At 48.4% G+C, this 414,363-nt stretch overlaps 4 protein-coding genes, 1 long non-coding RNA gene and 1 pseudogene across 11 annotated transcripts; 4 read left to right on the top strand and 2 right to left on the bottom strand.

Moving 5' to 3' along the window:
• Nucleotides 1-1,391: 1,391 nt before the first annotated feature.
• Nucleotides 1,392-22,221, bottom strand: LOC119843616. 2 transcript variants are annotated; one of them, XR_005289019.2, is made up of 4 exons: nucleotides 21,786-22,212; nucleotides 21,453-21,628; nucleotides 5,397-5,496; nucleotides 1,392-2,280 (listed from the first exon to the last, which is right to left on the bottom strand). It is a non-coding gene; the product is annotated as an uncharacterized LOC119843616 (long non-coding RNA). The 2 variants fall into 2 exon arrangements; XR_006275796.1 differs by lacking the exons at nucleotides 1,392-2,280; nucleotides 5,397-5,496 and adding exons at nucleotides 14,142-16,691; nucleotides 16,758-18,930 and having other exon boundaries at nucleotides 21,786-22,221.
• Nucleotides 13,922-34,165, top strand: VSIG10 (V-set and immunoglobulin domain containing 10). 2 transcript variants are annotated; one of them, XM_038373217.2, is made up of 9 exons: nucleotides 13,922-14,101; nucleotides 17,722-18,006; nucleotides 25,671-25,976; nucleotides 27,363-27,650; nucleotides 28,570-28,863; nucleotides 29,551-29,661; nucleotides 30,681-30,693; nucleotides 31,792-31,955; nucleotides 32,531-34,165. In XM_038373217.2, exons 1-9 carry the CDS (start codon nucleotides 14,020-14,022, stop codon nucleotides 32,653-32,655), a joined length of 1,668 nt encoding a protein of 555 aa, XP_038229145.1. In that variant the 5' UTR covers nucleotides 13,922-14,019; the 3' UTR covers nucleotides 32,656-34,165. The 2 variants fall into 2 exon arrangements, with proteins under 2 accessions (XP_038229145.1, XP_038229146.1); XM_038373218.2 differs by lacking the exon at nucleotides 13,922-14,101 and adding an exon at nucleotides 16,995-17,034.
• A 1,980-nt stretch (nucleotides 34,166-36,145) lies between these two features.
• Nucleotides 36,146-55,844, top strand: WSB2 (WD repeat and SOCS box containing 2). 2 transcript variants are annotated; one of them, XM_038373418.2, is made up of 9 exons: nucleotides 36,146-36,287; nucleotides 43,038-43,209; nucleotides 45,477-45,712; nucleotides 47,498-47,629; nucleotides 48,932-49,032; nucleotides 49,703-49,875; nucleotides 50,532-50,645; nucleotides 51,927-52,034; nucleotides 53,349-55,844. In XM_038373418.2, exons 1-9 carry the CDS (start codon nucleotides 36,245-36,247, stop codon nucleotides 53,509-53,511), a joined length of 1,242 nt encoding a protein of 413 aa, XP_038229346.1. In that variant the 5' UTR covers nucleotides 36,146-36,244; the 3' UTR covers nucleotides 53,512-55,844. The 2 variants fall into 2 exon arrangements, with proteins under 2 accessions (XP_038229346.1, XP_043353728.1); XM_043497793.1 differs by lacking the exons at nucleotides 36,146-36,287; nucleotides 43,038-43,209 and adding an exon at nucleotides 43,235-43,667.
• Nucleotides 55,304-71,733, bottom strand: RFC5 (replication factor C subunit 5). 2 transcript variants are annotated; one of them, XM_038373419.2, is made up of 11 exons: nucleotides 71,550-71,733; nucleotides 69,712-69,776; nucleotides 64,110-64,246; nucleotides 63,487-63,566; nucleotides 62,400-62,473; nucleotides 61,642-61,801; nucleotides 59,956-60,037; nucleotides 58,572-58,701; nucleotides 57,903-57,980; nucleotides 57,231-57,285; nucleotides 55,304-56,854 (listed from the first exon to the last, which is right to left on the bottom strand). In XM_038373419.2, exons 1-11 carry the CDS (start codon nucleotides 71,600-71,602, stop codon nucleotides 56,758-56,760), a joined length of 1,011 nt encoding a protein of 336 aa, XP_038229347.1. In that variant the 5' UTR covers nucleotides 71,603-71,733; the 3' UTR covers nucleotides 55,304-56,757. The 2 variants fall into 2 exon arrangements, with proteins under 2 accessions (XP_038229347.1, XP_038229348.1); XM_038373420.2 differs by lacking the exon at nucleotides 71,550-71,733 and adding an exon at nucleotides 69,929-70,124.
• Nucleotides 71,734-88,966: 17,233 nt separating this feature from the next.
• Nucleotides 88,967-377,147, top strand: KSR2 (kinase suppressor of ras 2). Of its 3 annotated transcripts, XM_038374065.2 has the most exons (20): nucleotides 88,967-89,817; nucleotides 122,055-122,195; nucleotides 130,053-130,203; nucleotides 162,505-163,009; nucleotides 217,825-218,006; nucleotides 257,838-257,907; nucleotides 261,652-261,735; nucleotides 268,081-268,148; nucleotides 268,322-268,420; nucleotides 270,932-271,050; nucleotides 277,651-277,819; nucleotides 284,967-285,008; nucleotides 286,730-286,796; nucleotides 295,776-295,824; nucleotides 298,365-298,732; nucleotides 346,316-346,417; nucleotides 355,363-355,497; nucleotides 368,951-369,082; nucleotides 376,126-376,255; nucleotides 377,010-377,147. In XM_038374065.2, exons 1-20 carry the CDS (start codon nucleotides 89,638-89,640, stop codon nucleotides 377,145-377,147), a joined length of 2,931 nt encoding a protein of 976 aa, XP_038229993.1. In that variant the 5' UTR covers nucleotides 88,967-89,637. The 3 variants fall into 3 exon arrangements, 1 of the variants encoding a protein (XP_038229993.1); XR_005289112.2 differs by lacking the exons at nucleotides 376,126-376,255; nucleotides 377,010-377,147 and having other exon boundaries at nucleotides 346,316-346,412; XR_005289113.2 differs by lacking the exons at nucleotides 268,322-268,420; nucleotides 376,126-376,255; nucleotides 377,010-377,147 and having other exon boundaries at nucleotides 89,622-89,817; nucleotides 346,316-346,412.
• LOC119843998 lies at nucleotides 121,412-121,543 on the top strand (annotated as a pseudogene).
• Nucleotides 377,148-414,363: the final 37,216 nt, after the last annotated feature.

The raw sequence follows: 414,363 nt of genomic DNA, 5'->3' as shown, positions 1-414,363 counted from the left end.
AAGTATTTTGAACATTTTCTTTGCAACCCCAAGGACTGTAAACGTCCTTCTTTTAAATGAAAACGTTAATTCTTCAGCCCAGGGTGGGGAAAGGACTGCCTTGCTAAGCTGCTGCGAGTGGGCCCTTGGGATGAAGTGGTTGTTGGGGAGTGGAGCTCAGCCTTGTATCTTTTTTTTAACCAAAGTTCTTAAAACAAAAAACTCTACTAGGGACTGACCAAATGCCCCACCCATGGCCTGGGAAGCAAGGCAGCCCATCAATGAACTATGGGTGCCCCAGGGCACACTTCCTGCTGACAGTTACAGCCATGATTGAAATCTGCCATTGTGTAAGGGGACTGTTGCCCCCTTACTAACATTCAATGGGGGGGTTTTAGTTGCTAGCTCCCAGTACTAAAAAGGGAATGGTCCTGATGGGAAATCAGGACGCTGAGATTGACAGTCCCCAGGAACAATGGGGGAGAGGCCAATGCTCCAGGTCAGCCTGAATGACAGGGCAGGCAGGCTAATCAGAGAGTCAGGAGGTCAGGGAGGTCCCAACCTCCGTGTGAGCTGGATTTGCCTGGGTCAGACAGAGTGGGGCAGAGCTAAGGAGAAAGCAGGGGCCTGAGCTGAGCTGGGGAGCAGAGCCGTACCAGATCCAGAGAGAGCAGACCCTGTCCTGGGAGCAGAGCTGCAGCCCCAAAGCCAGAGGCACAGCCCAGAGAGAGCAGACTTGCCCTGGGAGCAGAACTGCAGCAACCAGAGCCAGAGGGGCCAGAAAAACAGCCCAGGAAGCAGGTCAGTGCTGGGAGCAGAGTCACAGAAGCAGCCTGCAGAGCAGACCCGTCCTGGGAGCAGAGCTGCAGCAACCAGAGCCAGAGGGGCCAGAGAAGCAGCCCAGGGACCTGGAGGCAGAGCAGCAGTGCAGAGACGGAGTGGTGCAGCTGGGGCTGGAGCATTTGGGAGCTGGGTGCGGTGAGCAGCTGGGAAGACCGAGGGGGACCCTGGGCAGCGGGCCCAGCACAGGGAGACGCCTCAGCCAAGTGGCTCTGCAGGCCAGGCTTGGATCATAACCCCGACAAGGCGGGGGAGACACTGGGAAGAAGGGTCCTACCACTTAGAGCCTGAGAGCGTGTGGCCACCACCAGAGCAAGTGTCCAACCCACAGCATCCCTGCAGCACAGCCAGGGCCTGAGAAGAAGGCCGGGGACTTACAAAGAACAGACTGTGAACTGCCCTGACGTTCCAGAGACACTGTTTGTGATGTTCCCTGCCACAGAGCGGGCTGATGTGTTTCCTTTAACCTTTCCCATTTTTCCTTATTCTTTTTAAAATTAATTGTTGATTAAATAACTTGAATTTGCTTAAACTTGTATATAATGGTCAGTGGGTCAGAGAAGTGCCCAGTGCAGAGAGAGTACCCTGGAGTGGGGACACCCTAGCACCTGTCCTAGGTGACCACAGCAGGGTTGGGGGTCGAGCCCCCCCAGGAATCCTGGGCCCAGCCTTGTTGGGGTTACGAGGACTCTGGCAAACAGGAGAGTGGAAGTGGAGTCCTCGAGGGCAGGGAGGCCACTGGGTAAAGGAAGTGGGAGCGAGGACTCGGATCCTTTTGCTAGCCCACTTCACCGGGGTAGTGCAGAAGCCAGGAAAGTTCTCCACAATAGCGCGACTGTTCTCTCACTTACAATTGCATAGAGGTTGCCTGAGGTGAATGATGAATTTCCTCACTGGTTTAACCTGGCTATTCATCTGATTAATACTAATGACTTAAGTCCAGGTTACTATTGTAAAGGGTGTTTGGGGAGCTAGCCCTTTTGTGACACTTCCCCGAATGCTATTCATTTGACACCTTTTTGCAGGGTTACACTTAAACCATACTGTATAGAAGAAAAACTAATTGCATCGCCAGAATCATGTGCCTACCAAAATACAGTACTGTATGTTAGGGCACTGGTTCTCCTCCCTTTCTACACTGAGACCTCTATACAACCTCTCTAGTCTAGCTGGCATCCCCCTTCCTCTTAGCAATATTGGGAAGGGCAGGGTGGTTGCAAACCCTGACCACAGTTTGCAGCCTTGGTTGAGAATCTATTAGAGTGTTGTTAGGATCGTGCAGCGTATATATGGGGCAGGTAATCAGGACTCCTGGGTTCTCTTCCTCACTCTACTACTGGCTCAACTTACGTGTGCCTCAAAATTTCCTGATCAATAAAATGAGGATGATAATTCCTCCCGGTGGCATGAGTTTTCCAAAGGATCCCAACACGTGTCAGAGCAGAGGTTAGGCCTGGGTACCTATTGGCGACAGAAATTCCCATGTCATTTACTTGGAGTGGAGTGTGGTATTTCCAGTTGCAGTTGCAATGAGAAGGCTGGTAGGGAAGCAGCAAGGTCACTTCCTTACCTGTCTCCTCAATGCAGGCATGCAAGTGTGACATTTTCTCCAGGGGTCCAGGCCTCAGGCTGTGAATCACCTTGTTTCCCCCCCAGGGTGACCAAATGTCCCGATTTAATAGGGACAATCCCTATATTTGGGGCTTTGTCTTATATGGACATCTATTACCCCACATCCCTTGGCCCGATTTTTCAGTCACCCTACGAGAGAGAGACAGATAGACACAAGACAGACAGACTTGCTTGTGCTTAACTGGGTGCGAGCTCCCTGACTCCACCAGTCTGCAGTGTTAGCCACCAAACAATCTCCTCTGGGTTCTGCCAGCCCTCACTTTGCCCTGCAGGTAACAATAGGTGCACCCAGCCCCTTAGTCCCTCCAAAAGCATCCCCCTGTAGCGCCCAGCCCTTAACCACTGCACACTCCCAGAAGGACCAGCTCAGTTGTCCCCAGAGGAATAGGGCATGCTCCCGTTTGTTTGATTGAACCAAGATCAGCTCCAGAGTAACATCATGGCACTGAGTTACATTTATGGAGAAAACAATCATAAGTTTATTATCAACGACTAAGGTGTAAGAGCTGGTGAATCAGAACAATGGAAATAGTTAGCTATAAAACAAAATCCTAACACGCAAACCTGGGTCTACACTTAGCAGTGATCACTCCGCTAAATATAGGGGGACTAGATGTCCTGTTTTTATAGGGACAGTCCCGTTTTTTTGGACTTTTTCTTATATAGACGCCTATTACCCTCACCCCCGTCCTTTTTTTTTCACAGTTGTGATCTGGTCACCCAACCTATATAACAATGTAGATTTTCCCCAAAGGTGCAGTCTTTTGCAGAGCGAGCTGGTTTAGGACAAAGCAGGATGCAAGCAACCCCCTCTGCCAGTGCCAGGGGTTTTCCGCAGTGAATGGATCACAGAATGTCTCTTGCATTATATTTATGTTCTTCAAAGTTCATTTTTTGCCCCCCAGAGACAGGACAACCCACTGGGGTTTAGTCTTCCCACCCTCCTGTTGATTTTGTAAGTATATTGGGCTCCCATTCTGTTGGCTTACAATGCTTAATCTCCATGTGAATGGAGGCAAACAGGTGAACATACGTCCCTCTGTCTGGCAAAGCCTGTTTGTCAGCCCTGCTAGGACACAGACAAAACACAGTTTTCAGCATGTAGACACAGCCCCTGAAATATCATCTCTACCTACATCTTGCAACAACGATGGGGGTCAATGTGGCACAAGCTTTTAGTAGAGACTTCATATGACTGTTTTTGGAGCAATACTATTAAAGCAATGTGTTAGGCGTAGTGAGTTTGTCAGGCCTGACAGGAGTTGCTGTTAGAGAACAGTAAGCCTTTCGCCAGCGAGCGTCACAGTAGCATGGTTCTTTGTTGCTGTCAGAGGAGTTATTAGTAGGAAAGTTAGTGTTTTGGTCAAGGTCTGCTTTATTTCCTTGTTGCACATTGGAATTGGGAGGCACCTGCGTAATGTGTATCTTGACGTGCCCTGGGTGGGGGCAGTATGAGAAGCTGCACAGTGTGTGGTCTGATCTGCAAATGCCTATAGATGTATGAGTGTTTCTTGTCCTTCTTGACAGGTTTCAGAGTAGCAGCCGTGTTAGTCTGTATTCGCAAAAAGAAAAGGAGTACCCGTGGCACCTTAGAGACTAACAAATTTATTAGAGCATAAGCTTTCGTGAGCTACAGCTCACGTGAGCTGTAGCTCACGAAAGCTTATGCTCTAATAAATTTGTTAGTCTCTAAGGTGCCACGGGTACTCCTTTTCTTTTTGTCCTTCTTGGTGTCTCTGCAGTAGGGAGTGCTTTGTACAATGATTCATGGACAGCAAGGCCAGAAGCCATCATCCCAGTCACTTCCTATATAACACCCCGTGGCTCCTGCATCCAGCTCACTAGCCTGTGGTTAACCTTGTTGCTGGATAGTTCTGGCTGGCAGAAGTACCACTTAGCTGTTTGCATCAGGAGTAAAAAGAAAAGGAGTACTTGTGGCACCTTAGAGACTAACAAATTTATTTGAGCATAAGCTTTCGTGAGCTACAGCTCACTTCATCAGATGCATTTGGTGGAAATTCCGATGAAGTGAGCTGTAGCTCACGAAAGTTTATGCTCAAATAAATTTGTTAGTCTCTAAGGTGCCACAAGTACTCCGTTTTCTTTTTGCAAATACAGACTAACATGGCTGCTACTCTGAAACCTGCAGCAGGAGTGGGTTTCTGAGTTGTCTCTGCGTGGACTTGGTCCAAAAGCTGTCGACATCAGTGGGCCCCACATGTCTAGAATACACTGTTGTTGGTAGCACGTGACGTGGGAAATCAAAAGCTGTTCACTCAGGTGGATGTGGACTATTCTGCATATTTAGAGCTAGACATGCCCTTGAAATCTGTGCGCAGAAGGGCCCCCCCAGGAATGGCTTTCACACTCCTGTGCGTAAAGAAGGACGTCACACAACACCTCTGTCTCTCCCTTTGAGGGACCCTTGCAGAGCTCAGCTGTATTACCTGTAATTCAGTCTTCCTCTGCACTAAGGAAACCTCACATAACGGGGGGAGATGTGATCATGGGAGGCCCTACCAGGCACTGGATAGGGTTAGCAGCACCCCAGAGCAGCGTGAAGTTTGGGGTCAGAACCATAGTCTGTTTCACAGGTGGGTTGAGGGGAGAGAAACCTCCCTGCCCTACAAGGCAGTGATCAGAGGGAATCCCTGCAAAGGAGTCCCGACTGTGGCCTGCTGTGTCTTTTGCTCTTTGCACAATAAACATAAAATAAAGGAATGACACGGGCATGGTGGGGTTCCAATAACACAGCCTGCAAGCTCTAGCTACTCTACACACTGCTGCTTTGACTGGGTTCTGGCAGCTTCTCCAACACATAACACGGGGAGCACCACTAAAGGGCTTGCAGACCATTTAAACGGAGACCCTATTCCTGCACACTACAGGACCTTCTCCTGCTAGGGTTTAGCAGGTGCTGAGCTTCACGTCAGTGGGTTACTCACATGCATAAAACCAATCACACACGTAGATCTTGCAGGATGTTGGGTCCCAGCTTTCCTCTGCCTTTGGAAGGGCGATCTTTCCTTTGTCTCTTCAAATGCACTACAGATTAAAATAAATACGGCAGGGTACAGCAGAGTGCCTGAGGTGTGGCAAACCAATCAATGCTGCAGGCACAGGAAGTTACTCTGAAGTGGACAAAAACCAGAAAGGAACCTGGCTGCTTCCTCCCGTCCCGTCTGACAAGCAGCCTGGTGGAGAGCATCATTCGTCAAAGGCATATTAACAGAGTAACCATAAGGAATTGGATTGTCTGTTCCACGGGCGACAGGATGGCTCACAAGCTTGGTCGTGACCAATTGAACATGTCGCCTGTAGCAGGCTGGTTCAAATCTAGGCTGGGCTGGGTGTGACTGACACGGGTAGTGGGGTAAGGTTGCTGGGGGAATTATGTGAAATAGGGGAGGTGGGTCTCAGTCTACTGAGAAAGTGGTAAGTGTTAGGTGTTTAAGGTTCAGCCCTCACTGGGCACCACCCTCTCTGTGTATATAGTCCTGTTCCCTGTGTATTCTGGGGTGACGTATGGCTGCAGCATGTGAACAAATGATCAGTTACAACAGGCCCATCACTTAGGAGATGAGCCCAGATTCACCTGTGTACTGGGACTAGGGACAGTACAGGGTCTGGTTGGGGGTTTGTTTGTGCCATTGCTCCCATGCATCAGGAGTGAAGACTCACCAGGCTATAAGAACATTGGATAGTTTCTCCTCCCTCTCACAACATGGCCCTGGCCTGCCCAGGAATGCTCCTTGTGCTAGGGCTTCTTGCACCAGGGGTATTTGTGGGGCTTTACAGCCCCTTTATGTCTCTTGGGTGGCATTTCTCCCATGGTGTGCAGAGCCAGTGCCCAGGTCAATGCCATCCCCTTGTTGGTCTGGTAACAAGAATCCTGTGTTCACACTCCAGGTTTTTTGCCCTTGAGAGCAGGGTTCCGTGGCATGCAGCAGCTGGAATTTCTTTGACAATGGAATGGCCCCTGGTGGCCCCCAGCTCATGGGAGGGGAGTGACAATGTGTGGCAAGTTAAGACTAGGTTAGGGTGATGCATGCAGAGGAGTTGGAAGGAAGGAGTGCAGAGAAGTCTGGCAAAGCAGAGCAACGACAGGAGGATGTAAGAAAGGGTTGTTACAGCAGGCCCCCCCCCCAGCTTTAAGTGATACCTTCTAGCTCCTCAGCATGTAAATGACCCCAGCGTACCCCATGCACTCACACATCAGGATGAGGGTGAATATGCCTAAGGGATCTCTGGTACCCCCGTACTAGCCCTCTCTGATCTTGACCCAGTGAGTGTAAATAAGAGCAGAATCTGATTGTGAGCCAGGTTCTTATCCTTGTTTGCTCAGTCTTCGTTAACAAAGTGACCTAGTAAGAAACTCCACGCCTTCCTGTTTGAAATGAAATGCAGGCTGGTGTTGCGTGGAAATAGGTGGGGGAGTGTGGCAGGTCGTTAGGAACCTTTTAAGAGCATACCAGATATTTGGCCCTTTTGGTAAGGAAGTGCTGTATCCTGGAGGGTTAACAGTTAATGGCCCTTCTTCATGGGACGAGCTAGGTAGCCAAGAGCAGGGTTTGCAATGATCAAGGATTCTGATCTATAGGCTCATGCTGTTCCCTTTGCTGTGAAATTGACAAATTAAGAATCTCTCTCATTGTAAATTTCACCCCAACCCCTCAGTCTCTGTATCAGAGTTTAGCCCCTTCATCCTGGCCAGCCTAGCGATGCGGAGTGGAGATGTAGCCCCATGTATCCTCCGCCACGTGGATGATGGCAGCAGAGGGCAGGATTCCTGTCGGATAAGTATAAAATTAAAGAACTAAAGTAAACTAAAGTTTGGTTAAGAAAATAACAGTTTCACCTTAGAGTTCATGTCCAGTAAGGAAAAGGCCCCAATCAGCAAGTAAACAAAGGGCGTGAGCATAGCACAAGTAGTGTTACGTGTAGTATGGGAAGGATGTATGGCTCCAAAAGTAACTAAAAAGTAAAAGAGCTGTAGTAACAAAATAAAGGAAAACTATCTTAAAAGAAACAAGCCCAAACCTTCCCACTGTCCTGCTGGTAAGCAACAGGTGGTGGGGAAGAAGGTAAGAAAGGAAAGGCCTTAGGAAGAAAGGAGGCTGTAAATCTTCTCGAGATTAAGACTGGAAATAAGGATGAATTGTCTCAAGTTGGTTTTTAGCTGAAGTCAGTAAAGGCAGTGACATCACTTGTTTGTTAAAGGGTATAAAAAGTAAACTCTTAAAGGGTTTCATTAGTACCTGACCATGCTGGAGCCAACCAATATGGGTCGAAGCTCCCTGGGTTTAGCCCATTTGTAAGTATCTTGATCAAATGCTTATAAATGGTTTCGCAAAAAGAAAAGGAATACCCGTGGCATTTTAGAGACTAACAAATTTATTAGAGCATAAGCTTTCGTGAGCTACAGCTCACTTCATCGGATGCATTTGGTGGAAAAAGCAGAGGAGAGATTTATATACACACACAGTGTGTGTATATAAATCTCTCCTCTGCTTTTTCCACCAAATGCATCCGATGAAGTGAGCTGTAGCTCACGAAAGCTTATGCTCTAATAAATTTGTTAGTCTCTAAGATGCCACGGGTATTCCTTTTCTTTTTGCGAATACAGACTAACACGGCTGCTACTCTGAAACCTATAAATGGTTTGTTACTGTTTGGATGTAGCACATTGCTTTTTAGGCATGGTTAGAGCAATTGTATAAATACCATTTTGGCCTTTGGATTTAATAAAGAAGTTTATGGTTAAATTAGTATTTGCTGACTTCCCATATCAATATTAATAATTCCAAACAGTATTAATCGTTCTAACAATTCCCAGGCCAGGGCTGGGAGCAAGAGGGCTGTTCACACCCCAGATCACTTGGAGGGATAGGCGTGTACCTAACCTACACATTCAGGGGCATGTTGGCAGGCAGCTGCTGCCACAGCTGGGCTCCCCTCCTAATGCACTCCTTTGTGCTGAGGCTCTGATCCAGCTCTCACTGAGTCAATGGGAGTTGGATCAGGCCCTGAGGATGGATCCTGCCCTGCTTTGCTGGGATTGGGGGAGGGAAGGCAGATTTAGGGAGCTCTCTATGCCCTCTCACCCATTCCCCACACCAGTGTAATAGAGGGCAGGACTGAGGTCTCAGGCTTGGTTTCCTCCCAAGTTTCATAGGCGAGGCCTGGGCTCTGCTGCTGTGACTCCTGATACAGGGACTGTGGTTTTAAGCATAGACGTGGGAATCGGGGAGCCCAAGTTGTAATCCTGGCTGTGACGCATAACAAACAGTTTAAGATTGGGGTTGAAGATTATTTTATCCCGTGGCGTTAGAAGAATTTGTATAGTGGGGGTGCTGAAAGCCATTGAACCACACTGTAAACCTTGTATATGATGGAAACCACTTCAAGCCGGGGGTGCTATCGCATCCCCAGCACGGCTCATTTCAGCACCCCTGATCTTATCCAACTGATGCTGCAGAGGCCATGCGGGTAGGCAAGATGACCTTCATAGGAATTAGCCAAGATACCAGATCAAATACCTCCAACTCTTGCAAAAAGATGCAGGAGACATTTAAAGACGCAAATGATCCCAGCCTGGTCTTGTGCCTCATCCAAAAGACAGCTCCATAAGTACCATGGCACCATCTAGGTATGTGCTGCTGGGGCAACAGATTGTGAGCTGATCCGGAGGAAACCACCTTGTGGTTCTGGTTTGTTTGTTCGGCACTAATAATCCAAAGTTCCCAAACTGTGGCCTGATGGCTCTTGGAGAGCAGGCTGACCATACTGTGTGAACTCCCAGAGATAAATAGAACTAAAAGAGGATAAGAATACATAAATCCTTTGCTAATATTACTCTTCTATGTGAGCAATCCCTGTAGTTGCCACAAGAGTTTTACTTGATTATGCATAGGACAGTCTCTCCTAAGATGTTCTCTGCTCTGCGAAAAAGTTCCTCAACCCCCAGTCTCAGACATCCCCAGCAATACCCACATCAGCCTGGAGATTGCTTTTTGTTGGGGTCTCATCTTGGCAATTAGCAATGTTGGGGCATTATGTCCACCCAGTATCAGTTTGGAGGGGGGCCCTGTCCCCCTGGGACATTTTCCTCTAATATTTCTGCTGTTGATTTTAACAAACTAACTACATTTGTTTTGTTGTAGAATCCCCAAATAAAATCCAAAGGGCAGATTTAAAATAAAATCCGTCTACCCTTCTCAGTTCTTATTCTTCAGGCTTTACTTTCTCCTTTGGGTCCTTTTCCTCTTTCCTGCTTCCATCTCTTTTCCTTGTTCCCCTTTCATTTTGCTGCCTCTTCTTCCTGGCTCTGTTGTTCCATTCCCTTTCTTTCTTCTGAGCTGCTTTCCAGTGACCTGCTTTACTTGTTCTCTCTACATTAGAGAGACTGATAGTATTTTAATTCTTGTGTATTATTATTATTTTTATCTTAATCCTTCCAAGCAGCTTTTCTGGCTGTTGAATCCATGAAGTTTGTTCTTCTATCCCAACACCCGTGTGTGATGGGGGGAGGACTGGGTCTCTGGGGGTGAAATCCTGGCTCCAGTGAATTCAGTGGCAAACCCCGAATTGAACATCAGTGGGGCCAGGATTTCACCCTAGGAGCTTGGTTTTCAGAGGTGCTGAATACTCCCAATCTCAGTTGAAATCAGTGGGAACGGCAGATGCTCAGCACCTCTGAAAATCAGGCCTTGACTCTCTTTAACCCCAAGGTGGGTTTATCTGTAACTCGGCACCCCCCAGAATGAAACCTTTGGGCAACATTTAGACCTGGTATAAGCAATTGCAACTTAAGACACGTCAGTGGAGGTGCATCCACTTACCAGCAGGTGTGAATTTGACCCTGTGTCTTTCTGTGCAGCTCTGTGTCCAATTCACCTCCCCAGCCTCTTTCCTTTCATGTCAGAGGGTCACTTTCTCTTGTATCTGTACAAGTGGGTGCAGCCAGCAGAGTCATTATTCTCTGGTTCATTCCTCACAGCTCATGTGCTGAGCCCTGCTGTCAGCCAGGGCCAGCACATCCACTGCTGGGTCTGTGTACTGTAGCCCTCTGCTGACAAACCCTGAGGACCTCTGCCATGCCCCCAGGGCGTATTTATCGTGGCTCTTTGTTCCAAGCCTGTTCTCCCCTGAGTTCTGTGCCTGGCGTCTAATCACTGAACTGAACCAGGGCACAGGCTGTTGCTATGACACCTTTGAGAAGTAACAAAGAGGGATAAACAAAGCAGATCAGTGAGGCAGAAGCAGTTGACACAAAGGTGGAGCCTGACTACAAAACACCTGTGAGCAGGGCAGGGCGTGGGATTATCATGGCCAAAGTGTGCAGGAAGGAAGGCACATGAGGACAGAGAGCTGGATATGAATGCTCAGTAGGAAACGCTCCATGGAAAAGGTTAAACACATGAGGAGGGGAAGATCACGGCCAATGTGGAGAACACACTGAGTATCAGTAAGGAGATGGTGTGGCTGAAACTCTCTCTTTCTGCAGGGCGACTAAGCAGGGAGCCAGCTCCCAGGGCACTGAATATGGTCAGACCTCGCTGAGGGGCCTTTCTCTTGCAGGGCAGTTGCACAAAAGCAGGCTCATGAACTAATCCATGTTTCGGGCGGGCACTCACGAGGTTTTCCAGGTGAAGGGTGCAGGCAGGAGGGAGGCACAGACAGCATGAGCTGAACAGAGGACAGACACCAAGGAAGATAGAGAAGGGAGTTGTTTCTTGCTAATAGGGCAGGGCTCCTCCATGGTGCCTGAACTGGGTTTGTGGAAGTGCAATTTCCTGTGTGTGCATTTGGCCACCTCTCTGCAATGTTAGCAGCCTTTTGTAAATAGAACATCCTCAGTGTCTGTGCCAACTACTTCCTCTTCCAGTGAGAAGCTGACCCCCTGGGTAGCCCTGAATCTGCTACTGCTTGGAAAAGATGCAGCAGTATCAACTCGGGGCCTTAGGGCTATCCAAGTTCTGGGCTTGAGCTCCTACTGATGTTGGTGAGAGCTGTATCTGCAGATCTAAGACAATACTTGGTCCTGTGCAGTGCACGGTGGTAGGCACTAATGGGAGACGGAGGGAGTGCTAATTATTAATTGTCCTGCATCACATGCACATCTAGGGTGACCAGATGTCCCAATTTTATACGGACAGTCCCAATTTTGGGGGGCTTTGTCTTATATAGGTGCCTATTACCCCCCACCCACTATCCCGCTTTTTCACACTTGCTGCCTGGTCACCCCGTGCATATCTTCAGCGTAGCATTGTTCTAATGCTGACTTCCCTTCCAGGGCCCTATCCAGCAGATGGTGTGGCAGATCTGGTTCAGCATCAAAGGAATTTCTAGTACATACCTTGCTGCTCTGTTAGGATCACAAAACTTATCTACAGGTTTCAGAGAAGCAGCCGTGTTAGTCTGTATTCGCAAAAAGAAAAGGAGTACTTGTGGCACCTTAGAGACTAACAAATTTATTAGAGCATAAGCTTTCGTGAGCTACAGCTCACTTAGCTCTTTGGGGCAGGGGCAGGTATGCATAACAGGGTCTTATCTGTGTTTGGGAGCAGTAGGTGCTACTGAGATAGAAAAGGCCTCTTAGACCACTGAGTCCTTTCCCCTGAAAGTGCACGATACAGTCCCAGAGGCAAAAGCAACCATACTGTGCACTTTTAGAGCACCTTTAACTCAAGCATTAGAGCACTGTGGCCAAGTGTTGTTATCCCAGTCCTACTGACGGGGAACCAAGGGCTCGCCCAGAGCACCCCAGCAACCGGTCCTACTGACGGGGAACTGAGGGCTCGCCTGGGGTACCCCAGTGACCAGTGCTACTGATGGGGAACCAAGGGCTTGCCCAAAGTACCCCAGAGACCAGTCCTATTGACAGGGAACAGAGGGCTCCCCTGGGGTACCCCAGTGACCGGTCCTACTGATGGGGAACCAAGGGCTCACCCAGGGTACCTCAGCGACCGGTCCTACTGATGGGGACCCAAGGGCTTGCCCAGGGTACCTCAGCGACTGGTCCTACTGACTGGGAACCAAGGGTTCCTGCAGGATACCTCACTGACCAGTTGTCTTGATAGGGAACCAATAGGTCGCCCGGGGTACCCCAGTGACCGGTCCTACTGACAGGGAACCGAGGGCTTGACCAGGTTACCCCAGCAACCAGTCCTTCCTCTTCCAGTGAGCTGGCCCGGGGTACCTCAGCAACCAGCCCTACTGATGGGTCTCCCAGGGCTCGCCCAGGTTACCCCAGCAACCGGTCCTGCTGATGGGGCCCCACGGGCTCGCCCGGGGTACCCCAGAGCCTGGTCCTAAAGAGGGTGCCCCGAGGGCTCGCCCGGGTACCCCAGAGCCCGGTCCTAAAGAGGGTGCCCCGAGGGCTCGCCCGGGTACCCCAGAGCCCGGTCCTAAAGAGGGTGCCCCGAGGGCTCGCCCGGGTACCCCAGAGCCCGTCCTAAAGAGGGTGCCCCGAGGGCTCGCCCGGGTACCCCAGAGCCCGGTCCTAAAGAGGGTGCCCCGAGGGCTCGCCCGGGTACCCCAGAGCCCGGTCCTAAAGAGGGTGCCCCGAGGGCTCGCCCGGGGTACCCCAGGGACCAGTCCTAAAGAGGGTGCCCCGAGGGCTCGCCCGGGGTACCCCAGGGACCGGTCCTAAAGAGGGTGCCCCGAGGGCTCGCCCGGGGTACCCCAGGGACCGGTCCTAAAGAGGGTGCCCCAAGGGCTCGCCCGGGGTACCCCAGAGCCCGGTCCTAAAGAGGGTGCCCCGAGGGCTCGCCCGGGGTACCCCAGGGACCGGTCCTAAAGAGGGTGCCCCGAGTGCTCGCCCGGGTACCCCAGAGCCCGGTCCTAAAGAGGGTGCCCCGAGGGCTCGCCCGGGTACCCCAGAGCCCGGTCCTAAAGAGGGTGCCCCGAGGGCTCGCCCGGGGTACCCCAGAGCCCGGTCCTAAAGAGGGTGCCCCGAGGGCTCGCCCGGGTTCCCCAGAGCCCGGTCCTAAAGAGGGTGCCCCGAGGGCTCGCCCGGGTTCCCCAGAGCCCGGTCCTAAAGAGGGTGCCCCGAGGGCTCGCCCGGGGTACCCCAGGGACGGGTCCTAAAGAGGGTGCCCCGAGGGCTCGCCCGGGTACCCCAGAGCCCGGTCCTAAAGAGGGTGCCCCGAGGGCTCGCCCGGGGTACCGCAGGGTACCGGGCAGGCAGTGGCAGAGTTGGGAACGGACAGGGGAGTCCTGGCCCCCAGCCTCCTGCTGGGATCAGGTACCGCAGGCTGCTTCATCAGCTCCGCTGACACTCGGCCCCCCTTGGGCTCCTCCCAGCGGGCGCCAGCCTCCAGCGCCAGCCCCGGGGCTGAGCTCGGGCTCCCAGGAGCACGGCGGGGGCGGCGCGCCGGGCCCCGCTGCTCGGCTCGGACCCCGGGGAGGGCGAGCGGCCGGGGCGCGGCTGCCGCGGAGGGAGGCGGGGCGGGGCCCGGGGGCGGCCCCCAGCGGGGCAGTGCCGGGGCTGGCTGGCGGCTTGGCCGGCTCGGGCACTGGCTGCGCGGCGTCTCCGTGTCCGCCCGCCCGCTCCGCCGTGCACCGATGCGGGTCCCCGGCTGGCGCCCGGCCGCGCTCCTCCTCGCCGCCTGCCTCTGGCGGCTGCCGCCGGGCCGGGGCGCTGCAGGTACCGGGGGCCGCTCCGGGGCTGGGCGGGGAGGGGCCTGCGGCGCTGGGAGCCGGCTGGCCGCCCCGTGCCCTGCTCGCACCCACCCAGCGCTGTGTCCGGCGCTGCACATCGGTCCCCTCCAGCCTGCGGGGCCTGCCCGGGGAAGGGCCCCCTCCTCTGGCCGGCCCGGCCCGGCCCAGGCGGCATGTCTGAGCGCGCTACTCCCCGGGGCACGGCTCTGGGCCTGGCCCCACAGCGACCCGGGGGTGCGCTGATCGCGTCTGGCTTTGTGCTGGCCACACCCGCAGGGCGGCCGGGTAGGACCTGCCCCTCCTGGGGAAGCGGAGCAGCTGTAACGTCAAACGGCTTCTGCTCCTTAGCCCTGCCCGGCTGCGGTAACCATCGCAGCCACGCTCCTCGCTGCGCAAAGCGGGGCAAAGTCTCGGGATGCCGCTTGTAGACATTAGGGAAACTGAGGCAGGGAGCCTTCCCGGGGCCGGGGCACCGCTGGGAACGCTGCTTTCAGTCGGACGCGATCCACGCTCGGGTATCTGGGGCTGTTGTCGAGCTACAGGCTGTAGTGTCCGGCTCCGCTCCTGGACCCTGAAGCTAGGTTTGGTTTCACAACGCCTTGTGAGGTAGGGAAGTATTAATCCTGTTGTACAGGTGGGGGAGCTGAGGCACAGAGAGGTGAAGTGAGCTGCCCAAGTTAGTCTGTGGCTATGACAGGAATAGAATCCAGCTGTCTTGGGTCCTAGTCGGGTGCTTTAACCAGAGACCATCCTTCTTTTCTAGATCTCTGTCCAGCTCCTAATGGAAAGGTGTCTACCACACCCAAATAGTCACACCTCCATAGCTGGCACTAATTGGCCCTCTTGCCGGTCAGTCTCAGCAGAGAAGCTGAGAATTGAAGGGGTCATGCTGGGAAGCATTTCTGGGGAGGGATGTGGAGTGTGGAGGAAAGTTGCATTTACCACTGCAGGTGCAGTAAATACAGCGAAAACTTCAGTGCCCGGCGTTGTCACGCTCTCCTGCGTGATCACTGAGTGCACAGGAAGAAATGTGTGAATTTTCTCTTAAAGTTACATGGCTGTTGGAAACTTCCCCAAGAGTCTTGTTTGACTGACAGGACAATGCCTGTTGCCTCATGGAAAAGCCTTCAAAGCATTTCTGTTATTAAAACTTTATAGTTACCCTTTTTTAAACAACCAAATGGTGTACTTCAGTGTATCATCCAAGTGCAGAAGTAGCTATAGTTCTCATAGACCAAACCACAAAGAGTTACAGGAGGCAGCGTCGAAAGAAGCATTGAACTGGGACTCAGGGGACCGGGGTTCTGTGCCCAGCCCTGCTGCAGGACTCTGAGCAAATCACTTTCCCTGCCTGTGCCTCAGTTTCCCACCTGTGAAATGCAGATAACTATCCTCTGTAAAGTGGCTTGAGCAAGATGGATGAGGAGAGCTATATCAGAGCAAGCTATTACGATTTATTACAAATAATATGATAATACAGAGTACTTTTCATCATAGATCTCAGTGCTTCACAAAATGGGTAAATGGTGCTATCCCCTATTTGTAATTGAGGCACAGAAAGGTTCAGAGACAGAATTTCACCTGCAATTCCTATTGACTTCATTGCTGTTATTTGTATATATAAATGTATTTTGCTAGTGCCTAGAGGTCCTGACCAAGATCAGAACTCTTCTGTGCAGTACTGATACATAGTGTTAGACAGCCCCTGCCCTTGGGAGCTTAATATTGAAATAGGGTGGCAGGAGAAACAGAGGCACAGAGAGGCCAAATGAATTGGCACAGCAGGGCAGTAGCAGCACTGAGAATAGAACCCAGGTTTCCGGGGTCCCCGTCCTGTGCTCTCTCCACTAGGCAGCCCTGATCCAGTGGAATGGGTGATTGCCCAGCCCATCTCAGAATCAGGCAATTAGCTACTGGCCTAAGGGGAGTGGATGGTGGGGCTGGGCATGGAACACCACTCTTCTGGCTCTGGCTCCGTGCTGAGGCCACAAGCAAAGTGATTTATGGCTAACCGGAACTATTCATGTAGCCTGCTCCTCCCTGCTGCCCTGAACGTGTTTCCAAAACTAGCTCCAACCTGTGTTGAGGAGTGATTAACTACTTATTATATATATAGCCTATGGTGCGTGTAGAAAAGAACAAACACAACACCATTCTTGTCAGTTCACCTTCCCTGCTCTGTCGTCTCCAGCCTGCTTGCAGTTGCGCTGTGAGATATGTTATCAGGGCTGCCGGTAAAGCACAAAGAGAAGAGACTTTTACCAGATTGTCTGTTCTTTCCCTTCCCCGCACCCTCCTCTTTATTGTGTAAGTAGCAAGACATTCTATGCAGAGACAGTTTTAGTGGTATGGTCACCACCTGTGTGGTAAAAAGAAAAGGAGTACTTGTGGCACCTTAGAGACTAACACATTTATTAGAGCATAAGCTTTCGTGAGCTACAGCTCACTTCATCGGATGCATTTGGTGTTAGACCAGGAGACCTGGCCCAGGTAAGCGAGATTCCAAGGCCTGTTTTCTGAGCGTTCCTCTCATCCAAGCCTGGCCTGCTTCTTTGGGATGCAGTGCTGGTTAGTCTCTAAGGTGCCACAAGTCCTCATTTTCTTTTTGCGAATACAGACTAACACGGCTGCTACTCTGAAACCTGCTAGAATACAGTGTCTTGATGGGAGTTCTGCTCGCTGGTGTTGGCCTCAGGCCAAGAAAGCTGAGCTCTGGTCAGAGGTTGATGAGGACAGTCAGCGGGAAGACTGGGTGGCATCTATCGTCTTCCAACAGCTATGGATTCTGGAGCAATATTATTGCACTTTTACTGGAGGCTGGCTGACGCCCCTGCCGGGATGAGTGTTGCAATTGGAGCTGCTATAAAGGAGGAAAATGGGGATGATGCAGGGAAATGGTGGCTGTGAATGCTGAGATGGGTTAGTGTCTTTGAACCCTACTCAGACCAGATAAATGTAGACCCCAGTCACTGCTGGCCCTCGATGCACTGGTCCAGTAGCCCAGATGAGATTTGGCTCCTCCCAAATCCCTCGCCCGCCGTGCTGGTGGGAGGGAGGCAGCAGCTAGCCTGTATCTTTCATTTACAGCCCAAGCGGGGTCCCTGTTTCTGCTCACTTGTAAGCACTAGGCATCTTTAGCTGCCCAATGCATCCCAGAATCCTTTGCGCTGGTTTGTAGCAATGCTTCAAAGGAGGCACCATGGCAGCTGTTGCAAAGGATACTGAGATAGAGACCCAAAGACAGCCCCTTGTGCAACTGAGCAGAAAGAGGGATGCAGATTTGGAAGGGGACTTGGGTGGGCAGAAACTCAGCAACCAGGGAAACATGCCTTAGGATGGGCCTGTTGGTGAGTGACCAGGGTGGTCCCAGTATTCTTCCAGCAGCATGCCCCACATGTGGCATCTTAGATGGCCCCCTGCTTAGCCAGGAGTTTAGCCCCCACTTTGTTTCATGAACGAGATGGCTTCCTCTTTGGTGCATGGCTTGGGGGAATGGAAAATCCTTTGCTGAGATGCCCAGGGGGATTCACCTGCCAGCTACCAAAGGGGGTGGTCAGAATGTGGGGGCACGGTGCACATTTTAATGCTCTCCTTCTCTGCGTGCAGGAACAGAAGAGGTGATCATCGGGGAGGCCGGAGAGAGTGTCGTCCTCTTATGCCGAAATGTGTCTGAGCGAGTGGACGAGGTGGACTGGTTTCACGGTGACCCTGGCACCGTGCCCCCACTCTTCTCCTCCAATGCCACGCTGCCCCAAGATGCCCGCTTGTCCCTGGTGGACAATAGCTCTCTGCACATCTTAGCGTTGCGCCCGCAGGATGAGGGCAATTACACCTGCAAGGACGTGCTGAACGAGATAGTCCAAGAGCACAGAGTCCAGCTCCTGGTAGCCAGTGAGTTTCTCGTTGCGCGGTGTCCTGTAGCTGCAGGGGGCTTGACCTCACGGAGTCCTAGAGTTTAAAGCTAGAAGGGACCGCTCGTTCACCTAGTCTGACTTCCTGTACATTGCAGGCTGTCTACACCAGCCAGCGCCCACGTGCTAAACCCAACAACTGAAGTGAGACTGAAGGAAATGGGACCCACGGGAGATTAGACTGTTCCATGCCATGGGCAGAAATTAGGAGGGACTGAGGTGCGCCAGTGCCCAAGGCCCCTGCAATGGTAGGGAAATGATTAAACGAGATATACCCAGATAATCCTGGCAAGTGACTCCCACTCATGGGGTGCAGAGCAAGGTGAAACCCCCCAAGAACCCTGCCAATCAGACCTGGGGGGAAATTTCCTCCCTCCCCCACATGGCGATCTGACCCCTGAGCATGTGAGCAAGAACCAGGCAGTCAAGCCCCTGAGAGAGAGAATGCTTGGTGCCATCTCAGAGCCCTGGCTTGGGCTGCAGATGTGGCCTGCCATAGCAGTTGTGCAGGAGGTCACGTGTGAAATGGCAACCTCACCTCCAGGGCACCCCCATTAGAGGGTGGTAAATACTAGCCACAGACAGCCCTGTGCCCGCCAATGGGAATGGCTTGCAGAGTTGAGATAGAACCAGCCACCTGAAGGGGAGAGGGTCTTTATCCCACCCCCAGTCCCCTGAGCCACTTGCCTTTCCCTCTCCCTGAGTCCAAGTTGCCCTTTGGGCTCTCATTGTCTCTCCCCAGTTCTGTGCCCGAGCGAGTCCCAGGTGCTGCGTTGTGTAGATACACGGTCTCCCTCCACAGGGAGCTGTTCCTTTTGAACAACAGTGAGGAAACCCTGACATGTCTGGGCCGAGGGGGGAAGAGCTCAGTCCAGGGGATGTGAACGGCGAGCAGAGTGAATGCCTGGGGAGAGTAGGGAGACAGGCAAAGCCACTTGCGTCATTGAAATGGGGAATGCGTTCCTGCCGGCAGCCGTCCCACCTTGGGCTGCCATCCTGGCAGACTGCTCTGGCTAAGCCAGATTGGTTGGTGCTTGGACAGCGAAACGCAGGCTGCTGCAGGATGTGGTGGTGTTCATTCCGCAGATGGCCCTCTTCCCGCTGAGTCAGTATTGAACCAGTGCCGTGTGGGGTTGTGGGAGATGAGAAATAAAACCAAGGTCCTAGCTGCCTGTTAAATATCCCGTGGACCTCTTTCCTGGCAAATTTTAGCTGGGGTAATTGTATTCTGCTGATTGAAATGGAAGCTTCAGCTCTGGACATAAATCTTTTTTAACTCCCTGTCCTAAACTGTTATGCAGTAGGGCTGGGCATTGTTAAATGGCTATTGGGTTCTTCCCCAGAAGTGGCTGCATTTCACTGGCGAAGGTTCCTGTGTGTGTAGTCTGGGAAGTGTGTTGGAATCCTTTGGAATGAAGGGCACTGTGTAAATATATGGTTAATTTAGGACACTTGCAAGAGGAGTCTTAGTTTCTCTCTGTTTCCAGAATCTGCTCCCCACTCCTTCCTGTTTCCAAGCCTGCTGGATCACTGCAGGGTTGTCCTTAGAACTCCATCCAGGGTTTTGCCCTACACGAACTGGGGATCTAGTGGTGGTGGGAGGTGCCGGGAGGCAGCACAAGAGTGCAAAGCTTAGAAAACCTGCAGTGCAGGCAGGCAGGATGTCAGCCCCTTGCAGTTCCTTGCTGATGTGCCTCACCTCTCACTCGGCAACAGCCGCCTCTAGAGATTAGAGAGGAGCAGGGTCTGCCAATATAGATTAGAGAGGAGCAGGGTCTGCCAATATAACTGTTAGCCGCTCTGCCGAGCCTAATTGGGTGCAATGGGGACTCTGAGCCACTAGGGCCTGGACTGCGACCACCACTTTCATTAAAAAAAGAAAAGGAGTACTTGTGGCACCTTAGAGACTAACAAATTAGGTTAAAAATGCTCAAATAAATTTGTGGCACCTTAGAGACTAACAAATTTATTTGAGCATAAGCTTTCGTGAGCTACAGCTCACTTCATCGGATGCACGAAAGCTTATGCTCTAATAAATTTGTTAGTCTCTAAGGTGCCACAAGTACTGCTTTTCTTTTTGCGAATACAGACTAACACGGCTGCTACTCTGAAACCTGTCAAATAAATTTGTTAGTCTCTAAGGTGCCACAAGTCCTCCTTTTCTTTTTGCAAATACAGACTAACACGGCTGCTACTCTGAAACCCATCACTTTCATTGTATACCCCACTGCACAGCTCAGTCCATACTGCCGTGATCTAGGGTCTGGCTGCATTTGAGCTGGAGGAGTAATTTCTAGCTTGCGTAGGCACATCTACGCTAGCTTTGATGCAGCTAATGTGCTAAAAATAGCAGCATAGCCACAGCAGCATGACTGGTGGGATGGGCTAGCCGCCAGAGTATGTACCTCGGGGCCCAGGTAGGATTGTAAGGGCGGGGTAGTCACTCTGCTACTTCGAGCGCACTAGCTCAATCCAAGCGAGCACGCCTACATCCACCCAAGTCGACGCTGGAATTTACACCTCCAACTCAAATGAAGACGTACTCTGGAATGAGGAATAGTCTGTGTCCTGCTACCTCTTGAGCTATCCAGTCCCCTTGTCTGTGACGTTCTGCATTAGCTCCTTTCTTCCTTGTTCGTTACCTGCTGTGTGCAGGCTATTGTATCCTTTGTATCCTTTCTCTCAGCCTTATTTCCTGTTTGTGTTCCTCTCGCAGAGAGCTGCTGCACCTATTTTGCCCAGAGCAGCGCTCTGAAAGGTCGCGCAGGGAGAGAGGCCCTTCCCGGTGCAGGGAATTGCACCGTGGATTTGACACAAACAGCTGATGTGTAGAGTATTCAAATGCAAGAAATAAACATTAGGCTGCTGCGGCATGTGGGTTAGTGGTTTGAGCATAGGACTGGGAAGTAGAGACTCTAGAGTTCAAATCCCCAACCCTGCCGCTAATTCCCAGTGAGCTTGGGCAAGTCATTCAACCATTCCGTGACTCAGTTTCCCCAATTGTAAAAGTATGTAACCACCTCTTAGGGCTGCTTGTGAGCCTTAGTTATTTACACTTGGTCGAACACCACAGACATGGTCTGTATTATCATTGTACTGGGGTTTTTGTGTTTGTTGATATTTTGGTGTTTTACCTGGAATATATAAAACAGGACCCAGTTCATGGACTTCCTGTTAAAAGGTTGGATAAGGAGTGATGGACAGCTCAGTCTTTTTAGTTAATCCAACAGAAGGTTAAGAGTGACTTGGCCACTGTCTACAAGGACCTACAGCAGGGACAGATTTCTGATAGCAGACAATGCTTTAACCCAGCGGAAAAAGGCATAATGAGATTCAATGGTTGGAAGCTAAAGCTAGACCAATTCAAATGGGAAACAAGGGGCACGTTTTCCACAGCGAGGTTCATTAAGCATTGGAAGAACTTACCGAGGGATGTGGTAGTTTCTCCATCGCTTGCAGTCTTTCAGTCGAGATTGGGTATCTTTCGAAAAGAGACTCTCTAGCTCAGCCAGAAATGGTGCAGGAATGATTGGGTGAGTTCTCTGGCCTGTTGTCCAGCAGGTCAGACTGGGCCATCAGAATGGTCCTTTCTGCTTTAAAATCTAAATGAAAAGGTCCCAAATATCAGAAAGAATTATTGATAGCAATCAACAGGAGTTCAGTTGTGGCTTTTAGCTGTTGTCCCGTGTTTGTGGTGGTGCAGAGGTGTGTGACTTGAGGGGAAATGCACACCCAATCTCCTGGAACGTTCATACTTACTTTGGTATCAATGGTGGCTCATCACAGGTGAGGACAGTTCTCGAGTTGCTGTTTTGAAAAGAGTCTCAATGCCAGTCATGTTATATTGATGTAAGCCAGAAGTTCAGAGGCTAATAGAACACTAGTTCAGGTGGCAGATTCCAAGACCCAGCACAAAGATGCTTTTCCGTCTAGTCTCCCTAAACTCAGGTACTTGGACCCTGAATAAGGCTGTGGAGTAGTTTCTGATGACTCATGCTGGCAGGTCACTCCAGCAAAGGTTGGACTGGCTCTTTGGATCCGGGGCAGTGGAAGTTCTGCAATAGAAACACCAATTTTGGCAAGAAAGCGTATACTGAGGCTTATGCTTAGTCACTGGAGTTACCAATAAAGCCAAATCCGGAGAAAGGGTGTGTTTGCAGTATAGAGACTGTTCAAAGCAGGGTGGGGATTTCACCTGCTTCCAGCTACTTTTCCCTGAAAGGTTTGTGTGAAGTGGGTGAGTCAAAGAAAACAAATGGTTGGTTTGTGTATACTAGTATGCAAACAAGCTCTGGGTGAGCCTGTGCAGCCTTTCCTTATCAGCCATTAGAGATGGAGCAGAGAACTGGGCATCAGAGTCCTGGCTCTGCCACTAACTCTCTGTGTGATTCTGAGCAAGTTGCTTGAGCTCTGTGCCTCAGTTTCCCTATCTATAAAATGGGGATAATAATTCTTCCTGCAGAGGGACCAGTGCGGCTTAATTACTTTGTGTTTAGAAAGTGGTGTGAGCGCTCTTAAATGGCAAGTTCTACATCAGGGTAAATAGAAAAGGAGTACTTGTGGCACCTTAGAGACTAACAAATTTATTAGAGCATAAGCTTTCGTGAGCTACAGCTCACTTCATCGGATGCATTTTCAGGGTAAATGTTTTCCCTATCGTACATAGTTGATGCTATTTATGAGCAAAAGATACGTCTCTCTCAAGCTCTGTGCACAGGATATAGCCTAACTCTGCCACCTAAACTCCATGCATAACAGAAAGGAAAGGGAGGCTACAGATTTGCTACACTCTGTATCCTCCCTAACCAGCCCAATGGAAAAGTCCATACGGGACTGTCGATTAATCACAGTGAACTCACATGATTAACTCAAAAAAATTAATCGCAATTAAAAAAATTTATCACGATTAATCGCAATTTTAATCACACTGTTAAATAAGAGAATACCAATTGAAATTTATTAAATATTTTGGATGTTCTTCTACATTTTCATATATATTGTCTTCTGAGTTGCAATTGAAATCAAAGTATATTATTTTTTATTACAAATATTTGTACTGTAAAAATGATAAACAGAAGAAATAGTATTTTTCAATTCACCTCACACAAGTACTGTAGTGCAATCTCTTTGTCGTGAAAGTGCAACTCACAAATGTAGTTTTTTTTTTTTTTGTTACTTAACTGCACTCAAAAACAAAACAATGTAAAACTTCAGCGCCTACATTTACATTTGCAGGTGATAATGCTGCCCTCTTCTTATTTACAATGTCACCTGAAAGTGAGAACAGGCATTTGCATGGCCCTTTTGTAGCTGGCATTGCAAGGTATTTATGTGCCAGATATGCTAAACATTCATGCTTTGGTGACCATTCCAGAGGACATGCTTCCATGTTGATGAGGCTCGTTAAAAATTAATGCGTTAATTAAATTTGTGACTGAACTCCTTGGGGGAGAATTGTATGTCCCCTGCTGTTTTATCCGGATTCTGCCATAGATTTCATGTTATAGTAGTCTTGGATGATGACCCAGCACATGTTGTTCATTTTAAGAATACTTTCACTACAGATTTGACAAAACGCGAAGAAGGTACAAATGTGAGATTTCTAAAGATAGTTACAGCACTCAACCCAAGGTTTAAGAATCCTAAGTGCCTTCCAAAATCTTAGAGGGGCAAGGTCTGGAGCATGCTTTCAGAAGTCTTAAAAGAGCAATACTCCGATGCAAAAACTACAGAACCCGAACCACCAAAAAAGAAAATCAACCTTCTGCTGGTGGCATCTGACTCAGATAATGAAAATGAACATGTGTCAATCCACACTGCTTTGGATTGTTATGGAGCAGAACCCATCATCTGCATGGACGCATGTCCCCTGGAAGAGTGATTGAAGCATGAAGGGGCATATGAATCTTTAGCACATCTGGCACATAAATATCTTGTGATGCTGGCTACAGCAGTGCCATGCGAACGCCTGTTCTCACTTTCAGGTGACATTGTAAACAAGAAGTGGGCAGCATTATCGCCTGCAAATGTAAACAAACTTGTTTGTCTGAGTGGTTGGCTGAACAAGAAGTAGGATTGAGTGAACTTGCAGGCTCTACAATTTTACATTGTTTTATTTTTGAATGCAGGTTTTTTTTTTAACATGATTCTAATTTGTAAGTTCAACTTTCATAATAAAGAGATTGCACTACAGTTCTTGTACTTGCAGGTGAATTGAAAAAATGCTACTATTTTTGTTTTTTTACAGTGCAAATACTTGTAATAAAAAATAAATATAAAGTGAGCACTGTGCACTTTGCATTCTGTGTTGCAATTGAAATCAACATATTTGAAAATGTAGAAAACATCCAAAAATATTTAAATGGTATTCTATTATTGTTTCAGTGCAATTAATCGCAATTAATTTTTTTAATCGCTTGACAGCCCTAGTCCATACTCCTGCCCAAAGGAAGCAAACACTCCTTACTTAGAAGCTGCTTCTGGTTTGGGGTGTTGCTGGCAAACTATGTTTGTTGTTGCAGTTTTTGCTGCCAACTTGGATAAATGCTCTACAGAGCAGCCCGCAGATCTCCTTTCCCTTGGGCCCTCTCCTGTACAGACTGCAGTGCCAGGCTTTGTTTGACAGCCCCTGTGTCGACAACTGCTCTCTAAAGATAGAGTTGAATTAGGAGTCGGGTTGCGCAGGCTGGTGCGGTAACATAATGTGCTAACCCTGAAATCCCCAAGACTATTACTAGGGGGAGTTGTTTGATTACTGTTTGAGTGCCAAAAATACACGTGAACGGATGTGTAGCTTAAAGCAAACAAAATATAGACCGAAAATAAGGAGAAAGCACGCTCCGCCCCAGTCTTTGCAACAGCTGGGAGCAGCCCCCTGTCCTGTGTTCCACCACCCCCATCCTCTCACCCTTCTGCGAATGTAGCAGTCTGAAGCTTCAGATGGCTCTTGACGTGCTTTACCCTCGCTCAATTCTTTCACTATTTAAATAATAAACCAAACATAATCCTAGTTGCTATCAAACCAACAGTCCTGGAAGAAGTCCAAAAATGACTTTCCCTAGGTCCTCTGAATTGTGCAATTTGCCCCTGCAGTTGAATTGCAGTTTGTACGTTGATCTGAGCTGCAAAGCAGAGCTGGCACATGCAGCCCTCTTGCAGCAAGCAGAGTAGGGCTGACAGAAATGGAGGAGGCCTGGATCTGGGCCCAGGGGCTCATTGCTAAGACCTCGATCCCGCAAGCTGAAGACCCAGGCTCCCATCCTGCTAGCTGTTCTGTGGCCACATGGGGCGCCAAAATTCAGCCTTCTCCATCCTCAGGGCTGGGCTGGCAGGGTTCTTTGTGGCCAGGTGCATTGGGAAGCACTCACACTTTGGCTGCAATGGGGGCTCCTGCAGCTCAGGGCTGCATCTGGCCACTTCCCCATGAGGTCTTTAAAAGCCATTGGAGGTAGATCGCACAACATGCATGGGCATTGTCAAACTGGGGGAGGACCCCTTCAGAGCTTCTGGGGGACCCCAGATAACCAGTATTCCCCAGCTAAATATTGGGCAAGCTTTGCTCAGACGTAAGGTAGCACTTTACGCTGCTTTGAGGGGACTCCTTTGTTACACTCCCCAGTTCTGGTTTCTCCTTGCCCATTTCAGGTGGCCCCAGCAGCGTGTCTGTCAGCATCTCCCCTGCCGCAGCATTGCCCAATGGCACGGTGTACGTAGACAAACGCGACACTGTGATGTTCAGCTGCACCAGCAGCTCCCATCCGGAGCCCACCATGGCGTGGACTTTCCAGTTGCCCAGTTCGGCCCCAGAAAAATTTACTGAAGTCAATGGTTCCTCCACCGTCTACATCCTGCAAAATCTATCCTCACGCTTCCAAGGGAACTACTCGTGCACAGCAAGGAACCCTCTTAGTGGCAGAAGTCGGACATCAACCAAGGAGCTCCTGGTCTACTGTGCGTAAGAGCGTTTGCAGTGTTATGGCTTGGGGAAAGGAATGGGACGGGGGGTACTTTTCTGGTGTTTTCCTTGCCGGTAGGTCTGGGTTTTAGCACAAAGGGTGATCAGAGTGGGAATGGTATCCTGGCTTTTGTCTCTTAAAACCTTTTGCTACAAAAAAAATTGGGTCCAAATGTAAACCTCACCCCTGAACCCTCCTAAGGGTGCGGGGTGGATTAGAATCTCAGTATCCAAATCTGCCTCAACCATGCTTGTGAGTCTGATCCAGGATAGGCATATTGTCCGAATCAGGTTTGAACGAATGATCTTGGTGATCTGGGCCTGAAGTCTAACCCTGAGCTGGAGCTGGGTCTAACCTCATCTATCTGGTGCAGCTTTGCACACAACTGGAAATAGACATACTGATCATTTCCGCGGCACCAAATGTCATCCCATGTCATCGAACTGAATGCATTTAGCAAGAGTCTTGTCATTTTCCACACGCTGTGGGTGACGTGAGAGATTTCACTCGTGACCATTGATAATGACGTTTACGGTTTGCAGTGTTATAGCTGTGCTGGTCTCAGAATATCAGAGAGACGTGGTGGCTGAGGTTATATCTTTAATTGGACCAACTTCTATTGGTGAGCAAGACAAGGTTTGGAGCTACACAAAGCTCTTCTTCAGCTGTAGGAAAGATAATTCCCAGAGCTGGAGAAGAGCTCAGTGTAGCTCAGAAGCTTGTCTCTTTCATCAACACAAGTTGGATCAATAAAGATATAACCTCACCCACCTTGTTTCTATGCTATTTTCTGACAAGTAATATTTGTACAGTGCTCTGAAGCTGTAGGGCCCTATTCTCACCTGGTGTAAACTGAGGTGGCCCCTGTGAAGTCAGTGCAGCTATGCGGATATATGACACCTGAGATCTGGCCTGCGAGGGACTGTGTGTGCACCACATGTATCAAGAAGGACGAAGATGTGATTGCTAAGACATCCTGCTGTATTAACATCAGATAACGCACACGCTAAAACCAAAACTGCCCTGCACAGCATAAGGATGGTTCACTGCCTAGTGTTTAGGGGAACAGACTTTCTTGCTCCCTGTAAGGGTTGGGTTGAGATTGCCCCACTACCTTTTTTGCTGGGGATCTCATCCCAGGTCTCCAGTGTTTGCTGTGTGCTGCTATGAAAAGAGCACACATGCCCCCCGAAGACTGGTGTGGGATTGCAGGGAGGGAATTGAGACAAGCGGGAGGAGAGAAGAACAATAAGATTTTTAAAAGGAGCTGGGGGAAAATAATACCTCGCAGGCTAAAGTGCTGACACTGTGACGGTTTCATGGCATGGTTAATCTCAGCAGAGATGAAGGGGTCTTTAACTGTGTGTTGTTTTGTTGTTAGATCCCCCGCCGTCGGTCCCAAGGTGTTGGGCTCAAACTGCCCAAGTGGGGTTAATGCTGCAGTTGTTTTGTAACTGGCCCGGGGGATACCCGAACCCCATCCTCCAGTGGACAGAAGAGGGGCGAGACCTAGAGAATTCGAGCTGGGTCGTTAATGCAACAGGCACCGGGAACACCCACGTGGAAACTCTGAGCAACTCTCGCCTCTTCCACGGGAAGGTATTCAAGTGTGTTGGGAGCCACATCCTAAAGCAGAAGGAAGAGGAGACGACCTGCACTGTGCAGATAAGTGCGTCAGCCTATCCCTCCCTGGTTAGCCATTAACGAATCTGTGCGTGTGGAGAGTCAGGCTGCCAGCTTGGCTCCACTGAGAGCCCCAGACACAGGTCTGAGGGCAGCAAGTCATCCAGGGAGTCTGATTCTCCCCTGCTCTGTGCTTCCTGTTGCTATTTCCAGCTGTGCAAAGTGGGGGGAAACGCGAGGATGGGAGCATTTGACATGACAGTAAATGGTTATGCAGGGTCCAAGGCAGTGGGGATCAGAGCCTGTGGCCCAGAGCCTCCGCCGGGGCATAACTTGATGGACACAGATAGTTCCATGGAGGTTCGTGAGATGACTCACGTGCATACAGCTGCTCAGGCATGTCTGGGTTTTCAGGACTGGGGCCGAGAATTTAAAAAGTTCCTAATGATGTTGGCAACCTTGATTTTTTTGGTTGCCCAACTTGAGATCCTATTAAGGGACTGGATTTTCAGTGAGTGTGTGCTAGGATAGGGAAACCGAGGCACAGAGAGGTGTAGGGCCTTGGCCAAGCTCACCCAGCAGGCCAGTGGCAGAGCCGGGAATAGAACCCAGAGCTCCTGAGGCCCAGTGCAGGGCTCTATCCATCAGGCCTCACTGCCTCACAAAGTAAGGGATCTGGCCCTGTTTCAGCAAAGCATGTGCTTAACTTTGAAGGTGGGCAGGTGTTTGGAACCAGGGCCTAAGAGACTTGCCCAAGGTCAAAAAAGGCAGTCAAGCAGAGCTGGGAATTGAATGCAGATCTCCTGAGACTCCTCTAATTATCTGGGTGGGCAGTGGCTGCCTGTCAGTGTGGACCCAGGGTTCTTGTACATACACCAATACAGGAGATAATTTGAAAGTTGCTATAGAAACATAAGATCTTTTTACTACAGGATTTTCAACTCCCTTCCTCCCTCCCTGTTTAGAAGCTCCTTCGCTGGCGACGGAGCCACTGAAGACCTGCTTTGTGGGTGGCACCGTGTCCCTCACGTGCCAAGTGATGGAGAGCAATCCCTCTGCGAGACTCAGCTGGCTTCGGAATGTCTCCCAGCCAGAGGTGGAGATCCAGTCTGGTGGGAGGTACCTGGTCACCCAAGAGGGCAGCGTCTCCATTCTCACCATTCAGAACTGCTCCCACAACGCTGACGAAGGCTACTATGTCTGCAAAGCTGAGAACCCCGTGGGGCTGAAGGAAGCCTACGTTTCCCTCACTGTGAAGAGTAAGTTAGCAATGCTGTAGCTGGGGATGGGGGTAGCTGAAGCAGGATGCGAGGAGCGGGAGCATGACATGAACAGGAGCAATAAGTGAGTCTCTGATGTGCCGCCCTGGATTCGCCTCCTCTAGGGCTCCCCGTGAGACGTAAAACCCCAGGGAGAGATGGGCTTATGCCTCATTCATTTGTATGGGCTCATAGTTGTCTCCAATGTACCTCTGTCCATCGGAGCATTCCCAGCTGCATGGGAGGGCAGCGGACACTGGCTGGCAGAGCTGCGATCTTAGTCTGGTGAATGGGTCCAGTTGCCGGAGGTGGCAGGATCAGTGTGAAAAACGACACAATCCGGCCTGATGTGTGAGAGAAGCTGTTTACGGGTCACCTGAGTGACTGGTGCGGTCCCTTCCTGAGGCCTACTGTGTAGCTGTATTAAACGCACCAGCTGAAATCTGCAGTCAGTCGGAGCCTACCCAGGGGCAGTTCCCGTGGCACACTGCCGTGGCTTTCATCTGCATGTGGTGTGTGTGCGTGATGGCGAGTGGGTGCCCGACGCACCCATCTTGCCAAAGGAGCAGGCCAGTTACAGGGTAACCGTTGGCATCAGGGCAGCATTGTGACCGGCCCCATCACCTGCGTCTAGCCAGTGACATTCCCATAGGCTGAGCTGCTGCGTCTCTCCTCTCCTCCGCACAGAGCCAGTGAATATAGTCGGGGTGGTGGGAACAGTCGTGGTCCTGCTGCTGTTGGGAGTTCTGGTCATCACTGGAATCATTTTGTACTACAACCCCCTCCTGTGCCTGAAAGGTAAGAGGAGCTGGCACCCCCTCCAACCTGGCACCCCCTCTGCCCTCCCAGCCACAAGGCGCACATATGGGAGCTCTGCTTCTCCAGACCTGACCTGGTGCAGTCCTTCAGTTTTATCCCCAGCCTGTAATCCTGGGGCTCTCCCCACCCCACTTACCTGTGTCCACCACTGATGCGCACACCTTATCTTGGGCTCCTTCCCCTAGCCCCATAGGAATGGTGTCTGCTTCAGGAGCAGGGACAGAGGTACCCAGAGAGCAGGGCACTTGCATAGCTGACCAAGAGTGGATGCATGGCTGTCTCTCCGTGGGACCTTGCACAATACTGGAGACTGCGTGTGTCCTGTGCTAAACCGCCCTCCCCTTCCCCTGCAAAGTTGTATCTGATGCTGTCGTCTCATCCGTCTCTGAGCCGACCACAGCTGCCTTCTGCTGCTTCAGTGGGACAGCACTGCCTCCCCGAGGCCTTCCACAACCTTCCTGGGCCATACGTCTGTGTGGCGATTGCCTGGACAGTCCCAGTTCAGTATAATAGACAATATTGCCAAAGGCAGCAAATGATCTTACCGTGAAACTGCCTTTGCATCGTATGGGGAACCATGTTTATGAAGCAAAAAGAAAAGGAGGACTTGTGGCACCTTAGAGACTAACAAATTTATTAGAGCATAAGCTTTCGTGAACTACAGCTCACTTCATCGGATGCATTACTGATGAAGTGAGCTGTAGCTCACGAAAGCTTATGCTCAAATAAATGTGTGAGTCTCTATCTCCTTCCTTAGAGGTTTTCAAGGTCAGACTTGACAAAGCCTGGGATGATTTAGTTGGGGATTGGTCTTGCTTTGAGGAGGGGGTTGGACTAGATGACCTCCTGAGGTCCCTTCCAACCCTGATATTCTATAATTCTAAGTACTCCTTTTCTTTTTGCGAATACAGACTAACACGGCTGCTACTCTGAAACATGTTTATGAAGGTCTCTTAAATCTTTTTTCCCCCTCCCTCTTCTTTCCCCCTCCCCCACAGGCAGCATATTCAGGTGAGTGTTTTCCTTCCCCCGATCTCTGTGCAAACCTAGGTATATCCGCAGTCCGGTAGACTTGCTGCGGGTGTAACTAGGATATACGCTACCCAAGGCAGGAGCTGTACCTACTGAAATCATCAGCTAAGGTGAGTGCAGTTGTAACAATGCCACATCCTGCACAGAACCAAGGACAAAAGCCACAGGCCCCAGTCACTTGAGCTAATTGAGACTCTCTGTTAGCTATTGCTAGTAGCCAGGCTTCTGTCACCTGTGGAACAGCCGCTAGAAGGGATGAGATCACGTGTTACGCTGACTCGAGTGAATATGCCGCCCCTAGGGAAGGAAACACCAATGTAAATTCCTCTCGTGCTGTTTGGTTAAATTAAGTTGTGGGGAAGAGGGAGGGATAAGGTAACCGACACTCCTTGGCTGTTCTTGTTATGCAATGTCTTTGAGCTTGCTGGAGAGGCCCTGGCTTTTGAGTCGCATCCCCTGCTCCCTGAAGACAAGGTAATTCTGCCTTGTTCTTTATAATTTAGGGAGTAAATAAAAGCAGCAACATGTTGCCTCTCTGGCTTATAAATAGCTTCTCCACTCCAAGTGACATCAACCCCCCAAAACAAGAACCTTCCTGGGGTCGTGGTGTTCTTCACTCCAGCACCCTTTTCTAGTGCTTATTGTTCCTCCCCTCCCCTTCTGGGTTCTATCCCTGGCTCCACTCTTGTGTGGCTTTGGGTGATTTCCTTCCCCACCTGCGTGCCTCAGTTTCCCCACCTGTGCAGTGGGGAAAGTACTCACCTCACAGGGTGATTATAGGGATTTATCCATGAATGATTGTAAACTGCTCTGAGGACTTTGAATGAAAAATGCTGCCGAGCTGCAAAGCCCTGTCAGCACTATTGCTGTCAGTGAACTCTGAGGGCGTGGTGCTGCCCTAGCAGCTGTGAGTACAGGACTTGACAAAGCAGCCATAACTAGCAGCACCCGGTTAGAGCCACAGGTACAATTCTGTAGCCCCGTGGGGAAATGGAGGAAGGCCGGGGGCTGGAAGAAAGAGGGAAGGGGCAGCCCTGCAGCATTCTCCATTACTTTCATTTGCCCTCCTGATCACAGGAATCAAGACTCAAATGATGTTTGTGTGCTGGTGGATTCAGATGGAGAAGAGGAAGAGGAGGGGCAGGAAGAAGAGACGACTGGCAACTCCAATGTGCATCGAGTGACGGCCCTGGTGAATGGGAACAGCACCCAGGCTGGTTATGGCCACCATGTTACTGAGAGTAAGCACCTGGCTTTGGAGACGCATCGCTGCACAGTGAAATAGGCTGACCCTATCAAGCAGCTGAGTAAAATTTCTGTGGGTGGGAGGCCACCTCTTTCCCCGTGTCCTCGCTCAGTGGGCGGTGTCCCAGCAGCACCAGCTGGGAGACGGGAGGAGCAGCGATGGACTTCATCTCTTCTCTCCACCCGCACATACTGCATGCAGTGACACAGCTGCTGGAGTTAGGTGTTGAGGATCATTTGTATTGTGAGTGGCGACAGGCCTCGGTCAGGACCAGGGCCCTGTTGCTGAGGGCACAGCACACACCTAGCGAGAGAGAGAGCGAGCCCCGGCTCTAAGAAGACGCTCACAGTCTGAATGGGTAAACAGAGGAAGGACGGGGGAAAGGAATGTAGTGAGGCTACTCCATGGCTTGCTTGCTCTTCCCTCACCCCTAGACAAATGCACACTAATAACATGGCTACTACACCTTAGCACCCTGGGGTGGGGAAAGCCCTGGATGCTTGGCTTGGCCAGGCCATGGCTCTGGTCATAACAGTGTGCTAGGATCTCCTGCCTTGTGATTTCTTCTAGGTGACATCAGTGAGCGGCACAGTGAGCTCTCAACAGAGGAAGTGGAGAGAGAAGAGAGGCCAGCTACACAGAGGCAAATTCTCCCTTTTCTTGATGAAATGGATGGAACTGTGGGTGGAAGTTAATCTTCAAATGCATCATTGATATGTGGCTGCGTCTAGGCTGTTAAAATTCCTGCAGTGGGATTGGCCTGATCTGGTTGTTAGTTTCTTTCTTCCCTCGCCCCAGCCCTGTTTTTCATTCTTTCATTTTGTTATTCTTTCATCTCAGACAGTTCTTTTTTTCTCTTTTTTTTTGGCTATTTCTTCCCTTCTCTCAAGTTTTCCTTTGTCTCAGGTTTTCTTGTTAATAAGAGGAAGTTCAGAGGCAGACAGAGTTCAGGAGGAATGTGTCTCTGCTTCAAAAGATCTTGTCCCGTGGGTATCCTCTTCATCTCTAAGCCTGCCGCCGACTGTGTCAGGGACACGTGTGGAGCTAACAGGAGGGCAGTTCTGTATCATGAAAAAGGCTAAAGGCAATCCCAGCAATATACCTGTATGTGCAAGATGCAGCAAATACTGGCGGGGGGGAGGGCTGGAGGAGTTTGCTTCATAACTGCTAGAATGTGCATGGGTCCGTTTTTTATGAAAACGTTCCGATGCTGGAAGGGAAGGTCAGGATGTACTCTGCGCTGCGTGGCTTTCATAGGCCTGTTGTTTTGCACTGAGGAAGTGAGAAGACCTCCTTATAGCTTTGCAAGTGATTTTGATCCAAAGACCCAACTCCGCTCTAAAAGTATCATCCAAGCTACGGGATGCGCCTACTGCCAGCTCTGCCTAGTGGGGAGGAAGAAGGATATTCTTGTGGTTAACATGCAGGATCTGGGTTCTGGTTCTTCTCCTGCCACAGACTTCCTGCGGGGCAAGTCTCACAGACTTGAGTTTTCAAAAGTGGCTAATAATTTTGATGCCTCCATTTTGGACTTTGCAATTTTAGACCACTGTCAGGACAGGCAGAACCTAACTTGCCTTCGTGCCATGCCCCTTTCACTTCAGCCGTGCTACTGCCTGGGGGGGAGCAATATGCTCGGAATGGTCTATGACAGGGGTGGCCAAATTTACCGATCCTCTGAGCTGCATACAATAATCTTCAGATGTTTGAGAGCCGGGCGCACCTGCTCAGGCCTTCTACCCATAGCCTCACCACCCTGCCCTGAGCTCCTCCATCCCTTTACCCCCTGCAGTCTGGTAGGTGGAGAACAGGGGCATGGGGGACTCCCCGAGCCACATTTGAACTGCAAAAGATCCGCATGTGGCTTGCGAGCAGCAGTTTGGCCACCCCAGTCTATGCCAATCTCCGAGTTGCACAGGAACGTAACCCACAAGAACACTCGAAGAACGGTGTGAGCTGACAAGGCCCAGGATGGAAAGGCGCTGTGGGGCGGATTGCTTGCTCATCAGGGGCTGGAGCCCTGCCTCAGCAAAACCTTCTTACTCAATAAATGCAGCTAGTTATTCCCCATCTGATAGCCAATTGTGTGCTGCCCTTGCCGCAGCTTCAAAGAGAAGCTCTCTCTATTTTCCCGTAAAACAGAATGTTCCTAGCGCTATGTGGACGTGATTTTTGTTTATGGAATAAAATTATTTTTCTGACAAATCTATCTGCTATGCGTTTCTGCCTGGAGAGGGGAGGGGGCAGCTGTCCCTTTTCTGAGACATAAACATATTCAATGACTCCGATTTGTCAATGGCTCTCGCTCTGCTGGGGCCTTAGCTAGAGGTGTCTATCGCAGTGCGTGATAGGCACCTCTAGCTAAGCCAGAACCTGCACAGCCAGCCCTTAACAAAGCAGGAAATGGTAATATTTGCCAAGCTCATTAGTGTTCCTATAAACCTGTCTGCACCAGTTTAGTTAAACACATGCAAAACTCCTCTACGGCTGTCGGGTTAGAAAGAGCATATATTGCTTCAGCTGAAGTTAATTCCTTAATTGACATAAACCGTGTCTACATGGCTCCGTCCAAGGGGCCACGCAGGGGGATGCACTGGTTTGGCTAAATGGTTGCAAGCTGATGTGCAGACAAGGCCGGACACCCTATGTGCAGGTAGCGCAGTGAGTTGCTCCCAGTTCTATGTTCCCTATCCCCCTCAGTTGTTTGACACGAATCAAAGCCCCTGACTCCAGCCCTGTGGTGCTCGGCACAATTTCTGCTGAAGCCCCATAAGTAGTGGCACTTGATGCATTTTGCTGGCCAGAAGACATGGCTAGCAAGTGCTACCAGGTATTCTCCCTGCTCTGGGACACACCTGAGTGCTCTGCCAGCCTGGGGAGTGAGAGGAATTGTTCTCTCCATTGGGGCGGAGGTTGCTGTGGCCATAATGCTTCTGGGTTGCAGAGGGAAAGAACCTTTCCCCAGAGAATCTGCTGCCCTGCAGACCTGAACACAGAAGCTTTGATGTGTGCTGCCCATTAGGCTCATCTTACTTCCCCCTTCCTCCTGCCCCCATCCCTTCTTCCCTCACAGATACATCCTATGCAATGAGTCTGGCTTGGCTTCTGTCTGAGTCTGAAAATGAGTCTGATTTTCCTGCCTGTATACTCATGCCAGCCGACCAGTTTCAAGCTCAGGCTCTTGCCCTGCACTGACATCTCAAGTCCTGTAACATTAATACCAAGGACTGTAGGCTTCTACTTTGCAAAAACACCTGCTTGCTGGGGTGAAGTGGATGCACCAGAAGCTCAGCGGATTGTTAACAGGAGACCAAGACCTGATCTCCTTTGCTGCTTTGAATGCAGTTCTGGCTGGTAGAGGGGGGTTCTTTTGCCTCCTACTCCTTTACCTAGTTTCCAGTGGTTTGGCGATCACGGGGTTCCTATGTCACAATACAACCGGCTGGTCACCTGTGGCTGCAGCCTGGCTTCCCTTCAGCAAAGGGTGCCAAGTGTGGGTTTTGCGGGGGGGTGGGGAAGCGCACGGAACGGGTGCAGAGTTTTAAAATCTCTCCTTTTTTCAGAGTAGCAGCCGTGTTAGTCTGTATTCGCAAAAAGAAACGGAGGACTTGTGGCACCTTAGAGCCTAACAAATTTATTAGAGCATAAGCTTTCGTGAGCTACAGCTCACTTCGTGGGATGCATTAAGGCCGGGGTAGCGGTATAACGGTGTTGGGGAGGGATGTGTTCCCCCGTTAACAGGGAGACCCGTGCAACCCCAGTGTGCAAGCAAGTGTAAAGGTGCCTTAGGCCAGGGGTTCTCAGGCTTTTTCTTTCTGAGAGCCCCCCCCGCATGCGATAAAAACTCCACGTCCCACCTGTGCCACGATAACTGGTTTTCTGCAGCTAACAGGCAGGGCCGGCAAGCAGGGCAATGCCTAGGGCCCCTGCAAAGCTCCGGCCCCATGTGCTGGGGCTCTGGCTTTCCGCCCTGGGCCTGGGCGAGTCTCAGGCTGGCCCTGCTGGGCGAGGGGGGCCCCCGGACTCCTGGCTGCTCTAGCCCGGGTCCCCTCTAGGCTACAGAGCCGCGGGGAGCCGGCAGCGCACCCGGGGGCCCCGCCCGGCCAAGGGGAGCGGGGCCGCTCCGAGCGCCGCCCCCCGGGCCTGGCGCCCCCCCCCCCCGCGGCCATGTGACGGGAAGCAGCTGAGCGCGGCCGGGCGGCGCCCCCCGGCGCTCAATGGGCCCGGCCCCGCCCACGGCCCCGGGCTCCCGTCGCGGCTCTCCCCGGGGCGCCCCCGCCACACATGGCGGCGCCGGCCGGAGGCAGCGCGGCGCAGGAGGCGGAAGGTGAGGGGGGCCCGGGCGGGGGGGGCTGCCGCACCCCGGGCTGGAAGTGGTTTCCGTCATATCCAGGGTTTGCGGTTGGGTTCAATGGCTCTCAGCCCCCCCCCGCGTACACATTGTTCCAGCGGCACTGGGGGGGCGGTGCAGAGGGGGCACAGATGGGGGTGCTGTGGGGGACGGGAAGTGTTTGGAGGGGTGCAGATGGGGCAGAGAGGGGGCACAGATGGGGGTGCTGTGGGGGACGGGAAGTGTTTGGAGGGGTGCAGATGGGGCAGAGCGGGGGCACAGATGGGGGTGCTGTGGGGGACAGGGGAAGTGTTTGGAGGGGTGCAGATGGGGCAGAGAGGGGGCACAGATGGGGGTGCTGTGGGGGACAGGAAGTGTTTGGAGGGGTGCAGATGGGGCAGAGAGGGGGCACAGATGGGGGTGCTGTGGGGGACGGGAAGTGTTTGGAGGGGTGCAGATGGGGCAGAGAGGGGGCACAGATGGGGGTGCTGTGGGGGACAGGGGAAATGTTTGGAGGGGTGCAGATGGGGCAGAGAGGGGGCACAGATGGGGGTGCTGTGGGGGACGGGAAGTGTTTGGAGGGGTGCAGATGGGGCAGAGCGGGGGCACAGATGGGGGTGCTGTGGGGGACAGGGGAAGTGTTTGGAGGGGTGCAGATGGGGCAGAGAGGGGGCACAGATGGGGGTGTGGATGGGGTGCTGTGGGGGACAGGGGGAGGGAGCACTGGCAAGGGGAGTGTGTGGAGGAGAAAAGGGAGGGGGGCACACAGGGTGTTGGGGGAAGGGAGAGCGCTTGTAGGTGGTGGGGGGCAGTCATGTGGAGAGCAGGAGGGAGGCAGGTGACCTGGGGTCCCGGGGGAAGTGGAGTGGAGCAGCGCTGGCCTGGCCTCACAAACAGCCTGCCTGCTATGCCCAGGAGCTCTGGCTGATCTGGGGGTAGCTAAAGTGTCCTCCTTCCTGCCAAGCGCGATCCTACCCCAGCCCCCAGCAGTGCAGCATGGGCAGCAGACTCCTCGCCCCCAAAAGCCCCCTTGGCAGCTCTCCCTGCGTCCGGGTGGATCTCTGCTTCCCCCCACCCTGTGTCCTGGGGCAGGCAGCATTGTGCCTCCTCCCTACAGTGCTGAGAAGCTGCGTGAACCTGTCCGAGGGGACAGCAGTGGGGGTGGGGTCACCTCAGTGTGGCTCTTGGCGTGGGGGGGCTTCACCTTGTGATTGGTGCACATGGGGGCGGATTTTCAAGGGATGCTCCCAAGTCAATTTCAGAAGATCTGTCTAAGATGCATTACCCAGCTGAGTCCTCTGCCAAGCTTAGTGGCTGTACAGCCACTTGGTCCTCAGTTTCAGGGTTTCTTGCCCCTGTTGCTGTGTGAAAGACCCAAACAAACTGAGCTTGGGGGAGAAGGGACTGAAGGCTGAAAGCCGTTTAAGGCACCATGGAGAAGAATCTTTACCTGTCAGGTGCAGCGGCCTCGGGGGTTACCTGAAACACCAGCCGGTAAAGCCTTTCCAGAGAGAAGGGTATTTTTTGGGAGGGTTTTTGGATGAGGTTACTCTCAGGTCACGTAAATTGTGTTTTAAGTGACTCCAAGGAGAGACTGCTGAATTGGAATTAATTTGCAAACTGGATACAATTAATTTAGGCTTGAATAGAGACTGGGAGTGGATGGGTCATTACACAAAGTAAAACTATTTCCCCATGTTATCCCCCCCCCACTACCCCCACTATTCCTCAGATGTTCTTGTCAACTGCTGGAAATAGCCCACCTTGATTATCACCACAAAAGGTTTTCTTCCTTCCCCCCCACCCTCCCTACCTGCTGTTAAAAAAGAAAAGGAGGACTTGTGGCACCTTAGAGACTAACAAATTTATTTGAGCATAAGCATCCGATGAAGTGAGCTGTAGCTCACGAAAGCTTATGCTCAAATAAATTCCTTAGTCTCTAAGGTGCCACAAGTCCTCCTTTTCTTTTTGAGAATACAGACTAACATGGCTGCTACTCTGAAACCTTACATTGTGTTGTTAGCTAGGTGCACAGGGCTTGATGTGTGCTGGCTCCTCAGCAAGGCTCTGTCTGCCTTAAGAGGAAGGAAAAAAAAAAAGCATTTCAGGAAACGATGGCTGGGAACACCTTGTATCTACACACAGCAGGTGTCCTGGGCGTTTGATGAGGGTTGGGTTTAAGGACTAGCTGCACACTTACGAATAGGTCTTCGGCAGTGTCCCGCTGAGTCCGTGCAGTCTACAGTGGGTGTTTTTCTGTCCAGAGAAGCAACAAGTGTTGCAATTACACTGCTGTATGTGGTGGTCTTATTTCCATCCCACATCCAGGGAAATTATCCCACAGCCCCTGCTCCTTGCACCAGTGCTGTGTGCTCTGAGCCAGAAGTCCCAGAATGTGCTGCTATGGGGGCGATTTTCAGGAATGCTGATAACCCATATATCTCCCATTGACACCACGCTGCAGAAAACCAGGCCTACTGTGTGTAAATGGTTCTGTTCAAAGCAGTGTTGCCATGAGGATGTGTGTGATGGTTGCAGAGATAATCACTGCAATAAACCATTCAATACACAGTGGCTGTACCTGCAGCAATCTCCTGCTTTTGAGCAGTCATGTCTTCACTAGGAAACCGAACCCACGCTGACAATGGTTGTCAGTCATGGAAAGTGTTGAAAATGGTTTAAGGGCTAACGTAGACCAGAGAAAAAACATTTCACAAAGGAGCTGAGGCTGGATGAAAAGCATTTTCAGTAATAGGTGAATCTCTTAGAGTAGATGGCCCTTAGGAGACCTCTTCATTCATTCTGCTGACGTGGGAAAGTCTCTCTCAGGGATAGCTGTTGCTGGGGTTGCAATCAGGAGGGGGAGAAAAGGGAATAGATAATCTTTATGCTTATAAATAGGTAGCCCTATTCTTACATCATATGTTATGGGAGGCCTTCACTTTTTGAGGGGTGAAATGTAACTTCATGGTCAGTGTCAGACACTGGTATTTTATCAATATACAGTTTGTATTTAAAACCTACCAATCTCCTGCTACAAATCAGTAATTATACTGTATCCATTTGTTGGTATTAGATTTTTCGGTGTGTATGTGACTGGCGTGTTATGGAAAAGCCATATTAAAGTGCACAACTTCTCTGTCGCTGTTGCAATTGTTTATTAAGCTTTAAATTTTTTCCAAATGCATCTTTCACACCCATTCTCTGAAATCTAATACAGGGGAATATTGCAAATGATCATGATGGCTTGTGGGTCTCAACCAAGATGTTTCCTGTTCTACATACTGATTATGTCCCGGGGTTCCTTTGGTAAGAGTAATGGCTTGCACTGCTGTTTTGGCCTGGAGTTTCCTCTCCCTGGTTGTGCAATGTGGCATATATCTGTTGCCACCCTAGAGGTGACTGCATTTCAGTGGTGATCTGGGTTTGAAGTTTCTAAAAGGCTCTGGAATGTAATTGGTGCTATTTACATATAAACTACTGTCACGCTGCCAGTAAAAACCGAATTGGAAAGTAACGTACTACATTAGTTTTGGGGCATTGTCAGTGTGATTATTGTACAGTGCATTCTGGTAGCATCTTCCATCCAAGGTTCTCAAACTGCATTGTAAGGTTCAATGAATTGTCACCTCTCCCAGATTCCCAAAGTAAGTGGTGATATCCCCATTTTGCAGTTGGGGGAAACTGAGGCACAGAGGCGACGTGATTTGCTCAAGGTCAGAGTGAGTCTGTGACAGAGTGGGACTAGAAACCTGGTCTCCTAGTCTGGTGTCCGAGGCACTGAGATCTAGTCTCATTGAGTGCGGTAGTGCTGGGCCAGTAGCTGTTCTGGTTTGGGATAAAGATGAGAATGGAACTGCGGGAGCTGCTATTAATGTCCTACAATACCCTTGTTCTGTCCCTTACCAGATTAGAGTGGTGGTAATGAAGCGTTCCAGTTTATACCACATCTGTCTTCTATAGAGTGGTTACTGTGAGCGTCCCGTTGAACGATCTGATTGCCCAAATGTTCCTGGGCGCGTTAGAATGTTATGTGCACCTGCTGCTGCTTTCAGCATACGGTGTCATAGCCTGGGTAGCTCAGGTGAGACCAAATTAAAGATTCTCTTCTTCCCCTTGCCCCTCTGTGCTCCTGGGGATGCCCCACAGGGACCAAGCTCTGCTCGTGGAGGACTGGAGAGGGCTCCCTTCTGATTTTTTTTCAACTCTTCCTGAAATCAACAATCCAAGATTCACCGAGGAACTCTCCCTCATTGCAAAGTATCAAAAAAGGGCACAGTCCCCTGCTCCTCTCCCACTTCTTTGCCCTTTGCAGGTCACTTTCCAAATCCCCTGCAGTGTAAAACTGGACACCAACATTGCTGTGGGTTAGTGCCCTTGCTAGTTTCTGGAGAGCTGGGTTCAAATCCTGAACTGGGTTACAAGAGAAAACGAATTTGGTGGCTACCTCAGAAAAGTCCTGTGACTGGCAGCCTGTGCTCAGAGGCCTGGAAGTGGACTAGCAGTGAGTACATGCCTCCATTCCCATGCTCAGCCTTGGCTGTAGCCTACTCTGCTAATCCTCTATGCCTGTATCATTGCACTACTGCAGTCTCCTTTCATCCTGGGTTTTGATGCCATTTAGCATAAGATAGTTTCCAGCGTTCTGCTGGGGCTAATGCTCCATTGATATTAATGTACTTTGAAGTCTTATTCACCTGAGCAAAGGTTAGTATACAGGAAAGTTGGAGTCATGGTTCCTGGCTGCCTAGATTGCTAAAAGTTGGGGTTTGCTGTCCCAAGCAGATCCAGTGTTTATACTCCTATTTGGAAGGCTGGGTCGTGCAGTGGCTTAATAAGAACATAAGAACGGCCATACTGGGTCAGACCAATGGTCCATCTAGCCCAGTATCCTGTCTTCCTATAGTGGCCAATACCAGGTGCCCCAAAGGGAATGAACAGAACAGGTAATCATCAAGTGATCCATCCCCGGTCGCCCATTCCGAGCTTCTTCTGGCAAATACACTCTTATGTCTCGTCCCAGAGTTCTGGTTTCAAATGTAGTTTAGCTCACAGGGGAGAATGAGTCATGTGGTGTCAGCCTAACCCCTGGAGGGTGTTTGTCCATGTTACAAAACCATTGCTCAGTTTGGCTCAGTGGCTGGCCAGGAAAGTTTTCCGCGTCAAGGCTGCTTTGGAGTAAGGGTCTCATTCTGTTTCGGGCTTGAAGTACTGCAGAGTTACGAACCCCTCGGGAATGTTCTGAACTCTGAACAAAACGTTACGATGGTTCTTTCAAAAGTTTACAACGGAACAGTGACTTCTTACAGCTTTGAAACTTTACTGTGCAGAAGAAAAATCCTGCCTTTCACCATTTTAATTTAAATGAAACAAGCCCAGAGACCGTTTCCTTACTGTCTCAAATCTTCTTTAAACATTCCCTTTTATTTTTTTATTAGTTTAGATTTAACACAGTGCTGTACTGTCTCTGCTTTTTTTTGGGTCTCTCTGCTGCTCCCTGATTGCAAACTTCTGGCTCCAGAGGAGGTGTGTGGTTGACTGGTCAGTTGTAACTCTGGTGTTTCTAACTCTGAGGTTCTACTGTATGTTGCAGGACTTTAGGCAGTAGGCTGGTCTAGTTCAGTGACGGTAAATTTTCACATGAACGTAAGGGGAATCTGTTGTTTAAAAAGCAGTGATGCAGCAGGTGGCTGGTTTAATAGGATGCAATGTGACCTAACCACCTGAATTGTCTCCCGGTGCCCTTATGAAAAGCTCCTACTGTGTACTTCTGGTATGGTAAAAGTACACTGTTCATTGGTAAGGGTGACTTCTTCTATATGCTGTAACTGAGCTCAATGAGGGGCTGAGAGATTGTGTTGCGGGGAGGGGAGATATAGGCCCATGTGTCCAATCTAAAGAGCCCACCTTGGACCGTGAGACCTCCCTCCCACCCCTCTCCAAGGGAGCTCGCTGGGTTGATTCTGGCCATGGGTAACAAGCCCATTTTATGCAAAGCTATAGGTCTCGGATTCAAACAGGGATTCTTGAGGCTTCTGAAGAGGAGCCTGTGCCGTTGGCAGTTCCAGTCTTCTGGCTGGACTAGCCGCGAGAGTCGGATATGTGGTATTTAACATCTGAAGTGGCAAATCTTGGGAGCGCTAAAGCAGAACAGCGACTAGAGCCCTGCAGTAGAGCGGTTGCTAGTAGGAGGCTGAGCCAGTTAGTATTTAAATAATTACAGAGCTCATCACCCGGAGCCCTCAAAGCATTCCACACCTGAATATCTTCACAAATCTGGCCTGGGGTGACTTGCTGAAGGCCACACAGTAGCATTGGGAATAGAACTCGGGTCTCCTGCCTCGCAGGCTGGTGCCCTATACATCAGCCTATGCATGATACTCTGCGTGGGAGCTTTCACAGGGGCTGCTTTTTCTCAAAATACATTGACATCTTCAGCTGGTCCTTAATGTCTTGAAAATGTGGTCTGGGGGGCCCAATGCTGCCCCGCTGAATTCAGTGGGAGCAGGACAGGGCCCGAAGTGACTCGCCCTAAGCTTGCAGAGGGAATGTCAGAGCTGGGGTTAGAATTTGGGAGGCCCAGTCCCCACACTTCAGCCACTAGAGCATGTGTTGCTTGCCTGGCCTCATGATTGCTGCCGATCCTCGGCTTGGCAACGCTGCCGTCCCCACACGCGTGCGTGGTCTTGGGTGGATGGTTAGCCCTGTCGCATGCTCTGTGAGTAAACGTGCCATCTTGTTCCCCAGACAAGCCTCTCCTGCTGGCAGAGCTGAAGCCAGGGCGACCCCAGCAATACGACTGGAAGGCGAGCTGCGAGACGTGGAGCGTTGCATTTTCCCCAGACGGCACCTGGTTCGCCTGGTCTCAGGGTCACTGTATCGTCAAGCTGATCCCTTGGCCCTTGGAGGAAGCTGAGCTGTAAGTACCCTGCGGCGGCTCAGAGAGGGAGGGCGTCTTTCCTGCTAGAGTCTATTGGCTGCTCTTCTGTGGCCCTCTCACTCAGTGTCCCTCAGGCTCAGCAAGCGGGTTAAGGAAGGCGAAGGACTGGAGATTAAACGAGGCCTCCCATAGCACCTGCAGCATCAGGGTCCATCCCTCCTGGGTGAATTGATCTGTGGGGTTAGCAGTGTCCTCCTATAAACCAGCCATCAAGGGAGTCTAGGTGCCCCCTAATAGGTGCTGTAACAGCCGAGTCTGGGTGCTGTTAGGGCCCCTCAGAGAACTCTGCTGAGCCATGTTACAGGACTCTCTTAAAGATCCCCGCACCGTAAACTCCCAGGAGAACACCCAGCTGCGTCAGAACCAGCTCCGCTAAACAGAGCATGTGGCATTTGCAGGACTAGCCACCGAGGCTGAGATTACAGATAAAGCGATAGATAAGCTTGGGAGCGCTAATGGGAAAGTCAAAAGCCAAGGGATTCCCTATCACCACCACACCTTCCTGCATGTCTCTCTCTTGCTATCAGACCACCCTGGGAGCTTGCTGTCTTGTTAACTGGCATTGTTCTGTGCATTCTTCTGGTAACATGTCACCAAATCTTCCGCAAAGGAAATGCTTCCCTGAGCCTGCAGCTATGAAACCTCATCCCTTTTATGGGTTCACTTGCTTGGTTTTGGCTTTTTTTAATTGGAGAATGAAACCTTTGCAAGAGATCACCTCAGCTAGACAGCCATCTGTCTTCAGAGACCATATTCCTCAGTTTCCCTCCCTCCCCCTGTGCTGGAAAACTATCTGCATTAAGCAGTCTGTTTTTGTCAGTCCCTTGAATGGTCAGATTTCACTGTAAAGGGGCTGTCCATGAATTATGTAACGCATCGGGGGTGGGTGAGTCCTTCATTTTTCATGTTTGTTTCAGTGTTAAAAAGGGTTACATAGGCATGATGGTCTTGAAAATCCCCCAAAATATGTTATGTAATTTGTGGACAGCCCCAGACACTTTCACTAATCACGCTTCGCTGGAAAATCCCCACTCCATTATCAAAGTGGTAGGTAACACAGGAGATGGTGCTTCAAGCTGTTCAGTTGAAAAGCAGCTTTCTATGCACTGAGATCTACGAAAAAATAGACTGGACAACTGATTGAGTAAGCAGGTAAAATCCCTGAGATGTGTCCCTTGGTGGGTGGTCCTTGCCCTTTTATCGGGGCTGTTGCAGCCTCCTGGGAGAGAAGAGTGGGGCAGTTCAGTTCTGCATTGCTGGCTCCACTGATTCGTAGGCAAACAGGGACATGGGAACTTCACTTAGGGTGGGAAGTCAGGGTGTGGGGGAGTGAACCAAATGTCAAGGAAGGAATCCTCCTCAAGCTTTGAAGGGTCTTAGGGTGAAGTAGCAACATACAGTAGGTGCTGGGAGATCTGGTTTCAAGTTGGCACCCCTCCCTATGCTGACGGCCTGGCAAGGGCACCTCTCTATCCATCTACTTGTCTGGCCCCCATTCCCGTATATCTGAATACCGCACCTCACCTGTGTGGCAGGGCAGTGCTATTGTCTCCCTGCTGCAGATGGGGAACTGCGGTACGGAGGCTAAGTGACTCACCCAAGATCACATGGAGTCTGTGGCAGAGCAGGAAACTGAATGCAGGTCTCCTGAGTCCCAGGGCAGTGAATCCCTGGCCCATCCTTCCTCTTCCCGTATGGCTTTCATTCAGCTGCCCTGGGCACCTGCTAAGTTAATGACCCCAAGCTGAGCTATGTGCCCCTGTTACGGACAGGAAGGTAGCCCCGTGGCTGGTCTGTTTGGGGAGAGTGAGTAGACCCAGATGGGACAAGAATTTTAGAAGAGTAAGCAGCGACACGCTCTGAACTGTAAAAGCAGCTGTGCTGGAGTGGTCCGAGGTGTCAAAGCTTGTCTGTAATAAGCTCTGCTGAGGCTTTCTAGAGGATCAGCCCCACCCAGGGCCAAACACACAGACAAAGCCCTGGTTTGACCAGACAGCTTCCTCTGGTTTCAGGCAGGGCAAACGACATTGGTTTAAACTGTGTCTTCGCCTGCCTACGCTAGGGAGCTTGCTCCTGAGTCTGGCCACCGCTAGCTGAAATCCCCGGTGCAGACACAACCCCTAAGCCACGTCTACCTAGCCGTGTGCAGTAGCTCTAGTTCCCCTAATGTGAATTAGGGTGGGTGGGGGAGGACCAGGCAGCACCTGCAGCTGCTGTATGACCCGACAATCCTCTGCTCTCTGCAGAAGCTGCAAAGCCTCCGAACGCAAGAACCGTGGCATCAAAGCCGACGTGAGAGGCGGAGGGGGCATGAAGGAGAAGACGCTGGAATGTGGCCAGATTGTGTGGGGGCTGGCCTTCAGCTCCTGGCCTCCGTATGGCGCGAAGGAGCGGGACGGCCTGCCGGCTCCGGGTCGACCGTGTCTGATCCTTGCCACGGGACTCAATGACGGGCAGATTAAAGTCTGGGAGGTGCAAACAGGTGAGTGTATGTGTGTGGGTTGGGGTGGATTAAATCTGTTGGATTAATCCAGCTCCTGAGGAGAGGGATGGGGCATCACTTCGTCCTGCAGTAGCCCTGGACTCGCTGTATCCCAGTCACTGCCTGCCTCTCCCCCTTCTCCTCCACCCATGGAGCTTTTCTGGACCCCTGAGCATGTTGGACTATAAGGTGGATAGAAGGCTGGCTAGATCGTCGGGCTCAATGGGTAGTGATCAACAGCTCCATGTCTAGTTGGCAGCCAGTATCAAGCGGAGTGCCCCAAGGGTCGGTCCTGAGGCCAGTTTTGTTCAATATCTTCATTAATGATCTGGAGGATGGCATGGATTGCACCCTCAGCAAGTTTGCAGATGACACTAAACTGGGAGGAGTGGTAGATATGCTGGAGGGTAGGGACAGGATACAGAAGGTCCTAGATAAATTAGAGGATTGGGCCAAAAGAAATCTGATGAGGTTCAACAAGGACAAGTGCAGAGTCCTGCACTTAGGATGGAAGAATCCCATGCACTGCTACAGACTAGGGACCGAATGGCTCGGCAGCAGTTCTGCAGAAAAGGACGTAGGGGTTACAGTCAATGAGAAGCTGGATATGAGTCAACAGTGTGCCCTTGTTGCCAAGAAGGCCAATGGCATTTTGGGATGTATAAGTAGGGGCATTGCCAGTAGATCGAGGGACGTGATCGTTCCCCTCTATTGGACATTGGTGAGGCCTCATCTGGAGTACCGTGTCCAGTTTTGGGCCCCACACTACAAGAAGGATGTGGAAAAATTGAAAAGCGTCCAGCGGAGGGCAACAAAAGTGATTCGGGGGCTGGAGCACATGATTTATGAGGAGAGGCTGAGCGAACTGGGATTATTTAGTTTGCAGAAGAGAAGAATGAGGGGGGATTTGATAGCTGCTTTCAACTCCCTGAAAGGGGGTTCCAAAGAGGATGGATCTAGACTGTTCTCAGTGGTAGCAGATGACAGAACGAGGAGTAATGGTCTCAAGTTGCATTGGGGGAGGTTTTGGTTGGATATTAAGAAAATTATTATTATTATTATTATTATTATTATTATTTTTCAATAGGAGGGTGGTGAAGCACCTGAATGGGTTACCTCGGGAGGTGGTGGAATCTCCTTCCTTAGAGGTTTTTAAGGTCAGGCTTGACAAAGCCCTGGCTGGGATGATTTAGTTGGTGTTGGTCCTGCTTTGAGCAGGGGGTTGGACTAGATGACCTCCTGAGGTCCCTTCCAACCCTGATATTCTATGATTCCTAGTATTCCCCAGCTCTGATTCTCACATTGCAGGTCCTCTCCAATCCGAGCTGGCCTGGCCCAGCGTGCCCCTTGAACCTGTCAGTGCTGCTTCTAAATCACCTGGCAACAGCCATTCCAAACCTTCCCTCCCAGCCTCTGCTTGTGTGAGGAAGTAGGAGAGCTAGCCATGGAGTAGCCAGTAACTTTGACGTTCTGTGAACTTGACGTTTTGCCCACCGTCTTGCTTCCTGGTAGTGTGGGATAGGCTGCCTCCATAATCCTTAGGGCAATAGGAGTTTGCTGGTGACTAACGAAATTCTGCCCCGTGTTTTAGACTACATCCCTTGCCAGCTTTAGCAATGCCCTCAAAGCTGGAAAGTGCAGCTAGCCGCAAGGGATGTGTGTCCCTGGAGCTGCCCTGACGAGCACGTCTGTCCAACGCAGACTGAGTTCCTGCAGGTGAGGCGAGATGCGCTTGTGTCTGTGCCCATGGCGAGACCGTACTGAGCTGTGTGCTCGTGTCTGCAGGGCGCTTGCTTTTCAGTCTCTCCGGGCACCTGGATGTCGTGAGGGACCTGAGCTTTGCTCCCAATGGAAGTCTGATTCTAGTCTCTGCATCCCGGGACAAGACCGTCCGCGTCTGGGACCTGAGCAGAGATGGTACGAGTGAGTGCACACGTCCCCGGGGGGTGTTCAGGTGGTGGGCCTCAGACTCTCAGGTCGTTATGAGTAAGGCTATGATTTAGTCACAGCGGTCATGGATTCCGTGACTTTACCGGACCTCTGTGACTTCTTTGGCTTCAGCTGTAAGTGGCTTGTGGCGGGGGCTGTGGCCGGGGCTGCAGAGGGGGCCGTGTGCCCCCCTTAAGGCTTCCCAGATGGGGGCTGTGGCTGGGGTTGGAGCCTGGACTGTGTGCCCCAGCCCCGTGGCTGCGGCTACCTCTGGAGCGGGTGCTGTGTCCCAGCCCCGTGGCTGCAGCCACTGGAGCCGTGGCTGTACCCCCTCCATGGCGGGGTGGCTTGGCCTCTCGGTTCCCCCACCATGGGACTCCAGCTGTCATTCCTCTCCCCCACCTAGCCCTGCCCCCCCCCCCAGTTATTTTTTGTAAAGTCACAGGCTCCTGTGAATTTTTGTTTATTACCCTTGGCCTGTCCGTGGCTTTCACTAAAAATAACCATAGCAAACTCTTAGCTTTATTTATGAGCACTTGTGCTACACTGGTGTCGTCCAGACATCTGCTCTGCTTGGATGCAAGCAGGGCTTTGCTGTCAGAGGTCCGCGCCCCCATTATGAAGGTGCTGAGTTGTTCAGTCCCAGCTCGTTGAAAGCACTTTGAACCTAACGCTATGGAGACTCAAGGGAGCCAGGATTGAACGCGCTGAGTTACTGTAGCACAAGTGAGTGGCAAGTGGAGCGAACGCCTGTTTTCTCCCGGCGTGGGTGAGGGATACCCAGTATGTTAGGAATGCTGGAGCTGACTGAGGGCATGTCTGCTCTGCAATCCAGGGCGTGGGTCTGGCTTGAGCAGACCTGTCGAGCTCGCTAGCTTCGCTCTAGGTAGCATGGGTACCAGAGCAGCAGAGCTTCAGCACGGGCTGTGCCAGCGCCCCTGGAACCGTGGGTAATTACTTGCGTGGCTAGCCTGCGCCAAGCTCCGTGCAGCCGTGGCTCTGCTACTCGGGTACCCGAGCTAGCTAGATTAAAGCTATCTTGGGTATGTCTACACAAGCCACAATCGCACCCGTGATTGCAGTGTAGACACGCCCTGAGAATAAACCCAATGCAGCAGAGAGAGCATCCATATGGGGAAATCTGTCGGATCTAATCTAGTCTGAGACACTCCACTTCCTTACTTGGAAGGCTGGCTTCAAAGAGAGCAGGTGGAGGTAGGAATGAGCCCTCCAGCTCTCCCTGTCTCTGGACTGGACGCTCTTCTCACAAACTGTTGCTGCCATCCCCAGGTAAGCAGGTCCGGGTGCTGTCTGGCCACACGCAGTGGGTGTACTGCTGCTCCATCTCCCCTGACTGCAGCATGCTCTGCTCTGCGGCTGGAGAGAAATCGGTGAGTCTTGCCTATTATTGGCGGGGAGGGAGGGTGGTCTCATTTCTTGCCCGTTCAGCTGTCAGAGAGCCCACCTGCTCCTCTGTAGTGCAGATGAGCTGGCTTAGTGGTGTGTGGTGGCCCTCAGGTCAGCTCTTCTGAATGGACCGGCCTTGTCTTTAATGCCCCTGACTGTTACCCATCTTGCTCTTCAGCCATCCCAGCCCTTCTCCCTGATCCAGTGGTGGTGCTGTTCCATAGACTGGTCAGTAGGAGGTCACCCTTGTGCACTGTACCCCCCCCCCCCCCGTCCCATCCCTCACAGTATCTGCCCTTTGTCTTTCCCAAGTACGGTATCCTGCCCTCCCCCACTCCACGGTGCTAGAGTCCCAGAGTCCAAAACCTTGTCGTCTTCGCTGTGTCGCACACCCAGGGCTGCTGCTTGCTCAGCCCATGGGGGATGAGGGGAAGGGGCGGGCTGAGCCGAGAGCTGGTGTGCGTCAGACTGGTGATGCCCGCATAAGCAGTGCCTGTTTCCCCCCCCCCGGTGTCTCAGGAGTGAACGCTTGGCTGGTGATGTCCCATGAGGGACGATAAGAGAGATCCTTCTCTCCCTAGCATTCCCAGTCAAGGGGCTGCTCCCCTCCCAGGAGCCGAAATTGTAACCCTCCCCCTGTGCACTTTCCCCCAGGCCTTCCTGTGGAGCATGCGTTCCTACACCCTCATCAGGAAGCTGGAAGGGCACCAGAGCAGCGTGGTGTCATGCGACTTCTCCCCCGACTCTGCTCTGCTGGTCACCGCCTCCTACGACACTTGTGTGATCATGTGGGACCCCTACACAGGGGAGCAGCTGAGAACGCTTCGGTAAGGAGGGTGGCCCCGGGAGCTTTCTGGGCATCAAGAGAGCACATGGGCATGGGGAGAGGGAGCACTGGCGGAGAGCAAGCCTGAGGGTGCTCCGGTATTTGAAGCTACTTAGCCTAGGGGCTCCTGCACGCTGCTAGCCGCATTCCCCCTGCTGTGCATGTCGGTCTGTGCCGCTCCTCCCCAGGAGGGAGAAGGTGGTGAACGAATGGCCCTTTCCCATACACAAGGGTAGGTGGCTGCCTGTTGCCGCTTTAGGTGTTGCTCTCATGGCATGGGAGGGAAGAGATGGCCCCAGCACCTTCCCCGCGGTGCATTGGAGTCTGTGATGAGTGCCGAGCCCCAGCCTCCCCACTGCTCAGCCTTGGGGCACTTTCCTTCCCAGTTTTTAAAGAGCAGCCCAGGGACTGGAAAGCTTTTGCCATGGAAGGGCACACAGTCTGCAGCACGCTCGCGGTCAGGGAAATGCACGTTTCACAGTGACACCTGTGAGCTGTGCTCCAATACCAGCGACGAGGACTCTCAGAAGGCAGGAGCTCTGATTTACCATGTGTCCATCCCCCCACAAAACCCCCCCAGGCAGCCGTGCGGGCCAGGGCTCCAGGACAGCTCAAATGGACGTGGTGAGTGAGCTCTTCCTTTTCCCTCCTGCTTAGCCACGTGCCGCTGCCCCCAGCATTGGACTATGGCAGTGACATCCATGCCAGCTCCCTGAGGTCCGTGTGCTTCTCTCCAGAAGGCTTGTATCTTGCTACAGTGGCAGACGACAGGTGAGGGACTTGGTATCTTATGGCTGCCTACTGCAGGGTCCCTGCCAGAGCAGTTAAGATGAGCTGCAAAGCTCTTCTCAGCTTCTGGTCCTCAGCTTTCCAGCAGGGACCCCTCTGCCTTTTGAAGCTGGCTGCTTCTGCCAGTGTCGGGGCTTTCAGAGCAGCATGACTTGACTCTGGTTTTGGTTTGATGTGTCTTTGGTGCATTGTTTGTCCTGACACCACAGCTGCTGTAGACTGCCCATCACAGGTAGCTGTGTGTAACTCCTCTTTGGACATGGCTGCCTGGTTGCCATGCTGGCAAGACCTAAATGTAGGATTAGCAGGTAAACAGCTGGCTCAGGTGTGTATGCCAGTGCCCTGCTCAAGAGGGGGGTTAGATGGGTGTTGCCACCATCACCTTCCCAAGACCAGCGTCTTATTGGGCTACATGCCATGAAGCACCAACAGCATCCTGACTAGCAACAAATTAAGTTCTGCTGCCTCCACCCCCCTGGTGCTGTCAGCTGCCTTGGAAATCTGAGGGGGAACCTAGAGAGAATTCCTTGCAGATTGAGAGCCTATTGTGGGCTAAAATCAGGACTGTAACTTCTTGCTGCTGCTTTTTGTCCAGTGCCTGTCCACTGTACAGGCAAACTCCCCACCCCCTCGTCCCAAGGGGTTTTGCAAGGCTCTGTGAGTTGTTACAGAACCATTATTTTTGCATGTCAGGGTTGGTGACCCTGGGAAGGTCCCTGTGGAGATGGGGCTAACCCTGGTGTTGAATCATTGGCCAGATTACTGTCTGAGCCAGGTCAAGCTGACAAGGGTGGTGTTTGTTGGTCCTTTTGTCCCAGCTGGTGCTGGTATCTCTAGCATGTTTTTTTTCTGAGAGAAGGGTTAGGGAAATGGAAGTTCTCAGAAGCGGAAACCTCTTCCATCCACCCAGTTCACTTATGGGCCACGGTCACAGTCAGGATACAGGGCAAGATGGGCCATGGTCTGACCCAGCATGGCAGCTCTTCTACGTTCTTATGACCTTGAGCCAAGTCACTTTATCTCTGCCTCATTTTGAGCCCCTCTAAAATGGGTATAATACCTGCCTCGCAGTGGAGTCGTGAAGCTGAAGTAGCCTTGTAAATTGCTTGGAGGCCTATGGATGAAATTTGCTTTAGAAATGTGTGTGGTTATTTTAACTTCAACAGCTGAGAATTTATTTTAGCTGATGCAGTTGGAGTAGCTAGTGCCACTTAGGTTTGTAAACTCCAGGGCCATCATTGTGCTTCTCTTTCTCTCCTTTAGACTCCTGAGGATCTGGGATTTGGAACTAAGAACTCCAGTGGCATTTGCACCCATGACCAATGGCTTGTGCTGTGTTTACTTCCCACATGGCGGGTTTATTGCCACAGGGTGTGTATGTTCTGTGCCGGCCAGTGGGACATGCTCTGCCGAGAGCACACTGTGTTCGTGCTAAGTTCGGGGTGAGGGAGGCGGGGGACTGGGACTCCACCTTAACCCGAAGCGGCTGCTGTTGTCTCAAAAGTGGGCATCCTCAGGCCAGGTCTCTGCTACAGGCTTCTGCCAGGACACAGCTGTATCTGTCGTCACACCCCTGACAGACAGAGCTGTGCTGGCAGAAGTCCAAGTGTAGATGCTAGAGCAGCAGAGCTGCCCTCCCACCAGTAGAACGTGGTTTGCTCATGGAGGGTGGGGATGTTTGATCATACCAGTACAAAGCACAGGGTTGCTGGTATAGCTGTGTCCACATTAGCACCTAGCTGGTGTTTTACAACGCCATTCCTACACTGGAATAGGGCTCCTAGTGTGGACATGACCTTGGTGCCAGGAAAGAGCCATGTTGGAAAATCCTGTGCTTGGAGCGTTGTCTTCCCTCCCCATTCCCTACTCGCCGAGCTTCGTTGGGTTCCTGCCTTATTCTTCCATCTCAGCTAGCAACCCTCCCCTCCCCCCAGGCTCCCGTCCCTGCCCCTCTGGACTCTAGGACTCAGCAGTGAGCTGGGGCGTTCCAGAGTCAGCCTTTCTCCTGTGTGTCTGCAGCAGCCTCTGCTGGAACACGCCGTGACGGTCCAGCTTTCTCAACCCGCCACGAGAGGCCTTGAGTGCGGGGTTTCTCTGCAGTGTGCAGGCTGGGCTCTCACAAAGTCATCTCGGCCGGGGGTGGGGAGAAGAGGTGCAAGTGAGAGCCTGTGGTCTCCCATGCAGTGGAAAATCTGCAAGGAGGTTGCAAGCCTGTGGTCCGTGATTGATAACCATCCACTTCCTAAAAGTCCCGTGAGGGCAGCTTTTCCTTTCCTCTCCATGAGGAGTGGGGTCAGGGCCACAGGTGCCAACTTTCACAATAAGCCAAGAATCAAGCTCATCCCATTTCAAAACAAGGCCAAAGCAAGCCAATCCCTAAGAACCCCAACATTCTGTGACTAGGCCCCCCGGCGTGCAGTCTGGGACTGTGGGGAGCCTGCTGTGCACCCCGACTCTCTTCCCCCCTGGCCCCTGCTTGCTGGGAGCGGATTTAAAAAAAAAAAAAAAAAAAAAGCTGCTACAAGCCAAAACCTAGCCAAGAGGGGGGTTGGATTAAGCCAAAAACAAGCCCAATTTCTGCCCCCCCCGCCCCGGGTTTGGCATGTCTAGTCAGGGCACGCATGCTGTTTGTTCAGATTCTGAGCTGCGAGGATGCTAACCTTTGTCCTTGGTCTCTTGTTGCAGGACGAGAGATGGCCACGTCCAGTTCTGGAGTGCCCCCAAGGTCCTCTCATCACTTAAGCACTTGTGTCGTAAAGCTCTCCGCACCTTCCTAACAACGTACCAGGTGCTAGCACTACCCATTCCCAAGAAAATGAAAGAGTTCCTCACCTATAGGACCTTTTAAACCTTGTCGTACATGGGGTCCAAAGAAACCTGGAGCTGGCTGGCTTCCTTCCTTCCGAGCTTTGTTCTGGAACGGGGGAGCAGCTGGGGTTATAAAATGGTCACGAAGACCCACTACGCTCTACGGTTCTAGTGCAAGAAGGATTTCTGTTCCTCTGTTTGGGGCGTATCTTTGACCATGTAGGTTATTTTAATAAGAGAACCCAGCAAAAACATGCAGTGGGCTAGTTGTTTGAGCTTTGAATTTGTTAGAACTCAATTCTCAGACAAGGAGGGGCAAGAGTTCTGTGCAAGTGATCCATCCATTCAAGTGATGGCTGTGCAGGGCGTTGGATTCGGAAGGGCCCTGCCAACAGCAACGCAAGTTTTAATTCTCTCTCGGTGCTTTCACTTCAAGTGCAATTGCTGAACATTTGTGTGTTAAAAGCTAGAGGGCTCTGAGAAGCTGCCTTCACTGGTATCGCAATCCAAACTCAAACCGGCACTTTCATGAATGAGAAACTGTGTCCCCTAGTTGAATTACTAAATGAGGGAGTGGCTTTCATGTCTTACTTTCTTTGGCCTGGTTCCAAGACAGATGAACCTGAACAAGTCTCTGTGTTGTGGGCAAAGACTTCAAAATAAAAGGTTTGTTTCCCCCTTTTGAAGAGTTAAAGATGCTCTTCCTAGAGCCATTTTTTGGGTGACAAAAGTACATGGCCCTGAGGGAGACCCAAATGTTCAGTCGCAGGGGCCTGGTGTGGAGTGAAAGATCCCCTTAATACTAGTGTGGCTGCCAGTCTGAAATTGGCCTGATCAGCCCACTTGTGGTTTGGTTATGTGGTATAAGGCATAAGTGCCTCCTGTGTGTGTGTAATGGAAAGATGAACACCTTAAGGACAGTGACGGGGGGATAGGGGGGTGCTCTGCACCAAGCCAGCTGCTGGTCTGGTTTTGTGAAAATGATTTCAACTTTGGGCAGCTTTTTATTTGTATCCCCATGGCATACACTAATTGTGGCAGAGCCTGGCTAGTTGGCATTATGGGGGAGGCCAAGCATGAACTTATGAATTTTGCAAATGTGTGTGTGTCGGGGAGGGGCAGATTTAATAACAACCAATAACTACCAGAGCTGATTTGTTCACTTACTTTGAAAAGTCTCATTGTTGAATTATCCAATGTACTATCCTCATAAATGTTCTGTGGCCTTGTTTTTAAGAATGATGAATTCTTGGCACTATGGTAACTTCTTACACTTGGAAGAGAGACAGCAGCTGACAGGGCTCTACTGTCCTGTTCTTGTGCTTCTTGCTCACTTTCTCTCCAGCCAAAGTACAGCTTTTTGGAGTCTAATTTCCAGGGAGTTTCCCAGGCAGGGCTAATGACTCATGTACTGTATCAAAGAGCATGAAGCCATTTCTCATGCACCTGTTTCATTTGGGCTAGTTTCTGGCAGCAGTAACAGCATATGCTTCATCATAATTGCTCCATTCCCCCTTTTTATAACTACCCCACGTATATACTGCCATGCAACTGGAAGGGCTGTAAGCTACTTCAGAATGCTTGGCCATGACTGACAGGACAGGCTAATAACTTCCCCTTGAAATGAGGTGGGAGACTTTTTCCCCTTTTTAGAAAAATTAAATCACCTATAATTTGGAATCTAGCCCAAAGAGACTAAGCTTTTAATATCCCTAAATCTTAAGTGCCATTGGACTTTCTCTTAAGGAGCACAAGTGACAGTATGGGTTGGTTGGAAGATAGCTGTCCACACCATGCTGCTGTAATAGCACTTTCCCCTTTGTTTTACTATCTTTGAGTGGCACACCTCAGATTGGGTGAAGCTAGGTCTGATCCAGCAAACCTAAAACCAACATGTTCAAGTTCTGAACGAGAACTCGCTCAAAGATCACACTAGCAAAAGACTACGGTGCCCTTTCTCTAATGCTGGGAGCAAGGGTAGTGGGGAGAGGGAGTGTTGTCCCTTTAAACTAGCATTTTCTTGAGGATAGATCTTGGCCAGCAACTCTGAGTCCCATATGTTGGGACTCTTGTTATACCTCAGTATCACAGCTGACCACCCCAGCAGCACAATGGGTACATGGAGCATCGCTCTCTAAGCTAGTAGAATGACTGGACCCTCTCACTCACAGCTCTTCAATTGGGTATTTCTTCTGCATTGTACGTAAAGAGCACACTGGGACACAGATGGGCCCAGACGAGCATCCTGATTGATGAAGATGGTTTTAATTTTTACTTGACCATGATCTGTAGTATTGCCATCATGTACACAAGAGCCTGAGATGTTTTTACAAACTTCAAGAGGCAAAATAAATGTTTTTTCCCTTTCATACAGCTGACTACTAGTATGTTGTCATTCCTAGGCTGTAACTACACTAACCTGCTGTAATTTAGGATTGCAGGTCAGAGGCACCTACTGTAAAGCCAGTTTATAGAATTTAGGGCATTAATTAAATCAAGAGACCCCTGTATTCTGCACTGGGTAATGGTACACTATCTCTGTTTAAGAAGATCCTTCTGAGACCAGTTAAGGCTTCCTGTGCAACTGTGTCACGGGAAACATCATTTAAAGTCTCATACCAGGGGAAAGCTCCAGCACCCTCTGCTATACACAATTCTGCCCCTAAAGTTCCTGCAGGCTAGATGGGTCAGATCTGCTGCTGCTGTAGGAATGCAGTTCCATTAGTCAGGGAAAATTAGATATTTACACTGATGGTGAATTTGGACCAAAGTCTCCCAGTAGAAGCTGCTACAAGTAAGAGCTGGAACAGTGCTAAATATCAGCTCCCAGTAAATGAAAAGAGCTTGCAGCCTTAAAACCCAGCAACAGCCAGCTTCAGCTATACACTGTGTACCACAAAGTCAACCCCTTCCTTGGGTGTAAGGGAAGAGATGAACCTACCTTACTTCCCTTCAAAGGTGTATTTCATGCTGCAGCTTATACACAGACACAGTGCTCAGAAGTTGTCCATCACCTCACACTTAGCTGCAAAGGGCTAAATTCTGCCCTTAAATGCTTGTGCTGAGTTTCTCTTAAGCCAAGAGCAATGAGGTGCCCGTATCTGAAGGCCAAATTTGTCCCCTACATTATCAGTATAGGGGGCTTCTAATACAGTGGGTAAGGAACTGCAGAAGCCACTGGACTCGTGTGTTCAGACCAGGACATTCTTCTTTTTTTTTTTTTTTTTTTTTTACTTTTCATGGGAGGGTGAAGGGTGTAAACTGTGTTTGCAGGAAGCCATTGGACCTAAGCCTCAGCTACAATCAAGTCCCTAGTAACCTGAAAAGCAGCAATAAGGGAGCTTAGCTGAATCTTCTCGCTTGTCCCTGCAGCCAGTCTGTGCCTAAGGCAGAAGAAAAGCATAAATGTAAATACTCCATTTGGCTAGACCCAGCGCTGCAGGTATTGCTAGGCAAGCTGGGCAAGATGTGGGTTTTACAATTAAAATAAAAAACAAAACAAAACAAAACAAACCACCATGGATTTCACGGATAGCTTCTGGCAATATACAATTTGTGCTAAAACACATGCAGGGGCCACTGAAGATAGTGGACGCAGTCCTGTAATGTGATATGAAGTTGTGAACCAGGGGTGCAGCATTCACAATAAACTTCCCCCCAGAGGAGTTTGAACAGGCCAATCATCAGCTTGAAGATAATTGTTTGTGGAGAAAAGGCAGCTGGGGCAAGCAAAACAACAGGCAGCGAAGGAATACTCACTCGATGTCTGCCATTTTGATCAGTAGCTGGATTCGGACGGAAGATGGGAAGTCAACTAGGGAGTGAGATGAAGACAGGTTGAGTACATGTGGCGTTTTAAAAAAGAGAGTCAAGCCATTTTAGGCTCCTATATGGACCCGCCCCACCCTGCGAGGAAGAATGGCTATTTGAGACAGTAATTGAAGATGGCTGCATATCTCTGTGTTAGCTCTGCTTAGGGAGACAGCAGTAGTAGCCCATCTCTCCCGCACCCAAAACACATGCTGCTAATAGCTAATGTGTCACAGCCATAAAGACCGTGCGCCACAAAGCAAAACAAGGCGGGTCAGACAGTGCTGAACAGGAAATAAAAAAAATCCAAGCTGGGCTATTGCTCTGCAGCCCGACGGCCAGCTCCATGCCAGTTCTTTTCCCCACCTCTGGCCCATTGCAGTCTAACCGGTGAATGGAACCATGTACGATGAGGAGTTACCCATGGGGCTTCCTCTTCCCATAGCACAGACACAGTCTTCCCTTGTTACAGCCTCACCCAGAGTCCCCAGACCGTAGCCCAGCCCCAGAGGGATTCGTTTCCTATGGGTTAATGAGGAACACCATCTACAAGCTACTTTGGTGGATATGCATGTTAGGACGGGGTGACCACGTGTTGTGGTGGCCGCCCAGGAGTGTTACCTCGGTGCACAAACAAGTGGATCTGTGTCAGGATGTCATGCAGAGCCAAACCTTTCAGTGTCTTCAGCTCCAGGATTTCTGAGGAGAAAGTCAAGGGATTTTCTTGCACAGAATTCCAAAGCCTAGGAGTAGATGCCACCAGAACAAGGGATTCCTGTCCCCCCCATTCACTGGATCCTTGGTGGGGTGAGCAACAGACCAACTGGCACTCTTGTTGGCAAACATATAGGATCCAATCATGTGTGATGCCGCATGCCCTCAGCTCTGAATCTACAGCTGTGCAGGAGCAGGCACTGAGCTCCCTGGCAGAGGTGCACAGAATGCTGAGGGGCTGGAAATGAAAGGAGCTGGACCACATCAGCCCACAGGACAGCAACACCCAGAGCTTCCCCATGCAGGGAGAGCGGCACTAATGCTGATCACAGGAAACCAGTGTCCCACTGGGAAGCACCACTCCCCATGAGAGAAGGCGAGATGTAATTGTACAAGCCGGGGATGCTATAGAGATTTAATTGGCATGAGTTACTCGCGTGGCCAAGTGCCTTATAATGCACAAGCCTCCCTTTTCCATTAGCACTATTGGCGAAAGAGGCTGCATGATGCCACCCCATCATGACCATGTTAGTCAGACGCCCGTCTCACTCGCCCCTCAGGACAGCGTAAGGATACTTTTATAGGCAGTGGTGAAGTCCTGGTTCAGCATCCAGTCGAGAATGTTGGCAATGTCAGACTTCAGTGGGTGCCCCGTGCACGTGTACACAGTGTCCTCCGTCACCTTCCCAAAGGCCATGGTAGTGCTCTGTCAGGAGAGGAGGAGAGGATAGAGGGCAGCTCTGGCCGGTGTGCATCAGCATCGGACCTTTCGGGTACGTCAACACGGGGATAAAAGACCCGCAGCATGGCCATGGCTAACTCAGGCTCCTGGAGTTTGGCCTAAGGGGGCTAAAGATTGCTGTGTGGACCTTCAGGCTCAGGCTGGAGCCCAAGCTCTAGGACCCTTCCCCCTCGCAGGGTCTCGGGCTCCAGTCCAAGTGTCTACACAGCAATTTTTCAGCCCCAGAGCCCAAGCCCAGCTAAGCCGGGTCAGTCATGTGGTGTTTAACCCCCTGTGGATGAACCCTTTGTGACTAGAACTGCTTTTCCCTCTCGTTAGCCCTGCAGGACCCATGCACCATAGAAGACCAAGACGGATCCTATTCTCCCTTGTGCATCATGAACAGAAACTGCTCTAAGTGCACAGATGTCACCCGTTATAAATCTAGGGTAGGCAACGGGGGCTGTGTGGGTGTCACTGGGCCCTTGAGAACCCAGAGACAGTGTTTTAGGAAGGAAGGACTCTGAGCCTGCGGTGAGTTGCAAGGAAGGTAGTGGGGGCAGCCGTTCTGCTTGTCATCTGAACCACAGTCACTAAGAGGCAGACATGGAACCCCACCCACGGTGCCATTTCACAGTTGCTTCAGTGCCAGGAGTGAAGAGGAATCTGCCATGGTCTCTCTCCCACCCTTCCAAAGACAATCTGTGCAATCAGTAACAGAACAGACCAACTTCCCCACCCGCCTTCCCTGGATACCATCTGCTGCTGCTGCAGCATTACTCAGCCACTTGCCAATGGTCCTCAGCCAGCGCTGGTTCCCCAGAAGTCACTGCAGCGCTTCAGGATGCTGTGGGGAGAAGGGCCGAGGGTTCTGGAGGGCTCTGTGGCTATAATACCGTCTCTATCTGGCTGCTCCTGCTGTAGGAGACCCTGGGCTGGAGCCGAGCCAAGGAAGCGCACACTGGGAAGCCGAGACCCGCAGTGCACTCTTGACTACTAATACCATCTGCAATGCTGAGTAAGTGAAGGAAGAGCTCCTGAATCTCTCCCTTAGCAATGGGGATGAGGATGTTGCACGTGACCAATGGGTCTGACTCCCTGTGAACCATTCCACGCACACGTCAAGGGAGGAGACGTCCGTCTGGCCATTACACAAGTGGCACCGTTGCCACTCTGAAATCAGAGATGCGGACTCTAGGGCTGGGGGGCAGCAAGCTGAAGCCACTCATAGGACTGTACCTGCAAAATATTCAGAGCTCTGCGCATGTCGCCGCTGGAGAGGGTCACCAGTGCTTTCATCCCATCTTCACTCACGTCAGCCCTGAAAGAGAGAGATTTTAGGATGCACAGCAGGGGCCCTGAGCCCTGGAGAATTGCTGAGTCACAGAACAGCCACCATGGGACAGCCCAATATTTGAACAGACCTAACCATGTCACAAAGCAATGTACGGACACGGCACCGTGACAGGTTTGGGGCCCTCTGTCTCTATGCAAAATGGCATCTTCTCTTCACTCCTCTTCCCGACTGCCAGGAGCAAAGACGACAGATCCTGACACCTCAGGATCATTTGTTCAGGCCGAACTAGACTGACAGACAGTCCATCCCCATGGGGGCAGGCAGCGTGGGGACTGCTCTGCCGACTGTATTGCCTGGAGCGGGGCTGTGCAAGACAACCTTCAGTCGGCCCAGCAGACTCCAAGAGGTGCATGCAGGGCATGGAAAGAGCCACAAGGCTCTGGAGGCAGAAAGCAGGTATTCCCAGGGGAGAGGCCTAGTGGAAGTAGAGGTGAATTTGCTGTGCCAAAGAGAAACACTGGCTAGAAGCAGGTGTGCAATATCTGCCCCCGCGACAAGCTTCCATCACACACACCACTCTGCCACAGCACCCATGCCTCACCTACAATACACCTGCTAGTCCTGTGGCCAATCAGGTCAAAAGGTTCATATAAAAAAACCCAATACTTGGGACTAGGTTGAGCTCAGACTTGTTTCACTTGCTACCCAGCTCTTCAGAAGTTAAAACAGCAGCCCACAACTCTGCTATGCCACTACAGTTTTAACCACAAACCGTGGCTGGTTCCATTTGTCTTAAAGAGCAGTTATACTCAGCCAAGGAACTCTGAAGGGACAGCCCCTTCTCTCCCAGGGCACAAACTCTCTGGGTGTGCACACAGACAGATCTTTAGTATGAAAAGTAAGGAGCCAACACAGCTGTAAGAGAGGAAGTGAGCTGGTTTCCCCTCTGCCTTGAGCATTAACAACACAGTAATTAAGCTCTAATTAGAGCCTGGTTTTGCTGTGTTGCACCTGGGCAGGCCCACAGTCAGTGGAGGTGCAATTAGGGCAGAATTTGGCCCTGCAGAACCTTCATTAGTAGGGATGAGGGTAAGAAGAAAATGCAGCTCAAGTTCACACAGCTGGCAACCAGTAAAGGGGACCTGAGCAAGTTTGCTCTGGAAAACCACAAACAAATTGGACTCCAGGAGGCCTCTCCTCTTTTCAGTCACTTTTCAGCCCTACACTTGCATTTGAAGCTCCAAAGCAGCTTAAGGAAGGGACCTGCTCAGAGACAGAGCCCCCAAGGACCTGCAGGCATCTCTAGCTGCCAAAGGTTGAAGGGAATTGATTTTGAACAGAACAAAAGAAGAGACAGAGGAAAACCACAGTTCCCTGCAGGGGGAGAAATGTGTGGAGGAAACTGGAGAGAAGGAAAAAGCCAGCTGTTACTTCCAGAGGTAAGAGGAGGATTTAGGAGAGCCAAGAGAAATTGGGGAGGGAGGATTTATGGAAAGCAGTGAGGACACCCGTGATTGCATGAACAAAGGCAGGAGGCAGCTGAATAGGTCAGATGCTCCCTCGATGCAAAACTCCATTTCCATTTTGTTCTGACTCCCCTCCCTTCCCCAACAATGCTTTTTACTCACATCTCTTCCTTGATGACATGCTGCAGTCTGGGGACCATGAGTTCTGGAGTCAGGGGGCCAAACCGGAACCTTGTGCATCTGGACTGCAAGGCAGGGATGATCTTGGAGAGGTAGTTACAGATCAGGCAAAACCTGGTATTCTCAGTGAATTTCTCAATCACTGCAAAGGGGGGGGGGAAGGGAATTGCCAATCAGAACGTGCACCACCCTGTGTTTGTGCAGTCAGAAGAGAGAGTTAGTGAACACACGTAGCATGAAATAGCCTGGAATTCCTGGAGCTAGAGTTTCACCTCCCAGAAGGCTTGACTCAAGTCCTTTATCCTTCCAAAGAAGAGTTCCAGGAATTTACTGTGCGTGGCCCCTTTGGTCAAGACCTGGAACACTGAGCCCATGTCGTTATCATGAAGATGCCATACAGACTCCTCCTCTCTCAGCTGCCTTCAGGAGTTAACGTACATTGCTCCTTTCATCCCAAAGCATGGTACTGATGGAGATACGCAAATGCACACATGCCACTTCAGCATGGGAGATGCAGTCACTGGGGTGTTAGGCAACAGCTACCTTGCCTACAACACTGCTACACACATTGTCGTGTCACATGCACAGCGTTACCACTCACTTGTTTGGAAAAAGCCTGAATAGACCATTTGCTCAGGGTGGGAGGCAAAACTGCATGAAATCACAGCTGGGCCCTGTCTCAGCAAGTTACCCCGAGAGCCACCACACCATTATCCGGTCACAAGCCGAAGGCCACTCACCTCGCCTTAAGGCATTCTGGGCATCCTGGGTCATAGCGTCCGCTTCATCGAGGATCACAAGCTTAAAACCTTTCCTAATGGAAAGAGAGGGGATGGCTGCTTCAGTCATTCCTGCCTGCAGCCTAACCCGCAGCAGGCTCCCTGCCTGAGCACTCGAGCTGGAGGAAGCCCATGGAGTTGAGCCGAGCTTGGCCCTGGGAGATTTAGAGCTTGGAGAGACCCAGTCCTACCTAAGTATTGACTCCTCCTTATACCCATCCCTTTTTTGGCTGACATCCAGTATTTCAAGCCATTGCTCCCAACTGATTCACACCATTTCACCCCAGACTTATGTACCCTTTATGTACCCAAAATCCTTTATCTTCTCTCCCTTCCGCAGCACTGTCCACACACGGCCGATAAACAGACATTTCCAGAAGCGGCCATTGAGTGTTGGTGCCCAGCTTGACATACCCAAGGGCCTGACTGCCAGAGGCGCTGAGCTCCTGCAGCTCTCGTGACTTTGGGAGTCGATGTTCAGCATCTCTAATAATCTGGCCCGGGACAGGGCCCCCGAAAAGCAAGGCACTGCATGTCAGGGGCCACTTCTGAGTATGTTGGGCCTTGATTCTGTTCATCTTTTAGTCCGTTCCCTCCACACTCTCATCCCAAATGCTCATCTCAGCACTCTCCCCACCATCTTCCTATAATAAAGTGCCCAAAAGAGAATACCAGACTGGACCTGGGGGGACACACTCCTCTCCTGTGTGTTACAATACCCCTAGAGACTGCAATAACTTTCTTACTTATCTCCCTGAATACTCTTATTTCCTCCTCCCCATCATGCAGAGAATACTTTCCACATATCTCCTGAGCAGTCACTACCTACCCCATTCTGTACCTGTGTGTAACAGTCAGTTAGAAAGCATGTGCTTCCCCCAAAAACTGATCATCCCCTTTTAAGCCAAGAGCGGTATTTCAGTGTCATACTTTCCATTCTATGGACTCCTTGTGACTTGGTGCAGGTCAGGGAGGAGAAAGGGGCGAAGCATAAAGGGAGAAACCACCTCTTCAGAGGCGAGGGATACCAACATGTCATGGCACTTACTTAAAGATTGTCCTTGTGCTAGCAAAGCTCAGGATGGGTCCTCTGACTACATCAATTCCTCTGTCATCCGAAGCATTCAGCTAGCGAGAGAGAGGGAGATGGCATTATTAATGCATCTCTGCACAGGAAGAGCTTGTCTACACCTGAAAGTTGCACTGGTGACACACTACGGTAGGGATTTAGATTTAGTTAAACTGGTGGAAGCCACTGTATGGACACTTATTTTGGTTGAAGAGCAGCTTAAGTTTACCGAGATCTACTGATGAAAAGTGCTACATAAGCGCTATGTATTGCTATTATTGTTAAAAATAATAATTGGGAAAGGTTTAAGCTAAATGGACATAAGCCTCTTAAACTAAAATAAGACACAGTGACTTGTACTGGTCTAACTTAAACCAGGTCAACTTCCTTGGGTACAGCAGGCCTAAGACTGCAGCATATATGCAGGTCTTGATATCTAGAGAGGCAAAGGGAAGCTGATCTTTAGCAGTGTTTGTTTATGGAGAAGCAGCACTCCAGGATGCTACCTAACCCTGGTTATACCAGGAGCAGAGTTATGGGAGTTAGAAAGTACCATCTTCAAATGAACAAGAGCACCGGGGCAGCAGGACATTGTGATTTACCTCTAAAACCATGGCGTTGAATTCCTTGTCTTTATAAAGCTGTTTAGCACAGGCCAGAATTGTGGAGGTCTTGCCAGTGCCAGGTGGTCCATAGAGGAGAAGGTGAGGCAGACGATCTTCGCTGATGAACTTCTGAACTGATGAGATGGGTTAGGGGGTGAGAAAAAGAAGAGGCCCTTCCAATTAGATACTAAGTGAGCAGCTGTTGGTCTTCCTGCTCTAGGGGGCTAACCTGTAGCCATCCCCTGCATGCTGAACTCCAGGAGCACTTGTGCTGTACTGCCAGATGCCTTCAGAGCGCAGCACATGCTCACTAGACCATTTGGAGAAGGGCACATTTGAAACAAGTTTGGTTGGTTGGTTTTTTTGGCTCAAAAAATGCTTAAGTCCAGCTTGGTTTTGACACAGTAATCTAGTTTAGAGGTGTGCCCTTTGCTCTGAAGCATTTCATACTATCATTTCAGCTACCTACAGAGTCCCCTTGCGTGACAGCCACCCATGGAATGTAGGGTTCAGGAAGCCACAAAGGAGTAGGGAAGAGGACACTGTGGGCTAGGGCATCCTTGCCCTTATAAACAGTGCTATAGGATCTTAAGTGTCCACACAGTGCAGAGGAGGAAAACTTATCTGTGCTTACCTGAAAGTTTCCTTGCTTTGAGTAGAAAGAGCCACACATCTCTTACAATGGGTACTTCAGCCTGCCTGCCTGCAGCTTGGAGGCAGAACTAAAGCAGGCAGCCACTAGCAGTAGGGAAATGCCTCACACCCTAAGTTTCCTCTAGCTCAGTGGGTCTCAACCAGGGGTACGCAGAGGTCTTCCAGGGAGAACATCAACTCATCTAGATATTTGCCTAGTTTTATAACCGGCTATGTAAAAAGCACTAGCAAAGTCAGTACAAACTAATATTTCATACAAGGACTCGTTTATACTGCTCTATATACTATAATATAAGTACAATAGTTATATTCCAATTGATTTATTTTATAATTATGCTAAAATGAGAAAGTCAGCAATTTTTCGGTAATAGAGTGCTGTGACACTTGTATTTTTTATGTCTGATTTTGTAAGCAAGTAGTTTAAGTGAGGTGAAACGTGGGGGTATGCAAAACAAATCAGACTCTTGACACTAAACTGGGAAGAGAGGCAGACACGCTGGAGGGTAGGGATAGGATACAGAGGGCCCTAGACAAATTAGAGGATTGGGCCTAAAGAAATCTGATGAGGTTCAACAAGAACAAGTGCAGAGTCCTGCACTTAGGACGAAAGAATCCCATGCACTGCTACAGACTAGGGACCGAGTGGGTAGGCAGCAGTTCTGCAGAAAAGGACCTAGGGGTTACAGTGGACGAGAAGCTGGATATGAGTCAACAGTGTGCCCTTGTTGCCAAGAAGACTAACAGCATTTTGGGCCGTATAAGTAGGGGCATTACCAGCAGATCAAGGGACGTGATCGTTCCCCTCTATTCGACATTGGTGAGGCCTCATCTGGAGTAGTGTGTCCGGTTTTGGGCCCCACACTACAAGAAGGATGTGAAAAAATTGGAAAACGTCCAGCGGAGGGCAACAAAAACGATTAGGGGACTGGAACACATGACTCATGAGGAGAGGCTGAGGGAACTGGGATTGTTTAGTCTGTGGAAGAGAAGAATGAGGGGGGATTTGATAGCTGCTTTCAACAACCTGAAAGGGGGGTTCCAAAGAGGATGGATCTAGACTGTTCTCCGTGGTAACGGATGACAGAACGAGGAGTAATTGTCTCAAGTTGCAGTGCGGGAGGTTTAGGTTGGATATTAGGAAAAACTTTTTCACTAGGAGGGGTGAAACACTGGAATGCATTACCTAGGGAGGTGGTGGAATGCCCTTCCTTAGAGATTTTTAAGGCCTGGCTTGACAAAGCCCTGGCTGGGATGATTTATTTCAGGATTGGTCCTGCTTTGAGCAGGGGGTTGGACTAGATGATCTCCTGAGGACCGTTCCAACCCTGATATTCTATGATAGGGGTACAGTAGATTGGAAAGGTTGAGAGCTACTGCTCTAGCTAACGACTTCCACAGCTGTGATAATTCCATTCTACTTTCCTAAATTACAGATTGTGTTAAATATTGATGAAAAAGCACAATAATTTCTCCTACTGCAGAGCATGGGGATAACGTCCCCTAATGAAATAAATCTGAATCTTTGGGTGTCAATTTCCATCTCTATTCTGGATGACCATTTGTCTCCAGAGTGTGCTGGATCTGTGGATCCTATTACTCAAAGAAAGGAGATTTTCAGGTAGAGTGCAAATAAATGTCCCTATTCTTCACCATATTAAGGTCCCCAGCTTCATTACAATGGGGCTTTCATGCAGCATGGCTCTTGGGAGGGGGGGGAACAAGATCATCTAAACAGATAGTTTATATATCCTCTTTCTTCCCCTGGGCACTGAGGCGTGGAGACAACTTCTGCCCAAAAAAAAAAAAAAAAAAAATAAGGCATTGGCTAATGAACAGACGACCAACACATAGTATCTGGTGAATGTATGCACTGATGGCCGCTTAGTCACCTTGCAGCTCTCAATACAAGAGAAGAGACTTCTCTGCCCTGAGATTGTCAGTGCCCATCGCAGACTGGGGTCTGATAATTGACAGATGGAAGAATAGTTCTTGAATTCGCTTTGGGAATGAATACTGACACAGTCGTGAGGACTCCCAGTCTGAATTCTAAATACAGCACTGGGTCTCATCGGAAAGCACTCTCATGTCCTTAAACAATGGCCTTCACCCACTTGAGTAAGCTTCATTTGTTGACATCTTACTAGGACCCAACTGATCATCACTTCCTCCAAGGATCCCTTTTTAACCTGACTGGTGCTGGATGGGGGATTGGATTTGATAATAGCAGCCCTCCTCTGTGAGGCAGAGACAGAGGAAGGTTCCACACTAGGGTAATCAGACCTAAAAGCCACAGCCTCTTCAGCCAGAAAGACAAACAGTCCCACTGCTGCTCTCCCAAAGTGGTGGGAAAGGTGAGAGACATTGCCCAGCTTTAAATATGCCATTCACTACCTCACAGCTGAGGTCTTGATACAGGGGGAGGCCACAGGGTGCTTTGCTGCTGTTTCCACATACAAAGCGGTCAGTCACCAGCCCACCAACCTGACTTAAAACGAGCAAGGATATTTCTGGCTGGAAAGTCCAGTTTGCTTAATCCAGCCACTGCCACATAAATCTTGGAGTTGCTCTCAGGCAAGAGAGAGCAGCTACTGACCTCCCCTTGGCACCTGAAGTCAGGCGTGCTGGAACTATTTTTATTGGAGAAGTGCTAAGAGCCATTGACCCAAACTGTAAACCCCGTGGATAAAGGAAACCACTTCAAGCTAGGAGGTGCAGCAGCACCCCACGCTCCCCTAGTTCCAGCACCTATGCCCGAGGTTTGTTCCAGCTGCCACTTGCAAAGTGGTATCAGGACTCCATCAGTTTGCCACATGACCTGTACTGCTCTCCTCAGCATCCGGCCGGAGCCAGGACTGTCAATCTACTGGTTTGAGGACTCTGACTAGCCTGAGCTTCCCAGGATCTCCCACGCTAACATGGAGAGAGTTAGGAATAGATCTGTCCAAGCGCCTGATTCAATGCCAAAGCCCTCTATTACCTGTATGAAACAGACTGGCATCCTGCTCTCTGTGACAGGCAGATAGGCTGTGACACTTTGAGGCTGAGAGGCCCATACTCACCCTACCATCCGCCAGGTCACACTGCCTGTGACAGCGGGTGGAGAGGGTCAGATGACACGTCATTTTATTATCGTTTATTTTTGTTGTGGGGCTGATGCCACCCGAGAGCTTCCCTGCCCAGGGGAGGGGGCTGAGATGACACCAGCCTGGGCGTGGCTGCCCGCAAAGGGCCTGTCTAGTGAGTCCACCATTCCTTCAGGTTTAAAAAAAAAAAAATCTCCCCCAGTTCAAAGTGCTGAGTCCCCCACCAGCAGGGAAGGTGGCTGTGTTCGCCTCTGTAGTGACCGGTGCACACAAGGGAACCCTCAGGCCTCCTAAAACAGAAGCCAAAGGAGCTAGAATGTAGTAAATGGTGGGGCAAAGAGACCCCTTCCTGCTTGTTTGTTCTTCCACAGCAAGGCTGCTCTCCCTCTCATCGAGCTGCTTGGCCCTGAAGCTGGCTATACCAATCCCAATGGCCTCTTTTCTTTCCTGGAAGAGGGGGCTGAGACGGCCCCAGCCGGACTGGGCTGTGAGAGGGGAAACTGTGCTCTGCCCACACAGCTGGCCAAGCTCCCCACCACAGCTCTCGATGAGAGGAGCGAAGCAGGACCCACAGGCCTTGCCCTTTGTCTCTTCTCCACCTTGCTCACTTCCAGAAACCCGCTAAAGGGGGAAATGGGAACAGGGACACAGGTAAGCCTCTGTGGTGTCAGAGCTAGGAAGGAGGACACTAAGGAAGAAAACTGGAATCATGCTTGCTGGAAGTTCACTCCAATAAACGTCTAATTGTTTGCACCTTTGGACTTCGGGTATTGTTGCTCTCTGTTCATGTGAGAAGGACCAGGGAAGTAAGTGGGTGAAGGAATAAGCCCCCTAACAGCTACTACAAACACTGCAGAGAGGAAAAGGAGCTGAGGGGAAAATCTCCCCAGGAGCAAAAACATAGCCCTAGGATATGGCTGGGTATAAGAGAGAGAAATTAATCAGCAGTCATGTGAGCCAGAAATCTGAGAGGGGAAGATGGGCGTGTTCCTCAGGAAAGCTCTGCAGTTGGGTGGTCAGGCCAAGCTGCCCATTGCTGGGGGGGCAGATAAAACCAGGGGGAATTTCAGGGCATTCCCCAACTGCCAGTTGACAGACAGATCTGATTCTTCCCCCAGGCAGGCTGAGGTACCCACTGTAACGGATCAGTGGCCCCTAGCACTAAGAAGAAAGGATGATGACACGTGAATGAGTTTTTCTGATGACCATAAAAAACAAACTGCATGGAACTCAAGACTGTAGAGCTGGATTGACTCTCCAGGAAGAGGCATATTAGTTTACAACAGTTATGCTGAAAGGCTGATAAGGATACAACAGAAGGCAGAAGGGCATCCTATAAAGGCTGCAAAGGGTGCAACGAGGACCCCCTTAACAAGTTAATTCTAAGCAACTGTGACACCTTCCATCTCTCTCTGCAATTTCATATGGCTCATTATAGCATCTAGGCCCCCTCCCATATAAAGAATCAAAGCATTTCCCCTAAAAAGGTTCATGCATGTCCAAAAAGGGTTTATTAGGAGAGACCCATGTTAAAATAATGGCAACACATCACTGATTGGATGCGATTCTATTTAACAGGCTTCTGTAAGCTTGCCACAAAGATGTTTGTTTCCATAGCGAAAGAAAAGCTGCTTTATCTAGTGGCTAGCACATAATGTGGAATCAGGACTCCTGGGTTCGACTACCAGCTCTACCACTGACTTTCTTAGTGACCCCAGGCAAATCATACCACCTTTGCCTCAGCTGCTTCATCTGTAAAATGGGAATTATAGTTGTCTACCTCAAAGGTATCATGGGAACTCATGTCTGCAAAGGGCACAGAGAGGCTCAGATGAAAAATGGTGGCAGTATTAAATACTCACTGGTGCTCAGAATGTCCTGATGGGAAATTAGGTCATTCAGTGTCTGAGGACGATATTTTTCCACCCTAGAGATAAAGATATTTTAATATAAATGCAGATGAAGAGCTGAGATTTCAGGCTTTCACAAGTGTAGAAACCAGGTGTTCCAGGCATGAGATTTCTCTTTGTTCCCTTCCCAGTGCTGGACAACAACCCACAAGGCTAGATTAACACTCACCTTCAATCTTCTCTGAATTTGGAATGGTGAGCTGACATCAAAACCTAGTCCCATGGTTCCGGTTACAGTTCAGAGGGGTTTGTTTTCTGAATCTAGTCTAAGATGGCAAAAACTTCACAAAAAGAGCTGAGCTTGTAATTTTTCTGCCCAAAACCTGGAACGGGTAGGCTCCGGCGTCATCAAATCCAAACCCCAACTGAATCCTAACACACAGAGCCCATCTCATCCCAGCAGAGGACTTTCTAAATAGCATTACTGCTGAAGTTCCCTCTTAAATTTGGAAGCCAGGTGACTCTTTTGGCATCTACAGTATCTTTAAATACTCCAAAGATTTGTCTTGCCCTATACATTTAGAAAAATCCTTGCATAAACCAGTTGCAGTGACATCACTTTATAGATGCTGCAAGAAGCACACAAGTTTAGGGACTAGATCCAATCCCATGCTTTTAACTGCAAGATACTATGCAAGTTCTATGCCTTCACACTGGCCTTTACAGGGGATTGGAGGTGGGCAGAGGAGATGCTGGAGGCAGCTTGAGCTGGGAGTTGCAGTACGGTCCCACCTCAAAAGAACAGGTAAGGTGTGTTCTTGTGTGGCTGTGTACAGGACTGGTAGGACACCCTGCTTTATTATTTTTTTTTAAACAACTGTTTTGTACTGATCTTAGAGTGGGCCAGGCCTAGTGAATGCAGAATTAGGGAACCACCAAAGCAGGAGTAGCCTTATTTCTACTGATCCCTAGGGAACTGGCTTTGGACAAATTGCCCCCGATACTGGAATCCATCTCCCATGCCAGGAGAAAAATGGCATTTGAAGTCATAAAAGACTTTATTGTTGATTAACCCAGGTCATCTCCCAGATGAGGTCCATGGAGAGGGCAGGCTACTCCAGATCAGACCAGGCAAGCAAACCAGCTTGTCCCAACTTAGACAAACTAAGTGCCTGAGATGGATTCTGCTTCCCCGGTATCTCCCCATCGCGCCCCTCGGGAAGGAATGGCTCTCTCAGCTGGAAGCAGGACCCCTCTAAGAGTGTAGGGCATAGGGAGTGGTTTTTGACAAAGGAAGAGGGGGGCATGCTCAGCTTCCCAGCCCCACTGACCCCTGCAAGAGGCCCTACAAACCTGCACTCAGAGGAGAGAGTCTCGTGAAATTGCACAACCCCTTGCAGGGAGTAAAAGTTATTCTGACCTCAGGAACTGCTGCTTCCCTGTGGCTCACCCCATGCAAGGCTCCATTACAGAGCTGCTGCCTCCGGCCAGGGGACAGAGGGAGGGCAAGAGGGAGTTAACCCCTCAGCACGGGAGAAGCGTGCTGGCTTTGAGCGATGCCCTCCGTGCAGACACCGCATGCAGTCGGGGGGGGGGGGGAGCGAAGCCGAGAGATCAGCTGCCCCATATGTCCCAGGCCCGCTCCAGCATGCGGCAGGGGGGTGGGGCTGGCTCCCCCACGCAGCTGGGGGAGCGGAAGGCCCCGATCCTGGCACACCCCAGGCCCGCTCCTGCATGGAGGGGGGGGCCCGGCGGGGAGCTGGACTCAGCCGCCCCACGGACCCCAGGCCGGATCCCAGCTGCCGCATGCAGCGGCCGGGGCCCGATCCCAGGCTCGGTGCCTCCCCTACCATGGCAGGTTCCTGCTCTGGCCGGCCGGCGGCTTGGGGGCTGCAGGCTCCATGGGGCCGGTCCCCGCCCGCGGCTCCGGGGCGCGCGGAGCAGCAGCAGCGGCAGCAGAGTCCGTGCGGCGCGCGCTCTAACCGCTCCCGGCTCTCGCGAGAGCTCCTGGCTCCCCCCCCCCCCCGCTTCGCCGCGCGGGGCGGCTCGAGCCCGGCTTGGCTGGGGCAGGGGGCGAGCGCGCGAGGCGCCCCGGGTGCACCTCACGGGGGGGGAGGGGGAGAATTTCCCTACACTCCCCCATGGGGTGTCCCCCCCCGAATTTCCCCAACCCCCCCCCCAGTCTTGTGAACTAGTTACCTGCAGTGTGGCCAACTTAGAGAGGGTTTGGAAAGTTGAATGGACCTTGAAACATTAATACACGCTTTAAAAGCAGATACTTTTTCAGATACACGTATTTTATCACGCGCTGTATCACAGGTTTGAAAAGTATGAACAGACGAGCTTCCTCACACAGCGGTTGTTGTTTTTATGAGCATGACAGTGCATTCATTGGGGTGATGTTGGCCAACCTAATCATTTCAAAGGATGATTTGTAAGCAAAGTCTAAACGAGCTCTCCCTGGCAGCTAGTGAGGCGCTGGGGGGGGGAAGGCTTCAGGACCAGATTGTATTTACATTCACACCTAATCCACCTAGGTATCCAGCAAACAGAGCTGTGTTGCCCAAGTGATAGATTTTGGCTGGGGTTGGGTTACAAAGCACTTGAATGCGGGGGGGGGGGGGAATGAAATGTTGTTGTTCTTATTGTAGGAGTAAAGGGCAGCAGAGCTGTACTTAGCCTCTGCTGATTGAGGGCATCAAGAGAGAGGGTGGGGACAGGTGTTTTGCTTGATGGTCTACCTGAGTCACAAGTACTATTTGACCTGCCCCTCTCCACTGTTTAAAGACAGAGCTGATTAGGCTCCATAGGGAGCCTTTTGTTGTGTTAAGTGACCACTGCAGCTGAAATCACGGACAAAAAGGTCTAAGCACTCACACCTGCTGTGGGACAGCAGGTGGGTTTCTACTATAGTGGGTTTCTGTGGAAGAGACAGCCCAGTCTGCACTAGCAGCGAGGTTCCTGCACTGAGAGCTCAGCTGAAATCACTGAGAGCTGGTGGAACCTCAAGAGACCAACTTGCAGAGGTCACAGTGCCAGGTGGCAGCAGAAGGTGACGGTGCAGGGCCATTGGCAACAGAGCGATGGAGTGAACGGTGGCACAACGAACAACAGTGGCCAGAGCAAACAGTGAGCAATAGGAGGAATGAGTAAGGCGCCTTCTTGCCCCCCACCTGGGAAGTGAACTCATGTGAAAGCACCTCTGAACTCTGAGTCTCCACTGACCAAGGACAACACCGGTGAGTGTTAATAAGGCTGTTAAGAATGTTGGAGACACAACATGGTTGTGGCATCGCGCTTTCTATTTAGGCAAGAGATGCCACACACTACAAACTAGAGGTCAGTGTTTAAGTGCATTGTCACTTGTTCATCCTGAAGTTGAACACTGTTCCGAACAAGACCAGCAAATGCTCACTGTCTTTCGCAAGGTTTCAGAGTAGCAGCCGTGTTAGTCTGTATTCACAAAAAGGAAAGGAGTACTTGTGGCACCTTAGAGACTAACAAATTTATTTGAGCATAAGCTTTCGTGAGCTACAGCTCATGCATCCGATGAAGTGAGCTGTAGCTCACGAAAGCTTTTGCTCTAATAAATTTATTAGTCTCTAAGGTGCCACAAGTTCTCCTTTTCTTTTTGTCTTTCTGCAAGAAACTCAACTGACTGGCTAGATGCATGTGGTGCAACAGTGAAAGACTCAATAGTTGAAAAAGTGAAGAACTCTCTCACCACATTCAAAAAATTTGCATCCATGGCTGATGAATGCACCAGTGCAAATGGTTATCAAGTATTAAGTCATTGTGTACATTATCTTGAGGTCAGGGTTAGGCTACTACATGCATTTCTAGATTGGCTGCATCTATGACAACCCACATCTTAGAAGAGTTAAAAATGCTTGTCAATTGGATCCCAAATAGATGGCTGTTTGTGCATCTGATGGAGCTGCAAACTTTTCTGGAAGACATGGTAGAGCACAAGTTTTGCTCGGAGAAAAGTGTAACCCTAGTCTCTCGTATACACACTGCAGAGGCCATCTTCTCCAACTAGCACTAGTACGAGTTGCAAACTCTTCAAAAGACATTTAAAAAGCTATAAATGTAATGTCTTCATTATACTCTCTTTTTTTTTTTTTTCAGCAAGAGTCCAAAAAGACTGAATATCTTGGAAAATACAGAAGATACACTGGGACTGAAGTTCAAATTAATCCAACCTGGGAAAACCCTCTGGCTTTCTCATGAGCCATCCTTGGCTGTTGTCTTAAAATTACTCCAGCCATTATTACTGGCTTTGGAAAGTATCTGCCAAGATGGGATGGATCTAAGTAGTGAGGCTGGTGGATTACTTTTGCTACTACATTCAGAGAAGACTATTGCCATTCTCTCTTTTGTAAGTCTACTGTTGAAACCACTTGGGTCATGAAACAATGCCATCCAGGCATCTGCTACAACAGCAGTAGATCTTTGTCCAGCAATAGAGGCTACATTTGGATCAATCAGAGAGCTATCCACTGAAAAAGTACTGGAAGAAACAATGACTTCAGTCCAGAAGTTGACTAATGAAGGCATTTATATTGAATCCTTAAGTGAAGAGGACAAGAAGTGTTTAAGACAACTGAAAAATTACACAGACTTGATTCTTAAAAATCAACAACAGCGACTTCTAGATTTTACTCAACCTCTACGTAGCTTTTACAGATCCCTGTCTTATAAAACACCGACAGTTGAGTGGAGTGAGGCACTACCAGCAATGAGGCTGCCATGTGCTCAGGACAGAATAGAGAATTTGAACTCAAAGTGGAATAAGATTTGACTTCAACTTCTTTAACATCGCTAGTGGCTCGACCCGATCCTTATGCTCTGTTTCCTGAGCTGAAAGAAGTAGGAATTAATCTCTTGCTACTCCCAGTCACAACAGCTACAGTCGAGCGTTCTTTTTCATCATTGGCTAGAATTTTGTGTTCAGGCAGAAGGCGACTTCTTTCAGATCATGTGAATGAATTAATGAGCATATCAATTGAAGGAATGGAAGTATCGGACACATGAGAAGCCACCAAAGATGAATGCATTGCATTCAAGAAGTTCGTTAACAGAGTTGTGCAAAATTATAACAAGAAACCAAGAAGGATGCAGATGTAGCGCTTCATAGAAGGCTTGAGTAGCCAACTTTAATTTGTGTGATGATGATCTAATAAAATGGTCATGAAACATTTTTCAGCTTTTACTATGGTGCCATACAGCCCACTTTCACCCTCATGGTCTCACCCCTCATGGTCTCACCCCTCATTGGCCCTGACCCCACCCTCCTATAAACTTGAACATCCCCCTCCCACCCCCCAATTTCAATTCCTGGGGAAAACACTGCAGGGCAGCCCACCCACCCCCAGCTGGTGCCTCTCAGGGCTGGCTGTGTCTGGGGGCTGCCTTGCAAATCACCAGCCCCCGGGGCAGGGCCAAAGCTCGCAGCAGCTCCCTCCTCCCACCAGGCAGGGGGCTTGGCTAGCGGGGCAAGGGCAGTGTCCCCCCCACCTGCCCTGGCTCCCCCCAGAGCCAGTCTGTCTCTGCTGGCCCCTCCAGGCTGCAGCTCCTCCCTGCCCATGCCCAGGGCTGGCCCCACATGTCAGGGGAGCCTTAACAATCCAGACATTTTTATTTTTATAAAGTTAAGTTTATAAAGTTAAATGTTGGGTCCTTTTTGTCTGGTGGAGGGGGCTGGAACAATGTGTGTAGCGGGCGGGCTGAGAGCCATTGAAAGAAGCTGTAAGCCCTGGATAGGATGGAAACCGCTTCCAGCCAGCAACCACCCCACAACATCCCTAATTCCAGTACCCCTGTGTTGGCTGTCTGATTTCTGCACCGTCGGGGTACACTTCAGTCTGTCTATTCAAGCTTTTCTCTGGGCTAGGAGCTTACTTGTTTTGTTTTTCAAAAACAAAAGCTGAGATTCTCGTGAATCCAAGAGGTGGGACTTGAAGGAGAAATACCAAATAGCGGGAGACTCGTGACAAAATCACCAGAGTTGGTGATGCGGGAAACTATGCAGATTTTCTTCCTTTTAGTTTCTGGACACCTGGAAGTACTTTGCCCCAGCACTGCAGTGAGATCCATTGAGGCTAGTGAGATATCCTGTGGAGTGCAAGCGCCTGCCCTGGGGGAATTACCAAGGGTGCTGGAACTAGGGGTGCTCCCGCACACTCTGTCTTGAAGTACTAGTAACAAACACCAAATATATGGCTTCCATGGTTTCCATCATCAGCACCCCCATTATAAAAATTGTTTTGAGCAGCACCCCTGGGAATTACCAGTGGGGCTTTGCACAGCCTTGGGAGTCTGCCTGTGAGGATCCAGTTGTGAGCTTTAATTAATTAAATTGCTTTTTGTAAATCAAAAAAATGATTAGAGCTCTTGTTTTTAGAAACAATTTTTTTAAAAACTTCACTTTTTGGAGCCGTCAGGAATAGTATCCCCGATAACGTCACAGCTAACCTGGTGGCTGAACTTTGTGACTTTGTCCTCACCTATACTATTTCACATTTGGGGACAATGTATACCTTCAAATCAGCGGCACTGCGATGGGTACCCGCATGGCCCCACAGTATGCCAACACTTTTATGGCTGACTTAGAACAACGCTTCCTCAGCTCTCGTCCCCTAGTGCCCCTACTCTACTTGCGCTCTGTTGATGACATCTTCATCATCTGGATCCATGGAAAAGAAGCCCTTGAGGAATTCCACCATGATTTCAACAATTTCCATCCCACCATCAACCTCAGCCTGGACCAGTCCACACAAGAGATCCACTTCCTGGACACTACGGTGCTTAATAAGCGATGGTCACATAAACACCACCCTATATCGGAAACCTACTGACCGCTATTCCTACCTACATGCCTCTAGCTTTCATCCAGATCACACCACACGATCCATTGTCTACAGCCAAGCTCTATGATACAACTGCATTTGCTCCAACCCCTCAGACAGAGACAAACACCTCCAAGATCTCCATCATGCATTCCTACAACTACAGTACCCACCTGCTGAAGTGAAGAAACAGATTGACAGAGCCAGAAGAGTACCCAGAAGTCACCTACTACAGGACAGGCCCAACAAAGAAAACAACAGAACGCCACTAGCCGTCACCTTCAGCCCCCAACTAAAACCTCTCCAATGCATCATCAGGGATCTACAACCTATCTTGAAGGACAACCCATCACTCTCACAGATCTTGGGAGACAGGCCAGTCCTTGCTTACAGACAGCCCCCCCAACCTGAAGCAAATACTCACCAGCAACCACACAACAGAACCACTAACCCAGGAACCTATCCTTGCAACAAAGCCTGTTGCTAGCTCTGCCCACGTATCTATTCGGGGACACCATCATAGGGCCTAATCACATCAGCCACACTATCAGAGGCTCCAGAGTAGCAGCTGTGTTTAGTTCCACCCCCCACCGTTCCTCAGATGTAATTGTTAACTGCTGGAAATGGCCTACCTTGCTTGTCACCATGAAAGGTTTTCCTCCTTTCCCCCCCCCCCCGCTGCTGGTGATGGCTCTCCTTACAGTGTGTATAATAAAACCCATTGTTTCATGTTGTGTGTGTGTGCGTGTGTGTGTGTGTGTGTGTATAAATCTCCCAACTGTATTTTCCACCAAATGCATCCGATGAAGTGAGCTGTAGCTCACGAAAGCTTATGGTCAAATAAATTTGTTAGTCTCTAAGGTGCCACAAGTACTCCTTTACTTTTTGGAGCTTGAGAGCAATATGTAAAAGGATTTTTCTTGAACGCATCCCCAGTTATTAATTCAAGATATAAGTGTCCTGAGTGGCTTATTTTTGTTAGTCACGAAACATTATCCATACGTACGTATTTTGGAACTCGCCATCTGCTTAAGCTGGAAGGAATATTGAATGGGGAGCTGTTGGCATGCCAGAATATGGAGAAATCACTGAACTCCAATCTTGCAAAAGCAAAATCGTGTTAGATCTCTTATAAAACAATTTAATGTGATGGGAGGTTATCCTTAAATCTGTAAAATAGCGAGAGGAGAATGGAAAGTGCTGGGTGAGTCACTTAGTTTGTCTAAGAATGGGAGAATATGAAACTCTCTAAGTGGTTTTTAAATCATGATCATAAACAATGCACAGTTCCATATGTAAATCAAACAGCTTTTTTATAGGTTGTGTGTGTGCAAAGCAGGAAAAAAGGGTATGCTCCTTTCTGCTCTATGATGTATAATGGAGGCCTGAAGGGTTAGCATATTAATTTATCGGGGGTAGCAGTGTTAGTCTGTATCCACAAAAACAACAAGGACTCCAGTGGCACCTTAAAGACTCACAGATTTATTTGGGCATAAGCTTTCATGAGTTAAAAAAAAACAACAACCCTCACTTCTTCAGATGCATGGCGTGAAAATTACAGATGCAGGCATTATTATACTGACACATGAAGAGAAGGAAGTTACCTCACAAGTGGAGAACCAGTGTTGATGGGGCCAATTAGACCAGGGTGGATATAGTTCACTCCCAAAAATGGATGAGGAACTGTCAATTCCAGGAGAGGGAAAGTTGTTTTTGGAGTGAGCCAGCCACTCCCAGTCCCTATGCAAGCCCAAATTAATGATGTTAAATTTGCAAATGAATTTTAGTTCTACAGTTTCTCTTTTGAGGTCTGTTTCTGAAGTTTTTTTTTTGTTCAAGATGGCTACTTTTAAATCTGTTGTTGAATGTCCAGGAAGACTGAAGTGTTCTCCTACTGGCTTTTGTATGTTACCATTCCTGATGTCCAATTTGTGTCCAGTTATTCTTTTACGTAGAGACTGTCCGGTTTGGCCAGTGTACGTGGCAAAGGGGCATTGCTGGCACATGATGGCATATATCACATTAGTAGATGTGCAGGTGAATGAGTCCCTGATGGTGTGGCTGATGTGGTGGTTTTCCTCTGATGGTGTTGCTAAGTAGATATGGGGACAGAGTAGGCAACGAGGTTTGTTACAGGGATTGGTTCCTGGGTTAGTGTTTCTGTGGTGTGTTGTGTAGTTGCTGGTGAGTATTTGCTTCAGATTTGGGGGCTGTCTGTAAGCGACACCTACTCATTAATTATTGGGAGTGGGCTACATCCACCTTGATTGAACTGGCCCTGTCAACACTGGTTCTCCACTTGTGAGGTAACACCCTTCTCTTCATGTGTCAGTATAATAATGCCTGCAACTGTAATTTTCACTCCATGTATCTGAAGAAGTGGGTTTTTTACCCATGAAAGCTTATGCCCAAATAAATCTGTTAGTCTTTAAGGTGCCACTGGACTCCTTGTTCATATTAATTTACTTTTTATTTAAAATAATCTGCTGGTTTATTAATTTAAAACTTGGCATTTCTGATGTTTGGTTTTAATCTTCTTGGATAATTCAGAGATGTGGATTGGGGGCTTTCTCAGCCTTAGTTGTAGGGGTGGAGCTGCTGAATCATTATCAAAGAGAGCTTTTTCTCTCAAGTATATGTTAAACAACAACAAAAAATCCCACAGTTCTAAACAGTCTCAATAAAAATCTATTCCTCTTTCATTTAATCAGTTTTCCTTGCTTGGTGCCTCTAATGCCATAAGTATGCTAATAGCCCAGAAGACCATAGTATCCTATGGAAAATGGAGTAGACAAGATGGGAATTTCTAATCTTTAAAAATCAAAAAGCAGCAAAAAAGAGTGCAAACTAATTTTCCCACTCTTAAGTCTCCTGTAATGATAGTGGATCAGTGCTACTGCATTGCTTATCTTCCCCATATGTACGTTTGTTGTAATTTGGCACACTGCAGCCAGGTATTCAGGATTAAAGGTTTTAGCCACCCCCATAGCTCACGAAGGTTTGAAAACAGATTTTAGGTAACATAACATCTCAGTGTAATATGCCTGGAGTGGAATGACACAATGAAACCAAGATAAAGTACTTCTCCAAAGCAAGCTATTTCTTTAAAAATGCACAGAGGAAAGCAATGATTCCAATCAGAACTCATCAAATCTAATTAATTTTCCCGAGAACCTATTGTAATTATCAGATGACCACACTGAAGTGCCACTAGGGTACTTCAAAGAGCATCTAGTGGAAATAGATATCAGTCGTAAAGTACATTGTAGTATACATGATGATTTTGAACTTTGCCTTTACTTAGCTCCTCCTTGTACATCATCTGTTCTTCTCTTTTCCCATTTCCAGCTTTGCACTCCAATCATGCTGCCCCCTTTGCTTGGAACAGGTCATCCTTCCCTTCATCCTTTAATACCCAGTCCTTTTAAGCACCTCTTTCTTTCATCATTACTAATAACCCTTTCATTCTGTCTACTTTTGTGAAATTTATTTTCAAGGAATTTTTGCTCCCTTTTTTTTTAACCATTCTCTGAGCTTGTTGAAATGTTTCAATTAAAAAAAAAATCAAACTTTTTGAACAACAATTTTCCTGCGTTTTTTGACTAGCTCTATCCTGAACTGTTGACCATTGACTAACCTACATTTGTATTGACGTATGTACATTATACACTTCTTGGGGAAAGGGAATGTGCCTTATCAATCTCTTTAAACAGCAGTATAAATTTATGATGCCATACAAATGTTTATGAATAATCACGTGCTGTATGCTTCACCTTGTGTGAGGATGGAGGAGTTCCAATAGGCGGAGGATAATAAGCCTCAATGGAAGTTCTTCTGTAGTGGACAAGTCAAGCTATGTTGAAAGTCTGGTTTCAATGAGAGGCAAAACTTGGTTTGTGGGGTATCCATCCAATCTGTTATCCTCTCTCTTTTAGGTGCTTGCAGGACACCTATCAGTACTGTGTCTTGATGGACCATAGAACCCCATCCGCATTTGATTTGTATGTTTTACAGCATATTACCTATGGGCACACATGTTGAACAATGAAGATAAAACAGGATTATTAAAATGGTGTCTCATTCACAGAGCAGCATTTGGCCTGTGTACTGAGGGGAACAATAGTCCTAGTTTAAAGGTCTATGCAACGTTTTATCACTCACCGTAGGTCTTAAGTGGTGTACAAGCCTAACACTGGCCCTCTGATCAGTTTGAAACAGGAACTTTGTGGAATAAGTAGTATGGGATCATGAATTAATGGTGATACCTTAATATGGATTCACAAAAGGGCAGAGTTAAGGTGGTATGGGCAAACTTTACTTCCAGAGCACTTCACTCTACATTCTTGACATTTCTTTTATGGAATATTGATTAACATCATCCTTTCTTTTCCCAAGGAATGATTAATTCACTGTGCTTGGCACAAAAGCCTTTAAAAAAGGCTAATTTTGGCACTGGTGTAATGCCACTGAAGTGGGTGGATTTACACCAGACCTGAATTTTGTGCCCCCCTCATTCAAGCAATGAGGTGATTTTACTTAAACCTCCTTTTAGTTAGATGCTACTTCTTATGCTATTATAAAAACTGGTAAATGTCCTATTTGTGATTTAGCTGGACATTAATTATTTATCCATCAAAATATGTGTAGCAATGGACTAGATGAGCCAATGGGAATCTTTTTCACGTCCAACTTCGATAACTCCATGTGAAAGGATTATTGTTTGTTAGAATTAAAACAAGAGCATGAAATTCTTCATTTAAAAAAAAATGGAATTATCCTATACTTGCTGCTGGATAATACAATCAACACCGTTATTAAAATAATAGTAATATATATTTATTATTTACTCAGAAGAACTTGTGTTTAAAAAAAAAAAAAGTTAATGTTGATGACAATGTCCTTACCTAGCATGTTTTCAAAACCCGGGCACTTTCAAAGAAGGAAACGAATCATTAAAAATATCCTAGACTGTCCATATAAAAAAAGATAAACACAGTTTTCTCATTTGTCTTAGTCCCCAATCTTGCACACTTGGGCACATGCTTCACTTTACACACTCTGGGCCTAATACAGCGTCAACTGCAGTCAAAGGATCAGCACCCATAAGTCTGATCCAAAGCCTACTGCAGCCAATGAAAAGGCTCCTACTGAATGCAATGAGTATTGGATCATGCCCTGTGGGCTTGATCCTGCAAGAAGCTGAGTGTGTTTGCCCCAATCCAGCAAAGCAGTTCAGCACATGCTTAACTTTAAGTACATGCATAGTCCTATTGACATCAATAGGACTACCAGCAGTGGGCAAAGTTAAGCTGTGCATAAACCTTATAAGGATTGGGGCCTGACTTTTTATTTAAAAATATTTTTAATTGTTTCTTGGTTTCTAAATTTCCAGAAGTGGATTTTATTGTTTACATTTTTCTTTTGTGTTACTGAAGATACCAGGTTTTGGGATTATTTTTATATTAACTAGATGTCAGGTCCACTAGATTATAAATGAGTGAATAGAGCTGGCCAAACCATTTAGTGAGAAAACAAGCATCTAGATTTCCAAGTACACTGATTCTCTACCTGGGGCTAATGAACCCCAGGGGGTTGCGAACAGATGGTGGCAGAGGGACAGGAGAGAAGAGGGTGTTATGCCCTTCTCATATTGCTAGGTGGGATGGGAATGCCAGGGAGATTGTGGCACGGAAAAGGTTGAATACTGTCCTAGAACCTCAGAAATTTTGGGTAAAATCTTGTAATTGATAATGCACTGAATATAAGGAATACTTCACCCTGTTATCTTTGCTTTTATTGCTAAAATAATTTATCAGTGATAGAAGTTATCGTGGGGAAGGGGAATGGCGGGGGAGGGGATATATTTTCCACTGGCTTTTTCTTTACCCCTCAGAAATAGTGTCAGGTTTTCAGACGCTGGCAATATCTTACCCATCTTGCTATCTATGACCTCACAAATTGCTTGTTGCACAAGTCAGTGTCAAAAATCTCTCTCTCTACTGGCATGGCATATCATGGTAGTGCTGCACTTGAGCCCTGGTAACACAGTGAAGCAACTGGGCCAGAATCTCAGCTGATGTAAATTGGTTTAGCTCCATTGGAATCAATGGATCTGTGTTAAATTTATTTCTGTTGAAAAATCTAACTTACTGCATTTTCAGTGTTGTGATATAATCCCATTTCACTGAGCAGACAAAGGGACACAGAAATGTTACACTTAAAAAAAACCCAACAAACTATTTTAAGAGTTTTGATCTTTTAAAAAAATTACTTTATTAAAAAAATTCAGAACACATCCTATCTGCCAATAAGACTTAATCCTAAATATTATAGAAAACATGTTTGTTTCAGGTCCAAGGGGATTAAAAATCAGCCTTAACTACGGATAGGCTACTCCTTCTACATAAGGTGGTGCCTTGGATTACAGTGCTTTGCAAACTGTATAGGCTAGTCATCATCTGATCCAATTCAGCTGTCAGAAAGGTAAGGTCTTTAATAGTTTTAGAAATAATAGGCTGGCATCACTTTGGTTTTTTTTACTTCCTGATTTGACATCTTATCATCCATTTCTTAATAGTCAGCTCCAAGCTCTTTAAATATTTCTATCAATAACAGTGATGGATTCCTGGCGGGAGTCCAGCCTTGGGTTATAAAATCATTGCCCCCTGTAATGATTTCTGAAAGTTTCTGCAAACTCAGCTTCCCCTCTGGAGCTGCTTCTACTAAGGTCTTGTCCGATGAAATGGCTCTGGGCAATAGAGGATTTAAATGGAAGAAATGGCTGTTTCAAGGGGACTGTCTTTGACCCCCTCAGACATTTGTATCTTGGGTGGGGCAAGAGGGACCACAAACAGAAGCTGGAAGGAGAAAAATATATTGCAAGTTCTCAAAGCACAAAATCATGCTCTCGGATCCACTCTCTCCTTACATGCATGGAACTCCCATAGATGTCACTGTTTTTCTGCCCATTTAGGTAAGTCAGAATGCCACTGAGCCAGCTGCAAGATGCTCTGCTGAGGTCATGAGAAAAGGGTTTCCCCTACCAGCCCCCAGCAGAAAACTTCACAGAGCAATACAACTGCATATTTGCTCAGTTCAACTACATAGCAATAGTCCCTCACCCCCCAAATTAAAAGAAGCAGATTTATCCAGTGCACCCATTTGTTTTTTCACTTAAAATTCAAACTGCCCTCTCCTGCAAAAAGAGCATAGTTTCACAAGTGCAAAAAACACTGCATTGCCTTAAAAGATAGTCACATTTTATTACAAATATGGAGACCAGACTCTTCATCAGCTTTCCTAGCCATCCAGATACACTTTTTACATGGAAGACAAGGACCAGCCATGGCAATTTCGCTTGAAATGGCCCAAAGGGGCTATTTACATCTAAAACTTGCAAGGTCAACCTCACTGTCAACAGGCTTACTTAAAATCCTGTGGTTAACTTTATGCATTCTACTGGAAAAAGCCAAAGAACAAAATTCAGCTTTGGGGTGAGTTCAGTTCTGCTGTTTTCAGTCGAATTGCCACATTCGACAACAGGCCTGATTTTAGCCCAAATTGTTTAGACACAAAAGGTGGATTGTGCTTTTGGGGTGGGTTCTTAGCACTAATTCTGAATCTGAATCCTTCCTGTGCTGTCAGATGATGCTTAGGGCACCCATAAGGCTCAGCCAACCCTGTGTAACCTGGGTCCCATAAGTTTTTCCTCTCAAAGTACAGTATTGTTCAACCGAAGGATTCTTTTGGTTGGCACACCGGCCATGGTAGCTGCTCTGGCTTCATTCTTAGCATGTGGCCCAAATATTTCCATCTTCTATTCTGGATAATTTTAGAGATAAAGAGTAGTCAAACTCCCTGACAAATCTCATCATTTGTTATAAATTTGTTCAATTTAACACAGTATTTTCCTCAGGCATTTGCTCTTTGAAGGCATTTAGTCGTGTGTCTGTGCAGTTGGTGGATTTCCTATCCATATGTTAAGGTGGAAATAACATTTGAGTTAAAGGTGTGTGTGTGTATGTGTGTGTGTGTGTGTGTGTGTGTGTGTAAAAAAACATATTATGTAAGTTCCCAGTATGTATTATTGGGAAGCTTCTGGGGGACAGGCCTCGATTTATAAACAAATGGGATCACAGGCAAAACTGATGTCCAGGTATCAATGTAGTTGTGCCCTCACCCTAATAGTAATTTAATCTAGACAGCATTTCCTTAGTTTGCTTATGAGAATGGCATGTGGGATTGTGTCAAAAGCCTTATTGAAATCAAAATATATCACACCTGCTGCTTCCCCTTATTCACTAGGCCAGTAACCCAATGATGTCGGTGCAGTTGCACATGTGTAAATCAGTGCATGATCTGGCTCCTTTCCTTTCCTTCAGATCTTCTCCCACATGCCATTTTCTTCATTGTCTGATCACAGATCCTGAAAATCTCCTGAAATTGCAAGGTCTGTAATGTAAAACTGCCAGCAACATGGATCTGATGTCACTGCCTAGGAAAATCATCAAGCCGCAAGTGCTAAGAAATACTGTACAAGGCAACAACTTACCCCAGCATCTTGTAACCACCATTAGTCTCTGCACCCATGGACCGATGAATATTGCCTACCTGATAAAATAGCAGAATAATACCCAATTCTACATTTTAGCTGATAGCCAAAGTTTAGCTGCTCCATCTATAGTTTAAAGTGGGTCTAATCCTGCACTCCTTACTCCAGCAAATCTCCCATAGATGGAGGGAGTTTTTCCTGCATGAGTTGTACAGAACTTAGCACAGTAATTGCATTTAATCATATATAGATGTGGTTGGGGTGGGCAAAGCCAAGCTTTGGGTTCTGCCATGGGCCTGATGTGTGAATTTGGGCAAGTCACTTAACCTCTCTGTGCCTCTGTTTCTTGTTTGTAAAATAGGGATAATGAAATTGACCTTCCTTTGCAAAGTACTCTAAGATCTGCAGGTGAAAAGTGCTATATATGAGCTAAATATGAGGTGCCAAGTACTGCCAGTAAATTATATCTCTGTTTAATAAAATGAGAATAAATGTGCATCTATATCCAAACCTTCTTAGCATTAGGGCCAACATTTCCTGCAGTTACATGCGTGCAAAGACTCCAAAAGCTTATGTTGGCATTTAAAATCCTATTGTGGCAACCAAGAGTATCATTTCTAAGACAAAAAGAAAAGGAGTACTTGTGGCACCTTAGAGACTAACAAATTTATTAGAGCATAAGCTTTCGTGAACTACTTATGCTCTAATAAATTTGTTAGTCTCTAAGGTGCCACAAGTACTCCTTTTCTTTTTGCGAATACAGACTAACACGGCTGCTACTCTGAAACATTTCTAAGACAGGTTTCAGAGTAGCAGCCGTGTTAGTCTGTATTCGCAAAAAGAAAAGGAGTACTTGTGGCACTGTAGAGACTAACATTTATTTGAGCATAAGCTTTCGTGAGCTACAGCTCACTTCTTCGGATGCATTCAGTGGAAAATACAGGGGGGAGATTTATATACACAGAGAACATGAAACAATGGGTGTTATCATACACACTGTAAGGAGAGTGATCACTTAAGGTGAGCTATTACCAGCAGGAGAGTAGGGGGGTGGGGGGAGGAAGAAAACCTTTTATAGTAATAATCAAGGTGGGCCATTTCCAGCAGTTGACAAGAACGTCTGAGAAACAGTGGAGGGTGGAGGGGGGAGAAATAACATGGGGAAATAGTTTTACTTGGTGTAATGACCCATCCACTCCCAGTCTCTATTCAAGCCTAAGTTAATTGTATCCAGTTTGCAAATTAATTCCAATTCAGCAGTCTTTCGTTGGAGTCTGTTTTTTGAAGTTTTTTTTGTTGAAGAATAGCCACTCTTAGGTCTGTAATCAGTGACCAGAGAGACTGAAGTGTTCTCCGACTGGTTTTTGAATGTTATAATTCTTGACGTCTGATTTGTGTCCATTTATTCTTTTACATAGAGACTGTCCAGTTTGGCCAATGTACATGGCAGAGGGGCATTGCTGGCACATGATGGCATATATCACATTGGTAGATGCGCAGGTGAACAAGCCTATGATAGTGTGGCTGATGTGATTAGGCCCTATGATGGTGTCCCCTGAATAGATATGTGGACAGAGTTGGCAACGGGCTTTGTTGCAAGGATAGGTTCCTGGGTTAGTGGTTCTGTTGTAAAAAGAAAAGGAGTACTTGTGGCACCTTAGAGACTAACAAATTTATTAGAGCATAAGCTTTCGTGAGCTACAGCTCACTTCATCGGAAAGCTTATGCTCTAATAAATTTGTTAGTCTCTAAGGTGCCACAAGTACTCCTTTTCTTTTTGCGAATACAGACTAACACGGCTGCTACTCTGAAACCTGTGGTTCTGTTGTGTGATTGCTGGTGAGTATTTGCTTCAGGTTGGGGGGCTGTCTAAGACAGTAGCTCACATGAAATCCAAGCGGACAGGGAGTAACTGATTGTGTGTGTGTGAGGGGGAGATGGTTTGCAGCAAGCATGAATATGAGGCTTGGATTTTTTTTTTTTTTTTTTTTTTGCCATTTGGAAGTAGTTGCTTGATTGTGGCCAAATCCTGATCTCCACAGACAACAATGGGAGCAAAAGCTGGCTCTACAGTGTCCCCCATTCTCTTGCATTCGTCCTGTTGTAGAGCTTTATCCTGTTTGCCTTAATCTCACCGGTTGTCCCAGTGACTTTGACGTGGCCACGCAAGTTAGTAAAACAAACAGGACTTAACCCATAGCTTAACAATATTCACTTCCCTTGGAGGTGAAATGAAGGTGAGAGGGAAGTTAGGAGTGAAGAGCTTTTGAAACTACTGCTGCTGTCTCTCCAGCTACACAGACTGTAAGTCTGGCTAGTAAGGAAGGATGGAGCACTGCCCATCTTTCTGTTGACAATTCCTATAAACCTATTTCCGTTATGTTGAAAGGGACATTATCCATCAGAAATTTATGGCCCTACATAGTCCAAACACTCACTGAAGCCAATGGGTGTTTGGTTTGCTAATAAATGCAGGACTTGATCCTGCATATGTATCTTTTAATTCCTAAATATATTTCTGACACCCCATAATAATAATACTCTTTCTATTCACCCTTTATGATGTTTATTTTTATTATTTAGAAAACATGTTTCTAAACTATTGACCTAAAATTAGTTGGCATTGTTCCTTTAATTGTCCTGATAATAATCGCTAAACAAGGGACATGGATGAGAAAAGGACATATACCTTAAGCAAGGGAAAAAAATGATAACAATAGTTGGAATACATGGGGTGCTTCCTAGGCACCATTATATTTTAATTGTTATTTTGGATTGAAGATAAGATCCCTGCAAGTTTACAAGATGTCATGCTACAGCTTGCAAAGATGATTCTGCTGCTTTTGGGGCCATTGCTGCGGAATACTCTAGTATTTTTTTTTAAATAAACGGAGCCAGTTCCCGAGTCCTACAACAGGGCAATGGGGCTCATGACAATCTTAAAATTGTGTGGCACCACAAGTGCCCAGTCAGGATAAAGGATCAGTGTTCACGTCATGATTCCTGTCAGTACCTGGCCCAGGCCGGGGAAGTTAATGATCCAACCAGGGGACCCAATTTGGCAACGCACCTTGGTCACATGCCATCTGACTGCGACCCCAATGTATTGCCATCCTTCGCCTTTTGAACTGTTGGACTGGAGCTTCGAATTCTTCAGCTTAATGCTGAGGGTCTTACAGTAGCCAAGCACTGTGTCATAAGAGGCCCTAATTCGCAGGACAGTCCTGCATTTCATGTGGGACTGAGAAGTTTTGTGTGGCTTTGTTGCTCTGCATTCTACTAGTGGTGCCTGTCCTTAGGTATGAGACAAGGTGGGTGAGGTGATATCCTTTACTGGACCAACTTCTGGTGGTGAGAGACAAGCTTTCCAGCTTACACAGAGCTCTTCTTCAGGTCACCTTAAGGCGCCCCATGAGGGCCCCTCTTCAGAACCCCTCCCACTGCCACCCTGGGGTGCCCCTGCTGAGCCCCTCTCCAGAACCTCTCCCGCACTGGGTGCCCCTGCTATACCCCTCTGCAGAACTCTCCCCCATACCCACCCTGGGGTGTCCCTGCTGTGCTCCAATCCAGAACCCTCCCCCACACCCACCCTAGGGTGCCGCTGCTGTGCTCCTCTGCAGAACCTCTTTCCCACTGGGTGCCCCTGCTACACCCCTCTCCAGAACCCTCCCTGACACCCACCCTGGGGTGCCCCTGCTACACCCCTCTCCAGAACCCTCCCCCACACCCACCCTGGGGTGCCCCTGCTGTGGTCCTCTGCAGACACCCCCTACCCACCTCCCACGCCCTCCCTCGTGGAACCTCTGCGCGCTCCCTGCCCAGCAAGCCCGGCTCGCGCACACCACGGGCTTGCGCCTCTCCCGGGGCCGCGCTGATTGACAGGCAAGATGTCGGTGTGGGAGCCAGGCAGAAGGGGATGCAGCAGCCAGCACGGGAGCCAGGCAGCAGCATCAGCATCAGAGCAGGAGGCAATGCAGACAGCATCTTGGAGGAGCCTTTAATGCACACCGCCCCCCTCCCATCATCCCCACCTCCACAGCCTCCAGCGCCAGGTGGACAATGCAAGCCTCTCACTGCAAGGGGCAAACCCGGATCTCACCCTCCGTGAGCAGAAAGAAACTGCCACCCAAAATTCTGCATGGAGCTGGCGTGTAAACAGAGAGGCTCCCCGGTCGCTGCCACCGCCACCGGCTCCTGAGTGCACACACACAGCATCAGCACCACTACCTGGGGTGTCAGCATCTCTCCGGCGCGCTCTCCCCCCACCCCTTCGGAGGAGGCACTCGTAGGGGAGAGGACACTCGAATGGAGGCTGCTTGACACACAATCAGATCCACTCTTGCTATTTATTTATTTATTTATTTGATTTGATTTGGGAGGGGGCTTGTTGTGTCCAGTGGAAAGATGCTGGCTCCCTTCACATTGCATTGTTGAGGGGTAGGGGTGGGGAGGAGGAGGTGGGGGTGGTGGGGGGGGGAGTGGGACACCACCATCCCTTTGATCTGGGAGGAGGAGGAGGGGGCTGCAAAGCGAGCTATGGATGAGGAAAACATGACGAAAAGCGAAGAGCAGCAGCATCTGAGTTTGCAGAAAGCCTTGCAGCAGTGCGAGCTGGTCCAGAACATGATCGATATCAGCATCTCCAACCTGGAGGGGCTCCGGACCAAATGTGCCACTTCCAACGACCTGACGCAAAAAGAGATCAGAACCCTAGAGGTAGGTTTTACCTTTGCAAAAATATAGAAAGAGTATTTCAAGCTCTCTGCCCCCCCTTCCCCCCACTGCCTCGATTATACTTGTGGGGGGGGGAAATATGCATGATTTTGTATGTTTCTACAATTTGGCAAACCCTGTCTTCTTTTTCAATTGCATTTATTTCTCTGAGAGTCTTTGCAAGGGAGGTAGGTTCTCCCCCCTTCCCCCCGACTGTGTATTTGTTTATATACAATGGGGGCTTGTGTGCAGTGTAATAAATTAAGGAGCTGCAGTGAGCTCAAATGAGCCTGCGCGTGCTGCAGGTGGCCAAAAGGTGGTTCTTGCACATCAAATGTGGCTGCCTATAAATAGTGTTCTTTCCCGTGTCTTCTTCTGATTTTTTTGCACGTCAGGAGGCAGGCATTCAGTTTTGCATTGCAAACCACAGATCTCTGGGTGGACAATCCACCTTAAGGTGTAATGAACAATTTGCATGTTTAAAAATAAATAAATCCTGCCTTGGTGAATAGAGGTACTGGGGATCCCCTCTTGGGAGAAGGCAAGTGATGCTGCGGGGAATCTTTCTAATCTTGCCTTAGGCTAATCAAATAGATCTTTTGGTTTCATGCAAACAAGGAGGTAAAATGCTTCTTGCCAACAGCCCTGTGTATATTGCGAGAGATCCAGAGAGGGCTGGGATGGCAGTTCGTAAAGGCCTGGTTTGCAGGGGAGTGATCATGAGGAGTTAAAAATAACTTGCATGTACGCACTGGAGATTCATTTTAAATGCCAGGAGGGCTAGGGGGAAAAGACAGATCCCCCAAGGCGTGCATTGGATTGGGTAATGTGCATTGGGTGGTACTTGCCAGTAGTAATGGCAGCCCTGCTGGAAACAGAGAAAAGGGGTTTGTGGGGGCGGGGTGGGTTCCCAGTGGCTGGGATGGTAATAAGGTGAACAACATGCGGTTGTCATGCATGACACCAGGATGCTTGTCCTCATTCTCCACCTGTAGAGATGGAGGTGACAGGGATTTTAAAAGGACTCTGAGGCCTGAAGCCTCCCATGTCTGGCAGTGTGCTGGTGACAGACCCTGCTGCATTTTATTCTGGCAGCATTGCTATAGAGAAGGTTGTGTCAGCATATCCCTTAGAACAGAAACCCCAGATACAGCTAGACTTTGGCCTGTAATCCGGGGCAGTGGTTCTGCCTGCTCCACCTCAGTGAAAGAACTGTGTTTGAAAAAGATACGCTAGGACTCCCCTGTCTGTGTGGGTTTCCAGCTTGGCATTTTAACTCCCCCCCCCCTCCAAATTTAAGATTTAGCAAAAGAAGTCTCAGCTTAGTGATTTAAAAAAAGAAAAGAAAAGAAAAAGGACCTTTACAGGTGAAAGAAATATAAATAAAAAATCACAGAGCAGTTGCCATAGAAGTTAGAAATGGACAAGGCTATCAGATCATCCAGTCCATCTGAATGTAAGTAGGCTCTCTTTCAAGTATGCTAAGATAATTAGATGTTTACCAGTTTCAGGAGGATTTGAATGTGTGGATATAACTTTAAATAGACGGGAGACTTTAAATAGAAGTCAGAGACTCCACAAAGTCTGCTAGGGCAGGAGTTCTCAATCTGGGGATCCTAGCTAGGGGGAAGAGGGATCCTGGTGTGCAAAAGGTAGAGAACAGCTGGGTCCTTTGTTATTACCAATCTGTTTTATGTGGAAGATGCAAATAGGTCGAAAATTAGCTGTTGAGTATGGAACTAAGGAAGTGACTGTGTCATAACATGGTGTAAATGCTGCTGGAGAAACATGTTGAAAAGGAGATGTTTAACTTTGTCACATGGCTGTTGCTCACTGGGGATTTATTGCCTCTCATTGCTTTTTTTACTATGTGTACTAGAAGGTTATGCAGTTTTGTCCAACCTGGAAGCCTAAAGTTAGGTTCCCCAAAACCTAAATGGGCACCTTAATAACTGTGTCTCTTTCAGTAGCTTTGATAGGCAGGCCAGAGTTTATTTAGGTGCCTGTCTATGACTTTAGGAGCCTAACTTTAGGCCTGCAGGGTAGAAAACTGTGTCTTTCTCTACAAGAAGGCAGTGGCGGTTCTGGCGACGAAGACCCCTGTCCATGAGCAGCTGGAATGACCTGCAGCATGCTTTACGTGAACCACCAATGAAAACATCAGAGTCCAAATTCTGCTTGGGAAGTGCAAACTGCATCTTCTTGAGCCCTTGCACCGAGGTAGGGATTCGCCACCAGGGACGGCACTGCCACCCTCTCTTGGAGGTTCTTCAGGGGCACCTTTAGTTTTCATTCTGGGGCTTCATAGGAGCCTTGTTAGCAGAGGCTATAATAGAGTTGTGCTGAGTCAGTGCATCCCTGGCCAGTACTGCCCACTCTTGGGGAAATACCATCTCTCTGGGCCCCCCATTGAAAGGGAGGAGTTGCTATCTTCATCTGCAACACTCCCCGACCGCCTCGCTACCCCCCACTTCGGGGTGAACTTCCTGCTTTTGGAGACGCTGAGCAAACTTAGCCCCAGATGGTAAAGACTTTGGCATGATCTTGCAGTCACTACTCATGAGAAACTTCTGTTGAAGTCAGTGAGCAGCTTAGCTATGTTGAGGAACACATTCAGGGTTTCTGCCTCCACTGACCTATGTTGGTGACCTAGGGTCTGGTTCTTTGCTGTACCTCCAGGAGGTGCAGCACAAAAGGGGCAGGTCAAGGAGACGGAGGGGCACAGGTGGTTTTCTGACACCTTTCATCTCTCTAGATTGCGGGCTGCTCTGGAGGCTGAAATGGCCCTCATAGTAAATCATAAAATTATAGAACTGGAAGGACCTCGAGAGGTCATCTAGCCCAGTCCCCTGCACTCAAGACAGCACTAAGTATTATCTAGACCATGCCTAACAGGTGTTTGTCCAACCTGCTCTTAAAAATCCTCCGTTATCCCTGTGCAGCCACACTGAAAGCAACAGGATTTTCCAGACATAGATGAGAGCAGAATTTGTCCTGAAGAATCTTTGCTAGCATTCCAGTGATAGCGCATGAGCCAGAGAACCCAGCTTGGCTTTCAGATCCTAGGCTGAGTTTGTCAGGCTGAGAGTTAGCAAAACTCTCTTGTGAATCAAGCAGACAGGATTTTGAACTCCCAGAGAGACAACGCCTAGGGAACCCCACTGTGGCATTTTTACCAAGTTACTGCCCAGAGCTGATCTACAATTTACATTATTTAAATAGCAAATTAAAATGAAGTACATTTGTGTTCATGGTTACTTGCTGTTGAAACTTATGGTCATCATGTGGTTTGGTTTTTAAGAGAGGAGGGTCGGGTGAAAGGGGGAGTGGGCTGGACCAATTACCCTTTGGGATGAGTGGAAGCTGCAAGTATGCATGTCGTATAATTCACAGCCACAACTAGCACCTGGAGGAGGTTCTCGGTGGAGAAGCCAAGGACTTAGTGGGCATGGAGATCACCTATTTAGGATCTCCTGTTTAGGATTGGTCCCTCTCTGTCGGCTCTGCAGCATGTTGGTATGGAGGATCATGCACTTCTCTGCCCATGCCAAACCTGTGGCTTGTATTATGTAGGAGGTGGGTCTAGAACAGGGGTCGGCAACCTTTCAGAAGGGGTGTGCCAAGTCTTCACTTATTCACTCTAATTTAAGGTTTTGCGTGCCAGTAATACATTTTAACGTTTTTAGAAGGTCTCTTTCTATAAGTCTATAGTAAATAACTAAACTATTGTTGTATGTAAAATAAATAAGGTTTTTAAAATGGTTAAGAAGCTTCATTTAAAATTAAATTAAAATGCAGAGCCCCCAGACCGGTGGCCAGGACCTGGGCAGTGCGAGTGCCACTGAAAATCAGCTACGCGTGCCATAGGTTGCCTACCCCTGGTCTAGAAGATCATAATGATTCCTTTTGACTTTTAAAATCTATGAATCTTTTCCTGTGAGCCAATAGCCTGCTCTCTCTGGCGTGCCACTTACTAAAACATTTCAGTCAAAGCTTTCCAGTGGAGAGGCACTGAAGTTGCATTGGAGTCGCTTAGAGTTTACAAAGCCAATGGCTATGCAAAAATCTCTGGCCAAGATTTTCAAAAGTGAACAGTGATTTTGGGTGCCTGTCGTCAGTGACCACCATTGGTTTTCAGCATGTGGTCTGCACTTTCTGGAATTAGGGCCCTTTTCAAGGATGATGCTCCATAATCAAAGCATACCGAATCACTAGCTACTTTTTAAGATCTTGGCCCCTATATGCTATGGCAACTAAGGAGAGATGCAGCAATTGGGGGATGAGGCAAATGGGTGATGTGTTAGCAGTCTATCCTCTGCTGCATCTTTGGGAACTTTTCCTCCTTCTTCACCCCTGAAAATCTAATGAGAGGCTAAATAGAGCCATTTTTCTGGTCTACATATACCCTACGCATTCATACCACACACATTGCATGGGTGTCTGGGCACTTTTAACCAGTGCTGCCTTCCACAGGCAGTCAGCAGATATCGCTCATGCTGCTGTTGCCTCTAGGGCCACGTCTACACTACCCGCCGGATCAGCGGGTAGTGATCGATCTATCAGGGATCGGTCTATCGCTTCTAGTGTAGACGTGATAAATCGATCCTCGATCGCTCTGCCGTCGACTCCGGAACTCCACGAGAGAGAACTCTGCGAGAGGCAGAAGCAGAGTCGACGGGGGAGCGGCGGCCGTCGATCCTGCGCAGTGAGGACTCGAAGTAAGTGATTCTAAGTCGATCTAAGATACGCTGATTTCGGCTATGTTATTCTCGTAGCTAAAGTTGCGTATCTTAGATTGATCCCCCCCACAGTGTAGACCAGGCCTAGGAGACATAGCAGGTCCTTATTTTAGTAAAACATTCTGAAAAACCACCATGAATCATTTCCCACTGTGGCTATCATTATGATGTGTATTACCATCGTGCCTAGCAGGCCAAGCACAGCCCAGAGGCCCATGGTGCTAGGCGCTGTACAAACACAGAACACAAAGATGGTCTCTGCCCCAGACAGCTTACAATCTCAGTGCACCTTGCAGTTCCATAAACCATGAAAGCAACCCCCTGATCGAACCTGATGTCATCGGAACACCTTAATCTCCTTGTGTCAATCAATTACGATGCATGTCATTCTTAATAAGCTGCTCTCTCTGATTTATATTTACAATAAACATGCTCGGAGCATTTAACATGGCCATTGGGTTTCATGAAACATAAACAGGTTTCATGGGGCGGTGAATTCCTATTATTACAGGTCAAACAATTTCCTTTCCCACAGAAGAGAGTTTTATCTAGTGATTAGAGCAGGTCTCACTCAGGACTTGGGCAAGTCACTTAACTGTCTATGCCTCAGTTTCCCCATCTGTGTGATGAGGATAATCAAAGGTACATACCTCAGAGTAGTGTTACGGGGCTTACTGAATGCGAAGCACGTGGAGTTCCTTGGCTGAAATATGCTCCATCAATAGCAAGTATTGCTAATATAGTGGGTTGGGGTGGGGGCCTTAGAGCATTTTGTTGAGGATGATGACTGGTCATTATTTGTATTACAGCAGCATCTGGAGGCACCAAGATCAGGGCCCTGTTGTGCCCAATGCTGTGCAAACACGAAGCAAGAGACAGCTCTTGCCCTGAAGCACTCACAGTCTGAACAGATCCGACAAAGGGTGGGAGGGGCACAGAGCCACAAAGGGGAGGAGCAATTTGCCTGAGGTCACACAGTGGGCCAGAGGCAGAGCTTGTACCCTCTCCACTGGACCATGCTGCCTCTGAGGGATGAAGTTTGATGCGAGAATCATTCTGATCCCCCAGGTAGGTAGAGTGGTGCAGAATTAGTAACCACTTGGGAGGGATTTCCCGCAAAGTGTGAGCCAAGCAAAACGGGAATCCCCTGTTGTGTGTCTGGCATGAGTGTGCAGGGGCGAATCACCGGTGTCTGATTTAAAACGCAGGCCCGGCTGCACTAAGGAGAATGAAACTGTGGACAGCTACTGATTCAGTCGGCGAACTCTGTTTGAGTCAACAGGTGGCTGTGGTAAGAGTAAGCTGTGTGATAAAAGCATCTGCCCAGGTTTTCATAGAGGTGCTGACTGATGGTGTTTCTATTATAGAAACAAGATGATTTCCAGTAAGGGAGTGATAAATGGTAAACCCAGGGTCAGATTCTGGTCTCCGGTACAATCTGGAGTGACTGCATCAAAGTCAGTGGGTTTCAAGTGGCATTACTCTGGGTTTACAGCAGCCTATATGAGCTCAGAACTTGGCCCTGGATCCTTGCCACCCTCAAATCCCAAGGACATGACGTAGGCTCAGAGTCCCAGAGAAGAGGAGGTGTTTTGTTGCTTTCCATCTGCCTGCAAAGAACCAAGTCAGATAGTGCTTGATTGTCAACATGTGGCATAAAAAGAACCGCCTAGCTCCTGCGCTCATGGAACAGCGCCGGACTTGCAGCCTGATCTGGAGCACATTGAAGTCAATGGAGAAAGACTCCTGTTGTTTTCAGTGGGCTATCAGGCCTTGGTTACTAAGGAAGCTGGAATGAGGGCTCATAGTGTGTGTCCGGTGGAGTCCACAATGCGGGCAGCTACGCACTGCACAGCACAGGGTGTATTATCAGGGGGAAGTGATTAAACAACACTTCTGACTTAGCATGTTTTCATTGCAATTTTTAGAAATTATTTAATGTTTAGAAAAACATTTCATGTGAATAAGATTCCCCCCCTGCTGGAATTATGTAGCTACATGATGTGCTGATGTGTGCTGATACTTCAATGGAGCAAGCTCCTGACCGCAACTTGGGAAATGTTGCCACCATCTCTCGTGCTTTGGGACTTCGGGCAAGCCACCTCCCTACTCCATACCTGTGTTTCCTCCTCCCCCTCCAGCTGTCTTGTTATTTAGTGTGTAAGCTCTTGGGGGCTGCCTCTTGCTATGTATATATACCTAGCAATGGGGCTTTAATCTCCACTAGGGCCTCTCAGTGCTACTGTAAGGCTAATAACAATCACAAATTTTAGCTTTGATCCTTCCTGTGGTTGTGTGCATAGTGCAGGAGAGAATACAGGAAAGATGGGGTTAGATATACATCCGTGTAACTCCATTCTGTTGAGTTCAGGGGAGTGACATTGATGTGAACCTGGAGTAACCAAGGGGTGAATCGGGTCTTGTATTTTTCACTTAATCCTGATCAACTAATCGTGATTTGGCAGGGGTTAAAATAACTATCTCAATTCAATTTTTTTAATTTTTTTTACCATCTTAATAGTATATGTGATTCTTTTTATTTCATATGGTGTAATTATAGAGGGAGCTGGTAGCAACCACTATACTGCGGTTGTTCACTTTCCATTCAAAGGGATTCTTGCGACCTTGAGGTGCTCTCGGACCCCCCCCCCGTTGTTAGCAGCAGTCCTTTGACCAACGCTACTCCTTATTTTTAGAGGTGAACTGAGGGAGCCGTTAGATATTTTTTTTTTTTTTTCACCTCAAGACACCTGGGTTTTTCACCTCAGGACACAAGTGAAATACCAACTAGTACCAAAACCTTAGATCCAAACTGTCTGGAGCTTTGGGTGTGTTTATAATCTGGTTTTAGAGCCAGATTTTGTAAATGGCCTATCCTTAATAATAGGCCAGACAAGAACACTGGATCCAAACTTCCTCGTATTTTGGAATGTTTGACATCTGGATCAAAAATGTTGGCGACTGAATTTCCTTTCTAGTGTAAATGTTTCCTGTCATCAATTTAGCCACCAGTGGCCACTTGTCACCTTGCATTTGGATAATGTAAGGTACTGGCTAGTGTGTTCCACTGCCTTCTATGGAATAGGATCAGAGCTGATCAACTACGTTTCAGAGACCCTGTATGGCTAACAGTTGAAGAGCCTTCTTTAATTCATGTGGCTTGAGGTCTGTGCTTTTGGAGGAAGTGAAAGGGATTTCTATTGTTGCTGGTAGTGCGAAGTTCTGAGTGGCCCATGCTGGGCTAAGGTTTTGCATTTGTTCTAATAGGACTGGACATCTCTGGGAAGGAGAGACTTGCACTAGAGATGCAGCAGGGATGTTACCGGTCCGATTTGGTGTGCGCTGGCAAAGTTGTACAGACAGCGGGTGCCGAGCACCTGCCTACACTATGCGTAGCTCCAGTCAGTGCTGCATTTCCCAGCCAGCATTGTTTACAGCCCTAAGCCTGTATTTCCCAGCAATGTATTATAATAATTTATAATAATATACTGACAGTCCAATGACCGTGGTGCGTCTAGCCTTCAACAGAGCTCAGGGCCCCATTGTGCTCATAGAAACACATCATGTTCCAGGAAATAAGCTAACGGGACCACTATGGCAGAGAAAGCCCTTCAGAAATGTCACTGCATGTTAGTGTTTCGTAACATTATGTAATATGCAAGGGGTCCCTTGTCCCAGCTGGCTGACCCAAGCATTGACCTCACTCTGACTTTTTGTTTTCTTCCCTTTATTTTTAAGTCCATTAAATTCATTCCCTCCCCCAAGTATGTGTGTGTGTATGTTTAGTGCTGGTGAAAGGTAACTGCCCTGGCGGTTGAAGTCCTTTGTTTAACCATCCCATAAGCCAGTAAGTACATCACAGACAGTTGCAATGCAGCTTTCCCGTCCCTGGCCTGGCCAGTATGCTTCAACACTGCTCTACCTCGGATGAGCAGGGAGCTCAGGCTCTGTGGCCCATTCATTCCTTGGCCCCTCTGATCACACTATCGTCAGAGAGCCAGTTACAGCCTGTCAGGATGGTTATGGATAAATTGACTTCTGCTTGGTCTACACCCAGTGCTTGTGCCATACATAATGCTTTGAGTTAGAGTGTGTGATTATTTTTTAAACTGATATAGTTATACCAGTACATCCCCTAGAGTGGAGACTTATATTGGTATAAGAGTGTCCTATACCAGTAGAGCATATTCCTCTTCCGGTATAGGAATAAGCTATACCAGTTTACGTACAATTATACTGCACCCACACAAGTGAGTTTTAGTGCTTTAACTATACCGATAGAGATAGAGATACAAGTTTTCTGAGTAGACCAGGTCTCTGACTGTAAGCTCTTTGGGGCAGGGATCTCATCTCCCTATGTCTTAAAGTGCCTAGCACATCACTGGTGATGAATACATAATAACTGTAATCAATAGTTCTATCTCACCTGCCTTCTGAGAAATGGGCGGAGATCCACCACACAGTCATTGGATGGCAATAACTTTCTTTCACTTGTTACTGATCCAAATAGGGTTTGAAGTGGTATCCAACAAATGAAAGGCTCTTATTTTGATCTGACTGACTTCAGTGGAGTTGCTCCTGATTTCACTATGGCCTACCACCAGCATTCAAAAAGCAGGAGCCAAGCCCCCCAAAATCATGACATTAAAGAAAAATAGTGCCTTTCATTTTACTTGCTTTCTGGTTTAGGGTGCCGTTGGATCACGTTTTCAAGCTTTTCTCTGCAACTGTGAGGGTTAGAAACCTCATTTTCTGTGTGAGCGAGATCAGAGTCCAGCCTGTAATTCGCAGGTCCCATTATCAGTTCTTTAAACTACCCAGCCTCTTTGACTTAGTACGTTTTAAAGCGATGTCTTTAACTGGACCACCTCTCAATGTGTTTTCTTAAAATATAAACATCCCGATCAACTGATGCCAGCACTTCTGCATTCACAAGCAAACCCTACACTAATAACAAGTGTGCTGATGAGGTAATGGGGGTGGGGTGGATTGGAAGGAGGGAAGAGAATAAAATTAATGGAAAATAGATTTTATTCTCAAGCTACCAAGGGGCTAGTGTAAACAGAGAGTTAAAAAAAATATATATGGGGAGGAGAGAGAGGGAAAATGGTGATAGCATCGCTCTAAATTCTGAAAAGGTGATCAGTGAGTGTGTCATTTTCAAGTGCATGACAGAGATTGTAAATCTACAACAAACTGATATGTGTTATATCCTTGTCCTTTTATTTAATTGTAGAATTGGCATTTGTTTTGCCATGGGAAACATAAACAGGCTCATAGACATGCCCAGCTTTTGTGTACATTTGCCATTTGTGAAGACACCCGCCCCAACCACACACTCTGTAATGCAATGGGAAAATACACAAATACCGTACCCCTGTGCTCTCCAAGGGAAAGAACACACACCGTGCTTGGTCTGCAGATAGACAGAATAAGAATCCAAGTACAGGCGTGTGTGAGGAACCCGATTCTGTTAGATGCTGGGTACCTTCCCCTCTCGTTCTGAGTTGTGGGCACGATGACCCAGATCCTCAAAGATACTTAGTTTCCTTACTCCTAGTGAAATCAGCAACCTAAATCTCTTTGGAGATCTGGGCCTCAGCACCTTGCAGGAGTTGCTGTCTGCAAAGTGCATGTTGATTAGTGTGCAGCAGCATTATGGGGGGAAAGGTTTGCATTCTTCTGAAGCATCAGAGATTTCTGGAGGCAGGATGCTGGAGTGAATGAACTAGAGGGTTGATCTGCTGTGGCAAATCCTGTATTCCCATGGATGATATTATTACCATAGTCCCTCGGAGTCCTCGTCATGGACCAGGACCCCATGGTGCTAGATGCTGTACAAACACACAACAAAAAGACAGGCTCTGCCCTACCCCAGGATACTGCTTTAGCTGTGTTTGATGTGAATTGTTTGCAGTGGTGGTGGTAGGATGGGGAATAAAGCCCTAGTAGGGGCTTTGAAGTATCCACATTTTGAAAACACATCCCATTTGGTGCATTCCCCAGGCCAAACGTTGCTCTCTAAGGTGTCTTTAGAATGAAAGCATTCTCTGGCAGGGATTCCAGAATGGGGGAATGAACGCCACCAGAGACACAGACACAGGTATCCTCTCTCTCCTTCCTTCGATAGGATTTCTGTTATTCACCTCAAGGGGGGAGGATTGGAGATTATGGCAAGGCAAGGGTTAAATAACTTTGTATTGTGCCTAATTTACTGCAAGATTCTGCAGAATGCTTCTAAAATAAGATTACGAGTTTCATCCAGCCCTCGGATATGTGGGCATGTATTGGTGTGTACCTTGCAAAGTCAGCTACACTTCATCTTGCAAGCCCAAGACTGAGTCCTATCAGATGTTTGTATATGGCCATATATGCATATTTCAGAAATTCTATGGACAGCTAGCTTGATTAAATGCATAAAAATTGAACAGAGTATTCAAATATTGCAATCACACACTCATTTTGTGCACATAGGTCTCCAGTGTGAGACATCTGCACATTCACTTTTCATGCATAAATTAACAGTAATGATGATACCTTATATTTCTATAGGGCCTTTTATCCTCCAGGATCCTAAAGTGCTTTTCAAACAGTCTGTGCAGGAATCCCTTCCCTCAACATTAAAATGCAGTCACTTCTGGGGTGGAATGTGGCAGCCATTTAACAGAAACACAACAGTTTAGGACAGGAAGTGAAGAAGAATGCATCCATTTGAAATTGTAGGGGGGAATTAAAAGAGTCAGGTTGTCCATAACCAAGAAGGCCCTTGGCATGGACACTGCGGTTTACCATACTACTTTGTGAAAAGGGCCCTGACATCTTTTATGACCACAGTAGTCAGGATTAGGATTGCCACCTGTTCATGTTTTCCTGGGATCATCTCTTTTTTGAGGTAGCTGTTCTGGGAAATGTAAGGGTGCTCAGTACACACCGTCAGCTGTCCAGGCCTAAGGGCTCAGGATCACCCTGGATGTCCTTTCTTTTGTACCTCACAGGTGGCAACCCTAGTCAGGATCTTAGTTGTACTTCACAGCTAAAACACAGCCCCTCCAGCACTGCAGGGGCCCTCACATATAAGGCAGGGCGAATCTTTTGTTATGTGTGTATAGAGGGCCCAGCATAGAGACTAGGGCCTCCCTGCACTACCACAACACAAATACATACTAATGCTGGCAGGAGTTCATACAAGGGTGTGTGCACTCCTGGCACGGTATAGAGTCCTGCTCCATAGAAGTCCCCTGAAGTGCAGCATTTGGACAGGAAGAGGGATGCAGGTCATGGGCAAGCCATAAAAAGAGTGAGGGGTGGGGGTGGGGGGTAATCTACTGTTAAAACAAGGATAAGCCCAGTCAGCTACTCCAGCCACTGTGTTCCTTCCCAGCACCACCCTAGCAATGCGGGCGGGGTCTTAGGGGATTGCATGGCGGGACAGTGTTGCCATGCACTCCCCTTAGGTTGAGCTGTTCCTTAGACCTACTTTTGAGTGTACCCTTCAGGTGACCAGCTTGGCTTCCTTCACCTCTCATAAAGGGGGAACCCTGCAGCTCTAACCCTCTGGGACTTGGCCTCTGGACTGCAGTCCTCCAGTTTCCCAACTGTGTTACCACAACAAGCCCAATTGTGTTTGGCACCTGGAAGCCCTTTTCCTTTGGGGAGCTTTGACCTGTAGCTGATTAAAGTGACTCCAACAGCTTCTCCAAAACAAGGTATTATTTATTCACCCAAAGGTGCGTAGCTCACAGAGAGAAGAGATAAAACAACAAAAAGCCTGGACACGTAGTTTTCCCTAAACTTTATACATTCCTTAAAAGTTTTGGGTAAGTTCCACTCAGCCCAGACCCCCTGCTCCTGACCTGGGAGAACCCCGCAGCATCATCCCCAGCCGCTGCTGCCTGCTCAATCCCCTATTCCTCTTCCCTAGGCTGGGAGGTTCAATGGCTCAATATCCTCTTTGATCCCAGGTGCAAGGCTGGGAAGAATAAGCCTTGTTAGCCTATGTGAAGCCAGGCAAGTGGGCATTCCCCCATTAATAATTCTCCCATTGTCCCTCAAGGATCCTTGGGTGCACTCTCTGACAGTACCTTCTCCTGGCCATTGTTTCCTTTCCTGTTTGTTTCCCCCTACCAGCCTCCTTTGATTTAACTCCTTGCAGTCAGGCAGGATAATGTCAGACAGGTAAACTGAGGGGCATATGATATTCTTGTAACAAATACAGGGAACTCCCATGTTCTCTACAAGGGCCGCGTGCAGGACTATGAGTGAAACTTCGTTCCATGCTAGGGAGCGAGTTCCTCCGGCAGGACTGTGCGGGGAGGGTAGCACAGTGCTGTTCTTCACTATGCAGTTGTATTATGTGCAGATCTTCCATGCAAAGTGGATCTGCAACCACTTGTCAGGGTTACCTGCATAGCATTGGGGGGCGCGGAGGGCGAAGGCAAATGGTGTGAGACAGGGAGCAGATGAGGTGAAAAGAGACAGGACGGCTTTTCTAGGGGGCAGGAGCTGCAAGGAGAAGGTTCTTTCCCCAACAACAGTGAGATTACATGGAGGGACAGAAGAGGGGGACCTCGTAAGGAAGAAGGGAGAGACAAGGCCCTTTGGATAATCTGAAGCAAACCTACAGAAAGCCTGGCATTAGCCATTTCTGTCACAACCCCTCTGTTTCCCATATACCAGTAGTTCTTCACCAGGAGTACACGTACCTCTGGGAGTGCACAGAGGTCTACCAGGGGGTACATCAACTCATCTAGATGTTTGTGTAGTTTTACAACAGGCTACAGAAAAAGCACTAGCAAAGTCAGTACAAATTAAAATGTCATACAGACAATGACTTGTTTATACTGCTCTATATACTGTACACTGAAATGTAAGTACAATAGTTATAGTCCAATTGATTTATTTGATAATTATTTGATAAAATGACAAAGTCAGCAATGTCAGTACTAGTGTGCTGTGACACTTCTGTATTTTTATGTCTGATTTTGTAAGCAAGTAGTTTTTAAGTGAGGTGAAACTTTGGGGTACGGGAGACAAATCAGATGCCTGAAAGGGATACAGAAGTCTGGAAAGGTAGAGAGCCACTGCCATACACCATATTTACGAGCAACATTTTAAAAGGGTGATGGAAACAGCCAGGCCCAAAGCCCCTGCAGCAAGGTGCTAAGTGGGGATGGAGAGCCTGCAGAAACACATGGCTCCCATCAGTTGGGGGTGCATTAGCTGTCAAGAGGGTTCATAGAGCTTTATTCTCCATTGCCTTTTACCTTGTGCTGTCATTTGAACCTCTGCAAAGCAGGTGTGAAATGCTACCATGTTATGCTAGTAAATGTGTTATGCTCGCACGATTCCCATTTTGTGCAGTTGCAAGTGCCAGGTGTAGGGCAGCGGAGAGTCAGGCCCAGAGCATTTTGGATGGGCAGCTTTCAGGGTTAGCAACAGAAACTACATGCCATATAGTGCTCTACACCTAGCAACATGAGGCCACGCTGACCCTTGTATCTGCAATGCTAATCAAGCAGGCAAGACAATACCCGCACTCGAAAATACATCAAGACTAATTTTTGGCAGTGCCCGCAATGAGGGTTCCCAGTTAAAAACTGGCAGAGGGAGGGCTCCCACTGCAAATGGACAGCCTCTCTGTCACCTACTGTGTCTTATTCATCATATTCATGCCTCTTCCTATCTTCATACTCTGACCTAGCCTGAATATTCCAGATGTTTGCCCGGTAACATCACTAGCTCCCTCTTTGTTCTGGAAGAGAGACAGAGCAGCCTGGATGTTCGGTTTGTCCTTTCAAGAAGCTGGCAGCTCGGGAGGGTGTATTGTAGGGGGATCATTTATCACTATAGTTGGTGTATAGCCTAACAGAAAAAATATGCATTCATTAAAATTTTAAATGCAGCATGTGGCAACCGCGGCCACTTCCCAACATTACTGGAGAGCTATCAAAGGTGGATTACATTTCCACTGCATTTGCATCGTCTGACTAATCCAATACGAGGTTAATTTACTTTAGCCTTGTGCTCCTACAGGTGGTTTCTTTGCAAATTTTTCCATGCACATTTTCTTTGATTCAACCCCCTGATCTTAATCTCCAAGCAGGTCAGGGCAGGGAAGCAGTTTCCAGTGTGGTTGACGTCAGTACAGCTCCATAGATTAGCTGGCAGAGGGTGCTCTGAGAGAGGTGCAGCTGTTGTCCCTCTCCCTGGAGACCAGCTTTATCACCAATCTAGCCTGCTTAGTGTCTGTGCTCCATTCAGGGCGTTCGCAGAAGCTGGTCCCATAACGCTGCGCAGCCTTTTGCTGACGGGGTAACGTGCCGCTGCTGAGCCAGCTTGGCCGAACTGAAGGGCAGGCGTGTTGAAATAGCACCAGAACAACCTGGCCATGGTCACAGTGCACCTCTAAGTGTGAGGAGGAAAACCTGAGCGCAGCCTGCTCTCTGGGAAGGGGAATTCCCAGTGGGGGCAGGGAGGTGAGGGTGGAAATCCCCTTAACCTTTCCAGTTGAGATGCCTGCAATCGCTGGGTAAAGTGGCTTACCACAGGAGGGGGAGCTCTCACCACATCAGCCAGGCCTGGGAGAAGAGGGGGAACTCTGCTCTGCTCTAGCAGGAAAGTGCTCTGTGCTCCCCACTTCTTTTAGGATGGGTAAGAAGTTCAGCTAAGAGCTGAGCAGAACTCAGACCCCCAGCTGGATACAGAGAGTAGCACACAAAGGGTGAAAGATTCATCCAGGGCTCTGGTTGCTGAAAGTCCCATGCGGTTTCTCCAGGCAGCTTTTAAAACTTGATGGCAACAGAGCAACGTGATGCTTCTTAATTATCATTAAGGGGCCAACATGCTCTGATCCGCTGGAAGCTTGAAAGCAGAGGTCTCACCTTTCAGCTCAGCATGTGTCTCGGTAGAATTATTCTTAGTCTCTATACCTTTGGCTTGTCAGGCCATGGTTTTTTCAGAGCATTTTTGCTATGTGTAATTTTTTTCCCCCCTGCAGCTCAGAGGCCAGCTGCTGCTTATTAGCAAATGCTGATGAGCCAATAAGGCCTAATAATGAAAGTGATGCTGCCCTGGCAAACCTCTGGCAGCTGACTGTCAACTTCTGTAACTGATAAACATTTTGCCCATGCACTGGCACCTCTCCTTAACACTGAATCATACCTGCTTTGCACTCCTAGGGAACTTCTCTCCGAAACATCTAAATGCAAATTACAAATATTAATGAAATTCTGACAACAGTACTGGGGAGGGAAGGTAAGGTGGGAGGTATTATTCGCAACATTTAACCGAGAGATGTTTAGGACCAGGTTTTCAAAGGTATTTAGGCCCCTAAAATGCAAATCCTTTTGAAAATCTGATCCTTAGTGACTTGTGCAAGAACATGCAGTCAGTCAAAGAGTGGGGACTAGAATCCAGGAATTCCAACCCTCTCAGGTCCTTGCTTTAGCCAGTGCAATGAGTCAACTAGCAATTTTGTTTGCATCAATTTAATCTAATGGATCTACATAGTAGAATCTTAATTATTCAATTGTAATAGTGGGGGAAGGGGAGAGACACTTACTAGACATGTATACGGGTTTAACTAAATTGATTTTAAAAACTGATCTGCTTAAATGAGCGCCAACTCCTAATATAGGGCCATTTAAACTGGTTTAACCCTTGCTTATATTGATTTAGCTTGCTCCAGTAAGCTAAAAAGGTGTAAGGAGGGGTGAAACTAGTTCAAGGGCATCTACATGAGGGGTTTAATTAGATAGGCCTCCCTGTAAGGCAAGGAATAGCATTGTGTCTAGGCAGCTCTCCAAACAGGGAAAGTTAGGAACCTGGTTATTGTAACAAAGCAAAGTAGCTTCATTATAAAGCTGGGTACAAAGACTTTGAATTAGTCTGATCTGACCATAAATATCCAATACAAGCTAGCTGTATTTTAGGGCTTGCTCCCGCACCCATTGAAGTTGATGGCAAGACTTCCATTAACATCCGGGAGAAGAGGACCAGGCCCTTCCTTGGGGACCGTGCAAGGGAAAGTCTCTCAGCACTGGGCAGAGGGAGTTCATGGAACACTCCTCCCCGCAGGCATTGCACTCTAGCAATGCACTGTCATTTGTATCTACGCCGTTTCCTGCTAATCTTTCTTCTGAGCAGAGACTACCACGCGAGTCACACCGTGGGCATACATTCCTCCAGCTCCCTGTCACGTAGTGCAGGGCCTGAGAGCCCTGGGTGGGCAGAACGGAACAGAGCCAGCCTGTAGCAGGTCAGTAAACCTGGTGATCAATCACCCTTACGTGCTCTGGTGGCAGGAGAACCCAAGCCAGGATCCCGGCTCTAGGAAGTCATGGGAGATCCTTTCCCCTACCCTCTCAGGCTGGAGCTGGCCGAGCCTGATTTTGCTAAGGTGCTGAGCACTTGCAGTTCTGACTGACTTCAATGGGAGCTGTGGGTGCTCAGCACTTTGCAGAAATGAGGCCATGGATAAGTGGATGGGCCTTGCCCTATGTGCTCTTCGTGAGAGGCACTGCAGGGTGAGCAGGCAGCTGCAGCCTGCATCGAGTGACTTTTCAGGAGCACCCCGGGAGAACTCATGCAGTAATTTGGAGGGGAGAGGCCCAGAGAGCTGTGACCAGGACTTGGTCGCAAAGCCACTCACTCACATTTGGCCCAGCTGGCCCTCTGTCACGATGGAGGGGTGAGTGGGCCAAACCTGAGAGGCGCCAGGTCACAGTCTCCAAAGTGGGGAGCCAGGCCCAGCCCCATGGGACAGGAGCTGCTGGTGGAGTGTGAGTTTGGAGCCGGGTCGCTCTCCAATATCCCCCTCTCCCCAGCCCCTGGGACCTCCCTTCCACACCAGGCTGGGAGAAGTGTATGTTTGCCTGTTTATGCATCCTTGGTTTCATGATTTCTGTGGGTGCAGTTGGAGTCAGGAGCCCCTGCTAAATCCACTCCTGCTAGATGCTAGGTCATTGTCATCATGGTGGTGGGCTAACTTTGCATCCAATGGTTAGAGCGCTCACTCAGGATGTGGGAGATCCAAGTTCAACTCCCTCCTCTGCCTGATGTAGCGGTGTACCTTGATGGATGGGAAAGCTTGCGAGATCTGATGATACTGAGAGCTATGCTGGCAGGACCACCCAAGGCAGATAGTTCAGAGCAGTGGTTCTGAGCCTGTGGGCCATTTATGGCCCAATCAACACATAGCTGTGGCTCATGACATCCTCAGGGCCATACAGGTAGTATTGGTTGCAGCCCACAATGGTAAATAGGTTGAGAACCACTGGTTCAGATGGTAGGAGCCAGCCTGAAGGCAATCCACCAGCCCTCCTGGGAGGGGGTTGTGAGTCAGGCTAACAATCTGTCCATGTAAAAACGCTTTCTGCTTTGGTAACAACCTGGAGACAAGATCCATCTGTCATGGATTTGCAAATACAACCATCAGGTGCGGAAAACCAGGATGGGCTGGTAGTACTGCCCAAGCAGCAAATCCAGCTGACACCACCTGCCCTGAGTGTGAGGAAGTTTTGTCGGTGCCTGCTGTGGATCAGCTTCCTGACACTACCAGCCTCTGGCCACACAGCTGCGTTGCAGGCCTCTCTCTCCGGGCAGGTTAGTGATCGACACACACCAACCCCACCGCATCCTCTGAGTGTCCCTCTGGGGTGCTGAGCCCCTGTTCCACTGCATGCTCACCGAACTCTCAGATCCGCTATTCCCAAAGAAACGATACACCCCAGCTTGCAAGATTCAGTACAGGATCCCCACTCTTCTTAACACACAGCCCTGAGATGGTGTCGTGAAGTGCAGAGAAAACAAGACAAAATCTATTGTCACAGAACAGTGATTCCAGTGCTGGAGAGTAGGAATATTGGAAAGAAATGGTTACATACAAAACAACGTAACGCGTTTTCTCGAGCATAAACTTCCCTAACAAGGCATTCTGCTATCTCCTACAGGCTAGCTTCCTCAAAGTCCTTTTCCAAGCATCTTCAACTAGGTTGGCTGAGATCCCTTCTCATAAAATAAGCCTGCTGGCGGCTTGTCCTTGCCAAAGGACATCTGTGGGTTCATCTGCACTCCAGATATAGTTTCAAAAGTGCATTTTCTTATTTCTAAACAGGAGAACCCCAGTGTTTTTGGTTTTTTTTCTGCAAGCTCTGCTATCTATTGATTATCATTTTGCTCAGACTGAGAAAGGGCATCCATTGTGAACCATCCAATACTCACTTTGCACATGACCAGCCAGAGAGAGAAGCATCTCTTCTTGACAGGAGTATGTGGATCACCTCTTGGTGACCTGCCTTAACTCACAGACCTAGAGGTCATAATTCTTAGCATATATATAATACATATAACGATCTAAGAAAAAAGAATGGTCCCAACCAAATATATGGAGACATGTTGAAGAGAGGAAAGAATTAAAGAAAAGATTTCCGCAAGAATGAGACAGCAATAAAAGAGTTACTCTGCAACAAGAATATATGGACAAAGACAAGGAAGTTAAAAGATCAGCCAGAAGAGATAAGAGACAATGGATGGAAAATAAAGCAAGAAAAGCAGAGGAGGCTTATGGGAGAGGGGATTTTAAAAATATGTTGTCTAGTATCTAAAGAACTGACATCACAATTTTTGAACCGTTGTAGCATTGTGAAGTCTTGAGATGGTACAATTTTAACAACAGAGGAAGGACAAAGAGCTCATTGGATGGAACATTTCCAGGCTGGGCCTACCCACTAACATGCACTGAGAACCTCCAACACACACTGAGAAATGTGGCGGAAGAGTGGACTTGTTTCATTAGAAGTAATTGCTACTGAGGAAGTAACTAAGGCTTTGTCTACACTGCACAGCTTTAGCGACATGGCTGTGTTGCCACAGCTGTGCCACTAAAAGACATGTAGTGTAGCTGCTGTTTGTTGGCTCTTCTGCTGACAAAAAATTTCCACCCCCAACGAGCAGCATTAGCTTTGTCGGCAGGACAATGCACTGTTCACACTGGCACTTGTCACAGCAAAACTTTTGTCTTTGGGCGGTGGGGGCAGGGGTTTAACTCCTCTGAAAGACAAAAGTTTTGTCATTCAATTACCAGTGTAGCCTGAGGCTGTAAACCACCTGAAGAGCGGTAAAGCACCAGGCTATGCCAAGGCAGATGCTTAGATGTTAAAATCTGGAGGAAATGATGGTGAATTACATGTGCAGATTGTACGGATGGTTTGGGAAAAGGAGATCTGTCCTGAAGATTGGAGAAAAGGTGTTATTTGCAAAATTCATAAAAGTGGACAAAGCTTATATCCAATAATAGGAGAAGGGCCACACTCCTACATGTTCGTGGAAAAGTGGTTTGCATTATTGTTTTGAATAGAATGAAAACCACCATTGATAAAGTACTCAAGGAAGAACAGGCTGGATTTTGCTCTGGTAGGTCACATTCAGACCAGATTTTCACCTTGAGAAGACTTATTGAGAGAGGCTTAGAATATCAGAAGCAGATGGTTTTTAATTTCCTTGATTTTATGAAAGCATTTGAGAATGCCACAGATAAACCCTCTGAGTGCCTGAGTCACTATGGAACTCCAGAAAAGATTGTTAATTTGATAAAAGCTTTGTATGATGAGTGTGCATGCTGCCTCTGGACAGAGATAGGGGACACCAAATGGTTTAATATTGTTTCTGATGTAAGGCAAGGTTGTGTACTATCCCCACTTCTCTTCTGCATTGTCATATAGTCCTTATAAGAGTGTCAGCTGCTGCCAATGACAGTTGGTTGTTTGGGCAAGAGATAGGTTGCAAGACTTTTTGCAGGTGATATAGTCAAATGGATACCAATTCAGATGGAATGAAAAGACTCTTCATGAACATAAAGGCAGAAGCTGCCAACGTGGGACTTTGTATCAGTAAACAGAAGACCAAACTGACTATCAACACTGACAGATGTGAGACTGATAGAGAAGAGTATGAAAGAGCTGATGAACTTTGTCTGTCCTGGAAGTACAATATCTGCTAATGGCCAGCTCATGGAAGAAGTGAAGGCAAGAACTGACAAAGCCAGTAGATCATTTCCCCATTTGCCAAGCATCTGGAGGAGTAAGAAGAAACATCTACCCACTAAAATGAGGTTGTACAATCCTATTGTCCTTCCATCGCTATTGTATGCTGTGGAAGCATAGCAGATGGTGGAAGTACACAGACAAGGAAGCTGAATGCATTCCACCACATTGTTTAAGAAGAAACTTGGGAGTTCGCATAACCAGTGTGGAAGAGTTGCACTGCATAGCCCAGCAGACTGTAGACTCAACAATCAGACAGAGATGACTACAAGCTGGTCATGTCATCAGGCTACCTGTGGCAAAAGCACAAGGTACACCTTCGATTGGGTCCCACCTGGAGGGAAGAGAGGGCGTGAAGGACAAAGAATGACTTACTGCAGGACAATTTATGATGGAGCCAAACACCTTGCTCTGGACAGACAGCAGTGGGAAATATGGGTTGCCTTATGTGTCATTAGGCAGAGGAAATTCTAAAGCTGATGTGAGCAGTGATTTGAACCCAGGTCTCCTCCTTCTCAGATGAGTACCTTCATCTCTGGTCTATGGGACAGTCTGCTGTAGGGCTCAGTCTTTCCTCTTGAAGCCTTCCCACTTTGTATGAACTATAAACAGTCATGGGGCCAAAGACAGAATGACTCCCTATGCCTGTGGCCAGGGCACATACTTGGGAGGTGATCCAGTGACTACTTGATTATTTATACAAAGTGGAACAGCGCCAGCAGGAGAGATTGAGAGAGGCCCACACCAGACTACCCCATTGCCTGGTGGTTAGGGCTCACACCAGAGAGGTGGGAGACCTGAATCCAAATGTTTGCTCCACATCAGGGAGAGGAGTGGGATTGAACCTGGCTCTCCCACATCCTAAGTGTGCTAACCACTGGGCTCATCTATGTGTGATGTGAGGCCTGAGGTAGTAGACATGCTCAGAATATACCAACCAGATCAATCCCCACAGGCAAATTAGGCAAGGGGAATGCAGAGTTTGAGGATCCTGCTGGTGATTAGGTGTGAGCTAGGCACTTGGCAGTTGTGTGTATGTCCAGCAGTGGAAGTTTAGACACCTAGGGACTGTAGTCCCCTGCAGGGTTAGGCAGCAGTTGATCAGGGGTTTTGAGCACCTAAATTTTGGACTTAGGCCCCTAAATCCCTTTGTGGATCTATCCCTAGGAAAGCAAAGCAACTGCAGAAAGTCCAGGTCTGATGATAGGTTTCAGAGTAGCAGCCGTGTTAGTCTGTATCCACAAAAAGAAAAGGAGTACTTGTGGCACCTTAGAGACTAACAAATGTATTTAAGCATAAGCTTTCGTGAGCTGATGAGAGATGCATACAGGTGAATGTAATCAGCATTGTTATAGCTTTAGAGCTGGTCAGGAAGTATTGTCCCCGCTCCCCTGCAAATTTGACTGAAGTCTTAGTTATTTTAATTTCCACCGGTTTTTCAGGTTTTCATCAGGAGTTTGGTTTTTGACTTAAGACATCTCCAGAGATGGACTCTCTCCTCCCACTGTCAGTTTTTCCAGAAAGTTTTGCAACCAGTTCTAGATAACTCTGCATCCCTGACAGCCTCACCTCACATACAGATCAAGCAGGAGGGGTGACAGAACAGAACTCTGTGATGTTCCACTGAAGAGTGCCCTTGGGGTAGATGTGCCCCGAAGTTTACCAGTGGAATGTCCTAGTCCAGGCTGCACCACTAATGCAAATGAAACTTCTAAAACTGGAGCAGGTGAGAGTAAGCACCTAAAGCTAATCCCATACGCTAGATCAAGCTTCTGAGACACACCACGCTTCCCGGCTACACCGCACAGCCAGGCTAAAATAAGCCCTTAAACTATATTAAAACACACAAGAGGAAATGAGCTCCTCAACACTAGACCGGACTTCTGACTCAGCTGAGCTCCCCAACTAGATATAAGCAACCACACAGCTAACCAGACTTCTCCCCAAGCTGTCCTTTCGAACTAGTGTAAGTGCCTCATTCCTGGAGCAGGCTATACACTCCCTTAACCCCACCCCTGGTAGGAACAGACCAATCAGTCCCTTCTGCCTGCCTAAAAAAAGTCTTATAGCCAGCCAGAGCCCTTTTAGTTTTGAGCAAATGCCACTAATCTGTTGCCCCAAGACAAAAAAGGAGGTAAATCTGCAGTTGCAAAAAAAAAAAAGGCTAATATTAGTCTCTGGGGTATTAACAGGAGTGTCTTATGTAAGACACAGAAGGTAACTCTCCTGCTCTACTCAGCACTGGTGAGGCCTCAGCTGGAGTACTGTCTCCAATTCTGTGCACCCCAATTTAGGAGAGAGGTGGACAAATTGGAGCGAGTCCAGAGGAGAGCAACAAAAATGATCAAAGGTTTAGAAAACCTGACGGTGATGATAGTCTTCAAATACGTTCAGGGCTGTTAGAAAGAGGCTGGTGAGCCGTTGTTCTCAGTGCCATGAAGGTAAGACAAGAAGGAATGGGCTTAATCTGCAACCAGGGAGATTTTGGTTAGATGTTAGCAAAAATTTTACAACTCGAAAGGTAGTTAAGCTGGAGCAGGCTTCCAAGGGAGGCTGTGGAATCCTTGTGGTTGGAGGTTTTTAAGTCCAGGCTGGACAAACACCTGTCAGGGATGGCCTAGGTTACTTGGTACTACCTCAGTGCAGGAGGCTGGATTTGATGACCTCTTGAGGTCCCTTCCAGTCCTACCTTCCTATGACTTTATGATTTTTTTCCAGGTCAGAGCAGTAAGAAGAAGAAAAAGGAGGTGTATCCCTACCGCGTGTGCTGGGTAGTCAGGCTCTTTTTCTTATTGCTCCTTGGGACTATTAAAAGATTTTAATACAAATAATGATGACCCATTTAACCTCTGATGAGCCTCCCTCCTGGGTCTTCACAGTCCGAGTCTGCAATAACTCTCATGGTGTTCTGACCGCGTATGGGGCAAGGCCACGGCGCTGGAATGGGATCGTGTGGGAGTTTCAGATCAGAAAACAAGCCTTGTGGCCTTGTGTGGGTGTGCTGTTCAGCAGTGGGGGAGTCGCATTTCAGAGTCCCTCTCTGGGCCTCTCCCTGCATAGGGCTAAGATAGGCACGCCTGGCCCTCTGCATGGCAGATTCAGGCCCTCACACCTTGCTTTTAATACCAATGGAGGGCACTTTCTTGTCCCTCTGAAAGGGAACCATAGCAGCAGCAGGAAGGTGTTTGGTGCTTGGTCAGCTTGTTCAAACATTGTTACCAGCTCGGGGAGTTCCCGGGGCAGGCGGTGAAAGTAGGGGCTGGTTCATTTTCTCTTTAGACTTTCATAAGCTTGGAGGCAAAGGTGCTGTCCAAGCCCCTGTGTTCCTATGAATCTCAGTGAGTGCTTTCCCTCTTGAGTGCCTGGGGATCTTGACCGAAGTGCAGAGAAAAGAAAAAACAAACAAGCTGGGACTTAAGCTCCTTGTGGGAGTGTAATGAGAAATATGTGTGTTGGGGAGCCATGGGGCCAGTTAACAGGACATGGCTGCTTCCTTCCCACTGCACCACCTGTTGGTAGAAAGAAAAGGAGGACTTGTGGCACCTTAGAGACTAACAAATTTATTTGAGCATAAACTTTCGTGAGCTACAGCTCACTTCATCAGATGCATTCAGTAGAAAATACAGTGGCGAGATTTATATACACAGATACACAGAGAACATGAAACAATGGGTGTTACCATACACACTGTAAGGAGAGGGATCACTTAAGATGAGCCATCACCAGCAGGAGAGCGGGGGGGGGGGGAAGGAGGGGGGAACCTTTTATAGTAATAATCAAGGTGAGCCATTTCCAGCAGTTAACAAGAACGTCTGAGGAATAGTGGGGGGTGGGGTGGGGGGGAGAAATAACATGGGGAAATAGTTTCACTTTGTGTAATGACTCATCCACTCCCAGTCTCTATTCAAGCCTAAGTTAATTGTATCCAGTTTGCAAATTAATTCCAATTCAGCAGTCTCTCATTGGAGTCTGTTTTTGAAGTTTTTTTGTTGAAGGATAGCCACTCTCAGGTCTGCAATCGAGTGACGGAGAGACTGAAGTGTTCTCCAACTGGTTTTTGAATGTTATAATTCTTGACGTCTGATTTGTGTCCATTGATTCTTTTATGTAGAATCAGCTGTGTTTAGCCATCTGTTCTGGCTGACAGGTGGGGCTTGTTCCCCTAATAAGAGTGAGAGGTGTCACTTTACTGAGTGCAGCCTTGGAGGACCCTATGCTTGCACAGGTGTAACTAGGGCAGCATTGGGCTTGCAGAATCTATATGACTGGTGACTCTCGGTGCCTAGGCTGAGGGGTTGCTTGCTGTAAAAGCTGTGTCTGCTCTTGTAAATGGATCATGCTCCCCTAGAGTAGCTGACGGGGGGTGTTGCTGGTCATAGTAAGACCATGGTGAGCAGGGCCTTGGGTGGTCTCTGTGCTTTGGGGAGGATTTCAGCTGTGGGCAAACCTGGTGGCCTCCTTGTCATTTGTGGGTGACATACACCTACTTCTCCCTGCCCCCCAATTTGCTCCTTGCAGCCTTGTCCCCCCCAAACAGAGGGCTTCTGTTGTGATCTGCCCAGCCAGGGAAGGGCCAGGGCTAAAGTGAAACAAGGGCAGCTGAATCGCTGTGCTGAGTGCTTGCAGCAGCCAGAGTTCAAAAATGATGCAGCAGTCGTTCCACTGTGTCTGTCCAGCTCTTTCTAATGCTCCCATGAGAGCTGAGGGTTAGCAAAACTACCATGCAGCCCAGCAGTGTGGTGTGAGTGGGGAATGTCCTCAGATGGCCTGGGTTTATCCAGGTGCAGGGGAACAGAAGCAAGTCCTTGTTGTCCAGAACAACTACCCAATTTGCAATGTTTGTCCTCTTACAAAAGTCTTGTGGTTTTTTTTAAAGCACTTCTTATGTAAGAATAAGAAACCTTTTTAAGGGGCATCATCGAATTAAATATTATACTTGGGTCAGGATGTCTTTTTACCTGCTCTTCTAAGCAACATGTCTGATTTCTAGCACTGCAGGAGATTGGACAGTCAAAGGCTCTACCTCGCTTGTCCTTGAGTGGACTGTGCCCTTTGTGTGCGGTCAGTTTCACTGGTTCCCTGGTAGAGGTGTTTGTCAAGTCTCAGAAGGACACTGTCCCTACTCGGCTGGGAACGCTGAGCGTGGCTGTTGGTGGTGCACTAGCACCTGGAGGCTCCAGTCAAGATCTGAGTCCCATGGTGGGAGGTACAGCACCTAGCACAATGAGATTCTGATCTTGACTGGAGTCTCTGGGAGCTAGTGCAGCACCAACCGTGTGCTAGGTGTTCCTCTGAGTGGTGCTTTGGGTCTCTCCCAGAATGCCACGGGAGGAGTGGATTTTTATAAAAGATTGTAAAACCATAAAGCTTGGCAGGGGAGATTTGGGGACAGATGACATACTGGACACGACCGCTAATTTTAACAAAAATGGACTACAGTTGGACTGGAGGTGTGTGTCTTTTAGGAAAAAGGCCTTGTGAAAAGAACTCAAACTACTGTGTTCATTCCAACCTCTTTCCCCCTCTCCCCCATTTTTCAAACACTGCTGATTTTAAAAGGGCTCTGAAGTCAGAAGGGGAGGAGGAGGAGCAGGCACCTCTAGTGTTCAGAGCCCTTGTATGTCTGAGCTCGCCTACAGGGCCCTTTAGGGAATGGGACAAGACACACTTCTTTTGCTTCGTTTCTGTCCTTGTTTTGGGGTATCCATTGTCTGTAATTGATCTGTGCAGGGTTAGGAGAGTAGGTGCTATAGAAATCAATAAAACTATCAGCAGCTCACACAGCCGCTCGTGTGCTGGCTTCTGTTGCTTTGGGAGCAGGTGTCAGCCTGGTGGAAATAAAGGAAGAATTTGGAAACACCAGCCTTTCTTTCAAATAACATTACAAATCCCCTGGCTGAATTTTCACCCACTTAGGGCCCAAGCCTGCAACCAGTTTCCCCAGTGATGTCCGTGGGAGCAGTCATACTACTTATTTATTGGTTTAGCTTTAAAATAATAAAAAGCCCATCCAAGAGACTTGGTGCTCTAACACATCATTAGCAGCACGGTAAAACCTCAGCAGTACTACAGTGACTGTTTTAATGGGAATGCCTTTCCTTTCCAGCTTTCCCTCTGGGAAGCACCCTCAGCCCTCTCCAACCACTTTTGCAGAGTGCCCAAAGGTCACCAAGACAGGCTGAGAATGGGGCCAGGAGCATCCTCTGTTCTATAACGGGGGAGGGAGAGGAGGGGATCTAGCTCAGGTGCCCCTGCTGGCCATAGCTGTGGCAGTATGACATGGGGAGAGAGTCCATCCCTTAGGTAGGCCAGTCCCAGGTTTGGAGGAGCGTGGGTTTGAGCACTCAGTCCGTTGGTACCCGTTTCTGCAACAATCGGAGCAGAACGGCTGCTGGCAGCCAGAAGCTGAAAACCTCACATCCGTTTCAGAGGTGCTCTGCTAATGCGATGGTCTGACCATGCTCCCACTGACTCAACGGCAAATTTGCCTTTGACTTTGGTAGTAGCAAAATGGGGGCCTAGGTTTGTGAAGACCAACTGCAGGGTGGAGGGCCTAGTTCTTAAATGCTGATGGCACTTGACTCTCCCAAGGATTAATAAGCACGTGTCTGAGGTGGGATCAAGCAGACGGAAAGGTCAGCCTGGCAAGGGAAGTTTTGGAAGTACTTTAAGAGCATGTCTTCTACCTCACTGATGCCTGTCGTGTCACTGGTGAGATGCTGGTAATAGAACTTGCTTCCCTGTGACTTGTTTCAAATGCTCTTCCGGGGCTTAGGACTTGAGAGAGGTGAGATGAGCCCAACAACTCGTCCTTAAGGGGACACTGTCAGGTCAAAAAGCATAGGCCGGATTCCTGCCTTGAACCGTTCTGTGCGCCCCGTACTGCGGAGTTGTTTCCACTTGTGCACAATGGGTTCAGACTCCCAGGTTGGCATTTCCTGCTGGCAGCACTGGCAGGGCTGTAAGCTCGCTTTGCACTGGGGTGAGGACTGCACAAGATACCAGGGCATGGAAAATGGGGCCTCACGTTCTTAAGAAGCAGATACCCATCAGGCGATTTATTCAGCACCTTCTGATTATTACAGCAAAGGAACTTGAAACTCCAGCTCTCTTTTCACCATTGCTGCTGCTTGTTTCCCTTTTGCCTGGAGTCAGTTTCACTCTTAGACTCTTGAACAGAGCTTCCCAACCCTGGGGATCACTGGGATCTTTGTGGAAGAGATCCCCTCTCCCTGACCTGTGCAAGCAGGCGCTATCAATGGATTACTCCACTAGCGCCACCCCCCCATCCCAGGCTGCTACTGACCAGCTCGACTCAGGGCTCCTCAGTAGCTGCCATGGGTGCAACCCTGCTGGAGCCAATTCTGCTTCATGCATAGATTGTCCACAAATGGAGCTGGGAACAGTTCTGCAGAGACGCTGCTGCAGAATCTTCTGCTCTTGGTCTTGCTCCTCCCCGTATGCCAGGAAAGGGGTATCCCTAGAGTGCACTCTCCTGGGTCCCTGAAAGAAGAGCTCTGCCTGCAGGAGAGCCCCTTGTGGGGTGCACATGGAGGGGATGCATTGGCCCAGTGTCTCTACTGAAGCCTAAAGCAGAGTGGTGAGGCTCCACCTGGCTAGCTAAGGACCCCTGTCCAGGCCCGTTGCCATGGAGAATCAGTTGTTCTAGGGGTGCTAGGAGGGGACGCGGATGTGTGGTTCCCCTTTGCTGGCCAGCAATGGAGACCAGAGACCTGGAGACAGCTTTGTGGTTGGGGCGGTGAGTCAAGCAACCCCGGACTCCCAAGCTGGATTCTTCTTGTGGGTAAATCCACCAACTTCAATAGCATGACTGCAGATGTATAGGCTGGAGTGTAACAACAGGAGCCGGGTTCCTGCTCAGCAGCCCCCTTTTCCCAAGTCTCCACCTTGACCCCAGACTTGGGAGACCCCCTGCCTGCTCATATTTAAAGCAACAATTACAAAATAATGTTCAGTCCTCAGTTAGGATCCCTTATTGATGCTGGCAGCCCAGTTACGCTGCATGCTGCCGACCCTCTGGACCTGGCCAATAATACCATCCCATCTGAGGAGCGAGCAAATCACTTCACAGCAGAAGCCTGGAAAACATCTCTTTAAAGACTTGCTAGGAGAGTGCTGCATCTGTCGTGTCTCCTTTGCAGCCCCTACTCCTGCTCTTAATATATTTTAATTCCCCCCGTGCCAAAACCCACAGTGTACGTGTGATCTAGGTCATGTTTTCCTAGAGTTTACATTGATGCGTCTACATTAACTGGAATGATGTTCTACCTATGTGAGTGGAGAGATTGGCCCATAGGACACACACTGTTGCTGCAGTACTAAAGGCTATATTTATTACTGAGGCAGAAAAAAACTCCCTAAACTATACTTGACAAAGTAAATGAACAAAGCACATTGAGTGATGCATTACGCTAGGTTTTTCAGTTGTGTTCTTTTAGTTGTTAGCTTGCAAAATGTTAGGTTTTCTGGGGGTGTGTGTGTGTGTGATAGTATAAAAACAATATTCATTGAGCATCCAGGAGCGTGCTAGGTGTTATGAATAAAAGACACAGTCAGAGTTTCAGAACTACCCACGTCAGGCCCTGAGTCTGCATTGCGGTCCGCTAAAGCAGGCCCCTGTGGCAGTGCAGTGTCCTGTTGACTAATAGGACTTGGTGAGGATTTGTGCTTGTAAATTTTGGGGCACAATGGGGCCCACAGAGAGATAACAAGATAAGACAAACCAGAGGGAGGTGATAGGGGAACAGGGCCAAGTATTACTAATCCAGCCCCTGGTTTAGCTGAGTGGCATTGCACATATCTTGTGGGTGGTATTTTTGTTGGCTTTCCTTGGGGTGTTTTTTCTAATCCTTGCCAATTGCCTTTTAAAAAAAATCCCTAAAACTTTAAGGTGCTATTTTGATCTCAGCTCTCACACGTCTTTTCATGGTCCAGTTATGCAACCTTTACATTGGCGAGCACTTAAGCCGCAACGTAAGGGTAGCCAATCAAGCTCTGAAGTCAAAGGGAGTTCTGCCAGTGACTTCACCGGGAGCAGGCAAGCACTCACTATTTTTAGGAATGTCCTGGGTTTTACCCTTGTATTTTTTGTAGCGCTGCACGTCACATTCATAATAACGCATCAAGCAGGGGATGCTGGGGAAATGGGAAATGTTCAGCCAGGCATGTACGGTAGCTTAGTGCCACCTAGCGTTCCACAGAAGTGGCACAGAATCACCAAGCTGAAAGCAAGGAAAAGGAATTGCAGAGGGTTTCTTTCTGCGATAGTGTCTTAAATGAACCATATTATAAGCTCTATTTCAGTCTAACGCGGCCAGGTACTTAGCGTCGTTCCAGTTCAGAATCTGAAAGTCTTTGTTGGCTAACTGCAGTTGTCAAGAGTGGCTGTGGAATGCTTTGAAATGTGACATGGAAGGTCCTAGCTCTAAATGTGTGTGTGACCAGCGAGGAGAAATGTAGGTCTGTCTGTACCGAGCACCAAAAGTCCATATGGCTACCCCAGTCCCCTGCAAACTGAAATGTTGGGCTGATACCTGGTGGCAGACAAGTGTTACGTTAAGGGAGTGTCATTATCCCATTTTACTGAGGCAGAAGGTTCCTTGGCTGAGGTCACGCTGCAGGGCCATGGCAGAGACAGCAGCAGAATCCAGGGATCCCAACTGCCAGCCCTTTGCTCTGACCAAGAGGCCCTGCATCAGAGATGGCTGGGGCTGAAAGGGAAATTACTCCTCAGGGCAGGGACACGTTCTTTGAGTCGCACCAGGAGGCACGAGGTGAGGTGTTAACAATAATAGTAATGAAGGGCTTTGATCCCGCCAGGCACTGAGTGCTGTGGCCTGGCCCAGCAGTGCACATAAGGGAAACGTAGAAAATTTGTCAGGAGTCACGTTGCCTTCAGTGGGAGCGCTCAGCGTCATCCAGGAAAGGAAGGGAGCAGCAATGTCTCCACTCCGGGGCTTTCTCTGGGAAGGCAGGAGCTGTAAAGGGAACCTGTAGGGCAGGTTTTCAAAGCTTCCCATGGCATGGGGCACTCAATTCCCAATTGAAAACGGAGTGTCCCTGCCTAGTCTCTGGCGGCAGCAGCTCCACTCATCTGTCTGCAAGTGCTGTCAGCATCGATGCTGAGGTTGGGCTGAATTTAACCTTGGATGCTTGTGGCACCCACTGACGTTCCTTCAACCCTCTGTGGTCTGCACGGGTGGGTGATGAAATGCATCCGTGCTGCCTCTGCACTGTAGGCTCGTCAAGTCTCCTGCGCTGATTGTAGACGTCGGCCCTGGCAGAGGGAGAGTTGAGCCGTTGGCTGCCCTGAGGACCGTGCGGGGATGGCGTATGAAATCTGCCACTGGGGAGTGGGCAGGTGTGAACTGACATGGCTCACTGTCCTCGCCTCTCTCCTGCCTTCTCGTGCTGAGGCTGCAGATCGGGCTCTCTCCAAGAGACAGAATTCACAGTCGTTAGTGTCCACGTTTCTCATGTCATCCCTTTCAGTGTTGCTCTACGAACTGGGAATGGGGCAGGTTGTTCCCTCAGATCCTTAGAAGAGCGTCTGCAGAGCTATTAAAAGAGGGAGGGGGGTGTTTGGATCCCTGACTTTCCAGTGGACAGTCCTGGGCTCCCATCCTACAAACTCTGATGCACACAAGAGTTACCCACAGGCACCAGTATTTGCTGGATGTGGGGGTCTTTCCAAGAACAGTAGTACAGAGCTGGCACTTCTGGAACAGAGCACTAAGCAAGGGGTGGACCATCCCCTCCTGCTAACTCTTCTTGGGACCAGAAGAACCAGGCATGGGAACACTTACCTGGCAGGGGAGACACCATGATCACGAAGGTGGTTTTCCCAAGGTGAGGCTCATCCATTGCACTGTGGGTGTGCTGACCCCTGTGATTTCCCCAAATGCGGGAAACTCAACTGCATAATTTCCCCTGGAGAAAAAGGGAAAAAAAAAACAATATTGGAAATTTGGCATTAGTAGTTTAGGAGCCGACTCTGACTTGTGTTGAGCAGCATTTTGCTCTATGAACAGTGCCCCTGACTTCAGTGGGGCCAGATGCAGAGTAAGACATTAGTTGGTGTGACTGTGGGGGTTGCAGTGTGTTTGGCAGGTAAGGACTCTGACCTCTCCAGCAAAACATGCCATTCTCGGCCATGCTGGGGTTTTGTTCCCGCAGAGCTGTGGGGCTGGCACGTGCTTTGGATGGGTTTGTGCCTGTAAAGATGCAAATCTCAGGAAATATATGCAAATTAGCAATCCCTGGGGAGGTTGGCTGGCATGTGTTGGGTGCAGTGTTGAAACTCTTCAGTGTTAAGTGACTGGTTGCCCTTTGTCTGCAAAGACGGGGTACGTGGTAGCTTTGGGGAAAAGGGCAGTGTGTGTGTGTGTGTGTGTTTGCTGTGTGCCGGCTGCCTCGAAACGCCTTTTCTCTTCTCTTCCAGAGCAAGCTGGTCAAGTACTTCAGCCGCCAACTCTCGTGCAAGAGGAAGGTGGCCCTGCAGGAGCGCAATGCCAAGCTGGAGGGCTTCCCTCAGCTCCTGCACTGGTTCCGCATCGTGGACATCCGTAAGGAGGTCATGGAGGTAAGGAGCCTGCCTGCACCCCTCAGCCTGGAGCTCCTGCCTCTTGCCTCTCCCTGCAAGCTCCATCCAATTCCCTCCCTCCACCTCCTCATGGTGCCTCCGTGGCTTCTTTCCTGGGGTGCCCCATTCCTCCCCCTGCCTCCTTGTGTGCCTCTCCTCCTGCAAAACCCTCCTTAGAGCCTGCAGTCCTGCCCCCACCTCCACACTCAGAGCAGGGTCTCTGGCTTCCTACGTGTCCCAGGTGCTGAGCTCAGGGACGGAGAGAGATCACTTGCCACCGTGAGTCTGTCCCGTACAGTCCACGCACAGTGTGGCCTAAAGCCTCTGCTCCTGCTGGGCACAGCCAGTTCCCAGGCTCACGAGAAGCTCCTCTCATTGAGCTCATCGCAGAGGTGGGTTTTTTAAAAAAAAAAAAAAAGGACTGAGGAATAAACCAAACCCAGCCCCCTGTCCTCGGCTGTAGCGTTTCCCGGGCTGTGTGCCCTGACCCGCTCTCTCCTCCCCGCAAACTAGCCCGTAATACAAGCTGAGGCAGAAAATGCCCCTTTTCAGAGGACGGCCTGGTTGCTCTCTCGACGTGGTGGCTCAGTGGGATAAGTGGGTTGAGTTCTCTGAAGTGCCGAAGTGACTCAGGGCCTGTCTGCACTGGGGCTGACGTGTAACCGTACCTGTGCTCGCTCTGATTGAGCTCGTGTGCTGAAATTCGTGCCGCTGGGGCAGCAGGAGTCGGGGGCCGGGCTAGACAGCCCAGGACGATCCCCTCCGAGTCCATGCATGTGTACTGAGGGCAGCTAGCCTCTCCCATGCTTGTGCTGCTACGGCTACCCTTCTCTTTTTAGCATGTCAGCTCCATCAGAGGTAACTGTCGCCTCCAGCTAGAATTCCCACCTTCCAGCTCCAGGGCAGACACTCCGTGCTTTGGAAAACATTACTGGGCAGCAGTTAGGAAATATCTAGGCTCGGGGAAAGCACAGCCTGAGATCCCAGCAGGGCTAGTGCTGGGCTTCGTCTTCCTGAGGTTGCTAGACAAAGTAGTTTCCTGAAGTTTAAGGCCTGAGGGACCATCAGGATTGTTTCATGCGGCCTCCTGCATCACACAAGTCCGAGAAAGTCAGCCGGTCGTTCCTGCTCTGAGCTCTGTCACTTGGGGTTGAACTATATAGCGTATGTTTTAGAAATATTTTAGAAGTTTCTTGTGTGTGGATCTTTCAGATGAGACTTTAAAAAACTAGGTCCTGTCTTGTCTGTATGGAATTAAATACCTTAGGGCACTAGTTTCGCTAAGGGTGGGATTTTGTCCCCATTCTCTTGTCCAAAATATCCCCTTCCTTTTTGCTTCCCCTGCTGTGGTGCAGTGTTCGAGGTGCTGTTAGCAGCTGCCCTCCAAACTGCATGGATTGAAGCAGACGTCCTGTAGAAATATGTGATCGGGTCAATATAGACTGTATCCTTAATGTATTTGCACAAGAGGGCAGCGGTAAGGTTCTGCAGCTGTCTCTTGTGTCATTAATGCTCTCCTAACACACTCTTTTTTGGTAGATAGAATTATCTCTTCCCCTGCCTCCCCCCACACTTTAAAACATGCTGCCTGTGTGGGTCTTTGTATGGATTTTTATGTAAGGTGCCTGTCCAGAGGGCTGCGGGGCTCAGCTGACTGGTGATGGGGCAGGAAACGTTCCAACTTGAGGTCAGTGGCTCATATCTGGCCCCCCTTGAAAGTGACTGAACGTGCTGGGTGTGAAGTGGTCTGGTGGTCTGTGTGTAGTTCTTGGCGGGGAGGTGGCCAGGTTACAAAAGCCAGCAATACGCCTTGCCCATTGCCTGGCAGAGAGAGGCTACAGAGAAAACACCCTTTGCATTTCAGTAGCACCTTCTAGGCAAGTATTATGGTTTGCGACTCCCTTTGAAGCAGGTGGCGTCATCAGACACGAGGGAAACTGAGGCACAGACGGTCTGAGTGGCTTGTTCAGAGTCACAGATCAAGGTAGTGACACAGCTGAGAGCAGAAATCAGGTCTCCTGACTCCTCGTCCTCTGCTCTAACCTCTAGGCTCTATTTCCTGGACACATGCAAACTGCTCAAGCACAACAGCTGGTGGACCGTGTGTGCCCTTCTGCTGAACTGGCCCCCAAACTTCTCTGCTTCAGGTTATCCTCTAGGCCCTATGGGCTTTGATCACTTGTCTTCTACCTACCCAGCTCCATAGCTCCCTCTCCTTCTGGCTGCTTACATGCTACATGAGGGCAGAGGTCATGCTACGACTATCCTGGTCCCTGCAGCTGCTTCTCTTCCAGGCTTCCCACATTAGGGGCTCCTGAAGCCCCAGGGCCAGTCACACCTTGTGAATGCAGCAGCTCCAGCGAAGTGGGAAACCCCAGGGAATGGGGTGCTGTCACCAGAGCAGCCAAAGGGCCATGCAGTTGTGTCCGCTGCCGCCTCCAGAGCGGGGCCAAGGCTTCGTGTTCCTGAGTGCATGATCCCGTGAGGCGTTGAAGCCTCTTGCAGAAGGCCCTGAGCCCCGCTAGAATCCAAGGACTGTCCCCGATTCCTCCCCCTCTGAGTGCTTGTCTCTAACTGTGCGTCTCTGGCGAGGCTGTAGGAAACCAGCAGAGTTGGAAATGTCCTGAGTCCCTGTAACATTTAATGCTTACACGCACCTTTCATGCAGAAGACTTGCCAAAGCACTTCACAAACCACCATATATATGTAAAGAGCCAGTGAGATGCAGCCTGCTCTGGGGAGAAGCCACCCTGCTGTGCAACACTGGGGAGAGGAGAGATTTTAGTCAAGGAGATTGAGGCAAAGCCTTACCTTGGGAGACATGCTAAGTGTGCTTTTGTGTCCTCCTGGAGCAGACAGGACCTTGACCTTTAAGGCCTCATTGAAAAGATCAAGGCTCAGCAAACAGCAGGGAATCCATTTATTGGAAGGGTTGAACCAGCTCTGCTAGGATTTGAACCTGTGACTCCAGGGAGTCAAAGTATTGAAAATTCAATACCTCAGCCACGAATCCCCATCCACATTGGGAGCTGCCCTCTCTGGGCTGGCCTGTCCCCGTTCACACAAGACCCCAGGAATTAAATGCAGCCAAACTACTGGCTGAAGATAACAGGATCCTTTCACAATTAGATTTAAATACCTAGTTCGTATTTTGTAACCCCTAACTGGAGTGTAACCCCCATGTTTGCCAGAGCTGGATTTTCATCATGCCTTTTATCAGGGTATTTAGTCTTTAGAATTAAACTATATTCTCCTCTTTTGTTTCTCCGGTGCTGCATTGGTTTCCATTGGGCCACTGTTATCTCTGAATCCTCTGCTCTGCCTGGCTCCCCTAGTGCAGCCCACTGAGGGTTAGAATCATAGAATATCAGGGTTGGAAGAGACCTCAGGTCAGCTAGTCCAACCACCTGCTCAAAGCAGGACCAACACCTACTAAATCATTGCTGCCTGCCATGGGGTGACGCAGCCCGTCTAAGGGTGTGTCTGCACCGCAGCTGGCAGGGAGCGTTCCAGCCTGGGCAGACAGGCTGATGCAAGCAGGGCTCGAGCTGGTGCAAAAAAATTAGCAGTGTGGATGTTACGGCTTCCCGCCCATCAGACCCCCGGGGTCGAAGCGGCAATGCCCACACCACTATTTTCAGTGTGCGAGTGTGAGCGAAGGTAGGGTGTGTCTGTCTAGCCCGGGCTGGGAGGCCCGCTCCCACCTGCAGTGTAGGTGCCTGGGGGGACCGGGTGAAGGGGGAATTGTAACTGGTGGTTGATGAGCACCCAGAGGGCTTGATGGACATGATCTGTACCACCTGGGGAGAGTGTGGTCGGGTGGAAGAGGGAGTTTAGGAAGGGAACAGAAGCCAGGCAGGGGAAGAAGGCCCGGGGGGAGGAAGTGCTGGATCCCATCTTGGGAGGATGGGTTGGAGCAGACCCAGCATGCAGGGGACAGGATCAACACCCGCAGTAGGCCTTGGAAAAGGGGCCAGGGCTCAAGGGAAGCTGATGCTGTGAGTTAGGGGCTGGAAGAAACCGCAGCAAGCAGCATCCAGGGCAGCGGTTGGTGCTCCTGAGGGAGGGATGGAGAGGCCAGGTGTGGAGGAGGTGAGAGACCCTGACCCCAGCAGTGAAGGGACAGGTCGTTGAGCTGAGGACTGCTTGGTGGACGAGGCTGGGATGGGTGGGAAGCCCCAAAGGGGCAGCAGGGCTTTCTGCCGTTGGCTGGAACGTGGGGGAAGGGCGTTGTGACACTGGAAGGGTGACGCTGCTCCAGAAAGGGCTGGACGTTAGGGGAGCCTGACTGGAGGGCCAGGTCCCAATCGCAGGAGCCTGTTGTGAAACCCACAAGAGCTGGCAGCCTGCCACAGAGCAGCTTAGAAGTCCCTTCTACATGCTGAATGAAGCGAGCCAGCGCTGAGCCTAGTGGGGCACCCATTCGCCGCCTCCCTTCCTTCCACCCTGCTGCCCCACTCAGCACCCCTCTCTCTAGCCAGCCTCCTATGCAGCTCTCCCGCCTGTCCCAGACGGCAGCTCCTGCGTGCTCGCGAGCAGTAGTGTTCTGCCCTTCCGTAGCCACTGTCATTGAGGATCTCTGAGCGCTTCCAGCACACTCCGGGAGCCAGGGCAAGGGCTTACTCCCATACTGCAGAGGGGTGGCAGAGGTACCGTGGTTCAGAGCGAGCTGTCTGCTCTGTACCACATCCAGGCAGACTCAGGAATGGAACCCAGGAGTCCTAACTCCTAGTTCCCCGCTCTAACCGTTAGAGCGCACTCGAGACCGGATTCAGTGTGGACAACTCCTGCTAGGCCACATTTAGCCTTAAAGGAAGCAAGAAAAAAATCCCACTGGAGTTACTGCCGCCCTTTTCCTGGGAAGGAGCACAGGAAGATGGGGGGAGCTTCCAAAGACGGGCCGGCGCTGTGGGCCAGACAACCCAAGAAGAAAACGATTGCCCAGAGTTCAACTCTTCACCACCTCCCTCGTGAGCGAGCCCTTCGCCTTCTCTCTCCTGGGAGTGAGGACTCTCTTAGCTCTCCAGCCGCGGTGGCTGTCGCTCTTTGGCCTCCCAGCTCTTGGGCAAGTCACTTTGCTGCTATTTGCCTCACTTTCCTGGCTGGTGAAATGAGGCTGGGGTACTCAGCCTGCCCGCCAAGGCGGCTGGGCAGGGTAGCTAACGATGCCGCTCTGTGGGATGGCTGGGCTTTCTAGAGGCCAGGCTTCCTGTCTCGGGGAAGTTGTGTGTTTGAGCCCTACAACAGGAGTGGTGGGGAGAGGTCGGTGCTGAGGAGTTTGTGGCAAGAGGGCGGAAAAGGGAAGCAAGCTAGTCTTTTCCACTCTTCCCCAGGAAAGTGGAAAAGATGGCTGCACGTCAGCAGAGTTTCCACCAGGGGGCAGAATTGCTTCACTAATGGACTGTTCTGCACCAATCTGCCTGAGTCCTGTTGTGATACTGAACTGCAGAATGGAGAGATTTCTAGATTTCTCACTGTCTCGGAAATGCGGGGTTGTATATTCAGTGGTGTGGCGGCTCTGCGATGCCACAGCAGCGAGAGGCAGTGTTGTCTAGTGGTTTGGGCCTGGGAGCTGTAGCTAGGATCTTTCCTGACCATGCTACTGATTCGCTTTGTGAACCCGGACAAGTTGCTCAGGCTAAAATGGTTATGTGTCTTCTTCCCCTGAGACCCGTCAGGCCTGACTGTCAGAGGTGCTGAGCACCCGAGCTCCCATCGACAGTGGCTGGAGCTGTGGGTGCTCAGCACATTGGCAACTCAGTCCCTCAGCGTCTCCAGTTTGGTAGCTGCTCCGTGGGCTCTTCTGAAAATGTAGGGTAACCTTTTCCATGCTTCAGACTCCTGCCTTGGTGCTTCAGAGCCTTCAGTCAGAGGGGTTACGGGAGGGCCAAGCCTTCTCCTGCCATGATGTAGCCACCAGCAATCTCTCTCAGGGGCTTGAAATGCGTTAGAACGAATGGGAAACCATTGGCAAATATCCTTCTAACTGCACTCTGCAGGCCAGGGCCTGCCTGGCTGGAACACCCCACCAGAGAAATGCCAGGCTGGCCTGGCATTCATTGCCCAGGTAATGCCAGGGGCAGTGATGGACGAAGGCAGTCCAGAGTCCTGGCACATGATGAGGTGGGGCATCCCCATGGCTCCGTCCCCACCACTTGGAGTAGCCCCCTTCCCCTCTCAGAGGCATGGCTAATGGCATGGGATCTCCCTTCTTTTCATAGGAGTGACAGCAGGATCCCCATTCCATGGATGGGAGAGAAGTAGTGACAAGAACAGGGGTTCATCCTCTCCCTGACAGGCAGGGGGTTCCCTCAATACTTACCTCAGCAGCTGGAGTGTGTCTGCTTGCTGCTTTCCTTCTCCTACCCCACAGAGTCCTTAGTCAAGGTGGTGTGGGTGTGGTTCTCTACAGTACTTGGTCTGGGAGTTCACACTACATTGAGGTGCAGAGTGCAGTTCACACCTCTCCAAGCTATTGTTTCAGGCTCTCGGCAGACTCAGGCGGATGGGAATATATCAGCTACACTCAAGTCACATTTTCAGGCTTTTCTGCTCAAATCTGAAGGCTGGAGACTTTTGTTTTAAAGTGAAAACTGCAATTCTGATGCAGTCATGATGCAGTCACTGTAGGCGTGGGCTTGGCTAAGGCACACATGCCAGCTTCAACGCCTCTGGAGTGGGGGGGGGGTAAGAACTGAAGTTCTCAAGGTCTGACTTGAGTTCAGTTTCTCTTCTAAATTTTGCCTCAGCACCAGCTGGATCAGCCCTGTGGAGCCCCGTGTTAGAATGGACTGGAATCTGGCGTAGTGCGATGCCTTTCCCACTGCGCTGTCCCAAAGCGCTTGCCTTGTCAGGGGCGACTGCTTTTGTTGGGCCCATCCAGCAAGGTGCTAAACACTTTCAACTCCCATCGACCACGGTGCGAGCTGAGAGCGCTGTGCACCCTGTGGGATGGGACCCCTAATGGGCTGTAGTAGCTCAGCCATTAGAGAGAAATGTGCCTTTATGATGCTTACTCACTTTGACTGGTATGGTCTCTCTTTCTCTCTCTACAAGGGTGGGTCAATATTTCAGAGGTGTGGGCACTGGGGCATAGAGAGGTAAATGGACCAGACCAGGGTCACGTGGCAAGTCACTGGCTACATGTGGTACAGAATCCAGGTCTCCTGGATTCCAGACAGGGCTGTAATAGCTCAGAGTGCTTGACAGGTTCACCATGCTGGTGTTCTCCCCACCTCTTCCTTCAATGGGCTGTGGGGTTTTTAACTTCTGCCAGGACAGCAACCTGAGACAGAAAACTGGGATCTTGGTTAGTATCTTGTCTACATGAGATCAGAAAGCAGCTGTTTGGCTCTGCGTATTTCCAAGGCAATGAACTGTTCCTTAATGCTGAAGCTCCCTTTTTAGGAAATCTATCAATGCAGCTGTAGTTGCCTCCGGGATGAGAGTGGAGAGATTTCTTCCTGTGTGCATGTAACCGTCTACAAATAATTGAAAATACTATAATAAAATTTTCAATCCCTACTCTGCACTCGTCCACAGAGTAATGACGTTTACTTGGAGTGTGTTTTTCATCCACTAGATATCGCTGGGTGGTATAGAGTTCCAGGTTTGATTGGGTCCTGGTAAACAACATGAGACAAAGCTGGAACTCGAGCTGTGTGGAAGCCTGTTTACATGTGCCAGTAGATGCTAGCAGGTTTTTTTCTTAAGTGCCTGCTCTGTAGGAAGGTCTGTGATTCCATGTGTCATGGCACAGGGGACGGGCTTTCCTATCTCTATTTTCTGAGACTGATTTGCAGTCAGCTCTCAGGATGCTTCTCCCTCCCTCACCCCTCTCCTGTCTCTCATCTCTAGGAAATCACCCCTGGCCAGCTGAGCCTGGAGGACCTTCTGGAAATGACGGATGACCAGGTCTGTGAGACGGTGGAGAAGTTTGGGGCCAACAGCGAGGAGTGCGCCCGGCTGAACGCCTCCCTCTCCTGCCTCAGGAGCGTCCACAAATCAGGTGAGGAAGGGCTGTGCAGAGCTTGCTGCTTCTGCTGGGTCCTATGGGCTCACTCATCTGCTGGGGAGTCCCCTGAATCTCTCTTAGAGCCCTAAGTGTTCCTTCTCCCTCACCCCTGTATTGACCCCCCTTGTCCCTGGCTGAGTGTGAGTCCCTTGGCCAGTCTAATCAATGTTAGTTCCGAGCTGGCTGGAGAGGATGGGCCTGCTGTCATTTCATGCCCCCCAACATTGCCCAGGTGAGCGTCAAAGGAGTTGGTGGTTTCCATCCAGGTCCTGTTGTCTGCAGCACCTGGGGCACCACTTGTTGTCTTGGTTGGAAACTCTTGTGGCCTGCGTCCAGGCCGTGAATTAGCAGAGACCGTCAGTCTCTAAAGCTGTCAATCGTGCCCCTCTCCCTCATGCCTTGGGGAGATGATGGTGAGGGAATGCTCTGCCAAACCTCTCTGGATGGGGACGGTTCAGTGACTTGCCCATGAGTGGAAATCCTGGGGACACGTCTGACATGGTAGTGCGTAACTTGCCTAACCCTCGGCTGTGCTGGGAACTATTCTTGTCTCCTTACCAAGCTGATGTCTTCACATTTGGCCTTTCTTTCTGGATGTTTTCTGCTCCCTTTTGGGATGTGAGGATCCAGAGAGAGAGGGAGACACGTGTGCTGTCTGGGAGCAAAGCACTTGGTAATCAAAAGTTATGACAATACAAATACAGTGAGGTCTGAGGCCATCTGTCTCTCATAGCTTTGACAGCTCAGAAGGGGCCGGTCCTGGCTTCAGTTCACCAGAGACCAGGTTGGTAGTGCAATATGGATCTGGAGTCAGATCTGGATCCAAACTACCTCAAAGCTCAGGAGTGACTTATCCCCAGGGTGCTGGACCATCTCTAGTCTGGATGTTTGTGAAATGCCCAGGACGTACTTCTGGTTTGGCCAACACCATGTTGAAATGTGACTCTCTGCTGGGGCTGCCGTTCTCCAGCCATGTAATGGTCCTGGGTGAGCTCAGGCAAATCGCTTAGGCCCAGATCCTGCAAACGCTTGGCTTGACACATTGAGTTGTCCCAGGGACGCCATGAAGGGTGCTCATGGCCTCAAAGCTAATCATGTGCATAAGTGGGTGCAACATCGGGGCCATAGGCTCTCTGTTCTCCTGCTGGGAGAACTCGACTATCCATCTCCCAAGGCTCGGAAGTTTGCTTTGTCAATGTTGGCAAAGCAATTTGGCGTCTTTGGTGATGTGATAGAAGAGCCAAGTATCCTTACAGGGCAGTTACGCACGCTAAGGCTGTTAAGTACAAGCATGCAACTCCAACAGGGCTAGGGGAAAATCTCCCCCAGTTTGCTCTCTGCCTGGTGGAGTTCCCTGCACTTAACGGGAAGAAGAAACTATCGCGCTGTAAGGAAACGTTCTTTATTTAGCTACATCAGTCTTAGGTAAATTTGTGCTCCAAGCCTCCTCCGTCTGTCCCGCAGAGGGTACCAGAGGTCCTTGAGAGCACCCTTCTATAAGGATATGATACCGGTGCCATCTTCATGCACAGCAAGCTAACTAATGCATAAATGTGGAGCCAGGCCGCCTGAGAAACCAGAGGGGTTTTGCTGGAACTGAGGTTTCCACCTAAAATGCGAAGGCCAAATCCAGCCTTTGCCTTGCATTCAGTGGGCCTCTCTGGATTTACATGCACCTGGCAATGGATTGTCACAAGGCAATGGAAGCGGAAGCGCTGAATTTAGCCTGAGATCTTTACCGAAATCGAGTCTTGCTTAGTTCTAATCAGAAACTTCATGCTGGGCCTGATCCTCATGGCCCTCCTATGAGTTCTTGGCTGTTTGCCTGTGTTGGGCCTGCAGGCTGGGCCTCCCTGTTCTCCAGCTGGCAATGAGTTTGGGCCCAAGGCTGAAGGCCTCTATGTGCAGTACATCCACTATTGAACTTCAGCAGCTATTTTTGTTTGTGTTCAGTCCTCTTTCCCCTTAATTCCACCTATCTCAACAATATCTGGTGGTAGAGAGTTCCACAGGGTAACTGAGTCAAACAGTATTTCCTTTTATATGTTTTAAAGGATCTTCTTAATTTCAGTGAGCATTGCCACAGATCACAGCCCTGCGCGACCTTCTCTGCCCCATTCATTCTCTTATATACCTGGATCTCCTTTAAACTAAACAGCCCCAGCCTTTTTAATCTGTTCTTGTATGGAATCTCCTTGGTGCCTCAGTTTCCCTGTCTTCCTGTGAACAGCATCTATAGCTGCTACTAGTTGAAAGTACTTTCTGCTCAGATTAGCCCAAGAGGTTAATTCTGCAGAGACACTCTCTGGTGTCTGGAGCAGTGCTCCAAGGACCCTTGGTGTTTGAAGGGGGCGGTTGGCCAGTCCGGCCGGGCTGTGTCAAGTAGGACAGTACTGTGGCTCCCAGTCTCATCTCTCACTCATGTTTAGTCAGCTTCTTTCTCTCTGATTTCCAGTATTTCATTTGCACCCACCAAAAATCTTTCCCAGCTCAGGCTGTCTGGGGGAATTCACAGCTGCATCGCAACCCCCACCTCCCAGGGAATAACTCCTGCAGGCATGGGGTCTCGTTAGCAGGTTTTCCATCTGGTGCTCAAACCTCTGTACAGCGCGGGTAAGTTTCATTTTACCCAGTTTACACATAGGCAGCCAGCCAAGCACTTTGCAAGTGGCCACTGATTTGGGTGCGGCTCGGCTTCAGTCTGATCTTTGAGGTGCTGAGCACCTGCAGGGCCCGTCGACTTCACTGTGAGCACGTTTAAAATGGAGGGCCTGTGTATCATGTTGGGCAACCCCAAAGTGGAAGTGGCAGAAGTCAGTGGGCACTGCTCCGTACTACATGTAAATTACCGCCCAGGGCCACCGAGCAGCAGCAGGCCAGTGGCAGCGCCGTGACTAGAACCCCGGTCTCCTGACTCCCAGTCCAGGGCCCTACCTAGGCAGAGCCATGACTCTGCTTTGCCAAGAGAGCCGGCGTATGGATGCCGCTAGCAATTATTCTGCCAGGTCCTCACCCTTGCTGACGCCCAGTAAAAGGCCGCATCGGGCTGGTGCTACCTGTGCCCAGGTGAGCTCTGCCCGAAAACGTGTACCTGCCATATAAGAAAATGGAAGCAGAAGGCGAATTGGCGCAGGCTGCATCGGTGGTGGTGACACCCAGCAATAGGTAGCACGCCTTTTGAAGCGGCAACAGGAGCCCCCATCCTAGCAATCTGGCAGCTGGAGTTTTTGCTGCCTTCCTGAAATGTGTGATCCCTGGGCAAGGAGGAGTTCCCTATCGCATAAATGGTGGAGGGCAGCTGTGACCAGGCATGTGCACTGGGAGCAGGGGGAATGCGATGGAAACACTTGTCTCAAAGGAGAAACATCTCTCCCTCTTGTGGCAATACTAACAAGGTCCCAGAAAGTAGCTGATTGGGTAGAGCTCACCCAGCTTCCTTCCTCTACCAGGTCGCTGTCCCCATTGGGAGGGCTTTCCGCCCCCATGTGCCATGCATCCTCTCAACTGGCTTGTCCCCTGCCGACAAGCTGATGGGTTTACTCGTATATACGGTTCCTGCAACGCTTTCCCCCTCGTGGTCTGGGAAGGTCTTCGCTCCATTTCCCTCTCCTGCAGGAGGAGCCGGAGTTCTAACCCACAAATGCTGTTGGTCTCAGGGACTACCGAGTCCCTCCTGGCCCCTGGCATGGAGCGTGAACCAGTGGCTGTCTCTGGGGCAGCCTTTTAAGAGTAGTCCTACGGGAGTCTGGGAGTGGGCAAGGAAAAGTCAATACAACCCTCTCCTGCATTCTCCAGAGCGGGGTGGCCTGTAACCCTCCAGTCCCTGCCAAAGTTGGCCCCTGGCCGTCGTCCTGCTGGGATGTGCAGACTCGGAGTCCCTGGCCCCAGGGATGGGACAAGATGATGTTGTTTTGGCTGCACATTCTCCCGCCATGCTTTCATCTGGGGCCTGGGGAGACGGCCACGTGGGGATGGAAGGTGCGATCTGCCTCGCTGTGTCTTTCGCTTCCTTCCTAACATCGGTCTTTGGTCTGTCTGACAGCGGGCAGGTGCGCTGCGCAGGGTCTCTGGGTGGCAGCAGGGGGCGCCCTGGGATAACGAAGCTTCCTTGGGCGGATGAGCTGGAGCGTGGCGAAGTTGCAGCTCCCTTAAGATACGTCTAGTCTGCAGTTAGACGCCGACGGCTGGCCTGTGCTGGCTGCCTCGGGCTTGCGGAGCTCAGGGGCTGTTTAACTGTGCTGTACGCGGTCGGGCTCTGGGACCCTCCCACCTTGCAGGATCCCAGAGCCTGGGCTCCAGCCATAGCCCGACCGTCTACAGTGCAGCTAAACAGCCCCTTAGCCCGAGCCAGCCGGCACGGGGCAGCTGCAGGTTTTAATTACAGTGTAGATGCAATCTTAGGGCCCTGCACTGCTGTACATGGCTCCTCTTGAGCGCTCTCTGCAATTGGCTTGTAGAATATTCTTGGGGTTCACCCTGACCTGTGAGGGGGAAGAGGGAACCCCACCAGGGTGGTGAAACCACTGCATCCCTCTTAATGGTTTTGGATATTCTTATGCTTGGATAAGGGATCTTCTCCCCTGCTCCCTCGACCGCAGCCTATGGCCGAGTCTGAATTTGTGTGTGTGCCAGCAGCTGGGGGTGTTGCAAGTCTGGCCTTGTGACTTCCCTGTAGAAGGGGGAGATGGGAGGGGGGTTGTTCACCCCAACGCTAAATTCCCACCAGAGGTTTTTCTAAGAAGCAAATCTGCACCTGTGAGGTAGCTGTGCCAGTGCAGACCTAATGTGTGGAAGTGAGGTTTACACCAGTGTTGCTTAACTGGTTAATTACCAAATGAAACTGCACTGCTGCGAACCCCCCCCCCCCGCCATTTACTTGGTAAAGCTGTATTGCTGGAACCTTGCTGTGCACCAGTGTGATGTAACTATGAGGATGTAACGACACTGGTGTGTACTAGTGAACCCCTGATACCCATGCACTCAAGGGGAGCCCCCACAGATTTGCCCGGGTACAAGTGAGATCAGCCATCCAGCCAAAGTAGTGAAAGCAACTGTGAAAGGTGAACTCATGCCTGACATTTCCCTCCAAGCACAAGTCTCTTTACCATGGTTAACTCCCTAAATCCAAGCCTCTCTGGTGTCTCTGCCCTCCTTCCCTTTGGCATTTTGGCTAATTCTTCCCGGTATTTGTCCAAGTGTATTGATTCTTCCCCTTGGAGTCCACTGCCGGACTTGAAATGTAAAAGGCTTCCAGCATTGTCTTTGCTTAAATACCTTCTGCTTTTAAAGCCTTCTGCAAACAAATACCTTTCACCCTCAGTGAGAGCACTGAGCCCAGAAAATAGCAAGGACGCTGCCCATATGTTCCAGTCCCTGTGCTCCCTGGATGCTGGCTTTCTGCAGCTCCTGATCGGTTTCGCACATGGGGAGCAGACATACGGAGCATCAAGTATTCTGCTCCAGTGGCATTTGCATGTTGAAAATTCAGTATCCTTTGCTTCCTAGGATCCAATGTAGGTCCCCTCTGAACATCCCAGCACGTGACTGCAAGAAGGCAGAAGCCCTGCTGCTGTTACTTGTGTTCTGGTTATTTAGGGACACATATTGGTGGGGAGGAGGGGAAAGGCTGGAGGGTCAGGAGACAGTGTACAAGGAGAGGTGCTTTCTAGTGGTCTGAACACAGCAGTGAGAACCAGAATTGCTGGATTCTGTACCTGGCTCTGACAATGAAATTCTCTCTGCTGGGCAATTTACTAAATCTCTGGGCCTCGCTCTTCCTATCTGCAAAACTGGAGATGATGATCCTTGCTGACCTTCCAGGTGATGGTGAATTAGCTAACTGGTGACTAGCACTTTAGGAACATGTAGTGCCCCAAGTGCTAACTAGTATTACTGTAGCTGCATTTCGGGGGGCGGGGGGACAGTATCAAATCCCAGCTGTGTTTTTCCGTACTCAGCCACCACAGAGAGGGCAGTAATTAGGCACATTGACAGTCTCCCCAGTATTGTATTGCTGATAGAAATGTCATTCTTTACAATAAGTGCTCCCCTCCATTCCGAAAACCGGCACCCGCTGGGTGGGAGGGAGCCAGTTTTAGGAGGCGATGTCAGTCCTGCGGGTGAGTAATGGCATTGGAAACTCTGAGCTGTTTTTTGTATTTTCAGGGCACCCAGATGGCTCCCAAAATTGAGTGGAATCCAGCAAATTGTTTTGACTAAAAAGATGGAGCTTCCCTCCGCTCCCAAAATGTCAAAGAGTTTGTTTTGGACGTTTTCAAAGGGAACTTTTTCGAACTGACATTTTCAAAACCTTTCATTTGACCTGAACAGAAGAATTTTTTTTCTTTGGGTGTGAGAAACTGAAAAAAAACAGTTTTGGTTTGAAACCAACTGATTTTTTTTCCCACCCCCTGGATATTTTCAGTTTAGCCACAGAAACGAAAAATCAATCATTCAGTCCGCTTAGTGCCTAGTTTTAATGGTAAATCCCATGGCGCAATGGTCCCCATTTCATCCCTGGCATATTGAAGTCAGTGGAATTACACCAGGGATTAATCTGGCCCAGAGTCTTTTTGCATATTTTCATCTTACTCATATGTCCAACAGCCTCTAGTGCTGCGTTTTAGTAGAGCCGTGGGAAACAGCTAGGTCCCCACCTTGTCATGCAGACCTTCACCTTACTGCTCCAGGGTGTTGTGCTGGGTCATCCAGTGTCACTGGTCCTTGTTTTGGGGGCAGAATAGTTGTGAGGAGAGGAAAGCAGATGCAGTCGCTGGAGGAAAAGCAAACCACCATCCTATAGCTGTTACAATGGTTTCTGTGGCCAGGCCTGCTGGCTGAGCAGTGCTGTGTGTTGGCACGCAGGTTCTTGATTCTTGGGTGAGGAGGGACTGGGGGAACGTTAAGGCTGCAGTGTGTCCTGCCCTGAGAGGGAAGGTAGATCTGGTATCCCCAAGGAGCAAAGCCAGTTTACAGACCATTAATTGGGTATGTAGAGAGTCCTGGCCAGGTGGGAGCCACCTGCTGCCAATCAAGCTTGCTGCCAACTCTTGCTTTTTCTTTCTTTGCTTCAGGCAACTGTCTGTTTCCCACTGACCACTCCAGGAGAGAGCACTGCAAAGCTCTGGGTTTCTCCAACCCCATGTTCCAGGAGAGCCCACAGACCCCTGGTAACAGGAGATGGAAAAGACACACATAATTGGGGGCACCTTTGTTCTTCTGGGCAGCCCTCCCCAGGGATTGACCGATCTGCTTTTAACTGGCGCAGCTGTTGTGGTTCCCACCGCTCCGCAGTGGATGGAGGTTTTCCTGCTATCTGATGATCCTTTCGCCCCGCTCTGTTTAAGTCTGGCCCTCAACATGCTGCTCATGCTTGTGTGTTGTTCTCACTCTAGAGGGCGGCACTGTCTGATTCCTATGTTTGCACTGAGCTGCTACGCTCCTCACTGTCTATTCACAGTCACTTGTGTAAAGCCCCAGCTGGTGTTTCAAAGGCCAGATTGTGAAAGCCAGGACTGGGAACAGTGCTGGGAGAGAGAGAGGGCCAGTAAGTGAAAATTGGAGCAGATGTAGGTGGAGCAGATATAGGCACATCTAGTGTTGCCAATTCTCATGATTTTGTGGTGAGATTTTTGACATTGGGTGATTATCTTAAAGTGACAGCTCCTGGAGTCATGTGAATTTAGGAGAATCTCAGCTTTCATTGACAAATGTAAGTTTCTAGCCCTCGTGGTTGCAGAGAGGCACTTGAAAGCACGGCCAGCATGCACCCCGGGGCTTCGTAAACCAGATGGCAAAGAAAGAGCCCAGAGGTATTTCATAAAAGCCATGATTCTGAAGCCAATCTCATGATTTTGTGTGGGGCTGACTCCTGATGGAACATTTGGAAGGGGCAGCACCGAGTCAGGATTATCTGGGGAGGATCAGGAGCATAGGACAGAGGCAGGAGGAGAAAGGAAACTGGTGGAGGAGTGACTTGGTTGGAGGGCCAAGAAGAAGCTGGCTTTAGCACAGCTTCTAGTTTTGGCTGCAGTTGGGGGAAGCAAGAAGCAGGGAGCCCAGAGGGGAGAATACTAGAGCTGTCAAGTGAATCAGGCAGTGTGGCCTAGGGGATAGAATTCAGGACTGGAACTCAGGAGACTTGGGTTCTATTCCTGGCTCTGCCACTGACCTGCTGGGTGATCTTGGGCAACTCCCCTTCCCTCCCTTCCTTGTCTAGTCTGTTTAGATTGTAAGCTGTTTGGGAAAGGGACAGTCATTAACTCTGTACAAAAGAAAGAAAAGGAGTACTTGTGGCACCTTACAGACTAACAAATTTATTTGAGCATAAGCTTTCGTGAGCTACAGCTCACTTCATCGGATGCAACTGAAATTTGTTAGTCTCTAAGGTGCCACAAGTGCTCCTTTTCTTTCCTTTTTGCGAATACAGACTAACACGGCTGCTACTTTGTAACTCTGTACAGTTATTTACATGTACGGGGCTGAGTGCAGCACAGCCGGGATATTGGTTGGGGCTTCGGGGGGCTACCGTAATACAAACAAACAATGTGGATAAGGGTTTCAGCTGTTGGAGTAGTCAAAGGGCAGATATTTTATCCTACAGGAGACATTTTTCTGGTCTCGTCTTTGTTACCTTCCTCATATAGCCCCTGAGTCAAACCTCCCTCTGTTTCTCTTAACCTTCTCCCAGAGCACCTTGCTTCACATACACAGCTTGCATCTGACCCCGCGAGGTGCCAAGACCTCTCCTCTTCTGGCTGAAGGGCGTCCAACCACCCCTTCTCAGGCCTGGCTTTCCCCTCCCTCCCCCCCGGCAGGTGCAAGCTCTCTGATTTAGCCTAGATATTGTGGTAGTGCCTAGAGTCCTCCGCCAAAGAGGGACCCTGTTTGCTAGGTGCTGTGTGTGTGTGTGTGTGTGTGTATATGCACACATGTGTGCGTGCACACAGAGTGTCCCTGCCATGATAAGCTTATCTAAAGCAGATGAACGTGATGCACTGCCCAAAGTCACACGGTGGCTTTTCTGGTGCCAAGATCCATGTGAGAAGGGCTGGTGCAGGACCAGAGGGGAGTGCAGGGTGTTGAGTTCGGATGGGAAGGTGCCTGATGCCTGGGAACTGACAGGACATACCCAGTGCTGGGCATGGGATGAAAGAAAGCACAAAGACAAGAATAGGAGACAGAGACAAAGGGGGGCCGTGGAGGAGCACGGGGCTGGAAGGTTCAGGCTGCAGGGGAGTTTTGCAGGGTCTTGAGGGTGAGGAGTTGGGACAGTGTGTGGGGAGGGAGGGGAAGCTGGGGCAAACAATGAACCCCATTAGGGCTGGGGTTTCTGAAGGAGCCCAAGGGAGGTAGGGTCTGAATCTTGCTGGATTTTGGTAGGATTTGGATGCCAAGCTCCCTCCAGCTTAGCTGGGAATCCCAGCCCAGGAGCTCAGTTTGATCCCTTCAGGTCTGCTGATGTTCGGCTTAGTTATCTGGGCCTGGCAGAGCCCAGGGTCAGGGCCAGAGAGTGACTGCGTCGGCTCTTGGAGCATTCCATGTCATCACACAGGTGTGGGGAGGCTAATCCCCATCCTGCTTTGTGGGCAACAGTCACTGTCTGGCAGGGGCCCTGTGTGTCCTTTAGCAGCTGGCAAGCAGGGTGCCATTAGTGGAAATACTGCCTTCCCTGCATGCTGAACGGAGTGGGCAGAGAGCTGTCTCTCATTCAGGAGTGCCTGACTCCATACCTGGGCCTTCAGCACCTCAGTGCAGCCCTTTACCCCATCAGCGTAAGGAGTCATTCCACTAGCTGGTAGCAGTAATAAGCTGTTATCCCTAGTGGAGCAGATGCTAGAGGGGCATGTGATACACTTTACCAGTGCTTGCACGGAGACAATGCTTTCTGGCTTCCTCCTTGGTGGTGAGTTTACCGTTTCAAACCTAAACACTTGTGCTGAGCACTGATTCTCTGCTCCCCTGACTGTGACCCCACTTTCTCCCTTCTGGTGCTTTGCATGTAATTAAGTGTGAACTAATGCAGATGCAAATAGCTTTGCTTAGTGAAGTATCAGTGCTCGTCTCCCTGGCTGAGTCCTGGTTCAGGAGCTGCAGGGGTTTCGGAGATTCCTCATTCAAAGGTTTATTAGTTCAGAACCTCTGCCCCCTGCAGCTGGTGGGCTTTGAAAGAGACATTGCACCGCACCGTGGAGTTGACAGCTTGACCACTGCAATGCAGGCCTGGCCAGATCCTCTGGAGAGTAGGGCTGGGCAGGACAAAGTAGGCCTAACCATAGCAGAGGCTAAATCATTGGATAAGCCATATGGTGGAGACTTATATAGTAACTTGCACTGACATAGCGCCTTACAAACTGATAAATGGACTATAGGGATCCCTTGACCATAACTGAAGTGCAGCCACCTCTAGGGTGGAACATGGTTGCTGTTGAACACCTCCCGGGAATGTTACAAAACAGCGTAGTCTAGGAGGTGCCGAATACTGTGTGTGTGTGAAAGTCCAGGAGGTACGTTGGTATGCAGGATGAAATTGCCATGTTGGAACTGAGACTAGACACCGACGCTATGAAACACTCCAGGGGATCAAAAATTATTGGAAAGGCTCAAGACCATGTTATCTTTGTCCCTTCTGGCATCTGAAACAGCACAGCGCCCTTTAGCATCATGCAGGGAACTAGCTTCTGGGACTTGGAGGGAAGATCCCTTCACCATCACTGAATGACCAGTACCACTTCCTGCAGCATCTGAAACCATCTGAAACGGTCTCCAGGTTTCTCCCACTGCTGATGTGGAGTGTGGGGCATTAAGCCCTCCGTCAAGAGAGCACTGTTTTTCCCCCCCTCCTGTTCGTTTGGTCACTGCTGCATGCGCCCACTTCCTTAAAGGGGATGGGAGGGTTAGGAGAACGCACAGGACCAGCCAATGTGAGCCTGACCTTACCGGGTATAACCAGTAAGTGCAGCCACTTCTCGTGGGAGTGCTGAGCCGTATATAACACTTGACTTTTTTCGGGGTTGGCGTTGCTGATCATTCTTTGCCCTTATTAGCAGCTCTTGGCAGAGGGTCTCAAAGCGCTTTACAAGCAGTGGCTAACTGATCCTTCTCATGCCCCCTAAGAGGTTCATATTGTAACCCACTTCTTCTGTAGGAGACTGAATTGAGGCACAGATGCAGTGGGACTTGCCTGAGGTCACCTGGCAAGCCGGTGACAGAGCCAGACACATAACCCAGAACAGACACCTCTTCTAACCACTAGGCCACCGTCCAGGCCCACAGTGTAAACCACATTCAGGTGGACCGACACCTACTCCCCTCTTCAAACCACTGGCCAGCACCGTTATCTGGAATTGACATAAGCTTTTCAGTTCAGGACTGGAAACTGCGAAATATCTGTGGTGAAACATTACCTGTTGGAAAGGAAGGGAAGAACTAAGAACTCAAACAAACCCTCCCTGTGCTGATACCTTAAGGGGAGGAGGAAAAATTAAATGAATTCTGCATGAGCAGCGTTGATCTAATAAAGAAAAAGTGGATTGATGAAAGCATCCGACAGCATCCAGCCCTGGGAAAGCTGTCGCGTCATGCTACATGGACTGGTGGGCCCAGGGAGGGAACTGCCTTCTGGGGCCTTTGTTTTAAAGGAGGAGGAATCCAGTGTGGTAATCATGTTTCCTTTTGCAGTTTGTTTCCTCACGCTTACCTTTCCCCCTGTTTCTCTGTCATGAGTGACATAACATTCACCAGTGCTTAGCAAACTAACTACCCAGAGAAAAGGCTTGGGGAATTGGGGATATAACTGAACAGACTGTGTGCTGAGGGGTCCTAGCTGGAGTTAATGATCCTGCTTCTGTCAGGGGCACGAGTCTTGAAACCAGCTCCTCAGGGAGGGTTAGCATCAGCTGCTGTTCTCAGGTATGTTCATGCCCTGAAGTCCAGAGAATCCACAGAACCCACCAATTGCATCCTAGCCATCTAAACTAGCTTGGCTTTGCTCTGATTCAGGGTTGGATGAGATATCAGGCCTTAGGCTTCAGGGTTTCAGCCAATCTCTAACTAGTAGGAATTCGGATGGGACCTGTGCGGGGGATGGGGTGGGGGGCAGATTATCCCACAGCTGCCTACTGTAGGTTCTTACAACTTATTCTGAAGAAGCTGGGGCTGGCCAGTGTTCGAGACAAGATAATGGGCTAGACGGACCTTAGGTCTTCTGTGTTGCTATGACAGCTACTCCCTAGCCCATCTTTGCAGGAAGGGGGATAAGACGTGACATTTCCCTGTTCTTTCCGGACAACTCAAGGATGATTAGAATAGCTCCAAGTTTTCAATGGCCCTCTTCCCCCTCTTGGTGCCTTCCAGTTGGGTGAGCAATAAGGCTCTACCCAGTCTTTAACAGCTGCCTGGTTTTGCACTGCTTGACTTAAAAATCCCCACTAGGGCCCATGTGTCCTAGCTCTGTCCCCTGATTAACTTTACAGCCCTCCTTCTCCCTGTTGGAAGGGGCTTCTGCTCTCCCACTCAACCAATTACTACTTCATAATAAAATCCTGTTCCCTAAGCAAAGGATCTAGTCTCAGAAATTACCTAGTAACTTGTTCTACTCTTTGCAACTCCTGGGAGCACAGTTAAATGTGGTGTAAATCAGGTGGGAGGGGGTAGGGAGTAATGGAGATTTATAAAAGAGCAAAGAATGGGTTGGATCCCTTAATTGTTTCCAGACAACATAACATTTGGGTTTTGAAAAGGTACAGACCAGAGGTAGTCAATTATTTTTTTGTCAAGGTCCAAATTTCTTGGTCAAGGTATAGTCAAGGTCCAGACTCCACAGAAAATCATAATAAAAAAATAAGTGAATACATTTTGTGGGCAGGGGGGGCGGTCCATTCAGAAGCATTTGGAGGTCTGGATTTAGCCCACCATTTGCCTGTTGACTATCTGTAGGCTTTACGTAAAGAGCACGATGCCGTTGTGGGGCGTTAGCTATTCAAACACACCTACCAGCTTAGCAACTAACACTTTCTGAATGAAGTTTTTTGGTTTGGATTCACCAAGGGCAAGTCATGCCTGACTAATTTAATTGCCTTCTATGACGAGATAACTGGCTCTGTGGATGAGGGGAAAGCCGTGGATGTGCTGTTCCTTGACTTTAGCAAAGCTTTTGACATGGTCTCCCACAGTATTCTTGCCAGCAAGTTAAAGAAGTATGGGCTGGATGAATAGACTATAAAGTGGATAGAAAGTTGGCTAGATTGTCGGGCTCAATGGGTAGTGATCAATGGCTTCATGTCTAGCTGGCAGCCGGTATCAAGTGGAGTACCCCAAGGGTCGGTCCTCGGGCCGGTTTTGTTCAATATCTTCATAAATGATCTGGAGGATGGTGTGGATTGCACCCTCAGCAAGTTTGCAGATGACACTAAACTGGGAGGAGAGGTAGATACGCTGCAGGGTAGAGATAGGATACAGAGGGCCCTAGACAAATTAGAGGATTGGGCCAAAAGAAATCTGATGAGATTCAACAAGGACAAGTTCAGAGTCCTGCACTTAGGATGGAAAAATCCAATGCACCGCTACAGACTAGGGACCAAATGGCTGGGCAGCAGTTCTGCAGAAAAGGACCTAGGGGTTACAGTGGACGAGAAGCTGGATATGAGTCAACAGTGTGCCCTTGTTGCCAAAAAGGCCAATGGCATTTTGGGATGTATAAGTAGGGGCATTGCCAGCAGATCAAGGGACATGATTGTTCCCCTGTATTCAACATTGGTGAGGCCTCATCTGGAGTACCGTGTCCAGTTTTGGGCCCCACACTACAAGAAGGATGTGGAAAAATTGGAAAGAGTCCAGCGGAGGGCAACAAAAATGATTAGGGGACTGGAACACATGACTTATGAGGAGAGGCTGAGGGAACTGGGATTGTTTAGTCTGCGGAAGAGAAGAATGAGGGGGGATTTGATAGCTGCTTTCAACTCCCTGAAAGGGGGTTCCAAAGAGGATGGATCTAGACTGTTCTCAGTGGTATCAGATGACAGAACGAGGAGTAATGATCTCAAGTTGCAGTGGGGGAGGTTTAGGTTGGATATTAGGAAAAACTTTTTCACTAGGAGGGTGGTAAAGCACTGGAATGGGTTACCTCGGGAGGTGGTGGCATCTCCTTTCTTAGAAGTTTTTAAGGTCAGGCTTGACAAAGCCCTGGCTGGGATGATTTATTTGGTGTTGGTCCTGCTTTGAGCAGGGGATTGGACTAGATAAGCTCCTGAGGTCCCTTCCAACCCTGATATTCTATGATTCTATGAATAACTGTACCTCAATTTCTGCCTTGGTACAATGGGGCTAGTGGCACTTGATCCATCCTCATAGAGCGCTCTGACACTTTAGATAAGTGGAAAATCTTGATAAGTCTTTGTCCTCTAGGGTTTTTTATCTTTTCTTGAAAAGGGTTCTAAAACCACTGCCTAGATTTGCTGGTCTCAGTTACAAGTCATCCCATCTGCTAGCAGTAGTATCATGATCAGGTCTAATGGGACTGTCCAAAAGGTGCGAACCCTGGTAGGGGAGAGGGAGCAGTTGAAATAGGGATGGTGCGAATGATGCAAGGACCCCTGGGAACCTTCATCCATACCAGGAGCTGAAGCTGACCCACTCCCTGTTTGAGATCTAGAGCAGTCTAGCAATGTGGTTTTCAACCTTTTTTTCATTTGTCGACCTCTAAAAGTTTCAGATGGAGGTGCAGACCCCTTTGGAAATCTTAGACATAGTCTGTGCACCCCCGGGGGTCCACGGACCACAGATGGAAAAACCACTGATCTGGATAATTCCCCTCTCTGTGTTGTTTTTAATTTTAATGTGTGCTCCTACCAGTATTGACTCAGATGGAATAGCATCACCTACTGAATCACTAATGTCCTCTGGATGCTCCTGGGCAGTCTCCCATCTCAGCACTGACCAGACCTGACGGCTGAGTAGGAGATGTGGGCAGATCACAACCTGAGGCTGCATGACTGCAAGCCCCTCATCCTAGAATCCCTCCTAGCCAGGGAACGTGAAAGCACAGAGTAGCTTGAACATTTTCCCTGTAAGACTTCCTGTGGCACGAAGGACTCTGTAGCTCTGTGCTGGTCTCCCCTTTGTAATCTGTGATATGAGAAGCAGAGTCCTGGGCTCTGGAGGGCATACCTGCCAGCCGAGAGTCACTCCACGAGTGCTGGGAGGTGATTTTATCCTTTCAACTTTTTTTTTTCTTTCCCGAGACTCAGACCTTGGTGGATGACAGTGATGTTTCCCCTCCACTGATGTCCGGTACAAAGCAATATTATTCTGCAGGCCGCAGCGTCGGGTTTCGCTGGGGCTCCCAGGCCTCTTGACTGGCACATGCTGAATATGCAAAGGGTGGAAGGTTCACACTGTCCAGTGCAGTTTTGCATTTCTAATAGTTTGGTCCCAGGCACTGCATTGTTTGGGAGGGACGGGGGTGTTTGGATCTGATTTGCCTTTCCCTGCTGTTTGCTCAGCCCAGAGAGCAGAGCAGGCAGCAGACATCCCAGGGCCACCTTCAGTGCTTGAGAGAGAGAGAGATTGGGGGAGACAGGCTCAAGTCCAGTAGGAATTGCGAAACTCTGAACAAACTCTCATCTTAGGCTGCTGTCTGTGTTTGGATGAAAGGGTGCTGGAATCCACTGGCTGCCCGGCAACTGCTTGTACGTAGGGCAAAGCAAAGTGGCCAGAGATATTGTATATTCAAAATCAAAAAGGCTGGGAGAGCTAAGGCTATGTCTGCCCTGTCCTAAGCTTGCTTTAAACACGGCTGTAGCCAAATGGGGCTGTGGAGAGGCAATGGGATTTGGTCAGTCTAGTGTTGAAGTTACGCAGGCTTTGGTGGCTTGAAAGTCTGATTCCAACTGAAAAAGCTCCTGTGTTTATATCTCCCTTAGGGGGAGCAGAGGAGAATCCGGTGGTGGGTAAAAGTGGGGAAAAAATGGAGCAGAGATTCTAATGAGGAAACACACGTGGTTATTTATATTGTGGTAGCAGCTGGTCTGCTGTATTCTGGTAGCAGCTAACTGAAAATGGGCCCCATGGCGCTAGGTGCTGTACATGTACATAGCAAGACTGACCCTGCTCTGAACAACATACAAGTCTAAACAGACATGCAATGAGGGAAAGGAAGTATTACCCCCATGGTACAGATGGCAGAGCTGTGGCATAGGAAGATGAAGTGATGTGCCCAAAGTTTCACAGGGACCTTGTGGCAGAGCTGGGAATTGAAACGAACGTAGTTGCTTTAGCCACCAGACTTCCTCTTCGTGATTTACACACCGCAAGGATGCCCAGGAGGATTAGCCTAATTTTAGTGGGGGCAGGGGAGGATTGGCTCTTCAGTCCGTAATACAGATCACAGGCTCTCACTTTTCAAAACATTTGTTTAAAGTTAAAATTACAGGAACCTAATGCTGCCAAGCAGATAGTAGCTTTATGAACTGAACAAATGGCTTGAGCTGTACACAAATGCTTAGATTCCATAAAACTCTTCCGTCCCCAGCTCTAACATGGCTTTGCTCCCCGCCGTGGATGTGGTTGGATCACGATAAAACTCTGCTGGGCTATGACGAGGCATCGGTGTGTTTCGATAGCCAGAGTAGGGCCTATCTACGCTCCAAGTGCAATCAAGTCCGGGCGCCTGGCTGCTACACTTGGATATGTCCCAGCCTCTAGTCTAGCTATAGAACGTGGCTAAAGCTGCTAACTGGAACCCTACTGTACTGGGTCCCCTGACTAAATTGTGCCTGTGACATAGATGGATGTTATGGTTTCTGGCAGTGAAATATCGTGAAAGGGAACAGAGGAGAAAGGAAGCAGATGGCACGTGGAGACTAGGAAGGCTAATAGAACAACTCCCTTTGCCCATCTCCACTGCATCTAAGGACTGTCCCATCTAATCTAGTGGTCAAGAACATTTGACCATCACAGCAGAGTCATTTGGACACTGTATTTTCTGGGTGCTACTTTCCAACTGACAAGTATGCAGAGGATCGATTTGTTCATTCTTAGGTTAAAACATGTTCTATATTTTAAAATGTATTTTGGCGAGAAGTGAAAATAAACCTCAGATCTGTGTTATGCTGGATTTCCTGAACCCACTGGAATGAATTAACATATACCCTAGGGTGTATTTTCTGGTATATATTTTATATATGCCTTGAGTCTTAAACAAAAAAGCTGTACTTAAGGTCCTAATTTATAAATGGTTTACTGCCTCTTTAAACCTCTGTGTGTTTTCATCACAGGTACAATAGTAGAATCAATCTTTAGAAGCCAAGATTTATATTAATAAAGTTGGAATGAGGGACACTGTTAACCCCTTACATCCATCTCTCTGTGAGTACTGACTTAGAGCCATCTAATTTCCCATGGGAAATGGTGTGGGGCAAAGGGTGGGGGAAGAGAAAGCAGGTCATTATTGCATGTATCACATGTAAAGCATAATGAAGCTCTACAAGAATGATTTTCAATATTCAGCAGCTACTCAGTCTCCAGGGAGTTAGATTAGTGCGGAGTGATGGAGTGGGTCTCATACCCGCCAAGGACCTGTTTAAGCAAATCAAGGTTATGCACCATGAAAGGTCATAGGAGGTTCTGTGGAAGTCCATGGAGTTGGATTTGATAACCTTGCCTGGAGTCAACCAGAGGGCAGTTGTGTCTTAATGGACCGGGCTGGGGACAGGGCACTTGACTTTTATGCTTGACTGTGCAGTTGACATGGGCTGTGATTTAGGCCAAGTTTTTAACTTTGGGGGTTTAGCTGTATATACCTACTGTGCTCTATGGTGGAGTGTTAAATGCTGACAATACGCTTGTAAAGAACAGTTTCAGAATGCGGTTCCTGCCCTGTATAGCTTACAAGCTAAAGCGTGTTAGTACATGAAATATAGTGTGCACAGGTTATTAAAAACCTGTTTATTGCATTAACATGCGTGTAACAGATTCTTCTCCATCATGGCTATGAAACCTTAGACTAGGAAGCAATATTGTAGTGGGAGATAAAGCACTGATTTTGGATTCAGAACCGGATTTATTTAATATTTAATATTACATGAGATCCCAGTAGAGGTGCTGTGGATTTCAGAATTAATGGTGTGTGACTAGTGAATTGTGAACGGAGCTTATTATTTAAGGGGGAAAATGATCTGTCGTCGTATATTTGTCAATCAATCCTGGCTCTTTAAGGTGTGTGTGTGTGTGTGCATTTGGAGGTAGTGGAGGTGGTGAGAAGAAAATTGGAATTGGAAGTGGGATGTGAATAAAAGAGATGGGAGAACAGCAAAGAGATACCGAGGTCAAATCTTAAGCCAAAAAGCCTTAGCTTAAATCCATATTTACCCAGTGGAAGAGGATAAACTCAGTAAGAAGAAGAAAAATAAACCTCTTATGGGGAAATTGGAACAATCATGAAAAAATGGTGAGGTTAAAAATATATAGATAACGGAGTCAAGTGTTCAGGCAGGCCCTCAGCCTGTGCTCACAAGTTCTGTGCACCCCACACCTGCCTTGAGGAGTTGGAAGTCTGAACACGTCTGCGCCCACAGAAATGCCTGGCTGTGCAGGGACAACGCGTGGAGGTACAGTTTTGGAGGCTGGGTTCGGAAAGTCAGCCCTTCTGTGGCATAAATGGCTTCTCGGCCCTTTGAACAGACTCACTAATGCTTGAGCAGGGTTGAATTAAGTAGAGTTATGAGTAGACTGGCAGACGGATGATGACCTGTTGAAGATTCCCTGCCATGTAAATGACAGTATGCTATGCTTAGATTTTGACCTATCCCCTTATGTGTCCTTTTATCATGGGACTTGATCCTGCACTCCATGAAGTCAATGGCAAAGCCCCCACTGACATCATTGACGTGGGTCGGCTCAGAGACAGACCCAAAACACCCTTCATTTAAAAAGGAAAAAGAGCTTTTCTATGGAACCCTGCTGCCTCCCAGCCTTTTTGTTGTAAGTGCAGGTACTTCACTGAGGGAAGGCACAGTCTCTTCTGTTTCTCCAATTAGTTTTTATAATGGAATGGTTCATAAGGGGCTTCTCCTCCTCTAATTTAAATCTGAGAAAGTGAGTGCGCGAAAGGTGGACAACTTAGCCCAGAGACAGGGCAGCTGTCACCCAAGTTGTTCTGGGAAGCCACGTTGCTTAATAAATGACGAATGAGAAAGAGAGCGCATCTATTTTGCATCCTCTTTATGCAGAGCTCTAAGGCTTCAAAGCTCGGTGTCGGGGATAAAAGGTCACCCATGTCCCCACACAGCCATTTCCTCAAGATGTGTCAGTGGCTCGCTGACAGATGAGCCCTCAAAGGCTGCTCCTTGTGATAGGTATCTCTGCAGCTGCGGTGTGAGGCGACAGGATGCCTGTCAGCCCCGAACTTGGAGGAGTCCGAGCGTCCTGTACATTTTTCTCTTTCTCCTGTGAGGGGCTGTTTGCGCTCGTGGTGTTGGAAAAGGCCCCTGCTGTCCCAGTCACTCTGCGGGTTTATTAATGGAGCGAAGGCTGCATTCCTTTCCACTCTCTTTCTGTGCCCACACCAATAAATCACCACGACAGGAGTTTGCTCTTGCTTAACGCTGGGGGGAGGGGGGGGGGATAATTCGGCTGAAATTGCCGCACACTAGAAATCGTCTCTCTTAAAGAACGATATTAATATTCAGCATCTAAACAAGGGAAACCTACTGTAATAATTGCACAGGCAATTCATCAAACCTGGCTCACCAGTGCAATTATCAGACAAATACACCAGCTCTGAAATAATGAAGATTGCCCCCGCCCCCCCCGGCCCAAAAATCCATTCCCTCTCCAGATGAGTTGAATGGAGAGATAGATGGCTTCTATTTGCCACTTACATAATGACTAATATCTATTCATTAAGATGGGTTGGTTTCATGCACATGACTGACTCCCTAAGCATCCAGATGAGAATATAACACACACACTTTGGGGATGTGGCTAAATGCAGACTCATTAGTTGGCATATTTGGGTATATTTAAAGGGACACAGATGGTTAGCCCCACTCTTTAGGTTTTGTATTTAAAAGTAATAGAGTGGTTTTCTTAGGGTTTTGAGAAAAAGATTGTATGAAATTTCACAGAAATGTGTTTTTTCAATAAGGTCAGAAAAAACGGGGTAGCTTTGTTGATAGATTGGTGGGAAAGCAGAGATTTCCTAGGAACTTCCTTAATTAGAAAGAACATTTTAATTAAATAAACAACCAAGATGTGACCATGACTCTGACTCTACTCCTGGCTCCAACCACTAGATGAAACAGACCAGACCATGTTACGAGCCCTGATATAAGGTGAAAGCATTACAGTGAAAACCTAAAGAACAATCAAAGTTCCTATGCACATGCTAAAAATCATCCATCAGTCTTATTGGGCCTCAGTAGGGCAAAGTCCTGGCAACCCTTCCCAGGGAGGATTGGAGGCCTGAGGGTCCTGTCCATTTGCTGGATTGGAACCAAGGCCCTGAGTCAGTTTAAACTGAGGCTTTTTATCCAAAAGTCCCTTCTTTGTCTTTTCATTTGTCTATTTGTTTGTGAAGGATCCACTTTGTGAACCTCACAAGTGGTGATACCTCTCTGAAGGCGTTACAACCTGAGTGAATTTTCCTAATCGTCTCCTACTGTTATTAATTCCTGGAGGGCTGTGGTCATGCTCCCCCCTGGAATTGCATGCAATCCCTGGGCTATGATGATACATTAACTTGACACAGTAAGATCTTCCAAAGATAGTGCCACTTCTGTCACACATACCTCCAAGTATCTGGTCTTCCTCTTGATGGGGTGAAGGAGAAGCATTTGACTAGAATTGATGATGATGAGATGGAGGGAGGGAGGATGAGTGAATACCTGCTGGACTGGTTTAATGGTTTTATTAGCCTGTGCATTTCTGAAGTGAAATATGTGGCATGCACAGAATAAATGCTGGCATTTGTATAGTACATGCTACAATATTGCTAGTATTTTTTTTCCTTTGAGTTCTGTAGTTAAAAATAAAAAGGTTACTGGTATTTTTTCTTATCCCTCTGTCTGAAAAGCAAGGTTGCCATAGGTACCATCAGTCCAAGTTTACAGTATGTTGAAAGAGAGAAAAACAGCAAATGATACATTTTAGAAACCTTAAAAATGATTCAAAATAGCTCTTCCGCTGTGATTTTAAGGTCCTTTCCCTCGGGACCTTCCTGGGCTAGAAGTAAATGCTGTGCACCCCATTGGAAGCTGGGGATCTCCCCCAAGACTCTTAACTGTAATGGGTTTGGAAAGATCAGACAATTAATAGAGCCCTGCACGGATACAAAATTTGTATCCGCATCCGATCCACACTCTGCAAAAATGATATAAAGTGGATATCTGTGGATTTGCAGGGCTCTGACCATTAACCCGGGAGTGGTGCATGACTGAAGGTATAGCTAGACCTGGGCCTCCAGATAGAGTCATCTGGGGTGGTGGTGGTGGGCAATATTTCTGGCAGGTCTTTTAAAATGAAAAGTGGTGGCTATTTGGAGCTACTCAGATATTTGGAGTGTCAGATTAATGGGCAGAGTGCAGGTGAAGGGGCAATAAATGGAGCTTATTGACTGGTTCTGCATTCGATTACAAGGATATCTCCACCACCTACTGTGTGTGGCATAATGTGTTGCCTCTATAAAGTATATCTGTGGCTACTATGTGTTATATGGAATAATAGATCAATGCAATAGGCCCAGTTCTTGTAAACCATGTGGAAGCTGAGCCTGCTTATGCCAATCCAGTTGCAGGACTGGGAGTTGATATTGTGTCTCTGTTCCCCTATCTTGTGTTTCCTCCTGCCCTCTTCCCAGCCAGACCCACCTTCCCTTAGAGCAATAAAAATGTCCAAGAAAGCCCATTATTGATGGAATAAAATTGTCTTGAATTTAATAGTTTATGGAAATAGTATTTTCCTGCTCTAAAATGCATTCCCTGCTTCACCAAATCTGCTCAAAGCGAAGGGCCCTGTACATGCGCGTGTTGTGTGCATGCAGGCAGTTGTGTGTGTGTGTTTAAAATACATTCCCCAAGCTTGACCAGGTTATTTTTAGGCATGACGCACCCACCATTGAAAGACCCAGTTATTCTGATGCTGGAGTGCAGCAATCTTGTTACATCGTCAGCCATCACAATGAATAGCGGCTAAACGCGGATAGGAAATGAGAGGAGAGGACAGAGCTGAGATGCTCAGGGCAAGCTGCAGCACACTGTCTTTGGCAATGAAATATTGGAGCCTTTACTTGTCAGTGGCTTAGGCTGACACACCAGTTGTGGTCTTGCTGTGCTAGACTCCCTGTGGCCAGTCTACTCTGATGTTTAGGAAGTGTTGGTCATCATTAATTGTCTCATGATTGATTTCAGAGTAGCAGCCATGTTAGTCTGTATTCGCAAAAAGAAAAGGAGGACTTGTGGCACCTTAGAGACTAACACATTTATTTGAGCATAAGCTTTCGTGAGCTACAGCTCACTTCATCGGATGCATTTTTTCCTTTTTGTCTAATGATTGTTACTGTTTAGCTAGGGAAGGAATTGTCCTAGCTAGAGAGAGCTCTGGTGTGCCAATGGACTATTCCTGACCCACAACTGCCTGGCAGCCTCCCAGTTATGCAAATCTCTGCACACTTATTGGCTGGTGGAGTGGATGTTCTGAGTTACATAAACTTGTGTGTTTTTTTTCAGTCACCATACAACATGCTCAGATTGGCTAAGTGATGTTAATAGCTGGCTGGAGCCAGGGGTGAAAGTAAGTTAGAGGACTTACCGGTACGCCGGAGTTCTGAGCAGGGGGTGTAGCCTCAACCAGAAGAGGCGTGGCCTCAATTGGAAGAGGCAGGGCCTTAAATCCCCAGGCCCTTTAAATCTTGCGGTAGTGGCAGCTGGGAGCCCGGGGCCCTTTAAATCACCCCCAAGCTACCAGGTGCAGAGGCGGCTGGGAGCCCCGGGGCTCAGGGGTGATTTAAAGGGCCCAGGCTCCAGCTGCCCCTACCGCAGCGGGCTCGGGCAGCAGGGCTCAGGCAGGCATTTAAAGGGCCCCAGGACAGTAGCAGCAGCTGGAGCTCCGGGGCCCTTTAAATCCCCGCCAGAGTCCCGCCGCTGCTACCCCGGGGCTTGGACAGCAGGGCTCAGGCAGGGATTTAAAGGACCCCGGGGCAGTAGCAGTGGCTGGAGCTCCAGGGCCCTTTAAATCCCCACCAGAGCCCCTCCGCCGCTACTCCAGGGCTCGGGCAGCAGGGCTCAGGCAGGGCTGTAAAGTGCCCGGGAGGCGGGGTGTAGCAGCGGCTGGAGCTCCAGGGCCCTTTAAATCCCCACTGCAGCCCCGCCGTCACTACCTCAGGGCTTTAAATTGCCCTCTCGGAAAGCCAGTCCTGGTACGGCGCACTGGCTCTTACCGGTACACCATACCGGGGCGTACCAGCTTACTTTCACCTCTGGCCGGAGCACAAGGATTTACATAATGGCTGCACAATGGCACAGTTCAGATCCCTGTGCCTCCTACAGGCTGCTGCCCTGATAGCTTCATATCCACATACCTGCAAAAACTCTTGCATCTAAGCCATGGGGCAACTCCTCTCTGCAATGTCCCCTGTACTCTCTACTTTCCTCTCCCTGTTTCTGTTCTCAGCTGTCTGCAAAGCAGGACTTGAGAATGAAAGGTGCTAAGCTCTGGTACTAGCTGGCTCACTGTCTGTGAGCTGGTAGCACGAGAGAGGAGCAGAGCCAGCACAGGGGCATGGTGCTTAATTTTAAATAACTTGCTGGAGCCTACAATAGAGGCAGGGTGCATGTAATTCGCCAGGCACACACACAAAATGATTGAGCTTCTCTTTGCAAATTAATTACGCTTTAAAAATCCAGTTATTTTTATATATATATTTTGTGATAAAAGATTTCTATGCTCATCGTTAAATGAATGCCTCCTTCACAGCACCCCAGCCCTTCTGAGTGCTAGATTCCACTATGTTACAATGGTACGTCCATTTGGAGTAAGCCCTTTGACTTCAGGGCACTCCGGATTTACGTTGTCGTTGTTATTGCAAACAGTCTGTGGGCTGTACTAAAGCAGGGACCTCATTTGCATTGCCTCAGACAGGGTGAGGTTCACATGTACACCATTATCTTTGGCAATTCCTGACCTTTGGGGCCTTCTCTTTAAAACCTAATGTTCTGTCACGTGGTATCACTCCATCTACACTAGGAGGGTTGTGGTGGTCTAGCTATACCGATGTTGTTAAAGCACTTTTGTACGTAGTCAAGGCCTAAGATATTTGGCTGAGGAGCTTTACTGCGTATCAGTGCAAAGCATGGGGCTGCTGAGAGTTCATCTTTATTATGCCTTTTATATTAGCTGGTTTACAGAACATTTTTAACAAGGAGAAGTAGTAGCTGCTTTGTAAACTCATGCTGACCCCAGCTGCTTTTCTCTGCATCCATTTTTCGACAAGATCAAGTTTCTTGGGGCCAAATCCTCCCACCCCATGTCCCTTCAGGGCCTTGAGCCCACCATGGGTGTGGCTCCACTGTTGATAAGAGGCAAAATGCAGGGACCCCATCCCTGGGTCCTTGTCTTCTGCATTCTGTGGAACTTAGCTTTGCTGGTGCTTCCTGGGCTCAAGGGGATTGTGCAGCAGCATCAAGATTGGATTGGGAGAGGAATGGGCAAGTGGATTCATTGGCCAGTTCTCCCCTGTGAAGAGGGAGCACATGGGTGGTGCAGGCTATTCCAACTCTGAGATGTCAGCAGTAGCTACGCAGTGGCTCTCCTCCGGCTACGCAGCCTGGAGGGATAGGGAAGGGTTCGTATCAGCTCCCATGGAGGTCCCCAGTGCAGTCTGCACACTGCCATCCTAGATTTCTCCCTCCGCCATTTGAGGAGAAAACCATTGAAGAACTGAATCTAATCTAATCATTGCTACCATGCTCATCACTGTAATAGCCGAATAATTTATCTGATGCATTAGGCTGTTCTGTAGTCTCCTGAGGGAAGTGGCGGAAGCCCCATTGCTCGAGACATTTAAAATTAGACTAGATAAGGCCCTAGGGAAGATTTAGCAGGGAAGAGGCCTGCATTGGAAGGGGGCTGGGCTAGATGGGCTAGCACTTTGTACTCTTGTGACCTGTTCTTAGAACTGAACTCTCTGAGCTCTGTCTTCAGCTGATGGAAATGCAGACAGGCTCAGTGAAGTCAGTGGAACTACGTCCATTTCCATCAGCTGAAGAAAAGGAGTACTTGTGGCACCTTAGAGACTAACAAATTTATTTGAGCATTAGCTTTCGTGAGCTACAGCTCACTTCATCATATGCATTTGGTGGCATTTATATACGCACACAGAGAACATGAAACAATGGGTTTTATCATACACACTGTACAGACAGACATCATCTTCCTCTCCAAATGCAAACAGATGGACATCATACCAAAAGGACTGAAGGTAAAAAATCCATTACAATCTACATACCACACAGACTAGGCTGACAGCTTGTGCCACACACACTCAAAGAAACTGCGGAACCACCTGATCAACATCCTCTACAGCAAACAGGGAAAGATTAAGAATGAGCTCTCAAAACTGGATACTCTCATAAAGAACCAACCTTCCACACAAACTTCCTCGTGGCTGGACTTTACAAAAACTAGACAAGCCATTTACAACACACACTTTGCTTCTCTACAAAAGAAAAAGGACACTAAGCTATCTAAACTACTACATGCCACAAGGGGCCACAACAGTGGTTCCCGTAACCCACCCAGCAATATTGTGAATCTATCCAACTATACTCTTAACCTATCAGAAGAATCTGTCCTACCTCGGGGCCTCTCCTTTTGCCCCTCCACCCCCACGAACATGATACAGTTCTGTGGTGACCTAGAATCCTATTTTCGACGTCTCCGACTCAAGGAATATTTCCAACACACCTCTGACCAACATATTAACCCACAGAGACCTTCCTACCAACACTACAAAAAGAAGGATTCTGCGTGGACTCCTCCTGAAGGTTGAAACAGCAGACTGGACTTCTACATAGAGTGCTTCCGCTGACGTGCACGAGCTGAAATTGTGGAAAAGCAGCATCACTTGCCCCATAATGTCAGCCGTGCAGAACACAATGCCATCCACAGCCTCAGAAACAACTCTGACATCATAATCAAAAAGGCTGACAAAGGAGGTGCTGTCGTCATCACGAATAGGTCGGAGTATGAACAAGAGGCTACTAGGCAGCTCTCCAACACCACTTTCTACAAGCCATTACCCTCTGATCCCACTGAGAGTTACCAAAAGAAACTACAGCATTTGCTCAAGAAACTCCCTGAAAAAGCACAAGAACAAATCCGCACAGACACACCCCTAGAACCCCGACCTGGGGTATTCTATCTGCTACCCAAGATCCATAAACCTGGAAATGCTGAAATTGGTGATCTTCCTAAAAACACCATCGTAGCCACTATGGATGTAGAAGCCCTCTACACCAACATTCCACACAAAAATGGACTACAAGCCGTCAGGAACAGTATCCCCGATAATGTCACGGCAAACCTAGTGGCTGAACTTTGTGACTTTGTCCTCACCCATAACTATTTCACATTTGGGGACAATGTATACCTTCAAATCAGCGGCACTGCGATGGATACCCGCATGGCCCCACAGTATGCCAACATTTTTATGGCTGACTTAGAACAACGCTTCCTCAGCTCTTGTCCCCTAATGCCCCTACTCTACTTGCGCTACATTGATGACATTTTCATCATCTGGACCCATGGAAAAGAAGACCTTGAGGAATTCCACCATGATTTCAACAATTTCCATCCCACCATCAACCTCAGCCTGGACCAGTCCACACAAGAGATCCACTTCCTGGACACTACGGTGCTAATAAGCGATGGTCACATAAACACCACCCTATATCGGAAACCTACTGACCGCTATTCCTACCTACATGCCTCTAGCTTTCATCCAGATCATACCACACGATCCTTTGTCTACAGCCAAGCTCTACGATATAACCGCATTTGCTCCAACCCCTCAGACAGAGACAAACACCTACAAGATCTCTATCATGCATTCTTACAACTACAATACCCACCTGCTGAAGTGAAGAAACAGATTGACAGAGCCAGAAGAGTACCCAGAAGTCACCCACTACAGGACAGGCCCAACAAAGAAAATAACAGAACGCCACTAGCCATCACCTTCAGCCCCCAACTAAAACCTCTCCAACGCATCATCAAGGATCTACAACCTATCTTGAAGGACGACCCATCACTCTCACAGATCTTGGGAGACAGGCCAGTCCTTGCTTACAGACAGTCCCCCAACCTGAAGCAAATACTCACCAGCAACCACACACCACACAACAGAACCACTAACCCAGGAACCTATCCTTGCAACAAAGCCCGTTGCCAACTCTGTCCACATATCTATTCAGGGGACACCATCATAGGGCCTAATCACAACAGTCACACTATCAGAGGCTCGTTCACCTGCGCATCTACCAATGTGATATATGCCATCATGTGCCAGCAATGCCCCTCTGCCATGTACATTGGTCAAACTGGACAGTCTCTACATAAAAGAATAAATGGACACAAATCAGATGTCAAGAATTATAACATTCAAAAACCAGCTGGAGAACACATCAATGTCTCCGGTCACTCGATTACAGACCTGAGGGTGGCTATCCTTCAACAAAAAAACTTCAAAACCAGACTCCAATGAGAGACTGCTGAATTGGAATGAATTTGCAAACTGGATACAATTAACTTAGGCTTGAATAGAGACTGGGAATGGATGGGTCATTACACAAAGTAAAACTATTTCCCCATGTTATTTCTCCCCCCCACCCCACCCCCCACTGTTCCTCAGACGTTCTTGTTAACTGCTGGAAATGGCTCACCTTGATTATTACTATAAAAGGTTCCCCCCTCCTTCCCCCCCGCTCTCCTGCTGGTGATGGCTCATCTTAAGTGATCACTCTCCTTACAGTGTGTATGATAAAACCCATTGTTTCATGTTCTCTGTGTGTGTATATAAATCTCCCCTCTGTATTTTCCACCAAATGCATCCGATGAAGTGAGCTGTAGCTTACGAAAGCTTATGCTCTAATAAATTTGTTAGTCTCTAAGGTGCCACAAGTACTCCTTTTCTTTTTGCGAATACAGACTAACACGGCTGCTACTCTGAAACCCATCAGCTGAAGGTCTGTCTCTTTAATCTCAGCTCAAGTAGAACCTACAAAGTATAGCTTGACTTGGTGGAGTCTTTATCCTCGGCTTCACTCCTGCATGTACTGCTTTGTTGGCTTATTCTCTTCCCCATTTCATCTTCTCTAGCTCTATTTAATGAGACAACTTCCTTCCCATCTTCCGTCCTTTGCCTCCATTTCCTCTCCTGCGTTGACCATCAGTTAATGCCCTGCATACCCCTGACCCCGTCCCATTCTGGGTACTGTTTTCCACCCCCCTGTGCTTCTCATTTGGAAATCTTCCCAGTCATACCAGATCTGTCCATGGGGCTGCTCCCCAGGAGGGCTGCGAATGTCATGCTGAGGCAAGTATTTCTGGGCCTGAATAGGCTCCTTTCCGTCAAGTTATAATGTACTAAGTGAGTGATTTGTCACCTGAAGAATCTGATTGTTGTTTGGAACTGGTGTGTCCTATCTTCAGATCTCGGCTATTCTCTGTGTCCTGCCTGCACTTCATCCCTTCCTCATTCAGAAATAGCCCTGGGAATCCGGGTCTGATCCAAAGCCTGTTGAAGCCAGTGGAAAGAACTCCCACTGATGTCAGCGGGCTTTTGGATCAGCCTGTTTCAGGTCCCCTGAGGAACATGTCACGGTAAGCATGTGCTGTGTGCAAGGCAGAGGAGGTGCAAGGGGACCCTGTGCTCTGCAGGACTCTTCTCGTACAAGCTCCCAGAGCTCAGGCTGATGGGCCATGTTGGGAAGGAGCGAGGTGGGACTGCTCGATATGCCGCTGTGCCGTTCCCTCCCACAGAGCATTTGCCATGGCAATGCTGCAGAGCTGGTGTGTGAAGATTTTTTTTCTCCAGCCACCATTGCCTGGCCTGCAGGCTAGATGGAGGGTGAAGAGTGAAAAGGAAATAAGATTTTTAACAGTTCTCTTTGTTCTCAATTCCATGGGTTTCGTTAATAACATGAAGGCAGCAGCAGCCTCTTCCACCATGGCTGGGGGTGGGCTGGTGTGTCAGCAGACTCTACATGGTGGCACCAACATCCTCAATAAAGACTCCCCTCTGTGTTCTGCAACAGACGCAGAAAGATGTTTGGAATTAAAATGTGGTTTGGGGCTGTGGGGTTTTTTTTTTTGGTAACAGACACGTTCCTCTAAAGAAGCCACTGAACTCTTCGAAAGCTCCTCTCTCTGCTCTAGTAATAATAAAATAGTAAGTGGCTACTTGAGCACTACAACCGCCTCTGACGTTCACATCAGCCTCTCAAAATCTTACTTCCACTCACCTGCTAACTTTTAATCTGAAGACAGACTTTCCCAACCCCACATCTCTCCCTTTGATAAGAACGTCTCCCCACGCCTTAGCAGTACAATTCAGAAGAACCCCCCCGCCCCAAAGCTCTTTTTAATCAAACACTACACCTTTCATTTCCAAAGCCCATACCTCCTTTTCTTCTCAAGTGCTTGAAATAAAATGATTCCCATGGAAAGGGTGGGCAATTAATGAAAGAAAGTGGGGGAGGGTGAAAAATCTCCCTTTTTAAAATAAAAGACGACATTTTGATTCAGGTTTTATTAGAGGAGAGGATCAAAAGAGCTGGGACAAGAGCACTCGAATCTGATTCATCATTTGAATACTACTAAAGTGTCCCCGCAGACAGACATGTACCCATCACTATGCTAGTTGGCACTTTCAGTAATTAAGTGTGGCTTCTTTTATTTATTCCCCTCCTCTACAAACTGCAGAACTTGAAGTGCATAGTGTGTGTCTGTGTGTATGTGAAAGTGAGAATTGGCTGGGTGGGAAGAGAAAGAGATGCTGGCGCTTTTCAGACAATTGGAGTCCTGGTGGCACTTTAGAAAGGTGGAATCCATTGGGCAGCACTTGAGGCTGTGAGTGGACAAAGAAGCAGAAGGAAGGGAAGGCCGGATGCGTGGGACCTGGGTGGAGGGGGAAGAGGTGGAGGAGGTGCTAGACAAGACAGAGAGGAAAAGATATCTGAGCTGCCAAGTGTGGCTTAAAAGCGAGAGAGCTGAGAGAACCCTTTGAGACTGTGTGACTCTCGTGCCTGTTTGCACAGAGCCATCACCTGAGCTCTCCCTGTGAACCTCTGCAGCTGCTCTCTCACGTCCATTTTGTTTTAAAAATGATTTGTGTGTTTGAGTCATGGAGTTCAATTTCCAGCTCTGCTACAGCCCAGTGTGTGACCTTGGTCAAGTCACTTATCTTCTTTCTGCCTCCGATCCCCATTATACAGATGGGGAAAATACTCACTTCTTCCCAACCGTTGTCTGTCCTCTCTGCTTAGACTGTGAGCCTTTTGGGGCAGGGACTGTCTCCTCACTGTGTATGGACAGCACGCAGCACAATGGGGCTCTGATCCCTGAGTGGGGCTTCCAGGTGCTACCATGATGCGAATTGTAAGGAGTAGTAACCCGTCTATTGGTGAAAGGAAAGCCCTGGGGGCTCTGAAGTTGCATGTAAGTTGTCGTCATATTTCAGTCTTTGGGAATAGCTACTCTGAATAAGCATGGGGGAGGGGAGGGCATGTGGTGAGGTGTGTGGTGGGGTCTATGGGATACAGTGAGAAGGCTCTGAACTGGGAGTTGGTGACCTATAGCACTGATCTGCTAGGACTGGGCAAGTCACTTCCCCTCTCTGCCTCTTCTCTCTCTTTGTCTGTCTTGTCTGCCTACATTGGGGCAGGGGCTTTTGGTGGTTTCACGGCACAGAGAGGCCTTGGTCTTGGTGGAGGTCTCCAGATCTACGCTGATTCATACGTTTCCCTAAGGAGAACACACTTGTCCCATGTCTGCTCCGTAGCCCAGTGCTCTCTCTCTCTGGCTGAGGACTGCTCGTGCAGACGGGTGGGTGTCAGCTCCTGGAAGGTGGCAGGCCCATTTCCCCAGTGTCCTGACCTGAGGCAGCAGAATTCCTGCCAAGAGAGGCTCGCATTGGATCTTCTGGCGGGACTCGGGAGGAGGATGTGGTCCAGTCACCGTCGTTCAGCACTTTGGTCATTGTGTGTGCATCGCACATCCAGGGATTAAAGTGAAAACAGCCCCCTGCTTTGCACGTGGGTGACTCGTGGAGCCTTTTTGGCTTCCGTGCTGAACTTGTCATGGAGTGTCCCAAAGGCTGCGCTCCTCTTGGACTCGGGACCCTTGTTCTGCAAGGGGGCGGGTGCAGGCCCAAAGCTGCCTTGGGAACCAACTGGACATGTTTTCGTGTGCATTTAACACTGCTGAAAGGTTGGCAGCCCTGGAGACGGCAGCGTTAGGGCCCCGAGAGCAGCTGGACAAGCTTTTCCTATACTGCCTCCACTGAAGCGTTGGCTACCACTTACTTCTGGGAGCGGAATGGGAAGGAGAGAATCAAGGCAGTTCATTCTCTAGGGCCCATTCAATCCTAGGATTCTGGCCAAAGTTGACTCCTCCCTCCCCCGCACCTCCTGCCAAAAAATCTGTGCTGTGCTAGTTGCCCTTTGTTTCCCACCCCAGAGACAGCTGCATTTTAGTGTTTCCTCTGGGGTCCTTTGGGCTGGAATGTGCCCTTTAAAGGTAGCAGGAGGCTAATATACGGCTCAATGCAGCACTGGCTGGGCAAGCTGTAGGTAGGAAGCTATGTCCTGAGAGGTTGGTTCTCCAGTATCTCATGCACGGCCTCCTGCCCGAAAGGCCTGAGGGGTTAAGAGGGAACCTGGCTCTGTTCTGACTGAAGAGGTCTTTGCACCCAACTCTGAAGGTGTTAAGATGTGGGCTCAGTCAGTTCTCTGGCAGAAGCTTGTTCTGTCAGCCGCGATGTCCTGGTCGAAAGCAGCTGGGGCACAGGGTGAGAGGCAGGTGATGCATCAGCCAGGTCCTGGCTCTGTTAGGCTGTTGTAAATAAGGACCAAGATCCTACCCGTGGAGGCCTGATTTTCAGAGGTTCAGAGCACTGGCAGTTCTTGCTGACATCAGCTGGAGTTGGGGCTGGCCAGCACCCTTGAAAATCAGGCCTGCAGTCAGGCGCGTGTGTTTAACGCCAGCGGTGTCTAATTGCTTGGCGCTCTTTGTTTGTTACCTCAGGAGGCAGCCTTTCCAAGCAAGACTGGACCATCCAGTGGCCGACGCCAGAAACGGGGAAGGAGAACACCCCCGTGTGCCAGCCCGAATCCATGCAGTGGATCAGAACACACCTTTCCCAGAGCCCCAAAGTGCAGGCCAAGTGCATGCAGCGCTACTGTCACCCGGGTTCGGCCCATGGGCCGACATACGCCCACGTGGAGAGACTGACTGTGGAGGGCTATCCCGGGCTGTGCCCCCCGCTGGAAGCTGGCCACCGCTCCTTGCCGCCATCCCCCCGGCAACGGCACCCTGTTCACACCCCCCCACGGACGCCTAACATAGTCACCACCATGACTCCTCCCGGCACGCCGCCAGTGAGGCGGAGAAACAAGCTGAAACCTCCGGGGACACCGCCCCCGTCGTCCCGGAAACTGATTCACCTCATCCCCGGCTTCACGGCCTTGCACCGGAGCAAGTCGCACGAGTTCCAGCTGGGCCATCGAGTGGACGAGGCACACACGCCCAAGTAAGTGAGCTTGGGGGCGGTGCCTGGGCAAGCTGAGCAGGGTGGGGAGCTGGGGGTGGGAGCCCTGTGGTGGGGGTAGGAAATGACTGAGTAGTGTACAGCCCTGGGGGGTGGTTCGGAGTGAGTGTGGTTTAATAGCTAGAATGCTGCATTCTGGGTTCTGATCCTGGTTCGGGCACTGAGTAGCCCTAGGTGGGTCAGTCCACCTCCCGTGCCTCAGTTTCCCCCTCTGTAAAATGGCGGCGAGGCCTATCCCACAAAAGTGTTGAGGAACTGAAGGTTTGAGATCCATGGATGGCAGGTGTGAAGGAAGCTGAAGGTGTGCTTGCAGCTGCTCTCTGTCAGAGCTGTTTGTGGTAGAGGTGAACACTCCATCCACCGCCCAGCCCAGCCCAGCCCAGCCTACCTGGCTGGCACTGAATGTCAGACCTCCCTTGCTACAGATATCCCGAGCCCGAGCCTGCTAAACCTGACCTGGTCCTTATGCACAAAGCCCGTGTTGGCCTGGGCTGTGTCACAGCTGAAATGCATCCGATGAAGTGAGCTGTAGCTCACGAAAGCTTATGCTCTAATAAATTTGTTAGTCTCTAAGGTGCCACAAGTCCTCCTTTTCTTTTTGCGAATACAGACTAACACGGCTGCTACTCTGACAGCTGAAGTGGTGATGAGTTCATTGGGATGCTGGATTCTGACCATGGAAATGCTATTCGAGGGACAGGTTTGGGTTCTTTCCAAACTGGGAAAGGTTACTGCTGAGTCAGGGTGCCTAGCCCCAAGGGGCGTGGAAGGCGGGGAGAGGCCCGCCAGACCTAATGGTCTTTCAGGCCAATGCAAGTACTGACATGTATGGGCTTTCTTTCTTATGGTATTTGGTCACAGCTCTGGGGCAGGAGGGAGCCGAGCATGGGTTAGAGGGAATGTTATCTTCTTTAACTTATGCTGGGCACTGGATCAATTCCCGGTCAGCTCCAGGAGCTGGGAGGGCTACAAAGGTGGCCATAAATCACCTGACCTCTGTCCCTCCCTTTCTGAGCTGGGTCTGGTGTCTTTGATCTGTGTAAAGCTCGGTGCATCCCTGCGGGTGCCCTTCTGTGACTTCGGGCAAGTCCCTTAACACCCCCGTGACTCCATTTTTCCATCTGTAAAATGGGGTTCCTAGAACTTGCCCTATTTCAAGTACTAGATTTTAATATGTGTGTGTGTGAGAGAGAAATAACATTATTCTAGGCCAAGTATAAAACTTGGATTTAATCGTTTTTTAAAAAAAACTTCTGCAAAGAACCTTCCAAACTTCTCTTCTCTCAATGATGTTGTTTGCAGAGCCCTCTTCAGCTGGATAATCTCTGATGACGGAAAGATTTCAGAGGCAGGAAACAATTAAATCAAAATGACAATAGGCAAGAGATGCTGAAAAGTGGCCTCTTGCAGATACCAGTTTTCTGGTTCCTCTTCATCCGATAATTAAAAGCAGCGCTAGACCAGGAGCACGTTGCCGTGACATCCTCCTGGCAGCTTTCAATGGGCAGTCTGCAAGCATAGCTAGTGAATACCCATTGCATTTTTGATTACTGAGAGGAACACAGGCGTTTACAGGTGGCTCGTTCCTCTGAGCAGCCAAAGAATCTTTCCAGGCGTTCGCTGGCTGAGAGTTTTTAAGGTGAAACCCAGGCAGGAATGTGGGAAGAGTTGGGCTTTGTTTTAGTGAGGGGCATTTTGAGCTCATTATTCTTCAGCTAGCAACAGAGTTCACCCAGAGTGACTCGCTGCTTTCATTCCTTGGCCATTGGCAGTTGCTGGCTCTTTGGAAACGGGCAGCAAAATACCTTTGCTGCAGTGTAGCTGCTTCAGCGCCAGTGATGGTTGCCCTTTGCTGAGAGAGTTGCTGTTGTTTACTTGTGAGGAAACTGTGTTGTTCCCCACTGCAACCCCCCCAGCCATTCATGTGTCTGCACTTGGTATTATTTATAGCCTTCCCATTGTTCTTCCTTCAAGAGCTCAGGTTTCAGAGTGGTAGCCGTGTTAGTCTGTATCAGCAAAAAACAATGAGGAGTCTTTGTGGCACCTTAGAAACTAACATATTTATTTGGGCATAAGCTTTCGTGTGCTAAAATCCACTTCATCAGATGCATGGAGTGAAAAATACAGTAAGCAGTATATATATATGGCACATGAAAAGATGGGAGTTGCCTTACCAAGTGCGGGGGGCGGGGGGTGTCAGTGCTAACAAAACCAATTCAATTAAGGTGGAAGTGGCCTATTCTCAACAGTTGACAAGAAGGGGTGACTATCAAGAGAGGGAAAATTACTTTTGTAATGCTAACGACGCCAATGCAATCAACATGGAGGTCGGCCATTTCCAACAGTTGACAAGAAGATGTGAATATCAGCAGAGGGAAAATTAGTTTTTGTAGTGACCCAGCCACTCCTAGTCTTTATTCAGGACTAATTTTATGGTGTCCAGTTTGCAAATTAATTCCAGTTCTGCAGTTTCTCGTTGGAGTCTTTTTTTGAAGTTTTTTTGTTGAAGAATTGCCACTGGCCACTCCCATCTTTTCATGTGCCGTGTATATATATACTGCTTACTGTATTTTCCACTCCATGCATTCAGTGAAGTGGGTTCTAGCCCATGGAAGCTTATGCCCAAATAAATGTGTTAGTCTCTAAGGTGCCACAAGGACTCCTCCTTGTTCCAAGAGCTCAGTTTTGTTTAATTTTCTGGGCTTCCTTAGCTTTGTGGATCAGCAGCCAGCAGGGGGTGCTCTCATGCTGAAGAATCCCTTGGCTTGATTCCTGGCTGCTGGAACTGGATTCAAAGTCTGTTTATAAGTAGGGAGGGTTTCAGTCCCCCAGCCTAGCTCTGCCCTGCTCTGCTGTTGAGTTGTTGGCATGGCCTTTGTTACAATGTCCAGCTTCATGCAGGTCTGTGTCCTGGATTTTTTTTGAAATGGATCATTCCTTCTTTTGCCAGTGCAGGATCCTTGTGATAGAAACCTGCAGTTTGAGAGGGAATGGGGAAGAGCCAGAGATCCCGAATCTGCCAGGGACTTCACGAGTGCCAATGATTTTATGTGGAAGGTGCTTGGATTCCATGGTGATGCGTGGCAGTAAAAAACCCTTCAATGGAGTCTGGCTCCCTGTGTGTACTGCATCCTGATCTCATGGGAGTGGGAAATACAAGCTCTCAGACTGGGCTAACAAGTGTAATTAAATCCTACAATGTTCTTATCCCAGGCATGGGTCTTGAAAGGGTGGGAAGTTTCTACCACTCTCCATGGGGATGCAGATAACTTCCTTTTTATCCCGACTTGCTCTGATCTCAGGTCAGTGAGTCCTATTAGCTCCAGTTGAGGAGAATGAGGGGTTAAAGCCTCTGTGATGAAGAAGGAACTATGGGCAGGAAGGGGAGGTCCTGCAGGGAAAACCTAGGAGGAGCCAAGCTCAGGAGAAGGCTTTGGCTGGGCTTGTGATTTTTTAACAACAAAGGTAAATCCCAGGAAGGGATCACATGTGTGGCCCATATCCAGTGTGCATACACTCCAGTATCAGGGCTCCTGGACTGGACACCCCAAACTTGGGTGCTCTTTGGATCTGGTTCCAAAATGCATCAATCTCATCCTGCCTCTGCTTTACACCTGTAATGGCTGTGCAGGCATTTGTGTGGTACAGCATAAATATATAATTCAAGGCAAAGCAGTGTTCTTTCTTTTCCTGAATTAGAGCTTGTGTATCCCTAATGAATGGAAGCAGAGTGCATTACCCAATTCTGATAGTTCTTTGTAGATACTGAATTTGGGCATACATACTCAGATACAGTAATAGGATTGACAGCTTGTTAAGTCTAAATGTGGCACTATCTCTCATCAGTCAGTGCCAAAGAGAAGTGTTTCATGCCCTGCATATATAGCGTAGAGTGAGCATCTCGCTAATGAGATGTTGCAGTACAGCATGCATGCCAAGGCATACATGGAGATTGTGCTCTTTTCCTGGTGCTCCCCCGTTCCTTTCCTTATCTTCTTGGTTGTCACTTTGCTGCTGTTTGATCTTCTGCTCTGTTCCTCTTTTCTTCACATTAAAGGGATCCAGTCAAAACTCACACTTCTCTCTGGAAAATTTCTTATTTACTCTGGTAATACCCAAGATCACTGGAGCTGAAAGACTAGAGGGAATTTTCCCCCTCTCTTTACTTTGTTTACTTTGTGCATTTTGCAGCAGTGTCAAGTCTGGAGTCTGTGTCGTTTGTTTCCCCTCTGCAGCCAGTCACTTTTCTCTGCTTTGTATGGGTCTTACACATGACCAGAGGGGAAATAATTTTTTTTAAAAACAGGAAAACCACAAAAACTGGCGGGGGTCTCTCGGACAGACTTGTGTCCCTGAAACTACTTTTTAACACTTTTTATTGCAGATGACTTGATTTCAACTTCACTGTGTGCCTTTTTAAATGAATCCTTCCTCAAGACAGATTTTGAAGTGCTCAGCACTCATAATTGGGGCCAGATTTTCCAAAGAATTCAGCTCCCATTTAAGCACCGAACCCCCCGACTTATTTTTAATTATACCCAATATTAATAAAAATATTTTCAGAAGATAAAGTTTAGGGAACTGGGAGGTAAGGGGTGTTTTGATTTCATCATCCTTCTGCAATATTTTCAATCCAAACGTAACAGCCTTGGGCCAGTATGTGACACACAAATTGAAACTGGCTAGTGTGCATTAGCTGCCCAAACTGAGCAGAGCAAAGGGTAAACAACATCCCTAAAGAGGGAAAAGGAAATTAGGTTTTACAAATAATCTTGTGTGCCAGTATCATGGATCAGGAGCTTTGCTTGTAACATACAGGCTGAGATTTTCAAAGGGTGTCCAGATCCCACGGGGAGCTTTGAAAATCTCAGCCGTGATTTCGAAGCTGACAGCATCCCTGTAAGCAGTACCCATTTGATTATAGTGATGTTCATTTACAGTCAGAGACATTGTTTACCTTGACAGCTTCCAAAGCCCTTTAGACACTGAGGCCCTGATTCTGCAGTAGGTTGACCCTCATGCCTATAGTGAGTTGTATGGAAATCAGTGGGGCTCAGGGGTCTGCACATGCAGGATCTGAGCCCTATGTGCATGAAGCACCATTGAAATGCCAGCCACCACTGCTTGCAGGGTGGCTGCCAGCTGGGATACAGGAGCCTAAAAAATAAAAAAGGGAGTGTGAAATTTTGCCTTCCGCTCTGCTCTTATGACAACAGCCAGGTAGTATCTTTACTGTCCATATCGAGCAGATGGGACTTGCATTTTTCATGTCTCATTCCAAAGGCTTCCACACTGAATTCCAGAGAGTGGGACAGAGGAAGGGCTGAATGTGCCGGCCCTGTGGAGTTTTGAGCCTGTAGTTACAGGTGCTCTAGGTTACTGTGCCTGACAGTTACACCACGAAAACATCCCCCATTGTGGTGGTTGTATTAGTAATTTGTATTATGTTAGCAATTTAGGGATCCAGTTATGGATCAGGGCCCCACTGTGCTAGGTGCTGTACAAACACATGACTAAAAGATGATCCCTCTCCGAAGATGAGCTTCCAATCGAAGTAGTATTATAAGTAGAACCACACTTACAATTATATTAGAACTATAATTTCTCTTTGCTTTCTCTGTACTAAGAAACCTGCTCTTTCTGCTTCTCTCCAGCCTTTTCTAAAGCCCTAGCTTTGAATCTTTTACTATTCTCCTTTCTCTGTGGCTTTTGTTGCATATTTTTCTTGTATTAACTTGAGTTATTAGGGGTAATGTTATTCTTTGTGCATTAGTAGCTGTTGAGTCTCTTCTTTAGTTTTCATGACTTTTTCTGAGCTTTTATTTGTCTTCTCTGTCCACAGTTCCAACACAGGAGCCGGCAAAAGAGGAAAGAATCTTTGCTAACTGCCCCTCTGCCCAATCTAATCGTATTTCATATTGGGATTTTTCCAATTAAAGAGATGTTCCTCCAGGAAAATCCAGAGCTCAGGGACCTTTGACTGCTTATGCTGCTAATGCAGCTGAGCTGACGTGTGCAGTGTAATGCACTAGTGCGTGGTCATGCCGGACTGCAATGCTCGCTCGGAGCAATTAACAGTACTTGCAGCTTGTGGGTGGGAGAGGAATTTGGCAAAGGCTGCACAGCAAGAAATGCCCTGGGGTCATGGCAAATCATCCATGATATGGGGGCTGGCTAAGGCATTTTGATGACCACCTTGGTTATCATTTCCTTTGGCCCGCAGGCTGGGTATCATTTGCCAGGGGTGGGAGCTGTTGTGCTGGGAAGTTATACTCCCATCCTGTATCATCTAGTCAGAATCAAACTCCTTGCACTCTGACTCCAGGGCTCACTGAAACTCAGGGGCTGTGTGTCAGCACCAGGCTTGGGGCCCATGGGGCAGAGCTGCCTATCTCTCACTACCTCCTGCCAGCGCACCCTGGAGCGTGCTGTTGGCATTGGTCTCAAAGGGAGCCCATTCTCTCTTTCTCTCAGCACAAGAAGACCACAGCGATAGGGAACATCTGAAGGGGCAGGGCATTGTGTAAAAGGGGCAGGCTAGTGGGGGTTACCCAGGACACACTGCTGATTCTTGTTCATTCTTCATTCCCAGACCATGCTCAGGTCCGTTCAGTTGGCACTCAGGATCCTGCCAAGCCAGGGACCGGGCTTTTAAGGAGAGAGCATTCTTCTTACGTGTCAGCATCCTCGGTGGTGGAGAGGATGTGAAATGCAATGAGCGAGTAGTGGGGAGGCAGCTGCTTCCAGAGCAAGTGCCTGTGTTTCACGATGCCCCTGGGCATGGATAATGACAACAGACATGAGAGCCTCATGCTCTTTCCTTCCAGCATGGGAACAAAGTGATTTAGATGCTATTTTCGGAACTGATTAGTTACTGATCTGCAATGTCCAGTCTCTGTTTGTTAGTATCGCTCGCAAACGACTTCTCTCTGCTTTATGTCCAGTACGTACAGACACGTCCCCCTCCGCGAATGTACATAGCTATAGGGATGGTTCTCCTCTGACTCGGCACCCCATCTGGTTAATGTCACTGTTGTTTCTCCCCTGGTGTGTTTGTAATATCCGTTCTCAGACATAGGACTCGGTGTTGCACTTCTACCCTGTGCATATGTAGCTTTGTCAGTGGAGTAAGCTAAGTGGACTCTGGGTGTGGAGAGTCCACTGCTTTCCTAGGCTGGAGAGCAACATTTGTTTTACCGATGATAAAAATTCCTTGGCCAAAGATGCAGCGATTTTCAGGGCTGTGTTTTAGGCTGTTTTGCGGGGGGGGGGGGGGGTTTCCTTGCAGGTGAGCTGCAAAGCTAAAGAAGAAATGTATGTGCTGTTTAGATAGCAGCAGAGCTTGTTTTGCTTTAGGTTTTTTACACTAGCAATACCAGGCCCTAACTTACCCTGTCTTTTCCCCCCGGACATTAATAATCTATAGAGAACCTGAAATGGGACAGGCGGCTGGAAATGGACACCTGATCAGCAGCTCTCCCAACCAGCCATGTTACATCTTTGAAGCAGGTTTGTAACCCGTTACTGGCATGGCATTAAACCATGGCTTGTGTCAGCATACACCTGTTTCAACAGCTTCCAACCATATTAGCTCCTCTGGCAATCCCACCCAACAACCAAACCCTCAAACGTTAGCAGCCGAATAGCTACTTGAATAGCTACCGTCATGCCTAGTGTAGGCAGGGAGTCTGAATAAGCCAAAATGCCATTTCAAGTGGGGAAACTGTATCATATCTTGAAAGTAAGAGGGAACTGTACAGCATATCCCAGCCGCTATACACTACGGGGTGGCTGGACTGCCGGTCCACACTGTACTCTGGCCCAGATGGCCCATCCCAGGGAACTGTGCTACTAACTAGTGAAGCTCTGTTCTTTTGTTCACAAGCTTCCTATTCTACCCCGTCACAAAGGAAAACTTTGAAACCCTTTGTTCGCTACGCTGTCGCTATTCTTGCACCTTGTGGATTATCCCTGTAATTGTAAATGGCACCTCCCAGTGACTAATGCATTAACTCGGTCTCATAGACCTGCTAAGAGGGCAGCTGTGGATAGACAGCATCACTGCTTCCTTCTTTGTAAATCTTTCCTTTTTGTAATTAAACATTCCAGGTGAGCTCGGTGCCTTCTAATGAGGGATTGATGGCACCCACCTGGGAGAGAGAGAAGGGTGGAATGTAACCATCCATTCCCAGCTGCTAATTGCCGAGGGGGATTTCAGCCCCTGGCATGCTGTTTCCAGTTTGCTTAACCTCTCTGCTTTCCCTCTTCCTATTGGTGCTCAGACACAGTAGGTCATGCTACTTTAATTTACAATTAGTGTGACATGAGCCCTCCACTGCAGTGACTAGCAAGAGGCAAATCCCTGCAGGCCAAGGAGTTTATTAAGCTAAATTAATAGAGGAAAGAGAGCACCAATATTAACGGTACTCCATCTCTCCAGCGTCCTACTGGGGGCTCATCACATTGATGCAGAGAGATGGGGATGGGCTCCCAAAAGCTGCTTGGAGAACAGTGGAGGTTAATTTACTATAATAGCACTTAATGATTTTTAGGAGGCAACCACTGAATCTTGCCTTCTAATCCCATTAGTGTTTCAGGATTGTAATTAGTACATTGAAGAGGCAGCTCTTTTTTACATTCTCAGACAGAGGCGTACAAAGGTTTAAGGAGTTATCTAATCTGTGTTCAGCTGCTAAGTCCTCAGGTTGGTTAGAGAAGAAAGGTGGCTTTTAAATTTATTATGGGCCAGATTCGTCAGTGCTTACTGACACTGAATAATGCCTTACTCTGCAAGTTTCAGAGTAGCAGCCGTGTTAGTCTGTATTCACAAAAAGAAAAGGAGTACTTGTGGCACCTTAGAGACTAACAAATTTATGGAAAGTTGTTTTTTTATGAGAGTATCCAGTTTTGAGAGCTCATTCTTAATCTTTCCCTGTTTGCTGTAGAGGATGTTGATCAGATGGTTCCACAGTTTCTTTGAGAGCGTGTGGCACAAGCTGTCAGCATAGTCTGTGTGGTATGTAGATTGTAATGGATTTTTAAAATTTGTTAGTCCCTAAGATGCCACAAGTACTCCTTTTCTTTTTTACTCTGCAAGTGCTCCTGTTGATTTCTCTAGGGCTTCTGATAGAGTAAGATACTTTTCAAAGGTAGCCTTATTGAAATAAAAAGGATTACCTGTAGAGTAAGGTATTGCTCAGTGTGAGTAAGGGTAGAAGAATCTGGCCCTCTATAAACTAATTCCACTTCTTTTGCGAAAAAGGGGTGTCTTTCTAGAAAATATATAATGCAGTCAGAAAGTTTCCTATAGTTAATTTTTGTCTAGCATTTTTGTAATAGATTAACCCCTCATCATGTGTGTGTGTTGTCCCTCTGTCCTTTAATAGAAAGTTAGCTACGTGTGGCACAGTGGACTAGAACTTAAATAGAGCTAGATCCACCAAAATGTGAGACTTCTCCAAAAATACCTTCAGAATTCCTGCAGCCCAACTTCTCTTGTGGCTCCTCCCTTCCCAGGTGTACTCTTGTCTTCCTTCCACTCATCCATGTTTATTATTTGCATTGTGATAGCATCTAGAGGCCCCAGCGAAGAAAGAGGCCCCATTGTGCTAGATGCTGTATATACACACAGTAAGAGGCAATCCCTGCCCTGTAGAGCTTACATTCTAAGTAGACAAGACAGCGGGTGGGAGAAAGGGAATATTAGGGCTTGTCTAAATGGGAAGGTTATACCGGTGTAAGATGTGGTATGAATTTAAACTGCTAGAGTTATACTGGCATAACTCCCCATGTAGACAATCTTTTTCCGGAATCAGAGTGGCCTTTTCCAGTTTAATCTATGTCACTTTTAACCAGTCACTTTTTTTCTCCAGAACAGTATCCACACAGCACACCTATAGCGGTACAATTGCATCGCTGTAGTTCTGTGGGTCACTTTCCTCATGTAGATAAACCCTAAGTGACTTGTGTGGCAAGATGGCTGATGTTAGTATGGTGGGTCCTGCGCTTTTCTTGACAGGGGGCTAAGACGCCACCCCTTGCCCCCCTACTCTTGGGATGCTGAGGTCCCCAGTAGTGGCCCAGGAAGGTGGTAGAGGAGGGAAGCAGGGGAGGGGTCTGGGTTTGCTCCTCACTCTGAGCCTCAGCCCCTTTCAACCCCTGCAGGTGGGGAACCTTCGGTCCTTAGATGTTGGGGGAAGAAGTGTCCCTCCCCTGCTGGAGCAGGGTCTCCCTTACTTCGGTTCTCTAGTTTTTCAAATCTTACAACACCACTCCAAGCTCCAGTCCTCTCTACTTCCTCCTCCTGCCCTGACTGCCTGAAGCAGGGGGTTTTATTAGATTTCTGACAGGGCTTAATTGATTGCAGGTGCTCCAATTAACCTGTAGCAACTCTCCCTAGTCTACAGGGAACCACGCCTTAATTAGCCTAGGGCTTATATATTTCCCCTATACCACTGCTCCCTGGTCCTCTTGTATCACACTTGTCTAAGATCACATTGGGAGTCCGTGGCAGTGCTGGGAGTTGGGGCTTGATCGCGTGAGTCTCAGTCCAGTGCCTTCTCGCTCCTGATTCTTTCTCCTTAGCGAGGTAGCTGTGTTCAGCTCAGCTGGCAGATAACCATCGGCAGTTAATACCCAATTTGTGAAGGCCTGTTGAAACAGAATTGGTTGTGGTTCTGGGATGGAGGTTAGTATAGGTAGAGTTCAGCTGAAAAGAACTGGCTAGGATCCCACCTAATGACTGTCATGTGGATGGTTTTTGATTTTAGGAGAGGATTTGAGATTTTATGGGCTTCCAAGAGCAGGTTCTCCTTTCAGGAGAGCAGTAGCAGTGACCAGGCCCTGCCTGGGACAGGCTACCATCTACCACTTTATTCTTGACAATGGCTACTGCATTAGTTTGCATTATACATTTGGTAGATTGTTTCTATGTGGTAACTTATCATTTCCATTTGCCTGCATCTGTTAAGGTTAAGCAACACTAACCGTTCCTGAGTGGTGGCTAAATTTCTGGAGCCTATAGCAGCAAATTGCCTTGACAGAGCATCCAGCTGTTGTCCATAATGCTGAGGTATGGAACATTACTCCTAAAAAGGTCCCTCTGGCTTGCAGAAATCCACAGTCCGTGAAGATCTCAAGAATGGTCTGGAAATTGAAATGAAATGATTAGAGTGGTTTGTAATATAATGCCTGTTTAGTACCTCATGAGTTCCTTGGGCCATTTAAATTCTTCATGGGTACTTAGTAATTATTCATCAGCAAGCAGCCAAAAAACAAACTGCATGGAAGGTCTTAAATGCACGGTACTCGGGAGAACAAAAGTTGGGTCCGTTAAAAGTAAACTCCAGGCACCATATAACACAAATGACAAGAGCACATTTAAAATCGCCATCTGTGCCAAACATCCAAGCATTTTAACCACTGACCTAATGCTGTTCACTATACAGCCCAGATTAACCCAAGATTCCCTTAAACCTGCTTGTAGCCATTACCAAAGCAGAGGGATGCCTAAGGCCTTGTTGACTGTTAGGTTGTCCAACTCTACTGATCTACTGCTAGTTTAATGCACTGCATGGCCTGTGGGGATTGGCTTCTTGCTAGTGACGGCTTGTGTCAGAGGAGGGCTTGTGTCACGCCAAGGGTGTGTCTGCACCTCGAGCTGAGGAGTAAATTCCAGCTTGAAGTGTAGACATACCCATGCTAGCTCTGATCGAGCTAGCTTGCTAAAAATAGCCATAGTGGCGAGTGGTGGGACAGGCCAGCTGCCTTGAATACGATCCTGCCCAAAATGCTAGGTTGTACTCGGGCAGCAAAGCCCTCCGGCTGCTGGTGCCACTGCAGCTACATCTTTGTTTTTAGCATGATCAGAGGAGCGAAGGTGTGTCTACACTTCAAGCTGGAATTGATACCTAAAGTGGTACGACCGAGTGTGTGTGAGCACCAGTCAGCCATGGTAAACTGTGCTGGTGTAGTTAAGGTAGTAAAACCACCCTAGTGGATGCATTTATAATGGAATCCTTGGGGTTATACTGGTATGGTTTACAAGAAGGGGAATGAGTTATTCCGGGATTAGGCACCCTTGTACCAGAATAACTGTGTCTACACCAGGGATTGTTCAGATACCACTATTTTGATACAAAGTCACCTAGTATTCTGGTGCAAAACCTGTGTGCGGAGTGCTCCGAGGAGCTGGAAGATAGTATATGTTAAAGTAGGGGGATGCTCTAAAGATACTGCAGGGATTTGAATACCCAAGGATTTGAAATCTCCTAGGTAGCTTTGAAAATCTCATCCTTAGAGACAGAACCTGATTTTCATCTCCCTGAACTGATTTGTATTCACTGACTTCAGCAGAGTAGTTCCTGATTGTCACCAGTGTAAATGAGATGTGTGTTGGATCCGACACCTTTGTTACCTAGCAATTATCCTGGCATATTACCATAGCTTTCCATATTCTTATGTACTGATCCCAAAGACATCAGCGTAATTTCCATATTTCTACATGTTTTCACCTAAATCTCCCTGTCTGTATCTTGACAGATTGCTTTCAAGAGATGCACTCAGATAAAGTTATCCATCCTCCCTCTGCTGGGGGTGGACTGCTTATCCAGTGCCTTAAAACATATCTTCACCACCATTAACTCTGTCTGCATCCACATAGCTTTCCCTGATGTTCTTCACAGTGGTCACCATTTAGTACGTACATCAGAACTGGCTATAAAGTTCACATCTATCTTCTCTATTGTCTTTTCTCGTGTGACTGCACACTCCTGGAGCATGTGCATTTATAACTATGCTGTTTTCAACTGTTAATATCCTGGATGCTGTCCCAAAAGTGAGCAGATTGGATCAAAGACTTAAACATTTTCATTCTGAAAGTCTCACTATGATATTTCAGTAGCTAAATCATGTTGTATTTGCTGAAGGTTCCATGTTACTGTCACACAAACCCTGGTTGACTGATCATTGTGGGATACAAGACCTGGTTGCTGGCCCTAGTCTCGCTTTGCTTTGGCCATTAGGGGTTTGTTGGGCTATATAGGCAGTGAAGTTGGCCCCTGGAAGCAAAAACATGTTATTGAAGGACAACGTCAGTCATTCATAGGGGTTTTGGTGAATGGTGTGTGAGGATGATGGCAGGTTTGGGAATGGGAAGATCCTTGAGTCTCCGCAATGGAGTGGGGAAGGAAGGGATTCAAATGCAGGAATCTGGAGAACAAAATGAGCATCTGTGTCTTCTATGACTTGATGAGCTCTCAAGATGTGAAGAAGAGACAAGGATTTTTGTCCAAAGACCTGGAATGTCTCCGGCTTTCTCTAAGCATGGCCCTCATACAGTATCTTGACAGTGATATGTAGCCTCGGTAACCAACTGGCTCATAGAATCATAGAATATCAGTGTTGGAAGGGACCTCAGGAGGTCATCTAGTCCAACCCCCTGCGCAAAGCAGGCACAATCCCCAATTTTTGCCCCAGATCCCTAAATGGCCCCCTCAAGGATTGAATTCACAACTCTGGGTTTAGCAGGCCAAGGCTCAAACCACTGAGCTATCCCTCCCACCTAAACTCATCTCTGGAGTTATCTCAGAGCTCTGGCATGTGGCGCTCCTTAGGTATGTCATTAATGTTAATTACTGTTGCAGTATTCCGTCAAGGGGAGCAGAGGTTTTCACATGCTTGAAAGAGAAACTTAGGCCGAGTCCCTTAAGGAGAAGTTGTGCATCCTTTTACCACTTTAAAAATGGGGGGCGTGATTATGAATTTAGATGAGAATTTATGGATCCACAGTGAAATGCAGAGGAATTCCCTTGTAGCCTAGGTGCTTGCTTGGTGGGCTGTCTCCCCTGTGCCCATGTGGAAAGAGCTGGGATAGAAGCAGCCATATTAGACTGTAGTTTTCCCCGGAGAATGGTCATCTTGAGAATGGATTAAACTGCTTGGCCCATCTTGGAAACTGTCAGTCACCGGGAGGAAAATAGCAATAAGAAACACACAATGCCTTCTCAAGACTCTAAGGCAGGATATTGGCAAGAGACTGAAAAGCTCCCTCTTTGGTTCCCTAGTCTCTCTTCATTGGCCCAAATGGTGAGTGAACGGTAGGGATTGTAGGTCTCTCTCCATTCTGTCTGACTCAGACTTGGTAACTCTCAGGCCTCTAGTGATGGTCCATAGAACTTGCAATGTCCACACCAGTTTTCTTGCTTGAGTATAGAATGACCAGGAAGCCTGTGGCTCGACTGAACACTTTTATAGCTACTTTGTGTAACATTTGCTTAATAAAAGCCAGGGTTAAATGATACCAGCATTGGCCAAGTGAGGAGATCTCCAAAGAACATGTGAGGGGTTCTGCTCTGACTGTTTTTCTTATGAATTAGGGAATTGCACAGAACTGCCAGAAGCAAACTGGGATCTTTGGAGGAAGTTCCCCTGCACCCAGGCTTGCGGGGTTTAAATGCATAGCTTCATCTCACAGGGCTGTTTGCAAGTATTTTCTCACCATTGGGAAAAACTGCTCATATAGTTTCTTCACAGCTAAACAACTGAAACACACAAATTGGTGTTGATGAATGTGTGTCTTCAGGATGTTATGGTCAAGGTTCCCCTCTGCTTCAGGTTGAGCTTTTTTTTTCACCTGATCACATAGTGTTTCCTATTCATTTTTTCCTAATGGGTTCAGCTTTCTGCAAGGATGGTCCAGGTCAAAGAATACAGCATGCTCCTTCTCTTACGCTTAAACAGGATACGGCTGTGTATACTTTGTTATCAGCCATCTTCTGGCTGCTTATATGTCTTCCAGTTGGGAGCTGCAAGAATCGAAGGGATGGTGGTGAGGAGATGGGACCTGATCCCTAGAGGGAGGAATGCGATCTTCATCTGTCATGTTTTGCAGAAAAATGCTATCTTGTAACAGGAACTCAAGCCTTGATTCTGATCTCAACTCAAGGAGAATAAGGCATAACACCAAAGAATTATGAAACTGATGTAAGTGAGAGGAGAATTGGATCCTCAAGTTTATAATGACAGCTTTCAGAGTAGCAGCCATGTTAGTCTGTAGCCGCAAAAAGAAAAGGAGGACTTGTGGCACCTTAGAGACTAACAAATTTATTTGAGCATAAGCTTTCATGAGCAACAGCTCACTTCATCGGATGCATGCAGTGGAAAATACAGTTGGGGGATTTTATATACACAGAGAACATGAAACAATGGGTGTTACCATATACACTGTAACGAGAGTGATCAGGTAAGGTGAGCTATTGTCAGCAGGAGAGAAAAAAAACCTTTTGTAGTGATAATCAAGGTGGGCCATTTCCAGCAGTTTACAAGTACATGTGAGGAACAGTGGGTGGGGCGGAATAAACATGGGAAAATAGTTTTATTTTGTGTAATGACCCATCCACTCCCAGTCTGTATTCAAGCCTAATTTAATGGTGTCCAGTCTGCAAATTAATTCCAATTCAGCAGTCTCTTGTTGGAGTCTGTTTCTGAAGTTTTTTTGTTGTAATATTGCGACTTCTAGGTCTGTAATCAAGTAACCAGAGAGATTGAAGTGTTCTCCGACTGGTTTTTGAATGTTATAATTCTTGATGTCTGATTTGTGTCCATTTATTCTTTTGAGTAGAGACTGTCCGGTTTGGCCAATGTACATGGCAGAGGGGCATTGCTGGCACATGATGGCATATATCACATTGGTAGATGTGCACGTGAACGAGCCTCTGATAATGTGGCTGATGTGATCAGGTCCTATGATGGTGTCCCCTGAATAGATATGTGGACAGAGTTGGCAACAGGCTTTGTTGCAAGGATAGGTTCCTGGATTAGTGTTTTGTTGTGTGGTGTGTGGTTGCTGGTGAGTATTTGCTTGAGGTTGGGGGGCTGTCTGTAAGCAAGGACTGGTCTGTCTCCCAAGATCTGTGAGAGTGATGGGTCGTCCTTTGGAACAGGTTGTAGATCCTTGATGATGCGTTGGAGAGGTCTTAGTTGGGGGCTGAAGGTGATGGCTAGTGGCCTTCTGTTATTTTCTTTGTTGGGCCTGTCCTGTAGTAGGTAACTTCTGGGTACTCTTCTGGCTCTGTCAATCTGTTTCTTCACTTCAGCAGGTGGGTATTGTAGTTGTAAGAATTAGGCTTGAATAAAGACTGGGAGTGCATGTGTCATTACACAAAGTAAAACTATTTCCCCATGTTTATTTCCCCCCCCCCCCCCCATTCATCACATGTTCTTGTCAACTGCTGGAAATGGCCCACCTTAATTATCACTACAAAAGGGTTTTTTTCTCTCCTGCTGGTAATAGCTCATCTTACCTGATCACTCTCGTTACAGTGTGTATGGTAACACCTATTGTTTCATGTTCTCTGTGTATATAAAATCCCCCTATTGTATTTTCCATTGCATGCACCTGATGAAGTGAGCTGTAGCTCACGAAAGTGTATGCTCAAATACATTTGTTAGTTTCTAAGGTGCCACAAGTACTCCTTTTCTTTTTAGTTTATATATGGTAACTCAGTTGCAGCTATAACTATGTAGCAAGTCTATAACAGAATGTCTGTATTTACCAGGTAGGTTTGGCAGCCTAAGAAGTTGTGTATCTGCCAGATAGTCCTTGTATATTCAGCAAAGAAACATAACAATGGAAGAGAAGAAAGCAAATAAATGTCATGAAAACAAAGAGTTACTGTGTGTTCCTCAGTTCCCATAGTCAACCTTCCAGCCCCGTCCCAGGCTCTCTGTGGGATCTCAAATGTGTTTTTCCTCTCTCCATCCTTTTCTCCTTCAGAAGTGTCTCTGCAGAAAAAGCATGTGTTTGGAGGAAAAGTTCTTTTGGTTAGTTAAATCTCCCTTCAAAGAATTCCCAGGTTTTATAATTTGCAGCTGTATTAAAAAGTTACGTTTTGTGCTACAAAAAGAGAATAATAGATCAGTAAGGCTTGAACCTTAAAATTCAGCTGTCCTGGGGAAACAGGGATGGGCACCTGAATAAATATTTAACCATCTAAGCTTTGATATCAAGAACCTGGTTTTTCCCCAGCCATAAGAGACACCTTCTCTGCTTCCGTCTCACCCTTTAGAATAATGAGAGGAGGATAAAATATAATATCTGCTGATTATTTTCCTTTTTTAATATCAAGGCAATATTACACAGAACTCATGTAACCTCAGGCTTCTAACTAGGAAATTCCTTCCATTCAAAGAGCTCTGGCAGTTTAAATTAGTCTGCTGGAGTTATCCATGCAATCACCTCATAACTTTGGAAGCACTAAAAACAGAGCCTTTCAAGAGCTCTTTCACTCCCCCCTCATCCCTGGGAGTTGCAGCTCCAAAAGGAGCAACGCTTGCAATAACAGGATCGGTGAATTAAGCCTGTTTTATGGCAAGAACAGGTGTTTGGCAGAGTGGCCATTGCAGAGTGAGGATTTTGTGTTGTGCCTGAGGGTTGTCGCAAGAATTCTGTCTGTCTGATCTAGGCAGTACCTAAGACTGGTACAGAGAAGGGGTCATCTGACACCTGGCATTGGTGGCTCTGACCCTGAATCTTAATGGTCCAAACCCTGAAGCCTGTTCATTCATTAATGCTGACATAGCATTGGCCTAGCCATGCTCCCATTGAAGTAGGAAGGAGTTTTACCATTATTTATGTCCATGGGAGCACAGCTGGGCCTTTGCAAATCTGTGTTCCAAGTGCCAATTAAGTGATTAACTCTCATGACAGGTTAAGAGGTAGTAGGTCTCACCCCATTTTACAGATGGGGGGTGCTGCAGGAGAGAGTAAGACGAAATTTTTCCAATCTGGGTGCCCGAATCCATTCCATGAGCCTGAATGATGGGTCTGATTGTCAGAGCGCTGAGCCCCTGCAGCTCTGTCCATGCGAGCAGCAGGCGGGCAGCACTTTGGAAAATGAAGCCATTTATTCAGGTGCCCAAATTGGCTGATTTTAGGAACCCAGGTTTCAAAGTTTTGGCTTTACGCAGCTTGCCCAAGGCCACCCAATGCTCACTGGCACAGCTGGGACTCGGATTCGGGGCTCCCTTTCATCCAAAGAGCATGGTTTCCCTTCCCTCACCATCCTCTGGAGCTAAGAATTCATCAGCAGATGCAAAGGGGTTGAGCCCAGAGGCAGGCTGTGGCAGCAACACAAGACGGTTTGCTGCCTGCCCCCCCTGCAGTCAGAGACGGTAGCCAGGCGCTCATCTGCCTTTCAGGTGAATTTCTGTCTACACTGTGAAATTAGGTCAAATTTACAGAAGTCAGTTTTGTAGAAAGCGTTTTTATACAGTCGAGTATGTGTGTCCCCACACAAATGCTATAAGTGCAAGTAGTCGGCGGACTGTGTCCACAGTACCGAGGCAACCGTTGACTTCTGGAGCTTTGCACTGTGGGTAGTTATCCCAGTTCCCGCAGTCTCCACCACCCATTTGAATTCTGGGTAGAAATCCCAGTGCCTGATGGGGCTAAAACATTGTCGCGGGTGGTTCTGGATACATATCGTCAGGCCCCCGTTCCCTCCCTCCCTCCGTAAAAGCAAGGGCAGACAATTGTTTTGCACCTTTTTTCTTGAGTTACCTGTGCAGATGCCATACCATGGCAAGCATGGAGCCCGCTCAGCTAACCGTCACTGTATGTCTCCTGGGTGCTGGCAGACACGGTACTGCATTGCTACACAGCAGCAGTTTATTGCCTTTTGGCAGCAGACAGTGCAGTATAATCTGGTAGCCGTCGTCAACGTCCTGGGTGCTCTTTTAACCGGGCGCCTGGGCAAACATGGGAGTGACTCAGCCAGGTCATTTCCCTTGTTTTGTCTCATGGCGATTGAGTCCTACCGGCAGTGCACAGTCTTTTAATCTGCAGCCAGCAGAAGATGATGGCCAGCAGACATGCTGCACCATCTTCTTCTGAGCACCCAGGAGGCGACGATGGCTAGAGGTCGTACTGCACAGTCTGCTGCCAGCAAGATGTATAAAGATAGATGAAGTGGCTCAAAACAAGAAATAGACCAGATTTGTTTTGTATTCATTTTCTCCTCCCTCTATCCCTCTGTGAAATCCATGGCCTGCTAAACCCAGCTTTGAATTCTATCCTTGAGGTTTTGAGTTCTATTCTTGAGGCGGCCATTCAGTTTCTCGCAAAGCCACCCCCTTTGTTGATTTTAATTCCCTGTAAGCCATGTTGTCAGTTGCCCCTCTCTCCATCAGAGCAACGGCAGACAATCGTTCCGCGCCTTTTTTCTGTGCAGATGCCAAACCACAGCAAGCATGGAGCCCGCTCAGATCACTTTTGCAATTAGGAGCACATTAAACACCACACGCATTATCCAGCAGTATATGCAGCATCAGAACCTGGCAAAGGGAAACCGGGCGAGTAGGAGACGTTAGCGCGATTACGAGAGTGATGAGGACATGGACACAGACTTCTCTCAAAGCACATGCCCTGGCAATGTGGGCACCATGGTGCTAATGGGGCAGGCTCATGTGGTGGAACGCCGATTCTGGGCGTGAGAAACAAGCACAGACTGGTGGGACCGCATAGTATTGCAGGTCTGGGACGATTCCCAGTGGCTGCAAAACTTTCGCATGCGTAAGGGCACTTTCATGGAACTTTGTGACTTGCTTTCCCCTGCCCTGAGGCGCAAGAATACCAAGATGAGAGCAACCCTCAAAGTTGAGAAGCAAGTGGCAATAGCCCTGTGGAAGCTTGCAATGCCAGACAGCTACCGGTCAGTCGGGAATCAATTTGGAGTGGGCAAATCTACTGTGGGGGCTGCTGTGATGCAAGTAGCCAATGCAATCAAAGATCTGCTGATATCAAAGGTAGTGACCCTGGGAAATGTGCAGGTCATAGTGGATGGCTTTACTGCAATGGGATTCCCTAACTGTGGTGAGCCATAGACAGAACCTATATCCCTATCTTGGCACCGGAGCACCAAGCCGGCGAATGCATAAACCGCAAGAGGTAATTTTCAATAGTGCTACAAGCACTGGTGGATCACAAGGGACGTTTCACCAACATCAACGTGGGATGGCCGGGAAAGGTACATGACGCTCGCATCTTCAGGAACTCTGGTCTGTTTCAAAAGCTGCAGGAAGGGACTTTCTTCCCAGACCAGAAAATAACCGTTGGGGATGTTGAAATGCCTATAGTTCTCCTTGGGGACCCAGCCTACCCCTTAATGCCATGGCTCGTGAAGCCATACATAGGCGGCCTGGAGAGTAGTCAGGAGCTGTTCAACTACAGGCTGAGCAAGTGCCGAATGGTGGTAGAATGTGCATTTGGACGTTTAAAAGCACGCTCGCGCAGTTTACTGACTTGGTTAGACCTCAGTGAAACCAATATTCCCACTGTTATTACTGCTTGCTGTGCACTCCACAATATCTGTGAGAGTAAGGGGGAGATGTTTATGGCGGGGTGGAAGGTTGAGGCAAATTGCCTGGCTGCTGGTTACGCACAGCCAGACACCAGGGCGGTTAGAAGAGCACAGGAGGGTGTGGTGTGCATCAGAGAAGCTTTGAAAACCAGTTTCATGACTGGCCAGGCTATGGTGTGAAAGTTCTGTTTGTTTCTCCTTGATGAAACCCCCGCCCCTTGGTTCACTCTACTTCCCTGTAAGCTAACCACCCTCCCCACCTCCCTTTGATCACCAGTTGCAGAGGCAATAAAGTCATTGTTGCTTCACATTCATGCATTCTTTATTAATTCATCACACAAATAGGGGGATAATTACCAGGGTAGCCCAGGAGGATTGGTGGAGGAGGGAAGGACAAGGCCACACAGAACTTTAAAAATTTAAAACTTATTGAATGCCAGCCTTCTGTTACTTGGGCAATCCTCTGCGGTGGAGTGGCTGGGTGGCCGGAGGCCCCCCCACTGCGTTCTTGGGCGTCTGGGTGAGGAGGCTATGGAACTTGGGGAGGAGGGCGGTTGGTTACACAGAGGCTGTAGCGGTGCTCCCGCTGCCTTTCCTGCAGCTCAACCATACGCTGGAGCATATTAGTTTGATCCTCCAGCTGCCTCAGCATTGAATCCTGCCTCCTCTCATCACGCTGCCACCACCTTTCAGCTTCAGCCCTCTCTTCAACCTGCCACTTACTCTCTTCAGCCCACCACCTCTCCTCCCGGTCATTTTGTGCTTTCCTGCACTCTGACATTGTCTGCCTCCACGCATTCATCTGTACTCTGTCAGTGTGGGAGGACAGCATGAGCTCAGAAAACATTTCATCGCGAGTTTGTTTTTTTCACCTTCTAATCTTCGCTAGCCTCTGGGAAGGAGAAAATCCTGTGATCCTTGAAACACATGCAGCTGGTGGAGGAAAAAAGAAGGGACAGTGGTATTTAAAAAGACACATTTTATAGAACAATGGGTACACTCTTTCATGGTAAACCTTGCTGTTAACATTACATACATAGCACATGTGCTTTCGTTACAAGGTCACATTTTGCCTCCCCCCACCGCGTGGCTAACAGCGGGGAACATTTCTGTTCAGCCATAGGCAAACAGCCCAGCAGGAACTGGCACCTCTGAATGTCCCCTTAAGAAAAGCACCCTATTTCAACCAGGTGACCATGAATGGTATCACTCTCCTGAGGATAACGCAGAGAGATAAAGAACAGATGTTGTTTGAACGCCAGATAGAGCTGATGGAGGAAAAGATCCGAGGTCTGAAGATGCAGGTGGAAAGTCTGGTTGAGTTTAGGAAGGGGTTTGAGCAGATGATGGAGCAAAGACATGAGGTATCTGAAGGGAAAGCTCAGACTTACAGATGGAAGCAGGGCTGGGGAATTTTGAGGGGAGACTGGGTGAGGAAAGTGGTCAGTGGAAGCATGTGACTAAAAGAACCAGGCAGAGGAAAAGACAGGCTAGTGAAGGAGAAATAGAGCTTAGGAACAGGTTTGCAGAGTTGGAAAATGAAGAAGGGGCTCAGCAGGTAGTCGCTGAAGGTGGAAGGGCAAGGAAGAAGAGAGGCTAGTCCTGTAGGAAAAGGGGAAGAGTCAAGGGAGACTACACCAAATATGAGCCCCAGGAGGATACAGGATGGGTTGAAGAGGATTATAAGGGAAAATAGGAATGGAAAGAACTTGCAGCCAGAGGGAACAGGGGAGAGACTGGAGAATAGCACTGTCACCAGGAAAAGGCAGGTCTATGTGATCGGGGACTTTTTATTGAGAAGAATAGACAGGCCTGTAACTAGAGCTGATCCAGAGAACAGAAGGGTGTGCTGTCTTCCAGGTGCTAAGATACGAGATGTAGACCTGAGGTTGAAAAGGATCCTAAAGGGAGCGGGAAAGAATCCCCTAATTATCCTTCATGTGGGAACAAATGATACGGCTAGATTCTCGCTGGAAAGTATTAAGGGAGACTATGCTAGGCTGGGGAAGATGCTTAAGGAAATCGAGGCTCAGGTGATCTTTAGTGGGATCCTGCCTGTTCCTAGAGAAGGGCAAGAAAGGTGTGACAAGATTATGACTGTCAACAGATGGCTTAGGCAGTGGTGCTATAAGGAGGGCTTTGGGATGTATAGCCACTGGGAGGCATTCATGGACAGAGGACAGTTCTCTCGGGATGGATTTCATCTGAGTAGGGAAGGAAATAGACTTCTAGGATGGAGGCTGGCACAACTGATAAAGAGAGCTTTAAACTAGGAATTTGCGGGAGATGACTGGGAGATGTCCAGGTAATCTCCACGCCAGATTTTAGCATTGAGAGGGAAGAAGATGAAGTAATAAAGGATACAGCCATGGGTAGGAGAATGTATATAAGGAGTGAGGGCAGTGTGGATACCAGTCTAATAGGTTATACTGGGTGTAGAATGACTGTACCTAATAGGATCCAAAACGTGAGCGAGGCCAAACAGCAAAAATTAAGACGTTTGTACACCAATGTGAGGAGCCTAGGTAACAAAATGGAGGAACTAGAGCTACTGGTGCAGGAAGTGAAACCAGATATTATAGGGATAACAGAAACATGGTGGAATAGTAGTCATGACTGGACTACAGGTATTGAAGGGTATGTGCTGTGTAGAAAAGACCGAAATAAAGGTAAAGGTGGTGGAGTAGCATTGTATATCAATGATGAGGTAGAATGTAAAGAAATAAGAAGTGATGCAATGGATAAGACAGAGTCTGTCTGGGCAAAAATTACGTTGGGGAAGATAACTAGTAGAGCCTCTCCTACGATAGTGCTTGGGGTGTGCTATAGACCTCCGGGATCTAATTTGGATATGGATAGAGCCCTTTTTAATGTTTTTAATAAAGTAAATACTAATGGAAACTGTGTGATCATGGGAGACTTTAACTTCCCAGATATAGACTGGAGGATGGGTGCTAGTAATAATAATAGGGCTCAGATTTTCCTAGATGCGATAGCTGTTGGATTCCTTCATCAAGTAGTTGCTGAACCGACTAGAAGGGATGCCATTTTAGATTTAATTTTGGTGAGTAGCGAGGACCTCATAGAAGAAATGGTTAATCTTGGGGATCTAGTTAATCTAGGGGATAATCTTGGTTCAAGTGATCATGAGCTAATTTAGTTCAAACTGAATGGAAGGATTAACAAAACTAAATCTGCAACTAGAGTTTTTGATTTCAAAAGGGCTGACTTTCAAAAATTAAGGAAATTAGTTAGGGAAATGGATTGGACTCAAGAATTTATGGATCTAAAGGTAGAGGAGGCCTGGGATTACTTTAAATCAAAGCTGCAGAAGCTATCGGAAACCTGTATCCCAAGAAAGGGGAAAAAATTCATAGGCAGGAGTTGTAGACCAAGCTGGAATAGCAAGCATCTTAGAGAGGTGATTAAGAAGAAGTAGAAAACATATAGGGAGTGGAAGATGGGAGGGATCAGCAAGGAAAGCTACTTTATTGAGATCAGAACATGTAGAGATAAAGTGAGACAGGCTAAAAGTTGAGTAGAGTTGGACCTTGCAAAGGGAATTAAAACCAATAGTAAAAGGTTCTATAGCCATATAAATAAGAAGAAAACTAAGAAAGAAGAAGTGGGGCTGCTAAACACTGAGGATGGAGTGGAGGTTAAAGATAATCTAGGCATGGCCCAATATCTAAACAAATACTTTGCCTCAGTCTTTAATAAGGCTAAAGAGGATCTTAGGGATAATGGTAGCATGACAAATGGGAATGAGGATATGGAGGTAGATATTACCATATCAGAGGTAGAAGCGAAACTGAAACAGCTTAATGGGACTAAATCGGGGGGCCCAGATAATCTTCATCCAAGAATATTAAAGAAATTGGCACCTGAAATTGCAAGCCTATTAGCAAGAATTTTTAATGAATCTGTAAACTCAGGATTTGTACCGTATGATTGGAGAATTGCTAATATATTTCCTATTTTTAAGAAAGGAAAAAAAAGTGATCCGGGTAACTACAGGCCAGTGAGTTTGACATCTGTAGCATGCAAGGTCCTGGAAAAAATTTTGAAGGAGAAATTAGTTAAGGACATTGAAGTCAATGGTAAATGGGACAAAATACAACATGGTTTTACAAAAGGTAGATCGTGCCAAACCAACCTGATCTCCTTCTTTGAGAAAGTAACAGATTTTTTAGATAAAGGAAATGCAGTGGATCTAATTTACCTAAATTTCAGTAAGGCGTTTGATACTATGCCACATGGGGAATTATTAGTTAAATTGGAAAAGATGGGGATCAATATGAACATCAAAAGGTGGATAAGGAATTGGTTAAAGGGGAGACTGCAACGGGTCCTACTGAAAGGCGAACTGTCAGGCTGGAGGGAGGTTACCAGTGGAGTTCCTCAGGGATCAGTTTTGGGACCAATCTTATTTAATCTTTTTATTACTGACCTTGGCACAAAAAGTGGGAGTGTGCTAATAAAGTTTGCAGATGATACAAAGCTGGAAGGTGTTGTCAATTCAGAGAAGGATCGGGATTTTATACAGGAGGATCTGGATGACCTTGTAAACTGGAGTAATAGTAATAGGATGAAATTTAATAGTGAGAAGTGTAAGGTTATGCATTTAGGGATTAATAACAAGAATTTTAGTTATAAGCTGGGGACGCATCAATTAGAAGTAATGGAAGAGGAGAAGGACCTTGGAGTATTGGTTGATCATAGGATGACTATGAGCTGCCAATGTGATATGGCTGTGAAAAAAGCTAATGCGGTTTTGGGATGCATCAGGAGAGGCATTTCCAGTAGAGATAAGGAGGTTTTAGTACCATTATACAAGGCACTGGTGAGACCTCACCTGGAATACTGTGTGCAGTTCTGGTCTCCCATGTTTAAAAAGGATGAATTCAAACTGGAGCAGGTACAGAGAAGGGCTACTAGGATGATCCGAGGAATGGAAAACTTGTCTTATGAAAGGAGACTTAAGGAGCTTGGCTTGTTTAGCCTAACTAAAAGAAGGTTGAGGGGAGATATGATTGCTCTCTATAAATATATCAGAGGGATAAATACAGGAGAAGGAGAGGAATTATTTAAGCTCAGCACCAATGTGGACACAAGAACAAATGGGTATAAACTGGCCACCAGGAAGTTTAGACTTGAAATTAGAGGAAGGTTTCTAACCATCAGAGGAGTGAAGTTTTGGAATAGCCTTCCAAGGGAAGCAGTGGGGGCAAAAGATCTATCTGGCTTTAAGATTCTACTCGATAAGTTTATGGAGGAAATGGTATGATGGGATAATGTGATTTTGGTAATTAATTGATCTTTGAATATTCAGGGTAAATAGGCCTAATCCCCCTGAGATGGGATATTAGATGGATGGGATCTGAGTTACCCAGGAAAGAATTTTCTGTAGTATCTGGCTGGTGAATCTTGCCCATATGCTCAGGGTTTAGCTGATTGCCATATTTGGGGTCGGGAAGGAATTTTCCTCCAGGGCAGATTGGAGAGGCCCTGGAGGTTTTTCACCTTCCTCTGTAGCATGGGGCACGGGTCACCTGCTGTAGGATTCTCTGCTCCTTGAAGTCTTTAAACCATGATTTAAGGACTTCAATAGCTCAGACATAGGTGAGGTTTTTAGTAGGAGTGGTTGGGTGAGATTCTGTGGCGTGCGTTGTGCAGGAGGTTGAACTAGATGATCAGAATGGTCCCTTCTGACCTTAGTATCTATGAATCTATGAGTCTATAAACATACACTGCAACGCTTTGTTCTACAATGATTCCTGAGTACGTGCTACTGGCCTGGAGTGGTAAAGTGTCCTACCACGGTGGATAGAATAAGGCTGCCATCCCCAGTAACCTTTTGCAAAGGCTTTGGGAGTATATCCAGGAGAGCCACGAATGCCAGGGCAAAGTAATCATTAAACATGCTGGCTTTTAACCTTGTATAGTATTTTAAAAGATGCACTCACCAGAGGTCCCTTCTCCGCCTGGTGGGTCCGGAAGGCATCCTTGGGTGGGTTCGGGGGGTACTGGCTCCAGGTCCAGGGTGAGAAACAGTTCCTGGCTGTCGGGAAAACTGGTTTCTCCGCTTGTTTACTGTGAGCTATCTACAACCTCATCATCATCGTCTTCCTCGTCCCCAAAACCTGCTTCCGTGTTGCCTCCATCTCTATTGAAGGAGTCAAACAACACGGCTGGGGTAGTGGTGGCTGAACCCCCTAAAATGGCATGCAGCTCATCATAGAAGTGGCATGTTTGGGGCTCTGACCCAGAGCGGCCGTTGGCCTCTCTGGTTTTCTGGTAGGCTTGCCTCAGCTCCTTAAGTTTCACATTGCACTGCTTCGGGTCCCTCTTATGGCCTCTGTCCTCCATGCCCTGGGAAATTTTCACAAATATTTTGGCATTTCGAAAACTGGAACGTAGTTCTGATAGCACGGATTCCTCTCCCCATACAGCGATCAGATCCCGTTCAGATACCTCCCGTTCGGTCCATGCTGGAGCTCTTTTGCGATTCTGGGACTCCATTACGGTCACCTCTGCTGATGAGCTCTGCATGGTCACCTGCAGCTTGCCACACTGGCCAAACAGGAAATTGAAATTCAAAAATTCGCGGGCCTTTTCCTATCTACCTGGTCAGTGCATCTGAGTTGAGAGTGCTGTCCAGAGTGGTCACAATGGAGCACTCTGGGATAGCTCCCGGAGGTCAATACCATCTAATTGCGTCCACAGTACCCCAAATTCGACCCAGCAAAACCGATTTCAGCGCTAATCCCCTTGTCGGGGGTGGAGTAAGGAAATCGATTTAAGAGCCCTTTAAGTCGAAAAAAAGGGCTTCGTCATGTGGATGGGTGCAGGGTTACCTCGATTTAACGCTGCTAAATTCGACTTCAACGCCTAGTGTAGACCAGGGCTAACACTCTGTCTCTTTCCCTGCTCTGTCTCTCGGCTGTATCTCATGCCATTACTTTCCCCCCTCTCTTGCTGGTCATTGCAGACACGTTACCAGGCAGTCTTCCTGTTGGTGTCCCCATTCCTACTCATGTCTCTCCTCCTCATGGGATGCCTCTGTGCTCCGGACAGGCCTCTTTGCTTCTCCCATCTCTTGCTCTAGCCTTCGTGGAACTTTGCAGTTCTAACGTTGTCCTTAATACAGCCAAATTCTTTTGCTGCCACTTGAACATCAGCAGAGGGGGAAGGATTGTCACTGCCTGTTCTGGGGAAGATGGTGTTAGGGCAGCTGAAGGGATGGGGAATGGAGAAGGAAATGCCGGTACCCCAGGCGGAGTCAGAGCACTGAGACCGGTTTCAGAGGAGCAGCTGTGTTAGTCTGTATCCGCAAAAAGAACAGGAGGACTTGTGGCACCTTAGAGACTAACAAATTTATTTGAGCACAAGCTTTCGTGAGCTACAGCCCACTTCATCAGAAGCACTGAGACCGTTGCTGTCCTGCATTTCAGGGTCAGCAGTAGTTGGTCAGTGAGAGAGAGCTGGGGGGTGTATGTGGGAGCATGGGGGAGCATGTAGGTCCATACAGAGCCAGGTACAGCCCATCGCGCTTGTCCTCTGCATCTGGCTGCAGTAGTGATGTTGGGCCCCTGAATAAGGGCTGTGGGCATGGTGGCATCTTCTTGGGGCCTTGATGCTGTGGGACTCTGCTGCTATTTTTGGAGAGTGCTGCAGCTGCTCCCAAGGAGGGCGTTCCCTGTCGGGTGGCTGGGCTGTGAGGAGATGCGGATGTGATGCTGACGCGCTCCATAGCTACCTGTATGTGAGGGAGGCGCCCAGTGGCAGCAGGGGTGTCCGTGGCAGCCTGCACGCCTGGGGGAGCAGCTGTGGCAGGGGTCCCGTTACCCTCAGTGTAACTGAATGAGCTGGGAGCCTTCATGAGGCTCCTGGAGCTCTGCATTCTGGGAAGGCAACTCAAGACAAAGTCTGAAAGGGATGAAATCACCACAAGGCCCATTGACATCCCCGTTTTCGATGCTGTGAGCTGCGATCCAAGTGCTTCCCATCCCTGGCAAATCACACTTTGGCTCTGCCTTTTCATGTTCTCCCCATGTCCCGTTAAAGGTTTTCCATAAAGTCATGAACCCTTCAGTCTGAATTCCTCCCTGCCCTCCCCAGTACTCTCCTATAGGCACAGGCTGTAAACCAACCAACGGCCTGTAGCCACAGGAAGCCTTTGACCTTGCTGCCCTCTAACTCTGTCTGCAGGAGCAACTGTGGCTTCCCTTCTTCCCTCTCCCTGAGCTTGGGATCCATCCCTCCCATCAGTCCTCTGGCCGCGGCCTCCTTCCCTGCCACCCAGCCCAGCCCTCTCCCCATTTTATGATCTCCCCCTCTAGCTCAGCAACCCTTTAAAATAAGCTCTTGTCTGCAATTAAAGTGCATTGGAGAAGAGCAAAGCAGTGAACAAAACAAAGTTTGAATCAGTCAGCGCTATACAGCTGATTCTCCCTCCCTCTCTTAAAACTCCTCTAGAATTTTATATTAAAAATAAGGATCAAATTTGCCAATGACAACAAGTGGCTGTAGGGCAAATGGATTTCATTCCTTCTACCTTCAGTCATTTATTTAACAAGGAGACTTGCGCCATGTTTCTAGGCATTCAACACAGCATATATTATGCCAGAGTAAACGCTATATAAAGGGAAAGAAGTGATGTTTGTGGACACTATTGCACTCGGCTGGTCCTGATCGGGGTAGGGGGTTCTCAGGGTAAATTGGTTGTTGAGTGTGCGTGTGGTTGAGTGGTCCTCACTTGGGGAAGGGTCTGGAAGGTATCTGTGTCATAGGTGTATGGGCTCTGGGGCTTGGCAAGCTCCACGGGCTCACATGGCTATTCTAGAGTGTCACTGAGCCAAAGAGTCTTGTAATTATTGTTTTGATGGTTTTTTCCCCCTTTTCTTCCTTACTCCTGGGCTAAGGGCACTGGTCCCTCCCTGATGCATTGGTAGCTCTGGTTAACACCAACTGGAGTTTTGCTCATGGTTGTATATTGAGGGTTTCCCCTTTTGTAATGTGAAGGTGATAACTATCTGTTATAAGGTGCAGTGCTGAGGCTCGACAAATGTTCCAGAGTGCGTTGAGATCTTTAGAAGAAGGCACTATAGTAATTCAAGGGCTCGTTTGTTATTATTGCATAGAGTTAAAGTTTGTGCTGCAAGTTGGAAGCTGCCGCTTTCCCTGAGCAAAATTGGAAAAGACGAAAAGCATGTAATGTCTCCTTAATGATGGTGATGCCAGCAAGAATGAGATCAATAAGACTGGAGGCCATTGAGGGCTGTCTGGAGGTGCTTTGCTTCGCGTGAGAGGCCTCTCTGCTCGCACCCCGCATGGGGGTGTGTAAGGAGCCAGACCCTGGTGTCTGTCGCCGTTCGGGAAGCTGAGATTCATCTACATAATTTCTCAGGGGATTAATGATCTTTGAGGTGGCAGCAGTTCAGATGCTGCCTGCTGTGTCACTGTATATGAATATTAATTTCCTCTAGACAAGATTATTATAAGTTCTTCATTTAAACTCTGCAGGAAGTAAATAAACACATTCATAGACTGGATAATGCTTCCAAAGGAAACACAGCCCTTCCCATGCCTTCAAGCACTGGAAAGAAAAACAGAGGCACATTAATGTGGTCCTGCAATTCTTACTCAGGTGGGCAGCCCGTCTGCGTTATTGAGGATGCCCTGTAGGAGTAAGGGTGGCAGGGTCAGCTTCCTAGTCTATGTCTACATGAGAGTCAGAGGTGCGACTCCAGCCCATGTAGACATACCTCAGCTCGCTGTACTCTCGCTAACTCAGGCACCAATAGGAGTGATGCTGCAGCAGCAAGGACTTAGCACTGGCTGGCCTCTTGAATATATTTGTTAAGTGACAACCCCATTGAGACTGATAGAAGTGAACTCACCTTTCAATAGGTTACTCTAAGGATAAGCCGCCTCCCCCGCCCACCAAAAAATGTGTGTGAAGCCACTCAGGAGCTTTTGGTTGAGTATTGTTTGGGGGGCGTGGGGGAGAGCGGGGAGAAGAGAAGAGCAGAGAGAGAGGCAAGCAATCCAGGCAGTAGCGTGGGATTCTGGAAAAAGCTAGAAAGAGCGCTTGGGGGTCTGGCGTTGACCAAAGAGCCTTTGGGGGCTGCTGGCTGTGAAACTGCTCCTGTTGTTCTTGGTTCCTTCTGCGTTCAGAGCCACAGGACATTGTACTTCCCTTGCACGTAAACAAGGCTACATCAAAGAAAATATCAGAGTCCATCAATTTCTCCCCAGGGCCCTGAACTTTGACTAGCCACTTGGGGAGCACAATACCCAGGGGAGCAGGCAGACTTGTACAACCTGCCCTGAAACCCGGGCTGCAGCAGCTTCACTGCTACTAGTATCTGAGCTAGCAAAAGTAAAGCTAGCTTGGGTGCATCTACACGAGCTGCAGTCACACTTCCTGACTGCAGCGTAGACGTGCCCGAAGGGCTCTGTGTGACAAACCCTTGCCACCAGATGTCACACTTGTTACTACGTAGTTCCATCGAAGTCTGTGGGACTGCTCAGAATAGCAGCGTTATGTCTAGCTGTAAGAGTTTGCAGGATCAGGCCCTGAACTAACCAAGCAAGTACCTCCTACGGCTGCCAGGCAGTTCTGCCTTTCTCCTCTGGCATCTTAACTAGCTTTCAGTTTTCTGCGATACAGAAGGCCTATTTTAAGTTAGATACCAAAACTGTATGGAGGGGACAGGCACGTTCACTGAGTGACCTGGCGCTTGTCCAACTTGTAAGATACTTACATCAGAACTGTGTCATTTCTCCTGGAGTGCAATTGCATTTTATACATCTCTGTTTTATGGACAGCATCTGATCCCAGTGTATCATCCCCTCTGTATTCATGCAACATGGCTGGTTATCCATAGGTTGTGGAACCGATAGAAGCCGGATGTTGATGCTTCTGTAAAACCTGTTCTAAACTTGCCTGGTAAACATCTGTCAAACTGTACCTGTCTGCCACTGAAAATCGTCTTTGATCTCCATCGAGGCTTGCTCATGCTGAAATGGCTGACATGCCTTTTTATCTTTTGTGTGCGTTTAGTGTTCTCTAGAATCTAGTAGCTTTTGAGAAGATAATAAATGTTTGACTGATTTAGCACTGTGAGCACAGATGATCTATTCAGCTACCTGTACACATGTGGATTGACACCTCAGCAATGCACATGAAGCAATTTGTACCTGCTACTTCATTTGAAAAAGAGCATCGTATATTTAGCAAATTTTTGCATAAAATTACATGCACGTCTAATATTCAGTTTTTACCCACTTTCATGTTGAAGTGATGTTGCGTTTACTCTTTTGTGCACTCATTTACATGTATAAGCATATGAAAGGGTGCATTCATCTCCCCTGTCAGTTCTGTAAACTTACAATATAGGAGAATGGCCTCTTCCCAGCCAAAGGGAGCTGCTGCTGGAGGGGGAGTGTAAGCAAAGGACTAGCTGTGCGATACAACTAGTGAAAGGGGTCAGGAACCTCAGAACTGTTCTAGAGTAAAACAAACCTGTGATAAATTCGCATACTTTACGTTTATACATCTTCCATCTCCAGGGTCCCAGTCTCCTGTACAAATTGCAGTAGAGAAGAGACAGGACCGAACTGTAATGAACGTAAAGGGGAGTGGTTCTTAAGTGAGGCTGCTGGCCTCCGACAGATCCTGTGGCGTTTTCTAGCTCCCATGCTGGTGCCCAGTGGACCCACCCTTAGCCGCCATGGAATGTACCGCTGACATCATTACACCAGCTGTTTTACCGACAGCGCTGCTGTAACAGAGGCCTGCCGCCCACCCCCCGGATGCTGGGCGCAGACGGCGCTCTGTACAACAGCCTGGGGAGGGACCTGCCGGCCATGCCCTAAAGGACAAACCATTTCTCTAACAAATACCACAGAGTCTTTAATATCTATGCAGAATTGACAGGGCCGTCAGGCTTAGAGGCCTCCTCTGAAATACCCCTAACCTATGAACTACATTTATGGGTCTTGCCTTATCTACCTAGGAAAGAGGAAGTTCTCTATTGTCCCTGGGTGACTAAACCACCGCTGGCCCCAGTCTAGATTTTGAAGCTGTAATGGTTTAACTGGACATAGAGCAGCCGCTAGTATGTTTTTGGGAGTCTGATGTATCCACTCAGTTTTCATTTCAGTCCAGTGTCACCATATTCCTATACAGGGCCCACATGGTCCCCCTTGAAGTGCAGTAGGAAAATTCCCATTGATTTCATTGGGAGCAGGATTGGGTCCACTGTCCTGTATGACACTGTAGCTACAAGGAAGGAGCAGGAAACATCTCTGTGCTGAGTATTGTTTCCTGTCTGTATGGCCTCTCTTTAAGTCACCTCTTCATAGCCTGCCAGTCCTGGAAGAGAGTATAACTTGCACTGGTGGTGTATTATGAAGGTCTGTTAAATCAGAAATGTAAAGCCAGGAAATAGCTGTTTGTTTGAAAGCTTCCTTCTCTCTTCTAATATTTTGTCAGGTCCCCTGGAGTGAAGGTTACATTCTTATTTAGTCAATTGCCCAGCTGTGACTAAAGGAAAAATGGCCCTGAACGTGTAATGGCTCTGCATTGGAAGGTATCATTCAGAGCTAAATAACCCCTTATGTGGACACAGTGGCATTTAAAAGCCTCACTGTGCTTTCTGTTGCAATGCATTTGCTTCTCCAGCGGACCTTTGCAGGAGGAACTCTTGTTTTCTTGTCCCAGCACTCAAGAATGCCCTGGTTTCTGAAGATGCCTGAAATGTTATTAATGGGAATATTAGCACAGCCAAATTCCATGGAGAATCTAAATGAGCAGTATTGGTTTCAGACCTTCCGCTTTGCTTTTTGATCCCGAGAAGGCCGGGGCTCGTTTTTCTGAAATTACCAGAAGTGTGTTACAAATTGGCTGTGCTCCAGGAAGTATTCTGTTGTTATCTCATTACTTTGCTTTGTTTATATGGAAACTTTAATTAAGCGGCTGCTTTTCCCTGCAAAACTCCATTTGAAATATTGTCAAAAGCATTTGCCTTTTACGGGCTGCTTAAGAGACTGGTTGAACTGGATGTAAACCTTCATGTGACCCACAGGCAAATGCTTGCCCCTTGGGTTGTCATCTCTGCCTGGTAAAGGTGTATATAAATACTGCTGAATTACAACTGGTGTAAAGGACTGCACCATTTGCAAAAGCAGTAGACGCTCAAGCCTCCTGACACTGGAGCAAACCTCAGGGTGCGACTTCACTAGGCAAAAAGGTGTGAGCTACATTGGTAACTAGCAGGAGGTAAAAAGAACAGGAGTACTTGTGGCACCTTAGAGACTAACAAATTTATTAGCACATAAGCTTTCGTGAGCTACAGCTCACTTCATCGGATGCATACAGTGGAAAATATAGTGGGGAGATTTTATATACACAGAGAACATGAAACAATGGGTGTTACCATACAGACTGGAACAAGAGTGATCAGGAAAGGTGAGTTATTACCAGCAGGAGACCGGGGATGGTGGGGGGGGGGGAAGGGAACCTTTTGTAGTGATAATCAAGGTGGGCCATTTCCAGAAGTTGACAAGAACAGTAGGAGAGAAAATAAACAAGGGGAAATAGTTTTACTTTGTGTAATGACACATCCACTCCGAGTCTTTATTCAAGCCTAAGTTAATTGTATCCAGTTTGCAAATTAATTCCAATTCAGGAGTTTCTCACTGGAGTCTGTTTCTGAAGTTTTTTGGTTGAAGAATTGCCACTTTTAGATCTGTAAACGAGTGACCAAAGAGATTGAAGTGTTCTCCGACTGGTTTTTAAATGTTATAATTCTTGACATCTGATTTGTGTCCATTTATTCTTTTGTGTAGATACTGTCCAGTTTGACCAATGTACATGGCAGAGGGGCATTGCTGGCACATGATGGCATATATCACATTGGTAGATGCGCAGGTGAACGAGCCTCTGATAGTGTGGCTGATGTGATTAGGCCCTATGATGGTGTCCCCTGAATAGATATGTGGACAGAGTTGGCAACGGGCTTTGTTGCAAGGATAGGTTCCTGGGTTAGTGGTTCTGTTGTGTGGTTGCTGGTGAGTATTTGCTTGAGGTTGGGGGGCTGTCTGTAAGCAAGGACTGGCCTGTCTCCCAAGATCTGTGAGAGTGATGGGTCGTCCTTCAGGATAGGTTGTAGATCCTTGATGATGCGTTGGAGAGGTTTTAGTTGGGGGCTGAAGGTGATGGCTAGTGGCCTTCTGTTATTTTCTTTGTTGGGCCTGTCTTGTAGTAGGTAACTTCTGGGTACTCTTCTGACTCTGTCAATCTGTTTCTTCACTTCAGCAGGTGGGTATTGTAGTTGTAAGAATGCATGATAGAGATCTTGTAGGTGTTTGTCTCTGTTTGAGGGGTTGAAGCAAATGCGGTTATATCGTAGAGCTAGGTTGTAGACAATGGATCGTGTGGTGTGATCTGGATGAAAGCTAGAGGCATGTAGGTAAGTATAGCGGTCAGCAGGTTTCCAGTATAGGTTTCCGGTCCGGTGTTTATGTGACCATCGCTTATTAAGCACCGTAGTGTCCAGGAAGTGGATCTCTTGTGTGGACTGGTCCAGGCTGAGGTTGATGGTGGGATGGAAATTGTTGAAATCATGGTGGAGTTCCTCAAGAACTTCTTTTCCATGGGTCCAGATGATGAAGATGTCATCAATGTAGCGCAAGTAGAGTAGGGGCATTAGGGGACGAGAGCTGAGGAAGCATTGTTCTAAGTCAGCCATAGAAATGTTGGCATATTGTGGGTCCATGCGGGTACCCACAGCAGTGCCGCTGATTTGAAGGTATACATTGTCCCCAAATGTGAAATAGTTATGGGTGAGGACAAAGTCACAAAGTTCAGCCACCAGGTTTGCCGTGATATTATCGGGGATACTGTTCCTGACGGCTTGTGATCACTCTTGTTCCAGTCTGTATGGTAACACCCATTGTTTCATGTTCTCTGTGTATATAAAATCTCCCCACTATATTTTCCACTGTATGCATCCGATGAAGTGAGCTGTAGCTCACTAAAGCTTATGCTCTAATAAAGTTGTTAGTCTCTAAAGTGCCACAAGTCCTCCTGTTCTTTTTACGGATACAGACTAACACGGCTGCTACTCTGAAACCTAGCAGAAGGTAAAATCCTAGTGAAGACAAGGCAGCTTGCAGTCTTCTACACATATTAGCAGGTTGAGGTAAGGACTATGGGGGAGGCTAGGGTTTACCTTAACCTGATAACTCCTGGGAAAAAGACAAACTACCTTTGTTCAGTAGGATTTTACCTCCTGTCATTAGTTCTCACAGGCTAAGACACGCACCCTTTTCCCTAGTGGAGACAAGGCCTGAAAAGGTGACTTAGGTGGAGTCTCTAATTTCCAGGCAAAGCAGACAGGACCTGACTTCTTAAGGTCCCCCCCGCAAGGGTTTTCTCACTAGGCGTGGCATGGAACTCAGGTTATTTATCTGGGAAGGCTGCAGTTTGAACTTGTGGTTCCAGTGAGTGTCTCTCTTTCAGGCATGAATCCCTTCATTCCATCATGCGTTCATTCTTGATGACAGTCATGCCAGATGTAAATTATACAAAACAAGAAATCCTAGCACTCATTGCAGCTCTTACACATAAAATGGTGCATGAACACACAAACTCTGCATGACTGTACAGCGGTGCAAATATAATATCCTTTCTTAGCAGCTAATAACTCTTTGCCGAGATTCATCCATGCTAAGTCTTCGAACTGGCCATTGAGTATAAAGTGGAGGAAATTAAAGCGTTTGAAAGCGATAACTGAAATCTCTCCCAGAAATGGATGAGTCTTCAGTGATTGAGAGGTAGAACCTCATCTACTTGTGTGGGGAATTTATATGCTTATCTCCCACTACTCGTTTACGAGAGAGAGAGAGCTTTAACATTAGGAGTGGAAAAACCTAAATTGGAATGGCTTAATCCCATCTATGTCTGAAAGTGTTTTGCAAGGAGTGGCTCCTCTCAGATCCTTTAATTTGACCCTTTATTTCTCCCCAAGAAGCCACCTGGTGCGCTTGATCCTTCACCCAGTGAAGGGTTGGGCCCAGCTCTGTGGGGAACATTTTCAAATGTGTCTCAGACACTTAAGAGCCTAAATCCTATTGACTCCCACTGGGACCTAAAATCCTAAATCATTTAGGATTACCTCCCTATTTTAGGCATTTGTCTGGCACTCATTGCATTACTCTCTGAATGCTTTTCCTTGCCTTTGGTCTGGTAGAGACTTGTAGATAATTTCCCTCCAGAGTGTAAGCCATATGAGTCTTGGGTTACTTGGAACAGATCACACGGGAACAGGGGCTCCTCTCGATTGCTCCTTTCCAGTGTATGGGGCAGATTGAGAAGTGGGGGCAGATGTGTCTGTAAAGGTATGTGTACACTGCACACCACTGGTGGTGTGTGTAGGGTATATGCAGCTACACGCCACGGTGAAAAGCAGGTTGCGTCCATACTGCAGTGTGGAGCTACACATGGCAGTGAAAGGCACTGGCAGAGGGGAGGCAGTGGGGAAAGGCGCTGGCTTTAGGGAGCAGCCAGAGCTTTTCCCCATTGCTGGAGCCTCTCTTTGGGATGGGGAAAGACTCCAGCAGGGTGTGACACAGCTAAAAATAGCAATGTAGACAGGAGAGGCACTGCTTGGTGTATGGAGAGCTGTGGAGGGTACATACGCTAAGGGTTCAGGAGCGTCTTCACTCAGCTTGCATAAGCGCTGTCTCACTGAGTACACTGCTGTTTATACCCATGCTTAGGGGGCAGGCAGTGTATGTATTCTACATGCTGCCATAAGGAGTGTGTGGTGTATATGTACCCGAAATCAATTCTGTGGCCCTTGTATTCTGGGGCAACGAGGGGCCTATTCAGTCTGGGGGTGGCAGTGTAGAACCCATATGTTAGTACTGTGCCAGCCAGGGAGACTCTGTGCCGAGGTACTTTCCCAGGGGACATTTAAACCAATCTAGCAGTGTAAGGAGGGCAGAGAGAGGTGTTAGTGTAAGTGAGCAGCCCTGCGTGCGGCCACCGCAGTCTCTGCTGGCCTAGGAAGTGAGGGACAGACTTTGATCATAAACTCTGATGTCCTGCCACGTGCGAGGAGTTAGTCGGGCTTGGTCTAACTTGAAAATGGGCGATGGGGAGGATCAGGTAAAATGCTCTTGAAATCCCTTGTGGCTGGAGAGCAGCAGATGGAAAAATTGCTTCATACTTCAAACAGACCTTGTAAGTTTCAATAACGCTTCCTATGTCTTTCATAGATCATAGGGAAGTGTGTGTGGTGGAGGAGGCTGGGAAGAAGGGGGAAGTGAGTCAGGAAGTGAGTTAAAGTTAGAGAAACTGAACTGAAGAGAACAAAATCTGCATGTTGAAAATCGGGGCGCAGGTGTTCTGAAGATAGACCCAAGGGAGGACAAATGCTGGCTCACCAAATAAGGCAGCTTGGTACTTCACAAGATGATGAGTCTTTGCGGCCATAAAAGCTACAAATATCTGTAAGGACTGCAGTTGTAATGCAGCCCCCCCACCCCACCAACGTGCTTGGGGTGTCATGCAAACAAATCAGTGGTGATGGCTTTTTATGCTCTGCATTCCTACAGAAGCCTCCCTCTGAGGCTGCATCTACACTTAGAGGTGGAGGTTTGAGAAGACTTAGCCATGCTAGCTTTGATTGAGTTAGCAAGCTAAAAATGGCAGGGTAGTCGGGGTGGCACCATCAGTGGGCCGGGCTAGTTCCCTGAGTGTGATCCTGTTGAAGACCTTAGGTACATACTCGGGTAGCTAGCCCATCTAGGGTGACCAGACAGCAAGTGTGAAAAATCAGGACAGGGGGTGGTGGGTAATAGGAGCCTATATAAGAAAAAGACCCAAAAATCGGGACTATCCCTGTAAAATCGGGACATCTGGTCACCCTAAGCCCATCCAGCCACTTGTACCTCCACAGCTACAGTATTTTTAGTGCACTAGCTCAATCAGACCTAGTGCAGGTATGTCTGCTTGAGCCGGAAATCACACCTGCCAGCTCCATACATTGAGGATCTCAAAGCACTTTGTAATCATTAATGAACTAAGCTCACATTCCCCCTGTGAAAGAGCTATCACTAGCCCAATTTTACAGATGGGGAAATGGAGTCACACAAGTTGAGTTGCCTGTAGTTACACAGTGAGCCAGCAGCAGAGCTGGGAGTGAAACCCAGGAATCCTGACTCCAGGTCTTGTGTGCTGTGACCACTAGACCTTTCCTCTCTCTCTAGCCTTGAATGTGAGGGGGAATAGGCTGAGGCAAATGCTCTGGGGGAGTCATTTCCAACTCCTGGGATGACCACATTAGGGTTTGCAGAGCATGGTGGCTGAAGTCTGTGTGCACCACCATAAATCTGTGAAAACTCACAGCTGCTCAAGCAAATTGATGGATTGTGCACGTAGCTGGTCATGCGCACAGGTGAGTGTGGCATTCATCCAACTGATCTGCATGTAGAATTGTGCACGTCTTGTGTTTCACATGGATCTCAGACTCTGCTCTCCTGAAAATTTGGCTCTGAATACCCGTCATAGTCCCAAGGTTGGTGTGAGCTGGAGGGGAGAAAGCCAAAGGGCTGGACAGAAAGCTTTCCTGATACACAGCTGGGGAGCCACTGAGGAGCATGAGTAGACAACAGAGAAGTGACTGCCAAGTAGAGGGAATGACCCGGAGGGAGTTGTTCTGCCTCGGGGGTCTTGCGGTTGAGCAAGTGTCCTGTGTGGTGGCCCAGCGCAGAAGTCGCCTGGACTGGCTTTCAGATGGCGCGGAGTGGCAGGCTGGCACCAGCTCTTTGGAAGCTAGTCACAGACAGCATTGCAACTCTGTGGAAAGTACAACTTCTCTGCTGGCCCCCGAGGCATGTGCGTGGGGGAGGGAGCCGGATACGCTGCTTAACAGGCTGTGAAAATGGGCCCTAATGCAAATAGTTTTCTTGATGGCTAAATGATTACTTGCACAGAATTGGAAATGAGGGGCAGGGGCTAGAGCCCATCCCGAATCGATCGACTAGCGCCTTGGACACATGGACTGGTGAGCAGCCTTTGGAACACATTCTGGAGTTCTCCTCTTACACCACCAGGGGGAGAAAATAACCCATTGATTTATGAGAGGGTGGAAGACTCCAGGCGGGCTTGGTAACTTTTCACCACCTTTTCCCTCACGAGGGTCGGGAGGAAGTATTTAGATGTAGTTAGAGAGGGAGAGAGAGTGCTTGTCACAGTGCCAGTGAGTTCTGGTTTATTGCCACAGTCTGCTTTGGAAGAGCGGGACAAAGATGATCTGCTGCAGTAGAAGTGCTGCCGGATTGTAACTCTATATGTTTCACTGAGCGAGGGGTAGCATGTAGCTTCAGATGCAGGAGCAGGGCATGAATCAGACGGTGACTCAGTGTAACAATATAGAGCTGGCCCCAGCATAGTAAGCCTTCAGGAAGCTCTGCCAGGTCCAGACCCTTGCCTGCCCACCGGTGTGGGAGGAGTAGCTGCCCAGTGGCAGCCTCTCCCTGAGCTTAGCCTCTGGCCATATAGGTAGCACACACAAGAAAGAAGACTTGTGCTCCCTTATTTCCTAGTGCAGGGGCACAGGGACGCTGACAAATGACCTTAAGCTGGGAGCAAGTCTCTCAAGCCAGGTAGACAGACACGTGCTAAGTCTGCTTAAGCTAGTGCACTAAAAATAACAGAGTAGATGTTGTGGCATGGGCCAGCCACCTGCATGTGAGCCTGCCCGGCCCCCTGGACTCTGAGCTTGGGTGGCCAGCCCGTGCTGCCATGTTCACAGTGCTATTTTTAGTGCACTGCTCCAGCAGAGCTAGTGCGTGTCTGTCTGCCTGGGCTGAGATGCATGCTCCCAGCTGCCATGTAGACATACCCTAAGAGATCAACATAAGATGAATAGATACCAAGTTCCAAGCCTGATGGGTTTCATAGATGTTTGTTTGTTTATTTATTTATTTATTTAAGATGCTTTAACAGATTTACACATCATTGCCATGTAAATATCAGAGACAAAAGTATAATTGTTACAACAGTGAGCTTTTGTTTAGATCTAGATCTAGATATTTGTCTAGTTTTACAACTGGCTACATAAAAAGCACTAGCAAAGTCAGTACAAACTAAAATTTCATACAGACTTATTTAATACTGCTCTATATACCATACACTGAAATGTAAGTACAATACTTATATTCCAATTTATTTATTTTATAATTATCTGGTAAAAATTAGAAAGTCAGCAATTTGTCAGAACTAGTGTGTATTTTGTATTTTTATGTCTGATTTTGTAAGCGAGTAGTTTTTAAGTGAGGTGAAACTTGGGTGTAGGGGAGACAAATCAGACTCCTGAAAGGGGTACGGTAGTCTGGAAAGGTTGAGAGCCATTGGTTTAGTGGAATGCTCTTCAGTTATATAACCATCAGCTCTCTGTTTAAGAGAGATCACAGGGTGTGCCTCTTGACAGATTGGACCATCATGATCATCCGTTCTAGCCAGCAGCATAACAAAGGCTAGAGGACTTCACCCACTCATTCCTGCCTCCAGCCCAGTAACTTGTCCTGCATTGTTACAATTGCACCATTTCTGCAGCTTTGTGAGATTGGTGTTTGTGATAGTCGGTGGTTCTTGTATTTATTGCCTGATCATTTTCCTATTTAATAACGTACATTGCAGAGGGCAAAACAGCCACCTGCATGTGGCTTTTCCCCCTCACTGGTTACAGCCAGCCGTAGCTTGTTCTGTAGCTGAATTTTACAGCTCCTTAGTTGCTAGTTAGCTAGACTGCTTGATGTCTGTGCGCTGGGGGATCCCTAATGACTAACTGACCTGCGTTGAACAGGTGGCCGAGTCAGGCAGGCCCAGGAGTTCTTTAAGGGCCAGTTGAAATAACAAATGTGCAATGAGAAGAAATAACCAAGTTTAAAAATATTGTTGATTGGTTTGTCTTGTACTGGAACAGTCTCCCCTCATTTACATTCCTCCAGCCCAATGCAGACCAACTTACTCTTTTATTCCTGGGATATGGTCAAGGAAAAAATCATAGAGAAACATATGGCCTCAGCTCAGTGCCTGGCTATTAAAAGCCCAACGTGCTTTGTGCTGTTTACAGGGTTAGTTTCCCTTTTGCATTTCCGTGGGCTTGAAGCAGGGGAAATCAATGAGATCACTGTTGCTGGGCTTTAGACCCGCTTTCTCCTTCAGGATTCTTGACACTGCCATGGCTGGGTGGCAATCTCGGACGGGTGTTAAAACAAAAAACCTTCTGCAGAAGCTGTTTTTAAGTGACCGTGTGTCGTGGGGCGACGACTCACCGGTGCAGTGCCTCCTGTCGGTCATCCTGGGAATTAACTCTTCCAGCCAGGAGCGCCCTCTGCAGGCTGGTGTCTCGCCTGCTGCTGGCCCGCATGTCCCTCCTCGACCCCGGTGCCCTTTGCCCAGGGGTTCTGCCCACCACAGTACCCCTTCACTCTGGGTCTCCCCACCCAGGGGAACCCCAACCCTCTACCTCCCTCCTTGCCTCAGTGGCCACTGCCAGTCACCATCTAGCCATCGCTCCCTAGGGCAGATTGCAGTCTATGAACCACTCATCATCGGCAAGGGCGGTTGGACCAGCTGCCTCTGTCTATCTCTGGGCTGCCCCTCTGCAGCCCCAATACCTTTTATAGGCCTTTCACTAGGCCTGCAGCCTTGCTCGGCTGGAGCTCCCCAGCCCCCTCTGCCCTTCCCCAGGACTGCTCCACCCTAGGTACCCTTCTTAGCTTCCCAGGCAGCCAGGTCCTTCTCTCTAGGAAGCTAAAGAGAGTGTCTGTCCTCACTTCTGGCCGACAGCCCTCTTATAAGGGCCAGCTGGACCCTGATTAAGCTGGCCACAGCTGTGGCTGCTTTCCTAATCAGCCTAGCTTTCTTCGCTGCAGCCCCGCTTTATCCCATTCAGGCAGGAGTGGGGTGACCACCCCGCTACATTGTGGAACAGTCTTTTAACAAAACCCAATCTATATGTTGGGCTAAACTTGAGTTTGCGGCAGGTGCTTTTCCCAGCCTTTTCTGAAGCAAAAATCCAGGCACATGTGAAGTCAAGAAGCCTTTCCCTTCCTGGGCTTTGACTGTTTTAACAAAGACATTAACAACTTATAAAGTTCAGCTCCAACCCTGTCTTAGCAGGTAGGAGAGCCTGATTGGTTCCCCCTCATACATGCACAGATGCTTTTGTTCATCTAGGGCCGGATCTGAAGCTCTTATGTCAATTGGCACATTAACCAGCAAGCAGACCTGTTCAACTCAACGGGACTCTGCCGGTAGTATGTGTGGCACAGTCTGACCCCTAACTGGTGCATGCAGCTGTGTGTAAATATCCAGTCTGTATATGCGGTTGTGGTAGTTGGACTCCAACTGCTCCTGCTGGCCAGGCTTTTAGGCTTTCAAAGCCAGCCCCAGGATCCCTGTTCTTCAGACCCCTCTTGCTTTCTGACGTCCTGGTAACTAAAATGGGAGAAGATGAGCAGTCTTGTCCTTTTGTCTGGCCGTCTGCTCGCTGCCTCTGTAGCTGGCTCCCAGTTAACTCCCCCTGGTGCACACCTCCGAGATGAATGTCCCAGTGAATGATGGGCTGGAGGGGGAGGGACGGCAAAGCATCTCTGAGAGATTTTGTATTTATGGTAAACAAGTGACATCCAGAAAGGGTCATTCTGTTTTTCTTGATGTGATGATTCTTCTTTGTACCTGCTCTGTTCTGTCTGTCTCTCTATCAATCTGTCCTCCACCTGTGGCACATAATTCATTCTAATGATACCCAGCAAAGCTGGCATGTCAGCTTGAAGAGAGTCAGTTCAGAAGGGCAAAGGAGTTTGCATGGGAGGGAGTGAGGGAGGGAATCCTATCGCCTCTCGGGATGGAGCTGTAGCTCGTGGCTGCCTTCCATAGCTTTGCGCTCATCCGGCTGTGGAGAACTCGTCTTTGTCTAGACGTCTGTGGCTGCTTCCTGTGGCATGGTCCAAGGCTTGGGGCTGTGACATCAGCAAAGAGGCCCAGCCACTCTGCGTTGCTCTCCCGAGCTCCCTCCCTCTCGCAGCATGACTCCCACTGGGGCCGTTGCGTTGTGTCTCTCGGAGGGTTGATGCTGCCGGGTTCGTGATGGCCTGTGAAAGGGCTCCATGTAACACGAGCAGTAACTTTCACTGCCGCTCCCCCATGGGTTACCCAAGAGGTGATGCCATGAACAGGGGCCTGCCACGTCCCACTCCACCTGGCCACACCACTGAAAGCCTCCTGGAGTTGTAACCACACAGTGTTTGTGCAGTTGGGCTTTCGGTGAGGTGGCCTCTGGTGCAGGGTTTCTATGAAGGCGTAAGGCTGTTCTGACGAGCATCACACCGAGGACAGGGTGCAAAGGGACTCTGAGAAGCCACAATGAAATGAGACTGCTTTGAATGACAGGGAAAACATCCACTTAAGTCCCAGCTTAGACCTTGCTCCTTTAAAGGCGGCTCTACGAAACCAGCGAACTTTGTGCCCACAGGCCAAGATTTTCAAACACGGCCAGTGATCTAGGCCCTAGGTTCTAGGGTGCCTCTTTTCAGCTGCTTGACTTAAGACATCTTAAAGGGTCTTCATTTTTCAGAGGGTGGGTGCTCAGCTCTTTCGGGAAATCAGGCTCCTGTAAGATGTATGAAGCGAGGCACCTAAAATCACTAATCACGTGGGCGACTGGTGGGGAGGGATACCAAAGGGGGGGAACAGCCAAAGGGGGGCAGGAAGCCTCACCACGTGACACTCCCATGTGACTCTTCCCCGCCCCACACCCATCCCGGGGCCCCCACGCTCTCCCCATCCCGTCCCTTCCCCATCCCACCTTACCTGGGGCGGGGGGGGTGTGTCTCTGTCCCGCTGCACCGCGCCGGGCAGCGTCCCCTCCAGGCAGCATGGCCGGAGGCTGCCTGGCTTCGGGAGAGGGCTGCCACCCCATCTCGGCACATTACCTGGCTGGGGAGGGGGGCTCTGTCCCGCTGAGCTGAGCATCCCCTCCCAGGCAGCAGGCGTCCCTTTCCCTTCCGGCTCTGGGTCCACCGGCTGCTGGCCCCTTGCCTCCCCCACGGCGTTTGGGGAGGGTCATGTGACCCATCGGGCCCCTCCCACCCATCGCCCTTATCTGGCCTTGTATTTTATTTTCATGTTGGCTCTCCCCTGCTGGGCCCAGAATCACACCCCTGGTGTGTACTTGTGCCAGAGACATGGCGTGTCACGTTGACTCCGTCCCCAGACGAAACTGACTGGGCGAGTTTCTCTGTGCAAGCTGATTGGATGCACAACGCTAGATGTGCAAATTCGTCGAGTGTTTTAACAATCCGGGGGGTTGTACACGACAAGTTTTATCTTGTCGATGCCCCTTTAATTTAGCCAGGCTCGTTTTAAAGCAGGTGAAACACTGGGGAGTGTTGAGGAGTGAAAATGCATTTGTATCTCAGCAGTCTCCGGAGTTCTCCGGCACAGTCTCCTGTTGCGTCCTGGGGCAGAGAGTGCGGCATCGTTCAGGGCACGGTTGGGGCTGGGCAGGGAGCTGAGGGGGCGGAAGGCCCCACTGTCCCCCCTGCTGGCTTGGATCTGCCCTCACCGCTTCTCTCGCTGGGAGGGGAGAGCGGGAGCCGTGTGTATCATGTGCTTTCCTCCTCCAGCCAGTGGGCAGGAGGCAGATCCACAGCTACACCCCCCAGGGCAGCCAGGAACCATGGCCAGAGGGAGGAGGGGCTATGCCTTGTAAAGGGCTTTAGCAAACTCCTTCCTCCTACTTCCACTTGCCCCCCGACCCAAGGCAAGAGGGGAGCACTGAGGGATTACATCCAGTCACACTGTGATCGGGTGCGATTACAGCTCGTGTAGACATGCCTGAGCTAGCTTTGCTTGAGCCTGGATTTCAAACATACCCGGAACCTGTGAGATGATTTGTGTGACCAGCCCATGCTGCTACTGGGAGCCATGCTAGCTAGATTAAAGGGAGCCACATCCCATGATGGCACTATAGACATCTCCTTAGAGGGCTGTCTGGGTGCATTGAGAGACCTGGTTTGTGGTCCCATCTCCACCCCAGGCATCCTGGGCAATTTACTTCTGTGCCTCAACTTACCTCCATAAAATGGGGATCATGATCCTTCCCCCCTCCTAACCCACCTATATGCAGGACTTTGGTACCCTGGAAGGGGAGGCTCTGTGCCGCTGCCCAGGGTGGTGATCTGAACACTGCTGCAGGAAGTGTTAAGTGTATCGTCCTGTTCCTGGGCGGCTCCGTGGCAGCTCTGTGGCAAAGGGTAAGGAGTCAGCCCTGCTAGGGAAGTGTTCCTTCACTCATCTGATCTCTGGGTTAAATATGGAAGAGATTAAACGACAGATGTAACACCGACCCCTCACACGCCTGAACCAAGATAAAAGTTCAGGGTTTGCATTCTGCTCTGTGTGTGTGCGGGTGCTCAGCAGGGGATGAGCGCTAAGTCCATCAAACCAATCGTCAAGCCACCTAATGAGCCTTAATGCACTCTGAGAGTCAGGCATCAAAGCTCAAGGACTTGCATATATTAAGGGCTCCGTCCTGAGGTCCTCACTCAGGCAACCCCCGCACTGACATCGTGGCCAAAGTCAGGATGCAGAACGAGGCCCTACGGGGGTTAGTGTTACAGATGGGAGAGCAGGGAAAAGGCAGCAGGGTTTTCATATCCCTACCCCCTTGGACTTTCTCGGGCCCTGGGGAGGCCGCTCAGAACCTTGCCTAGTTTTCTGCATTCCTCCCTCTTGTAACGTTAAGCCCCTGAGGGCCAGATTTTTACATGTCTTTGTCAGTTACACCTAGGAAACTTCCCAGGGTATGCACCTGCATGTACAGACTGTCTTGTGGAGGCAAACACAGGTGGACATGAGTATGCACAGCATGAGCTTAGAGAGTCCATTGAGAATTTTGGCCTTTCCATGTGCATACAAACTTGAGTTAAGATGCTGGGTTAAAAGCCCGTCTGCAGAGAGGGGCAATACAAGGGAGCAAGGTCAAGCAGGTGTAGCCGTCTGTGGACAGAGGCTGTGGAGACTAGAACTGCCCGTTCCCATGGATGTTACCTTATCTTTCGTCTGGGTACTTCCCAGCCCCGGTGGTGCAGATGACCCTCTTGCCACTTTCCCATTGACTGCTGCTGGATTCTGGTGAGCTTTGGAGCGTCCGGTGGTTACCAGGCTAGTTTAGGTGTTTGTATTGAAGTAGTGCCTGGGAGCTTTGAGGTGCTAGGCACTGTACAACACAGTGAGAGACAGTCCCTGCTCCAAAGAGCTTGCAGACTGGACAATACACAGGTAAACAGAGAGGAAGAGACTTGCCAAGGACAGTGGCTGAGCTGGGAATGGAACCCACCTCTCCTGACTCTTTCTCCGGGGCGCAATCCACTAGGGGTAACATGTTCACAAGTCTCATTGAAAGCCTCGGGGACTTGGATTCCTAAGTCACTTCTACCCTTTTGCACATTACCCTAGCTGGGAATGTACAGGGACTGATTCACAGCTGAGGATCCGGGTGCTAGGTTGTGTCCCATCCCCCGTTGGGCAGCCTTGGGGCAAAGGAGGCTTACGGAGCAGGAGAGTTGCTCTAGCCCAGGGGTTGGCAACCTTTCAGAGGTGGTGTGCCGAGGCTTCATTGATTCACTCTAATTTAAGGTTTTGCGTGCCAGTAATACATTTTAATGTTTTTAGAAGGTCTCTTTCTATAAGTCTATAATATATAACTAAACTATTGTTGTATGTAAAGTGAATAAGGTTTTTCAAAGGTTTAAGAAGCTTCATTGAAAATTAAATTAAAATGCAGAGCCCCCCTGACCGGTGGCCAGGACCCAAGCAGGGTGAGTGCCCCTGAAAATCAGCTCACGTGCTGCCTTTGGCAGGTGTGCCATAGGTTGCCTACCCCTGCTCTAGCCGTTTCAGTTCCACACTTGTTGTGTGGAAGCACGTCTGCCTTTTGCCTGCTGCGTAATCATACTCCTGTTCCTTTCTCCTTCTCTTTTGCTTTGGATTTGTTCCTTTTTAGCTGGTTGAAGACTTTATATATTCCCCCCTCTCAGCCTGTTAGCTCTACGAAGGGAGGACGAGAGAGAGACAGCTTTAGAGGAGCTTTCCCCAGTCCTCTCTTTGTTCCATTTCTCAAGCGGTTTGCAGCCATCCTTCCCTGAATCCGTGCGACACCAGGAGACGGATGGATGATGTCAGTCAGCTGTCATCATTCATCCTTTTTAAATTTCAATTTTTTTTTCAGAGCAAGAGGGGGGAATCTCTGTCCAAAATCACTCATCCTTCCTAATAATGAGAGCTGTCACCAGCCTGGCTTGGCTAGGAAATGATCTTCTCTGTAAATATTTGGTCTGTAACTGATTTATGGTTGGAAAAAAATAAGATTAGTAGTTAATCACCATGCTGCAGGAAGCTCTATTGGGCTGGATGCCTGCGAAGAGCACGTTGAGGAGACAATGCCGGGGGCTCTGTCTGGAATGAGCTCAGAGGCTGGGCTGGAGCTCAGCTTTGTCGCAAGTGGAGTGAACTCAGTGGTGTCTCGTTGGGCCACGTGTTTCCAGAACGGCTGCTTACAATTTGCAGTGACCCTTGGCATGGTCCATCAGCAGGGTTTGAACCTAAGAGTTTCAGGTCTGTAATAAAAATTTCTGATACTTGAGCTGAAGGAGTAACTCTTCCATGGGGACCAGCCACTACTGGATATGTGACACAAACTCTGTAAATGTGAGTGGCATTTAAATGGTACCACGGGAGCAGCTTGTTTGCATAAATCTTTCTGAAGCTACTCTGGAGTGTGTCTACGGAGAATGCTATGATGCGGGGATACTGGGGGGATCCAGGTGGGAAAGGAAAATGTGGCGATGAGAAATGGAAACAAGGGACTCAAAGGAGTGCTGGGAAAGAGCCAGGACTGGTTCAGGCCATGCTGCCAACCTGCAGCTGCTGGACTCCCCACGGACACATGGGGTCCACCCCAAGGCTGGAACGTTGGTGTGAACTTTCCTGTGGCTGACTGGCAGTTCTCTGTTGCAACCCTCCTCTCAGAAATTGAGAGACTTCTCTTCTTATTCTCTATCTCCTGCTCTAACCACTTGCTACCTTTCCTCCTGGCAGTGAAATCCCCTGTAGGATTGATTGTCCTGCTGAAAAGGGGATTGTCCTCTCCGTATCCCTTTCTGCCACTGCTAATGGGCTCTCCAGTGACAGGGGTCTTAGGATCTGAGGAGTTCTGGGACCACAAAGGAGTTCGGAGTCTCAGCTGCCCCTTGTCCAAGCTTGCCTTGAAACTGAAGCTGCTTTCAGAGTCAGCTGTATTGACCAGATGATAATTAGGGATATTTGTAAAGGTCCCACTACTGTTGCAAAACTTAACTCATCCCATGGTTTTCTGCTTGACTCTGTAGAGGATAAATCTGTTGCTAGGGGCTGCAGAGAGCTGGACTTGTCACCATGGAGACAGCAGCAGGGGGTACCCTGGAAGCATGGAAGGCTTGGAAACCTGGGGACAGGTGTCTGGGGTTGGGTTGGCTCTTAGCAGGTGAAGACACATGCTGGTGTATTAGTCTCCAACTCAGTGGGAGCCCCGTTGAGGGCTTCCTGGGGCCATTACTCCCAAGTGCCACAGCCCTTTGCTCCTGCCTGCTTCAGAGACAGGAGACTACATTACAGAACTTCATCTGATTCAATTGTCTGTTCGGGTAGCAAGCCCACACGCCGCGCAAAGTGAACGAAACAAGCCCCTTTGAAATGAGCAGCAGCTTTTCCTGTGCAAGGAAACAATTAGTGCATTAGAGTTCGTTTTAATTTTCGCATGCTATGGAGGACTGTCAAACGCGCGGGGTGCCGCAGGGCAGTCATTTCCTAGCAATTGGCGTCTCCAGATGCCCGTGGCGTTGTCATGGATTTGGGGTTATCGGAGATGCGCTGTGGTTGAGAGGAAGGGGAGGATGCTGTTGTGGTAACGGCCCAGGGCAGCGAGCCAGAATGTTCTAGTCTTGGCTCCGCCACTGTTGTGTGATTTTTGGGAAGCCACTTCACCTCTCCAGGCCTCAATCTCCCTCTGGGTACAGTGAGGGTGATAATGCTGGTGGTGACCCTCCTGGCAGGCTGCGGGGGGGGGGCGGCGGGGAGACTTGCACAGCCTCCTATGGACATTGCTATATTGTTAATGGAGAAGGGCTCAGGTTATGAAGTCCTTTTTTGTGGTGCCTGAAACCAAACCAGGTGGGAAAGGGAGGGCACTCAACAGCACCCACAGAGCTGAGCTGTTCTCTGGGGCTGGAATGTTCAGAGGGACCAAAGGGAATTAGGTCCCGGAATCCCACTGAATTGCTCTGGGATTTGGTGTCTGACTCACTTAGGCTATCCCGACATCTAAACCCTGTAGGCTATCCCAGCCTGAATGCTTTGCAAGGATTGTGTGGGGCTTTACCTTGCTTAGGCCCCAGCCCCTTCTGCTTCAGTAAAACTATCAATTCCGCCTCTGTGCCAGGGAGGACAGTGCTAGGGATGGTACAGAACAGAACTGGGCACCGGTCCTTCTGCTTGGGGTCCTTCGTCTCTGGCTCTTGTGTTAGATTGCATGCTTTTTTGGCTTCTTCAGCCAAATTCCTGGGGACAGGTGGGGTGAGTAGACCCCCTCTGCAATGGATTTCTGGAGACAAGAGCATCTTCCCCTGGGGAAGGGGTGCAGTTTAGCTGAAATCCCCCATCAGAGACATCTCCCGCTGTGTGTGTGTTTGTGATTTATTCTATGAGATGCTGAGTTGGGGGAAGGGGGGAAATCCCATGTATTAGAATCCCTTTGGGGAGGGCCTGTCTCCCTCAAATTTCCCTGCAGGTATCTCCTGTATCCAATTTTCAAGGGTCAGTGGACCCTGCTGTGAAGTGTGTGAGAAGCTAGCCTGTCTCGCTTTGGCTTCCCTCTGGAGCTGGCAGGTTGGGTCTGTGGGGGAGGGATGGGGCACCTCCCATGTTGGACTCGAAGGGGGCTGGGTGGATCCCTCAGCCATGGGGAAGGCCATTCATTGGAAGTCTGCCCTGGTGCAGAAGGAGACTCTGATACCATGGCTCATGGTGGGGCTGGGCTGGCTGGAATCTCTCTTATGAGCCGCTGGACAAGGGGATGGGTTTAGCGGCTTTAGAAACAAGGAAGGAAACGCTGCTGACACGCAGAAGAGCTGTACCAAAGCCACCGGCCCATAATGCAAACGTGCACCACAGGAGCTGTCTCTGCCTGGCCCAAGCGCTCGAGACGACCTCTCGTGGTCGCTGGGCCAATGACAGTAAACCTGACGCAGAACCTCGGAGTAATGAGCGTTTGGCCTCAGTGCTAAGGTCTGTCAGGTGACAGACTTGGCTGCCAGTCTCACGCCCTCTCCAGCCATCACTGACCAAGCATGCTGAGGTGCTGGCCAGACCCATCAGCAGGAGCGACACTGGGGAGGCCTCTGCTTCTTGCACTGGAGCTGTAGAGGGCTGATCCAGCTGGATCCACCCTCCGTCATCGGAGGGTTAATACGATTCATTCTCTTCCCTTGCCACCCCTGCATTGTTGTTAACTAATCAGTTACAACTGTATAACCGGAAAGCAAATGCACCTGATTGAATAAGAGGCTGTAATTCAAGCAGGAGTTGATGCTAACCTCATAAATCGTGAGAAAATATCGCCAGCGGTTTGAGTGTCAGAGTCTGGGCGGCTGATTGATGGCCCTGGGAGCCCCTCCAGGCCCTGGAATTGTTTATTGATAGCATCAAGGGCTATTGCCCTGCCTGCTCCCTGCCAGAGAGGACAGAAAAAATGCCAGCAACCACCCAAAAAAACCTCTCCAGGATTAATGAAAGGGACCTGGGCTTCCTTAATGGACGCTAAGGCCTCAGTGGGAACATTGTGTTCGTGAGAAGAGCAGAAAGTGCTGTAACCGGAGATCCCAGGGACTGGGGCAGAGAGGGAGGGTGGGAAGTGCTACAGCAGAAGAAGCTCTCTCTAGCAGCTCCTCAGGACACAGGCTGGCAACAGTAGCCAGTGAGACACCTTCCTTCTCCCCACCCCACGTGTTAATAGACATGCTTCCAGGCCAAATCCTCAGAGGGGCTGAGCACCCGCAATCCCGTTGACTTCATCAGGGGGCATGAGAGTTTCACCCCTGGGCAAAGACCCCATCCGAGGTCTGTGTGCCAGTCAAGTCCCACGCTAGCTCTGTTTTGAGGGCTGAAGTGATGCCATGTCCCTAGGCTTACTCCCTCCCTGCATGTGGTGAATTTCACCCAAGGTACTCCCACCACTCAGGGTCTGGCCCTTTATACCCCCTTTGCCCTCCGCCAGTGTACAATGATTCACCATCCATCCTGGTTTGACAGTGCCAGGCAGGATCTAATTCAATCAGACAAGCTAGCAGCGCGGAGAGAAAAATCTGCATCTTCCCTCCGCCTCCAAGAACAGCTGATTGTTACCAGGGAGCCCCGAATTTTTGGCCAGCACATGGCTGGCTAAACTGCCCACTTGGCCGGTGTGTGCCCTGGCTCAGATCAGTGTGTGTGGGGGGGTGTGCTCTTTGGGGCACCCACATAAATGGGTTTACGAATTGGCTTCTTGCTTTGAAAGTTGGCCCTTAGCCCAGAGTCCCAGTGGAAAGTTGTATGGATTTCTTCTGCTAGTCTGGGGCTCAGGAAATGTGGCTTTACCAGACTTCCTGTGTGACTTTGGGCAAGTCACTTTAGCCTCCCTGTGCTTCCGTTTCTCTTCTGTACAATGGAGACAAAAGCACTGGCCTGCCTTCCCTGGCTGTGATGTGGAAAGCCAAATTAGAGGGTGAGGCACTCAGACATGACAGCTGTGGGGGCCATCACTGCTGGTGTATTAATTTAGATGGCCTAAAAGAGCCAAATGCGTTAAAGTTACCCAGGCACTGTCCAGCATTAACCAGTGTTCAATAAGGTCTGAGCTTTGGTATACAGAGCCCTCAGCCTGCTAGTGCCATGGCAAACACACCATTGAAATTCCTTTTAACCTTTTAGTGAAGACAAAGACAAGAAGGAAAACAAGTTCCATCATTTGAAATGTAAAGTATTAAATACGACTTTCATTGCACCAACTTTCCTTGTTCCCTTTCCCTTTAGCTGGAGAGATTTTTGGAGGGAAAAACCCCTTGTTCGACCGTCTCTTCGATGGCCTCAAAGAGGGGACTAGCTGTCCTTTAGGGGAAAAGAGAAAGAAGTTAGTTGAGATGAGCTGGAGCTGTTGCTGCTGTTGAAGTCTGATCCCATTTTGTCCCAGCTGGATTTAGGTTGGGATTTAGTTGGAGCTGGGAGGGGTGGAAGGTGTCATCTGACCTGGTTTGGTCAGGGCATCCCTCAGGATTAGGACGAAGAAGGTCCAAAGGTCCCAGGAGATGGCGGGGGTAGCCATGATGATGAAGCTCACTCCAGTAGCCTCTGTTTTGTTCTTCCATCATTTCCCTCCCAGAGTCTCTTTCTTTAAGGACTCCAAAATGGAGTGATGGGTGAAACAGCCCTTTCCCTTAATATTTGTCCACCAATTAGGCCTATGTTGATTTCATTCATTAGTTTCTGGTTCCACATCTTTCTATCAAGCATGATTTCAACACAGTCCATGGGTTATATCAGTAGCCTTTTGATGTAGATGAATCCATTCTGTCTCCCATTTGTGCCTTTTCCCATCAACATTTATTGGAGGTTATTGTGACACTTTATGAACTTTCACGCACTTTTTACAGTTGTGCTCACAATTAAAGTAAATGTGTAGGCCCTGCCCAATTACCACAACAGAACCTCTGTTGTAGCCCAGGGCCAGATCCTCAGGTGGTCTAAATTGGCATAATTCTGCTGAAGTCCATGGACCTGCACTGATTAGCACCTGTTGGGAGTCTGGCTCCGGAATCATCATGTCATTCATCAACTTGCCAAACTGGGCCATACATTTTAAATTGACTGGAATGGAAAGATGTTAAAAGACTGTAAAGAAATTCCAGTTTAGCACCCGTAGGTGCAGTAGAGCTCTCGTCTCTCGACTTGTCCATAAAACAGCTGACCTACTGTTGGCATTATATTAATGATAAATGGTGCCGTGCCTGTTGTCTGTGTGGCCAAAGAATCCAGGAGGAAATTTTGAAAGACGTCTAAGGGATTTGAGTTCCCGGTACCCTAAAGGAATGGGAATTGGGTGTCTAAACCCCCCTGGGTAGCTTTGAAAGTCTCATCCCTAAAGTTTAGTGGCTCCAACAACATTTGTATATCTGTCTGTCTTGTACTGCCACCCATCACCATGGTATCTGGACTCCTTCCATGTTAAATCAATAGCATTAGCAAAGTCCCTAGTGCATGTCATGGTGTCTCTGGCTTCTCTCCTGCGTTGGGATATAAACTCTGTTTGGGATAGGGTGATTTTTTAAAATTCATTTTGTGGATTTGTGAGGCTGTTTTCAGGGTTTTTTGTGGGAGAGGGTTTGGGTTGGTGTTGATGTGTCATTTTTGTGATGGTGGATAGACCTTATCAAACAGGGAAGTTTGGTACCCAGATTTGTGCACATAAAGACCCATTTGCATGGGCAGTACAGCTTGGACAGGCATAGTGGATGTGTTTTAAAAACAAACTTTTTGTAGGAAGTTGTAAGAGAAAATATTCCCAAAATTCTCACTGGTCAGTGCAGACTCCTGATCAATTTGTTCCTTTCCAAGTCTTGACTGAAAATGGGTTTGAAGAATGAATTATGGTGAGGCTCCAATACCCTAGCATGGCATCACATTTGTCTGTCACAGGCACTAGAGGTTTTTCAGGTAGCAGTTGAGTGTAATTCCTGTAGGATGCTAAAGATCGATGCTGCCATGCAGTGTTAACATGCCATAGTTTCAGAACTGTGAAATGCAATAAGGACGTAGCAAGGCTGGAGTGTGAAGAAATGATGTGATTTTTATTAGCTTGTGTTACCATGAGGGTAAGAATAGTTTGCATTCACATAGCACCTGCCATCCAAGGATCTCAAAGCACTTGATAAACACCTCTACTACTGTAATGTGGCTTGGAGGTAAGCCTCAGAACTGGTCTGACTTTGGAAATGGGATCTGGTTCAGCTCATTATTAAGATAAGGGGCCATTCAAATATGGATCTGAGCCCAGGTTTGGATTTCACGGCTTCCTGAAGTTTGAGGTCATTCCAATGTGTGAGGACATGGGTTTGGGCCCATGTCTTGCTATGCTTGTGTTTTAGTCAGAAGCATACTAGTGTTTCCCTGAGTGAGATGGGTGGCTTGTTGGCACTGCTCCCCTCTCCCCTGTTTAACACGAGAAAACGTGTCCTGTTTCCTTGCTGTTCTTCTTCATTTTTTCCTCCTTCTCTTTCTCTTAGAACAAAGAAAAAGAACAAGCCCCTTAACTTAAAGATTCACAACAGTGTGGGAAGCTGTGAGAACATCCCCTCCCAGCGCTCTCCCCTCCTGTCCGAGCGCTCCCTGCGTTCCTTCTTTGTGGGACACCCGCCTTGCGTTCCTTCCACTCCTCCTGTCCACATGGAAGCCACCTTCTCAGCAAGTAAGTCAGACCAGCTCAAGGGAGTCTCTGCTCGGGATCACGTGTTTCTTTCCTTGACGGCTCGTGGAGTTAGGCACCTAGCGCGCTCCAATTCTGCTCAGGTCGGCAGGGAAGAGGAGTCTGGAGGCAGGAGTCTCCAGGATTCTGTTCCGTAGCCAGCTGTAGATAAATGGCTTCAAAAGCGCTGGGTACATCTCGCTTGCCTGTGCATTTCTCTCATTGGTTTGGCAGAGGGAAACTTGTTGCTCTAAATATTGACAGTGATCTATGAATAGTTAGAATGAAGTATGGTGCATGTGTGAAAATATATATATGCATACATGTGTATAAATATTGAGGTATTACATATAAATGTGTGTATATAGAATATGAAGACAGACACAAATCCAGCCCTTACTATAGCCCCAGCCATAGGTATGCATTTCAGTGCAGGTTTTGGAGAATTGTTGTTCTAGGCCCTGATTCAGGAAAACACTTCAGCACTTTGCAACAGTTTTCAACCACGGGTACTGTAGCGGGGTGAGCACCCGCTCCAGCCCTGAAGGGGTTGGAAAAGCCCTGCAGAGGGCTGGGGCTGGGGAAGGGAGCAAAACCCCAGCTGATTGGGGGAAGTGGTGGCAGCTGGGGGCCACGCACCAATCAGGGCCCAGCTGGCTCTATAAAGGCTTTGAGCCAGACGTTCTCGTAGAGACTCTCTCTAGCTTGGAGAGAGAGGGACCAGGCTGCAAGGGCTGAGACAGCACCTAGATTGGAAGCAGGGCTGGGGAAGGCTAAGGGAGCTCGGGCCTAGGAAAGCCCCAGGCTGCAGGCCTAGAAAGGCCTATTAGGTACGGGGGTTGCAGGGGCAGTCACGGGTAGACAGAGGCAGCAGGTCCAAGCCCCCTCACCTGTGATGAGTGGCTTATACTGCAGTCTGCCCCAGGAAGCGGGAGCTAGTTGGTGACTGGCAGTAGCTTAAGACTGAGGCTAGGTAGGGATAGTGGGTGGGGGTTCCTGTGCGAGGGGAAGACCCTGAACTGTGGGGGTACTGCCAGGGGGCAGCACCCAAGACAAGGGCACTGGGGTCTGGGAGGGACACGGGGGCCAGGGGTGGTGAGACACTGGCCTGAAGGATGGTGCTCTGGAGGCTGGATACTAATTCCCCGAGATGACCAGCAGGAGGCACTGCCAGGTAAGTCTGCACCCGGTTATAGGTACACATACCCCTAGGGGTACGCAAGGTCTGCCAGGGGGAACATCAACTCATCTAGATAGTTTTACAACAGGCTACATAAAAAGCACTAGCAAAGTCAGTACAAACTAAAATTTCATACAGACGATGACTTGTTTATACTGCTCTATATACTATACACTGAAATTAAGTACAATAGTTATAGTCCAATTGATTTATTTGATAATTATATGGTAAAATGAAAACATAAGCACTTTTTCAGTAATACTATGCTGTGACACTTTTGTATTTTTATGTCATATTTTATGAGCAAGTGAGGTGAAACGTGGGGGTCTGCAAGACAAATCAGACTCCTGAAAGGGGGACAGTCGTCTGGAAAGGTTGAGAGCCCAAAGGCATTGAAGGATTAATGAAACCTGTTTCATTTTGGATATGCAGGTCTCCCATGGAATTGCTGCCGATTCTGGCTCTCAGCTTTGAGCATTCAGGGCCAGTTTTTCAATGGGTCTCCTTTACTGCACCATAAGCCTTGTCAGCAAAGACTGGCTCTGTGTCTGTGGCTTGTTTTGCACACAGCTTTTTTCAGACCCTGTGGAGGAAGCCCACAGCAAACTTGGCCCCTGAGGTAAAAGGTTTGGAACAAACTGTATTGGGTCAGTGTCTTTTTAAAATGTCTTTATGCATGGTCTGTTTTCTTCTCCCATTGATCTAGTGGCAAAAAATCTCCATTGACTTCAGTGGGAGGATTGGGCCCTGTTTGTAATGCCCATAAATAGATGGTGTCAAAGCAGAATGTACTGTGTTCCACACTGCTGGACTACTTGTGTAAATTCTGCTAGTGTTCAAATGGCAGCGTGGCGGGTGAGTGGGTCACAGGGGGATGGTTAGCCCTGGATCCAAGGGGAGGGGGAAACACTTTTAGATTCTGACCCTTATTTCCCAGCCCCAAGCCAGAATTCTGATAAATTTTGCAGGAATTGAAGCTTTTACAGCACAGTTGTAAATATAAAGATAAACAGAACCCACCCATAAAATGCAGGGAAAGTTACCGGAGAAGCAGAAATCATACATGTGCCAAGTGCAATGGATGTGTAAATATGGCACTGGGCCTGACACTTACTTACTGACTTTTTCTAGTTACTAATGTTCAGTTAAGCCAACTTTCTCTAATTCTTTGCGCTTGCCTTCTACAGGCTCATCGCTTTCTCCCCTTTCTCCTTTACATTTTCCTTCTCTCGCTCTCTGTCCTTTTCTTTTTCTCCCTTTTACCTGTTCTTTTTACTTTGTGTTCATTTTCTCCCTTTTTCCTCCTCTCCAGAGGCTTTCTGTTCCTCCTCTTTGCTTCCTGTTTTCTTCCTATTCTTCATATTCAATCTTCTTCTTTTGCCTTTCTCTGCTCTCCCTTCTCACTCAGTTTCTCAGGGCATTGGGCAATGTTGTGAAATATTGCTTGAACAAGCTGTGGCATCTCCCACGGCATTGCACATCCTTACAGAGACATCCCCCCTTCCCCCCCTCCAATAGATCCTCCCCTGACAATATTTCCACCAGGGATCACATGCCAAGGAGGGAAGGTGCCAAGAAACTGGCACCTAGATACTGTGGTACTTTAGAAATATCTAAAATAGAAGAAATGTGATCTGGAGCAGCTGGCAGCAGAGTCTGTGCACATAATCCTTGTCCTTTTGGCATGTAGTAGTCGGGGCTGGGTGGTTCTGCTGTTGGGTAGAGGGGCAGATCCACAAAGAACTTGGGGCATGAGCAATGCCTCAGCTAAAAGGCAAACTGGTCCGGTAAGTCAGCTGCAGTCATACTCTTCTCCAGAGAAACTACACCGCTCCTCCCCATAGGAAGCAATGCAATCATCTGTCTCCATAAAAAGCTGCTTCTATCCATGCAGCCAAAAACAAATGGGCGAAGCAGGAGCGTATGCATGTGTGTGCTCTCTCCTTGCCCCATTGGCATGAGGCCTCTATGGGTGAGAGGCTGGCAATCAGGAGGGACAGAATTCAGCATGAAAAGGGTTAAATCTCCAGCGCTGCACCTGGCAGATTTCACACACAGTGTCTCCTGCTGTTTTTAATCAGAGTGGAGGCTGAATCCTCCAGGCAGGGGGCTGGGAAATTACCAGGCGTTTTCCTGGCCTGGTTAGATACAGCAGATATCTGGGCACTGCAGTCTGTTGGGAGTGCAGGGACCCCATGTCCCTAAGTCACAAGGCAGTGCTGCTGCAGGCATGGCTCGGTGTTGGAGAAAGCTCAGGATCGTCAGTTTATTTCAGACACACAACTTCAGTTTTTCCCCCGTTACAGAGAAAGCATCTTACCAGTTATTTAACATCTGGGGCTTCTGCTTCATGTAAAAGGAACGGGCTCCGGGAGTCCCATTTCACTCCCGATGAAGGGAAGGGAAAGTCACGGTTGAAGCCCCCTTGGGAGGCAGGGGGGATCTGTCGGCTTCAGATTCCATTGGTAGCTGCAGGACAAGAGGCCTCGGGAACCTGAAGCCGCCACTATGTGAAAAGCACGTGATTGCCAAATGGGCTCCCTGACTCTCTGAGCTCAGGACTGAGAAGGCAACAGGTTACAAGTATGTGGGGGTTACTTAAAGCCAAGGTGGATTAATTTAAATCAAGGCAGTTTCAAGCAGTGGTTTAAATCACCAAGTGGAAAGTCTCGATGTAAATCATTGATTTTAATCAACTTTTCCATTTGTACTTCACTTATTGTCTAGAGATAGGTTCATTTTCTTTGGCTGATAAAACCACTGAAACATGTTGATGCACAACTAAATAGAGCTCTTTGGTACTTGAGTTTGCTACCTAGGAGGGTACCCTATGACTGTATACGTTTATGTAAGCAATTATATAGCTTAGTATTTTCACATTTTGTTTGATTGTACATTTTGTGTGTGTTAGAAAATGGTGAATGATGTATTGCTTATTTACTAGATAATTAACTTTTTGCTCAGAATTTTTGTCAAGCTGCATTAGGATGGTAACAGGAATTTAATTAAACTCACAAAACCAGCATACTTATTTTTTACTTAAATGTTTTAAGAGATTATAGTAAATTTAGGCCTTAACATGTTTTGTATTCAATTCATATTTCATTTTAAACAGGTTTATTTTTAAAAAGAAAAACATATTTTAAATAACAATCAAAAAATAAAATTTAAATAAACAAAACCAATTTTTTTTTAATAATCCATTTTTATCCATCCTGCTTTAACCTTTCCTTCCCCTTCTTTAATCTTTCCCCCTCCCAGCAAGCATAGACATCCAGTGGTAACTCTTTCAAACCATTCCCATTATTTCCTCTGGAACACTGTCAGAATGCCAAGTGCTGGGCTTATCAGAACTGGAATGCAAATGCCAGAAAGGTCTTAGGTGCAAATGTCCCAGTAGTTTGAGGTTCGATTTCCTCTTGCACAGGAAAATGCTCAGTCTGTTTGCAAAGCAAGTGTGAAAAACACTTAAGAACTCATCCTCTCTTGGCAAGCTTTGCATTGTCTTCCTCTGCTTGACCGGCATTTCCAGCCTTGTCTGCCTGCTTGTCCACTTCTTGCACCTTGGTCCCTGCTTTCACAGGACCCTCAGTGCATGGGGCCACCTCCCTCTGCTCATTTGCAAGGAACCCACCCTGTCTGCCTTCTAGTCCCTCAAAGTCTCACTGGTGCCATGCTACCAAACTGAGTTGTCTGTCCATTGCCTATTGTTGTGCCCTGTTGTCTGCTCCTGTCAGATTTCAAAGGATCATCCTCAAGTGTTTGGACAGCACCCCGCATGGAGTAGGCTATTACCTTAAACACATAGTTAATGATAACGTTGTCAATTACAGTAGCTTTGCAAAGGATCCACAGCAGACTCCACTCCTCTCCTGACCATCTCAACTAGCACTGGTGGCCACTGGTGTTCTTATGACCATCTAGGCCAGACTTGCTCAGAGCTGAGTGGTTAAAGACGCTGGTGTCTTGTCTATAATGGAGCTTCCTCCGTTGCCAGCAGCAGGAGAGCGGCACAGGGCAGTATTGCAACAGTGGGGAGTGTTCAGAAAACGCTCAATGTGGATACTGGGATGCAGCTCCCCTTCGCTCCTTGGAACATACGAAGACAACATCTGGATGAAGAGATCGAGGATCAGCTTTGCAGGCTGCCTTCAGAACCGGAGCTTCCTTTGAGGCCATTTGTTTGCATATGCTGTATGTCGGCAGTGTCATGATGCAGTACGCCCCGCTTCTTGGCTGATGCCCTAGCACGGCATCTGGGGAGCGGGGTTTGTTCACTAACTGGAGAGCAACCCTGCAGTCATGGCTCTCTCGGCCCTCCTCTGAGGCAAGGATCTTGTGATCCTCCCCCCCCCAAAGCATCTGCCTTCTGAAATGGTTCGAGATTAAGCAATCCGTTCCTGGCATCCCCTTCCTCCCATGTCTTAGGCTGCCGGGTCAATGGGACCTAGCAGCAGTGCTGGGGGCTGGCGATATTATTTATAGAGATATGTCCAACTACCTGACTCTTAGTGGCACAGCTAGGAGATTTGCCTGGAGTGAGGATATTTTTATGTATTGCTATTTCCCCCAGCGTCAAACCAATGTATCTTGCTGCCTAGAATGATGGTGAGTAGTGGACCAGAAACCAAGCAATAAAGCCCATTCTCAGCCAGGCATTGGTGTCTCATTGCATTAGGTTCCCTTATGCATCAGTGTTGGGTTGCACCACGTGGTGGGATAACCTGATACAACGAGGCATAACCCGAAATGTGACACAATGGGATGTGATGGACTAGCAAATGCCTGGCCGTTTTCTGGAGCAGTGTGGTTTTCTCTTCCCCATTCTGTCCTGGCTGGTCATCCCCTGACAGTCTGGGGTGTAATGTTTGCATGATCAGCGGATGGAAGCTGTGCCTAGTCTGGCAAATTATTCACAACGGGTTGGTGGCTCTTCACTGGTGGATCTTGCAGTAGTAATGTTAACACGTTTAGCGCCAACCCTGTTCTAGGTGCTTTACAGACGAGATCCCAACACCAAAGATCTTGCATCATGCAGACTCCTGGGAAATTGTCAGTTCCACAGTTTAATTTACACTCTTCTCCCCCCCCCCACCTCCCCTCCTTCGATCTTTGGAGGAAGGCCAATTGGAGACAGTGTGGTCTAGTGGGTAGGGCACTAGACTGGGAGTCAGGAGACCTGGATTCTGTTCTGAGCTCTGCTGCTGATCTGCTAAGTGATCTTGGGCATGTCACTTCATCATTCTGTGACTCTGTTTTTCTTTCCCACCCTTTGTCAGCCTACAATCTAACTACACACAACAATTTGGCAGAGTCGATCGGTCTGTCTGTACAGGACCTAGCACAGCGGTCTCAACTGGAGCCTCTAGTTGGTACAGTAATACAAATAACATTTGTGAGCATGTCAGGGACAATCCTGCCTTTCACCCCCTTGCCCATGCCAGGAGTGGTTAGGTGCTTCCGCTCAGTCAGCTGTCTGCAATCGCAACTCAAAGGAGCATGTTCTTCCAAAGCTCATCTGTTCAGCTTTTCATGCCCCTGATGGTTTTGACTGTTTGGGGGTAATGACAGGAAATGGGCTGTGTCCTGCATTTCTATCTCTCTCTGCCCCCGGAATTACCTAAAAGGGACATCTTTCTATGGAGCAGGCAGCCAAAGAGCAGTGACCCAGCAGAGAGGAGGTGACTGATCATAAAGGGGACCGCAGGGCACCAGCAAGGATGCCAGCAAAGCCAACAGCTGTTCTTGTGGGAGAGAAATATATCCCTGCTCCACAGTGGGGAGCGATGCCTTGCCATTCAGCTGTGGCTGCTGAGCCTGGTCTTACAACTTGGAGGTGACTTCAAATAATCTTCACCTTCCAGAAAGCGCTTTGACACCCCAGAGAACAGACAACACCTAGACAGCAGCCTGGCCATTGGTGTCAATGCTGAGGAAGGCTGACAATGGCCTCATTTGCATGGCGACGAAGCACGCTGCTCACCACCATTCCTGCGAAACGAGCCATCGGGGGCGTTAAAGAGAGTGATTATACGGTGCAGTTTAATGATGCTCGACACCAAGGGTCATTACGTTGGGGAGAGGAGACGGTTGTAACGCACAGCGGAGAAGCATTATTTGTTTGGGGAAAAACTCATCCTTGCAAACCAGCTCTCCTCTGGCTCTGAAGGGTTTGAGTCTGTCAAAGGGAGCGGTTGGGGTGGCATTGTCCTAAGAGACACGCATTACAGCCACCCCTTTGGGGCACTCTGCATTCCCCCTTGTTCTGCCCAACAGGCCTTACTTCCTCCTACCTAGTGACATGAGCCCCATCTCTAAGCCAGCATCACACTGTCATTAGGGAATCACTGAACCTCTCTGTGGTAGGTTGGCTTTATTCTCCCTGTTGTACAGATGGGGAAACAGAAGCACAGACCGGTTAGTCAAGGTCACATAAGGAATCTATGGTAGGGTTGGGAATTGCACCTCCGTCTCAAGAGTCTGTCCAGCCTTAACCCTGAGACCACCCTTCCTCCTGGCCTTCATGCAGCTAATCCCTTTGGTGGTAAAAGCAGGCTCCTGAGGAGTGTTCACCATACTCTTTGCTGCCCTCTGGAAGGAGGACTCAATCCACATCCTCAGCTGTTGCCTGTAAAGAGTGCTTAATCTGTGCTAAGGCTTGCCAGGGCTGAGCCCCTGCATCTCTGGGCCTGGCAGTTCCTAGCCCCGGCACCTCTGGGCCTGCTGCATCATTTGTGAATGTAAAAAGATTGCTTGAGCCCTGGCACCTCTTTCATTGTGAATTAAGCACTGCCTGTACGGATCTGCTCTGCCATAGCTGGAGACTCCAGGGCAGCACGAGCACTTTTGGACCCAAATCCACGGGCTTCCCTTTGGAATATGGACTCTTCATTTCACTGTCCCTTCCACGGTCCCCCTGTCAGTTGGGGGACTCCCCACCCAGCTGCAAGCAGAAGCTGCAGGTTCATCGGGTCCAAAAGCCACCTCTCCTGGGCTCCATCCTATTCATAAAAAGGGTAATTCCGAAATCTCCTTGCATGAACCCACAACCTAAGCCTTCTCCCTACGGTTCCTGCTCTCAACTGCTCTGCCCCATATCCTCACATCCTCTCCCACCTCCCACTACATACCCACCCAACCTCTGATCAAGCTGGCGTGTTAGTGTAGCCACGATGGTGGGAGGGGTTTGTTGCCCCGAGTTACATACCTGTCTGAGCGGTATGTGGGCTGGCTAGCACCTCCCGTTGCTTGTGCTGCCCTGGCTACACTTGATTTTTAGCACCCTGGTTCAATCGGAGCTACTGCAGGTACGTCTCCTTAAGCGGGAAATTGCATCCCCAGCTCCAAGGGCAGATGTACCCACCACGGTCAGGGGGGAACCTAATGAGTCATGCCTGCCCTACCCACTCAGCAGCTCCCTGCAGGGATTTCAATACCTGCCAAAAAGAAACCTGTCCCCCACCCCTCAGGGGTTACACTCTCCCTGGGAGGAGGGACAGAGAACATTTTACCCCCTACCTGTACCACTGTCCCGCTAAGGAGGCGTGTTGATACAGGTCAGCAGCGAGGACCCTCACAAATAGCTTAGCTAGGAAGTCAAATGTGTATCTCTTGTTTTGAGAAGACTGGTTTGAAATGCTAGCTGTGTGTTGTAGGATCAACAGAGCAATGCCTGATACGGCATAGGGTTGCCAAGGAATTACTTGTTTCAGCAGCTTGTACAGGCGATTACTACCAGAAAAAGGCATTGTCAGCACGTGAAGAAAAAACACTTTTTCTGGCTGAAGCACAGTCTCGGGGTGCTTTCCTTTTATCACCCAGCTAATCACACTGCTCGTGTGGGCAGCATGTGCCTGTCTGAGCTCTCCACAGTCCTTATCAGATCCCTGGCTAATGTGGTTTTGGATGCTTTTATTTTTTAACGGCTGATGGGCTCTAATTAGAATGAGTCTTAACAGATGCACAACTCCACAGGGCAACAGAAAAGGAGGGCATTTAATTGCCTAACCACTGTCCTTTCACTGTGCAGCCTGATTCTTGGAGGGGGGACCTCACTTATGGCACAGGCAGAATTTCCATGAGCAAAGCTCTGTTTGTCTATCTGGACTGTGCCCTTGCTTTAATTTTACTTGTCGATGGCAAAAGGCAACGGAGAGGGGAAAGCCATCACAAATGGGGAGTGCGTGAATTCGAACCTGGCTGCAAATTAGCACGGAGCTGTTGCATTCCTTGACTTCAGATCTCATTGGGTGATGGTGACCAGTGGGTGCCTTTTTACATCTTTGCCACATGTGTTGCTGCTCTCCTTTAGGCTGTATATTCTCTCCCAGGCTGTTTCTCTCTTGAGCTTTGGTAGAATGGACCCTTTTTTCCCATTGGCTGCAGGGTCTCTGCAGTTTTCCTGCTAACCAAGTGGCATTATATCTCTTGCTTTGCTGCAGGGATTTAGCTACCTGGGATAAGCCAACTTGCACCTTTTATATTGTCTTTTGTCCAGTGATCTCAAAGATCTTTGCAACCATTAACTAATTAAGGCATCACAGCCTACCTGAGCAGCTGAAGAATAAATCTCTGAGAGGAAGGGGAGCCTTTGTTCTGGCTGGATCCAGTTACTATGCCCCAGGGGTCTCCACACCTCTGCCTTCCAGCACTACCTCCTGTTTCCCATGAATGTGTATCCGGACGGGTGTTTTTACTCAGGGGTGGGTACATTACCGTTGTTGTCCTGTGAATTTGCTGTGGAGGGTTCCTTTCTCAGGCCTTGTCTGCTTTCTAGGGTGAGTGGCTATATTAATATCCAGCATTCCTTAGTGTCACCTTCATCGGGGTGTCTTGGAGAGTGTTGGTGTCATTCATATTTTCCTGTGCTTCTGTGTCTCTTTAGCACTTGGGATTCTCTCCTCCTTCACCCCACTGCAGCACCTCCATCTTGCAGACATATAAATCCAGCTGCTATTCACAAAGTTTTGCAAAGTTTTTTTTCTTTTGCATCAATTGTCTGTGTGATTTGCTGGCATGAGTGTGGGGTGGACTAATGATCAGCTCTCCTTGATATGTCCTCCCCCAAGGCTGTGTGCGCTAAACAGCTCTCCTTTCCCCTCTGAAGGCAGCAGGACGCACCTTCTCATCCGGTTAGCCAGAGCATTCCCCACTCGGACCCTTAGTTCAAAAACCTTCGTTTTGGAGTCTGGTCCCTGAACAGGGGCCAATTTTCTGGCTGCAGAGTCTGTTTACACCAGTCGGTGGCTCTGGGTAGAACCTAACTCCCTTTAGAATCTCACCAAACAAAAGTTATTTGCCCAAATACGTCACTTGACAATCTCAATCGGTGCCAATTATTCTTTGTGTTTTTAATGCTTAGGAGACTGAAGTGTTGTGGCCCGAGTGAGAATAGGCAGGACCGAGGTTTCACCATGGCCCAAGGCTCCTGCAATGTCAGGGAACTGATCGGGTGGGTTAGGCCAAATAATCCTAGCAGCTGACCCCTGCTCCATGCTGCAATGGAAGATGAAAATGCCCCCGGGTCCCTGACAATCTGACTGGGGGAAAATTCCTTCCTCATGCTGAACCTGGCGATCAGCCTGAGCCTGGGACCCAGGATCACCAGCTAAGCACTTAGGAGCAGAGGATCCTCTGTACCACCTCAGAACGTCGGTCCATCCTGCCTGGTGTCCTGCCTCCAGCTGTGGCCAAAACCTGATGCTTCAGAGGAAGGGGGAAAAACCAAACAAACCCACAATGCATCTCACCAGTTGTGTACCTGAGGGGAAAACAGTCCTTCCTGACCCCTGCAGGTGTCTGGCTGAATCCCTGAAGCATGAGACTGATCATACATGTTAACTCATCGTTAGAGTAAGGTGGGGCGTCTCTCCCCATGACCTTGAAGGAGAATAGACTCGGTGAACTTCCCCCCGGGGTCTCTTGGGCTTTGTGGATGGTCTCCAGTCTCTCTCTCATGTTGCGTGCACATGCGCACACACATGCATTCTATCATATGTGGGCTGTAGATGCTTGAGCATTATGGGGCCTGGGAAAAGAGGTTTCAGTAACAGAAATGTTACACTGTTCTGGGGGTACGGTGTGTGCTCCTCCTCCCCCTGCTCCAGCCTACCACCTAATGAGGGACATGAAGGCAAATATTATGCCACCTTCACTGTGACACCCCCTGAACTGCTCTTGAGCAATGACGGTGCTGCCTGTCAACCTCTGTCTCCCCCAAGTACACACAGGCAGCTCCCATCAGATCTGAGTTCAGGTCTTCCCCTTTTTTTTTTTTTTTTGCACCTCAAGTCTGTTGGGATTTTTCATGCAGACAACAAAGAGCTCCGGGGCCAGTGGCTTTACTTACCCAAAAAAAAAATAACCTTTAGCCAAGATGCTTGGGCATCATAACAGTGATGCAGGTGGATTATGCTAATAAGTTTCTCTTAATGTGTCAGGCCAACCTTACCCTATTTGGCTTCAGTCCATTCATTGTTCCTTTTCCTCCCCTCCCAGCTTGTGAAGACTTCTCTGGTTTTAGTCTCACCTGGTCGATCTGCTTTGGCACTGGTCACCCCCTCCCTCATCCCTTGAGTTCTTTTCTTGGCTCCATTGTGTAGACTTATCTCCCAGGGTCATTCCCCAGATCTCTTGCGCTCTCTCTCAAGCTTCCCCACTCGACCTGATTTCAGAACCTCCTTCGGCCAGTGGAACTCCAGATCCAGATGCACCCACACTTTGGGGGTGGGTGGGTTGGAATCTGGATCTGAACTTTCTGGGGTTGAATCAGAACTAGTATTAATGAGATTACTTAGAGTGGGACCTGGGAGGCTTTGATGCCTCTTTGCCTTCTCTCGGCCTCCTGCTGAGCCCAGGGGAGCTGGAGAATGGGAAGCCACCTTCACAAGACTTGCTGCACATACCCATTGGGATGTGATGTGCTTTGCTGGCAGGCCCTCTCCCCTGTGCTATCGGCATCTCTGGTTTTGTTAAAGATGGACCCAAGACCCAACCCTGGATCCCAACATGCCAATCTTTGGGGAAAGGGTCAAAATCCAGCCTGGGATCAGCGTTTTGTGCCCCAGGCCCATCTCCAATAGCGACCGGTCCCAGTGACTGGGAAAGCCCTGGGGGAAGCAGGGTCTCTCATGGGGTACCAATGCTGACCAGCCCTTGGGTTATTGGCCAGACTGTCCCTGCCCCAGCCTGGGACTGAGGGGCAGGGTCTGGTCCTGACAGAACATCCTGGAGAGATGAGGTCATGGGTATTGACACACTCCATGGATGAGTCCTGCCCTCTCTGAATTGCTGACCTTTGAGATCTCTGCCTTTTGACTGGCCTCACACTCAATGCCTCAACCTAACTGTCTGCCAGCAACCAGCACCAATCCCCCGTGGGGCTAGTTTTGCCCTTTTTTACCCTGGCCCCTCTGGTTTCCTTAGAGACGTTATCGTCATCCCCTGGCACAGGAGTCTCCTCATCTCCTCCCGTTAGCTCAGAATGAGTCGGGTGTACTGCTGGCTTGGCTGTTCCTCAAGCCAGGCTAGAGCTGAAGGCTTTGGGCAAGTCTGAATGACATACAGGAGGCAGTCCTTTTGCCTGTGGTGTGAGACCCCCACCAGCAAATACACTGCCCTGGCCTGGGAGTGCATCCAAATCCCCAGGAGCCTGCAGTCCTGGTGCTGGGATCCTTCTGGGCTGTATTTGTTTCAGGAAAGGTGTATTTATACCACAGGAGAGCGTGTCAGAGCTGCATTAAATCAGCATTCATGGCTCCCCCTCTTCCAGGCCTCTCAGATGAGAAGGAATCAGCTGCTCTGTGTCGGGCTTTCCTTTGGCTGTTGCTCCAGGTACATATTCTTGTGGGTCTGGACTCTTGGGATCTATCGCCGGCTCTGCCACTGATTCATTGTGTGATTCGTGGTGAATCACTTGCCTTGCATGTGGTGCAGTCTCCCTATCTGTACAATGGCTAAAAATACTTTCCTAGCATCCAGGTTTGTTTCATCAAGAAATTGTTTCTGTGTGAGTTGCAGGTGCTGAGCTGCTTACTGTGCTCCTCGTGTATTAGACATGCCTTGTTTACCGGTACTTTGATTGCTGTGAAATTCCCTGACGCCTCTTCCCCCACCTCCTGAGGAGCAGACATTTTGGCATGTGCCTAAGTGCATTGCAATCTAGGGCTGCGTCCGCGCTACAAGGCAGGGGTATGATTCCCGTCTGCATGGGCACATACTTGCTAGCATGAGTGCAAACCGTAATGGAACGGCGATAGCGGCGGTGGTGGCACTGGCGAGCCATCCTGAGTACAAACCCGCCCAGGGCCCAGAGGTGCATACTTGGGGCAGCTGGTCCGTTTGGCTACCGCAGCTACTCTACTATTTTTAGTGCACTATCTTGATCAGAGCTAGCCCGAGTCTGTCTTCATGAGCTGGGAACTGCAGCCCCAGCTCCAAATGTCGATGTAGGCAAGATGGACTAAGGCTACATCGGCAATGGAATAAAAGAGTTACAGCTCAGACACGGCCAGCCCAAATCAGCTGACTGAGGCTTGCAGGGCTCAGGCTGTGGGCCTAAAAATGGCTGTGTAGACGTTCAAGCTCAGGTTGGAGCTCAGACTCTGGGATCCTCTAACCTCATAGGGTCCCAGAGCTTGGGCTTCACCCGAAGCCTGAATGTCTACACAGCAATTTTACAGCACCACAAGCCCAAGCTGGGGCAGCAGTAGGTGTGTAATTGCTGTGTAGACATACCGTAAAGGCCCCATTGTTAGTGGCCCGTTCTTGTTTCAGTTCTAGCTGTACATGTGTGCGCAAGCAGTGCACCGGATCCTGCTCGCTGTCACTCCCCGTGTGCAACCATGCTGATGGTGAGGGGTCTGGTCCTGTGCTCACTTTGCAGGTGTAAAGCTGGAGTAACTCCACTGCCGTGAATGGCGCACCAGTGGTAAGCGTGGAGCCGCAGACTGGTCCAGTTGATGCAGGTGTTGCCTTTCAGGTGTTAACTGACAGAGTATGAGCGTCTCTCTTCCCTGGAAGGCGTATCCTGCTAAGACAAGCTCCTCTTTGGAAAAGCTGAACACTACAATGTCATTAACGCCAGTCCCGCTGTCTGTCTGCTCCATGCATCATCACTACAAAGCCATCCTGGCAAACATCAAGTCCTGAATCTGGAGGATTTCCTATTCTGGCAATGTTGCCAGAGAAGAAAGAATCCAGCTTTGGCTGATTAAGCCTAATTGACCCAGTGAGGCTGAGAATGGGGTGGGGGAGAATCATAATGTAAGTATTTCAACCAGTAAAGTGACTGAACATGACATGCCTGCTATATAAATAGGACTGTCACGCTGCAACAATGAGATGCCATTATTATAAAGTGACTTCTGTTTCCTCTCGAAGAGAGAGTCTCAAAATAGCTTTGCCTTGTGCACCTCAGATGCTTTTGATGAGCAAATTCGTAAAGGTTCAGATTAAATTTCAGTGCTGTTGAGCCTTAAACTCCAATAAAGGCTGCCTTTGCCATGGTATAAAGCAAAACAAACCTGTACAGAGCCTGGTATCTGTCTAGAAATTGATGCAGATGTTAACGTTTTCAGTATTTTTTTTTTTGCATTTGAAAATCCAGGTGGCAGATCAAAGCCTTTAAGCTTTAATTCTGCATCAAAATGATGCCATAGAGTAGAACGCTGCCACTACTCTGTCTAGACATTACTGTTGCTCATAGTGTCTGAGTGCCTTACAGACATTTAAAGCAGGTCTGCAGCTGAAGGTGTAATGTCCAGCTCAGGTAGCTGTCCAGGCGCTAGCTTTGATTGACCTAGTAGTGTTGCTGAGGCATCATGGGTTAGCGGGCTGGGTACCTATCTCAGGCCTCGGCCGGGATCACATTTAGGTGGTTAGTCCATGCTGCCGTCCACGCTGCTGCAGCTACCCCGCTCCTTTTAGCGCCCCAGCTCAATCGAAGCTAGTGCATGTACGTCTGCCCAAGCTGGAAATGACCCTTCCAACAGCAGTATAGGTGTACCCCTAGGCTTAGTCACCTATGCACCTGGAGCGGGCAGTCTGCATTCCTCACCCACTTCTGAAAATCTGAGTCAAGATGCCTGTGGGCAGGTAGCTCTCAAAGCAGGATTAAAAAGCAGTTCAAGAGGCATCTCACCAAGGGAGTTCATACCCTCCAGATACCCGCCGATGTTTACTTTGTCATCCTCCCCTTAACCGTTGCTTAGCCAAGTTATATTGTGTACGTGTTTAGTTCCCTTAAATCTTTCTTCAGAAACTGAGCTCTCCAGCTCCCAGTGGATCCTGCTGCTGTTCTCTGCATCTCCTCTGGGTTGTCCATTCCTCTCCGTAGGATATTCTCTTTTCTCTACCATCAATCTGGCAATTTATTTTAAGGGCCTGCCTGAAGAGGTAATTAGGAACATCTTTCCCTCTGGATGATTAGCTCTTTGACCTTCTCTGAACACCATCCTTGAGGAGACAAGATATCTGTGATGGGCTTAGCTGGCATAATTTCCCCTCATTACTGAACTGGAATTCAGTAGGTTAAGTGTTGGGTATCTGTAAAACAATAAAACAAAGACACTTCTTGTAGCTAAATGCCTTTCCCGCTGACTTTTAGTTCAATATTCTTATTTCCATTCTCTTGTGTATTCACAAAGTTTTTCTTTTGCATCAGTTGTCTGTGTGATTTTTTTTTTTTTTTTTGCTGGTGTGAGTTGCCCCGGCCTACCACTAGTATAAATCTGCTTGGCAAATGCAGATGTGAGAATAAGCTAAAAAATCTGTGGGTTGTGGTGTGGTGGGTTTTTTTTTTTTTTTTTTTAAAGCACCAACCTCCTGCCTCAGGGCTATGGGTGTAATTTCTGGATCACTTTGCAAATTGCTGGTCTTTTTATTGATGGATTCCCAAGCCTAGAGGTCAGATGAGCAGGGATCTAATTCCTGGGTTCCCAGTCTATAAAATGGGGATAATTATCTAGCATAGTGGCAGGGGAGGATGCTGGGAAGAGGAATTCCCTATTGGTTGTAAGGCTTTGAAGTTGGGAAGTGCTGATCATTGCTGTTCACACAAGGACTGAGCGGGCGTCGTGTCTGTCACATTTGTGAAGTGTAGCACTGTCCTGATGGCTCTAGAGTAGTGCAAAATATGAAGCCTTTCAGGTGTGTACTTGATTTACCTCCACCCAGACACATGCTGGGATGCTGAAGACCAGCACCAGCACCCTAAGGTTGATTCAGTACTCGATTGGGTAGCCCCTGAAATAATTAGAGCATTTGAGTGATGTTGTCATTGGTCCACCTTGGTTGGTAGGTGGGCTGCTGGGTTCTGCACCAGTTAGTTTCCTTAGTCTGTGGTTTCATTTGCAAGCATGGAGGACAAGCCCGGGCATCAATGCATGGATCACCATGGCCAAGTCTGTCTAGCAAGAAGGTAGTGTCCTGCCTAGACAGAGGAGGCTTGGTCTAGCCTTTGCGTATATAGTAGCTAAGAGAAATCCTAGAGGAGCCCAAGTCTGTGAACCACTATGACAGTTGCCCTCATACATGAGGATGAGACAGTGGCCAGTTCTTTTGTTTCCCTCTGCCCATTAGCATCGCTTTGGTATGGCTTTAGTTCAGCTTCTGCCAGCTGCACTCAAGCCAGAGGTTGACCTTGCAGTGGGGATAAGTGGGGAATGGTGTTTGCCTTTGCAATGGGTGGCTTGTACCTGTTGCTGGCATTTCAATCCATGCTCCTTTGGACTGTCTCCATCCTCTGCACCCTGGAGCCTGTTGTCAATGTAGAATAGGGTTTGAGGGTGGGGGCGTAGGGTGTCAGGGGAAAAGGGAGCTTTGTGGATCCCTGCAGGGGGGAGCATTCTAGAGGTGCATTGCCTATCACCCGCAGGTGCTGGGGGTGAGGAATGTGCAGAACCCCATCTTTCTTGCTGTCTGAGAAGAGCAGGTTAGCTTTTACTGGCTGAAAGTGTCAAATGCTGCAGAGAGCCAGGAAAACACAACTGGGTCTTTGCCCTTGGCTCACCATACGTGTCAGTTACTTTAACGTTTCACTCCACCTTCACAAAAAAGAAAAGGATACTTGTGGCATCTTAGAGACTAACAAATTTGTTAGTCTCTAAGGTGCCACAAGTCCTCCTTTTCTTTTTGTGAATACAGACTAACACGGCTGCTACTCTGAAACCTGTCATTATGCAATCCACCTTCACTGTCATCCATTGGTTCAAATAAGGGGCTGGGAACCAGGACTCCTGGGTTCCATTCTGAGCTCTGCCAGTGGTCTTGCTGTGTGACCTTGAGCAAATGCCTTATCCTTTCTCTGCCTCAAGGTCTCCTAGCTGTAAACAGATGGTGAAAGCCTTCCCCACTGCCTGGGGTTGGAGGTGTAATTCATATGTCAGAGGTAAAGGTGTTGCCTAAGTGCGGAGTCGTGTCGTTTCCCAGTTTCAAGATGATTCATTCCAGGGCTCGTTTCCAAGTGTGAAGGGTTTACTTCCATCAATTTTATCCATCCCATTCATAATTTTAAAATAGACCCTCATTGTTTATTGTAGTAGTCAGAGGAGGGTTTGTTTATTTGGCTGTCACCATGATGGATAACAAATTCATACAAATTTCCTGGGTAACCAGAGAGGTGCCAGTGAATGAATAAGGGGAATCTTATGCCAGAATGCAATCACAATAGATACACTTCAATACACATCAAAGTGATTTCAGGGGCAGCTGCTGCTGTTACTGGAAGAGGACTATATATAAAGCCAAACCTCTGGATAAAAACACCAAACAGATAATCCGCAAGGGTCTAAGGGGGACCTGGATTCCATACACCTTGGCATGGGCAGTGGATATAATAGGTCAGGGGAGACTAAGCCTCCCAAAACAGCCAGGCCACAGTCATGCCCACACTCCGCCCTGAGGCCCTGCTCCCGTATCCCGCTTTTCCCCTGTGATCCCACACTGCTCCTCTTTCTGCCCTCACTCCACCTCTCCCTTGAAGCCAGCTGGAGCTCGGGGTGACTCTGGGCATGGGCCAGCCAGTGGGCTTGGGTCAGCCAGTGGCCCAGGACTCAGGGCGGCTGGGGTGGGCAAGTAGGGTTCGGGCCAGCCGGCAGGCCAGGGTTTGGGCTGGCCAGTGGGCCAGGTCTCAGGGCGCGTGGCCCAGGACTTGGGGCAGGTGAGCCGGAGCTCAGGGCTTCCCTGGCTTGGGGGGGGCAGGGTAGAAGTGGGGCCGCAGATGGAAGGGGCATGGCAGGGGGCAAGCCTCCCCCAATGGGTGGTTCACACGCCACCCATGCACCTTCGCTCAGGAAGGGTTTGCAAATCCTACCTTTCTAGTACCTCAGGAGCATCCCTGCACCCAGTGTCCCATTAGCAGTAAGTGTTGCAGGAAATAGAACTGTATGAAATGTGCTGGGAGGCGGGTATCGCATGCTGAGGCTACTAGTGTTTGTGTATTAGCAGCTCTGGGCCTGGCTTGCATTACTGAGAGAGACCCTGGTGCCTCACCATGCTTGGGGCCACCTGACCCTCCATCTCCAATTCCACGTGTCACGCTTCACCAAGCTGGGGGTGGCTTGCCCCAGGGGAGCATTGCTGCCATTTCAGGGAGCTCTCTGGAGACACTGACCTCACATTGCAGCTGCATCTGGAGGAGGAGGAGTCTCACCAGTAAGAAGTTTGATGGACCAACTAGTAATAGTGGCAGCAGCAGCTTCCCAGAGGGGCGGAGGAGCTTTGGCAGCCTGGCGGCTGTCTGGCCAGCGAAGGCGCATGTCCCCAAGGAAGGTGGAGTCGGGGGCCATTCCTTTCCACCTCACCCTGCTCAGTGACGCGTTCATTAAACACACAGGCCATTACTCAGCCCTGCCTCGGACTATTATTCCCCCCTGAACTGAAGCTGGAAGTTGATGGAATGACACCAGCAGGGAATTTGGCTCCCTGTCCCCTCTGTGCCTTGCACAGCACTGGGCACGTTATCGGCACTGAAAGAGCGGGTCTGCTCTGAGTGGCCACTCTGTAAAACTAGCACCTTCTGCTCCCCGTGGGGGTTGGAGTCCGGCTGCCTGCCTTTAGTAACTAAAGCCCAAGTTTTACTGTGTTTTACTCCATCTAGCCTGGCAGAATTGACCCAGCTAGGGAAGGAGGATTCTAATCCTGGAGCATTCGCAGCAGGCTTGGTTGTTAAGCTGCCCCCAGCGCCACCCACCCGAGGCAGTGGGGGGTCACGCAGGGGCTAACTGGAAGGCGTGGGGCTGCACAGGTGTTGCTGAGGCCCTGGTTGCCCTGAAACAGCAATAATGCCTGTGATTTGTGAGAAAGGAGGAGCCCAGCTTGTTTCTCCAAGACCACGGTGAGTTTGCAGGACTGGCAACTGGAAAGCTATCTTCCTGCTGGGAAACGAAGGTGGTTTGATGTGGAGACACCGAGAGATGATAAACGGGGACCCTGCCAATGTCACTTTGGCAGAGCCACTCTTCGGCGTGAGCTGTACTTCAACAAAGACTAGCCATGTGAGGGGGAGTTCTGCACACCACCTGCAAGCCCCTCCCAGCGGCCTCCCTGGCATGTACACAACTGGCCTAGTTGGCCTTGTGCCATACCTCCTGAAGGAGTACACAGGAAAAGTGGCGGTGCCGGGAGATATGCTAGAGACAGGAGGGGGTGTTCCTAAGCCCTGGTTGTTCTGCAATAGCACAGTGACCCACAGAGAAAAGGTATAACTGGGGTACAAGCTGGGGCAGCCTTGGGGCTGCTCCCGCCGGTACGGTGGGCTGAACTCGGGATGAGTGAGGCATAAGCCACCTGAGCTAATGCAGGGATGACTTGGGGGGGACCCTGCTGTACATTGAGTTTAAGAAGTCACACAGTGGCACCATGGGGTGGCCTGCTGTGGCCATGGTCTCCAGAGCAGGAAGCGAGGATGCTGTGTTGTACAATGAATGCATCACAACTGAGGCACTTGCTTTGCATAGTCTGTGTCACCTGCTTTGCCCCGATCACCTTAAAAGAGCACAAGTGCCATTCAAGTGCCTGCACTTGTCACATCTGCCTGTCACCGGCAGATTGCTGGGGCTCACAGGTTCAGTCTGTGGTGTCTCCTGTCACAGCGATGCCAGCACGGCTGTCACCACTGCAACTGCCAGGCTTCTAATTTTCCTCCCCGCACTCCCCAGCCTCTGAGTGCATTTGATCCCCGTCAAGTGAAGTCTGTTGATTCAAGGATAAACTGTGCTCGACAAACCAAAAGCCGCAACCTTTGCCAGCTGTCTATTCGGAGACACCTCTTACATGGAAGAGAACTCGGCAGACGCCCCAACACACCTGGACCGTTGAGTCCTCTCTGGCATCTCAAAATCCATCGTCCCAGATTCCAGCTGGGGTGCTTCCCAGCTCGCAGATTTGTTTCCTCGTGTGCAATGTCTTCATGGGATTTATGATTTAACTGCCTTGCAGACTAAGTGCCAAAACCCCATCCCAGGTACACACAGCATGGTAGTCCCTTCCCACTGTGTAGCCTGGCTCTGCAGCTCGTCTGATGGGGGCACACACAGCTAAGTGGGGGATGATGATGTGAGATAAGATCACATATATCATAGATATAACCGCATTTGCTCCAACCCCTCAGACAGAGACAAACACCTACAAGATCTCTATCATGCATTCTTACAACTACAATACCCACCTGCTGAAGTGAAGAAACAAATTGACAGAGCCAGAAGAGTACCCAGAAGTCACCTGCTACAGGACAGGCCCAACAAAGAAAATAACAGAAGGCCACTAGCCATCACCTTCAGCCCCCAATTAAAACCTCTCCAACGCATCATCAAGGATCTACAACCTTTCCTGAAGGATGACGCATCACTCTCACAGATCTTGGGAGACAGGCCAGTCCTTGCTTACAGACAGCCCCCCAACCTCAAGCAAATACTCACCGCAACCACACACCACACAACAGAACCACTAACCCAGGAACCTATCCTTGCAACAAAGCCCGTTGCCAACTCTGTCCACATATCTATTCGGGGACACCATCATAGGGCCTAATCACAACAGCCACACTATCAGAGGCTCGTTCACCTGTGCATCTACCAATGTGATATATGCCATCACATGCCAGCAATGCCCCTCTGCCATGTACATTGGCCAAACTGGACAGTCTCTACGTAAAAGAATGAATGGACACAAATCAGATGTCAAGAATTATAACATTCAAAAACCAGTCGGAGAACACTTCAATCTCTCCGGTCACTCGATTACAGACCTGAGGGTGGATATCCTTCAACAAAAAAACTTCAAGAACAGACTCCAACGAGACTGCTGAATTGGAATTAATCTGCAAACTGGATACAATTAATTTAGGCTTGAATAGAGACTGGGAATGGATGAGTCATTACACAAAGTAAAACTATTTCCCCATGTTATTTCTCCCCCCACCCCCACCCCCCTTGTTCCTCAGACATTCTTGTTAACTGCTGGAAATGGCCCACCTTGATTATCACCACAAAAGGTTTTCCTCCTCCCCCTCCCCCACGCTCCTTCCTGCTGGTAATAGCTCATCTTAAGTGATCGCTCTCCTTACAGTTTCAGAGTAGCAGCCGTGTTAATCTGTATTCGCAAAAAGAAAAGGAGTACTTGTGGCACCTTAGAGACTAACAAATTTATTAGAGCATAAGCTTTCCTGAGCTACAGCTTCCGATGAAGTGAGCTGTAGCTCACGAAAGCTTATGCTCTAATAAATTTGTTAGTCTCTAAGGTGCCACAAGTACTCCTTTTCTCCTTACAGTGTGTATGATAAAACACATTGTTTCATGTTGCGCGCGCGCGCGTGTGTGTGTGTGTGTGTGTGTGTGTGTGTGTGTACACGCACACATCTCCCCACTGTATTTTCCACCGAATGCATCCGACGAAGTGAGCTGTAGCTCACGAAAGCTTATGCTCAAATAAATTTGTTAGTCTCTAAGGTGCCACAAGTACTCCTTTTCTTTTTTTTTTTTTTTTTAAAGATCACATGTGAATCAGGCTTCTGGGGAGTGGTGTTTCTAGACAGCCCTGCCCCAGGTTAATTGGAGGCAGGAGGCTAAGAGAGCTGGCACTCGAATGGATGGCCTGTTACGGCATCAGTTTTCTCTGCCTATAAACAGTGCATAGTGCGCATTAGGGCTCATGTGCTCCCCGGACAGGAGAAAGCTGCTGCAGACCCAGCCTGCCTATCGCCTTTGAACTCTGCACTGCAGCTCCATCTTCCAGGCTGTAATCGGAGAATTTTGTATTATTTCTCTCCTTAATGGATCACTTCCCAGTAGTCTTCTTTCTCCCTCTTCTTAGCCTCGCCCTGATTGTTCGGCTTTGCCCCCTGCAGCCAGCACGATCCATAACTGCTCTGAGCATCTGAACGGCGAGGGCTGGGAATTGCCTCCCTCTGTGGTGACGCTGCTGGAGGAGGTGGGGTGCTGGGTTGCCAGTTGCCCCTCTCCACTCCCCCAGGCTAGTGAGGCAGGCGGGGCTGATTTTATGGCTTGTGTGAGGGACCATGCAGTGGCTTGACTTACTTATGCCCAAATCTGGGCCTGACCACAGAGCTTGCTAGGAGAACTGAGTGGTTCCTAGGGAGGAGAGAAGGAGAAGTAGCATTTAAGGAACTGGAGCAAGCTTTGGAATCGAGTCAGTGCAGCATGGTGTGGGAGGGAGCGGGGTGACGGAAAGGTGAACACCACCATTGCTTCCCCCAGACTGATCCCTATGTCCTGCTCCTGCCCCTGCTGAGCTTCAGCATCCCCTCATGGTGCCACCAGAGCTGGAGAGAACAGCTGGAGCTCAGAGGGGCTCCAGGCAGTGCCTCCCCTGGCTCTGCCTCTGACATGCCTCTGTATCAGGAGTTGCAAGCTGGGGGCAGTTGGCTTAGCGTGTGAGCGAGGAATTTCCCTATGCCAAGTGGCTGGTTGAGCTGGCTTGCCCCTTTGGTGGATGCCGTGAGCCAAGAGGCGATGGTGATGGGGCAAAAGAACAGGCAGAGATGCGGTGAAACACCTCTTCAAGGAGCCCAGAACCACTTGCCCCTGTCCTCTTTGAAGAGGGGATTTGATTCACAACCTAGCTGCTCCAGTAGAAGGCCCCCTGCACTGGCCCTTTCTGCATCTCCCAGGTGAGCTTCCTCTGTCCAGAGCTGACTGCTGAGAGCCTATTTACCATGAGCATGCTGTGCAGAGCTTAGGCTCACTGCAACCAGGCTTCTATTACCGAGGCAGTTTTTCAAACACCCGCACGTCCTCAGTGGCTACTAAACCCGCGCCGGAATGCTTTCTGCACGGAGAGCTCCACACCGAGAGAGCCACCCTTGGTTCTTCTGTGGGCAACTACCTCCGGGCTTGTTAAATACAGCCTTGCTGGCTGATCGCGAATAACAAATGAAACCACACACCCTCCCACACTGACTAAAGTTGCTGTGATTGAAGAGCCTTATAATATAAACTAGGTTCCAGGCAATAACTGTATACGTGATGCATGGCGTCCAGAGAGGGGAGGGCAAACTACATCAATCGCATTAGGGCAGCGAAGGTTTATTAAGGAGGCTTAGCAAATGGCAGGCAAAAGGGGCAGACAGACCAAAGGGAGGACGATGTAAAACTTCAAAGAGCAGAGGCATCTCCTCTTGGATCCCAATTCGCTGATGTTTCATAGCAAACGTGCAGCACTTCTGCTCTTCACAAGCTGTGCCTTAGACAAGGACACTCCCCTCCAACTCCTTCCCCTGGTTGGTGGGGGCTGCAAGCTGATGGAGTGATGCTGTGCATTGCTTCTGACAGCTGCAAGGAGCTTTGCCGTGTTCATATTGGCCTTCCCTCTTGCAGGGGTCAAAAACCCAAGCACTTTTTTTTTTTTCCTCTCTCTTCTCTTTTTGGCTTTGCAAGCTGAACCTCAGTGCGCCAGCAGCAGCTGTCACAACCCCCGCCTGTCAGCATGGTGCTTGTTTGTGCCATCACCTCTCAATATGATAGCTTTGTCAATTAAAACTGATGGAGCAGAGGTGGCTCGCTTTCTCCTCTTTCAGGAAAACTCGTGGTGATGGCAGCCGTGCCCTCTGTCTGTTCTCATCTCATCCCTGCCTCGAGCTTGAACCAGTGATGGAAGGCTGCCTTCCAATTATGTGCTTTAGAGGGATAGTATGGGCTAGTGGTTAGAGCAAGACATTGGGAGTCAGGAGGGAGGTAGTACCTGTGACTTTGCACTCCATATGTTTATGGAAATATACTTATGAGTGTAAATATAAGGAACTGGAATATGCTTCATGCAAAAGGTCTCTTGTAAGGTATCATTACAAAGCTTATAATCTACTGAGTGTTCATCCTATTTGTATGAATGTGTCATTCTTGTATCTGAAACTAGGAATATGAAGTATAATTCTGAGGTACTATTGTAATTATGCAAAGTGTGGGCCATTAATGGTGGTTTGGAATCTTGATGGCTCCCATTAACTAAGACAATTGGTTGTAAATGGCTTGTTTACTTGTAAGCCTTCCTGTATACTGTGTGCCAACAAGTGGGTAATGAAGTCTCACAGGGCATGTGAACATGTCACATGATACTGAAGTCCACCTTTAACCTGGTCCTTTTCCATTTGGCAGGAGGGGTAGGGATCCAGAGAGACAAAGGATTCCCATCTTGTGCCAAAGCTATAAAAGGGGGTGGAACAGAACAAATGGGGCTGCCAGTTATGAGAAATCCCCGAGTTACCACCCAAGCTGGAACTAACGAGGGCTGTACCAGAGGAAAGGATTGGGCCCAGACTAGGAAGGAGTCTAGTCTGTGAAAGAAGCTTATTGGAACATCTGAGGGTGAGATTTTACTTGTAAACAGGTTCTTAATATATTAGGCTTAAACTTGCATGTTTTGTTTTATTTTGCTTGGTAACTTACTTTGTTCTGTCTGTTATTACTTGGAACCACTTAAATCCTACTTTTTATACTTTAATACACAAAAGTGATTTTATTAACCCAGAGTAAGTCATTAAAACCTGGGGGAGCAAACAGCTGTGCATATCTCTCTATCAGTGTTATAGAGGGAGAACAATTTATGAGTTTACCTTGTATAAGCTTTATATAGAGTAACACAGATTTATTTAGGGTTTGGATCCCATTGGGAGCTGGGTGTCTGGGTGCTGGAGACAGGTAACTTGCTGAGCTGTTTTCAGTTAAGTCTACAGCTTTGGGGGCGTGGCCCAGACTGGCAGAGAAAAAGGGCTCTGAGATAGTTTCAGCATGTTATGTGATTGTCCCAAGGGGGTCTCTGTGACCAAACCTGTCACAGTACCTTCCTGGTGGGGCTGATGCTTTGGCCATGTCCACGCTACGGCCATTAAAGTGACACAGCTACGGTGCTGTAGCTATGCCACTATAACCCTGTAGCATGGACACAGACTGCAGTTGGTTTTTCTATTGCTGCAGGGACCCCACATCTCTGAGCAACGGTGGCTAGGTTGACAAAAGCGAACTTCCGTTGACCTAGTTGTGTCCACACCAGGCGTAGCGACGGCACAGAGCGGTGTGGATTTTTCATGCTCCTGAGTGCCACCGCTATGTCCACCTATGTTTTAAGAGTAGACTAGGCCTTAACTGATGCCCATGCCATGCTTGGTGTTCCTGACACCGCAGGTGCTGTGTAAGGGCAGAAGCTTGGTATCATGGAGAGAGCATTCAGTCTAATAACCTCTATGCAGCTGGGCTGAGCTGCATTTACCGGTAAGTGTTTAAAGCCAATCAGTGAATAGAACTTTAGCAAGCACGACACTTCATTAAAAACCCTCCTCCTGTGCAGGGTTATAGACAAGCAGCTCTGGGACTAGCTTTGGGGGTTTCACGGTGTAGCTCCTTAATGATGGTGCTGGAAGCAGCTGCCACTCCACTGGCACCAACATACATTGGACGTGGACTGTGAGGGTGCGCACGCTTTACCTTCCCAGCTTGACGAGTGTTATGTGGCCCTTGGCCCCGCTGTGTGGTAGGTAAGTAGTAGTGTGCTATTTAACAGATGGGGAAATTGTGGGACCGAGGTTAAGGGGCTTGCCAAAGGTTCTGCAGCAAACTGGTGACGGACCCATGAATGGAACTCCTAATTCCACACCCAGATGAAATATGTCATATACAAACAAACTCCGTGAGTGCACTTACTAGAGACACACCTGAATGAAACCTGGGCCCTACCACAAGACCCAGATCTCAACTTTGCACCCCCCATATTGAACAAGAAGGTTTGCAATTTGGGTCTGAACTTGCCCACTGTTCAGGATGTTTGGGGTATTGGGATTCATCCTGGTAAAGAATGCAGACCAATCTGTGAACCTGATCTGGATTTTAATTTGAATGTGGATTTTTGCATGGCCCAATCTCGGGTGTTCTCACAGAAGGGTCCGTGTCTCTTGGGCTTTGCTTAGCTTCCCCCACTGCATTTATTTAACAGAAGGTGAGGAGAGAGAGAGAGCTATTCTGTGCTAATACTTCTTTCCATTGATACAACCTCTGAAACTACAAGGGTCCTTAATTCCAAGCCTAGAAAAGTTGGGGAGATCGAAGGGAGCCTGCAGGTACAGCGTGTGATGGTATTCAATGGCCACAGAAACAACGGTCTAGCCCAGTGACCAAGTCCCTTGTACAGTGTGCGTGCACTTTAGGGTAAAGGAAACTAATTTGGGCTCTTTCCTCTCCAGTCTGCTTTCTATCCACCCCCAGAGAATTCCACTCCCAGTAGCTTCCGTTTTCTTATGTGATGGACCCTTGAGTGATCCTTGGCCACCAGACTCTCCCTTCCCCCTGACTGTAGCTGGCTCTGTCCTGGACAGTTAGGACAGGGCTGGGGTCGGGGAGTACTGAGCTTTGCTTGTTGCTATAGCGATGCCTAGTGCTGGGTGCTTAAGGCCAGTTGCCCCAGGCATATGGAAGTTGGGCTGCCTCATTGTGCCGGGGTTAAGAAAATAAAAGGGGTGAATCATTAGGACTTTGGGGCATCAAAGGGACCTGCCAGGGGTGGAGTCTGGAATGGGTTTTGTGTATTTTCTGGTTTAGATGGCATTACAATCTCTCTGTCCTGTGCTGCTGTGAGTGGAGTTTGCCTGATTGTGTCTCCTATGGTCCAGCAACTGGGTTGGAGGCCACTGTGGTGGCCCCATTACTTGAAAGGATGCAGCTTGCTTAACATCCTAGTTATTTGTTAATTCATAATGATATAACCAAAGGTCCTTCTGCCCTAAGACATGTATCTGCAGGGAACTGATTGATTCTAGTACCCTTGTTGGCCTTTTCCTGACTGAGAGCAGTGGGAATGGTGCAGACCTAGCGAATCAGTGACATGGCCTTGGTGCACAGTGAAAACATGCTCTCGGGCCACAGTCCCACAGGTAATTCAGCAGGTGTAAATGAGTGGTCCCACTGAGCTTGCTGGAATTCATCCTGCGTATGAAGACACTCCTGTGTAGTAACGGGCCTGTAGTGTGTTCAAGCTGCATGTGACCTTGGCTACGTTAGTACTTGGTCCTTGGAGAGCACCGTCTTAAAACATTAATCTTCCCAACCATACTGCGAGGGCAGTATGATTATCCCCATTCTACAGGCAGGGGCATTGACACAGGCTTTCAGATAGCTCTGCTCCCACTTAGGCACTTAAAGGGAGTGGCTGGATCTTCAGAACTGCTCCCCATCCAGTTGTTCCCATTGTTTCCCCCACATCCCCTCTGTCTGCAGCAAGTGGGGGCCCTGCAAACTATAAGGTTTGTGAGTGGGCCGTGGCTCTGTTGCATAGTTGCAGCAAACACTAACTGCTGAGTTGCAGCTCTGAGGATTATATAGTTCAGCTCCTCAGTGGTTACCTGGATTTTTAATGTAGCTTCTGAGGGTGGATTCTGATTCAGTGTTGCCCTCCCTAAATATAAATACACCATATGTGAAAGAGAGAGCACTGTCTCGTATGAACAGCCCATTTCTTGATGGTGTGGGGGTGGTGATGTTATGATTTAGTTACAAAACAGGTGTGCAAGAAACCAGGATATTCTGAACCAGCTGTGGCAAGATGGCTGATGTTAGTCTGGTGTGTCCTGCGTTTTTCATGGCAGGGAGCTAAGATGCCACCCCTTGCCCCTGTTCTTGGGGCGTCAATGGCCCCGCTAGTGGCCCAGGAAGGTGGTAAAGGAGGGAAGCAGAGGAGGGGTCTGGGTTTGCTCCTCACTCTGAGCCCCCAGCCCCTCTCAACCCCTACGAGTTCTTACCCTCTTCCCCCTTGGGTGGGATACCTGCAGTTCTTGGATGCTGGGGAAGGGAGTCTCCCTCCCTTGATGGGGCAGGTCCCCCTTACTTCGGTTCTCTCATTTTCCAAGTCTCACAGCACACCTCCAAGCTCCAGTCCCCCTCCCCCTCCCCCCCCCCTCCTTCTTCCTCCTCTTCTGTCTGCCTGAAGCAGGGGGTTTTATTAGGTTCCTAACAGGGCCTTAATTGACTGCAGGTGCTCCAGTTAAGATGCAGCCACCTTCCCTAGTCTACAGGGAACCACACCTTAGTCTTGAATTTATATATTTCCCCTCTAGCACTCTCCCACTGCTCCCTGGCCTTCCTGTATCACACAGCATTGTGGATGGCTCAGCTGAGTGGAACATCTTTTTCACTTCAGAGATGGCATTGTTAGGGGTCTCATTTGGTGTTGCCAGGGCACTGGCCCTGCAGCGCTCCATCATCTGGCATTAATGGGGTGCTGCAGTGGACCCCAACCTTTCTTGTTGGGAGCCTCCTTTTGGGGTGGATTGTCAGATGGGTGACCCTCATGGCCTCTCCTGATAGTCATTGTATTCTCTCCTTTTCTAATGAACGCCTCCCTCTTTTTTTTCCCTCCATTTCCGTGTATTTCCCCCATCTCAATCCTTTCACCCCTTTTGTCATAGGCTTGCTTCTGATGCTTCCTCCTTAGTTCTGCAGTTTCATATCTGAATTCCTTCAGAACTCCTGGCTGGATACCATCTGGCCCTGGGGACTTATTACTGTTCTCAATTTACCAGTTTGTTCCAAAACCTCCTTTATTGACACCTCAATCTGGGACAGTTTCTCATATTTGTCACCTGAAAAGAAGGGCTTGGGTGAGGGAATCCCCGTCACATCCTCTGCAGTGAAGACTGACGCAACAAATTAATTTAGCTTCTCCTCAATGGCCTGGTCTTTCTTAAATGCTCCTTTAGCATCTCGATCATCCCATAGCCCTCCTGATTGTTTGGCAGGCTTCCAGCTTCTGATATACTTAAACTAGTTGCTCTTTAAATTGTTTTTTGGCTTAATTATACTTTTACACTTGACTTGCCAGAATTGATGCTCCTTTCTATTTTCCTCAGTCGGGTCTCACTTCCAGTTTTTAAAGGATGTCTTTTTGTCTTTAACATACACAGATCCTCTCCAAAACCCCATCCTTGATTATCCAAGATACCTGGGACATGCCTTGAGTCCACATTCCTTTTCATCCTACAGCCAGGCCTGAATTTGTTTCCTGCTATTCCTTTCATTTCTGTGCATCATGTTTCTTTTATCACAGAACATTTGGCTCCTCTTTCTAAATGGTAGAGAGAAGGCTGCTTCCCTTTTCAGAAATCACTAATGTCAGGTAGGGTGACCAGATGTCCCGATTTTATAGGGACAGTCCCAATATTTGGGGCTTTGTCTTATATACACACCTATTTACCACCCCCCCCATCCTGATTTTTCACACTTGCTATCTGGTCACCCTAAATCAGGCCAGGAGAAGAGGACATCTCTCCATATCTGTCTCTCCCCCAGATTCGAGGGGAGAGTCTGCAATTATCTCAGAGGTACCTGAAATCCTTGAGGTTGTTTCTGGCTACAATGTAAAGCTTTCCTGTGCCCTTCTGCCTTCACACTCTTGTTGCCTTCTCTCCTGCAGTGGCTCTATTGTGAACATCTCAGATCCTTCATAGATCATCCCTGTAATGAAAATAATTACCTGTGAATCATGTAGGTCTCTTATTGTTTTGTTAGGAGGTTAAAAACCCTGCTACAATTTAATACATTTTGCAATGAGCACATTATAGAAGGTAATTAAATACTTCAACCATCCTTCTGCTTCTTTTTTTCCCCTTCTCCCTATCATAGCGGGATTTAATTGAGGCCAGCTGAAATCAATCGTAGAAGATAAAACGGAGGTTTTAATTTAAGTCTGGGTCCATAGCTGTAATTGCTCACGTGTTCAATTAATAAAAACTGATGGAGGGAGGGATGCTCATTTGTATAATATGATTTACTGATGAGAAAATGGCATTTATGAAAATAAGAGTACTTTGCACTTCCAGGACCAAATCCTGGTTTGGTGTAAATCAGTGTAGCTGCATTGAAGTCGTTGGAGCTACGCCGATTAATGCCCCAGCTGAGGGTCTGGCCCCTAGAATACCCTTTATTGGAGTTGCTCAGAGTGTCTCGCCATCCCTGCGAGGTAGGGAAGCATTACTTTACTGGCTGAGACAGAGACTTGCTCAAGGCAATGCAGCATGAACCCGGCATTCCGGACTCCCAGCTTTGGACCCTCGCTAGGGTTGCCCACTTTCTAATTGCTGAAAACCCAACACCCTTGCCATGCCTCTTCCCCGCCTCTTCCCTGGGGCCCTGCCCTCCACTCACTCCATCCCCCCCTCCCTCTGTTGCTCGCTCTCCCTCACCCTCGCTCACTTGCTCATTTTCACTGGGCTGGGACAGAGGGTTGGGGTGTGGGAGGGGGTGAGGGCTCTGGCTGGGTGGGGGGCTCGGGGGTGAGGCTAGAAATGAGGGGTTCAGGGTATGGAGGGGCCCCTGGTCTGGGGCAGGGGGTTGGGGTGTGGGAGGGGGTGAGGGGTGTGGGCTCTGGGTGGCACTTACCTCAGGTGGCTCCCAGTAAGGCCAGCATGTCCCCTGGCTCCGTGTGCTACCCCTGCCCTCGTGCACTGTCCCTGAAGCTCCCATTGGCTGGGGTTTCCGGCCAGTGGGAGCTGCGGAGCTGGCACTTGGCGCAAAGCCCCCGTGGCTGCCCCTACTCCTAGGAGCTGGAGGGACACGTTGCTGCCTCCAGGAGCTGCTTGGAGCTGGGTGGGGAGGCTGTCAGCCCCACGCCAGCCGGACTTCTAACTGCCTAGTCAGTGGTGATGACCAGAGCCGCCAGGGTCCCTTTTCGACCCAGTGTTCTGGTCGTAAACCGGGTATCTGGTAACCCTAGCCCTCAAAGTCCCCAGTCCCACAGAGGGACCTATATGGACAGACCCTCAGCCATGCGTGAAGTTCTGTTGCCTTCAGGGGCATTCCACAGGGGCATGAAGGTCCATCCGTCCAGTGTTTTCCCCAGGAATTGAAATTACGGGGGGTGTTCAAATTTACCGGGGGGAGGATCAGGGCCAATAAGGGGTGAGACCGTGAGGGTGAAGGTGGGCTGTATGGCACCATAGTAAAAGCTGAAAAATGTTTCATGACCATTTTATTAGATCATCATCACACAAATTAAAGTTGGCTACTCAAGCCTTCTATGAAGCACTACATCTATATCCTTGTTGGTTTCTTGTTATAATTTTGCACAACTCTGTAAATGAACTTCTTGAATGCAATGCATTCATCTTTGGTGGCTTCTCATGTGTCTGATACTTCCATTCTTTCAATTGATATGCTCATTAGTTCATTCACATGATCAGGCAGAAGGCGACTTCTTTCAGAACACAAAATTCTAGTCAATGATGAAAAAGAACGCTCAACTGTAGCTGTTGTGACTGGGAGTAGCAAGAGATGAATTCTTGCTTCTTTCAGCCCAGGAAACAGAGCGTAAGGATCAGGTCGAGCCACTAGTGATGTTAAAAAAGAAGTTGAAGTCAAATCTTCATTCATTCGTCGGATGATATTTCACTCTGTGTTCAAATTCTCTATTCTGTCCTGAGCACATGGCAGCCCCATTGCTGGTAGTGCCTCACTCCACTCAACTGTTGGTCTTTTATAAGACAAGGATCTGTAAAAGCTACATAGAGGTTGAGTAAAATCTAGAAGTTGCTGTTGTAGATATTTAAGAATCAAGTCTGTGTACTTTTTCAGTTGTCTTAAACACTTCTTGTCCTCTTCACTTAAGGATTCAATATAAATGCCTTCATTAGTCAACTTCTGGATTGAAGTCTTTGCTTCTTCCAGTACTTTTTAGATGGATAGCTCGCTGATTGATCCAAAATGTAGCTTCTATTGTTGGACAAAGATCTACTGCTGTTGTAGCAGATGCCTGGATGGCATTGTTTCATGACCCAAGTGGTTTCAACAGTAGACTTACAAGAGAGAGAATGGCAATAGTCTTCTCTGAATGTAGTAGCAAAAGTAATCCATCAGCCTCACTACTTAGATCCATCCCATCTTGGTAGATGCTTTCCAAAGCCAGTAATAACGGCTGGAGTAATTTTAAGAAAACAGCTAAGGATGGCTCATGAGAAAGCCAGAGGGTTTTCCCAGGTTGGACTAATTTGAACTTCAGTCCCAGTGTATCTTCTGTATTTTCCAAGATATTCAGTCTTTTTGGACTCTTGCTGAAAAAAAAAAGAGAGTATAATGAAGACATTACATTTATAGCTTTTTAAATGTCTTTTGAAGAGTCTGCAGCTCATACCAGTGCTAGTTGGAGAAGATGGCCTCTGCAGTGTGTATAGGAGAGACTAGGGTTACACTTTTCTCTGAGCAAAGCTTGTGCTCCACCTGTCTTCCAGAGAAGTTTGCAGCTCCATCAGATGCACAAGCAGCCATCTGTTTGGGGTCCAATTGACAAGCATTTAACTCTTCTAAGATGTGGGTTGTCACAGATGCAGCCAATCTGTCTTCTATAACATGAACATCTAGAAATGCATGTACTGGCCTACCACTGACCTCAAGATAACGTACACAATGTCTTGATAACCATTTGCACTGGGGCATTCATTAGCCATGGATGCAAAGTTTTTGAACGTGGTGAGAGAGTTCTTCACTTTTTCAACTGTTGAGTCTTTCACTGTTGCACCGCATGCGTCTAGCCAGTCAGTTGAGTTTCTTGCAGAAAGACAGTGAGCATTTGCTGGTCTTGTTCGGAACAGTGTTCAACTTCAGGATGAACAAGTGACAATGCACTTAACATTGGCCTCCAGTTTGTAGTGTGTGGTATCTCTTGCCTAAATAGAAAGTATGATGCCACAGACATGTTTGTTCACATGAACCGTGTTGTGTCTCCAACATTCTTAACAGCCTCATTTAAAACTCACCGCTGTTGTCCTTGGTCAGTGGAGACTCAGAGTTCAGAGGTGCTTTCACAGGAGTTCACCTCCCAGGTGTGGGGCAAGAAGGCGCCTTGCTTGTTCCTCCAGCTGTTCACTGTTTGCTCTGGCCACTGTTGTTCATTGTGCCACCGTTCACTCCATTGCTATGTTGCCAATGGCCCTGCTCCGTCACCTTCTGCTGCCACCTGGCACTGTGACCTCTGCAAGTTGGTCTCTTGAGGTTCCACCAGCTCTCAGTGATTTCAGCTGAGCTCAGTGCAGGAACCTCACTGCTAGTGCAGACTGGGCTGTCTCTTCCACAGAAACACTGTCCCACAGCAGGTGTGAGTGCTTAGACCTTTTTGTCCGTGATTTCAGCTGCAGTGGTCACTTAACACAACAAAAGGCTCCCTATGGAGCCTAATCAGCTCTGTCTTTAAACAGTGGAGAGGGGCAGGTCAAATAGTACTTGTGACTCAGGTAGACCATCAAGCAAAACACCTGTCCCCACCCTCTCTCTTGATGCCCTCAATCAGCAGAGGCTAAGTACAGCTCTGCTGCCCTTTACTCCTACAATAAGAACAACAACATTTCATTACCCCCCCCCCCACACACACACATTAAAGAGATTTTGGCTGGGGTTGAGTTACAAATCAATCTCTTGGGCAACACAGCTCTGTTTGCTGGATACCTAGGTAGATTAGGTATGAATGTAAATACAATCTGGTCCTGAAGCCTTTTCCCCCCCAGCGTCTCACTAGCTGCCAGGGAGAGCTCATTTAGACTTTGCTTACAAATCATCTTTTGAAATTATTAGGTTGGCCAACATCACCGAAATGAATGCACTGTCATGCTCATAAAAACAACAACAGCTGTGTAAGGAAGCTAGTCTGTTCATACTTTTCAAATCTTTTATACTTTTTCAGATACACATTTTATCATTCACTTTATATGCTTTTATAGTGTGTATTAATGTTTCAATTTCAATTCAAATTTCCAAACAATCACTGAATTGGCAACACTGCACATAACTAGTTCACAAAACTGGGGGGTGTTGGGGAAATTCGGGGAGGGGGGTAAACACCCCCATGGGGGGGGTGTAGGGAAATCCCTGCATCCATTCAGGTCACTGTGGGTTAGGGAAGCTCTTTGCCCAGGTGGTGCTCCAGAGGGAGGGATGGGCAGGAGCCGTGAAATTGACAATGAAGTCAGGCAGCTAGAGCCCATCTGGCCCCTGCTCCTCTGGAGAGCTGGGAGGCTGGACCTACTCCCAGCTGGGGCTAGAAGCCCAGGCAGCTTCCTGGCCCCACCCCCTGGCTCCCATATGGGAATATTGGCTGTCCGGGGGGGGGGGGGTGCTGAGAAGCCGGGACAGCTGGACCCCACACCCCAGGGGCAAGAAGCCCCAGGGGTCTTCCCCTGCTCCGGGCAGGAAACGGGGGCAAGAAGCCCTGGGTGGCTTTCCCCCTGCTCCCGACGGGGAATGGGGAGTCAAGGTCAGTGGGCAGCCTGCTGGGAGCTCGGGAGCCTGTGGAGCAGCCAGGCTCCCAGCAGGGAGCTGCCAGGAGAGCTCTCAGCTCCCAACACTGCCCCCTGTTGAGGACACACACCACAACCCAAGGGAGGAACCACTGCAGTAGTTACTGTGGGTGCTGTAATTCAATCTAATATATGTTGATTCAGGTTTCTAGTGTAGACATACCCTTAGATGACCAACCACAAAGAGCAAAGAAACAGGTCTAGCCCATACTCTGAAAACTATCAACACCATTACTTGATGTTTGCTTCTAAATAATGATTGTGCTGGAAGAAGCTGTATACTGGTCTGTGAGCTGGAAGTATGGGGGGCAAGGGCCTGGTCCAATTCTCATTGAAGTCCAGGGGAGTCTTCCTCTGAATCATGCCCCAAATCCCTAATAAATACTATTGGTAACGACTGTTTCCCCCCACACTTGAGTGAAGCGTGTGGCAAGTTAGCGTTGCACAGGAAGTAGCATGTAAATGTAACCTTCAGGAGTAGCTTGTAATTAAAATACACCTCATCCTGATATATTAAAATGGGATATGAAAGCAAACCAAGGTACTCATACTTTCAATAAGCAGTGTTTAGTGAGGGATTGGTTGGCATACTGAATAAACCGCTGGGATCGCAGCTGGGTTCTGGCTTGCAGCCCTAGATAAGTCTGGTGGTCTGGCCTTACGCCTTTTGGCTGCAGACAATCGCTACTGGTTACCGTTTGTGCGTGGGAGTCTTTCAAACCGTTCGTCATTAGCAGGCCTGCCTCTGCAATTGCACTCGCCGGAGCAGAGTGAGTGGCTCTCAGCCTTCTCCATTTCCAAGAGCTGAAGTCGGAGGAAGCCTGACATCTGCTCCCCAGACTGGATGTCTTTCTCGGAGAGATGCTGTAGCTCAACCAGAAATGAATCCGGCTGGAGGCAGGAATGACAAGGGAGGTTCTGTGGCCTGTTATGCAGGAGGTCAGACTGGATGACCTCTCACAGTTCAGGCAGCTGCATCTATATTTCCCCTCCGTGGACTAGCAAGGGCACCCACTTTAGGCTTGTTATCTTGCCTGTGCAGAGACCACACCTTTTTCCCTCCTGACCAGAGTATTTCTAGGTTGCACGGTTCCCTGCCTGCACTGCCATATCCCCACAAAGTCAGACTGCCTAAACAGGCCAGTGTCTGTTCTCTTCTAAGGCTATGCACAACTGTAATTGCCAGCCATTATAAGTTACCTCACAACCCTTATAAGCAAGCACATTCATTCTTAAGGGGAAAGTATTACAGAGAAAACATATAAAGAACCATCCAATTTCTTATATGCATGCTAAAAGCTTACCATAGGGCCGCATTAGGCAAAAGTCCTTCCAACCCTTCCCAGGAAAGATTTGGAGTCTCCTTGAACAGAGTCCTGTCTGCTGTCTCAGAACAAAGGCCCCAAATCAGTTTAAACTCAGGCTGTTTTTTTTCAAGAGTTCCTTCTTTGTCTGCTGGTCTCTGGAGAATCCAGTTTGAACGAGTAGAGCCTCTCCATGTGGTGGTACCTCTCTGGAGGTGTTACAACCAGAATGAATTTACCTAATTGTCCCTCACTGTTCTTAATTCCTGCAGGACTGTGGTCACACTTCCCCCTGGAATTACATACAGTCCCTGGCCCCAATGATACATACAGCCATTTCCTGCACTTTCTTTGGGAGATCTTATTGTATTAGGTGTATCTGTTACAAGTCCCTTTTGGGTCTTTAAATCTATGGATCAGTTCAGTGCCAGTGCAGGGACTGGGAGGGGAGAGCACACGTTCTCGCTGTCAGGAAAGCTGGCTAGGCCCTTGATACAGGTTTTAGTGCCACCTGGCTGCAGTGTCCTCTAAGGAGTGCAGCACTGCCAGGGAATAGCCAGGAAGTCCACCACTTTCATATTCTCTTCCACCCGGCTCCTCCCCCTGGACTCCTCAGTCTTTCTCTCAGTCTGTGCGGGCAAGAAGCACTTTCTCCTCACTCCCCTGCCACAACTCAGGGGATTCCTTTTGCCCTCCTCCATTGCACTCTGTTGGCTCCAGGGGAGCTGCAGCTCTGAGCAGTGCCTGGCCCTTAGTTTGTCACTGGCTCGCTGCCCCTTGGTCTGCTAGGTCTGGTCCCTCTGGTCTCGATCCTGCAACCAGACTTTCTTTGTTGCAGGCAGGGGTCTTCCCATATGGATCCAGCTGCAGGATTAGATACATAACCAACTCCATAGCCTTCCCCACCCAGGAGGGAAATTTTACACTGCTCATTCTAACCGTTTATCCAACACCCCCAACTTTTTTGCATCAGAGAGGATGTCAATGGTTTGGGCCTGATTCTGCGCTTCCTGACATCACTACTAGTCCAGTGTAACACCAGAGACTTCAGTAGAATAACCACTCCTGATTTACACCAAGACAAGTAAGAAGAGAATGAGACCCTTTGTGTTTCAGGGGCTGATTGAAAGCCTGTCAAAGTGAGTGGAAGGCTTTCCGTTGGTTTGATGGGCAATTAATCGGGTCAACTGTGTGTGTGTCTGCACTTTGCTGTGTCAGTGCATGACACAAACACTATGAACTCGATGGCTGGTTTGGCAATAACTTACCTACTCCAGCCATATCAGCCAGCAAGGTGCTAAGGAACTTGTGTTTGATTTTCTTTACAGGCAGGGCTCCCACTATCCTCTCTCTGAAGGGGAAATACAAAAAAGGTCTTTTTTATTTGTAATCATGCTGTTCTTGCCAGCAAGTTAAAGAAGTATGGGCTGGATGAATGGACTGTAAAGTGGATAGAAAGCTGGCTAGATCTTCAGGCTCAATGGGTAGTGATCAATGGCTCGATGTCTATTTGGCAGCTGGTATCAAGCGGGGTGCCCCAGGGGTTGGTCCTGGGGCCAGTTTTGTTCAACATCTTCTTCATTAATGATCTGGATGATTGGATGGATGGCACCCTCAGCAATGGATGGATGACACAAAGCTGGGGGAAAGGTAGATATGCTGGAGGTTAGGGATAGAGTCCAGAGTGACTGAGACAAATTAGAGGATTGGGCCAAAAGAAATCTGAGGTTCAATGAGGACAAGTGCAGAGTCCTGCACTTAGGACGGAAGAATCCCATGCACTGCTACAGGCTGGGGACTGACTGGCTAAGCACATTTCTGCAGTAAAGGACCCGGGGATTAGAGTGGAAGAGAAGCCAGATATGATTCAGCCATGTTTCCTTGTTGCCAAGAAGGCCAGTGTCCTATTGGGCTGCATTAGTAGGAGCATTGCCAGCAGATCGAGGGAAGTGATTATTCAACACTGGTGAGGCCACATCTGGAGTACTGCACCCAGTTTTGGGGCCCCCCACTCCAGAAGGGATGTGGACAAATTGGAGAGTGCCCAGTGGAGGGCAACGAAAATGATTAGAGAGCTGGGGCACATGATTTATGAGGATAGGCTGAGAGAACTGGGTTTATTTAATCTGCAGAAGAGAAGAGTGGGGGAGATTTGATAGCAGCCTTCAACTACTTGAAGTGGGGTTCCAGAGAGGATGGAGTTCGGCTATTCTCAGTGGTGGCAGATGACAGAACAAGGAGCAATGCTCTCAAGTTGAGGTGGGGGAGGTCTAGGTTGGATATTAGGAAACACTAATTCACTAGGAGGGTGGTGAAGCACTGGACTAGGTTACCTAGGGAGGTGGTGGAATATCTATCCTTAGGGGTTTTTAAGACCCGACTTGACAAAGCCCTGGCTGCGATGATTTAGTTGGGGTTGGTCCTGCTTTGAGCAAGGGAGTGGACTAGATGACCTTCTGAGGTCTCTTCTAACCCTAATCTTCTATGCTTTGAGCAGTAGATAAATTGGTTTCTAAGAGGTTGACAGCTGGCTTTTTGTTAAGATAGAGATACAGTCACAAGGATGTGATGCCTTATTAATAAACTATGAGTTGCTGATTAGGCTTCATTTTCCCTTTCTTGTTTGGAAATCATTAACGGTCTCTAACAGACTTGTGTTCCCAGCTGACCAGCAACTGTGTGTGTGCTGGATTGAATGCATCTTGGAAGAGTGATCAACTGGTGCAAATACGTTTGTTTGTTCATTCGTTCTCTCTCTCTCGGTTAAACCCCTCATGCCTGTACAAAACCAGTTATGTATTGATCTTGTTTGATTATTGTGAGTGGGAGGGGAGAAGAAGCTGCTTCCTTAGCTGAGTTAAGGAGCTGACCCTGCAATATTTGCTTAGGGGCTAGGGAAATGAAATCAGTAGGAGTTCTACCTGGGTAAATGAAGTGCAGGAGTGGGCTGCAAATAATAGAAAGCAAATAACTCTGGATCTTTCTGACCTGTAAAACTAGCAATAAAAAGTGTGGGGGGTGGGGCAGGGTTTTCTCCCACCCCGTGGTGCCTGAGAATGCATGCACTTACATGCTTTCCCAAGTAGGATGCAATGTCATTTACCTTTCAGATGTGACCAATCTGTCCTGCAAGTCTCTGAGCATGAAGGTTGAGAGCTATTGCTAAACTTTTGAGGAAATGCTTGCACCCCACCTACGCCCAGATCAGGTCTTCAATGCGATTTGGGCTATGCTGGTTTGGGGAAAATCTCCTTTCGGTAAAGGCTAGGCAAAGGCTCCTTTTTGATTTTCTCTCATGCTGACTGGTTACAATTAGAGCCCTGTGCGGATACAAAATTTGTGTCCACATCTGATCTGCAAACATGGTCTGCAGATATCCACCTCTGCGGGTGCGGCTATCCACAGATAGAAAGCAGATATCCGCAGACTTACAGGGCTCTCGTTATATCCCTGCGGTAACTGATGCCCCTCTCTCTTTGGTTGTAGTGCTCCTACATGCTCCTCTGTTCAGAGAGTAACATCTGGCCTTTCCCCTTATTAATCCTTGTTTGTTTCTGTTCTGTCTTCTCACCCTGCAGATACGCTGTCAGTGCCTCGCTGGTCCCCACAGATTCCCCGCCGTGATCTAGGAAACTCAATCAAACACAGGTACGGTATCGCTGAGAAGTGCCACACAAATCTGTCCTGGGAATTCGCACTTGAACACAAGGTTCCTGTCATGGCAGGCAACAGCCTTTCTATTCTGTAATACACTCTATCCTATTCTCCGCAGCCCCTTGGCTCCCATTATTCAGGTCAGAAGCATGCCCCTGTGAGAGAGAGCCTCACACCTGACGCAGCAATTTATTTGCATTTGATTTTGACCCATGAACGAACTTCAAGACTGACTGCTGTGAAGGCTGAGACCTGAGATCCAGAAAACGTGTGTAGCACATAGGAAGCCCAATCATAGACTGAGAGCCCAGGGTGCTAGGTTCTGTACAAACATACTGAAAGACAGCCTCTGCCCCAAGCAATTGATACCAAGCAGAAAAGCTAACTCTCCCTAGGTAGTGCCATTCCAAAGGACGCAGGGATAGCAAGAGTAAGTCAGATGTGTAGCTGAAAAGCATGTGGTGGGAGGGGAGGGATTCAGAGTACTTTCCTATAGCAATCCATCTTCAAGTCCTAACCATCTAGAATATTTTTCAGAGTAGTAGCCGTGTTGGTCTATATCAGCAAAAAAACCGAGGAGTCCTTGTAGCACTTTAGAGACTAACAAATTTATTTGGGCATAAGGTTTGGTGGGCTAAAATGCACTTCATCAGATGCATGCAGTGGAAAATATAGTAGGAAGATAGATATACACAGAGAACATGAAACAATGGGTGTTGCCATACCAACTGTAACAAGACTAATCAATTAAGGTGCACTGTTATCAGCAGGAGAAAAGAAACTTTTGTATTGATAATCAGGCTGGCCCATTTCAAACAGTCAACAAGAAGGTGTGAGTAACAATAGGGGGGAAATTAACATGAGGAAATATTTTTACTTTGTTTAATGACCCATCCACTCCCAGTCTTTTTATTCAAGCCTAATTTAATAGTGTCCCCTACTGTTACTCACATCTTCTTGTCAACTGTTTGAAATGGGCCACCCTGATTATCACTACAACATTTTTTTTTCTCCTGCTGATAATAGTGCACCTTAATTGATTTAGTCTTGTTACAGTTGGTATGGCAACACTCATTTCTTCATGTTCTCTGTGTATATCTGTCTTCCTACTGTATTTTTCATTCCATGCATCCGATGAAGTGGGGTTTAGCCCACGAAAGCATATGCCCAAATAAATTTGTTAGTCTCTAAGGTGCCACAAGTACTCCTCATCTAGAATATTGTAATTCTAGATGGAGTGAAGGGGGAAAGGCATGAGCCCGCCCGAGAGACAAACCTCTCACGCTGGCAGCAGATTCGCCAAGGCAGCTACAGTATCTAATCTGTTTGCATCACTGCTTCACATGCAGAAGAGAAGCTGTTCATGCTAGAAGTTGCTGGCACTGTTTGGGGTTTCACACCAGCCCTGAATGGGAATCTCGTTGCAGGAACTTGCAGTCAGAAACCTGATCTCTCCCCTCCCAGCCTTACTGAGTAGGTAGCTGGGGAGTTTTACATTTTGCTTTAGCACACAGAGGCCCATGATATGTTCATGCCAGCCTGACTGCTTGGAGAGGGGCAGGCTGGTCAGAGACCCTGTCACATATCTCCTCTAAAATTGTGCCCACCTGCCAGACCTCCATGCTCCTTCCTCGAGTCTCATGGCAGCACTAAGTGGCAGGCTGCCATAACAGAAATGCCCAGCAATATATTAAGGAGTGGGGATGGTGAAGCAAAGGGAAAACTTGTCAGCTTCATCACTCTCTCCCTAAATGTCATGGAGCTAGATCGTCCGCTCCTGCAAATCAGCACTTCTCATGTGACATCACAGCGGAGCCACTGTCCCCAGGCTCTAAGGCACAGGTGAGGAAAAACTGTCTGGTGGTCATAATGCCCTAGCGCACGCAAGCTTGCTGGCCAGGGGTTTGATGGAGCCCATTCAAGATGAATCTGTTCAACCACATTACTCAGACTGCACTAAACTCCCAGTTGCCAGCATGAAAGGGCATAAATGGGGCCACCCCAACTCCCTCCATCTCCAAACCAGAGAGAAAACTAGTTGCAGAGGGCAGAACACTTCTGAGCTGCTTCTCGGGGTGTGTAATTTACTGAGTTAAAACCTCTGACCCGGGCCAGGCCAGGAGAAATAAGCCCCATTGTTTCTCTTTCTCCAGCACAGAGCTGATGGGCAGGGGAGGAGAGGGTGTGGAGGGATCCCCTTCTACTTCCAACATGTAGGCACAGCATTCTAGGGGCAAATTCCACTTCCATTTCAGCTGAGATGCAGTTTAGATCAGGCTTAAGCTGAGGTCGATAGAGATTGTCCGTGATCTGTGGCCTGCCACCCTGGAGTAAACTCCATACAAGCTATTTGCTGCTTTTGTAGCTAGCACAAGAAAAAGGAATGGAAACTGCCTCACACGGGCAGGGGGTGACGTGCAGGAGCCCAGTTCAGCTGCAGGAAAGGAACATGGCACTAGGGTGGCTCGAGATTGGGATGCGGGGGGGGGGGGGGGTTTCCAAATTGGAGCTTCTGCCCATCCCCATCCTGCAGCGAGGGCGACTCCTTTCCAGACCTCCTCGAGGGTGCTCACAGTTATGTGCTTTACCTATCCAATCGTTGTGAGTTATTTGTATGCCGTGGGACCCCAGCAGTGATCGGAACCCCCTTGGCAGGCAGACATTCCCCACCCCAAAGAGCTTCCAATCCAGCTAGACCAGGTAAAGGGGCGAGGCCAGGGAGCATTTTACTACCCATTGTACAGATGGGGACTGAGACACACAGATGAAGGGACTATTTTGATCACACAGGGAGTCCATGAGCTGGGAGCTGAAGCCTCTTCTGAGTGCAGAGCCTTTTTGTTTAAAGTTTTCATTCTATTTTTATTGACCTGTTAAAACCCTGGAAAATTATATGAAGCATTTTGTTTGACTTGAAACAGTCGTGTCATGTCCTCCCCCCTCCCCCCGCGACAATATTTTGGTAGGACCCCTGAACTGTAAACTCTGTTCCTGTCAGTCATCCTGGCTTTCACTCGTCTGAGCACCCTGCTTGGCCTGTACCTTTGGAGGGAGGGTGCTGCTAAATCCCAGCTGCTCGGCACAAGTCCCATGTGTGCTTAGGATGAGCTTCTAGTGGGTTGACAAAGATCAAAATGAGCACCGTCTGTTTAACACGGACTGACAAATTGACTGATGTGGCTATGGCTAAGGGCAGATTAACATGAGAGGATCTAGTTTGTAATTGTCAATCTCCTTCAAATTTCCCAGTTCCTTCTCCTTACTCCTTTGCTGAAGTCAATGTCTGTCAAATGCCATTTCCACCCTCATTCAGCTGGGTGGCAAGGCCCGAGCTCTAGGGTCTGTCTGCACTGCAGGAAGACACCAGCGCGGGTGAATTTCAGAACCTGGGTCTGCAGATTTGGGCTTACGAGGCTCATACTGCGGCACTAAAAATAGCCCTGAAGATGTTCTCACTCGGGCTCTGAAACCTGGCCTGGGGGTAGGTCTCGGAGCCAGAGATACAGGCCAACCGGGAACGTCTACCCTGCTACTCTTTGCGCCAGGGCTGCTGCGGGAAACTCCCTGCTCTGGTTTTTGTTTTGGCTTGACTGATCACTGTAACAGACTTAAATGTTGATGTTGTGTGGAGGGGTTAAAGCATAGAGGGTAGCGATGCTTATAAAGCTTTTCTCCACCCAGGGTAAGGCACAGCAACCTTCTTTGTTCTTAACACTTATCTGATGTTTTCCTCTGCAGATTTTCCACCAAGTATTGGATGTCTCAGACATGCACCGTCTGTGGGAAAGGAATGTTGTTTGGATTAAAATGTAAAAACTGCAAGTACGTCACGGTTTCTAAGCTGGCTTTGTTGTTGCTTAATGTTGCAAAAGGAATGACTGGGCTGTCATCTCCTGAGTGCTCTGGGTGTGTTTTTTCTGAATGGAGCTCAGACGTCCCCAGGCCTGCCATTGTCTCCCCTCTCATCTGCATGGAAAAATTCTTTCCATGACGTTGAGATAAGCAAAACGCCCCTAATGGCTGAAGTCCTGAGTTCATCCACCAATTCCCCCATGCTCTGCCCGTGCAAATCAACATCACTGCTCCTAGGTCAGGGGAGAAGTTAGTTCAGGTCCCCAGCCCGTTCAGCTCTCTCCTGAGCTTGCTGCTCAGAGTGGCTAAGTGTGAGGATTGATTTTCAGGAGCTAAGGCACCTGTCCATTACATGCTGATCTGAGACAGCAAGGGCAGTTCCGTCTGAGCACCAAATGCCCCATCAGCTGATAACAGTTCTCATAAAGCCTTTTGATTTTCCCATCACCTTCTCCTGGTGCCGCCTCCTCACTTTGATGTTTTACCTCCTCATGGGCTAGATTCTAAAAACCAAAGCAAACCAGAAAGCAGCCTCTGAGAGTTTGAGCTTCCCGGGAAAGTCACCCGGCGTGCTCTGAGTCCTCTTAAGTCTCTACCTTTCCTCCGCAACAAGAGACTGTGGCAGGCAGGCAGAGGTGCAGGAATTGGAGCATTACGGAACACGCTGAGGGGCCCACAATTCAGGCTGAGGCTGCTAGTCGTATAGTAGCAGCCGGGTCCTGGCTTGCATTGCTGAGACCCCAGTCTACATCGCCCCTGGCACCTACCTAACCCTCTTTCTCCAGTTCTGCTCTGGTTGCATCTGCCTCACTCAAAAGTTGCCTTTCTTTGCAGTTTGGAAAGTCAGGATTCCCGCCCCCCCCCAGCGGGGATCTCCCCAGCTGATTGCTGCAGTACCTGGCTGACACAGGGCCCAGCTGGTGCCTCTGTTGTAGCAGACTGCCATGCGGGGCAGGGCAGGATTCTGTAGGCCTAGCCGTTGTTTAAACCCCATTGTGTGGTGCATTTTACATTAGCTTTTCTATTTGATAATGAAGAACATCCTGCCCCTTCAATGGCTAAACAAATCCAAAAGGGCTTCCTTTGCCCATCATTCCGGGAAAGGTGCAAGGTGCTGCGTGTTTCAGCTAAAACCACTGCAAAAGCCTAAAATGTGGCTCACTTCAGCCAGGCTCCAGAGAGGCGGAGAACATAACCCCCTAGATCTCTCCTCTGCTTCAAGCCACTTCCCAGGGAGCCAGACACAGACCCTGCTTCTTCCAGCACATCCTCTTTCTAATGTGCCGGGCATGGAGCAAATGAATGAACTTCTCCCTCCTCCCAACGAAAGAGCTGACCTTGCCCTGCTTTTCCAAACATCCCTTCCCTCTGGGCTGGCAATAGTGGGGCCTTCCTTTTAACCAGAGGGCAGAGAGGTAACCACCATTCCCACCTTCTCCAGGCTGGCATGTGTTTGTTTTTTTTGTAGGGTGCACAAAACATGGATTACAAAATTTCTGGTAACATTGAATCAATTTGGAAGAGGGAGGGGGAGAAGAGCTGATTGGGAGAGAACCTTAATCCTTGCACTATGGAAAGATTGCTTTGAAGGCTAGTAATTTGGGGTGTCGGAGGATGGCTGACGAGACATGTGCTCAGGTTCCTTGATTCTAGTGGCAGAGACCCCAGTGATGTATTGTGCCCCTAAACTCAGAGGGGAGATAGGGGAAGGTCTAGGGCAGCAACTGGTCGGCATCTGCCTGATAACCTGTCCATTCCTGCTTTTTTTCCGGGAGACTCAGCCCATGGAGTCCCTTGGTTAAATTTGGCCTTCTGTTGTGTTACCTAGCAATAAATCAAGTCCTGGCAGTAATTGTATTTGCTGTACAGCTCTGATTGAATCTGAAAGTACATTAGTAATGGATAACAGGAGTAATTTTATGCCAAGGAATAGCATGTGTAACAATGCAAGCCGAGAGAGAGGTAGTCCAGTCTCCTGCTCCGGGGTGTAAAGCACACTTCCTGGAAGAATAGGAAGGAATTCTCTCCCTTCTCCCTGACATGCATGCTGCACAGCTGGGGAGATGCACTGTCTTCCTCTGAAGTTTCAGGTGTGTGTCACTGCTGGAGGAGGGATAACCAGACCTGAGAGACTCATGGTTCTGACCAGTGTGGCAGACCTATGGTCTGTATCCAGTTGATCTGTCTGTAGTGTCCTTTTCCCCTAGTACAGAAAATCCACTCCGCTCTTAGGTGATGCCAGCCGAGCCCTTTGACTGGACGTTTAAGCCAAGGGAAGTACCTTCCGTCTCACTGGGAGCCACATCAGGCCCCAACTCCAAGGGCACTGTTGCAAGGTGCCAGTCGCCTCCTGGGAGGTGAGTGCCCTTCACTCCCACTGACTGCACAACTCACAGGATCAAGCCTTTTACACGCAGTTGGTTGCTCTGCGGTATCCCACCTCCTCTTCCATATCCCTCAAGTTTCCTTCTGCAGGGCGACACTGAAGGATTTCCCAGCCTTCCTGCTCCCCTGCCTGGGGTGTTCCACTCGCCATCCTGTAATGCTTTCTCACATGGCGCCTCGGCAGCCGAGTGAACCAGGAGGTGAAACAGCTGTGCCCGCAGATGAGAGTAACTAAGATGAATTGTGTGTTACCCAGAGTGCAGTGTAGCTCAGAACTTTGGATGCGTCTCGATTTATGGCACCATCACCTTGAGCTGCCTTCTCTCTTTTATGGCATCAGCAAAAATCTTACAAACTTGTGTTTATCTGAGAAGCTCATTGTGCTGTAGAGGATCCAAACAAACAAAAAATTGCAAAACGTGATTTGATGGAAACGGGCTGTTCTTCGAAGCCCACAAAGATGAGCAGGATTTAAAAGAATAGTGGGCCAGATTCTGATTTGTTACACCGTTCTGATTCTGGAGTAACCCTGCAGTAGTTATTCTGGATATCAGAGATATCATTTGCTTTTCTAAGGCTAGGGAATATGTCAAGTCACTGCTTTGTAACTGAGTCAATGCTAACTTCTTAATGGTGAACATTTTTATGTTAATAAAATATTGAGTTAGTAAAAGGAGGGGAGGTTTAACCTGGTGCAATACATGATGATATTTTGCATAGTTAAAGCTGGATCCCAGTGTTCTAATAGTGACATTGCCAAGTACTTTTTGTAACTCCCTTTTTTTATGTACACCTTGGTAATCCCTTGAGAATTAAATGTAATTCTCTGTTAATACTGTCCTGTCCATCTTGAGAAACCTCTCACCCCTCCACTTTTGTGTGCAATTGTGTTGAAATGTGTCGTTCTGATTAACAGTGGCAGCTAACGTTGCTCCTTCTCACTGGCAGAAATGGACACATAGCAGAAGGAGGTTGGAGGGGCCTAGGTTAGAACAGGGAGGACGGTGGGATTGGAACCCGCTGCTTTAAACAGCAGGGAGGTTTGAGGGGCATTGGCAAAGTGAGAGTAAATGAGAGGAGTGCAGAACTGTATCTTGGGATTGAAATGCAGTAGGCGGGAGGCTGTGTCTGCTTCTGTGTCAGCCTTGTACAAGCACTTAGAAAAAAAACACATTAATTGTGGATTTTAACAAAAATATAACTACTAATGAACTACTCCAGTTCCTCACTTCTGCCTACCCAGCCAGCGCTGGCACAACCCCCCCCCCCAGCCTCAAATATCAAATTAATCCTTAGCTCTGCTTCTAGGAATCTTTGTGTAATGAAATCTAACACATGAGGCTCCTGAATTTTCATTACCCAGCTCATTGACTTGTGGCCGCCTGTTGTTGTTGTGGTTTTTTTTTAATTCCCTTGACCATGTTTCTTTTATAATATTATTTTTTCCTTTGCTTTCCATGCGTGAGCACTGAGCGCTTCTAGGAATCTTTGTGTAATGAAATCTAACACATGAGGCTCCTGAATTTTCATTACCCAGCTCATTGACTTGTGGCCGCTTGTTGTTATTATGGTTTTTTTTTTAATTCCCTTGACCCTGTTTCTTTTATAATATTATTTTTTCCTTTGCTTTCCATGCGTGAGCACCGAGCGCTTATACAGCCCTCCTCCGCTCTGGCTCATGGGGGCAGAATGGGAGGCCGGGACTCTTACGTTCTTAATTAGGACCAAGTGAAAAGGTTTTAGAGGCATAAGAGCCTGCTTATGCCTATTTGTCTGAACCAGGGGTGAAGCCCTCAGTAGACTCATATTCTCGCCTGTGTTAAATAATAAAGGCTGCACAGAATATTAAATGAAACAATCATAGCTTGAAATGGCCTAATCATTTTTGTTAAATGTCCTGGTAATAAAGCCATAAGGAACATTGCAGCGGCAGAAATAAATTGCAAAACAGAGGGAGGAAGAGCGGGGGGGGGGTACCGAATTATTTCCCCTCTGCTGCCAGATGCTTTAATTAAGTGCCACCTAGCATTAGCTCTGGATAATATACAGTAGGAAACAGCAAAGAGCTCTTCGCACAGGGTGTGGGTCTCTGCTCCCTTTTGTCTCAGGCTAGATTGTCAGAAATGTCAGTTTCTGCAGCTCTGAGCAGTAATGAGAGTGCTGGGTTTTCCTAGTAGCGCAAAGGTGCTTGGGCACCTCTTTCAATTCAGCATGGAGCCGCACCCAGCTGTGTGTTCCATGCAGGATCGCAGTAGTGAGAGAACAGAGAGACCGCTGGAATACTGGGTGGCTCTCCTTGCCAGGGTAGATTTAGTTCCCCTCTTTAATGATCTCAGAATGCAAGCTGGGTTGGGCCAGATACATTCTTGGAAAAGCCCATGGTGGAAAAAAGTCCAGAGGATGGAGGAAACTCTGTGGGTGACTGGCTAGGTATTGCTGCTACAGTGAGCTGGAAATGAGCCAATCCCCTAACATGGCACTAGGAGAGAACTGCATTGGAAGAGATCACCATTTTGGGTGAGAGAATCAAGGCTTTACCCATTTGTGGCCTAGAGTCCGTGGAACTTTTCACAAAAGCAAGGAGGCAGCCCTAATTGAGTTACATTCCTCCCGCCTAAATTCTGTGGTTACTTTAACCAGCTGAAATTTCCCCCCATCATAACTTGGGTAGTCAAGTGCCTTTAGAAGCTTCTTCCCTCCCAAAGAATTCACTTGACAGTTCAGGGGGAATGGTTCCAGCCAAATACATGCGTCTGGGAGTCAGTTACTAATGAAGGGGAGCTGGGAGAGTGAGCAGCAGCACTTTAACCTACTGTGTTACGGGGGATCTCTGTAAAGCGGAGAATGGAAGCTTCAGAGAGCGCATGGCCTGCTAGCCGGGGAGCTGCCCCAGAGCTGGCTTTGGAGACTGCATTTGTGGATAGCTTAAAGACTGTGTGTTGCCATTCGCTCACTTTTCAGCTCCTCCAGCCCACGCCCCAAGTTGGTTGGGAGGGGGAAGGACAAATAGACCTTGTCTAGGTCTATATGTCTGAGTGGGATGTTGGTGTCAGTAATAACAAGGTGACCCAGTTGCTTAGGCCCTGTGAAACTACGCTTTGGCTGTTAAACAGGTGCCTGTCTTTCTGTGACGGGCGAAATGATCCCATTGCAGTTCTCCCAAACCTGTGGCTGTCTAAATGTGTTCTTTTCCTCCAGGATGTTCCGATCGTCAGAGTTGTACTGTATCCTTTGCACCCCCACTCCCCTGTTCAGAGGCAAAAGCATGATTCACCTGTATGGGACTGATGCATTTTTTTCATCTCCTGCATGAGTTGGGTGGGGGAGTATTGATGCTCCCCAACAGCAAGCAGTGGCTATGCTGCAGCTGTCTTCTCCTGATGGCTCTCCTGGGGTGGGGAGTGGCTCCAACTCTGGCCATAGTCCCATCGGAGCAGGTGGACTCTGAGATTTGCTAAACCAGAGCATCTCCTAGGTGCCCTGTCTCCTCTCTTCCCAGCCAGTGCCCCATTGTATCCAGGAGATGTACCTCCCACTGCTGCTACTTTCTGGAGACCCTTTCTACCACCTGTGACCTGCAGCCCCAGTTCCACCACTGGACCTAGTACAGTGAAACAAGCCCCATCTTTGGGTGAAAGTTGCCAAAGGGGGATGCATCTTTTGAAGCAATAGCTGCAATATCTGGTGGAGCCAGCAGGATGCTGCCAAGCCCTAGTGCTTGTCCCACACTATGGAGCAGACAACACCACACAAAATAAAAGCAACTTGGAAGTTAGCTTGAGTCACCACCATCCTGTCTGCAAAATTAATTTCTTTCTGCATTAAGGTTCCCTTGTTCTCAGCTGGCCCACGTGACAGTCCCTCCTCACGTTCGCCCAGGGACTGGGATGGATCCGCCTTCACATTTGTTTTTATTGCTTCTTCTCTTAGGCTAAAGTGCCATAACAAATGCACCAAAGAGGCCCCACCCTGTCACATACTGATCATCCACCGTGGAGGTAAGAACCCCTTTACTAGCTTTGGCTTCCTTGATGTTTTTTCCAGGTAAAGATTTTCAAAAGTGCCTAAGTGACTTAGGAGCCTGAACCCCCATTGATAGCCAATGGAACTTAGGCTCCTACATCACATAGGCACTTTTGAAAATGTTACCGACCATCTTTTCCGCTTATAGGGAGACGAGCTGTCCGATGCGAGGCAGATTTGCATTCCAAACCACTTCCACCCACCCTCCCCCTGCCACCTTTTCTTTTCAGATTCCCCACAACGCGGGGTAAGTGCAACAGGTTTGAGCCTTTTGCTAATGTTGAAAGCTGGCCTGGGTGGAAGTTTGGGACCCTAGATCTGCGGTGTTGATGCATGCGGGTCTCATTTCATTACATGAAACAGCAGCGTTAATGTCAGGCAGTGGCACATTCAGATGCTAATGGTGCTATTGAAATTGTCTGCCTTCCTCTCCTCCAGGAGCGCAGTTCATAAATATGAAAAGGAACAGGGCACATTTACAAGTCCAGAAGGGAGGCTTTGCACCAGGAAGAGTTTTTCCTTTTCATTTGAATTCTGGCTACGTGCTCCCAAGGCAAAACGGGAGTGGTGGTGGTTTGAGATTACCTAGGGGGAATGCTGTAAATTTAAATTAAAATAAATTGAAATTAAGATTCCAAAATATGCATATAATTTTAGATCTAATAAGGCCATTAGAATATGTTAAATACCAACTGATTATTAAAAACATATTCATTGAGAATAACCCTTTTTTTTGCTATTTTTTAAAAAATAAGTAACTTATTGCACCTAAAGAGGCCAGTCGTGCTCTGGAATCTAAAATTCAGAATGGGGCATCATCTGATTCAGAGGTGGTTCACTTCTTTTCACAGGTGGAATGCCCTGTAGCGCCCCAAGTGGAAGGGAAGAGACAGGACTCCTCTGAATATTCACTGCAGTGGATAGTTCTGTACTGTGGCTGTTTGACTCAAACAGACTCTGTGGTTCTCTCTAGCTCCCAGACTGAGTAACGGCCAATGCTGCCTAGTGTCTCCCAAAGTCCTGGCCTGGAGCAAGCAGTCTTGAAAGGGACTGATGATTACCCGCCCTGCCTCAGGGCTGCTTTGTAAACTTAGCTGCCCCTTCCAGTTGCTGGCTTTGCCCACAGTTTCTCATGCCAACTTTCGGCAGGTTATTTCCTTGTTGATTCTAGGCGGAGCTCCATCCTCTGTCCCCGTGAACTGTTGGCAGTAACAGAGAGCAGGGAAAAGCAGGTGACTGTGCTCATGTGGACTGCAGGCATGAGAACTCCAGCATCACTGTCGAGCACTGTCCTGGGAGATATTAGACCCTGTGGGGGGACGCATGTAAAAGTAGCATCATAGCACGTATGAGGAGCCCTTCCCAGCAGAAGAGCTCTGGGTTGCTGCTCAATAATTCGTCCTCAAATCCAGCCTTGGGAAAACTATACCTAAGAGTCACGTGGAAATAGGGAAGGGCTGTCCTGCTCCCTGTGGGAAAGGGGAGAAGCTTCTAAACATGGAGGCTGTGGGGGTCATAGTAAAGATAGGTTGGGGAGGAGCAAGGAGGAACGCATACAGGTGTTGGGTACGATTGGCGAAAAGGGGTCGGAGACTGTCCTGAAATGGGAGTGAGGTCCCCACGCTAGGGCTCATCGGACCAAGGGCCCAATTGCCTGCTCAGTTAAGACATGGGATGGGATCCTGGAAACATGGGTGGTGGCAGGGCAGATGTTTGCATCAGGATGAAGCTCAAGACAGAGGCCTGGAAGATAGCCAGAGCCTAGGCCATTTGTCAGCCTTGGCCACCCCTAGGGCATGTGCTAGTCAAGCAATGGGAGAGGGCGGAGTGAGTCCTCCTTCCACAAGTGCTAGTGCTCACAGCAAGAAAACAAGAGTTTTTTTTTTTTTAGCAGTCAGAGAATAAACACTTCAGCTCCCCCTGACCCAGGGGTGGGGTGTGTGTGTGGAGCATGACTTTCCCAGGCAAGGTGGCATGTGCCCATGAGAGGATGAGTAGAGGCTGAGTTTAACTCCTCCTTCCCTGCAGCTTAGAGAGTGCCACTGCTACATGCAGCAGCAAGGCTCAGTTGTGTCTCTGCTACAGATCAGGAGGCATTCGATTGAAATGTGTGGAAAACTGACGTAACGCAGAGAATCACACTGCAGACGGAAAAGAGGGTCTAGTCATCATGGTGCAGAATTGCTAGTGGCATGTGTTGTTTACAAATATTTACTCCTGTCTGGATCAGGAGATGGTTCACATAAGCCACCTTCCGCACTGTTGACATTAGCCATGTGAGCAAAATAAACCAACTTGTTCCTCCTTGAGATGGGAGCCGCCTTCTTACAGGATGAAATTCACCCTGGGCACTACTTAAGTCCCACTTGAGCCCTTCGGCATTGAGTCCGATTGGATCCTGAGTGTGTTCTGATTGGCTGAGGAAGTGGGTGGGGAGGAGTGTAGTTACAATCTGGCTTCAGCTGGCGCACTGTGTTCCAAATGTCCTAGGTCATTATGGTCCCAAGGCGGGGCAATTGACAGTTTCAGGTGGACGGTTAAGTGGTATAGTGAAGAGGTTACTTTGGGGTTTAGCTCCTGTATTTTTAGAAATTCAAGAAGCAGAAACTGGATTGTCTTCAAGTGCAGGGCTCCTGTGGAGAGCGACCTGTACTCAGAACTGAAGTGCTGTTTTAAAGCTTTGATCTCTCTCTCTCTCTCTTTCCTTTTTTTTTTTTTTTTTTTTAAATTCCTTCCCCCATCTCCCTTCTTGATCCAGCAAGATTAGTCCGGACAGAATCTGTGCCGTGTGACATCAACAATCCTTTACGAAAGCCCCCCAGGTATTCCGACCTGCACGTCAGCCAGACCCTTCCCAAAACCAACAAAATCAGCAAGGTGAGGCATGGCCCCCTCCACCCAGTGGGCTGTGCAGTCCTCAGAGCCCTTCTCCATGTTGGTACATTGTGACTTATGCACAGGAACAAATGCAAATGTGAATCCCAGGCAATGAGCGAGATGTCAATGGCTTCAAGACATGAGGGGACATGGGTGGGGTTCCTTACCCCCTGCCTACCCTCTCCAAAAGGATCAGCAAATAGTCATGGTGCCTGGTGTTTATGGTATCCGAGTCATGGTCAGAGGTGAAACTCTTACCGGTACGCTGTACCGGCTTAAAGTGGCTGCAGGTATGGGCCAGTACACAGACGACATTAAAGTGCTGTCATGGCAGTGCTTGAAGCACTGTACTGACAGGGCCGCTGATGGGGGGAAAGGCAAAGGGGGCAGCTGCTCCGGGGCCTGGTGATTGAAAAGGGCCCGGGGCTCCCGGCAGTGGCTGGAGCCCCAGGCCCTTTTTAAATTGCCACCGGAGCCTTGGGCAGCGCGGGCCAGGCAGTGCTGAAGGATTCGTTGGAGGAGTCTGGCCCCAGTCCCACTCGAGGCCCCACCCCGCCCGGGGGCCCAGAGCCACCCCCCAGTCTTGCCTAGCCGCCCTGCATCCTGGTAAGTCCTTTAGGTTACTTTCACCCCTGGTCGTGGTTACCATAATCCATTGGGATATTGCAGTTGGGGAAGTAGGAAGCAGGCACAGACAAGCTGTTGAGAGACCCTAGTCCTGCTTCTGTGCCAGTGACCTTAAATGCTGAATGGTGGCTGAGAAATGCGGTCTCCAAGCAAGCTGCTTGTCAGAGTTTTCTAAGAGGCATGGGCAGCTGTTTAAGTGCAGTCATAAACTGGGCATTAAAAGTTGCCAAGTGTGCAATCCTAGTGGGTCGGAGCATGTGAAGTTACACAAGAACTGTTCAGATCTTCATAGTAGGGCAGTACTCCTTAGACAGAGTAGAATTTGGCCTCTGCAATTCACTCCAAAGTACATCCAAGCAAGCCCCCGCCTTGAATTCAAGTGGATGCCAGGGGTGCAAGTGAGAGCAGAATTTGGCCCCAAATCTTTGGACTCTCACTCCTTATTGCTGTTACTTAATCGGCCACTCTCTTGACTGGACCCAACTGTCATGTGCTGGGCCCTTTTGGGAAGGAAAACTGGTTTTGTGGTGGAAGCCCAGGACTTTGGGAGTCATGTGACCTGTGTTTCTGTTCCTTGTTCTATCACTAACTCGCAGTGTGACTGCAGATTCCCTTGTCTTCACTAGGATTTACCTGGTGTTAGCTTACCCATGATAAGAATGCACCTTTTTTCTCCTAGCAGAGAAAAGGCCAAAGAGATAATGACTTGGTGAGTGTGAGAACTCCAGTCAGGCATGAAGCCACAGTCATAAACCTGCCTACCCCAGCCCTGATGAGCTGCACTTACCTACCAAAGAATACGTCGTATGCAATCGCTTCTCCATCTTCCTCTTCTGTCAGTGCTCCCACTCCTTTCCTCTGCCCCCATGGATTCCTTCATCTTCTGGCCTCTCCTCCGTAGCTTTAAGAGTCAGCCTGCCCTCTTAAGGATGGGCTCTTGTAGGTTGTGCTGTGAGTGCCACAGCATGAGGCTGACCTGTGTGGAGGTGAGGAGCTGCTGCTTATGCCTCGTGGCGAATGTTAGCTTATGACAGGCCTGCTGGAACACACAGAGTCCTTGAGAGCATAGTATGAAAGAAGCACTGGCGAGCCACCTGTTGAGTACAGCCATGATAGATACTGATCACAGCCTGCAAAGATCTCTGTAGGGCACCAAGGCTGGCTACCACACTTCATGCAATAGTAATTGTGTGTACTTACAGATCACCCAGACAGGAATGAGTTAAATCCTACAACACTCCCATGTGGTATGTAAGTATCACCTCCTCCATTTTTCAGAGAGCAAAATGGATGTTGGGGCACACGGGTTACGTTTACAAAGGCTGGTTCACGGGAGGCGCTTGGGTTCTGGGGTGTCTAATATGAGATACTGTGGGCCCGACTTTCAGAAGAGCTGGGCACCTGCAACTCCCAGTGACTTCAGCTGGAGCTTGGGATGTGTAGCACTTTGCAAAACAGGCTTAAGGAGTCTGACGCTGTCCATGTGAAGGTCAGGAACCCTTTTGCAAATGTAAGGCTAAGTGACTTGCCCAAGAGGAGTGCACGGCATCGCCAGGCATGGAGACCAGGAGTCCTGAATCCCTGAGATCTTGCTCACTTAGAACATGAAATGGACGAAGCATTGGGAAAGGATGAGCCAGTCTTGACCATGGAGGTCTTAGCTTTATTATAGCTCCCTCCTCTCCACCCTGCATTTCCTGCTATGGCTGTCACTTCCCCATGAAAGGGAAGAGGGAAAGTGAGCTCTCCCGGACTATTCAGCTGGGAGTTGAGTTTTGGTAAAGTGTCTTCCATCTGAGGATCTCAGTCAGTAATGGAGCTTCCCAACAAGTGGCTTAACTGCCATTAGCCTCTAGGGAACTAGGGCCTGGAGATCCGTGACTTGCTTAAGACCATGGAATGAGTCAGAGTTGGACCTACAGCCCAGATTCCCTAACGCGCTGTGGTAACTAGTAGGCTACACTGCCTCTCTGGCTGTAGAATCTGATTATTCACAACGATCTTATGTGGCTTTAAAGGAGAGGCTCCAAATCCTGCCTCTTTGATCTGAAGAATAAACTTTTTGAGGTCAGGGACAGATCCTGCTCCCCTCTAGGTCAGCAGCAAAACTGCCATGAGTAGTCTTCACATTCTGCAACTCTCCTGGCTGGTTTCTTAGGGGCCCTGCACCTTCCTGTTTAGGCTGCTTGGTGGCATTGCCTCCAGGTGCCAACAAGGATCATTCCCTTATCTGCCATGGAAACATGGTTACTTTGGAGTGTGTGTGTGGTGGGGGGAGGAGGGGGAAGTCTGGCAGACTTTCCTCTTTGCAACAGCACCTTCCAGTTTGCTCAGTGGTCTGTTCAGCCATCTGCTGGGGCAAAACTTCGCAGATGGCTCTTTGGGTTTCCAGGCACGTCTGCTTCTCCAAAACACCAAGGGACTGATCTGTATTTCAGCGAATCTGGTAGAAACTGAATAGAAACCTGTTTAGGGGGATGTAAACCAATGAATCATAAAGAGCTGCGCTAATTGAAGAAGCAGGCCCAGGCCCTATACAATAAGCAGGGATGCTACGACCACTCCTCTATTGAGGTCAGTAGTTACGCTGCAGAGCAGACACTGGAAACACAGAATGTATCGGGCTTTTTCTTTTAAGCGCTTTTCCCCTACTGTTGCTCTGTCTTCTGTATTTCTTAGGAAAGATGCAGACTTTTTTACAGTCTCTCGTCCAAATTTTGCTCTATTACCCTGGTGTAAATCTGGAGTATGAAATCAAAGTTTTATTGGCCTTAAGTCTTACTCCAGATTTATACCGGTATAACTGAAAGCAGCATTTGGCTCACCACCTTTCCACCCTCCCTGTCAGAGCTGCTGTATATGAACGCCAGTAAGCTGGGGCTGAGATTAGCTGGAACATAGAGTATCTAACACTGCACCTGCTGGGTTTTCAGTGTATTTGCCATCAGGGGAAAGGCAGTGTTTGTCAATGGTATTTTCTTTAACAGCTTAAAAATAAAATGGAATCGGTGCTTTCGAAATAGCTTGTGTCCTACCAGTTCTGCTTGTAACTCTCCAGAGGCAACAAATCTAACCTGAATTTCTGTGCTTTCCAGGCTGTCTAAAACTTTAGTAACAAATATTTAAAAATAAAACCTACAGAAGCACAACAACTTGATCATGTCTTGCAGGGTCCATGGAAGCTGATAAGGTCAGACCTAACCATGCATCTGGCTGATTCTTTCTCCTGCTCTGTGATAGTAATAGTAATGGTGCTCAGATTTATTCTGAATTAAATTTGCCAGAGCGTGTTGAGTCCAGCTCTGTCTAATAGGGAACGTAGGAGCCCCAACAAGTGATAGGTAGGCAGCATATGGCTTTTCATTCATTCTGAATGGCAAATTTCAAAATCTGTCTGGCTATGCCCATACCTAGAAGTTTAAAAGCCTGATTTTCAGAGATGCTGAGCACCTTTGCAAATCAGCCAATAGGGGTCTTCAGCTCATCTAGACCCCCCCTTCCTCCACCACTCTGCTGTTCCAGTGACTGTTGGATACTGGATGATTCTCTCTGGGATGCAGCCTCTAAACCTGCAGCTCTTGGAAAATTTCAAATGGTAAAATTACCTGATTTTTTTTTTTAGGGTGCAAATGATTTCTGTGGGTCCCCAAGAGACCGCAAACCTATGTGGGAGCTTACAAGTAAAAACAGCTACAGAGTCCTTTCAGTGAATTGTCATTTTGGGACTATCATACTTTATCTTAACAGAGGTCATCGTGGGAAGCAGGGTGGGCAGAGGGTGGGGCGTTGAACTGGGACTCAGGTGACTGGGGTTCTCTTCCTAGCTCTGCTACTAGCCTGCTAGGTGACGTGTGCAAATTACTTCACCTCTTTTTGTGCCTCAGTTTCCCCATCTGTAAAATGGGTATAATAATGCCCTCATGTAAGCACTTTCAGAGCTATGGATGAATCGTTATATATGTATTTTTACTTTGCCTCTGCCCTCATAACATCACATCAGCCATAGCCAGTGTGTAAAATAAATAGAATATTTCCTATTAGGCCAACTATAGCTTCTATTTTGACACCTATTCTATTAAAAAATAGTCCCCACCAATCTCCTATTGTCTTACCCCCCACTTCAGCCCAGCCTCCTGCACTAGTTAATGGTGGTGATGCTTCTTTTCAATATGAATGTGGTTGTAAGCCCTGTGGGGCAGGGACCGCCTCTTTTATGTCTGTAAAGCTCCTTAGCACCAATGGTGCTATTAATAAGAGCACAAATCTCCATTTCTACTTACTCCCAGAGCTGACTTGGAAAAAAACAAACTGCTTTGCCAGCATCATCTCTCAGGACGACGTGCTGTAAGTTAAACACAGTAAAACATAAACGTTCCCTGAAATGTCACATTCATGTAGGCTTGGTTTGAGCCCCTTTTGGTGACCTGGCTTGTGACTCTGGCCAAGATTTCAGAGTGACCATGATTTTGGGTTCAGCTTGAGACAGCTTCGAGGGGCCTGATGTTCAGAGAGCGTGTGCTCCACATTTTCCGAAAATCAGGCCCTTTTAGATGCTGGAGTTGGACAACACAAATCACTAGCAGTTCTGAGAATCTTGGCACCCTCTACTTTTCCTTTGCGCAGGTCAGGAGGAATGGGGCATGGCCAATGTAGAGAGTCTATATTTCAAGGCCGGTCATACCATGTTCCCAGTTGCATAGATGTCATATTATGGAATGTTGGTGTCTTCCCGTTAACTAACCCATGTTGTTTGGAGGTGGGGGTGGGGGAAGACCTTAATTCCTTATTTTAGATCATGCTGCTTCAAAAACCTGTCCTGCGGGTTGCGAATTTTAATGCAGTCTGGTTTAAATCATTTAAATCAGATTTGTCCATTGTCAGATGGAGAGTTGGAGCTCACATTATGCTGTCTTTCCAGACTGTTTCGAGGCAGATTCTCCTCCACTCAGCACACCGGCATGCACTGATTGCATGTCAGACATTCCTTCCTCCTTTGTCGGCCTCACACTTGGGAGCAAGCAGGGTGCTATAGAGGCCACTGTCTGTGCCGAGATAGGGAGCATGGCTGGCTGGAGGCGCAACGCTCTCCTGCGGAGCCAAGTTAGGAATGAGCACGGGGTAATAAAACACCTTCGCTTCGCTCACCTTGAAGTTGTGGCTCTTGCCTCACGAGGAAATCAGTCGAGAATGAGATTAACTGGCATAAGTGGGCAATGAGGAGAACAGGTCGGAGTATTGTCTTGGGAACACTGACCAGGGCTTGCAAACTTAGGCGCCTACATCGCCTACCCAGCGGTTTCATTTCCAGGCTTGCCGAGTGTCCATAATGGCTGCTGAAGTCAGTAGATGCTGCCTGGGGCCCAGCACTCCTGAACATCCAGCCAATAGGTCAGTGCCTGACTTCCCACCATGTCCTTCCCAAGTGGCTAGTGATTTTGGAGGTGTTCCTCTTTGGGTGCCCAGCTTTACCACGGCCCTGACTCCCAGAGGGTGATGCCTCAGCAACATTACTAGCCATTTTGGAGAACGCTGGCTCTGCGTCTGAAGGCACTGGAAGCTGCCGGTCCTCAGCACTTCTGAGAATCGGGCCCCTCCATCTGAAACGTTGGTCTGGACAGAGTGATAAAAGTGGTGAAATAGGCCCCGTTTTACCTTGTTGGGGCTCCCCGCTGTGCTGCAAAGAGGAGCTCCCAGCTGCTGGAGTAAGCACAGCGCTCGTGCCTCACTCTATAAAGCAAAGCACCCGCTGGGACTTGGGGCTGGATGGAGTGGCAGAGCCGGTACAGGACAGGCTGGGTGGCAGCATTTGCTGCAGCCCCATGCTCCTCCGGCTCTGAAAGCCCCAACCAAACGGTGACTTGGAAACTGCCCTGGCGATGGAGTGTGGTGAAGTCGGTCTATCTGCACCGCTCTCATAGACTTTTGTGTTGTTTTTTCCTCCTTCCTCTTCCCCTGCCCTCCTTGTTCCTGCAGGACCATATTCCGGTGCCCTATCAGCCAGATTCCAGCAGCAACCCCTCCTCAACGACATCCTCCACCCCCTCCTCGCCGGCCCCACCGTTACCGCCCAGCGCGACTCCGCCATCTCCCCTCCACCCCTCCCCGCAGTGCACGCGGCAGCAGAAGCAGTTCAACTTGCCAGGTACCTCACTGCGTGCAGGCTGCCCCTGCCCCCCCCTCCCCAGGCGGTGCCGTGAGGGGCTTGGAATAAATCGCTCTGTAACAAAGGCAGTTCTCAATCAGTCACATGGAACTTGCTGAGTCCCCCGTCCATGGGGGAGTCCGTTCCCAGGACTTCGCAGGGATCTTGCCTAAATACATCCTCAGGGCAGGGAGCCAAGCTTCTCCCCTATTACCATTTTGGAATGCTGGGTCCACTTCTGGGGTGCAAACAGGATGTTGAAAAACTTCTAAAAGGTTTAGAAAAGAGCTTCAGGACTGATTCAAGGTCTGGAAAATTTGCCTGTTAGGGAGCGATTGACAAAGCTCCATCTATTTGTCCAAGAGAAGGTTAAAGAGGTGACTTGATCTTCATCTACAAGGGGAAGAGATGTCTGAGAGCAGAGGGCTCTGTAATCTAGCAAAAAACGTAACTAGATCCAATGGCTGGAAGTGGAAGCTAGACAAATCCAGGCTAGAAATAAGGGGAGGGTGGGGGGAATTTGCAATGAGAGTAATTCACCACTGGAACAACTGACCAAGGGACATGAGGGCTTCTCCGTTGCTTCCAGTTTTTAAATCCAGTCTGGGTGTCTTTCTAGAAAAGATGCTCTAGCTCAGCTGGAAGTCATGGGCTTTGAGGCAGGAGTGACTGGGAGAGGTCCTCTGGCCTGTGTAACGTAGGAGGTCAGACTAGATAATCTCAGCAGTCCTTTCTGGCCTTAAAACCTGACTCATCTTGTCCAAGTGCAATGCCCACTCCTGTGTTTCTTTGAAATTCGCTGCCCTGCAGTCAGTGGCTTTGAATGCACTCCGCTCTGGTGAACGGCTCCCGAGGGAAGGATGACACCCTCAGCTGAACGCCATGATTTGCAGAGCATGGTCAGAGGGAATACTGGCTTTCTCAACCAGCCTCTCCTCTGCCCCATAGAAGGATGTGGGTTGAACGGGGGTGGGGATTAGCGATATCCTCTCCAAACCAGTTTCCCCCATTTGAGATGCCAATGTGATGACACGGCTGATCTTTCATAACACGATGGCTCCTTCCCTTTCTTTTGCACGTGAGCAGTGTTGACACGTCCGTTGCCATCATTAGAGTCCAGAGCTAGTAGTGTGTTAAAAGGACAGGGACAGTTCCCCCTTTCTGAGCTATTGCTCTAGGCTGTATTGGTTCCCATTCCATTCATGTTCTGAAGCTCAACTTTACAGCCATAAGGGTGAGGTATGTCCTAAATGAAAATCTGGTTTCTGGTGCACAAGCTGGCTGCCTCCTGAAAAGGGCAAATCACTGAATCCCCACTGACTGGCCTATTTCAACCTTTAGAGAGAAGCACCACCTCTAGGAGCAGGAATTCACTCCTGGCTCATTCATTCTCTTGGCAGGCAGTCCACTCTTCATGGCCCTGGCAGTACTCGCCCATTCTGGTGATGCTGCCAATTAGTGTCTGTTTGTTGCTGGTAGTTTCTGTGTCATAGAAACCCATTAACCAGGATCAACACCCATTTTCTTGTTGAAGACATCTAAACAGCCACCCACCGGTCACCACTTTCATCTACTGTCAGCCAGGGCTGGAATCAGACCAGTGGCCCAGCAGCGTGGCCAATGGCTTCTGAGCCACACTGGTGATTTTATTTTGTGGCATGGGTTCTCAGTTTGAGGGTCACCATCAGGCCATGAGGGGTCATACCCATCCTCATTACCTTTATGGGAGCAAGGTAACATGGAGTCCCAGGAGGGAAACAATTGGGTACAGTTGTCCTAAAGAAACCAGATCTTACACCTTTCTGTTTGGCAACGTTTGATCCTGTCCCTCATCTCCTTGAATCGCCAGAAAGGCTGAGAGATGGGGTGAGGGGGATTGAGCTGAGAATGAGTAATGCTCACCGATGAAGTGAGCTTTAGCTCACGAAAGCTTATGCTCTAATAAATTTGTTAGTCTCCAAGGTGCCACAAGTACTCCTTTTCTTTTTGCAAATACAGACTAACATGGCTGCTACTCTAAAAGCTCACCAGAGAGGTTCCAAACTTTGCCAAATGGGGGAGCTTGCCAGCAGCAGTCAGGGTCTCCCGTCCTAAGCTTTCTGAGCTGCCTCCTTTGCAGACAAGCTGTAGCCTTGCCGGAAATTCACATGAAATTGGCGTTCATTATTAAGTCAGAATGGACAATTGAGGGAAACAATGAAGCTATGGGAAGTGCTGCAAGGAAGCACTTGAAGCATTGAAGGCCTTATTGAGAGTTGCTTGGGAAGGAACAGCTAGTGCTTAGGACAATGTGCGGTATTGGGTGGCGTTTGTTTTTTTTTTTATCTAGTAACTGCACAGCGCACTCTCTCTGTAAGATATTTACCTGATCTAAAACAGGTAAGTCAATGCTTCTGAGCTACATATAGGCCCAATGGCAGCCCCTCTTTCACCACAAGTCATTGGGAAGTTTGTTCAACATTTTAAAAAAAATGCACATATGGGATGCTTAATGAGTAAGTGAACGAAGTCTCCTAACTCTCCCGTGTGATAGATGCAGTACATCCCGCTTATCCCTATTGCACAAATGGGGAAACTCAGGCAGGGATGCTGAGCAACCACCTGGGGTCACATAGCAAACCACTGGCAGAGCTGTGATTTCGCTCTAGCCCCAGCTCAATCCTGACCACACAGCCTCCTGAAAGCAACCAGCCAAAGCCAGTGGCCAAGGCCAGGTACAAGATGCGTAAACAGCGACTTCTGGTTGAGGAAACCCAGAGCGGTGCAGAGGCTCTGGTTCACGTCTTGGCTGCACGATAGTAGGCAGAACATACACAATGAGTCCTATCTCTAGACGCTGCTTAATGACTTAAGTCCACGCTGTGGGATCCAGCACCAGGCAGGGGCTGTGCAAGGTTCCTTCATGCAGTGGCACCGTGCATCGCAGGGCAGGTTTGCAACAGTCCTGGCTGTGCCATTCCTTGGCCTCCCATGAGCAGAGGCAGCTGTTTGCGCTGACCTGGCCTGTGGCTCTATGCTGGACAAAGGCTCCTTTGGGGGTAGGATAAATACAGACTCTTGCATCATGGTGAGTCCTGCTCCGCCCTTAATTAAATCCTAATGCATGGGAGGAGGCGGGCAGGGGCAAGCTTTGAAATGTGCCTCCTGGCTCAGTGCTGGCCACTAAGAAACCACTAACGGTTCCCTGCCATTTAGAACTGCCATTGCAGTCCCCGGGGTGCATTTGCCGTGGCACAGGGGCTAGGATGTGGGCAGGGTTCTAATCCCAGCTCTGCCACTGACCTTCTGTGTGAAGTTGGGTGAGTCACTGGGCTTCCGTGCCTTAGTTTCCCCATCTGTAACATAGGAATAATGATACTGACCCCACCTTTGTGAAGTACTTTGAGGTCTGTAGATGCAAAGCAGCAGATACATGCTATTTGGTATTATTACATCCAGTAATTAATCACGTCTCTAAGGTGCCACAAGTACTCCTTTTCTTTTTGCTAGCAACTGTAGTGACTGAGAGGATTTAAAAGCACCTAGGTGTTGTAGTTTGAATCACGAATTTAGTGGGAATTTACCAATGTGCCCTGTGCCCCAACTCAGATGTGCCTGGCTCTCAGGAGAGGTTTTGTGGAGTGGGCATAGGATATTCCAAAGCGATACAACTTGGGCTAATGAAGGAGCCCCGTTGGCCTGGGTACCCCACTCACTTGTCTCCTCTCCTTCCTCCTGAGTCAGCTTGCTTACCCTACCTGGCTTCCCAGTGGGACTGTCTAAGCAGACCCAGTGTCCAAGAGTAGCACGGGAGGTTGAGGTTTCATTAACGATCCCATTTTTAGCTTCTGCTCTTCTCCACTTACAGCTCCTTTTTCCCACCGGAGCCCAGAGAGACTAGGATCCTCAAAGCGCTGCCCAGAACAGATTCTGCTGCAGCCTTGATCTGCAGTATCATAGAGGCAAAGCTCTTCTCATTCTCAGACAAGTGTGGGACAGGATAATTTTATACTGGTATAGTCCCCTCCTTCTCCTGGGAGATGAGAGCCCCTTCACACTGTCTGCCTGAGGGAGAGATTTCCACACCTGTGTTTTCAATTGTATTTGTTTTTAATGATGATGATTTTTGTTTAAAGTGGAAATTGTATATAAAAAATCAGTGCCAGCAGCTTCTTGTTGGAGGCATGTGGCCGTTCGAGCCGTCAGCTTGCAGTGGTGGCACAGATGCCCATAACGTGAGTCATCTCCACGGAATCATGCGAGTTCATTCCAATGAGTTAATTAGACAAATTGGCATTTACAGGGAGTAAACTCTGGATTGCCAGTCGCCAAGGCAGTCCATCCTCACTTCCCCGGCAAGGAGCAGAGAAACCAAGTCAGGAAAGATCAAACTCCAGAAGCTATTACCTGCGTGGCAACTCAGAGCGAGGGATGCTTTCTTAACATGTTTTGTTAGCAGCCTCGGGCTGAGTGAAACGACACTGAGCAGTGCTTGGGATGCTTTTGATCTCTGTGCTAGGGCTAGACCTGGGCAGTGCGTCCCACTGCTGTCAAGATGCTAGTCTCAAGAATTTCAGCTTTCTTCAGAAGCTTTATACAGGGTTAGGAGGTTTGAAATATAGCTATTTCTTCCCGGGAATCCAAGAGGTGTCCACTTTGATCTCAGCTCATGGGAGAGTCGTTCCTGTCACACTGTAAACTGTGGTATCAGGAGTTAATCAGGAGATGCTGAGCCAGATCCTTAGCTGGTGTAAATCAGCATAGCTGTATTGGCTTCAGTTGAATGCTGCAGATTTACACCAACTGTGCATCTGGCCCCAGAGGTCAAATTCAGCTGAGGGTAAATTGGGTTCAGCTGGAGCAGCGCTAGGTACAGCTCCACCGTGGCTTAAGTCGCTGTCCCTTGCGGTCTTTAAAGAGTCCACGGTGCTCTTCACAATAACACAGGGATCCGTTCTGATGTCTTGGCCAAACTCCTCCTGTATGTTTATATTTGGGTTCTCTGAGTATCCCCCATTGCTTTAATGGAATCCAACGTTCTTCACTGCTGCCCCGTAGCTATTGCGTAGTGCTGCTGCATCGGCGATTCCAGAGGTAACTGCGTTTTGGTGGTGGAAGAAGTGACTCTTCTGCCATATGGACTTGATTCAACTGTGCTGCACCCCACAGACCCTGTGGTAACAGCTTGGTGTGGGGGGGATTCATGCCAGGGAGAAGGCAGGTGGTTCTGCTGCAGTTCTGCAATGCAGAAGCAGCTTTAAGTTTCAGCCCAGGCTCCCAAGAAGCCTCAATGTGCCCCATCAGTGCAGCTCCCAGGTGCTCTGCTCCAGCTTAGTGTCTGGACAGTGCCAGGGGGCTTCGGGTGGGTGGTTGTGTGCGCTGCTGTGACACCCGATCCATTCCCACAACCACAGCCAGATTTTCAGGGGATCTCAGTTTGGTTTCTGCCTCTGAAAAGCCTCCATTTTTCCCTGCCAGGTCAGCCATGTCCCAGTTCAGCCACTTGCACCATCCTGATATTGCGCCCTAGCCTGGGTTTTCATGGCCCTGGCCAGCTTCTGGAAAGCTGGCCTGTGGAGCGGGTGGAGTGGGGGGGAACTTACTTTTGGAGTGGTGTTTTGATGTAAGTGCAGTGACTGAGGGCAAGTCTACACTACAAAATTAAGTCGACCTAAGTTACATTGACATACAGCCACCGCAGTAATTAAATCACTTTGCCATGTCCACACTATGCTCCTTGTGTCGGCAGTGAGTGTCCTCACCAGGAGCACTTGCACCAATGTAGCTGTCCGTGTGGGGCATTGTAGGACGGCTTCTGAAAGGCAACAACAGTCGATATAAGCAATGTCGTGTCTACGCTGGCACTGTGTCAACCCAACGACATTGACTAAGTGCTGTGCCTCTTGCAGAGGTGGAGTTATTAAGTCGGCACAAAGGGCGAGTTACGTCAGCAAGAGCGACATTTTTAGTGTAGCCGCTTACAGAGTTAGGTCAACGTAAGCTGCCTTGTGTCAGCCTAACTCTATAGTGTAGACTAGGGCTGAGACAAGGCCTTTTTTAGTGCATAATTGCATTTCTCAGCTGTTTAAGAGCACATGGCTCCAGCCTTCTGGCTTTAAACATCTACCTGAGGCTGATCTCCAGTGGCTTGGTAAGAAGCAATAATATCAAAGGTCGTTCTGTTCCACACACCTTTTAAGAGCCATCCTTGATTGTTAACTGCCCTCGAGTTACCAGCTGTATCTCTTCTGCGGTATTCATTAGTTAATCAATTGCTTAATGGGTGCCTGGTGCCTTAGATGTGTAGTCTAGAAATTTCAAAGGAGTCCAAAGGACTTAAGTGTCCAAATCTCATTGGCTTTCAATTGGGTGGCAAAATCCCTCAGGTGGCTTTGGAAATCTCAGCAGCAAAGTGTTGCATAACTGGTAAGTTAAGTACTGAAGACTGTAGAATGCGGGAGTTGAATTTTGTTAGATAACCTGGCTCCTAAACAGATCTAGGGCACGTAAAGCAGCCAGATGCTGGCCTGGTGACCTAGTTGTGTTGTGGCGGCTGCTGTTATTGACGTGCCATCCGCAGACTTGGCATTTGCACAAGGTACAAAATACACAGTCCCTGCCCTGAGGAGCTTACAGTCTAAGGGCATGTCTGCACTTCAAGTTGGAGGTGTGAATTCCACCTTGAGGGGACATACCCATGCTAGCTCTGATCTGGTTAGCATGCTAAAAATAGAGTATAGCCGCAGGAGCATGAGTGACTGGAGGGGCTAGTCACCCGAGTTCACACCTGTCTAAGATGCTAGGTATGCATTTGGGGCAGCTGCCCCCTACATGCTATTTCATGTTAGCTCAATTTAGAGCTAGCGCGGGTATGTCTCCTCAAGCTGAAATTTACATCTCCAGTTTGAAGCGTAGGCGTACCCTAACAGACACAAAGGAACTGGGACGTGTTTTGTGAGAGATTTAACTGAAGGCAAGTCTATGCCCTGCGCTGCCATGTGGGACAGTGGGATCAGGTGCCCAATTCTGATCTCTTCCTCCCCAGTCCAGCAGAGGCTGGATGCTCTGTGATGCAGGACATAGAGGTTTACAGATGCCACCCTTCCAATTGTGCTGTGTTGCCCTGACATTGCTCACTTTTTTAACTTCTTCCTTTCTCCATTGCAAGCTTCCCACTACTACAAGTACAAGCAGCAGTTCATTTTCCCAGGTAAGTCATTTCAAAGTGATCATAATCAGTTGCTGTAATGTAGTGCATGCAGAGTTACCTGTCTCTGATTTAAGAGCAGCGATACTCTCCCTGTCCTGAGTTGCATCCCTTACTCTCATCGTTTAGAGATCTGGATGATGCGTGGGTTGGGGAATGGTCTTTAATCAGCTGGGACTTAAAGGGTGGGGCGGGGTTTTGGGTGTGTTCCTTCTAGAAATGAATAATATGAGGATGATTTGACTAAATTATTGAGGGTGAAATTCACCCCCTGTGCAGAGGGTCTGCTTAAATCTCTCAGAATATGGCGGTGTGGGGGTGAATGGCACCTGTGCCTTGTGCTGGCTTTCTGCACAGGGGTGAGTTTCACCCTACAGTGAATAAATTCACCCAAGAGTTTGCAGTGTTTTTCAAGTGGGCCAGCCTCTTCTGAGGCTGTCCTCAGGGCTAGAGTTTTCTGTGTGGAGGAGAGATGTATTATTAGATGAGGAAAAGGAACTGGCAGGAAGCCCTCTTTGGAGGGTTTTCCCTTGCCCTGATTGAGGGCAGGTGGCAGGAAGTTTGGGAAGCCATGAGGGTAAGAAACAGGTAGTTGTTTGAAGGGTAAATCCATCCCTAGGCAGATTTGGTTTTTGTGACTGTTTGTCAGCTGAGCTATTGAGCCTAGAGAAGAACATCAATGTGACGTTCAGCACACATGGTTGTGAGCCATGGCATGGGAGGGAGCGGCAGGTCAGCCGCAGGATGCAAGGAGAAGCCTGCCAAGGGCAAGAAGTAGCTGTGGAAGCCTCTGCTTCCTCTGGCTGTGACCGTGAAGGGTGAACTTCACATTTAAACTAAGGCAGCCAGTGCCAGCCGGAGAAGCTCCTCATTGGCCTTGTTTACCGACTACAAGGTCCAGAGGAACTAGTAGAGTCTCTCAAGGTCTTTTATCCATCCTCTGCGGGGTCTCCCTTCCAGTCTAACACCAACTGCCTCCGTCAAACCCAGAAGTGGCCTGATTCTCCACTGCTTTGTTCCTCTTGGAGTCACAGGCGCTTGTGCAAGGAAGCGCAAAGTGCTGAGGGATGTGGAGCACCATGACATGGTAGCTTTTTATCCCTGCTTTGCCCAGATGTCTGTGGCTCCACCACGTGCAGTGCTGTGGGAAAGTGGGCCTATAGGCAGCGCTCAGTGGGAGCCGGGATGTAGCCACTTCATCTCATATTTCCTCTTTCGTGACAACCTCTCTTCCCTTTCTCCTCCCCAGCCATCCTTCTCCGCTTTCCCCGCCCTCTCCAGGACCCTTCACCTGACTCACTTTGAAACAGGACTTCCTTTTCTCCTTCTCCCTCTTTCCTGAATCCTAGTCTCCTGCCGCTGGCTGGGCCTTCCCCTGTCAGAGGCAGTTCTTCCTCCCGTTGGTTGGTTGGTTGACTGATTGGAGGTGCCACTGCTGAGGCAGTGCTGATGTCAGCTCGGCCTTGGTTTGGGTGCAGCTGTGAGATCGGATAGAAGAGAGAAGTAGAGACACTGGGCTTGATTCTCCTCTCCTTTATGCAGGTGTGACACCACCTCAGTGAGTGAGAAGAGATTGTGGACCAGGGACTTGGGGAAACCCCAGAAAATAATGGTTGTCTCCCTGCCAACAAACTGCCCAACTTGGAAACTAAACTCAGGGCAGCTCTGCTCTGCCTACAGCATGTCTCCCTCTGTTTTCACACTCAGCTCTCCTTTGTTTTCAGATGTTGTGCCTGAGACACCGACCCGAGCACCTCAAGTTATCCTTCATCCAGTGAATTCTAATCCAATGTAAGTGGGTCTCTTGCCTTGTCTTTTTACTTCCTCTTCACTTTGTGTTCTTCACTCCCTCGTATCCCCTGCTTTTGAACACCTGCTAGGGACACAAGTCCCTTCACTGGGTTGTGTGACTGACAGCTGCTGCTTGCTTTGTGCCAAGGTCATTCATGGAAGCGACAAACCTGTTTATTTTGGTAAGCAGACCTGTGCTGATGGATCCTCCTGACCAACTAGGACCAGAATTTCAGGGGAATGGTCAGAATGATCACAGTGGGGACAGGAGATCTGTCAGTTACCTGTGGATTAACAGCACTAAGATGTGAAGATTGAGCTAAAAAGGCACATGGAGTATGCAGTCCCAGCCTCCCCTTCCATCCTGGCTCCCAGTCTCCTTGCCTGTCAGTCTCACCTTGTAATTACTTCTGTCCCTCCATGGTGTGGCTTTTGTTCCCTCTGCATCGATCAGTGGCTTCCTCCACCACACTGCCTGGGGCCGGCAGGGGGTTGCCTGCAATATGTTCCAGTGCCCAGCCTGGAGCAGCAATTACAGGGAAAGTCTGGCTTCGCACGTAGCCTGGATGGAGCGTGTTCAGTTGGTCTGTGGGATGCACGGTCTGGTCAGCACTAGGAGCTGTGAGAGACTTGGCATGCTCCGTGAGGATGGAATCCTCAAGATTTGAGGGGCTAAAATCTAAGAAGTCTCTCCTGAGCATGTGGAAATTACGTTTTCCAAGGGCTTTAGTTTGGCCAATCGAGGTGTAATTTTTTGCAGAGAATTGGCAAAAGGCAATTCCTGACACAAAGGCCAGGCCAGCCTCCTGCCAGATTTCAAATTCCTATTTCAAAGCACAGGGACGTGAGAGCTGTTCAAAGAAAAGTTTGCAATTCTTTTTTCCCCCTACCCTCGTTCTCCAGAAATGGCTAGACCGCTTTTTGTCTGAAATTAAACAAACAAACAAACAAACCACCACTCTCTGAAGCAGACACTTATCATGGAAACTTCATAAGAATGGCATAGTGGGTCGACCAAAGGTCCATCTAGCCCAGTATCCTGTCTTCCAACCGCGACTAATGCCAGGTGCTTCAGAGGGACCTTGACAGAACAGGTAATCATCAAGTGATCCACTTCAGCCACATGGTTAAAGTTGGATAAATTCTATGCAGCTGAAACAGGAAGCATTGGACTAACCTTAAATAAAAGCAGAACTTCCAGCTCCACCAATAATATTTGTTAAGATCCCTAAAGTTTGCATTAGGTGTCTAACAGCACCTGAAACTTGGTATAATTGGCAGCTAGGAAAAGCTCTCCCCAGTGGCCTTTGTTTTTGCTTTACTTGTGGCTGCTTTCCTGTTTAGCTCAGTGTTCCCTAAGATCTTCCTGGTGAATCTGATCAGGGTTGCATTAGCAGCATCCAGCAGTGCTGTTACATTCAAGAACGTTGCCATTCCTTTTTAGAAAACTCCAGTTTTGGGGGATTATGTAACTCAGAAATTTAGCAGATAAGATCTCAGCCCAACAGAAGTAGTTTCTATCAGATTACCTACACTTTTCTGTGGTGGGCTAAAGAATTGCTTCGGTGTCAGAGCTGATGGTGCCTGGCAAAATAATTCCAGGATGGTTATTTGATAGCCTGTGTCTGAGTCAAATTAGAGGTTAAAGTCCACTTTGCAACTCAAGCCAATGCAGGAGAGGAGATGAAGATCTTACACCCAAATTCCCCTTGCTTCCTCAAGCCTATTAGACCCTCTTGAGATGGTTTGTACAGCTGTCACTCCTGGTTCATAATAAATACATTCACATCAGAGGTATGTTATAGTAAAGTAAGCTCAGGTGTGTGGAGAAATTATAAAGCTTTGGGCCAGATTCTGATCTCACTTACACCAATGAAAATCTGAAGTAACTGCATTGACATCAGTGATGTTACTCTGGATTTACCACCAGAGTAATTGAGAAGCACTGAATTGATTTGGAAAGCAGGCTGTAATCTATACACTATTAGAAATAGGTATTATTATTATTACTGCTATTATTAAAAGCAAGGTGCGGAAAACTGCTTACCTGGCTGTACAGCAGGTGTAACAGATAGAAACAATATGGTTGTATGTGAGGCTGGTATTTGCTACAGTTTTCTGCCAGTTAAACTCTCAGGACTCTCTTCTCATTTATACTGGTTCTGTGCAACTATAACTCCATTGATTCCAGTGGAGTAACTCTAAATTTACATTGGCACATGACAGGGTGGTCAATTCTTGTCTTAAAATTTTCCTCTGAAAGGTTTCCCCAGCACATTTAACACTTGAGACCCAATTCTCGTTGACACTTAAGACCCCTTTACTCTGCTCTGGCAAAATAGTCTAGGTATAAATGAGAAGTAGACTCCAGAAATGTAAAAATACCTAAAATTGGAGCCAGAAGGAATGACCAAAGAGCAGAATGTGCAGAGAGGACGCAAAGCAGTCTCTTCACTGGATGTAAACTGATTCAGCAGTCTGTGATAGAGGGACCTGGAGGATTTAACTGAGAGTATGTCTACACTGGCAGAGTTACAGCGCTGGCAGTTACAGCGCCGATCAGAGAGCGCTGAAGGGACACTGCTGTTTTGTGGTCACACTGTCAGCTGCCTGGGCAATAGCGTGTTCATACTTACGGCACTTGCAGCAGTATTCGGAGTGGTGCACTCTGGGCAGCTATCCCACAGAGCACCTCTTCTCTTCTGCCGCTAAGAGTTGTGGGAAGGTGAAGGGGGTCACGGGGCATCCTGGGTCCTATCCCAATGCCCCATGATGCATTGCTTCGCATCCCAGCAATCCCTGTGCTTCCATCCGCATTTGGTGCCATCTTTCAATGGTTTGTGTACTGCTCGCTCTGCCTCTTCGGTCTGCAGGCATGGTTCCTGCTCTGTTGACCAATATGCTGCCCTCTCTCACATGACGAGTGGCAGTGGAGTTGTTCCTTAAACCACAAAGGCAAGAGGAGTGCTACATTGATCTCACCACATGCAGTAGCTATGACACGAGATTGCTTGTGGCATTCAAAGAGGTGCTGATCACAGTGGAACGCTGCTTTTGGGCTTGGGAAACAAGCACTGAGTGGTGGGATCACATCATGATGCATGTCTGGGATGACGAGCAGTGGCTGCAGAACTTTCAAATGAGGAAAGCCACATTCATGGGACTGTGTGATGAACTCACCCCAGCCCTGTGGTGCAAGGACATGAGTGAGAGCTGACCTGCCATTGGAGAGGCACATGGCGATTGCACTGTGGAAGCTGGCTACTCCAGACTGCTACCGATCGGTCGCTAACCAGTTTGGAGTGGGGAAAGTCAACTGTTGGACTCGTGTTGATGGAAGTGTGCAGGGCCATTAATCTCATCCTACTCTGAAAGACCGTGATTAATAACAAGTTTTGTTTTAAACTCGGGATGCATCACTTGGAAGTAACAGAGGAGGAGAAGGACCTCTGAGTATTGGTTGATCATAGGATGACTATGAACTGCCAGTGTGATATGGTTGTGAAAAAAGCTAATGCGGTCTTTGGATGCATCAGGCGAGATATTTCCAATAGAGATAAGGAGATGTTACTACTGTTATACAAGGCACTGATGAGACCTCATCTGGAATATTGTGTGCAGTTCTGGTCTCCCATGTTTAAGAAAGATGAATTCAAACTGGAACAAGTACAGAGAAGGGCTACTAGGATGATTCGAGGAATGGAAACCCTGATTTATGAAAGGAGACTCAAAGAGCTTAGCTTGTTTAGCCTAACCAAAAGAAGGCTGAGGGGAGATATGATTGCTCTCTATAAATATATCAAAGGGATAAATACCACAGAGGGAGAAGAATTATTTAAGCTCAGTACCACTGTGGACACAAGAACAAATGGATATAAACTGGCCATCAGGAAGTTTAGACTTGAAATTAGACAAAGATTTCTAACCATCAGAGGAGTGAAGTTCTGGAACAGCCTTCCAAGGGAAGCAGTGTGGGCAAAAACCATATCTGGCTTCAAGACTAAGCTTGATAAGTTTATGGAAGTGATGATATGATGGGATAGCCTAATTTTGGCAATTAATTGATCTTCGACTATTAGCGGTACCTATGCCGAATGGCCTGTGATGAGATGTGAGATCTGGTGGGATCTGAGTTACTACAGAGAATTCTTTCCTGGGTGTCTGGCAGGTGAGTTTTGCCCACGTGCTCAGGATTTAGTGATCACCATATTTGGGGATGGGAAGGAAGTTTCCTGCAGGGCAGATTGGCAGAGGCCCTGGGAGTTTTTTCCCTTCCTCTGCAGCGTGGGGCATGGGTCGCTTGCTGGAGGATTCTCTGCACCTCGAAGTCTTTAACCATGATTTGAGGACTTCAGTAGCTCAGACATAGGTTAGAGGCTTGTGACAGGAGTGGGTTGATGAGATTCTTTGGCCTGCGTTGTGCAGGAGGTTAGACTAGACTATCATAATGGTCCCTTCTGAATTTAAAGTCTATGATTCTATGACTCTGGGCAACATGTGTGACATTGTGGATGGCTTTGCACAAATGGGCTTCTCTAACTGCAGAGAGGCGATGGTGGCATGCATATTCCAATTCTGGCACTAGACCAGCTAGCCACTAAGTATATTAATTGGAAGGGGTATTTCTCAATGGTTCTCCAGGCACTTGTGGATCACCATGGGCATTTCATGGACATTAATGCAGGCTGGTCCAGAACGGTGAATCTTTTGGAACACTGGTCTGTTCAGGAAGCTGCCAGCAGGGACTTTCTTCCCGGACCAGAATATCACCGTAGGGGAAGTTAAAATGCCCATTGTGATCCTGGGAGACCCTGCCTACCCCTTAATGAAGCCATACACTGGGCACTTTGACACCAACAAGGGGTGGTTCAACAACAGGCAGAGCAAGTGCAGAATGATTGTTGAGTGTGCTTTTGGCTGTTTAAAGTCCCACTGGTGCTGCCTATATGGGAATCTGGACCTGGTCAATGACAATATTCCGATGCTTATAGCCGTGTGCCGTACGCTCCATAATATTTGTGAAGGAAAGTGTGAAAGCTTCACTCAGGGCTGAACTGATGAGGCTTAGCACCTGGAGGCTGAATTTGAACAGCCAGAGAGCAGGGCTATTAGAGGGGTGCAGCATGGGGCCATAAGGATCAGGGATGCCGTGAGGCAGCAATTTGAAGCTGAAAGCCACTAATATTTGTTGCTATGCTCAGGAGTGCAGTGCTTGTAATGCTAGGAGGTGATTGTGATTGGTGCAGATGATGCACTATGAAGGCATAAGAATATTGCCTGTTTTGCAGGGCTCTGCTTGCTTTCAATTAATGGAATAAAGATTTGCTTTCAAACCAACACAATTCTTTTATTAAAAACAGCAACTGGAGCAGTAAGACAAACAAAAAATACACATTAGCACTGAGGAGGATGGAGGAAGGGAGGGTTCCGGGATGGTTAAAGATTTGTGTATGTCCAGGTATCATATCCAACCTTGTCCTTTGGAGTACAGTGCAGTGGATACTGTACTTCAGCAGGGCTAAACTGCAGGGGACAGGTGTTGAGTGCAATGGGTACTGGTAGTTTGCAGGGCTGGACTCTGACGGGGCAGGAGCAGAATGCAACAGGTACAGATTGGAGCCAGAAGGTTGATAAGAGTGTGTTGGCGGTGTCTGGGGGGCACATGGGAAAGAGTTTTATGACAGCAGCTGCAGGGGAGGGCAGGCGCGGAGCTGCTCGGTTTGCAGTGCTTGTAGCGTCTGGAGCATGTCCACTTGGCGCTCCTTAACGTTTAAGAGCTGCTCCGTGGCTTCGTTCTGGTGCGCTGCATTCTCCTTGCTGTCCCGCCACTCCTTCAGTTCTTGTTTTTCGGCTGTGGAGTGCATCATGACATCACACAGAAAGTCCTCGTTAATTCTTCGTGGCCACTTTCTAATTCTGCGCAGCGATAACAAAGAGCGAAGCTGGGCTCCCAAGGTCATATCTGAGAAGCCAAAATGCAACATTTTACAGAAGCAGTATTGTTTGCAACACATAGACCACTGATTTAAAACACAGCCACTATTCACATACCTGTCACTAACTGGCTGACCCCAGGCAAGCACACATGAGCCATAAGACCCCCAAAATGGTGAGTAACCGCAGGGGCAGGGGAAATCAGTGTTCCAGGATGGTACTGTACACTGGGCACGTAGCTCTTGGGGAGAGCCAGCACTGTGTGTGTGGGGCCTTATAATCATTACTGTCCCCACATTTTCCACAGGCTCTGTTCATTATGGAAGATATCTCATTGCTGAGGGTGAGCACGGAATCAAGGGAGGGTTTTCTCCAAGACTGTGGCTTCTGCCCTTGCCCTTATGTGGCTTGCCTGTGTGCAGCAATGGTCCCCCCTCCTAGTGACAGCAGAGCAGTGTGGGAAAGTTACCCTTAATGGGACAAGAAACAAAACAGCTCTGCCAAAGAAACTGCAGCAGCGGCTTGCCCAGTATCTCCACGAGAGTTTCCTGGAGATCTCTGAGGCAGATTCCCGTGAAGTGAAGGAGTCGGTCAATCAGCCTGTCTGCCTCTCAGACTAGGCATGTGGTGGTACGTGCATCATACAGACACAAGCCTGCTTTCTGCAACCCTCCTGCCCCCGACAACTCGCTTCAGTGATTCCCAAAGTCGAAGCCACTTACCAGGGCCCTCCTCTCCTGTTTGCACTTCTCCAAGCTCTGACAGCTGTGACTGGCTAGCCTCCTCTGGGGTAGAGAAGAGCTCCTGGCTGCATGCATCTCTGACCTCCGAGTTGTCCTCTCCCTCTGGGTCCCCTTCCCCATCCTTATTCAAGTTTTCTCATCCTGGCTTGGTCCACTCTCAACTGGCACACGAGCCACCGAAGTATCCACAGGGGCCTTCGCGGTGGAGCAGGTGTCGCCACCGAGTATCGCGTCCAGCTCTCTGTAGAACCTCACCAGCTCGTGGTCGCAGCACCGGAGCGGCGGTTTGCCTCCCGCGCCTTGTGATAGGTGCTCTTCAGCTCCTTCACTTTGACCCTACATTGCAATGTGTCCCGGTCATGGCCCCTTTCTGTCCTGCATCGTGAAATCTGTCCGTAGGTATCATAATTCCTATGGCTGGAGCGCAGCTGGGACTGGACAGCCTCCTCTCTCTCCAAATGCTGATGAGGTCCAGCAGCTCGGCATTGCTCCAAGCAGGGGATCACCTGGTGCATGGAGCAGGCATGGTCATCAAAGATGCGCTGAGACCACTGCATGCATCATCGAGCAAACAGGAAGGGAACTTTCAAAATTCCCAAGGAATTTAAGGGATGGGGATGACAACTGGTCACCTGAGGGCAGGGCAGTAGAGTTCAAACCGATGACCAGAGAGCTGAAAACAGGCATTGTGGGACACCTCCCGGAGGCCAATCGCAATGATGTAATCGACCAGGGTGTCTACATTGGCACCACGGTGCGGTAGCCCTAGCGCAGAAAGCTCTATGCCTCTCGTTGGGGTGGTGTTTTTACAGCGCTGCAACTGCTCCGTTTCTGCACGCTAAGTGGCTTGGCAGTGTGTACACCTTGGGAGTTACACCACAGAAAGCCACTTTACTGCGCAGAAACTTGCCAGTGTAGACAAGGCCTGACAGTAACATACAAGTGTAAGACTGAATTGGCAGCTGCACATAATTCAGCTTAAACCGAGCAGTGCATAACAGCGGTTTGCAGAAACCAATATTTTAATGGTCTCTGATACTCTAATAGCAGTTACACTAAGGAGGACAGGCAGGGCTATGGCTAGGCTAACCAAGCCCTTGCTTTCCTACTCTCACGAACAATCTCCGTTGTATCTACTTTCACTACTGTCATACTTTGGAACTACAAATTATCCACGCTGTTACTGCTAATACTGCTTTGTGAATTCCTTATTGTGAATCCTTATTTATTGCTACTGACACTGTGGTAGCACCGCAGGCATGCACCACGATCCCAGTGCACTAGGTGCTGTCCAAACACAGAACAAAAATACCATCCCTGCCCCAAAGGGCTTCCAGTCTGATACAATACTGTTCCCCGGGCAAGACCCCAAGGTTCCTAATCAGTGTTTTGTTCTGTCCTCCTTCAGGCAAACTCCCTCAAGTCAACAGGAGTTCCCTGGTGTAAGGACAGAGTAAAACCTCACCAAGGACCACAGGATATGGCTCAATAGTTAGTTGGCAGCACCTGGGACTCTTATGTGCTCCAGTCCTGCAAGCAGTAACGCAAGTGAGGACCTTTACTCACCTCAGTGGTTCTGGTAGCTCTGTGGGGCTACTCCTATCAGTAAAGGCTGGCCTTTGCAAGGTCAGGGCCCTATGGAGCAAGCATCATTAAGGATGTCAGACTGGCAGCTTATCTGAGGCACCATAGTGACATAATTACGTTCAGCACTATAAAGGCGATCTCTGTTTCCAAGCCCTGCTTACCAGGTGCAATGGGGAGCTGGTATCCAAGCTGTATAGGAAGTCTTCACAATCCTCCCTTTTTGGTGACCCAGAAGTTCTAAAATTATGACCGTCAAAGGAAAAAAAATTCAGCTTTTCTCTTATGCCAAATAGATGGGCTCACCTGTGTCCTCATCTCCCAGTACATGTGCTAGAGAGAACTATGCACTTTCCTGCCTTCCTAGGACAGGGGCATCCTTTGGTTCTCAGACCCCTTTGTTATATTAACTGGTGAGGGGTTCAAGCCACAGAATTGGGGTTGGAACTTTCTTAACTGGAGGGCGGGTGGTGGTGTTAGTTGGGACATGGGTAGGGGAGGGGCCTGTTCAGATCTGTCTCTGAAATTAGCATGTCAGCAAGGCAAGTAGAAAGCCCGAGATTCCTGCACGCTGTTTTCTTTTGTCTTGGGGGAGGTTGAGCTGGAGGGAAGCCAGAGTTACGGCCATGTCCTGGGGCTGCTGAGCAGTGTTGGGGCACAGAACGTAGGGAACATTCCGTGCACATGGTGGCATATTAACTTGTTTTGTTTTTAACAGCCTTGAAGGAAATCCATTGCTTCAAATTGAAGTGGAGCCAACGTCCGAGGTAAGAGACATGCAATGCTATCGCAGGCTTTTCATTTCCTTTAGAGAACGAAAGGAAAACTTTATGATCCGAACTTCGTTAAAACAAGACCCTGCCGCGGCCTAATGCTTTGGCATCTTGCCCCCTTTATGATCTATAGCTCTTCTCAGAGACAATTATATGGAGCTGGCTGGCCTTGGCATTGAGCTTAATGGACCGTTCTATTCTATACATCTCAGAGTCCATTGCACTGAAGCTGGCATAAAATTTGCATCTCCACTGTAATCTGGCCTGCAATTGAATTAATGGATGGATCTGATTCTACTCCCACTTATGCTGGCTTTAGTGGAATTACCACTGCTGAACAGCAGTGGGAACAAACAGAGAACCAGGTTGGAGGGAGAATTGCCTCCTTGCTATCCCCAGTAGCTCAGTGGGAGGCAAGGTATAAGGGGGTCAAAACAGACTTTTAAGCTTTTCATAACAGATACCAGAATGGTGGATCTCTGCTCAGACCAGGTGCAGAGCATAGATCTAACAGGCATATTTGAAAAACCATCCTAAGGCTCAAAGTGATTGTGGAGCATAGGTTCCACTGACTTTCAATTTTATGTGTGCTCTGTAGTCACTTAGGCACTTCTAAAAGTCCCATCCTGAAAGCAAAAGGGCCTCATTCCCGACTCAGTTGCATGGGTTTTATGCCCATGTAATTCCATTCGCTTCTATGATGCTACATCGGTGCAACAGAGCAGATGATCAGACCTCAAATGTGTCACAGTAACATCAGAAATTAGTAAAATAACATAGATACATTCTGGCCTAAATCTCTCTAGTTTTCCCTGGTATTTGTAAATCCTTGAATTTGTCTGTCTGTCGCAGGGTTATAGATCACTACAATACCTGAGTGCCTTCCACCTAAAAGCAACTATAGTAGCAAACCTTCAAGTCGATCTGTCCATCACAGTAATGTGTGTATCTGCCAGAGTGCACTGAATGCAGTGAAAAATTATTTGAATTAATTAACAATGAACAATGGCAAAATTCACCCATGAATCATATTTGATCAGCTCAAGTATCTGTCTCTCCTGATAGTAAAAAGAAAAGGAGGACTTATGGCACCTTAGAAACTAACAAATTTATTAGAACATAAGCTTTCGTGAACTACAGCTCACTTCATCGGATGCATTCAGTGGAAAATACAGTGGGGAGATTTATATATACAGAGAACATGAAACAATGGGTGTTACCATACACACTGTAAGGAGAGTGATCAGGTAAGGTGAGCTATTATCAGCAGGAGAGTGGGGCGGGGAACCTTTTGTAGTGATAATCAAGGTGGGCCATTTCCAGCAGTTGACAAGAACGTCTGACGAACAGTGGGGGTGTGTGTGTGGGGGGGAAGAAACATGGGGAAATAGTGTATGTCTGTCTGATCTTCTACTTACTGTTCTTCCGAGGGATTTTTTTCATATGGTCCAAATTCTGCTCTTGTTTACCATGTTGAAGGCAGTTTGCTCCAGTATTAACAAGAGCAGAAGTTTGGCCAATAATATATTTATATTTCAGTATAGTCTGTATGGGAATATCTGTATTTTGTGTGTGGGTGTAGGGGATTAGCTTCTCAAATTTACACAAAACTTGCTAAGACATCTCATAAAGAAAGAAACTCAGGATAGTTCTGAGAGAGTTTCAATCTGCAACAATCTGCAATTATTCTTCAGTAATTGTGGGGAATCTTAGCGAGGCGAGGCTGAGCTTTGCAGGCTCCACTGCTGGTGTCGGAAAAGCTATTCAAGAAAATATGCTGTTGCATTTCAACCTCTTGCTTTGAGCATTTGCCACTGTGCAAGTTTCCATGGAGACTCACTGCAAACAAATGTTTCATTTCCCCCTTCCAATGCCTCAAAGCACAATCTGGCTAGGTCCAGGCAGTCGCTCGCAAACTTTCTGGTGCTCTCCACATGAACCTGGTAGCTTGCTCTCCATGTCGGAAGGAGTGCTAGAGACTGGAGCTCTGGCAGGTTTTCATACAATCCAGCTTTCCTGGGCTCTGCTTGTGTCCCCTATTAATGCTAATCCCCAAGCCCCTCACTCTTGGCCTCACTCTCAAGCAGCCTCCAAGAAGCACTGATACAACACTAGCTAATCCCCTTCTCAGCAGAGACCTGGCACCTCCTCTCCAAGTTCCCCTGCCATCTGGTTAATAGACTGCCTTGACGGTGTGGTCTCTTCCAAATCCTCCATCTGCCACCTAACCAGAGAAGGAGGAAGAATTGGGGGAGGGAGAGGGGAGAGATGGGGATTAGGGCATTCCCAGTATATGGCTTTGAGTATGCCTAGGTTCTTAGAAACACATGTTCTGGCAAAAAGCAATCCTGGGAGGTAGTGAGATAGCTTGTGGCCATGATGGTTGCATCGCTGGGAACTGGTCCACCTGGTTTAGTGGGTGTTCATGCACAAGTAGTGGAAGCACGTGTTCCTGCTCCCTACATGCACAGAGGCTGTGAGAATGATGCTGGCTGACCCCGCTCAGGTAAGCCACCCCATTTGTCTCCCCACAGAATGAGGAGGGGAATGACGAGGCCGAAGAGTCTGAGGATGACTTTGAGGAGATGAACCTCTCCCTCCTCTCTGCTCGCCACTTCCCACGCAAGGCCAGCCAGACCAGCATCTTCCTCCAGGAGTGGGACATCCCCTTTGAGCAGCTGGAGATCGGAGAGCTGATTGGCAAAGGCCGTTTCGGCCAGGTGTTCCATGGTCGCTGGCACGGCGAGGTGGCCATACGCCTCATCGACATCGAGAGGGACAACGAGGACCAGCTGAAGGCCTTCAAGCGGGAGGTGATGGCCTACAGGCAGACGCGGCACGAGAACGTGGTGCTGTTCATGGGGGCCTGCATGAGCCCTCCCCACCTTGCCATCATCACTAGGTAAGCCGCGGGCCCTGCCACCAAGCTGGGCAGCTGTCGCTAATCCATTAAAGAACATGCGGGGCAGGCCGTCAAAGCTATGTGGTAGCCCTCGCAGTCATAGTGAGGGCCTGGGATATGTTGGCCCTATAATACAGGGCATGGCCTTCTCCTGGCTGAGCTGCAGGAGACAATGCTTTGGCACACCGGAGAGAGGCCTGGGCTTTTGGAACCAGTATATGTGGCTGTGATGTCTGAGACTAGAGGATCTGGAGGCTCTAGCATCCTCTGGGACATGTGCTTCTCTTCTTCAGGAACCAAAGATCTAGGGATCAGTCCTGCCTACGTTGGAGTTGATGGCTAAACTCTGGCTGATGTAACTGAAAGCAAGGAGCCAGCCACTGGTATGTTACAGCTGTCTATAGGTTCCTCTAGGGGCAGTTACAACTGACCTCCTTGGACAACTGAACTGCCCAGTATAGACTATGCTGATTAGTACCTTGTAAAGGCTTCTGAATTTGGTCATGAGCGAGAAGTGCTGTCGGTTTGAAGTAGGAGGGACGTCACATGCTTTGGGTGTGAATGTGGCAGCGTAGACCTCTAAATGCAATTGGTGGAATTGCTGTGCTATCCGCTTGTCTTGTGTGTGAAGCCAAGTGATGACAGTTTCTGAAAACTAGCATATGAATGGTGCCTCTCTGCTGGGATTGGGTCTAATTATGTAAACCAGCTGACTATGTGGTGGTTTGCTACTGTGTAAGGACAACAGACTGCCTACAGGTTCCACAGATAACTTGGTGCTTTGCTGGTGGTGTGAAATATTCTCAAGCATCTGATTTCAAGGGTCTGCTGGGTTTGAAGGTCACCCGCACCCCCATCGGGAGCAGTAGACAACAGCTTTTACTAGTGAACATGGAAGAATTTCCTGGTCCATCTCCTGAGGGCCATGCCTCAGGAGGGTATGGCAGGGCCCTAAGTAATTACAATGAAAGCTAGAAAATACTGTGTATCTGGGTTCCCCTGTAATGCCGTGCGAGCCATCACGGAAAGGGTCCAACTTAAAAATGGAAAATAACCAACCTATAATATTTAACCAATATTTACATAGTCAATGGTCAAGTTATGACATGGGTGGGCAGTTACACAATTATTGATGCTCAGACTGGATTAGTTTCTTCACCCTAGCAGAGAGGCAGGCGGTAGCCAGTCTCTATACACTAATAATACATTTATATAGCACTTTACATGTTCAAGGGACTATACAGACATTAACCAATGAATCCTCACAATGTCCCCAAGAAATAGATCTGTACACATTGTTCCCACGTAGCAGATGGGAGAACTGAGGCATGGAGGTGAAGTAATGTGCACAAGGCCATGCAACAAGTCAGTAGCAGAGTCAGGATGAGAACTCAGGACCTCCTGACTCCTAACCCTGTGCTCATTTCCCCAGACCCCACTGCCCACAGCTGCAAAAAAAAAAAAAAAAAAGAGGGCACAAGAATGTATGCACCTGTTAGAGGCACCTGCTAGAAGGGATTCTGCCTCTGAAAACCTGGTCCAAGTTGTCCACTTTCCTCTCCTAACCCTTACTCCAGTGGTCACCAAATCTCACTGTGCAATACGATTAAATAATTTATCTTCTTATTGGATGGCTTCCATCATGTGACAAGCTCCACAAGGCTGCTCTGTTAGCAGGCAGTACTCAGGGCTTCGGCATCAAATCTTTCCACAGACTAAATTATCATTGAAAAGTTCCTGCAAGGTGAGGCTACATTTCCAGACTTCTCTTGGCAGAATTTCAAAACCCCAGATTACGCGCTGACATTGGAAAGCTTCACAGAGCCATTAGCCATGAAATATTTCCTTATCCCTTTCCCGATCTCCCTTGAAATGGCCCATTCCCAGATTAATTGATCCCAGTTCAACTGAATAATCAGACACTGGGGAGAAGGGGTTCCTGCTGGCTCACTTTGTGTGCTGCACCTAATGGAACGCCAGGAGAGGCAGACACCATACCACATGTGCCAGCACTACTGTTATCAATTGCTGCTCTTGCTCTGTTTAATTAAGTTATTGTTTGCCTCAGAATTCTGTCTTTCTAAGACATGGTCTTTCAGGTGGCTTGAGTATTTCCAGAGGAAAAGAAGAATTTTTCAGGGCAATCTGGGGGCGGAACGACTGGAGCAGGGTACAACGGAGAGGGAAAACTTTGAGTGAATATTGGGTATAGTTTCTTCAAAGTGAGACTTGGGACTCCTCTCCTAAGGGAAGTGTTCAGAGCCCGATTGCTTGGGACATCACAGATTAAACAACATACCATAGGGAACAGTCCTGCACTGGCCCTTCAGGGATAGTCTAGATCTCAGTTTGATCCTAGAGAGGCCTCCAGTTCTGGATGCTAAGGAGTAGACTCAGGCCTGGATGTCTCCCACCTGGAGTTGTCACTGTGGGTTGCTGAGGGGTGGGTTCTTTGCAACCCTTGGTGATGCTGGATGTGTGCAGCAAGCCAGCCCCAAGGCCATGCAGCACTTATGGCCCATTGAACCCCCTCAAAATAGGGCTTACGGAGGACTGATGCAATGCCTAGTCCTTCGGCTGGCACTCTGCACTGGGGGGACTTACCTGCAATGCAGCACTCACTTTGAAGGCAGAGAACGTGTGCTGCCGTTCAAGGTACAGAGGGTTGCAGAAACAGAAAAAGCCCCAGAAGTTGCTGACATCTCTAATTTAGTTTGGGGAACACGTCTCTTTCCCCGGTGGCAAGTGATGAAAGCAGGGTTGGTTTAATTTGCAGATGTTATTAAAAAATCATCTTTGGCACATGAAAAGTAAATGCCTTTATTTTTGCCTGGAATAATCCTCATAAACCCTGGCAGTGAAGTTAAACTGGATTTCAGCTCTCTGACCTGTTAGCAAGTACTCAGTCAAAAATTAAAAACCCATGCTGATCCATTTCTGTAGTGTCCAAAGCCATGCTGGCAGGTTACTTTGTATGGAATCGGCCCTTCCAATCACTGGTGGACACAGCCTGTGTCTGTTCTCCCTTTGATACGAATACTGTTGAATGAAACCCTTTGGATGCGTATTTGCACGGCATTTAGATTCCATTTAATATCAGAACTCATGTAATATTTTTCTAGCTACAAAACATTTTCTGTCCTAATGCCTTTTTATATAATCCCAGCAAGGTGCCGGTTTTGACATCTTGACAAAATAAATATGTGCACTGTGGTAGCTTGATGCATTAATATTGGGTCTGGAGAGCTTTCGGATCTGCTTTTTCTCCTATGTTTTTAAGGTCAAAGTACAGGTTTTTATTGGATTGTCCTAAATAGAGCTTATGTCCCTCATGTGTACCAGCACTGAATGCTTCTGGAACTGACTTTACTCTGTGTACAAACAAGGTTGAATTGGTTTGTATGATTGGTACCGTTGGTTTGTACGGTTATTTTTTAAATTTACAGCTGCTTGTAATGGTGCTGGATGGTGGAGTGCTCCAGCACCCTTGTGCTGTGTGCTCTGTAAATGTTCTTTATTATGACTGGGCTGGATAGTTTGGGAAGGTGCAGGGGGCTGGGGGAGAGGAAGATTTGCAGATGAATCCCAGTGAATTTTCATTCATATCCTAGATTTAATCATATTTGTAACACAGCCATTATTTCCTCAATTGTTTACAGACTTATCATAGAGTATCAGGGTTGGAAGGGACCTCAGGAGGTCATCTAGTCCAACCCTCTGCTCAAAGCAGGACCAATCCCCAATTTTTGCCCCAGATCCCTAAATGGCCCCCTTCTCTGTTCTCCTGAATCTGAATGACCGAGGGTGGTCACAAAGCTTGGGAGAATAGGCTTTAATCTGCAAGCTCCTGACACTTCAGCCCTTGCTGTCTGAGTGCCACTCCCCATGGCTTCATGCAGACATGGGGAAGGGCAGGGGAGGATCTGAGTCTCAAGGGACGCTTGCAAGAGCTGGAGCAGTTACTCATGATGGGTTCAGTCAGAGAGGAAAGCTCTGTGTCGTTGCCAGGGCATTTCTGTTCACCCTGCCTCCTGTATGGGTCTGGACAGAAGGTTTGATGGTCCATGGCATCAAACGGCGCAGAGAGGCCCAGACAGATTAGTCAGTGGGCTGGAGGAGATCATCCATGGCGGGATCAGTGCTGTTCAACCTCATTCCCTGGCCTGATGCCTCATTGGGCAGGATCCAGGACCCGGGCAGCAGAGAGGTGGCACTGAAGAGTATTTATAACTAAGTTCTCAGCTAGCTTTGAGGGGAGCCATTGTAGGAGCTTTCTGCTTTACCCTGTGCTCCTGCCGCAGGGCATGCATTGCGGGGGCGGGTGCCTACCTGCATTACCTCCATGTGCATTGCGGGGGTGGGTGGATATGTGCATTTCTTGCGTGTGCATGGCGGGGAGCCTAGTGCATTACCTGCATGTGCACGGTGGTGGTCGGGGCCTATGTGTATTCCCTGCATGTATTTTGACTCCTGGCCCCTAAAAAGGAAACTAGTATCAATGGGAAAACACTTCATCTAATAAAGTATCTGATCCAATCAGAGCCATTGTTTTTAGTCCTGGACTCATTAATATAAGCAGGTGACTGTGTTGTGTAGCCTAAATCTGCCTTTCCCCAGTCCTGTTCGGATTAGGTTTAGGGCAGGTATCATCCTTAATATCAACATAATATTTGTGATCTCTGTGCAGGAGATTTACCCTTCATAGGCAAAGAGACAAGGTTTTATTTCTTCTTTTAACAGGCTTGCCTAGAAGCAAATAAAGTTCTTACTGTGGCCTTCAGGGACAAGGAGATGGTGCATTCAGGAAGGGATTGGGGCACAGCGCGGGGCTCAGGGGATGTTAGTTTGATGGCTTTACTTACCACTTGCGGCTCATTAAAGATAAAATCAGTTGAAAAATTCTGAATTTCCTTACCTGATTCCCACATCTAAGCAGCCTGATGGTGCCCGGTGGGGTAGTGTTTGCAGGGATATGCAGAACTTCAGGGCTGTATGGATGCACCACTGACCTGGCCGTTAAAAGTCGGTCGGCAGCACAGTGGGGCTAAGGCAGGCTCCTTGCCTGCTGTGGCACTGCACAGCTCCCAGAAGCAGTGACATATCCCATCTCTGGCTCCTACGTGTAGGGGCAACCAGGGGGTGCCCAAGGGTGTCCTCCCCCACCCCTCCCGCAAGTGCTGGCTCTGCAGCTCCCATTGGCTGGGAACCACGGCCAATGGGAACTGCCACAGCGGTGCCTGCAGAGGGGCAGAGCTGTCTGGCCATGCCTGGCCCCACTCCAGAGTCTGCACCCACCCCGCACTCCAACCTCCTGCCCCAGGCTAGAGCCCCCTGCAGTCTCAGCCCGGAGCCCCCTCCTGCAACCCAAATCCCTCATCCCAGAGCCCGACCCCCCGCATCCCAACCCTCTGCCCCAGCCTGGAGCCTTCTTCCGCACCCTGAACTCCTCATTTGTGGCCCCTACCCCCTAACCTGCACCACCAGCCCAGAGCCCATACACCCTCCCACACCCCAACCTCCTGCCTCAGCCCGGAGCCCCCTTGCATACTCCAAACCCTTCGGCTCCACCCCCCCCAGCCTGGAGCCCCCTCCTGCACCCCAAACCTCTCTGTTCTGGCCCCACCCCACAGCCTGCACCCGCAGCCAGAGCCCTCACCCCAACCCCCTGAGCCAGCCCGGTGCAAATGAGTGAGTGAGAGTGGGTGGGAAGAGCGAGCGACAGAGGAAGGGGGGATGGAGTGAGTGGGGGCATGGCCCCGGAGAAGGGGTGGGACGGGGCGGGGCCTCAGAGGAGGGGCCAGGGGCGGGGAAACGGTGTTGGGTTTTGTGCCAGAAGAAAGTTGGCAACCCTAACAGGCTGTCATCCATAGAGTGAGGATTGGCTTCAGCAGGCCTCCTTCAGCGCTTCCCTCATAGAACCATCGCCCCTCCACACAGGCGACTCCAGGTGACTGTCAATTGCTGTTTAAAAAGCCCCTTTTTCTTCCTGGTCACACAGTGTTTTCCTACTCAGGTAGGAAACGTTTCTCTACATTTGAAAACAAACGTTTCCAAACTATTAAAGAAATCTCGTTTTCCGACCCTATGTTCAGAGCACTTGGCTTCCAAGTAGGGTGCTTCAGCAGAGCAACGAAATCTGTGGTGCAAGACACAAGGCAGAAGTTTTTTGTGCGTGTCTCTGTACGTTTTCCATAGCCTGTGGGGCGGGGGGTGTTCCATGGTCAGCAGAAAGGTCTCTTCCCCCCTCACCTGGGGGACATTTCAGTACCAAACCAGATGAGCTTTGCAAGCTTTGTGCACATGTGACATTGCAACAAAGTACAGTAGCTACTACAGCCTAGGGTGCTTTTATCAGAGCGGATGCGCTGCTGGGAAACTGAGACATGGGAGAAGTTAAGTGATTTGCCTGTGAACGCATTGTGTGTCAGTGGTAAAGACTGATTCAGTTCTATGCTTTAGCTTCAAGACTGGGGTACTCAATAGATGGATCGTGGGCCAAATCCGGACCTCCAGACGCTTCTGAAAGGACCCTGAAATCTTATTTACTTATTATTATAATTGTTGTTTTTTTACGATTTTTCTCTGAAGTCTGGACCTTGACTATACTTTGACCAAGAGATTCGGACCTTGAGAAAAAGTAATTGGCTATTCCAATTCTAGACTATCCTACTTCTCTCCATGTTTCCTGAAATGTCTCTGAATATAACCGGTCTAACAAGGCAGCACTATTACCCATATAGGAAAGGAATTATACTCGGTTGTTTCATAGAATCTCAGGGTTGGAAGGGACCTCAGGAGGTCATCTAGTCCAACCCCCTGCTCAAAGCAGGACCAATCCCCAACTAAATCATCCCAGCCAGGGCTTTGTCAAGCCTGACCTTAAAAACCTCAAAGGAAGGAGATTCCACCACCTCCCTAGGTAACGCATTCCAGTGTTTCACCCCTCCCAGTGAAAAAGTTTTTCCTAATATCCAACCTAAACCTCCCCCGCTGCAACTTGAGACCATTACTGCTTGTTCTGTCATCTGCTACCACTGAGAACAGTCTAGATCCATCCTCTTTGGAACCCCCTTTCAGGGAGTTGAAAGCAGCTATCATATCCCCCCCCCATTCTTCTCTTCCGCAGACTAAACAATCCCAGTTCCCTCAGCCTCTCCTCATAAGTCATGTGTTCCAGTCCCCTAGTCATTTTTGTTGCCCTCCGCTGGACTCTTTCCAATTTTTCCACATCCTTCTTGTAGTGTGGGGCCCAAAACTGGACATAGTACTCCAGATGAGGCCTCACCAATGTAGAATAGAGGGGAACGATCACGTCCCTTGATCTGCTGGCAATGCCCCTACTTATACATCCCAAAATGCCATTGGCCTTCTTGGCAACAAGGGCACACTGTTGACTTATATCCAGCTTCTTGTCCACTGTAACCCCTAGGTCCTTTTCTGCAGAACTGCTGCCGAGCCATTTGGTCCCTAGTCTGTAGTGGTAGTCTGTAGTCTTCCATCCTAAGTGCAGGACTCTGCACTTGTCCTTGTTGAACCGTATCAGATTTCTTTTGGCCCAATCCTCTAATTTGTCTAGGGCCCTCTGTATCCTATCCCTACCCTCCAGTGTATCTACCTCTCCTCGCAGTTTAGTGTCATCTACAAACTTGCTGAGGGTGCAATCCACACCATCCTCCAGATCATTTATGAAGATATTGAACAAAACCGGCCCGAGGACCGACCCTTGGGGCACTTCACTTGATACCGGCTGCCAACTAGACAAGGAGTCATTGATCACGACCCGTTGAGCCTGACAATCTAGCCAACTTTCTATCCACCTTATAGTCTATTCATCCAGCCCATACTTCTTTAACTTGCTGGCAAGAATACTGTGGGAGACCATGTCAAAAGCTTTGCTAAAGTCAAGGAACAACACGTCCACTGCTTTCCCCTCATCCACAGAGCCAGTTATCTCGTCATAGAAGGCAATTAGATTAGTCAGGCATGACTTGCCCTTGGTGAATCCATGCTGACTGTTCCTGATCACTTTCCTCTCCTCTAAGTGCTTCAGAATTGATTCCTTGAGGACCTGCTCCATGATTTTTCCAGGGACTGAGGTGAGGCTGACTGGCCTCTAGTTCCCAGGATCCTCCTCCTTCCCTTTTTTAAAAATGGGCACTACATTAGCCTTTTTCCAGTCGTCCGGGACTTCCCCCAATCGCCATTTGTTTTCAAAGATAATGGCCAATGGCTCTTTAATCACATCCGCCAACTCCTTTAGCACTCTCAGATGCAGCGCATATGGCCCCATGCACTTGTGCTCGTCCAGCTTTTCTAAATAGTCCCGAACCATTTCTTTCTCCACAGACGGCTGGTCACCTCCTCCCCATGCTGTGCTGCCTAGTGCAGTAGTCTGGGAGCTGACCTTGTTTGTGAAGACAGAGGCAAAGAAAGCATTGAGTACATTTAGCTTTTTCCACATCCTCTGTCACTATGTTACCTCCCTCATTCAGTAAGGGGCCCACACTTTCCTTGACTTCCTTCTTGTTGCTAACATACCTGAAGAAACCCTTCTTGTTACTCTTAACATCTCTTGCTATTTTGATTTGACACCTCTCAGGGGCAATGTGGTGGTAATTCCTCCGAGAGTTTCCATCAGAGCTGCTAATAGATTTTCTCGGAGGTAATGAACAGTGTGGACATTTAACATTCATCTTAATTTGACATCAGCAAGAAGGAGTGGGAGTGTCCTGAGTACTGCATAATAGATGGTGTTAAACCACAAAAGAGAAACAGCATCAAACTCCTCAGCCATGTGGAACTGAAGGATTTTTTTTTTAAAAAAAAAAATCTTTATACTGCAGATGAAAAATTCCAAGTTCCTTTTGCAGGCTTTGAAAGAGAGAGCCTGCACCATGAAATCCTTAATGCAACCGCACCACAAATACACAGAACATTCGCTAGGAAGGGTTGTCTAGTGGTGAGATGAGTGTAGGATGGGAGAGAGGTGCTGGCCATTGGGGTCCTGCTGAACTCTGCAACTGACCTCCATGGGTGACCTCAGGCAAGTCACTTCACTTCCCCCACTCCTCCATGTGTCAGCATTTACCCATCCCACAAGGGGGTTACGAATCCTGATTGATGGGTTTCCAGTGCTTGGAGGTCTTAAAAAGGACAAGGCATCAATATTTGACAATGGTAATGACATTGTATTGGCTCCAGCCCTCACTGAAGGAGGGAGGGTCACAGGAGTTACAGAGCTGCAGGACAGAGTTCTAGGCTCTTCTAGTCAGAAAGAGGAGATATGAATATTTACTGTTCCCTTTTCATTCTGCATCTCATTAAGCTTTGACCAGAAAACTACAGGGAAATATTCGTGCTTACTGAAGCCTTTTTAAGAATCTAACGATATCCCCAGCTTTTTAAACTGCTGGCAGGAGGGAACAAGCCTTTGAGCAGTCTATCTTTTATGTAGAAAATATGAGATTTGGGCCAGAGTTTGCTGAGCACTTCGAACTCCCATTGGCTTGTGTGGGAGCTGACGGTGCTTAGCATGTCTGAGAACAAGTCCACTTGTAGTTAGGAGCCAGCTCTAGGCACCTGGGTTTGAACCTTTTGACCTTAGACTCTTCAGCCCTACGTACCGGTGTACATCCAGAACTGCTCCAGATTTACAGCGTAGTAACAGAGAGCAGAACTGACTGCTGCTTGTGTTTCTGTCAAAGAGTGCATGGCATGAGGAAGCAAAGGGTGGTGTATCCTGATTCAAAGTCCAGGAGCACCCACAATGTGCGAGGAAGATGCAAGAGAGCATTGAAGAGCAATAACAAGTAAACCTGAAAATACAAAATGATATAAGAAGCATTTACAGAGGTGCTTTTCGCCAGCGGGACTGCTGGCATGTTTTACGTTAGAGAGAGTGGCCCCATCACACTCTCATGAGGTCGGTGGTGGTGGTGGTTCCCGTTTATACATCTGAGGGAACTGAGGCACATGGAAATGAAGCAAGTTGCCCAAAGGCCGAGCGTGAGTGCCAGAGCAGGGAAAGGGAATCCCGCCTCCCAGCCTTGTGCTCTAATTACACATCTTCCATTTCACTGTGGCAGTGGCGGGGATTTTCAATGGTGTTTAAGGGAATTAGTTTCCCAAATCCCAGTGGATTTGGGTGCTGTGACAGTTCTCGGGGTACTCAGGACTGTGAGTCACCTCGTTACCTCCTGCCTCCAATGAGTCTTTCTTGTGGTAGCTGGATGTCAACTCCTACCACCAGCAGCCACTTAGGTGCTCTCCTCTGGGCTCTGCCACCCCAGCTTCACTTTACAGGGTAACAATATGTGCACCCCACTCCCCGAACCTCTTTGAGGAGTTTCCTTATGATATCCAGCCCCTGACACTGGCTACGCACAGGAATTCCAGCTCCTCTGCACCGAAAGGTGTAGTATACACCGGTGCACCAGCTTTGCCTTAAACCATCGTGCCTTTAAACCACATAGCACTTGGGAGCACTGGTAATAAAACGAGAACGTTTATTTATGAAAGAGTAGAGGTTCCGCTAGAAACAAGAGAGTTGTGGAAACAAATGGTTACAATACAAAACACAATCATAAAACACAAACCTGGGTCTACACTTTCTTATCTAATAAAGTAGACTTCCCCTCCTAAAGTTCAGTCTGTTGCAGAGCTGGCTGGTTTCTCAAGAACCAGGATCCAAATGTTCATGAAAGCATCCCTGTTCCCCTCAGTGAATGGATATAGTGCTTCTCCCTCCTCTGCTTTATACTGAAAACAGCCTATTGTTTCTATTCACAGGCAGGGCAAACCCCTGTCTTGATGTAAAATTTCTTTCTTTTTTTTTGTTCTTCTTTTTTTTTTACCTTCAGGTTGTTTTGATGGTTTCCCATCCCAAACCTTAGTAGCGCTTAAGCTAACCAGTTGAGCCGTGCATTGCATCACCATCCAAACAGCACAGGGTAACAACTCCCTCTTGCCCGAATGGACAACCACCGCATCCGATGAAGTGAGCTGTAGCTCACGAAAGCTTATGCTCTAATAAATTTGTTAGTCTCTAAGGTGCCACAAGTACTCCTTTTCCTTTCACCGAGACATAATCTCCTCGTGACTAATCTTTACTCCCAGTTCCTGAAGCATACTTCCAGTATAAATAAATTATTCCTTAAAAACTACCCACACAGACATCTTGTGAGGCTTATGAATGTTGACAAGTTACAAGCTTTCTGTAGATACCTCACACATTACTCTTCACGGATGAATAGCCTGTAAGATGTGTTTGGTGGAGTGAGTTTGTCAGCTCTGAGATGAGAGATGTCTGACAAGACAGAGGACCCTTTACCAAGGGGTCGCTGTCACAGGTGCCGCTCTTCATTCAGCTCCTTTGAAAATCCCAGCCCAAAAGCAGACCCATGCACTTTGGTTGTAGGTTGAACATGCTTAGAAGCATGTTACCTGTGAACTGGATTTTGAAAGTAACTTTTTAAACGACCCTCATATTCCAGAATCCACTCAAGGTGGTACCCAAAACCACAAAATACACACAAACATGGCACAGTATGGCAACCTCATGTCATAGGGGCTGGAACTGGGAAAGCTGGGGGTGCTGCCGCCCCCCCCAAACTGGAAGTGGGTTCCATCATATCCAGGGTTTAGTTTGGTTCAATGGCTCTCAGCACCCCCATCATAAAAACTGTTCCAGCCCCCAAGCCCACGTTGGAGTTTGTAAACAAGTTTCTCTCCTGGTCCCTGCAGTAATGCTGATTAAATAATCATAGAAGGAAGTGTAGTGTTTAAACAGTCAACATTTTGATGAAATATTAAACACAACCATTTTCCTTCGAGCAGGATGGAAGTGGGGTTACATTCTCTTACCCTGAGATCCCATGCTAGCCTTGTCACTAAGGATGTCTCTCTTTGTAGAAAGATGGCTGTCAGCTGAGAAAAGCCAATCAGAATGAAGGATCTTACACTCAGGTACTTCTTACTGTTTCTCAATTAATTATGGATGCACCACAGAAATATCAGGAGACTCAGACCGCCTCCTCATAGGTGACTTATCAAGTAAACCGCCAAAGATGAAAAGAGTATTTGCTATGATCTTCCCTCATGGCAATGCAAACATGCTTTAATGACATGGAAATCATTATGCACCACTAATTAGCAGTCGGGATGGGAGGCTGAGTGATGGAAAGAAGATCCCATAAAGTATTTCAGTAGCATGTCATTTAACTTCCATGCACTGCATGGCTAGGTACTAACCTTGGTTTGGCTTTATTCTGAGGCCTGTCATCAAGAATCCATCAGTCGGAGTCAATTTAAAAAAAAAAATCATGTGGGATTTTTTCAGGCATTATGGGCATTAATCCTTTCTTCCCTAGGCTAGACTGTGCCTACTTTAAATGCCCATGTAATATCAACCAACCAACCTATATTTTCACTTCCTAGCACAGAGGTGGGCAAACTACCGCCCGCGGGCCACATCTGGCCCGCGGGACCATCCTGCCCAGCCCCTGAGCTCCCGGCCGGGGAGGCTCACCCCTGGCCCCTCCCCCACTGCCCCCCCACCCCCGCAGCCACGCTGTTGCCTGGGCAGCATGGCTTGCGCCTGCCCACCTCCCAGGCTTTCCAACAAGCCTGTCCCGCTGCTCTGAGTGGCCTGGTAAGGGGGCCGGGGGGGGGTTGGATAAGGGGCAGGAGGTCCCAGGGGGCAGTCAGGGGATGGGGTGGTTGGATGGGGCGGAGGTTGGGGGGGGCGGTCAGGAGACAGGGAGCAGGGGGGGTTGGATAGGGGGTGGAGTCCTGGTGGGTCCCAGGATGGGGGGACAGGGGACAAGGAGTGGGGGGGTTGGATAGGGGGTGGGATCCTGGGGGGCAGTTAGGGACAAGGGTCCTGGGAGGGGGTGGTCAGGGGACAAGGAGTTGGAGGTCCCAGGGGGCCTGTCGGGGGTGGGGACGTGGATAGGGGGCGGGGCAGTCAGGGGACAGTTAGCAGGGGGGGTGGGATCCCGGGGAGCTGTTAGGGGCGGGGGGGGCCCAGGAGGGGGTGGTTGGGTTGGGGATTCTGAGGGGGGCAGTAACGGGGCGGGAAGTGGGAGAGGGCGGATAGGGGGTGGGGGCCAGGCTGTTTCCGGAGACACAGCCCTCCCTACCCAGCCCTCCATACTGTTTCACAACCCCGATGTGGCCCTCGGGCCAAAAAGTTTGCCCACCCCTGTCCTAGCAGGAGCAAAAAGTGTGGGCTTGTCCTTTAACTTAGGCTTTCCAGGATGGAAGCTTTGGGATTTCAGTAACAGTTCTGAGCAGCAGCGATAGTCCTATGGGATACGCTTGTGGAAGTGATTTAGGAAGAGTACTCCACCTTCTTTTAAGGTATACAAGTAAAACTGGAGGAGATTGGCTAAATCGATTATATATTGCAAACTCGGTGCTTAGACTCCCTGCAACCTGAACTGCAAATCCCAATTTACACTGGGTACCAAGCAAGTTACTGTGGGGGTTCTTCACACAAGACCTTTTATAAGTTGGGAGGGGGAGCAAGACTCTCCCTGCTATGAGACATTTCAGGTGCCATGTCACGTTGTTTCCTGTACTATAGGAAAGTGCTCGTAGGGGTTTATTGCAGCGCCCTTGCTCCCGCAGTGCAGTGTGTGCCTGTTATTTGCTTGGCGGGTGCCTTGAATGCACCAGATGGCTGCGTTTGAGTGGTGCTGCTTCCGGCCTAGCTTTGTGAAGCCCCGTGGAGAAGAGCTGTATCTGTAGGAAATCCTGACATGAACCAGTGCACCCCTAACCCACCAATGTTCCCTTCTGGGTTTATTCGTTTTTTTAAGCAGTGAAGAAAAACAGTGGCACTTAATTAGCAGTCGGATGGTGTGCACAGAGATGTCATTGTGAGGAGTTCAAACGCGCGGGAGGCTTGTAAATCTCCAAGCTGGCTGGAGTCGCAGGGTCATCCTCCCCCAGGAAATGTCTGCAAACTAGATGCTGCCTGGAAGCATTTTGAGGCTAAAGGTCGGGAGAGGGGGAAAGTATGAGGGTCCCATCACCAGCTCCTCCTGTCAAGACCCTGAGATTCCCCTCCCCACCACATCTCTCTCTCTCTCTCACCCCCTCTTGAGACCTTAGCTCCATCATGCTGGAGGGGGCAGATCTCCCCACACTTTCCTCTTCTGGAGCTGTCAGGGGCGCTCTCTGGTCGGCTGGAGGGGTCATTGATGAGTGATGTGAAGCGTTCTCTTCCCTCGATCGGCTGAGAGCACGGGCCCTTCGGAGCTCTCCCTTGCGTCAGCTTGGAGATGACTGGGCTGTTACCCTGCATGGCAGTGCAGAGCGCTACGTGGCCGCTGGACTCCTTCATAACCATCCCTCGTGCTGGGATTCGGCTGCCAGGGCAAGGGGAAGGAGCCACTTTCCTCTAGCGTGCCCTGCCGCTCTGGCTTCCTGTGGGGCTTGGCCCAGAAACAGCCCTTGTTTCTCGCTGGTTTCAGTTTTCCTAGTGTAGGCTGGGCTATAAAGCAGCTCTCAGTCTGTCCGTCGTCTCAACCCTGGAGGAGCTTCTTGCAGGGAGCCCTTCCTCTCGCCACTGGGATGAATTGCAGCAGTTAGAGCTGGAGCCAGCCCTGTTTGCGCCTTTTGCTCCCACCTCCCCAGGGGACGATGCCCGACTGTGCCCTGCTCTGCCTTTGCTAATGCTCGGTGCAGCCTAGCTTTCGCAGTTCCCAGCAATGGGGCACCCACCACACCCCCATGGAGGGCGCTTTAAGAACTCTTACAATCGGGAAGACTTTGTTAGTCAAGCTCAAACTTTCCCTTACGCTGTGTCATCCCCAATTCCTCCTCACGCTCCCCTGCACCACACCAAGTGCTCCATCCCCTGGCAGCCACTTCACCAAGGTCTCGGTAGGCAGGAGTCAGTCCCCCCCCAGCTCTCGATCAGTTTTCGTTGCTCTTCTTGGAACTGCCTCCCGTTAGGATGAATTGTCTGACTCTTCTCCATTGGTTTTGAGTCCTCCCCAGTTGTGTCTTCTCTCTTCGTACAGATGTGCTTTCCTTCGCCACATCCTCCTGCAGTTTCTCCCCTTTTCTTCTTCCTGGTCCCTTCTGCTCCACTCCCTTCCCCCCAGTGGGAACATACGTTTCCCATCCATCTACAGCTCTCAGATGGCACTGGCCTCTCCTCTGATTGTCCCTTCCTGCAGCATCTCTTCTCTCTGTAGGGAACGGATTGGCACACGCTAGCCTCCCCGTGTGGTTGACCAGCTACACAAAGCAGCAAGGTGGCTCAGGTGTGGAAATCAAGAAGGTGCCAGTGTTCAATGTGCTGTGATATACAAGCTGTAAGCTTGTCTCGCAAGGGGCATGGGCGGGGATTCTCCCTGACCCAGTTCCCTCAAGGCAAACATGATGCCGCGTGGGAGCTCTCGACAGAGACTTGAAACTCACAGCTCTTCAATGCCTCTGTCTGTGCCAGATCTGCTGACATTCACAATATCTCATCATCTCTGCTTGTAAATCTTACTGCATAATGGGAGGGGGGTAGGAGGCGTATTTCACATATTTAGAAGTGGGGGGAGAAATGTAGACATCTATGGAACTCAATTACTCATTACACAATTCAGAAGATCTTGTATTTCTTTCCAGCATGGGTACTTTGCAGGGTCAGCGTGTGATCATATTTGGAGATGAGGGATAAATAAGGAGGGAGGGAGGAAGATATCCAAACCTGGAGCTGCTGTTTTGAGAGGGTCGGTTGCTCTGCTGAATAGGTCATGTCTGCTCAGAGGTTTCTTCTGTACGTTTTTGTTACCTTTCCTTAATGCATGACAATATTTGTCCCCTGTGGTGCTTTCCTTCTGAGGATCTCAAAGGAATTTCCAAACCTATTCTCAGTAGCCCTGCGAGGTTAGAATCATAAAATATTAGGGCTGAAAGAGACCTCAGGAGGTTATCTAATCCAACCTCGTGCTCAAAGCAGGACCAACACCAACTAAATCATCCCAGCCAGGGCTTTGTGAAGCTGAGCCTTAACCTCTAAGGATGGAGATTCCACCACCTCCCTAGGTAACCCATTCCAGTGCTTCATCACTGGGTAGGACTGTCATTCCCACTTTACTGATGGGGAAACTGAGGCACAACTGAGTTAGGTAACTTTCCCAGAGTCACACAGTGAGTCAGGGACCGAATCCAGAACCCGTGTGTTCTGGCTCCCTGGTCCTCGCTCTTTCCATGAGACTATGCCTCACCCTTTTCACTCAGGCGAGTTCTCTTCGGAAGCCTGCCAAGGGACTGGCATTTATTAAGATTTCCAGTGTGGGTAGATGGAGATGTCAGTGCGTCCCATCCATCCTTCCCCCTTCATGACTTGTCTCGGTGTCAGTGAGCTGGAGTGATAAGCTCTTTGCCCTCGGTAATCCCACTGTTTTCGGATGCCTCCATTGTTTGGGTTTGGGGTACGGTCCCGCCGCAGACTTTAGCTCCTTTTCTCCTCTCGCTTTCTGCCCCGCCCCTGCCACCCCCACTAGCATTTCAAATAGTGAAGTCCATAAATCACATAATAAATAGCTATTGATGTCCTGTCCTGGGCTGGATCATGATTGACTGACCCAAGGGAATACTGTTTTCCTCAATCAATAAGAGGCCATGAGGGAGTATAAATCTTGATAATGACTGACAACAGGAAAGTCAATATGTGTATTAATATATGTATTAAGTGAGCATACATCTTCCAGTGAGAGACAGCGTGCAGAGCAGAGAGTAAGAAAAGTGACTGAAACATCCTGGCTGTTGTGGGATGTGGGGTGCATGGTGGTGGGGATAAATGGGGGCAGAGGAATTGCTGCTGGAGCAATTATGGCCTTCCAGAACTGTTGGGAGGCAGTGATTGGCACAGAAAAGCAGCCCACGTGATCGGTGAGGCCACACTAACCTATCAGAGGAGCGATTTTTGGTCAGTGCCAGGAGAGTGCTTTGTGTTTAGCCAGCGTGTTTTGGTTTCATGGGACTTTCAGTGACTTTATGTGGAAAGCAGCCATGGAAAATTCTCTTGTGCTTTCCATTCATGCTCTGCCCCTGCACTGCTAGGTGTGTTTCTCCGACATGCCATGGGCTAGAGCCCAGCTTAGAAAGGCGTAGTTGGGGGAAGAGGGAGAGGTTGTGTCTCCCACAGATGAGTGCCCGGTGCTTGTGCTTGGCAGGTGAGCACTGTGAAAGGCTTCCCCCTCTTGCAGCTCCAGTGTGTTCTGAACTGCTCTGACCCACTGTTACTTGTGCATAGTTTCCTCACATAGAGAAAGAAAAGGTTTCCTGGTAGAGATCCCAGGCTAAAGAGAATCCTGCTGGGGCAGGACTCGGTGGGGAGCGCCAACAGACACCTGCATAAAGCTTGCTCAGCCGTGCTGTTGCAAAGTACATATTACAGCCAGGATTGGTGATTTGTTCTGGCTTCTAGGCACAATTTGAGGCGATGGATTTAACCTGCTAAGCCCTTAACCGGTTTGGGTCCTGGGTTGCTCTGGATCGCCTCTCCCTCACCGTGATGCCTTGGCAGCTTAGCCGGGGTGCGCACTCTAACAGCCCCCTGATTTAACAAGGAAGGGCTCAAGCCTGGGTCCCAGATCCCTGAAACTCCCTGTACCTGGTGCTCAGCCAAAAGCCCACATTGATGACGTCCTGGCCATTAGAGCTGTCAGGAGCATGACCATTCTGTTTGGCAGCAGCTTTCGAGGGCTTGACATTTGCTGAACAAGTTGGAAACGAAACCTTTTGAACATGGGCACAAAAATGAACCTCTGCTGAAAGGACCATTTTCGGGTTTGGTACCCGAGCTTTTCAGTGCAGGGCGGCTTTTTGGGGTCAAGAGAGAGGGACTCTGACGCTCTCTAGCCCAGTGTGTAGGACATGTGCTCTGCCCCATTCAGAGTGATTTGGGATGAAAAGCTCTGCTCTGAAAGAACAAGGATTTGAACCTGGGTCTTCTACATCTCAGGCCAGTACCCCAGCCACCAGGCTAGGGAGCATGTGCCCAGCGCGTGCGCTCTCTCTCTCTTCCCCCCCCACCTCCCCCCTAACCTGGGTCATTGACATTGAGGTCTAAGTGCCTGGCTTAGCCTCACCTGGGTCTGAGCTTCCCCACTGCGGAACCACACCTGAATTACTGTGTCCTCACTGTTTCTGCACTCGCCCGGGTGTGTCTGGGAGCAGATCCCATGGTTGGCTGTGTGTGGACGCTCTAGGATTCTTTCCCAATCAATTGTGGGAGAAATTTTGTCCTTTGAGAGGAATTATGGGAAGGTTTTGGAGGACTATAGATACTTGAGTGACTTTAGCCTGCATCCTCACTAGGGTGACCAGGTGTCCGGTTTCTGACCCAAACACCTGGTCTAAAAGGGATCCTGGCAACTCCGTTAGCACTGGTGACGATGCCGTTGACTGTCTGGTTGGTAGCACTGCGCAGCGGGGCTGGCAGGTTCCCTGCTAGCCTCTGCACTGTGCAGCACTTGGGAAGCAGCCGGCATTTCCCCCCTCCAGCTCTTATGTGTAGGAGCAGCCAGGGGAGTGCAGAGCCCTCTGCTCCCGCCCCAAGCACCACCCCCATAGCTCCCATTGGCCAGGAACTGCAGACAATGAGAGCTGTGGGGCAGTGCCTGCGGATGGCGCAGCGTGCAGAGCCGCCTGGCTGCACCTCCGTATAGGAGCCAGAGCTGCTTCCCAGGAGCCATGCAGTATGGAGGCTGCTTCTGGGAGCTGCTTGAGATAAGTGCCGCCTGGACCCTGCACCCCTGACCCCCTCCCGGGCCGCAACCCCAACCCTGACCCCCCCCTGAATCCCTCAATCCCAGCCTGGAGCACCCTTCTGCACCCCAAACCCCACATCCCCAGCCCCAACCCAGAGCCCGCACCCCAGCCAGAACCCTCCCTCCTACGCCCCTGCCCCAGCCCTGATCCCTCTCCTGCCCTCCGAACCCCTCAGCCCCAGTTTGGAGCCCCCTCCTGCCCTCCGAACCCCTCATCCCTGGTCCCACCTCAGAGCCTGCACCCCCAGCTGGAGCCCTCACCCCCTCCTGCATCCCAGCCCCCTGAGCCAGCCAGGGTGGGGAAAGTGAGTGGCAGAGGGAGGGGGGGATGGAGTGAGCGGGGTATGGGGCTTCAGAGAAGGGGCGGGGCATGGACGGGGTCTTGGAGGAGGGGCGGGGCAGGGGGCAGGGCAAGGGTGTTTGCTTTTGTGTGAGTAGAAAGTTGGCAACCCTAGTCCTCACGGCAAAGTGGGTGGGTTAAAGCTGAGCCAGAGTTTTAAGCCACACCCTCAGTTAGGCTAGGCTTAAATCATCCTAACGCAGGGCACAGGTTTTCCTGTGTGGACGGTGGGACGGTTTGGACTAAAACCCAGGTAGGAGCCCAGGTTAACTCTGTAGCGTAGACATACCTTGTGCCACATCCCCAGCACCGCCTTTGTCTCTCTGCATTTCTCTCTCTGCTTTGGGAAGGAGTTTTAGTCTGAACACTTGCACATTTTATTATTTAAATGTCCCCTGGGCCTGTGCACCCAGTGGTTGACCTTGTAAGCATCTTGTAAATGTCCTGACTTCTGACGTGCTTTTTGAAGCAGACAGGATATTAACCTCCCAGAGCAATAGGGAAGGGAATGCTGACACAACCTTCACTTTAACAGTGCTATCGGGCTCCTCTAAATTTAAACCCCCTGGGGCAGCCGTTGGCAAGAATTGCCTGAAAGTAACCTAAGTAGCTGCCTGATGTGATCTCAGGTTCAGCCGGATTCTTCATTAAGTGGGTTGTATCTAACACAAGGGAGAAGTTTCAGAGTAGCAACCGTGTTAGTCTGTATTCGCAAAAAGAAAAGCAGTACTTGTGGCACCTTAGAAACTAACAAATTTATTTGAGCATAAGCTTTCGTGAGCTACAGCTCACTTCATCGGATGTGTTCAGTGGAAAATACAGTGGGGAGATTTATATACATAGAGAACATGAAACAATGGGTGTTGCCATACACACTGTAACAAGAGAGTGATCACTTAAGGTGAGCTATTACCAGCGGGCGGGGGCGGGGAACCTTTTGTAGTGATAATCAAGGTGGGCCATTTCCTGCAGTTGACAAGAACATCTGAGGAACTGGGGGGTGGGGGGAGGGGGATAAACATGGGGAAATAGTTTTACTTTGTGTAATGACTCATCCACTCCCAGTCTCTATTCAAGCCTAAGTTACTTGTATCCAGTTTGCAAATTAATTCCAATTCAGCAGTCTCTCGTTGGAGTCTGTTTTTGAAGTTTTTTTGTTGAAGTATTGCCACTTTTAGGTCTGTAATCGAGTGACCAGAGAGATTGAAGTATTCTCCAACTGGTTTTTGAATGTTATAATTCTTGACGTCTGATTTGTGTCCATTTATTCTTTTACGTAGAGACTGTCCAGTTTGACCAATGTACATGGCAGAGGGGCATTGCTGGCACATGATGGCATATATCACATTGGTAGATGTGCAGGTGAACAAGCCTCTGATATTGTGGCTGATGTGATTAGGCCCTATGATGATGTCCCCTGAATAGATATGTGGACAGAGTTGGCAACGGGCTTTGTTGCAGGGATAGGTTCCTGGTTTAGTGGTTCTGTTGTGTGGTGTGTGGTTGCTGGTGAGTATTTGCTTGAGGTTGGGGGGCTGTCTGTAAGCAAGGACTGGTCTGTCTCCCAAGATCTGTGAGAGTGATGGGTCGTCCTTCAGGATAGGTTGTAGATCCTTGATGATGTGTTGGAGAGGTTTTAGTTGGGGGCTGAAGGTGATGGCTAGTGGCGTTCTGTTATTTTCTTTGTTGGGCCTGTCCTGTAGTAGGTGACTTCTGGGTACTCTTCTGGCTCTGTCAATCTATTTCTTTACTTCAGCAGGTGGATATTTTAGTTGTAAGAATGCATGATAGAGATCTTGTAGGTGTTTGTCTCTGTCTGAGGGGTTGGAGCAAATGCGGTTGTATCGTAGAGCTTGGCTGTAGACAATGGATCGTGTGGCGTGGTCTGGATGAAAGCTGGAGGCGTGTAGATAGGAATAGCGGTCAGTAGGTTTCCGATATAGGGTGGTGTTTGTGTGACCATCGCTCAGACGTTCTTGTCAACTGCAGGAAATGGCCCACCTTGATTAACACTACCAAAGGTTCCCCTCCCCCCCGTTGGTAATAGCTCACCTTAAGTGATCACTCTCTTGTTACAGTGTATATGGTAACACCCATTGTTTCATGTTCTCTATGTATATAAATCTCCCCACTGTATTTTCCACTGAATGCATGCAATGAAGTGAGCTGTAGCTCACAAAAGCTTATGCTCAAATAAATTTGTTAGTCTCTAAGGTGCCACAAGTCCTCCTTTTCTTTTTACAAGGGAGAAGTGACATTTCACTGGTTCATACTGTCTGAGTGCTCCTTAATCTCAGCTAGTGCTTGGATGGTGAATCCAGCCAGAGTCACTTCCTTGTTAACATGCGTTAACATAATGCTGCTGGGTTTACGTTTCCAGCTCTGCAGGGGAATAGTCAAGGGAAAGCCTTTTCCCTTTTTTAACTTTAAAGTTTTTTTAAAAGTGTTCATACTGAAGACAGCAACCCAGGCCCTGATATAACAAAGCACTTAAATCAATGGGACTTCTGTGCATGTCTAAAGTGGAGCACTTTGCTGGAGAGGAGTAGATGTGTTTAAAGGTAAGAGCATGCTTGAGTGCTTTGCTGAATTGGGATCCTACCCAGGCTTTCTCCTCACACCAGTAAAATTTAAATTCAGTGTTGCTATTAACCTCTACTCCTCTTCCTCTCCTCTCCTCTGCCTTCAGAGTTGTTCCTTATCTGCAGGCTTCCCCAGTGTGGGGATGATCTTGGGAACTAAGCAGATTGTTGGGTCAGGAGAACAGGCTATACTAAAGGCGGAATACAGAGGGGTTTTGCGGGGGACCTTGTATGCCTTTGGGAGAAGTACACAATCACCACAGAGTGAAACGTTCCACTCCAACACCCTCATTTCCCAGTGGCTGGTCAGATTTGTTTCCCATCTGCCTATGTGAAGACGAAGTACTAGGAAACAAGTCCTCAATCTTTGTGGGGGCTGCTTAATTTTTTTGCTATCTCTAAGGTAGAGATGAGTTCCAGGCAGGCTGCTTTTTTAATCAAAAGGTTTGTCTCTTCACTGTCTTCAAAAGAAGCTATTTTCTTCTTCTTCTTCTTCTTCTTCTTCATAAAGTTCAAAAGACCAGGAAGAACATGGAGCAGAGAATACATTAGGCACTTTCAAAGGGAAGGAAGAGGTCAACATTGCTTTCCATATCCCTGTACATCCTGCCAGCCCTCTCAAAGCCAATTATAAGCACATCTTTTCAAAGGGAAGAGAGAGCAACACGAAGCGACAAGCGTTCTCAGTTGACTTGTTTGCAACAGGGGGTTGAGATAATCCATTTGGGACTGTGGTTGCTTTCCTGGATCTTAGTTGTTTTCCAAATGGCAGGAGAGAACAGCTTGTCTTCCCTGACAGTATCTCAGAATGGGAGAAGCTCCTTGAAACAGAAATGCATTGAGTTAGCTTCCTCTAAATAACTTGTTTCTTCCAAAGTCCTGATGGAATTGTAGCCACTTTCCAGGGAGGTTAATCTCCTCCTCCTCCTCCCACCCTTACCTGAGAATCAGCTGACCCCCCTGTAGTTATCTTGCATGCCAGCTGTTGAAAGTTCAGTCAAGAAAATTTTGCTGCTTAAATAATATCCACCAAGGGATGGCATTTCATGAAGTGGAGGTAGGCAAGGTGGGAAGATAGCGAAGGAAGGATAAGAAAAGTAATAGTGTTTAGAGCTGTTCCCTTTCTCTGAGCTAATTTCCTCTTCAAAGGCAACTCCATATGTAGCTGGAGCTGAGTGGTTGCAGGGTTTGGCCAGTAGACGTTAGCCATTGTAATGGCTGAAAATGTTGCTCTGGAGTTTAATGAAATCCCTACTTTGCCATTGATGTTGCTTTGGCAGTTCCCCATTCTAAACAGACCGTGTAATTGCTGTCGAGTTGATAAAACTGGATTGGATGGCCTGGCTTGTCTGTAGGGTAATTAGACAGTGGACTAAGTGTTCCACAGCCATAAGCATCTATCTAGGCCCCATCCTGGACACACTCTTGAGTAGCTTCACTCGCAGGAGTAAGCCCCTCAGATGAGTTAAAGCAGTGGTTCTCAAACTTTTGTATTGGTGACCCCTTTCACATTGCCAGCCTCTGAATGCGACCCTCCCTCCTTATAAATTAAACACTTTTTTTTATATTTAACATCATTTAACAACAATGCTGGAGGCAAAGCAGGGTTTGGGGTGGAGGCTGACAGCTCATGACCTCCCCATGTAATAACCTCGTGACCCCATGAGTAAAGGGGTTTGCAGGACCAAGGCTTTACTTTGAAATTATATGTATGCAGATTGTTGTAGCCATGTTCATCCCAGGGTGTTAGACAAGGTGGGTGAGATAACATCTTTCATTGGATCTTTTGTAGGGTAGAGAGACAAGCTTTCGAGCTACACAGAGCTCTTCCCCACCTCTATGAAAGATACTCAGGCTATGTCTACGCTAGAAACTTCAAAGCTCTCCGCGGCAGTGTTTGAAGTGTGAGTGTGATCATGTGCGAGCGCTGGGAGAGAGCTCTCCCAGAGCTCCTGGTAATCCACCTCCACGAGGGGAATAGCTCCGAGCACTGGGAGTGCGGCTCCCAGAGCTTGGAGCCTGTCCATACTAGCTCTTTAAAGCACTCAAACTTGCTGCTCTCAGAGGTGATTTTTCACACCTCTGAGTCAGCAAGTTAGAGCGCTATAAATGTAAGGGTAGACCAGCTTCAGAGCGCCACAACCTAATACAGGGTTGAACAGATAGTTAAGCATCAGCAGTTAACTTCCCTTTGAATGGTCCCTTTTAGAATGTATGTTAACACCCCTGTAGTTATAGGACAAAAAGAGGGCTACAGATTGTTGTGATAGGCCATACATTCAGTGACTTTATTAAGGACATTATAATTTTGGAACAATATGGCAGTTTGCGAGAGCTTTACAAACATTTCTCTCAACACTTCCCACTGCTGTGCTTATAAACCTCCCATCGTTCTACCGTTAGAGGAAAGTGTTGTGTGCCTCCACTGCAATAATGCCTGTAGGAACAGTGTAGGAAACAAAGGCATCCCGAGAGCTGCTATTAAGCACCACTTCCATCAGAATCCTAGGAGAAACATCCAGGTTTGCGGAGTGGAGAAAGGAGAAAACCCAGGAGGGAAGGAAGCGTTACTGCCACACTTCTGAGAGGGTGTAACACAACAAAGAAAATAACATTTTAAAACATTTTGAGAAGTTTGTCGTTAATGGTTCCGCTCCCGGGATTGAGTGTCCATGACAAAGGAATCCCTGGTAAATGACAACAGCGCACGGGGGTCTCGGCAAGTGGGGCATCACAGCTTAGTGTGCTCCCATCTGCTGCCTGAGAACGCTGCCTGGCCCGCAAGCCTGTTACTGCAGCAGGCTCGGCTGGAATCTGCAGCAGAAAACATTGGATTCTGTGGAAGCCCTGAGTGTGCCCACTGCCAAAGAGGAGAGGGGAAAATCGCCCTCCTGAGAACGCTGGTACTGCCAGAGGGAAGAGGGGCCTGCCAGCAGCCTCGCTCCTCCCAAAACTGCCAGCGGGGTGGACTCTGGGGCTGGCTTGGACATCTGCGGTGGAGCTGGGGGTGCTGCGAGCCTGGCTTATGCTGGGAGTTAGTGGTGGAGGACTGTAGCAGTTGTGTCAGTCATGTGGAGCTGAACACAATGGAAGGCTCCTCCCACCTCACCCCATCTTCGGACAAAAGTAATAGCCTGAAGTTGAATAGCTGTATCAATAGGACCTGTTCCTGCCGCCTGTTGGCGTCCCATGTGCAGAACGGCTCCCAGATCAGGCACTTTGTGTCATAAGCCATGTAGAGCTCATGTGGACCTGTGGGTTCAGTTCTCTGCCCACTTGCGCTGGTCTAAGTCAGAAGCACCACTGCTGAAGTCGATGGAGTTGTGGTCCAGTAAAGCAGGTGTAAACAAGAGGCGAATCGAGGCTTGTGTCCTCGACATTACGATCAATGACTGTGTCGCAGCACAGACCTGTTTGGGGGTGATTTGTATCCCAGTGGTGCTGGGGAAGCCCTGCTAAGCTTGGGGCCTTGTTGCATGGACAGCTGTACGCGCACACAGGAAGAGAAAGTCTGTGCTAGGGAAATCTTGCAGCCTGAATAGATGAGACGGACGAAGGCTGCGCAAGGGTTGGGAGAAGTGTTATCATCCCCATGTTACAGGTGGGGATCTGAGGCACAGAGAGACGGAAGGCTTGTCCGCCTGGTGATCTAGCGCACAGTGAGTACAGCTAAGAGTTCCATAGCATGCTTCGGCGTGCTTGCTGTTTGAAACAGCCATCGTTCCAAGTGGACTGTGGAGCTTTTCATGCGCGGCAGCAGCGTCCACATGGCGACTTGGTGCGTGGTGTGCTAGAATGCTGTCGACTTACACCCCAGCTTGCTGCACTTTGTCTCCAGATAGATAAGCCCTAAGTGACAGGCCCAAGGTCGCACCAGAATTCTGTGGCAGAGCCAGGAATCAAATCAAGATAGTCTGAGGGAATGTCTCCACTTACAAAATTAAGTCCACCTAACTTGCATCGACATACAGCCACCACAGTAATTACATCACCTGTGCGTGTCTACGCTTTTCTCCTTGTATTGGCAATGCGCGTCCTTACCAGCTGCGCTTGTATCGATTGTACTGTCTGGTGGTGATGGGAGGCACTGTGGGATAGCTTCTGAAAGCCAGCAACAGTCAATGTAAGCTATGCAGTGTCTACACTGACACTGTGTCAACCTAACCGCATCGATATTGACTCTACACCTCTCATGGAGGTGGAGTTAAGTCAACCTCGTACAGCAGTTACATCGAGGAGTGACATTCTAGTGTAGACACTTAAATGGTTCGTTCGACATAAGCTGCCTTGCGTCAGCCTAACTCTGTAGTATAGACCAAACCTCAGTGCCAGGCCAATGCCTTAACCACAACACCATCCATCCTCTCTGAGATCCCCTTGTTCTCAGGAAGACTATGCAATAACCTTTGCTGACTCAGGGTTATTTTAATTAAGCATTTGTATGTAAAATAGCCAAAAAGTGGATGTCCTGAGCTGGCTTTCCCGGCTCTTCAATGGGGCACCAGTCTGCAGGGAGCATGTTTTGGAAAATCTTCTCATTTAAAAAGAAAACGAATGGAAGTCCCGAATTGGCTGTTTGAGGGTTTAACTTGCATTCTAGTCCAGTTTGGAAACTGGAGACAAACTTCCCTTTTATTGCTGGGTCAGTGAAGTTGGGCTTTATAGGATTGTAGACTGATTTTTCCATTGTGAGGCGTTACCGGGGGGGGGGGGGGGGGGAAGGTGCTGGTTCTAGCAGAGGTTTTTGATTCAGTATTACATTGGGGATGTATCTTTGTGTGAAATGTAGCATGATTATCACAGGATCCCCTCACGGGGCTGAGACCCTGCAGTTTTTCTCTTCTGGACCTTGATTCTGTGAGCCTTTCCAGTTGGTGGAATTGGCATATCCTGGGTGTGCAATGCTTTGTACCAAAGCAAGACGGTGGCAGGGAAGGATATGAAGAGAAAGCAAATCTGCCCTTCTATTTCCCACTTAGGTTCAGTGCAGATGGGTGCTGAGTGCTGGGGAGAAGCTGGCCTGGAGTGACTGACAGCTCATTACACACTGGTGCTCTCTTAACCCCACATGGGCTGGGGTGCGACGTACCCTGCAGCACAGTATCTCGGGGGCTGCAGTGATCTATTCTATCTGCCCTCCCTGGGCTCCTAAGGGCATGTCTGTGCTCTGAGCTGGGGGTGCAATTCCCAGCTCAAAGAGACATACTCACAATAGCTCTGCTTGAGCTAGTGTGCGAAAAATAGAGTGCAACTCCAGTGGCACAAGCGTTGACACGGGTTCGCCACCCTGAGTACAATCCCACCTGAGACGCTAGGTATTACGCAGGCCTGCTAGCCCCTCCCACCGCCATGGCTAAGCTGATCGAGGTAGCACCGGTATATCTACTCAAGCTGGGAATTATACCTCCAGCTCAAAGTGCAGGCGTGCTCTTAGTTACATTCAGCAGCAATGGCAACTGTTCCTATTGATTTAATTGCTGACAGAGCTCCGTGCAGTACAGTCAAAGACATACATGCAGTGCCTGCCCCAAGGAGCTTTGCTAAAATAAATGAAGGGGCGGGGGCGAGATGAACCTTGGTTGACAGTTTCACAGAGCAAAGTCTCACCTTTCTCCCCAGAATGGGTGCACATAGCAGCAGCATCACCTTTATAGTTTCATAGATTCCAAGACCAGGAGCAAGCCCTGTGGTTATCTAGTCCGACCTCCTGTGTAGCACAGGCCAGAGACTTCCCTAAAGTAATTCCTAGAGCAGATGGCTTAGAAAAACATCCCGTCGTGATTTAAAAATGGTCAATGTGGGGGATTCTCCATCAACAGTTGCTAAGTTGTTCCAATGATTAATTACTCTCATCGTTAAAAATGTACCCCTTATTTCCAGTCTGAAGTTGGGTAGCTTCAACTTCCAGCCATTGGATTGTGTTCTGCCTTTCTCCACTGGATTGAAAAGCCCATTGTTAAATATTTGTTCCCCCATGTGGGTACTTATAAACATAAATTTCTCTTTGTAAAGTGAAATAGATTGAGCTCCTGGAGTCTATCACTATAAGGCAGGTCTTCTCATCCTTCAGTCATTCTTGTGGCTCTTCTCTGAACCCTCTCCAATTTATCAACACCCCTCTTGAATTATGGGCATCAGAACTGGACTAGTATTCCAGCAGAGGTAACACCAGTACAAAATACAGAGGTAAAATAATCTCTCTGCTCCAACTGAAGATTTCCATTTGTACACCCCAGGATTGCACTAGCTCTCATGGCCACAGCATCACAATGGGAGCTCAGATTCAGCTGATTATCCATCACGATCTCCAAATTTTTTTCAGTCACTGCTTCCTGGGATAGAGATGCCCCATTGTAGAAGTCTGGCCTGAATTCTGTGTTCCTAGGTGTATACATATACATTTAGCCATATTAAAATCTATATTGTTTGCTTGCGTGCAGTTTACCAAGTGATCCAGATGGCTCTGATCAGTGACTTTTCCTTTTCATTATTTACCACTCCCCCAATTTCTGCGTCATCTGCAGACTTTATCGGTGGATAATAACGTCCAGCGGAGGGCAATAAAAATGATTAGGGGACTGGAACACATGACTTATGAGGAGAGGCTGAGGGAACTGGGATTGGTTAATCTGTGGAAGAGAAGAATGAGGGGGGATTTGATAGCTGCTTTCAATTACCTGAAAGGGGGTTCTAAAGAGGATGGATCTAGACTGTTCTCAGCGGTAGCAGATGCCAGAACAAGGAGTAATGGTCTCAAGTTGCAGTGGGGGAGGTTTAGGTTGGATATTAGGAAAAACTTTTTCACTAGGAGGGTGGTGAAACACTGGAATGTGTTACCTAGGGAGGTGGTGGAATCTCCTTCCTTAAAAGTCTTTAAGGTCAGGCTTGACAAAGTCCTGGCTGGGATGATTTAGTTGGGGATTGGTCTTGCTTTGAGCAGGGGGTTGGACTAGATGACCTCCTGAGGTCCCTTCCAACCCTGAGATTCTATGATTCTATGATTTTTTTATCTTCCAGGTCATTGATAAAAATGTTAAATAGTATAGGGCCAAAAATGATCCCTGCGGGACCCCACTGGAAACACACCAGATTGATGATGATTCCCCATTTAGTTACATTTTGAAATCTATCAGTTAGCCAGTTTTTAAATCATTTAGTGTATACCATGTCAGTTTTTATACCATTCTAGTTTTTAATCAAAATGTCCTGTCCATTTGCCTCAGCCATGAACTGCAGGGAGGAGAAGGGGTTTGTCTCCCAGGTCCATCCAGTGCTTGACAAGTCTACTGGAACGGTCAGTGCTGGTGTGGTGCTGATTTCTAGTGAGGTGGCTGCATTTCCATTTGAAATGGAGACCTAGCAAACTCATTTCACCTACTTCACAGAATACCTGGTGATGAGTGTTCACTGCTGCTCCAAACTAGTCAATGTGGAGACCGAGAGGTAAAAGGTTGTGTAGGCCACAATCATACCATTACCTCCATAATCCAGGGGTACATTTTAAAGGTGAGCCAGCTACTGTATTGTGGATGTGATTCACCTACCATCTGATCATACTGCCAATGAACTCAATGATTAAGCTCAACTACAGTGATGCAGGACTGGGTCCTTCTTGCATGTCCCCCTGCAGTATTTTCAGTTCTGTATAAGTAAGTGAGCTGTGTAAGTGGAACAGTTGAGGGATGTAGAATTTATCAGCATTGGGAAAGGGCCACTCGTCACCCAGTGCTGTGGCATTTCTGAGGAAACTGGGCACCACCATTTCACAGAGATAAATTCCATCTCTGCAGTAGTTTTATAACATTTTGTACAGCACTCTCAAAACATAAGATGGATGGTCCCTAAGCACTGTTTCCCTATGGCATCTCCTCGGAGCAGACATGGGCCAAGGATGTGATTTTTATACTGGGGCCTGAAACCCTCCCCCCTCAAATAATGAAATAAAAAAAAAAATCAAATCCTAACACCCCACCCCTCCTCCGCCACCAACCAAACCTCTCGCCTGCCTACTCTCCCTGCTTAGGTCACTGATCTTTATTTATCTTTCAGTTTTACAGGAAGTGCTCTTTCCTTCCCTTTCAGCATAGCACCACCATTTTTAAAACTGCAATCGCTTGATGTACCGAAATCGTGGGAGGCGGGGGGGAAAGGGGGAAGATCTTGCGGGGGGGGGAAGGAAATTCAAAGAGAGCTGCTGAAAACTCCCTGGGCAACTCAGAAAACTCAATTCCCTCACAAACCATGGCCTGTGGCAAAGGTCTGAGTAAACACACACCTGTCTGCTTTCAATGTGGCCTGACCAGCAGTAAATTTGGAAGTTATCTCTCTCTCTCTCTCTCTCTCCCACTCTACTCCAGCCACTTTATTGCAATGCCAGTTAGGAATTAAATACTTTCTTGTTGCTTTTAACAAATTCCAAGTCTATCCTTCCTGGATTCATTTATAGCATCTTTCTCCCTCACTCGTACCCACAGATCTGCTCTTTTTTTGTTGCGGTAACATAATAATAATGAATAAATGCTCAGTAAATATCAAAGCAGTTTAAATGTCAGTTATAACCGTATAACTCTGTGAGACTCCTTTTTCCTTGTTGCATTGTCTACCTCTTCCCCAGCCCAGATCCACCCCACTGGTAGTGGCATAGTGGACTTTTTAATTTAAAATGCTTATGAGTATTAATTATTTTCTCTGTCTCTCTGGGTTTTACACTGCCACCCATCACCTTGGTACCTGAACTCCTTCCACGTAAAATTGATAGCAATAGCAAAGTTGCTAGTGGATTGCATGGTATCTGTGGCACTTGCCTCTTTTCAGGGTAAAAGTCTGACTTTAATTTACTCTCTGTTAGGCTGCTTTGTTTTGGGGTAATTTTTACTTAGTTTTTGGTTGATTGGGGTTCTGTGGTGGAAGGGGGTGTCTGTGTTGTGAGTGTCATCCTTTGGGTGGAAAAAGGTCTTTTCAAAGATGAATGTCTTGCAGCGTTTCCCAAGGGTAGTCAGACTGGATTCACTTAGTTGTGCATGGCATTTAGGCTGCATGCAGCCCTGATCTCTCTTGCTCTGTGGGTTGTTTCCCCTCCTTTTCACAGATAGTATTTATTGGCTTGTGCTTCATTAAGTTTCAGTTCAATTTCACATACAGTGTAAAGTCTTCACACTTTAAACTCTGCTATTGGTCAAACTTTAAACTTAAGTGTTTGTTCTTCTTGTCTGCAGGATGCATAAGCTGTACTGTCACTCTGTAAAGTGGGGAAATTAAATAGTAAACCTGTAGTGGGATGGGAGTGGAGTCACAAGGGTTTATCTTGGAGACATTTTGAGATGCTCGGATAGAAGACACCATAGAAATGCAATGTATTATTACCTAGCCAAATTCTGGCGTGGGTAACTATATTCTGTCCCTCTAAATATCTCTTGCAAGTTCCGCTCTATGGTGGAAGAGTCTTCACTTGTGCTGCTTTGCTCTGGTAAACAGTTGCTGCAATGCACCCCGAAGGTGGCTGTAAGTTTGGGGTGTGTTAACTAGGGGGAGGGGTAGACCTGATTCTCCTCTCACCTGCCACAGTTATACAGCTCTGTAACTCCACTGACCGCAAAGGAATTATTCCTGTTTTACATCAGTGTGAGCGAGTGAGGATCAGGCTGATCTATCAAAAATGGTGGAGATTATGGTAAATAATGTTTAAAAATGTGCCCAGTTGCCCTGACTTCACTCCAAACTGGACAACTGTTGAGGGGAAGTGCCCCAGTTCTTCCTCTAAATCGATCCTCTGCAAGTCACTTTTGCTTTTATCCCTTTGCTGATGTCTTCAGCCCACGCTGGTGGAACGTTTATTAAGCAATTTGGGATTTGGTGTGCTTGGCTGAACGCTTCCGAAACTCATTTCGAATGGAGAGCACATCTGTAATGATCTGGTTTTAGTAGTGCTGGGAAGATTCCTGCTCTCTGGGGAAAGGATGGAGAGCTGAAGGCTGTTGGTAAACATTTTAAATTACATTCCTTTAAATGTATATTTAGGGGTTGTTGATGGTTATGCGGGCTGGCTGCTTGTCACAGCCATAGCTTCACTGCTGAAACCATGACTTTTAGAGGGTTTTGATTTAAAAAACCTGGGTGTTTTTTTTTTTACCCTGGCCAGCCTGCCACTGAGTAAGACCCCAGCATAAAGTTGACAAGCTTGGCTCTCCTAGTGCCTGATGCATGTCTATCTTTGTCTACTTTGTCTGGAAGTCTGCATGGTCGTCATCTCCCTCGCACCTAATCATGCCTGTCAGTGATGTCTCTTGTAAAAGGCAGGACATTGATTTCTATTTTTTATCATTTCCTCATGCCAAACAATTTAAGATTTTAAAATATGATTTGCAACGGTCTCTTACATCCAAATGACGACTTTTGCATTTGGTGTGGCAAAGCAGCGCTTTATGTTCCAATCCAAGGCTTGTTTCGCTTTGGTTTAGAGGGGGCCTCGTAAACAGTGTTGTCAAAGGGTGCAACTGCTTCGCTCACTTCTAGCCCGAATCTTCTAATTCCATGAGAAGGAATCTCTGGTGTATGAGGTGAGCAAGCAGAGTGTATCCGAGGGCATGCTCATTTTATCCCAGCAGTACAGAAAGGCTACAGGTTCTCTGCAAACTGGCTCAGACACAGTCCCTTAGAAATTCTGGGACAAACTCTGTTGGCATTTTACACTGATGTAAATCTGGAGTTACTCTGGATTTACTCTGGTGTAACTAAAACCTGAATGTGGCACCATGTCATTAGTGTCACGCTCTGGATTTTCCCCAGTTTCTTCACATTCCTCACTTCTAGGGTGCTATCTGTTAGCTGAGTGTCTTTGCAAAGGAGCTATGGTATATCAGATACCACTGTGAAGAGCAGAGTAAGTTAGGTCCTCAAATGACGGAGACAAGCTTGCCAACTTTCTGCTCGCACAAAACCAAACACCCATGCCCCGCCCCTACCCCACCCCTCCTCTGAGGCCCCGCCCCCACTCACTCTATCCCCCCTCCCTCTGTTGCTCACTCTCCCCCACCCTCACTCACTCATTTTCACTGGGCTGGCTCTGGGTTGGGGTGTAGGAGGGGGTGAGGGCTCTGGGTGGGGGTGTGGGCTCTGGTGTGGGGCTGAGCATGAGGGATTTGGGGTGCAGAAGGGGGCTTTGGGCTGGGGGGTGGAGCCAAGGGGTTCAAAGTATGGGAGGGGGCTCTGGGCAGAGGCAGGGGATTGGGGGTGTGGGAGGCGGTACAGGCTCTGGGGAAGAGATGCAGGTTCTGGGTTGGGACCAGAAATGAGGGATTCAGGGTGCAGGAGGGGGCTCTGGGCTGGGGCAGGGGGTTGAGGTGCGGAGGGGGGAGTGAGGGCTCTGGCTGGGGGTGCGGACTCTGGCATGGGGCCGGGTATGAGGGATTTGGGGTGCAGGAGGGTGCTCTGGGCTGGGGCTGAGGAGTTTGGCATGTGGGAGGGGGCTCCGGACTGGGGTAGAGGGTTGGGGCGTGGGAGGGGGGTCAAGGGTGCAGGCTCTGGGCGGCACTTACTTCAAGCAGCTCCCAGAAGCAGCAGCATGTTCCCCCCTCTGGCTCCTACATGGAGACGTGGTCAGGTGGCTCTGCGTGCTGCCCCATCCGCAGGTGCCACCCCCACAGCTCCCATTGGCTGCGCTTCCGGTGCTTGAGGTGGGGGCAGTGTGCGGAGCTCCCTTGCTGCCCCTATGCGTAGGAGCCAGAGAGGGTACATGCCATTGCTTTTGGGAGCCACACAGAGCCATAGCAGGCAGGCAGGGATCCTGCCTTAGTCCTGCTGCATTGCCGACCGGACGTTTAACAGCCCGGTCAGTGGTGCTGACCAGAGCTGCCAGGGTCCCTTTTCAACCGGGTGTTCCAGTCAAAAACTGGACACCTGGCACCCCTAATCAGAGAGCCCCGGATGTCTTCACACATACCTCTCCTCGTGTCTTAACTTGGCAGAGGAGATGAGCTAGAGCTTACAGCGCCTTTGTGCATTGAGGGACAGGATGCTCTCAGCAGAAAGTTCTCAACCCTGGAATTTGCGCACACTCAGTTTATCTGATAAAGCCAGAGTTGTTGTTGTGGAGGTAGGGGTGTTGTGGTAGGGGTGTTGTGTCACTTGCTGAGCTAACATTGTGTGGCTCCTGTACTGTACACATTGTCTTTATTGCAAAAGGGCTTGAAGTTTGACTGGGTGTCGCATAGAAAAAAAAACATGCCGAAAAGTTTTGCTCAGCTCCCTGTCTCTGTACATCTCTGTAGTGCAGAGTTCCATGTGCATCCACAATAAGTCAGGCACTCCTTGTTCTGGGGCTAGTGAGAAGAAGCAAGAGTTTGTTTGATGCACAAGGCACCTTCTACTCTGGTATGCATGGGTCGTGAGTTTCTCTTCACAGGCATTTAATGCTAGCTCAAATCCACAGGGAGTGCTTGCTCAATACAGTAAAGTTGGATTGTGTTTCACAAGCCTGGATTTTCTGTTAACAAACGCAAGTGTATAATTATAGGCCGAGGGTGAGGTGAAGCGAACATTTAGTTATGAATATACACTTCAGGAGTGAATAAGCCAGTGTTTCTGAAGAGGCATATCTGCACTCCTTTTGTTCATGTTGTGAAGCACAGATAATCTTTGGCCTCTTCACCCTGATGTACCCTTGTGATGTGGAGGAACATCTACTCGGGGCTGGGTAGCTATCTCTATCATGCATTTCAACCCAGGTCTCCAGAAGTGAAAAGCGAATACTTTATCTGTGCACCCTGAGACCTCCCTTTGTTTGCTTCATGAATGTTATTTGTGCTCTGATGGAAGGGACTATTCGTGTCAGACAAGAAGTAGGAGGAAACAAAACTGTGGAGAGTTGTCATGAAAAGATTCTGCAAATGAGTTGTCAAGTGGCTCAAGTGCTGTATAATAGTTGTAAACAAGGCTTTGTGTATTGGTGACTAGCTTCTTCACTACCAAGAAATCTCTTTGGCTGCAATATTTGCTAGTTTAATTCATTTGGCGGAGTTACTCATCAGCCAATGGAAAGCATGGAGAGCTGAATCATCTGGGTTGATGTATAGTTACTTTTCTTGGGGTCCAGTGAGCTTTTGTTGCAGCATCTCCCACTCCTACACTGCATGGTACTTTGCCTTGTGTGGGTACCTTTTAGTGCCAGGCTTGACTTGCACCTGATTTCTGCTGCCTAATTTAATATGGACCTAATGTCTAATGTAATGGGCCCAATGAGTTTGTAATCTATCATGCACTTCTAAATGATTGAAGTGATGGGATCTTGTCTGAATAGGGACTCAGAAAGTCTGTATTCCCAAGGTTATCTCTGCAGTTCAGAAGTGCTTAAAATATGTTTTTTTAAAACTTCATTCCCCACAGCTGATCACAGCTCACTTTGGGGCGGACACCAGATCCAGTTCTCCTTAATCTCTTCATTTTGTTTATGGTGATGGTTCATTATTTATTTCACTGCCTTACCAAGTTTCTGTTGTGGTCAGCTTTCTTTGGGGGAAAATATGAATTACACCAAGAAGGAATGGTTGGATGTATAGCTACCATAACTTAAGGTGTGCTAGGATAGCATAACACAGCAGGAAGCATGTTATGTAGTAGATCATGTTATCCTGGTTTCTTGAATAGATCCATATAAAAGACTCCATATCAAAAAGATAACAGGGCCAGCTTTTTAGATTATGGCTTACTATTTTGCTCCCACAAATGTCAGTTGCAAATAACTCATGGCACAAATTTTCACCGGCATTTTTTTTCAGGTGCAATTTAGATCACTCATTTTCTAAACTACAACAATAACCAGGTTTAAACATGATTGTGGCCAAACTATTTTAGAGCATCATTTAATTTTCCTTGTTCAGATCGAACAAAACACGTTTAAAATTGTTAGGCCTGATCTACACTTAAACATTTTACACATATAACTGTTTTGATTAGGAGTCTGGGTGGTTGGTTATTTTTTTTTAACCAAAATAGTTATACTGGTAAAAGTCCTAATGTGGACACAATGATACTGGTATAAAGGTGCTTGATGCTGATCTAGCTTATTCCCCTTCCAGTATGCGGAAAGTTCATAGAACCGTAGGACTGGCAGGGACCTTGAGAAGTCATCTAGTCCAGTCCCCTGCACTCATGGCAGGACTCAGTATTATCTAGACCCTCCCTGACAGGTGTTTGTCTATACTGGTTATACGGTTATACTGGTATAAGCATGTTTATAATGATTAACTGTGTCCACACTAGAGGGGCTATTCCCTTTTGGTAGAGCAGTACAACTTTTAAGCATAGACAAGCTCTTAGATAACCATATTTAACCTGGGTATCTCTATGGGTTCTCTAATCCGTTATAACCTGCCATTTTTTCCTATCCATACAAGCAATAACATTACAACATGGTTTGGCCATATCCATCTTTCACAGCTCTGTTTAAACCTGTTTGTTTTTGTAGGTTAAATGGGTTGTAGCTTGATAAATACTCAGTCAGTGAGTGCAGATGTAAGTGACTACAAAGGCTGGTGCAAATGCAGAGGCTGGGTAAATCTGGAAATCTGCTACAAAACTCCTTGCAGTGTTTTCCTGGTTTCGTTATATGTGGAGTCACCATGGGAAAGCCTTAGGGAGCCTACAAGGCATACTGGTTTGGCCTAAGAGAAGGTTGACATGTTCCATATTATAGGAAGCAAGCCAATGGATATTAAGTGAACTGGGTTAAATGCCACTACATTGATACAACTAAAAGCATCTGACTTTTGACCAAGCCCAATTTGAATATGAGTCTGTAGGGAGGAAGACTAATGCATTCCGGAGGTGATGGGAATCAGCGTGTGCATTAATTCGCTCTGCTGGCTGGAATGACATTAATGAAGGGATGTATTCATTTTCATTCCATGAAAGAGCATTTTCACAACTGTTCCTTGATTCTCTTTTACTGTGCCCAAGTCTCCCTCTCCTTTCGTTTGTATTCCCTGGTGGCTGACATGTCAGACACGGGCTCATCACTAGGGCTTCTGAATAGAAACACAAATTTCCCATCTACACCAGGGGGCTTTTAGACATTGTGGTTTCTATAACAACTCGATGCAGTGCTTTCTCAGGTATTCATTTCTTTCTTGTTGTAGGAGTGCCAAGACGGCAGATTAGCCTAGCCTTTGTGACTGATTTTTCTTCTCGCTGTCACTGGTGTAATCCCAGCAAAGTTACACTTCACACACACACCAATGCGAGTAGGAGCAGAATCGGGCCTAATGTGTTTCCATAATCTGTCTGGGATTACAAAGAAGCCCCAGGAATATGGGTACCAAACTCTCACTGAAATCCAGTCAGAGTTGGTCATTTAACTCCCTTTGGAAATCCCAGCCCTGGTCATTATTATATTCTCGTTCAGATATAGTCATCTCTGACAGCCATTAACATGGCAAACGCAGTGAGTTTAGGATGGACTCTAATTTGCACTCAATGTGGGTGTTCAACCTCTCTGTTTTTCTATGAAATATACAGTGTATCTGCCCAAAGTGTTCACCCTGTAATCTCTGAGTAAGACTATGATGTTCTGAGGAGTTCAAGCAAAGCTTAAGCTCTGATCATCTTAAAAATTGGCCTTCAAATAATTTCACATTCAGAGTCGCATGATTCTGGGGGAGTTGACAACTGTAGAAAGTCACTAATCTGTGCATAGCGAACAGGACTCTTCTTCGCTCTTTGGTTAAGATTGCATTGCTTGCCCATTTTGTTGGCTCTCTTCCATGCTAATTCTTCAGTGCTCTGCTTTATTCTGTCTCTGGTTTTATATGGATGCTTGCCACTGTGATATCTGAGCAGCTCCCGTGAGGAGTAAACACAAATTTACCAGCTGGGGCCTCGTTAGTTGAAACCCTTCACGTCCCCAACACAAAGCCCAGGTAAATGCTCAGTGTTTTCTCTTGCACCTCCTAATATTTGTATTATAAACTTTGGACCGTCAAGCTCAGAGTTTGAGGCTCCTGATCACCTGGGAATGGAGTTTTGTGTAAATTATTAGTAAAGGCTACATTTTTGTCATGGATATTTTTAGTAAAAGTCAGGGACAGGTCAATAAACAGAAATTCATGGAAGCCCGTGACCTGTCCCTGACTTCACTAAAATATCCCTGACAAAAGGGAGAGGCGGGTTTAGCACCCACTGCCGCTGGGGTTTCCAGGTCCCCCCCCCCACCGCTGCAGTGCTTGGGAGCTCTGGGGTCCTCCTGCCCATGGGGCTGGGCTGCTGTGGGGTCCCCTCACCCCTGGGGAAACTGGTAGCTACAGAGTCGCCCATGCTGCGGCTGGGCAGCTGCAGGGAGACCCCCCGCCACCCACTGTGGCTAGGCAACTGCAAGGTCCCCCCCCCACAAGGGCAGGGGCTAGGAGCTGCAGGGGCAGGACTGTCTGGGAGCTCCCGCCCCGGGGCAGAAAATGTCACAGATGTCAACGGAGGTCATGGATTCTGTGACTTCCATGACCTCTGTGACATAATCGTAGCCTTAATTATCAGCATAAACGGGGAAGATTATGCCAAAAAGGTGGAAAACCATTTAAGGTGGGGTGTGGTGGGGTTTTGGTTTTGTTTGGAGGGGCTTGTTTTGTTTTGTTTTTTGCTATTGTATAGCTTCCAAAAGGGCCAAAGCCAGCATCCATCTCTGAAGTTCTGGCCATCCCATTGGCAGTGGGACTGGCGTAATTCTGTTATGCAAGGGGACAGAGAGGGGCTATGCAGTGGTTGTAGTTATTTATTGCAGTAGAACTTAGGGACCCCAGGTATGGGCCAGAAGCCCATTGTGCTAGGCGCTGAACAAACACAAAACAAAAAGACAGTCCCTGTCCCATGGAACTTACAATCCAAGTATAAGACAATAGATACCTGTGACACTGGCAGACCAGGTGCCAGCTCATGCCAAGGTCTCCAAGTCTCAACTGGATACTGATAAATACAGAGCTGGAATCAGTCTGGCTCACCTGCATGTTAGTATTGCTAAAATAGGTATTAGAATTATAAGAATGAATTTAGCGTTTAGACTTTATGAATTCTTGAAAGTTTCTGCATGTATTAATCTCACTTATCCCATCTGTATTCCATACTATAAAATTGTCAATTGAGTGTTTTGCACTGTAAGCCTCCATAACTGTGTAAATCACTAGACAGGAGAGAGACACTAACTGGTGTGAAATGCTGCTCTCCAACAGAAGGCGTTATGTCCTGCCCGACAGAGATGGCTCATGGACACCAAACGGACTAGCGTGGAACATTAAAGAGGACAAGTGTCTTTGTTGTTTATTCTCCCATCCCCATGGAGATGAGTCGTGCAAGAGAATTCCTCCCATCAGCTGAGTTTGCAGCTCAGGCAGAAGTGGGGGAGGTAATAAAAACTTCTAGGAAGAAGGAACTGGATCTCTATGCTGCTTGGACTATGAGAGGCAAGGTTTTCTAGGTATTAACCAAGGATCCTCAGCTACTTAGCCTAGGTCAGCCCGAAGAACAGATAGAGCTTGCCTATTCTAGAAGCGTCTATTACACTTTGAAATTGCAGCTTGTAACTCATTTGTGTGTGTAGGTTTACCTGCTTTAACCTTGTAAATAACTCTCATTTCCTTTTCCTATATCATAACTCTTTAGATAGTTTATTGTAGGGTTGGCTACAAGTGCTGTCTTTGGTGTGAGAGCTAAAGTGTGACTGACTTGGAGTAAGTGACTGGTCCTTTGGCACAAGGAGTAACCTGAATCTGGCTGTGATTCACAGTAGAGACAAGGAGGGTGTGATAATATTTTTTTATTGGATCAACTTCTGTTGGTGAGAGAGACAAGCTTTTGAGCTACACTGGAAGAGATTCATGGTGTAAAGGACCATCTATCAGACAGGCACAGCAAGACAGATCTGAGTACCCTAGGGCATTGTCTGTGACTCCATGTTAAGGCTGTTATCATGTCTGAGGAGTTTACACTTGTTGGTTGGTTGGTGATATGATACAGCACTCACAACTGACTTGGGGTTTGTGTCCTGGTTCTTATAAGTGTGCCCTGAGGTTGGTACTTATGCTCTTGAGCCACGGCTGGACAGCTTGACAACAACAAATGGATGCAACAAGGAAACTGTCTAGCATCCACCACAATGGGGTCCTGGTTCATGACTGGGACTCCTAGATGCTACAGTGGTGATCATAGCAATTAATAACTGGACAAAACTGGTCAGTGTGAAAAGCATACCTATCTGTCTAATTATTGTCATGTTATCATGCATGCCCCCTCCTCGGTAAAGAGCCCAGCTCTGCAGGGGGCTTCTTGCACAGGGGGTAGCACATGGGAAGGCTGGAGGAGAGGCAGGGCCAAAGGACGTGTCACTGATTAGATCTGGCGACCCTCTCTCCTCCAATGGTGTCCACTATAGGATAGTGCAGGGCCACTGCAGCCATTGGGCCGGAGTAGACCAGGAGTGGCCACCAATCTGATTTGCAGGCATGGGAGGGGGATGCCTTGTTGCTTTCCCTCCATACGTTCTGCCAGCACCCAGCCTGCCTAGTTAGGCTGGACGTGGAACTCTTGGCCTTTTTTTAGATGCCTAAATGGGATCTGGACTCTCTCGGAGATGTGGCCCTTAGTGCTGTGCCTAGGAGTAGTGGGGTTCTTCATGCTTCTCCCTGGCTTGTGTCTTACTGGAAGGAGGCATGAGTTTTTCCTTTTCAGTCATCTTGTTTTTCTTAGCGTCCATTGGGTCAGTGACATAAACCTGCTTGGCAAAGGCCAACAAAGAGAAACCTTTCAATTTGTTAAGAGCTCATCTCATTAATTCCAACTGCAGTAATGTCCGAGCTGAATTGAATAACTTCTGAAGCCTCATTGGCCACGTGATTTGCAGAGGCTCACTGGGACTGAATATGATTGCCGGGGTCCCTGGGGCAGATGAACTGCCCCATTGTTAGCCAGCTGACATGGTGGCCTGAGGATGTGGCCAGTGAAGTTCCCTTCACTCTATAGACCTTAACTGTCTTAGTGAAACTTCCCACTTACAACTTCTTTGGCCCATTGTCACCTCACACAGTCTGTCCACTCAACCCCGCTGGTCAACACAACCATCCTCTCCGTTCTTCAGACCTGCACAGTGCAATGGATAGAGTACTGGACTGAGACTCTGGTGACCCGAGTTCTGTTTCTGGCTCCTGCCACAAACCTACTGTGTGACCTTGGTCACGTCACCTCTCTCTGCCCCTGCTCCCCATCCCACCCTTTGTCTTGCTTCTTTAGACAGTAAATTCTTCAGAGCAGGGACTGTCCCTACTATAGGTATGTACAGGGCCTAGCACAGTGAGCCCCTGATTCCAGGCTGAGACTTCCTGTCACTAATCATTTTTGACTCTGACCTCTGTCTAACCCCTCTCCTCAAGGCTGTGTCTAAATTTTAGCAATTCCTCCTCCCCAGCATTCCAAAGGTTTGGGCTTTCCTGTCTATGCACAATGCCAAACCCAACAAAGGTCCTTATCTCTGGCCTTGACTCCTGCACCCTCGGCCTCTCTGGCCTTGACTATTGCAACATTGCCTCTTTTGCTCTAAGATCATCTTCCCAGCCCACCATTCTGACCCCATCACTTCCCGCTTCCCCACCATGACAGATGCAGGCTTCTTGCCCTTTTCCTATTGGCCTTTCCTCATTTTAGTCCTACCCTACTCACTCACCTCTTTCAGATTCCTCCTTCAGGCTCAATGAAGCCTGCAGAACCCTGGCATCTGATGACAGCTCGGCAGTGTCGAGCTAAGGCTACTGCCACTCATCGGCTTCTTGGCCTCTGTAAAAGTATCTCCCTGCACGCCTCTAGCTAAATATTGTGCATGCTGCCGGTCCGTGAGAAACAAGGCTGCCGTGAGAAACAAGGTGCGTTACTTGGGCACCCCATACCTCTTCATTGTGTCTGTTGCACCTTGTCTTAAACCACATTTATGAGCTCTTCGGGCCGGGATTGTGTTTTACTACATCTGTACCGCACCTATCTCAATGGGGCCTCAGCCTGCGTGGGTGCTATCATAATATAAATAAAAATGATGTGATGGATGAGATTGCTGATTCACCTAGCTGACAGTCAGCTCATTGTATTAACCTACAGCCATATCTACGCTACGGGGCTTGTGTCGGCATAGTCACCTAGTATGGCCACAACAGATGCTGAAGGAAGGAAGAGTTCTGCCGGTGTAGGAACCACCTATCCTGCAGGTTTGTCAGCATAGCTATCTCATTAGGGGGTGTGATTTTTATTTTCGCACTCCTAGCTGACATATCTCTGCTGGTCCATGCTTTAATTGTAGACCAAAGCTATGAATTGCCACTTGCGTCCATGCATCTAGAGACTGCCAATGATTAAATTAATCATTGAATAGAATAGGAATGAAATGATCTTATAACTCAACCGGTTTGGAATAATAGCAATAGTCGTGATTAAATGGCCCCCTACCCAAAAGTTCAACTGCCTGATACAATGTAACAAGGGCTACTAGGCAACATGGCACCATGGTAGCCAGGGACAGGTTGCAGGAAAACCAAAATCTGCAGCTTGCCCAACCACTGAACCTAAAAGAACGACGGCTTTCATCCATCAGATATGAATCCTGATTGACCTAGGGCAGTGGTTCTCAACCCGTGGGCCGCGAGCTGCTTGTGGCCCAATCAGCACACAGCTTCAGCCCATGTGACATCCTCAGGGCCATACAGGTAGTGTATATATTGTGTGGATGCGGCCCACATAACACAGAGAGCTGCATATGCGGCCCACAATGGTAAACAGATTGAGAACCACTGACCTAGGGGCTCTCCAAGGTTCATCTGTAGAAGGAAGAAGGAAGTGCTTCAATTCTGAGTAATGGAGACTTGAGGCCTGGCGAACTTGGCACATTTTGTCAGTACTCTAGATCTACTTTAGTTGGTCTGCCCTGCTGCTCACAAACATGGTGTCCAAGTTTCTGCTCTCCATAGGGTGACCAGATGTCCTGATTTTATAGGGACAGGAATTGGGGGGAGATGGATGGGAGATGTCCAGAAAATCTCCACGCCAGATTTTAGCATTGAGAGGGAAGAAGATGAAGTAAGAATGGATACAGCCGTGGGTAGGAGAATGTATATAAGGAGTGAGGGTGGTGTGGATACTAGTCTAATAGGTTATACTGGATGTAGAATGACTGTGCCTAATAGGGTACAAATGTGAGCGAGGCCAAACAGCAAAAATTAAGATGTTTGTACACCAATGCGAGGAGTCTAGGTAACAAAATGGAGGAACTAGAGCTACTGGTGCAGGAAGTGAAACCAGATATTATAGGGATAACAGAAACATGGTGGAATAGTAGTCATGACTGGACTACAGGTATTGAAGGGTATGTGCTCTTTAGGAAAGACAGAAACAAAGGTAAAGGGGGTGGAGTAGCATTGTATATCAATGACGTGGTAGAATGTAAAGAAATAAGAAGCGATGCAATGGATAAGACAGAGTCTGTCTGGGCAAAAATTACATTGGGGAAGAAAACTAGTAAAGCCTCTCCTACGATAGTGCTTGGGGTGTGCTATAGACCTCCGGGATCTAATTTGGATATGGATACAGCCCTTTTAATGTCTTTAATAAAGTAAATACTAATGGAAACTGCGTGATCATGGGAGACTTTAACTTCCCAGATATAGACTGGAGGACCAGTGCTAGTAATAATAATAGGGCTCAGATTTTCCTAGATGCGATAGCTGATGGATTCCTTCATCAAGTAGTTGCTGAACCGACTAGAGGGGATGCCATTTTAGATTTAATTTTGGTGAGTAGCGAGGACCTCATAGAAGAAATGGTTGTAGGGACAATCTGGCTCAAGTGATCATGAGCTAATTCAGTTCAAACTAAATGGAAGGATTAACAAAAATAAATCTGCAACTAGGGTTTTTGGTTTCAAAAGGGCTGACTTTCAAAAATTAAGGAAATTAGTTAGGGAAGTGGATTGGACTGAAGAACTTATGGATCTAAAGGTAGAGGAGGCCTGGGATTACTTTAAATCAAAACTGCAGAAGCTATCGGAAGCCTGTATCCCAAGAAAGGGGAAAAAATTCATAGGAAGGAGTTGTAGACCAAGCTGGATGAGCAAGCATCTCAGAGAGGTGATTAAGAAGAAGCAGAAAGCATACAGGGAGTGGAAGATGGGAGGGATCAGCAAGGAAAGCTACCTAATTGAGGTCAGAACATGTAGGGATCAAGTGAGACAGGCTAAACGTCGAGTAGAGTTGGACCTTGCAAAGGGAATTAAAACCAATAGTAAAAGGTTCTATAGCCATATAAATAAGAAGAAAACTAAAAAGGAAGAAGTGGGGCCGCTTAACACTGAGGATGGAGTGGAGGTTAAAGATAATCTAGGCATGGCCCAATATCTAAACAAATACTTTGCCTCAGTCTTTAATAAGGCTAAAGTGGATCTTGGGGATAATGGTAGCATGACAAATGGGAAGGAGGATATAGAGGTAGATATTACCATATCAGAGGTAGAAGCGAAACTGAAACAGCTTAATGGGACTAAATCAGGGGGCCCAGATAATCTTCATCCAAGAATATTAAAGGAATTGGCACCTGAAATTGCAAGCCCATTAGCAAGAATTTTTAATGTATCTGTAAACTCAGGAATAGTACCGAATGATTGGAGAATTGCTAATATAGTTCCTATTTTTAAGAAAGGAAAAAAAAGTGATCCAGGTAACTACAGGCCAGTTAGTTTGACATCTGTAGTATGCAAGGTCCTGGAAAAAATTTTGAAGGAGAAATTAGTTAAGGACATTGAAGTCAATGGTAAATGGGACAAAATACAACATGGTTTTACAAAAGGTAGATCGTGCCAAACCAACCTAATCTCCTTTTTTGAAAAGTAACAGATTTTTTAGATAAAGGAAATGCAGTGGATCTAATTTACCTAGATTTCAGTAAGGCATTTGATACCGTGCCACATGGGGAATTATTAGTTAAATTGGAGAAGATGGGGATCAATATGAACATCAAAAGGTGGATAAGGAATTGGTTAAAGGGGAGACTGCAACGGGTCCTACTGAAAGGCGAACTGTCAGGTTGGAGGGAGGTTACCAGTGGAGTTCCTCAGGGATCGGTTTTGGGACCAATCTTATTTAATCTTTTTATACTGACCTTGGCACAAAAAGTGGGAGTGTGCTAATAAAGTTTGCAGATGATACAAAGCTGGGAGGTATTGCCAATTCGGAGAAGGATCGGGATATTATACAGGAGGATCTGGATGACCTTGTAAACTGGAGTAATAGTAATAGGATGAAATTTAATAGTGAGAAGTGTAAGGTTATGCATTTAGGGATTAATAACAAGAATTTTAGCTATAAGTTGGGGACGCATCAATTAGAAGTAACGGAAGAGGAGAAGGACCTTGGAGTATTGGTTGATCATAGGATGACTATGAGCTGCCAATGTGATATGGCTGTGAAAAAAGCTAATGCGGTTTTGGGATGCATCAGGAGAGGCATTTCCAGTAGGGATAAGGAGGTTTTAGTACCGTTATACAAAGCACTGGTGAGACCTCACCTAGAATACTGTGTGCAGTTCTGGTCTCCCATGTTTAAAAAGGATGAATTCAAACTGGAGCAGGTACAGAGAAGGGCTACTAGGATGATCTGAGGAATGGAAAACTTGTCTTATGAAAGGAGACTTAAAGAGCTTGGCTTGTTTAACCTAACTAAAAGAAGGTTGAGGGGAGATATGATTGCTCTCTATAAATATATCAGAGGGATAAATACAGGAGAGGGAGAGGAATTATTTAACCTCAGCACCAATGTGGACACAAGAACAAATGGGTATAAACTGGCCACCAGGAAGTTTAGACTTGAAATCAGACGAAGGTTTTTAACCATCAGAGGAGTGAAGTTTTGGAATAGCCTTCCAAGGGAAGCAGTGGGGGCAAAGATCTATCTGGCTTTAAGATTCTACTCGATAAGTTTATGGAGGAGATGGTATGATGGGATAATGTGATTTTGGTAAGTAATTGATCTTTAAATATTCAGGGTAAATAGGCCAAATCCCCTGAGATAGGATATTAGATGGATGGGATCTGAGTTACGATAGAAAATTCTTTCCTGGGTATCTGGCTGGTGAATCTTGCCCATATGCTCAGGGTTTAGCTGATTGCCATATTTGGGGTCGGGAAGGAATTTTCCTCCAGGGCAGATTGGAGAGGCCCTGGAGGTTTTTTGCCTTCTTCTGTAGCATGGGGCATGGTTGACTTGAGGGAGGCTTCTCTGCTCCTTGAAGTCTTTGAACCATGATTTAAGGACTTCAATAGCTCAGACATGGGTGAGGTTTTTCATAGGAGTGGGTGGGTGAGATTCTGTGGCCTGCGCTGTGCAGGAGGTCGGACTAGATGATCAGAATGGTCCCTTCTGACCTTAGTATCTATGAATCTATGACAGTCCTGATTTTTTGGGTCTTTTTCTTATATAGGCTCTTATTACCCCCCACCCTGTCCTGATTTTTCACATTTTGCTGTCTGGTCACCCTAGCTTTCCACCCACTCTTTGGTGGTGGAGAATTGGCTAATAGCATTTGAGCACACATGTGTGAATTACACTATGAGTGCTCTCTTTGGACCCATCTGTTCCCCTTTGACTGGCTGATCAGATCATTCTCTGTGAAGCTTTCACCCCTGACCTCTTCCCCACCCCATTAGCTGACCCCAGAATCTCTCACTTTGCAGGGCTGGCAGGGGATCCAGGTCACTCAGTGCTCTTAAGTGATCCATTAAGTGATATGGACTCACTTGTCCTGAGGTTTCATTCCACTCAGCCTGATCTTATCACGCAAAGTGGTAAAGGCAAGTCTTGCACACTCTCCCTAGGGTCGGTTCCAAACAACCACACAGCTGCAAACATCATTTCCACTAAAGACATGGTCTAGAAGTTTTTGAACATTGTCAGTGTTCTGCCTCCAGTGTCAGGGTGAAGGAGGAGAAAGATGCCGAAGAAGAAAGGAAGATGTGGTGGGTGGGATAAAGGAGTAATTAAAAGCCCAAACTTTTGTTTCATTAACTGTAACAAGATCAAATTAACATCTGTGATTCTTGAAGCCTATTTAAATAGAGATTTTTTTTTTTCCCGGGTGCTCTATTATCCAGACACAGGTATTTAGTCTGTTCTTTCTCAAGTTGCCTGTAATGAGCGTAGGTGGGTATAGACGGAGGGAAAAAAGCCCTCTTTCGTGGGAGGAAGTTGAGGCAGAGTCCACCCACATACTCTATTATGATATTCAAATGTCAATATATTTTTAATTGGTTTATATGCCCCCTTCCCCCTGCAGCTGCTGCTATCACCTGCCTTTGGTAATTAAGGCCTTGTAAATAGATTTTACTGTAACTGGTACAAGAGGGAAAATTGGAGGACATTGTAGAGTGTGCAGGCTTTTCTCTCTTTTTTTTTTTTTTCCCCTTCCTCTTTTGGCTCCTCTTAGATCTGTGAGAGTTTTATCCTGTAGAGGACGTGGGGGAGAGGTCTGCCCAAAAGTCTGACGCTCTAAGCCCAGGAGCTTTCTGACAACTAGGAAATGGGGAACAAAATAAGAGAGAGAAGAAAGAGTGTTATCAGATATTGCTCAGGATCTATGTGGTGCTAGCAAAATATACTAGAGAGCTAAGATATCTCCCTCCCAGCATTTCAAAGTGGGTGAGAGAGCTCCAAGATTTATTCCAAAGTCCGTTGTCTTTGCTTTGGTATGAAGCCAAAATACTGTATCTATTTTTAGCCCCCTTTACAGGTTCTCTCTTTTTAATCTGTGTTTGATTTAATGATGTTTCTTGGGGTTTTTTTTTATATCAGCATGTTTATTTATCTCCCCTCTTTCCTTTCAGTTTGTGTAAAGGACGGACGCTGTACTCAGTGGTGAGAGATGCAAAAATTGTCCTGGATGTCAACAAACGAGGGCAGATAGCTCAAGAGATTGTGAAGGTACGGTATACCACACGGGCATCCTAGTCTCACTGGGTGAACTCCGCCACTGCGCGTAACTCGAGTTAGCAGACCCTGGGTTTGTTAACACAGGCTTGAATGTCCGCTCTTATTTGTAACCCTCGGTTAGGAATTGTTGAGCCCTGGTCTCAACCTGGAGCTCCAATGTCTACACTGCATTATGCAGGCCCAAGTCCAACCACCCATATCCCAGATTTCCTTGCATCCTCCCAAAATGTGGCTGCACTAGCCCTTTGTTTATGGTGCAGTGTAGGAAAACTTGACTGTCTACCAAACTTGACTGTCCAGAGGGTAAAGAAAGTCAGCCTGTGGAATTGTGGGATACTTTAGGTGGACTCCCAAAGCACAAGTCAGTGGGGCTATATCTACACTGCCAAGCAATAGGGCTAGAACCTTGGGTCCCAGCTTGACTCAGGCTTGGATCCTCCACCCCCATGGGGTCCTGGGACCCTGGGGCCAAGCCCTGGGTTAGTGCAATTTGTGTGTAGATAGAAAAAGGGTTAGGCTTGAGCCTGAGTTCAAACCCTGGGCTTAACAATGCAGTCTAAACATACCCTTAGAGGCTAGGCAGGATGACCACAATGCTCCTTTCTGGACTTAAAGTCTATGAAACTGAAGTCCTAATTAAGCCCTTAAAATGTGGCTTACGTGGTGCCTAGGTCTTGTGCTGGCTGTCTGCATGGTGGTGATCTTCACCCAACTTGACTAAATTCATCCTCAGTTTGAAAGAGAACCTATTATAGGAGAAATATGAAATATCAACTGCTTAAGTACTGTCGGCCAGTTCCTCAGCTAGGATAAATCAACATCCAGTTGGAAGTTTGTATCTTACTGAAAAATTCTCCATTTTGTCTGTAATTGTTCATGATCGCTGTCCAGAGGGAACTTTTTTTTTTTTTTACATTCTTAAAATAAATGGAAAGTAAATCAGTGCCGCTACATTTGAGATGTGTGGGTGTTTTCAAAAACCAGAATACAAATAGACTTCTCCTGCTAAAAATTGTTTGCACCTTTTGCTTTCACAGTGATAACTGAAAACTCAACTTTGACATTTGAAACTTGGCCTATAGATAGTTCTCAGCAAGGAGCATGGTGGTGGTCAAGCTGGGGGGAAAATGAGTTGGAAATTAAAAGGTTTATGTCTACACTGGACCTGGAAGGTATCGTTTCCTGCTTGAGTTGAGATCTGTCAGAGCTAATAGACAACAGTATGTATCTTTAGCCAGCGCATGCCAGGGACGTGCACTGAGAAGCAGAGCTGTAAATAACGCATGTGCGTGTCTCCAGATGGGAGAGGTTGTTTTTTGTTTTTGTTTTGTTTTTTTTAGAATGTGCTGCATATGCTCCATACGAAGCTTTCAGCCATGTGGAACTTTCTCTGGGTATGTCCTTGCCGGAGCTGGAGGGTATAAATTTCCGGCTCGGGTGGACATACTCGGGCTAGTTCTGATTGAACAGCATCCTAAGAATGGAAGTATGACAGTGAGAGGGGCTAGCCACCTCAAATATCATCCTGTCCAAGACCCTAGGTATGTCCTCAGGCATCGGGCCCCTCCCTTTGCTGTGGCTACACATCTATGTTTAGCATGCTGGCTGTATCACAACTAGCACGAGTGTGTCTTTGCAAGCTGGAAATGACACCTTCCAGCTCTGGTGCAGACGTACCCAGAGAAAGCTCTAAACATTTGAAAGCTTCATACTGAGCATAAGCAGCAAACATTTTTAAAAAATCCCTCTCAAAGCTCTCTCATCCGGAGAGATGCACACGGACATTTACAGCTGTACTTCTCAGTGGGTGTTCCTTGCCATGCACTGGCCAAAGATATTGACTGCTCCTGTAGCTCTGCCAGGGGCAGCACTTCCAGCAGGACACCAAGCACTAATGGCTAACTCGTGCCGATCTCCTTACACGTGTGTATACGGAGCACTTGCATATGCAGATCTGGAGAGGGACAAACTTTAAAAACCAGGTTGAGGGATGCAGTTCGGCATACCTGTGTGTTTCCCGCATCCTCTCATGCGTTACTGCTAGAACTGCGTGGCAATTTTTTGACAAAAAATTTTTTGGTGGAAAATGCGGATTCATCAAAACAAAAACAATTTGGGGGGAAGGGTGAGTTTCAGTAAATTTCCTGTTTTGAAAAATATTTGCAAATCAGTTTCCAAATTGTCAGTATATCCCATTCTGACTTTTTTTTTAAACAAAAAAGTCCCATTGTTATGTTTAGATGACTTTTTGTTTAGAAATATATGTTAACTTACAAGGGGGGGGGCTTAAGATTTGTTGGGGTTTTTTTTGTTTTTTTTTTAATTTGAAATCGAAAGGAAATGTTTTGATTGACCTGATCTGAATTTATTTTATTTTTGGTTTGTGAAATGTTTGTGATTTTGGTTTTGTCCTGATTCAGAATGGGAAAATGTCTCAATCTCAACTTCTCACAGAGTGGGAAAACTGTTTCCTGCCCACCTGTGCCCCTGGCATCCTTCACACTTAAAGACACATGTGTGTGATACATGCAGACTTCCAGTGGTGGTTGTGGTTAAAGAGCTTGGCTTTTTCTTTTTAAAATAAACAAATAAACCAACCCTGGGAACTGAAATGCAGAAACTGCATTCGTGCATCACAGAGGCTGCTCAAGACAATCTGCCTCCCTAGGCAATACTTCAGTGTGCTCCCACCTCCTACAATAGATTTGCTGACCGTGGAGGGATGATGACTGTCTGGAGTGGAGGCATGGCAAGCCCTCTGATGGGTCTATGGTTATGGTAGAAGGGGCAGGAGGAGGGACATGCTAAGTGCCAGGTTGCAGTGCTACTCACTCAGGTTTGTCCCTGCTGTCGTCATGACGGGGAGGCCGGGCCAAATCTATGTGAGCACGTTGCGATCTGGCACACCAAGTTGCAGTGCCACTCAGGTTTGTCCTTGCTGCCCCAGGGAGCAGCCTAGTTTGCCTGCAGTTACAGCAGCCTCTGGTGCAGTGTGGAAGTTGCACAGTTAAAATCACAAACAGTCAGGAAATGCTACGGTTGTTTCCTCTCATTGTGCTGACTGGGCTGCATTGCATGTTTGTGGTATCTCTAGCCCTGTTTACTTTGTAGAACTTACAACCTTTTGAAACTCTCAAATGCATGTCATAAAGCAACATCTAGACTCTGCAGTGTAGCCCAAGTCACGATAGGAGCTTCACTTTTCTCTTCCTGGTTCTGTGTTTTCACTTTTGCCCTCTTAATGTTTTAATACCTAGTTTGTGTTTATTTAGGCCCAGATTCAGCATAGCATTTAAGCACATTCTGATCTTTAAGCATCTTCTTAAGCCTTATTGAAGTCAACGGGATTTAAGCAAGTGGTCACAGTTAAGCACTTCTGTTTGCCAGAAGCTGGGAATGGGCGAGGGATGGATCACTTCATGATTACCTGTTCTGTTCACTCCCTCTGAAGAACCTGGAATTGGCCACTGTCGAAAGACAGAATACTGGGCTAGAAGGATCCTTGGTCTGACCCAGTATGGCCGTTCTTACTAGGGTTGCCAGGTGTCCGGTTTTCGAATGGAACGCCCAGTCGAAAAGGGACCCTGGCGGCTCCGGTCAGCAGTGCTGACTGGGCTGTTAAAAGTCCAATCAGCAGCGCAGCAGGTGCCCAGGCCTTAAGGCAGGCTCCCTGCCTTCCCAAGCTCTGTGTGGCTCCCCATAGTCAGCCGCCAGGTCCTTGATGCCCATGGCACATGGCAGCCAGGGAGGCTCCAACACTGCCTGTGCCCCAGTGCCAGCTAAGCAGCTCCCATTGGCCTGGAAACCGCAGCCAATAGAAGTTGCGGGGGCAGCGCCTGCAGACAGGGCAGCGCACAGACCCGCCTGGCCACACCTCCGTATAGGAGCTAGACGGGGGACATGCTGCTGCTGCTTCCGGGAGCCACCTGAGGTTAAGTGCCACCCAAAGCCTGCCACCCTTCACCCTCTCTGCCCTCTGAACCCCTTGGCCTCAGCCCGGAGCACCTCCTGCACCCCAAATCCCTCTTCCCCAGCCCCACTCCAGAGCCCACATCCCTAGCCAGAGCCCTCGCCGTCCTCCCACATCCCAACCCACTGCTTCAGCACGGAGCCCCCATCCTACACCCTGAACTCCTCATTTCTGCCCCACCCCGGAGCCCGCATCCCCAGCCAGAGCCCTCATCCCCTCCTGCACCTCAACCACCTTAGTCAGCCCGGTGAAACTGATGTGAGTGAGTGAGGGTGGGGGAGGGGGGTGGAGCAAGTGGGGGGCGGAGCCTCAGAGAAGGAATGGGGCAGGGGCAGGGCAGGGGTGTTCGGTTTTGTGTGATTAGAAGTTTGGCAGCCCTAGTTCTTATATTCTGAAGCATATTCTTAAGTGTTTTGCTTAATAAGTAGCAGAGGTTAATGGCTCAGTTTATCTGAGTTTCTTTGAAATGGCTCGGATTGTGCTTCTGAGGCCTAGTCTAAAAGACAGGCCTCCCCATAACGCTTTCCCTTAGTTTTACACCTTAATGATTTGATTTGAAACCCTTTCAATGAAGAGGACAAGCAAAGAGTTAAGATGCAGCTGAAGTCGCTTTATGGAGCCAAAGAAGAATCTCCAAAGATTAAGGATAGGGACCAGATCTGTGCAACGAAAGTAAGAGCTACAGATGTTAACTCTTAGATCTCTAGTGTGCCTCAGTGGATCTTTCTTTACTATACTTAGAATTTGTGGACAGTCTCTGCTCCCATTCCATCAGGATATCCTCTTCCCTCCTTCCTTAGTGGGTTATTTCACTTTGACACACAGGCCAGTGTTTTCAAATTTGGGTGCCTGAGGTTAGGCATCTGTGACATACACGTGGTACAATCCGGACCAGTGGTGGGCAACATGTGGCCCAGGAACCACATATGGCCCATCAGCGTAATCTGATTGCGGGCCGCAAGACATTTTGCTGACATTGATCGTCCACAGGCACTGCTCCCCGCAGCTCCCAGTGGCCGCGGTTCACCATTCCCGGTCAATGGGAGCTGCGGGAAGTGGCGGGCTGCAGGGACGTGCTGTCCACCACTTCCCGCAGATCCCCATTGGACGATAACAGAGAACTGCAGCCACTGGGAGCTGCGGGGGGCTGTGCCTGCAATCAGTCAACGTCAGTAAAATGTCTCGTAGCCTGTAATCAGATTACCCTGATGGGCCGCATGTGGCCCGCGTGCCGCAGGTTGCCCACCACTGATCCAGACTGAGTGGCTGTGTCACCCCTGCCCTCTAACCTGGGGTGCCCTTTACAATGCCTTGCTTCTGTAGTCTCCAGGCTGGACTGCTCACAAACAGCCTTCAGCATGCAAATCACTCCCAGCTATGTCTGTGTGTGTGTGCTGCAGCCAGCCAGCCCTTTGCTCTTACCAGCCTGGGTTATACTGCAGGGTGACCTCAACACACTCCCAGCCTTAGTTTTCCCCCCAAGAAATGTATGTGCTGTAGTGCCCAGCCCACTCCTGGACAATAAATGTTTAGATAAAGTCTGTCATTTCATCAATAGAGATCACACACACAGATCTTGTTACCACAAATGGAGTTTCCCAGAAACTTCAGTTTAAACACACCGGATTAGATAAAACAATAAAACAAGTTAATTAACCACAGAGAGAGAGATTTTCAGCGATGTGCAGGTAATGAGGCATAAAAGTCAGAAATGGGTTACAAGAAAAATAAAGATGAAACACACCTGGTGCCTAATTTAACAAACTATTTAAACTCAAAGCAAAGTTTTCTCACCACATGCTTTCAGCAGTCACAGTGACCAAACTTTGTAGGTCAGGACCCCTTCTCCAGTTCAGTGGCTGCTTCCTTTGTCCCTTCTGGTGCAGTGAATCGATGGGCAGAGATGGAGAAAGGAGGGTCCCTTGGGGTGTTTGTTCCTCCATTTTATAGTGTCTGTCCCCCTCTTGGAAAACCTTTCTTGCTGAGGTTCAGGAGACTGAGTCTATAGGGAAGGATGTTCCCTGCTGCTTTTCTCTTACCTGTTTGAGCAGCCTTTTGTTTCCCTTCCAGCTCAATGACTTTGTTTACTGCTTAAACTCCATTTGGAACATGTGTTAAGAACACCATACAGCAGAATCTTATAACTTCACATACAGTGTTGCCACACACATTTTATTAGGACAATAATGATCAGCAAATTATGAGTTTTCAAGTGATACGTCCCAAGGCATACTTTGTTCAAAGATTTTTACAATAGTGTGTAGGGTGTGGACACAGGTGTGCCCTAAACACCCAGGCCTGGTTTTCAGAGGCCAACCATCCACAGCTCCCATTGCAAGTGAGGGGCCAACACTCCCCCTGTCCTTAAATTATAGCTGCCTCTGTGCATGTGTCCTTGGCGTCCAGGCCAAACTGTGTAGTGGTCAGCCACTGCTGCGGGGACACCATGCTGTATCACCAAACCTTTCACGCTTGGCGTGTTGTTCAGTGCAGCCTTTGCTGTGCCTCTGCATTGCACTGAGGCTTTCCTCTCCCAGCCAGCCTAGAAAAGGCTCAGTGTAGCCTGGACCGAGGGAGGAGAGGTGGCTCAGAGTAAGACCAGACTGGGATCCCTGACTGTCCTGTATCAGTCACAGTAATTGGATGACTCTATCCTTTTAGTCGCCTTACTTGATTGAAGATCCTTTAAGCTTATTGGATTATTGGGTGCAAGGGTTCCTGTTGTAATGTGATCCTAGGCAACCTCGGGTTAATTGGTTTAAAAAGCTGAGCCAGCAGGGGGAGCTGACTTTGCACATACACAGGAAGCCTGAGGCAATTAATGTAGTACTAGCAAGGATGCTTTATCATTATTGATGCAAAGGCTGGGGGCGTGGTGGGGGGGCTGTTGGAATCTGGTGTGGGACCAGGGATGACAGGTGTAGGGGAGAGGTAGAGAATTTGGGCTGGGCGGAAAGATGCTGTTTGCTAGCCCAGGGTTTGTTCCACCTTTAGAAAAGTATCCGAGGCCAATACGTTGGATAAATTCATTCCTCCTAAACTGCAGCCACGGACTGATCCAAAGCAAACAAATCATGAAGAGCCAAGTCCTCCCCTCAGATACACACATGCACAACTCCCAGGGCGGTTTGAGGGTGTGTCGGAGAGGGGAGTTTGGCCCCCCAGTGCAGGTTCCTGTCCTTGGGTTTCGGAAGTATCTGAATAGCACGTTCCCTGTGTGTAATACGATAATGCTCTGGTCGAACGGGGCTCCTCTGAAGTTTTACATATGTAGCATCGGTGCTTTTCCTACAGGAAACTTTTAGCCAAAACCAAGGCTATAAATAACAATGCTTTGCAAAGCCACCTCTTCCTTTCATTGAGAACCGCTGCCTCTTTCATAAACACATGGGTGGCACAAAGGAACAGGGAGAGAATGACCCTTGCTCAGGCACACCCAGTGACTAATCACTGACTTACCATAGGAAGTTTGTTGTTGTCCACACACCACTCCAGGCCAGCTGTGGCCAAGCCCAATTTCAAAGCCTTTTGCTCAAACATCACCCTTTTTTGGGTACAGAACAAAACCCTGAGTCTGGACATCTTGCCCAGCAGCTGAGTCAGAGAGGGCAGCTGCCTTCACAATGCTTCAGTATAATCCTTACAGGTCCCAGTCCCTGGACCCTGACTCAGATTTTGCTGACTTCGGTCAAAGTTTGGCTGAAAATATCCCTCGGGGATTTGGTCTATAATGAACATTCATAGGTGGTGATTGCTTGCTTAAGATAACTAACTTCTACAGCATGGGCCATTTGGAAGCTGATTGTCACTATAACATAATAGGTAGGGGTGTGTGCACAGGTGTGCATGTGTGAGTGAGCTTGCATGCATGCAGCGCCTAGTACAGTGATCTGGTTGGGAGCCAATCAGCATTACTGCAATAAAAACAAATTAATTTCTTTTCTTACCCTTAATTTTTGGATTGCAAGGAAAGCGAATGCTATTTGTTATTGCTGTTGTTTTTTCTGCATAATGAATTAATTAGGCTGATGAAGTTGGAACCAGCTTAGCAAATAGGCATAAAATGATAACAGAATGGCTCTCTTCTTTGGCAGCGTCCAGCTAAGGATCTCAGTACACTTTGTAAACATTAATTGATTCTCACAGCAGCCCCTGCGAAGTCCTGGCTTATCCTAGTCATCCCCATTTTACAGATGGCAGAAACTGAGGCCAAGAGACTCCAAGTGACAAGCCTAAGTTCAGACAGCGAGTCCTGTGCAGCACAGGGAATAGTCATTCCCTTGCATTCCTGGACATCTTGTTACTACCTAAGCTTCTTCTGGGGCAAGGCAGTTCCACACTGCCTTACATGGGCAATGGTAGTGGTCATGACTTAGCAGATAGTAACTAGTGAAGCTGCCCCTTACATGGCTGCATGTCCCTGGTGCAGCAGCACTATGTGGGAAGAGCTGTTTCATTCCCTGTGTCCCTAGGGCAGAGCTCTGCTGGGGGGTTCGTGCTCCCACTGATTTGAACTTTAGAGTGCAGGAGTGGACTGTGGAGGGCTGAGTGGATCCGGGCTCCTGAAATCTTAGTTGACCCTGCTCATGCTTGCGCTAGAGCATAACGGCCCTACGCACCCTGCTGTGTGCTGCCCCAGAGCTGTGTGCAGGGCAGAAGCCAAGGCCCGAGGGGTGAAATGATGATGTGGTTTTCTCTCTCAGCTGAAATTCTGTTTTGCAAGCAAAAGGGGCGATACAAATGTGTGTGCTCCCACTCCTCCTGGACCCCTCGCTTGGACCGGCCACGCTGTCTGGAAGTTGAAGGAGCACTCACATCTGAAATCCCTTCCCCTCTCCTTGCGTTGGTCCATGTAGGATGGTATTGGAAGCATCCGTAACCATACGCATGCTGGCACAAGCTGGTGTTGTCTCCTCAGGGATTCCAGTTGTTTGTGCCTCCCTTCCAGATCCTTCTCTCTCCTTTCTGCAGGGAATGGGGGTACTTGCACGCGAAGGGGATCCTTCACAAAGACCTCAAGTCTAAAACATTTTCTATGACAACGGGAAGGCGGGTGATCACGGACTTTGGGCTCTTCAGAATATCGGGCGTTCTGCAAGCAGGCAGGTAGGCTATAGCTGAAGCCTCAGGGGTGCTGGGTATGCTGCTGTTGGTGTTAGTCCTCCACAATGTCGTTTGTCTCCAGTAGCCTTCCTTTCTCTGCTAATACCATCCTTCTCTCGTCCCCCACCCCTGCCATCTCTAATGGGAGAGGCCCAAAGAGGGGCCATGGACCCACACAGGAGTCAGCCATGGAGAAGTGGGTTTGTGGCTCTCTAGACTTGCTTTGGCCGGGGGAGCCATGGGGTTGGCTCAGAGAATTACCCTCCTCTTCCTTGCGTCCCCTTTCCCCATGCAGGGTACAGTTTGGTTTCTGGGAACCAGAGTGCAGGAGTGTTGCCAGCTTACCAAGAATGGCCTTTTGAGTCAGTGCCTCCAGCCTATTACCAGGGGAATGGTGGAGGGAAGGGCAAGGCAAACCACTCCCTGGATGGATTGATGCAGTGGCAGTTTTAAAACTCCCAGTCACCCTACAGAGGGGATGATTTTGACCAGAATTTTCCTGGGGCAGAAAGCCATCGTGACTCGCTCTGACCTGCTTTTTCTTTCGGTAGTGATGCACTAACAGGAGGAGTGGGCCTCTTCATCTCTGAGTCTAGGCTGAGCTGGCTGTTGCTGTTGCATTGGGATAGTGAGCAAAATCTTGCTTTGATGAGCGCCGTATGACGTATTTGTAGTTAAACCCCAAAGCAGGTAGGCACTCACTCAGAATTCAGGTCTAGATACCAACACAGATTGCAGCTCAAAGGTCTGTGCACTGCACGTGGGCCCAGTTTTGAGCAAACAGTTCAGTTTATAGCTTCAGTTTGCAACTGTGTGAAATGGGCTTCCCTGTGATTTTGGTGCTGTGCTGGAAGGCCGTTCTTAGGGCCATCGTGTTACCTGTTGATGTGATGATAACGCCCAGCATCTTTAAAGCCTGTTAATCAACCAGTCCTCACAACTAGAACTGGGGGACATTCTTTGGACAAATAATTAGTTGCCAAGAAATGCAATTTTCAGTCAAATTCGCTGAATAATTTTAGCCACAAACATTTGGGGTGGGGGGGAAGGAGGGGCTAGATTCACAAGGGACTTTGGCTCGTCACCATTCATAAGACAGGAGGTGTTGGTGGTGGTGCCCCCCAACCCCTACCCCTTATAACTTTAGCCCAGTGACATTCACTTGGAAGGTGGAGACCTGGGTTCAGGTCCCTGCTCTCCCGAGTGTCCCACACGCTGAGCTGAAGGTTATTCGGGTGCCAACACCACCTCCTCCTTTGCTTTCATGAAAAAGGTTAAAAATGCTTAACGTTTTGTTCAACCCAAAAGTAAATTTTTCCAAATTTTGGATTCAACAAAAATTCTCCCAAAATCTCATTTTCACCCAAAAAGAACCTTCATTTTTTTAAAAACTGCCAGTGAACCAAGAATCGATGATTTGCACAACCCCCTTGTTGGGTATGTATTTTTCTCCCCATTTCACATGTGGGCTATTGAGGCAGAGAAGGTATGACTTCTATGAGGCTGTACAATGAGTCAGGGGTGGGAGCTGGGATTGGGGAATGTCCTCATTCAATCCTCAGCTCAGTTCCACTAGCCCGTGGTAGGTATCCTGCCTCACCCAGCCAGTAATCCATGTGCTGCAGTGATTTACCTGTTCTGTCCCACAGCTACGGTTCCTACATGGAATCAAGTTATCAAAGTCCTCCCTAGTGTTCCTTTCTTAGCCAGAGCCTTGGGAAATGTGGCCCTAATTCTGCAGCAGGAAAATTTTTGCATGATGTCTGTGGCTGCACTGGGTACATTTCAGTCTGGATCGGCCATGTCATAGAACGGAGGCTGTGCGTCTCTGGGTTTGGAATGATTTCAGGCTGCCTCCAGGAGAAGGGTTTAGTCTCCTTGCTTTGGCAGTTGTATTGCTTTCCTGCTTTTAAGACTGAGAACCATGAGTTGTAGTAGAGCAACTGGAATTCTGCACCAGAATGTTGGGGCGGGGGGATCCCTCGATGGCTTCAATGTTACTTTCAGAAGAGGACAACTCATGTTACAGTGGACAGGTGTTCATCCATTATAGCTCCCAGAGGTAACTGTTCTCTGCACTCCCCCCCCTTAGCATTGTGTTCCCCAGAGGAGTGGCTTCGACTATTTTATTTATGCACCTCATGTGCAGCTGTTGTGGTCTCTCTCTGCAGATGATCTCTTCTCTGATGAGAAGCACCAGTCCAAACAGGACTGCAGTGCTGCAGCAGCTGGTTCCCTTCACCTAGGCCAGAGGAGCATAGAACAAAGTCACTTCCAAATTCTTCCTCCCTGATCTCTTGGTCCTCTATTGATGATCAGCTCTAGACCAATCTATGCTGCCATTAGTGAAGATGAGAACAGCTGAAGGCAAACTCCACTTTAAGTGCCTCCTAATTTAGATTTAACTTGTTGTATTTTTAAAAAATTCTTCCTATATTAAAAAATAAAAAATTAAACCCTCCGTATTGTAGAGATTTGTGGCGGTTAATTATTACTTTATTGCAAAGCCGCCTGTGAGATAAACTGCATATTTTAATCTTTTTTTAATTATAGTGTGTCAAAGTCAGAGGATTAAAGAAAGAGATAATGAGCCACCTATTTCTATCCCACACCCCTCTTGCCAGTGTCAAGTAAGTGGTTAACTGTTAAAAGTCTTAGGAGTTCTGCTGTTTTGGCACTTTCCACACTGTATCTGCAAATGTGATACACTGGCAAATGGTATTTCATGTCCCACTTTAGTGGCTGGGCCATTAGAAGATAATAACTTACTACAGCTACCTGCTAATGAGTGTACTCATTAGGCTGAAGTGGTGGTGGTGATCTGTGTCCTCAGACCAAAGATTCCAAGTTCAAACCCCACTATGATTACAAGGGGTGATTACAGAACTGATCCTCCACACATTGGCTTGTTCTGATTGATGCTTTGTCGTATTCTTTTTAGATAGTTCCTGACCCCAATGCAGTCCATCCCTTAGACAGTCACACTAGGTGTTCTTCCATCCCTTGCCTGGGTGGCTGATGCCTTAGACCAATGTTTCCCAAACTTGGGATGCCACTTGTTCAGGGAAAGCCCCTTGTGGGCCAGGCCAGTTTGTTTAACTGCGCGTCCACAAGTTTGGCCGATCGTGGCTCCCACTGGCTGTGGTTCGCTGCTGCAGGCCAACGGGGACTGCGGGAAGTGGCGCAGGCCCAGGGATGTACCGGACTGTGTATGTTAAAATAGTGCCTAGAGTTCAGGTGACAACCAGTGTGTACACCTCATCCTGGGATCTGGAGGAACCGCACACAAACACAAACTGAGGATGTTTGACCTGTTGGCGGTGTCCGGACAACACGTGAAGAAGTTAAACTTGCATTGATAGATGAACCCAGGACCATTCTAGTTAAATGTGGGTGTGAGGGTCTTGTTGTTTACACAGTGTCTTTCTTCCCAAAGGCTGTCAAAGCACTTCATAAGCTGTACCTGCCTGTCGAGGCGGGGATGCAGCTAAGCAATGCCAAGCAGTAACACAGGGTGGAGGGAAGGTTCAGCCAGGACAACAGAACAAACCCGCTTTTCTGCACCGTGGGATTTTTAAATCCATGCAGAGCAGAGACGAGCCTTCACTTCTAAAGGTATCAGCTGAAACACCTACACGCAGTATACTCGGTGCATCCTCCTGGGAGAAGGAGAGGCTGAGCCAGCTCTCCCAAGATCCCAAGCGTCCTGTTTTCCTTAGGGCTGGGTGACTTAATACCAGAAGACTGGACAACGAAGCATCCAAGGATGGGGTCAGATCTTCAGAGCAGATCCTATGGAGAAGAAATACTACTTTATTCCTCTGCAGCCCTTCCACAAAACAAGGGACTAATATCCAAAATGGTTTGAATTCCATGCCCTTTCTGAAGGCGCAGGGTGACAAACCTCTCTGCCTTCCAGGTCTTACCTGGACATTTGTCCTGAAGAGGTGGCCACCTGCACAAGCCCTGAGGTGGTACTAGGATAGCCTAACCTGCTCCTCGGGGCAAATGGGTTTGATCTCACAACCACGTCAATATTATGCCTGTGATTCAACGTGGGCGTATCTCAAGTGTGTGCGACGTGGCTTTGCAAACATCTGTGCCAGCGCAGCCCACCCCCACTCCCTGCATGACTCAGGCATGCCAGTGGGCTTTGGCACCTGGCTCTTGCTGCTGTTTGACTGCCCTATTGTATTTGCCTTTAGCGGGCTCTGCTAATGCACCTATCAACACGCATCTTCCCGTTTATTTGTTGTTGTTGTTGTTTTCTCTTCTGCGGAGTAAATTGCAGGTTTCATCTGCCGAGGGTGTTTTGACAGAGCTGAAAGGAGCAGGGAATGCTAATGAGTTGTGGTATGAGAGGGTCCTTCCAGTTGGTGTTCAGTGACTGCATGAAAAGAGCCTTGCCTGACTTCTCTGTTCCCCACCCCACAGTTGTTGTTTGTATTTTGGTTGTACCTAAGGGCTCCAGGGAGGGACTGGGGGCACTTTGACCTGAAGAAACACTTGTTTAAAAGACAGTCTCTGTCCCAAAGAGTTTACAGTCTAGGTTATTACAAGTGCACAGCAGGTGGACAAACAAACAGGACTGGAAATGGAGGATAAGCTCAACTCTGTGGGGAGGGACAGTCATTTCCTATTAATTTGTACATTGCCTGGCACCAGCTGGGTCCCAACTTGGTAGGTCTCCACACACTGCCACAATATAAATGTTAATAAGAATAGTAGGGAGACTGTGAGCTTTCTGCTACAAAACTGCATAAGATGGCAAGGTCCCTGCCCCAGAGGGCTTTCAATATAGTTCAGGCACCACGTCTCTCCTCGCAATGCACCACTAACATGCAGCCCATAGGTTGGTTCTGAATTAATTCTCTATTCTCGAAGGTACGAAAAACATCCAATTACATAGATCTACAGTCACCAGACACTGCCGTTTTCTAAACTGGAAAGGGGTGTGATGACCTGATTTCACTTTGCATCACATCCTCAGCCAGATTCATCCTACACATGTGCAGCAGACTTTTCTGCCTTCCTGAGCGAATTTTTCCACTCATTGCTGTGTCCCTCAACTTTAACAACAATACAGGCCCTGCTTTTTGGGTGGTCTTGGAGGTTTGCTGTGGTCCCAATGCAGTTGCCTGAGCTGGGAAAGGAGCAGAGTCCAGACCCTACCAGTGAATTTTTTTTTTAAAATTGCTTGTTTTAGGGATTCTATTGGCAGGTGAGAATGCTCTCCCGCCACTTCTGGGGTGGCCTCTAACATTCCATTCCTTTCCCAAAACGTTAGAGAAAACTCACTAGGAATTCTCAAGAGCCAGCAGGTTTGCACCTCTAACGTTGCAGTGTGACGGGGCATTCACCTCCTGAGCACCTCCTCTTGGCTGGCTGTGGTGCTGCAATCTCCCCTCCCCCATCCACTCCTGGTGCCCCTTGTAGGTTGTTGACCTTGCTTGGTAGGTCTTCAGTGGCTCAACCCTCCAGCCAAGTCACACAGTCAAATGGTGTATTTAGGTCCAAAATAACACAAAACAAAAGTCTTCCAATCCCAGGCTCAAGCTGGACTCAGCCCTGCCTCCTGAGGGGGCCTTCTGTCTTCGGCCTCTCCTTGGCTTCTTTCAATCCGCCTTTGCTCAGGCTTGTAAAGGAAACTTGTCCCCTTTCTTGGCACTGAGGTCACTTTGCCAGTGACCGATGGGAGAACCTGGGCTCACCCACTACTCCTGGTCCAAACTCAGAGATCCTATAAACAGCAGCTGCATTCTGCTGCCTCCAGTTAACTGCTGCTGTTCCCTGGGCCTTTTCCCACGTAGCTTCTTTCTCTTCACCCTTCTCTCAGGGCTGAAGTTCTCAGATCCTCTTCCTCCTCGCTGAATGCCAGTGCTACCAGAATCCATCTTCTGGTTCTCGCGTGAGCTCCTGTGGCCAGCAAGGAGCACCCAGCCTGGCTCCTCTGGCCCCAGCAGAAACTGACCTGCTCGGGCCCTGCAGTTCCTTTTATCTGAGCCTGCTGGGCTCGGATTGGCTGCTTCCATGCAGCCTCTCTAGGCAGGCCTGGAAGACCCACCTTCACTGCTTCTTTCCTGGGGCAGGGTGTGATAAGTCTGTGGGACCTCCAGCGGGGAGCCTCGAAGAACCAGGTACTGCCCATCACATGCAGGCATCAGTATTTGCTGTATAATTTCCCTTTTTACAGAGTCATAATGAACCAAATGAAGCCCCTCATCTTACAATGTGTCCCACCGAGGAAGAAGGGTGTGCCCATACAGAGAGCACTGCAGGCTGGGGACCCAAGTCTGCCAGCAAGTACCAATACCTCATGCACTATACACTGACACAATAAATTGACTTTTCAGTGGATTCCATCACACGTTGCTGTATACGGGAGTGAGGTAGCTGATGACCTGGCCAAAATTGGAAGATTGGAAACTCAGGTTGGAATGACAGTGGTTGAAGATATTGATGCCCTAGCAAGGGAAATATTAGCTGAAATTAATGGTCAAAAGATGGAAAGATCCTCTGATACGAACATCTAGGAAAATAACATCTACAGTTATGAGATTGCAGCTGGGACATTGTCAGAATGAAATCATAGAGATGGGACCAAAATATATCCACTGTGCAAGACATGTCAGGAGCAGTCTCTAATGCCTGCTCAGGTTTTGAATGCAATATTGTAAGGAAAGTCAAGTTTTTTGGATTGAACCACCTTGGATCGATCCCTTACAAGGAGCCTGGACAAGTCGCCAAATTCATTCTCAAACTTCATAGCTTGATCTGATGATTGCGGGACAAGACAACAATAATATCACCTGGTACACTGGTACAGATCATGCATAAGTGCATGTGAAAATCACTGAGGTTTTGTCTTACTAGGGAAAAAAGGTGTGTTCTTTCTCACCTCTTGGTAACTGACGCAAGGTAAAATCCTAGTGAAGATGAGGCAATTTGTAGTTTTCATATGTGTTACAGCAGGATGAGGTAAGGACTATGGGGGAGCCTAGGGTTTACCTAGATGTGCTAAAAAGTTTGAAAACAACAAACTGCTTGGTCTTCACAAGGATTTTACCCCATTACCCGTTACCACCTGTTAGCTACCTTGAGGAAAGAACGCACCTTTGTTCAGTGAAAACTCACCCTGAGTTGGCAGGAGCATTTGCATATCTAGATATGTGCAAAAGTGCATTTGTCTGTCTGAGGTATAGGCTTTATGTGATCATTAAAATCTGCCCTGGAGAGACTTACCTTAAGACTTGGCTCAAGAGAAAGTTTTATTTGTTTTATTTTTCTTTAAATATGTGGTTGCACTCAGTAGAACTCTTCTGTGATTAGGAATGCGGGGAGTGGATTTTGCAAAATGTGGAGAGCTCTCCTGCTCTCACTTTTAATGTGAAATAAATAAAACTTGTGTTTAAATCACTAAATTTTTGCAAGGCTTTAAGTCAATAACACATATTCTTTTTAAACTAGGGGGCCAGGTTATTTAAAAAGCCAGGAACAACTTATGTCAGGAAGCCCAAAACTGCATCAAATTTGCCCAGTTTCGGCTTTCAGTACAATCTCTGAGCCTAGCCCAGTTCATTGGAAGGCTCGTAAGCCCTGAAACCCCAGACTCAAACGCACCTGGATATCAGGGAAGTTTGGAGGTGGATCTGTAACAGAACTTCCCAGCTGAATCCCATCCTAATAATGGGCCAAAGTGAAACCCTGGCACCCCAGAATATCGCTGAACTGGATGGCTTGAGCCCACTGGTACTTTCAGGCAGACCTCCGCTGATTCGTGGTTTTGTGTCAAAACTATGGGAATCTCCTGGATTCAGCTGGGCTTTGTTTGGAGTTTTTGGACTGACGAGCAGAGGTGGTGACCACATGGGTTAAAACCAAAGGAATGGCTCAGACCTGGGAGCTGCAGAACCCGTTTAGGAAACCACTACACTATATTTGCATTTGTATTTGTATTTGCAAGGCTTTGCTTTTCAGAGCTCTGTGGGCACACACACTGACTGTTGCTTGTGCTTGTCTCTCTACCCCTCACCCACCATTAGAGAAGTGCTGTGAGCACAGACTTCAGTAGCGGGGGGGTATCTTTGTGCCTTTTAATTGACTTCGGTGCTTAGTAGCAACTTGTAATTAAGAGCCGCACATGAGGGCCAGCAAAGAATCTCAGAGCCCGCTGGTGGGAGCTGAAAGCTTCCCTTCTGTACCAGAGCGCTCTCACCTCTGACTCCTGGAGCATGGAGGCCTCTGAGCATTGCTGGTGCAGTAACTGCTAAGGCGCACTCTCTCCAACCGAGACGAAGAGGCGCTGTCAGGTTTCTAGAGTGATGGCAGAGACTTAATAAGCGTTGGGAGCTGCTTGTGCTGTTGTGAGCTCTTAATTACGTCCCTTCACGCAATGGGCCAGGAGGGTTGTGTTTCTAATTGACCTACCTCTTGATTGTTTTTCTCACTACCTGCCTTGGAGCGGTTTGGGGGAGAACAGGGTGGAGAGTTTGCATCTGATTTTTGATCTTGCTCATGGCAATGTAAACTTGTTGATTTCAGTAGTGTTTCTTCTGTTGCCCATTGGTGTGATTTGAGCTCCGAATCAGACCACGAGCTATAAACACGCACATTCTGCCTCGTAACAATGGTACATTTTTGTGGTGAAAGGGAATTTTTCAAAACAAATGACCGGATTTGATCAAATCTCACAAATGGAGGCAGGCAGATAAAGACTGGGAAGAAATAGGAAAGGGGAAAAGCAAACCTACCCAGGGGCATGTGTGTTTGTATGCATGCTCTGTATACACAGCCACACAAAACTGTGTTACCTTCTTAGGTAGTAAGAGGGAACGTTTGCTTTGGGAGTTTATAGTTGTGCCTCCCTTGTGGCCTGGCCAGTAGAGGAAGAGGATGAGGTTGGGTGGAAAAAGACAAAGTAGAGTTGAGCCCAAACTGAAAAGTTTCTTTCAGGATCTGAATTGTTCCCAAGTTTGGTGGGAGGGTGTTTGGTTTGGGCCCTTTACAGAGACAGGCCTGGGCTTTGACGTTCAGGAAGAAGAGGGCCCAGAGCCTGCCTCTTCTCCCCTGCTGACTGTAACCTAGGGATGAAATAGGGGCAGGGAAAGGAGGGTGGGTGGGGAGGTGAGGGGTGTTCAGGGGGTCAGTGGGGTGAAGAGTAAAGTGGGTGAGGGGTGCCCAGCACTCATGGGGGGCAGTGGGTGGGGAGGTGAGGGGTGCCTGGTACTTACAGGGTTCTTGTGGGGGAGGGGCTGCCCAGTATTAATGGGGGGCAGTGGGTGGGAGGCACCCAGTGGGGTGTGGCGGTTGCTGTACTAATTGGTTATGATCTCAGGGTAGCAGCTGAGGAAGCCGTCCACTCCCTGTGGGCTGGTCACTGCAGCGGTTAGGCTGGCTCGGCTGCTGGGCCCTGGTTCCCCACACATCTTGCTCCCCGACTGTGAAGCAGCAGCCACAGATCAGCAGTTCCCCTCCTCTGCGCAGGTGTGCTGAGCTGTCTGGTGGAAACTCTGTGAGGGGGACCCCCCTGGAGTCTGGTCCTGGCCCCCCACTGCAGAAGGAGAGATGGCAGTTTAGGAGCCGCAAGATTTCCTTCCAGAAACAGGGAGCTGGGTCCGGGGACTTGGCACTTCCAAAATTAGGGTGAAAATTCGGTAAAACAGGAATAATGCCTTTTTTTATAACCCAAGAACTTTTGGGGGAAAAATCGGTGAAAACCGAAGGGGCCTTATATGTGGGCTCTTGTCTGGCTGTGCCCGGTGTCATGCTGAGGGAGAGACTCCGTCCCCTTATGGACATGGCTTGGCTGAGGAGACCACTTTGTTGAGCAGCTCCAGTGTGGCGTGGAGAGCAGTGCCCGTGGACTGGGGAATACCTGCGAGGCTCCAGCCTGGAAGGTGAAAGGAGGAGGAAGCCTGCCTGGCATGCTTGTATCATCCATTTGCTAAAGGATCATAATACATGTGTGTTGATTAGCCGGGACCTTGAGGAGATATAGGAAGTGACTGATAGATGAGGTGGGGAGCAGGATTAAAAATGAAGCAAAATTCCTGTGCTATGTGCTGGCGAGGGAGGCCGCTCAGAGTTAACAATCATGTCACCAAAGAGATTGGCAAATACATTTACTGGGGCAGGTAGTTATAATGAAACAGGACATGACAAGTGGAATTAGAGTGAGGATGGGCTACTGTTTGGGGAGCCAGTTACAAATGACCCTGGCTGGGTACTTGCAGGAGAGGACGTGTGATTTGTGTGTAGCCTTGAGACACAGGGATGGAAATCTAGCGCACGCAGATTGCCTCGGGGGGGTGGGGGGTGCAGGCAGAGATGTAAGAGTTAGGAGCTGGCCAGGCTGGCTGAGGATAATGCAGAAAAGTGGAGGGCAGATGTATGGATGAGTTAGGAGGCACCTGGAGTTGATTCTTTGGGGTGTCTCTTTATAAAACACCGAGCAAGACAGATTCCCTGACCCATCGGTCCTACAGTCAACAGTAATCCAGGTGAAGGCATGTATATGGTATGACACCTTGTGCTAGAAAGCACAGAGGTCATCGCCTTGGAAGGCGGAGTTCAATTTCTGGAGCAGGAAACTTCTGCTTTCATTATTAATTCTAGGGGTCAAATGATCCTTTAAACTGGACGGTGTGCATGAGGCAGATGGAGATGGGCCATAGGCGTGAGTTGAGTATGGTTTAGGAGGCTTCTTTGAAAATGTTTCCTTTAGCATCCTGCTAGAAAGAAATGAGGAAAAGCGCTATTTACTGGTGAAAATGTCAGTCCAGCTTTACTATTTCTGTGTTTTATTTTCTGCTCTGAGATGGAAATCTAGCTTTATGCCAGGCTGGATACTCCTCCCACAATCCTGGCACTCCAGCTGGAGTATCTGAGATCCTTTCATTTGACCGACCAGCCAACACTACAGCATCCTTGCTCCTAGAAGAAAGCACTGAGGCTGCCTCCAGTTCCCCTTCTGCAATTAGAAGGGGGTCTTGGAGCAGTAAGATAAATCTCGCCTTTGTCCCAAGGTTCTGAGTCTCACTTATTCAAACTCCCACCCGATGCTCCCAACACCAGCCAGCAAAGTGACAAAGGAGCTGAGCTCATGACACACATTCCCGACCAGGTCACTTTACACAACCCAGGTAACTCAAGGTGCTATTGCTGAACTCCCAGGCCACACACCTGACTTCCCTGAGACACAGTTACAAAGCAGGCAATTGGTGCGGGTCCCACTGCTTGCTAATGCTGACCTGAGTTCACTTCATTAACTAACAGTTGTTTAATTGCTTTCAGTGATGGCTTCCCTACGGATTATTGCTCAATGTAATGTGACATCTGTTTTTCATAAACAGGACTCTACGGAAGGAAAAGGTTGAGCTCTGGGTCCTAGGCTGTGCCCTTGCTGGGATGCGAGTGATGAATGTTAATGTTCTAAGTGCCAGGCAAAGTCAGTGTTCGCTCCTGGTGCCGGCGCAGATTACAAAGTGTCCTTTTAGGCCAGCCAATGACATAAAGGTTATTGCTGGAGAGGAGACACTGGAGACCCAGTGGATCTCGGTGGTCATGAATTAGGCCAAGTGTGGTTCAGTGGGTGAGACACCAGCCAGGCATTTGAGACCCGCATTCTATTCCCAGCACTGCCCCGTTGGGTAACGTTGGGCAAGTTACTTTACTATTATTACCTTTACTACTTATTTGTATTGCACCAGTGTTGTAGGTCACCTTCGGCAGTGCTGGCCACAATGTACACTAACAAGGCTGGTCGTTCACCCTGGTGGAATGGAGATAATGATGTTCCCCCAGCTATTTATACAGTGCTCTGAGAGCTGCCAACAAGAAGCACTGTCCAAGCACAAAGCATTGTTGTTATTATTTATTGATTGATTCATTGATTGATTTTATACTTTCCCCAAGTTGCTGCATGGGCAAAGCTCAAGCCATCAGGTCAGTGAAAGGCAGCTGAAGGGCTGAGCCCCACAGTGTTAAGTTAAAAAAAAAATCTATTCAAGAATAATGTTTGTGAAAACAAGGGGCAAAGTGGCCTATAATTAAATTTGGCATTGCAGTACTCGATGACTGTGTGCATATCCATGGACCCTCACACACATATATATGTCCACAAAGCTATTGGTAATAAAAATATAGGGTGAGATTTTCAAAGCCAACTCAGAGATTTCGCCATGCAAGTCCCAGTCAATGAATCACCATTGTCTGTCTAGCTCCCCTACTCAGTAATGAAAATGTTAGTCCTATATTGCTAACAGCACTGGAATAGCTCTCCTCAAAACTCCTTCTCCCAACTTGCAGATATAATGTTATTTTTTCCTTGAGTTGATAGTTGACTCGCCCATCTGGACCTTTCTGCTCTATTTAGATTTCCTGACGATTTCCCTTTTGTAATATGGTGTCTTGTCGCTCTGTAGCAGATGCACGTAAAGGTCTTTTCTGCGGTTTGATTGCAATTCTTATATTGTTCTGTACAAAATGTTTTGGGTCAATGAGAAAGCCACTTGCTAGGATTGCTTTTTCGTGTATCTCTGACATATTTCCTGTATAGATTCATAGACTTAAAGGCTGGAAGGGACCATCATGATCATCTAGTCTGACCTTCTGCACATTGCAGGCCACAGAACCTCACCCACCCACTCCAGTAAAAGGCATATATTATGTATATATCAGGCATTGCCATAACGACGGCCTGAAATTCCAGGGTGTCTTTTCTTTCACACAGGCTGACCTTTGCCGGGCAACTTCTTCTCTGTTATAGCAGTGTAAATTTGGAGGCCCTTTGCTGAGGTCAGTGGAGTGATTCCAGAATTGCACCAGCATAACAGATCAGAATTTAGCCTTTTGTTCGTTTATCCCTAGCCACTTTATTCTGTTTTAGGACCTGATCCTACGTGGATTGACTGCAGCGGCCCTAATTCCAAATACAGTTTATTACTGGATGAAGTTTTATCTTTTGCTGGTGTGGATTTCTGAGGCTGTTGCTAATGTAAAGAACTCATAGAACTGGGAGATATAGGGCAGGCAATATGCAAGGTTTCTTCACACAACGCTCCTGAGTAATCTCAATCCCAGTTGAGCTACATCCCTCCATTTCTACCACCCCATGTGAGTCCTGGTCTTCCATGAACAGTCTGCCTGTGACCCGTTGTATAGTTGTTTTGTGAGATGGCCAAACATGCACTAGGGACAAAAGTGAGGTCACTCATTTTGTTTCTACTTGTGATTTATTTAGAGGAGTTAGAACACAGGTCCTACCCTAGAATAATCACTTCATTGACCTAGTGGGGTAAACCCGGTTTGCCTCTGGACTGAATAGAGGCTGTGAGGACATGCAGCCTTAGCTAGTTGCTATCCCAATTCGTCACTGCATGGTCAGTGACCCTCGTAGGAAGTATGGTTGAAATGGCAGCTCAGTGACGCTCCTGCTGTTGCCTTCTTGTCTCCTCAGGAGGGAGAATAAGCTGCGGATCCAGAATGGCTGGCTGTGCCACCTGGCGCCGGAAATCATCCGCCAGCTCTCGCCTGACACGGAAGAGGACAAGCTGCCCTTCTCCAAGCCCTCAGACGTTTTTGCACTTGGGTAAGTTCTGTTGTGGGCCCACGCTAATATTTGGCTCTGTCGGGAGGAGTTTGGGGTTGGGGGTGAGCCCATGGGCTAGCAGAATATTGCTGCATTCTGGTGCTGCTGCAAAGCAGGCCGGAACGACGGGAGGGAAGTGAAATGGAACCGAAGGGATCCATCTTATTGCAGCAGGAGTTAAGTAACTCTCCTGGTCTCCCAGGCAGATTTTTGTTTTGTGGAACAGTCCGAACAGAGCATTCTAGGGGGAGGAGGGTTTGGGGGTGTGGAGTCCTTGCCGCCAGGGGGCACCTTCTTGCCTATAGAAAGGCTGTGGAATGCAACAAAGCCTGCAGTATTCTTTGTGCCATAGAGCCAAGTTCATGGCAGCCCAGTGCGTATGTGTTAGGGGTTTGTGGAAAGGCCAGGGAAGTGGCTGGACCAGGCCAATCCAGGATGGTTGGTTCCATCCACTAACTGTATGGATCCATTGGCCATCAGCTCTACGTAGAAGAAGGCACAGAGGAGATAAAGGAAGTGACTGCTGTAGCCTATAGCAGCATCTTCCAGCTTGCTGCCCCACAGCCTGGGATCATATAGCATTTGCCGGCTGCCCGCCCCACAGCCTGGGATCACATAGCATCTGCCAGCTGACTGCCCCACAGCCTGGGATCTTGGTCAGCATGAAAGATTCTTTCCCTCTTCTTCATGCCAATGCTTAAACTAGTTTGAAAAAAGTGGGGGCTATTATAATCTGGGAGCCGCAAATTTAGTAAAAGAGTCGTTAAAGTGCACCCATCAGCAACCCAGCTTGATTTTTTAAAAATTTTAAATATTTGTTTGCCGGGTCTATGACCCCTTGCGGCCTTTCCCCACTTTAAGTGCCATTCCCCGTGTTGAGATTGTCTCCATGCCAGCACTCTGCAGCACGCTAAATGCTGATATAGGGAGTGCTAGAGCAATCTCACTGACCAACCTAAATTAGGGATGGACCTCAACTTAACCCTTTCTTCTCAGTGATAGGGTCTTGCAACAGCAGAGCCAAACTCCAGAGCTGAGCCTTGTCTCCAGCGGACTGAATCAAAACCACAGTCCAAATGGCATCCCCCAGCTTGGGGCAAGATCCCATCTGATTTCAGGACTTCCACTTTGACTGGGGCCAACTCCAGAAAACTAGATCCACCTTCAGCTCTCGGATTTCTGGTTCAGTCCCATCTCTCCCCATAAATACTTCATAACGTGAACATAGATGAAACATTTTAGAGAGCCTGGCTGATTGCGTATGACGCAGTGGGTAGGAGAACCTAGAAGAGTTCTATACCCTGAATTCTCTACGGACATTGATCTCCATGCTAGATAATCTAGAACTATTTAAACATTATTAGAATTTTGCTCTAAAACTGCGGACAGCAGGGGGAGGGGATGCCAAATGACAGACAGACAGAGAGTAAATGGTGATTTTTTTCTTCCTGTTAGAGCATCTAGTGCACCAGTTAATTATTCACACTATTTATCTAATAGAAAATATCCTTTGTGAAAGTGGCCCAACCATTTCCCTGATAAAAATCTTCCTTGAGGCAGACATAGGACTATAGGTTTTGTCCGGTGGATTAATTTTCTTTTGTGCCATATTGATGGGCACCTTAAAGACTGCAGCATATGGTGATTAGTTTATGCGAAGCTGTTATCTGACAAGATATTTCCATTTAAAAAATGCAGTAATTAAAGCAGTACATTTTTGGTGTAATGTCAGTGTTAAAAACAAAAAAGAAGCAATTAAGGGATCTTATCAAACTAAGCAAAAGGCATTTGGTTAAGACTTAAAGTTATTATCTGAGAGCTCTATGCCTGTTTAAAGTAGCCGTCGGTTTCTTTTGAAAGTTTTCAGTGGTTTTTTTGTTCCTGGTTCGTAATATCCTCCCAGATGCTGGGAATTGTTCGGCCAGATCCTCAGCTGCTGTAAATTGATTTTAGTGGAGATATGCCAGTTTACACCATCTGAGGATCTGGCTCACAAATTCTTTTCCTGAAGGAATTTGGGACCAAATTGGACGAAAAATGGCAGCAAAGGGAAATAGTCGTAAGACTTGGTAAGGCTGCACTGCCTTTCTGCCCCCTTTTGGTCTCTTTCCCCAGCACATTGCAGGACAGCTCTAGTTTTCTCCTTTTGGTAAACACCAGTGGGCAGATCGTCAGCTCAGGTCATTGATTTCAGTGGCGCTATGACAACTGACACCACTGTGGCTTTGCCCCCAGATTTGGCTGGTGTTCTGGTTCTTCTAGAGTTACTGGTGGCCTGAAGAGATCTGGCTCATGGGGCACTGAGAATTGCCAGGGTAAAGGGAAAGCCTGCATGGCCCCTCTCCGCTTAGCCTTAGGGAGCAGGGTAGTGTAGGCACTGCTCTACTACCTTAATGCCTCTTGTTCATTCTTCTAAGCAGGGATGGTCCTGCTTGTTGGCTGACCTTATTGGGGCTGCTTTGTGACCCAGTGTGTCTGCAGTGGGGTCAAGGCTCTAGTCCCTAGGAAAAAATTCTGGCGTAGAAAAATTTGTATGGAGAAACACCAAATGTCCAGTTGATTAAGACCTTGCTTTGCAGAAGTTCTCCATTAAGGAGGAGGAAAAATAAGGAATGGAATCAATCAATGTAGCAATGTGAAGTGTCACAAAGCTAAGAGATGCCCTCCGCTCTGCTAATTAATGTTATACTTCTGGTCTGACAAGTAAGGAATAACCCTGCACAGATCTGTGCAAGGGAAAATCATGCTTAGAAAACAAATTAATTAAAGCTGGTTGCAGCCATCAAAATAATGGCGGCAACTGCGGGGATGTGGTCTAAAATTGAAAAGTAAACTCTGGAAAATGAGTTTTCAGAGTGGGCCTTTGGAAAATTCTCTCTGGAAGCCTTGTGCTCTTTGCGTTCTGGAGATGGACAGCTGCAATCTTTGGATCTAAAACCTGCTTTGCATTGAATCGCTGGCCATCAGTAACGACTCTCTGCTTAGCTGGAAGGAGAACAGCTGCCTGTGAGATGGTGCTGTTAGACTCAGCCTTTCAAGACACTCTTATCCCCCATCTAGACTCCATTGCCTGAGACTAGGAAAGGGAACGTATGGATGTATTTATACGTACAGAGCTTTTAATTTTCCCTTTATCGCAGACAATACACATTTATCAAGCAGATTAACGGAAGAAATAGTTCAGGTATGAGAACATTAGAAATACTGCAGACCTCACAGCAGTGTTTCAGGTTCCCATTCCGTTGGGAGTATAAGCCACTTAGGCACACTAATTTTTTTTTTGGGGGGGAGGGGTTCACATGTTGGGTGCCCACATGTTGGGTGCCCAATTGCATATGACCAGGGCTCATTTTTTCAGCAGCATGGAGCACCAGTAGCTCATGTTGACTTTGGCAGGGGCAGCAAGTGCTCAGCACCTCTGAAAACCAGGATCTGGCATGTCAGATTTGGCACCTGAAAACAGGCATCCAAAATTAATGGACGTTTCCAAAGACTGAGGCCTTAGATACCGTTGCACTTAACATACCACAGTGACAGGCAACTTACGAATACCATCGGCAAACAGCACCACTTCCTCTAATTGTGCAGTATTCAGTCCTGTGGATGAAATTGTCTCTAAATTATTGGATACTGCCAGTTGGACCTGCCCCCCTGAACCCCGAGACTGTTCAGGAGCAAGAAATATTTTATAAAATATCTACCCCCCTCCCCCTTTGTAAAGATGCAGGCTTCTCACTCAAGGCAACTTTAGAACGGTTTGTATTTATATTATTCACAGCCCATGGATCCTTTCAGCTATAAACCATCAAGAGTTCCAAACTTGGGATCTGATCTTGCCTTCCCTCTGCTCAAATGACTCTCATTGATGAGAATGGCACTTCTAGGCATGGAAGGATTCAGAATCAGGCGCTTAGTAAATACATCAGCAGATTTACTGCTCACCTCTCTTCCATTTTGCTGATAGCTACCACCACTGTCTTCAAAGAGGAAGCCACTTACTCCCCTAACGTAACTAGTCCAGTATGCGAGGAAAGGACGGAGCCATGCTGGATGTATCTGGGGCCAAAGGCTCTGAGTTGCCCCGATTTAAGCCAGAAGGGAATTTAGGCCTGGTGCCTAGGTTGGTGACTGGCACACTAGAAATTTGCGGCTAGACCTGCCTCATCCCCAAGTCCCCCTTTAGATGTTAGTGCCTTGAATATAGGGAATGTAAAGAGAGCTCCTGGCATTTGTGGTTGGTGCTGCTGGGCTTTGGTTCTCAATCAGTTTTGTCATAACAACAACAACAACAAAAGAAGAAGAAATGAAGCGAAAGTTCAGTAGATGCGGAATCAAGAGAACCCTTCTTACAAAAGTGCTCTGTGTGCAGCCTGCTACGCTGATCCCGGTGAAATATTCCTTTCTCAAACACATTATTTCAAAATAAATCCATTTAGGGCCTGAAGGCCAGCAACAATAACACAGTACAGACAAGAATTCCCCAGAAAACCTTCTGATTAATCCCAAGAGTCCACTTAAAAGCATGAACATTTACTTTTTGAAAAAGTCCCGTTCTCCGGACACCAGATAATAAGCCTAGTTGTCAAGGGGGCAGGGAGCAGATAGCTGGGTGAAGGGCGAGCTAGCTATTGAATGCATCACCTCTTGGAAGTGATATTGGAGGCTGTCTCTGATCCTAGAGCAGCAGTGAGAAGTGTAAGCAGTTGGCTATGGGGCGAGAAGTTGATGTTTCGTGCCCTCTCTTCCCACTAGTTCCATCTAGGGATCAGGAGACAGCCTGGGCTCCTTGTTTCTGCCCCAGCAGCACAGCTAACTGTCTGCCTTCTGGGTACCTCACAACTTTGTAACTCTGCCCCCAGCTCCAGTTTTCAAATCCAGTTCTATTGTGAGCAAGAGAGGAAATCTCAGCAGGGTCATGGGGAGGAGGGGAGCTGATGTCCAGGGAGACTTAGATCTTCCTTTCACACTGGCTGATGCTTTTCAGGACATCTCTCATTACCCTGTCAAGGTGCATTTCCCCTTTGACTTGATGGATTTCTGGTTTTCAATTAATACCTGAAAGATGAAGTGTGCGAGGCTGTATTCCCTTCCTCCCCTTGAACCTATTTTGCATGGTGCAGTGATTGCTGCTGTCCTGGACAATCTTTTTTTTTTTTTTTCCTCCCCCTCAAGTCATGTCTTGGTGGTGAATATAATAAATGTGAAGCAGAACAATGCCCCTGGACAGGGTTGTCTGCCTCAGAGCGCTTTTGAAGCAGAAGATTGATGTTTCTCGCAAAGCTGAGGGAGGTGGCTCAGAACTCCTCTCCCTCCACAGCTGTGGAGGTGGGGAGTCGGAGAAGAACATTGCCCTCTACCATGGATGGAAGACATGGGGATGGGGCGGCACACAAGTGGCTTCAAACACCTTTGTCCTTAACTCAGCTGTGCCAGATGTCGGGATTTGAGCCCGAAGCTTTCATTTAATAAAATGGGTTTGCAAGCCTCATAGTTGTGCAGAAAACCTTATAAAATATGAGCCCAATATCAGCCAATGAGGTGTGGCTGATCCAGCGGACCCCGTCTCAGTGGCTTGTTGACCCTGAAACTGTAGGGAACTGTTTTAAATGTGAACACTGTAAACTGATGGTCACCTCAGCAGATGATATCAGTAAGGGCCTCCTCCACAATCCCAGACCACCTCCCGGGGGCAGAAAGACCCAGCTGGCCCCCTCCTCAGCTGCCAGGTTCTCCACCTTCCACCCGACAACACAGTTCAGTTCCATCAAGACGCACCCTGCGGCACATCGAAAACCCCTCATGCTGGGGCAGTGCACAGCAAATGAAACTATGTACAAAATTCACTGTGTGGCCTGGACTATCCGTGGCCACGTCGACCAGCTCAGCTGTTGACTTGAAATGAAGCTGCTGCAGAATGTCCAGTGGGCTGCACCAGGGTGGTGCAGAAGTTAGGTGCAGCTCACTGCAGAGTACATGGGGCCTTGGCTCATTGTGTGGAGTGGCCAAGTAGCAAATGGCTGGAGAGTCTGACCGATCCCTCTCCACCCCAGGAGGTGGCTGGTCCCGCCAGGTGAGGAATGAAGATCCCAGATGGGGGTGTGTGGGGGAGCTTGCATCGCTGTCCCTGCGTTACGGGCAGTCTACCTACCACTTATCTGCCTCTGGGGCTCTTGATCTAGCACTGAATTACCATTGGGGAAAAAACAGAAAAGCAAAACCTCCTGTTGCTACAGAGCTTGCTTCCAGATCCAGATGGAACAGGTGGCATGAATGTGTAAAAGTAGCTATAAGACCGATTTACCCCCTGCATTATCTATTAAGCTGCTCCCCATGCAGCAGGTTCAACCACTATTGCAGCACTGCAGGAGCCTCCCACTTGAAGTACCAGGGTCACTAGTCAGTCTGTTTGTGCCTCCCATCAAAGAGGCCTATTCTCTTCTCAGTGGGCCAGATTCTTAGCTGGTGTAAATGGATGTAGCCACATCAAAATCAATGCAGCTGCACCAGTTTTACACCAGTTGAAGATCTGGCCCAACATGTGCTAGAAAGGGTGGAGGGAAATGGCACAGGTACCTTTTACTGGTAATGAGAGTTACATTCACATGCAAAATCCCTGCAGGTCAAGATGAGACTGTGATGAGAATCCCTAGCAAAGGGGAGGCAGTGTATTGGAACACGGGACTGGCAGTCGGGAGAGCTGGGTTTTCATTCAGAGTTTGCCAGCGACTTGTCATGTGACTTTGATCAAATCACTAGCTTCTGTGCCTCAGTTTCCCCATCTCTGAAATGGCATTAATACCCACCTTCATGGAATGCTTTGAGATCCCTGGGTACAAGGTGCTATCTACATAGGAAGGGGTAGTGGTGGTGTGAGAACATGCCTTCTCTGAGATGTCAACCCTGGATACTGAATAAGGAATGCCCCTGGCAGTGCGGATGTTCAGAGAGAGAATGTGGCCTGGCTCCAATGTTCAGAGTTACCCCCTGCTGCATCTTTTGGCGTCTAGGTCATTCTAACACCCAGTGCTACTGTCTCCTAACAGCACTATCTGGTATGAGCTGCATGCGCGGGAGTGGCCTTTCAAGACGCAACCGGCAGAGGCAATAATATGGCAAGTGGGAAGAGGGATGAAGCCCAACCTCAGCCAGATCGGCATGGGCAAAGAGATATCGGTATGTGATGCGCCATGTGTTCAGGTGGGTGGGGGGAGGTGCTCCCATCGTGACGCAGCCAGGAACCACTCTAGCGTCTCTAAAAATCACCTTTGCTGGGGTGACCCGTGGGACAAAGAAAATGTGATGGTGGTGTTGCGTGCCAGGATCTAACTTCCCTTCCTGCTGTGTCAGCCAGAAGAGACTGCCAGGGTGGTGGAGGCTAATGCAGTCCCTAGAGGGGAAGGAGCGTCTCATGTCACTCCACACCAGCCACCTTTAGACCCACTTGACCTATTTTTGGTGGGCCCCATCCAGCTCTTATTGGCTGGAAGGAAGAAGGTGTTACGGGGAGGGGAGAGCTGCAGGGCTCCAGCAGCAAAGTAGGGTGTATCCCTTCCCCTTCCAGAGCGGGAACACAGCAGCTCTGTCCTTCCTGCATTTACCCAGCCTTTTATGGGGTCTGGGAGATGGCATATGTGCCTTTGAATGAACGCCATTGTTCCTCCCGCCCTTCTTTGCAAGAATATGGGGCCCAAGCTACAGAATTCATGTCAAGATCTGATCCTCCTCAAAGTTCGGGACCTTGTGAATGGTGAGGAGTTTGTTTCAGCCCATGATAGAGATGGGCAGATGCAAAATCCCCCAAAGCACATGGGTGCTAGGATCCAGGGCTTTGTCTAGGCCTGTCTCTATCTGGGTTTGTGCAGTCCCAGTAAAGTGTGTGGAGAGGACTAGCTCCATTGTTTCATTGTCCGTCTTGTGCGTGCTGCAGGACATCCTTCTCTTCTGCTGGGCGTATGAACAAGAGGAGAGACCCACCTTCACCAAGCTCATGGAGATGCTGGAGAAACTGCCAAAGCGGAACCGTCGCCTTTCGCACCCCGGGCACTTTTGGAAGTCGGCAGAGTAAGGCTCCTGCCCTGTATTTCCACTGATTCTCCCCTCCCTGTGCCTGGTGCTCTAGCTCTTCCGTGGGTCAGCACCTTACACAAGTCTGCCAGTAATGCTGCCCATTGGCATTGGGGTGGGTGAAGGAGGGGAGTGGAGCCGGATCAACAGGGAAGTCCTTCACCCCCACCCCTCCTGGGCATTTCCAATGGCAGCAGTCCCTGGTTTGTGGTCCATGGACCGTTGGTGATACGGGGAACGTGTGTCAGTGATGCTTAGGGAGCTGGCTGGTCACATGGTGACCATCTGTAAAATGGGGATAAGGATCCTTACCTCCCTTTGTAAAGTGCTTTGAGATATGCTGATGAAAAGCACTATATAAAACTAGGTATTGTTGTTGTTATGGTGCTGACTTTTCTTTGTACCAGCTGCTGCTATGGGTGAGCTTCCTGGAGCCCAGGTAAGTTATTGGAAACAAGTAGGAGGAGCCAGTTTTACTGCCTCCAGTGGGATTGCTGCTTGATAAAGTGGAAGAGGGAATGGGCTGCCCTTGAGGTCTAGGGTGAATGGAGCTATCAGGCGCCACTGGGAAAGGAATGTTCAGTGGCAAGGGGAGCACTGGTGAGTGGGGAGTAGGGAAGACCACGGGCAGTCTGTGCTGGTGAATGAGGGGGAGGGAGGTCTGTAGGGTGGTGAAAGGGGCAGGGAGAGAGAGGTGGCCTATATGGTGGTGAATGGGTGTGGAGGAGGTGACGGCACCCCAATGTACCCCACGCTCAGAAGAGGTTGGAGAACCCTTGCCGTAGGCCTGCAGTTCTGCGTTTAGCTGTTACGTTCCAGGCATAGTTACTCATCAGAGACATACAAGTTTTCCAAAGCATCAGCATGTCTTTGTTAGTTAATCAGACAGAGAGAGGTTACTCTCATTTCCTGCAGCCACCTCCCCCACGTATTACCCGATACTGCATTAGCAATATCCAGCGGGAGCTGTCACTGAGTCAATGGACCTCAAACTGGAGTTCCTAAAATGTGCCTTATAGCACAATTAATGCCCATCCATGTGTTGCTGAGACATGATACACAGTACGTATGCTTCCAGTACAGTCATAAGTATACTTAACATCATGGAGAAGACTTGCCTGGCCTTTCCAAAGGCTGTTAATGTGTGGCCCATGATTGCCTCACACTGTGCCATGGCTTCAGAGAGAAACTGCTAAGGTTTCAATATGTTATTGCCAAGGATGTTTTCATTTCTGATACTGAGAAGTCGAGAGGTGGCAATTTGTGGGTAGCCCTTTGTCTCCAGGGGGCCATTCACATGTGAGAGTTTCACATGGGTCAGCCTTTCAGGATCAAACAGCCGGAGAGTTTGCAGGGCCAGGAGAAAGCTCTCAGTTCTGACACAAGCATCTGTCAGCCAAATCCTGTCCTCACATCATTTTGGCTTAGTGCTTAGTCAGATCTCCCACTGGCTTCAATGAACACTTTGCCTGAGTAGGTCCCACATAAGGGACTCCAGATTTGGCCCTATAATAGCTCCAGGGAGAAAGCAGAAAATCATATCCCCAACTAAATTGTTCCATTTTCTCCCCCTAAGTTTCCTCAGTGGGAAGGTCCTTCTCTCACTGTCTATTTTTCCTCTACAATACCTAGTGCATACACAGGGAAATAAATTAATTCACAACAGGGGGAGCAGCATGCACAGTTCCATAGACATACCAAGCTGGAGGGGAGAGATTTGTCCTTATCTTGGAGTATATTTTCTGCCATAGAAATTGTAGAACGGAATGGCAGGACAGGACACTACAGGTATAATGGACTGGGGAGACTTGTGCTAATCCACCCACAAAAAGTAACCAAGGTCGTCTTGCCTTTGGACTCATCTTACTTGTGCAATCATCTTTCTGGAAGACAATGAAGAGCCTTGAGATGCTGATTTCTCATCCTACATCTGGCAACCTAATCTCCCAGCCTAGCATTCTAGCTCTGCTCTGTAGCCCCATATGAGCTGCTGAGGCCCTCAGTTATTCCTTGTGCGCCTCTCTCAGAGCTCTTTAAATTGCAGAATATCTCATGCTCACATTGGAGAACAAGGGCTTGGGAAACTCTTCCCCATAGAGTCTCCCTGATTAAAGTTCTCAGCTACAGAAATTCCTGTTGCCCCACCTTTATTAGTGTTTGGAGACAGGGCACACCAGCAATCCCAGAGATAATAAAATATCAGCCTTGAGAAGGCTACAGTAGATGGTCCAAAGCCTGCCATGAATTTAGGTGGTTTGACAGGAGTGATGTTAATTCATAGTTCGTGATGGGAATAGGTGGTAGCTCCAGAGATTTTACAAGGAAGGCCAGAAGTTGATGAACCCAAAGTTGGTAGGTTACGTGCTTGCTTTGTTGTGTTTGGTCATTTAAACAGCTGCCCTTTAGGGTATTGCACTCACTTTGCCCTTGCTATGACGGCTCGCAAACTTCTTCTGGCTGGCAGCTTACCCTAATTACTGCAAGTTTGCCCTCTGTTTTTGGTAGCTGTGTTTGGGAGATGAGGAGCGGGAGAGGATTTCAGATCTGCAGTTGTTTTCTGTCAGAGGTATCTCTCTGGCTCCCTCATTAAGGAGAGGTTGGCTGCTGCTTGTCTCCTTGGTGTTGCTGCTTCCTCCAGAGCAGTGTCACGGGTAATGAGAGTGGCATTGTGCACTGTAGTAATGATTTGCTTACCGCTCACCCGCACTCTCCCCCAGCAACTGGTTTCTCATCTCTCTGGGAGGTGGAATTCAGGCAGACCCGAATATGCCTGAGACCACACGGCTGTCCGTCCCACGCACCCCACCAGTTGCTAAGCCATCTGTATGTGTGCTGCTGAGGTGAACATGACCAGCTGTTTCCATTTCCCACCTACTTTGCACATGGATGTGTTTGCATTGGGAGAAGGTGGCTGCTAGCCTACACCCAGCCTTTCAGCAGCATGGATCCAACACCTATAACATGATTGTTTATTAATAAACACACCCCGACTCGCTGTCCTTGGCCTATGGGCTAAGACGACATATGCTGTTAGTTTGATACATGGTTTATACGTCCTCTGGGGACTTCGTGCCCCCCTTGGCAATGGACTAGATGATCTGACAGTTCTCCCCTGACTCTTACGACTGTGACGTGCCTGCTGTGTAATCATCAATTTGAGACAACGGTCACAGACTGAATGAACAAAAATGTTTCCATGAAGCCCTGCCAGATCCTCAAAGAGATCTATGTGCCTAACTCCCATAGATTTATGGTGCCTTCAGACCTTTCAGGATCTGGGCCCAAACCTCTAGGTGCTAGAGGTAATGCAGATTCTCCCCTTGCTGCCATTGTCAGGCCTAGTAAATCTGCAGCTTTGTATTCCTGCTTATCACCAGTTGCTGGGTAGTGGTGGGTAACGGGGTTCTTGAGTAGCTGTTACGAGAAGGGCAGGATGATTGTGGGAATGGACATGGGGAATCATGGTCAAAAGAGGTCTTGTAGCTAAGGGTCTGATATGGAATAGAGACCTATAATAGGGCTGCCCAGATGCTTGCTGCCGACGTCCTGAAGCGAAGGGGGCATTAGAGATGATAGATCAGGTCCTTGGATGCTATGGTAACTGTATAAAAACTTTGTCATTTATCATCATCTTGTTTACGCAAACACGCTGTGTATGTATGGAACAATAGAATTATACACATGCAGGGCAGGAAGGAACCTCAAGAGGTCTAATCCATCCCTCCGCGCTGAGGCAGGAGATAAAGGGACAACTACATATACAATTTTTTCCCCCACCAATCTGGGTAAGAAAACATCAAACAATAATAAAAGGAGTACTTGTGGCACCTTTTCTTTTTGTGAATACAGACTAACACGGCTGCTACTCTGAAACCTATCAAACAATAATGTGAATCTAACTGATATGGGGGTACCCAGGGGGAGGTGCGATTACTTAAGCCGTCTTACCATCTCCATGGTAACCCTCCTTTGCATAAGAACGAATGGACTTGTTGGAACTTTACCTGCCACACGTTCCTTCCATCCGTGAATAACCCCCAGGTCAGCCTGAATCCCCTGATGGGAGTAGGTTAATGTTTGGAGAGGTCTGTTCCATGGTGGGTGGCACCTTGGAGGGAACTGCACTCAGCAGAACATCCAGCTGTCATTGTTCAGGTGTTGACTGCTGTCTGTCTGGTCTCTCCTCTCCAGGCTGTGACAGACGGAGTTAAGGGATGGTGCCTTTCTCATCCCTTCAGTCCTCCTCCTCCCCTTCCTCTCTCTTTCCTCCATGCACTAAGGAAGACCAGAGGGTACCATGGACTGGGAGCATGGAAGGAATAAAGACGCTTCCTGCTCATTTTCTCCCCGTCCCCAGATGCTTACCCACTCTCCAGAATAACCAGCCAGCTTTGGACAGGAGGAACGCAGAATAAACAGCCAGGATTGGACAGGAGGAACGCAGAATTCCCATCGGTGGTCTTGAAGGGATTCTAGAGGGAAATGTCTGGAGAGAGAACAGGTTGGAAAGAACAACCACCAAGCGCTGTATAGACTTGTCACGGGGTCCCCCTCCACTCCAGCAAAGGCCGTGAGTGAGAGGGCTGTGACAGTGTGTGTGTGTAATTGATTTTTTGAGATTTTTCCTCTGGTTCATACTGAGCGGGAAGCAACCAGCTTCAATTGAGCACTGTGGCTTCTGAGACCCCAATCAGCTGTTCAGTGCAAATGTGTCATTTGGGGGATTGTTTTCTTCTTCTTTTTTTTAAAAAGGAATCTTGCTGCTCCATCAGTTTATCACTGGAGACTGTGCCTGCTCGGAGGGGAGGGGGGATTTTTCACTGCTATCAGCTGACTTCTGCAGGGAAACGTGTCTGCAGAGACAGTTATGAGAGCCCTGCTCCAACACTGCTCTGCAGAACCTTGATAAACACCTTTCACCTTTCACAAGTGGCTTTTCTACCTCCCGCCCACACTCATTCACTCTCATCCTGTTCCTCTCTGCCTCTCAGCATGGCCCAGATCCAAATCCATATTCATTTTAGCATTTTGCGCTGTCTTGAATCTAACCAGCAAATCTTCCTTTCTTTGCTCTCCAGTGCCGCAGCTTTCCCACTTGTGCTCTCCATCCTCTCCCTGTTTGCCCATGTTATCTGTGCGGGGGGGGTCGGGTCTGGTTTTCAGGCACATTGTGCACTGCTGAGCAGATGCACCCATGCAGATTGAGGTTCAAGTCCATGCCTGGATATTGCTCACACACACACTAGGGCTTTGCAGTCAGGCATCTAGCAGGGCATTGGGAAAATGTGTGCTGGCATGAGGTCTGAAAACAGGCCACCAGCATCCAGAGTGCATGTGTGTCTGGATTTTAGAGAGACACAGATGATAGTCTGAAAATTTATTCGAACAAGCCTATGAAACCCTCACATGACAGTATATAAACTGAGCGCTAACTTCCTTTGGTTAGAAGGGACTTTCCTTATGGACAAACCATTCACAGTTGTCCACCGTGGTTTCTTGCATTTTTTTTCTGAAACATCGGGCCCTGGCCACTGTCTGACACTGTCTGATTAGATCGACCACAGTTCTGATGCAATATGGCTATTCCCGTGTTCCTGTCATGTTTTTCCCCCCAATGTATTTCTTTGGTGGACAGGATGGTTTAGCGGGTTAGTAATGGAATAGAATTTTCACCTCTAGGCCACCTGTTGCAATCCAGACTGGGCTAGTAGTAGGGTTGCCAATCTTCCAAGATTGGCCTGGAGTCTCCAGGAATTAAAGATTAAATCTGAATTAAAGATTATGTCATGTGATGAAATCTCCAGGAATACATCCAACCAAAACTGGCCACCCTACCTAGTAGTGACCAAAAATCACCTCCAGCTGATGGCTGCTTGATGGCCTATGTACAATGAGCTGGTAATCTCAGTTAAGATTGTAGAAGACACAAGCTGCAGCCTTGTTTGCAGTCACAGCAGCTAGGCCCAGGGTTTGAACAACTCTCTAAACCCTTGGAGTGAATCCCTCCAAGTCAGGGTTGAAGCTCCTTGGTGTGCGGTGCTCATGCTGCACCTGTTCTCTAGTTAGCTAGAAAGCTTCCCTTCCCCGGCTGTGAGTCCTGGATTTTTCACAAACACAGAGATCACAGCTATTTGTCTGCAATGTTCGCTTCTGCCATAACCTGGGTACTCTCTGTACCTGCCAGGGAACGAAATGTGTGGCCTGGATCGTTATCCATTTTTCTGTACATTCCTTTCCTCTTACTCTGCACTCTCTGAAGAGCTGCTTCATGGTCAGCATTTTAGTGCTCCTGTTTTCACTGGAGTACCACATACCAGTGTTGCTGTATCAGTCAGTTTGGATGGGGCCTTGAGCCCATTACAGTAGATATCAAGTGACAGATGAGAGCAAATTGCATTTTTGGGCCTTTTATTAAACATAATTACTTGACAGGAACCATCCTGAATCATTTAATTGTGGTATAAGTTAGCTTTAATGGGGAGGCGTTGCAGGGCTCTGAAAACTAACCCAGTCCTGTTTTATTTCCATGAATTACTTTAACCCACTTTTCCTTATATTGTAACTGGTTTAGCCTAAATAAATGATGGTTTAAAAACTTACTCAAAACATTACATTTTGGGGGGAAATCGCTTTGATTGCGAGACCATACAACAAAGCGGCTTGTTCTATTAAATTTGCGTGTGTGTGTGTGTGTGTCTAAAACTTAGAGATGGGCACAGTATGTAGGGATTGATTCTGGATCCCAACTTCCTCTAAGTTCAATGCTGTTTGAATGCAGGGCATTTTGCTCAGGCTTGTTTCTAATGCTTTATGGGGGAGAGTTTCAAAATCACTCAGCACTGGACTAAATGTGCTCCCAGTGAAGTCAACTAAGTGGGAGGTAGTGTGGTCTAGTGGATAGATTTGCTGGACTGGGAGTGCGGAAACCAAGGTTCTTTGCCTGGCTCTGCAAGTCCTGCTTGGTGACCTTGGGCAAATCATTTCCCGCTCAGTGCCTCAGTTTCCCCATCTATGAAATGGGGGTGATGATTCTGAACTCCTTTGAAAAGTGCTTTGAGATCTACTGATGACAAGTGTTGTTGTTAAAGCATTTCACCGTTGATTTCAATGGGCACAGAATACATTCTATCAGCTTTACCATGCATAGTCACATTCTGTCCTGCACTGACTAGGAGTTGTATGTGAATGGCCAAAGGGTCAAATCTGCCTTTGCTATACCTCTGTACTGCAAATGGAGTGAGCCAGGGCAGAATTTGGCCCTCTGGATGCGAGTTACATACCATGCTAGGCAGCCGCACAGACTGTCCGTCCCTCAAGGCTGATGAGTCTGCAGCTCACTGCTGGGTTGCTTTGCTGTCACCCTAAAACCCACAGAAGAAAAAAGTGTGTTCTATTGCTCTGTGCCACCTCTCTTCTCTCTCGGTCAAGATGTAGCCATGTGATCATGGCTGGGCCCAGTAGCTTCTGTTCCTTGTTCCTCTCCCGTTTCTCACCTCCTAGCATGCAGCAGCTTCTTCATTACACCCTGGGTAGCAAGAGAGCTGTTTTCTCTCCGCCTTGCTTTCTTCACCCCTTTCTCTCTCCCGCTTTCCTTGTGCCTTCTTGTGTTGCTCTCCCTTATCCCACCATCTCTGCAGGCCTCTGTTTGTGTGTGTGCATCATGTGCCATAAATGTCATTGCACTAATCCTTGGAGTCTCTCTCTAAGAAGTTTTCACCAAAGCCGTCTCCGTCTCGGGGTGGAAAAGGCAGTCCCTCGGGACTGTGGGAGCAGAGCGGAAGGTTCTTTCCGATATCTGCTGCAGGGAAAGGCGATGGGTTTGGACTTGTCCATCACTCCGTCCCCTGCTTCCCTTCCACTCAGTACTTGAATTCAGTTCTGGGTTGCTGTCTGTGCATGTGGGACAGGTGCATGGAGCTGCTTGTGCGTGTCTGGGGGAGGAGAGGGGAAAGTGCTCGGAGGTTTGTGTTGCGGCATTTGAGTTTACATATCTGAGCACAGGGGGAGAAATTATATGTTGGTGTCTTGTCTTTATTGATTTTTTTTTAATGATGGTTTTGTTTGTAGAGTAATGGCTCAAATAGATTGTTTTGTGCACAAACCAAGAGGTGGTGGGTTCCCTGGAATCCACGTGGTAATAGACACAGTGGCATGTGTGCTTTTCTGACCCTAAAAGAAAAAAGTACGGTGATGCACACAGTGCGTTGTGGTGAAGAGTAAGTAACTCTCTACCCAACCTCGGTAGCTAAGGGTATCTCAGTTTCTCTGATACTGCCTTCATAGTCGGTCACAGAACATTTCCCACCGTGCTTTGCAAGTTCATAAGCAGTACCTGTATCTAATTTTGTGTTGTGTTATCTGCCCTGCCCCCTTCTGGTGGAATGGAGTGGTTCAGCGACTCCTCCTCTTTCATATGTTGAGTAGATTGTCATGTTTGAGAAAGGTGCATTTATTTATACCCTATTGCCTGAAGGACTCTGTTTAGCTACCTGGCTAGGTGCAGCATGGACTGCAACAGTTCATTGCCTCCACCAGTTTGCCTCAGCCTTTGCAATGGGCATGGTAGATTGATCTCTGTGCCCATTCATTCCTCAGCCTTTCTTCTGAGTGCCAACACAGGTGCCAATTGTGGGAGAGGGGTCCCAGCTCCCTAGGTAGGTGGGCTGACATCACCTTTCACGGCAGAAGCCAAAGCGGCTGTAGATGGCAATGACTATAGTTGGCAAGGACTTTCAGCCACTGCTGACTGGGTGACCCTGGAAGTTGACAGGACCTTTACATGGGTCGGGTGCTAACCAATCCCCAAATATACTGCTTCTGGTTAAAAGAAAAGGAGTACTTGTGGCACCTTAGAGACTAACAAATTTATTTGAGCATAAGCTTTCGTGAGCTACAGCTCACTTCATCGGATGATCATATAAATTATGCTGAAATAAATTTGTTAGTCTCTAAGGTGCCACAAGTACTCCTTTTCTTTTTGCGAATACAGACTAACATGGCTGCTACTCTGAAACCTGCTTCTGGTTGTGACTGACAACTCACCCCTTTGCTGCAGCTGATTGCCATGCAACTTTGCTCCAGGTCTGGCTCACCCTGAGAGAATGCTGATTCCATTCATCTATTGTCACCCATGTTTTGGGCAGGTACAATGGTTGTCATTAGAAAAGTCAACGGTAGTACCTGACAATGCTCCATTTTAACTCTGTATATGGAACAGGAGATAACAGTGATGTCCCAGGTTCATGTGTGTTAACCCAGCATGCTCCTCCATAGGCACGCCTCTGCCAGAGGAGTGCCTTGCAAACTTGAGGAGCTGTGACAGCAGAGGAAAGATCTGGTGTTACTAATATTTTCATTGTAACTTGAAAGAGGGAGCCAAGCTAAATTTCAGGCTGTGTCATTAGCTGTTCCATAGCGCATGCAGGGGGAAAGGATTGATTATATTGTAACGACAGCCCGTGTTTTCTGTTAGACGGGAGGTTGTACTGGCAGCACAGGATTTAATGGATGGGACGCATCCATTCCTCTCCTCTGTCTCAGATTATTTATGCCCCCTATCATGCTGTTCAGCTGCCTCCTAGATCATTGGGAAAGCTAATCTGAAATCCAGCTTCAGAAATCAGAGTCTGCCCAGAAAGACCATTTTGTTCCTATTAAACCGTTTTAATTTAAAATTTGATAGGACTTCAGAGCCCAAGAATTAACCAGTGGAACAGTCCAGAGAGATATAATAGTTGGAGGGACTATGGACCAAACTCTGTCTTGACATTAGGGAACGCAACTTTCCTTGGCATCAACAGGAGTTGTGCTTGCTTATGCAAGAGCTCAGTTTGGCCCTGTGTGTACAATGTCCTGCTGGGTGGAGAGGTGCAGCAATTGTCCTGAGGACTCCTGCACTTGAGTGACTTCCTGAAGAAATGTCTCAACGCCTTTAGCCACTTGCCTACAAGAATTCGCCATAATGCAGCAGACCCCTCATCTGTTTTATCAGCCGGCTGAGACCTGAGCAAATGAACAGTTCAGATGGTAACTGGCTAGAGGAAGGGCAGGTTTGTTCATACATTAGCTCCAGTGTCTATGTAAAAGGCTTTCACCCTGAGGCAGCTCACTACAATCAAATGATAGCGAGCCAGAAGAGTCAAGTTTCTTGTAGCATATTTTGGGATGGAAGATGAGGAACCTGTGGGTGGCCATGTACCTAGCCATTCTTCTCTTCTGCAGGATGCCTACCCTGTTACTCTCTTCCCGTCCTATCCTCAAAGGCAGTTCAGACAGGAGACCAAAATGGAATGTGTTTTATGCAAAGTAAAGTTCTATGTCAAAGGCAACCCTAGATCAAGTACATAAAAGATTGTTACAAGGAGGAGGGAGAAGAATTGTTCTTCTCAACCTCTGAGGATAGTACAAGAAGCAATGGGCTTAAATTGCAGCAAGGGAGGTTTAGGTTGGACATTAGGAAAAACTTCCCAACTGTCAGGGTGGTTAAGCACAGGAATAAATTGCCTACGGAGGTTGTAGAATCTCCATCATTGGAGATTTTTAAGAGCAAGTTAGACAAACACCGGTCAGGAATGGTCTAGATAATTCTTAGTCCTGCCTTGAGTGCAGGGGACTGGACTAGATGACCTCTCGAGGTCCCTTCCAGTCCCATGATTCTATGATCAGCATCTAGTTTGAGTTGAAATGTGCCCAATTTGCCCACCCTCTAATTTGGACTTTGGAAAGCCCCTGAATGGCTTGTCAAACTGTGGCTAGATAACATCTGGTTTGCACATGTCACTTATTAGGATGGAAGGCATGGATCTTTCCAATAGCACTAGATTTTGCATTCATTAGGGTGAGGGGAGCAGGGTATGAAGCCATCAAAAGCTCATTAGAGAAGTTCTGTTTGCTCTGTGCTTATCCTAGTTTAACAGACCATTATTCAGCGAAACGGCTGCAGCTTCCTCCCCAGTTTGTGGGCTGTACTCAAAGACATGTACACTTAAGGTGTACATCAAAATTAACCAGTCTGCCTGTCTTCTTCCAGTTGAATGGTTAAACTAGAGGCTTGGAGAATGCTGCCTTCTGACCTGGCTGCCTGTAAGGTGTGTTGTCATTCACTGATAATGGCAGCGAGCATCGTGCCTGGCCCTGGTCTGGGAAGACTGAGGGCACTAAGTGAGCTAATAGGCCTTGTCCATCTCTGCTTTCTACTGCTGTGAAAAATCGGAATCCTGTATGTGCCCCCACATCTTCCATCCCAAACTTGGGAGACCCGGATAAAATGTGATGTACTGAAAGCACCCCACTCCTGTCCCCCATTTCTGTTTTGAGAGAGGCTACAGCGAAAAAGTCCAGTTCCCCCTGAGAGGGCCAGTGTGTTTGCACAGATTAAATGAGGTTGCTGGGAGATTAACACCAGATTCAGGGTGTATTAATAGAGAGGAGTGAATAATCCAGCCAGAAAATAAATGTTAACCTGTTTCTGCTCTCACAATGGGTCTGCTCGGAAGACCAAACCTCACCTTTTTGTACATTCTGAGGGCAGGTAGGTGCACCGTGGACTCTCCTTTTGATGGATGGGAAGTCATTATGCCCCTACCCCTAAAGCAGGGTGCTACCGAGAAGAATTCTCCAGGGACACCATCATCTAAGCACAGGGACAGTCTCTTTTTGGCTCTACAGGAGCAACAGGGCTCTTCTTATCATGCGTTCTCTGGCCATTGCTGCCCAAGCATCTGGGAACTTCAAACCTTGATGATACTTCTTAATAAACGTCCCTTGCACTCTGCAACAAAAATATCTCCAGTTGTTTCCTCCATATCTTTCCTGCTTTTTTCCCTCGTGATAACGTCTCACCCAGGCCATGAGCAGCGAAGGCTGTTGCACAATAATGTAGATGAAAAAATAGCTGCCCTGTATTTATCATAAATTAGCTCTGAAGAGCAGCTCCTTTCCTCCATTCAGCCCAGCAACAATTGTTTATGCAAACGTGTTATTTGCATCATGCTTTCTTATTTTTGAAAGTCTTAATTATTAAAAAACAACTTTTTTTTTTCATTCTCTGTTTTTTAATCCCAGCTTTGTGTATCATTTTTTCTGGTTTAAAAATATCCAGCCCATCAGCGCAGAGAGAATGTAGGAGAAAATCTCCACAATGCCATGTAATAGGAGATCCGAAGGAGCAAGGAAGTTCATCCGGTTGCTCAGTTTAGCTGTGCAAGCTATGGTGGAGACATGGGTTATTTACAGAAGTGTCTTGTGACTGCAGAGTGGAGATGAGCCCAAAATAAACCCCAGATCCAGTTCACAACTTCAGATCACCTTTTTAGGGAGCCATATTAAAGTAGGCTAAGATTTAGGAAGGTTCCGATCTGGATTTTGCAGCCCCAAATTCAGGAGTGTTCTGGTGTGAAGTTTAATTTCAGTCCATTTTTGAGAGATGGGTCTGAATGATCTGTTACGCTAAGAGCCCTGTATGCTGCTCTGGTAATGTTAAGTTCTCAGTTACATTCTAAGAACTCCAGCCAGAAAATTCAGGTCAGGAGAAATCTGAGTTTGAGTCCCACCTTTTGACAGCCCATTTCAGGGATGGGCAAATGGCATCAAATGTAGTAAGAACTCATCTGAAATCTTACCTAAATATGAACTGAAACATGGGTCATTGCAGGGGGAATTTCCATGATCTCTTTTGGATGTGGGGTACAAGACTGCAGTGGCATCTTGTAGGTTGGTTTTGCCAGCCACAGTCACTGCATGGTACAGACCTGGCTGACCCCAGAAGATGTTTGCAAAGGCAGAATAGAAAAGTGGCAGTAGTAATACTTTATAAACAAGCAATGCAATGCTCTGGCACACCAAAAAAGCAGTTTGTTTTGTTTTCTTCAGCCCATCTTGCAAAAAAACAGGGAAAAAAAGAATAATGTGAGTTGAAGTAACTATATTCTTTCGCTTTCCTGAGTACTAAAATTTCACCAGTATTTAGGGAGAAACCAATGTGTTTTCTTAACAATACGCCCCATAATCAATCAATCCAACATCTTGCATGTGACTAAGCAGGAATTGCAGTCAACCTTGTCTGATTATTTGTTCTCTTGAAAGTAGCACAAAGTTAAAATAGATTTCCAAGACTTCCTCATTTTGGGACAATCTTCCAGTTCACAGGAGAGGTTCCCTAAAAAACCCATGATCATCTTGGTGCTCCAATTTGAAAAAAGAATAAAATATCCTTTTGGTATAGAATTTTCTCTTACATGACTACCCTGGCTATTGGATTATCCCCCAGGACAGTATTTTAAATAGTGTTTTTTAATTAAAAAAAAAAAAGCCAGGGCTCCATTTCCAGTATGTATGTTTTGGCTATTAGGTGCCACAGTTCCAGTTCTGAACAGCAGTTCCTCACTTTTCAGTGGGAATCTTTCTTTAAGAAGAGACTTTGGAGGAAAGGTGACTTTTACGCTTGTTAATGCTTAAGATTTTAAGTGGCAGAAAAAGGTGCTAGATGAATTAGAAAGACAGCTCTACTGTTCACACCCAACATTGGTTAATTTTTAATCACTGTTTACTACAGGTACCCAGGTATCATGTACCACCACAAGACATCTGGGGCAAGTGTGCGATAGCTCCTGTGGCTGTTATAATCATCTGGTGTTACTGCCATGTTTTCCATAGGCAATGAGGTCCCTTTTCAGAGCACCACAGAGGCAAGGATTGAAAAGACCTTTCAGCTCATCCAGTGCACAGCCTTGCCAGGGCAGTTCCCTAAAGCATGTCTTCCAATGCTATGGTCCAGCCATGGGTGACAATTTCTGAGCAACAGAGCTTCCCTTGGGGAACTCTTCCATGGTGCCCAGTATAGACTACAATAATCCAGGGATGGTCACCAGGGCACAGTAAAGAGGGAGGGGCTACTGCTCCCTCCTCATGACAGAGATGCCTTTCAGTATATGGCCCAAAAGTGCACTGGTCTCTCTCTTTGCTGCTAAATCACATTTCAATGTCTGCTGTCCCACACACTTTCTCTCAGCAAGAATGGAAGCCTTAGATATACCGGGCCAGATTTACCCCGGTGCAGCTCCTTTTGAATCTGGGCTGTAATCACGGATGAAACTCCTTGCTTCCCCCCTTTTCCCCCTGGGCCAAATTCTGCTCTAAATTGTTCCAGTGCAACCTGCTGAGGTGCATGGGTGAACATGAGCCGAGGGTCTGGCCCCACTTCTTTGGCTTGCTAGTCTTTGAGCCCCAGCTGACGTGCCCTGGCAGTTTGAGAGTCTATATACAGGAGCTAACGCTGCAGATGAATAATGCCCGAGTGCGGCCAGCAGCTCCAGTGCTTGCTCTCTGGGTGACTGTGTCGTGACCTGGAGAGGTGTGGTGGATCAGCGGTTGGTCAGTCCCAACTGCAAAGTCATGGTTACTCGTCTCCCCCTTACCACCACCTCATTTACTGCAGCTGCTGGGAGGAAAGTTTACTTCTCGTCAGAAAGCCTTTGTACGTCCTGGCTCAGGCACAAATGTTCTCCTCTCTCTGAACACCCTGCACTCCCATTAGTGTTAATGGGAACTGTGTGTGTGCAACCGGAGCACAATAGACCCCCGAAGTGTCATCTCATAAACAAGACGACACCGCAAATGGCTGCAGACTCTCGGAATGGGTTTTACGCTCATCAGAGCATGGCTGGCACAGGCCCTTCTGCTCTGTGTTCTTCCCCTGGCTCTTGCTAGGGGACAGGCTTAGTAGCCTGTAAATGCTTAAATGACAAAGTTTTGCCCATTTATCGAGAGGGGATCAGCAGATGCTGACAGTAAGTGATAATAGTCACCTCATTTGCTCTCTGGTGCTAGCTAGACATGGGCTATGGCATTGCTCATTGACTATGCCAACTGGCATTGGTTGGCTGGGCACACTGGAAACAAGCAGGGGACCACTGTGTCCATCCAACCCACTCACTAGCCTTTGATGCCAGCTCTATATTTCCGTAGCGGACGTACCTATGTTCTGGGGATGTTTTTGTCAGTAGGAACCTTTTAGCCAGTTTTCCATGGCATTGCAGCATGGAGAGAAATGCACCCAGCTGGCAGTTTGGCTGTCCCCGGTCACCCGGGTCAGTTGGATCCCTGGGGAATTGGCCAGAACAGCCATATTCAAGCCTGTTATCAACACTTTTTCTTATGTAAATATTCCTGGGCCGAATTCTCTGCTGATGTAACTCACATGATTTGTACTTGGAGGCAGCGTGGCCTAGTGGGTAGCATGCTGGCCTAGGAGCCAGGAGCTCTAGGTTCTAGTCTGGGTTGTGGCTTGCTGGATGACCATTTCACTGATCTGTGCCTCGGTTTCCCCATTTGTAATATGAGAGTGATGATACTGACCTCCTTTGGAGTTCTACAGATGAAAAGTGCTATCGAAGAGCTGGCTATTATTGTTATCTAGAAAGAGCCATCTATCTATCTATATATATATCTGTATATCTATATCTATCTATCTATATCTATATATAGATATATATAGCTATAGGGCTCTTTCTAGTTTGATCCAGCATGACTGTACATATAATAGGGGAAGATGGGCATCCCAGAATATACACACCCAATTCCATGAGTCTCCCTGAAATATCAGTGTGCCTTTGAAGCCATTTTGCTGCAACAGCTTCCTACATAAGCTGCTAGGGGCTGGGGAGGACTGGGTCATAGCCGCACCCACTAGGGGCAGTCCAAAAGCAATCTAGTCAGTCCTCCTGTCCCGCCCCTTCCCTCCTACTCAAAACACACACACACCAGGAGTGTCGCTAGCAGTTGAAATGTGCACACCCACGAAATGAGTCTTTCCCCCCTCAGCATATCCATAACTTCCCAAGGCAGACCTGCCATTACCCCCAGTGAGCCCAGTCCCTCACTCACACAACTCCCATTGACTCCCTGAGCTCAACATGAGCACAGTGCATGCAAGTCAGGGAGATCTGCCCATGTGTTCGTTAAAGGTCAGTTAAGGACCAAAAGGACCTGCTACTTGCCGGGGGAAGTGTAGTCCCCTAGCAGATAAAAAGTCCCCCTGCAACATGCCTGATGTATGAATCCTGGATTCATGTCAAGTGAAATTCAGTCCATGCAGAGCCCGCACAAAGACTATGTCACTAGGGGTTCTGTGAGACTGAAGTGGTGCAAAGACTGTCCTGCTCTTTGGACTGGAGTGAGTACCCATTAGACCCTTACATGATCAGAAGTATGTCTGGCTATCTTCTTTTAAATTTTTTTCGATGCTGAAGTATCCGCTCTCTGGAACACTGTTTCTTAATCTGCTCCAGTTAAATCAAAGCAATGACCGGTTTCAAAGCGGAGGGCTAACTGCTGAGAGAAAGACAAGTGAAGATAGCACTTAGGTTAGTGCATCTTGGCTGTGATGGAAAATGAGCATACATGCTCTCTGGGTAGCACTGCAGAACTCAAAAGCCCTGTGTCTATTGCTGGATCCTCAGCCATTTTCTTTATGCGTCAATCTGCTTGCTGTGTCCACACCTGTGACAAGCACTTGGCATGTTTGATTTTATTCCTTTTCTTTGTTTGTTTTCGTTTTGCAAATAGTGACTTTTTGGAAATTTTGTCAGTTGCAAAAGCCTTCTTATTTCCTTTCTCTGTCCAGTACGCTGTTACATTTTCCTGTACATAAAGTATATATAAATATATATACATATCTATATATATGTATGTATAGAGATATATACATACATATATAACAAACTCTAAATCCTGTACAGTTTCAAACCGAACTTGATGGCCTGCTTTGTTTTCCGTATGTTAGTTATGACTGTTGCAGAATGAGCTGAGATAAAGAGTTTTAATTTTTTGTTTCCCTTTTTTGTTTTGTTTTGTTTTTATATATATATAAATTATATATATTTTGTTGTTGTTGCAAAATTCTCGTCACTGGAAGAGAACAATTTGATTCTGGTGCAAAAAAAAAAAGCTTAACTGAAAAGGCATGCTGGATCTCACTGATGTAAATTTGTACAGGAACATTTATAAAGTTTTCTACACTTTAAGAAAGTATTTATAATTTCAGTTGTCTGAGTGCGAATCTCTGTGAACTGCAGAACCGGTTAGCCATTTGTTCCTGTGTTTTTTTTGTGCAGTGTTTGGTGAGGTAACAATGTATGAATTATTTATGCCAATAAAGACTTTGAAAACTATTGCATCACATCGTTGTATGGGTCTGTAACTCTTCTGGGTCTAGAGCTCCTGGCTAGGCATCTATGCTGCTCGTATTCACATGAGGTGCTCCTATGGTATCTGAGAACACTCTAATACCTCCCCTCACCCTGCCAACTATCTCAGGCTAGATCTTCACTGCTGAGTCAACATAGCAAGATCACTATAAAATCCTAAAAAGAAAAGGAATACTTGTGGCACCTTAGAGACTAACAAATTTATTAGAGCATAAGCTTTCGTGAGCTACAGTGAGCTGTAGCTCACGAAAGCTTATGCTCTAATAAATTTGTTAGTCTCTAAGGTGCCACAAGTACTCCTTTTCTTTTTGCGAATACAGACTAACACGGCTGCTACTCTGAAACCTATAAAATCCTAGTGGAGACAAGGCCCAGACACTATTTTACCTCGCTGTACCTAGTCGAAGTCACCTCACTACCCCCGTCCCCCACACATGGTATTTACCTTGACTAGCTACATCAAGGAAAGAACAAAAACTGGCCGTGCTTTGCCTCCACCAGGATTTGACAGCCAGCTCGTGTCAGCAGTCTCGATGCACTACACACATCCCATGTTTTTCAGTGCGGCCATAATCCCAGGCTCTTACACACAAAACTAACTCCCAGCACCCACACATACTGCCGCACAAATGCGCCCAGCAGGCTGCGTTAAGCAGTCTTTAGCCAGGACAGCCCTTTCCCTTCACAGGTAAATCTTCATTCCTCTTCTCATGCAGCGGCGCATACGCCTCACAGTAAACAGTGCAATTAATCAGCACTTAAGGCAACCAGACAAAGTGCTGAGCGACAATCCAACTCACTTAGGAGGGAGGGCTTCAGAACGTTGCCTGACACCGAACACAGTAATGCCAGTAGAATCCCTGAGGGGGGCCTGTACAACTTCCTACCCCGGCAATACTGACAGTCAGTGGGACCGAGCGAGGATGGAGCAAGAACATCAAGATTATGCCTCTTGTTCCATTTTGTGTGTGTTTTAATTATGCAGCACACTGGGGGAGGGGGGCTTTTGAAAGGGACTTATGGACGTTAATGTTCCTACGTCCCCTGGAAATTCAATAGGAATTGGGTGTCTAAATCCTGTAGATGCCTTGGAAATCCCAGCGTAAATGTGCACAGTGCTTTACAGACCCAGATAGGAGATGCCCTTGCTGTGCTGAGCTATTTTCCTACCTAGGTAAACCTTCCCTAGGAGTTAGTGCCCTTAAGTAATAAGCAGTGCTGAGGTGAGTGGGAGTTATCTCCTGGTGGGTGTTGATAGTGGACCAAATGTAGCCCAGGCTGCTAGTGACTCAAAGCCGTTACCTTCTGTTGGCTATTTGCAGTTTGTGAGTGTGCCGCATTGCTCCTTGGTCTCTTAACCACCAACACATGCCAGATTGTCACCCTTTCACCCTTCACTTACAAAGTATAACACAGCACGTTGCAGGCTTGCCGCCAGAGGTGTCTTCCATGCAGCCTTTGCTCCTCAGCCCAGGCTCTCCCTGTGCGGTCCTCTGCTTCCTGGTCCCACTCACTGAGCGAATTGCCCCATTAGCTCAGCAGTTGCCACCCACATGTCAGCAATCTCCAAAAGAAACTGGTTAATTGGCTTCAGTTAAGCCTGCACTCTTCCCAGGGCTGCCCTGTCACACTGCCTACGTGGCAATGAGAGTGGGGTTCACGGGGCTGTTTGTCAGTGAACACGCAACACGCCTCTCTCTCACGTGTGTACACACAACCAGTACCCTTGTGACCAGTCACAACACGGGAGCTAAGGACTGATTGGGCCATGGGAATTCTGTTCCCTTTCCATCCTTACTCCAGGTGCTCACCCCGACCCATAGGCTGTCAGATCATCATAAAACTCGTGGCATTTTTGACACACCTGACACAGATGCTGTGCAGATGCTGTGCTCAATCTAGTCTTAAGGATTTTTGCTGCCCTAAAGGTCCCTCCAGTATAAGGCTCTGGATTCCACCTTTATCGATGACTATGGGAAACAGCCCTCAAAAATCAGTACGCGGGATTGTGCTGAAAGATGAGAGTTACACAAACTTCGCAGAGTTAGCGCTTGATGCCCTGATTTCTACGGAGAGAGAGCCCTGAATCGAAACCCCAGCTCCCAACACCCAGACTCATGATAGGAACACAGGAATCACCATAATAGATCAGACCAGTGAGCCATCTGTTGCCATATCCTGTCTCCAGGGGCCAGAACCAGTTGCTTCCAGAGGGAGGTGCTTTTAATAACAAACTATGGACTAACTTTCCCATATCCTAACCCTACCCTGAGCTTTGGAATCTGACCCTGGAGCTAAAATTTGTAGCTTGCTCCTGTCGCTATAATGGGCCAGTCCAAAGACCCAATATCTAAACATCCCCCAAATGTTAGAGAGTTCAAAATCTGGATCCAGAATGTTGTGACGTGGGCTCATTTCTCCTGGAGACCCTGCTCAAATCTTGCTGTGTTGCTGAGTACACAGGTGAGGGATGGAGGAAAGGAACAATGGAGCACCCCAAGGTGCCGCATGCCTGAAGTCTCTCTGGACAGCCCTCATGCTTTGTGGAAATGCCAAATGAAAGTTGAGCCCCTCACCTTGCTTTTTGTAGATGAGCTGAATAGCCTCCACCAGCAACAATCACTAGATCTAATTTTTTGTTGTTTGATCCCAGGCTCATCCCTAATGGTGCCTTTTTGCCTTAACACCAAAGAATATCTAGCATGGCCCAGGGCATCTAACAGCTGCCTGTGTTCTCTAAAATGCACCTTCAGCTGTCCTACTGATGCTCTAAAAAGACTAGGCAGAACAAATAATCAGTGCAAGCAGAACATCCACTGTCCTCTTAGTCTCATGTTAAAGTTGGGGTCATCCACCAGCACTTGTCCCCTCTTGGTAGTGAGTTTCTAGGGATCTTGAACCCCAGTGTTGTGTGGACTGAGAAAAGTGCCCCCGCCCCCACCCCCCAGCCTTTCATGGCATCCAGTGGAAAGAAAAGAATAACATACCTGACCTTCTCTCAAACCTCCAGAGAATCAGCTGTTTGGTGTTAGATGATGCCGATGATAATTCATTGTGAACATTTGGACAGGAGCAGCAGGAGAGACCACAGCCAAAGTTGCCAGAGCCATGAAAATTATGGGCCGGTTACTCAGACAAATTCTGATGTTCCCCACAATTATAGAATTTGTGGTGCCCATATGTATTGGAGAATGTGTGTTACACACAACTATAGAATGCATCACAGCTGAACCCTGGTGCACCCCTGCTAGTCAGGGAGAGGCTGAACGGGGGGAAGGTGAGAGCAAGGGAAAAGGAATGAGTGGGGATGGGTGTGGGAGAAATGCTACCAGCTCTGATGGGGAATGTTTCCCTCTGAATTGCAGCTCATCATGCCCTGGCACCATTATAGGGCAACTGAGTCTCCAAGCATGTTCTGCCTAGTTTGCTTCCCTGAGGCTGTGTTACTACAGGGCCAACATAACTCTGCAAAACAGCCCATTGAGCAAGCAGCGCTGGCTTCAGCTGCCATGTTTGCCCTGAACCTGTGACACTGGTCTGGGTCATTAACCTCACGGTATGCAATGAAAATCACAGCCCTTTCTGTGCTCGTCACTAGCGCCCCAGTCAAGTTAAAACATTCGCTTCTCGCTGCTAATTACCCATGAATGCTCAGCAAGTGCTGCCACCAGTACGTCTCATCCTGAAAGCCTTGGGGAGCCATTAGGCCTCACACACCTGGGGAGGTCTTTAGTCCCATTTTAGGGCTGGGAAAGTGAGGTAAAGGGGGGTGACGTGAGTAACCCAAGGTTACATGGCAAGTCAGTGGCAAAGCTGACATTAAAGTGCAGGAGGCCTCTATGCAAGAGAGGAACACTGAATTTCAAAGGTAGCAAAATGTGCCCAAGATGAATGTGCCCCTGTCTCATGCGTGCTGCTCACAGGGGTTCTACACACCTCAGCAGCTCCCTGGTGTCTTGGAAGGGCTGATATGGGATTCCCAACCACTGGCCCCCACTCCACCCCCAAAGGTGAACGCTGTAGGGGGTATAGTCATCCAAGCAGCAGGAGGGAAGGGGCGGTAACTGTAGGAATCCAGTCTCTGTGAGGTCATTCCTCAGGGCGTGTGTGGGGAAGAAGCCTGTAGCTGCTTTATCTTTTGTTCCGCAGCAGCTCTGCCATAATGGAGCCTGGCTCATCCCTGAGGACAGAGGAATGGCCAGTCAATTTTTCAGGGTTTAAATGCCAAACTTTAGAAACCCACTTCTGACAATGCTGGCCTGTGTTCCCAGGTTTCAGTGCTGGGCCCTGAGCCCTTCCTTCTGACACCCAGATGGGCTCAGGTTGGGAGGTGGGCTGGGCTGGCCTATCTGAGCAGCCACAGGCCCGCGTCGTGCTGAGATGCAGGATTTAGACACCAGGGACCAGGTTGTTCCTATCCGCAGCCCCCACGCTTGGGGGCAGGAGCTCGGCACTGTGACGGCTACGCCCAGATTTTCACAACGGGCACCTTGGGCGCCACTGACAATCAGCTGGGCGCTCATCTGGGAGCAGAGCCCGCAGGGAAATTCCAGCGTCAGGCTCCAGCTCCCGTGAGTTCTAACAGCCCTGGAATAGGTGGAGTGGCGCCTGCTTACGCTGACAGCCCATTGTGGGCCAGGCCGAGGTGGGTGTAAGCAGCGGGACAATGTCAGGATCTTTCCTCTCACGTCCCTCACACGGGGCAGCCACAATCACAGCTCTTGGTTCCCAGGGCTCTGTCTGCCCTCAGAGGGTAACGCACGCCGACCCCTGTAAGGAAGTGAGGCAATAGTGCCCACGGGCACTCCCACTGGGCTGGCACTTGTTAGACACAACAGATCTCTCATGCCATTGGGCTCCGTCCTTTCATTTTGTTTTCCTTTTCACATGTTCGCTTTTCTCTCTAAATAGATTGCACTGAAATAGTCTGATGGGCGACGTGTGTACTGCTGCAGCCAGAGCCTGCATTTCTCAGCACCTGAGATCTTGGATCTCAGCTTAAGGTGAAGATCTTCTTCGGAGCAGCATCCACTGAAAACGTGTCACACAGCGGACCCTGCCTGGCCCCTTTGCTACTGATCACCCAACCACCGACGACCTAGGCTTGACCAAGCACGTGTTTGGGCAACTAGAACCAGTCTGCATATTCTTACAGAGCCACAAGAACATGAACAGGCGAGTGCAAGCCAAAGTCTGCTCTCGATTACTCACATAGAAATCTGGAGTGAGCCCCATTGACATCTGTAGAGTAGAGTTACCCCCAATTTGCATAGGTGTCACTGATATTAGGAATATACCCAGTGTGTCCAGACTTCAAGACAGAGAGTGAGAGACTATCTAATTGAAATCACAACAGCATCCTTCAGCGCATGCTGAGATGTGCACATGAAATGCTGAAATCTCCTGGGGTCCTGCGTGTAGTGAGAAACCAGCACAGATACATAGATAAACATGCTGTGTCTTCCTAAAGAAACCTTACCAATAGCATTTGCAAGTGAGTGAAGGTGATTATAAGTAGCTCCCCCCTCTCTCTATGTATATATCCAAATTATGAAACATTCATATTGTACTGCATTGTCCCAGGAAATAGACTGATGGAACGCAGTGCAGGGACAAAGAACCAAAAGCCAAAGGCAACTTTAGATGCCTCAGTGTTTACCAAGACTTTGTTACTGTTCTGCAGCAAAACATCTCCAGAAGTGCCCAGTTGTACTGTCATTTCAGAAGGACACCGAGAAATATGGAAACGGCCAAACTAATCTGACACAGGGATTCAGATCTAGGGCTGGTTTCAGAGTAGCAGACGTGTTAGTCTGTATCCGCAAAAAGAAAAGGAGGACTTGTGGCACCTTAGAGACTAACAAATTTATTGGAGCATAAGCTTTCATGAGCTACAGCTCACTTCATTGGATCTAGGGCTGCCTGTTTGACTCTGTGCCCAGGGATCAGTATAAAAGTGTTGGTAGCAAGGGCATAATTAAGAGTGTGTTTAATTTTTCGTTAAAGCAGGTACAAAATCTCTGTGTGCTTTGATGGTTAAATGCAGACTCCATATTTTGGATAAGAACTTGTTTTTCGGAGAGTTGAACGTACCATATACCGTTTTATTGAGATATTGATTAGCTTTTGCGGAGGCGATATTTTTAAATTCTGAATTATTGAAATGTCCCCCTATGTTTCTCAGCTTTAGGTAAGCCACTCCACTCCTTGCACACTCCAGAGTACATAGACCTGCATGTGTGCACATACACACGAGTACCTACACACACGCACTATGATGCCATGCGGCCCCCACACAGGAAAGGAATGGGTTAATGCTGCACCTGGAGGGTTGGCCAGGCTTAATTAAAGAGGAAGCCCCGCTGGGGAAAGAGCTGGGCCATGACTATAAAGAAGGGAAGTCTGGCCCACCAGGGAGCTGCAGGGAGAAGGTGAAGAGCTCTCCAGTCACTTGCTGGGCCCAAAGAGCAAAAGCCTGGCAAGGGGCCAGGAGAGGGGTGGTGCAGACTCTGGTGGGGAGCCCTGGTGTAATGGCAGGAGATTGACTTCAGGGAGCCCTGGTAGGTGTACAACAAGGAACAGAAAGGGGTTATGTTTGCACCCTTACTTTGGGGGTTTGTTGGGGGAGTCCAGGGGAGAGTCCTGGCCCAGAGAGAAAGAGAGGTTGTGGGAGGTACCAGAGAGAAGTCTGACGGAGCAGGCCCTGACTGCTGATTATAGGGTCTCTGGCCTGGAGCTCAGTGTACAGGGTGGGCCCGAGTTCCCATACCAGCCACTGGCAAGGTGGTCTGAAGACCCTGAGAAGAGGACATGGACTACTGAAAGCCCTGAGAGAAGGTATACAGACCACTGGGCTCAGAGCTGAGAGCCAAAGACCTTTTACATGGGACAATGATTTGTTTTTGTTGGATTTTCTGTTCCCCCAGAAGGGGGTTGGATGAAAATGTGACCTGGCCCTTCATGAATGGAGGTGGGCCACTACGGGACTGGAGTGACCGGCGGTGGGGGGCTGTGCCATACCCAGCCCCAAGGGGGTCATGAGTCTTCTCAGTCCCTCACAGGGGCTTTGCAGGGGGCCGGGAGCCCAGTGGCTCTGCGTTGCAGCATCTGTACACCAGACGGCAGCTCCAGGGTATCCAAGTGTCTGTGCTGAGGCAACAGCCCAGCCCGGGGCTGTGCATGGTGCTTCGGGTGACCAGACAGCAAGTGTGAAAAATCGGGATGGGGGTGGGAGGTAATAGGAGCCAATATAAGGAAAAGACCCAAAAATTGGGACTGTCCCTATAAAATCGGGACATCTGGTCACCCTAATGGTGCTGCAGCCTCGGGCTGCTAGGAGAGCCTTGGTGTGGAGACTCTGGGCTCCCACTCCCGCTGGCAGCCAGCCTGGCCCTCATCCTCCCATCAAGGTTCCCCAGCTCATGCCCCCTTCCTCCCACATCCCTCCCTTTGGTCTCCCTTCACTGTATGCGGCAGCTCAGGCTAGGTGAGCAGACATGTCGAGCGGGGTTTGGAGGGTGAACAGGGAGGAGGGAGCTGGGGGGAATGAGGGACGTTACCGAGGCATGGGGAGGAGGAGGGTGAGCTGGATGGTGGGCGTGGAGAGGGCAAATGCAGAGATTGCCAGGGCTGGGTGAGGACTCAGTGATTTCCTGACTTGTGTATAACAGTATAAGCATCCGTGCACTTGAGCAACCGATAAGGTTTTTTTCTATCAACACAAAACACTGTCTGCTTTGTGCCACGCTAGTGATGCAAAGCATTTGTCGGGTACCAATGATTGTTTTCCCCATACCTGTCCAAGGCTGGGTGCTTATCTCTGGGTTCCGATGTGCATGGACCCTGCAAGCCTCATTCTCCTGGTTTATTCTGTTGTTCCTTCTGGGTCAGACTGAGACCCCCAACCACTTGAGCATGTGCTGAAGTATGCTGGTTTTAATTAAAATTAAGCATGTGTGCTTAAGTGCTTTGTTGGCCGGGACTTAAAAAATCTGAGTCAGCAAGAGTGACCACAGGGATGGATACCATTGTATTAACCCGCTCCCCGTGACATTAGTCCTCGTCCTGTTTAATACAATGAGCCAAATTCTACTCTTAGCTCTGCTGCCCCTTTGGCTCCTCTGGAGCTGGCAGTGCTGATATGGAGACTTGGCAGCTGGGTAACTGCGAGCACAATGTAAATCTGCATGGTGGAGCCCAGCTCGCAGACTGGGTGTGAATTCCCACTAGAAGTGGGAGGTCAGAAAGAGTTTGCGCTTTGATTTCTGCGATGGAACCAGTGCCATCTGGTGAAGCTGGTTTATCTGTTATGCCCACACTCCCACTGCATGCCCTCTGGTGTTAGACTGAAGAGGAAATACAAGTACTCTCTTCAAAAGCCATTCCTGGGGAAGTGGGGTCTTCTGGGAGGGTGGAGAATCTGTTTGACAACAGGAAACCCAGGAGCAGGATTGCTAATCTCACCTCTGACACTAAGTCCTTCTGTGGCTGTGGGCAAATTTCTCCTGCCCTGGTTTCTTCCTCCGTAGATGATGCAGGGGGTGGAAGGGACTTACCTGTCTCCGAAAGTTCTAAACTTGTGAAATACTTAGTTGAAGAAAAGTAGCAGCACCAGATAAAGGACTCAATTTTGCAACTTGAGACACAGCATCGTCCAAAGCCGCTGGGCACTTACTCTCTGTGAAACAATGCAGGGATGTTATTTGTATGGAAACTTCAGCATGCATTGTATTTACTAGCCTTGGGTTTACTCTGGAGGATCCTGTTAGTGCCGGTCTTCCTTGATACTATAATTGCAGTGTTGCTGCCCTAGCAGGAGCTGTGATTACAGCGGCATTCGACAATGGTGGTATTGTTTTGCCATTGTAACTTGTTTCCTTTCCCAAATCTCCTGTGTTTTCTCTGATGTCGGAAATAAGCTCTCACTGCTGGAGTGCTGAAGGAAATTCCATATTGGCTTGAGACCCCAGAAACTTGTGTGACTTGGATTATGACACCCTCAGGACCGCACAGTGGAGTTCCAGCCTTGTACTGCATTGCGTAGTCTTGTCATCTTTCCCTTATCTACACCTTGGGCCAAACTAGTCCTAGGGTAACTCCATTATTACTCCAGGAATGAATGTCACCTGGTACACTTATACCACTTGCTACTTTTCACCCTGGACTCTCTCACATTGATCCTCTATATAGCCTGTAAGTGGAGCCATAGCTTGGCTCAAATCAGAGTCTCCTGCTCCAGCTTTCATTTATTTCCCTTGGACTCTCTCACTGGATGTTTCCAGCATGTGCCGTGGCAAGGCCAGGCCATGAGTACTCCTCTTGTTTGTGTTTATTTACAGCTTCTCCCATCCACAGATCTCAAAGTGTGTCACAAAAGTGCTCCTCTCACCTGCTACCAGGTCACACAATGTGTCAGGATCCCAGCTGGGCTCTCTTGACTCCCAGCCCTGTGCTCTAGCCATTAGGCCATCCTGCTTCACCTCTTTTTAACTTATTACTAAAGTTGTGTGAAACCTTCGCACTCAGGACAAGCCTTATACAGAAGCATTAGATTCCACAGTGAGATGCTGTTGGCTTCTCTCTGGGGAAAGCCGGAGTGTGTCCCCAGGATTGCCTTGCAAGGAGCTGGGATTCCCTTGCCCAATCCTATTATTTCTTGGATGCACGGATTGGAGAGGTGCAGGCAGTTGTTTAAAGTATTTCCTTCTCTCCGCCGGCTCCCCATTCAAAGACAGAAGCCAGGGCCCCTCACTCTGAAGATCTTGTATCAGTGCAACACCATTGTGAAGCCAACCACTTGAGGGGGTACAGGTTGTGTTCTTTTGCTCAATGGCGGAGCGGTTGTACAGTATGTCTGATACCCTGGTGCTTGCTCTAGCAGGGCATGTGCTATTCCCATGCACCAGGACCTGCTCAGCTGATGGACTAGCAAAGCAAGGGGGAGAAGCGGAGGGCCAGTGAAGAGCCCAAGCCCAGATCAGAGGGCAGGCAGCACGCTGGCTGATCAGGCTACTGAAGTGGCTACCAGCCTCCTAACAGGATTGTTGCTAAGACTGTCCTCCATTTCAATCTGCAACTGCTGCCTCCCCCTGCTCCTCCTCTTCCTCATCCACTCCACCCCATCCCTCCTTAGTGCCTCTGCCGTCCTTCTGCCTGCCCCATTCCTACCAGCCTCTCCGTTCTGCCACTCCACCCGTCCTGTCTCGCTGCTCCCAGCCGTCCTGCATTCTGCTCCTCCAGTGCCACCCATTCCTCAGTTCAACTCCCACCACCTTTCTCCTCTTTCCCTGTTCCCATCTCCACCCCACCTCCTCTCGCCACCTCCTCCTGACCAGGCCAAGCACTCTTTGCCACTGGGGTACCCTGATGGGCACCCAGTGTTGGCGGGGGCAAGGTCAGGCTAGATGGGATGCCATGGCTCTGAGAAGAGGAGATCCATTTTGCCAGAAGTCGCTGTCTGGCCAGATGATGGTGGCTCTCCATGAGGCTATTCCCACAGCGTGTCCTGCAGGAAGAAGCTGTCCTGGCTTGGGGGAAGGGAAGACAGCCCAGGAAAGGAGGAAGGAAAAAAAAAAAAGGGACACTGAGGCAGAGAGGGAAATGAGGGGGTTGGACTTGCCAAAGGGCAGGGCGCAGAAAATATGAGTTGCTCAGTGCACTGGTAGGTATAAGTCTGGCTCTGAGCTTTAATTTTTCTCTGGGTTTAGCTCTTATGTTAACTCTTCTGCAGAAAAGGACCTGGGGATTACAGTGGACAAGAAGCTGGATATGATTCAGCAGTGTGCCCTTGTTGCCAAGAAGGCAAATGGCAAATTGGGCTGTATTAGTAGAAGCATTGCCAGCAGATTGAGGGAAGTGATTTTTCCCCTCTATTCAGCACTGGTGAGGCCACACCTGGAGTATTGTGTCCAGTTTTGGTCCCCCCATTACAGAAGGGATGTGAACAAATTGGAGAGAGTCCAGCGGAGGGCAACGAAAATGATCAGGGGGCTGGGGCACATGACTTACGAGGAGAGGCTGACGGAACTGGAGTTATTTAGTCTGCAGAAGAGAAGAATGAGGGGGGATTTGATAGCTGCTTTCTACTACCTGAAAGGGGGTTCCAAAGAGGATGGAGCTCAGCTGTTCTCAGTGGTGGCAGATGACAGAACAAGTTGCAGTGGGGGAGGTCTAGGTTGGATATTACGAAACACTATTTCACGAGGAGGGTGTGAAGCACTGGAATGCGTTACCTAGGGAGGTGGTGGAATCTTCATCCTTAGAGGTTTTTAAGGCCCGGTTTGACAAAGCCTTGGCTGGGATGATTTAGTTGGGGCTGGTCCTGCTTTGAGCCGGGGGTGGGACTAGATGACCTCCTGAGGTCCCTTCCAACCCTAATCTTCTATGATTCTATGCGTGGCCTACTAAAGGAAAGGGAATCCTGAACTGCCCCAGACTCTGAGCTTTGGGCTGTTGGGAATTCACCACTGGAGCTGGCTCTGACTTTCACAGCTTGATTTTCTTCCTCTAATTAGCTGAACCAACCAGTGCTCTCTCTCTTTTTTTTTTTTTAACCCCACCAAGCATAAGGGTTGCTTGGAGACCTGGGTTTAGCTACGATGAGTCCAGTGTAAATTCCAGGATGGATTAGATTAGACAGAGCTGACTGTGCAAGTCAGACCTGGGTTCAGAATCCACACGCCTGGAAGTTCAGATCCAGAGTTTGGTGCAGATTTGCTTCTAACTTAACCAAGCTATTTAATGCAGAAGGGAACCTGACTGACAAGCAGTGCCCCTGGGCTCTGGTATTGTGTCTGTCACTCCCCGGCAGGAAGCTTGTGAGTGCAGATTTTAATTACTAACTTTATTTTCAAATCCAGCGTGTACAAGACCATATGCAGGGACCAAACAGAATGGCTCTTGCGATGTGAGCTTTCCCTTGAGCTGTGCTAACTGAATATGGCATCGCTGATTACATCAGTATAAATAGAGCCATAGAGGTGACCTGAGCTGGAGCTGGGGTATTTTCCAGTGGTATTACACACAGTCACAGGCATCTCCTATTAAATGACATCCCATTGCTCAGCAGATTCGGTTTCTCCCATCTCTATTTTTGTATTGTTCTTGGGTAAACATTTTCCACTCCCACCTGTGGACTCCAGTAATTGGAGCCAGACCTTTTGCCACTTGTTTTGGGAGAGGGTTGTCTGTTCATGACCTCTTCACTTTCTGAGTTGCGGCCCCGGGCAGAAAGTTGAAATAGGCTCCACGCTTTCTTGCAGAGCCCCAGAGAAGTGTGACACACGCCAAGGGCTCAAATCAAATACGCATGATAGCAATAATAAAACATCTCACACCCTTGCAATAGAGCAATTGCTGCATGGGAAGCCTTCCTTCTCCGCAAACAGATCACAAAAATAAACAAAGGGAAAGAAGTTTGCATTTCCTGTTGGCGCGTCTCATGCCAAAGGCTTCACAAACGATGTAGCTAAGAACCGTAAGATGCAGCCTCCGGTGGGGTGGACAGTGGACAATAGCCACCCAGAACACCACGCTGTGCGACAGTGTGGAGAGAGAAATGTTCAGTTTCTCAACAGCTACCTATTTGTCTGTTTCCGTTTGGGGCAGAGATTCTCTTCCGTTCTGTGTGTAGCACCAAGCACAAGAGAGCCCCTGGCCTGCGTGGGACTGCTGGAATACAAATAATAATGCCAAGGGTGCTAGTGTACCTCCCTTGCTCTTGTCCAAAGTTCCCTGGGAGCCTTGGTACCTACAAAGAGAAGACAGGAATTTGTTTCTTAAGGGATCCCCTCCTCCATAAACTGCTTGGAGCACAGCGCATCTGCCTTTGTAGGATAAAGGGCTCAGTTAACCCAGCTGGTATTTGGATTTATCGCAGGATGGCTAGATATTTGAAACCTGCTGTTTCAGCCAATATCCCTTGAGCACTGAATGAGCAAACAACTAGCGCATGTACCATGAAAAGATCATTCACAGGGGCTGGCCCTGACACCATGCTTTACAGACCCAAGGCCTGATTTTTTTCCCAAAGGTGCTGAGCACCTACTGCTCCCAGCAAAGTCCATCAAACCTTCCATGGGTTCCAACAGGAGCTGGCCTAAGGGACCCAATCCCTCAAGGGGCCGAGCACCTTCTTGCTCTCAGCTCCCACTGAAATGAGCAGGAGTTGAAGGCGCTCTGCACCTTGCAGGGCTGGGCCTAAACCTACCAGCCACTCCCTGCCCTGAAGCGCTTGCAGTCACAGTAGAAGACAAGCCCCAGGTGATTAATTGGCACAATAAGAAGCCTGAGAATTTCAATAGTGCTGCATCTCAATTCCAAGCTGCCTCTCTCTGTGGATACTTCTGAGACACTTGGGGTCAGTGAGATCCCAGCAAATACAGAGCAGGCTGTGTAGCCATGTTTATTGTTCACTCTCGCTTCCTTCCCCCTCTATGTATTGCTCCCCCTGTTTTATCCCCTCACGATCTGTGCTCCCCTTGGATCAGCAGCTCTCTGCAGTACTGACTCACTCAGGATCAGTTGGTATGTTATTGGCTGGGACCTTGGAAGATGTCACGCGATGGGGTCTGCTGCCAGCTGCCTCGTCCTCTCTGGTCTCAAGAGACGTCGGCGCGTGTCAGCTGTGTTACCTTCTCCGCTTCCCCTGACCCACGTGATGGCCAGAATTCACATGGCTGCTGCTGACAGGTTCTAGGCCAGAATAAATTATCCAGTGAAAGGTGGAGGGGAAACTACTAAACTTGGAGAGCTTCTGCTACTTTCAGGCTACCTTGCTTCTGGTCTGAAGCCATGCATGGTGCCTGTGCTGAATGATCTCACTCAAGGAAACACCATCCTGAAAATTTCTGAGTGCGCATTGACTAATTATGTGATGACGACTACCCTCAGAAGTAGGACTTTCAGAGGATAAAGATGGACGTGCCAATTCAGATACAATGCATACCCGGGTTAGGTCAGGCATTTATAGATAGCTGGTTATCTTGGCACTGAAGCAGATTGTATTCACATTAAAACATTGCCGTGGGACAGACTTGCTTATTTCAGGCTATAAGCCAGTGACTTTGGATACTATGTTGATGGGTGCAAATACAAAATCTTAAGCAGATAGATTGACCAGGTGGCAGCTGTCATATGTGCAGCAGAGCTGGGCTAAGAAGTCCTCAGATGTCATTTGTTGATGAAATCTGCCATATTCTGTCTTGGACTGATTTTTATTCATAGTTTGAAATTATTTTCTCCATCATTTCCATGCATGAAATCCTGACTTTTCGGCTGTTCTGATTCGGCATATCAGGCACACGGCACGTTTCTTTTCCCTGGTTGGCTTAGCACCACCCTGCTGTCCAGGGTGAGCAAGCATGGTGAAGAATTCAAAATATTTGCAGTAAATCTATCATTTCCGTAAGCCTGCCATCCGGCTAACCAGTTTCTTAGAATACTTCCATAGACTGAACAGTAATGAGGCAGACAGGATGAAGGGAATGTGGAGTTTTATAAACAGACACAATTCTTTTTCAGTGTTCACCTAGCTGTAGGATGAAGAAGTAGGGCCTGACTGTCTCTTCTGCTATTACCATTCTGAGCTGCTCTGCTGTCCAAAGGAGCCAGCACCCCAGTAAATGTGACCAGCCAGGAATTGCCCTACATGGAGGATGTGGCTGGGGCCAGGGCATCCCTCTGCTCCAGCTATTCCCAGCTACTGGAATTGCTCTTCGAGGCAGCCTGGCTTACAACACAGTGTGGGGGTCAACTTGAGGGTCATAAACAGGTGTTAGGCTGGGTGGTTGAGATTTCCTTTCTCATATTGTTAAATAGGAGAGCGTGTGTGTATGTAGGTGTGTGGGGAGGGGTATGATCTGGGGGGTCATTTGAGTATGAAAAAGGTTGTTAGAGAATCCCTGAGGCTGCTTTAGCCCAATGCCAGGGACTGACTCCCCACCATTTGGCCCCAGAATTGGGGAACTGGGAAGCTTTGAACTGAAAATTTGGCCCATGGAATCTCTTCTCCTTACCGATCAGAATGTCAGTATTCAGCAGCTCTTACCCTGTAATGCTGCAATATCCACTGAGGAACCGGCCTCATGCATCGTGAGGAGCAACTAAATAAAGACCATGCTCTGGAATCAATGTCTCTGAAAATGAGCGTGGTGACTTGCCTCACACTCATCTCACAGCACACGACCTTTGTCTTGTGACATTTTATTCCATTGCAACGATCTCTGGAATAAGGGCCCTGCCAGCTAGCAATGTGACTGCCTTGTATCATGCTTTGCAGAGCTACCTGTCTCATTCGCTCCCTGCCGTGTGTCGAGAGCCGTGCTGGAATGGCTGCGGATGGAGAAATTAGATGCACGTGATCACCCTCTCTCCACCAGCAGGGGTGGTGTAGGACGGGGTAAGGTACCCCACATTAATGCTGGCAGGCCCTAGGGGTTGGGTTAGCCAGCCAGGACATGTAAGAGAAATTCCTGCTGTTGCAGATTCTCCATTATTTACAGGCAGCAGAGAAGTGGTTTTTCTGCTGTGTGGTTTCCTGTGTGCGCCCTCAGGCAGTCCTTCGCCTATTTATAGGTGACGGTGCTCGGAAAGAGGCTTGGGAACTATCCTTTTTAAAGTTCAGTGTTTTTCTTTAGGACCCAAACTGGCACAAACTCCAGACTGCAGCCTGGAGCCCAGATTCTCAGCCCCTGGGGCCAGGGTAGCAGAGAAGGTGAAGGTTCATTGAAGCCACCTTTGTGCATGCCATATTTTGGGGTGGTCTTTGGGCTGCTCTAGCTTAGGCTCTGTTCCCCATGGTCCCCCTGTGGAAAGCAGAGAACAGCTGGAGTGCAGTGCACTTTGGCCATGGCATTGCCCCTTCCCATCCATAATGCTGGGGGCTAAGGAACGGGGGTAACACAGGCACTGTCCCGGCTCTTTAACGTCCAGGGAGACCCCTTGCCCATGGGGCAGCATAGGGGGCCTTTAGCACACTAAGCCCAGGTCAATGGGACCCAGGCTCATGGACTCAGGTTTCTAACCCCACTCTGGAGCATCTGCACTACATTGTAAAGCGGGGTTCACAGTTGCTGGATCTCACAGCTCTGGTAACATAGCCATACCTCACTAGGGAGCCCTCTGACTCTGTTCTGCAGCTTGAGCTGCATCCACACTGCAAAATGACAGGGCTTGGAACACCACAGTGGGACTTGGGCTCTGACCCACCCACCTAGTGGGGCCCCAGGACCTGGGTCCTAAGTCAGTGTGTGGACCCAAGAGGGGCTTGGACTCAAACCTGAATCAGAGCCAGGGTTTAGTGTGCAGTGTAAACATGCCCTTACGGCGTCACTGGGATTCAGGCCCTGTGGGTGGCATGGGTGTGGCTCACTCCCAGTGCATTACATGGGGATGCTGGTTCCTTTAGCACATCACCAGGCATTGAAGAATCACTCGTTGAGATCTGCTTTCGAAGGTAAAGCCTTTCTGGAAACGCACGAGAAAGATCAAGCTGTGGGAGGGCCAGCAGCATCTGAGGTGGGGAAAGGAAGAGGCACGTTTCTATAAAATGTGTCAAGATCCGATCTGGAAAACCCTCTGAACTAAAGGTAATGATGGACAGGTCCCGGTGAAGGGAGAGAAACCCAGAGTCTTTCCTTAACCCTGTGGGAGTGCATAATAAAAGCCAGGCCAAAAAAAGAACAATTAGAGCTGGGGGTGGGCAGCACACCCGTCCCCGGGCAGCCTCTGGAGCCAGCAATGCTGGCTAGCAGGGTGAAGGCACAGGTTGCTGTTCCCAGGTGGTGTCAATTAATCCTACTTCATTCAGAGTAACACAGGCAACAAGGCTGGTGAGGGCTCCTGCTGATTAATTACCACTTAGTCTCCAGATGGGAAAGGCACTGCTGGAGCTGGGGTTAGACTGACAGGGAATGCGAGAGGAGATGGCTGGACTGGAGCGCTGCTACGGAAGGGCAAGCCGAGTGAGTACGCTCTCTGCCAGTATTTTACAATCCCATTACCTGGAGCTGCGTGGGCTTCCCCGGCTCGGCACGGGTTAGATGGTCTATGGCAGGCTCGAATGCCCTGGGTGAAAGGCTTCATTCCATTCCTAGGAGCAAGTCCCCAGCTCAGGCTCGCTCGGCGTTGGCTGGGGCACTGAGGTGGTCCCTCGATGTGTGGCCAGTGTGCGGGTTTGGTGAAGTTCCAGTCTCTCCCCGACCTCCCCCAAAGTGCCAGGAAGGAAGGAGAATCCACGGTGCTCTATGGGGTCTCCTCTGGACTGTGCTGTGCCAGCGAGGCTCCCCGGTTTTAGGAGCTGTGGTACCTTGGCAAGGGCATTGCTCGCCGTGCTCCTTGGAGAAAGACAGGACAGCCAAGTGGTGGAAACTGTGACAAAGTCTGAGACCTTCACTACGTGATTTCCCTTCAAGTCTGGGCTTTGCTAGTGTCTAGGTTTGTGTGCTGGGTTGTTTGTTCTCTCTGGGCAGACAGGAAACTGTCTGCGTGTTTAATTTCTAAAAATAGCTCAGGTGGCTCTGCCAAGGGTCTTTTGCACCCAAGTTGTCTGCTTGCCAGCAATCACAGCCCTCTCTGTGTTATAAATCCTGTGTGTGTGCAGAGGGAGGGGGGATTGCTCTCCATAGCAACTACCCTGCTTCCCTGTTTGCGTCTGAAGGTCATATTATTTATTTATATTTTTGCTTGTATTTTGGTAGTGCCTAGGAGCCGCAGGAGTGGACCAGAACTGGATTGTGTGAGGTGCTGTACAAATTAAGTTAGGCCTGATGGTGTGTGTCTTTTGGCTGGCATTCCCGCTCCTTCCCACCACACCCCAGAAAGATCCTTGGGTACTAAACCACGATGCCAGCAGTTAGGTGAGACAGCAGGTAATTTAACCCAAGCTATGAGTCATAGTATATCAGGGTTGGAAGGGACCTCAGGAGGTCATCTAATCCAACCCTCTGCTCAAAGCAGGACCAATCCCCAATTTTTGTCCCCCCAATCCCTAAATGGCCCCCTCAAGGATTGAACTCACAACCCAAGGTTTAGCAGGACAATGCGCAAATCACTGAGCTATCCCTCTCCTTGCTCTTCCTGCCATCTGTTTGAGACCCTGAGTAAGAGAATGTCAGTGTTTTGAGGGCTGCCTTACACTGTGGGTGAACAAGCTGTGTCCGGGGTTCACACAGCTGTTCTTTGAAACCCTTCTAAAGGGAGAACTGTGCTCCCATCTTAAGGATAAAGTTCTGTAGAACACAGGCAGTAATTCAGATTGTAAACTCTTTGGGGCAGGGAACTGGCGTTTGTTCTGTGTTTGTACAGCTCCTAGCACCATCTTGGCTCCAGAGCTCCAAGATGCTATGTCAATACAAATAATATTTTGTAGGATGGTTCTAAAAGCCTGCAGAAAAGAGACCATTGTGTAGACTATAGGTTTCTATAGTGATTTCTGTTGAACGCTATTGGTTTCATTCCTATCGGGATAAGCAGAGCCCTCTGAAAGGTAGGCTGGAGCAAGTGCATGCCATGTAGATGTCACCTGTTTATTTTTCCCCTTGGAATCTCTTCCTTTTTCTCATTCTCCTAGGCACGGATCATGTCCAAGGGCAAGTCAAGCTTTCCAACTGGTAAAGTTTGGGTGGGTTTGGAATGAGACAAACAGTCTCCCCACCCCTAATTCAAACGCTTCCTGTTTTGGTGTTTGGGCTTCATTTGGTGCTGAACTTCCCCCACTGCCTTGTTTTCATCACGCAAACTGCAATTTGGGTCCATGCCAGCAGCCCGGTCGGTGTCATGGGAAATGAAGCTCGGAGCACTCTCTGGTTGTGAATTGAGGTGGGGGGAAGCCAGTGTTTATTCAGGGAGAGAACCTCCTGCAGCCTCTAACCATTCCCAGGGCCAGGTGCTCTGTTGGCTGGCTTGGCCAGTGAGAAATCTTTCCTTGCTCAAGGCTGTGAGATACTTTGCTGGACTATGCCAGGGAGATAGTGGGAGGGGGCAGGATGGATGGATGAGGTGCTACCTTGACCTATGCAATGTGGTACAATAGTCGGGGTGAAACTGTGTTGTTCAGTATGGGGGCTGGCCTCTTGTCTGCTAGGTCACTGTGTTTCCTGAGACTCTGAAGGCCAACCTCTCCAAGGGGCCTGCAAAATATGGACACACGCCGTTTGCAACAAACCTATTTTCATTGACAAAAACCTGTATTTATAAACGAGTATTTCTATGGCATCCTTTTACCCAGGGATCTCAAAGCACTTCACAGACATTAAGTGAGTCTGGACACATCCCTGTGAGGTAGGTGGTGGACTCCCCATTTTGTTAACATCCTTTTGTCTGCGAGAGACGGTGGGAACTGCAGCCTACGATGTAGATGGTTTGCAATGTCTTATGTAACTGAATAGTCCAATCTGAGAGTTGCATGATCTTTTGCAATTATTGCAAATGTCTGTCTTGGTTGAGAGCTGCTTGCTTCCTACAGGCTCTTTTCTCCTTAAGCTGTAGGAGCCAGCTCCTGTCATGGACTTTGATACCCTGATGGAGACGATGGCACCACTTGTTACGATCACTTGACAAGATTTCCCAATGGTCAAGATCAATTCCAAATTCCTTCATATCTCACTTGCATGTGTCTTTGGGATGACCTTGGGATGTCCTGTTGTTCTTGTTCCCTCTGATAGCTCCCCGTACAGCATGTCCTTGGGTACACGTCCATCTTTGCTTTTGCGGGGGCTGTCACATGTGGTAAATTTGCCCTTTGAAGAACCTCTGCGTTGGTGACTTTTTCCTGCCATTTGGTGTTGAGTATGCGGCGTAAACAACGTAGGTGGAAACTGTTTAACCTTTTCTCCTGATGAGCATTTTACACAGGGGGGAACTGAGGCACAAAGCAATTCCGTGACTTGCGCAAGGTCACATAGTGACCAAGAGGCCTAGATGAGATTAGAACCCCAGGTTTCATCATTCCCAGTCCTGGGTTAATGGAGTCCTCCCTTTGAAAGTCCAGGCCTACTCAGTCACTTACGTAAAGGA

The sequence above is a fragment of the Dermochelys coriacea genome, chromosome 15 (genome assembly GCF_009764565.3).
Source record: "Dermochelys coriacea isolate rDerCor1 chromosome 15, rDerCor1.pri.v4, whole genome shotgun sequence".
Taxonomy (NCBI): Eukaryota; Metazoa; Chordata; order Testudines; family Dermochelyidae; genus Dermochelys; species Dermochelys coriacea.
The sequence above is the reverse complement of the archived record's forward strand: the minus strand, read 5'-3'. Positions and strand labels throughout refer to the sequence as shown.

Bases quoted from the DNA above. Each gene is read 5' to 3' on its own strand.
- RFC5 (XM_038373419.2), bottom strand. From the start codon at position 71,602: ATGGAGCCTGCAGCCCCCAAGCCGCCGGCCGGCCAGAGCAGGAACCTG. The intron at 64,247-69,711 runs GTGAGTATTTAA...CCATCTCATCAG, and splicing joins TCAGGACATTCTGAGCACCA to TTCAGAAGTTCATCAGCGAA. The intron at 57,286-57,902 runs GTAACACTCCTG...CTCACTCCCTAG, and splicing joins CCACTTGTTTGTGCACCGAG to TTGACTTCCCATCTTCCGTC.
- KSR2 (XM_038374065.2), top strand. From the start codon at position 89,638: ATGGATGAGGAAAACATGACGAAAAGCGAAGAGCAGCAGCATCTGAGT. The intron at 286,797-295,775 runs GTAAGTGGGTCT...TGTTTTTAACAG, and splicing joins CCAGTGAATTCTAATCCAAT to CCTTGAAGGAAATCCATTGC. The intron at 295,825-298,364 runs GTAAGAGACATG...GTCTCCCCACAG, and splicing joins AAGTGGAGCCAACGTCCGAG to AATGAGGAGGGGAATGACGA.
- VSIG10 (XM_038373217.2), top strand. From the start codon at position 14,020: ATGCGGGTCCCCGGCTGGCGCCCGGCCGCGCTCCTCCTCGCCGCCTGC. The intron at 28,864-29,550 runs GTAAGTTAGCAA...TCCTCCGCACAG, and splicing joins CGTTTCCCTCACTGTGAAGA to AGCCAGTGAATATAGTCGGG. The intron at 31,956-32,530 runs GTAAGCACCTGG...GATTTCTTCTAG, and splicing joins TGGCCACCATGTTACTGAGA to GTGACATCAGTGAGCGGCAC.
- WSB2 (XM_038373418.2), top strand. From the start codon at position 36,245: ATGGCGGCGCCGGCCGGAGGCAGCGCGGCGCAGGAGGCGGAAG. The intron at 36,288-43,037 runs GTGAGGGGGGCC...CTTGTTCCCCAG, and splicing joins CGCGGCGCAGGAGGCGGAAG to ACAAGCCTCTCCTGCTGGCA. The intron at 47,630-48,931 runs GTACGAGTGAGT...TGCCATCCCCAG, and splicing joins CTGGGACCTGAGCAGAGATG to GTAAGCAGGTCCGGGTGCTG.